General features: G+C 39.7%; 6 protein-coding genes and 1 pseudogene across 14 annotated transcripts in view; 5 read left to right on the forward strand and 2 right to left on the reverse strand.

Annotated features, from left to right (window-relative positions):
• Positions 1–46,895: 46,895 nt before the first annotated feature.
• Positions 46,896–206,183, reverse strand: RNF144B (ring finger protein 144B). 2 transcript variants are annotated; one of them, XM_058555183.1, is made up of 8 exons: positions 206,079–206,183; positions 112,194–112,394; positions 82,556–82,660; positions 72,877–72,937; positions 58,019–58,223; positions 55,806–55,950; positions 52,327–52,416; positions 46,896–51,163 (listed from the first exon to the last, which is right to left on the reverse strand). In XM_058555183.1, the coding sequence occupies exons 2-8, from the start codon at positions 112,356–112,358 to the stop codon at positions 51,023–51,025; spliced, it is 912 nt and encodes a 303-aa protein (XP_058411166.1). In that variant the 5' UTR covers positions 112,359–112,394; positions 206,079–206,183; the 3' UTR covers positions 46,896–51,022. The 2 variants fall into 2 exon arrangements, with proteins under 2 accessions (XP_058411166.1, XP_058411165.1); XM_058555182.1 differs by lacking the exon at positions 206,079–206,183 and adding an exon at positions 123,511–123,785.
• Positions 206,184–215,870: 9,687 nt separating this feature from the next.
• DEK (DEK proto-oncogene) lies at positions 215,871–247,477 on the forward strand. Of its 2 annotated transcripts, XM_058555186.1 has the most exons (11): positions 215,874–215,983; positions 216,353–216,506; positions 219,786–219,887; positions 220,106–220,215; positions 221,510–221,604; positions 222,480–222,600; positions 227,021–227,209; positions 240,689–240,824; positions 241,171–241,319; positions 245,379–245,447; positions 245,906–247,477. In XM_058555186.1, the coding sequence occupies exons 2-11, from the start codon at positions 216,362–216,364 to the stop codon at positions 245,915–245,917; spliced, it is 1,128 nt and encodes a 375-aa protein (XP_058411169.1). In that variant the 5' UTR covers positions 215,874–215,983; positions 216,353–216,361; the 3' UTR covers positions 245,918–247,477. The 2 variants fall into 2 exon arrangements, with proteins under 2 accessions (XP_058411170.1, XP_058411169.1); XM_058555187.1 differs by lacking the exons at positions 245,379–245,447; positions 245,906–247,477 and adding an exon at positions 244,726–244,849 and having other exon boundaries at positions 215,871–215,983.
• A 374-nt stretch (positions 247,478–247,851) lies between these two features.
• On the reverse strand, positions 247,852–295,701 carry KDM1B (lysine demethylase 1B). Its single transcript, XM_058555184.1, has 22 exons — positions 295,630–295,701; positions 295,271–295,314; positions 291,744–291,843; positions 290,672–290,799; positions 289,514–289,603; positions 288,836–288,947; positions 286,182–286,298; positions 277,450–277,488; positions 273,996–274,200; positions 272,163–272,347; positions 268,836–269,012; positions 268,391–268,465; positions 265,820–265,957; positions 264,766–264,937; positions 261,897–262,024; positions 260,765–260,896; positions 260,085–260,159; positions 256,522–256,638; positions 255,700–255,825; positions 254,659–254,781; positions 253,654–253,806; positions 247,852–249,837 (listed from the first exon to the last, which is right to left on the reverse strand). Exons 3-22 carry the CDS (start codon positions 291,828–291,830, stop codon positions 249,754–249,756), a joined length of 2,463 nt encoding a protein of 820 aa, XP_058411167.1. The 5' UTR covers positions 291,831–291,843; positions 295,271–295,314; positions 295,630–295,701; the 3' UTR covers positions 247,852–249,753.
• Positions 295,702–295,966: 265 nt separating this feature from the next.
• On the forward strand, positions 295,967–316,756 carry TPMT (thiopurine S-methyltransferase). 3 transcript variants are annotated; one of them, XM_058555188.1, is made up of 11 exons: positions 295,967–296,038; positions 296,511–296,583; positions 298,607–298,717; positions 300,725–300,819; positions 302,065–302,157; positions 305,682–305,814; positions 309,014–309,066; positions 309,708–309,782; positions 313,704–313,789; positions 315,457–315,501; positions 316,096–316,756. In XM_058555188.1, the coding sequence occupies exons 2-11, from the start codon at positions 296,551–296,553 to the stop codon at positions 316,206–316,208; spliced, it is 837 nt and encodes a 278-aa protein (XP_058411171.1). In that variant the 5' UTR covers positions 295,967–296,038; positions 296,511–296,550; the 3' UTR covers positions 316,209–316,756. The 3 variants fall into 3 exon arrangements, 2 of the variants coding, with proteins under 2 accessions (XP_058411171.1, XP_058411172.1); XR_009222123.1 differs by lacking the exon at positions 316,096–316,756 and having other exon boundaries at positions 313,704–314,556; XM_058555189.1 differs by lacking the exon at positions 296,511–296,583 and having other exon boundaries at positions 296,021–296,038; positions 298,546–298,717; positions 300,725–300,908; positions 316,096–316,755.
• A 7,765-nt stretch (positions 316,757–324,521) lies between these two features.
• On the forward strand, positions 324,522–325,847 carry NHLRC1 (NHL repeat containing E3 ubiquitin protein ligase 1). Its single transcript, XM_058554035.1, has one exon. It carries the CDS (start codon positions 324,522–324,524, stop codon positions 325,707–325,709), a length of 1,188 nt encoding a protein of 395 aa, XP_058410018.1. The 3' UTR covers positions 325,710–325,847.
• A 53,356-nt stretch (positions 325,848–379,203) lies between these two features.
• Positions 379,204–379,758, forward strand: LOC131413384 (glyceraldehyde-3-phosphate dehydrogenase-like; annotated as a pseudogene).
• Positions 379,759–437,869: 58,111 nt separating this feature from the next.
• KIF13A (kinesin family member 13A) overlaps positions 437,870–576,716 on the forward strand; it is a 201,406-nt gene continuing 62,559 nt past the window's right edge. For 2 of the 5 annotated variants that reach the window (XM_058555190.1, XM_058555192.1), the window contains exons 1-10: positions 437,870–438,077; positions 438,350–438,440; positions 523,289–523,301; positions 545,297–545,357; positions 560,148–560,240; positions 561,170–561,350; positions 564,318–564,405; positions 565,946–566,080; positions 566,771–566,883; positions 576,419–576,530. In XM_058555190.1, coding sequence (XP_058411173.1) covers positions 438,023–438,077; positions 438,350–438,440; positions 523,289–523,301; positions 545,297–545,357; positions 560,148–560,240; positions 561,170–561,350; positions 564,318–564,405; positions 565,946–566,080; positions 566,771–566,883; positions 576,419–576,530 — 942 coding nt within the window. In that variant the 5' untranslated portion in view covers positions 437,870–438,022. Of the gene's footprint in view, positions 438,078–438,349; positions 438,441–523,288; positions 523,302–545,296; positions 545,358–560,147; positions 560,241–561,169; positions 561,351–564,317; positions 564,406–565,945; positions 566,081–566,770; positions 566,884–576,418; positions 576,531–576,716 lie in introns of those variants that run through there. The other 3 variants (XM_058555191.1, XM_058555196.1, XM_058555193.1) reach the window with 2 other exon arrangements.

The following is a 576,716-nucleotide window of genomic DNA, read 5'->3' on the forward strand; positions in this document are numbered from 1 at the left end:
GTCGTAGCACAATGCATTATTCATGTGTTTGTGGCGATGCTGGTGTAAACAAACCTACTGCGCTACCAGTAGTATAAAGATATAGTACCTACAAATATGTACAGTACATAATACTTGATAATAAGAAACGACTATGTTACTGGTTTATGTTTTTACTATACTATACTTTTTATTGTTATTTTAGAGTGCACTCTACTTATTAAAAAAGTTTAGTGTAAAACAGTATGCCGTGTTATGCCAGCAACAGCCTCATATATCTCTGTTTACCATGTCTCTTGATTGCACCATCTTCTCTTGTGCTTGATTTAATCTTACATTGTTTTGTTCATTATGGCCCCTAAGTGTACAAAATCCACTGCTAATGTTGCCAGTGAGAGGCCACGTTGAGTGATGGACCTGGAAATGAAATTAAAAGTGATTAAGGACTATGAAGATGGAAAATCAGTGATGGTTATTGATCGCCAGTCAGGCATATTTCATTCCACCATAGCTATGATCTTGAAGAACAAGAACAAAATAATGGAAGCTGTTAAAAGTTTTGCTTTCTTGAAGGCAACAAGACTAAGAAAAATTCGAAAAGCACCTATATCAGACATGGAGAAACTTCCAATGACCTAGATTAAAGACCAGACACAGAAGCGTGTCCCTCTCAGCACCATGACGATCACAGCCAAAACAAAAAGTTTGTTTGCAATGTTGAAAGAAAAGGCTGGACTCAACATCAATACTGAATTTACTGCTAGCTCTGGGTGGTTTAAATGATTCAAGAATCATTATTCATTACATAACGTGAAAGTGAGTGGTGAGTCTGCGAGTGCTGATGTGAAAGCAGCTGAAGAATTTTTGGAAACTCCAGATAAGCTGATTGTGGAGGAAATTACTTGCTAGAGCAAATATTCAATATGGATGAAAACTCCCTATTCTGGAAACAGATCCCTGAAAGGAATTTCATCCATAAAGAAGTCAAGTCAATGCCAGGTTTCAAGGCTCTTAAGGACAGGATAACAGTCTTGCTTCAGGGCAATGTTGCAGGCTGCAAATTGAAGCCCTTTGCGATCTGGCACAGTGAGAACCCCAGGGCCTTCAAGCGTATCAGTAAGCACACATTGCCAGTGTACTACAGGAGCGATAAGAAGTCACGGATGACCCAGCTCCTCTTCCAAGATGCCCTCCTGAATTGCCATGACAGCGAAATGGAGAAGTACTATTTGGAGAATAACATACCTTTCAAGACTTTGCTTATTGTTGATAATGCTCCCAGATATCCTCCTTTTATTGGTGATCTTCATCACAATATCAAAGTGATGTTTCTCCCTCCAAACACTACCTCTTTGATCCAACCAATGGATCAAGGTGTTACAGCAGCTCTTAAGGCCTACTACCTGAGGAGGACTTTTGCCCAGGCTATTGCTGCAACTGAAGAAGACACTGAGAGGACACTGATGCAATTCTGGAAGGATTACAACATCTATGACTGCATCAAGAAACTTGCTTGGGCTTGGGGTGATGTCAACAGGAGTGTATGAATGGCATCTGGAAGAAGACACTCAAGAAGTTTGTCCATGACTTCAAAGGATTTGCACAGGATGAGGAGATTGTAAAAATCCATAAGGCTGTGGTTGAGATGGCAAACAACTTGAACCTGGGTGAGGATGACATTGAGGAGCTCCTAAAGGCAGTTCCTGAGGAATTGACTAACGAGGAGTTGTTAGAACTGGAACAGAAAAGCATAGCGGAAGAAGAGGCAAGAGAAAAGGAAACTACAGGAGAAGAAAAAGAAGAATCCTCAAGAAAATTCACAGTGAAGGGTTTAGCAGGAGCTTTTGCAGACCTCAACAAGCTTCTTAAACAGTTTCAAAACATGGACTTCAACACCAAAAGGTTTTCATTAAGAGAGAGGAATGTTCATGGTACATTATCTACTTAGAAGCAAATCCATGATGGAAAAAAGAAACAAACCAAGCAAACCGCCATGAACATATTTCTGAAAACAGTGACACCTCCTCGAGAAGAGCCTCAAGCAGGTCCTTCAGGAGGTATTCCAGAAGAAGACATTGTTATCACAGGAGATGACAGCTCCCTGCGTGTTATTGCCCCTGAAGACCTTCCAGTGGGACAAGATGTGGAGACAGAAGACAGTGATATTGATGACCCTGACCCTGTCTAGGCCTAGGCTAACGTGTATGTTTGTGTCCTAGTTTTTAACAAAAAAGTTTAAAAAGTAAAAAAAAAAATTAAAAATTTTAAAAATAAATAAAACATTTATAGAATAAGGATATAAAGAAGGAAAATATTTTTGTATAGCTGTACAATGTGTTTGTGTTTTAAGCTAAGGGTTATTAAAAAAGAGTCAAAAGTTTTAAAAAAATTTAATTTTATAAAGTAAAAAAGTTACAGTAAACTAAGGTTAATTTATTATTGAAGAAAGAAAAATGTTTTTTAATAAATTTAGTGTACCTAAGTGTACAGTGTTGATAAAGTCTACAGTAGTGTACAGTAATGTCCTAGGCCTTCACATCACTCATCACTCACTCACTGACTCATCCAGAGCAAATTCTAGTCCTGCAAGCTCCATTCATGGTAAGTACTCTATACAGGTGTACCATTTTTTATCTTTTAAACCATATTTTTATTGTACCTTTTCTATGTTTAGATACACAAATAGTTACCATTGGGTTACAGTTGCCTACAGTATTCAGTACAGTAATATGCTGTACAGGTGTGTAGCCTATGAGCTGTAGGCTACACCATATGGCCTAGGTGCGTAGTAGGCTATACTATCTACATTTGTGTAAGTACACTCTATAATGCTCACAATGATTAAATCACCTAATGATGCATTTCTCAGAACATATGCCCGTTGTTAAGTGACCCATGACTGTAAAGTTGGATTCTTGCTTTGGGGCATAATAAAGAATACACTTTCAGCAAGTGTTCATAGAGAACATCAAGTTGGGGAGATCCTAGGGGAGGGAGAATTCTCAACTCTCCTCAGTTTCTGATAGGAGATGGGCTCAGGCTGGTGACAATGGTATTCTACTTGTCCAAGGAGAGACCCTGACAGATTGCAGGAAGGCCTTCCACCGTGAAGTTCTGAAAAATTGCTTCATGTGGCTGTAAAAAGTAACATTAGTTATCCATATCAGCTAGCTCTACCATCCAGTTCTAAGTGCATTTATTTACAACCCCATTGGCACCACCTTGCTTTATTGTCCAGTGACATTACAATAATAGATGGGCAGTCACGTCAGCTGTGACATGACCAGTCCATGCACTTGCCCAAACAGGTATCTATGAGGTCTAATAAAAATTTAGCACAGTAGACCTAGCCCCTTTTATATTATCCCCACTGTAGAGATGAATAAATCAAGGCAGAAGGTGGGTACACAACCCCCAACATCTCAGCTAGTATGTTGTAGAGCCAAAAATTGAACCCAAGTGATAGAGCTCCAGAGTTCATATCAATGACTGCACTGTGCTGTATTGGAAAACTATGTATAAATGTGTCTAGGGAAAACTACCCTACTCAAACCAAAACAAAGAGGGGGCTTTGCTCTGGTTAGAAAAAGAAAACTAGCCTCCACTCAGATTGTCACCTAAAGCTACAGGCTTAGAATTAACAAAAGGCTGAGCCATCATCTTGCCCAATCTCCAGTCCAGAGCATAAATCCTTTCTATAAACTGCCGACAGCTCATACGTCTCCTAGTACTGCCACAGATACCACAACCAATGAGAGATAGTATTTATTGAGCATAGACTCTGTGCATGACTCTCCATGTAAGGGATCACCTTTAGTCCCTATCAGGTGAGAAGCACAGAATCCCCATCTTCAGATAACAAATTTAAGGCTGAAAAGGTAAGAAATTTGTAGGATTGCACACCTTGTAACTAGCAGAGTTAAGACTGCCTATTGGAAAGGGGTCTAGGAGTCAAGGTTGGGGCGCAAGCCCTTGCCAGGGAGGGGCAGGGGTGCACTGGGCAGGACACAGCTGTGGTCTGAGCCCCAGGGTGTGGCACATGTGTTCAGCAGTGTTGCTGCTGATGGCACAGATTGTTCTCTGTGCCATCAGTTGATTTCTTTCTGTGAGCGGCCTTGTTGTCCCCTCTCTTCAGTTAATCTGCTTATTTTATCTTGCATTTATTCAACAGATATTTAATCAGCACCCAGTATGAGCCAGAGACTGATGTAGGCACTGAGGATAAAGCAATGAGGAAAACAGAAATTCTTCCTCTCATAGAGCTTATATTCTGCAGAGGCAAGAGAGGAAATTTGTGAGAAAGACAGAGAGTAGGGTTGGGGAGAGAAACATATAGAGAGAGAAAGATCTATATCTAAATATCTCTATCCATATATCTATTATCTACATAGATGGATGGATGAATAGATAGACAATTGATAGATGAATAGATAGACAGACAGACAGACAGAGAGGGAGAGGGAAAGTTTTGGCGGTAAGTATTATGATAAGAAAATAAATCAGAGAAAGAGGGATTGAGAGTGTAAGAGTATAGAGAGGGGGCTGGAATTTTTATCAGAGGGTGAGGGAAGGCTTTGCTAATAGAGCGACCTGTAAGCAGAGATTTCAAGTAGATATTTTGTGTACTTTGGGGTCCTTATATCAGGGAGGAGATGGGGTCAATATGTCTCATCTTAACATCCCCAGAGAAATGCCTACACGTCTTCATTCTTTCATCTTGGAGTATCTTAGACAGTGGTTTTGTTATGCTAGACTCTGTGAAAGACACAAAGATGAAGAACAACAACCAGCTGTCCTGAGTTGGGTTCTCTGGGAAACAGACTCTGAGACTGAGATTTGTGTGCAGGAAGGAGTTTTATTGGAGAGTGCTCTGGGAACAACATTGTAAGAGAGTCAAGGAAGCAGCAGTGGGCAGAGGGATGTGTTGACTGGTCTTACAAGGAGCTCCAGAGCCAGGATGGCCCTACAGAGGCCAGAAGGACAGGTCTTTGGACTCCTGCATCATCCAGTCACTGGATACAGGCTGTCGCCAAGGTCAGAGGGAACCATGGCTAGACTGCTCCCTTCAGCTGAGGGCAACTGAAAGCTAGGGACTCCATAGGCAATAGCAGCCACACTCCCAGCCACTGCGGAAATCAGTGAATGAGTGCCTTGGTTCCAGAGGGAAGTCTGGGCGGCGCACCAGAGCATGCACCGCGCTAACATTGCCCAATGCTTTTCAGGAGGTGGTATCTTAGATGATTCAGAAGACCTCGGGTCGAAGTGCCTTGGTAAATTTTTTTTTAATTAAATCCTATGACTGTTGGCAAGTTACCTAATCTCTCTGTGCCTGGGTTCCCTTGTCTGTAAAATTAAGGTGTTCATGGTGTCTATTTTCTAGGGTGGTTCTGAAGATTAGATGAGTTAGTGTATGTAAAATGCTTAGAAAAGCACCCTGGTAAGCACTGAACAAACGCTAAGTAGGATATAAATTTTCTCTTTGACTCCCAAACACTGCCTGTACATAATACTATTTCCATTTTAACAAACGAGTTTAGATAACTCACTAGAGGGACCATATGCGTACTTGCCTGCTCAGCCTTTCTTTCTCTTCTCTGCCTTGCAAATCATGTGGTCTGGATGAAGCTGGCCCCACCCCTCAAGCCCCGATGGGCACGTGACTTGGGCCTGGCCAATCAGAGCAGCACATCCCCAGCCTCAGATCCTGGAATGAACGTCCAACCCAAATTGAGACAAGGAAACTCTCTGTAGGGGCTTCTGCTGGACCTTCGTAAAAGCATGCTCTTTTTCCTTGAACATTCTGGCTCCAAGGATCACATAAAAATTCTGAAGTGTCTAGGAATCATCTTTTTTAAATTTTGGAGAGAGCTGGCCTAAAAGTGAAGCCAACCACAAAGAAAAAAAGCCGACAGGTCAGAAACAGATTCCTAATGACTGTGATTAAGTTCCTGGATCCTGCCATGCCTGAAATCAGAATCCTGGGTTTTGTAAGAACAGAAATCAAGAAATTCTTTTTTCCAGTTGGATTTGAGTAGGATTTTTTTCACAGGCAATACTTGCCTAGGTCAGCACAGCTGAGAGCACAACCCCAAGAGAAAAATCGGTAGTACTTTCCCCATCCTCGTTCACTCTCCCTCAGGCTGTGTCTGGTTTATTTCCTAACCCTGAGGAAGATCATCCTTAATGTTCCTTTCAAACTTCTTTCAGTTGTATAACAACGTAGGTGTTTTGGAGGGAGTTGGCCTGAACTGGTTTCTCTCCTTAGCCTACTTCCTTAATTCTCCCGACCTCATCCACACATTACTCAGGAGTTCTTAAACTTGAGCATGCATCACAGTCACCTGGAGGGCTTATTAAAACACAGATTGCTGAGTTCCACACCCAGAGTTTCTGATTCAGTTGGTCTGGGGTGGGGCACGAGAACTGAATTTCTAACAAATTCCCAAGTGCATCACTTGGATGCTGCTGGTTCTGGACGACACTTTTCAGGACCCACTGCCTTACTTAACGGAGCTTCCTCATTCCACACTGAAGTGAAGAAATCAATAAACACTCAAATCCATTTTTCATCTATAAAGATTATCTGCCAAATGACCCCAATGTGTATATGATGACTCACAGCTGCCTGCCTGGTTGACACATATAAAGACAGAAAGCCAGCTGGATGCTTGTTGTGAAAAGCTTGGTTACCACGGGATTTTATGAGATATCACCCTGAGAAGCCCAAGCTAGGCTCTTTACTGGTATAGGAATCAAAACAGCAATTCTAAAGGGGGTTGAAGATGGGGGTTAGATTTTGATTTTAAAGAAAACTCATGAATTGAAATTCCTTTCCCAAACACTGTATCATGTTGCTGTGTGAAAAAAACAACTTGGCATATGATTTTCAAAAGTCATTAAACATACAAAATACTATTCTCCTTTTAACATACATAACTGTCAGCCAACATGGAAACCAGTGGACGCAGATTCCCTTTCTTCAGGAATTGGAGAAGTTGTGCAAACTCTCGTGAGTTGATTTTCTTAACTTCTCTACTTACAAGCCAGTTGCTAATTTCAAGATATCTCTTTTTCATACCCTTACATATTTTGTCCCAACTCTATTTCTCCATCTTTTTAGTCTAGATTTTACCCAGTAAGTCCAGAAAAATCACTCCTCTTCTTACTCCCTCTGTTTCAATCGTGAGAGAAGAAATGGCCAAATTTTATAAGTAAAAGCTAGTATAGATCTACTCAAACAGAAGAAATCTACACATTTTTAGCTTGACTGAGATAAAAAAAAATCAGTGCCACCAACATCCAAACTCTTGGAGTCCTTCGAGCTTTACAAAAGTCTTCTTCTTCACGTTTCTCTAACACTGCATTTACTCAAATATCTGAATAACCAAAAATATATTTCTATGGAATTTTTAAACTCCTTTATACTTTTGAATATTCAAGCAGTATTCTTTTCACTTGTGTCAATTACAAATTTTATTATTTAACTTACATCATGAGTTTAATAGATTTTGGAGAGTTGATGTGGAAACTTATCCTTGATTCACAATTTTATAAATAAAGGAGCATGTTTTTTGGCTCCATAAAGATCTACAAGGCAATCCATTTCTTGCTCAAGGACTAAATGAATTTCTGTGATCCCTTAAGCATGTAACATGTATTTAATAGAGGCCCTTGATGAACACATCTTGGCCAACTCACAGATTAGCAAGTTGAACTATGCAATTATTTACTTTACAAAAAGATTCTTTGCTTTTCAAAAGGACTAACATAGTTTCCTTTAAACTGTTGCAGATAAAAGCACATTTTGACTTACACACATTTTCATGCACACAGCTGTTGCTGAAAGCAAATGTAAAAATGAAATAGAAATGAAGGGTTAGTTTATCACTCCTATTTTAGGCCTGTAGACTCTGCCTGATTAAATTGACTCCCATTTCCTAACAGAAAGGTTCAAAGCATATGCCTTTCTATTTAGATATTAGACTGAATGTTAGCAGACTCTACTACATGTCCTCACCACAGCTCAATACGCGGCCAGGTGAAACCTACGGCTAGAGATGTTTGGCGATGCCTTACACATAGGGTTACCAACAGCAAGAATGAAAAGCCTAAAGAACAAACTATTCATTTCCAAGTATCTCTTCTCTAGCTCATCCTTAGAGGCCAAAGCTGTATCTCAGGAAGCTCTGCCTCACTGGAGAAATATTCTAAAATTAGAGCTCATTCCTGCCCCATCCCTCAACTAGGGTCCATGATTCTAACCCTAATTCTAGATATTAAGGATGGGGCCTATAAATGGAATTTAAACATTCTCTCTGTTTTATGCCTTACATGATCTTATCTTTTCATATGCCTTAACTATCATTTAAAATCAAAATCCAGTCGTGTTTCTAGAAAAGGATGGTATTTGTCATTTAAAGGTGTGTGCTCGCCCCCGTTCCCCATGCTCAGGCAACCTGCCTCCATGGAAATAAGTGAAGAATCCCATAACTCACTCACTATCTGAGAAGACTGCTAGGCAGCAGGATGTGCATCTTCCTCACCCAGATGCCACTGTGCCCGAAGTCGTGCCATCATTGATAGAGTGACTGTGTATTTATTGGTGCCTACTATGTGGCAGGTGTTTGCTAGGCTCCTGACACAAAGATAACCAACTTGATCCCTAGCCTCGAGGGCCTCAGAGTCTATTAGAGGGATCCTTTCTTTGGGGTTATTATAGTTCTTTCTCTGTAGCCCTTGCAATGTGCAACTACTCATGGTTATAATTAATAACACAGCATGCTATGAATTTGTTCATCAGATCTTTCCTCCCAATCCTAAAGTATCTGTGAGAGAAGACAACTTGCAAAGAAAACAATTCTCACAGACCTCTGGAAATAAATACAATGACTCATAGACCCCAGTTTGAGGAAAACTCAACTCTATCACCTTAAAGACTCACTGCGACATTGTCCTGTGACCAAGAGCTTTTCATCCACCGTTACTTCAACGAAGCACTAGATGGCACCAGAAAACTGCCGCATCAGAGTAACTGCGCCAGCATCCTTGGCTTACAATGTCTCCTTGCTCATCAAGGAGTCTTAGCATTTCACATATAGTGCCTCAAATTCACCCTCATAGGTATCATTTTCCTCAGAGAAGAGCTAAGGAAACAAACATAAACACTTCCTAACAAAAGAAGCAGCTACCATTGTCACTGTCAACAATCTGATCTAATCCAGGGGGCCAGTAATGTGGCTTCGAGGCAACTTCATGGTTTTCCAAGCAACTCTGAGTTGTCGTTTCCTCATATACTAATTAGAGTCAGAATTTCATCTAGCTCCCTGAGGGGAATGTGAGAACCAAATGCCATAGAGGTCTTGAAAGGCTTTTGTAAACTGTGACAGGTTATTTATTAATTGCCGTTAGCACACATTTCCCCCTGAGATCAGAGCTTGTCCTGGGTCCGCACGGACTGAAGAGGGAAAAGGAGTTTCTCTGCAGAAGGCGTGGGGTGCTCTGCCCGGGAATGCAGTGTTTCCATAGACCGTGGCCAACATACTCAATAGCACACAGTGAGGGAACAGAAGTCTTATTCAGTTTCTTTCTGGACACAGATTTGCTCTCCCTGCTCTCTGTTTAAAGTATCACCCCTAACTCAATTCCAGTCTCAGGCAGAAGCCCCGGCACACTCATTCCCTGTCCTCTCCGCAAACACCACGTGAAACCAAAGCCTAACTAAAATAGTGAAGTAAGTGAAAAGAGTCTCTGAAGTCCCCTTTTTCTTCCATACCCTGATTTTAACTTTTCCTCCCCAGATAATCCTGATCACTTTTACCCCGGGTGTTCCAGTCAGGCAGGGAAATGAACAAAAAAAGGAACAGATGGCTTAACATGTTACCTCTTCCAGAAACATCTATATTTTAAATGAGAATGGTAACAAAAGGACGATGTTTCATCCAAAGGAATAAACCTCTAGTGGTCAAACGGGAGGCATTGTGGAGAAAGACGTAAGTTACTATCTCTTCCCACCAGAAAAGCTCTCTCTCATAGCTTTTAAGGGAAGGCCCAGTCAGATTTTCCTCCTTATGCCCCTCAACTTTTTCCCTCTGGTCTATGCAGCTGACCACACTCTGAAATGTACTTACTGTGCTCTTTCCTTCCCTCTATGCCCATCAGCAACCACACTATTAAATTTAGAGGATCTTTCTTTCTGACCCTAAACTCAGTGTTGAGGTTCTCCTCCCTCCCTATACACACATACTCAACAGAAAGTAAGCTAGCCACCATGTAAGCAGCAGAACTTGGCAATAATACTTTAACTCTTTCTACTACTTTATAATTGACAAAGTGTTTCCATCCAACAGGTAGAAGGAGGAAAATGAGATGTGTAGTAAATTGTCTGAGGTCACTGGGATAACTGGCAGCAGGATTCAGACCTAAATGCAGACCCCTGACTCTTGGCAGCCCAAGGACTGTTCTGGAAGCTATGGAATGGAGCCTGAAGAACAGAATGATGCTGCCATGAAATGCCCTAAAGCCCCACACCTCCATCTCCACACCCATAGACTTCCCATGGGGACCAATGACAAATCATATCCACAGCCATTATTGGTGACCTCACTATTACTGGGAGTGGGGAGGAGAAGGAAGATAGAAGTACTGTCTCAGCCCCTTGTCACTGTGATGTCTTTCAGATACCCTTGAATACATACAACAAATTCCACCCTGAGCTGAATATGACCCAGAGCACCAATCACTTATCCAGATTCAACTTTGGGCCTTGGATACCTTGAAAAACCATGAGATAGGCAAGGAAAGATGCTCTCTAGAAAGCAAAGAAATCAGGGCAGTGAAACCATGTTCTTGATTCCAGATTTCTTAATCCTCCCTGAGGATGGCCCTTGTGGAAAGTGCATTCCAGGCTGTTGTGAAAGAAGGGAACCACCACATACTTTTTGCATTTTTACTGAAATTCCCTATCATAACTTAACTGTACACCCACCAACACCCTTTCTTCCCGTTAGACCGTTCCCATTAGGGCTTCCTCTTTGGCCCACAACAGAGCTGCCCTGCTCTGCACTCCTTCCCCACTGGGAAGAGTCTTCATTCCCTGCCCTAAAACAAGAATGAAGCCCCCAGACAGCTTTCAGTCCTGAATGTTTCTACATGGAGAAGGAGGCTAATGAGGATTAAGATGAATGGAAGAGAGCTATTGAGAAGGGCCCCCCATCTTCTGAGGGTGCAGTGCTGTCAGTGGCCTCTCTAAAAACTCTTTTCAACATCCATACGAAGTGGTTTCATCTGAGAGCTGGGAAAGTGGCCGTGGCTCTCCAGGACACCCCACTCCCCACACTGCCTCCATGTTATATCCCATACCTAGAGATGATTTCCACAGAAGTCCTCCAAGGGCAGGAACAGAAACAAGGCCTGAAGCTCCTTCAGTCATCCTAAGAACATTCAGGAAGACTCGTCAGCACAAATGCGAGGCTGTGGTCACTACTGCCCTGGGACTTATCAACAACTGAGGTTAGTGGTTTCTCTCTGCATGGCATAGCGCTGCCCTAGCACATCCTTGCTTCCAAAGGCCTGGTGGATACTGGATATACATATACATACCTGTGTATATGTGCATACATATATTTATATACATTTCTGTGTGTATATGCAGATATATATATATACATACAAACACAATCTTTCATGAATGTGACTAAATGGGACTACAAAGGAAAAAAATAACAATACCCTACACTTCTATAAAACTTTCCACCTTCATCAAACACTTGTGCATCTATTACTATACTGTTCATTTCTAACTCATGAGGTCAATTTGGCAGATGTTATTATTAGCCCTATTTGACAGCTGAGGAAATTAAAATTCCAATACACTGTACTGGTTTGAATCAAACTAGACTCCAGGTTTAATGATTTATCCATGTCACCCTGCACCTAACAGATATTGCTTAATAATTGTACAATATACATATTGTGCAGTTTGGTATATAAACTTTCAATGTTTTATAAATCCATCTTAAGAATTATTTTGCTGATAATCAACCCCCCACACACACAAATCACTTTTTATGTCCACAGTAATTAAATTTAAAGTAGAAATCAGCAAAAATCATTTTGACGCTACTTATCTTATTTGGTCTATTATTCTCAACCCTACCGCATATTAGGAATCAGTTGAGGATCTCTTTAAAAATATCAATGCCTGGCCTTCACCTCTGACCGAGTGAAGCAGACTGTCTTGGGGTGGACAGAGCAAAGTAATTTTTTGAAGCTCCATGTAGGATTTTAATGTGCAACCATGGACTTAGATGGTATGAGAGTACACAAGGTCATCCAACGTACCACCTAGTGCCAGATCATTTTGCACATTTTGTGTGTGCACACGTCCCATTTCTATAATCCAAATGTCTTCAAGTTCACCAGCTATTCAGGGGTCAACCTTTTCACTAATATTCAAATAAAATGACTTGAGCTACCAACTAACTTATGGTGAGAAATCCAATCACTTCCCTGATATTTTTGAGGAGTCCGGGGCACATGGTCTCCTGGTTCATCTCACTCCAGATTCCTGCTATTGCTGACTTCTCAGTCCTGCTTACCATCTTGCTTCCTGCAGATGCTGACCTGTTTCCTCATCTCATCCCCTCCCCTTTGGCCACCACCTTCCATCTCCTTTCAACACTCAAAGCAACTCTATCACCACTACTTCATGGAAAAAACTTTCACTAAAAACTTAGGTTTAACAGAAGGAGACTATAGCCCCTAAAGAAAAACTTCCCAAGAGATATTAGGCATCATTGTTCTTAAAGTTTCTCAGTTCTGCTACAGAGGATTCCCACTGGCTGGTTTTTTCCCTTAGTCATCAACAACTTTCTATGTTGCTGTATCCAACTAGACTTTTCTACCATCCTTCCTCCCCATAGTCCCAGGGGTCCTCACCACCATTCTCCCAAGCTACAACTCAAGAAAGCTCACATTCCCTCAATTTTATCACATAAAATGGTTTAGCACTTTCGTTTCATCTTCTCCTCTAGATCATTCCAAGAGGCATAACCTTTTTTTTTCCCAAAAGGATCCATCCAGTCTTTTCCTAAACAAAAGATTCATCACCTTTAGCATCTGGTGGAAGCTTTGAAGTTAGTGTTTTTCTTTTACTTGTCATAGACTAAGTTCATAGACTGTGATCCCTTTCCCTCACCACTTTATTATATATATTTATTCATGTATTTATATACGTATATGTGTTGAGGCAGGAAATCTTTGGCTCTCATGTGGAAGAGTGGTTAGAACCTAAGAGAATAGGGGACATGATGATAGGCAAGTTTTGGAGAGTCCAGAGAGAAGAAATAGCTCTAAAGCATAAGGAGGCAACCTAAAGGAATTAGGCAATCCCAAGCAGGAGCCAGAAAAGGCTAATTGGTGGGCCAAAGGTGAAGTGGTTGAGTGCTGAGCCATCAGAGAATGTCCCAAGGCCAGTTTCATTTAAGGCACCTAAGGTCTTGCCTCAAACAGTCACAGATATTTACCAAGGATCCTCTATGACCTCTACATGGTGACAGGCTCTGTGAGAGAGAGCGAGGCTACATTCCTAGGACAGCTATGCAGTGCCAGATACTGAGCTGGGTATTTTTATCACAACAAGGCTTTAAGACAAGGAATGAAGGAATTCTTTGGGCAAGATGCCTTCTGGACATCCCATATACCCCCAAATTGCAAAATCTTCCTAATCAGTTTTTGTTAGGAGAAGGAAGGCAGTCTCCTACTCATGACTTTCAGGATGTCAACCAGCAAACCTGGCAAATCTGAATGTTATGTATTAGCATTGGTTGCACTGTTGGGCAGAGTACACAACCAAATCAGAATGATTTCAGGAACAGGGTATCTTGCCATGAGGGATGATCTAGGATTTGGGAGCCACAAGAGAACTCAAGAAGTCGTCTAATTTACCTCTTCATGACGCTGATACAGAAATCTGGGTTCAAGGGGTTAGATATTACTTACTGGATGCTCTTGGCTTCTTAGTGGCACATCTGAGGCCATTTGGTCTCCTGGCTTCCTCTCGAGGGACCTTTTGTGAACTCAAAACCTGTCATAAGATAAACCCTTAATTAATCTTCACTTTTCTTACTAGTAGAAGAAGCCTTAAGATGTGAAGTGGACATATATCAATAACAAAACCATGATGGAGAAGAAATGTATTTCCTGGCACAAGTGCCGTTTCTTTTCTGGCTACACTGCCCACTTCTTTCCTTCTCCCTAGTACCACACCCACCCATCCAAGCTCACCCCAGCCCCATATATATGGCAATGCCCCAAGACAGAGTATCTCTTCATACAACTGCCCATGAAAACTGCCTAGATAAACAGTGTTTCAGTCTGACCCCAGAATGAATTAATAACAAAATTCAGAGCCCTGAACAAAATATGGCCTTAGTTTTGTTGACTTAAGAGATTTTATCCCAGCACATTTTCTAAACTTTATTTATCACCTCTAGATCTGCTTCTTGCCCTGCTAAAGAAGTGAAATCAATGCCAACCTTGTCTACTAAACTATGAGCTTATAAAATTCCCAGCATTGTGTTAAAATTCCAGGCAATCCTTAAAGGAAGTCTTTCTCAACCACAAAAAAATGCATAGACTTTCCATGCTGGTGCATAGTGAACAGGATAGCAAACTAAGCAGGAGTCAGAAGGCTAACATATAGTCTCAGCTCTTTTGCTGACTGACACAAGACACCACCCCAGTGGCCTTGCTTTCCCTTACCTGAAATCAAGAGCTTTCGACTAACCATCCCTTAAATTCCTCCATCCACAACTCTCTATGATTCCATATAATCATCTGGATATCCTCTGTGATATGACGAAGAGTGATGTGACTTACACTGGGTCATCCAGAAGGATACACATGCTTCCATGGACCACCTTGGCAAAGCATTTTAAGAAACTGAATGTTGGTAAGAAAAATTAATGTTAAAAAAAGTAGGGTCATCCTGCTAGGAATTTACTGGATCCTGCTTTACTTCAAAGAAAAGCCTCAGAAGCCCAGTGGCCATGGCCATTATTGAGGTTGTGGAATTCTTTCCTCACAGCCCAAGTGTTGTACAACAGAGTTGCCCTGTACAACAGAGCCTTTTCTGATAATGGCTCAGAGGGCACTCACCCTATCCAACCACCCACACTCTGTTTTGCTTGGAACTTTCTTTATAAACACTTAACTACAGTCCAGCCCAGCTTATCTTAGATGAATGTACCAGGCATGGCTCCTCCTGGTACAAAGCCAGGGAAATAAGGAGACAAACAACTCATGGCTACTTTATTTATGTCTTTCTCAGCAAGGAAGAAGAGGCAGAGGAGAAGGCTCAAATAGGAAGATGTCATTGGAAATACTGAATGGAAGAGCCAAAGGAGAAAAAAAGTACCAATAATTTGTGGCTATCATTAAATCAGGGATAAGTAGTCAGTTGGGAAGGAACTAAGCAGTGGCCTCTCTACTACTCGTATGTTAGATTACTTGTAGAAGCTGATGGGGAAGTTGTATGATTTGCCTAACAAAGTATACGTTTCTCAAGTGCTTGCATTCAAGAGTCCTTAATACTCAACACATAAGTTGATGCATTGCACTATGGCAGCCTTCCAATTTAACATTCAGAGCCTCAATTTCAACTATGACAAAAATGTTGAAATCAGTGTAGCCTTGAAGGCAGTGAACACATCAAATGATAGAAGATTTAGGATGCATTCTCTCTATAGCAAAGCTCAAAGGCAGCAGAAGAGGTGGAAGCTCTACTATGCTTTTCCCTTTCTCCCTTTCATCACATAACTTGAGCATACCAAGTGTTATGGACTGAACGTTTGTGTCCCCCCAAAATTTATATGTTGAAGCCTTAACCCCCCCCGCTCAGTGTGATACTATTTGGAGATGGGGCATTTGGGAGATAATTAGGTTTAGACAAAGGCATGAGGGTGGGGCTCCCATGATGGGATTAATTTCCTTATAATAAGAGGAAGAGAGATAGATCCGAGCTCTCTCAAAGAAGAGATCACGTGAGATGACAGTAGCCTACAAGACAAGAGAAGAGGCCTCAGAATGAAACTTACCTTGCCAGCACCTTGATTTTGGACTTCCCAGCCTCCAGAACTGTGAGAAATAAATTTCTATCATTTAAGCCACCTAGTCAGTCTATGGAATCTTGTTATGGCAGCTTGAGCTGACCAATACACCAAGACTCAAAAGTGCGGTCCTTCAATTTGGTTCTTTACCAAGGACTTAGGTGTGTGTGCCTGGGATGTCTTGAAGTCTGAGTTTAATCAACAAAGCAGGTCAAATAAATCCCCAGGCTTGTAGGTTACTAGAGTTTTCCAGATAAACAGACCTCCACTGCCTCTTCATTCCTCTCTAATTTCCAACATGGAGTTTTTGTCACAGACCACAAGGCATGCCTGAGCTCCTCTGACTAATCTGACCATGTGGCTTTTCCCTCATGATCTGCAGCACGTCATGGAGCACCGTGTTACATGTCATTGTGGACTTTTCACATTTTTGTTTTGTTTTATTTTGTTTTTTTAATTTCTCTTCTCCTTGAAGATCAATTATAAGCGCCTAAAGTGCAGAAATCACAGCTCACTTGTTTTCAGTCTCCGCAAAGCCTGGTACGATACTTAGCATATAATAGGGAATCTATATGTATTTGATTTATTGGTCGAATAAAGAGCAACAATTTTTGTGGTTGGGTAATCAGCAACAATTTATTACAGGCCCTGCTTGTGTCAAGGAGAGGCCTGCCATCTTTTACAGAGAGTTTTTGCTCTTTCTCAGCCTCACACCTAAAAGCAATAATTGCTCTTATTTGTCTAGCACTTCATAGCTCGCTAAGTGCCTTCAAAAAGATTATTCCTGCAGGTTTCCTCCCACACATTGGCAAGCATGATCCTGAGATGGGAGCCTCTCAGCGTGAATGGACTCATAAAGCCCACCTCGTCAAATACTACCTAGCTCTCTCCAATCCTACATGTTTGAGACCACCAAATCTAGCAAAATTTCAATGGTTGAAGTAAAAGAGCACTGGTTTAAAAGTTCTATTTACTCACAGGTAGGAGTCATAAGGAGAATCTCTATACCTGAGCTAGATGAAAAAAATAATTTTAAAAAGCAGACATGATCCAGCTTCCTCATATTCAAAACTCCTCCTTGACTGAGGGCTGGCTGGAGCCCTTTGTTCCCAGGAAGGTGCCAGATGCAGAATCCATCCCTGGATGTGACCCTACACACAGTTAAAGTGAAAGTCTCTTGGAGACTGATAAATAGTTTTACCTATTTCTTGCATGAACAATAAAACCACACAGTCTTTATGGGAAAAATAAGTTATAGAAGGGTAAAATTGTATCCTTAGCCAAAGGGGTTATGCAAAAGAGGAAAGAGGTTGTCAAAATTCCTTTGTCCAAAGCTACAAACAAATATTCAGTTACACCCAATGAGTCTTTTCACTATGCAAGCCACCCCCAAACTGGACGGTCAGGAATGGCACTTTTTTTTTTAATGGAATCAATAGAACAGATTATTTCAGTCGAAGAACAGAGCACTTCACATTTAGTAAATGAGAGAATTGCTTCATGAAACTTTCGAAATTTTATATATAAAACTGTACTGGGTCTTCCTGTCAAATATATTTCTAACTACAGTGGTGGCCAAAAAGTTTGACTATTTTGGTCTAGCACTAGGAAGATTATTGGTGGAGCAGTACTGTTTGCACTTTCTCCTTTCCTGGTATTAGCACAATGAAAGAACAGCACTGTTTGTTTTCTGATAGAGCAGTACTCGCCCCATGAGCAACTGAGCAGGGTGGTGTAAGCCTTGGATTCTGTCCTATGAATCATGGCTGCATCATTGCTGAGTGGATAGGCCTTGGGCAAGTTACTTCATCTCTCAGAGTCTCAGTTTCTTCATCATTATAGGAATACTACCTATTTCATTCAGGAGTCTTGAGGAATCAATATGATATTGCATACAAAGTACCTAGCACAGCGCCCGGTGGATAAAGATATTCAATAAATGTGGCTTCCTGCCCTGTCCACACTCCCCACCTCCCACCACCCCTTCTGTAGGGCTTGTGCAGTCGCCTCTGCATTTTCCCGCTTTTCTTAGGAGATGCGTTGTTGACCCTAAAAATGCTACCTCACAATCCAACCAAGTCATCTCCAGAAGCAGTCACTGAATCAAAATGGGGTGAGCATGTAATTTACTCAAGTTTTTGGAAACACGTATCTCAAAGAATATACGAAATAAGACCTGAAGAACGATTATTTGTCTTGGCTTACTCAGGGTAGTGGCCTAAGAGAAATGTTTTCTTGGGTGAATGGTTTCAGGACCTTCAGGGTCTCTGAAAAACATCAGTTTCATATTTTACCCAATAAAAATGACTTCTGTATCTCCTTCATCCGACTCCACATTCCTTGTGATCAGGGGGTTTCCACAGCACCCAGCAGGGACTCTCAATAAATATTAACTAAGAAAAGACAGACCAGAAAAATGACTCTTCTTTTCTGGCAGAGCCATTTAATTCTGAATGGTCAGAGGCCTTGGTGTTTCATCCGTGCCTGTGGAAACCCACCCGTTTCAGACTCTCAGCCAAGGTTCAACTTCTCTAACTGTGAAAGAGCACTGTCCCAAATTCCAACACCTTGAGAGCAGCCAGTTAATCATAGGCGGCCGCTTGATGTGTTGCTCATCCTGGCAGAGTCTGTGGAGCAACATTTCCTTTCAGAACATTCTAGTTCCTCGTCAGCAACAATACTGTCGATTCTTAATGTCACTGTCTTTCTCTTGCTCTCTTCATGTCAATTCTTTCCTAACACCTTTCCCATGTCTCTTGTCAGAATATTTCTACTTGTCTATGCATTACCTGCTATTTTGTTTATACCTTTCCCAGATCACTTACTATGTCCTGACACGTGTAACAATTACTGGAAAAAGATGTTGTCCTCCCCCATAGATGGTGAGCACCTTGAGAGCAGAGACTGTTTTTTCTCATTTGTTTTCACCCCTTCCCTGACCTTCATCCATAATGCAATGCCTGGCCCATCATGAGCATTCAACATAGGCTGTTAAATTGGCTTGATCAGAGTTCTCCTTGCCATTTCAGTTGTTGATTTGCGCCTAAAACCAAGTCCCAGGGACTTCTTTCTTTGCCATAATATCAGGAGAGAGCATTTTAATAGACAGGAATGAAATAGAAGAACCAGAGAAGAAAGGAAGCTAGAGAGAAGACAGAAAATCTTTCATCAATACCATGCATAGCTGTACCTCATTTCTCTCTGTGCTGCACCCCCGCCTGTTTGCCTGGAGCTGCACTGCCCCTTCAACTCTGAGTGGGGACTGGTTTCACCTGAAAAGCAGCTCACTCACACTGGAGCTTTCAAAGGTTTCCTGAATCTCTATTGAGAATGACACCGCGTTTCAATGCGTAATCCTTTTTACCATAATCTCAAAGCATTTTCTAGCTAAAGAACCAATCTTGATTAAATCACATCTTCAAGTTGCCATCCACCCACAATTCCTTCCATTCAGGCCTTTGGAGGCAGGCTGAGCTGAGACCCTGAAGAAGGTGAGGGTGTCTGCAAAGTCGTGACTACCCACACTGCTATCCCCATGCATCTCCTCTTTTGGTCACTCGCAGGCAGGCTGGGCAGCTGCTACTGTCACCATTTTAACGCCTAGTGTTGTCCGGGAAGCAATGCTGGGAGCCTAATTGCAGAGGCTGGAACAATGTTTCTGGTATGTTCCCACGGTCGGAACAATGACAGGGCTCCTTTCAGTTCTCTTTCTTCCTCACAGGTTTGGAGAATGCTCTTTGTGAGGCCTGGCTGAGTCACAGATGGACACAGTGCTCTGGACGGCTCCCCTCATGTCCCTCACCACCTAGATGCCCAAGGTATTTGCATATGGTGAATTCTCCTGTCAGGCTTTTTACAAAAGCAAAAGAAAGCCATTTTCTCCCTTCAGGGCTGCCAGTGCCTTTGACCATTAGACTCTGTTCCATTAGTAAGAGCAGCTGGAGGAGATTAGACTGAAAGACCAGTTTTCCTCAACAGTGATTCCCAGTGGTTATCTGAAGAGGCTGAGTAGCCCAGGGACTGTGGCTGCACCTGAATCCAATCTGGCCAGAGCTCTGCACTTCTCCTCAGACACACTAGGACCCAAGGCTATTAACTGGTTACAGACGCTTGCAGAGACCCCACCCTGACTTGAGCAACTAGGAAGCTGTCTAGGGACTGTCACCTCTACTAGGGTTCTCCTCATCCAATATGTCTGGAAAAATACACAATACAGCTGAGACTTTCACATACAAGTCCTCAAAAACAAAGGCACAGGGATGTTTATTCACCCATCACAGTTTATGGCCCCACCAGGCACCCAGCTGCTGAAATAGAAGCCCAGAAGTCATTCTGGTTGCTTCACTCTTCCCCAAATCCAGTAGGTTAATTCTATCTAAATGGCTCCCTTTCTCTTTCCCTCTTCTCCATCCTGTTGTCGTTGTCTTACACCCAGCTGATTGTATTGGGTTTATTGCTTTTCTCCCTGCTTCTCCCAGAACCTCCTTCCACAAAGCTGTTGGAGTAATTTTTTTGACATTCAAGTCCGGTTTCATCACTCTCTTGCTCAAAATTCTTCAGCAATGCCCCATTCTTCTTGGAGATAAAAACTAGATCCTTCAGGTGGCTTCAGGATTTGGTCCTTCCCTACCTGTTCATCCACCCTTGTATCACACCTTCTCCCAAGACTCCAGTGACTCCAAATGGCTTTGGGCTCAGCGTACCTTGCTATAGCCTCTTGCATATCTCCAAGGGTGTTCCTTTCCCTAGAATGCATCTATTCTCTGGTTTGTTCCCAGTTTTCAAGACCACCAAATATTCAATTGAGTTGCCTAATTTCCTTCTACTCCCCATGCCCCAACCAGGACATGTTAGTCTATTCGTATCTACGTTCTGTTTCTTTAATTGGCCAAGGTCAGCAAGAGTTTGAGGAGGAGTTCATTTTCCCCACTCCACCATCCCAAAGCAGGAAAACCATACGGGGTGCCCTAGGGGGTGGAATCTGAGAGTGAAGATGACCAAGTGGCAGGCAGAACAAAAGGGCAGAAGGAACTGGGTCCTCGGTAACTTTGAGTGAGTGAGTTAGAATTGGGTTTTCCATCTCTTGCAACCCAGCGAACCTTATCTGATATAGCAGAAATTAACAGTATTTTCTTTGAAAGAAGCAGCTTTCCTTAGAACAAATGATAAAATAATATAAAACCAAGAATGTTCAGTAAATGCATTCAATAGAGTTAAGAAGCTTGAATTCTAAATGAAAATTTGCATGCAACTTCTTGGGTCCCTAGTTTCTCATGCCTTATTCTTCTATCTATAAATTGAGTTTATTCCTAACGACTCCTTTCTTAATTTATAATGCAATTAATAGTAATAAAGTCTGGAAAGATGTCTTAGTGTGTTCGGGCTGCTATTACAAAATACCACAGACTGGGTGACTTATAAACAACACAAATTTATTTCTCACTATTCTGGAGCTAGAAGTCCAAGATCGGGGTGCCAGCATGATAGGGTTCTGGTGAAAGCTCTCTTCTAGGTTGCAGACTGCCAACTTCTCTCTGTGTCCTCCCATGGTGGAAGGGAGAAAACTAGCTCTCTGGGGTCACTTTTATAAGGGCACTAATTCCATTCATAAGGGCTCTGCCCTTATGACCTAACCACCTCCCAAAGGCCCCACCTCCTAATACCATTACCTTGGGTGTTAGGTTTCCAATCTGTGAATTTCAACATATGAATTCAGACCATAGCAAAAGAGTTCTGCTGTTCCTTCACATATACGTTAAGTCATTAAAAAAAGTTTATCGATCACGTACTATGTGTTTGGCAGTGGATGTCATATACATAGAAAAACCTGAGAATCTTCTAGGCTAGTGTTTGGCAACCTATAGTTCACAGGCCAAATCTGGCCCCCACCTTGTCTTTGTAAATAAAGTTTTATTGGAACACAGCTGCAGCCATTTGTTTACATACTGTCTATGGCTGCTTTCACACTACAACAGCAGGGTTGAGTAGTTGCCACAGAGACCATATGGCCTGCAAAGCCTAAAATATTTGCTATCTGGCACTTTACAGAGAAAGTTTGCCAACTTCTGCTCTAGGCTATTCACCACAGCTAAAAGTTCTGGTTACAATAAACCTCCCTTCTGTAAAGAGCTGTAGTGAAGTATACTTCACCAACTTTTGTGTAACACAGTCCCAAATACCAAATTACACTCCTTAAAATAAGCATGAGGAAGAAAGAAAAAAATGTTTTTAAACATACATTCAGTTGAATGCACTTTGAGTTTCCAGAATTACTGGTACCACAAATGGGATGCAAGCCCTGTGAACCATCATTAGGACCCTCCTTGAGAGATGGGCAAAAACCACCCCAGCTGGTGTCAGTGAAAAACCAAATGCAGACAATGTGACTCATTAACAAAGAAGAGAGGTTTGTTGTTTTTTCTCCCCCATCCTTTCCTCTGGCACAGTTTACTTCTCGGAACAATGATCTGATCTGAAGAAACTATAGCCTAGGACTAGAAGAGAAAAATAAACGCCTGCCAATTTCTAAGTATTAACGCAAAAGCTGAAATCTAGAAATTAGATCCCTGGTCTTATTTTTTCTATATTGATCTACAGTGACCCATAGGTAAGCTTCTAGCCTAAGTAACCCTAATTCCATTGTGCACTAGAGGCCTTCGCAAAGCTCTTTTCAGCTACCAGAGGAGTTAACCCATAATGACTCACATCATTGTATGGTGGAGTGGAAATGGCATAGGCTATTGAATCCAACAGATACCTGTCAGAATTTGTGTGCCACTTATCATGAATACAATATAGAAAAATGTGTTTTTCTTCTCTGAACCGTGGTTTCCTTGACAGTATGAAGAATGCTAATTCCTATTTTCTCAAGTTGTTAGAGAAGTGAATGCGCTCACACGCAAAAGCATCTAACACAGTTGCAGGTACAGAGCTGTTTTTTGATAATATGGCTTTCTTTCCTCTTCCCTTCATCCTTCTAGACCTAAGAAAATGAAAAGCATACCTAGTCTGAGCAAGAAAATTACAATCTCCTACTATTTTGAGTCTTTCCTGTATTAAAGGAAAAACAAAAGTTAAAAATTGAGAGATATAAAGAGATTTAACTGGGGGCCGGCCCAGTGGCGTAGTGGTTAAGTGCGCGCACTCTGCTTGGGTGGCCTGGGGTTTTGCAGGTTCGGATCCCAGGAGTGCACCAATGCACCGCTTATCAAGCCATGTTGTGGCGGCATCCCATGTAAAGTAAAGGAAGATGGGCACAGATGTTAGCCCAGGGCCAATCTTCCTCAGCAAAACAAGAAGGATTGGCATCGGATGTTAGCTCAGGGCTGATCTTCCTCACATGAAAAAAAAGAGAGAGATTTAACTGTGTTCTGGGACTTTCTCTTCCCCATTACCTCAACTCCCAACTCCAAGATTAAAGATGAGAATAGGTTTCTATTTCTAAATGAACAGGATGCTGCAGGCATCAATCAGTAGTAACCACTAATGGAAACTTGGCCACTAGTATCCTCTCTGAGGCTGTCTGACACATTTGGATCTAATTGGCAATCTGCTTTAGAGCAGCCAAAAAATATAGTGTCATACACACCATGAATCAAAGCAGAGGCAAACTTGCTAGCGGCCACCAGGCTTTGATTGCCAAAATTAGGCAGGCAGGCCTGTGGGTTTTGTTTGGGGACAGGTAAATGCTCACTACCTTGTTTAGAGAAAACCTCTAGAAGACCCTGATTTAGCTAGCTTGGACCCAGAACATGAAGGAACAAGAAAAAGCATTCAGGGTAGCTGGCAGCTTGGGTGGTCAGAAGGGGAGACCAACTTATTTTCATCCTGCCACCAAGTATGTTGGAAATTAATTAATATTCTCTTCTGGGCTTCGATATAATGAGTGACTTAGGCTTTCCAGTAAGAAATATACCTCAGCCCTAAACTCAGAAATGTCAACAATACCTAAAAACACTCAAATCCATTATTTGTAGGAGAAAACAAAATTTCTCCTTTTAATAAAAACCAACAAAAAGAATGCTTCTTTCTAGTTCCAACATTACACGGAAATATCTACCCACTAGAATTTAAATGATAAATGTTCCCATTGAACACTGTTACTCTTTTCAGTGTCAAAGACCCATGAAAATTATGGAAACCTTTTTCCAGAAAAACACATACACAACACAATTTTGTGTTCAGTTAGTATTGAGAGAATTCCTGAGTACCTCGCCGGGATGCCATTGGTCTCTATACTTCTTAGGCTAAAGATTTCTGTATTAAATCTATTAAATGGAATGACAAAACCATTTACTAAATGATAGTTTACCTCTATAGGTCTGTCATTGCTTCTGTCTAATTTATGCCCCTCATAGCCCAAGGCCCATCCCTACAAGGACCTCCAGCTCACCAGTCAAAGACTACTACTTTCATCTGGTATCCTCCCGCTCTCAGAACCCCTTGGAATATCTTCTATACAGAACTAGGAGTGCTATGGCCCAAACTCCTAAATAATCTTAACATGAAATGATAAAAAGAAGACAGCGGAAAACATTCAGATATGGGAACCATCCATTTACTCAGCAAATATTTATCGTGCATCTATTATGCAAAAGACACTATTTCAAGACACTAAAGTACCAAGTTTACAAAACAGCTATGATATCTGCCTTCACAGAACTCATACCTAGGTTCAAAATTTGGCCCTGCATTTACCATGTCAACTATTCTGAACTTTGTAAGACTCAGTTTTCTCATTAAAAATGATTATAATTTACACCTTGTAAACAGCAGTAAATATTGTTTTAAATCGTGGGGCCAAAGCACCTAGCACATAGCGGACATTCAAATGTTATCCATTATTATTACTATCATCACTACTATGGGAAAAATAAGATTACGTGGCAAGCATTAATTCCTCAGATTATGTATCACTGTTGAAAGGTCTTACGATATCCTTACTCTTACTTGATTCATACATATTACCAAAGAATTCCTTAAGCATTGGAAAGAATGCCAGAGAGGAAGTTTGGGCTCAATTCTACAGTTCTGAACCTTTTCTGCCAACATCGGTTGGGTTACTATTTCTAGAATGTGCTTTCACTATTAGTCACGATCGCTGTTGAATTACTCCTTGGTTACAATGGTTCTCTCAGCATGAATGCCACTTTATTTCTCTTTAAAGGCTGCCATCTTCCCTCTTCTAAGACATCAATGGCTTAGCCCCATATTTGCTAAAGAAAATCCCTTTTAATCAAGTTGCCAGTTGCAGATTCTCTGCTTCCATCTCTCCATCACTGAACTATCCTATGTCACAAGGTAGCTTTTATCACATAGGTGACTCCACACTACACCACATCACCTGCTAAACTTCCTTGAAACCAAGAAACAGAAAGTCTATAGTTCCCAAAGACCTGAAATCCAACTGCCAGGAAATATACAATATCTTGATTACAGGAAGTAAGTCTGTCTGATATTCAATGCCAGATATCACATTTGGAGTGTGTTCCATTTTAAAAAATACTTCTGGAGTATTCAAATAAATCCTGAGGAGGGGCCGGCCCCGTGGCGTAGTGGTTAAGTTTGCATGCTCTGCTTTGGCAGCTCAGGGTTTGTGGGTTTGGATCCAGGGCGTAGACTTACACACCACTCATGAAAACATGCTGTGGTGGCATACCATGTACAAAATAGAGGGAGACTGGCACAGATGTTAGCTCAGGGACAAGCTTCCTCAAGCAAAGGGCCCATATTCCAAATAAATAAATAAATAAATAAAAATAAATCCTGAGGAACTAATGAAACTAATTCCAATTCCCTCCCATAAGAAGTCCTGGGCTCCTTCGACTGTCGAAAAGACTAAGGTTACAACACACAATGAGAAGCGAGGGACTAGAGAAAGATAATCATGACTAGAGTTACCACAGAGGGATTCAGTGAGAGATTGAACTAGCTAACAAAGGAACCACAAATTTAGGATTCTAGAAATAGAAAACCATGAAATCCCATTGTTCTATAAGGGCAGAGAAACAGCACCTTGAAGTCAGAAATGTCTCTGAATTTTAGTCCTCAAGGGAAACGTTAAAATGGAAATGTCAAAAATTTTCTAAGCAAATATTGGAAGAAAGTAAACCAGTTGACCATCTGTAAAACATAAGGGATGAACATTGAAATGTGATCTGAATTTTCAAAGAGATGATCCATTTTAGAGAAGGAGTGACAAAAATCTATCCTGTGTTGTGTCATCAATTTATTTGCCTCTAAGCTCCAAATCCATCCTTCATTGCCTGTTCTGTAAAAATGAATATGGGCCCTTTAAATATTTCTTCTTGCCAGCTGGCACAATGTTAAGATTTGTCAGTGGAGGGAGATGGAGGGACGTTGGAGGAGAAAAGGTCTTTTTCTCTTCATGGTTCTGGTATGCTCCTCTTGCCAGGCTCCTACAGCTCCTGATTTCTCCAACACTGGGTACCTGCAACACATGGCTTCTACATTATCCAACTCTTACAATGAACAGTTCCTTCAATGGATGGCTTCCCCAGCACCTGGCTTCTGCAGCATAAGGCAGCCAACAGCACTCAATGGCCAGTAGCTCCCCCAGCACCTCCTCAGTTGGTTTTGCAGTGAACTGCAAGACATGGCACTTCTCTGTGGATGGCTTCCCCAGCACTTCAGAGGACATATCTCCAGCAAGTTCCACAAATGCAACATCACATGACTTCTCAGTATCCAGTGAGCCACACCTATGCCCACTACAATGAAGTCTGTATCTCAGTCCTGAGGGAGAAAGAATGTTCTTCCTCAGGTGCTAGATCTCAGTCCTAGATGTAATGACTGCTCCTTATATCTGTGATTCCTGAATTCTTCAGAGTTCTCTTTACTTCTTGCTACCCAGTCCCCCCATTACTCTAACTCCCTGTTATGGATAGAAATTCTTTATGTCAAATTTTCCTTATTCTAATTACTGCATGGCTGTGTTTTCTGTTTGGATCTTGACTTATACACCTGGGTACCATCTGTGAATTCACTCTGGTGCACAAAGGCTATTGTTTTAAGGAAGTAAGGTGCTATTTCTCCAGGTTTGGTACCACAGAACTAGCGTGTCAGAAATTATAAGAATCTTTGCAATCAAGATAGAAAATTAGAGCCACAATTTTGTTAAGCCATTTCTGTGCCAACTCAAGGAAAATTGATCACTCACTCATTTGTACCATCACTCCACCTACGATACACTCTATTATTGTGCTTAGGACACTGTATTAAATTATTTGATTACATGTTTATCTCCTCATTTAGATCATGTTCAGGGCATAACTCATATTTTGTCTTTGTATCCCATACATCCAGTAAAGTGCTTAGTACAAGGTAGGAGCATGAATAACTTGTCTAAGGTAAAACAGCTAGCTAATTTTAGAAACAATGTATTTTGTTTTTCTTTCCAAGGCCACATTAACATTTATCCTTTAAATTTTAAAGCAATTGGATACTCTATAATTATTAAAATAGCTCTGGGATTGATGACGTATTAAGCCTTCTCTATTATTAATACTGGACTCTTCCTCCAGATTGGTTGGGGTTTATCCTTCCCTATGAATACTATTACCAAAGTTCCCCTGGTTATCTGCTAGAAACCATATTCCTCCTTGATCAGACGTGGTATTTATCTTAGTGTGAAAACTCTAAATATTTAATAATACTATGTATGAGGGGAAAGGGGGTAGGAGAACTCTCTGTAATGTCTGCTCAATATAATAAATAAAAGAAACTCTAAAGATTTAAAAATAAAACGAAAGCTGCAATATTAATATCAAAGTTAAATTCAAGACAGAAAAGTATTAAAAGGGACAGAGAAAGAAATTTTGTTTATTATTATTATTATTTTTTTGTGTGTGTGAGGAAGATTGGCCCTGGGCTAACATCTGTGCCCATCTTCCTCTACTTTATATGTGGGACACCTACCACAGCATGGCTTGATAAACGGTGCATAGGTCCATGCCCAGGATCCAAACCTGCGGAACCCTGGGCCACCAAAGTGGAGCATGTGAACTTAACCACTATGCCACCGGGCTGGCCCCTGCAATTTTATTTTTGTATAAGGTAGGATGTAAATATAGGTGTAAGAGTCATGAACATTTTTGCACCAAAGGACATAGTATATGTGTGTGTTTAACTATATAAAACAGAACTCCATTTCAGAATGGTAGGTCTGGAGAAATATAAGTATCTCTTCTCTTTCTATGAGACTCCATTATAATTATAGTAGTAATTTTCTGAAGTATAAGCCTTCTAAAATAAAGAATAATGAGAGGGGGCCATCAGTAAATAAGAGAGTTCAATAAATTGCTAAACAACAGAATACGGATGGAAAAGCATTGATCGATGGATGAAGCAGAGCAAAGAAAGTAACCACTTAGTGTATAAACAAAGGAAGAAGGTGCTACTGCAATCAAGGGAATTAATTTGTTTGACAGAACCCAAAAGAGGATCTGGACTCAGGAGCAGCACATACAGTATAGATGGGGAGCGAGAATTAGATTTGAAAATAGGAGAACTTATTAAAGGTCTCTATAAGGAATAGCCAACTATAGCTTCCATCTGGCTCCCCTTCTTCTGCCAGTATTTACCCCTAGGCCAAAATAGATGATTGATAGAGATAGAGAGATGATAGATTATAGATAGATAGATGGATAGATAGATAGATAGATCGATAGATACATAGATAGATAGATAGATAGATAGATAGATAAATTCTTCTCTAAAGAAAGCCAATAAAATGTCTATCTGGGGAGAACCAGGTCAACTAGTGTGGATATTGACACTTTAGAGAAATCTCCCCTAATTGTAGCACTCAGAGCCTACAGTATAAAGATCAATTCCCTGACAACTCAACTCAGAGAAGCCTCTCAAGTCAACAGAAGTCAATGCCTATACACAGAGCTCCTGATCATTCAATTCCCTCATTCTAAATATGAACAGACAACCAAAAAACATCAAACATTTGAGAGAAGCCACAGCACAGAAGAAATAAACTATGGAGAACTTTTTTTAAAGTAAAATTCTAATTAGTATCCTTAGAGAGATTAGAATAGATATTGCATCCATAACAGGATACTATGGAAAAGGAGAATATGAAAATAAAAAGAAACTCTTGGAGATTAAAAATGTGATTGCTAAGATACACAGTCTTAGGACCTAGGACATAGGACAATTGAAAGGTAACAATAGGGCCGGCCCCGTGGCTTGGTGGTTAAGTGCGCGCGCTCTGCTGCTGGCGGCCCTTCGGATCCCAGGCGTGCACCGAAGCACTGCTTCTCCGGCCATGCTGAGGCCGCATCCCACATACAGCAGCTAGAAGGATGTGCAGCTATGACATACAATTATCTACTGGGGCTTTGGGGGAAAAAATAAATAAATAAAATTATTAAAAAAAAAAAAGGTAACAATAGAGGAAGTCTCCCATAAAGGAGAACAAAAAGACAAAGAGATGGAAAACATGAGAGGAAAGGTGAAACAGGTAGGATCAAAACAGAGGATTTAATATATAATAGGAGTTTTAGAAAGAGAAAATGGAGGCAAAGAAATAACAGAAGGAAATTTCCCAGGGCTTAAGAAGAAAACATGTCTTCACATTGAAAAGATTTACCAACTAACAAGAAGGATGAAGGCAAAGGACTCATAGAAATAAAGATTACTGTGAAAGTTAAAAACAGAAGAAAGCAAATCCCCTACAAACTAACTAGATATTGGAAGATATGGAATTAATGTCCTTCAAATTCTGAGGGAAAATCATCTGCAATCTAAAATTGACTACTCAGCCAAACTCCCTGTTAAATGTGAGGGAAGACTAAAAAATATTTCAGACAAACAAGGACTCAAAAATTTGCCTCCCACACATTTTAGTTGAGGATTTAATCCAGCAAAACAAGGGGATAAACCAAGAAAAAGAAGACATGGGATCCATGAAACAGTAGATCAGAATCAGAAGTAAGAAGAGACTCTCAGCATGACAGCTATGGAGCTGGCGGCCTGGAGGTACAAGTTGAGGCAGGAAGAAGGGGGGATCTGAGAGGGAAGTCACTGGGTGAAGGAGGAACACCACTGAATAGACAGAATTTGAGAAAGGAAGTACCTGAATATATGATAAAATTCACAAGTGCAATAAAAAAGATATAAAATACACTCAGCAAAAAGCAAAGGGTTGTACAACAAAGTCATGTACCAATATAAAGGAAATTAACCAACTCGAACAGCACCTCAATGGATTCCGAAACAAAGAATAGAATAAGTTTCAACCAAAATATAGACTGATTACAACTCTTAAAAATGATAATGATCTAATGATAGATAAATGTTTCTTTTATCAATTAGGGAAAGAAAAGGCAATTAGAAACTCCAAGATAAACAAAAACTATTCATCAAAGACATGTAAAAATGTAGCATTTTATACAATTTAGCAATTAGTAACATTTTTAACAATTAGTAAGAAAAAACAATCCACTTAGACATTCTCCTTTAAGTGATTCTCTTATTAAGGAAATATAATCATACCACACAGCTTGACTCTATAATGAAAATAAATATTCATAAAAATAAAAATATTTACTAGGTTTCAAAATTTAGAATCAATCTATTGGAAATGTAAGCATGAAGAATGATATTGAAAATAATTATCTATCTTGAAATGTATTAATAATAAAAAAACTAATATTTAGAGAGCATTTACTATGTATCAGATATTAAACTTAGAACCAGCTTCTATTTCTATTTTATAGATAGACAAATAAGGCAGAGTGAGGTTACTTAACTTACCCAAGGTCACACAGATAGTAATGGGTGGATCAAACCTAAAGATGGTCTGGCTTTAGAGGCAGAGTTCTTAGCCTCTTTTGTTTTTACTAAAAACATTAAAAGTACCACTGATAGATTTTACAAATTAAAATGGGGACAGCATGGGGTAAAGGTAGAGGAAAGGATAAGGATGTTAATAACTTTATTTTACAAAGTAAGGAGTCAAGAGATACTTTTTACAGTTGATGAAAAGAGAAATGGAGCTTTTAATTCTTAAGGTTGGAAAGGTAACCAAGAAAGAATTAAAAGTAATGAAGTAACAATATTGGGAAGATGTGGGGAGGGTAGGAAGGAGTTTGTACAAGTGAGTTAAATCCTCATAACTAGAGGAAAGGAATCAATTGATATTGTGGTTATATAAAAATGAAATTCCCAAACAAGAATCTGTGGTGTATACGTACTATTTAGACATACAGAGGCACCAACAGATGAACTCAAAACCAAACTGTTTAAAAGAGATTGCCTGGGGAGTGGAGTAAGATGGAGAGAAGAGGTCAGAGTCTCTGTTTTATTGTATACCATTATAAATTTTTAATTTTATGTTGACAATATGTGCTAACAATATGTTAAAATATGAATGTTATTTTGATTGAAATAAAATAATTTTTAAAACACACAAGCAAAAACCACTAGAAATACAAGGGAATTGATAAAACTGAGAGCATAGAGGGAACTAATACTTTCCTCTCATGTAGATAAAGTAGACTAATAGTAAACAAAGATAAAATGGAATTGTATAATAGAATTAATAAGTATGATTTGATATTTATATATCAAACTCGGTACCCTTCGGAAGAAGAAGGTGTTTCCTGTTCAAAATGGTGACACAGGAGGCTCCTGAATTCACCTCCTTCCACAGACACACCAAATGTACAGCTACACACACAGCAATTCCCTCTGGAAGAAATTCAGAAACTAACTGAGTGACTCCTATACACCAGGCAAACAACAAAATACCCGCATCAAAACGGATAGGAAAGGCTGAGACACACTCTCACCATAAACCTTACCCCTGGCACAGTGACATACAATTGGGAGGGAATGCACAACTCCCAGCTTCTCCCTGAGGAGTGAGAGTTTGGACCCAACATCTAGTGCCCAACTCTCAGGACTTCCACCTGAGGGATGGCTCCCAAAACACCTCGCTCTGAAAGCCAATGGGGCTTGCATCTACAAGACCCCCTTAAGGGGGTTGTTCTTAAGGGGCTTGTGAAAAATCCCAGGGCTTAGCACAGAGGGAGCAAATAGAAATATCCATCATCCAGTTTCCATTAAAGAGGCCTATTTGCATAGTTTAAAAGCTGCTGCCTGAGTGTCAGGCTTCTAATTTAGCACATATCTAGGAGATGAATGCAATCTTCCCTGGAGACCAGAGACTGGGGAAGCCATCAAACACCATCTCCACATTCTCCCTGTAGCCCACTCCAACTTGCCAATATCTCCCTAGAAGAACCTTATACCGACATCTGGCACACTAGTTTTTGTGGCTGCCACCCAGGGGATGCATCCCCAGATTGCCTGGCTCTGGTGGCCAGCAGGGCTTGTGTTTGCCAGTCCCACAGTACTATAGGAAACAAAAAACAGTTCTTAATTGGCTATCACCGCAGAGATCAGTACAGAAAGAGCAGACAGAAATGCCTATCTCCCAGGCTTTCCTTAGAAGAGATCTATTTGCATATTTTAAAAGCTGCTGGCTAAGGATCTGGCTTTCAATCAGCCTACACCTAGGTACTTGCTACAATCTTCTCCTTTGGGACACTAACAGATCTTGGCACAACCTCAACTACTGGGAGCCTTTGAGAAAAAAGAAGGCAACTTGGACAATCACAAAGGTTTGAGAGATAATCAAGAGCTCAGACTGGGCTGATTGATAAGGTTCATCTTCTACATGAGACCACTCCATCAAGACTGGGAGAAGTGGCTGTTTTATCTAATGCATAGAGACCAACACAGAGAGTCAAAGAAAATGAAGAAAGAGAGGAATATGTTCCAAACAGAAGAACAAGTTAAAACCACAGAAAAAGACCTTAATGAAATGGAGATTTATGAGAGATAAAGAGTTTAAAATAATGGACATAAAAATGCTCACCAAGGTCAGGAGAACAATGCATGAACAAAGTGAAAATTTCAGAAAAGAGATAGATAATATAAGAAAGTACCAAATAGAAATCACAAAGCTGAAGAATACAATAACTGAATTGAAAAACTCAACAGATGGGTTCAACATCAGACTACATCAAGAGCAAGAAAGGATCAGCAAACTCGAAGACAAGGCAGTGGAATTCAACCAATCAGACAAGCACAAAGCAAAAAGAATGAAAAGGAGTGAAGATAGCTTAAGGGACTTATGGGATACCATCAAGAGGATCAATATACACCTATAGAGGTCTCAGAAGGAGAAGAGAGAGAGAATAAGATAGAAAGCTTATTTAAAGAATTAATGGCTGAAAACTTCACTAACCTTGGGAAAGAAACAGATATTCAGATCCAGGAAGCCTAGAAATTCTAAAGAAGATAAATCCAAAATCTTACACACACTGAGACACGTTATGATTAAACTGTCAAAAATTAAGGACAAGAAGAAAATCTTAAAAGCAGCAAGAGAAAAATAACTTGTTACATACAAACCCCCCATGCCCTCCCCACCCCCACCCCCCCCACCCCCCCGCCAAGTAAGACCACCAGCAGATTTTTCAGCAGAAACTTTGCAGGACATAAGGGAGTGGCAGATATATTCAAAGTGCTGAAAGAAAAAAACTGGCAACAAAGAACAAATTTGTCCAGAATTGAAACAGAGTTAAAGAGTTTTCCAGAAAATCAAAAGCTGAAGGAAATCATCATTACTAGATGAGCCTTACAAGAAATGTTAAAGAGATTTCTTTAAACTGAAATGAAGGTTACCAATTAGTAAAAGGAAAAGATAGGAAAGTATAAATCTCACTGGTAAAGGTAAATATACAGGTAAATTCAGAATACTCTAATGTTGTAACAGTGGTGGATAAATCACTTATAACTCTAATATGAAGGTTAAAAGACAAAATTATTAAAAATAAATAAAACTGCAATCATTTGTTAATGGATACACAATGTAAAAAGATGTAAATTCTGATATCAAAAGCATAAAATGTATGTGGGGGGAGGTGTAAAAATGTCAAGCTCTACCATGTGTTTGAAGTTAAGTTGTTAGCAGCTTAAAATAGACTGTTATAAATATAAGATGTTTTATGCAAGCTTCCTGGTAACCACAAAACAAAAATCTATAGTAGATACACAAAGATAAAGAGAAGGAATTTAAGCATACCACTATAGAAAAATCATCAAATCACAAAGGAGGAGAGCAAGAAAAGAAGAAAGGAATAAAGGAATTAAAAAATAGCCAGAAAACAGTGAACAAAAGGGCAATAGTAAGTCCATACATATCAATATTTACTTTAAATGTAAATGGACTAATTTCTCCAATCAAAACATATGGAGTGGCTGAATGGTTAAAAACAAAAAACAAAAGACATCTATATGCTATGTAGAAGAGACTCATTTCAGCTTTAAGAACACACACACACCCAAAGTGAAGGGATGGGAAAAGATATTCTGTGCAAATGGAAACCAAAAGAAAACAGGAGTAACTATAGTTATATCAGACAAAATAGACTTTAATACAAAGACTGTAATAAGAGAAAGAAGATCATTATATATTGATAAAGAGGTCAATCCAAAAGAAAGGATATAACATTTGTAAATATTTATGCAGCCAACATAGGAGCACCTAAATACATAAAGCAAATATTAACAAACCTGAAGGCAGAAATTAGACAGCAATACAATAATAGTATGAGATTTCAATACCCCATTTTCAACAATGGACATATCATCCAGACAGAAAATCAATAAGAAAACATTGGACTTAAACTACATATTAGACCAAATAGACATAGTAGACACATACAGAATATTCTATCCAACAGCAGCAGAATACATATTCTTCTCAAGTGCACATGGAACATTCTCCAGAACAGATCATATGTTAGGCCACAAAACAATTCTTAATAAATTTAAGAAGAATGAAATCATATCAAGCATCTTTTCTCATAACAATGGTGTGAAACTGGATATCAATTACCAAGGAAAACTGGAAAATTCACAACTATGTGGAGATTAAACAACACGCTACTGAACAACAAATGGGTCAAAGAAAAAACAAAAGAGAAATCAAAAAATATCTTGAGATAAATGAAAATGAAAATACAACATACCAAAACTTATGAGATGCAACAAAAGCAGTTCTTAGAGAGAAGTTCATAGTGATAAACACCTATATTAAGAAAAAAAGAAACATCTCAAATAAATGACCTAACTTTACACCTCAACAAACTAGAAAAAGAAGAACAAACTATGCCCTAAGTTAGTGGAAGGAAGGACATAACAAAGATCAAGGCAGAAATAAATGAAATAGACAATAGAAAAGATCAATAAAATTAAGAGCTGGGTTTTTTAAAAGAAAAACAAAATAGATGAACATTTAGCTATACTTACCAAGAAACAAAGAGAAAGAACACTAACAAATAAAATTAGAAATGAAAGAGGAGAAATTATAACTGATACCACACAAATACAAAAGATCATAAGAGACAACTAATGAACAACTATACACTGACAAATTGGACAACCTAGAAGAAAAGGATAAATTTCAAGAAAAATAAAGCCACTAAAATTGAATCATGAAGAAATAGAAAATCTGAATAGACCAATAATGAGTAAGGAGATTAAATCAGTAGTCAAAAACCTCCCAACAAACAAATTTCCAGGACCAGATGGCTTCTCTGGTAAATTCTACCAAATATTTAAAGAAGCATTAACACCAAACCTCCTCAAACTCTTCCAAAAAACTGAAGAAGAGAGAACTCTTCCAAACTCACTTTATGAGGCCAGAATTGCCTTGCTACCAAAACTAGACAAGGACACTACAAGAAAAGAAAATTACAGGCCAATATCCCTGATGAACATAGATGCAAAAATCCTCACTGAAATATTAGCAAACTGAATTTAATACATTAAAAGGATCATACACCATGATCAACTGGGATTTATTTCAAGGATGCAAGAACGGTTCAATATCCACAAATCAATCGATGTGATACACCACAGTAACAAAATGAAAGATAAAAACTATATGATCACCTCAATAGATGTAGAAAAAGCATTTGACAAAATTCAACATGCATTCATGATAAAATCTCTCAACAAAGTGGGTAAGGAGGGAACATACTCAACATAATAAAGGTCATATATGACATAGCCACAGCTATCATTATATTCAATGGTGAAAAGCTGAAAACTTTTTCTCTAAGATCAAGAACAAGATAACATAGTACTAGAAGTCCTAGCCAGAGCAACTATGCAAGAAAAAGAAATAAAAGGGATTAAAATTAGAAAGGATGCTGTAAAACTGTCTCTATTTGCAAATGACATGATAGCATTTATAGAATACCCTAAAGACTCCACGAAAAAAAACTGTTAGAACTAGTCAACATATTCAATAAAGTTGTAGGATACAAAATCAACATACAGAAATCAGTTGCATTTCTACACACTAACAATGAAATATCTGAAAAAGAAATAAAGAAAACAATCCCATTCACGATAGCATCAAAAGAGATACAATACCTAGGTATTAATTTAATCAAGGACAGGAAAGATCTGTCCACTGAAAACTATAAGACATTGATAAAAGAAATTGAAGAAAACACAAATAAATGGAAAGATATTCCATGTTTATGGATTGTAAGAGTTAATATTTTTAAAAAGTCCATAATACCTAAAGCAATCTACAGATTCAATGCAATCTCTATTAAAATTCTAATGGCATTTTTCAGAGAAACAGAAAAAAACAATCCTAAAATTTGTATGGAATCACAAAAGACTCCAAATAGGCAAAACAATCTTGAGAAAGAAGAACAAAACTGGAGGCATCACACTTCCTGATTTCAAACTATATTATAGAGCTACAGTAAATCAAAACAGTATGGTGTTAGCATAAAAACAGACACACAGATCAATGGAACAGAATAGAGAGTCCAGAAATAAACCCATGCATATATGGTCAATTAATTTATGACAGAGGAGCCAAGAATATATGATGAAGAAAGGATAATCTCTTCAGTAAATGGTGCTGCTAGGAAAACTGGACAGCCACGTGCTGAAGAATGAAACTGGACCATTATCTTACACCATAATCAACTCAAAATGGATTTAAAAGTTGGATATAAGATTGAGACTATAAAACTCCTAGAAGAAACATAGGCAGTAAGCTCCTTTTGTGTGTGTGTGTGTGTGTGAGGAGGACTAGCCCTGAGCTAACATCTGATGCCAATCCTCCCCTTTTTTCTTGACGAAGATTGGCCCTGAGCTAACATCCGTGCCCATCTTCCTCCACTTTATATGGGACGCCACCACAGCATGGCTTAACAAGCAGTGCGTCGGTGCACGCCCAGGATCTGAACCGGCGAACCCCGGGGCCACCGCAGCGGAGTGCATGCACCCAACCACTTGCACTACCGGGCCAGCCCCTAGTAAGCTCCTTGACATTGGTCTTGGCTATGGTTTTTTTGAATTTGACACCAAAAGCAAAGGCAACAAAAACAAACAAGTGGGACTACATCAAACCAAAAATCTGCACAATAAAGGAAACTATCAACAAGATGAAAAGGCAGACTACAAAATGGGAGAAAATATTTGCAAATCATGTATCGGATAAGGAGTTAATACCCAAAATATATACAGAGCTCATACAACTGAGCCAAAAAACAAACAATCTGATTAAAAAATGGGCAGGGGAACTAAATAGACATTTTTCCAAAGAAGACATACAGAAGGCAAACAGGTACATTAAAAGATGCGCAACGTTGCTAATCATCAGGGAAATACAAACCAAAACCGCTATGGGATATCATCTCACACCTGTTAGAATGGCTATGATCAAAAAGACAAGAAATAAGTGTTGGCGAGGATGTGGAGTAAAGGAACCCTTGTGCACTTTGGTAGGAATGTAAATTGGTGCAGCCACTATGGAAAATGGTGCGGAGGTTCTTCAAAAATTTAAAATAGAACCATCATATTGACGTGGTCGAAACCTTGTTTGCAACTGTTTTACGACTTCTAATTCTTTCCATGAGACTTCATTCAGCCTCGCATTACTCAATCGCCTCTGGCTAGGAGCGAAGAAATTTACCTCAGGAGGTGATCGATGACTTTAATCTCCTGACTACGTGTCCCTTGAGGCATACTTTACCTTGGAATGCAAGGACACATCTCATTCATCTGCCCCCATGCCCTAATCTTTGAGGCTAACCAGACCACCTAATACTTTCTCTTTTGACATTTCTATAGAACAGTAAAATAGCTAAAAATAGTATATAATGGCCCTGCACAGACCCTTGCACTGCAGCTCTTTACTGCCCATGGGTCCTGTCCCCATGCTGAACACAAAATAAAGATGCACAAATGAACGAGCGGCTCATGTCTGAAAATTCTTTTTAGACTCGTTGACTCAGCAGCCCCACATCAATATGATCCAGCAATCCCATTTCTGGGTATATCCAAAGGAAATGAAAACAGGATCTTGAAGAGATATCTGCATTCTCACGTTTATTGCAGCATTATTTATAATAGCCAAGATATGGAAAGAACCTGTGTTCATCAACGGGTGAATGGATAAAGAAGATGTGGCATATATATATATAATGGTATATTATTCAGCCATGATAAATAAGGAAATCCAGTCATTTGCAACAACAGGGATGGACCTTAAAGGCACTGTACTAAGCAAAATAAGTCAGATGCAGAAAGACAAATACTGCATGGTATAACTTATACCATGTAATCTAAAAAACAAGTCAAACTCATAGAAGCAGGTAGTAGAAAAATGATTGCCAGAGGGCTGGGGGTGGAGGAAATAGGGAGAGGTTGGTAAAAAGGTACAAACTCTGCTATATGATGAATAAAGTCTGAGGATCTAATGTAAAATATGGTGACTATGGTTGATAACACTGTGTGATATCATTGAAATTTACTAAGAGAGTAGGACATAAATTTTCTTGCCCCCCAAAAAAGATAAATACATGAGGTGATAGATGTGTTAATTAACTAGATGAGGAAAATCCTTTCACAATGTCTACGTGAAGCAGGATACCTGAGGGGTACTCTAGATATTAAACCAATTTGTTGTTTTTCCTGGTTAACTTGAGGGGTGACTCAGGGGTCTCAAGGATTTGTGAGCTTGTTTTGCAGGAGAAAGAAAATGCCTTTGGGGACATTGCATCACCGGAATGGCCAGCCCTCAGCAGCAGTTGAAGTGCAGAAGTCAGATTGCCCGGGGGCTTATCCAGAGTGACCCCTTTGTTTCCCTGAAGCCCCTCCTGCCAAGCCCCTTAGCTCTATAACACCCTGCTGCTTTCTGCTCTTCGGGATGTGGCTTTGAGTGAACCCAGACTCCCACCTATTCATTTTGGCCAATTCGAATAAATCTTTCTCTATCTCCAAGCATGTCTCCGTGTTTGGCTTGCTGGGCATGGGGCACAAGAACTTGAGATAAAGATATTCGGTATCATATGTATATCAAATCCCCACAACATACACTTAAAAATCTTACAATTTTATTTGTCAATTATACCTCGATAAATCTGAAATAAAAATAAATAAATACACTTGTACCCTTAGAGAAAATACTTGTTTATGGAATATCTTCTAATTTTTTCCCACAAAGAAATTCTCAGTAAATTCCCCAAAGCAGAAATTGTACAGGTTGCATGACTCCAATGCAAAACAAAGCAAAACAAACAGAATCTGTCATAGTTTTAAAGAAAAAGAAAATACACTTGGAAACCAGAGCCTATCTAACCCAAACCATTACAAGTGGAAGTAGAAATCTATATGGTGATTATTTTGTAGAAAAGACCAACAATGACAACATTATTTATTAAAATTTTTTGGATGCTATCAAAGTTATATTGAAAGGAAAAGTCATAGTTTTAAATGCTTTTATAACTAAACAAGAAAGAATGAAAATAAAGAAGCATTCAACCCAAGAAGTAAAAAAGACAATTTAAAAAAATTTTAAAAACCAGGAGAAAAAAATTAATAAATATTAAAAACAAATTAATGAATTAGAAAGCAAATTAAAATAATAAATCCAACAGCTCATTGTTTGAAGAGACCAAGAAAACAGACAAATACCTGGCTATTAAGAAACAACTGAGAATAAACCAGATAAAAACATCATTCCAAGAATCAAAGATTGTTTTTAATTATAAAAGTCTTCTCTATACAACCCAATTCTTCACCCTCTCAATACAATAAGAGTATTAACAGAATTGATAGAGGAACATTGGCATATACCAATATCAATGGAAGGACTTAGGAATACTGTCCAAGCATTTCTCCCAAGTTTCACTTTTCCTCCCTGAGCATCAGTTGATCAGCACACAATCTATAGGGGGCTGAATTCTCCTTCCACTATTTGTTTTAGGGAAGGCCATATGATCTCTGATCATTATACGCAGTTATTCCTTTTTCCCCTCCTAAAATAATGAGTATTGATTCACAGAAGTCCAAATTGGCCAAAATTCAGTCTCTCATCCCTGGTGTTTGTGTTCAGCTGCATTAAGCAGGGCTCCAACGGCTACCATGTCAGATGTACAGAGAGCAAATGGTTTCTGTGAGCAAAGGGCAAAAGAATATTCTAATAAGAATGGGTTAGTTATCAATTATAAAATAGAATCCCTGAGTTAAGTGGTATCACTACAAGCTTTAGTTTTTCACATGCAAGATGGAAGGATATAGCATAAGATTACATCAGTTTATCTTATTAGCAGACAGAGTGGCAGCTAAGTAAGGGGATAGACACACCTTCTGCACTTTCAAAAGGAATTTCTTTCCAAGTAAATGAAAACAACATGGTCAATTTAACTTCCTCAAAGCACTTTCGGAACTCAGCTCCATTTCCGGTCTTTGTTAAGTTAGTTAAGTACTTCAGTGCTCCTGGCTTTCCCCCCCAAAAAACGTAGCTGGGTTGAAAGAACTAATTAAACATCAGTGAATTCATTAATATAAGAAACTCTCCTGTGCCCCCTATTTTTATAAGAATTAGCTAAACTTATAAAACCAAGTAGAACTACATCTCCTATACAGTTTTTCTGCATTTGATCTGGCTGATCTTGCATTATGCCCTATGAGTAATTTTATGTATTTTCTGCTTTGTTCCAGAAATGATTTAATGGTAAGTCCTATGAGTAAGCCTCATATTAACAAAACCCTTTCTAAGCTGGCTCTGGGTAAAGACTGATAGAAATTGTACGGAGGCTTTAAGATTTAATACAGTAATATGTTCAAGTAAGAAAATAATATAACGGAAAACTTTCAAAAAGCACTTATTCTGTAGATGATATAATCACTAAAGTGCTATTGACCTTTTGGTATATAACATCTTTCTCATTTGCTTTTTTTTTTTCTCTTTTTCTTTTCCCGCAGACACTTTTCTAGACTAGGCCTTCATTAGATAATATCTGGACAATTGCAGTAGTCCTCTAACGAGTCCTGCTGCTTCTAGCTTTCCCCCTTACAATTCAACCAATATACTGCTGTTAGATTAACCTGCTAAAATGTACCTTTGCAGATATCACCCCTCAAGCTCAGAACCGGTAAATGGCCCCCACTGTAACAAGAACCCACCAGCTCGTGAGCCTGGCAGTCAAGGGTCTCTCTTTCCTAGTTCTTTTCTGGCTCTCCTCTGCCCTACAAGTGGTTTGTTTCAGCTTAATTAGGCTATTTATTGCTCCCCAAGCCACCTTGCTCTCATCACGCCCCCTCTCTGTAATGCCCTTGTCCCCTCTTTGCAATCACAATCCTAATAGTCTTTCAAAGCCCTGATCCAGGACCAACTCTGCACACTCCTAACCAAAAAGTTTCAGCAATGTCTATCCTCCTCCCAAAGCTCATAATACAAATATCTGCCACTCACCTGGCATTTATCAGGCATGACCTGATACGGTTATTCATCTTTCTTTAGCCCAACGTGTTCTTTCTCCTAAACCAAACTAAGCCACTTTGGGCAACTAACTGCCACACATTTGTTGTACAAAGAAGACACTGAATACATGCTTCATAATTAGAATGGTAACCTAATAGACTTGTCTTCTTCACTGTATTCAGCTATAGGCCTATAGCTGCTCAAATAGACTTAGGTGCACCCCAGGGGTACACTGTGGGTACTGGAGGAAACAAGATAAAGATGAGGCATCTTTAAGTTAATTTCACTTAGGTAATTTAAAATATTATCTTGAAAATTAAAGTAATATGGAGATTATAATTTTTAAATGAATTTTAAAGACACAATTTGAAAATAAAACTAGAGATGTCAAATAAATTTTTAATCCTTAGCAGTTCGCTTTGGGCAGTGCTTCCAGGTCATCTTCTCTTCCTTCTAGGCATGAATTCATGTTCCTACACCACTTGAGGATATTTATGTGGAAGCATTCGAGAAATGCCCTGTAGATTATGAATCGGTAATAGGGAAAGAATACACTCATTTCCTTTTTTTTTTTTTCATTTCCATTTTCAGATGCAATCAGCACGCATTTTTGTTTTCATTAAAATGGGTAACAGAGATTAAGCCTGAAGATTTTTTTCAAGTCTTTGTTTTACTTCCTTGATTAGGATATATTTGTGACATCGGATATAAATACTAGAAGTGAGATTTAGTATGACCACTCTAAAAATCACTTAAATGTTAAAAGCCCTAAGTGGAAACATTTTATCACAAATGGGAGCAATCAGTTGCAAGAACAGCTTATTGTGGGTTTCAAGTAATTCATGGAAAAATAAACACATTTTAGTTCAAAAATCAAAATATTTTTTGAAGTATTCTTTGAATATTTAACTTTTACTTATTAATTTACTGTTTTTGAAATCCAGAAGTAGCTTTGTGTTCTACTTTTGAAAATAAAATTTATTCGTTAAGCCTAAATAAAAACTTCTTTGTACCTAAGTAGATGTGCCTATCCATCCACTTATCTATCCACTACTCATTCACACACACAATGTATATATAAACTATCCTATATATCATCCATTAACATATACATATGTACCTTAAATTGAATTCAATTCACAGAACATGCAATGTGAACTGGAAACATAGAGAAAAATTAATTAATAACAAGCAAATGAATGTTAAAAAGAATCCTCAGACTGACACACTTAGAATAAATAGTCTATTGTGTACTTCTAATGAGGATACTGAGGTTCTGATGTTTTTAATAGAATAGAGGAAATATGAACCTGGAAATTCCCCAAGTAACTTTTGTTGTAAGTCTTTTCAGCCATCAAGAGCTGCAAACAAACCATGAAGTTCAGCCATTGTTCTTTGAATTTGCTTATTTTAAATAAGCTGGTAATATATTTCATATGTTTCTGGAATTATCCATAATTTAGTGCCTGGAAGCTTCTTCTGGCAATTACCAGTTCCTTGTCTAATAAGAATTTCCCTTGTGCCAACTATTCTTGTGTATATGGGGTGCACAGCAGGTGCTGGAGACCTTTTTCATCTTACATAAAAGGTTAGATTTGAACTGGACCTAGAAAACAATCACTAACAATTTTCTAGATGAGGAAACTGAGGCCAAGATAAACTGTAACTTGTCCAAAGCCACAAGGGACTAGTTGAGCTCTTATAGCTCCCCCTAGTCTTCTATTTCTAGTCAGAAGAATGGCCATTTTAGTTTAAAGCATCTAAAACATCTGGTCAGAGTCTGTATTCCTGCACTGGGGCAGGAAAGAGGGCGAGGTGATGACCGTGATCTTTGGTGCAGGCTTCTCAACAATAGGCAGCAACTGGTTAACTCGAATTCATTGCTTTCTGTCTGACTTGAGTGGAAACACCATCCTGTTCTTTAAACCAGCTCTTGAAAGGAGTTATCCTTCCTGAATCCAACACAAGAGTCAATCCAATTCTGAGTCTTCTGAAGGTTTGTTGAGAAAGATAAGATCAGGTTTTCTTCTAAGTCCATTTGGGAAAGTCTGTCTCATGTAAAGACCACGTGGGCCTCGCAAGGACACCAGCCAGAGCAGGGTTGCTGCTAACACCTTGGCCATGCCAGGCTCAACTGAAACTTGAGATCAACAGTTCCCTTGTAGGAAGCTAGATGTTTCTCTTAATGCTTCCTGGAGTTCGTGATTTCTTCTAGCTGATAGTATCACAATATACTACCGATATATCTGCAAACGGTTTGGCTTCACAGGGCAGGGAAACAGAACCTCGAAAAGTTAAATTTCCTATTGAAAACGACAAACATAAACATGCTCCCACTGCCACTTTAAAATTTAAAATAATGGAAGTCAGACAGGTGCGGTAGAAGAGGAAGTCAAAGAGATCTGAAGAATGAGAAGGACTCGATGCGGCTTGAAGATGGAGGGGGCCACATCAAGGCATGAGAAGGAACTGGATTCTGACAACCACCAGTGAGCTTAGAAGAGAGCCCTGAGGCTCGAAGGGGAACACACCTGACCAACACCTTCATCTTTAGCCCGGTGAGACCCCGAGCAGAGAACCCGGCTACATCATACCAACCTTCTGATGTACAGAAACTGAGGCTATTAAATGTATTGTTTTAAGCCACTTTTTTAAAAAATGAAAATAATGCAAAGAGGTCCTGGGCTGTCTCATGCAAGATGTGGGTTCAAACCCTAGCTTTGCCACTCACTCACTGTATGACTTTGTGCCACATCCCCTAGCCCCTGAGTCTCATCTCTCATCTGTCAACTGGGGGAGGAGCATATTAACATCCACTTCCTAGAGCAGTGTGCAGAGCAAAAGGAAGTGTCTCTGAAACTCCTTTGCACACATCTCATAAATGTACGTTTTCACAATAAACCTCCCCCCAAAAATCATTGTGTTGATAAGAATTCTGCATTTCTCTCTCCACATATCCTCCATTTTAATTGAGCATGAAATGAGCTAAATGTTTTGTGAAATATTTGTGAAAAAGCGACATAAAGGAACTTTTAATAAATCTAAAAAGACAATATATTTACTGAGGAGGTCATTCCTTCCTCAACACACATTCACAAGCTTGAAATGTATTTTGGGACCCCCCCCCCCTTAGGCCCCTCTTCTCCTTTGGGAACAGTGTCTGGCTGAAAACTGGTCACCGCCGCTCACAGCTATAGCACACGGTACAGTGGCTCCCTCTCCTCTCATCTCCTAACAAACAACACTTAGAAGATCTTCAACATTCTTGATCTCATCCCATCCTCCTAAGCCTGAGCTAAGATGGATGAAATGACACTGTATGACAAATGGCTGGCCCAGGACCACATCACCAGTCAAGAGCAAAGAAGGCCTGGAACTGAAGCCATCTCATTGCAGAGCTAGGTGTCTCTCCCTCGACCCCACACCACCTGGAGAGGTCACTGAAAGCTTTTTCTGTGCCCAGGGTGACACAAGATTTGCCAACATTCTCCCCACACTCCGTTCACGTGCTCTTATGATGCCAAAGTCCCAGGGCCAGGCTGGAATTCGGGACACACCACGCAGGGCGGTGTGTGGATTTCTGGACTTGTTTTGCTTTTAAACAAACTGGCTTGGCTTCAAAAAATAAGTCATGTTGATCAATAATCAGAAGTCTCACAACTCACCTCGAGAAAACCTTCATATTCTTTTTATTTGAATGTATTCAATAGCATCAATGTTAACCACTTATCCACTCCTCCAAAAAGAAAATATACCCCTGGAATCATGCCAGATCATTAAAGAACCACAAGATAAAATGGCTAACATTAGACTTAATATCCTTCTCATCAAAAGCCTGAATTCTAGCTTTAACACACAAAAAAAGGAAAGCTGATAAAATTGCACTGATAAAATTGAAAAACATAAAGGCAGACAATGAATTCAAAGCACAACTTCTTTATACACATCAGAAATTCATTAAGTTCATTATTTAGAGCCCCATTTCTTGCTTTTGAAACTGCCAGTCGATTGATTTATTTAATCAAAGGCCACAAATACAAATTGGTGTACAAGTTAGTAATGCTAATAGGAAAGGGTTTGATCTGATTTCATCACTTTGAGTCTTGATTGTAAATATTAAAAGGAACCTGTGAGAACGTACTTTGTATTTGTGGGGAAGACGAACACTGGTTTCTGGAGTAAGTATATGGATCCAGGTATAATTCTTGTTGCAATATTAGCAAGTTGGATACACATCACCTAGTTATTTCTCTAATGAATCACTTTCCATCTCCTGCCCTTTTCCTCTAGCTGAACCCCAGGGAGTGACTGGGGTTGATCTCAGGGGGTGACCATCTGCCCTAGGCAAAAAGAATGCTGGCATTCTTTTTCTGGCTGCCACTCATCAGTAGTATGAACCCTAGCAAGGCAAGAACACAAAACCATTGCTTTCTCTATGAAAGGGATCTAATATCTGCTCCATTTATCTCATAGGATTATTCTAAAAAACTCTTTAAAAAGTATATGTAAAAATATACAAACAAAACATAGTATAATTGCTACTAAATTATTTGAAGAAATTCATTTCTTTCTCATAATATAGAGTTGGATACTATATTTAGAGTCTAAAGAAAAACTAGATTATCTAACAAATGAAAATAATTGAATTACAGAAAAACCTAATTATAATTCTCCAAATTCACTAGGCTCATAATTTACATTGCAATGAGTTTGCTGGTTAGGGCATTGATTAAAATCACTGCTGTATAAAATGGTTCATTCGATAATTCTTTGGGAATGCAAATTCAAGTTCAGCAAACAATAAGTACGCTTCAAAAATGAAATAATGTTGACATTCTAGGAGATGATTAAGCAAATTAAGAAACCACATAACCCTAAAATGTTTTTAAATGATCTTATTGATTTCCTCAAAACTGAATGATTAGAAAATGAAATTTGAATTATAAGTCAATTGTTAACCTTTATACTCAGGTATCACATTAAAAGCACGTAACATTCAGTAAAAAGGCATCAACACCAGTATAGGAATGTGAGCTTTCAGGTTCGCAGAAACAGAAGTTCTAGTTGTCAGCCAACTTCTGGCACCCAACTTTAGGAGAGTCTTGCCTTGAATGTTAATCAAATGGAAATGACCTTAAGTTAACACTCTAATGTAAATCCTTTCTTTAAATATCATAACCAGGAAACATATTCTTCTAACAGACTTTTGGAAGGTCAGAACTGACCTTAGAGAGCACAGAGTCCAACCCTTATTTTACAGAACTAGTGGCTTTGAAGCCTGGCAGCATTTTTTACTAGAATGAGCAAAGATCTAAATCATTGGTTCTTTCTCCAGATAACGATCAACGCCTGTGCACTGGCAGTGTGAAATATCACACACACAGCAAGAAACTCTGTAACAAGTGAAGGCATTACACTTGCTTCCATTTCTTTTAAGAAACAAGGCAACAAGAGTTACTTCCATAAATAGTATTGCAGATTTGGGTACTTTTTGTCAATTCTGAACCCCAGATTTAATAGCGACTTGGTTGGCTCCCGGATGAAAAAATTGAACGCATCTAGAAACGTGCAGCACAACAAAAGTTAACACACTTGATTTCCTGCTCCACATTTATTGGGGATAGAGAGACTACAACAGCTATTTTCCTCTCAAATAATTGGAAAAATATAATACAACAGCAATTTCTTAAATACATAACAAAACTTTCTGGATCATGATTTCAACATGAGATGTAATAGCCTATTAGATATCAATTGCGACAGCTTTATAAAATGTCATTCATCTAAGGCATTCTGAAATTGTCTTTAAAGCTACACATATGTACATGATTCTATACACACAAAGCCATCCATTCCTGAACAGAAAGTCTTTTAGAAGCACTGTGTAGGGAAGGCTAGAGTAATACATATTTAGATTCTGAAGAAAGTTTAAGAGACAGTTTGGGGTTCTAAGAAACAGTGATTTACATTCAAATGAACATGTAGATTTTCAAACCTGGATAGGTAAAATTTTTTGATGCAGGCTACAAGAAAATTCACACTGTGAATTACTCCCTTTCCAAAGGCCTCTTTCAAAATAGAGATTTCAAGTCCAAAGCAAACATCCATGGCATGAACAAATAAGATGCCTAAGATTCTAAAATTTGCTTCCATATGGCTCCTCATCTCCCTACCTATTAACAAGAGAAAAATTCCTAGAAGGGGCAATGGCTAGATGCTGTGCCATTACATCCAATAGTGTTTCTGGATGGCGGGTTATTACACCCAGATTACAATTTGGTGAAGGATTTCTTATTTCTATTTCTAGTGGACTATACTACTCCAAACGGAAAAAGATTTTTGCCACAACACCCAAACATTATCACGTAGACCTATATTTCTTCCTAGTATGGAAAGAGACTCACTAGGAAAGGATAGAGCTGACAAACAGAGGAAGGAGATAGATTAAACTCTTTCACTGCCCAATTATTCAAAACGAAAACATCAGTTTCTGTTATCAAATTGGTCAGCTCTCTCCTTTATAAACAAAATCTCTAGATCGGCTTGCGTCTCGCCCTTCGATGCACCAGAGATATATCTGGGTTTAACCTACCAACCTGTTCCTGTTAATTCTGACAATCTCACACAGGCCAATTCGTTTAGCTATTTAAGGCAGTCGTCACCATTTTTCAGGCACTTTGCAACATTTAAAAACTTAAATTATTTAAGTTATTTAAAATCTGTTTGACAAACAACCCTCACTCCCTATCCCCCACAAAAAAAGTAGCTAATTGTATTACCGTATGTCTGTGAGAAGACAAGTTCCTTCAGTTTTGCCAAGGAAATAGCAGAGATGTTTTCCTCCACCTTTACTCCAAATTCAGGAGCTCTGCCTCTGATAACACAGTATTTTAGGTTACTTGAAATCAGTCCCTGTTGGAAGATTCTTTGTGAAACCAAGCTTGGAGAGTTTACTAGTGGACGAGTACATTGCTATTACTGACATTCTTGAGACAAAAATTCAATTTCACTTGAGTTCCTGTGATCCCCTGAGCAGTTAAAAATGCCCTTGACTCTAAGGAGGCAGTGTAAGACAAAGCAAATTATTCAAATATATGTACATTTATATTCACCCTAATATGAAATACATTGATAGAAGGTATTGATTTTTTTTTTAAGAAGTGTTTAGAGTTTCGAAGGAAAATAAAGACACTCAACATCGAGAAATTCCTAATAAATGATTAAAAATGTTTTGGGTTGGTTGTCATTCAAAAGTTTTCCCAGAGTTCTCATCTATGTTCTGTACAAACTGTAAATAAAAATGTACATGACCACTAATGTACTATATATATATATCAGATATCAGTATGTACGTGTGAATTAAAGTTCCTTAAATATACACATCCCCACTTAGGATACATTCCATGACATAGGTAAAGCATCATTCTTTAATAGTAGGTCCAGGATAGCAGCAATTTAATAATCTAGTTACCCAGTTGCCTCAGAAAATATCATAGGTCCTGATAGTTCCTGATGTGTATCCCTGGCTTCAAGGAGGGCTCTCTATCAACATTTCTATGTTATCATGAAGCACCAAGGTACACCGCTAATGGCAATTATGTAATCCTGTCATTGGAGAAAAAGTTTGTCTTTTCAAAACTCGTTTATTCAAAATCTGACTAAAGGTATAACGGGAAAAGTAAGTCACAACAAGGTGATACAAATCCAAACTATTTAAGATATATAAAGCATTTACATTTTACTTCTTACATATTGTTTGTCCTTGTTTTATCAGTGCCTTGTTCATACAGCAAGTATTCAGATCGCCCTAACAGATGCTGAAAGAGCAAGACCAAACTTCACTGAGAGCTGCTCTGAATTGTGTTTTTACTAACCTGAGACAGCTATATCGTACTAAGTATTGTTTTAAAAGTGATGCTTATGAATCTATACTTTTGGGTAAGTTATGAACTTGCAACCAAAATTGACATATATAATATGCAAAAAATCTTTAGGTTGATTTATAATAAACCATATTAGTCACAGAAGGAAGGACAGAATGGCTTTTACGTAAACATTTTGTGTGTCCTGCTGGGTATATCCATGCATGCCCAATGGATAGAAATTCTAGATAGGCAGCAAGTTACATGGATTCTAGATATACATATGGACTTTCCTACTCACTCGGTGTGTACTTTCATGTCCAATTCTAAATCTGTTTGGTGTATGAACACAGAGCTCAAGAAAGGTCCCTGTTATCTATGATGAAGTTTTGAACCTCTGCCACTCTACCCATACTTCATATAAAACAATCTTGTAGACCACAGCTCCTGGCTGTAAGAGAAGAGTTTATTACCTTAAAAAAGTTACATTTGCCAAGGGAGAGATACTAAATCAGACCATATTGTTTTATATGCTGCAACCCTTTTACTGGAAGGGACAACTCCCTCTGCACAGCAGTTTCTCCTGCTTGAAGCTGAGATCACACAAGGAGAAAACCATTGTGTTTCTGCCAAGTCACTGTGGGAATGTTGGGAAAGCACACCCGGTAGCTGGCAGCAGCAGAACCACCATATTGACTCCTAAGATAAGCAGCCTGCTTTATAGCTCTTATGAGAATTTTCCCTTAGACAGTCTTATCTTTCACCTCCTACACGGGAGTTTTCCCCCATGTTTCTCATGGTGGTCAAATCAACACAGAACAGATTTGGCTTCTCAGTTATCATGTATGTTGCCAACCATGGCAACGCATGTATTATGTTGAATATTCACTCAGGCTCCTTGAATTTGGCTGGAAGTTGAACAGTCCAGTGAGATCCTTCAGACGACAAAATGATGAGGTGTTAGTTCCTCCCCAGCATCCCCAAAGCTTCCCAACATGCTCCCGAGACACAGCCTGGACTGTAGAACCCGGTTCTCTTTACACGGGAACACACACACTAGGGCTTGGCCTTTTCTGATGCCGAAGGCAGGCAGGTAAGTTCGAAGTCTGGACACAGAGGCACTTCCAAAGTTTGGCAAAGAGAAGGAGGCAAGTTCAGTCAGTGGGGCTTTATCACTGTGCTGTCTCATATAACCCAGACATGTGGCACATGGACACAAACAGAGATCTTTATGTTGTGGATGGGTCATGCTTTTTCTTCTTGCCCCGACAGGACTTGCAGACACAACAGATTATACAAGGGGAAGCCAGGAGCAGCAACGGTGAAGTCACCAAGGCAATGATGCCCAATCCCACAAGAATCCCGACCACCTGGAAATTCAGAGGAAAAGCCTATTTCAGCAGTTAAATCTTCCTATATGTATACTAAGCCATCAGCTATAGACTGAACGTTTGGTCCCTCCAAAATTCATGTGTTGAAACCCTAATCCCCAATATGATGATGTTTGGAAATGGGGGCTTTGGGAGGTAATTAGGACATGAGGGAGACCACATGATGGGATTAGTGCCCTTCTAAGAAGAGACACCAGAGAACTTGCTTCCTCTCTCTCTGCTTTCTGCCATGTGAGAATGCCATTTGTAAACCAAGAAGACAGTCCTCACTAGAACCCAACCATACTGGCACCCTGATCTTGGACTTCCAGTCTCCAGAACTGTGAGAAATAAATTTCTGTTTTTTAAGCCACCCAGTCTATGATAATTTATTATAGCAGCCTGAACTGACCAAGACACCATCTCAGGCACTTAAAACAGTTACAATTATGGGACCTTTTAGCCAGTGCCCAGCAATGGTCTGAAGTGGATATAAACCAGGGAGATACTAAGGACCAAATCAAAGAAGAGAAGAACAAACTGAATGCTAACTCAGGCTCTGGTGCAGCTCAGCATAACCATGAATTGTTGGTGTTGGCTCTCTCTCTACCTGAGTTTCCTCAACAGTCTCATAGGGATGTTAATAATGATTACTAGGCTATTAACACCGACTCCCTCAAAAGGAACATGGCCTTTAATAAATATGAAACACTATTAAAAATAAACCAGGAGTTCCTTTGAACCTGCCACATAAACATACAATGGCATGTACAGAGGGATCTAAGCCCCAGCAGAGGCTCAAAGGATTTTAGAGCCTTGCCTTTCACAGCAAATAAGCCTTAAAAGGCTTTAGGAAAGTCATTCTACCATTTTTCCAGGAGGAAAGAACATCTGCCTTCATTCTGCAGGTCACTGTTAATTACTTGGCTGCTCTGGTGCCTTGCCACCACCCCCAACCCCACACTTATCCCCAAGGGGATGGTGCTCATGAATTAACTTCAGGCAGTTGCTCCATTACTCTTCCCTAGCCCTGCCCCAGAACTCCCCAGAACCTCCCAGGCTGCGATGGGTAGGTAGGGAATAGAGTGGGGAGGATGAATAGGTGGGCTTTTTAAGCCATCATAAGTCTGGTTTATCTCATGCTCCTTCTAAGGTCAGGGTACCTGTGTTCGGTTCCACATCACTGAGGCTCTCGAGTGGCCGAGCTTATTCCTACACGGCCCTTTGTCATAATGTCTGAGGAAAATGTCATTCTGAAAAACAAAGAGAGAGGTTTTGGTAAACATGCAGTTTTGATTTGAGAGATAGATACTAACCACATCAGATCACCTTAGTGGAAGCAAAGGCTTTGTCTAGTGATATTACTGACGGCCCCTAGGAATTCCCAGCCGGTAATCTTTAGACTATATCTCAGTAGTTTTATAAATCAGAGTGAAAACAGATCATAATCAACGAGACTCTTGATTGAGTCTAAAAAAGATTAATGACCTGACCAATTATCTTCAAAAGGTAGCTCTAGAGGAGGTGCAATATAGAATGAGAGGACCATATGCGAGGCAGCTAAAAGGGTGTTGTAGTAAGCAGGTGAGATAAAATGCCAGTGGCTGAGATGGAGAAGAGGAAAATACAGTCGTGAGATATTAAGAAGGTAACTAACTAGACAGGGAAGCAGGGAGAAGAAATCACAGAGGAGGGGAAAGCCGCTGGGTAGAAGGCAGTGACTTGGCTGAGAGAAACAACAACACAGAGATAGAGTTTGTTAGGAAGATGATGACTACAGTTTAGACACGTTGAACTTGACAGAAACTTGAGATACTCAAGCAGTACTGTTCAAAAGGCAGCTGGATTTTGGAAAAGAGACTAGAGAATCAGTGTACTTGGGGTGGAAGAAACCACAGAGGTAGATGAGATTACCCAGGGAGAGAGTATAGACTGAGAAGCAAACAGGCTGTTGAACACAGACATTTATGAATGGGTCAAGGGAGAGCCTGGAAAGGAAACTGAGAAGGGGCCAGAAACATACAAGATAAACCAGAAGAGATGATATCACTGAAACAGAGGTGGTGAAGATGTCAAAGGCAGCAGAGAATCTAGGTAAGATGAGAACTGAAGGATCCATTGGATTTTACCCAAAAGAAATCACTCAAAGCCTTGGAAGAATATGGTTAGGGTCTGACTAGGTGGCAATCTGAGTACACCACAATGATTGGAGGTAAGTAAGTGTCAACAGCTAGAGGTTTTTTCCTCAAAAAAGCATAATCCTTGGCTTCTCAAGGAAGGAGAAAAATAGAATGGTAGAAAGGGGAAAATGTAGGCTTGAGAAAAGTGTTTCTCATTTTTAAATGGGACATAGTTGAATGCATGGATATGTCAGTGAGTAGAGAGTGAAGAGTGGGAGTTGAAGTCACAGGAGAGAGAAGAGATAACTGAAAGGGACACATCTCTGAGGTTCCCAAAGCAGAAGATTAAGAATACCTCATCCTCTGAAACAGGAGAGATGAGGATCAAGGCAGGAACAAACTCAATGCCACAGCAAAACTCAAAATCGCTCTGTTTGGTGTCTGTCTCAGGCTTGGCTTTTGGACAATCACCCTTCTCCAAGACCCATGCTCTAAAACTTTCCTATAAACAAAGATCAACACCACGATCTGGCACAGAACACTTGTCTACAGAAAAACATCATTACCAACAAGCCAATGCCCCTGGGTAAAACTGAGAGAATGAGATCTCAAAAAACAATGACCAAAAAAGATGCTGTGTATCCAGCCATTTAACATCTGTACCGTTTCATCTCGAGTACCAGAACAGTACAAGTGACAGAACAATGTGTTCTTTGCAACACCATACCCCAAACATATTTTGGCCAAAGGATATAGAGATCTGGTGCACATATTTACTCCCTTACATTGTGGCTTCCTAAAGAGAACCTCATGGGCTCAACTTCATCGTGGATATGAACACAATTAATATTTTGGTTAAACCTGATGGAAAACAGAAAAGATTTCTCTCATTTGTAAAGCATGAGGGGTGTACAATCAGTCAAATCCTCATCCAGAATATCACTCATGTGGAATCATGAGGGGTCTCAAATATCAAACATAGTTGTAATTAAAGGGCTTATGATAAATAAAATTTTTTAAAAAGAATGAAAACATTTCTTTCAACCTGAGCTGTTGAGCTTCCAGAGTCTAAAATGTCAATTTTCTTCTCCCCAATTTATACCTCTTCTTGAAACACTGATATCAAGTTGATTAAGATTCTTACTCATAGATATCACCCTAAACAACCTATCTCATTTTCAGGTAAAAATCAGGCATGCGGTGCCCAGCACACATCCCACGTTAACTGCATGCTCATTCTCTGAGCTAAATGACAATAAAGCATGACACAAATTGTTTATTGAATTGAAGCAAACTAAGCAACTAAAATGAAAAGCTCAGAAAAGAATGGCCACTCAACCATGACTGAGGGCTTACATTGATATGGACATATTTTACAGGTCCAAATTGCCAAAATAGGGGATATCTATAAACAACTTATGCTACCCCAAACTTCAAAACGTTAGAATTGAAAACCATAGAATTCTCACCAATCCTTCACACCACCTTTTAACTCTGAGGTTACCATCAGCCTTAGCACAGGACTGAAGGAAACTGCACCTGAACTTGAGCAGATATGCTTCCTGAATGGTGAAGGAAAAGAATAATTAGACCAGACCCCTTTATCTGGGACAGGGACCCTCACAATACAGTTGCAATACCGCTGTCATGCCAACGAACGAGATAATTATTTAAGAGATACCATTGAGTTGAATGGCTTTTTTCTTAAATCCAAAAAGAGGAAAACAACCTAATGGTGATAGGCAGAATAACTGCTCCCCTAAAGATGCCCATGGCCTATTCTCCAGCACTTGTGAATATGTTACCTTACATGGCAAAAGGGATTTTGCAAGTGTGATTAAATTAAGACTCTGAGATGGAGATTATCCTCTATTATCCAGATGGGCCTGATCTAATCACATGGGTCCTTAAAGGCAGAGAAGCTTTCCCGGCTGTGGTTAGAGGGAATGACTCCAGAAGCTATGACTATGGAATAAGGGTCAGAGAGATGTGACGTTGCTGCATTTGAAGATGGAGAAAGGGGCCACAAGCCAAGGAATGTAGGCAGCCTCCAGAAGCTGGAAAAGGCAAAGAAATGGATTCTCCCCTAGAGTCTCCAGAAAGAAAGCAGCCCTGAGGATACCTTGATCTTAACCCAGTGAGACCCATGTCAGACTTCTAATGTACAGAACCAAAGATAATAAATTTGTGTTGTTTTAAGCCACAAGTTTATGGTAAATTGTTATAATAGCAATATAAAACTAATACCCTAATAGTCTTTTACATGACAGAATGAGACAATGTCCGAAAAGCACAATATGTCCTAAAACAAAAGTTTGCGTTTACAGCTAAGGTGACACACCTAAGGTAATCAAATAGAGATTTTAGAGATATCTAAAGTAGCAGGCTCGGAAAGTCTCATTAAGAAAAATAAATTTCTTTTGCAGGACAAAAATAGGCTCAATGTTTTAAAAAGAAAGCCTGTAGGATACTGGCTGTTGCACAGATCCAGTATGGAGAAGACTCTTCCAAGTGGAACTTACGTCCAGGTTCTGGAGACAGTACCAGCAGAACGTGTGCTTACAGTTCTTGCACATCATCTGAGCACAGCCTTCGTTGCGTTCGATATAAACCCGGCAAACCGGGCATTGCTTAATGGGGGCTTCTGCATCTGTCCCAAAGAGGGCCCTACAAATAAAATGAATGAGAAATTACAGGGTGAGGATTAAGAATGCTGCCTGATTTTTTAAAAAGCTGGGACCACAAGGATGTACACTAACCAGAGCTATAGGAAGAGCGGGCTGAATATAATTAACCAAATAGTTAAATAAGACCCTTCTAGACTCAATTTTATGGTTAACTGAATTCCCAGGGCTCCTGATGGATAGGGGGTGAACTCTTTATTATCTTTGCTTAATTCACTTCTGAGGAAAAGGGTGAGAGTAAAAAACAGAAGCGACACAGATTATTAGTTGTTCAGATAATTCAAAATAAAAAAGAACCTTAATTTATTTATCTTTGGCTTTGAGTGAATAATCTAATTGCATTTTCCACAGCTGATTTAATTAATTGTTTTGCCAAATTATTATTTCATTCCCTGAGCACACACTGTCTGAATAAAAAATGCAAGAAGTCTGCTGTACAGCAAAAAAACTAGCTTAGGATCTAAGGGGCGTAGATAATCTAATGATCTGTTCAAATATAGTCATGCGCCAAATAATGACATTTCTGTCAATCACAGATCACCTGTACAACGGTGTTTCCACAAGATTAGTGCCAGGTAGCCTAGATGTGTAGTAGGCTATAACATCTAAGTTTGTGTAAGTACACTCTATGATGTTTGCACAACGACAAAATTGCCTAACAACATATTTCTCAGAACGTATTCCCTTCGTTAAGTGAAGCACGACTGTCAACAAATAGAGGAGGTTGGGGGAGTCAGTAATCAATACTTTAAAATAAATGCCCAATATCATCGAAAAGACCTGCTCCAAACAGATGAATAGCCCAGCACAGGCTCACAGCCTAAAGGAGCATATAGAAAATAAGTGGAACAAATTGGGGTGGGAGGGAGGGCTACGTGAGCCATAGCACTGGGTTGCACTTTGGCTACTGTTCATCAAAACCACCACCCAGCACACAGAGACTCATGCCTGCAGAGTGTTGTCAAATCTACGATCGGATTTGGTCACAATAACCTTATATAGCAGTGGGACAGTTACTATTTTAATCCCCCCTTTTTTTTCAAAAGGAGAAACAGACTCATAGAGGCTGAGTGACTTGCATGAAGTCACACAGATACCAAGTGGCAATGTCAGAACTCAATCCTCTCTCCTCTGGGATCTTTACATTGTCCTGTGATACCCGAGGACCTTACTGCCACGGCAGTGAAAATGTGGGAGGTACTAGCTAAGAGAGCACGTGCCTGCCATGTGTATTAGATCCTTTTTTTTCTCTTGATTCATTTGGTCTGAGATTCAAGTACAGTCTCATAGCCAGGTAGCATTACTGTTCCTGAAGAATGGTTCTACAGACTCTGAGGGCGCTGGTGATTAAGCCAGTTGGACTATAACACTGGTAGTTCTGTTCCTGCTGATGCAGAACAGCCATAGCCTCAAGCAAAGCAAGGGATCAAACACAAAGGTCTCTCACTCTGGCACTGCTGCTGCCATAAAAAACCTCCATACTGAAAGGTATAGAGTTAATTGCGTCTCATCATAACAAAATCTCAACCTTGGCACCATCTTTTCAGAGGATAAAAATATTGAGAGAGAAGCTCTTTTCCTCTAGTACCTATAAATTTATCACTGTACTACACTTAAGCGCTATTGTTCCTATTGCTGTGTTCTCTCTGACATGATTGGCACACCTCACAAGCTGGCAATTTAGTCAGGTAAGAAAATAATTTCTGCACCACTTTGCAAGCAGGAAGAACGAGGTACATCAATGGCAGGCAAATGATACCTAAGCAAATGGCTGTGGACAAGCCCTGACTTCCTACTGAGAACCAGTGGACTATGCACCTCTCTACCTAAAGAGAAATCAAAACTCATAGAAAGTCTAACTTCAGCAGTATCTGGAAGATTCTTTGGGGGTCAATAACTAAAATTCTTTTAGAAATGCTTTTTGATTATTCTTTGAAAGTTCTGCAGGGAAATAACTAATCTCTAAATTCCATCACAAGATAACTTCTTCTCCATGCAACATATTTGGGGTTTCTAAGAAAACTAGCGAATAATTCCAATTCCTTTCTTACCCATGCTCTGTTGGCAGGACGACAGATTGACTATCTCTACAGGAGACCTCTGCATGCCAAGCATCCTTGCAACACGAGCAGAACTTCAGGTGGCAAGAAGGGCACTCCACCAGCACAGGCTGTCCTGGGTCACTTGATGCAATGGGGCACACTGTCTGACAGTCTGCGACAGGACACCACGTTCGGTAGGGGTCCAGGTGAACTTCTAGAGCACAAAGAAAGAAAATGTGATGGTCTATCTTTCTTTCATTCAAGCTTGAGACTGTCTCCCCTTCATTTATTCTTTTATACGCTAACATTAATGGAAGCTTAGTACAACCAACGGTGGTGATTTCTACTGCTGGTCTTCATCAAGTATCCAAACTTACAACGTCACTCAGCCATGCCACGTTTCCCAAAGTAGGTACTAAGGGTAGGCTACCATGCCCTTCTGAACAGATAAGGAGTGTTCTCACCAACCAAAATTTGCAACTATTTTGGACTATTTCTCACCTGTCAGCACTCATAATAGTGCTGATAAAAATAGTACTGACAAAAAATAGACAAAAGTCTCAAGTACCTTCTACAATTATTTTGGGTACTGCCTTGAAGGAAAATTTGGCATGAAGAACCTACCACAGCAAAAGAAAAAACATTCACAAAAGATTTTGTCCTTTCAGGCAGTGAGAAATAGATAGTGAGGTTTCTTCTGTTGTTTAGAGGGAAATTAAAGATCAAGGAAGAGGGCCGGCCCCGTGGCTTAGCGGTTAAGTGCGCGTGCTCTGCTACTGACGGCCCGGGTTCGGATCCCGGGCGCGCACCGACGCACCGCTTCTCCGGCCATGCTGAGGCCGCGTCCCACATACAGCAACTAGAAAGATGTGCAACTATGACATACAACTATCTACTGTGGCATTGAGGGGGAAAAAAAAAGGAGGAGGATTGGCAATAGATGTTAGCTCAGAGACGGTCTTCCTCAGCAAAAAGAGGAGGATTAGCATGGATGTTAGCTCAGAGCTGATCTTCCTCACACACAAAAAAAATATATATCAAGGAAGAATCAAAATAGTTTAGGGACCAAACAGTATCTGGCATGGTTTGGCGAAGAAGTCAGATTAGCTGTCAATAAATATTCTAGTTAGGGACAATTTACAAAAGACCCACATGCTCTAAACACAAAAGGTAGGAACTTTCACGGACCATAAAATGATAGTCAGTCATACACCACATTGGCTAGATCCATGTGACATGCAGCAAAGAAGATAGGGTCGGGGAGTGGACAACTGTCTTTCTATTCAAGTGTTTACAAATCTTGTTCAGCTTTCCATTTTCTATTCAAGAACAGACTCTGTGTTCTTGTCACATAATATGACCTTTAAAGGAACATATCATGTGAAAAATGATGTTATCTGAGGGGTAGAGTAGCCCTTTTTTCTCTGAACCAATGTATTTTGCAAATTTTGAACTGATGAGATTCTAGCCTTAAATCTCCTAAGGCTTGTGATTCTTGGAAATTTCTACGCAGGAGGCAAATAAACCCAAAGGGTGATGCAAAAAGGAAATGAAGGTATTTAGTATGAGCTTAGTTTTAAAGGTAATAATTTTACAAATTCAATATCAGGAGAAAAAAGTCTGAAATGTTCCAGGAAATACGGTCTCCATTAGTCTCTCACTTAGAAAATGCAACCACTGGATCTATGCTTGTTATAGGTTTTCATTCATAAAGAGCATCCTTAAACATATCGTCTTATCTAATCATTTGGGGGGGGCAGGGGGTGGGTAATGATGGGCCAAATATAATCAGAAAAGGGAAGCATATGACTCATAGACCCTCAGACCCCAAGAGAGATGGACCCTCTAAGATCCCTAAAACGTTGGGAAGGCTGGTTAGAAAGTCAAGGGGACAGTGACACACACATGCCCCAAAGTCTTGACCTTTTATTTCCACCATTTATATTTCTTCTGAATTCTTATAACTGCTTCATAAATACTAAGCCCAAAGATAAGAAGGCTGGTATGCTACTTAGAGCCAAGGACTCCCACATCAAATATCTACTTACTATCCATTCTGCATCACAGGTGTTTTAAAAGTTTGATGATAAAGAAGGAAAAGGAAAGGAAAGACACATATTCTAGTTAAAATTTATGGCATCACTACTGATCACCTTAAAAAGATGCATGGATGCAACTTGTCCTCATAACTCTAATCGATTAAAATTATTTGGTAGATGTTCTGACTTGCTTGTTTCTACCAACCTACTATTTCAGGTATCTGGGATGGCACAATAGATGCAGAAACAATAAATATGGGAGCAACTATAGATTTTGATGAACTCCTATAAAGAAAGGACCTTAGTATGCAGTGCAGCTAGAACACACAGTCCAATACAAAAGCAAGCAAAGAGTCTGAGCCACAGAAAACAGTGACCTGAATTTTTCTCCACTATGACAGTACATAAATGACCACGCATAGGAGAGTGGAGGAAGGCACAGAAAGAAGACATTATAGCTTCCTATTTATTTTTTTCATTAGAAGGCTTATTCTTTAGGGATAGCTTATAGAACTTAACTAACACCAAAAGTGGAGTTACTACAAGATAGATTTTTGACTCTATCCAGAAATGAAATTGGCTACTCTAGCCAACTCTACAGTATCTACTCAATAACTATCCCAACCCATTTCAACCCTTCTTGCTGAGAACACTTGTCTATCTCTACAGAGGCAGAGTATTCCAGAGATTTGCTTTCTCAGCCTTCCTTGCAGCTAAGGCTTGGGCATGTCACATAATTCTGGCCAATGGGAGGTAAGAGAAGGTCCACCAAGGGGCTTCTGGGACAAGATCTCCTCCTTGATACAGGGAAGAGTCGCCCTTCAGTATGCCTGCCTCTGAACACAGCTGTGTGGAGTTATGATGCTTGGGCCATGACAACAATCCTGGAACTCTGAGTGAAAGCTAAGTGAGTTAGACAAGTTGAGCTGCTAAATCAACCAAACCTGGGACAGCCTACCCTTGGACTTCCTGTGTGAGAGGTAATTCAAGGCCCTTGCTGTGTAAGCCACTTTTAGTCAGGCACTCTGTTCCTTGCAGCTGAAAGCATCTTAACTGATAAGTAATAGTGAGCAAATACCTAGTTCAAACAAGGATAGTTCCTCCCATGTGGCAGATATTTTATAAAGGGGATTAAAGCTTCATGTCCAAGAGGACCTTGAAAGTTTCTTCCAACCCAATGATTTTATCATTCTATTCTAAACCCATGAGGTACATGGAAACATATGTATGTAAATAGAAATAAAATATATACTGTATACATTAGCCTGTAGAAAACCTTATCTACCATAATAAAAATTTATTTTTATTATTTATTAACTTTTTTAAAAAGTTAACACACTCTGCCAGATTGATAAGGTTTTTATGTAGGTTAGTAGACAAATAATGTACAATTCATATAGTTGAACACAAGAGAACTTTTTAAAAAATAAGGTAAATCAATGTGACAATATGGAAAGATCTCTAAGATATATTGCTAAGTCAAAAAAGTAGATTGAAGAAGAGTAAAAATGAACTATGTTTATAAAAGTATGTATATATAGAAATATGTTTTAACATCTCCAGAAGAATATCTAAGAAACATAACAACAGTTACCCTTAAGTAAAGGGCAAAGAGGTTGGGGGAAGAGGCAAAGATTTGCTTTATTACTAAACTTGAATTTAAAAAAAACAGGACCAATACAACTTTTATAATTTTTAAAAGTTAGTTTAAAAAGGCTACTTTCAATCTGGCATATGAACAACAGACTAATAAAATAATTCTGGAACTAAGCTGGAAAATTGTTTACTTTTTATAACATTGAAATATACTCAAAATTCCTCTGTTTCACCTTCTTCTCCATATATACAATTCTCATTCTATGCTTTTCCTTCCCTCTAAAAATCCCCTCTCATCTTTACCACGTCATAGCCTATTTATCCATTCTTAAAGGACCTACTTCTACGTGCTTGTCTTAATTTTGGTGTCACAGAATCCTCATCTTGTTCATTGCTGTTCTCTAGTCATTTCCAGAGAAAGATAGCCTTTCTCTCTTTAGATTGTAGGCATGGGCTATTTCTTATTCTATTTGTGTGCTCCAATATACCTGACACAGTGATGGGATGTTACCTATTAATTTAAACCAGTAATTCTTGGGTTTCTCAAAAGCATAGATATACTCCTCTGCAAACAATTAACTTATAATACTACCATCCTGAATGGCCTTGCACTGGAATTTATTTTCCATTCTCTTCTAGTACACTCATCAACAGAGGTGCATAGCACACTAAAATCGTCCAATATCAGTCCTGGTGTTGAAAGTATGTTACGATCTATATTAGACCATACATCTCCACCCATGTCAGTCAGGGGCTCTCTACATTTGGAAAGATGTTGACACGGCAAAACACGAAACTTTACATATAGCACTTCCAAAATTATAACTTCCCCTTTATCCACACAGAGGGTCAGGGGAGAAAACAAAGATCAGATATCTACTAATTTAAATCAATTACTTCTCTCAAACAGAGCACCCTTCTCCCATCAGCCCCCTTTTTACATAATTTAAATTTAAAAAAAGCACTGCTAGTTAGAATCTGACACAATTAAAGCCTGGAGAAATGTCCATCAATACGAGGCACTCAGAGGAGCAATACAATATCATTTGTTTATGTAAATGTTGGCTTCTGGGTTCAGATTTTTGTTGTTGCTGAGGAAGATTTGCCTGAGCTAACATCTGTGCCAGTCTTCCTCTTTTTTGTATGTGGATCGCCACCACAGCACGGCCGCTGACTAGTGGTGTAGGTCCATGCCTGGGAACCAAACCCAGGCCACCAGAGCGGAGCATGCTGAACTTTACCGCTAGGCCACAGGGCTGGCCCCACGGCACAGATGCTTTTTACACAGGTTCTTGAGATTGTCCTACGGCTTTTCAATACTGCTCTGGTTATGTAAGATACTTGCCAAAGAAGCTGTGCCATTGTCTTCCTGATAAACCATTGAAAGCAGAGTAAATAACTTTTCTGGGGAAAAGAGACAAACCTAGCCAAATTCCAGAAAGTCCTCCCAGCTTTATATTTCTACGTTAAAGTAAGGAGCAGAGTAAGTTAACAAGGAGTTAAGGGTGGAACATTCAAAAGTATAGTGACTCAATTTCTCTTACTGGAGATAGAGACAAGACTAAAGAGATTTACCCCTTGTCGTCAAATGACCACACACAGGTCTTCTATAGAAATTCATGAAGAACATTTTTGAATGAGAAGAAAAGATATATTGGTGCCTCTGGGCCTAAAGGCACAGAGAATACTTACATGTTTTTCTCTCTGCCTTCTCTACTTTTGATTCATGACAGAGACACTTCAGCTCAAGTGTCCACTTTCTACTCTTTCAACTGGGTTAGAACTGCTAGAGATAAGCCTTTGGGATTGTTACATTTGTGAGAACCAGATAACGTTGAGCAAACACTAGTTCTGCTTTTGATAGTTACTTACAGCTCTACATTTTTAGAAATCACATTTAAGTCTATAGGTTAGAACTATGTATAAGTAGCCAATCTACACATGATTTTGATCTGAAAGAGTCAAATTTACAAGGAACTAAGTGAGCAGAGGGAAGAGTCATAGGAGATAAAATGGTAACAATAGTCAAGGGCCTGATCACAGATTATGAGGATAAAGCCAAAGCATGTTGAGAAGCCATTGGAGGGGAGAGCCATTTTGATCAGGGGGGTGCCATGAGATGATTGCCATTTTTAGAAGATTACCCTGGCTATTGTAGGAAAAACAGATGGTATCGGAACAAAGTAGCAGCAGAGAGATGGATTAGGAGGCTATTGTAGTGGTCTAACCCAAGATATGCACTGGATTATAGGTTAGAAATAGAAGCACTAAAAATTTGGAGCATATTTTGAAGGTGAAACTATCAAGATTTCCTAGCAGAGATGCAGCTGGATGCAGTCATCCCAGTTGACAACCACTGACCTAGAAAGATGCCTGGAGCATGGTATTCGTTGAATAAATGAATGAAGCCACATAACAGAAGTGTAAGAAATAGTATCTGTAGATCAATTCCCTATGGTAATAAAAGATAATGATAGCATATATGGCAAGGTTCCATACTGTTCAGTCCTGCATTCAGATATTTCTGAAGAACAGAAACAACTGTCCAGAGAGATTTTTGCACAGGGCATATGGGGGTCTCTTGGAGAAGGGCTTCCTCCATTGGAACAGGGATCCAGACATACAAGTCTGGCCAGTTACACTGAAAAGGTATCTGAGCACAGCACGGCATCTGCCCTTCAGATTGCCCTTCAGCCCAGCTCCTAGAAGAGCAGCTACAAATAAAAGTTAATAGAAGCTAAAAGACTTATTTTTTAAAAATTATTATAATTCCAATATGCCATTCAGAGCACAATTTTGCTTTATATACCTCAAGTAACAGAGTGTACCACAAGTGGGGCCAAGAGGCCAGATCAGTAGAAAACGAAAAAACGCTGAAGGGGCATCAGACATTGGCAACCCTGGCAGCTAACAGGACTTTCCAGAACCCAAGCCAAAGAGGAACAGATTGATGGACACCAGGTGGTAGCCACATCGCGATCACATGAGCAAGAGCCGTCTTCTCCACTCTTTCCTCCACACCATCCATCTGAGAGGAGTTTGAGGGGAAAGGGGGTCCCACAGGGTTATTGGCAGACGTTTTAAAACATTTATTATTATTATTATTATTATTATTATTATTGTGAATTCAATTCTATCTCCTGGTTTTTGGCCCAGGAAACACAGCAATTATGGAGATAAACAAAAAGCACAATTATCCAAAATGTTTAAGGTTTATTTTCTTCTCCCTTCAAATTTCTTTTCCAAAGTTGGAAAAAAATAAACTAATGCATATTCAACTATTTCTTCTGCATAGGCAGTAACGAAAGTGTCATGCAGCTTTGAGATGAAAAGTTGAGAAAACCAGAAAAAGAGAAACCAGGGATCTGTGTAAATCAGCCCCCAACTAATAGTGTCCCCAACACTTTAATGTGAACATGATTTAGGAGTGACTGACTGTAACATACTTACATCAGAGACAGACAAATTCATACTTGAACTGGAATTTACTTATGAAAATGAGAATTGATTACTGAAGTCAAGCCCCATGACTATTTGACCTTAAGACTCTGCTTGTTCATATAAATTTTGCAAGGCAGGAAACGCCATTTAAAACTATTTTCTACTTCTGACAATTATTGGGAAATAGAAATATTGTAAGAGTATAAAACTGCCATGAGACCTAAAGACCATGTTTGATTCCAGTGATTGTTTTCAGTTTTCAAAAACTGAACTCAAGAACCTTGGTTTTCCCACCTGGAACTATCAGCATTAGATATGTAGAGTTTGCTTTTTATTCTCTTGTATATTCTCTCAACTGACACGAGTATTTTTCTGCCATTCTCTACCATTGTGAGGCTGTGCCAAAAAAGACATCACATGAATTTTTATTATTGAAGGAAACACCATGCACCCAACCTAATTTAATTATCAACTGAAATAAATCAAATTGTTTCAACTTTTATGACCCATTGCATTTTTAGTTATGCCAAAGTGAACTTGCTTTCTGATATCTCAAAGAACAAAGGTCTTCCGCACATAGTTAAAATGCAATTAAACTAATCTGATCAGAATTAACACCTGCTACAGTAAATGTACTCAAACAGAGGTGGCCATCGGCAGAGGGGTTGCTTTCAAGATAGTTGAAGAGAACCACAGAATTTCAAATTTGGAAACAACTTTCCAGGTTATCTAGTCTAACACTGTTATATTAAGACCTACAGAAGTTAGGAGTTTGCATAATTCATGGTTAATAAGTATATAAGGGGATCAGGCCTTTTTACTCCTAGAACACCATTCTCTATGTAGAAACATAGTCATATTATTAAATAGATTTTAAGTCCCTCTATCATCATGGGAACCTTTTCTCTTTAAAGCAGCAACTTTGAATGCTCCATTTCAGCAAGTCAGGATCTCTTTGGAGGTGGTCAGAGAAGGTGGATTCATGGTTAGAGTAAGAGTGTACTGTGAGGGAAACTGATATGATGGGTGGTGTAAGGAATTAGCATTGATTATCAAGTTTCTACACAACTCTCTAGAATCTAGGACAATAAGGATGGAAACATGCTGGAAAAAAATTGGATTAAGATGAAAAGAAAGCAAAAATGATATTATTGTAGTATATATTCAGTCCAAGGTATGATCTGGATCCTGGAAGATGCTTTCTTGGTATAGTTTAGAAAACAGGGGAGAAGATTTGGTGGTGGTAGTGACGAGTAACAACAACAACAACAATAATAATGGCAGTAATAATTTATTGAATGCACACTGTGACAGACACACTACAAACTCATTTATTCTCTACTAGAGCCTTAGGATAATCATTCCATTATTTACCCATTTTACAGATGAGGAAATGGAAGAGTACAGGGAAAGGGAAACACTTAACATTGTGCCTCTCATTCAGGTCTTCTTTAGAAATCTCACCCTACCTGCTAATAAATGTCTTTTCTTGCAGATACTTTAGTTTTTCAGAGGAAAGCTGAAACACCTAGGGGTTGTTGTTTTAGATTTAAAACTGATCAACAAGAAAGAACTGGATGGTAAAGTAGAGGAAGCGTGAAGCGGAGAAAGTGTTATCATGTGAAAGCACAGAATAGCTTAGGAAGGAAACCCTAGACTTAGTCACACATTTACCACAAAACACCAGAAAAGCAGGCTCAAAAAGAAAATACACACACAGAGAGATGATAAGAATGGGGCTTGTGAGCAGAAACTATGAAAAGGAAGATGACTAATGAGAGATGGAGGTGTTAAAAAATAAAACTGAACTGACAATAAGGTGATGAAGTATCACCCAGTCTTACAAAGAAAAAACACTAAAAGAAACCAAATAACTACACAAGGAGCTCTGGTGAGATAAAACCTGAATGATCAGACACAAAAGATGGGGTGGGAGCATTTTATCAAGGACAAATAAAAGGCAAGATAAAACTCGCAGAGCCATCTCATAAACGTTAAGACTCAAAATGAAAAAAAGGCTTGTGAAAAACGCTGAGAACAAAAGGGCTTTCAAAGAAAGATGGAACCATAGCTCGAAGCAGCATCTGGAACTGCCACCTGGGACATAACAGATACTCAGTACATAAATAAGTACATACTGAATACACGAGTGAATGCAGTAGGATTAACAGATAACAGGAGAACAAATTCCTTTTTTACTTCACTTTTTTATGAAGGAGAACACTATGGCTCTTAAACCATTTGTAAGTTTCTAATCACTATATGATAATACAAATATCCAAGAACAGCCACGTGAACCTACCAAGGAACTGAAGCAACTTGCAGTTACAATAAGTAAAACAGGGTCACACAAAATAGGAAAAGTGCTGAAAGACTAGAAATGGATAATCTTAACCCAATTTTTTAAAAAACTGTTTTGAAAAAGTAGATTCTAGAAATAAGAGGCAATCAAAAATCTAGCATTAATCATCAGGCATGTGCTTTGAGAACCAGTAGAAAGCAAAGCAGTAATCACGAACACATGCCCAACTTAGCATTTCCTTTTCTCTGTTAATACTGGAAGACAGACACAGAAAAGGAAAGCCACAAACACAGTAGTAGCCAATGGAAAAGTCACAGATGGATGGAAAGTAGATTCACAGAATAACCAATCAATGCCAAATGGTACTTCTCTGCTTTCTGTCAACAGAGTGATGATTTGGGCCCATTTCTATTCAAAAGGTTTTTTCCCTACAAAGACTTGGATGAAAACAAAGACATAAAAGGCAAGCTAACCATATACGTAACATAAAGCAGAGGACAATTAAAACACTGGATGACAAACTAAAAACTAAGAAGAGAACTTGGTAGGCAATAAGAATTGGACAAAACAAACGATAATTTTTATAACTAAGATAGAGGGCTGCCACTAATCTGATTCTACATTTTTTCAGAGGAACAACAATCTCTACAATTCTATCTCAGAGCCCAAGCCGACGAGTTTTACTTTCCACCAGTTAGTCATTTAATCCATTCACAATACTAGTATTTAATGCATCTCAAGATCCCCTTCTAAAGAGTTCCACATAAAATATTTTCTTGGCATAGACCTCAAAGTCACCTAGCTGGTAAACCTTGAAGTAAATATGTAGTCTATTATGTAAATATGAGGTATACAGTTTAGATAAATATTATTCCAATCAGTAAATTCCATTATGTAGCACTGTATTAACTTAAACTTACTCTTACTTGGAATGTCTATTTGCGAAAAATAATTATTTGTAATGGATGATAATAAAGAATTGCATAATTACAAATTCCAAAATCACCTAAGATTAAAATGTCTCTGGGCTTCAGTTTCTTTTTTATAAAATGAGGGAGTTGAACCAAATGGTCACAAGATTTAACATACTTCCCAATTTAACACACTTCCCTACATTACAATAATAAAAATATATAATTAAATGTAAATTTAAATTACAGAGATTTACATTTTCGCAGTTCCTCAAAAACTAAACAGAGAACTACCACATGACCAAGCAATTCGACTTCTGGTTATATATCCAAAAGAAGTGAAAGCAGGGACTCGAACAGACACTTGTACCCCAATGTTTGTTGCAGCATTATTCACAATAGCCAAAAGGTAGAAACAGCCCAAGCATCCATCATCAAAGGAATGGATAAACCAAATGTGGTATATATACATGCAATGGAACATTATTCAGCCAGAAAAAGCAATGAAGTTTTGATACATGCTACAACATGGATGAACCTTCAAAACATTATACTAACTGAAATAAGCCAGAAACAAAAGGAAAATATTGTACAATTCCACTTACATGAAATATCTAGACTATGCAAAGTCACAGAACAGAAAGTAGATTAGAAGTTGCCAGGGGCTGGGAGAAGAGGGGAATGGCAAGTTATTATTTAATGGTTACAGAGTTCCTTCTTGGAGTGATAAAAGTTTTGGAAATAGATGGTAGTGATGGTTGCACATTGTGACTGTTCTTAAATGCCACTGAATTGTACACCTAAAATGGGTGAAATGGTAAATTTTATGTTTATGTTTCTTTATATCTTTTACCCCAATAAAATATTATAGAATTTAAACATTTTTATAGATGAGGAAGCTTAGACATAGTCTATGTGATCCTAGGCAAGTCTCAACGTCTCCAATTTGCAGTTTCTTTATCTATAAAATAAGAACAATAAAATCAATTGTCAATTCACGGGATCTATAGTGGGGAATCTGCCTAGAACTTGGGGGAAAAAATAAATTCCACATATGAGTAAAATTATTTGATCAGTTTATAACGCATCAAAGCAGAGATATGCAAGACCACCTATAAAAAAGACTGGCTCCAAGGCCTGCCCAACTTGATTGTAACCAGAGTGAATATATTATCACATCTAATGAAGAAAAAAGTCAATCAGAAGTAAGGCTGAGCACTGCGAGAACCTGAAAAAGTCCCAGTCACAAAGCAGAGCATGGTGACATCTATCCAAGCGCTATCTGGGGAAGAGTGCGAGTCTGGGCCAATGATTTTCCATGTGTACCTCGCCTATGGCAAGGCTAGCCACACTGTAAAGATGCATGTGGCACTTAAATGCATATCACTAAGTGAAAGAAGCCAATCTGAGGCGGCTACATATTGTATGATTCTAACCATATGACATTAAGGAAAAGGCAAGACTATGGAGACAGTAAAAAGATCAGTGGTTGCCAGGGGTTAGGGAGGAGAAAGGGATGCGTAGGTGGAGCACAGAGGATTTTGGGGGCAGTGAAACTGCTCTGTATGATAGTATAACGGTAGATACACGTCATTATAAATATGTCCAAACTCATGGACTGTACAACACCAAAAAAAAAAAATATGGATGTAGCCAATTAACTTCAAGTGTTTTAATCCCATTGATAACAAGATGTTCATAATATCTATCTCAATATGAGGATATTTCCTAGAGAATGTTATGATTAATCTTGGAAAAAAATGAATAGGACAAGAAACTTAAATATACGCTAAGGTAAAAGGTGCTACTCTTAAGTTATTAGTATTTTTATTACTAACAACTATTAATATTTTGAACACTGAGACACAGGAAGTACTGAAGGAAGTGCTTTACATGTATTGATTCATTTAATCCTCATCCCAACCCCATGGGATAGGGTCTACTATTATCCTCATTTTACAGATGAGGACACTGAGGTACAGAAATTAAGTAACTTGCCCAAGGGCACACAGCTAGAAAGTGGTAGAGCCAGCATTCTCATCCAGGCTCTGAGCAACTATTTTTAAAATACACTAAAAATTTATACTCATCAGTGAGAACAAACTCACAGAAAGTTTTAATTCCAGATACTATTAGAATTTGTCTAATTAATTACAAAAAGACATTTTAGCTAATAAGTATGTCCGTAAAATGTAAACAATGAGAAATTCGGGGCTGATGGGGCAGCAGCGGGGCGGGTGGGGAGGAGGTTGGTGGTCTTGGGGGAGGAGAGGCGGAGAATACTACAAACGGGCTGAGTCCGGGTTACTGAGTAGGGCTGGTGAGACTGACAAGTGTAAGAGATTGAATGTTTAAGAAGAAGCCTGAGGGCCGGCCCGGTGGCCTAGTGGTTAAGCGTGCGCGCTCCGCTACTGGCGGCCCGGGTTCGGACCCCGGGCGCGCACCGACGCACCGCTTCTCCGGCCGTGCTGAGGCCGGGTCCCACATACAGCAACTAGAAGGATGTGCAACTATGACATACAACTATCTACTGGGGCTTTGGGGAAAAAAAAAAGGAGGAGGATTGGCAATAGATGTTAGCTCAGAGCCGGTCTTCCTCAGCAAAAAGAGGAGGATTAGCACGGATGTTAGCTCAGGGCTGATCTTCCTCACAAAAAAAAAAAAAAAAAAAAAAAGCAGCAGCCTGAAAATCCAACCTAACTGTTTGACTTTCTCCAGATAAAAGCCCTCAAATCATGGCCCTGATTACCAGCCACATCCATCCCTGGAGTGAATACTTGGAATGTTTATGTTCCAACAGTAACTTATTCTTATAAAGGAGGATATTGGGATAAAAAGGATATCAGGAGAATGGCAGGGTAGCTGTTTGATACCATTATCATCTCTGGCTCTCACATCCAATAAATCAGCATCTGGTATTATAATGCTCAATCTAATTAGCTCACGTGGACGGATTAGGGAGAGCCAATATAAACTTACTCCGTCATGAATTTCTCTAGTTAGCTCAGAATCCACACAGGACAGATGCACCAGGCTGTCTTCATCCATTAAACCTAAAGTCCATCTGACTCTGCTGGTTCTGATTCCCTGTTCACCACAACATTCTAACTATTTCCTAGCCTCCTACCTGCATCTTCCTATAGGACAAAAATGTAATTCAAGTAATCCAGTCCAGGAATTTTTTAGTAAATTCTACCTTAATATATCAGTCTTATAAATTTAGTTAAATGAGCAACCCATAAAAGAAGCATCTGCTTGTGGCTTGCTGAAAAAAAAACGAGCCTATGAGACTGGACCAAACCTTGGGCCTAGGTAGCGAATATCATCCTGCATCCCCTGCAAGTATTCCTACTCTTCCTCCCTTCATGCTCTGCGTGGTTTTCTTTCTTTTTTCATGTAAGAATTATCTGTCAGGGTAATTGCAAAAATTAAATGAGATAAAGGTGATTGTGTTTACCACACTAACTGGCACAGGATAGATAAATGTTCATTTTTCCCCCTACACTTACCTCTAGACTTTATTAACCCTGATTAAAAAGTTAGCAATCAGGGGCCGGGCTGGTGGTGCAAGCGGTTAAGTGCGCACACTCCACCCCAGCGGACCGGGGTTCGCAGGCTTGGATCCCAGGCGCGTACCAACACACCGCTTGTCAAGCCGTGCTGTGGCAGGGTCCCATATAAAGTGGAGGAAGATGGGCGTGCATATTAGTCCAGGGCCAGTCTTCCTCAGCAAAAAAAGAGGAGGATGGGCATCGGATGTTAGCTCAGGGCTGATCTTCCTCACACACACACAAAAAAGTTAGCAATCAGAAAACTGTATGCTCACCCTAGATTAGAGTTTATTTTATACAGTCGACGAGACCACTCCAGTCTGATGATTTCTAGGGCAAACAACTTTCTTCTACTTCTTAGACATGGAAAAATAGACCATTTAGTTCAAGAACATATTAGGGTGTGACAGGAGGGAAAGGGCTCCTAAGAAAGATCTATGAGAAACCAAAAGGAGTAAAAAAATAATTCCTACAGATAAAAAAGCAGTTTTAATAGAAAAGCTATATAACTTACCCGAAGGCCAAAGTCAGAAAGAAAATTAGTCTAACACATTGTAAACCACATTAGAATGATACACTGAGCCATTACTATGATTACAAATGTAGTATCAAAAGAACAAATGGTGAATATTATAAGGAGCAGTAAAAATGTTTGGGCTGATTGTCTTGAAGTGACCTTCAAGAGTGGGCAAATTGGTGGTAAAAACCATTTTGAAGGTCACTTTCTTTTGTCGTATTGTTATTGTGAAACTACCCAATTTTTGCAGAACTTCTCTCACTTGAGCCAAATTAAGAATACAAAACAACTAACATAAAGAAAGTTCTATTTCCTGTTAGTCTGCATTTTTTCTGGCTGTGGCTGAGAAAGCTGAAATTTTATGTTGCAATGACTGTTTTCCCCTTTCAGAGTACCCTGGTGGCTTTGCTGACAGCCCACAGCTGCCTTAATCTTTCCTGCAGGTGAGTATACAGATGACACATATAAACCACATTCACCATCAGGATAAAAAGAACAGTGTATACATACCTCGTTCAAATTTTAACCGCTGATAAAGCTGAAACTGATCCACAGGTACCAAACAGGCAATCTGAAACCAGAATTAGAAAGATGAGATTTCAGTCATCACAGAGCCTCAAATTACCAGCCTTTTATGACCTCTCCTTCTTGTTTGGCTTACTGAATCCTCTCCATACCAGTTGTTTGCAAATTTCTTTTTCTCTACACTGTTCATGCAGTAACACAAGCAGCAATTCCCAAACCATCCCCAATCCTCTGCCACGGCTGGGAGCCGCTGCTCATGGCACCCTTCATAGAACTCACTGATCACTTTCCATTCTTTTATTAGCGACTACTAAGGCCAGACAACCCAATTTTTGGACTTCCCAAATCATTTGTGTATATGTACAAAAGATGCTCCTTTTCTCTCTACGCTCATTTAAGAAACTGTAAAATGATTAGGTTCTAGCTTTAGAACCCTTAAAAGTAAAGTTAGGCAGATAGTGCCTCAGGAATTATGAAAATTTCATTAGTCACCTAGGGAATAATACCTTCTAAGTATTATTAAAATCATTTCTTCTGACCAAAAATAACTTCTTCGGGCCCTTGGTTATCACTCACTGCCATCCATGTCCTGGGAGAAAAGAAATACCTAAAATATTTCTTGTGGCTAGACTCCCATTTCCACTTCAGACAGTAATATGAACCAAAGGTTTACTAGTAAACAACAATGATTCATACCTAACCAAATGACATTTCAGATTAATCATTTTTAAATTACATTTCAAAGGCAGATGCAGGAGAAGCTAACTGCTCTTAAACTGGCATTCTAAAAATAGTAATTCCGTTGACGTCAACATATAAGTATATTGATGTTGCTTAAAAGATTTATAACTGAGAAAATCAAAGGATCTGATATTAGGCTTCCAGACATTCAACAAGTTGATACAGGACACAGTCTTAGCCTTGGCAATTACAACTCTAAAGCATTACATATTTTTTGGTATAAAATATATCTAGATGAAAGTTCTTGCAACTAATAGAAGGAAGTCTGCTTTGAGAAAACCGGAGTAAAAAAATGAGGCAGCTAAAACCGTACTTAACAAATACAATATACTTTAAAAGGTATTCAAAATCTAACCCTCCCTCTCACAAAAAAATACACGTTTATTTTGCAAATGAATTAAACTAAATTAGCTAAAATGTACGAAGAACCACAAAACAGGCAAGTTCAGCCTTCTCTTTTCCGAGAAAAATATGGTAAAACATAAATTTAATTTAATTATAACATTTTACTCCAGCTGGGGAGAAAATGATGCATTTTCATCTGGCACCTTAAATAAAAGCTCCTTAGCAATCATTGTAAAACATTATAGTTAATTTTATATGATATGTATTTTATGATAATTTTTTTAAAGTATGGTTAGACTTTTATTATACTGAAAGCAAGTTTTGTTTCATCTGTTATAATGATACCCGGACATCTTTCCTGAAAGACAATGGTGTCTCAAATAAAATGCAGAGTTGGAGAGAAAAGGTGCAGGCAAGTGAAGGGATGGGAGCATTAAGGAATCAGAGTTCGGTTCCTGACTTAGTCATTGATTCATTGTAGGTGGACAACAAAAGATCTAATACTACTCAACTTGTGGGCCATGGTGACTTGGGAGGTGATACCATCTGGACCCGAGAGATCTCAGTGATATTCTATAAGTCTATTTTTAACACTCCTCCCCGTAAAAAGCTATTTGAGGTCTTTGATTCTGTGAGACAGTCCTGTACCCTACTTGCCCCCATCTAAACTAGTTTCTGGGCTGAAGACCTTTTCCAACCCCTCAAGGTCAATCTCTAAAAATTCTGATTTTTTTCAATGACAAGTAATTTATATAACAGCTAAGTCAAATGCAGTTTACAGAAGACAAAGCAAACAGGAGATAAGATATTTTAGACACAGATGAAAAGCTAATGAGAAAAATGACAGAAATTAATGCAGTAAAAAGTCAACAACAGTAGAGATGGATGTTTAATTTTAAATTAGAAAGATAAATTTCATCGGAGGACATATCGCCAACAGGGAAGTCCAGAGGTCTCTAATTTTTTTTTTGTCTCTTACTCCACTTTGAATCTCCTATTTATTATTTTATAGGTCAAAGGTTTATACGGAATTAAGCCTTAATAAGGTAAATCAATTTTTCTATTGAAATTTGTGATCACAAAAGGTTCTGTCACTTCTGACTCTGTTTGATCCTTTTGGAGTAAAGATAACCCCCAGAACACATCATTCTCTTCCCCAGCCCCCACCACATAGACTTGCATCTTCTGTGTATACTTGACATCTACTATGAGTAAAGCACTGACTGGAAGCTTGGGGACACATGTGAGGACAGGAGACACAGAAGCTGCCTCCAAGGAACTTAAATTACTCAGAAGGCAAGAAATACATATAATTTTTTTTTAAATATCTATTCCTCCATCTTATCATTTGTTGGATTTCATAGATGAGACTAATTTTCTGAGATGTTTCTATTACACCTTTGGCTTTAGACGAGAAAAAGCTGGACCTGGTAAAAAAGATAATCCAAAGTGTTAAATTCCTGGTTCCACGGCCATTTGGAGCTAAGGCACTATCGCTTAAGATCTTCTACAATTATAAAATTGAAATAAATGTGTTAGGATGCTTATTGAAGGCTCAATGAGGCCACAGGTTAAAGGGCTACACCTTTCTAAAAAAAACAAAACAAAACACAAGGACTCTAAAATTGATTACAAAACTGAAAATCCTAGAGAATAATAGAAGAGATTATAAAGAGGTGTCTTGTGGTATACAATTATCCTCTTCCTGCCAACAAAAAAATTCAAAATTATACCAGAACATTCCTTTTTAACTTTATTTTGAAACAATTTTAGACTTACAAAAGTTACAAAAATCGCTCCTAAATCCCATTCTCCCATCTTCTCCTAATGTTAACACCTTATATAACCATAGTTAATTATAGAAATAATAAAATTTACATTGATACAAAATAATTAAACAATCTGCAAGCCTTATTCAAATTTCACAAATTGTTGTACTAATAACTGTTTTTTAGTCCAAGATCCAATTTGGGAGACCACCTAGCATTTAGTTATCATATCTCCTTAGCCTTCTCCAATCTGTGGCAGTTCCTTGGTGTCTTTGCCTTTCACGACCTTGACATGTTTGAAGAGTCCAGGCTGTTTATTTTGTACAATGTTCTCCAATTTGGGTTTGCCTGATGCTTTCTCATGATTAGGTCGAGGCTGTACATTTTTGCTAAGAATATCCCAGAAGTGATGTTGGGCCATGAGGAAGTACATGAGGACAACCTGTTCCATTACTGGTGATATTAACTTTTTAACTTGGTTAAGGTGGTATCTGTCAGATTTCTCCACCTTTTGTAATCAACAAGTATCTTGTAGGGAGATATTTTGGGATTCTGCAAATATCCTGTTTCCCATCATACCTTTGTCCACTAATTTTTGTATCTATCGATAATTCTTGCCTACAGTAATTATTACTGTGGTATTTGCTTAATGATGATTTTCTATTTCCATCATTCATTCTGTACTTGTTAATCAGAATTCTACTGCAAGGAAGAGCTGTCATTTCTCCCCCATTTATTTGTTTATTCATTTATTTATTTAGGTCAGTGTGGACTATTGATATTTATTTTATTCAGTGGGTTCTAATCCATTACTAACCAAATCTATATTCAAGCAGTAGAAACAAAAATTTCTAAATATCTTCTCAACTGTCAAGAGACAACTTCCCTCAGATCAACTACTAAAAAATCCTCAACTTGATTTAAAGTGCTTTTTTGCTATTTCTCATTTGAAATTTGTACTAATCTACCTTTTAAACAAAAATTTCTCTCTCCTTCTATCCAAGCATAAAAGACTACTTTTCTTCCTCATCGTCATTCTAGAAATTCTTTCCAAAAAGAAAAAAAGTTTAATTCAAAGAGAAAATAAATTCAGTTTCATTTTAATAGAACAAGAGCAATAATACTAGAACAACAAAAACAAAAAGCTAATAAGTGCTGAAAGTCTGCTTTTCCATCCCACTCCACCTATGGCAGAGCATAACCAGGAAATCCAGAATATTCGTATATGTGGGGATGCTGTACTGTTATATATAACAGTTAACTGGATATATCTAACATCCACAACTGAGAAGAAATAAAAAGTGAGGCACATCCTTGTCTACCACTATTAACTATGACCATATTTGAGTAGGCATCACCACCTACATTGACAATAGCCCTACAGAAACCAAACAAAAAAAGAGGGTAGAGAGTGGAGGCCTGCTTGCCAGAAAAGCATTCATGATGAAAGTGATGTGTGTTCCCACGATATTGATAAATACGATACACGCTGTCTTTTCGTTAGCAAAATTAAATGGCTAAAACATAGAAGCTAGGGATTGGCTTCATGTAAGTACGACCTATCAAGGTCTGGAAAGCCAGGGCAGGAGGAAAAATAATAATAAAAAAGCCTAGACTTTACTTAGGTTTGGCCCTTTAAACCATACTTCTGCTACAGTTGCTTTTAAAAATTAAAGAAACAGGCTGAACAAAGAATACAACAGATCACTATATTTGGAGAGGGAATTGACCACTGGTAGATCATCACAGCATGTCAAGATTTTGGCAATTTTTGAGGTACTATGACTTGCAAAAATCCTGGCAAAAGAAATAGTACTAGTCTTACTTAAGTGTCTTATCATACTAATACAGAAACTAAGAATGTTTCCTATCTCAACCCAGAAAATAAGAACTGCACTTTCTAACAGAAAAAGAAAAAAGCCACATTCACTCATTCACCTAAGAGTAACAAACCAAGCTCAAGTCTCCTTACCTCACACCAGACATCAAAAGCTGGCTGAAAAAACAAGAGGGCATCATGGTCTGAGAGCCAGAAGGCAGAGCCCACTGGTGAAGTGAAAGATGGCGGAGACCCGGAATCCCAGGGCCAGGAATCCTTTCCACAGTTCCCTGCAGACGGCTTTTCTTGTTCTTCTTTTTTCACCTGTTCTACAGAGGCCTCACTACATCTTCCCACATCATCCCCTGCCTTTCTCCCTCGGCTCGTCTATGGGTAAAAGGGATACGTCCATGTGCACATCCATATGACACATTCAACCCATCACTGCTTAGTCTTCTTATATTTGCCTTTAGTTAAAGAATCAGCTTAGAAACATTATTCTCCACATACACGCATTTTTCAAACAAAGTTTTAAATATGTTCTAAAACAATATTCAGCTGGGAACCTCAGAAATATCTACTAACTCTGTCATAGGAGATTCCTTTACCCTTCGCCACTGCAAAGTTTTACTCTTCTCCAGCCAACATACACTGCAGCCAAAGGTTATTACAGACACACTCAGTCCCTTCCCATTCAGATCCCTAAACCACAGCAACAGGAATATGGCCACTAGCCTGGGCATCCTCACCCTTCCTCTGCCCCAGCTTCACACTGTGCTAATGGGAAGAAAGAGTGTTAAAAGAAGAGATGGCAAGTGGAGGCAATGTAAAGGGTGATTTGGGGGGAACATTTGGATCTCCAGCAGCCTTTACCTTTCAAAGCCACCTTTTGCAATATGAGTAAAAACTGTGTTTATTTTGCAAATGTAGCTTCAAATTCCTTAGCACCCCCCCACCACCACTCTATCCTAGTCCTCCACAGTGACCCACCCTAAGTCCCTTCCTATAGAAATTCTGGAGCCCTACTTCTTGGCAAGAGCAGCTGCACCCATCCTTCCTCTGGTGCATGCTGTGGCACTGGCAGTAAAATGAGGCTGGTCATTTCAGTGCCCCAGGACTTGGACAGAGGATGACTGAGTGAAAAGCTGTTCCCTGCCCTCCACTGCCAGCTGGCCCTGGGAAGAAGTTCAATTTCTCAGGCCATGTAATGGTAGGTATGTGCCACTCAATTTCCACACGGCCCAGACAAATGGTTCAGGCTTTCCCAGCAAGTGATGGTATGCCACTTCCCTAACACTGTAAGGGAACTGCTTAAATTCATCATCACCTTTTTAACAGTGCTACTAACTTCACATAAAGGCCTTGGCTGAAGCAATGCTATCAGAACAAACAATCCATGTGCTGCCTTTCATAATTCCACGCTGGACAAGATTCCTGGATCAAGTACATTAGACAAGCCCTGCAGAGCAACAGCTGAAAGTACCAGATGACGCAAGAAAGGAAAGTTTTCCTTTTCCCTGGCTCCCAGTGGGTGCACCTCTAGCCACAGGTCCTCCAGAGTCACCACCTCCGTCAGCTTCCAGGACACCGAAGGGAAGCTGCCTTTTTTACTGTTTCCTACATTAAGCAAACAGTACTTGAATTGAGCATTAAATGCTTTGCTAATGAAGCTATCCCTAATAAATAAAAGTTAAGAGGCAGAGCCACAGCTGAGCCAACTTGGAAGCACTAAGAAGGCAGGCAAGACCTAAAGCCTGCAGGAGACAGACACATGGAGCACAGCCAACCGTGGGAGCTAGACCTACGCAGAAAAGCATTCAGAGGAAAGAGCTTAATTCCTGGTGTTCTTTGAAGATGAAGAAATATTATGCTTACATGCATTTTATAAGACAATGAACTATGAAGAACTATATATTGTAATATAAATAGCAGCAGCACAAAGGGAACTTGAGCCTTAACCAGAATTACTTTTAACATGCAAAGTATATTTATGTGTTACCTGTATAATTAAACTTTTTTTAAAAGGGGGAAGAAGTCGTCATAGAGAAGAATCCAGTCAAGCATAATGTGGAAAAGCCCCATTGTGACGTACTCAATAATATCTAGATTAAGAGCTATATATTAGAACAATAGCTAGATAGGAGGAAAGTTTGACATAAAGCAAGTCAGAGGGCAGATGGTCCAGTCAAGTTCATGTGTACGTGGGATTTGCTTTGAAAGGAGTCCCATATAAACTGATGATGCTACCAATATCTCCAATATAATCTTCTATTCATTTCTCAATTCAAAATGAGAAACAATCACCACCACCGTCACCACATTTTTTTACTCTGAAAAAAAAAAATAGTGGCAAGTTGGTTGAGAACACTTGATTACTGTCCATACACGGCCATCTTCAGTCAGGGTCTTCGCAAGACCAATGAGAACAGAAGTTCCCTTTAATGTCCTGGAGTGTCTTCTTACCGATCTAATGGGAAACAGACTTTGGAGAATTTAAGAAATACCGTAGTTTAGTTTGGAATACACTTTTGGTCTGTTGTTTCAAAGATCCTTTTGTAATTTTTAAGAGTCATTATGGGTTTGTTTTGGTATTAATACAGCCTAAAAGTAAAATTGTTTTTAGAGTCAAACTGCGTAAATGGAATCAGAACTAAGAAAGTGTGAATGAGAATGTGCACGATGGGAAGAGGGTAAGGATTCAAAAGGAGAGAAGAACTTCAGGGGAATATGAAAAGAAAATGTCTACACTAAGAAAATCAGAAAAGTTAAACTGTTCTAGAGAACTGTGAGACAACTATGGCCTGTCTTCACTCACTTGTCTGAACACATTAGCCCTAACGTTTGATATCAAAATGTCCATGGCTAATGGCTACCATTCATTTAAAAGTCTAGAAAAATACGATGCAATTGAACTTTCTGCAATGATGGAAATGTTTTGTTCTATGCTGTCCAGTCTGGGAGCCACTAGCCACATGTGGCTACTGAGCACTTGAAATGCGATTAGTGCAACCAAAGGAATGAATTTTTAATTTTAATTAATTTAAATGTAAATAGCCATATGTAGCTAGTGGCTTCCAGATTTGACAGTACAGGTCTGGAATATATAGGACTGTGATTAATTTCAAAGGCTTGTTTTGAAACTTCACCAAACTATTCATTTCATTTATGCTTAAAAGATTTTGGATACATGAATTAAATAAGATTTCATACCAGACACAGCTCTTGCTGTCTGCCCCATCTCACGCTCTTCGCTTTTATAATTACCTGACTTGTTAATCAGTTTAATGTCTCTCTGCTGGATCAGAAGCTCCATGCCGATAGCACTGGGCCTGTCTTACTCAACTCTGTATCCTGGTCTAGAATATGGCCCAGCGCATTGTGCATTTTTTTTTAATTGAGATATAATTGACATACAACATTGTATTAGTTTTAGGTGTACAACATAATGATTTCATATATATATGATGGTGCACTCCTAATAAACACTTTGTGACTGATCAGACATCAGAAAAGCGAGTCAAAAAGGAAGCATCTTTCCTGAAAGGATTATGCGTAGAAAGATGCTCCTGAATACCTGAATCTCATTTTAAAAACCATTTTCAAGTTATATACATCAACAGTGTTCTTGGTAGCTAACATACTCTTTCCCCACCTTAATTTCCTTCTACTCACTACTCACACAAAAGTAAACAATATTTCTAACCATAGGATTTACATATTCAACATTACTTTTTTATCAAAAATTCATTTTATGATTTTCTTAAAATGAATACTTCTAAATCATTATGTATTCCTTTTATTCTTCCCTAAAAAACACTTCAAGCTTGCTTGTACCACTAACTGATATTCCATAAGCTGAATATAGGACACCCAGACACAGATTTGTTAGAAATGGTCTGTAAAATTTTTCTGACTGCTTTCCTTTCAAAGCAAAGAATATATATGTAAAAGCATATATATTTGTAAACAAAGCATGTGTGTGTATATATACATACACACACACAAATACACACACATACATATCCACACATATATACATATATATCTACACACACACATACGCACGCTATTGAGCTTCTAACTATCAATCCTTTATCATGCATTCTATCTACCTAGCTCTACTCTTAAAGTCATGTAATTATGGTGGTCAGAAAGAACCGGATTAGAATTCTAGCTCTTCTGCTTTTTAGACATGCACTCTTGGGTAAATTACTTAAACCCTCTGGACCTCAATTTCATAAGTTTGTTGAAAGGATTAGATGCTATACTGGCTGTAAAAACAATCGGAAGAGTGCCTGGCACACAGCACGTGTGCCATGTTTGCTGATTGAATAACTTATTTCATGTCTTTCTTGGGACCTCTTCCAGAGGCTTACGAGCTCCGTAAGAATGGACAAGAGTTGGTTATCTTCTGATTTAAAGCAAGCAGGATCTGAAGATTAAAAGAAGATTTAAGGGCAAGCTACTGATTGGGGATTGAAGAAACAAATAAGAGAGATATATCATAGTCTTAAGAAAACAGGAGAAGAGCTCATTTAAAAAAGACATTTCTGATGCCTAATAAAGATCAAATGAAAGGCCTTTCTCTGCTCTTTGGAAATGGTTCATCTCAGGCTAGAATCACAACAGTTTATAATGGCTATAAGTGTGGCTAATCTGTCATCTGTTTATCTTTAAAGTATTAAAGATCATAAGACCACCCACTATTCAACCTCCAAACCTCACATCTGTTAAATTAAATTTCTAGCACCTTTGCCTATTCTAGAGCGTCTTCAACACTCAGATAGCATTTATAAATAGAACTGAGGTAAATAACAACTTTAACAGTTTGTATAAAGAAGCCAAAGGTATGTAGCAGTAAAGTACTCCTTTAAAAAATTACCCTCTGTATTTTGTTTCTAGACTCCCTGGGAGAGAAGTACATAAAGAGTCAAGCTCCTAGGAAACAATATCAACAGGAAAGAGGGGAAGATGATGGCACTCATCATACCTCAGCTTCCTGCAGGGTCCCGTGGTTTAGGCACACCATGTCAGGACAAGTGATAGGAGACCCACATCCTTCTCGGATTGCCAGCTGCATGTATTGTTTCAGGCACTAGAAAGTTAAGAAGAAAAAAGACAATTATCCTCTGTATTACAGTAGCACAAAAGTTACATAATCACCACTGCCTCTTCTTCCTTAATTGGCAGTCTTGGGGCTCTTGTACTCAGGAAATATAAGTGATCACAAGCGTGAATACTAAGAGCCATCACTTTGGAAAGAATGTAGAGACAGAGATTAATTATGTATGACTTCATCCTAAGAATATTGAGTTTATTCAAGGCAACAAGTCAAATTCCTGTATGCTCACACATTTTATCCACCATAGACTGGGAAAAGAAGAAACATTCTTTTGCACTAATGGCAAAGCCTTCTTTTTACTTTTTTTTTTTTTTTTTTTAACATATGTGACTTCCCAGTTCCATTTTTACTTAGTGGTCCTCTCCCTCAAATTTTGCCCAAAAGTAGAATTCTGTGATTTCTCATGCTGAACTAGCCAAATGGAATCCAAATAAGATTAAGGCACTGACTTATCTAGGAACACTCTTAACAGCAAATATACCTGAAAAAGATAATGTCAGAGACAATTTGGGAGAAGGAGACCTTCCCAAAATGAAAGGCCTTAGTGGATGAGGTGGTTGGGTAGAATGTGGGGAAAGAAGAAACTAGATAGGGAAAAAGAAACCCAGACAGGAGAGGAAGATAACAGAGGACAAACTTGGTCTACCCGTTGCCTGTTGCACCTGGATCTTAGGCAGTGGGTGGAGATGTGAGTGAGACTGAGAAGGTAGGAGAGAGACTGACAGCATTATGGAGACCTCCAACTCCTCCCTTCTCCCTTCCAACCCACCCCCTTCACAGGAAAGTAAAGGCCATAGTTCCAGAAGATAAAACTCTTAAGAAATCCAAAAGTTGGCTTCTTAATTTGTACTAATTTGCTCATAATTGGTGAGCTCTTTTCTGTATGCATGATGAAAAAGAGTCAAGCTCAAATGTTTGAGGAGGACACCCCAAAAATACATAAGCTAGTCAATGAATTAATGACTCTTATGAAGTGATGATTATTTATAATTGGGTTCAAATTTTTCAAATGTATACATTTGTATATCAACCTGCTACATTAAAAATATTGCTGTTGCACCAACCTTTTATAAAAGCTCAACAACTAAGTAAAATCTATGGTCAGAATACCAATGACATAATTGTGAAATCTATTCCTTTCATTAATCATCTTTATTCATTTTCCCCATCAGAAAAATACAACTAATATCACAATTGTATTATTTCAGAAAAACCATCATTTATCCAATGGAAATTACTGTTACAGTGGACTAATAACTCAACAACTAGGGCAAACCATTTAAGCCAGATTTGTATCTATTTGAGTACTTAATAATTCCCTTCTCCAAGGAGTCACTTTTTTTTCTATGATGTTCATCACAGGAAAAAAAAAAAACCAGAAAATTACCTAAATATCCAACATAGAGGAAGATGTAAATAAATTATGCTAAATTCACGCAATGGAATGCTGAAGAATCATGAAAAATATTTTCAAACGATGTTTAAAGACATGGGAAATGCTCATGATTTAGTATGCCTGAGGGAATAAAACATGATTTCATATGAATTGGAGAATGAAAGATATGTGGGAGCAGGGTCTTCTTAAGTCACTCTTCCACTTCAGTTAACTGCAATACAAATATATTTTAACTTGCACTTTCTAGTTCAAGAGAGGGTACTTGCTCTAGGAGTTACTGTGCCAAACGGTCTCCAGCACTGGGAAGAACAGTAAGTAGAAGAGAGCAGCAGCAAGGAAATGTGGAGAAGAATCTCAATGCGCAGGCAAAACTTGAGAGGAACAGCTCACAAAAAGGAGTGTCACACCAAGGGACAAATGAGTGAATGATGTGAAGAACTGTCTATCCTGCTCTGTTCCTGAGGACCTCTCAGCCTTCCATCTGCCACACACATCCTAGTGTTACTGCCTTGATCTCCCAGCTGCCACTTGAAATTTAAGGAGAAAGACTCTGAAATGTGTGGTCTCCAGGCTCAAGGGGAAGGTATTTGAGGAAAAGAAAGTAAACCGTGCAATGAAGGTCAAATCCTAATATCTGAGCTCTAGCCCCAGTGCTACTCTGTCAGGTGACAACGGGAAAATTAAACTATGACCCAGACTTGCTTCCCTTAACTTTTAAAATAGGGACAATAATTATGGGGACAATTTCTGCTATGGTTACCTCACAGTTTAAAACACTCACAGACACAAACACAAACCTGGAATTTTGTATAAGGAAGCTCTTTGAACATTAGCAAATTGCAGAATATTTGGTCATATTTCTACTCCTTGTCACCTGGCCTTAGATTTTTCTATCTAAACTTTGTGGGGAAATGTTAATCCTTTGACATTCTGGGATTATCCTTTTTCTCCACTACCTTCAGGGGACCAGTTAAACCACTTGTGGTAGAGAAGCTCCATAAACAGAGCAGATATTTGTAACTGAACATCACACACACCTCGATTCAAACCTCTCCTTAGAACTATTTGCATCTATAGAAAAAGTTTAGTTAAATAGGAACTAAAGAGACGATGTGAGTCTTTACAGTCAAAAAAATTCATTTCAACTTATATTGCAAATGCGTAAAGTTGAAATTTCTAAGCTTTCTCAAGGGTTTATAACGAATGTTCTATTTCTAATGTAATGTCCTTAGGTACACTGCTACCACAATACACAAACCCAATGAATTTTGAAGCTTTCCACAAGGACTCGCCTGGCCACGATATGATGTGACCCATGATTTTAGGAGAGAAGTTAGAGATGTATACACTGACTACGGGGTGTAAGTCTATAGACCCCATATGCCCTCCCCCTCTTTTTTTAATTCTAAGAAACAATGGTTCAAGATAGAGTAAGTACAAGCTGCTAAGGAATGGTACAGCACAGGCATTTGACACTCCATCACTATGGGCAGGTACTTCTATTCAAAGACAAAGAGGGAAGACAACCAACTCTAGTTATTGCTTCTTATTGAATTTCAAGTACCTTAGGTTCATTATATGTCTTCCATTAGCTTTCACTAAAGATTTAATCTCAAACCCTCCCTCTCTTCTTCAATACCTCTGGCTAAAGCACAAAAGAACTGAAAACATTCACATGAAACCTGGTACATGTTATACAAATCGAACATAAGTAAACGGTTAACAATTCTGCAAGAAACTGGCATCTAGCTTGTAAATAAAGACAGAGAAATACAGAGAGAAAAAAGAAAACAACCATCATTTAGTCACATTAAAAAAAATACATTCCATTAAACAATAGCATTAAACAGATGTCTAAATATGTAATTTTCATAATAGCTAACAAATTCTAAGGGAGATGTTTCAAATAGAACATTTCAAAAATCCTGATGACCCAAGAAAGAAAAAAATTACTTTTTCTTTTGAATAGTCAACATTTCATGCAATTAGTTTGGGAGAACACAGAAATATTTTTAGGCCATGGAGGGTCATGTATAATAAAAAGGATTGTTCCTCAAAATCACTCCACTGCCCTCAAGGATTCAGATGGGATCTAACCAAGGATTTAACCATCAAATACCTGGGAAACCAGATGACTTGTATTGTCTCTTCTAACCCTGAGAGCCTATGAATTATGTACAATGGAATATTCCCAGAAAAGGGTTTCTCCTAGACCCCTTTCAGGCATGTTATTTTCCAGTGTATCAAAGGGCTTTCTTCACAGGGTTCTCATCTATTAGGTGGACAAGGCAAAAGGGCTACAACATTCAGACAAAACTGCTACGTATCCACCTAAGAATGACATATGTATATATATATGTACATATATATATATATACGTATATATATATATATTTACTATACTGTTGCTCATTTCCCATCACTAGATTATACCTTTCTTAAGGGTTTTCTCTAAGGAAAAAAAAGCATTATAATGAATCATCGATGGGACTGGATTCTTATGATCAAGGTAGAAGTACAAGTTCTAAAGTCCCCTCTGCATCTTGGGCAAGTCATTAATCTCTCTCATTACAGCACTCTCAATGATAAAATGGGATAATACCACCTGCCTAGACTAACCTCAGAGAAATGAAGAGTCCTCCATGAGGGTAAATACGCAAAAATACTCTGAAAAGTGAAAAGAGGTATGCAAATGTAAAGTATAACTGGAGAATGTAGTAGATGTTTCTGAACTACAGGCAGGCATGCAGAAATGAAAGTTCTCAAAGCCATGTGACCCCTGGAGATCAGTCTCCTGAGGGTGGGGAGGTAAGAGGAGAACAGGTATTGTTAAGAGAAAGGAAGTAATGGATGCAATTAGTTGAAAGTTTAAATTGATCCCCAGGATCTTGGATGCTTCTGGGTGCAGGTGCTGGGGTTCCGAGGTCAAAGAAGACTGGCAGCCCACCTGGCTTGAAGCTGGGTTGGTGAACTCTTGACCTAGGGTCAAGAGTTAGCTCAGCCATGGGTGGGAAGAAAGGTGATGAGGGGGAGAGCACTTAAAGGTCAAAATCCAGACAGGCTTCGAGTGCCTGTTTTGCTTTTTATCATTCCTGGTACAGTGCTGTAGGGTATTTAACAAACAGACTTTTAATAAAATGTAGACTAACACCTCTCTGCCTCAGTATGCAATTACATCACAGTGTCTCAAGTGTGTTCTAAACAGCATCTCACATTGAGGCCAATATTCTAGTTACTCCAGTTTGGACTAGGATCTCTACACATGATCCAAGAATAAAGCTTTCTTTCTTGGATGCTGTTGAGTTAAATTATTAGTACAACTCAAGATGGAATCTCTCCCAATTCAAAAGCCTTTTAACACACCAAAAGCATCCTGGTTTGGAAATGTACAATGATTTGAAAAAATTCAAAGAAATCAACAATCTATAGGTAGGCAGTAAGTTGTTTCCTGGTGTAGTACGATCCTAAAACATTTTCTTACAAAACCCCTTTCAGAAACCTTGGCTTTTCACAAATACGGTACCACTAGTGATGGGATCATCTTCACATCCCTTTGTCAACCGCATAGGACATCAGAGGATTCACCGGAAAACCTGGCACCGGATGATTAAAAAGAAGCCCCAAGTCAAACAACAAGCCATAAGTATGATTCAAAAGAGACATTAGTTTTACAATTCTCTTCCTTAAGCTTCTCTTATTTGAGAAGGCCTTCCTTGCCTTGCCCCCAAGTCTGGTATGATGCCCAGGCCATCCATTCTCACAGCACCCTGACACCTGGCTAGCACACTACTTTTCAAACTGGGTACAAAGGTGTATTCTTGGGAGCCTCTGAGTTCTTCATAGCAAGGCTTTTTCCATTTTATGTTTATTTAATGATATTAATAAAAGCATGCTTTGGACCATCTCAGGGAACACCCCATTTCCATTCAATTTCAGCGCTCACACTTGAGTTCGTGGTGCAGTCCTGCTTTGCCAGGCAGGAATGCTGTCACTATCACAGACAGATGAAAAAATAACGGAAGTATCTGGGCCCAGTGAAAGCTGTACAAGTCAAGATTTTTTAGTGATTCCAATACAGAAAAGTGGCAAGATCATTGAATGACAACTTGTTCATTGGAACACGCCAAACTCAGTCTAACTGTAAAACGTGATTTAGTGGAAACTAAGCATCACCTATCACATTTTGTTGTCGTTAGTGCTGTGGTATCGATTCTGACCCCTGGAGACCCTGTGTACAGCAGAGAAAACCCTGCCTAGTCTTTTCGCGCCATCCTCTCACCTTCCGTCGCTATATGAGACAATGCTCCCCTGCTATTCACAGGGTTTTCATGGCCAATTTTTTCAGAAGTGGGTGGCCAGGTCCTTCTTCCTAGTCTGTCTTAATCTGGAAGCTCTGTTGAAACCTGTCCACTATGGGTGACCCTGCTGGTATTTGAAACACTGGTGGCATAGCTTTCAGCAGCACAGCAACACACGGCCACCACAGTATGACAACCAGGCCACAGCAGTGACAGTGCTGAATCTTAACCACTGGACCACAACTTAAATTTTATTAGTCTATAATTTTAGTTAATATTCAGCTTATACATTTATTCTGATGTTCTTGTTGTTTAAGTGATACAAGTCTAAATGTGTTTGTACCTTGTAATATGTTTGTATAAGTTTAAGTGAGACCATAATAAAAGTGATTTAAAAATAACTCAGTATTGGGGTTCCAATTATTTTCCCCTTCAAAAGGAATCCCTACAAATCCATCAAAAGGAAGAGAACACTGTGATTCTCAGTGGCAGTGGGGCTGGTGGTATGGCATTTTCCCTTGGGGATATATCAGAATATCAGATTATCTCAAAGAGAATTTTATAAACTATACAGCAGCCCCCTCTCCCCCATTTCTCCAGAAGACTTGGGTTTTCTTCCCTACTTGCCAATATTCCCCTCACCACCTTAGGTAACACCAGACATTAACAACTGAAGTATGTTGTACATGTCAACAACGCAGCGCTTAGCACTCTACATTGCAGGTGACTGTGAACTTGCTGGTCTCCCCAGTGTCCCTGGAGTTCCATCAAGGTCTGGATCATATCTAATTCCTCTTCATATCCCCTAAACATCTGTCATAGGATCTGGCACACAGTAGATACTCAGACTTTCGTGGGAGCTGGAAGCCTGAATCTATCACTTATCAGCTTTGTGGCAAAAATTCCTTCAGCTCCAATCACTGAAACATATAAACCCACCCCACCTGCATTTCTCCTCCCTTCTTCCCTCCGTCGACACGTAGGAGCCAACCCCACCTGGCAGGGCCAACTCCACTAATTTCTAGTTCCCACTCCTTCCTGCCTTTCAAGCAAGTTACCCAATTATCTATTTTCTTTCTTATGGCCTGAGTTTTTCGCTATCTATTGGGTCCTTCTTCAGCAGTTAAACCTGCCCAAAAATATCCTAATTAAAGAAAAATAATAATAAAACATCAAAGAAAAACAGCCCTCCCTTACTCCTCTTCCTGGCTGTATGCTGCCTTTTTCATTGCTCTCCTCTCTACAGCCAAATGTTTGAAAGAACTGGCTGCTCTCACTTCCTTCACTTCTTCACCAACTCCCTCACAGTTCCTCCCCTGCAACTTAACTGAAGTGGCTGTCTAAAGTCACCAGTGACCTCCACGTCACTGAATCCAATATACATCCTCACCCTTCCTGACCTCTCCGTGGTATAAGACACAGTTAACCACTCTCACTTTCCTGAAACTTTCTTTCCCTTGCCTTCAGAATTCTACCCTTCTCCGATTTTCATTCTTCCTCTCTGGCCATTCCTTCTCAGTCTCTTTGGTTTTCCTCTACTCAATATTTAAATGCTGGAATTTCAGGATGGGATCTAAACTCTCTTCTCTCTTTACACTTTCTTTTTGGTCACCTCATTAACTAGATATAACCAATTGTGTTTGTCCACTGTCTATTTGCTCTCAGGTCCATTCCCCACTTCCCTGCTCTGCTCTTAATGCAGAGAATATATTTCCCAGGTTCCTGGGAGACTTGGCCAATGGTAGGCATTATTGAAAAAACGGAGGGTGGGAGGAGGGAAGGAGCAATTCTCCTCCCCTACTCTTTGCTTCCTGTAATGATCTCTGACAATGGTTGTACTTCCTGCTCCTACTGGACAGAACCCTTCCCCATGGTCCCAGCCTCCACAATGGCTCTAACCTTCACCAGATAGCCCCAACTTCTGGGTTCTAATAATACCTTTTCTTCCTCTTTCCCACCCCCCCGGCACCCAGGGTGGTAGTGTCTTCCTATTGCTGCTAATATCCAGGTTTTCACTGCCCTACTTGGCTTCTCAGTCCTCTATCACCTTTATAACCAATCGCCTGTATTAAACTTCCTTTTTTGAAAGACCTGGAATGATTTCTGTTTTCCTAGCTGAATCTCAATCAGTAAGTCAAATAATTCCAAGTTTATTTTTTCAGGCCAGGCCTCTTCTTATCCACTTCAAACCTGTACATCAAACTGGGTACTTAACATACTCACCCTCGAATGGCTTATCGGGACCTCACACTCAACAAATACAAAACTGAATTCATGATCCTTTCCCCCAAATCCAGTCCTTGTCCTGTGTTTTCTATCTCTGTGAACGGCATTTCCATCCATCTAGTTGTACAACCCAGAAACCTAGGAGTCATCCATGACACTTCTTTCTCTCTTACCCCTATATCCAACATACACCTACTAGACATCTTCACCCGGCTGTCTAATCATGACCTCAGACTTAACTCGACTTAACAGAGCTTTTGAATCCACCTTCCCCAACATACCAACATATCTGCTTCTCCACATTCCCAGTCTTCCCCATCTCAGTAAATGGAACCAATTACCAAGTTGCTTAGCCAAAAAAAAAAGACCCAAATCGCTGTCATCCTTGATTCCTCTTTTCCTCAAACTCCACAACCAAAACATGTCCCAAATCTAACCACTTCTCACCACTCCCACCAATTCACGTCACCATCTCCTCTTTCAAGGATCCTTGCAATAGCTTCCTCGTTGGTCTCTTGGCTTCTACTCCACACGGCAGCCAGGGTGCCTTTCACACATCTTTTTAAAATATAAATCATATATTATTGCCCTGCCCAAAACCCTCCAATGAATGCGCATCTCATTTAGATTGCCTGTCAAAGTCCTTACCATGGCTCACAGGGTCCTACATGTTCTAACTCCTAGCTGCTGCTCTGAGTTCATTTCCACCACACTCCTTCCTTACTCTGGGAATACGAGCCTTCTCACTGCTTCTTTGACATGTCAAACTTGCTCCCGTCGTAAGGCCTTTCTTGGTTTGTCCCATCTCCTTTCCCTGGAAGACTCTTCACCCAGATGGCTCACTCTCACTTCATTCAGGGCTCTGCTCAATGTTACCTCTTCAGATAGGACTTCCCTGGCTAAAAAGGCCAACCTGCCCTCCCCTATCAGGCCTCTTTTACCCTGCTTTATTTTTTTTCATAGCACTTACCACTATCTAATATTATTTACTTGTGTATTGTCTTGTTGACCCACCAGAAGGTCAGCTAGAAGCACAGGGACTTTGTCGTGTCCTCTGATGGATCCCAGTAGAAGGTACTACAAAACTTATTATTGCATGACTTAATAAATCCCCAAGTTCTATCAATCCCATTTCCTAAATATTAATTAGGACCGTTCACCTCTCTCAATCTCTTCTGCCACGATGCTAGGCCACTTGTCGTTACTTCATACCCGGGCTTCTGCCTTAGTCCATTCACTGGTCTTCTTCTATCTGTTTTTGCCTCTTTTTAATTAATTCTCCGCACTGCAGGCAAAAGGAACTTTAAAAAAACCCAAGTCTGATCCTTTCTCTCACCTGCTTAAAACGCATCCATGATTGCAAGCACTCTATTTCTCCTTTGTAGTACTTACTATAATTAGGATTTAAAAATTAGGTGTATATAATTATGTACCCCTCATTCCCCAAGTCTCATTCTCTCCACTCATTCCACCTGTCAATATTACCAGAAATTTCAGCCTTTAGATTTCTTCGATTAAAATCTTGTCTCTAGAATGCTCCTGTCACCATTCACAAGTAATTATGGCAGAAGGATATTAATACTAGTTAGTCAGATAGGCCAGTTGTTCTGTAGTATAGGGCAGAGCCCTGAAGAAAAGGATATAAGACAGATATGTTTTTATGGACAAGAAACACTGGAAACTGTGGGACACTTCTGGGAAGGGCAGCTGTGATATAGTGATTTATAATAAGAAATACATATTTGGTTTTTGTTCTTGTAACTAGCATAGAGCTTCTAAAACCCTTGGACTTTCCTAAGTGGTGAGAGACAAAGGTGTCTTTTGTTATGTTAATGAGGTCACTTTTGGAATGCCCCTAGGTCTTCAAAGGATGGTCTGGTTGCCAGGGGAACCAACTCTGTGATTGGTGAGTTGGAATTTTCAGTCCCACTCCTCCACCTTTAGGGAGGAGAGAGGGGCTGGAGTTGAATCAGTCACCAATGGACAATGATTTAATCCATCATGCCTATGTACAAAAGCCTCTATAAAAACCCAAAAGGATGGGGTTCAGAGAGCTTCCTGGTTGGTGAACACATAGGGATTTGGGGAGAGTGGTGTGCTCTGGGAAGGCATGGAAGCTCTGTGCCCTTTCCCCATACCTTGCCCTACGTCTCTCTTCCATCTGGCTGTTCCTGAGTTATATCCTTTTATAATAACCAGTAATCTAGTAAGTAAAATCTTTCTCTGAGTTCTGTGAGCCGCTCTAGCAAATTAATTGAACTCACGGAGAAGGATGCAGGAACCTCTGATTTACAGCCAGTCTGTTAGCAGTACAGTTAACAACCTGGGCTTGAGACTGCTATCTGAAGTCTAAGGAGGGGTTGTGGGAACTTCCAATCTGTAACCAGTTGGTCAGAAGCACAGGTAACAACCTGGACTTGTGACTGGCGTCCAAAGGTGTGGGGCAGCCTTGTAGGACTGAACGCTTAACCTGCAGAATACGGTGCTATCTCTGGGTAGATAGTGTCAGAATTGAGTTGACCGGGCCAGCCTGGTGGCGTAAGCCGTTAAGCGCGCGTGCTCTGGGCGGTGGCCCAGGGTTCCCCGGTTCAGATCCTGGGCGGGCACCGATGCACCGCTTGTTAAGCCATGCTGTGGCAGCATCCCATATAAAGTGGAGGAAGATGGGCATGGATGTTAGCCCAGGGCCAGTCTTCCTCAGCAAAAAAGAGGAGGATTGACATCGGATGTTAGCTCAGGGCTAGTCTTCCTCACAAAAAAAAAAAAAAAAAGAATTGAGTTGAATTCTCAGACACCCTGCTGGTGTCCAAGAATTGCTTGGTAGTACGTGGGGAAGCTCTTCTCCACATACACACACATTGGAATAGGGTACAGGAACCCAAAAGAATAGCCTTAAGGGGAAGCCCTGGGCAGAAGGAAGAAGGGTGTTTTGATAGGACGGTAGTGAACTTCAAGATAACATTCACTTGCCTTACTATTCAACTATCTTATTGACAATCCTTCTCAAACTTTAATGTCCATTAGAATCACACAAGGATCCTGTTAAAAATGCAGATTCTGATTCAGCAGATACAGGCTGGGGCCTGAGATTCTGGCCTCCTTATGAGTTCCCAGGACTTCTAACGCTGGCACACAGAGCACACTTTTTTTTTTTTTTTTTTTGGCGAGGAAGATCAGCCCTGAGCTAACATCCATGCCAATCCTCCTCTTTTTGCTGAGGAAGACCGGCCCTGAGCTAACATCTATTGCCAATCCTCCTCCTTTTTTTCCCCTTTTCTCTCCAAATCCCCAGTAGATAGTTGTATGTCATAGTTGCACATCCTTCTAGTTGCTGTATGTGGGACGTGGCCTCAGCATGGCCGGAGAAGCGGTGCGTCGGTGCGTGCCCGGGATCCGAACCTGGGCCGCCAGTAGCAGGGCGCACGCACTTAACCGCTAAGCCAGGGGGCCGGCCCCCACAGAGCACACTTTTGAGTAGCAAGGTCTAGGACAAAGATTCACTACATCGGATATTTAATAGAATCATCTGAGGAGCTTTCCAAAAGTCCAATGTCCAGACGATACCACAGACCAATTAATTCAGAATGTCTAAGAGAAGGACCAAGCACCAGCATTTTATACACATGTATATGTATATGTACCAATGTGTGTATTTTATATATATATAAACAGTTTTATTGAGATATAATTTATATGCTATACAATTTGCCCGTTTAAAGGGTACAATTCAATGGTTTTTAGTATATTCAGAGTTGTGCAACTATCGCACATCGATTTTAGAACGTTTCATAATTTCAAAAGAAACCCCATGCCACTCTCCATTATCCCCCCAAATCTCCCTCATGCCCCCAGGTCTAGGCAACCACCAGTCTACTTTCTGTCTCTATGGATTTGCCTATTCTGGACATTTCATATAAATTGAATCATACAATAAATATGTGGTCCTTTGTGACTGGCTTCTTTCACTAAGTATAAAGTTTTCAAGGTTGATCCCTGTTCTACCATATATCAGTATTTCTTTTTATTGTTTAATAATATTCCATTGTATGGATATAACATATTTTATTTTTCCATTCATCTGTTGATGGACATTTGGCTTATTTCCATTTTTTGCTGTTATGAATAATGCTCCTATGAATATCTGTCTACAAGTTTTTGCATAGATATATATTTTCATTTCTCTTGGGTATATACTTAGGAGTGGATGTGGTATATGATAACTCTATGTTTGTCTTTTGAAGAACTGCTAGACTATTTTCCAAAGCAGCTGTATCATTTTACGCTCCCACCAGCAGTGTATGAGGGTTCCAGTTTCTTCAAATCCTCACCAGAACGTGTTAGTGTCTGTCTTTTTTATTTTAGCCATCCTAATGTGTGTGAAGTGGTATCTCCTTGTGGCTACAATTTGCATTTCCCTGATGGCTAATAATTTTGAACATCCTTTCATGTCCTTATTAGTAATTTATACATCTTTGGAGAAACGTCTATTCAGATCCTTTGCTCATTTTTAATTGGATTGTGTTTTCATTATTGAGTTGTGCGAGTTCTTTACATAGTCTACATATGTCCCTTATCAGATATGATTTGCAAATATTTTCTCCCATTCTGTGGGTTATCATTTCACTTTTTTGATGGTGTCCATTGAAATTTATAAAGATTTTTAATTTTGATAAAGTCTAATTTATTTTTTTTCTTTTGTTGTTCATGCTTTGCCTAACCCAAGGTCATGAAATTTTTTCTATTTCCTATATTTTCTTCTAAGAGTTTTATAGTTTTAGCTCTTACAGTTAGGTCTATAATCCATTTTGAGTTAATGTTTGTCCATAGTGTGTGGAAGCAGTCCAACTTCACTCTTTTGCAAATGGATACACGGTTGTCCCAGCGCCATTTATTGAAAAATTATTCTTTCCCCTTTGAATTGCCTTGCCACTCTTGATAAAAATCAATTGACAATAAACATGAGAATTTATTTCTGGACTCTCGATTCTATCCCATTGATCTATCTGTCTATTCTCATGACAGTAACATACAGCTTTGATTACTATAGCACTGTAGTCAGTTTGAAATCGGGAAGTGAGTTCTCCAACTTTGTTTTCCTTTTTCAAGATTGTTTTGGGGGCTGGCCCCATGGCTTAGCGGTTAAGTGCGTGCACTCCGCTGCTGGCGGCCCAGGTTCGGATCCCAGGCACGCACCGACGCACCGCTTCTCCAGCCACACTGAGGCTGCATCACACATACAGCAACTAGAAGGATGTGCAACTATGACATACAACTATCTACTGGGGCTTTGGGGGGGGGGGGGAAAGGAGGAGGATTGGCAATAGATGTTAGCTCAGAGCCAGTCCTCCTCAGCAAAAAGAGGAGGATTAGCACGAATGTTAGCTCAGGGCTGATCTTCCTCACACACACACACACAAAAAAAGATTGTTTTGGCTATTCTAGGTCCCTCAAATTTCCATATGAATTTTAGGATCAATTTCTGCAAAGAAGATGGTTGGGATTTTGATAGGAATTATGTTGAATCTGTAGATCCATTTGAGAAATACTGCCATTTTAACAACATTAAGCCTTCTAATCCGTGAATATGGGGTATTTTTCTCTTTAGTTTTTTTGAATCTCTTTTAACAATGTTTTGTAGTTTTCAGAGTATCAGCCTTGTAGTTCGTTTGTTAAATTTCTTCCTAAGTATTCTATTCCTTTTGATATTATTGTAAATGAAATTGTTGTCTTAATGCCATTATCACGTTGTTCTTTGCTAGTGTATAGAAATACAATTGATTTTTGTATATTTATCTTACATTCTGCACCCTTGTGGAACTGGCATCAGTATTTTTAAACTCTCAAAGTGATTCCAATGTGCAACCAAATCTAAAAACTACTAGTTCAACACCTTCCATGCCCTCAAGTCTAATCAAGGAAGATGTGTCCATCATCATTGCCTTTAAGTCATTTTGTAATATTCAGAGGCATGATCTTCATAAGAAGTAAGGACTCCTTTCTAACCAACATCTCCAGAGAGAATACAAGCATTTGGTTAGTTCCAGAAGAAATAGTAAAGGAAGCTTAAGGGGGAAATTATATATAAATACAAAATTTAAAGTTCTGATTGAGAACCTTTAAATACTTTAACTCAAAATAGTGCTGTTACTATTTCTAGAAAAGGGTACTAGGATCCACCTTGTAAGTTTGAGAACAGTCATTCAATATGGGAGATTAAATCTGGGCCCCAATCAAAAACACCTCTAGTTCCCACCAAGCAAGAGTGACCAAACACTTCTATCTTTATCTCAAGTGATCATGAAACAACTAAATTAAGAAACTCATAGACAGAAATAGCTCTGAAGAGAAATCCATTGGAAATGCTGCAGCCTGGTCCAGTCCTCACAATGAAGCCAATTGAATCTGCTAAACTGGACGAAGATTTCAATCAGAGCAGGGAGCAGCACTGGCATCAGAAAGATTTGCTTCCAACACAAGTAATTAAATAACTCTCTGACCTTTCAGAAGCTTTCCCTTTTATCCCACCTGTGCTGTATTTCTGAACAGAGGGAGGTCCCAATTCTTATATTAGTTCCAAAGAGATCCATCTGTGCCAGGTGCTATCTTATGACACAGTATGCCCAAAAAAGCAACTGATGGTTCCAGGAGAGAGAAAACAAGAAGGCTTGCCAAGTTTACATCCTTCCATTTCCTCTAAAGAAACATTAGACCTCAGAACTGCCAGCCCTCAGCTGGCCCCGGGGCCCCAGCCAACAGGCCCAGGACAGGCAGTGAGAATAAGTACACCCTGGATTAAACATCGGTAGATTCCAGTGAACTCATTTATCAGTGTCTTCCTCCTCCTCCTGTGCACCTAAATAACAAACGTGTACAATTTTTTTAACTAAAAACAAACAAACAAAAAAGATTACACCATTCACCAAATCTCAGACTTTAACATTCCTTAAAGCAGGAATCATCTGTATTATATTTTATATAAAACCCCAATTTCTATATTAGTATTTACACCCGAGTTTGAATAATAAATAACAGTGAAATAAAATCTTTTTAATTAAAACTAATGGTAGCAATATTAATGATTATCTAAATTTTTGAAATTTCAAAAGAATATTTTACACTGTATAAATGAGAAAACAAAGCTAATTCATCGCCTGCATTTCTTCCTACAAGATATAACCTATAAAGCCAGCATGCAAAATAGCTCACATCAATGACCCAGAAGTTTGACAATACTGATGTTGTTAGCTTCCCCAAGAGGATATTGTTTCTCTCCAGGGAGTGATGGTTAGGAACTAAGTATTATCAGTTTAGAATAGACCTAAGCCTTAAGCAAACTTCCTCCCTGGCTACATTTACAAAAGAGAAGTTATTAGATTTAAGAAACATGAACTCTGAAAAAGCAGAAAATGTTGGACAACGACTAAGAGTGACTAGCTTCAATATGAACAATCTTGTTTTATTCAAAATTAAGTTGAAATGATTTATTCAATTACTCCATAGCAAAATCAGGATATCTTTCTACTTATAATGCAGATGGTAACAAAATTACAACTATTCCTCACCTCATCATTTTCCCCCAAAGGTTGATTCTGCAAAAATGTGAAGGTTTGCAACATTTTCTAAAAAGCGAATTTCTAGAAATCAGGGGATTTTATATGTGGTGCTTACTTTTTCTCATTTTAATTGCTGTAATTTGAACCAGTCTTCCTTTTCTTTCTCTTAGTAAATCCATAGGCTTACAATCTGAGACTACTCTTAACTCTCTTGTTAAAATCTAACCTAGTTACTATCCTTGAACTGCCCCTTTCCAAATGTTTTGAGTTAGCACCATATTCTAGCAAATGAGACTATCAAGGCAAAGATCATAAGTTAAGCCATATGACCAGTTGTTTCAGAAATGTGTGTTAGTGGGCACAAAAGACAAAGAGGGACCACATGTATTTCAAAGCACACGACAGTGAGCAATTCATATGTGCTTCACCAGTGGAGTGCTCTGCAAATACCCTAGACCAGTGCTTCAGAATCCCCTGGATGATGAACTGAAACACAGATTGTTGGGCCCCATTCCCAGAGTTCCGATTCAGTAGGTCTAGGATGGGGCTCAAGAATGTATAATTCTAACAAGTTCACAGCTGCTGCTGGTTTGAAGACCACACTTTGAGAACCACTTGCCTAGAACTAAAATACTCATTATATGAGAGGCAGGGGAAAGGAGATGATGGGAATGAGAATACTTGTCAAGCTTCTATAATAGCTATGGTATGCATTTTTTTTTTTTTTTGAGGAAGATTAGCCCTGAGCTAACATCTATTGTCTATCCTACACTTTTTGCTGAGGAAGATTGGCCCTGGGCTAACATCCGTGCTCATCTTCCTCTACTTTATGTGGGATGCCGCCACAGCATGGCCTGACAAGCGGTGCATCAGTCTGTGCCCAGGATCCGAACCAGCAAACCCCGGGCCGCCGAAGCAGAGTGCGTGCACTTAACTGCTACACCACCAGGCTGGCCCCTATGGTATGCATATTAAAATTATATCATTTAATCTTCATAGCAACTCTGAGACTGGTATTATCTTCATTGCACACAAAACAGTTCAGTAACTTACCCTAAGTTCCCATGACTAGTAAATATAGGAGGTGAGATTCAAACAATGTCTAATTGAGACACAACCCTTGCTTACTTTCCCACTACCTCACAATGATTTCCATGTTATTAGAACTAATATATGAGAAAATATTGGAATCTTTATAACGTGAAAACACTACTTTTTTCCTTCTGACAGTTATTAACACCATAAACCATAAAGTTTTTCAAAGACTAGACACCATTCCATATTAAAACAATCTGTATTTAACACTACCTGGGAAAAGCAGATATTATGGCTATAAAATATTTTTTTCCAGTTACAGTAAAGATCTCTGTGCTTTAGAGTTACCCATTCATTAATTACCCTCAGTCCACAGAATCATTTAGACACAAGTGCCAGACTGAAGTCCTCTTGGGAACACCAGTAATTTCCACAAACATGATGCATGGGGGTGGGTAGAAGAAAACCAGTCTTTGAACCAGGAGGTCTGGGCTTAAACCTTGACTTAAGTTTCAACATCTGAATATACACCAAGTACACTGGGAGCCTCCAGGTGTGTAAACCAGACCTCTTAATCTCTCAGCCCTTGGTTTCCTAAAATAGCTCGCCTGAAGTCACACAGTGGAAAGTTCATAGCACATCATTCAATCCCTTCAATCTAGGGCTATGGCCACAAGTGTGTTCAGACTACATACTCTCTAGTTTCTAGAAAACTCCTTGGGTTTTTTAATCCGTTGCTCCTTACATCTTCTTTGTACTAACTAAACTTTTACGTATATAAAAACCAGTTTTGCACTATATAGGCCATTGTCAAGCTTTGCAAACCAGACAGGATTGTAAACACCTAATATGGGGCTCATCCATTGTCCATGCTAACAAATAAAATTTAGGAAGCACATGCTATGTGCTAGGCAGTCCATTATGCATTTTCACAGAGGTTGTTCTTATTTCATCCAAACCACCCTATGATCCAGGAATTAAGAGTATGGATTGCGGGCAAGTTACATAACTCTGCACTAGTTTCTTTATCTGTAAACTGGAAGGTAAGGGTAAGTGGAGATAAAAAGATAACACTCTTGCATAATACATACTACATGGTAGGTACTCAAACTACCAGGTTCTTGCTTGTCCTTCCTTGATTTTTCTTTTATAGATGAACAAACGGAGGGTCAAAGAGATTGAATGAAAACCCTACATTCACTTGGCTACTAACGCACAAACACTTTCCAGAAGGGTCCAACCAAAAGGACTTCCTTACTGGAGGTGGAAATGATTCAAAATCTTTGAGGCTTTCGGTTAACACAGAGCTATTTATTTCCGTGGAAATGAGGCACTGACTGCATCTAGCCTGATTCCAGAAGGTGCCGTGCATATCTGGAATCCACCACATAACCAATCCTTGATGAAATAAATGTTCAGAAAATAGGGTTTTAGAGTTAACTGAATTTTCTAATTACCTCACAACCGTTTTTGGCTTCCACTTGTCTAAATCTTTAGAAGTTCCTTTTCCTACTTAGTAACATCTTGTCACTGAACATAGACTTTTTCGTGATAATGCATCTCCCACCACATTACAACCACCATTATGAGAATTATTTTTCCATTCATTCATGTCTGTGTGTAATACATTTTTCTTGATATGGCTCATTTTTCTAACTTGATAGTATTGTGAATACCAAAGTGTAAAATCAGCTGAGACCATACTGGCACTGGGCAGACCATATATTTTTTAAAGTTAGATTCACGAGATGAGTTTGTTTTGCTACAATTTGCTTCCTCCTTAAAAGAAGCATTAAACAACGAGACATGTTCTTTTGGCATAGCAGATTAGAGAAGATGAAAAACTTGAAAATATTCAGAATGTCAAAGAAGGGGGTTTTCCTACACATTAGTGGGAGTGCTAAACGGGCCCAAAAGTTTGGGAAGGCAATTTGGCAACACATACTGATTTAAAAATGCTCATACCTTTTGATTAGGCAATTCCACTTCTGGAAATTTATCCTAGAGAGATTTATTTTCACATTTACATAAGTACAAAAATTTCCATTTATAATAGCAAAAACTAGCCCGTTATTAGGAGGGGCCTAGTTAAATAAATTCTGACACAGCCATACCATAGAACACTTAAAAAGGAAGGTAGGTCTGGATATTCTTACATACAAACATGTCCACAATACACTACACTAAATTTGTGAAACTCAAGTAAAAGAAAAGTACCTATAGATAAAGCTTTCATTTCTGTATTGTGATGTGTATGAATATGTATCCATCTATGTATTTATGTTTTTTTACACGCAGAGAAGGAGTCTAGATGGGGGTACACATGAACTGTTCCTATAACTAATGCTTTGGAGGTTTTCGGTTTGTTTTATTTTGTTTTAAAATCAGCTTGTATTACATTTATAATTAAAAACTAGTCTTTAAAGAGCAAGAAAAAATGAGATAGGAGGGAGGGAAACAAGTAAGTGACATTTCACTATACTTCTAATTAAATTCTCTATTCCCATCAGCATGAAATTGTTCACCAAAATCTTGGCAGTTGCTTGAAGTCTCACCCTAGGACTAGAAGCCATTCTGGGTTGGCAGCTAAAAGGAAGAGAGAATTCAGCCATGTAGACTTTCTTCTGATTGTTCTGTTGAGTGCCTTCATTTGTCTTTTGGCTTTCTATTTCTACAGATAAACAGAGGAACTAAAATCCTACACATCCTACCCTTAAATTACTACAAACTTTGTGGAAGTAGCTGAAGTTAACTGGAGTACCTATCTGGTTCTGCACAGTAGCCCCTGCCTGTCCCTAGTACTTTTGGAAACTGGCAATTAGGTAAACGATTTGTTTGGGATGGCTGAGTGGTCCTCAAAACGTGAACACACTCACCCAAAAAACTGTTACACTAGTAAACAAGTAACTACAGTATATCTACTTCATGATCTTTAAAATAGGGATTTTTTTAATGATCGATTTGGGTCACTATATGGATGAAATGAGTTAAAGCACTTAAAACAATGCTTCACACCAAATAAGTTCAATAAACGCTAGCTGTTATTATTATGATGACAACAATGACAATTCATGACGCCTAATTGCTTTCCTGTGTTTCTGCCCTCAGCGAACTTCAAGTCTAGGTAGGAAGATATAATGCATTTATGTCACAGAACTAGAAAATAAGGCAACAGAAAATAAGGCAATAAAGATATTTGTATAAAATCTTCTATTTAATTTGATTTTAAATGCTAAATGCTTTCAGAGAAGAGATGATCATTTTACACTAGAGCAGCCAATGCCACCAGCATAAGAACCATGTTTGAATTTTTCACCCATAAATCCCCCCCAATCTAGTATTCTGCTCATCAAAACAAATATTTATTGAATAATGAATGGAGGTATGCTTTGACCAGGCAACGAGACATCATTAGGAATTGAGTCAGCGGAGTTAAAAAGAAAGAAAAGAGGAGGATTCTAGGAAGAAGGAAAGACATGGAGGTATAAGATACTTCATTTAAGAGGTAGCAGAAGGTGGTCTGGATAGGCACTGTGTAACAGTTCATAGAGAAACTTGAATGTTAGCACTAAGGAATATGATTCAAATAGGAGCACATGACTCCTTAATAATGGGAGTGACATTTTAACTACCATTTTGACTAGCAATATTTTAAGAAATCTGACGTTAGTATCCAACTGGACAGGAACGAGGAGAAACTGGGGGCATGAAAATCATTTAGATACTCCAGACCTCAAAACTGCAATCTACCATAATAAATACAGCATATGTTGATGAGGGTGTTCTCCGAGCTCTCACCACCCCCCTTCCCTCATACTACTCCAGTTTTGCCCACTTTCAGCCCATTCTCCACCCTACACCAAAGCCATCCTCCTCCCTACCCCACTCCCAAAGCCTCCCAGTGGCTCCATAATGCTCTTTAACATGGCATACAAGACCTTTCATCTAGTCTTTGCTTGCCTCTCCAGCCTCATGTCCAAGCACACCCACACTTCCAACAATATGTTCCAGGGGTGTCTTTCAATTTCGTTCCTCAGCTGGCCACTCTTCCTCTGTTCTGTGCCTTCATGTGTGGCTCCCGTCCTCCCTGTAGCACTCTTCCTATCCAGAGTCCCACCAATACTGCCATCAAGCAATCACCTATTCATATTTCGGCCTCAGCCCCTCAGGAAAACTTCCCTGATTCCCTCAAAGTCTAGTTTAGGCAGGATCCCATATGTTCCCATAGCACACTGTACTTCCTCTATCAGAGGGTCTGCTTCCTGAAAGCCAGACAGGTGATGCCTTATGCACACAATTAGCATAGTGACTGGTACACAGCAGTACCAAATAGAAGAGTAGAATCAGGACTAAGATGGGAATGGACTCAAAGGAAACTGGAATAAAGGTGCAACTTCAAAAGATTAAACTTTGGTGACTCAGTAGATGTAAAGGAAAGTTCTCTCATTGTTCGCCCACTTTTGCCTGCTCTCTGGTCATGGTTTGCATGTTTGGTCAGCCTTTCACATTCTGATATGTGATTCGAAGAATTAAACTTTGGCAAAGTATGCTTTAAAAGGGGGAGGGGGGAGTTCCACAACATATAAGCACAGATTACCAATCTCCCATCTTTTTATAACTTTATTTATGAAAAAAGAAATTAAATTTTGTTCGATATTATAGTACCACCCCCTACCCCAAAACCATACGCTTTTCTCAGAGAATATAGAAAAGCCTGAAGTACTTGTTCAACCTATGATCAAAGTCAAGAATGTTGTGCAAATGAAGCTTGTTCCAAAAGAATTATGTCAACCGTAGGGGAAGAAGTGGGGAATAAAGCACTATATATTAATATTCCCACAATGGATGGAGCACGGTGGGAGAATTTTTTTTTTTTTTTAAGATTTTATTTATTCATTTTTTTCCCCCCAAAGCTACCCCAGTAGATAGTTGTATGTCATAGGTTCACATCCTTCCAGTTGCTGTACGTGGGACTCGGCCTCGGGTTGGTCGGAGAAGTGGTGCCCTGGGGCGCGCCCGGGATCCGAACCCGGGCCGCCAGCATCAGAGCGCGTGCACTTAACCGCTAAGCCACGGAGCCGGCCCGGTGGGAGAATTTTTAATGAATAATGTCCTTGCCCTCTAACAAAATGATAACCTTCATTCAAATAATACAGAGCTAGTGAGTAGAATAAAAATTAGATTTCAACCAATTTTGTTCTAGAGAGCAGAACTAGTACTAATAGGTAGAATTTATATAGAAACAGGTTTTAAATGAATGTAGAAGAAAGATAGTTTAGGACTAGAATTTTCAATAATTGAACAGCCAGTGTTATGGTATGTTCCAATCCTGGAGGTTCTCAAGCAAAATCTGGATGATGACACTAAAACCAGTAGAGCTACACATGCTAGCTGTATTCCAGGCACAGTAGGAAGTGCTATACCTAGATATCTACTGCAGTCTTCTCTATAACCTTATGAGATGATTTATTATTATCCCTATATTAGATAAAAGAAAATGGAAACAGACCACCCAAAGACATTAACGGCTACCACCTGTTGGTCCAAGCCACTATCATCTCTGGCCTGGATTACCGTATTTACCTTCTAACTAGTGTCCTTGCTTCCCTTGCCCCTGCGGTTCATTCTCTATGCAGCAGCCAGGGTGACTGTGATGGTTAATTTTATGTGTCAACTTCACAGGGTGCCCAGATATTTGGTAAAACATTATTTCTAGGTGTGTCTGTGAGGGTGCTTCTAGATGAGATTAGCATTTGTAAATTAGTAAAGCAGATTACTTCCTTGAATGTGGTGAGCCTCATTTGATCAGTTGAGGGCCTGAATAGAATAAAAAGGCAGAGGAATGACTGCATGAGCTGGAACATCGGTCTTCCGCCCTCAGGCTGGAACTGGAACTTACATTCTCGGGCCTTTGGACTCAGTTTGGAACTACATCATGGGTTCTCCTGAGTCTCCAGCTTGCAGACAGCAGATCATGAGATTTTGCCTCCATAACTGCATGAGCCAATTTCTTATAATAAATCTCTTCATATACATAGGTATATAAATATACATATATCCTATTGGTTCTTTTTCTCTGGAGAATGCTTACTAATACTAATCCATTTAAAACATCGTTAGATCATGTCAATCTTTGGGTCAAAACACTCCAAAGGCTTCTGTTCTCACATCAGCCTAAGGCCAAAATCTTTACCATGGATAGCCTGCAAGGTCCTACATACTAACACCACTACCTCTCTGACCTCATCTCCTACTGTTCCCCCTATACACACACACAAACACACACACATACACACACACACACACACCACACAGGCCTCCTTGCTGTATCTGAACATACCAAGCACACTCTCAGCTTAAGACCTCCACACTGCTTCCCTCTGCCTAAAACTCTCTTCTCCCAGATATCTATAGAGCTTGTTCCCTGTGTTCTTCACATCTCTGCTTAAATAGTATCTTATCAGTGTGACTTCCCTGACCATCTAACATAAAGCAGAAACCCCCTCTCCTATAGCACTCTCTATCCCCCTCACCCTGCTGTGTTTATCTTCATCTGACTTCTGTATTTACTTGTTAGTGTCTGTGCCTTGCACTAAAATCTAAGCTATCTGAAAACCAGGCCTTGATCCAATTGTTCACCACTATATCCTGACCATCAGAACTATACATAGCACCATAAATATTTGTTGAATTAATGAAGCCCAGGCAACCAGATTTGAGACTCATTCTCTTCAATGCCAAACCATACTGACATCCAAGAAAAGGACTTCCTTCATCAGGAGGGTAGAGAGACTAGAAGATCTAAGGTCCCTTCCAATTCTAGGACTATGACGCTATGACAAAGTCATTAGGCCTTAAGAGTATGGTTTTCTTTTGCTGCTCTCTCCTCTCACATTTTACCACTTTCCTTGAATAATAAGTGGTGAGCCTTAGGCATGGATGAGATCATAGGTCCAGGAAGCCAGCTCCTCCTTGAGTCATCTCTAATCCATTTCTCATGCTGTTACAAATTTCTCCGATGCTATCTGACCTGCAGCAGCTCAGTTGTTAGTGGAAAAATATAGTAGCAAAATTTGTGTTTTAAACCAGTGACTTGACTGATAAATACAAAAGCCATCATATTATTATCATTGAAACTCTTAACAAGTATAAGCAGCAAGCATATTGAACTCATTTACATATAAACAAAGACAAAAAATAAATTCATTGTTGATCACTCAAGATAAAGTTAAAGGAAAGCATAAAACTAACTTTCCAATCCAGTATATTTTAGTACCAGAAACCAAAAGAATAAGAGAGGGATTTGAACCGGCAGAATTTACTTCTGTCCATTTACCTCTGTATTAGAAGACATGGGAATCCAGAGAACGGGAGACTCTGAAAGCTTCAGAAAAGGTTGGCCAGTCACATGACCAGAAGAGGAGAAAGAAAATTGTTCTGTGACACTGCTGGAGTAAGATGCTTCATTATTTCTTGCAGTTCCAGAGTTCTCAATAAAAGATACTTAAAATGATACTAGACCAAACATATCAAGCCAATAAGTAATTATATTATTATATCCTTATTGAGGGTAAACAGCTCTGAAATAAATGGTAGTTGGAGACACTCTTCCATCTGAATCTTTTACATCCACCAGAAATGTGCTCACCTATTCACTTTCAAAGGTGTATTTCTTTTTTTTTCCTCTAAATCCTACTTCTAGATCTTCAGTTGAAATATCCAACCATAAGCCACATTTTGGGTAAATCCAACAGAGAAATTTCTCTCTCTCTATCCTAATTGCTAATCTGTGGGTGTCTCAGAATAGTAGTGAGGTTGAAATCACCTATATAACCCCCTTTTTATAAAAGGCTAATGAGGAAGCCAGTCCACTCTTTATAGGATTTCCTTTCTCTACAACATTTCTGAAAAACGGAACAGCTCAGATACTGATAGAACTCAGGAAAGAAAGGAATAACACAATGCCAGCTTACTAGAGGCTTGGCGCTGCACCAGTTGCTTTACTAGAATTCTCATTTGATGCCTCCTACAACACTCTGCTATGGGTATTGTCATCCCCTACCTCCCTCCATCCTACAGGTGAGGAAACCAAGGTTCAGAGAAGTCAAAGACCCTGCCTAAAATCATACACCATTAAATGGCAAAGCCTGAATTCAAGCCTGGTCTTCCTATCTCTGTATCTGCACTCTTCACCACCATGCGACAGTGGAAGGGAAGAATGGGGGTGGGAGTGAAAAAATGGCATTCCTTTCTCCTAATGTAGATATCAGTTAGAATCCAGAAAAGAACCATTGAAGGTTCTTTGCTTCATCTGAAAGTTACCAACCCGTGAGTGTGCACACGTACACCCAAGACACACAAGCATGTATACACACACACACACATACACACATGCTGCAAATCTTCCCAAACTGTAACTGTCCCCCAGGCCATATGTGGGCTTTTCTTAAAGGTCACCCAACAGGCTCCAAGGAAAAGAAGGGCTTGGTCTAAAAAGTTTTATATTTCCTTTCACTTTTTTAAACATTGGAAAATCCATTTGGCTCAGAGAAATGAATAGTAAAAGGAGTTCTAACTACTTAGAGCCAACAAAATGTAATGGAAAAAAGGCAAGAATATGGCTGAACTTTATTTTCTTTTTGCTCAGCACATCCTGTCTTTAATCTGAAAGGTAAATAGGCCATGCCAAACATACCAACTCTCTTCAGGTGAAATAATCTAGGTTATAAAAACAAGCAACAACTGTGTTTTCATTATTCCTTAATTCGTGGCTGACAGAAATAGCTTCCAAAATAAATCAAAGAGGCAAATATTGCTCACAAGGGAGCAAACCCACAAATTTTCCCTCCTTTGATAACTGACTTTTGTGAATTTTTTTTCTTTCACTTAAACTATAATTGCGTGGTATTAACTGAAAGAGTATGTTGCAAAAGCCAGAAAAAGAAAATCTGAATTTTCATATTTGGGTTATTTAAATCCACAGGCAAGAAAGAGAGTGAGAGAGACTTTTTGCATATGATTCATTAGTAGACTAACATCCTTGAGATATTTAACCTTCAACTACAAGAACAAGTAATTTTGCAACACCTCTCTCCGTAACCCCAAAATATCAACTTCTTTGGTTCCATAATACACCTATGATCTATGACTTTAGTCATGCTAGTGAAAGCTATGCCCTTTTTTGTCCTGTATATTCAGCTTCCCTTGCTTTATACTACACTTTCTTCTGCATATCAAAGCTGAGAAAATAATCTAACAGAAACCAACTTCACAAATCGAACATGTTAAGTTTCCTTCAACAAGAAACTAGATATATTGATGGATTATTTGAAGCAACATCCAACACATTCCTTTCTCTGGATCTCATTTAAATTAAGAATTACCTACATGGAAAAATTTAAAGCAGCATTCTTCAGAGCACTGGTTGTGGGGAAGTTAATAGGTATTCCACTGGAAAAGGTGGCCTGGTCAAATAGAAATGCCTCTTCAGGAGAAGTTAAACAGGGTCCCCTTATCTTCCTTTTAACCACAAGATTTCACAGAGCCTCTAAAATGTAAATACGCATTACATCCCTCCAAGAGAGGAAGAGAGAACAGACCAGTTTCCAAGCTAATTTGACTCTGGAACACTTTTTTCAAGGATCATCTCTGTTTCACAGAGCTGGAGGTCCATGGAACATATCTGGGCATGCGGGAGGGTGGGGAGCATGGCACCTATTTAAAGGCCAGGACTCCCTAAAGATAGGGAATGAGCTGGCTAACATCCAATGGTCAAGTCAGACACTCCACATCTGTCCATTCTGCACACCCGGAGCACACTGATCTTGGAAACAAAGCAGTTGAAGCTCACAGCAAAGTGGTCAAAGATACTTCTTAGGGAAGATAGGACAAGGATAGAATGTATGAAAAGCTGTAATAAATTGATGAAAATATACCAGTATACCACCACATCTAGCAGAGGACCACTACATTTGAACATTCCCCTGATGGGGGAGAGGACAGAACTATCTCAAAACCATTTTAAATATATGGTATGCACAAGAAGTCTTTCCCAGCCAATAATCGGGACACGTCATCCAATTATAATGAAAACTGGAAATCAGTAGTATATGACATATTAAAAAATGTCACAAATTCCTTTTCAGCCTTGAAAATACAAAACGCATTTGATATCTTTAATTTGAATGCAAATTAAAATCTGGGGGATTAGACATATTTTTAAATAGTCATTTAAAAAGAAGAACTAAGAGCTCTAAGAAAAAAAGTTAGAATAGTATTTCAGGTGAGTCTTACATCAATCGCAAACTTACAGACACTAATGTAATCAAAACACACAGCGTACTCTTTTGGCAGATCATAGGGAATGGGGTATCAGGAAGCCAGGGAAGGTTAATGTTTATAGACGTGAAAAGTTCCCAAGTTGGAGGGATTCCGAAAATAACAAGCCATTTGACTTTCTGCTTTTGAGCACTTCCCAACAATGAGGAAGTATGAACCTAGATGACAGAATAATCTAATTGTACTAACTCCTACCCCCAAATTGCTGAAGCAGAAAGGAGAACCAGTCGTGCTGCTTTGGAATGGAACTAAGATCTATTGAAACAATAATATGTCACTGTCAGCTCCTTGTGAACATGAAATAATAGGAAATACAACCTCCGTGTACTCTACCCAACACTGACACACAAATCTGAATTCCACACTATTAAATCTCATTGCAAAATCTGAATTCTATATCCTGCTTGTAAACATCAGTAACCCTCAGACAAAAATTTCCATCCTGGCTTTCACCAAATGTTGCTTCTGACTCATTTGTTTCAAGGATTAGCAAAGGTCCGAAACATATGTGAGAAAGTCAGAGAAATCACTGTTTTGAAGCACGGCATCAAGAAACAAAGTAAGACCAAAGGAAACTGAAGCTGCCCCTGGATGACAAGGCCATTTCCTCACTTCCTATAAAGCAACGCACGCTGACAAGATGACGAAGAACCAGCACAAATATCACCCAGTGAGGCCTCCTCCTGACCCCCCTACTCTAATGCAACATCCCCTGGCCCTGCACTCCTAACCTCTTGCTCTGTTTTTTTACTAAGCCCTTATTACCCAGTATAATATGACTTTCCTATTTATTATGTTTATTTCGCAACTTCCTTCGATAGAAGATAAGCTCCTAAGAACAAGGATCTCTGCTGGGTTTTATTTCTTTAACTGATAAATCCTGGTACCTGGAACAATTCCTGGGACACAGTTGCTGCTCACTAGATATTTGCTGAATGAATGGAGAAACACTATTCTTTGCGATATTTGGATCCTAGAGTTCAAAACATGAGGAAAAGATTTTAGTCACTTTCCTTTTTACCTAAAAGTCATTCCAAGTCTCTCTCCCAATCTTAATGAAAAAAAAATTTTTTAAGAAAATTGATATAAACTAGCTTGAAAATGTGTCATGTTGATTAAATTAACTAACAAAATGAGATGGAATAAAATTTATTTCACCTTAACTTGTTATCTGCTAAAAAAAGTAAGCTCTGTAAACATGGCTCTTTATAAACAATTCCACTTCCTAAGCGATTCCTTTCTCCTTACTCTCCGTAATTTAAACACTGATCACTGCAACTAAACTATTCAATTTCCTGTACAAGTCAAGACATTAAACCCACATTTGTCTGGTGATTATTGTACTTATTGTATAATAACTATTAACATTCTGCCCATACAAAGCCTACCAAAGCAAAGATAAATGGTAAATATTGTAATTTAGGCACCAGGCCCTCCCCTCTATCATGCCGAGATGCCCAGCACTCTTCCTGGCTGACTCTTAATCCATCCTTAGTTTAAAAGCATAGTTGATTAAATACATACAAGAGAGAGGCAGGTACCATAAATAGAGGAAGGATCATCTACTTCTGGGCCTATGAATACAGACCCAGAGTAGCTATATCTTACCACTTTTTCATTGTTTCATGAAAAATTTATAAAATTTGTCATTTGCAATTTCCCAGTTGGGGATTCAAACAAAAATGTGTTGAGGCCAGACTTAGCCCATAGGCATCAGTTTGCACTCTCTTTAAAGCCTCAGCTCAGAGATCACTGCCACCAGGAAGCCCCCTCCCTCCTCCACCTCCAGCGTGGTGAGCCACTCGGGGGTGTGCCACCTCTAGCCATCCCTGCCTCACCAAACTCTCGTACAGTTCTTTCAACATGTTCATCTTCCCCGTGGGAAGTATCTTATTCATCTTTATATTCCCAACACGCAGCAGAGTGCCAGGCACATAGTAGGAGCTCAAAAAATGATTGAATAAATGAAAATTTGAATAAGACCACCTGGGTTCACACTTCTAGTAGTTACTTTGAACTCATCAATCTGTTTCCTATCTTTACACCTTAACCAACGGACCTTCAGGGAAACGTGCAATAAAGGTCATGGGCATCGATACCAAGAGTCAGACTAAAAGAGACAAGCCCACCTCTGGAGATCTGTAGGGTTTTCTTTATCATGAGGAATAAGCAGCATTCAGCACATTGTGAAAACAGAAAACAAAAAAAAAAAAAGGAGACACAACAAAGTAAAACAGTTGTATGCCATGTGCTTTGCAGGAGATGAGCAAGTATATGAAGGAAAATTCAGTAAATTGCTACCTGATTTCTTCATCATTCAAAGTACTTGATGAGCTTCTTACAGATGGTAGTTAACTAAGGCATGTTAAAAATGTCTCTATTTTGTTCCTTACCTGGAACTTTAAGAAAAGAAAGACTCTGCTTATTCAACCAATAATTAAATTTCACACACAGATTACACTTTGCCGAAAAACAAGTAAATATCAGATTTACCATTCAAGATACTATTTGGAAACAGATCCAAGTGTGGAATTGTTCTCCAAAGCAGGATCATGCTGTAGCAAACCTTGGCTTCTCAGTAAGCCACAGAAATGTATCCTGTACTTTTATAATTCTTCCCTTTGTATGCTCTCATGATGAAAGCTTCAAGGAAAACTTACAGCTGTGCAAAAGATGCACCGGCATTCCTGTAGTGTGGTCATCTTGTCCAGAGACTGTTCACACAGACAGAGTTTGCAAGTGACGAGGGGGGCCAGCGCCAGGTCTTCCGGTGTCGGGTTTTCGGCGGTCATGGTGAGATAGTGGAGCCTACCAACTGAGCCCATCAGCCTGTCTTCAGCCTTCTTCAGTCTCCTCAATCCCTACAGAAAGGTCCAAAGCAGAAAATATTATATCCTTTGATACAGCCATTGTTTAACCAACACGTTTGGGTGCCAGCCGAGCAAATCCTCACCCTCAAAGATCTCTAAGCATACAGCAAATGCATTTCTGAGAAGCACTGGCTAGAGAGCTTGCCACCTTGGCAAGGTGTTCCTGGAGTCCTGATATTTAAGGTGACCTCACTGTTCTGATTCCTATCATGTAAACTATGGGAATTAAAAGACCACTATGAACAAACACGCTCTTTAGGAGGCACATCGTTATAATCAATTCAACAGATTCAAAAAATACTTAAAAATAGGATGTCACTCAAAAAGTTAAACAAAGAATTACCATAATTATACAGCAATTCCAATTCCAGGTGTATATCCCAAAGAATTGAAAACAGTGACTCAAACAGATATTTGCACACCAACGTTCATAGTAGCATTATTCACAATAGCCAAAAGGTAGAAACCATCCAAATGTGTGTCAATGGATGAATGGATAAGCAAAATGTGGTATGATGATTATTTTCTTCATTTTATTGATGAATTGAGGTCCTGAGAAGTTAAGCAATCTGCCAAAGTTCTCAGAGCTTGTGTATGGCAGAGCAAAACTCAAAACCTCCAACTTCAAGGCCAAGCCCAGTGCCTGGTCCATTACACCAGAGCTGCCTCACAAGGAGATATTACATGGAAGGATGGAGCAGGGAGAGAGAGAAAAAAAAAGAGAGAGAGAGAGATGAAGTTCATGACTACAGCAATCTTTCAAGTCATGGAAGTTGCACAGAAATAACATTTATCTCCACACATAGCCTGACTATAAGAAAGGATATTTCAATACTGAAAAATAAAAGTTGTAACTAAAACCCTTCCACTAGCTTGTTTTTATTCAGAATATTTATCTTTAAGAGGTAAAAGTAATTGTGAAAATAATCTTCCTGCATATCATATTCTATATCACATTAAGAAGTTTCACGTTCTGATTAAATAAAAGCAAAATCCTAACGTTCTTAGAATCTTAAAAGAGCGTGGCCAATTTTAATAAATTCTCCCATAGAAATAATTGTAAATATCCTCTACCCCTACAAGAACCAGACTATTTTCCTCCCAATTTTTAGGCAAAAGAAATTAGTTTACATGCTCAGCATTCGCTGCAGAGTCCCATAATGGCTTAAGTCTTGTGGTACCAAAGTACTAAACAAGTCAGGGAAAAACAAGTTGGATTAGACGGAATGAAAAAACAAATCTGAGATCTAACAGCACATTCCTAACGTCATACCAGAAAGAGTCAACAGTTACTAACTGTAGTAACCCAAAGTGTTGAAGGTTTTTCACCTACTCCTTGAGTACTAGAAGACTTGATTAAAAATAAATAGAAAGCTAACCAACGACTGGCTTCCAACATATTATTTCTTGAGAAAGGTCCAACAAGGTTTAAGACACAGTGTCCACCTTATTCAATTAAGTACTGATGAGCTATCACCTAAGAGCAAATTCAGTTCAAATCAACCTACATTAAATTTAGAATTTTGAAGTTTAAAAAAAAATCCCTCTTGGGGTCCGGCCTGGTGGCACAAGCAGTTAAGTGTGTGTGCTCCGCTGCGGCTGCCTGGGGTTCACCGGTTCGGATCCCGGGCATGCACTGACGCACTGCTTGTCAAGCCACGCTGTGGTGGCGTCCCACATAAAGCAGAGGAAGATGGGCACGGATGTTAGCTCAGGGCCAGTCTTCCTCAGAAAAAAGAGGAGGATTGGCATCAAATGTTAGCTCAGGGCTGATCTTCCTCACACACACAAAAAAATACCTCTTTAGGGTCAATTATGGGTAAAAATGAATGATTCTACCTCTCCCATCTTCCCAGTTTATGAAACAACTAACACCTATTTGTTTCTCCAAGACACCCCAGTTCATAGCACAGACAGTCTCATCAACCTCCTCCAACTACCGTCTACTCATCTCTATTTTCTCAACACTGCTCATACAACATATTCTAAATTATCTTCCTCCATGAAAAGAGAAATCCTAAGTCAAACAAGAAGAAGAAATGTAGCCAGTAAATGCTTCCTGAATAAGAAAAATGGGAAATGACACAGGCCAGAGCCATCCCACACCACAAATGTCAATTACACTTAAGAGCCCATTTGGAGGAAGCTGCTGTGAACAGATAAATCTCGTTGTTCGAACCTAGCAAGAGATCCAGGTACTTTTCAAGAAAGTTAATTAATTCTCACAGTCTCAACCTATATTATTTTTTAGAAGAAGACATTAAACGGGCCAAATTTTTAATGTACTCGAAAAATGAAGACATAATTGAATATCTCAGAACACATTTCTTAGAAATGGTCTTTTGAAGGCAGAACTAGAAACTGGGTTAATCAAGGCCATTTGGAACAAAATCTTGTCTCTTGCCATATACATACGTTTTTACTCCGTAGTTTGTGAGTTACATGCTTATAGGCCATGAAATCAAAGTTATAAAAATATAAATACATGCATCACCTCCAGAAGTTTCCTCCTGCCCTCTTTACTTATCATTATTTTGTGTGTGTGTCATAAGAACACTTAACATAAGATCTACTCTCTTAGCAAATTTTTAAGTATACGATACAGCATTCTTTTTTTTTTTTTTTTTTTTTTTTTTTTTTTTTTTTTTTTTTTGTGAGGAGATCAGCCCTGAGCTAACATCCGCCAATCCTCCTCTTTTTTTGCTGAGGAAGATGGCCCTGGGCTAACATCGGTGCCTATCTTCCTCCACTTTATATGGGACGCCGCCACAGCATGGCTTACCAAGCAGTACTTCGGTGCGCGCCCGGGATCCGAACCAGCGAACCCCGGGCCGCCGCAGCGGAGCGCGCGCACTTAACCGCTTGCGCCACCGGGCCGGCCCCCAGCATTCTTAACTATGAGCATTACGTTGTTCCTGCCCTCTTTATTTATCATTATTTTGTGTGTGTGTCAAAAGAACACTTAACATAAGATCTACTCTCTTAGCAAATTTTTAAGTATACAATACAGCATTCTTAACTATAAGCATTATGTTGTTCCACAGGTATATATTTGTCTCTCAACTCGAGTTGTATACATTAAATATGTACAGCTTTTTATCTGTCAATCATACCTCAATAAAGTGGTTTAATATATATAAACTTAAAATATATTTTATATAAAAAAATATTTTTATGACATAAATAACTTTTACAAAGCAGAGACCTATTTGGTTAAAAAAAAAAATTCCAAGGGGCCAGCCCAGTGGTGTAGCAGTTAAGTTCGTGCGTTCCACTTTGGCAGCCTGGGGTTCGCCGGTTTGGATCCTGGGCACAGACCTACACACCGCTCATCAAGCCATGCTGTGGTGGCATCCCATATAGAAGCGCTACGACTCTACAACTGTGATACACACAACTATGCACTAGGGCTTTGGGGAGAAAAAAGTAAAAGATAAGACTGGCAACAGATGTTAGCATAGGGCCAATCTTCCTCAAAAAAAAAAAAAATTCCAAGCATTCCAATCTCCGCAGTACTTGAGACTCAGTGAGATAGAGGAAAGAAGTTACATATTTCTTCTCTTTGAGATGTGAACAATCCAAAATGATCCTTCAAAAAGGAGTGATTTATTTTTCTGTGTACACTAATACCAATTCCCTAAAGTGACGGCTTTCAAACATTTTTAAAGCAATGGAATTTTATGAAAACAAAACCTTAAGTAAAACGCCACCATATAAAAGAGAGAAGGAAGAGAGAAGAGTGCTGGTTGAAACACTGAGAGACCCAGGCCAGGTCTGTTGACCTTTCCCTCAGCAGCCTCCCAGGCACCATCACATAAGCCGAAGGCTTCACCACGCACAGTTTGAAAACCAGCCCTTTGGTTTTTCACTCTGGGCAAAATTAATAATGAACGTTTTAAAAAATGAATGACACTTAGTGAGCATTTCATTAAAAAAGATTATCAAAGAAAAAATCTTTTAATCATTGATTCATTAGAAATCAAGCTCTTCAAGCAATAATTAGGAGAATCTTGAAGTTCTCCAGTGAATTGTCCCACACTTGAGATGTATGTGAAAGGCTCTGAGGTGTCCTAGTGTTTCTTCACTTATGTCTTATTAAGATTCACTGGTCTCCACAACAGAAAACGACTCATAGTAGATACTCACTCCCCATCCAAACTACTAGTAAATGGCACAGAGCTCAGAGCGGGTGCCCACAGGAAGACTGACCACACACTTGCAGCTCCTCTTGACCCTTTTATGGGGCCACATTTTCATAGCTACACTGACAACTCACATCCACTCCTCTCCAGGTTTCAAGAAAAATCTTCCTTCCAGAGAGCCGATAACTCATTCTTACTGGCTTGCTCAACTTGTTTTGCCTCATACCTCACATTTTACCTAAAATAAGAAAGTGATTTGAATGTTCCACCCTACCACTTGATTTAAAACAGTAACAATTATAATTACTTTTACAGTTATTACAAATTTGACTGAGACTCTGGTTGGGTGTCAAGAACCCAACGGGAGAATTTTGGCAGAGAACGCAAGGGGCACGTTGGAAAGGAGAAAGCTGACAGCTGCCTTCAGGTTTAAACTTTCTAAAGTTGGTGGCAGGCTTGGGGGGTGAGGGCAGACTTCACCCAAATTATAGAAGTATCACTTGCTTAAACATAGCTGACCACATAACAGGACAGATTGGCTGGGGCATGCAAGGAAGGAAAGCCACTCTAAAACATCTGATTTTGCACTCAATTACCAGGAAAGGGGAATCAGCAGCTTGACCTACCCTCTGGGTATCCCTTGCACTATAAAGTGTTCATTATACGAGAAGCAAGTACTATCTGATAGGAAAGAATGGAAAAGTCACTTTCCCTCATGTGTTTTCATTAGAATTGCCAAAGAAAGGAACACTTCAGAAGCTGGGCTGGAAGCACAGGATGTATAAGGAATTTTCATATTCTGCTGGCGGCCTGAAAAAGCAATTTGCTCCAAAAATGCAGAGAGTGGGAGAGCCAACATTCAAAGCATTTTTAACTAGTGTAGTTTATGCCTGTTTCACTACTCAAAATCACAGCACTTATTCCACTGCACAAAAAGATAATGTGATTGGAAAGGATAATGTTTTACTGGGATACTTATCCAGTTATTTAGAAATTTTTACACCATGCTGCAAAAAGTTTAAAATTCAGATAAATTGATAAAGCCCAATTAAGAGACTAAGAGAAATAGAAAGCTACCAAAATTAATCAACTGATGCAACAGAATATTAATGTATGTAAAATTCCAGTTGATCTGTGCTGAGGTCTTAATTCCAGGCTATGGTGTGAAAGTCTAAGAGTTACTCAAGAACAAGAGACAAAACAGAAGAGGAGACACATGAATACTCTAAAACGTTTACATGCCCGTGCAAGACCCTGAGTCATCCCTGTGAGGTAGCTACAATAAAAGATATGAATGCATGACTACGAGATGGAGCTAACAAAGGGAAGGGTTTTCAGGAAGGGTAGGTGGTGGGGAAGATAGAGCTGAAGTGTTGTCTTGAATCATGGAGAGACATTCTCAGGAAGCCAATACTCCAATAGAGCAGAAAGAAACAGCAATCCAAAGGTCCCATCTCTGCCTTGTTAGGAAAGCTCTGCCAATACCAACTAAGAAGGACATGTCAGGCAACCAGCTTCCACTCAACACAATTTGAAAATTAGTATTGTTTTGACCTTGGCACTTTTGCCCAATACAGTGATTTATTTAGCTGCTGGTTCATGTTCTTAATAGAAACTATTAGTGACTCAAATGGTACTGAGTCTAGCCAAGTGCTGACCATCATCAGCCATTAGCCATTTGCTGAAGTTCTACCCTCAATACAGTCTGGAATGGAAGGTAGACCAGCTGGCCAGTAGAGTAGCAAGGGCAATGGGTGCTGATGTTAGGTGAGCAAGACTATGGCAGACCTCCATACTGGTCAGTGTTGTGGCTCAACTCCCTGCTTACATCTTCGACCTACTCTCTGGTTATTCAGGAACTAGATGAACCAGTGCACATCTAGTAATATCAGAAAAACAGCTCTAATACACACCCTGAGAGGGCATGAACAAATGGGAACAGGCAGCCTGGCTACTACTCAGAGAAATGCAATTATTCAGGTATAATTTATATCTATTTAATTATTTTTTAAAAGAATAATGTTCAAGGCCAATGAGTAGATACATGGCATCACATATAGGATACTTTGTCATTATTTGAAAAAAATAAAATAGATTAGAAACTATTCTCTAGTATAAACAAACCCAAGGAACACTTAATTCTTAGATGCAATGGAAGTAAATATTCACCTACTCCAGCTTTGTGAGGTGGCAGCATTGTTGTGAAACACTGTTTATCATTGTGCCTCATGTGATAGGAAAGAGAAATTCTGTTGCCTTCCCCACTGTTTCACAGCTTCATTCAGAAGAAATCAAGAAATGAAAAAATACTTCAGTCTGTAATTCCCTAGGTTTAACATCTTCATCTCAACAGTTTCCAGGATGGCAATAAGACTATAATTTTGTAACTTGAAGACCATTATCTTCTAAAAATGAAGCTGATACGCAAATATATCCCTATTAACTTTTTTTGTGGGTGAAAAGGACACTATTAGGAGGAGCATCTTAAATATTAGCAAGAACTGTTTTCTAGACAGTCTCTTTGCTATTTGAAATTAGGTTATGAATAAAGTCTGTTACAACTATTATAACAAGATCTAATTTTTTCCAGCTTTATTGAGATATAACTGACACACAACATTATATAAGTTTAAGGTGTACAACATAATGATTTGATATATACGTATTTTTCAAAATGATTACCATAATAAAGTTAGTTAACATCCATCACCTCATACGGAAACAATTTTTTTTATGGTGAGAATAATAAGATCTAACTTTTAGATTTTTTCCTACAAAATATATAGGAGAAATATTTGAAAAGCACATGACATTGTGATAAGTCAACTCGAAACCCTATAGAGTCAGAGCATCTGGGATGTCAAGTTTTAACATTTATAAAATGCCGATCCTTTTCCTAAAAGCACATTTCTTTTTTCTTGCCTTCTTTCCATGTTCTAATACCACTACAAGGTAAGGCCCAAGAGGAGGAAATTCATTCCAGCTTTCCTAACAACAAAAACTTATCAAAGACAGCAGGAGTGAATATGAGAATAACAGCTCAATGATATTTTTGGCACTGTAATTTTACATGCATCATAGTGGCTCCCTCCTGAACACCACCACTGCGCCCTGCTCACCCCTTTTTTAATCAGTGGTTCCCTTGCCTCCCACAATTATTCACACAGCACTGCTGAATAATTTTCTTCCCCCTGCCTGGCATAACAACACAGCTCAGAAGCAGGAAGGAACGCCACTGAAAGGCAGATCAGACAATGATGTAATTAACAGATGAAGGAGAAGTGTTATTTCAGAAAGCCTCATAGAGCAAGAGATGGGCTGATTTCCTGGGTTATGACATTACCAGGAAACTACAGTCACTAAAGCAGGAATATCTAAATCAAAATTTTTTCTCCAAATGAATAAAAGCATGTGTAAATACTACTCTCTCCTGTGCAAGTTAAAAGTCTCGTATAGAAATTAAAACTAGTTTGGAAGAGGAATTTCCTCCATCCCACACTAAGTAAGGTGCAAGGTGTATATTTTTATACATTTTTGCCAAATCAGTTTCTTAAGGAATCAATAATACAGGAAACCAAGTCATCCCACAAAAAAACAAATTCCATACATATTAGGTGCTAGGGATGTAAAAGTGATTAAACTCAGTCCCCACTTATAAAGAGTAAACTAGCTGAGGAGGTTGCCAACAGAGAGTTTCATATAATCACACACAGGACAGTTTGCGGGTTTGTAGCTTCAGCCACAAGTCCGGCAAAGAGAGAAATGAGATGTCTTGTTCTATCTTCCCAAGAAAGACAAAGAACCAGTTGACTAAATGTCTGGGACTCAAACTCATGACTGCACAGGAATTAGAAACCAATGAGACACGGCTTTCAACGTATGTTCTTTAATAGATACTACAAGCCATGTGATCAGAAGTATCTCCAGCTATGAATAAGAGAAGCGTCTTTCACTTAGGTTGTTGGGTGTTCAATTCAAGGAAGGGATCCGATCATAGATAAGAAGTTTCTCCTTCTGTGTTGCAAAGGCACTGATCACTCTTACACTCTTTAGTATATAGTTTTCCATTTTTTAATCGATACTACAGTACAATGCAGTGGGTTTAGAAGTACTCATCGACCTAGTAAACAGCAAATGCCAAAGTTAATAAAAATAAAACTTTAGGATGAGACGTATCACATACACCTAAAAGTGAAAAAAACAAATTAAAATTAAAATAATTAAATAAATTAACTTAGGTGCTGTTATGCATCTTCAAGTTATTCAACGCTCAGATGACATCAGGGAAACATTACAAAAAAAAAAAAGATCAAAATGACAAACATCAAAGTATTTTTCATACTCAGGTAAAACAACACAAATTAAGAATTTACCACTCTAGTCCAAAGTCACTTCCAAGCTTATGTGAATTTCTTCAAGACAGAGGCCACATCTTATACATCTTGATATCCTCAGCATCCAGTATACACCTGGCAAACAGCAGTCACTCAACACTACAATGGATAACTTCTCTGAATGTACATGGAGGAAGAAAATATTAAAGGCCTGGTTCTCATCTCTATTCACTTCCAGCAATTCAAAAGCTGAAAATATTGATAAGCTAACAAACTTGTATAAATTAAGGCGGCCATCCCTGAAAATGAGGCTCAGTACTCAGGAGTAGTGGCTGCAGATACCTACTCCCCAAAGCTCAAAGTGGAAAGCGTGACTCGTATGGCAGCTTGGCCCCCTTCCCATATCCAAAACAATCAGTTGCACAAAGTAGGTTTAGTCCCCAAACTGTCTGGACTTTGTTCCTCCACCAACATCTGGGTTCAGCACGATTCCTGACCTCTACTTCAAACTGGCGATTTCAAACACTAAGAATCTCACTCAACAAGAAAGTAATGGCATGAGTCAAGGCCAGGGGAAACACAGAAGCCAGAAGTAGCAGAAACACTAGAGAGAAATGATTCTGATGTCCTCAGAAATGTTTCTAAACATCAAAATTATTCAAACTACTTTTCAAAAAGGAAAATTTAAATATACTTTCTCAGATTAAAAGTATTCATATTGTTGAAGAGAAGAATAGTTTCCAGGAAGCTAAATGGTCTTCCTATGTAGTAAGTTTCCTTCTGTCTAGATAGAGCATAACTTTTCTCTCTGCTATAGAGTTTGGCTCTGAAAACCTGGTTCATAATCTGGGAGATCCAAAAACTAATTATTATTTAAAAAAAGACATGTCTTGAACCGACCTAGTTTAAAAGTCTGGATGCCTTTAAATTGCCAATGAACTGAAACCATTCATGAGAATGGGGCTTTTGAATGCTGAGAATGTTCTCCGGAGCTCAGCACAAAGATATTTGGCATGGAAGACTGTAAATATTTGTAAAACTCTGGGTAAATGGACAGTGTTTGACCACACTCAAACCTCACTTCCAGCACAGTAGTGTAGGAGCAAGTTATCTAGGGTGATTGGTTTGGAGGGTTTTTTTGGTTGAGTCTTTTTCTGTTTGTTTTAAATAAAAAGCCAAGGAATCTGATCCCAGCACTTGACAGCTTTTTTACATTCTCTGTCTGTTTTTACCTTGTATTGTTTACTCATCAAGACAGTTTCAATTAGTCAGAGGCTACTTTAGAAAAAGAAGGTTTTTTCTTCTCTCCCATTTTTCTTAGTTTATGCCCACAACAAAGAATAAAATACCAATCACAGGTGTGCAAGAGTAAGGCAGGAGCAGTGTGAAAACACAGCCTTGGATTCCATAATACAATTCTCTCCATGTGGCTTTGTGGATTTGCTATAGATATCTTTCTTTCTCTCGCCCCTCTCCTCCTCAAGATAGTTTTGGAAATACTTAAGAGTCTGCAACCCATGAAAAGGACCAGGGCTGGGAAGGGAGGACAGAGTAAGGGGAAGAAGGGACCAGCAGAGGAAGCAGAGGTGAAAGGGACTGGGGACCAAGAGGTTCATCTCAGTGAAAGCTGCAGCAGGCAGATACTTGAATTAGCCAGCAACTCAGGGAAGACTGGCTGGGTTCCTTTTGCTTCTTACCCACACCCTAAAAACTGAGTCATCTCAAAGTTCATTTATTTTGCTTCTGGGCCTGGACTCCCCCAATCTGCTGCTTCAGAAATGTTAGATACATTGTTCTTAAATTCATACCTCACACTGTTCAAATAAATATCCAGAAATGCCAAATTAGAAGAACAACGATAGTCCTATTAGGAGCACTAGCTAATGTTTTGATAAGGTACCAGGGGCAGAAAGAAATAAGAAAGTGACAGGCTGTAGCGGAAGCATGAGGGCAGAGAACATTTTCCCAGAAAGGGGAACTCATTTCTGAGAAATCTGAATGTGAGAAGCATATGCATCAGGAGTAGACATACAGCAGAATCCCTGAAACTAATAAGACAAGCAAATGGTATCCTGGAAGGGGTAAGCCCAAGATACTTTCCCTCTGCTGAGACAGGAATCAGTTTCATTTTAACTTAAACGTGAATACCAGTATAGGATGAAAGTTTTACTCTATTTTATCAGCAATTACCTGACAAAATAATCAGTATAATGTATGGCCAAGATCCCATGGGTAATATAACATCTTATTTATATCTATCTATGTCAACTTATTGCAGTGCATTTCCAAATCACAGAAGGTCAACATCTGAGATTATGCCAACTTTTGGTCTCCCCTTAAGACATACCGAGGTTTGATCTAATTTTGAATTTTACAATACATTCCGTAGAGACTGTTTTATCAGAAATTAAGCTAGTTTCTTTTTACCTTTACAAAAATACCTATTTTTACAAGTTAACAGGTGTTTAAGGCATCCAAAATAGATTCAATTCTGTATAATTTAAGCACCGAAGGCAGAAAATAAAGCTAAAAACCATGGTATCATAGTCTTCTGACCTTTTTTCTTTTCTTAGTCCGACATCATTGCTGTCTTCCAGCGCCTGCAGCGTTTGAGAAGCTCGCTAAACCTACCTGGCAGGAGAGCTACGTTCTCCCGCCGCCGCCAGGCTCCTCAGCAGCCTCCCTCGCGCGCCCCGCCAGCCGGGGCTGCTCGCACGCCGGGGAGGAGGAGCTGCTTCCTTCTCTGCCTCTTCCTCCGCGCTCCGCGGCTGACAGCTTTCCACTCCGCAGGACTACCACAGGACTTGGGCTCCCAGACCTAGTGGGTCGGAGGAGGAGGAGTACCTATAACCGCCTCCTTGCCTTGGGAACAGCTGCGATGCCCGGGAACCCTGCGGCGCGTGGAGCGCCGCTCGCCAGCAGCAGCGCTGCGAGCCGCGCGTTTATTTATACAGGAAGCTCAGGCGCGGCACTTCCTACTTCCCATCTGGGTCGCGCTTCAACTGCAGGTGATGGTCTTAACCCTGTCCGGACCCGGCCGCCAGCCCTCCTGCCCTCGCTCCACTTGTCAGGACCTCTCTCGTGTCCTTCTGAGACAGCTGCAGCAGAAATCCCGAGCAGGGTGTCCGGCAGCAGCCGCTAGTGTCCTCCATGCTGCCCAGACGTGGACATTTCGCCTCCCGGCTTTCAGAGTTTGCTGCTTCTTTGCACGTGTCCTCCCCGGGCACCTTTCCTCTCCCTCCTTCCCAGCTCTTTAAATCTCTTTCTTCCACTTCTAACAGCTCAGACCTGCCTTCCCACTTTGCCAGAAAGCTGTTTTTATAGAAACACTCCCGATGCACCTCTCATCAAAAACACCTCGTACCTGATTTATCCTTTTGCATCTAACAATCAAATTAGAACACAAGCAAATCAGAGCAGGACAGTCTTAATTTACCCCATATAACATAGGCACACCTTTATGAAATAATGATTTTCCTTGAAGTGCTTTGTCAACAAATTATGTGGGGAAAAGCTTAGTAACCTAACAGGTTGTACTCAGTTAAAGAAAATCTAACACAGTAATCCAAAAGCTGTGGGGTACTGTGATGTAAGCCTTCCTCACTCCAAAACCCTGGACACTTCATTTGTGTGATGTTTATAACAGTTTATATACCTACTCACCCTCTCCACACACCCCACAGGTCACAATCACAGTCCCAAATCTGTTGAACATTGCAATTTAGAAATGTGGCTACTCTGATACAGGGATCTCGCTGTGATCACTCGGCAACCTCACTCTACTTTTGCCACTGCAGTCAGGAATGTGCTTCCTAAAAGGAAGGGACTCACAAGCCCTTTGTGGAAGGGATCGGAGCGTGCCAGTGAAGTAGCAGCAGTAGGCACCGTTCCAGATGACACAAGCAAACTGCTTCTCAGCTCTCCATGTTGAAGAAAAGCTTTAGGTCAAAGCCAAGTGCTGAAGAACACAGTGTATCTATGTGTGTGATGGTAAGACAAGCAGGATGATCGGTCCACTAGTGGGAGAGGAAGGGAAGGAAGGTGGACAAGGGAGATGAGACAGTAAGAGAACATACAGTGGGGACCTCAAGTAATAGAATCAGAGGATATTTGAGCTTAAAAAGTCCAAATGCCTGATTTTAAAGATAAGGAAACTGATGTCCAGGGAGATTTAAGTGGTTGGCTTGAAACAGATAGGAGCAGAGCTGGCATGAGACCTAAATCTGTTAGATGAAAAAGGTACATGTTAATGAAAACCACCCCATGGATGTCTAATTTCAAATTTATCAATAGCTTAGGTTCTGAGATAATCAACCTCAAGGTATTTTCTTGGTGTAGTGACCATTGTTGATGGACAAGAATCAGGAAAGATAAACAAAGCACCTTCCAAGAGTTTAGTTTATTCATTAGTGCTGATGCAAAACTTGGGCACTTTAAGCCAAAGTTCAACAAAGAATCTACTTTTTAAATTACCATGCAATTAAGTTATAATCTGCTGTCAACAGGATAAGGGAAGAAGCTGCTGCCAACATGAATGAAAACATGGATTAAGCAATAATCATGCTGCCTGTTGTTGCAAACGGCAGTGGGCAAGAAAAAATATATTGTATAATTACATAACATCGGCATTATTTTCAACCATGCAAGTTTATAAAAATTGCATTCAAATTTTAGTAGGACTGAATAAACATGTAGAACACTATAGTATTATATGAACAACTCTTTCATATCTGGAATAAGATACATAGACATAAATTTAACCAAGGCAGTGAAAGATCTGTACGCTGAAACTATAAGACACTGATGAAAGAAACTGAAGAAAACATAAATAAATGGAGAGATATTCTATGCTCATGGATTGGAAGAATTAATATTGCTAAAATGTCCATATTACCCAATGCTATCTACAGGTTCAGTGCAATCCCTATCAAAATCCCAATGGCATTATTCATAGAAATAGAACAAATAATCCTAAAATTAGTATGGAACCACAAAAGACCCCAAATAACCAAAGCAATCTTGAGAAAGAACAAAGCTGGAGGCATCACACTTCCTGATTTCAAACTATGTTACAAAACTATCATAATCAATACTCTCTCAGATCTGCCTAACGTGTCCACAGGGCGCATTCATTCATTCTCTCAAGCATTTATTGATCTTCTCCCAGAAAAGCTGCTACATGCTAGGAAGACAGAGATAAGTTGGCTGCAGGCCCTGTCCTCAAAGAGCTCTCAGTCCAGGGAGGGAGTCAGGCAAGGAAATCAATTATCAGGGTACTCTGATGAGTGATATGATAGACTTAAACATGATGTGCTATGGGAGCACAGAGAAAAATAATTTAACTAAAGGAAAGGGGTTGATGAAAAGAAGCAAGGAAGACTTCCCTGAGAAAGTAACTTAAAGCTGAGTCTTCAAGTAGTCGACTGGGGAGGGTGAAGAAAGGTGAACCAGTCAGAGCAACAGCCAGTGCAAAGGCCTAGAGACATGGGACTTGAGGTGATGCTTTTCATAATTCAGACAGAGTGGATGCATTCAGAACAAAAGAATAAGGGCCTGAACTAGCAGCAGTGACAACTGGCATGAAAAGAAGGGAACAATGGATAGAAATTTCATAAACAAAACTGATAGGACTTGATATCTGATTAGGTGTGAGGGATGAGGAGAGAGAAGAGCCCAGGCTGCTGATGCCATCAACTGAGAGTGGGAATAAAGGAGGAGCAGTCTTAAGGAAAATGCTAATGATCGCCCTTAAATCCTGCAGAATCTGAAGTGTCTCCGGGATGTGCTGGAAGACTTGTCCAGTAGGCCGTCAACAGAGCGAGATCTGGGGTGGAGAGTCTTCTAGGAATTACCATCATTTCGATGATGGCCATGGATGAGAGTACCAAGAGCTGAGATCACCCACAGAAGGTAGCATGCTGTAGAGGGAAGCAGAGGTTTTGGATCCACACAAACTCTATCACCCACTCATTATTATGTAACCTTAAACAAGTTTTAACATACCCAAAATTCAGTTTTCTCATCTATAAAATAGGAATGATGATATTTATCTCATAGGTTGTTGCGAGAGTCAATGAGAGGTTTGTAAATTAGCTAGCACAGTGTCTGCTGGCACTGTATAAGCCTTGGGGGTGGGGCAGTAAATGTCACCCCTGGAATTGTGCAGTCACAACCAGGGTTGTGTACAGTCAGCTGTACAGCATGGCCCTGTCCTGGTACACAGTAGGAACTCAGTCAGTGTTATCTATCTAAGAAGGAAAGGAAAAGGGAAGTGAAAAGAAAGGGATCAGAAAAGAGAACCCGAAGGAACACCAGTATTTAAAGGGTTGGTAAAAGAGGAGCCCTCAATAAGCCTAAGAAGGAATTGCTTCTTTTAGACTGCAAAAATAAATGTAATATTTGACATCTCAGACTGAGAAGTAAAATCCAGCCACCACGATCTACAAAAATATTTTTTATCTTTCTAAGAAATAATAGACTTAATATTACAAATTGTTCACTGGAGATTGCAGTCATGTTGACTTTCATCACAGAGGAGAATCATTTCCTAATCTGAATTATAGCCCTTCCTCAAGAAAAGCCAAACAAAATCTTGAAATTACTGGTAAATAATCCAAACTGTAGGAATTGTATTAACTTGTAACATACCTAAAGTTATCTAAAAGAAAAACCAAAATAAATCCAAAGCACACAAAGTTTTCCCTGCATATGAGGCCAAAAAATAAATATAGAAATATAATTACTAGATTAGTATATACTTATGTGTAAGATAATTATATAATAATATATACCATAGTATATAATATGTAATAAATCATAGATATGTACTATAAAATCATTGTAGTCCTACATAAGAAGAGAATCAACAAGTAGAATTTCTTCTTTGGAAAAATTATTCTCTTTAATTAATACAAAGAAAAACCAAGATTCGTTTTTGTGCTATTGAAATTACTCTTCTAATCTACCTTAGTATGTAAGTTAGTAACACATACCCTAGACTTGACATCTTAATTACACCCTGTGTTAAAACATAAAATTTTTTTAATGATTTGTTCAGTTTCAAGAAATCAGATGAAAGAAAACAAGTATTGGGAAACCAGCTTCTGCAATAGGTGCAATTCTCTCTCCACAAGAAAATATTTAAGGCAAAGGTCATAGTGTTCTGCCACTGACAATTTGGTCATTTCTCATTTCCAAACAGCTACAATTTCATTTGCATTTTTCTGTTGCATCTAATGCTGCTTATCTTATACATTCAATCCAACATATGTTCAGGGTAACGAGTATAGAATTAAGAGTAAGACACAATACAAAATAAGACTAAGAACATTACAAAATAATGTGATAAAACTATGCCAGAGGTACACTTTGGGTGGCATGGCAGTCAAACTATGTTGAAAGGCAAAATATGACCCAGAGAAGTGCAAATCAAAACCAAAATGAGATACCACCTCACACCCGTGAGAATGGCTATTATCAAAAAGACAAGAAATAAGTGTTGGCGAGGATGTGGAGAAAAGGGGAACGCTCATACACTGTTGGTCGGAATGTAAATTCATGCAGCCATGAATGAATTTCACACACACATACACACACACACACACACACACATATACAATGGAATACTACTCAGCCATAAAAAAGATGAAATCTTGCCATTTGTGACAACATGGACAGAACTTGAGGCTATTATGCTAAGTGAAATAAGTCAGACAGAGAAAGACAAATGCCATATGATTTCACTCATATGTGGAATATAAAAAACAAAACAAATGAACAAAACAAAACAAAAACAAACTCATAGAAGCAGACAACAGATTGGTGGTTACTATAGGGGAAAGGGGGTGAGGGGAGGGCGAAATAGGTAAAGGGGGTCAATTATATGGTGACAGATGGTAACTATACTTTTGGTGGTGAGCACGCTGTAGTATATGCACATGTCAAAATATAATGTTATATACCCGAAACCTACACAATGTTATAAACCAATGTTACCTCAATTAAAATATATATATACATGACCCAGAAATGATCATCCGGTTACCTCAGACTTGATAACAAAAGTTTTCAAAAAGCTGGAGAAATGTCATTTGGTTCTATTTCATACATATAAGAGCATCTCAACATCTCACAGAGCAAGTCAAAACCAGCTGGGCCCTAACAAGAAAAACCTGACAAGAATAATCACAAACTGTCATTCCCATTATGCCACATGAGGGCCCATCGTGACTCGAGGTGGAGAGCTGAATGAGAGAGCAAGACTCCAAAGGATTCAGTTGTTCACTCTTAACATCCCACATATAACACCACTAGCAAGCTGGGGTTAGGGGCCAATGAGAAAATGGAATTCAGCAACTCTTGTTCGTCACTTAACTCTAGAAAAAATGACTACATTAGCCTTGAATTAGGGTTCTCCACTAGAAAGTCAGATGAAATAGTCTTGAGAATCCTTATGTTTGCAAATTTTGCATTAATCCTTCTGCTAATATTATCATCTCCTCCAAATTTCCTGCATATCAGACAATCAATAAAAAAAAATCCCCAAATACTGTTCTCTAAGTTGTCATCCCAGCCAATGTTCTGATTGGTTTACAGGAAATGAAAGACTCAGTACTGTGCATCCATATCCTACATAGATACAAAGGACTCAGCTGAAATGTAAGTCAAACTATTTCTTAGCTTAAATCATTAGGAATTAAGATTTCTTGGAATTCTTGGAATTAAGATTCCACTCTACAGGGGCCAAATTGCTCATAGATGGGAATATTATAGATGTTAATTTTCCAGTGGGATTTTATTTTGAAAGCCACCTTCAAAACCTAAGTTTTCTCTATAACACAGATGGCTGATTCCTGTCTTTTTCCCACCTTCTCCCTCTTCCTGCAAAACAGTGAATCATAAAGTCCCCAGTAAAACCAGAAGCCAGACAGACCTAACAAATACTGTCATCTGCAATAGATCAAAGAAACCAAAATTAAGGGCATGGAACCCAGCGCTAGATGAATGCTGGAGAAATGCAGGTATCTTAGGAGGGAGAGATCATTCCATATCCTACAAAAGAAAAAAATCTCCTACACTGAGAAAATCTATTGCCCTTCCATATCTACCACTCTTCACCTAAAGTCCTCCAAATCCTCCTCCTCAAGTCTTACGAAGGGTGGCTATTCTTTCAATATAACCTCCCACAGCACATGCCACAGTATGGCCCTCACGAGGAGCACGTCAGGGACTTTGCTAGGTACTAACAGTTGTAACAAAAACCATAGACTGTGCAACATGCTTGCATGGCCAACAAAATGGAATCTCAGAGATCCATCTTATAAATCAGTGTTCCTTAAGTGGATCCTTCTCATTCCTCTTGGCCCTGGAGAAGAATTATATTCAGATTAAACATATGAAGATCAGTTTAAATAAGCAGTAATTGCAGTCATGTGACATGTCTTTGCAGAGTACCTTTGTCCAAGGGCCTCATAATAATCTTCAAACTCATATGATGCCTGGCCCACATAACTATACTTATCTCATGGAAGTCACTGTGTCACTAGTTGCAAGTAACTAATGATCTTGTAAGGCCAGTAATGAAGACAATAATTTACTGCCCAGAGTCCTCTCTATTCAGATACATAAGCCTTTCCATCCTCCTCTAATTCAGTTCTTTTTATTCTTAACTATGGCGCCTATGGAGCACTCTATTTATACATCTATTTCCCTTAGTAGTCTGTGAGAAGAGTGTCATATTTTTTTTTCACTTCTACTCACATCAGCCCCTCACTCACCCAGGTACCAAAGTTAACAGCCTATGGTGTCTTCTAAGCATTTTTCTCTGTGTTCATTTAATCATACTGATGTATGCTAACACACACACACATCATTTATTTTAGCTCTGTAACTTACCTATTCATATTCTTTGTCCATTTTGCTTTAAAATAGTTTATATTTTTCCTGCCTGTTTATAAGAGCTCTTTGTAAATTACAGACATTAACACTTTGCCTGCAATATATTTTACAAATACTATTTCCAGACATAGCTGATGTCTATTGATTTATTATGTCACTATTGCCATAAAATGGTTTTTGATTGCACATATTCTGATATGCCTTCCTTCTCTTATATAGCTTCTGTGGTTTCCAGTCTTAAGGTTCCCCAAGCTTCAGATTGTACATGTGTGCTTTCCTAGATATACTTGTGAGATGTTTATTGTTTTATTTTTTTATTTTGTCTTTAATCCATCAAGAAATTATCTTGATATATCATGAGTGCTGTTATATTTTAACCAGATACAGAACTACCTATACCAGAAGAATTTATTAAGTAATCCAAGATTTTTCCACTGAATTGGATGCAACATGTATTAAATATTAAGTTTTCTGTATTTTGAATTATCTGTTCTTAATGATCTATTTCTGAATCTACTCTGTTCCAATGATCTATTTGTTGATTGCTAGGCCAACACTATCTTGATTATAGTGACTTTACAGTATTCTTATTTTTCATACTTTTCTTAGCTATAATACAGTATCTCTTTATCAATATAAAACTTTATGATCATTTTATGCAATTTTTAAAAACCTGTGTTGCTATTCTATTTTTGAACTGCAGGAAATTTATGTATGTTTGTATGGTTTTATTATTTAAGGGAATAATTCCTTCATTCTTAATACTCATTGTTTAAATAGAGAAAAGTTTTCAACTTATACACTTATCTTGCATCCAGCCATCTCCCCAAATATTTTATTAATTCTACTAGAGTGGCTGTTTTGTTTTTTAATTTAGTCTCATATTTGGGGATGTATACACAGCCATATCTGCAACAAAAAAGGATTTTTTTATCTCTTCTATTCCAGTAAACATATCAGCAAAATAATTTGTTGTCATACTGCATTTTCTAGAACATTAAAGATAATGATAGGGGCCGGCCCCGTGGCGTAGTGGTTAAGTGCGTGCAATCCGCTGCTGGCGGCCCGGGTTTGGATCCTGGGCACGCATTGATGCACCGCTTGTCAAGCCATGCTGTGGCGGCGTCCCATATAAAGTGGAGGAAGATAGGCATGGATGTTAGCCCAGGGCCAGTCTTCCTCAGCAAAAAGAGGAGGATTGGCATGGATGTTAGCTCAGGGCTGATCTTCCTCACCAAAATAAAAAAAATAAATAAAATAAATAAAAATAAAAAAAGATAATGATAAATAAAAATGCTGGTCACAGGCATTCTAATCTAGATCCTTATTTAATTGGTTTAGTATTTTACCATTTATAATGAAATTTGTTGTTAGTTTTTCACAAATAGTCTTTATTATGTTTAAGTAGCTTCCTTCTATCCCTCCTTAAGAGTTTTATTAGGAATAGTACTCAAGTTTATCAAATGGCTTCTCAGCAACGACTGATATGATCATATGTTACTTATCTTTTAAAATTTTAATATAATGGATTAGGTGGCTGGACTTTCTAATATTGAACTAAATTTACATTCCTGGAATAATTTCATATTGTTTTGTATTATATTGGTATCAAAGGTATGCTGGCTTCACAAAGTGAACTAAATTTACATTCCTGGAATAATTTCATATTGTTTTGTATTATATTGGTATCAAAGGTATGCTGGCTTCACAAAGTGAATTGGGGAGGTACGTATCTTTTTCTATGATCTGGAAAAGTTTAAATAACATTGCAATTATCTGACTTTCAAAGACAGAATGACCATAAAATTTCTCATTTAAACCAGGACACTTTGAGAATTAAAAAAACACGCTAATAAATAATTAAAATTATACAATTTTTAAAATAGACATTAATTGACAAAATAATCGGTTTTATTATATTGGTAGATTGAGAAAATAGTTCAATTCAAAAATTGTTTTAAAAAATAAAACGTTTGTATTCATTAAAGCAATTTTTTAAAACTTCTTTATAATGATTTATCTTAATATTAAAAATATGACAAAGAGCGGCCAGCCCGGTGGCATAGTGGTTAAGTTCAGGCGCTCTGCTTCGGCAGCCCCAAGTTCGCAGGCTCGGATCCCAGCTGCGAACCTAGGCACCACTTATCAAGCCATGCTGTGGCAGGCATCCCACATATAAAATAGGGGAAGATGGGCATGGAGGTTAGCCCAGGGCAAATCTTCTCAGCTAAAAGAGGAGGATTGGCAACAGATGCTAGCTCAGGGATAATCTTCCTCACCAAAAAAAAAAATATATATATATAATGACAAGGAAAATTATTCTTGGCACATATCCAGGTACTTTAATCAGTTTGTCGCTGATACCAAGCCACTGCTATTTTTAAGAAGGATGTTATATTTTCAATATGATTTCTTTTATTTTTTTATAAAAATTCCTGCAATCTTCTTTAAAGGTACATTTCATAGTTAATAAATTTGAAATTTTTGACCCCTTCAATTGACTCTTTTCTGTAGATCACAGTATTTTTAATTGAGAAGAGACGTTCTCTTCAGTGCTCAAATACCTAGTAAGCTCAGAGAAAATTCTATTAAATGAAGTATATTCTCAATTCTCCTATTTTGATATTGAAATATATAAATATTTAAGCCAAAGTATTTTAAAAGACAATGTTTGCTTTCAATACCTTTGAGAAATATTTATACAAAAGCTTATCAAATAAATTGTATCTACTTATGGTTCTTTTTACTGTTTCACCCAAGTTAGATACTTCGAAATCACAGACCTTCTAAAATTCAATCTATTTTGAATTTTGGTAAAAAATACAAATTTATCCTATTAAAAATAGTATTTTCATCAAAAGATCCTTCCCATAAGTCCAGATATTCCCAGTACAACTATAAAATTTCAAAATTAAATCCTGTATCCTGTGTTAGTTATCACTTAATTTGTTCAGTTCCTACTTTGTATTTGTAAGATTAAACTCTCGTGCCTTTCTGTTTGCAAGCTTTGTTTTCCATAACTGCAATTTGTAAAACTTCAAAAGCTGAATATTTTGCTTGCTCCATTAACTGAATATTTTGATTACAAATTTCCAACTGATTTCAAACAAAATATAACCCAAATTTACAGGACTCCTTTGCAAAAAAAATAGTCAATACTATTGACAGGCACTGATTTACAAAGTAGTTCTTCAAAGACTCAAAACATTTCTAAAATCTGATTGATAATGGACTGCAAAGAGAGAAAACACATAACTGTATGCTGAGGGATTTTTTATATTCACCATCAGCTTCATCACAAAAAACACTGTAGTTCAACTACTTAATGTATGTAGAAAAATATTTGTCAAATTGGGTAGTTACTTCTATTTCTACTGCAGTTTGTTTGAAAGAAAGAAATCATTTTCAGTGGTTGCCTGGGGCGGCATGTGAAAGTGGGATTGACTGCAAAGGGCACTAGATAACTTCTGGGGGTAACAGAAGTGTTCTAAAACTGGATGGTAGTGACGGTTGTACAACTTTATACATTTACGAAAAGTCTTCCATACAAAGTGGAAGAAGATTCGTACAGATGATAGCTCAGAGTGAATCTTGCTCAAACAAAAAAAAAAAAAAAGAAAATGAAGATTGGCAGCAGATGTCAGCTCAGGGCGAATCTTCCTCAGCAAAAAACAAAAAAAAAAGTCTTCCGACTGTACACTTAAAATGGGTGAAATTTCTGGTATATAAATTTTACCTCAATAAAGCTGTTAAAAAAAATAAATAATTTTGGGCCAGTCCAGCAGCAGAGTGGTTAAGTTTGCATGCTTCGCTTTGGTGGCAGCATCCCACATACAAAACAGAGGAAGACTGGCAGAGATGTTAGCTCAGGGACAATCCTCCTCAAGCAAAAAGAGGAAGATTGGCAACAGATGTGAGCTCAGAGCCAATCTTCCTCACCAAAAAATAAATAAATAAATAATAATTTAATTTTTGATGATATATTTTTTTAAACAAATTTACAGCAGAATTCACAATAATGTTAAGTATTTAAATTTCAGTAGAATGATTGTTCTAAAAGCTTGACTTTGAGTCCATGAATTATACGAAAATGATTAAAATATTCAGGTAAAAAATTTCACTGAATTTCTATTTGAAGATTCTGGTAATATTTATATAAAGTTAGCATAATCTAACTGTATGCAAATTCCTCTTCTGCTAATAGAGCCAACAGATTAACGGCTACTACTTCACTTTTCATATATGCAGAAGAAACCTAACATTGAAAATGGGTGAAATAGATTTAGAAGAGTCATTTGATCTAAATGAAAGGTCATGCTTCACAGCATAAACGTAATGACATCTTCTGTGGCTGCCTGTGTTAATCATGGTCTTTGGGCAAAGTATTCTCAAAGTAATGACAAACTTTTGAAGTAGATAATTGATGCCGCTTTGGTAGATGTGTGAATTATACATTCATCACCTTCTTTCGTGAGAAACAGAAATTCAGTACTTAATTTTTCATTAAACTTGTACTTTCAACTACTCATTTTCTGCCAAAGGAGATTATTCCAAAATAAACTTTAAAGTTATGAAACAATAAAATAATAGCTAAATTAAATGGCATAAATCTTTACACCATACAGAAATGAAAAACCACTGTACCCAGCACATTCAGACTCTTCCCACACTTCCAACTGACCTCACCAACAGGCAGCCTGTGGCAGCTTCACGCTTTTGGCAGGCCACAGCGGGGGCCACGGCACAACCAACCGGTATACCAAGTAGCTGACAGGAGTAGCAGCACCAAGGACCTCTCCCACCACCATCAAGACTGGAATGAGTTAGTTATCCCTAGCCACCAAGGTAGGAACATGTTTCATTTTATCAACAAGTGCTTTGCATGCTGCTCTTTAAAGAAAGGTGTAAGTGAACTTGCATTTGGGGAGAAGTGGGAAAACACACAGCGTTATACTTATCTTTCACATTTAAGCACGTGTTAAAGTAAAATGCTCTTCACAACACATGCATCTCACACACTATTAGAGGAGACCGTAGTAAGGTCTGACATCATAAGGTGGAAGACTACTATCCCATCTTACTTTAGTGCATTTTAAAATCATAATACTTCCTTAACAATAAAAGTCCAGAATCAATGTCAAATGGGACATGACAACAGGCACAAACTGGGACTTCTATAGTAATTGATCGGTTTGAATTTTCTGCATGAGTCAATATTGGTCATTTATATTTTACTTATAAAATTATCCATTTCTTCCGTATTTCCAAATTTGTTTTTATCGAGTGTTACACACAGTCTCCATGTATAATTCTTATAATTCTTTTCAGCTGTCCTGCTTCTGTGGTCGTGTCTGTTTCCTCATTTCTAATCGTGTATATTTTTACTCTTTTTCCAGTTTTTTGTCTTATTTAACTTTTCTACTGTTTTTCTCATTGCATTAGTTGCAAGTTTTAACTTTATTGGTTGCTCTTTTTTTTTTTTTCCGGAAGGGAGCAGGTGTTTTGCTGGTCTTTTCGTCATGACTAAAAAAAATATTCACTGTTTTAAATTTTCTTCTAAATAAAGTTTTGGATATATATTATACCCTAAAGATTTGGGTATAAAGTATACTTTTTTTTTGCTTTCTAATGAACCTATCATTTCTCTTTGATTTGCTCTTTGATCAAAGGTTTATTTGGGAGAGTGTTTCTTAATTTCCAAGTTTGTTTTTTTGGTCATTTTTTTGTGCGTGAGGAAGATTAGCTCTGAGCTAACATCTGCTGCCAATCCTCCTCTTTTTGCTGAGGAAGATTGGCCCTGGGCTAACATCTGTGCTCATCTTCCTCTACTTTATATGTCGGACGCCTGCCACAGCATGGCTTGATGAGTGGTGCATAGGTCCGTGCCCAGGATCCGAACCTGCAAACCCTGGGCTGCTGAAGTGGGGCATGCGAACTTAACCACTATGCCACCAGGCCAGCCCCTGGTCATATTTTTAATATTGATTTCCAAATTAATTGGATTATGATTAGGGAGTGTGATCTAAAAAATCTCTACTTTTTATATTTGTTATAGTTTTGCTTTGTTTTTAGCCAAGTAGGTTAATAATTCTATTATTTCTAGTAATTGAGGTTTCAAAAATTGCACATCTCCAAAGAAATGCTCCCTGAAAGCTGTCTTGGTGATGTGACCAGGGAACCTGCCCTGCTCAGCTGAAGGCTAATTCACAGTAACAAGTGCTCATGTTTCAGTCTCCCACTGCAAAATGCTTTCTAACTGGCAAATCTGGAACCATTACATCTCTGAGTTGAAAACAAGGCAATTAATTATTTTTAATAGCCAGATGATTATATCACCTTAGAATTTAACCAAAACAAACAAACCATGCAATACTTCTGAATGGTGCCCAGCAAACACTCAGTTTAAGTTTTCGTTTTCCAACCCAGTGTCTCAATTCCTCCCCAGCATTAGTAAGCATCAGTAGGCAGCAGGCAAAGCTGCTGCCCACCTACAAATCCAAGAGAAAAGCACTTGTCTTGCATGTCAAGAGTGCCTCAGCATGATTCCCTGAAACCTTGAGTTGAAAGGGGCTAGAACTACTTTAAATGCAAGTAACTGCTAAAATATTTAGTCCCACCAAAGCTTTGAAGATTTTGTACTCAAATCAAATCAGTCTTGTGATCTAAGATGCAGACAATGAGCACACTTAAGAGAGGAAGTCTTGTTTAAAATCACCAAGGAACTTCCAAACTCTTATAAAAGAATTAGCAAAGATACACTTGGAGGCAGGGCATTGTTTTCTTAAAGTTTCTCCTGAAGGTTCATAAAGTAAAGTGGAAGATTTCTCAGGTCTGGTGAGTTTGAGATTATATTCTGGAGCACCCACTGTGTGCCAGGCACAGTACTTGGTACTAATCTTCACAAAAGTAGTCATTATAGAAAATAACCTAAGTTTATCTAATACAAACTCTTTGTAAGTATCATATTTTTAAAGTGGTTAGTAATTGATACACCAGGAAAGGGTCATTGAAGCACAGATTCATCTATAAAGTTGTCTCACAATAGAGACCATTTAGGGTTAAATTAAGACTCCAATATTTTTACTTCTAAGTCAGGAAGAATCCCCTAAAACATCTAAGATTTCAGTTTGTGATTTCAGCAAACTTTTGTTTTAAACACAGACCAATATACCCATCCATTTACTTTGAAGTAATTGTTACATAAAAATCAATTAAATAACTCATTTAATGAATGACCTCATGAGATCTAACCCTATGTGGTGTTATACAATTGATCAGTGCATCACAGAGATAATTCTGGCTAATAATCTAAACAATTTTTTTAATTGGCACAAAATTCCAAGCAACATATAACCTGCCTACAATTGTAGAGTCATCTTCTGCCCTTTACACTTTGCATCTAAATTCCAGCCATACTCAACTATTCTCAGGCACCCAAATTTCTCATTCACAAATTCCTCTGGTTCTCCATTTGCCCAGGCCATTCTTCCCCACCTTTTCCACCCGAAAAATAGCTTCTCATTCCCCAAAATGTCGCTCAAGCTATGTCTTTTCTGGGACCCCCCTCCCTTTCTTCCTCTCCCCTATGGTTAGATGGCCTCCTCTGGTCTTCCTCCCTTAGTTCAATGCTCTTACCTTATCATAGCACTCATTCCTTCATTCAGCAAACACTTACTAAGCTCCTATTATCCACCAGGTTCTTTATTAGGTGCTGGGAATACAAAGGTAAATAAAACATAAGACTTCAAGCAGTGTAGCAAAAGACAGAGGTGTGTAAACCAATCAGAACAGTGCTGTGCCACCCGGATCCAGGAAGACAGCTTGTGAGCCCCACCCTGCAGGACGGGAGAGTTTAAGGGTAGTCGTGTGAGAAGCCAACAGGGAGGAGGCTGGGCAAAAGGAATTTCACAAGCAAAGGTAGAGAGCTGAATAACAAGCAAGCTTATTGATGGCAGAAAACAAAATTTCTCCAACCAAAGCATTCTACTTAAGAAAAAAAAAAACTTTAAAACTACTCATTTATAAACATTTTCAAACTATAATAAAAGCAAAAGATAATCATAGAAAGTCCACTCTAACTTTATTCCTAATTGTAATTAATATCCAGTGCTTTCTTAAAACCAATGAGGCTCATTAGTGGTATGTTAAAACTTTCAAATTTTACCTAAAGACAGAAAGGGTATTTTATGACTGCTTCCATAAGCATCAGTGAATAAAGATAAATAGTTCAGTCATGTCAGACATTAACACAGCAAACTGAGAAAAGGGGTGAGGAGGAGGGATCCATTCACCTCCCCATGTAAAGGTGAGAACAAATAAAGACAAATGATAGAAACTTTGGTGCAAGGCTTCTAGACCATTCTACAGGGTTTAGGGGGTCCTTGTCAAGCATCTCTCTTCCTTTCCTATGACCTAATGTGCATATACATGCTGAAACTCTCCTCAGTGGTTATGTGAAAAATCACCAACCCAAAATTATATCCTCTTTGACCAACAGAGACAAAACTTTTCAGAGTAACCAATGTTATGACATATTGTTACTTAAACTCTGAAAAAAAAAAAAAATTCCAACCTGCAATTTTTAATCACACTCCCACAGGACCTTGGACAACACAGATGTTGCAGTACCTACCTATGGCTACCAAAATTGGAGACGAGGAAGCAGAAATCAGACACCATCATCCTCAAAAGAACACTGTAAACTTGGGTGACTGCCTGCCCAGTTCATTCTGAACATTTCAGTTTAACAGTTCAGATTGTTCAAGATGTTCCTTTGATATCACATCAGCTTATGCCTCTTATCAGAAAGCATGATAACAATAAACGCCCCAAACGAGCAGGATGGAGGCATTGTGATCCACACCATGCCCTGAATTACACTATGCTTTATGTTATGCTGCACTCAAAAAGTCACATGGAGGATGAAATGACAAAGCAGTGAACACTATTACCCATTTCCTGCAAGGATTGAATAAAGGCATTGAGCACAATACTCTGGGTTTAGAATAAATAAATCTTTAAGTGGATTACTCCCTGCTCCTTATAAATTATTTTGTTATAGAGGAAGGACAGTTCTAACCCCTGAAAACTAATCAAAACCTGTGTTACCACAGCAATGGAACCTCATCTGAGTGCTTTCACAAACATCAACTCATTGAATACTCACATCAACCTTTCAGTTGAACTTTTATCATTCCCCTTGTACAGATGAGGAAACTGAGCACTGAAAAATGAACTGCCTTTCCTGGGGTCAAAGAGGCAGTTACCGGAACTACATGGATTAGAACCTAATAACCAAATCAAGCGACTTTGTGTTAGAGCACCCTTGCTTCCCAAAATAAAGTTATAGGTGAAACCAAGCTCCCCTTGTTCTTATATCAGGACCTTTTACGGAAAGAGGACAAAAATAGAAAGTTGATGTAAAACTTTTAATTTTATTTTTAAATATCTACTTAGGGCAAAAGGCCAGGTGTTGTGCCAAAACAAAATAGACAATATTCCTATCTTAGCAAAAGCCGAATCTCGACCAAGAAGAAAAATAGAAAACATACATTGGGAAGAGAGTTCAACAACTCTGAGTACATTAATTCTCAGCACTAGCCTTCTGCAAGCAGGAAGGGGCAAGTTTCCTGGAAGAGTGAACAGTCAAAGAGTATGACTCAAAGACTATTTTAGTACAAGATCCTGTTTCAACCTTGTTGTCCAAGTGTTTGCTGAGAATGTAAAGTTGTCTGGGTCCAAGTTAGGAAAGAGGATGAAGTCATCTGCTAAAGCCACGTACACAGGAGCCCTGTGAAGGCACGCTGCGATGATATAGCACAGCCGTCCCATTAGAGGCCAGTGCACATATTCCCGTTACCTGTGCAGTCATGATGCCTCATCCCAGGGAGGTGAGTTTAGGGATTCAGCTAAACAAATGGGTGAATGCTGTAAAATTCATTATTAATTTACTGCCGGCTAATCGAGAGGAAAGAACAACTCAAAGAACTACATACAAGAAAAAATAGTTAATAAATAGTTTACACACAGGCATTGACTAACTAATGACAATATCTATCTATCAAATGCTGCAGCCAGTCATTCTTTACCCCCTACTCCTCCTCCCCAGACTCCCTTATCTTTCCTACGGGAGTCACTAAGGACATCAAGCTTACTACTCTCTACTCTACCCTACCCTTCCTTTTGTGCCAGCTAGTACTTCTCCTGTATCTTTCAATACCTGGAGCCCACATCCATCACCCACCTGCATACCTCCTTGGTTTCTCCCTACCTCCTTCAGAGTGAGAGAAAATGGAGGTTCAGGGAGCATGGAACTTGAGAGAAGTTCCAGAGAGTTAGTATTCAAGAAGGTAATGAATTCAGGGCTTTTGACACAGAAGAATCCAGACTCCAATTTGAAGGGCAAGGAAAATTTCAAGATCATAACTACCATTTCAGCTATGTTATAAAACACATGATCATTTATAGTTTGGCTAGAAACCTAAAACAGCAAGCATAATATTGTTTCCACAGTAAAATGAGTTCCAAGTTCTAAACAACTGACCTGCAGACAAACTTTTGGAACACTAAATATTCATAAGTTTGGGCCACTTACCAAAAAAAAATGTAACAATAAATTTGTCCTCTTGAGTTTCTTTCTCTTTACAGCTATAGAAGAAAATAGAAAGTCAACATGTATATAACTGGGTGCTGAGATTTGACCTCCTTCCTTAGAAGCTGTTTCAATTGAGAAAGGAGCTGGTGACCACCATTTGTTCCTAAGAGTCCTAAGTGAATTTATTCTTCCCACTACGCCCAATGAGAGTAAATGGACCCACTTCTGGATAACTAGTCACTATTGGGGAAAGGACTCTAAACATTATCATAAAGAGATAGTAAGGACAACAGGTTGGAGGAGGGTTTATTCACTTTATATCGGCAAAGAGTCAGTGGAACTTTGCTACTGTAGCCCAAGGCAAAAGTTGAACTCCAAGGAGGCAGGTGGTTTCTTCTGAGCAGATACTATAAGTGTACTTCTATACATGTGTATGTGTGTTTGTGTGTGTGTGTGTGTAAAGACAATTGAGCCGCAAGAAATGAGATTGGGGGGACAATGATGATGTACTTCAAAAGGGGAAAATCATTGACATGACAACATATTGGCCAAGCCTGCCCTAGTCTTGTTTTCTCTTCAAAGAACTATAATTATGGCTCAAACCTGGAAGGGAACTTTTTTTTTCTTTTTTTTTTTTTTATTGTGGTAACATTGGTTTATAAAATTATATAAATTCTGGGTGTATATCATTATATTTCGGTTTCCATGTAGATTACATCACCACTCAAAGACTAATTACAATCCACCACCATACACATGTGCTTAATCACCCCTTTCATCCTCCTCCCTCCCCACTTCCCCTCTGGTAACCACCAAACCAATCTCTGTCTCTGTGTATTTGTTTGTTGTTGTTTTTGTCTTCTATTTATGAATAAGGTCATACAGTATTTGACTTTCTCCCTCTGATTTATTTTGCTTAGCATAATACCTCAAGATCCATCCATGTTGTCACAAATGGCCATATTTCATCCTTTATTATGACTGAGCAGTATTCCATTGTGTATATATACCACATCTTCTTTATCCATTCATCCCTTGATGGGCACCTAGGTTGCTTCCAAGTCTTGGCTATTGTGAATAATGCTGCAATGAACATAGGGGTGCATATATCTTTACAAATTCATGTTTTCATGTTTTTTGGATAAATACCCAGCAGTGGAATAGCTGGATCATATGGTAGTTCTATTCTTAACTTTTTGAGGAATCTCCATACTGTTTTCCATAGTGGCTGCACCAGTTTGCACTCCCACCAGCAGTGTATGAGAGTTCTGTAAGGGAACTCTTAGACTTCTCCATGTCACAATCAGAGCACCTAGAATGGGCTGTAGTCAAACCAGACAAGAGTCAGACCTTCCTACCAGTAAAGGACGGTGCTTCCAAATCCCATGACAGCCATGCTTGGATGATGTAATTCTGCCTCCTTGGCTAAAGCTGATGGATGTCTGTCTGAAGCAGAGCCACTCAGATTTTCTCTACCAGGAATTTGGAATTTGGATTTAGGGACAGCTAATCTCTGTGCCTGGTTGAAGCTGTACAGCGGCCATATTCCATCATCCATATGAGGTGCAGAAAAAGCCAGAGAGAGAACGATAAAGCAGATGTGCAAGAAAGGAGGTAAGACAAGAGTCAGAGAAAGAGAACAATGGTTTTCCACTTCTCAGCTCCAGTTCCTTCCAGAAGCCACCTGAACTTTATCTTTGAGTTCCTCAAGACATGCCTTGTCCTTATAACACATTTTCCTTTTTTGTGAAAGCTAGTTCAAATTTATTTCAGTTATTTGAAATCAGAAACACTTTGATTAACCCACATTTCCATAAAGTAAATCAGCATCATGCTACGAAAAGAACATAGACTTTTGCACATGCCAATGCTGGGTTCAAATCCTGGCTCCACTGAATATAAGCTGTCTTGTCTAGAGAAAGTTTCCTAGCCTCTGTGAGCCTTGGTCTCCTCACCTATAAATGCAGATAATAACCGTCATGTATAATTGTTGTGAAAATCAGAAAAACATACATAGAGCCTCTGGTACATAGTAAGCACAAATTAAATGATAACTTCTAGTAGAATTCATTGGAGCTGTAGTCATGGGGGCAGTAGTGGTATCGCCATGGATATTTCAATAGTTTGTGTTATATACAAAAACCAGAACTTATGAATACAGAAAGATGTTTTCTTCAATTCTTTACTTTACAAAATAATTCAATCCAAGTTTCTTTCCTGAGATACTCTAGTATGTACAAAGCATGGCTTGCTTTTAAAATACTTTTTAATTTATCACCTACCACAGATTACTTCTGGATTTATGGGGAAAGTCCTAGGGAAATCCCAGTAGCAACTCTAACCATAGCATCACTTCCTTACCAATTCATCTTCCTCCTCCATCAGCTTATACACTAGAGCAACGGTTCTACTCCTTAGGGAAATCATAGACCCTTTTAAGAATATGATAAAACTATGACCTCTCCCTTCAGAAGATTCACATATATACATAAATACAAAATTTTGCACATTTTCCAGTGTGCATGGTCCTGCTGAATCTCATCCATGAATCCCCAAGGATTGAACAGTCTAATAAATTCCTTTACTTAGCGTTGCTTTAAACAAGTCTACATGTCAGAATGTACCCCTAGGTACAACCCACATACAAGAGAGAACCTGCATTAAGCTCCCCACACCCAAGCTAATACCCTTAATGAAATGCAATATAGCAGGTCTCCACTTATCTGGGAGGGGGACTTGGATATTCCCAAGGTAGTCTTTACAAACTCTACCACAGCACTTACTCTGCTAGATTTTAAGTACTGGTTTACTTGCATGTCTCTCGTACTAAACCGTGAATGAGAGCAGAAAATGTGGCTTTCATTTCTAGGATTATGCTTCACATAGTAAATATTCAATAAATGCTATATAGATAAGCATATATTTTATAAATACAAATTATGATTTATGCCCAACTTTCACTCAAGAAATAGAAAATTCAAGACATTGTGCAGGCAATAAAAGGATTTTGATCCACTTCAGAACATCCCCCAAATATAACTCAATCCACAACAACCCTATCAGCACTGAAGGAAATCTCTGCTTGGTCAACTCTAAAGGATTAAATTTTTTGGCAATGGAGTTCTATAAAATGCACAACTTCTGGTCTTATTTGATTCTCTTCTGCTCTAAGACATTTCTAAAATATACACCACCATAGACACAAACATGTGAGCACATGCATGTACACACCACAAATAAGTGTCAGATTTTCATGGAATTGTCTTATACGACAATCAGCCAAAATATATTCACTTGTTGCTTCTTATATACGTGGAGGGTAGTGGTAGAAATTAGGAGAATGAGAGTATAGAGGCACTTCAAGGCACATATACTGCCTTCAATAAGCTTTTGAATAGTTAACCGAAAGCAACCCTGAAATAAGCTATAGATAGATAGATAGGGCAAACCCTAGTCTTATCTCTATATTATTACTGCCTTAACTGATTCATAGATAATCTAGATACCACCTTTTTACTCAAACATAGCCTTTCATTCATTCATTTAAAAATTATTAAATAAATCCTTATTATGTGCCAGGCACTGTGCTAGACTCTAGTGATTCAAAGGTAAACAAGAAAGCCAGGTTGCCTGATCGTACAAAGAAAGACTTGTCTTTCCTTTCTAACAGCAAAGACAATTTTTTAAAAGCTTTAATAAAGTGTGATGAGTGCTGTGCTAAGAGATGCACAGGTGCTGTGCAAGCACTTAGCTGGAGCCCAAATTTAGCCTAATCTAGAAGAACGGCTTCCAAGTGTGGTTGCCATACCAGCAGCACCAGTGTTGCCTGGTGGGTTTAACAAGCTTTCCAGGTGATTCTGACTCACACCCCAACCCAGAGCAGTTAAATTGGATCACTGATATTTTAAAACATTCCCAGCTGATTCTACTGTGGAGCCAAGGGTCCCACTGGTCCACAGGATGAGGAAAGACCTCTCTATGGAAGTGACATTTAAGCTGAGACCTGGATGAATGGGAGCCAGGAAATAAATAGCAAAAAGGCATTTCAGGGCAGAGAAAACTACAAGTTTAAAGAGTAGAGGACAGAAAAAACATGGCATGTTCAAGGAATTTAAAGAATTCAATAGGGCTGGATTAGAGAGAGGCTGGGGAACAGTGCCTTGAGATTAGGGTGAAGAGGTAGAATAGATGATAGAGAAGGAATTTGTAAGCTTGAGAGTTGAACTAAAAGACCATGGGAAGCCTTTTTAAGCAACTTGACATTACCAGATCTTTATTTTTTATTTATTTTTTCCCCCCAAAGCCCCAATAGATAGTTGTACATCATAGCTGCATATCCTTCTAGTTGCTGTATGTGGGACGCGGCCTCAGCATGGCCGGAGAAGCGGTGCGTCGGTGCGCGCCCGGGATCGGAACCCTGGCGGCCAGCAGTGGAGCGCGCGCACTTAACCGCTAAGCCACAGGGCCGGCCAGAGCTTTGTTTTTTAAATATCACCCTGGCTGCAGTGTGTAAATAGGCTGAACAGAAGCAAAATTTAATGCAAGTGCTTCTAGGTAAGAATCTGTTTCAGTAGTCTAGGTGAGAAATGATGCTGGTGGTAGCAACGGGTCGGAGAAAAGTAAACAGCTTTACACATCACTTAAGAGATAGAATTGATAGGACTAGGGGATTAGTAGGATGTTGGAGATGTGGGAGGTCAAGAACTCAATGCTGACTTCCATGTTTCTGATAAGAGCAATTCAGTGGATAAACACAAGTTCAGATTTAAGCACATTGAATTCAAGGTGGGATATACAAGTGAAAATGTCTAGGAGGCTCTTTGACAAGAGGTCGGTGAAAATGCTGATTTAGGAGTAATCTGTTTATTTATGGTTATTGAAGCCATGAACGTGAATGATATAACCCACAGAGTAATTCAAGTTTGAGGCGAAGAAAGCTTAGAACCTAACCCTTTAGGAACACTAAGAAAGAGGAGAAAGAGATAACAGAGAAAGAGATAGGAAAGGATGAAAAAGAAATGGCCAGAGAGGTAAGAGACAACTCTGAGAAACAAAGGGAAGACTACAGAATCAAATGCTGGTAAAAGTTCAAGCAAGGTAAAGAACAAACGGGTCCATCGGATCAATGATATTAGAGGTCAATGTCTACCTCAACAAGAAGAGTTTCAGAAAGTGGAAGAGATGAATGACAGCTTGGAATGGGCTGAAAAATAAGCTGGAGGTAAGAAAATGGAGATAGCAAGTAGCATGGTCAATAAATTTGACTATAAATATGAAGAGAGAGATTGGTCCCTAGAGAGGGACATGGAATTAATTGAATACTTTTTTAATGCATGTTTAAGAGCAAATGTAAAAGACAGAAAGAGGGAAGATACTGGAGAGTGATGGGATAAATTTTAGTATAAGGCCATTGAAAAGATGGGAAGGGACTGGACCATGAGTCCAAGAGGAGGGACACGGAGGGACACCTCTTCCTTAGGTAAAGACTCACCCCCAGGTGAGGCAATGGGGCACACACATCTGCATACACTTTCATTTTGTGTTTTCATCAGGAGAGTGATTACAAACCCTGGAATATTTGCAAATACTATTGTTACACTTATGGGAGTTGCTGAGAATGGGCCTTATTTGGAGCATTTCAGTGCATCAATGAGCTCTAGTGTACATTCTCAGACAAGTCCCTGAGAACATAAGAGCTGCTGCCCTGGTCAGACCAACTGTATGGTGATCAACTTGTCCCAATTTGCCCAGGACTTTCTCTGTTTTAGCACTAAAATTCCTGTGTCTGTCCTGGGAAATGCCCTCAGTCCCAGTAAACTGGAACCATTGATCACACTAGATCTGGCTCAAACACAACCTCTTTGAATGTTGGCAAGATGCTACTTTTCCATAATAAGTCAAAATAAGCTTGCAAAATACATGATCAAACATAACATTTATATTGTTAACCCAAACTAAATCTTAGAGTTTGCTGCTTACAGGGTAAAGTAGTACTCCTTTTCACTCCTTTCATGGACCCTGTAAGAGATGATGCTAATGAAATAATTGGTTTGTTCTATTTCCAATATCATTCTATAAGAACCTGGAATGTCACGGGGTGCAAGCCCAGCTTATGGATCTGCTAAAATTTGTTGCCTTTTAAGAAACCTAAATGATTATTCAATGAAAAGTACAGAAAAAAATTGAATCTGCAACAGAATGAAAATATTTTATTCAGCCTTTAACAATTCAAAATTTTGTCTGTTTTGCTAACTAGATAGACTCTGGAGACATAAATTAACATTAGATGCACAAATACTCAAATATGAGAATGAGTCAGCATTTTCATTAGAGTATATAACATAATCTAGAAGGAAACTAAGGTTAAGCTACCAATAAACCTAATGATTGTTGGGGGATAGGGAGGAACTGGAGCATTTTAAATAAAAGAGCAGAATTAAGTTAGTAGAGTTCAATTTAAAAATAAATTAGGTAAAATAAGATGCTTTTACAAATATGAAGTGCTAAACGGCACTCAAAACAAATTTCACCACAAAATATCAATCTCAAAAGGAGAAAATATTATGTACAGAAGTTAGTGCTCTTCAGAAGTACTAATGTACTGATATTTCTGAAGTACAGTAGAAATATCTATTTCTTTTTTCCCAGCTTTATTGAGATATAATTGACATATAATATTGTGTAAGTTTAAGGTGTAAAACGTGTTGATTTGATACACTTATATATTGCAAAATAATTACCACATAGCTTTGGCTAACACCTCTATCACCTTATACTTTCTTAACAACTTTCAAGTATATAATACAGTATTGTTAACTATAATCACCATACTCTACATTAGATCCCCCAAATTTATTCCTCTTATAACCAAAAGTTTGTATGCTTTCACCAACATCTCCCCATTCCCCCCACCCTCCAGCCCCTGGTAACCACCACTCTTTGTTTCTATGAGTTCAGCTATTTTTGTGTGTGTGTGAGGAAGATTAGCCCTGAGCAAACATCCATTGCCAATCCTCCTCTTTTTGCTGAAGAAGATTGACCCTGGGCTAACATCTATGCCCATCTTCCTCTACTTCATATGGGATGTCACCATAGCATGGCTTGACAAGCGGTGCATCGGCCCACACCCGGGATCCCAACCTGCGAACGCCGGGCCCCCAAAGGGGAGCGCGCGAACTTAAATGCTATGCCACCAGGCCAACCCCCGAGTTCAGGTATTTTTGATTCCACATATAAGTGATACCATACAGCATTTGTCTTTCTCTGACTTATTTCACTTACCATAATGCCCTCAAGATCCATCCATGTTGTCACAAATAGCAGGATTTCCTTCTTCCTCATGAATGAATAATATTTCATTGTATTTATATACGACGTCATCTCTATTCGGTCATCCATTGATGGACACTTAGGTTGTTTCCATATCTTGGCTGTTGTGAATAACGATGCAATGAACATGGGAGTGCAAATATCTCTTTGATATCTTATTTTCAGTTCCTTTGTATATACATAGCCAGGAGTGGGATTGCTGGATCATATGGTAGTTTTATTTTCAATTTTTTGAAGAACTTTCATACTGTTTTCCATAGTGGCAGCACCAATTTACATTGCCACCACCAATCACAAGGGTTCCCTTTGCTCCACATTCCCAGCAATACTTGTTATCTCTTGCCTTTTTGATAAGAGCCATTCTAACAGGTGTGAGGTGATATCTCTTTGTGGTTTTGATTTGCAATTCCTCAATGATTAGTGATGTTGAGCACCTTTTCATGTACCTGTCAGCCATTTGGATGTCTTCTTTGGAAAAATGTCTCTTCAGTTCCTCTGCCCATTTTTTAATTGGATTGTTTGTTTTTGCTCAGTTATACAAGTTGTTTATATATTTTGGATCTTCACCTCTTATCAGATATATGATGTACAAATATTTTCTCCCATTCCATAGGTTGCCTTTTCATCTTTATTGTTTCTTTTGCTGTGCAGAAGCTTTCTAGTTTGATGTAATCCCACTTACTAATTTTTGCTTTTGTTGTTTGTGTTTTTGGCGTCATTTCCAAAAAATAATCGCCAAGACCAATGTCAAGGAGCTTTTCCTCGACATGTTTTCTTCTAGGAGTTTTATGATTTCAGATCTTGTGTTTAAGTCTTTAATCCATTTTGAGTCAATTTTTGTGAGAGGTGTAACATAGGGGTCCAATTTCATTCTTCTGCATGTGGTTATCCAGTTTTCCCAACTCCATTTATTGAAGAGACTATCCTTTCCCCATTGAGTATTCTTGGCTCCCTTGTCAAATATTAGTTGACCATATACGTGAGGGTTTATTTCTGGGCTTTCTATTCTGTCCCATTGGTCTGTGTGTCTATTTTTATGCCAGTACCATACTGTTTTGATTACTACAGCTTTGTAGCATAGTTATAAATCAGGAAGTGTAATGCCTCCAGCTGTGTGCTTCTTTCTCAGAATTGCTTTGGCTAGTCAAGGTATTCTGTGGTTCCATACAAATTTTAGGCTTGTTTTTTCTATTTCTGTGGAAAATGCCATTGGAATTTTGATCGAGATTTGCATTGAATCTATAGATAGCTTTGAATAGTATGGACATTTTAATATTAATTCGTCTGATCCATGAACACAGGATATCTTCCATTTATCTATGTCTTTTTTAATTTCTTTCATCAAAGTCATAGTTTTCAGTGTAAACATCTTTCACCTCCTTGGTTAAATTTATTCGTAAGTATTTTATTGTTTTTGACGCTATTGTGAATGGGATTGTTTTTCTTTATTTCTTTTCATAGATAGTCTGTTGTTAGTGTATAGAAGTGCAACTGATTTCTATATGTTGATTTTTGTATCCTGCAACTGTACTGAATTTGTTGATTAGTTCTAACAGTTTTTGATGGACTTTTTAGGATTTTCTAAATATAAGATCACATCATCTGCAAACAAAGACAATTTTATTTCTTCCTATCCAATTTGTATGCCTTTAATTTAATTATTTATTTGCCTGATTGATCTGGCCAAGACTTCCAGTACTATGTTGAATAGGAGTGGTAATAGTGGGCATCTTTGTCTTGCTCCTGAACTTGGAGGAAAAGCTTTCAGCTTTTCACTGCTGAGTATGATATTAGCTGTGGTGTTGTCATATATGGCCTTTACTATGTTGAAGTAATATATATTCTTCTATACCTAATTTGTTAAGAGTTTTTATCATGGAAGGATGTTGTATTTTGTCAAATGCTTTTTCTGTATCTACTGAGATGATTATGATTTTTTTCTTGCATTTTATTACTTGAGTATCATATTGATTGATTGGCATATATTGAACCATCCTTTCATCCCAGGGATAAATACCACTTGATCATGGTGTATGATTCTTTTAATGTGCTGTTAAACTCAGTTTGCTAATATTTTGTTGAGGATTTTTGCATTTATATTCATCAGGGATTTTGGCCTGTAGTTTTCTTTTCTTATAGTGTCCTTGTCTGGCTTTGATATCAGGGTAACACTGGACTCATAAAATGAACTTGGGAGTGTTCCTTCCTCTTCAATTTTTGGAAAAGTTTGAGAAGAACTGGTGTTAATTCTTCTTTAAATGTTTGGTAGAATTCACCAGTGAAATCATCTGGTCTTGGGCTTGTCTTTGTTGGCAGTTTTTTGATTACTGATTTAATCTCCTTACTCGTAATTGGTCTATTCATATTTTCTATTTCTTCATTATTCAGTCTTGGCACACTGTATGTTTCTAGGAATTTATCCATTTCTTCCAGGTTACTCAATTTTTGTGCATATAATTGTTCATCGCAATCTCTTATGATCCTTTGTGTTTCTGTATTGTCAGTTGTAATGCCTCCTCTTTCGTTTCTAAGTTTAAGTCTTTTTTTCTTAGCCTAGCTAAAGGTTTGTCAATTTTGTTTAGTTTTTCAAAAAACCAGCTCAGTTTCATTGATCTTTTTTATTGTTCTTCTGGTCTCTATTTACTTCTGCTCTGATCTTTATTTCCTTCCTTCTACTAAATTTGTGCTTAGTTTGTTCTTCTTTTTCTAGTTCCTTGAGGTGTAAAGTTGGGTTGTTTATTTGAGATCTTTCTTTTTTCTTAATGTAGGCATTGATCATTATAAAATTCCCTCCTAGAACTGCTTTTGCTGCATCCCATAGGTTTGGGTATGTTGTGTGTCCATTTTCATTTGTTTCAACATTTTTTTAATTTCCATTTTGATTTTTCTTTGACCCATTGGTGTTCAGGAGTGTGTTGTTTAATTTCCACGTATTTGTGAATTTTCCATCTTTCCTTCTGTTATTGATTTCTAGTTTCATACCAAAAAGACACTTGGAATGATTTTAATCTCCTTAAATTTGCTAAGACTTATTTTGTAACCTATCATATGATTGATCCTGGAGAATGTTCCATGCGCACTTGAGAAGAATGTGTATTCCATCTGTTGGATGCAACATTCTATATATGTTTGTTAGGTGCATTCAGTCTAAAGTATGGTTCAAGTCCAACATTTCCTTGTTGATTTTCTGTCTCACTGATCTATCCATCATTGAAAGTGGGCTATTGAAGTCCTCTACTATTATTGTATTGTTGTCTATTTCTCCCTTCTGATCTGTTGGTATTTGCTAAATATATTTAGGTGTTCTTATATTGGGTGCATATTTTATTTATGATTGTTATACCTTCTTGATGAATGACTTCTTTATCATTATATAATGTGTCCAAACTTGTATGTTTTTGCTCCAACTATGTCCTGGAACTCCTCCTCCAGAAATCTGGACTTCCACAGAGGCTCTCTCATCCATGGGTGATTAAGACAGTGTTTTCCAGGATCACCTGGACTATGGCTGAGAGGGGCTAGAGCTGGTTCATGGGCCACTGCAGTATCCACAGCCAGGACCAAGGTCTGTATGCCTATTACCCAATGCACAGGGTGGCAAGACTCCTTCCCGGTCCCTTGGTGTATGGTGCTGAATCCCACAGCTCCACAGAGGCACTTTTGTGTGTTAGTATATTTCTAACATACTTATTTCTAATGTAATAATACATCTGTATCAGTTAATGTTCATTATTTCTAAAATACTAAGATGCTTAGGTGGAAACTACTATCAAAAGAATGAAACACAATGTGTTAACTTTCTTCATTATTCACAATCAAATTGATTGCACACTCCTTGGTTATTTGCTTCTCTTCACTCTCGAATTCCTGCTGAAATTTTTGTTCTAAATAACCCAAAAGAAACTGGAGGAGGGGGAATTTTGACATCATATCCGTATCTGAAATTTTTCTTACCAGAAGACAAAAACTGATCTTGCTACTGACAAACACCAAGTCAGGAATATCAGACATTGATCTACAAATCACAATCTTTATCGTATGCACTCTAAAATAAAATTAGAGGTTAGCAGTCTAAAACTTTGAAAAAATGACTGGAACTAAAAGAACACTACAAAAAAGGGGGAAATCATTGTCAAATAGGTATAATTGATAGCCTGAGAAATTAGGTGCGATTTTATCCCCCATCAATTCTCCTCAGATACCCAAACATTAACTGTATTAACGGAAAATAGAGATCTAAAGCTGCCCTTGTTCTCCCTCAACCCAGCTCAGCAACAGCTCAGCTTTAAAGGCATATATTTACCTCCCAGCACTCTGTTGCTAAGCTCTTTGTAATCTCCAGAAGTATGGTTGAATTTGGTGGAAGGAAAGGAAGTGTGGAAGGTTCGAATTTCACTATTTCCTCAGAAATAAAGCCATATTGTGCAGCCTTCATGGATATTGTCATTATTTTGGTGCTTTTTCCATTCTCAGAACAGGTTAATTTCCATAACATTATCGTTCTAATCCCCAAAATTATTTTCAAGAGCTAAAATATGAATTGTTTCAAATTAGTTCTCTTTTGGATTATCCCTGGTTCTGTTCCATTCCTTAATAGAGCTACAGAAATAGAACAAGTGCCTCAGTGATATCAGAAACCACAATTCTTAAAACAGAGCAGTTACTTGGACCAGACAGAGCACAAGTTAAGACAGCGGTTCTCAACTCAGGTCACACATTAGAATCACCTAAGGGTGCTTTTTAAGAACAACACTTTCCTGGCTCTTTTGCCAAACAGATGAAATTAGAATCTCCAGGGGAGAGGCCCAGACAATAATATTTTTAAATAGATTCCCCAGATGATTTTAATGCACACTCAAGATTCACTACGTAAGAATTAGGTTTGGCTGCACATAACAGAAAAAAAATAGCAATGTCTTAAGACAGAAGGTTTTTTTTTCTCTTTCATATTAAAAATTATTTTTTTGAAAATCTGCGCATAATAACGCATGTATTGCAGCTCCTTCAGTCATCTAGGACCTGAGCTTATTCTGTCTTCCTGTTCTACAATACTGCGTTGGGCTTCTGTTTTCAAGATCACTTCCTGGTCCAAGACGACTGCTGGAACTCCAGCCATCATATTCAAGACTAAAAGAATGAGAAAAGAAGAAAGGAGCAAAAAAATGTGTGCCCTCCTTTTCAATAGCCCTTCTGGAATTTCCCAAACACTTATCTCTTATCAGCTGTAACTTATCATGTGGCCACACTTGGCTGCAATGGAAGCTGGAAAGTGTAGTTTTTAACTGGGCTAAGTGTAGTTTTTCTGTTGCTAAAGGAGAAGCTGAAAACGGAATTCAGGAAGGCAACTAGTAGTCTCTGCCACAGATGAATAAATCAGCAGCATAACTCAGGCTCTCTCCATTCCATCTGCTCTCCTTTGCTTGAATCACTTCATTGTTGTATAATGTCCCAAATTGTTACTGGCCTTAGAAAACAAGTAGGACAGGAAACATGAAGTCCTAAAACTCAACACCATTATCTTCTGCCATGGTTGAATAAACTGAAAACACCAAACCACATGCACTAGCAGGATCTGTTGTCTAAAGGGTCACAATGGACTCAGTTAACTTCAAAGACTGGGCTTAGGATCAAAGGATATGCATTCAGTGCACAATACCCATACCACTTCTGGGCAAGGTGCGCATCAAGCCAGGTCTTTTTTAACAAACCCTAGGCCAAGAATAGAGACTGAGATTCTTCTACATCACGCTGAGTAGCAGGAATACAAAGAGGTAGTCACTCTTCCAATATAAATCACCCAATTTTCTTATATATATTTGACCCTGAGGCCATTCTTATAGCCTTTGTGCGAGATCAAGCAACTAAAGCAAGATGCTTTTCAATAACAGGCAGAGCCATCTTGCACGGAAAGTAGGTTACCACAAACTTCCTGTTGTAGTGTCCCACTACCTACTTTATGCAGCTTGCCCTGAAAATCCTCTCACTCCCACCATACCCGTTTAGGCACCCAGTGGCCTCCTGCTGCCAACAGTTTAGGGTCCTAATCATAGCATTCTCATCACAAAGCAGCTGATTCCAAATCCCCCAGAAGTTGCCTATGTCTCAGATCATCCTAGGGAAGGTACACTATTGCCTCACGGCAATGATGGTAGTGTTAGTAAGATAAATTAAAGACCGTAACCAACGATGGTCCCTTCTAGTTAATGCCTGGTGAAAATGTGTATCTATCTAAGACTCTCTTGAGGAGTGTTATGGGCTGAATCATGTCCCCCCAAAATTTGTATGTTGACGTCCTAATCCCCAGTACCTCAAAATGCAAGTGTATTTGAAGATAGGGTCTTTAAAGAGGTAATTAAGTTAAAATAAGGTCGAGTGAGTCCTAATCCAATAATACTGGTGTCCTGATAAGAAAAGGAGATTAGGACACAGAGATGTGCCAAGGGAGACCATGTGAAGACACAGGAAGACGACGGCCAACTATAAGCCAAGGAGAGAGGCTTCAAAAGAAATCAACCCTGCTGACACTTTGATTTTGGACTTCTAGTTTTCAGAACTGAGAAAATAAATTTTTGTTGTTTAAGGCATCCAGTCTGTGGTACTTTTTCATGACAGCTCTAGCAAATGAATATAAGGAGTAACTATATTTCAGACAGCACTAATTTTAGGATTGGTGTTAAGCCCCACTGAAATCATACCAGTTCAAGTTATCTCCTTTGCTGCAGGTAATCCTAGACCCAATCAATGGCAAAATTCTTGTTTCTAATGGATATCAAAAATAATAATAATAAATCTATAATTTGAACAAAAGAAAGTAGTATTAGACTATCACACAAAGCATAAAATAGGCATTTGTGAGTCCATACTGACATAAATAAATGGCAGAGAATTGACCAATCTCCCATACAGAAGAATTTCAAATAAATGATGTAAATACTCCACCCTCAAGGAAGTGGAGCATAACTTCCTGATTCTTATGTTGGACGACACATAGTGACTTCCTTCTAAAGAGTACTGTAGGGAAGGGGGAGCACAGAGTCACCTTACAGTGACAAACACTACCTCAGCCAGGTGATCAAGGCCAACATCAACAGTGACAAGACATTTCAGTAGTATGTACCCTTGATATGATGTGATGAGAATGACCTTTACTTCTGTGATCCTCCTCCTGAAAACCCACAGTACCAGTCTAATCATGAGAAAAACATCAGATAAATTCCAAATCCCAATTGAGGGACAGTCTAAAAACATCTGACTGGTATTCTTCAAAACTGTCAAGATCATCAAAAACAAAGTAAGTCTGAGAAACTTAACCAAGAGGAGCCTAAGGAGAGATGATGACTAAATGTAATGTGGTATCTTGGATGGGATCCTGGAACAAAGAAAGGACATTAGGTAAAAACAAGGAAGTCTAAATAAAGTACGGACTTTAGTTAATTTAAAAAATGATGATAATAATCTATAGACAAATGTGCCCTATGGAATTTCTTTTCTTTTTTGTGTGAGGAAGATCAGCCCTGAGCTAACATCCATGCTAATCCTCCTCTTTTTGCTGAGGAAGACTGGCTCTGAGCTAACATCTATTGCCAATCCTCATCCTTTTTTGTTCCCCCCCAAAGCCCCAGTAGACAGTTGTACGTCATAGTCGCACGTCCTTCTAGATGTGGGACACGGCCTCAGCATGGCCGGAGAAGCAGTGCCTCGGTGCGCACCCGGGATCCGAACCCCGGGCTGCCAGTAGTAGAGCGCGCACACTTAACCGCTAAGCCACGGGGCCAGCCCTGCCCTATGGAATTTCAACAAGTCTCCTTTCTTCACCATTGCAAAGACTGTCAGAAATTGCTGAAGTCCTAGCTGGCTGCAAAACAGCTGGAGGAAGTACACTCATGCAGCTGGAAAGCAGAGTTCATTGTAGTGCACGTGCCAGAACGGAAATAAGCCCCATACAGTTATCTGAGGCAACTTGTAGTGGGTGTCAGTGCTGAAATTAAAAGGCAGCATACAACAAAAAGGGAGGTCATCTGAAGAAGGCCAACTGGCCACCCCTGCAGTAACAATATCTTGATGGATTCACCTCTGCCCAGGGTCAGCTCTCGGCCTTACAGGTTCAGCAACTATTTCATCAATATCTTGAAGTTAATCAAACTCATGGATGCTGACTCATACTAAGTAAACATCAGTGAGTGTGATACAGAAAACCAGAATGCCACATTGTCAGGCTAACCCAACACAATGGGCTTGGTGGAGTGGGGCCTGAAAATCTGTGTTGCTAACAAGCTCCCAGGTGATGCTAATCCACAGACCACACTTTGAACAGCAAGAGTCTAGACAAGCTACACGAGAAACCAAAGTATCAAGTTTATTGGTGAGTTGAACATGAATTAGATCACAGGAGAGGTTGACCACTTAACTGTTTAATGCCATCAGGCTTTGGTTGCCTGATGCATCCATCTCCATAATAGAGATAAACCCACTACTAGCACTCAGGGGTTGCATTATCCTTGGCAGTTCACCTTTTCCCCTGGAGGGGGCTCACATGAGTACTGCCAATATGCAGCTCCAGAGACGACTCTTATCTACCCTTCCACACAATCTCCTCCCACCTCCAGTGGGAGTAACAGGTTCTTTATATATGCAAAGAATACCTTCAATTAGTTTATGAGCTCATTTGCAGACTGAGGAGTCATTCCCTCCAAGGTGACCTGATAAAAGTCTGCACTGACCTAATGTGTACACATTTCCTCGATTAGCTCTCTAAAGAAATTATTTCCCTTAGTCTTAATGGAAAAGGAGAAATCTACCCTTACACTGTTGCCCCAGTAGAAAAGATTCTCCTTCCTAGACTATTTATGGACCCCTGGTTGAGTGCCAAGCACATGTTAGGTACTGGGGATGCAGCAGTGAACAAAAGCAGACGAGACTCTAGCCCTCATGCAAGGTGGTCATCTGAGAAAAGTCGCACACTTTCCGTCTTTAGAATAGCTACATAAAACATTTAATCTTATAAACTTCTACTCTCTCAGTCAGCTTCAACTTTTTCAGGGGCTTGGTTTAACAGCCTTGAGAACACAGGCACCCTAGGCTGCCCTACAACCTGCTCAACCAGTCAACTGTGTTCTACAGCACTTTTCCCTGGTTTCATCATCTGACCTGTTACATTCATGTGGCTGTGGAAAAACCCAAAAATAACTCCCATAAATTTCTGCCAGGTCAAATCAAAGCATATTAAAAATTAGACGACTATCTAGAAACCCCATAACAATCAAAGGAGAGCAAGTAATGAATTTACATACAATACATGAATAAGCATGTTTCTAGCAGATTGGTTTAGCAGGAAATAATGATTCCATTTCATTCATTCAGCCACTTTCACACGGGTGTGCTAAGGAAAAACATTGTTCGGTGGGTAGTTCTTAAAGTCCAGCATGCAGAAGAGTCATCTGGAAAGTCTGTTTGGAATGCAAATTCCAGGGCCTCACTCCCCCTACCCCTACCCTTACCCAGCCTTCTACTATCAGAGAGTAGGATTCAGCAGACTGAGACTGGGGCTTATAAATTTGCATTTTTAATACACACTCCAACTGATTTTGAGAAACACTGACTTAAGTCTGATTCTCTCTCTCTCTCTCTCTCTCTCTCTCTCTCTCTCTCTCTCTCTCTCTCTCTCTCTCTCTCGCAGTGGTTTCCAACCCTGATTCACATTAGTTTTCTGGAAGGAGCTTTGAAAAAAAAAAAAAAGTCATCACATCTGTACACAAAGACCCCAAAACAATCAAATCAGAACATCAGGCATTGGTGTTTTTTCAAGCTTCACAGGTGATTGAGTGTTTAGTGTTTCTGGGTGCTACTATTTGTCTGGGTTATCAGACATCAGATTCCAAGACCCTCCCTGAAGATTCTGATTCAGTAGGACTGTCTGGGGCAAGACTCTAGAGTCTATGTGTCAACAAGTGCCCCGGGTGATTCTGACCACGGGGTTTGAGAAATGTGTCTATCTTACTTAGCTGAGTCAGAAACTCCCACCCCCAGCAAGGCTGCTCCAGTGGACCTTTTGACCCAGTTTTGGAGCCCCCATTCCATGCATTCAGCTCCAATCTGACCTGGGTTTTCCCAAAGAGAGAGAGAGAGGGCACTCACCTTACTTAATGCTGCATAGCAATGAAAGCCCACTGCTTTACATGGCAGTGACGTCTGTAGCCTCACTTCTATTACTAATATACCACAATATTTCTCCCCCTTACTTAGCACTATGCACCAGGCACATGGTCTGATCAGTTCCTAATATATTAACTAATTTAATCTTAACAAGAATGTTATGAATAGGAGCTCTTGTAGATAAGGAAACCAAGGCACAGAGGTTAAGCAAATTGCCTAAGTTACCCAAAGTCATCTAGAGGATGAATTTGAACCCAAACATAAGGGACCAAGGTCCACCATTCTCTTATCCACTATAATGGTGCTCACCAAACAAAAGTTGAAGAGCCTGCCTACACATCGCTCACTGCCAGAAAAAGAACACAGAAAGGATCAAGGAAGCTGATGTTTATTGAATCCCTACCATGTGTTGCAAGTGCTGGGCTGGGGCTTTATATATATTATTTCACTAAATCCAAGAGTCAGATATAATCCCTATTGTCAAGGACACACTATACTGCCTCACTCAGTAACGGGGAGAATTAACAGTTGTAGAGCATTATGCAAAAAACAAATAAAGCAGCCAAAGTAACCTTCCAAGTGGATTTGGCAGGCTGGATGCTGAAGGAAGAGCCAGTTGTGGAGTTGCATGTTGGGGCGAGAGGAGGCTGAGTGGAGAGTGACGGGGGCTGGCCGTGGACGGAATCTTGAAGGAGATGGAGCTGTGGAGATCTTTGACTCACTGAATGGACAGGGCTTCCCGAGGTCTTGGGAAGGGACAGGAGTTTCATTCAGACATACTGCTTCTCAGGGCAAATCTCAACAAGTCAGGACAAATGGCCGAGGTCTACCCACTTTGAGGAATGACATGACATGACACCACCTTGAAAGAAAAGCTGATGTCGCCAACTTCTGCGGGGAAACACAACAGCAATTCCTCTTGTCCTGCCTTAGGTTTCTCCCTAAGGAATAGTAAGGAAGGACAAAGGGGTTGCAAACCCCACGCCTTTAACTCCAAGGACTTAAGTATTTGGCAAGTGGCCAAGAGAGAATGCCTATGTCTTTAAGGAAAAGAACAGTGGCTGCTAATTTTCATCTGTTTAGAGAAACCACACATTGCCAATCCCACTCAACCCATCTGTCTGAGAAGAGCCACCAGAAACTTTGCCTGGCCTCCAGGGTTCTCTAGATCCAATGCTGTTTGCCAGGTCACAGGGCACACACTGAAGTCCCAGCTGAGCTGGAACTCGACACTGAACAGCTGACCAGAAAGGGTCTAAAAGAAACCAGGGGCTAGATACACAGACAAGTTCCAGAGAGGTTGAAAAGGGGAGGTCTGGGGGGCTGGCAAAGAACCTGCCCTGGCAGCACAGCACCCAGCATTTACAGCTCTGATCCTAGCATATGAGCTATTTGGTCTTTTCATGTGGGCTACGGACAGCTCTGCACTCAAAGGCACTCACTGGAACTGAAACGTAGGCAAAATCCTGCAGGTGACTCCCACTCTTAACTGAAGCAGGGATGGAAATGCTAGAATTTATAGGAGAGATGTGTTCCCACACAAGACCAAGAACAGGCAAGTTAAGGATGTAAGGGTAACAGAATCACAGGAGTGAGGAGCGTAAAGAAGAAAGGAAAGTGTAATAAAGCCAAAAAGATGGTCTAATAAACAAGAAGAAACACATGCAATGACTTTCACTGAAGGCAATAAAAAACAAGCAAACATTTAAACCATTCTAAAAGTCGTTCCTTTTTTATTGCACTCCAACCATGATGGATCAGCAAATTTGCAAAACAAGCATTACCGAAAAGACAAAAGAAAAAAAGCCAGATTGAAGCCGATTGAAGAGTTTATTATTTTTCAAACCTTCCACTATGTATTTTATTTCCCCTGGGCATGCGAGACTGAGTTGACCATATACCTCAGGCAAACCAGAATTAATGGTCCAAGTTTTTTTACTTCCTCTATCCAAGAAATAATAGCTGACAGCATTTATACTTTTACATTGTTTCGAGGCAGGCTGCACTCACACCTCCCACCTTTCATAGGTTCCACTTAAAATCCTTACCTATCGTTTTCCCTTTGTACATTATAAAGGCATAATCTCCCTTACGTGCTACACTGATAATGACTTCTCTGTTGGCAAAGGATGCAATACCTGCTTGCAACCCACTGAACCTTCAAAGCAAGCACCACCACCCAATGTTTAGTACATTCTCAGGCATATCAAATGAAAAACAAGCCTATTGTTTCTGAGAATTATTTGATGTACGTCCATGAGCAATAAACCTGGTGAATTTAAAAAAAAAAAGTTTTGAAAACACCTGTTGGCTTAAGGAAATTAACCTTTTTTCCCAAATTGGACGAATCCCTATGAGAGCAAACAGCCCTTGGTATTTTACAGATCTCTTTGTCTACGTCTCTCAACTAACTATAACCCTCATTGGGCAGAGACTTTGTCTAGTTTTCTTCCCACTGTGCCCAATACGTTGCATGGAACACAACACTCAATAAACATTCATTAGAAGAATGGAAGTTGCCTAAGGTAAAAGCAAACATATGCATGTTGTCTTGGCCTAAAACCATAAAAAGATAAAAGATATGCATTTGATTAGGCTCTCAAGCAAACACCTACATGTCTTTCTACATTTACAGTCTTCTGGCAATTATGCACCTTATTTAGTCGAAAGGAAGTCACATAAGAGAGCTGCCTCACTTAATGACACTCATCTGGGAAGCCCTGAAGTGTGGTAGTCGAGTTCCAGTTGAGCATCACTGTGCCATCATGTTCTAGCCTTGATTTCCTAGGGAATTTCTTGACCTAAGACTCATTTTCCTCATCTGTATAATGGGATTACCTTAAAAGCTTCCTAATGAGAACGAAATATGCTGATAATGGCTAACATTTATTGGGTACTTATTTGCTAGAAACTGTACTAAATTCTTTATATGTATATTTTCTACATTTATATACTATATACATATATAATCTCATTTAATCCTCACACCACCCTATGATTATTCTCTCCATTCTACAGATGAGGACATTTATCTACTTGGCCCAGGTCACATAGGTAGTGAGTACCAAAACCAGGCCTGCTTAATACAGGCTGAAGTTTCTAATCATTTTATTTTTCCTTTTTGCTTCTTTTTCTCCACTTATAAAGATTTCAGTGACTGTGCCAGGAGTGTGTCCACGTCAGGGCCTTTGCGCTTGCTGCTTCCCCTGCCAGGAGCCTTCCTCTCCCATTATCCAGAGAGCCTCCTCCTTCACCTGCCTCCTTTAGGTTGACACTTAAATGTCATCATCTCAATCACACTTTTTAAAAAACCGCAATCCCTTTATTTTTCTCCCTAGCACATATCCCCTTCTGATGATGCACTATGTTTTTACTTATTCATTTGCTTTATTATCTGTCTCCCCTCCCGGGGCCCTGAGAATGTCAGCTCCATGAGGGCCAGAATTTTTGTCTCTTCAGTTCAGGGTTGTTTTCCCAGCCGGTAGAAGAGTGGACCCTCATTTACCTGTTGAATGAATGAATTGACTGTGGCCTATGGAATCCTCCTAAGTTGAACATTTTGAAAATCTTAATTTAAAAACGTATCATATTTATTTCACAGGGCCAGCTTTAGGAGTGACCTAAATAGTAGTTTAAGAGAGAGAGAAAATTCACTTGTTCAAAATGTCACAATAAGTAAAAATCTACTTTCACAAATTCATTCTTTGCGGATGCACTTCCGAAAACCTTTAAACTGCAAAAGGGTGTGTTACAGTGGGCTTGCTGAGGTGAACCGAGCTGGTGAGGTGGAAAGCCGGTGGAAGCTCAATTCAGGCTACAGGTTTCTGTGCCAACATGCCCAGCAAGTTATTTAACCTTCTTATACGTATATATCCTAATCTATAAAAAGTTGATAGTTCTAACAGTGCTTAACTGTATAAACATGTTGTGAGAGTGACATTGGTTACATGAGGATTAAATGAGGTTATGTATAAGTGAAGCATTTGGTAAACCGTTAAAATGCAATATATGCACTAACTAAAAGTAAACTCATGGATGGGGTAACATAATAGACTTTTCTCTCAATGCTACCACCAAAACATCTAGTAAAAATTAAGTGAAATTTAAAGAATAGGAGGGAGGGGGGAGGGAGGAGGGCGAAAGGGATAATTCGGCACATGTGTGTGATGATGGGTTGTAATTAGTATTTGGGTGGTGAACATGATGTAATCTATGCAGAAATAGAAGTATAATGATGTACACCTGAAATTTATACAATGTTATAAACCAATGTTACTGCAATAAATGAAAAATTAAAAAATAAATAAATAAATAAAAATAAAGAATAGGAGGGACAGTCAAATTTTATAGAAAGTATGAACTTAAAATGTCACTTAAAAAATGAATGCTAAGTTACTGAGCTTTGAATTTTTAAGCTTTATAAAGCAAATTTGTAATAAAACCTACAGAAAATAGTATGGTGTGGCTGCCAGCGGGCACAGTTTAAGAATTTCTAGAGAGGGGAAGAAAGTTTTTAACACAGCACATTCTATCCGAGCACAGCACAACGCTGAGAAGCCACCCAGAAAAACTCAACGGAAACGACCACTTATTTAACTTCAATGAAGAAGCATGACTTCCTTGTTGATAAGGAAAAAAATTAGTGAAAAATCAAAATTCTCTTGCCGCCTTTTTTATCCATTTATAAAAGTTTAAACGACTTCTTTCCTTGGGATGTTAAAAGTGTACGATCTTCTAGAGGCCAATCAACCTTATTTAAAGGGTATGGTGTGACTGACAGATGTTCCACAGTCCTTCAATCCTTACGATTTGCATTACAAGTCAGAGCATTTGAGGACAGAAGAGGTATGAGAGCCTGGTCCAACCCCCACATTTTATAGAGAAAGAAACTGACACATAGGCAGCTTAAATGCCTTTCCCAGCTCTCAGATTCATTCATTAAAAAACAGACACCAGAGTCTATTTCATTTAATGTGGAAATTATTTTTTTAAGGAAAAAATAATTTTCCTCCTTAGCCCAAAGGAATTAAATACACTGGATTAATGAGTTAAATAAATAGCCCAGGTCACCTTCTCAGGGTCTTTTTTCAGAGGCTTCCAAAGCTCCTTAATATTTCAGTCGGGGTTTTTCATACAAGGGAGAATAACAGCCTTTTTTTCCCTCTCAAGTTGAAAATCCTGAGGCTTATTATTTTAACATATATTCAAGTTATAATTGTGTGCCTCTCTTGGGGTAGTTGCCAGACTCTGTAAGAGATTCATCCAAAATAATATTTTCTTACCTTTCTTGTGACTATACGTAAAAACACCCTCATTTTTAAGAGGCAAACTTTGACCCTTTTTTGGAGAGAAGGTCCTGCCTCCAACTGAACACATCATCGCTTTAATCTTCAAGTTATTCAGTGATCAGCATCACATATATTGGAAGAGATGCCAATAAATTCAAAGGGAGATGATTTAAGAATAATACAACAACCTACATGAAGCAAATAATAAAACTAACATCCAGACTAATAATTCCCAAGTGTTTGGGTATCATTTTCAATTAAGAGTTTTCCTATTAACTCCAAGGAAAACCAGTGCTTTGTATCAGCTATCCAGGCAGAAACTCACACATAGGATGAGGCTTCAGAGAAGCCTAAAACAGCCCTAAATATCACAATTACACCTGCCAACTAATAGAGCCTACTATGTGCTAAGCATTCTACTATCTGTTATCCCAACTACCCCAAACAACAACCCAGCCAATTGGAATTATCATCCCCATTTTTGAGATGAGAAAACTAAGTCTCGAAGAGGTCAGTCATTTCCCCAAGATCACCTAGCTAAAAGGTGCCAGGATTTATACCCTAATCTTTCTATTGCTCAAGCCAGAATTCCTTCTACAGAAATACCATCTGACTTTTCCCCCACTAGCCTGAAATTCACACCATTGTTTGCTCCCCTTAAGCATCTTCAGAAAATGTCTCTATTTTATCTGAGACAGAGACACACTCTTCAGCTAATGCATTCACTCAGATGAGCATGTCTGATTAACAATCACTGTCATCCAACAGAAAGTAGACTCTGTGAGAAGAGGCCAGAGGATAGGGAGGTTTCTCTTGTGCCAAACAAAGCAGGGAAAATTAAGGATTGGGGGGTTGCCTGGCCTCTGACAGAATGACAGTGATATCCAGATGGCAAGGCACCCCACCAGAAGTATCGTTCTCATATTTTCAACTGTTAGAATGAATTACAGAAAATTTCAACCCAAACCATTCTATGAAAAGAGCTCTTCTGAAAATACATCTGGGAAAATCCACAAGTAAATACATCCAAGCCTTCATATCCAAGTGGATATGAAGGACTCAAAGAACTTGATGCTGCTACTCCTTAAGAATAGTTAAGGGACATTCAGAAATTCCTGGTTGATTTTTAACATTTAGGTCTGAGGAGCTCATTCATTTAACCAATATATTCAAGCACATATTATGTGCCTGTTCCCAGACATGATTTCCATCTACCAAGTCCCCAGGCTTCATCAGGGAAGCCGGAAATGTCTTCATCCTTAGCCTGAATGGTTCATGGACTGTCTTTGACAAGGAATTTTTGCTGTTTTGGTTCTAGCTGGGTGAGAAGTTGCTCTGTGACTTCAGAGTTAGGGGAAGCAGAGTCTTTAAGACCAGGGAGGGCCTATGAGGCTGAAACTAAGTTGTTTCAGGGCTGAAAGGAGCTCTCTCTCTCTTAATCAGAGCAAGGAGTAGGGTGGGCGGGAGAAGCATCTAACGCTCTTTGCTCAGATCATAAAATATCCCTTTATGGGTGCTTCCTGCTTCTCTTTTAAGAGTAAAAAGGGAGGGCCGGCCCAGCGGCTTAGCAGTTAAGTGCGCGCGCTCCGCCGCTGGCGGCCCGGGGTTCAGATCCTGGGCCCGCACTGACGCACCGCTTCTCCGGCCATGCTGAGGCCGCGTCGCACATACAGCAACTAGAAGGATGTGCAGCTATGACATACAACAATCTACTGGGGCTCTGGGGCGAAAATAAATAAAATCTTTAAAAAAAAAAAAGAGTAAAAAGGGAAAAAATATAAGTGGGGTGAAAGCATGCTGAAAAGAAAACAGATAACTTGTATGTTCAAAGAATATATTTTAAATATCTCTGTTTTCCAAAGATTCTGATTACATACAGGTTTTTCAGGAACATGTCATTATATGAAAGCAGGATATGCTTATTTGGCTAACTATGGAGTAAAAGGAAAGTTATTAGGGAGGGTAAAGTTTACATGGAAAATCATCCCCGAAGCAACGACATACCCAGCAAATTTAACCTCGAGTAAATCATCTAACACCACACTTCCCTACATGACAAAACTATTTTTAGTTATAACTTTAAAAGGAAACAAATAATAACAATGGCCAGAAAAGAACTGTAGGGAAGGATATGTTTATTTTACTTAACTCAATATATGTAATCATGCCAAAAAAATAAAAAGACTAAAAAAGAAAAGAAAGATTACCCTTCAGAAAAGGGAGAAAAGTAATGGACCAATACCCTTTAATTAACATATTTTTGGAATAAAGAGGGAAAAACATATCTATATATTGGCCCACCTTTATATATGAATAACGAATATTAATTTATCTATACAGAACGAATAATATTACAGTAACTGAATAAGCTAATGTCAATAAAAATGAAACGTCTGAAAAAGTTACAACTTAGGTTAACTACTAAATCATACTGATGTAATATTGTATTTCTTGTTCCTTTAGTTTTAAAACAAACACGAATTTTTTAAAAATTTTAATTATAAAGATGTTATTCCAATTCAATAAAATATTACATGTAAACTAAAATTTACACTTACAAATGAAAATTGTACCCCTTGCAATTTGCACTGTTTCACTGTTTCAAATTTTAAACACAAATAAAAACTCCAAATGGTCACAAAGAGTGACAGAATTGAAGTAAGTAGATTTCTTCATCTGTACAATCACTGTGCTATCATTGTTTATGTTGAATCTACGATTTAAACACAGAAATGCGTAGTTCCACAGGGATCAGAGATTCAAACACTGAAGGGAGCACAAACAATTCTGAACTTTTAGGAACTTACGTAATGGATGTGTGTGGATCATTCACATTGGGGGAAGCCAGATGCCATGATGAACAGCCCTGTGGAGAGGCCCACATGGCTATGAACTGAGGCTACCAACCAACAGCCATTGGGGAACTGAAGACTGAGCTGGGAAATGGATCTTACCCCCAGGCAAGCCTTCAAATGACTGCAGCCACAGCCCAACATCTTCACTGCAACCTCATGAGAGAAGCTGAGCCAGAACCATGAACCTACGTCGCTCCCAGATACTGATCCTGAGAAACTGTGTGAGATAAGAAACACTCATTATTTAAAAAGAAACGTGAATGCGTGTCATTCAGCGTTTTAGTAGGAATTCTCCAAATTAATTTCCACATAAAAACAATGTTTATTAAATAAGTAACACAAATGTGCTAATTTATAGCTTACATATATATTATTAAAACTCAACCGTAACCACAGCAATTATTTAGAACTTAGGCCACCAAAAGAGCTTCTTCAGGGAAGAGCATTTCACCACTGATGTTTGTTTAGAATTGTCTTCACAGGGCGCTATTAAAGAGCAGACCAACTTTTAGTCGGTTTTATAATTATACCCAGACAATGCACCCATCATCATGTTCTCCCAAGGCAGGCTACTCCTACTGTCCCACTCTTGGTGGGCCATGGCCAAGGAAAAAGGAGTTTTAAGTCAATTCTTGAATAAGATAAGAAATATAGACTCACTAAGTAGAGAGTAAAGAATTATAAGAGGTAGAAGAACATAAACGTAGTTGCTACATCTGCAGCTTAAGTGTTAAGATTGCAGTTTAAATGTAGATTCCTTTGCAGTATTTTGGTACTCTTGAGAGGGAGGTATAACTTAAATACTGTCATACATTTAAATACAGTCACTTAAATACGTTCTGAGAAACGCGTTGTTAGGTGATTTCATCATGTGAGAACATCATAGAGTGTGCTTGCACAAACCTAGATGGTATAGCCTACTACACACCTAGGCTATATGGTACTAATCTTAAGGGACCAGGGTCGTATATGCAGTCCGTCACTTTCTGAAACATTGTTATGCAGTGCACGGCTGTAGTTATATCTTTAAATATGCAAAAAATCTGTTTGAGCCATTTTTATGTACAAAATTTTTCTATATGTATCAACTGCCACCATAAGAGGAATAACTTATTCCCATTTTCTTGAAAAGGACACAAAAGTAAACTTGTGCCTCAATAGAGGCTGCAAATAGATACCCCTTACTCTATAGTGTCACACTGGCAATCTTTTCTTAATTCCAGTAGACAGAACCATGTGGCTGTTCACATCTCGAAGAATAGCCAATCCACTTGCAAAACCACAAGAAACCTGACGTCTGCTGGCAGCTGAATCACACCACATTGTTTGCAATGACAACTGCTGTCCAGAGTGACTTCAAATGTGATGTGCAATCTGGTGCTGAGCCAAGATTGGGGTACTGGCATCAAACACAAGGCTGGAAAATGAGACAACTCACAGACTTAACCAGCAGTCTTGTAAACCCCAAATATTTTGCATGGACCTGTTTTCTATACAGGTATTTGACTTAATTAAATTCAATCCATGTCAACCTGAGTAATAGTTACATCTGTGCCAGATCCTGTGCTAGACAGTTGTGGGGCTGGGGGGCTGAGAGTTGAGGGGGTAGGGTGAGTATGAATAAAACAATCCCTGTTTCAAAATGCTCACAGTCCAAAAGCGGAGACTGCAGGAACTCTGAGATACAGGTACCAATAGAACAGTGGTCCAGATACAAAGAAAACGCAGAGGAAAGAGCAATCGCCATCTGGAGGCTCAGGGAAGGTGATAAAGAGCCAAGTTTAAAGGACAAACAGGAGTTCACCAGGCAGGAGGCAAGGAAATTACCTCTGGTATATCAGTACTAGTGAATGTCACGTCAAATTACCTTACCCATGAGCACCTTTAATACTGAAGACAATATCCACCACTCATTTCAACCAAACAACCACAAAGAAATTTGTGATGTCTATTTCTCTTTGCACACATAACAAAATATGTATGAATACATTTATGAATAAATGACCCATTTACTGAGGACTTACCTAGTGCTAGACATCACAATGATACATTAGTCCCACAATATGCCCTAAACATTATATATTATCTTTCCAGATGAAAACCCCCTAGTTAGATCAAGGTCCCCTGGCTAGTCAATGGCTGAGAAAGATTTTGAACCAGGTTTATCTAATGCCAATGGTTCTAGTCTTAATCACCACTCCAAACGTTCTCTTTATAAATCATCTACACATCTAAACCAATCCCTTGTTTCTCTAGTGAAAAATCTCCACACTGACACAGCTGGGTTCTCTTTTTGTTATGCTATGGAGCTAGAGCTAACAGTTTCCTTCTCATAATTGCTTACGCCAGAGACTCTCATTTCAGCATTTCCCACATCATAAAGCAAATGTTGGAGCTATACGGGGAAGTGGAAAGATGTTTGGTTTGCAGGACTTTGAGCTACGTTGGAGCTTTTGTGGCTTGGGGATTCCCCACTTCCAAAGCGACCCCCCCCCCCAGTTTTCTGAGTAGCAAAAGGAAGAGAAACTCGACAGCTGAAGTGACTGAAGAAGGAACTTGAAGTCGTTGAATACTTCTGCGTGCTTCATTCTAGTTAAGGTTTTTCTGATGAATATAGTATGAAAAGATACAGAACTAAATGGACCCAAAGGACTGAACCCAAAGAAAATGTCTTTCCAAAGCTCAGAGGGCATCCAAATATTCCCAAATTAAAAAAAAAAAAAATGGTTGTATGGAGGAAAAAATGGGAAGAAAGTGGGGTAGGGGAAACAGTCTATATAAAACCAAGACCCACTGAAATGCTAAGGTCCAAGATGGAGAATCCCACCTCTTCCTCTGAGCTGATTAACACTAACCCCCAGCTTCTCAGCCCTCATCCTCAGTACTTATAAAAGAAAACAGTACATGGTGGTCCACTTAATTTCTCCCCATCATCAGAAACAAGCCCCTAAACAACTAAATCTAGGATCTTAGAATGTGGCACAATTTTCTTGCTTTTTAAGGAAATTATACCAAATTGTGGTTGGAGAAAAAAACTGGTTCAGCATTCTTTTAAAAGTTCAGAACAGTCTAAATTATGGGTTTGGACACACAAGAAGAAGAAAGTTTTGTTTTGTTTTAACCTGATTTTAAACTGAATTAGTTGAGGCCATTGCAAAGATGAACTATGTAATTAGAGCAATCTACTCAATTAATATAGCTACACTAAAGAAATACAGTCAGAGTTAAGGACAGAGACTTAACTTTTTTCCTTCTTTCTCCACTAACGTCATTTTTCTCTTTAATAACAGGAAAAGGAAATACAAATACTAGATTGTATATTTAATGTGCAAAAAATACCTGACATTAAATCATTTTAAAATTATATTTCTTACAAAATATAAATTTTACCACTTCTTGTAAAATAAATTTATCCTTTTTATGGGGGAGGGGGAATTGTTCCTGAAAGGGTTACTAAATGTATTTATTTAACATAGGTTTCACACACATAAATAAATCAATCGCATTCACAGTACATAACAGGCAGGGGTCTCTAGGTGCCATAAGAATCACTCCTTTTAGAATGTCCTAATTTTTAAAAATAATTTTTAAGCAACTATATCTTGCTTATTAAGCATTTTTAAAAGCCATACTTAATGGAATTACTATTCCCACTTAATTTTTAGGAAGGAAAAGAATCACAAAGTTTACTGAAAAGCAGGGAGGGAATACAAAAAGCAAATTTACACTAGACAAAAGAGTCTTTTTATTACGTCATAATAAAAATTGGATATAATTGAGCAAGTTTTAGAAACAAGAAAGCCATGATGTCCGTGAGTTTGAACTTAAACTTAGAACATCTCCCCAATGCCCAATCTAACATCAAGATAACGTGAGAATACAGTTTCAAAATACAAAGAGAACATATATTTTTTTAAAGTGAGTTGTTTTACTGTTTTTATTGAAATCAAAACACAAAAAGCAATGCCAGTAATCCCAGGACACGGTGAATATAACTTTAGGGAACAAATTACTAACTTGTTTAACAAGGAACCAGTTTTCAGAGTTCATGAAAGAAAGCCAGGTCTAGTGACGCATATTTAATCACTCAAGGAAGGTGATTAAAGTAAAAAGATTCCACTCGTACATTAAGTATTAAAATGCAACATGAAGAACACAGCTCCTTAAAGTCTTGACAATAAATATTAACTCATTCCTCATACAAATTATGTGTAAGACCAGGGTGTTTATAAGACCAGAAGCAATGCTGCTGTTCAAACAATAAGCAGGCAATATTGTTCCTACTGGATTAAAAGAATGAGAAAGCTTAAGAAGGGAATTTTCAAACGCATGTAAAATGTGGTAAGCTACTGGAAGTTGGGACATGGAAAATTTGAAAGTAGTGAAGGTAATTCACTTACCAGGAAATGATATAAAAATAATCAACTCATTCAATGAAAACATAATGCAGAATTAGGTCAGCAACACTGAAGACATAATACAGAACTAGGTCAACAACACAGACCTAGAAACCTCTTTCCTGTCTCCCCACTCCACATGTACTTCAGTCAATGCTGGCTACATCGTCACCAGCCAACCCACTGTTGAAAAGAACAACATTTAAGTGAAAGGATCTCCCCCACCCCCCGTGAGAGTATCAAAGTATGTAAACCGACGCAGAAGCCTTTTCAGAGTCAAGAGCCATCGGAACTTAGAGCTGGAAGTGGACGTGTCAGTACAGCTGAACAGGACGTTAACTGTTTCCACAAAGAACTTCTGTTTTACATTGCTTGACCCCAAGTCAGCCTTGGGAACTTCTTCCACGTCTCTATAACCAGAAAATCTGCAAAGGAGGGAGAGCGGGAGGCTGCAAAACCCAGCTCTCCCCATTCCCTCTCAAGATTCCAGGTGGGCTGAGTGGGTGAGGGAGGCGTCCTGTCTGGTCCTTCAGACTGGCAAGAGCAAAGCCGGCTCCTCTGCCCTTCTCCTCTCAATTTCAGGTTCCTCTTCTCTCCCTCCTTCTCCTGGGTGTCCAGGACTTAGATGGTGTCTGAATAAGGCTGCGATACGTATACTCCAAAACCTCTGCCTTACTCAACTCTCCACTCCAATTCCTATTTGCTTAGTTCAGCTGGAGGTGCTGGAGAATGATCTGATGACACTAACTCACATTAAATTGTGAATAATTGACAAGTTTTCTCCCCACCTCAACTCCCCACTCTCTCTCACTGTTAAACCTAGTCAGTCTCCTGGTCCCTGCATTTTAGGCAGTCTGGAGAAGGAACCTGGGGATAGGTTGGGGGTGGCGGATTGTTTGTTTTTCTGTTGCCCCATCAATCACACCACTCGCTGGCCTTGGGAAATGACAAGGAAGCAGCCAGGCGACAACTTGGAACTTCTTGAAGGGCAGGAGGAATTCACGCCTGCTCTCCTTTCTCCCCTGCCAGCCAAGGAGGGCAAGGCCAGACCACCTCATCCCATCTCCTCTCTAGTCTTCTAATTTTAACAAAGGACTGATGTTCCGACACATGCTATAACACGGAGGAACTCTGTGCACATTATGCTAGGTGAGAGAAGCCAGACGTGAGAGGACAAATACTGTAGGATTCCACTTATATGAGGTACCTAGAGTAAGCAAATTCATACTGAAAGTAGAATAGAGGTTACCAGGAGCTCGGGGGAGGAGGGAATGAAGAGTTTCTATTGGGGATGATGAAAAAGTTATGGAAATAGATAATAGTGATGATCGCACAACATTGTGAATATACATAATGCCACTGAATTGTACACTTAAAAATGGTCAATTTTGTTATATATATTTAACCACAATTTAAAAATTACAATAAAAAACAAACAAACAAAAATTAGCAAAGGGAGAGGAATCTCACGCCTACCTCCCCAACCCCCAACTCACCCATCCCTCATTGAAACCAGTTTTAGTCCTGGAACTTCAGTGTCTGTGTGTCTTCTCTGGTTCCACTAGAGTTGGACACATTTGTCAACCCAAGGCGGTCTGGCTCCCAGAGCAGCCCATGGAGGGACACAGAGAGGCTCGACTGTCTCCTGATACAGTGTTCCAGGACAGAGCTGCAGAGGGAACTCAAGTGATGGCTCCTTCTTTTATTTTTCCTCTTCTGCCCAGCAGCAGACCCCATTCTCATCCCCCATGCTCCTCTAGTCCATCCCTGAACCAAACTCCCCAGGCTTTGATCCTGCATTCACTATTTTCAGGTAAGGCTTGATGTGACCCAGGCAAATCCATTCCCAACCCTGAGTGGACTCCACTGGACCCTTGGGAGCCGGGGTGGGATTCATCGAATAATTGGGCTAGCTGCTGGGGAAAAAAATACAAAGTGGAGTTAGCCCTCCTCTCTTCTTCACATGTGCTTAGCATATTTGTAATGCAATGTTTATTCATTCATTAGATATCAGCCGCTAATTATTATACCACACAACTGTGTTGTATAGTATAATAGTTAAGAGCACATGTCTGAAGACAAACTTCCATGCACTAATGTGTGACCCCACACAGTCCCCTCAACTCCAAGTGCCTCAGTTTTCTCATCCATAGAGACAATAGTCATGTCTATCTCACAGGATTGTGAAAATTAAATGTGTTACCCATAAAAGGGTTAGGAAAAATACCCACCACATATCAGGCACTCAAAGTAAGTTGTTGTTCTTATTGTTATCTGAATTGGTTTATCACCACCAATTTTCATTGCTCATTGCCGATGTGTGATGTTTTTTATTCCCAATGTTGGACACTTTTGTCCCACAAAAGTAGAGAAATGTGGTGCAAGGTGACCATACTTTTTATTTTCTAATTTTCTCTACAGTTTCTTCATCACTTGCACTACAGTGGCTAAAATACCAGCCAGCCATTTGGCACATGCTAATCCAACCGAAGTTCTCCACTTCACTAGAATACTCCAGAAAGATACTTTTATTTTTTAAACCTGTAGGATCCAAAAATGTAAGCAGAATAGAGCTAAGGGGTATAGACAGAGAAATAGTTCTGTGGCAATGTCTGAAACTCTGGCTAGCTATTCCCGTCTCTCCCCTCTTAGACTTCCCAATTATGTGAGCCCACAAATTCCCTTTTTTGCATAAGCTAGTTTGAGTGTGGAGTGTCAGTCACTTGCAACCAAGAGAATTATGACTGATAACGTCAACAATGATCTCATTAAAAACAACAGTGAAAATATTTTTGATATCCATTTGAGCTCTTCCCCCAACATTATTTTTGCCATATTTTTAATGAAGAGTAATAAAATTAATTTTTGGATAAATGCCTGAGGAAATGGTTGCACTCCTTAAATAAATGAAGATTCTCTAAGGAACAGCAAAAATGGGTTTAGAAAGCAACATACTGAACTCAAGTCAGTGTGTTCATCAAAGACTTTATGAAGTGTTTAAAGTGAGAGCTCCATCTTACAGGCACTTCTGCCCTTCCCCAACATGAATCCTCCCCTCAACCACACTGCACAAAGGATAAGGGTTCATGCTGCCTCCATTCACACCTAGAAAAGACTGCTGCCCACCTGGGCAATTCTTGTTGTCTCTTGAAAGACATTAGGTCTTACCTCCTCAGTGAGGTCTTCTCCTGTCTATAGCCTGAACTCCTGGGCTCCCATGGCACTCCTCTTACCATTTATGATTTTATGATCATTTATTTCCACGTCTGTTTTACTCACTAGTCCTTAAAATGCTCGAGGGAATAAAATTCCCCATTAACTTCACCAATCACAAACCTGGCACTCAATACAGGGTTGACGAATGAATGGGTTGAATTTTCATGACACTGACTTCCTTAGGCTTCCACTTTTGGTTTCCTTGCAGACTAGACCAGTTGTTCACCCACCTGCCCATGTTCTCTGGAGTGAAACCCGTGAGGATCCTTGCCTTACCCTGCTGCTCTTTGACCCAGCCTCTGTGTCCTTTCTTCCCCTACTCTAACTTCTGCTCCAAAGGCTCAGTTCAGACATTACGAGTCATGAAGAAATTGTCTAGAGATGAAAGTTCCCTTTGGGATCTCCTTAATTTTGATTTCACCATCACAGATGGGGAACTATGAAATGTAGAGAAACTTGCAAGACCTAAAACGAGTTATCAGCAGCTACTAACTGTAGATGACTGTATACTTGAAGCATGAGCATACAAAGACACACCTGCAGACACAAGACATGCAAACACGTGCACAGTTGAACAGACACATACTCTCACAAACACAAAGACATGCAAAAGATTACTGAAAATTTTACAAATTTAGAAACATGCTAAGAATCACTTCTTTATGTCTATGTAAGACAGAAGTTGTATGATTCCACCAACCAAATTATTTTCCTTCCAACAGAGATGAATGTTGCTAACATTTCATTTTTCCATGTAAAGAGTATACCATTTAACGATATGTTTATTTTAGAACTCAGTCAAGAATGTCAGAGCATTCTTTAGGAATTAAAAAACCATATAGCAACAATATTCAATAAAACACCAGATCACTAAACAGTCTGACCTCAATTACATGAGGGCAAATGAGGCTTATAGCTACCTGACAAATATCTATCTCAGATGTTTTCATAACATCATAAATAAACAATTAGACTTAATTTAAAAACTCAAGTGATTTTTGGCCTCTCACTTTTTATCTAGTCTGAATCCTAACAGGAAAGTCAACGAAATACAAACATTTGACTCTCATTTTTGCTTCAAGGGAAGTTTGAGGTTAGGCAGCAGTGCTTGTATGAGCATTTTCTAGCAGCTAACAAAGAGCTATCTGTTTCTAATGTAAAATGAGCCATTATAAAGAACATGATCAGGGCCCCCAAACAGGGAACTACCTAACTCCCCCATCACTCCTGAATCAAGTTTTAACAGCGTCACAGACTTCATGATTTGAGTCTAAAGTAATCTCTAGACACCACAGCTGCATGCAAATGTAAATTTAAGACTAAATCAAAGTTAAGTGTAAAAGTCAGGATTAGAGAATTCAAACTTGAGAAAGATTTAGGAGTCATTTTAGTTCAACTCCATCACTTTACTAAGGAACAGGCCCAGAAAGACGATAGGATTTACCCAAAGTCACAGAGGTGGGGACAGAACTACAGGCTCCAGACCAGATTCAGGTCAAATGTTTTCTCTCACAGTTCATACTGCTTCCCTGAAGACTGAAGTACTTGCCTTAATTATCAACCCTTACTTATCAACACTTGTGACAAGAACAATGGGTGCCATATCTATCTAAAACAATAACATTAGGTTCATCTCTAAAGGAGGAAAAACGCAATAATTGTTTTAATTGGCTGTATAGCACTCCCTCCCTACCCCCACTAAGAGAAAACAAAACCTCAATTAGTGAGGGCAGATTGCAACCCAATCTTTATCTAACCTTAAGGCATTCCTAAAGATTAAGGAAAAAAAAAAAAAAAGTCTGAAGTAAAACAAAAGTAGATTATCATAATCTCCAGCATGGAGGAAGGGGAGGAAAAAACACACCAAAACATTTGTATTGAATTTGCTTATGTTCTTGGAATATCAAAACCATCTGATATGGATTTACCTAAGTTTTTCTAAACCATTCACTATTGAAATTAATAACATCAATCTGGTACAGGATGTGTTTCCTTGTGTAAATTAAAGCGGGATTCTTAATTACAGTCTAAGGCGCCCTCTAGTGTTCCTACATAAAAAATTCAAGATAAGGTGCCATCCTTCCTAATAATAATGGCTAGGGTCCCTTTTGGCCCTGCCATCCTGTTTAACATTTGCCTGGATATTTTCACTTTAATGAAAATATTAATAGTTGCATTAAAAGAAGCTGGGATTGGTATAATATCCCTCCACTTTGTATTTCCAAGTTTCTTCTACGATCTTGTCCAGTACTGTGTGAGGCACATGGGCAGTGCTATGGACTGAATGGTTGTGTGTCCCCAAAAGTCATATATCGAAGCCCTAATTCCCAATGTGATGATATTCGGAGGAGGGGTTTTGGGAAGGTAATTAGGTTTAGATGACGTCATGAGGGTAGATTGATCTCTCTCTCTCCTTACACACATCCAGGAAAGGCCATGTGAGGATATAGCAAGAATCTGGCCATCTGCAAATCCAGAAGAGGGTTCCCACTAGACACTGAATCTGCCAACACCTTGGTCTTGGACTTCCCAGCCTCCAGATCTGTGAGAAATAAATTTCTGTTGTTTAAGCCACCCAGTCTGTAGTATTTTGTTATAGCAGCCCAAGCTAAGACAAGCAGTGAACAGAGATGTCACTCTAACATGCAGTTAAATCTGAAAGATGACCAGCAATGACCCATCTCTATTTTCTCCAATCCTTTCCAAACACAATGGCACTAAAACTTCCTTTGCAGGACAGCAGGTCACTTGCTTACAAAGGGAAATACACTCAAACAGGAACTGTCAGGACAGCTAAGCCCTCCAGCCTCTCTGAGAGCTGCTGCCCTGTGCCCTGTGGATTTACCAGCTGGGTGTGCCATGCCATGCTCAGGCCTTACAAGATGCATGGAACGGCCAGAGCACAGCCGGTGGGGTCAGTGGGAAAGGTGGGGAATTATGGGTTAGGGGTATGTGAAATATTTGCAGGGAAAAGAAGCCAAGAACACTGCCTTAGAGCATATAGAGACCAATCTGGACACTCTTGCCATAACGATTTGGTCACTTTTTTTTTTTTCCTGAGGAAGAGTAGCCCTGAGCTAACATCCGTGGCCAATCTTCCTCTTTCTTTTTGCTTGAGGAAGATTAGCCCTGAGCTAACATCTGTGCCAGTCTTCCTCTATTTCATATGTGGGTCACCGCCACAGCATGGCTTGATGAGCAGTGTAGGTCTGTGCCCAGGATCTGAACCTGCAAACCTGGGCTGCCAAAGTAGAGCACATGGAACTCTAACCACTCAGCCACAGGGCCGGCTCTTGGTTATTTCTTGTATGACGTGTATCTACGACTGCTAATCATGTTAGTGTTTGGTGATGTTTTGTCTTGCAGTAAGCCCTTTCAACAGCAATAAGCTCAAAAATGGAAGTTTATATTTAGTAAAATATTAAGTGCTGAATTTCTGATTCTCAAGTAAGTTAATGATGAATGTGAAATTGCACAAAATGTCATCATTTGCAACCCCCACAGCCATCAGGGACAAGATGATATCAATAACTGAGGGAAAATGGAAAAACACATCTGCTGAAGAGGCATCATAATGGACATCAAAAATTAGTAGCTATTTTGAGCACCCTGTACTTGTAGTTTATGATTTATCATATGGAGCTGTAGAAGGTGCTTACATAACAGATCCAGTGATTGTTCTTCTAAATTGCCTTTGCCAATTTTTTATTTCAAGTGTTTATATCCATGTACAAACGTGAAGCAAAAGCTATAATGTGTTGGTAGTGAAAGCAGAAGAATTTTATAAACAGTTCAGTGTTGCTAATTTTATATCCATGTTACCAAGGCTTCACCTAGAAAGATCAATTAATTCCAATAATGGTTTGATTTTTTAATCTAATTCATAGAATCAAGGTAAAGCTTTTGGAAATTTAGTCTAAGATGAAACATCGAACATTGCTGTCAATCTCTCTGTAAATTTAATTTAAAGGTTCAACATTAAAAATAAAAGTACTTGTTTTTGAAGTGATAATATAAATAATTTTGGTGGAGCATGGTATCCATGGTAAAAACAATATTTTACTAATTTTAAAATTAAGATATGGAGCAGAAATATAATTGGAATTGGCTACAGTGTAAATGTAAGTCATAATTTCATCCAAAGAAGTTGCATTACTCTACCAACTGAAATAGAAACCGGATTTGTCAAAATTCACAAATTTTGAATATGCTGAGTAACTAAACTACAAAGTTTTTGTGACGAAGCTGATGTCGAATTAAAAAACAAAAACACGTCAGTATGGCAGTACTGACATCTCTCTCTGCTGCCCATCATCAGCTGGAACTACTTAATAAACCAATATGTGTCCTACCAATGGAACGGAATTTTTTTGTAAATGAGTCCTCTAGATTTGGGGTGCATTTTGTTCAATATCAGTTAGGAATTTTAATCAAAGAATTCAAGGAGCACCAAAAATCTTCAGCTTTTTAAGCTTTTGGAGAATTACAATTATTGAAAAGTAAAACTTGCAGAAAGGAAGACATTGAATCATCTCAACTAAAGAAAGAAGTGAATAAATTAAATGATAAGCACTCAAATCATGTCCATGATTTAATTTTGAAATTCCATAACTGCTCTTTGGAATTAAGTTTTTCAGGAACTGAGAGTCAACCCTTGTCTAGTTCAGGCCAGTTGAGATCACCAACTCATCAATTGGGCCTTTGAGGATGACCTCTTGACATCAGTGAGCTAAAAACTCCACCCTCAGATCATGGTAATGCTGCCATTTTGTGAATGTGCATCCTATGAAGAGCAAGCTTGACTATGCTGGTGCAGATCATCAATTACCTCACTTCTCCTTGCCTCCAAATCATCTATTCCCACACTTCAGGCCACCCACCCCTTTATCCCATAAATATCCCTAAGTCCTCATTTTCAGGGAAGCGGATTTGAGATTGGTTCTCCCACCTCCTCGCTTGGCTGCCTTCTGATTAAACCCTTTCTCTTTGCAAACTCGTCGTCTTAGTGATTGGCATAATCATGTGGCAGGCAAAACGAACCTGGTTGGGTAACAAAACTTATATAATGCCCACTGGAATGGAACAAAATTAAGAGGGCCTATGATTTTGTAGCATCTCAGTTTGGGGAAACATCAAAAGAATCATATCTGGAGATAAACTTGATGAACTTTGCCCTCTAGAAATATCTATCAAGGAAAGGTCCTCTGAACGGAGGCCAAAAAAACGAAATGGTATCAAGGGTTATATTTTAGCCGATTACTTATATATTTTAATACAAAAATGTCACAATTCAGAATATTCTCTATTTAGCAGAATTCAGTTTTCACCCAATAACTCAGTTCTTGTAGAGAGAGTATGTTTCTCAAGTAAAAATATGGTTTATGGAGAAGAATCATTTGAAGGTATCAGCAATTTCAATTTTATTAAAAAAGTACAACTTCAGAAAATGTTTCAAACATTATGAAAAATTAAAAACGTGTCTTAGAAAAAAAAGTGCACTCTTCAGAAAAATGCCAGTGATGTTTTGTTAGAGCCAGATATGACTAAAACACTAAGTATGTGAATATGTAACAAAAATCATTCTACTTATTTTTAATGTTCAAATAGATAGGTTTTATTTTTTATTTTGCTTTCATGTACACGGATATTTTTATTTTTTGGAAAGAATTTTATTTTCAAAAGTTTTAAATAGAATGATTTGGTAGGCCTATCTATATAATAAATCTAATTTTTCAGTCAATATATAAATAATTTTAAAATTATATAAAATATATATAAATTATATAATATGTATCATTATAGCACCTTTTTTCATTTTTGAAAGTATACTGGTTTGGACAATAAATTACCCTAATAATAGCTACCATTTACCAAGAGCTTATTACGTATCAAACACTGTATTCGAATAGTTTTATCAAGTTAATTTTTACAAACACCCCAAAGAGTAGGAACTATTATCTTCATTTTATCTGATGACAGTGAGTGGCAGAGTGAGGACTAGCACCCAGGCTGTCCCCCCTTTGGCCTGTACTCCCCAGTCACCACATTCTGCTGCCTCCCTCCCTACATTACAAGACATACTACTGGCCCACCACAGACAGAATGTACTTCTAGTTAATTATCATGAATTTGTTTCCATCATGACCTCCGACTCCATCACCCAGGCCAAGGCTGTGCATTTTCAGGATAGCTGGCACATTCAGGAGGCCAGGCTACAGCTGCAAACTCTAGCAATTAAGTGCCTCCATGGGACCTTCGAGATTCACATTTACCCCATGTCTTTCAAGTTGTGGGTGACTTTTGCATGTGTACTCTCCAGTTCTGCAAAATCTTTTATTTTCAATGGTATCCGAGACACTTAAGGGGCAGACTGTAATGCAGAGCTCTTACACTCATGTGAATTAAATGGTATTTGACTTCAGACCTTACCCTCACTAAAATTACAAATTCTTTATAAGTCCCTGGCTATCCTATAATATAGAAGATGCTTCAAAAGAAACAATAAAAGTATGATGATAAATTTAGTCACTAAACTTAGCACTCGGTACATATTCTGCTCTGTCTTTAAGTGTCACTATTGAGACTGGGAACTCTTAAAATATGATCATGTTTAACCTAAGTACTGGTTTTTCTGATGTTTTTATTACATTTGAATTGTCTCAATCATGTTTTAGATGTACAAAAGCTTTCCCTTTAAAAAGAACAATAACAAAGACATTATTTAGTAGATAATTAAAAATATGTGCTACTAGATAATGAAAATATATCAAGGATCTGTTAAGTGGATTAAACCAAGAATTTTTTTTATCTACTGAGGATAATAGATTAAAATGTTGCCTGAAGAGGTTTGTTTTAGGTTAGGATCCCCCAAAGTGGGGATTTGGTTTGATCTGAGACAAATATTTCTTTTTTATATTTACTTATTTTGTGAGGAAGATGAGCTCTGAGCTAACATCCATGCTAATCCTCCTCTTTTTGCTGAGGCAGACCGGCTCTGAGCTAACATCTATTGCCAATCCTCCTCCTTTTTTTTTCCCCAAAGCCCCAGTAGATAGTTGTACATCATAGTTGCACATCCTTCTAGTTGCTGTATGTGGGATGCGGCCTCAGCATGGCCGGAGAAGCGGTGCATTGGTGCGCGCCAGGGATCCGAACCCGGGCTGTCAGTAGCGGAGCACGAGCACTTAACCGCTAAGCCACGGGGCCAGCCCCTGAGACAAATATTTCATTGCAAATGGTTTATTAGGAAGGTGCAGGAATTACTAGTAGGGGAGCAGCCAGAGAGGGAAGATGGCTAAGAAAGGCTGGGTTGTTAAGCCATAACTAGAACTTAACTCCACCGTGAAACTCTGAGACAAACCAGCCTTACAATCATCCCACCCAACGGGTGAAGGAGCTGGAGTAATTACACCCTAACTCCCATCAGCCCTTGACTGAGTGCTTCTGGGGCTTGGTGTTAATTTCCAGATACTCGCAGTTGGAAGTCTGAAGCCAGTGAAACGATAAAGTTTTAAAGGAAGTGGGCAGGACACTGACAGTATCTGTGACACCCTTCCCAGCTTTCAATACATTCTTACGTCAAGTAATTATGCAAATACAAACATGCTAACTGCCTGCCCCCTCTCCATACCAAAACAAAGTCAAAATCTAGCAGTGGTAGTTTAAGTAATTAGAGCCAAGGAAAATAGTTCTAATTTTAAACATCCTTTCCCAAACAAAATATTCCTAGAACACCAAATAATTTAATGTTATTATATGAAAGGAACAAAAATAAAGATTTAATTTAAACTTCTATTAGGCTTTGGGTTGCAAAATATTTTGAGAAAATCCATGAAGTTGGCCCTACTAAAATATAACCAGAATTTCCCAGCCTAATCAGATCCCAAAACAGTGTCAATGAATCATTTATTGATTGAGCTGGAGGTGAATATGAACTAGGAATACAATACAGTTGCATATGTCAATACTTCAAAGAAGGGAAGGACTTGCCCATGGCCCCCTAATCCATCAATTTTTTTAAAGAGAAAAATTGACGTTTTTCATTTGGTTTGTTAGTTGGTTGGTGGGTAACTTATAGACTATGCAACATTATTGTTCTCCAGGAGAGAGTGGAATTTGTTTGATTGTTTTGGAAGCATACTGATGTTACTTAAGTCTCCCAAGCACTCACCCTCTGTGTCTCCCCCAGGATCAGGCAGATGAGCATTCTAAGAGCTGCTCAAAGGAATGCTGTTTTCTCTAAATATCAGATGGCAAGCCTACAGCCTGTTGAAGAATTTCTCACCTAGTTTTCACCTCTGATTATCACTCACCAATTTTACATCTAACCCCCCCTTCAAAAACATGACAAGCATTCCTATGGTCACATCCTGGCTGGATCTTAACGAGTATTGGAAATAGCACACGCAGCTGTTAGCTTCTCCAAATACACAATCCGAGGCATGTAAATGCATAGTCTGCAATGCTGGCAGTGAAAGACCAGAATAACACTTTTTTTTTTTTTTCTTAACCAAAGATAAATGCTGGATTATGCCTGAAAAAGGCAAGGTCAGTCTAACTCCTCAGCAGAGAAGAACAGAACCAATGTCATCGGGAGGAAAAGCTTTCTGGGAAGGGTGCTCAGACTTGACTACTCCGAAGACCTTGTAAGGGGAAAACAACTTGGTTTTGTTAAATTTTGGAAAGAAAAACATTGATCTCAACTGTTTTTTAAAATTAAGAACCAGATTTTAAGTAAATACAATAAAAGTCAGTTCTGCTTTTCTCTGGGCAATGGAATTCCAGTGATTTTCATTTTCTTCCTTATGTACTTTATTACTTAATTTTTTGACATGGATATGTACTATTTTTATAACCAAAAATATATATATATATATAAATTCTATTGACTTTGAAAAAGTGAAGGAAAGACAAAATAAGTAGAGAAAAGATATAAGAAGAAAGAAAAGGGAAAAAAGAATGTGAACTCCTCATTCATTCAATCATTTGACAAAGAATTCTTTAGTCAGACACCGTGCTAGGACACAATAATTATAGATTGTGGTTGTTAAAGAAACAAATAAAGGGCTTAGAGGAAGGGCAGAGAGTACTACATGTAGAGTGGTCAGAGAAAGCCTATTTGAAGTAATACTTAAGCTAACATCCCAAAGAATCAAAGCTAACCCTGTGAAGAATGGTGGGGAAGCAGCACATGCAAAGGCCCTGATGCAGGAAAACCTCGGTGACTTACAAGACGACAGAGTGGCTGGAATTCAGAAAGAAAGAGGCAGAGTGGAATGGAAGACGAGGGGAGAGGAGGATTAAAGAGATAAGCAGGAACCAATTCCTTCAGGCAACTGAAAGCCCGGATAAGGAATTAGTATTTTAACCTCAATACAATGAAAGCCATTAAAGGATTTTAAGCAAGGGAGAGAAGTCATCTGATTTACATTTTAGATTGATCCTTCTCACTGCCCAGTGGATTGGAGGGGGAGACAAATTAAGGAGCTGGTGGTTGTTGTGTTAGTAGCACTCCTGTCACTTTCACCCCTGCATTTGCCTACCACCAAAATCCCTGGAGCCTTAGAGCCTACCCACCTGGCAACACCACCTCCCAAAAGTCTAATAATCCTATTCATTCGGCTCCGAGACATCCCTGCAATTTTCACCCCTAATGCCCCCACTTTCTAGGGGTCCTGCCACACAGACCTCATCGACCGCCTGCTCTCTAGCTCCCATCTGCACTCCTCTGGGGGATTAACCCCGACTCCCCCATAATCATCATCTTCTTTCTACCTCTACTTACCTCCTACTTCAAACTCATGCCACCTTCTGTGTTCCCGGCACTAAGTGTCACAGTGTTTTCTTTGCAAATAATTTTATTTCACGGAGTTGTAAAACGCCTGGGGTTGAAAAGGACTTGAGAGAGATTCTGGTTAACCTGCAAGGTTTTATGACAAGGAAACAGTCCTGGTTAGAAGACTTATCCAAGGTCCCAAAGGATAGGATGTCTGACTTCCTAGAGTTCCTTGCATGATTTTACAGCAATTTTGTGAAAAAGAACACTTGCAAAGCGCTTCCTGCTTGACAAAACACTTCTACACACACCATCGTGTAGAATCACTGCAGCCCCCAAGTAATGGATATAAATGGAAGCCAAGAAAGATGGAGTGCTGAGAGTGACTAAGCCAGGCTTGGACCCAGGTCTGCTGGCTCCAAGTGCTGCATCAACTACAAAAACGTCCTATTGTTACACAATGTTAGTCCAGGGGCATCCAAGTTAGAGGTTTCCTCTCTCCGCTCATTATTATTGGTCAATGATATCTTTGTGTGTATTCATTTTACATTCCTTCTGAAGATCAGATTTTTTACTGTGGTTAAGGAGGGACCTTGTCCAATACTGGGAATGGACTGGAATGAGGCGGAGGGCTTCTGAGAGGGAGATAAATTTTAAAGAACAAAGAAAATGAAGAAAAGAGATGTAAACTTTGCCAAGTTTATGATTTGGCCTAGGGCTGGATGGAAATGCCCAATGCCATTAGGGCAAAAAACATTGTCAGAAGACGCTCTCTAAAACTGGTTTTCTTATTTTAAGCAAAAGTTAACACAGCACAATTCCAACATAGTAAAAAAATGTGGATGGTTTCATGGAGTTCATTATTAAAAGATTTGAATTATATAAAAATTGGATTATTTGTACTATATTTTTTCAGCACATTTCAGGTTTAGAGTTTCAAATCCAATGTCAAAAAAATTCTAAGTGACAAAAAAAAATACGTCCTTCATTGCTTTGCAGGAGGTGGAAGAGATTACTGCTTCAGAGTAAATATATTTTGGAATGCATTGCATCCTGATGCTACAATTAGTTCTATTCTTGTTCTGAAAGTGGAATGGGGTCAGGGGCCCCACATAACTGACACTTAGAGCAGCAGCTGATGCAAGCTGGGCACCAACACTCACCCAGGAGAAATGGCTCACTCTTGCCCTCAGGGCACAACAGAGACAGGTTAACAGGACATTTATGCAAGAATTATTGCTTCCTTGCTCTTTAATTTGCTTTTACTTTGATGAGCTCAAGCTTTTTTTTTTCCCCCCAAATATCAAACCTATTATTGTTAACATCCCCTTAGGGTATGTAGGTAGAGTTTAAGTGTGCTGTAAAACCTCTCAAGTGTGAATGAAAAAAATGTTCACTTACCTCAAATGCTAAGTACCCTAAGAATACAGCTCATTCCCTTTGTGAATAGTTGCTGAGCTAAGAGAAATCATATGGGTGTCTTAAACTGAAAGACCAGAGTAATGTAATTATTAGAATTTTCCTTTTTTTCCAGTTTTATTGAGAAATAATTGGCATACATCATTGTATAAGTTTAAGGTATACAGCATGATGGGTTGATCTACATATATTGTGAAATGATTACCACAATAGGTTTAGTTAACAACCATCAATTCTTTTCTTAATATATCCATTGGACTTGGAGAAATGGCTATGATAAACCAAGCAAATAACACTACTTGTTTTTAGAAGGCTAAGAAAGAACGTCTAAAATAGCAAGTGTTCGACTGAAAATAATCATGCAAAATGTACATATCTCTCATACCATCAAATCTGAACGTATTTCAGGACATCCTCTGTGTCACCACATCCCATCCAGCTTACACTCCTCACCAATTAAGCCACCTAAGTTGTGACATGGGGATTCTGGCTTAGCTCAGTTGAGCGCTGTGAGCCTGGTGGCATGGAGGAGTCAGTAAAATACCTCACCCTGCATACCTCTCATACCTATTGAAAGACCCCAAGACTGTTGTTCACAAATATACAGAAAGTTTACAGTGCGTTACCTTAGCCTTGGGGGCTTATGCATTCCTCAGAGTTAACTGAAATCTGGAGGCACTGAATCCCCTTTTCTAACACTGCACTCCACTGTAAGTAGCCAATGTTTAAGATCAGGTAAGACGACTAATTGAAGATAAGATTGCACGGCTAAGATCACCCTTGCCAGCTTTTTAAAGCACTGAATGGCGCTTTGTACATGCGACTTTGAGCTCAATAAGAATTCTTATGACTGAGTAATGTTTGTATTCACGTTAAGTTATTTTTATTTGAGTAAATGCACTGAAACTGTCTTTATATTTAAGATTCAGATGAAAGCAGAAAATGAAAATAATGTTTTGGGAATACAAAAGTAACACTAGTCAAAATGTCACTCTTCTGCTTTCTTAAAAATTGAGTTTTACATAAAGAGCATTTTATTTGCCATTGAATCAAAAAAAAAGGTGCCAGGAGCTCAGTGCAATTCCATAGGCTTATATTTTCAGGCAGTTTCGAGTTCTTAGAAGTACATTTTACAACCAACAAGAATGACAATCGTTATGAGTAACTTTCTCCATCATGAATACCTCCCTAAGAAAAAGAATATCATGACACAATACTAACTATATTAAACTTCAATACAAAAAAAAAAAAAATAAGTAAACATGAACAATCCAGAACATTGTCCACATAAAAGCAAACAACTGAACAGGCTTTCACAGATCACTTAGTCCCTTTACCAATCCATTAGGATAGCAATGAAATTAATATAACTTATAAGGGCACCTTCCGGCCAGGGACTATGGCTTTATGGCTCTGTGGCCAGCTTACTTTTGGCTCCAAGAAGAGAGAAGTCAAAAGCCAGACCAAGAAACCAGTGACACCACTTCCACCATTAAGACACATGCCAATTGACCCTAAAAGCCTTTGTCACTTGAGCCTTCCATCCAAATTGACTGCAAATGAAACCTTCTGAAGATCTGATAGCTGAAACTTTCAGTGCAGCCATTGTACTTCCATCAAAAGGAGAGGCTAACGCTGAGCCTGCCACTAATTTCCCAAGGTCTTAGAACTTAGGTAGAGTAAGGCAAATTTGGATAAAGCTGACAAATCTCATGAAAAAGTGTTAAACATCCACATCTCTACGAGAAATTTAAAAAGCTAAACAAAAGAGACACACAGTTCCAGTAGATCCTTGGGAAAATTTTCTGAATGCCAAAGAAGAAACAAGTTGTCAAATACAAGAAAAATACATTTAAACATCAGAAAAACAAGGAAAATGCATTTTTAAAAAATCATGGATGGGGGCCGGCCCTGTGGCTTAGTGCTTAGGTGCGCGCACTCCGCTACTGGTGGCCCGGGTTCGGATCCCGGGCGCACACTGACGCGTCGCTTCTCCGGCCATGCTGAGGCCGCATCCCACATACAGCAACTAGAAGGATGTGCAACTATGACATACAACTATCTACTGGGGCTTTGGGGAAAAAAAAAGGAGGAGGATTGGTAATAGATGTTAGCTCAGAGCCGGTCTTCCTCAGCAAAAAGAGGAGGATTAGCATGGATGTTAGCTCAGGGCTGATCTTCCTCACACACACACACAAAAAATCATGGATGGCACCTACAAAAGAAATAGGACTCTGAAAGTACAATATATCGTGTTCTGGGACAGTTCAAGTTTTGGATAATCTAAGCATCATTTATTCCTTCACTTGTTATATCCAGATATACTTAGATCTGGTTCTTATATTTTAAAATTGTGTTTCAGATCCCTAACCTGAAATAGCCAGCAGCATGTTACTCTGATTTCCTGGAATTACAGATCAACAGAGCTAGAAAGATACTCAAGATGATTTGTTTCAACACCTATTTATAGATGCGTGTCCTGAGATCCAGACAGATGGAGGTCATGCAGTGGCAATATGAAAACTAGGACCCAGAGTCCTTGATTCTTACTTTAATTTACTGAATCTTAGTTGTGATTTAAAATGACAACAGTTCAGGGCCGGCCCTGTGGCTTAGCGGTTAAGTGCGCATGCTCCGCTACTGGCGCCAGGTTCGGATCCTGGGCGCGCACCGACACACCGCTTCTCCGGCCATGCTGAGGCCACGTCCCACATATAGCAACTAGAAGGATGTGCAACTATGACATATAACTATCTACTGGGGCTTTGGGGAAAAAAAAAGGAGGAGGATTGGCAATAGATGTTAGCTCAGAGCCGGTCTTCCTCAGCAAAAAGAGGAGGATTAGCATGAATGTTAGCTCAGAGCTGATCTTCCTCACAAAAAATAAATAAATAAAAATAAATAAATAAAATGTCAACAGTTCAAAAAATTTTGAGATTGGTTGCCGCAGTCATTCCATGTATACTTTGCTATCATAGGTGATAAAAAATAACCAAAGGAGAGAATCAAGATAATGACACAGACATCCCCCCCCCCCAAAAAAAGACACCCTCAACAAGCAAAAAAAATTCCTATCACTCTTTTTGCCTTAAATTGTCAAATGTGTTGCCTCATTTCCTCATTTCTCTTTAATGCTATAGCCTAAGTTAGAAGCACTTTCTTCCTTAAAAGAAAGACCCTTTAGCAGGTTTATAACCTGAGGTTACAAATAAGCCCTAAATCTTAGTGGCCTAAAACAAAAAGAGTTTTGTCACTCATGCTAAATGTCCATTCTGGTTCAGCAGGGGGCGCTGCACATCATTATCATGCAGAGACAGGCCAACGAAGCAGCTACCATAGACAGATCCCCAGAGGGTCTCAGACCCTGGACTAAACACTCCCCCTTCAGAAGTGACACACAATTCTGCTCACAAATCATTGGTCTAACTGGTCACATGATCCCATCCAACCACATGGGGGTCAGGAAAAGCAATATTGAAGGCAAAAAACTAGAAATATTTGGAGAACAGCATGCCCTATATTTCTGAAACATGAAAAACTGGATAGTGACCTTCTCTGATTGAATACACAAGTTTATTAAGTATCTAATTTTTTTTTTATCATAAGCAGAAAGAAGCTAAAATGTCACTAAGAATCAAGAACCTTCAGCAATAGCCTTTGTTCAACCACCAGATAACCAATGACCCTGGCAAGACACATCAGTTTCCTCATTTGTAAAATAACAGGCAAGAAAGGATAACTTCCAAGGTCCCATCTAGCCTTTATAAGACCTACGATCCTAGCTTACTGAGTTTATGAGCATGTACAGGAGGACTTCTCACTGCTTGCATTAGTAATGCTAAAATCAAAGTATATTCTCTTGAAAATGCAATATTCAAATACAGAAGTATTAATTTTAAACAACCATACAAAAATGGTGATTACTTGGTTGTGTTTCTTTTTTCTCTTTGCTTTGTTTTCTTTCTTTTTTCCCCCCAAATAGTCACAGATATAGAAAATCTCACTTTGTTCAAGGAATTTGTCATGTAGCTTGCAGAGGGCTTGCTCCAAAGAATCCTATACCAACATCTAGGAATAGTTTCCCTAACTAAAGCAAGAGTTTTCTGTTCATTCTGGACCTGACCATGTTTTACTATGCTTAGATGCACAATCTTTTTGTTATTTATTTCTCTCTGCTTATATTTGTCCCTTTTTTTATTGGGTTGAAAGAATTCTTAATTCTACAAAGCAGTAATGTAGCATTATACTTTTTCCTTACAGGGATCAGCCCATGACATTTTATCTGAAGTAAGTTCATTCTGTTCAACCAGTTGAGGAGATATGAACAGTCATATTTACTTCTGATCATTAAGAATAATCTTAACAGAAAAAAAATTATGTTTTACATAATATAGAAAGAGAACAGTACAAGCTCCTTTTTGAGAAAGGAAAGTGTGAAATTAGAAGTACGACTCTCTTTAAAAAGTGAATCCATTTTAATAAAAGGTAGATTATAGAGCAAGTCACTTGAACCCAAAATATTTTACTTGAATCCTATGTTATTAAATATCTTGATCTGTGCTGTTAAGGAAGCTGAATTTACGGCCTAATGAATGAAAAGAGAGCCCAGGTAGGCTACTGGTTAACTAAGGTGGATGGTCTCTACTAAGGTTAAAATTATCTATGCTCTTTCCTCTTCCACAAATGATAGATTCCTCCATGGAGTTTTTTCCAACTATCCAATGTAAAGAAAAGACACTCTCGCTCTCCTGTTGTCTCCATAAGTCATTAAACATGACCAGAGTGGGGAAATGATGCCAAGTCATAAACTGTATATGCTGTTAACCACTTCAGATATATATGAATGTAAAATAAACTCAGCGGGTTTCAAAAAGTTATTCTGCCTAGAGCCAAGTTGTCGTCCCATCGACACCATATAAACTTCAGCGTGGCTTCCAGCATCAGACCCAGCAGCTCCGTCTGCTCCCTCCCTGCTGCAGCTGTTTGCAACTAACTTGAATTATTATCATTAAAGAGCTTCTCACAATTTCTGAACCCAAAACACAGTGCAGAGCATTGTTCATTCATCTACATTATAGGAAAACGGAGATTTGTTTTGAAAATAAAGCTCTACCTAAAGCCCCAAGTCATTAAATCAGAAACTAAATTGCAAGTCGATGGTGGTGAAATATGAGCTCAGAAAGAACTGGAGAAATAGAATCATTATGGCTTAAATTTTCTAACCACCTCTGTTAACCAAGGCATTCTTAAATTAGAAGCACTCTTCTTCCTTCCAAGAAAACTTTTCATCTACACAATTAAGGGATTAGACTAGACTAAATGATTCTTAACCAGAAAAGCACATCAGATTACCTAGGAAACTTTTCCAAACGCACATACCCACCCACACCTTAGATCTACTAAATCAGAAAGTGGCATGTATATTTTGAAAATGTTCCACAAAAGGATTCTGATATACACTTTTAGTTTGTAAACTATAAATCTCTGGAGTCCCTTCCAGCTCTAAGCTCTACAATAATAAATGAAGCCAATGAGAAAAGAGCTCTATGGAGTTGAATCAATAAGGCTCTGCAAGCAATAATGATTTATTGATTACATGGTGGCATTGTAGTGACAGAAGAACTACACCTGGTCTCCATCTTGTTGTACAGCTGTTGAGAAGGCTTTAATACTGGATTTGCATTTCACAGATGGCCTCATATACAGAAGGGGAACAGGCTTTGGCCCAAGTTCAAATTATTGCTTCTTCATTAGTAGCTGGGTCACTAATCTTTCACTAGCTACTAAACTTAAGCCTTTTGAGCCTGTTTGTCATATGTAAAATGGGAATAAGAATCCCCCTCTCACCTGCATGCAGTGCCTCAGGCAGAGCTGGACATATAATAGGTGCTGGGAAAAATGTGACTGCCAAACCTATCACACTTTTTCCTGCTTCTGTCTCCTCATTTCTCTAAAGAGAAGGCTTTTCCTGTGTTTTAAAGGGCTTTTCTCATTATAAAACCAAAAAACATTTTGATCTACAGAGAAAACTCTGAAGTCTCAATTATTCATGCCAATGATGGAAAGGTATCATATAGATAGATGAAATATTATACCCAATAATCCACAAAACTCAGTTTATTTATTACTATTTCCTAGACCACTTACCTCACTTTAGTCATTTCTATTTTCAGGTCAAATCCTCCCCTTTTCTAAATAGAAGGCCTTGGGCAGGTCACTTCATCTTGTGGGGCTTAGTTGTGTAATGTAGGAACGCCAGTATCTTCAGTATCTTGTTGTGAGATCCAAATGAGATCATATATATGCAAGTTATTTACTACATATTTAATATTATGCAAATATAAAAGGAGGTTATCATATAGCAAGTCTTAAGAGCCTTTTACCAGCCTTCTCAGATGTGACAAATTCGACTTGCTTTCACCCTAATTTTCTTTCTTCTTTCCAGTAAAGACAAAAACAAAACCAACTAGCTAAATGTGAAGAGGGTATATTTTTTACCTAATAAATAAGTTGATTTGTAACCATAATATCATATACGAGTTTCAACCTCACTAATGGATCTCCTATTTGTCTTTCATATATGTATTTACTTTAGTAAATCACGTACTGACACTTTATTTCCCACAACCTCCCTAACGTATTCTAAGAATAGTTCTGTGAAATAATAATTAAACATGCATACTTAAGACTTCATATGTTAAATGTTTTTCAATAATTTGAAAACAATAATAAAAATAAATAGCAAAGGTGTAATTTTCTCAAATGAGAAAATTTTAATACAGGGTGCTATCTAAGCACAGCAGAATAACTGAAGATAATGTAGAGAATATTGTAGCCCAGAAATCCCTAATATATTTTAAGATTTGTCACATTAGGCTTGGCTAATTTGGGGATGCCTCCTTAGATTCTTATACCTCTTGACATGTGGGGACATACATCTATTTTTTAATTAAAAGAAATAATAAATTTTCACAATAATTTTGCAAAATCCTTTAAAACTGAGGGTGCATGAAACCAAGGTAGACAGTTTTTACGCTGCCAACAGAGGGTGCGGTTCCAGAGTTTCTGCTGACGCCTCTACAAGGCCTCTTCAGGAACTTAACATTTCTGCTGTGTCTGAGTTGACTTTTACCATATCCTAGCAATGAAGATCACTCAGCTGACTTAATGTCTGTTGCCTAAAGCCAAGCTCCCTCGTCTAGCAACAGACCCAGGTTCCACAATTTCCTTCCTTCAACCAATGATTTTACAAGTCCTGATTTGCATCAATCCTGATATGCATCAAGTAGCAAAATCATACATATTAATTTAGTGTACTGCTGTCAGTAGTTTCTATTTTTACTCCTGTTTCAAAAAGTTTGGGGGCTGGCCCGGCGGCATAGTGGTTAAGCTCGAGTGCTCCGCTTCAGCAGCCCAGGGTCCATGAGTTCAGATGCTGGGCGCAGACCTACACACTGTTCATCAAGCTATGCTGTGGTGGCATCTCACAGACAAAATAGAGGAAGATTGGCACAGATGTTAGCTCAGCCACAATCTTCCCCAAGCAAAAAGAGCAAGATTGGCAACAGATGTTAGCACAGGGCCACTCTTCCTCATCAAAAAAAAAAAAAAAAAAAATAGGGGCCACCCTGGTGGCATAGTGGTTAAGTTTGCACGCTCCACTTTCGCGGCCCAGGGTTCACCAGTTCGGATCCCAGGGGCAAACCTACACACCACTCATCAAGCCATGCTGCTGTGGCGGCATCCCATATACAAAATGGAAGAAGACTGGCACAGATATTAGCTCAGTGCAAATCTTCCTCAGCAAAAAGAGGAAGATTGGTAACAGATGTCAGCTCATGGCCAATCTTCCTCACCAAAAAAAAATAAGTTTTACTTATGTGTATTTTGGTAATTTCATTAATGCATACTTTAAGTTTCTGAACTACAACACATTAAGACTAAACTCATAAATGAAAATGTTAAACAACTGAATTATTCCAGTAAGTTTGTCACTTTATATTCACTAAGCAACTGAGTTAAATAACAGTAATTAAACAGGTCAACCAAATTAAAACTAATAATTAGATAATTTGCTTATGGTTATTCAACAAGCTAGAAATAATACTAGGAATAAATTATAAAACCGAGAACTAAATTTAATGATAAGTATACAGTATCTATTTTTTAATTGCATAATTTCAGCAGGACATTAAAGAGAAGTCTCAAATAAATGATGAGATATACACCAGATTCATAGATGGAAGGACTCAATACTGTAAATATATAAATTCTCTCCAAACTAATTGACAGATTCAATGTGATTCCAATAAAAAGTAAAACGGAATTTTGGGGTGGGGGGAAGGTCACAAAATGAATTTAAGGACTTCCAGTCAATAAGGCCAATAGGGCATGAGGGGCTGACTTAAGAAGCCTACTCCACCCCCACCCACTGCCACCCCATTCCATATCCTTCTCTGCTAATATACATAAAACATAACAAAGTATTTTAAAATACATAGCTGGGCAGAAAGCAAGAAAGGGAAATCTCCCAGAAACAAAAAAGAAACAAAACCCACAACTGTGATTAGGAATTGAAGACCTCATAGGAATATGAGAATAGGATATTCGCCTTGGAGTGTGAAGTTTATCATCTGGAGCTGGAATTAAGCAACTTACGTAACGTCAGGAGGAGAAGGACTAGAAAAACTCCATCCTCTCAGAAGGCAAGCAGTACGAAAGCCCAGCCCAGGCCCCAGGCTAGAGATGGAAAAAAGAATCACCCTCAAGAAATTAGAGACTTAAGCCTGTTCAAGGCACAAGAAAGGAGGTCCCAGGATTGGAAACCAGATTCCAAACTGAGGGAACATGCAGCCTTCAACAAAAGAAATGTAAAACTGCCTCATAGGGACACCTTCACAACCCAGGACACATGGAACTCACATGCTGAACTTACAGTCAAAGATGATAAGGCACATGAACAAGCAAACCACCATGAGAAAGACAGAATTAGCAGATGAATCAAAAAGCAGAATTTACTCCAGCCAAAAGTACAGATAACAGAGCACTCTAAGAATTTTAATGTTTTAAAAATATTTGACAAGATCAAGGATGGAACAGAACATATACATCAAGACCAAGACATTATGAGATAAAAGAACAAGGAGATTTCAAAAAGAATCACACAGAGATCTAGAATTAAAAATATTGTTAATTAAAAAAAACACTAGATCATTTTTTTTTTTTTGAGGAAGACTGGCCCTGACTAACATCTATTGCCAATCCTCCTCCTTTTTTTTTCCCCAAAGCCCCAGTAGATAGTTGTATGTCATAGCTGCACATCCTTCTAGTTGCTGTATGTGGGACGCGGCCTCAGCATGGCTGGAGAAGCGGTGCGTCGGTGGGATCCAAACCCGGGCCGCCAGTAGCGGAGCGTGCACGCTTAACCGCTAAGCCACAGGGTTGGCTAGACCATTTTAAAAACTGTATTGTTGTTTAAAATTTTTCTTCTCATCTTCCCCTGGGGAACAGTCTAGTTCTCCATGTCATTGATGTTGGGCTTGGCCAATGACTTGCTTTGGTCAATGGCTTAAGTAACACGACACCAGTTGTAAGCAGAGGCTTTAGGAAGCATTGCAAGTCTCGGCCAGCCCTCTTGCACACCATGAGAACCTCACACCCCAGACGGGGTCTGCTGTCCTCCTTCAGCCTGGCTCTCAGAATGAGAAGGCACATGGGGTCAACTGAACTTGACCCACCACCTGGAGCAGAGATACTGCACCCAACCTGCATCGGCTGACATGAATTGTGAGCAAGAAAGAGATACTTGTTGTAAGCCACTGAGTTTTTAAAGTTGTTTGTTACACTGTATTATCAAACCAAAAGCTGATCAATGTAGCCAGCTGAAGAGAGAACTAGTGAAATTAAAGATAAATCCAAAGAAAGCCCAGGACATAATACAGAGAAACCAATTTAATGGAAAATATATAAAGTTAAGAGACATGAGGATAGAATAAGAATTTCCAGCACATGCTTGTAATAACTCTGACAGTACAGACTAGAGAAAATGGGGAATGTATTAATTTTCTATAGCAAGGAAACAACTTACCATAAACTTAGTGGCTGCTCTAGGGTCCTAGTCATATGGCCCTCTCACAACATGGCAGCTTGCTTCTTCAAAGCCAGCAGATGAACCTCTCTCCAGTCTTAAATAATGTAACATAATCATGGGAGTAACTATACTCCAGCCACTACTCAACGGAAAGAGATTTACATGGGTGTACACCAGGGGATGGAATCTTGGGAGACATCTTAGAATTTTGCCTACCACAGGGAAAAAACAACATTAGAAGATATAATATGCCCCAGATCACACCACTTCTAGCACTTCTGCTCTTAACCACTACACTAAAGGAACTGCACATATCATTTAGCAGAGCACTAGTGCAACATGACATTGCCCTCAGCATCCTAAAGGCACAGCAGGGCTTCCTCCGAGCCATAGAAGACTGACTCATGTCCCCATGCCAGGTCATCACCTTTCTTCCATCTTTTCAGGTCAATCTAATATCCTACCTCTGAATCCAAAATTCAGCTTCTATAGAATAAACTGCACTTGTTCTCTGTCAATGTAAATACTTTACGTGTGACTCACGTATTTTTCAAGTTGTCTTTTCATCTTTTAGGAACACATTAATAGAAATGCTACTTAGATTGTCCCCTTGTCACTCTTTTACCATTAAAAGACTTTGACTGAATAACATTGCAAATTTTGGGAAGATAATTTGGAAGCTAATAGTTTAAAGCCCTTTTAAAATTCCCAAAAGCTGAAAAGAGAAATCCATTAGCAGTCTTGTTTCTTCTAGAGTTTATTGGCTGATGGGCATCATCTTTATTGTTTTACAGGAACACATATGTTTTTTTAAATTGATCAATGGCAGAATACAAATGGTGAACAATTAATTTTAACTGTTTATTGCTTCAGTGATTCTCTGGAAACAGAAGGGGGAAAATGTCTTATGTTTTTATTACACAAAAGCAACATTTCAGATCATTTCCCCAGCTGTGGAACAGATTGCAAATCTCATCTTAAAATCACCTAATGTATATTTTAATTGATTAAAATTCTCCTAGCATCATTTTAGGAAATGAAAATAGTTATTGTGACATTCCTGTGAATAAGTTTAATTTCTATAATAACCATCTCTGTTCTTCCTTTCTATCGTCTTGTCAATTACGTATCATTGAAAAACTACAGATGGTTTTGTATGTGTGACTCTTATAATGAACAAGCAAGACTCATGGGGTATGATCAGAAAACGACTTTATCCATTTTCTCCATGGCCTCTTTAAGTTTAGTTTGTGGGGCTGGTTGTTCCCTTGTCCTCAGATGAAATTCAGGACACCTGTCATGACTTTTCTAGTCACTCTTAAATAATGAAGACACTTCAAGTCACTCTAAGTCCAAAAAATCAATCACAGTTCAGTAATTAACCTGTGCAATCAAATACAGCACTCAAACTCCTCCAACTTCACGTAAAGTTCAACTTCTCCCTCCTTCAGTTATGGCTTAATGAGCACTTTTACTGAACACTTTCCCACTTGTACTGGGAAAGGCAGACAGGGAAAGATTCTTCTCTCTTTAGCCAGATTGCTAATGTAGGTTAACCCACTTTCTGATACCAAAGTAGGGATGAGGTGGGGGAAGAAGAGGCAGCAGGAGAGTTCTTCCTTCACTAATACAGATGTGATATCTAATGCCGATAACCTGTGAGCTTGGTGGGCATTTAAACCTTACTTTTTCTCTTGAGCCAGGGATGAAACGGTACTGAGGGGAATAAGGGATGGAGAGGTGGAAAGCCTCCATTCTACCCCCACCACTGGGGATCTATCACCTACAGACCCCTTTTTGCAGATAGTTATTTATGACTCTTTCCTCAATTTACCCTGCTGGGGTCCAGGTGGCCCTCTTACACGTGACCTGAGATGATCCCTAGCTAGCTCACTCTCCAGCATGGTCTCCCTTTGGTCCTTGCGGAACAATCCTGCACTCTGTGCTCTATCAAACAATGCAGTTATGGTTCTTTTGACCCACCATCAGAGGAGCTAGCGAACCAGTCTCTTGTCCTTTAGATTTCTCAGGCATGAATCTCTGATCCAATATGCCTCCCAATCAGTAGAGGATACACATTGAACACTCCAAATGGTCTACATAAAACCCCTTTCTCTAGACTTGAGTTGAAGGGGCAAATACCTCACACCCCTCTCTCATGGTGGCCAGGAGAGGGATCTCAAACCTGCCACCAATTTTCTAAAAGTCATCTTCTGATCATTATTTTCTTGGCCTCTCCAACCTGTTTTCTCAGCTGGAGGCGGCCAACGAGCTAACTGCAAACAATGGTTCTCCTGTGCTTTCTTTGCCAAGTCCGCATTGTGGTCTTATACCTCAAGTTGGAATGTGGCCTCTATTGTCTTGAGCCACCACTAAAATCGAAAACTAAAAAGCTTCCATTTTAACATCCTGTTACATGTGTACTCGTAGTTCTATCAATTGGTTTTCATCTTTTTCCAGTAGAAAATACATACTTTGGCGGCTCACAAACTCCTGCAAGCAGGGTCCCAACAGTTAAATAATTGCAGAAACCGAGGTTTAGGCACCAACCATGAAGAATGAAATGGCAATGGCTGAGGTAGGGTGTTGGGGTGAGGTGGGCACCATGTAGCATGGTCACCCTGGGAGTTATCTTCGATTCCTCCCTCTCTCTCACCTGCCATATCCAATCAGTCACCAAGTCCTATTAAGGCTATTTATAAAACATCCCTCCTATCTAACCTCTCCTCTCATCCCCTCTGCCATTGTTTCCATTTAGGTCCTCATTAACTCTTACCTATGTTTTTTTTTTAAGATAGGGGAGTGGAGCATGCCTATATGCTAATGGAAAAGAGTCAACAGAGAAGAAGAGATGAAAATATTTGAGAGAGAAGACAATTGGTGAAACCAGATCCCTAAAGGAAAAGGAAAGATGGAAACTTGGACCCAGGCGAAAAGATAAATCTTGGACAGGAAAGAAAAACTTCACTACCTAAGATACTGACTCTCATAAATTTATTTAGCTTTTTAATGTTAATATTTTCTTTCTTTTCTGAAATAATATTAGATGGTAGTATTTTTGTTTTGTTTTGCTGAGGAAGATTCGCCCTGAGCTAACATCTGTGCCAATCTTCCTTTATTTTGTATGTGGGTCACCGCCACAGCATGGCCACCAACAAATGGCGTAAGTCCGCACCCAGGAACTGAACCCAGGCTGCCAAAGTGAAGCATGCTGAACTTAACCCACTAGGCCATGGGGCTGGCCCCTAGATGGTAGTATTTTTAATACTTCCTTAAAAAAAGTTTATAATTTTATTTATTTTTTCCCCCAAAGCCCCAGTAGATAGTTGTATGTCATAGCTGCACATCCTTCTAGTTGCTGTACGTGAGACGCGACTTCAGCATGGCCAGAGAAGCGGTGCGTGGGTGCGCGCCCGGGATCCGAACCCGGGCCGCCAGCAGCGGAGCGCGCGCACTTAACCGCTAAGCCACGGGGCCGGCCCCTGAAAAAAGTTTAAACTTGGCAAACTTTCAGTCTAAAATTTTTTTGAAATTTTGCTGTTCTTTCAAATCCAGATCCAATTCCCCAATCTTGAGTATCTGTCTAGCTACTCTTTTCCTATTTTCTTCCTTTCACCTAAAGGAGAAACTCTTTTTTACTGGCTATTTACATTTTCCTATCTTCTTTACACTCATTAATCATTCCACCAGTCTTCCTTCTGTCTGCATCTCTCTACTGAAACTGCCTGTGGCTGATGTCACGCTAACCTAATTGTCAAACCCCATGGTAACTTTTTTGACCTCATGACACCAATGAGAGTTCTTTTCATCTTAAATTTCCAAATTCCCTTTGATTCCCCGATCTTACTCTCTCCTGATCTTTGTTATCGGCTTTTCCTCTATGTCCTCAGGGTTTAACTGACGAAGGCCTCTTCCTGCTCCACACTTTCTGGAGGCCACCTCCTCCACGCCTTCTACCACCATCTGTGTTCTGACAACTCCTATAGAATTATCTTGTGTAATCTGTACCACCCTATGACGTAAATATTACCTTTTCCGGGTGAAGGAAACGAGGCTAAGAAAATTAAAATGTGCAAAGGTCGCATTATTAATGTTAAGGAGTGTATTCAACCACAATCTTCTGAATCCAAAGGCCAAAGGACATCAAAGCTACGAAGCTAGAGTAGGTAATCATAAAGCAGGAAGGATCAGAGATTAGGAAAGACAACCTGAATACCAAATATCATTGCCAAACAAAAAGTTGCAGTGGAGGTAGTGAGTAACAGATTGGAAATGACTGAAAATCTAATCAAAGTAGATGATATGCTTGAGAAATTCTGCCAATATTCAGAGAAAAGGCAAAAAGATTAAATTTATTAAATAAAAGATGAAATATGGGAGATGAACACATAAGGTATGCATAATTCCAGAAAGAAAAATATCAATAAAGAATAATCTGAAAAAAAAATAATTGAATACAGAGATGAAAAAAAGATTTTAAGTCTTCAAATCAAAACTACTCAAAGAGTACCTGGGAAAATTAATAAAACAGATTATCACCATGATATGGCCTGGTAAAAAAATTTTTTTAGTATTAGAGAAAGGAAAACAACGCTTTAAGCATTCAGATAGAAAAACAGATTACCTACAAAAGAATAGCAATCAGACAGACCTCAGACTTCTCCTCTGCAACTCAGATTGCTAAAATTCAAATGAGCATTATCTAGAGAGCACTGAGACAAGGACTGTGACACAAGTATCTTACATAAAGCAAGGAAAACAGAAGAGTATTCTCATCTATACAAAGCTTCCTGAAAACAATTTCCTAAAGATATCCTCAGCTACACATGGCCTCCTAAAAAATTACCTGAATATACACTTTAACTTGTTGTGATATGAATTTAAGCATGGAGGAATTGTAACGTTATTAAATTGGTGTAAGCAGCAGAATAACTTAAAGTCTTGGTCAACATGGGGATAAATCTTAAAGAAAATGTCAAAAGTAATTCTTTAAATAGAAAATAAATGATTTCAGCATTTAGTAATAATAATAAATTTGATTTTAATAATCCTGGATTATATAAACAAAAAACTAGGAAATAAAGGAGCTGGAGAAAGAGAGGTAGTAAATTTCTCATCTTACAGAAAGCAAGTTAATAAATACCATTTCTTCCTGGCATTGATTAGGGAAAACAAGCTTATACATACACTAAAAAAGCAAACAAAAACCTTAAAGGCAGTAATAGTTAGATTTTTAAAATATGATCTATAGCTTTCAATCTATCAGAGGAAAAGTGAGCAAAAAAAATATAGTCCAGATAGTTAAAATGTTAAATAGCATCAGCAATTCTTATGACATATTGTTAAATTTTTTAAAGTAGATCAAAAGAATGCATAGAAAAAAATCTTAATTCTGTAACAACATTCATACACATATACTCACATGCATAGTTTTTAAAAAATTGGAAAAGTTATGCCAAAATGTTACACGTGGTTATCTCTGGGTGGTAGGATTAGAGGTGATTCTGATATTCATCTTTATATTCCACTGTATTTTCCAAAACCAAAACACAAAATTAGTCAATTGTCTGACATGCTCCTTAATTTTCTTCATAAACTTAAATATATTTATAAACAAATTTAAATTCGATACTCCAAATACTCTTATCTCTTGCTGCTCACATGGTTTTCCAGAAAACATTTAAATAGTGATAAAGTACTGAAACATGCTAACGGAGAGCGTGATTTCAAAAAGAAAAAAAGTCGGAGTCAAGACTAATTAAATATTATGGGAAAGAAGTATTAAGTGACAAGAACTTTCTTGAAAATTGAAAGCAAAATTTCACGAGGCATTTATACACTCTCCAGGAGGGGGTGAGGGTGGGGCGGCGAGGGTGGCAAACACTCTGCCTGGATTGCTACCTGTTAGGGCTCTAAAGATATTTTCTTAATGTATGTACAGTATTTCAATAAATGGTAGTAAGTTGTAGCATTAGCAAGAATACAGTAGCCCCCCTTAACCACAGGGCATACGTTCCAAGACCCCCAGTGGATGCCTGACACCGTGGTAGTACCGAACCCTGTATATACTGTTTTTTCCTGTACATACATACCTATGATAAAGTTTAATTTAAAAATTATGCACAGTAAGAGATTAACAATAATAATAAAATAGAAAAATTATAACAATATACTGTAACAAAAGTTACCCATAGATACTACCAACCTCTGCATGTGTTTTTTTTTTTTTTCTTTTTTTATTAAGTTGAGAACTTTCACCTTTCACTTAAAGGAAGCACCTTCCTGCTTCTCTTTGGCATATCCAGATTGCCATCATCACTATTCTTGTGCTTTGGGGCCATTATTAAGTAAAATAAGGGTTACTTGAACACAAGCACTGCAATACTGTGACAGTCGATCTGATAACCCAGACAGCTACTAAATGACTAGCAGGCGGGGAATGTAAACAGCGCGGACAAACTGGACAAAGGGATGATTCACGTCCTGGGCAGGATGAAGCGGGACTGTGTGAGATTTCATCACGCTACTCAGAAGGGCAGACAATTTAAAACTTATGAATTGTCTACTTCTGGAATTCCCCATTTAATATTTTGGACCACAGTTAACCACGGGTAACTGGAACCTTGGAAGGTGAAACCGTGGATAAGGGGAACTACCATACTTCCGTACATTCTATGGTTTGTTAAGACTGGATCCAATCCTTTTAGTGTCTACATATCAAGACAAATTCTTTTACAACCAGTGACAAAAGAAAGATGTCTCAACACTAAGATCTTAGGAAGATAGATCTTTAAGATAGACGATCTTAAAAGACAGAAGCATCAAGAAGTGGGACTTCCAGAGCGGAGCGCAAAAGGGGTAAAAGGGGCCCATTTGTACTGTGACGGATGCTAACTAGACTCTTGGTCGGGAACACGATGTAGTCTATACAGAAGGCAAGATATAATGATGTACACCTGAAATTTATACAATGTTATAAATCAATATTACCTCAATAAAAAAATAAGTGGGACTTCCAAAAGGCAAGCCTTAATTAAGTAGGGTTTTGAGGGCCAGAACATCCAATGATTGTTTCCATTATTTCAGATTAAAATCTCTGAGCAGAGGTCTGAAGGGTGATCATTCCTGAATGATCTGCTGATTTAGTAAGTCACGCTCTTCACATGCCCCACGACCTTACTCCATTCTCTTTATACTCACCTTTCTTAGTGTATTCCTTTTCTTCTGTCAGCAGTAGAAGCAGTCCCCACCCAAGGTAATGAAAAACGTCGGATGCCAGTTTAGAATAATTCATGGGTTTTGTAAATGATCTACACTGCCTTTAATGTCACACTTTGAGTTTCACTGGAAATCTAGCTGAGATTTGCAACTTACTTTGCTGCCAATACTACATTATTGAACTCATATATAAATTAATTTCAAATGAGCAAAATTCTCATTACTACAAGAACTGGAAAGAATATAAAATTTAATGTCTACTCTCATAGTTTGGATTAAGGCTATGAGTGTTTCAGTATTCATCTGTAGAAAGAAATAATCAGAGTCTCAATGACTTCTAAAGTGCCTTCCAATTTTAATACTCTATGACTCTATTATTTCCACATAGTTGAATCACTGGGAAATTAACATAACACGAGGAAATAAGGCAATTTGTGATCCAGGCTTCACTAAGGCTACTCTCTTCATGGCTAAAGGGATTTCTTCGAATACTGAGCTAAAAATGTAACCGCATTCTGCAACCAATGCAAACATGTTCTAATTGATGGGAGGGAAAAAAATTCAATCCAGAGTGCCAGCAATTCCTCTGTGAGCTAGCATGGCAGGGAGAGTGTGGGGTCAGCGAAGCATCAAGTTACAAACCAAATTAAAGGTCTGGAAAAGAGTGGCAGGGTCTAATCATCCACTGACTGAGGCAGCCAGAATTGGATATACCACCCTTAGTGGGGGGACTACTTGACAAAGGCTAAGCACACAGACTAAGGGCTTCAAACATCTTTTATTAAAAAGGCCTTCATTCCAAGTAGATCTTTATAGATATATTTCCTTGAAGTTTTTAGTTCTGTCATATTAAAATTTCCATGAAAAAGTAATCAAAACCTAATGCTTACAGTGTTCTGCCACAAAGAAAAATATTGTGGGTTTTTGTTCCTATTAAAAACATGTGTTACATCTATATACATAATTATGTAAGTCCCAGACCCAGTGTACACATATAGACACAAAAACCTTAGGAAAATAATATAATTTGGCCTGAGCCAACAACATTCATAACATAATATTGTACTCTGTCCATAACTCTTCATTAAGGCAATGCTTTGAAAAGGTCAGCAAGAAATGAATATTTCTGCATATTTTGTGGCATAGGCTGCAAACACTAGATCTATAGGGATGAATTAAGGTCACTTTTAAAATTCAAACACAATATTTTCTGGACTTGGTTGGCTGAATCGTGTGCATCTGCACTATTTTTCCTAGGGGAAAGTTAATTTTAGAAAGGAGAAAAAGTTTGCCAGGAAAACAATCACATTGGCTCAATACCTAGACAGTGACTCTTTTCTTAAAAGTTCAAAATGCTTTACAGTCTCCTACTTGTCCTTAATATCCTTGAAAGCAGGTACCAAATATCATCCCTATTTCATAACAAGCATCTATCTCACTTCATAAAAAGTTGTATGAAATAATATTATATCTACTTTACAGTATTTTTAAAAATTAGTCCTTCATCTCAATTTTCCAAAAGACAGACAAATGAAAATCTTTATTTCCCCTGGTGGTTACACTCTGATAGTTTGTTAAGTACTTAGAATGGTTCAGGTACATAGACAGATATATATGAAAAGCAGCAGATGTACATCTAACACAAACTGTGAGATGGAGAAACATTTAGTATTTGTGTAAGTTCAAATACAATATAATTTACACACACTCTTAACCAATTCAGTGTAGAAGAGCTTGGTTCATATAATTAGGAATGTAAACAGGATCTAAGTTAATTTATATGATAATTCCTCCTTCTGGTTCCAAAGTCCATTAGGGTCTTTAGCCTTAAAGAAATCAACATTGTAAAAATGCCAGTGGTCACTAACACAAAGTCAGCCAATGCAAGCATAGGGAAGAAAGATTTTCTGATTCCCACGAGAATAGGCCTCAGTCCTTTCTAATCGCCAGAGTACTTGTGAAGTAAAAATGGACGTTTAAAAGCTAACTCTTTAACAAGGGCTCTTAGATGTACGATGTTTCTCTCCACCCTTTATCTGAGTTTCAAATGAGCGTTAACTCTCTCCCTTCCCAAAACTGCCATCTCAGAACCAATGATACCGCACCAAATTCATCAACTTGAAGGGAACCAGCTTTCACTCCGTTTTTATTCTCTATTGACACTACCATTTCCAGGTGATGCTTACCAACAGTTGGGTACCCTCTCTCCCTCCTATGCGGACCTTACAGATACTTTCAAGTGATTATGAGGGGAGAGTTCATCGCAATCACCTGGAGCGCTTTTCAAATACGCAGAAACACGCACACATCCCAGATTTCTGAATCAGGATCTCAACGCCTGAGTAGAAGCTATTGCTTTAGGCTACGATAAAAAGTTCTAGCACCGTAGTCACCCGAAAAACCTTGTAAACTTATCACAGTATTTAATTTTCAGGAAAAATAAACTCCAAAGAACCTCAAACCTATTGTTGGTGCAGATACAAAAAATAAGACGGTACACCCTACCTTGACCAAGGGTTAATATACAACGTCCCCCACCCACCGCTCCGAAAGTCAGGATAGTAACTGAAGGGAGGGGTATGTTTGAAAGAGTGGTATTTCAGCCTGGAAATCACTGCAGACTCTGGGGGGAAACGGTGCGTCGGTGTTTGCGCCACACACCTGGAGCGAGTGGAAGACCTCCTGCCTCTTCCCCACCCTCTCCCCCAGAGCCCGGGGCACGAGGAATAACGGAGGGGTGGGGGTGGAGGGGAGACCGGGGTCCCGCGGGCCGCAGAGGAGAAGCGAGGATGGCGGAGGTCGGAGTCCCTGCCGGCCGCCCGCCCGGGGCTCAGCCCGGCGCCGAGGGGAGCCGGCGAGGGGGCGAGGGAGGAAGAAGGAGCTGACAGCCTGGGGAGGCCGAACCGCCACCCGGGACGGCGGGCCTGGGCGGTGCTTAGGCAAGGGTGGCACCCCGCGCCCCTCCTTACCTTGCGCGCGGGGTCGCAGTAAGGAGCAGGGAGACCCGGCAGGGGCAGGGCACCGGCGAGGGCGTGCGCCCGCTCGGGGTCCGCCGTCAGCTTCGCCACGCAGCCGTTCAGGTATCAGAGGCATTCGGGTCTCCTAGCTACCAGCCCCTCCGCGCGTCTCGAGCCCCCTCCGGCCCTCGCCCCTGCTGCCTGCCTCCTCATCCCCCTCCGGCGGCCCTCCGCCGCGCTCCCCTTCTCCCCCTGCTGTTTATTCCGGAGAGCGGTGGCCCCTCTCCCAAGCCTTCCCTCCCCTAGCGCGTGCACGCACACACCTCCCCCAGGAACGCACTCTCTGGAGGAAGGAGGCAGCGATCGTGGTCCTTGAAATTCTGGGGCTGGGCGATTTCAGAAAAACCCTTTTAAAAGCTTTGATCTGCCCAATGAGCTTCAAGGTAGGCACTGCTCCCATTCATCCCCTGCCTCCGTCCTCATTTATCTTAACCATAACATCATTTAACACTTGATATTCATGTAGATTGTGTTCTGAGAATCGCCTGCCAGTCATTTTAATTTTTCCAAAACAACTCCTTCTATTTTATTGTTTTAAAAACCCAGACGTCCCCACTGTTTCAACTTAGCTTGCCAGGACGTTAGATCGGTCTCGGGAAGGATATGCTCACTGTACAAGACAGGGCAAGTCTCTTGCCAGCACTGTCGATACCTGCCACCTGTCAGGGCCCGGAGTCAGGGCAAGAGAAGTTAATTACACCTGGCTTTGGTTACTGAGCATGCCCGGAGCCTCCTTTCTCACTTCGGAGAGACGCAGCTCTGAAGCCAAAGTTCTGGGAAGGAGCAGGTGGATGTATTCAGAGAGACTTCTAATGGCGAACGAACTAGCAATGGGCAGACCATACTGAGTAATATAAAAGGTAAGAACGATGCGAAGGGATCCCTGAAAACATCACTGTATCACTAACATGCAGGAGCTGAGAGTCACCTAATCCCTACTGGGAATGTGGAAGATGACTTCTTAAATGGCACTCCATTTATTCATTCGTTTACCTATCAATATAATATACATTTATAGAGTAGGTTAGAAGCAGTGTAGCATTATTCATAATCAATCATGCTATAATTTATAGGATGCTAGGAATTAACTTGAGAAGCAACCAGTTTATTACAGAGCCCTGGTAAATGCAAATACCTGTTAAAGAGACTCCATATTAATCTATTATCTTTTCTAAATTTAGATAACTTTCTAATCTGAGGTCTGGGGAAAAAACGGATGCTTACTAGAATCGTCAGGTTTCCCTACTGGGCAGGAGGTGGGTATCGGAAGATAAACTCATCAAACAAGTTATTGCAACTGAAAGGACCAGCTTAGATGATATAGGAAGGCAGTAGGGGATGGTCAGTACAAAGACTCTGGCCTGCTTATTCATTCCACCGATAATTATTGAATGCTTGCTAGTTCGAGACTCTACTGGGTGCTAGGGATGGAAGAGTTAACAAGAAAGGCAACATCCCCACCCTCACCAAGCTGAAGAGGGGCATAGACAAGTAAACAGGCTGTTAAAAGTAGATGTTCTGATGGAGGATAGCACACACGGAGGGCAGTATATGTGAAGCCCAGAGGAAGTGACTTTTAAACTGAGACCTGAAGAGTGAGTGTAACTTGGCCAGGGAAAGGAGAGTAGGAGGAGAAAGAGTTTTCCTATAGTGGGGATAGCATGGAGAAAAGGCCAAAGGTAAGAAAGAACGTGGCAACTCAAAGAATTTAAAGAAACTCATTATGGCTGGGGGATTTTTTTCTTGGGGGTGGGAGTGGGAGTGGCTGGGAGGAAGAATGGAGAGACAACACTAGAGAGGTAAGCAGAGGCCAGATCATGTAGAGCCTTCTAGGCCATGTTTTCAAAATTGCACTTTATTCTGCAGAAAATGGGGACACTGAAATGTTATAGGCAAGGTAATGATGAGATCAGATTTTTGCTTGAGAAAGATTACTGGCTGCAGGCAGAGAACAAATGAGGCTGGGAGGTGGGGATGAGAGGGAATCAGGGAGAAGGGCTCTAGAAAGAGCACATGATCAGCGATACCAGCGTACAGATCCTCGTGCCTTCGTGGAATCTAAGTTCAGTCCTATGACAAGTCACCAGAGAGACAAAGTTTTCCTGAAGGGGGTATGGAGGGAGGAGAGTCAGTGGTGGTAAACAACTGAGAAACAATAGAGATAAATAGAAATTAGAGACAGAAAATGGTTTGTTTGGGGTTTTTCTTTATGAAATATTTTTTATACAGTAACTCTATCTCATATGGTTCAAGGATAAAAAGAATGTTAATTTGTAACTGAGTAGTGGAATAAATTAAAGGAAAATTTGATGCACAGGAGTCACTTTGATACATATTCCAAATTTTCTACTATGTAAGAGCAAACTAGTGTGCTCGTACCCCAGCTCCCCTCTCCTTTGGAGAGAGCTATTTTATTCCTATTATCTTTCATTCTGACCATCTAATTGTCTTATGACCTGCCTCAATTTGAACCCATCTGTCTGAAGTCAAAGTTCATGCCACTGCTACTAGGCCATGCTCTCTAGATTGAATACAATCACTAAGCTCTGTTCTTCCCTTATCCTAATTCACTTTCATCCCAATTCACATCTCCATTCTCTCAAGTCGAAATTCCCAGGGAGGGGACTACTGGCCTTACTTGGGTCAGATGCCCAGTCAAGGAGGACAGGGTGTCAGGGTCATGACCTAAAAACATGCCTACATAAGTTCTTCATGTAACTATATGGACAGTGGCTAGCATAGGATTGAGGATGAGGATGGAAGGGTACTTGAGGAGATTGGGAGGAGGCCAGCTCTTCAGAAAGAGGCAGACAACTTGATGTTTACTACAAAGGTAGACTGTAAATAAGTAATCAGAATATAATTTCATAAATACTATAATAAAGATATGAACAAAGTACTAAGGGAACACAGTGCAGGGGAGAGAGGAAGGAGTCGCAACTTCAGAGACCTGTGGAACGCTTCATGGAGAAGACAATGTTTTGAGTCTTAAAAGATTAATCTATGTTTGCCGAACACACTAGCTAGTCTGTAGGACCTGCAAGATTATTCCTGGTCTGGTGGACTAGTTTTTCCTTAAGGAAGGGAAAGGATAAGGCGTCAGGGAGAGACCAGTAAGGAGACTTCTATAACAGTTAAGGAGAGGGCTGATAAGGCCTGAAAGAAAAGGAGATGTGTATGAGACATTCAGAGGTTTTGAATCCAGAGGACTTGATGGGGGAGTTGCGAAGAAGGAGAGGCCAAAGATGAATTGAAACATTCAAGCTTGAGCAACAAGGTAGACAATAAAGCGATTAAATGAATCAGTAAAAAGAGAGATTTGCTAAAGAATGGGTTTAGCTTTTAAGATATTGAATTTCAGATATTGATGGGATATTAAGTGAAGAAATCTAATAGGCAATTGATAAGAGTATGACGCTCAAAGAGAAAGTTGCTAAATGTATTGATTTGGATTTTATTAATCTAGAGGTCATTGATACTATAGGTGTGGATGAGATCACTCAGGAAATCACGTGCAAAGAAAGAACCAAGGGCCTAGGCGGATCCCTGAAAAACACCAACATTTGAGAGGCCAACAGATGCAAGACAGCCAACAAAGGAGGAGAACCAAGAGAAAGCGATGTCATGCAAGTCAAAAGAAAAAGGTTTTGCAAGAAGGGGATGCTAAACAGTGTCAAACGCTGCATAGAAACTAAGTAATATTACAAGAGTATTCAAAAGAAGCCTTTCGATTGCCTATATGGAGATCATTGTTGGTCTTTATGAGAGCAGTTTTAGTGGATTGCTAGAAAAAGAAAGTACACTGCTTTAGATTAGAGTTTCTCAATCTCAGCACTTCTGATGTGTTCATCCAGATAATTCTTTGTTTGGGGGCTGTCCCGTGCATTATAGGATGTTTAAGCAGCATCCTAGGCTTCTATCCACTAGATGCCAGTAGCACCTCCCCCAAGTTGTGAAAACCAAAAATGTCTACAGACATTATCAAATGTCCCCTGTGAACATAATACCCCCTCCCCGACTTGAGAACCACTGCATTAAATTGAGATGTAAATGGGAGAGAGACAAAACAAATGTATTTTTCCAAAAAAAATTACTAGGAGACAGCATCACCTTTAAAAAATCTTTTTCTTATCCTAATTTGCAAACATCTGTTTACTCTAAATTTAACTTTTTAAATCCAAGCTGCCTATGGGACAGATACCCACCCAAACCTAGTTCCCTTAAATGAAGAATAAGCGCTAAAAAGAAATATTTTATTTATAAAAGTCTAGATTCAAAATAAGATTTATAGAAATATTTTAAGGTTAGACATATCTATTTTCTAAGATAACACTACAATCTTGTGACACTGTTGAGGATTTCCTGCCAACTTGCAGTGGAAAACACTTTTCTGCGTCTGATGTTATGATTCCACCAACAGCGATGGCATTAAATATAATCTAAGCACTGAATGTCAGTCCTATAAGAGGAAAAGCCCCCTTCAACAGAAATGATCTCCTTATTTTAACAGCGAATAAGAGAAATAATACCAAAGCTCTACGCTTCTCTATTTCTTTGATCTTATTCCATGGAACAGTTGAGAAGGATATATTAATGAAATGTGTTACAAATAGTACTTGCTAAAGTTGGAGCAAAATTAGATTCTAGGGCCAAAATTTGGTAACCACTTATCCTTTGTTATCCAACTTGTCTAAGTCTCACACCATTTCCCTCACCTTCTTCTACCACTTACTTTGAATAGTCTTCCCTGGCCATTGTCAGAGCTAGAATATCCAGTTTATCAACCAACTGGATATTGTTGTATTCACATATTTTCAAACCTAATCTCAAATTACTAAACTGTATACTTTGATTAACTCTTTCTACGAAAATAGAGTGTGATATCTCATATATAGAAGAACCAAATGTGTCACTATATTTATATTTTTGACCAGGTTTAAATAAGAATCTAGTCATCAGCTTATTCAAGCCATGTTAATTTACTGAGTTGATATTGCTGGAATGTCTTTAAATAGCACCCAGACAACATACTCTTGCCACTGTCCAAGAACCAAAAGGGGATGCATTTCAATTAAACAAATATTTTTAAAGTATTTACTATGTGTCAGGCACTGTGCCAAGTTCTGGGAGATAATAATAAACAGCATGGACATAGTCTCTGCCCATGAAGCTTACAGTCTGGGAAAGATAGAGATGTGTGTGTAAGAGCTAGATATGTGTATAAGAAAGAAAGATATATGTGTGCAGTGTATGTAAAAACTTCTCAAGGCAAAAATGAAAAAAAAAAATTAAGAATCAGCATTTTAGTATTTCCAAAATAAAACCAACAGATATTTTCAAACACATCCCTTGTTCATCCTAATTGTACTTTATCTGGTTGCAATTATCAGCCTCTTCTGGGCAGAGATAGCAATGCTCACCAACTATTCCATATGTGCCCTCACATTTTCTAGATCCTTTGCAGTTAGGAGGGGTCATATGACTGATCTGGCCACTGGCCAATGAGCAGAATCATAGAAGAGCAGGTATGAGTTCTCATCCAGCTCTCTTCCCCTACCACCGTGAACGCCAAGGACTTGTGTGGAGATGGGGGATCCAGAAGATCAAAGTAGCTGAGACAATGAGTAAACCACATGAACGGAGGCCCTGGGGAGTTGTCTGAGCTGACAGAGAGCTTTATAGAGCGAGAAATAAACTTGCTGTTAAACCAAACTGTTGAACTGCTGTTAAATAAACTTTTGCTGAAATAACCTGTCCTTTCCTAATACACCATCTCATCATATCAAACAAAAAAGGTTCTGAATCTTCATAACAAAAGTTTATTTTGGTTTCCATTCATTCGGCAAACACTTATTGACCACCTACTATGTGTTAGGCACTCCTTTAGGTGCTAAAAATACCATGATGAACAAGACCAAATCCTCCCAGCTACAAGGAGCTTACGTTTTAGTGGAGAAGACAGACAATATACAAATAAATTTTTCAGGTAGTGATAAATACAACAAAGAGAAATCAAGACCTTGCTTCTTGATCCTGCCCCATTTTCACTGCCTCACCCCTCTCATGTCCTTACCTTCCTTACTCAACTCAGATTCTATGCTCTACCATTATATTCATCGTCCTGCCCATATCCTCAACTCACCCTCCTCTCCTTCCTTCATCCTTGCCTGACAAAATCCCAACCTGGTTAAATCCAAATCTTTGCCATCTTCACACCTCTTCCCAGGTAGCTGAATATGGCTACAGAAAACCAATCATGCTGACTGGTCTCCTTTTGACCTCATGACTAATCTCACTGGGTCCTCCCTGCAGCTTCCTGGCAACCCTCCTACATTCCCCAATCCATTTCTCCCCCACTCTCCTACATGACTAGCTCACATTTCCTCTCTCCTGAAACCTCCAACAGTCCGCTCCCATACTCTCTGTCAATGATTTTGCTCCTAATTTCACTGAGAAACTTAAAGCAATAAGAACTTAAACTCCAACTACATTTGCCAACCTCCATCCAGCGTCTGTACCCATATCCCCTGTCTTCCCGCCTGTTACTGTGTAGAAACTGCCCACTGTCCTATCGAAGGACAATTCCTTCACTTGAAGACTAGACTCCATCTCCTCTTATGTCCTGTGGTAGACATGGAGATGTGCCACCCAGATGCCCAGCTGCAGAGCCCGCAGTCAGCAGACAGCCCCCATCTGTCAGCTCCCTCAGGATCTGCCACAGCTCTGGAGTCACTTCACCAGAGGTCATGCCCTTCCTGGCACAGCTTGCGGGCAGTGACTGAGCAAGGCGGGGCTAATAAAAGCCCAGCCAGGCAGGACACTCTGGAGAGCAGTACTCACTCCAGAGCTCCCCTCAGGGTGGGCTGAGGCTTTGTCACATCAGCTTCACAGTGTGACCTCTTCCTCTGGCCAATCTGGCTTCCTCTCCCTTCCTTTAAGAGGTATTGATCCCTAAGAAACATCTGGTACCCCATATTCTGCTTCAGGATGTGCTTACAGAGAACCAACTTGACATACCTACTTTAGGTCAGCTCCAGCTACTGTCCTTTCCCTCTCTTCCATCATCAATTTTCCCCACTCTACTGATTCATTCCATCATCATATAAACATACAGTAATAGCTCCCTTCTTAAAAGACAAACTCCCTTTACGCTACTAGTCCATTTCTCTGCTCCCCTGAACAGCACAATTCCTAGAAAGAGTGTCTGAATCCATTCCTTGCCTACCTGTCTCTCTACATCCCCACTCCTGGCACCTTCATACTCACCATTCCACAGAAACAGCTCTTGTCACTGTCGCTGATAACATCATTGTTATATCCAGTGGTCAATTCTCAGTTCTCATCTCACTTGACCTTTTAGCAGCTTCTGACCCAGTTGATCATCGTCTCCCTCTTAGACACTTCTGAATCATCTGGCTTCTGAGATACAACTTTCGCTTGATTCTCCTCCCACTTCACTGGCAACAGCTGCTCCTTCTCATCTCCTTTGCGAGTTCCACTTCCTCTCCTGAACCTCTAAACACTAGAGAGCTCCAGGGTACAATCTTGACCCTCTCCTCATCTCTACCGATATTCACTCTGTTAGTGATCTCATCCAGTCTCAGGGCTTTAAATACCATATACATGTTGACAACGGCTAAATTTATATCTTGAGCTAAAGCTTCTTCCCCTGAATGCCAGACTCTCACATCCAACTGCCTATTCTGAATCTCCATTTAGATGCTAACAGGAAGCTTAAACCTAACACATCCAAAACAAAACAACTGATCCCCTTCCCCAACATCCCTTCCCTGCTCCCACCCAAAAAAGCCCTGCCCCCCACTAACCCCAGAGAACTTCCTCATCTCAGTAAATAGCTACTCTGTTCTGATTACTGAACCAAAAACTCAGAGTCAACATTGACTTCTGTCTCTTACACCCTACATCCAATACTTTAGAGAACTCTTTAGAATATATCCAGTCTGTCTCCACTGCTCTTATTTACTTAAGATCTCTTATCAAATGTCATCTTATTAACAAGATCTCCCTTAATTATCACAAATATGTAAAATAAAATCCCATCCACTCTACTGGTATTTCCTGTCTCCTTTAACCTGCTTTACTTTATCACTATTTGTCATACAATATATTCACTTGTTTATTTGTTCATTGCCTCAACTAGAATGTAAGCATAAAGATGGCAGGGCTTAGTCCCGCTCTCTAGCTCCTAGTGCCAGGCAGAGTAGGTGCTCAATTAATATTTTTGAGTGAAAGAATGGAAAAGGAATAGTGATGGCCTTGGGGGAGAAGCACTTGAGCACAGAAGCAATGATGTGAAGGTGCAAGACATTTGACGAATTCTGTGGGAAGGGCAGAAAAAAGTTAAGTGGAAAGCCCAAAGGTAGGAATGAGCTTGGCTTTATGGGGGAACATCAAAGGCCTGCGTGGCTGAAACAGCCAATGGTGTCAGACAGATGAGATCAGAGATTGCCAGCAACTATATTACATAGCACCTTGTAAATCATAAGTATTTTGAATTTTATTCCAAGTATGATGTGAAGCCACCACAAAGTTTTAAGCAAGAGAGTATCCAATCTGATAATTTTTTTAAAAAAATCACCTTGGCTGCTGTGTGACTATTGGCGGGTATGGGCGGCAATGTGGAAACCAGCCAACCAGTGAGAGGCTGTGTTGAAATACAAGCAAAAAAAGAGAGTGAGCAGGACTTGAGCGCCATCAGCAGAGTGAGAAAGGGTACAAAATTTGAGGGTAGAAATAATAGGATTTGCTTGTTTTGGAAAGAGCACAAATGGAAAAAAACAAGATTCAAAGAAAATGTCTAATTTTTGCCCTGCAATCTGGAGTCTATTCAGGCAAACTTAACGGATCACATTTCCATTAAGTCCACTGAATAAAAGCATCCTTTGGGCCGCTAGTGGTTGAGGAGTTGGGAGAAAATGCAGGGAATCACACACAGAAAGGGGGAGCATTTGAAGGGGGAAAAGCATCGCGTTCAGTTTTTGAAATGTTGAGTTTAAAACACCGTGGAGCCGGCCTAGGACTCTGCGAGAGAGGTCTGGACTGGACAATACCGTTCTAATACACACACACACACACACACACACACACACTTTCCCCCTACAGGTCAGGAAATCTATCTCTGTCTCTGGTGACGTGAACCTTCAACGTGTTAGGGTCTTTTTCTTCACCGTGCACCTTACAAGCGCTGGGGTCCTCAGAAATGCAGCAGATTCGGAGTCACCACCAGCACGGTCTCTGGGACCTAAACGAGATCGCTCATTTAGTAATCCCCCCACCTCGGTGAAATACTGCAGACAGCGACTTCGAGCTTTGGAAACTTCTTCCCGCCGCCCGCCCGCCCCCTCCCCGGCCCGTGACTGCTCCTCTTTTCCGGGAACGAACCGTGGAGACAATACACACGCAGGCCCCCTAGCGTTCTTCCGTTCAGCGCCGCCAGGCCGGCCCTCCGCCCGGGACGCCGCCTGCTCGCTCTTCCCGGCCGAGCGCCGGCCGGACGCCGGACGCCCGACGCAGCCCGGAGCGGGCCCCGAGCGCGCGGCCCCGGCGACCCCTCGCGGCCCCGCCCGCCCGGGCATCCCGAGGAAGCGCCCGGCCCGCCCCGCCTCCCCCACCCCGCGCGCGCCAACTCCCAGCTCGCGGCCCTGATTGGCCGCCGCATTCCCGCTTTCCTTCCCGAACCGCCATTTTGAAAATCTTGTTGATTCTGGGGAGCAGAGAGCGCGGCGCGAGCGTCAGGCCAGAGAGCGGCCCGCGCGCCTTTTCCTCGGCGCCCGCCGCCGCCTCTCGGAGCCTCCTTGTGCCCTCGCGCGCCAGGCCCGCGGCGGCCGGGACCCGCGGTGAGGGCCGCGGCGGGGGAGGGGAGGCCGAGAGGGCCCCGCGGGGCCCGCCGGCACCGCCGCGGCCATTTGGACGGCGGCCTGGGGCGGGGGAGGGGACGCGGCTCGGCGGGGCGGTGGGAGGGGCGGCGCGGCGCCCGCGCTTTCCCGCGGCGGGAATGCCCGGACGGCGGGCGGAGCGGGAGGGAAGCCGGCCCTGGGGACGGAGCGCCGCTGTCCCGGCTGCGGGAGGCGGCAACTTCAAGGCCGGGGTTCCCGCGGCCCCCGGCTTCCTGGGGCCGGGAAGGCTCGGCTGAGTCGCGGTGGCCGCCCCGCCCCTCCCGCCGGAGGCGAGGGGACCGAGGCGTCTGGCTTCCTCCCCGCCCGCAGGTCGGCAGCATGTCGTCCGGCGCTGCTGCGGAGGGAGAGGGGACCGCCGCGCAGCCCGCGTCTGAGAAAGAACCCGAGATGCCCGGCCCGAGAGAGGAAAGTGAGGAGGACGACGAGGACGAGGAGGAAGAGGAGGAAGAGGAGGAAGAAAAAGGTGGGGAGGAAGCCGTGTCCCTAGTGATGCATTTGACGGAAGACAGTTTTCTTGCTCTCTTTGCGCTTAGAGACGCTAAATCGGAGTGGTTTTCAGCAAGAAAGTTTGCGAAATTTATAGGGTTTTGTGTTGAGCAATAGCAGAGAATTAACTTTGTGAATTCTAATTTTTAAATACTCGTTAGTGTTGTTACGTGTTTGGGAATGCAGTTGCCGTCTCGCCGGCAGCGTATGGTCAGAGCATCTTATTTGACAGAAAGTTCGTAAGTTTCAGATCTGCTTTTTAAGACTCTTAGGCTTTGAAGTTACTAAGGTAATGTTTTGCTAACTTAAGTACACCTCTTTTGCTTTTTGAAGTGTTGTAAGATCTGTAATGAAACCACACGTTGAAACTGAAAGGAGTTATTAATGGTAGTCCTGGAAATATTTTAATAGTTTTAAGATATTGGGTGGACCTCAGCAGAGGTTTTTTTCAGAGGCTTCGGGGAGTTACTTTCACGGGGAAACACCGGTGAAAGCTGTTGCTACTTGTGAAAGTAGGTAAATAGGAAAGCGATGAACTCTGAAAGAAAGTTAAATAGGAGCTCAGAGAAGTCTCGGTTTTGTAGTTGAGAGCAGTGTTAGCCATCGTTTGACTGGAGGCGTGAAACAAAACCTTACGGAATTAAGGGGGATTAAGGAGTGCTACTGCCTTGGTTTATTCAAGATGCACAGGGCAGTGCCTCTTTGAGATATACCAACTTCCTAAGATGTTTCCAACCTCATAGGACTCCATATCACAGATTTTAGCATTCTTTGATGGTATTAGTCTACTCTAGGTTTATTTTATGTATGGCTACAACTCAGCCAAACTTGGGAAGAGGCCTGAAGTTTTCTTCCCAAGCCCAGGTATAACTGTCAATTTATTTTAGACCTAAACCAGCCCCTGGTCAGCATTTTATAAATACAATCTGGGTTGAGAATATGTGGTATGCCTTTTGTTTGTTGAAAGTGGTAGGCGCTCTAAGAAGGGAGCCTGCCCACGTTTAAGTGCAAAAACACCTAGAAAAAAATATAAATTATTTTAAAATTGTTCATAACGCAGTAACTAAAAATTGACTGCAGTATCTCGCTACTAGTCCAGGACTTTTTCAGCACTTTTTTCTCCAATTTTTTGTTTGTTTTTTCGTCTTTTTTAAGACACGGTTTGGATACCACAGAGATGATGAATTTCTTCATGTTAGGAAAAAATTATAGGAGTCATGTAAAAATACTATAAATGGCCAATACAGTAATGGTTGGGGGACTGATGGTGGTTCAGATTGTGATTTTTTTTTAACGTGAAAAATTTTTAAAAATCCCCGAGCAGTTCTCTGATTGTTCTAATATATTATTATATTTCCTTCATTTGAGGTGTTTGTGGAACGACTAAAATCATGAATGTTTTTATCCTGCTTAGCCCTGAAATTTTAACTCTGCTACTGAGACGTCATAGAAACCAGGCAATGAAGTCCGTGCCAAATAAGGCATGGAATTGACTTAACTTGGCAGTGGTTTTGGCAGGGGTGTGGAGGGGAGATGCCTGGTAAAAGATGACTCCTAGGTTTCTGCCTTTGACAGCTGGGTGGATAACATTAGTATTTTCTGAAAAATAGAATTCATGCAGGTGAGGGAGTTTGGAGATGATTGTGACTTATGTTTTGGATGCATTGAGTTGGGTGCCTGTAGGACATGAAATGGAGCTGTCCAGTTGGCAGCCTTGTTAGTTGATCTGCCGCTCAGGAGAAGGCTCTGGACTGAAGATAGACCAGGAAAGTCCTTGGCTTATGGATGGTAATCAAAGGCAAGCAAATGGTTTAAATCCCTTAGGGAAAGGAAGCTGAGTGATAACAGGTGTTGCTTCCAAGTGCTTTGTCTCCATTCCATACACGATTGCCAGAATATGCCTTCTAGAATCCCTTTCTCCTTGCTAACTCTTTCTGTGCAAGTCCTTACATCTGCAAATCTTACCTATCTTTCAAAGCCAGCTCCAGTGTTTTGATCCTTTTTCTCTAATACAAAACTAATTACTCTGTCATCAACTCACAGAACTTGTGTGTCTTTCTTAAGGTGTTTTATCATCTACTTTGGATTATAATATTTGTGTCTCATCACTCCCAGTAGACATGATCTATTCCAAGATACATTCAGTGTCTTAATCATCTGTTCATCCCCCCTTAGTGTCTAGTGCAGCTTTGCACAAAACCTTCAGTCAAATGAACGGAAGGACCTCCAACAGTATAGTGTTCTCTTATTTATCTGACTTTATCTCAGTCAGTAGGTAAATGGTTTTAGATACATCAAGGTTAATGTTTTAAGTTTTAAAGTATATGTTGTATATTTTCCAGCTTTTTTTTTTTAAGCAGTCTAGACTAAACAGAATTTAACTTTTTTAGAATGATTTATTACCATTGTTATGAACATCAGTTATTAAACTACAGGGTAATGCCCTCCCAGTTGATTGCAGTAAATGTCAACTTGTAGAATTTTACCCTATCCATAGCAACTCCAGGCTGCTCTGCCTTGCTTAAGGTCCTTGTTTTTCTTTCTTTTGTCAGCTTACTAAATTATTGCTTTCCTCTGTGTATCTTTTGAAATTCTTATAATCTTAATTTAAACTTGCTGTTCTCTGATATATAGTAAACTGTGAATCCCAATTAATAGAATTATGTCTAAGCAGAGAGTAGGGTTAGTTGAGAGCCTTGGTGATTTTTCACAAAGTGACTGGACTTCCATAGCAATAATTGTAGTTGGATAAAAGTTGGCTTGCTTTCTGATTTTTTTTTTTTAACTGGATCCTTTGTGAGGTTGCTGGGTGAGTAAAATGTTACACTCTAAAAAAAAGCTTTGGTGATGCTATTAATTTATCAAGTATTTTCATCTCTGTTAGGTCATTTGCTTCTCAGAATCACACTCAGAAGAGTAAGGTTATTAGGTTTCCACAGGTTTTTTTTTTTTTTTTTTTGAATTAAATTTTATGAGGTGTTTATTAAAATAGAGTTCTATCTCTAGTTCAAAAACATAGAATGGGTTATTTTCCTTTGCAAAAATCTGACAAAAATATAACAATAGTTAACACTATCTAACTTTAATGTAACCTTAATGTTATCTTTTTTTTTAATTTTTTGTTTATTGAAGTAACATTGGTTTATAACTGTATAAATTTCAGGTGTTCCACAGTTTTTTTGTACATGTTTATCCAATAGAGTTAATACATTCTTTAAGCTTTTTGTTATTTAAGAAGTATTAAATTAACTTCTAGAAAAGAGTCTCATCGTGGAAGGCAAGAGGGAAAAGAAAAAAGTAGAGAGGTTGACAATGCAAGTCTCTTCCTTACAAAGAGAGCCATTTACAATTGCACAAGGTGAGTTTATTCTATGTTCCTTTCATTTTATGGTGAAAATGCTTAGTTTTTTGGTGTTTACTAAGTAGTAATATATTATTAGTATAATTTTATTTAATTTGCCCCGTTAGAGCAAAGTTGTATGTAAATTATGCTGTAAAAATAATTCTGATTAAATTAACTTTGTAAATGTATTAGTGCGTAATGGTTAACTTTAATTATGTGTTTTTTTCCCCTAGGAAAGGGGCAGAAACTTTGTGAAATTGAAAGGATACATTTTTTCCTGAGTAAGAAGAAAACAGATGAACTTAGAAATCTACATAAACTGCTTTACAACAGACCAGGCACAGTAAGACCATTTTTATAACTTTAACCTAGTAGCATATTTATGTATTAAAATACTTTACAATAGAAGCATAATTTTAGTCTAGAAAGGACTTTAGTGATCAACTAGTTTAGTTTCTGTACCATACAAGGGAGCAAACTGAGACACATACTTGTTAAATGGTTTATCACAGGACACATAACTGGATATTTGCAATTAGGATTATAATATCCAGGGCTCTTTCTACTACAGTTGTTTTTATGCCAAAGTGAAATTTCAAATTGTGAAATCCAAATTGTGATGATTTTAGTGATCTTTAAATGTATTAGAGGACATTTATTTTTTGGATATTTCTAGCCGTTCAGAATGAAGTATACAGTATACAGTCATGCATTGCTTAACGACAGGAATACATTCTGATAAATGCGTCATTAGGTGATTTCGTCGTCGTGAGAACATCATAGAGTGGACTTACACAAACCTAGATAGTGTAGCCTACTACACACTGAGGCTATAGTACTAATCTTAATGGAACCACTGTCGTATATGTGGTCTGTCATTAACTGAAACATCGTTATGCAATGTATGACTGAAATTATATCTCACTTTGAACAAATATCTGATAAATTAGGTGATAATTCTTTACCAATGGACTTGTTAGAATAAATCAGTGTTTTATTTACTGAATTATTGTACCATACATACAACTTCAGTATTTCATATAATTGAGGAAACTTTGCTTTGGGATGTGCATGGGCAAAGTAAAGTTTGACATTGTTAGCATTTCTGAAGCATGGTTATAATTTATTTTCATGTGTTACCTCATTCGATCCTCACAGTAATCTAATTTCCACAATCAATCAATCTAATTTCCACAAGTTTCATTATTGCTAAAGGGTATTAACTTTTGAAAGTGCTCTATTCTTTTCAGAGAATAAAATCTGTGACTTGCTGATCTTGAAAATAAGAAATATTACTATTAAGTTGTATTACTTAGGGAATGGGTGTCTTTTTAAGTAGTGACTTTCCACATCCCCTGGTGCTGTCAGATAACATTTAGTTGTGGTTTTACAATGACCAGTAAAAAGTGCCAGGTGGAAATTCATTCAAATTATTATTTTCAAAGAATTAAGTTTGTAAGCCTTTTATAATGTTAATATTTTATTACCAAATATAGTTTTCGGTTGTGAATAAGAAATATTGAATAAACCAATATTATAACTTGGAAACAGATATGAAAATAAAGATGTTGGCTTTGAATTTTTTCTTGTGTACATTACTGGGTAATAAAGAGCAATAATAAGAGAAACATTTTCAGGTGTCCTCATTAAAGAAGAATGTGGGTCAATTCAGTGGCTTTCCATTTGAAAAAGGAAGTATCCAATATAAGAAGAAGGAAGAAATGTTGAAAAAGTAAGTTATTTTTATAAATAACATGTATTGATCAATGTGCTTTAAATTTATTTTTAAGTATTTAAATTTGGCCACACATACATTTTCAGTAGACTGCTCATTCTTTGCATTACATGCTGAGACCTGACTTGTCTTCATAACTATTAACTTGGGATGTTTGTTACCTTCAATAAGTAGTGACTGTCAAGAGTATTGAAAACTCAAAACATTTCTGTTTCTTAGAAGTATGATACACACAGGTAAATGATTGACACAGTCCAAAATTCAGAAGATCTAAAGGTAATATAGTGAAATCTCTTTCGCTCTTCTGTCCCCTGTCAGCTGTTTTGTCCCCCCACTTTTAGGTACCATTTAAACTATTTTGAAGATAATCAATTTGATAGAAACCGTGTCCTTTACCATAATGCAAGCAAGATGATGTATACTTAGAGCTTTTGTTTATTAAAATCCCTTATAGTTAAAGAACTCTGAATAATAAAGATGATTACCTATTCCTTTGTTGAAACATTATCATAGTAGGAATGCTGAAGGGGAAAATGTTATATTTAATCACCAGCCTGAAGAATTATCAAGTCCATGAATTTTATATTATTGAAAACTTATGTTATTTTCTTGTGAATTAACTTAGTTTATTCTTTTACTGCCTTTAAAACTTAATTGGTAAATGGTGTTTTCAATTTATTCATAATCGTATCTGGTTATATTTTGTACACTAGTCAAGATTATTAGGAATACTTCTACGATTCAGAGAAACATTGGCTGCTTTTTTAATGTTTGTAGCTGAGCCAGTTTGGTTAGCTATTGCCTTTATATTGTGGATAATGTTTGTAAACTTTTCTACATAATCACCTTGGTTTCTTCCATTTTTGTTTCAGATTTAGAAATGCCATGTTAAAGAGCATCTGTGAGGTTCTTGATTTGGAGAGATCAGGTGTAAATAGTGAACTGGTGAAGAGGATCTTGAATTTCTTAATGCATCCAAAGCCTTCTGGCAAAGTGAGGACCAATTTTTACTATTTCAGTAACAAATCAATTCTTTATAGCCTCTCCTTACTCTCTTTAAGGAACAATTTAGTTACTTAGCAGCATTGTTGTCAACATTCAGTAATATCTTCTGCATTCAAAGAATTTGCCTTCTGTTAACATATCTGGAACAATTTCATGATAGAAATAACATAGAAAGCATATGATATGTTCTCCTTTATGAAATATCAAGGATATAAGACTAAGAAAAATAATTATTAACTAAATGAATGTCAATTGGAACAGAAATGCAAACTAAGTATCCAGGGTAGTATGTATCTAGAAGGCACTGAGAGAACAGAAGCAGGTTGAGTTGAGGAGGGGGTGTTGGGCTGGCAGAGGGAGGTGCAGAACCTGTAATCGGGTCAGGAAAGACGGGATGGGGGTATATTAGAACCAGATATTTTCTAGATACTGGAATAAAGTTATGAAAAAGTAACATAAAAAAAGCTAAGGCTTAAAAGCTTCTTGGATTGGGTTTCCAGGATCCTCTGCAGAGCCCAGGAGCTGGGCAGGGAAGTAAAATGGCCTTATGGTTTCCGCTACTCTTCCTGAAATCTAGATGAGGTTTGCCCTAATTGTTTAACACTAACAAATGACATCACCAACATAAAATGTCTGTTGAAGTGTTCCTTATGTGACCTTGCGTTGTCAGTTTAAGTCTGTCAGGAAATATTTTCATATGTTTCTTATTTTGGTAGGAAAGAAATTGTGAAGAGACCTAGAGGGCCTGGGAGTTCAGGGAAACACCATCAGTGAGGGGAGAGGGCATAAAGATTAGAAATCAGAAAACAGCTCTGGACTTGGTTTTTGCCTGCCCTTAGTCCTGCTTACTGTTAGCTGGACAAAGACAGATAAAGGATATTTTGTCATGCAGCTACAAACCCAAAGGGTATGGAGATTTTTTTTTTTTTTGGTGTTTCCAATTGGCTTTTTAAAGATGAGATTATCTTCATATTTTTCTAAACTTTTACTATGGCTATACCTCTACTTTTTTAGAATTTTCATATGACAAATTGAACACTTTTTCCCCAGAAGCAATTACTAAGTTGGTTAAGTTATGAGAGATATGTTTATATTCATCTTTTCCTCAGTGATTTTTATTTCTTTTTTTGTTTGTTTGTTTGTTTTTTTGTGAGGAAGATCAACCCTGATCGAACATCTGCCAATCCTCCTCTTTTTTTTGCTGAGGAAGACTGGCCCTGGGCTAACATCTGTGCCCATCTTCCTCCACTTTATATGGGACGCAGCCACAGCATGGCTTGCCAAGCAGTGCGTCAGTGCACACCCGGGATCCGAACCGGCAAACCCTGGGCCACCGTAGCAGAGTGTGCGCACTTAACCGCTTGCGCCACCGGTCTGGCCCCCTCAGTGATTTTTAAATGTGTTGGTTTCAGGACCCCATTACCCTCTTCTTTATTAATGAGAACCCCAAGAGCTTTTGTTTATATGGGTTATTTTTATATTTACTGTATTCTAAATTAAAACTAAAAAATTTTAAATAGTAAGCCGACTACATGTTAACAGAAGTAATATTTTGTATGAAAATTAACTGTACTTTAAAAAAAATTGGAAGAATGGCATTGTTTTATGTTTTTGTAAATTATTCATTTCTGGCTTAAGAGAAGATAGCTCTATTCTCATTTGCTTCTACATTTCAGTCTGTTGCAGTGTATTGTTTTGCTTAAAGTCTGTGAAGGCAGTCCAACCTCACACACATATGTAGTTAGATAAAGGGGGAATATTTTAAAAGCCTTTCAGATGATTGTGGATATTCTCCTTTGATAGAACACCAAAACTCCAGAGTGGTAGTGTCTTAAAGGTTAGTTGTAATGTGATTTCTGAAACCATGTTAATGAATTTGGACCTTTTACTTATTCATCTTTTTGTAATATACATTCACCATTTGGAAAGTATTGGCTCCCTGAATTATGCAGTTCTTCCAAATGTCACATTTCATTAAACACTGTCAAAAAGTCACATTCCTTAGTATAACCACCATCTCAGAAAAATCTCTAGGTCTTGGGAGGCTGTCAGGTTCATAGTAGTGGTAAATTTTCCAAAATTCTCATTTTCACTTGAAATTTTGAAATTTATCCTTGGTAATAAATACTATCAGTTGTTTTCCTTAAAGTGACAGGCCCATGTTCATTTTTGAGAACACATCTGTTAGATACCTAAGTCTAAATAGCCATAGTTTCTAAATTATTCTTCTAAAAATCGTATTCCATGAAAAAAGTAGTTTAGCTTACACCTCAATTGTGCAAGTGCTTGAGAAAACCAGTGAACTTCAGTATGTAGCTAAAGTACTCTATGTGTACCTCCCGTTTTGTTGCACAGATATTATAAAGACATGTACTCAGAGGTTGAGAGTTAATAGAATTAATATTTACTGCTTCATCAAGGATGTTCTTAAGTGAAACACCACCACCCCGCCTACCCCCGCCCCGCTAGTGTTTGGTTGTGAGAAATACAGTGACTACTACCACAGTTCGCTGCCTCTGCCTGGAGTAGTACTAAGGTACCAGCAGCTTTACCCACCTTTGCTTTTGCACAGTCAGTACAAACGTCAACACAGTGAAAAGAGCAAATAAATAATGTCTCGGTATTATTATGAAAATAGTTTTGACCTGCTGGGCTTCTGAACAGGTCTCAGAAACCCCAGGGTCCATGAACCACACTTCGAGAACCACTGTTTTGTCCTTTCTTATGGAATCTAACTCCTGCATCCATTTTTCATATCTGATTCTGTGGTGATTACTCCTTAATCTAATGGTATCAGTCTCAAGCTATTTTCTATGCTATTATATGCTTCCATAATTTAATAAAAACACTATAAATTCATTAGTACTAGTTTTTTCTCCTCTATAACCTTAAAATTATTTAATTAACATTGTTTTACTATCCTTCTTTTGTATTTCCACCTTCTAACTTTATTTGTTAATCACATTTTGTTTTTGAAGAGAGATGATGCTGTTGACACTGGATTCTGATTAATAGATTCAACTATTTTTAAAACCAATATAGGAAAGCTCCAAAGTATTTATATATTATTACTTTTTTTATTAAAAGATCCTCATTTATTTTTGGAAAATGCTTTTTCTTGATTGGTTACTTGAATAATTTAACATCCTTTCACTCTCCTGTATAGATTTATCCAGCACCTGTTCCGGTCTTCATATTACTAATTCCCTACACAGATTATATTCTCACTACCTGCATCTGGGTCCTGAACTGAGATAGGGAGGGAGTATCATATTTTTCTAATACGTTTGAGTCCTGGATTTCATGTAGTGAGTAGTGAAATTTTGAACAGTGAGAGTCACCTTTTCTCTGAACAGTGATTATCAAAGAATTTATCCAAATGGATTTGGTTCCTGGTAATAGTTGTAATGGTAATAGTTCACATAACAAGGATATCTGTATACATTCAAGGAAGTTTCTTGTAGAGAACCCCTCTGAGAAATATCTTTGGTCTACTAACTTAAAATTTCCAGAGTGACCTAGATTGGCTGTTTTCTAATCTGCCTTTAGAAGGATAGGTTGTTTAGGCAAGCTAGAGGATATCCTGTGGATGGTAGATAGCCTGACAACACTACATTACAGATAGCAGCCACTTTTTCTTAATTTTTGTGCAGGTGACAGTGACTCCTAAGATGGGAAGTTTCTGGGAGAGAAGGGACCTGCGGTTCTGCTAGTCTCATGAAAGATATTGCCTAAAGTTACCACCAACATTTATGCAATTGTATATCTTAAGGTTAAATTAAGGAATTTTCCTTAATGCTTCTGCTTATTGCATAAAATAAAATAATAGTCAAAAATAAAAATAAAAGATACCCATAATTCCAGAAATAATTTTAATTCCTTAGTGTATATCTCTTCAGGTCCTTTATGCAAGATTATTTTATAGTTTTCCATTTCAGAAGTTAGCAAATACTCCCCTAAGAAAGTATTTAAAAATTAAATTTGTTGGTTAGTGTAATCAAGTCATTTTGCTCACATGATCTACTCTGCTTTTTAAATATGCGTGATTTAATTGTATATCAAAGTAATAGCAATGCACTTATTTTGTGGTTCTTAATTAGTTTCATAATTAACGTACTCAACACTTACTGCATATTTAGAATCATCAGTGAAAATATAATCCTGATATTATTGAAAGTATAGCCCAGAGGTAATATGAATATAAATGATACAGTTCATAAATTCAGGATATGTAAAGTGAGGTTTTATTTCCTTTATGGATGGTTCTTCCAATCCATCCATTGGAAATACAATTTCTTGGGACAGGAACAAGAAAAACTGAGTTAAGAAGTAGCTATCAAAAACGGTTGATTGACTTGGAAATACAGTACCTCGTTGACGTTATCTTTATAAATTTTATTGTACACAGCCATTGCCAAAATCTAAAAAAACTTCTAGCAAAGGCAGCAAAAAGGAACGGAACAGTTCTGGAATGGCAAGGAAAGCTAAGAGAACTAAATGTCCTGAAATTCTGTCAGATGAGTCTAGCAGTGATGAAGATGAAAAGAAAAACAAGGAAGAGTCTTCAGATGATGAAGATAAAGAAAGTGAAGAGGAGGTAAAATGTTGGGTTTGTTTTTTTTTTCTCATTTACATTGGGAGAGTTAAATATTCATGCTATATAATAGTTATGGGCCATATTGGTTGTTTTTAATTCTAAAGACTCAGGAATAGCTAAGCATAAACCCTTTTTTTCCCTTAAGGAGCTTTTAGTTCTGTTGCCATGCCAGAGTGTAAGAGCTGGAGAAGAGTGAGGTTGGTGTGGCCTGGATTTGAACTGGGCCTTGAGCTGGACGGGACAGGGAGAGGGCTGCATATCCTGAACAGGAGCACAAAGGAGCAGGTTTTTTGAGAACTTTTTCATAGTGTATTAATATTTTATAATTGACTTAAACAGTTTTATTCTGTTTTATGCAAAACAGGGAGTTTAAGGACCATCATTTTTTCTCAACTCATGAAGTGTTTAGTGAGAATAATGGAATTGAAGTTTATCTGATTGGTGGGCAAGTTTTGCATCATGTAGGAATGCCTGCCATTTTTTTTACTTGGGAGTATTTGTGAAATGATGAGAATATTTAGTTTCCAAAGTGAAACTTACGAAGAGGAGAGCTGCTGAACCATTTAAAGGGTTAACTTTACCCTCTCCTTGATGTGTATCTTCAATCAAGTAGATGAGGGAGACTGGGTACAAGGAGATGATTTTTTTTGAAGAAGAAGAAGATCAGCCTTGAGCTAACATCCATGCTAATTCTCTTTTTGCTGAGGAAGACCGGCTCTGAGCTAACATCTATTGCCAATCCTCCTTTTTTCTCCCCCAAAGCCCCAGTAGATAGTTGTATGTCATAGTTGCACATCCTTGTAGTTGCTGTATGTGGGACGTGGCATCAGCATGGCCAGAGAAGTGGTGCATTGGTGCGCGCCCGGGATCCGAACCCGGGCCGCCAGTAGTGGAGCGTGCACACTTAACTGCTAAGCCACGGGGCTGGCCCAAGGAGATGATTTCCTATTATTGCTAGTGGTGTGTTGGGAGACTGTATTTTAACTTTGTTTTGGTTCCCTCTTCAGTGATCAGGACTTGCTCCGTAAGTTGGGGACTTGATTAATGTGGCTTGACATTTTGGGCCAAGATATGATTCTGTGTTGTGGAAGGCTGTCGTGTCAGTAGCACACCTCCCCAACATCCGGTAGTGAAAACCAAAAATGTGTGCAGACATTGCCAAATGTCCCCAGAGGGACAATTACCTCCAGTTGATTAGAGGGAATAAAGATGTGTGCACTCTGATTTTATATTTGTGTGTATTTTGTGTATATTTGTCTTTAGGTATTTAAACTCCATGCTTATTTTAATGTCAAATCTTATAAAAGACTTCTATAAAGCTAAGTATGTAATGCTTCATAATTTAAAAAAGAATGTTTAAAGCTGAGTATGTAATGCTTCATAATTTAAAAAAGAATGTTACAAATCTAGCTTGTGTTTCATAAATATCTTAATATATTTTTGGTGAGAAGGAAGATGAGTAATCTGAGCACTAAGGTTTTTGTGGAATAAATTTTAAGGACATCTGGGAGGAAAACATGTTTATATGTGAACATATAATAGTGGCAATTTTGCAGTAATAGTGTTCAGATTATTGGTTATCTGCTATGTGTATTCACTCTGTTTCCTAAAATCTTTTTAAAGGCAGAGTTAAAGCATAAAAAGTTGTCATAGAATTTAAACATCTAATTTTTTCATAGAGGCAATATGATTATAGGCATGGGCTTTGGAAACTATCTGGGTTCAAATACAAGCTGTACCCTCAAGTATCCCTGTGTTATGAACTCTATACCTCAGTTTCCCATCTGTAAAATGGGGATAATAACAGTACCAGCCTCAAAGGGTTGTATTAAATGACCTTATTTAAAGCACTTAGAGCAGTGCTTGGCGCAAGTACTATGTAAGTATTAGCTGATACTGTTACCGTTAGTATTAAGATGACCTTTTATCTTATGTAAGATTTCTATAATCCAATCTTCCCATCATTACTAAGGCGCAGGTTAAAAGATGAGGGTATTTTTTGCTCATTTTTTTATTTGCTTTCCAGGTTATTGTCCCTTGGTTCTAAGTAGAGTTAGCTGAAGTCTGTGAATATAGATGACCCTTGATTTATAACTATATTGGTTCCTGGATAATGATCACAAATGGAACTGTCCCACTATAAATCAAAGCCTTTCTTTCTACAGTTCCATAAATGAGAATCTTTTGCTAGAAACCCAGTCAAATGATGGAAAAAAAGAAAACACAAAAATGCTTTAACAGACATTAGGTATATAAAGTCACACAATATAAAAGCTATATCACAATGCTCTATTTTCTGCTTTGCTTTTTCTGCTTGGGCTGGTACTGACAGACTTCATAAAATTCAATGCCAGGAAAATCTGGGCTGAGAAATCTTTTTTTTTTCCCCCTGATAATTCTTCTCCCAGTAAGCATAGGTATTCTTTGCTCTGAAGACTTTCAAATTTAGGGCTATCCTGTAGAACTTTATTGCTGATTTGGTTTTTGTGAAAGGCTCTAAATGCCTTTGAAAGGTAAGTGCCAGCAGGAGAAACAGTATTTCTATGGTAACTTTTTCTTTATTCTTACACTTTTTGAAGACTTAGTTAAGTGGCAGCCTTGTTCAGGGACTTGGACTTCATAAATGGAGGTATTTTTGGTCATTACTGTGAAAGGACTTCTTTTCTAAGAGGCCTATTAAAGAAGAGTTGCAGGTTGATTGGGAAAGTTGTGGATTACCTTTAGATGGAATTTTTTTGCAAATTTTTTCATTGAAAATTGTTAATATTATTCCGTTTATTTCCTGAAATGAATTTTTCTTTCATAAATAAAAGACTTCTCCCCATTAATATCAGTTTCTTGTTCTGTTTTAGATTCTTGGAGTAAATAACTATGAACTTGGGTAGTTTAATTTTACCTTTTCTTGTTTCCTTTGTAAACTCAGGACTTTGGACTAAATAATCTATATTATATTGCTGAAGTTAGAAATCTTACTCAAGCAGAAATCCAGTTCAAGTTATAGTTATCCATTGGCAGTTATGTGAGGTTGAAGATTATTCATTCACCTGCTAATTTTCATATTTAGCTACGTAAAAGAATAGGAAATTTATAAGTAAATTTATTATATTTTGAATGTAGGGTTGAAATTACTGAAAACCACATAGTTAAAACAATTGGCAGGTTTTTTTGTCTTTTGTAAGAAAATATGTTGCATTTAGCATGTTCTCCAGTAATTGCTAAGACATTTTGTTTGAGGTTCTCTGTAGCTGTATACCTCTGTTTCTGTGATATGTGGTGAGTGGTTTACAACCCTATTTAATCCTCTTTTTCTTTAGAATTAACTCAAAGAAGATGTTCTTAGTGACTCGGGTAGTAATTCCTTCATAAAACAGATGTTTTAAACTTCTTTATCCTCTTGGCTCTTGGACATTTGCTTTTTAGGGCAGTAGAAAGAGAGCAATTTGGGACCAGGAAGAAATTGGTAGATGAAGTTTCTTTAAAATTAGAGAATAGGAGAATGACAGGATTAGTTATTTTCTCTAAACTTATTCTGAAAATCAACTGGTTCCCTTACTGGATTAGCCTCCTTAGGGGAAGATTGCTAAAATGAAAATGAACCAGTGAGATTAAACCATGCTCAGGCATGTCATTCACAGGTGTTACACCTTAGACACGGAGAAATTACTGAGTACAGAAAAAAGAAAGGAGAAGCAGTGCTTCCTACATTGGAGAAAACGATTCCAATAATTTTTTAGACCCTTAAAATTATCCTTAATTTCCATTTTTCATTTTATCCAAATACTTGTTCAGTTTTTGTCTCCTAGTGTTTTTATAACACACTCTTATCTCAAGAAAAGTATAAAACTGAATTTTTACTTTGTGAGTATTGAGAATTTATGTGACTTTTCCTGTTTGTATCGGGAGTGTCTTCAGCTGTAAATACTTAAAAACCTCACTAATAATGTCCAAAACAGGAGTTCATTTTTCTTTCGTGACAAAAAGTCCACAAACAGGCCATTCTGGGCCAGTACTGCAGCTCAAGAAAGGTGTCAAGAATTTGGGTACCATCTCTCTTCCTGAGCCACGATCTTTGTATGTAGCATTTCACCTCATGATCACAAGGGGTTTTACCTTTAAGCATTGTATCCCTGTTACAGATAGGAAAGAGCAAAAGTCTTGGTTCAAGATGTTTTTGCTTTTTTTAACCCAGAAGGAATGCCTTTTACCAGAGAACTCCATGTACATCTCATTGGCCAGGACTTTGTTACCTGGCCATCTCGAGCTGCAAGGGAAGCTGTGAGATCTGGGTGTTAGCTTTCTTGCCTCTGTAGGAGGAAAGGAAATAAAAACTGGGATGCTGAGTGAGCCATCATACAATGTTTGCCAAATCAGAGAAACTTTCAGTTATAATTTTTGGTAAACATATATTTGGACCATTCAAGGAATTATTTGGTAGTGGTGGGAGGGTAAATGTGAAAGTTGTTAGTCTTTAATTATGTTCTAAAAAATAAGAATTCCCCCCATCTCATAATGTAATCAGAGGAATTACAAAACTGTGTAAACTTGAAACCTTTTGTTGGAAGGCAAAGTTGAATAATTACCATAATAAAATCTATTTAGATTTAAACTTGCTTTCATAATCTTTTGTGAAATATGACGAGGCTTGCACATTCTTTACTCTTGGCACTCTTGAGTTTTCTCAGCCAAGTTGTTAAAAGAATAGTGTATTTTAAGCTAATTTTTATTTTGTTCATCTGTTCACCCAGTACAACCTTTCTGCTGTGAGGACAGGATTCTGGCTCTGTGACAGGCGTCTTTTTTGGAGACCCTCCTTCAAGAGCCCTGCTGCCTATAAAAGATAGGTAAGCCTTTTCTCCCAAGATTTTTTTTTTTTTGCCTTCCTTCAAAAAGTGCTTGTGTCATTCCTCTGATTCTATACCTTCACGGTTATCAGAGACATGGAAAACTTCAAATTTTTAAAAATTTATATTATTAATCTTTTAAATATTTAGATTACAGTACATTGTACTATCTGAAATTAATGGCAGCTGTCAATTTTTATCTGTTTCTCTTTAGCATATCAAAAATACCTACAATATTGGATGGTCCTGACTGAACCACTCACAGCATATTCAAAGATAGCAAGCTAGAATCTTAAATCCCATGACAATTAGAAAGTAGCTTTGTCTTGCTTCTTTTTTTTTTAACTCACCACCTAGTTTTTGCCCATAGATTTTGTTAAAAGGCTCCAGTCTTGGCTCCTATTTGATTGAATAACAGAAGCATTAACTATCATGAGTACCTCCAATGTTTTTCCTTTATAATGCTACTTAATGTGTTTAGTATAATTACTAAAATTTTCTGAATATTTTAAAAGAAACTTAAAATAGAGGGCCAGTACTCAGTTTCTAATGTAATCGCTTTTCCATTGCTCAATTCCATAAATTGGGAGTGTGCTAAGTGCTGTTGGGGTTACAGAAGATATTTTATACCCAAATATCATTTGAGTGATACTTGATATAGGATTTCAAAAGAAAGAGAATCTCCCTATCTATTGATGAAGGAAAGCTTTAGGGGGAAATGGAAGAAGTAACAATTGAAATTGACCTTGGAAATAGGAAGGAAAGATGGACATGTGAACAAAGATGGGGAGCAGAAAGTTCAGGGAACCTTTGACAAACGCTTGTTTGTGGTTAGGTAGTGTGCCCAGAAGTAAAGCAATGAGAGAGAAAGCTCGAGTAACGTATATTGAAGCCAGACTTTAGAGAACCCATGAGATGTTAGGCATTGTTTTGTGAATAATACAAGCCGTGGGGATAGATTCATCATTCTCGTTTAGTCATAAGGATTGTCTTATTCTACCTGAGCATTTTGCTAAGTGTGGAGAAAGGGAGAGAGACATGGCCTCTGTCTTCCAGGAACTGATAGTCTACTTGGGGAGAAGTACCACTCATTTAGAAAGCATTTATGGTACATTCAAGGAGGGAACTATTGAGGATCTGCTGAGAGCCTTGTACTTTCACGCCTTGTACTTTCACATCATGCATCTCATTTAGTCTTTACTCCCTGAGAGAGGATGATATATCCTTTTTTTTTTTTTTCCTTTTTTGGTGAGGAAGATTAGCCCTGAGCTAACGTCTGTTACCAATCCTCTTTTTGCTGAGGAAGATTGGCCCTGGACTAATGTCTGTGCCCATTTTCCTCTACTGTATATGTGGGATGCCTGCCACAGCATGGCTTGATAAGTGGTGCATAGGTTCGTGCCCAGGATCTGAACCTGCGAACCCCGGGCCACTGAAGTGGAACACGTGCACTTAACCACTACACCACCAGGCTGGCCCCTACATCCTTATTTTTTGTGCTTTGAATATATAATAAATATATAATGATTTTTTAAATCTATTCTCTATATTACTCTCCAGAGCCTCTAGTTCATATACTTCTGTCTTCAGAGTCCTCTATATGGAACTGCTGATTTAGATCCAAATTTGATTTTAAGCTATAGCTTTCAGAAAGTTAACATGAGGGCCAGCCCCGTGGCTTAGCAGTTAAGTGTACGCGCTCTGCTACTGGCGGCCCAGGTTCGGATCCCGGGCGTGCACTGACACACCACTTTTCCAGCCATGCTGAGGCCGCGTCCCACATACAGCAACTAGAAGGATGTGCAGCTGTGACATACAACTATCTACTGGGGCTTTGGGGGAAAAAAAAAAGGAGGAGGGCTGGCCTGTGGCTTAGCGGTTAAGTGCACGCGCTCCACTGCTGGTGGCCCGCGTTCGGATCCCGGGCGCGCACCGACGCACTGCTTCTCCAGCCACGCTGAGGCCACGTCCCACATACAGCAACTAGAAGGATGTGCAACTATGACATAGAACTATCTACTGGGGCTTTGGGAAAAAATAAATAAATAAAAAAAAATTATTTTTAAAAAACACCTTTCTATAAAAAAAAAAAAAAAGGATTGGCAATAGATGTTAGCTCAGAGCCTGTCTTCCTCAGGATTAGCACGGATGTTAGCTCAGGGCTGATCTTCCTCACAAAAAAAAAAGTTAATATCAGTATATATCCACTTCTGCTTATAAAAACTTAAAACTAAAAGCTATTGACATAAATTTATAACTTGAAGAATTGTCTTATTGATTGCTTTATCTGGTTCTTGCCTTTTCCCTATGTATCTCCAATAATTCATAATCTAGACAAGGAGTTGGTAAACTATGGCCTGTAAGCCAGACCCAGCCTATGGCCTGTTTTTGTATAGCCTGGAAACTGAGAATGGTTTTTCCATTTTTAAAATATTTGTAAAAAACAAAAAGCGAGGAATGTGTAACAACGACCATATGTAGCCAGCAAAGCTTAAAATATTTATTCCCTGGCACTTTATAGAAAAAGTTTGGTGCCAGATCTAGACCATAAATTTATCTCTCATCTTATGTGGCTTATAGCTAGGTGAGTCAGCTCTGGGGCTTTAAAAGAAATATGTAGATACTCAGCCCTCACCCTTGATGATTTGATCCAATAGTCTTTTTTTTTCCTTTTAAATATACAATTTATATAGGTAAGTTGTACCAGAAGACAGTGATATTAAAAAATCAAGAAGTTTGGCTAGCTGCTATTAATAGAAAACATGTTTGTCTTAGCAAGCCGAGTGATTCTAATGAAATAGAACCTTGGAGTTGGAATAGATCTTTAAAGATTATGTAGTCTCCAGGGATCTTGTCCCATCTCAATTTTCCAAATAATTACGTAGCAACTACTAAGTGCCAGTTCTAAGCTCTGCATTGGAGATCAAGAAGCATATAAGACAAGGTCTCTACCCTTAAGCAATTCAATTTAGTTGGTAGGAGGAGAGAAGTCAAAGATTAGAAGGAAAAAAAGTACAGTAGAATATAACCTAAAAGCTAAAAAAGAGGTATGGACAAGATAACGTGGAAGCTAAGAAGATATAAAATTTATAGATATTAAAGGTTGGCATAGCAAAAGAAAGGGACATGGAGAAAACTATATAAAATTGGATTACACCAAGGCCCATCTTAGCTTAAAAGAAAAAATTCTAGAGAAACAATCCTGGAGCCCATACAAAGTTTGGGGTTAAGGGCCAGAGACAGCCCTAATACAGAGTTTGGTTGTCCTTTGTCGCCATTCTGTATTTTCTGCCAACATTTTTTATTCTTTGTTATTAGTAATATTTGCATGTAATGGAAGAAGAGCTAAATTTAACAATATGATAAATAGGTTATGGTATCACTGGCTTATTAGCATAATTTAGTTCAGTAGTTTCAACTCTGGCTTAAACAGGTACATTAGTCATTTCCACAGTCATGTACCGCTTAATGATGGGGATACGTTCTGAGAAATGTGTTGTTAGGCGATTTCGTCATCGTGCAAACATAGAGTGTACTCACACAAACCTAGATGGTATAGCCTACTATACACCTAGGCTATATGGTACTAACCTCATGGGACCACTATCATGTATGCGGTCTGTCGTTGACTGAAACGGCGTGATGCAGCGCATGACTGTATAAGCAACTTATATGGTAGGAGACACACTGGACTTAATCAAAAGTCTTGCTTCTTCCAGCTGTGAGGCGTTGGCTCACTTAACTACTCAGATACATTTTCCTCATTTCTAATGAGATAAACCATTTGTTTTGTCTTGGGTTTTTTTTTGCTTTGTTTTGGTTTTTTTTAGCTCATATGAGATGATAGTGTATAGGAAAGCAGTGCTGTACAAATGCCTTTTTCTTTTTCCTTTTAATTGCATTTTTAACTACATTCTGGGTTCAGAGTACAGGTAAAACAGGTAAACCTTCTACAAGTGATATAGAGATGAACATGACAAGAAATATTTAAGTGGCTACTTTGTGCCAAACATTCTTGTAGTTACTGGGGACGGATAGAGCTAAATATGATAGTCATGTGTCTCTTCTAATGGAGATTCAGATATGCCCTTAAGAAACACGCAGTATAGTGGAAGAACAGGCGTGTAAATAACTACAGTTTAATAAACGTAGGTGTTTGTTTTCTCTGCTGCCTTATATCTGTTTACTCATTTGATCCTCACAACAGTTCTACAGATATGGCCATAGTTCATCAAATCTACAGTGCCTATGAGGAATCATTTTAATGTAAATTGTAAAATGTACCCTAGGGCCGGCCCCGTGGCTTAGCAGTTAAGTGCGCGTGCTCAGCTGCTGGTGGCCTGGGTTTGGATCCCGGGCGCGCACCGATGCACTGCTTCCTCTGCCATGCTGAGGCCGTGTCCCACATACAGCAACTAGAAGGATGTGCAGCTGTGGCATGCAACTGTCTACTAGGGCTTTGAGGGGAAAAAATAAATAAAAAATTATAAAAAAATAAAATGTACCCCAATATCAGAGAGATGAAAATGTGGGAGAAAAAGTTAAATTCAGCAAAGTCTGCTATTACCACCTCCATTTTACAGATGAGGAAACAGGCACAGGGATGGGTAAGTTTTTTGAGAGAATGCAAAATAAGTCAGCAGTGGAGTCAGGATTTGAACCAGGAAGTTTGGCTCTAAAACCTTTGCTCTTATTCACTGCTTCACAGTACCTTTCATAAGGTAGGGATAAATTAATTGTAGGCCTAGTACTATGGAACTATGGATTAATCAAATTGTTGATTTGATCAAATTAATTTCATAATTAGTTAAATTATGAAAGATTTAGAGGAGGTGGTTATTAAGTTGGGTTTAGAATCATGAGTGAGATTTTCCTAAGAGGAGGAAGATTTTCCCTAGAGGAGGAAGGTTTTCCCTAGAGGAGGGAGAATGGAGATTTGAAAGTTCATGTAAAATTTAACTTTCCTTTTTAGCTCTCCCAGGGCCCCTTTTCATTGCCTCCAAAATACCAGATCACTTGTATTTGCCTTAACTGCCACAAATTGTCCATTGTGTCCCAATACCAAGGTCTCTCCTTTGAGATGCCCCATTTTCCCAAGTTACCTCTTCCTCCTATGCTTAATGACTTATCTTCAAGGCAGCTGAAGTGATTCTTAACACCTGCAAGGCTACAGCACACAATGTGAGTTAATCAGTTATCTGATTGCCTCTCTGCTCAAAATGAAACCCATAGGAATGGGTTTCTACGGTTTATTTTACTATTCAGCTTTCACTATTTCCCCATGCCAACATTTATCTATCTAAATAAGATACTTTACTGAATTCCTGCGTTAAGTTTGTTACAGAATAATTTGTAACTGGTTACTAAAGATAAGTGAAATCCAGTATAAATAACATAATTTGTTATTACGGGGATTCAGATGCTTGTGGGTCCGGTCCTTTCTACCAGAATGTAATGAAAAAGCATGATGTATCATGGTTAGGTAAAACAGGTGTTATTTAGTCTGTCTTACTGCTTTTATTCTGTGTATCTGCCTTGCTTTTAAAGAAAACTTGTAAACTACTTCAAGTTATTGGAGGAAATTACATTTGTATAATGAAAGAATTTCTTTCTTTACAAAAGGGAGCCCTCATAGTAATAATAGCTAGTATTTATTAAGTATTGCCTATGTGCCCATCACCATTAAAAGCACTTCCATGTATTTATTTCCCATGAAACCATTAAGTACTGTTATTTCCCCTAGGACTCAAAGGTGTACTGGGGCTAGAAATTGAAACCAAGCAGCTTTTCTCCAGAGCCCACACTGTTACCTCGTAGCCTGTATATTCTATGGTGCTTGTGACAGTATGTTTCCAATCTTTTTGTTAATAGATGATAGGCTAGTTATCCATTTAAAAAACTATAGAACACTATCCTGGGGCCAGCCCCGTGGCTTAGCGGTTAAGTGTGTGCGCTCAGCTACTGGTGGCCCGGGTTCGGATCCCAGGCGCACACCGACACACCGTTTCTCCGGCCATGCTGAGGCCGCGTCCCACATACAGCAACTAGAAGGATGTGCAGCTATGACATAGAGCTATCTACTGGGGCTTTGGGTGTTGGGGGTTAAGGAAGAGGATTGGCAATAGATGTTAGCTCAGAGCCGGTCTTCCTCAGCAGAGAGAGGAGGATTAGCATGGATGTTAGCTCAGGGCTGATCTTCCTCACACACACACAAAAAAAGAACACTGTCCCTTCTAGAAAATGGTGTTAAATATAGTAAGAAGCATAGTTTTAATTCTTTGTGTTTGTGCAATAGTAACATTTTATGGAGATGGCTTGATTATCCTGTCTTTATCACTGCAAATTTTTATGCTTTGTCCAACTTACTACTCCCCATTTGCAGGTTTAAAAATGGTGCCATGTTGTGTCTGTGCCTTCTGAAATTTTAATGACAGCCTTATACCTTGGTCTTAAAAGGCTCTGGAAGTATTTTAATCATCTGATTTTAATTATCTAATTTGAAGAAGACCTAGTAATAATGCTTATAACATTGTTGCTATCTGTTGCTCACCCTCCCCAACCCTTTCCGTAATAACTTAGTTTCTTGTAAAATATTTGAATGACCTACAGGTCCAGATTTTATTAACCTTTGACTAAAGAGTGATGTATAATGGTGATTATTTTATTCTGTGTATTAAGTGCATCAACAGAACTTATGAATTTTTAGCATTCCCTTCCAGAGCCTAGTGTGGTTCTTATGAATTAGGTGGACATTGAATAAACTTAAAACCTAGTTCAAGTTAGTCATAGAAAACTGATGAACCATTGAGATGCCATTCCAGCAACCCCCACTATCTGGAACACTTCTGAGAATTAAGAAGTAAAAATGGCCTCTAAAGAGGGAAAATCCATAAGTAAAGCTCATTGACTTTACTTTTAGAAGCATGTTGGCCCCTTGACACCACATAAATGCATTTTTTAGTAGCAGTTAAAGTAGGTAGGTTAGCTAGTTCTCAGCAAACAGTATATTATTGAGGTAGTGCAGGGTATTATTAGGCTTGTATAAATATGCACAGTGATGGCAGGTGTAGCAAGAGGAAAGACAAACAGTAAAATCCAATGAACTCTACTTAGAAATAGCCTGAGCGCACTTAAGTTTTGGGACAGATTGGTCTATACACTTTAAATTTTCTTTAAGGGTAAGTTCAACACAGTGTCTCTCCTTTAAAAAAAAGATTGAAGTATGATGATAATCAGAAATTGAGTGTTAAAACATTTGGAGAAACATTCTATCAGAAGTGATTTGTGGGGCCGGCCCCGTGGTGTAGCTGTTAAGAGCGCGCGCTCCGCTGCTGGCAGCCCAGGTTCAGATCCTGGGCACGCACCGTCACGCCACTTGTCAGGATATGCTGTGGCAGCGTCCCACATAAAGTGGAGGAAGATGGGCACGGATGTTAGCTCAGGACCAGTCTTTCTCAGCAAAAAGAGGAGGATTGGCATGGATATTAGCTTAGGGCTGATCTTCCTCACAAAAAAAAAAAGTGATTTGCATTATCTTTCGTATATAAAGATGGAGAGATTTTAAGTTATCTTGGGATATTTGCTTAAAAGGGATGCTTTAACATTGGGGAATGTTAATTAAATGAAGAATTAATATTTCCTAATTTCCTAGACCTTGGTTGAGACAAGGTAGCTATAAACTATAATTTCGTCATTTTAATCCGTGTATATATAGGTATACTTTGCTTGTATTTTATCAGCTATGAGTTAGTTTTTTGGTTTTTTTTGTGTGTGAGGAAGATCAGCCCTGAGCTAACATCCATGCTAATCCTCCTCTTTTTGCTGAGGAAGACCGGCTCTGAGCTAACATCTATTGCCAATCCTCCTCCTTTTTTTCCCCAAAGCCCCAGTAGATAGTTGTATGTCATAGTTGCACATCCTTCTAGTTGCTGTATGTGGGACACGGCCTCAGCATGGCCAGAGAAGTGGTGCGTCGGTGCATGCCCGGGATCCGAACCCGGGCCACCAGTAGCGGAGTGGATGCACTTAACCGCTAAGCCACGGGGCTGGCCCTGAGTTAGTGTTTAATAAAACAGTTTCTGGAATCAGACAGGTCTATTTGAATCTCACTTCTTTATTTTGTTAGTTATGAGACTGTGGACAAAATAACCTCTCTGAGCCTTAGTTTCCTCATATATTCATAAATAGTTACTGAGCAACGCCTATGCACCGTGCACTATTTTAGGAGTTAGGGATACATGAGTGAACACAAGAGGGTCAAAAAACATCTCTGTCCTCATGGAACTGGCATTCTGGTTGGGAGAGACTGATAATAAATAACAGAATGATAATAGTACCTATATTTTAGAGTTTTTTTTCAAGATTAAGATAATGCATATAAAGTCTTCTGTCTATAGTGTGGAATGAATGGGCATCTATTATTTTTAGTGTTTGATTCTTGACTTCCCATAACTTAGTCTTCTGTTAGGATAGAATGAAGTTTGTTGAGTGTGTTAGTCATCTCAAAAATTGATCATTAGTAATAATTTTTTATTGGTGATATTGACTAATTTTCTCTAATATTGTTGAAGGGTGTAGAGGAGTAGAGGGATGGCAGTTAATCTCATCAGTGTATGTACTCTGCTTTCCTTTCCAACAGCCACCAAAAAAGACATCCAAAAGAGAAAAACCTAAACAGAAAGCCACTCCTAAAAGTAAAAAGTCTGCAAAAAGTGCTAATGTTAAGAAAGCAGATAGCAGCACCACCAAGAAGAATCAGAACAGTTCCAAAAAAGGTATGTTAGAAATGACACATGCTCAGCAACTTTAAAGATATAATTTATGTGGTGTAACAAACATAGTTTTTAAAGTATGTGTGGAAAATAGGTAAACTGCAAAGAACATTGGGGGAAAAAGTAGTAGTCAGTTTCTTATTGTTTATAATTTTTCAAAATTGACAGAAATTTCAATGCATACTTTATAGGTGATTTATAGAGTTGTGATTTATGATTTTTTTAATCTAATACCCTTTGAAAACCTGATGAGTGCTTAAAGAATTCTTCCCAATCTGTCTTGAATGTTAATTTACTTTGCTGTATAAGAAAAATATTTATTCACATGTAATAAATATCCTACTTTTAGAAAGTGAATCTGAGGATAGTTCAGATGATGAACCTTTAATTAAAAAATTGAAGAAACCTCCTACAGATGAAGAGTTAAAGGAAACAGTAAAGAAATTATTGGCCAATGCTAACTTGGAGGAAGTCACAATGAAGCAGATTTGCAAAGAGGTAATTGGACAAATGCTTAGATCATTTTGCTTTTATTTAAAAAATTCTTTTACCTAATCTCTCAGCTCAAAGCTAGATTCTTGTGTGCATTCATTCATTGAACAAATATTTATTGAACTCTCCTACCTGCCAGGCACTCTGACAGGTGCTGGGGTACTACGTTAACTAAAATAGTCCAAGTCTCTTTCCTGTGGGAGTTATTTCATAAATAGCATTAGAATGTATACAGTGAATAAAGTTAAAGTGATACATTCCAAACTGCATAAGAAACTTTCTTTTTTTGATCTGGAAACTGTTTTTATTGATGCATCCTTAGGTTTTGTTAGTTTAAAAAGGCAGAATCTCATGGACCACTTTATTTTCAGTGTTACTATGGTAAATGAGATATTATAGATTAGGTTCTTAGCTCAGACTTCTGTGAAGTTCTTCTAATACTTCTCAGGAAATAAAATGATCGTCTTGAATGTGATTCCATAGAGATTCCATACCGTAGATCAAAACTGGGAGATTTTAGAATCTAGTTTCTTATGATAAAATGAAATTAAAATTTGAAATGTACCAAAGGTGAAATATTCTATACTTTTTTAAAACATAGATTATTGTTTTGTTTATTCATTTAGCATTCATTGAGCCTCTACAATACATCAGACCCTGGGGTAGATGTTAGAGGTAGAGCTGGAGAAGCCAGTACTTGGCTTTTGGGGGCTTACAGTCTAGTGGGATAGAGAGAGACAACTGTGTTAGTAATTAGAGTACAACAGTATGTGAGCGCTCTGTAAGAAGAGTGCAGAAGGTGCTACACCACCACAGAACAGAAGGTACCTACTTGGGATCAAGAGAAGAGAGTTGGGGGAACCTGGAAAAGCATCTTGGAAGAGATTTTAGAGCATTAGCTGTTCCATACAATTGAGGGACATGGACACAGTTACATAAAATATGACAAATAATGACTGCAAGGAGTAGTAATTAGTTTAATTTGGCTGAAGACTTACAGTTGAAGTCTTCACAGAAGTTAGGAGAGAATACTACCGAGTTTTGCAGATCTCATATATGCAGGGTTTGGTTTTCTTGCAGAGTTTGGTATTCTTCCTGAAACTAATGGGGAATTGGGAGGCTGGGTAGATAATTGAGAGCTATTTGGCAGGGGCATAACACAATCAGATTTTTATTTTTTAAGAGTCATCCTACATACATCAAGAAGGACAGACTGGTGAAGAAACCAAAAGGCAAGAAACCCAGTTTATGTCATAATCAAAGTTAGAAGGTTGCCATAATCCAAGTCAGAAATCAAGAGAGCCTGATCAAAGGTTGCTTCAGTGCAGGTGTACGGGCTTGGGTGCATTAATCGTAATAGGGGATAGAACAAAAGGTATACTTTGTGAGGAAAAGATGACTTTTGTTCTAGACAATTTGAGATGGGCTGCTTGGAACATCCAAGTGGGAGAAATTGTGAACATTGTAATTCTCTAAGTTAGGAGAGAAACCTAGACGAGGATATTGCTAGGAGTTAACACCAGAAGTATAGATACGTTAGCCAAGGGAAGAAGATACAAGGTGGGAAAAGCAAAGGACAGTCCTGGAAACCATTAACATTAAAGAATTGAGAAGTAATTTCTATAAAATACAAAATTGTAGTCAGAGTAGTAGAAGCAAGGCCAGCCACAGTGGTGCTGTGAAAGCCGAGAAGAGGCAGTTTCAAGATGGGGGAGGGTAGCGCCAATTAAAAAAAGGTAATTAACTTACATGAGACAGTGGGCAGTGGCTATGGAAAGGCAGTTCACAGAAAAAAATATAAATGACGTGTAAACATATGAAAACAAACTCAACCTTCCCTACTAATCAGGAAGATGGAAATTAAAAGGAAATATATTTGCTCGTGAGCTTGACCAAAACTAAAGATTGACAGTTTTCATGGTTGGCAAGAATATAAGGAAACAGGTACTCTCATGCAAACAACTTCTTTGGAGAACAATTAGGTATTATCTTAAAATTTAAATTACAAATACCTTTTAACCCAGCAATTCCATTCTAGTTCTGTATCCTAAAGACATAGTCAGATCTGCACAAAATTACTACAGTAATGCTCAGCATGTGTCTGTTGAAAAATCAGAAACCTAAATGCCCATCAATAGGGAAATGGTTAAACTGGTACATCTGTATTTTTGGAATACTGTGTAGCAGTTCAGAAGAACATGGAAAAGTTTTCCAGGTATTGTGAAATTTTTAAAACATAAAAGAATATTACCCAATTTATGTAAATACAGGAAAACTATATTGCCATTGATATACTAATGCATTTGTATATAAATTCATTTTTAAAGGTCTGGAAGATGACACACCAAACTGATAACTGGTTTCCTGAGGGGAGAGGGACAAGGGCAGAGTGGAGGGGAAATTGAAGGGAGACCAGTTTTGTCCATTTGATGATTTTTGTGAACACATTTGTGTAATTTTTAAAAGGTATTATTAATAACATGAAGAGATCAGGTGAGAAAGACTTGAGGGGTTTTTTTGGACTCAGCAATTGGGAGGTAATTTTCATATAATAAGAGCAGTTCTGAGGGGCGGTAAATGCAAGGGTTATTTACCTTTGCATTGAGAATTAATGAAAGGTAACGAAAGTGAAGGAATTAAAGCTTCTGTTTTAAGCAGCTTACTTTAGAAGGGAAATAGTAGTTAAATGGGGGTACAAGTTGATAAAATATTTTTGAAGAAGGAAAGGGAGAGAAAGTATGTGTTAGGCTAAGGGACAGTGCTGTGAAAGGAAGAGAAGCCGAAGACACAGGAGAATTGAGGGATGGGTCCCTGCAGAAGTGAAGGAAACGGGGAGTATTGGTGAATCCAGATACAAATAACACTGGAGGGGAAGAGGTATGTCGGAAAGTTGAAGGAATTCATCATAATGGCTTCTTGGCTGAGAACAAGAGTGTGGGACACTTGAGTAGGGGATGAAATTGTCCTTGATGGGAGTGAAAGGAGGACCTGATCAGAGATACTTGGGATTGCCTGGGAGGCTTTGATGTTGAATACCGTGAACTTAAAAACAGGACCAGTCTTTTCAAAGTTGTTCTATTTTCCCACAGCAATCTTTCATCTGGGCTTAACCATGGAAAAGTTGGTAGTTAGACTAATTCAAGATGGGAGTTTTGCAGAGAGAGAACAATAGGCAAACAATTAGAGTAATTTAAATGATTGACTATATTGGCAGAGGTTGGCAAACTACAGCCTGTAGGCCAAATCCATCTTACCATCTGTTTTTGTAAATAAAGTTTGATTGTAACACAGCCACACCCATTCATTTAAGTATTGTCTGTGGCAGTTTTCTTGCTACAATGGCATAATGGAGTAGTTGTGACAGAAATGTCACTGGAAAAGCTAAAATCATTTACTGTCTGGTCCTTTACAGAAAAAGTTTGCTGACCTTGAACTGTACCATAGGAGTGAAGCCAGCAAGTAAGGTGCTTATAGATTGTGAGCGTATGGAGAGAGTCAGGACTGCAAGTCATTGGCAAGTCAAGCAGCAGGTATCAGGTTGACAAAAGAGAGGGAAATTGAGAACGTAAAATTTAGGAGTAGAGGACTCCTGAGACCACCTGGATCTCAGTGACTTAACTTTGGGGAGGGGATTGAGCAGTGGAGTGGAGGCTGACCTTCATCGCAGTTCAAGTTGAGGAATCATTAAGTAATGTTGGATGATGTAACAGAGAAGAGGATATCTCGAAAAATATCTTACAGATAACCTACCAATATCAAGAACTTAGTCCACTTGATTAAGATCTATCCAGATGATCCATGATCTGACCTCATCCATGTTTATTGTTCATTCAACTGATACTCTGTTTATAAAACACTGAGAATGTTTGCATGCTAGTTTTTTTTCTGTTCTATATACAGTAATTTTAAAACTATTCATTTGTAATAGAATTCTATATGGTGAACCAGAGTACTGTTAGAATGTACATGCAGCTGTTTGTACATAGCATACATTTTTTCTTTATCCAAAGATAGAGAATATTGGGTTTTTAAATCTTTTAATATTATTTTATCTTTTCACTATAGGTATATGAAAACTATCCTGCTTATGATTTAACTGAAAGAAAAGAGTTCATAAAAACCACTGTTAAAGAGGTAAATACATCCCCCTTTTCCAGCTTTGATCATTTTGGACGTATATGACGAAATTATGTATATCAAATACTGCATATTTTTCAAAATATTCATGTCACTATCACATTTGATCCTCACATTTACTCAAAGTAGATGGCGGAAGATATTTTCATTCCCATTTTACAGCTTAAAAATAGTCTGAATGTTAGTGACAACAGCTGGCCTCAGATGAAGAGGCAGGCTCACAGCGTGCATGGGTAGCGCCTCCGAGGAGCTCACACGACGACTTAGCACTGGATCCTGTCCACCAGTCACAGGCAGGACAAGATCAGCAGTAGCTATAGTTTTATATCGATCCCAACTGATTTCCCAAGGTCACAGCAGTAAAATAAAGGTTAAAAAATTAAAGGTTTTCTCATTTATGTGTCCTTAATATTGTATGTTGGGTCTGGGAAAATGATGTTTCTCTTTCGTTACAGCTAATTTCTTGAGATGGAGGACAGAGACAGATGACTTGTTCCCATGGATTTAAAGATCTGATTTATACCATTATACCAGCAAAGAGAATGTATTTCCTTTTCTAAATCCTTGCAAGCATTGTGTTGGTAGAACATACTGCTGACCTTTTTATCTTGAGTGTTAGGTAATTTGAGTTTGCCGTTTTAAATTGCATCTCTATGCAGTTTTTAGTTTAAAATTTTGCATGGCAGTAATTATTCCTTGCTTTTATAGTTGTATTTTGTACATTTTGGATTTCTTTATATAAGGTCATAGATTCTTGAACTGTTGTAGTTTTTAGTGCGCTTAACGTTAGCTTAAGACATACTTTTAATCAAGTAGAACAGAAGCTATTATAACTGGCATTTATACATGCAGGGAGTATTACAGTATTTAGTATATGAAATATTTTGAATACACATCTCTCAGTGTAAAAACTCAGTGGCAGTGTGTTCATCATATTAAAAATATGAGCGTCAGCTGTCTAGATGACTAAATCGGAACTTTTCTCCTGCATGTGTATATATGTCAAATTGTCAGCATGACAAAAGTGACAGATGTTATTTTTGTATTTTTAAAAACAAATTTGTTGTATATAGTTTTTTTATTTCTTTTGTGCAGATCAATTTTTAAACTCATAGAGGTAGGTATCTTTACAGTTAAAAACTATGAAATGTCAGTGTTCAGCCAGATGGTATGACGGAGCAGTGCGAGTCAGAATTCAGTGAAGAAAACACTGAAGGAACAGATAGTTCTCTGCTTTGCCTTGCAAGTGTCATCAACTTGTAGTTTTAGTATTAACTCTGCAACAGTGTCTATAGATACATTTTATATTAAGGCTAGACCAAAATCAACACATCAAAACTTTACAAATTTGAGAAAGAGTAGGGTTAAGTATAAGCACATTTGGCTTATAATGAACTGATTTTTATTAACTGCTTTTGCCCATATAAAATGCTGATATTTACAGGAAACCTGGCCATCTTTGTAATTATGGTAAAAGTACCTGGCATAATGCCAGAAGATGATAATGTGTAGGCAATAGTGGGTATCTCTGACAAAGTATTTCTCAAAAGTGATAATAGACCTATTTTTAACATTAAAGAAATGTAATGTATTTGTGGAATCAGGGCTGTAGGGTTTTAAATTTTGGCCAATCAAGATTCAAGGTGATCAACATATGGACCTCTCCTGAATGAGACTAATTTTGTCTTTTAAATTGACTGTCTTAATCAGTTTATTAAATAATCTCTGAATTTTAAAATAAAACATGCTGCTTATGAGAGAATTAGGCTTTCGATAAACCAGTTGAGTGTTGAAAATAAAAATATCTTTGCATCATAGAACAGAAATGTATAAAAATGATATATGTTGACTGTTGGGTATTTTCACAGGTTTGATTGTCTCTTGATAAAGTTATTAAGACATTAGAGAAATGGTATACTTAATACAAATGATGGAATAAAAAACTAAATGAGACCTAAGAATTGGCCTTTGATTTTAAATATTTAATTTGTTCTTATAAACCTTGTCAATAAAAATAATAAACCAGTGCTCGTCTCTTGCATTTGATTTCTTATAATAGGTTTCTATGGCATGTCCCCCTACGTGAGGATTTTAGAACAAGGATTTTTAAATGAATTTAGCCCCATAGCCTATATAATTTGAGTAACTTCAGTGATAACTGACCACTTTTACTTTGAATAAATACACTCAAAGAAATCGCTAGGACAACTTGAAGCAATCTCACAAAACTATTATGTTGATCAAAGCTAACAATTGTTTATTATGACTGTTTACTTGAAGGGATAAGCAGTAATGTCTACGACCTAAAAAGTCTAAAGAGGGTTTGGAGGTGAGGGGAGTTGAGTCAGGGTGTGTAAAAGTGAAGATGTCCCTATGGAATAAGGGTGTGTTCACTACAGTGCACAGTGTATTTGAAAAATCTAGTTTTTATTAAGCAGTTTTACACACAATCTGCAGTGAAAAACACTGTATTCACTGCTACTCAATTACAAACTCTTCAGAAAACAGTGAAAAACAAAGTAACTCAAGAATAAAAGTACCGTGGTTCCCTGAAGAACAAAATGTCAAATGAAGTATGTCACTTGAGACAAGAAATGAGGTGTTTTCTTTAAATACATGTTTACCGTACTATTTAAGTAGGTTTTTCTTTAGTTTGCTTGTGGCACAGTACGAGTTTAAGTGCCCAGATACTAAGGTAATAATTTACTGTGAACCGTTTCAAACTTTAAATATTTTGTATTTATCACTTAACACATGCTATTCTTTAAACATTTTAATACATAATACTTTAAAGCAGAATACTTCCCAGTCAGTACCAATGAGTCTCATCAGATAACCTAAATATCAACATTTCCCTGCATTAACTTGGAAACTAATCAACTGCTATTTGCTTTCTTTCACTTGTATCATACTTTGATGGGGAGGGAGGTGTATCTAAACTAAAGTTCACCATACATTCTTTGCATAAAATACTTACTATTTCTACTTATAAGCTGACAACGTTAAATTTTAAAAATACCTAATATTTTGAAAAGTGGCTTTAAAGTCATTTTGAGTCCCTTTTTTCAGCAGACCAATATAACTGAAAGAATTGTTCAAAGACTTTTTAAAACAAAAGCACTTAAGTTAGCCACTGTGTTTCTAATCTGTAAACTGAAGTTTCTTGGCAAGATAAGCATCCTGAAGACCCGGAAACCAATGTTTATCTTAAATGACATGTTTTTGTCATGAATGAAAAAAGGAAAAAGTAAGTATTTGCCATGTTCTCGGGCTTTTAAGATATGGCTTATAAAACGTGTAATAATTACCAGGATAGCTCACATTTTTCTGCAGTTTTCCAGTGGACCTGCCTACAGAATACTGAAAACATAATTCTGTAAATAATATTCCTACAGATTAAGTCAGTTATTTTAAAAAGAGGCAGTGCAGAGGCTTTTATGATGTCATCTGACAAGATCTTTTTGCCAGTGGTTGCCAAAATTAAGGCTATTTAAAGTGTGCTATCCGCCCAAACTTGGCTCTAAGAAAAATAGCCATATTTTCTTTGTCTCAAGTATGAAGACCACACTATCTCTACCCCATGCTCAAAGACACAACACCTATACTGTTTAAGGAATTGAAAGTTTTGCTGTTTTGCCAATGAGTGCACAAATCTAAAATGTTTTATCACAAAAGATACCTGAATTTAAATTTCTTTTGAACACCCAATGGGAAGAAATATGTACAATATAAAATAGTCTAGAAGCTTCATTTACCTTTGACTGAAGAGTTTGGGCTGTATCCCAAAAGGAAAAATTTATCTAAATTTTATGTAAAAGCTCCATATTAGAGCTATATAAAAATCTTAAGGCTCATTGACAAAGATACTGATAAATTGTCATAGAAGAAAAATACATGGCTTTATCTGGTTTTTTAGTGATTCCTGCTTGATTGACTTGCATTCTCAATGTGTGAAAATCGATCAGCCAAACAAAATGTCAAATTTAAAGGGAATCTCCAACCATGGAAGAATCATATCCAAGGTCTTAAATTAAGGTTATATTCTGCCTTATTCTGAAATCCAGAAGATTTAGCACTAGTCAGACCTGTGGAAAATGCAATTAAATATAAGTGCTTATAAAAGGATTCTTGGGTCTAGTGCTTTCAGAGTAGTGAAATGGGTTTATGTTATACCACCTTAGAAACATTTCTATTTTGCTATCCAGAGAGAGTTTTTTTGTTTGATTTTACGAAAGTGAGGTTTAACGTGTTTCAAACTTCCCATTTAGGGTACAGAAGGAAGCTGGGTCCAGACAAGTTCTATTTAAAATGCTGCAATCTTGCTTGCTTCTCGAACACCACTCAAATATGCGCCTGTAACAGTTTGTGGAAAATGCCTGTTTGTTGCCTGTAAAAAAAAATAATTGCATAATTTGAGACCACGTATAAGGAATTCGGATGATGGTCAAAAGGTAATACAAGCTTATACTTCCTCTGATCCTCCCACAATAGATTGGTGTCATTCCTGTGTGCTCATATTAATAACCAACTCACCCATCGTAGCACTTGAACTTTTCTGGTTAACTCACCGTGCTTCGCCAAATTCATTCATTCTACAATGTATTCAGCACTTCTGTGAAGTACTGTGGGGCATTCATTAAGGTATTATCTATATATGCCATGTACTGGAATGAAGAATAATGAATAAGACACAGTCCCTCCCATCAGACAAGTCATTTAGCTGTTACAATCAGTGATAAATGAAACAAGCACAAAAAGTGAATCACAATTCATCCATGGCTGGAGTTTTGCTAGATGGGTGGAACAAAAGGATAGAGAGTTGAACTACTCAAAGGATAGCCCAGTTCAACAGCAAGGGAAAAAACAAATGGGGAGGATGGTCAACGGGAGAACCTCACTCAAGGAGGTTGTAGTCGGAGCACAGTAAGCAAATCAGGACAGGAAAGGAGGCGGCTTGAGTTAGGAGGAGGAGGTAACAATGACGAGGTCTGGGACGTGGCTTTGGGAAAGAGTAGCTGAAGTGGAGTTGAGCAGTTCATAGAAAATGGAGAAGGGTAAGAAACAGAAGTTCCATGTGAACTAATTTAGGTTCCACGTCACCTAAATTGGTGGCTGGGATGGAAGGGAAAGCATCCACGCACCAAAGAGTCCATAAATGGGGGAATGATACTATATGATACTATATGATTCCACTTATATGATGAAGTCCCTAGCACACATCCACAGAGACAGGAAGTAGAGTGGTGGTTGCCAGGGACTGGTGGAGGGGGAAATGGGGAGTTGTTCAAGGGGCACAGAGTTTCAATTTTGCAGGATGACAAGTTCTGGAGATGGATGGTAGTGATGGTTGTACAACAATGTGAACGTATTTAATGCCACTGAACTCTACACTTAAAAATAGTTAAGAAGGTCCATCTTATGTGTAGTTTACCACAATTTAAAAAATAAATTTAAAAAGGAAGAAAGAAGAGAGGGATCTAGGAAATAAAAACTCCAACTCTGGAAAGTGGTAAGGAGGTGTCCCAGAGATCAACCAGTGCAGATGGATGCAGAGGGATGAGGACGCCAGGAAGGGGGTTTTCAAAAAATGGAACTAACAAGCCAGCTCACTGGGATTCAACTGTGATTTAAAGACAACTGAACGATGGGGAGACTGGAGGAGAAGTACAAAAAGAATTAAGCTAAGGAAAAAAGAAGCCATTATGACTGCCAAGAAAACAGAAAACTTGTATAAGAAAGGAATCAACGAACACTTTCTTGGCTCAACAGTAAGCAACATTTACACAGCCACCTCCCGTAAACACTGAATTACAAGTGTGAAATAACCATGTTGCGAAGAGACTAAATGGGCTAGATCTTCGGCCTGATAGGAAGTCAGTAGATATGTATAACTTGTTAAACCAGAAGACAACAATATAAATATTTTAAAACATGAAGTAAATTCCAGAAGAAACAGCAGAGAGAGTTAGAAATGGCTGCTCTGGAGCCAGCCCTGGTGGCCTAGTGGTTAAAAGTTCAACAGCCTCACCACTTTGGCGGCCCGGGTTTGGTTCCTGGGTACGGACCTACACCACCTGTTAGTGGCCATGTTGTGCTGGCAGCCCACATACAAAAAGAAAACAGAGGAAGATTGGCATGAATGTTAGCTCAGGACAAATCTTCAGCAAAAGAAAAGAAAAAGAAGAAAAAAAGAGAGCAACATTGGCAACAGATGTTAGCTCAGGGCCAATCTTTCCCAGCAAAAAAAAAAAAAAAAACCAAGAAAAAATCCTTACTCTCTATATATGTGTATAAAAACATTTTTTTAAAAAGAATGGCTGGAGTGACGTCAGCATCATGGCGGAGTGAGCTTTCCCGTGAATTCTTCCCCCACAAAATACAACAAAAGTAACAGCCACAGACCAACAACGGAATCCCAGACAGTCAAAAGCTGGAGCGGAGGGATCCACACTGCCGCACATCTGAGAGCGGAACGTGCTGGGCCCCCGGAGGAAGTGGGGAGAGGTAAGGAGAACTCCGCTCCCTCCCCATCAGATCAGCGATCCGGTCCGCGCGGCTCCCAGAGAGGGGGGAGGGGCGGCCTTCCGCGGGAAACTGTAGTTCTTCGGGCGCTCTCAGCCAGTGGGAAACTCCCGCACAGAGGGCTCAGAGGAGCCACAGGGCTACCATCAACATCTGAGCAACCCAGAGAGCGGATAAAGAGGGGCAAACGAGAAGCCTCCCACGTCAGGGACCCAGAGGGCAAAAGAGAGAGCTCCCCCCTCCCCGCAACCCGGAGTCTGCAGCTCGACCAGATCTAGCGGTCCGAGGCAGAACCTGAATAAACTGGACTGGACCCGTGGATCGCAGTGGGGAAAAGAAACAAAACAAAACAAAACAAAACTGCGGATCGCAGCAGAAAAACTGGGGCAGAGCGCAGGGGGCTTAGACTACACAGCCCTTTACCACCACACAGTGGCGGCAGGTGGAAATTGCAACCAGAGACTTCCAGGATGAGGAAAATCAAAACCAACACAGGAACCACAATGCAAAAATATATGAAATCACCAGACCAGAAACAAAATGACAAGCACCCAGAAATCAACCCCGAAGACACAGAAATCCATAAACTAAATGACAGAGATTTCAAAATAGCTATCATAAAAACACTCAACGAAATACGAGACAACACAGACAAACAATTAAATGAGATTAGGAGTTTCTTCACAAAAGAGATTGAAATCATAAAGAAAAACCTATCAGGGCTGATGGAGATGAAGAACACAATGGAGGAGATAAAGGAGAATCTGGAATCTTTAAAGAACAGAGCTGACAATATGGAGGAAAGAATTAGTACTTTAGAGGATAGGAATACAGATATACTCCAGATGGAAGAAGAGAGAGAACTAAGACTAAAAAGAAATGAAGAAAGACTCCGAGAAATATCGGACTCTATTAGAAAATGTAACATAAGAATTATAGGTATTCCTGAGGGAGAGGAGAGGGAAAGAGGAACAGAGAGCCTATTCAAGGAAATAATAGCTGAAAATTTCCCAAATCTGGGGAAGGAGCAGGAAATACCAGTAAGCGAAGCCAACAGGACTCCTATATATATTAACAGACAAAGGCCTTCACCACGACACCTAGTGGTAAGGCTAGCCAGGGTCAACGACAAAGAAACAATATTAAGGGCAGCTAGACAAAAACAAAAAATAACGTACAAAGGAACTCCCATCAGGCTCTCAGCGGATTTCTCAACAGAAACTTTTCAGGCTAGAAGAGACTGGAATGATATATTCAAAATACTAAAAGACAAAAAGAATGGCTGCTCTAGGAGTGTGAGGAGGATGCTGAGAGGGCATCTGCTGTTTGTTGTCATCAGGCTTGTGACAGTATTTGAGTTTGCTTTTAAACTCTGGACACGTATTACTTTAATTAAAAGAGAGTAATCAGGGCGCAAGCAGTTAAGTGCACGCGCTCTGCTGCGGCAGCCCGGGGTTCGCCGGTTCGGATCCCAGGTGCGCACCAACGCACCACTTGGCAAGCCATGCTGCGGCAGCATCCCATATAAAGTAGAGAAAGATAGGCACGGATGTTAGCCCAGGGCCAGTCTTCCTCAGCAAAAAAAAGAGGAGGGTTGGCAGATGTTAGCTCAGGGCCGATATTCCTCACCAAAAAAAGTAATCAAAATAAAAGTAATTGGGTTCAGGATCATGATACACACCTCGCCAGCAAAAAAGATCGTTCCTTGTATTTCTTCAGCAATGATATCGTAGGCTTCACCGCTCCCACCTGTCTTCACAAAACTGTAGGCCATCTGGATCCAGGGGTCTGAGCTCCACCGAGTGACAAAATACTTTGTGGGATCTGGGACTTCCTGTGTCAAGCAGAAGGGATCATACACAGGAGCAAGAAGGGACTTGGACATGATGCAAATCCAAGTATAAACATACCGTCCTCCCTGCCTCTAGAAACTGAGCTGATTCTTGGAGCATCCTGAAACGGCAATTCTCAGTACGTTCCTCCCACCTCCTGGCAGCTCCACCCAGGCCCCTGATTTGTGCATCATCCTCTATCTCCTGTCCAAACTCTGCAAGCTCCCACACACATCTCCTCACTTTATCCTTTATCTCCTAGACACATTCCCCCCACCTACCAGGGGCCATCACCAACAGCTAAGGGTTCAGGCATTCCCTTTCCCATGGCCTGGCATGTGCTGGAGAGATGGAGGAAAAGGGGTCCCTGGGCCAGAGGAGGAAAGGGAAGTCCTAAGACCTCAAGCTGGAATTCTCAACAGGCTTCTCCACAAAACAGCTATTACACACTGTTTCATACTCACTAAGTTTCAAATAATTTTGTAGGCTGGCTATAAGAAGAGATTAGGACACACACACGCAGTCAGAGGGGCGACCGTGTGAGGACACAGAGAGAAGGCGGCCATCTGAAAGCCAGGGAGAGAGGCCTCAGGAGAAACCAAACCTGCCGACATCTTGATCTTGGACTGCTAGCCTCAGAATCGTGAAAAAATTCATTTTCATTGCTTAAAGCACCCCACCTGTGGTACTTGGTTATGGCCGACGAATCAGGTAGAAAGTGAGATAACCGGAGAGGGAGTAATGTGGCCCACTGCCTTGGCTCCCTCCGTCCGCAGTACCCAGGGTGTGCTCTGGGGTGCACACTGAGTTAACAGCAAGCATGTCCTTCCCCTGTCAGAGAGGGCTCCTCTGACCTGCTCCTTGAACAGCTCGCGCAGGGTAGCCATGCACTGCTGCAGCACTTGCTTGTCGTCCAGGCTCCTCACGGACACCACCGCCTCCCCAGCGACCACTGACATCAACACGCTGTGCTTCTTCTGGAGACACGAAAGGGAAAAGCAGCTGACACTTTCTGCTTTGAGTACAAAAGTCTCCAAGCGCACGGTTCCAAACGCATCAGGGCTTCATTCTCACAAGTTAAAATTCATTATTTCCTACTGTCCCTTTCCCTCATTCTAATCACCAGTCCATTTTCCTCACAAACACTCGTTGTTCATCTATACATTTCACTGTTCCCTGCTGACAGAACTCAGCAAGTAGGGTAAATATCAAATTCCGGGTGCCCTTGGCTCTCCCTTATAAGAACTTGTTTTAGAAGAAGTAGAACGAGGTTGAGAAGGCAACTCTGCAGAGAAGATAATGGAAAAAACCTTCTCAAGTGGTAAAGAAATTTTGCCCTTGGCTCCCATGCAAAACCTTTTAAGATAAAGTTTCTTGGAAGGGAGAGAAAGAAGGAAACAACTGTGATTCTTTGGCACGACATCAACACTACCACAACTTTCAAGTTCCAGGTATGCCCTCCTCCCTTCTTCCTTCTCCCACCAATCACACGTACTGACACGGAGACCCGCCCTCACCAGAACCAATCACAGCCCACCCTCACCAGAGCTCACTGGATGACCCTTGGAGAGTACATTTCAAGTACCACTCATGACTGTGCTGTCACCGCCTCTCCCTAAGAGGAATTCCTCTATTGGCCTGAAATAACGGTTTCCACAAGCGACTAATTCATTTCCCAGGGAGCAACGTTAGTCGTTCAAGGAAATACGGCAGATACTGGGGCTCCTGTCCTCTAGGAAAATGTCCCAGCCCAAGTAACCTTCCGGAATATAAACATATACCCAGAGCGTCCACGATGTCCATTAGTTCCTGCGCTTGACACATGAGTAATTACCAAACCAACTTCTCAACTGTAACAAGGGGATATTCAAACCACACTTTACCCATGATTTTACCTGGGGATCCATGTCATAGAATACGGCAAAAAGCCCTCGCTTGCTGGCATTAGGAGGAACGTGACCAAAAAAGTCAGCCCCTTGAACTTTACTGTCCCAAAATCGATAAGGAAATTGCAAGGCAACCTGGAAAGTGAGCAAGAGAAAGATGTTAAGAGTTTCTTAAATCAGAAGCACAGCAATCTCTAACAAGCAACCTATAGCTCTTAACTAAAACTATGTTCAAAAATCAAACCAAAATACATCCTTTCCATTCTCCTACCTCCTCTGTTCTAAGCATCTGCCTTTTTATGCCATTCAGTCCTATCCTCTCACGGATAATGGTGGGACCCACTGACAACCTCTAGGCTAATCTGAAGATACAAAGCATTCCGGAGACTTGGTCTTAAAGCTTACGTCCATAAGATAAATTCTTACTATTCATAGGTCTGCTGGTGTCTACTACAGCACTGGCAGATTCTGCTAAAGAAGATTTTAAAGGCAGAGGAAGTAAAACATTTTCCTCATTGGGGCCAATTACTGGAGGGCAGACATGGAAAGCAGAAAAAATTAAGAATTGTTTATTTATATGCCAAATCCAAATTCTGAATAACAAGATTCCTTCTCCTAAAGTCAAAACCCACAGACCTCAGCCAACTCCCCTCCTTTGGTTTTGATAACATCCTTTTGTATTCTTCATGAACAATTATTCAAATGACAAGGAAATCTTTGAATTTTATTTGGATCAAAAAATTACCCACTACTTCCCAATATGAGAAGTTAAGGAACTCCTGTCACCTAACATCAATCTCTTTAGTTCCGAGGCTTAAGTAATTTAGTCACCTTTTCAATGATGCCTGCGCCTAAACTGTTGATAGCCTTCATCTTCTTGTCTGACAATGGTGGATTAAACTGGATGGCCCCTTTCTGCAGTAAGGCCAGTGGTACAGTGACTAATACCTGTGGGAAATAACAGTTAACACACAAACGGCAATTGAAACTCACACCACAACTACTCAGTGGGTTCATTTCTAGGAAAATCTCAACGCCTAAAATACACTCCTCTCTATTGCTAGTCACGAGACCGTCAACATCCCATGTTGTTATATTGGTAAGAACAAGGGCTGCCACGTACAATTGTGCACAGTGTCCACTGCATGAGAGTGCCTGGCTGCATGGAAGCGGCATCACGTGGAGAAATGTGCAGAAAGGTCTTCATGGTTAACAATAACCCTGGGTAAGAAGAGTCAACAGATCCCAATCCTCAAAAGCAGTGCTCTAGGAGGAAACGGCCCTAAATACAGAGTCAGGAGAAGTAGATCATTCCTGACACTTTCTAATGTGTGGCTAACTCCGACCACCCATCTCTGCCAAAATAAAACAAAGGTAACACCTGCCCCTCAAAGGACGGGGGTAACGCTTCAACTAAAACTCTTACAATATACATCAACATGCTTTGTTATTGGTAAAGCAAATCATAAACATCAGGGATTACTATAATCATGGAAAGCCACATGAAATTCTTTTTTAAAGGAGGAAAGAAGTTATTGCAGGGTCTCAAATGGCTTTCAGCACCATTTAGGAGGGCTGAAGACACAGGTGTTACACTGAGCCTTCAAGAATGACTCTCAAAGTCACATCACAAAACTGGGCCATCAAAGAGAGCTGCTGTCTCTGCACATAATCAAGAAATTTCTGGCTCCAGAACCACATTAGGGTTGCCACAATCAGGAGTCATTACCACTGCTACCAGCTCAGAACCATGCCACATATAGCACCACCTGCACCAGCAAATTAGGTGCCGGGTGCCCTGTCTCTTGACTCCCGTGTAGCTGTTGAGTGAGCCTGGGACCTCTACTCCCTGCTGCAGAAGAACCCAACACTCCGACCACTGTGCTTGTGTTTGTCAGAAGTGAGGCAAAAGCCACACCTACCTCCCAAATCTGCAAGTGCATCCGACCAGCTGGATCTAACTCATATTTAGAACCTCAGCTGCAAAGGAGTCTGGGAAGTGTGTGTGTGTGTTTCCTTTCCATCATCTGTAGTACAGGACAACACACTAGGACAAGAGCGGCATGGAGCTGAACACCACCACCATATCTACCCGCGCCTTCACCAAAGATTTAGTAGATTTGGCTTTAACCCCAATTCTAGGACCACAGGAAGTTCAGAGTTCTTCCTGTGATTTTGTCACTATTTTCTGTCCCATGAATATTTTAGCAAGTACAAAACACATTATCTTCAGTCTGGTTATAGATGACAGCTGCAACCTCCTCCCCCAAAAAAAAGGAGCAATTACTCTCTTGGATATATCAGAACTGCATGGAAATAAGATCTAGATTTTTTTTTTTGTGTGTGAGGAATTTCGGCCCTGAGCTAACATCTGCCAATCAGCCTCTTTTTGCTGAGGAAGACTGGCCCTGGGCTAACATCCATGGCCATCTTCCTCCACTTTATGTGGGACGCCGCCACAGCATGGCTTGCCAAGCGGTATGTTGGTACGCGCCCGGGATCCGAACCTGCGAACCCGGGGCCGCCGCAGGGGAGCGCGCACACTTAACCGCTTGCGCCACCGGGCCGGCCCCCAGATGTTTTCTTAATGACAAAAAAGCTTTCAAAAGCACATGAACTTAGGTGGACAAGTAGGCAGAAGATATAAACATACCCTGGTAGGGAACTAAAGTGGGAGCTCAGTGGAAGCAGCCTAGACTGAATTACTGTTTGTCAAATGTTTGTCAGTGTATCATGGTGGGTTGGAAATCTTTCACTTATAAGCTGGGGAAACTTTCAATTCAAACCGTGTGATGTGTGCTGACTAGCAGAAAAACAAGGCTATCTGCTTTAAACGTTTCACAGCAGGCTCTAAAACACAGCCTGAGGCTACGCCCTAATCTCTCTGGAGAGCCAGAATACAAAGCAAGAGAAGCAAACGGGCCTGCCAGAGTCGGGGCAGAGGGTGATCGGCAGGGTCAGTGTGACTAGTGACGTCCTGGACGCCAAGAGGCAGAGTCACAGAATAACACAGGTTGAGGCACCCCCTGACTTGCAATTTTATTTTATTTTATTTTTTTTTATAATTTTATTTATTTATTTTTTTCCCCCAAAGCCCTAGTAGATAGTTGTATGTCATAGCTGCACATCCTTCCAGGTGCTGTATGTGGGACGCGGCCTCAGCATGGCCGGAGAAGTCGGTGCGCGCCCGGGATCCCAACCCGGGCCGCCAGCAGCGGAGCGCGCGCACTTAACTGCCAAGCCACGGGGTCAGCCCTGACTTGCAATTTTAAAAAGGCATAGTTAAAAAAAATTTTACCACTAGGAAGAACTTTAGATATTAGCCTGATTCTCATCTCGGGACTCACGGATAAGGACACTGTGACCCAGTGGTTCTCAACTCTGGCCGCATGTTGCGACCACTTGGGAAGCTTTACAAACAGGACCAGACCAATTCAATGACAATCTCTGCAGGGTGGGGTTTGCAACCTTTCTTTTTAAGCCCCTCGCAGGTGATTCTAACATACAGCCAGGATTGAGAACCACTGCCAGTCCAAAGTCTATACTATCACTACTAACTACCCAGCTAGTTAACGGGAGGAACAATATGAGGCCCCATCCCCCTGGACTCATACATTATACACCATCTTTCCCATTTGACATGCAATCCTTTATTTCTGTATGAATATCAAGGACTGTGAAATATTTGAACTAGCGATAGTTCGTCAATTATACATTTTGGTAATCACTTCAGACGTAACTGAACTTAAACTTATGATGTTTATTAATCTCCCTCCACCCCAAGTAAGAACTTTTGTTCTCCAACAATATAGAAATCTCAGTGTGATTTCACATATTACATTACAGCATCTTTCACTGTTAAAACCTTAAAGCTGTCTACAAAAAATTCAAATGATATAAAAGTACTTCTGCCAGTTTCAAAATGAAAACACAGAGCTTTATTGATTTGAAAAATGGTTCCATGGTAAAACAAACAAACAAACAAACAACACCAACTTGGAAAGCACTGAATTAAATCAAGTAAATTAGGTTTTTTAAATGCAGGACTTCTCAGAGCCTTTAATATTCTCATATTTAACCCGAAAAGTAGACTGCAGTACACAATACTTTTCAAACTTATTTGGCCAAAGAATTTGCTTGTTCAGCTCTCAGGACTAATGTATCATAGCACCCACTTTGACAAACACTATTCAGAATTCCATCTGCCATGAATCTATATAGTGTTAGGTTATTTAAATCAGATTTGCACATCCACACACAATTAAGCAGAGAGACACAACTCTTCAGAAGTCAAGGGCTCCAGGCAGATTGCCAAAGGCAAACTGCTTGGTGGAGAAGACTGTTTCCCTTACCCCCAGGCACCTGGCTGCACCTAGTGAAATTCTAGCACTTACCTTCTGGGCTGCACACCCTGTCCCATCTGTTGTGGTAACCTGCACTTCATCTCCAGAATAATCAATACTCTGCACCTGTTCCAGAAAAACAATTATGAAAAACATAATGAGGGAGAGAATCATAGGATCCAGGGTCCTTTCCAATTCTCCTGTTACGTGAGTTTACATCTCCACGGCTATGGGGAATCATTTCCTGGCATTCAGAGATCTCAACAACAGTTACGGCTTACTTCAGGGAACTACCACGCAGCCATTAAAATTTATCAACACCATGTCAGAATATGGAAAATCTTTACAATACAGTGTAAAGTGAAATATGCATATAAATAATTGCCTCCATGATTATGACGAGGTACAATACAAATGCACAGGGACAAAGACTGGAAGGGAAAATTTAAAAGTGAAAATAATCGCATTGGGTCAGGGAGGTTGTGAGCATCTTGAACACTTTATTATTAATGAAAATGCATCTGAGCCACTCCTGTTTTCAAATGGCAGCAGCTACCTGATTGACACGGATAATGATGCTGACCATTGGCTATGACGTACCACAGAAGTACCTGTAGACACGGCTGAGCATCAAAGCAAGCACCTGTCTCCTGTGTAATCCACATGCCCCAAACCTCACATCCTCCAAACACAAAGCGAAGCCAGAGCCTCCCACCGCTGTCGATACTCACTGGAGATTTGAGCCGAATGTCTAGTCCTTCGGCCAGTTTTTCAATGATGACCGAGTATCCGGGAGTTAGGAGAGTGTGGTCACCAGCAAACTGGGCAAAGAATTCATTGTGGTCCCAGGAGCGAGCAGACACCTGGGAAGCAACAGGAGAGGTTGGGAAGAGAAGAGGTCATGTAAATCCTTGAGGCTGCGCCTGAGGGACAACACAGGAGCTCAAGGTGGGAAAAGCCACCAGAGGCAGGAGGGCAGGGCTGCCAAGCATAGGACAAAATATGAGCAAGATATGAAGGAAGGAGGGGAGAAACAGACCAACCCGGGTGGATCTGATCGTTGGGGGTAAGAAATCTCTCGATGATGCACAGGAAAGCTTAGAACAAAGGGGAGATAAGATTTGGACGTGGGGACCATTCCTTGATGACAACCTTGGAAAAGGAGAATTCTATGGGAGTAAAAACGCATTTGATCAACTCCATATATAAATATGCCAACTATTTGTCTTCAACATGGAAACTCTATAGAAGTTGAAATGCAGCATTATTTTGGAAAACAGTGTTATTCCAATTGCAGGGAGGAATCGAATGGAAACGGAGAAGTCCTGAAGAGGACAATTAAATCAGGAGTCATCTGTGGGGCCTCTCTTCAAAATAGAGAACATATGAGTAGCAAGGCCACAGTTGGTTAAATGAGTTGGGTTTAAATTTATTTTAGCAAGATAAATAGACCATAACTGCAAGGAAGCTCTACTTGGTTTCTTGAGAGCAGTGTTTTCAGGCCACGGTTCCACAGAAATGCCTCACGGGCCTCCGTGGAGGGCAGAGGAAGGCAGTGAACGCACAAGGCTCCGGGCCCCGCTCTGATTCAGCCCAACCAGCCCTCCTCGACTCGGTTTTATACGTTGAGCGTCTTCACGGGCAGTATTTGAAGAAGTTTCTCTTGGTTTTTTTAAAGAAAATATTTCAAAACCACTTTGGGGTAGTATGCTCTGAAGTCGTGGTTTTCAAACTTTTAAGCAGAAGAACCACTGCTTCCTGTTTATCCAAACCAGCCCGAGTTCAATATTTAGATATTCAAAATACACACACATACACAAAAACAAGCCTTTTCAAAGCACGTTTCACAAAACCCAGGCACACCTGATGGAGGTTGCTGCCACAGGCGTACTCCAGGTTACTGAGATGGAACTGAAGCACCTGTTCTTCCAGGTCACTGAACTGGATACCAGATTCCTTAATAAAAGCTTTGTAGATCTCCTCGATCTTTTCTGTAATGGGGAGGGAGCAAAGCAGAAAAAAACATTATTCTTTAACTCCTCGTCCTTTGCTTTCAACCTCCTTCACCCCACAAAATCCCAAAGTTCCGAAGTCCTTTCCCAAGTAAACCCAGGGGGGAAAAGGATATCTCTTCTTTTGGTTTCTTTTGGATAAGGTTGGTTTCTCTCAGGAAGTAAAAGCTTATCCTAATTAGAAGCAAAACTTTGTAGGTTCTAGATCTTCAACCATGTTTCATACCTGCTTAGCTGAGAAACTGCTTCTTCTTTTGCTCAAGATATAGAAAAAGTACCCCTGCAGATATAAAGACATACACACGGAGAGAGGGTTCCCATTCCCCTTCTGGTCCCACTGCCCTCATCTTAAAGTCACGTGCTTACAACATCTCACCTCAACTAAGAGACCTATAGTAGACTGACTATTGGCTATATCCTCTCCCAACAAGAATATTCCATTATGGACTTGCATCACGTCACCTTTAATTACTGGTTCTCCATTGCCTGTGCAATAAATTCCAAAACCCACAGCCAGACAACGCTAGCACATTTTTAGCCTTCCCAAAGATAGCAACTACTACCTGCCCACTTACAGGCTCTGCTGCACTGCTGCTGAATCTTTCCCTGGTAAATTCCAACACTGCAAGGTCTGCTGCTACCACTCCCCTCACCGGACTGCCCTCCCCCACCCAATCCCATCCATCCTTTACAGCCCAGCATCACCTGCAAGCCTGGGGAATCACTCCTTTGTTACCAATCCCAGCACTTATCTACCCCATTCGGCTGGAACTTTTGACTACATATACACAGCCCTGTGATACCATCCCAATTACTGTCTTAGATTCCTTTATTTGGGGTGTGGAGGGAAGGCTCGTGTCTGACAAATTATAAGCATCTTAGCACAGGTTACTTCTTCATAACCTTCCCAATGACGACAACCATCCAACACATACACTGCAGACTCAAAGCTTCTATCAAGTATTGTGCTCCTGCTTGAAGCAAAATAGAACTGAATATCAATTAACTTTTTTTTTGGTGACTCAAGGTTCTCATTAAAATTTTCAGCGCTTACACTAGATTGTAATATAGGGACACCCATGGAACCTCTGGATTTGTGCCAAGCTTTTGCCCCTACACTACTGGGCTTTTTTTTTTTTTTCTTTACCACTTTCAGTACGTTTTTCTAGCAGTCCCATTCCTGCCTCCTGCTATGTGGTTTCTATTTTCCTTTAGGTTTTGTAGAGGTTCGGAAAGAACCAAGATTGCTAGAACAATATATAAAATGAAGTATCAACAGATTAAGATAAGCCTTAATGTGATTTTTATGTAAATAATATTTAAAAGCTTTAGTACATATACTTTGTAAAATTAACTCTACCCTCTTTGTATTCATGTTTTGTCTTTTTAGGCTAAGTGCTAACTAATAAGGTGGATCTCAGACAGTAAGATACTCCTAGGCAGGATATAACTGTAACCTTATACACAGTTGTGTGCACTATCACTAAAGCTTTTAAAAAATATATTAATAAGATGAAACAACTACTTACACAGTAAGTGTTGCTGATCCTCCCTTAATAACTTTAAGGCCAAGACAAAGCAATATTATTAACTGTTTTATTGGTGACCCCAAAAGAAGTATAAAGAAAACCCCATCCAGTGACTACCACACATGTGCAAAATACTAACCAAATTCTGAGAACATCCTGCAAGTCAGCCTAATAACTGTCTTCAATTCCAGAAAACTCAACAACTCACCACTTGGTCTGGACACTACCACATTTGATTAAATAATCCCTACTGACCTCAGATCGCTGAGAATGTTCTGTTATGGTTTGTCTGTCAACACTTACTAAGAGCGATCAGAATGTGGGTCAGTCTCAGAGGTTGTGGGTAGAGGTAGTTGAGGGGGAGGGGAAGGATAAAAAGAAGAGACAGTCCCTGCTACTGAGAAGTGGACCCTCAACACAGATGGAGTGTATACCAGGCTGAAGAATTGAGAACACTTGCAAAGAAACACACAGTTGAAGCAAATTAGCATCTTGCAAATTGAGTTCACATATTCATACTTTAAGAAACCCCGACATGGCTCCAAGAACTTCAAGCGAATACATTCAGGTCATAAAATCGTAGGGTAAATAAACATCAACTTAATAGAGTAAAATCTATAGCACTAAAACTGGCACCCTCACAGAAATGAGTCGTTAGAGACAGTCAAGTTTTCTAAAGGGTTGTGGTTAATACTAGCCATTTAGTACCAAAGCCTAGGATTTGGAATTAAAATTCTTAAATTATAATACACATTCTTGCATTCTTAAACAAAATATACTGAAAAAATCTTAACCTAAAAGGAAAAGAGAAGAAATCCTGGCATACAGAAACCCTTATCTAAGAAAAGACATTATGGGGTGACTGTTCACATAGGGCTTACCACATGTTTCCTTAAAAGTAAGCTCCTCTGGGAAACTGAAAATTAACATTTCAATAATTTTTGTAAACACCAGCTACTGTGTAAAGCAAGATTTGCGTGTGTGCGTGCACACACTGGCATCTAAAGGTCCCTGAGGAAGTTCTGCTCTCCTCTGCAGAACAGTCTGGAGAACTCATCAGTCCAAAAGGAATGCTCATCAAGACCACTCATCGCACACATCCAACCTCGTGGATGAATGATGCTACTGCTCATCAAGCTTAGGTTAGAATGAGACTCAGAGGGAACAATCAGAACACCATTCTCCCCATACCTCCTAAAGGGACATCTTGGAGCTGAGTCTTATCCTTCCTCCACTCAGAGACAACATCCAAGAGAGCATTAAAATGAAAATCCATGCGCTTGTCAATAGTGGGGTCAGTTATTCTTCCACCTTCCTGAATTAAGTCACATCTTTCTCCAAATTTATGCATGCTGATGCCAAGCTTCAAAATAATAAGAATAAGAAGGTGAAAATTTTCCCTGGAAAAAATATGTACAGGTTCTAAGCTGAAATTAGACAGAGCTCTCATGGAGAAAATGGTCTAGTACCTCTCAAAAATAAAGCCAAATATGCTTCACAGGAAATGTCAGCAAATTAAGGCAGTGAAAAAACAGCATGAAATCTATGAGACCTTATGAGAATGCGAGGGTGACAGCAACAGCTTCTATGCCATGCACTCTATAGCTTTTCAGCCACTATTTATTAATGCTTCAGATGCTATAGCTGTGCACTGCTCTGACATTCTATCTCCAAAGGGCACAACCACACATACACTCACAGCAGAAGTTGGAATTGAATTTACTGTCAATAAATATTTCAGAAAAAACCTTGGGCTTACCAAGACTTCAAAGAAACTATGTATTGCCTAATAAAAGGATGCCCAGTTAAATCTGACTCTCAGATAAACAACAAATAATTTTTCTTAGTGTATGTCCCAAATTTTGCATGCAAAATACCCTGTGTAATATTTGAGACACTCTTATACTAAAAAATTACTTGTTGTTTATCTGAAAGTCAAATTTAACGGGGAATTCTGTATTTTTATTTGCTTAATCTGACAACCCTAAAACTATCAAGTGGCCTGCAAAGGACACACAAATTAAAGAGCTTAGAAAAAGAAAAAAACATTTTAAGTCCTCTAGTTCCACCTTCTCAGAAAAAAAGAACCGTAATTGTTTTTATTTACTTTTCAAAGAGGATGGATGAGTGGGCAAAAAATCATTTGGGGGTTGTTATATATTATCTAGAAGCATATGCTATACACAAGCAAATTGAGACCATTTTTCTTTTCTTTATCTTCAATACAAATCTTAAAGAAACCCACTTGTTCACACATTAGTGCTACTGGGTTGTTAATACAGCCATTGACAATCTGGGCTCCTCTTCCCACCGTGACACCTTTAAAAGATTTATCATCCCATACTCGGCCTCCAATTCTGTCTTTGGCTTCCAGGACAGTCACCTAAAATGACAATCAGGGAAGCAAAATAGGACAGAATAGTCAAATCAAATGCAGGACTATAAATGCAGAATGACACAATTAAATAAGTTCCATGTTTGGTTAACGTATTATATTACTAGAGAAATCATTTTAAAAAGAGGGTGAACAGAGACCAAAGTAGATGTTAAAACAAACAATCTAGATTCTAGCAAGAAGTGAGTGCTCTGCTGGAGAAATCCCTCAAACTGTTCCCTCTCAAATCCCATAAGATTTGATGAACTAGCACGTGAAACGCACTTTGAAAGCTTTTGTTAAACAGTATTTCATTATTAAATAGCACTATTAAAACTAGGTTGAAGAGGTGATTTTGTCCTATGAAATATATATATGTAGCAAAATCCCTTTAGCATTGCAAATAGGCCTTAAATTCCCTAAGATATGACTATTATTTAAAAAACCATATGCAACTCTATCTAAGTAGGACCTCATGGGCTTGGCCTAAGCAGGTTGGTCCCACACCCAGGCTATTTTATCTCCAAATTTCTAATGCTGGTGACACAAGGCGCTGCTCTCAGTGAACAGCCCTATGACTCAAAGAGTGACACCTCCCCGGGCTGCAGTAACTGAAGATGTGAGTCCTAGTCAGCACAATGCCAGTCATTTCATGTCTGGATCCGGAAAAATACCCCTTCAAATTGCTCAAGGAGTCAACCATCTCTCAGGTTACTCCGAGGAATCTATTTCCCAACCCTGAGACGGTTGGGTAGTCTTGGTGGGGCCTCCCTCATCACCTGGTGAGAGAAAGGGGACAGTGAAGAGAGTCTCCTAAATATTCTTCTTCCTCAGACCTAAATTCCTCATTTTCTCCAACTAGGAAAGCTGCAACTGGTGGTTCTCCTCTCCCCACTCTCTCTGACTTCAGATTAACACAGAACTCTCTGTTTCTAGGTTCCTTTTAGTGTAAGAAGAAAGCTAAACATTCAAGACAGCCCCCTAAATTTTGGATATTAATAATTTTTCCTGCAATATAATCTGTGGGTTTGCCAAGTAAAAAAAAAAACAAACAAGAAACCTTGGCCCTGGGGCTGGCCCGGTGGTGCAAGTGGTTAAGTGCGCACGCTCCGCTGTGGTGGCCCGGGGTTCGCTGGTTCGGATCCTGGGCGTGCACTGACACACTGTCAAGCCATGCTGTGGCAGCGTCCCATATAAAGTGAAGGAAGATGGACATGGATGTTAGCCCAGGGCCAGTCTTCCTCAGCAAAAAAGAGGAGGATTGGCAGATGTCAGCTCAGGGCCCATCTTCCTCAAAGGAAAAAAAAAAAAAAAAGAAACCTTGGCCCTAATATCTACACTGAAATAAATAAGTGATCAATTAAAACACCTCATAGTTAATACCACTAAGAAAATATTTCAAAATGGAAACACACTCCCTATAAATCTCACCCTGATTCTTCCATTTTGTCAGCAATATAGTGTAACCCAAGAGGTAGGTCTTCCATTCAAAGAGGAAAACCCCTCTTAGGCATTGCTACTGAAAACTCTTCTCATTTCTGAAGCTCTTCCAGCAGAGAGAAAATATTGTGAAAAAAGAAGTCATTTCTTTTAGCCAGATACAGAAGAGTGAAAAGACCAATTCAATTCCAGCAAATTAATTTTCACATTTGGTTTAACTGAAAATCAAAGTCTTTGCAAAATAAATTTTTAAATAAGAGAAATGTGTCAGACTTAGGAAGTCACAGAAATCTAGGAAATGGCTAATTTGAATGGATCTAATGGAAATTAGATACTGATTCACACAAATGGTTTTTTGTAACAGTCTCTATTTTGGCTAACTTTGAATAACTGGAATAAGGCAACATACTGGATAAAAAGAAAAAATATCCCACCCTGAGGAAGCAGGCTACCTAAATATGTACAGTACTTTAATAAAAGTCATGCCATTCTGTCTCAACCAATGGATTAACTAATTCAATCTTGCTTCCAAAAGCAAAGATTTTTGTTTCCCAGAGCAGGATTCAAAGGGTGCCTTTGATTTGCATAAGAAAACTTAACAGTGTATTTCAGAAACTTTTATACAAGAAACAGTGAATTTCCAAGCTACTGTCATCTCAAACTATTGCAGAAACAGAGATTTTTCTCAATGACCCCTCTATTATGTCAATAACAACCTGTCAAGAATTTCTGCTTTAATACGAGCTTAGAATCTCTTCTGACTTGCTAATTAGAGTCTAAAACCCTCTCCAAAGCTGTGGTAATTTCTATTTTCCTCTACTTTTCTTTTTTGAAACCAATTTCAAATTTTGCATCTCTTCTAGGATCGACTGTAAAGATATAAAGGTATAATGTATTTAGCATTCTTCGCTAAAATCAGGAACTGGTTTCTAAGTCTTAGAAAATTTTGACCAAAGGAGCAATTAACCATCTGTTTCCGCCTCCACGTGCCAAAAATCTTACCTTAATTCCAAAGTTATGCAGTTGCCTAGCAGCTGCTAATCCTGCCGGACCAGCCCCGATAATTATGACTGATTTCTTTAAAAAAAAAAAGGAAAAGACAAGGGAACAAAACTCTAATTAGAGCAATGAAAACAATGTGTTGTTTCAGTTGTTCTGGTACTAACTGCCAGGCAATGTTAGCTTATCCACATTTCTTTGATGTCCGTAAAAAGTTACATATTTTCACAAAGATTACGGTCCTACTTGTCTTGAGTAATCCCTTCCTCTTTTCTACAGTCTAGGGAATCAGTGCTTGCTATTCTCCTCCACGGAGGCACATATTCTAACAAAGTCTTGCTTTAGACTTTCATAGTGATAACATGACTTTAACTAGTATTATTAACAATGCACTAACTAGCATTTATCATGACAGATGGCGGTGTTATTGCTAGAGACAGTCACCTACATTGTGGTAATCTTTAGGAAGAAGATGCTGGTCGGCACTGACGCTGAGAACTCCTGTGTTGATGAGACCTTTTCTCGTCATAAAATAAAGTATCCTCTCCACTTCCTGAACACATCGAATGCGCACGAGGCCCCGGACAATGATGTGAGGAATACATTTCTGAGGAGTAAGAGCTTCCTGTGTTTGGAAATAAAACCAAACTGTTAAAGAAAACAAATAAAAAACAACTCTTGGTTCCTCAAAAAGTTCAACATAGAATTACCACACGACCCAGCAATTGCACTCCTAGGTATGTAACCAGAAGAACTGAAAACACGTTCAAACAAAATGTTCACAGCAGCACTACTTGAATAACCAAAAGGTGGGAACTATCCAAGTGTCCATCCATTGATGAATGGATAAACAAAATGTGGTCTATCCAGACATGGAATATTATTCAGTCATATAAAGGAATGAAGCACTGACACATGCTGCCACATGGATGAACCCTGAAAACATCGTGCTAAGTGAAGAAACTAGCTACAAAAGGCCCATATTTGTGAGATTCCATTTATATGAAATACTTGGAATAGCCAAATCGAGAGAGAAAGTAGATTAGTGGTTGCTTGAGGCTGGGGGAAGAGAGAAATGGGAAGTCACTGCTTAATGGGTATGGAGCTTCCGCCTGGGGTAATGAAAATGTTCTGGAACTAGATAGTGCTGATGGCTATACACCATTGTATATGTACTTAATGCCACTGAATTGTACATTAAAACAGTATGGAGATTCCTCAAAAAATTAAAAATAGAAATACCTTATGATCCAGCTATCCCACTACTGGGTATCTACCCAAAAAACCTGCAATCAACAATCCAAAGAGGCTTATGCACCCCTATGTTCATCGCAGCATTATTCACTATAGCCAAGACATGGAAGCAACCCAAGTGTCCCTCAACTGATGATTGGATAAAGAAGATATGATATATATATACAGTGGAATATTACTCAGTCAGAAGAAACAACAAAATCGTCCCATTTGCAACAACACGGATGGACCTGGAGGGTATTATGTTAAGCAAAATAAGCCAGAAAGACAAAGACAAACACTGCATGATTTCACTCATATGCGGAAGATAAACCAACACACGGACAGATAGAACTATTTGGTGGTTACCAGGGGCTAGGGGGGTGGGGGGTGGGCACAAGGGGTGGTGGGATGCATTTAAATGGTGACTGACAAACAATAATGTACAACAAAAATTTCACAATAAAAAAAGAAAAAACAGTAAAAATGGTAAATTTTATGTTGTGTATTTTACTACAATTAAAACCTCTCAGGGTAATTCAAATCCATCATTTATCACTAAGATATAAAAGATCACTAAGAAAACAAAAGATCAAAGGGAAGTTTGCCTGGTGAAGAAAAAAAAAGAAGGAAGGAACAAAAGGAAGACATAGCCATTTGTATTTTTTTTTTTTTTTGTGAGGAGATCAGCCCTGTGCTAACATCCGCCAATCCTCCTCTTTTTTTGCCGAGGAAGACGGCCCTGGGCTAACATCCGTGCCCATCCTCCTCCACTTTATATGGGACACCGCCACAGCATGGCTTGCCAAAGCAGTGCGTCGGTGCGCGCCCGGGATCCGAACCAGCGAACCCTGGGCCGCCACAGCAGAGCGCGTGCACCCAACCGCTTGCGCCACCGGGCCGGCCCCGCCATTTGTATTTTATCACCTAAGTTTCCCATCACCGAGAATAACCGCTCCAGGGAGTGTGGGGGCAGACTACATGCCAGTATATTCCTGACTCAATAAACCACACAACAAAGGCCACTGCAGAAACCCAGGCTGCTGCCTGTACTGGCAGCAGGAAAAAATTGGATTCTTATCACCAATAAGACGTGATGGAACCCATTTAGGAAGTTGTTAAAAAAAAAAAGAGAGAGACACTGCCTTTCTCGGCTCATCCCAGCTTTGGCAAGGCCTCGGTCCATTTCAAAGATTCAAGAGTAACCAGGCCATTGCCTCGGCCCAGTGTCCCACAGGCATGGGAGCGAGGGGTCCTCACCCCAGGCCTCTCCTCTACTTGCCCCCAACCCCCAGCTCCACCAGATCCTGATCAAACACAGGAAGATGACTAACTGGAAGTGTTCAAGAAATAACATGTACACATTGGCTCAGATCGCTGCAGAAGATAAAACATTTGTATTTATGAAGTTTAAAAAAAATCATGTCAAAGTTTTTGATTCTTTTAAAGCAAACACGTTTGTGTTTTTCCACGGGAGTATTAAATATATACAATACATACTATCTTCTTATTAAAAATTAAAATAGATCCAGACTGACAAGTTCAGGAATTTTTCTATAAGATTCCTCCCCTGTGTAAGCCAAATTTCAAAGTCAACTAAAAAACGTGAAGAAAAATGAATCCAAAGTTGTCGCTGAAAAGTGTCTCTTCACAACTTATTCACAGGAAATTCTGACCACAATTTTGTTCAGTTCAGCAAATGTTTATTGAGCATCTACCTCAAGCCTGCTGGGGAGGAAATGAGTAAGTCCACCTTCTCTACCTTCTCACCTGGGTATAATGCCTAGACATTGCCTTAATAGCCACAGCTTAATCAGGTCATCTCATCCTGGAGTCTAATCCAGTGAAATGCCAGGGTGGAATGCTTTAATCAAGATTACTTTGGCAGAATTGCAAAATGTCTGCATTCAGCAGTCACTCAAATAATTGCAGAAGGAATTAATAAATCAGAAAAATACTAGGGTCAGGAAAGCCTTTGTTTTATAAAAAAGCTTGTATCCCACTCCCCAACTTATTTTCACCCCTTTCAAGGAGGGTGCTCTGTGAGGCCCCTAATATTTATTCAGTCCCAATAGAGAGCAAAGCACTAGTCTCAGTTGTTCGAGGATAATGAGGTGAACAAGAATCTCTGCCCCATGGGTTTATAATCCAACCTTTAGCGTTTCATTTTTTCTCTCCTGGCATTGCCACCAGAACACTTTGAACCAAACTTTGCACCTTATACTCACTCACCAGAGAGCCAAGAATTCTGATCACATATGGTCTAAAGTGGTGGGTCTCAGCAAAGGGAGACTTTGCTCCCATCTGGCAATATCTGAAGTCATTTTGGTTGTCACAACTGGGAAGTGCTACTGGCATCTAGTGGATAGAGGCCAGGGATGCTGCTAAACATCCTACAATGCACAGGACAGCCCTCCCACACACTAAATTATCCATCCAAAACGTCAACACTGCTGAGATGGAGAAACGCTGGTAAAAGAGCTCCTCTCTTTCCACAAAAGTCTCTGTCCATGTGCTGTTAGCTACCACGCCTTCCACTTACTTTGCAGTTAGTATACCACAGTGCAAGAATGAGGTTCCGCAGAGCCAGGTACATGGTGGGGTCTCGGGAATACTCCGGGAACTCATAGAGCTCGTCCAGCTCCATCACGTCTGGCCTCACACACAGGGCTTTGCCGCACTCGTTGGGCTGGTAGAAAGGCTGGAAGTACCGGTTCATGCCTGGAACTGACAGGAGACACAACAGGCAAATCCTACAAGCTGTAACTTCCACATCCGGGCAAACTAAAGAGCAAAAACAAACCAAAAGGGAGAGCCTAGACAAACCCCATAGTCTGTCCTACACAAATATTTCTGCTTCCTCCATCCAGTCAGACAAAATATGCATGAATTAAATATTTTTCCCCTTCTGTCATCACAAATTCAATTTCTGTGGCATAGAAATGTTTTTTTCATTTTTAATTGTGGTAAAAATAAAACACATACCATAAAATTTACCATCTTAACCATGTTTAAGTGTACAGTTCAGTAGTGTTAAGTATATTCACATTGTTATGCAACAGATCTCCAGAACTTGTATATCCTGTAAGACTGAAACTCTATACCCACTGAACACCAACTCCTCAAGTAAATATATTTTAAAAGTAATTTTTATTAGAATTTTTCTGATTATAAAATGAATAGGTTCACAAAAATAAGTAACAACCACTAACTCCTGGTGACCCTTGAGTGGTGGGGTTACATTTAGGAGGAAAGTCTATCAGTTCTGTTTCTACAACTAGAGAATACTAATATAACAGATATTTTTTATAAAGCCCGAAAAAAATGCTGTTTTCTAATCTGCTTTTTAAAATTTATGACATCATGAACATTTTCCCATGTCATTAAATATGACTTCAATGGACATATATTTTATTTATTATTTAACCATCCCCCTCCTGCTGGGCATTTAAATTTCATCCAATTATTTCACTATTATAAACAATGCCACACAAACTTCTTTGCATATAAATCTCCAGACTTACGTTTGATAATCTACTTTGATAATTTAGGATAAATTCCTAGGGTCAAAGGGAATCTATTTTGAGGTTTTCGATTCATGCTGCCAAATTGTCCTTCATAAATGTACACGCCCACTAGCGGTATTTGAGTGCCTGTTTCATTCCACCGTCCTTAACACTGGGATTTATCACTTCAGCTTTGACTTCAACCACATCTACATTTTTAGAGGGCCCAATGTTATTAGCTAAAAATCTTAAGATAGGACCACAATGTCAAAATCTATTTGCACCATCAAAAATGAAGTCTGTTAGCGTGCAGGCAGAAGATCTAGAATTCTCACTTGTACACTAGGAATTCTGATGTAGAATTTTTAAGATTCCTTTAAAGTACATGGTCAACAGCATGCCTGCCTGACCTGAAGTTTTCAATTTTTTCAAGAGTGGATCATTTTTCTGAGATCACCAATGGCATAATGAGGAGTAGAAAGACTCAGAAAAAAGAAGAGCTGCTCATATAGTCACAACTTTCTTCTGATCTGTCAGAATCTGTGTGATCATCAAATTACGCAGTGATCCAACTTTCAAATAAATACTCATTAAACCCCATAGACATGATGCCTGGGCAAGTGTTACAGGCTTTCTGAACTATTGAGGGAAAAATGAACTTGCAAATTATTAATTAAATTAAATTAATGTATATCATTAATACAAAAATGATATGACTGATCCACAGTATAACCAAATCCACGAAATAACGAGGTGCTTTATATCGTATGTTGAACATATTAAAAAAGTCTTTTCCATTCTGCTCACCCACACATGCCCAGGGAAAGAGGGGGGAAGGGAAAGCAGGGTGTGCCAGGACCAGCTCTCACCCAGCACAGAGGGGACTGCCTTGGAGTGCTCCAGCTTCCCGGGGCTGGCGTCGCTGGCTGCGCGGTTTGTGCTGGTGCAAGAGGGGCTCATGCCAACGCAGTCGGGGTAGTAGGCAGAGAGCAGGGGTGCTGCCACGCTGTCTTTCAGCAAAGGAGGTAGGATGAGCATGGAGTACCACCAATGGTTGGAAACTTCCGACACTCTCTGAAATGGGGCAGAGCAAGACAAAGAGAGGCAAGGGCAGACAAGGAATGTACATGCAGATTCAGCCAAGGACAGATGATTCTCCTCATTGCATTCATCCTTAATCCTCTACTCTGCCTTTTCCCACTCAACAATCTTACACCCGAGTTCTGCACACTCAGATTTAGAAACAAAAAATGCTTGGCGATTCCCGGAAAGAATGTTTCCTAGGCAGAGTTCCTTCAGATAGACGGCAACAGCCTCCCCCTCTCCCCTGCCCCTCCTCAAAAAAACCCCCAACTTTAGGTAAGTCTTAAAGCTCATCCATTTCCCATATTGCAAGCCTAGGTTTAAGTTTGACAGGAGAAATTTCTTTCTTTTCAGGAATCATTTATCATCCATCCCCTCTTTTTACTTAGGATCAAAAGATAATTGAAATTGAGCAAGTTGGCATAGAAAATCATTCTCCTAAGTAGTAGTCAAGCATTCCTGCTTTTTGCCAGAGGTTACTAAAAAACTTTCAGAGGGGACAGGACACTATAACCATCAAAATAAGATGCTAAATGTAGAAATGAACAAAAAAAAGCTATTTTCGGTCTTAAAATATGTGATCACATTCAAGAGTTGCTTTACCATATGGAGTCACTGGATCAAAGCATCCCACAATGATTAACTACAGCAATAAAAATAAACTTACTTGGCTTCTGGAGCAACACTGCCACAAATCCTACGTTAGACAGCCTTTTCTAAACGTGATCTTGAATGTATACGCCAAGAATTCTAAGAATCTGATACAGAAACCTGAAGTTCAGGGACCCTCTGTTGTTAGTTCTCCAGGCTCCCAGCAAATGCCACCTGGCATCAAGCAGGGGTTTCTGAACTCAAGGTTTACAGGGTGAAGCTAGTTTGGAGATGCGTTTTGTTTGGCCTCCATATTTCACAGAGTCCAAATCTAGGGCAAGCATTTTTCAGTTTACTACAAGCCCAACACCCCGTATAAAATACTCCTAGCTGCTTAACACATTCATTTTATTTGCCTGACCCCTCAGGCCATTTCAGTCTGCAATCTTTGTTCTCAAGGTGTGTTTTAGGTTTGGCTACCCTTGACCAGCCTGTGCTGTACCGAAAAGAAGGCAAGCTTCAGTCCCTTCCCCAACACACGAGGGGAGCCTCTGTGGGCCTCCCTCCAAGCTCAGCCCCAAGGAGAGAATAAAATGAGTGTTCAGATCCTGACATTCCAAATGGACCATGTAGAGGGCAGAATGTAGGTGCCTTAAAAAACATGAACCCAGACTCTTCCCAGTCTCTTCCATTTTCTGGAAGTCTTGCAGCTGTGTTGGTAAATTGAGTCAGGACCAAGAGACACCCTGCCATCCTGTTACCTCCTCCTAGTCTCTCTTCCCTCCTTGAAGCCCACTTGAGGGTGCTCCAACCAGCCTCGGCATTGGAATATGAGAAACTCAAACAGTGACTAATAAACTAGCGCTTGATCTTGCCATTCCAAGTGTGTTCTCTCAACACACTCACCATTCCTGGACACCTGGATATAATTTTGTTGATATGCCATCGAAAATCCCACTCGCACCTTTAATACACATACCACTGAAGAAATCACACTTGATATAGTCAATCTATTAGCACACTATACTACGTTAAATAGCATTTCCCCAAAATTCACGTCCACCCAAAACCTAAGAATGTGACCTTATTTGGAAATAGGGTCTTTGCAGATTTAATTAGGTCACAATGGAGTCAAGTGAGCCCTAAATTCACTATGACTGGTGTCCTTATGAGAGGAGAAGAGACACAGAGACAGGGGAGACACATAGGAAGACGGTCATGTGATGATGCAGGCAGAGACTGGAGTGATGCTTCTATAAGCCAAGGATTGCTGGCAACACCAGAAGCTGGAAGAGGCAAAAAAGAATCCTCCCCTAGAGGCCTCAGGGGGAGCACGACCCTGCTAACACCTTGATTTCAGACTTAGAGCTTCTGGAACTATGAAACAATAAACTTCTGTTGCTTTAAGCCACCCAGTTTGCAGTAATTTGTTATGGCAGCCCTAGGAAACTAACACAGGGACTCAAAATTTAGAAACTGCTTTAAAAGTGACCCTAAAATCCGTAGGAATAGAAAAAGGGTAAGGTTGGTGATTATGGCTATAAACCTGCTCCTGACTCTTTCTTAACTGAACACAAAAATAAATAACTGGCAGATGAGCATCCAAGGACTCCTCTGAACTTTTTAAAGTTCTTACATCCCAAGAATATGGTCTCTGTCCTAAAGTTCAGATTCTTCTGCGTGCAAAATGGGCTGAATATCAGGGGATGGATTCATAGGGTATTGCAACTGTATTTAAAGTTACTTTTTACTTTCTTTCTATAATGTCAGCCTGTCTATCCTAAATCTAGAAATTATTTGGGCACTGCTTTACTATGGAAATACTTGTGGGTAAGACTATATTATTTAAAAAAATATACATGTGTATGTGCATCTCACACACCCCTTTGTATAAGAGAATGGATTTAAAAGAGATTTGCTAGGTGTCAATTCTCCCAGTGCCTAAAAATCAGTCATAGTCCCTGAGATTCAGACATCCAGAAAAACTGCAAATTAACAATCCCGAATCACTGAATGAAAAATAACTCAGAATCTCAGAATTTTAGAAACTCAGAACTTTTAAAAAATCATCTTCCAAAACAGCCACTGGATGTGGTTTTATGGCCCATGGACTTTGCCAGCTCAGGTAGCAACGTTTTATAAGACAAATGAAATGTGACGAGGCTTTGCCAGCTGGAGATGCTGCTTCCCCTTCCATATCTGGGCAGGGACAGGACAAAGCAGTCACGATAAGGTCAGAATACACAAGAACACTCTCACAGCTGAATCTGGGCCAAGACCATCAAATTACGGGCCTCTTGCCCTTTTCTTGGAAGGACTCAAGTGGAGGTAAGGTCATAAAGCCACCCATGAAAAACAAGTCTAACAAGCCTGATCCTTGTCATAAGGCAAGGTAGCAATTTCTTCCTTTTTATTTCCTTTTAATGTAGAGCAATATAACTTTTTTTTTTTTTAAGTTGGGGGAGAATCACCCGTAATACCACTATTGCTAGCATTTTCATCGTATAGTTATCATGTTAGATGAAAAAGCCCTTGACCAGCAACCAAAGAAAGAGAGAAACTCATAAAACTGCTATTGTCATTTGCTTATAGTACTTATATCACCAAAGATGCAATGAACTCTAGTCTAGAATATGCAGAAATACTCACTAGATCTTCTGGAAGAGAACAGTGATCTGAGGTCTCTGGCTGCAAAAGAAAATCAAGTGTTAATTAGGCTTACTTATGAAATACAGTCTTCTGTGTCAATTTACCTTCAATAAGATACTCCTTTTCACCTATTACACTGGCAAAGAAAAAAAGTGTGATAAAACACTGTATGAGCGAGGGTATGGGGAAGATAGCTACTCTCATAAGGATGTCCTAGGTGGAAATCTACAGGAATATAACAACTCCGGAGAGCAATTTGACAAAATATGAAATTTTACATGCTTGGTAATTTGGCATTGTCTTGTATAACTGAAGCTATACACACCATAGGCCCAGCAATTCTAACCTTGTTATAATTTCTAGAGAGATCCTCATACACGTACACCAACACAAGTACTAGAAATTTTTCAAAGGAGCATTGTTTGAGATAGAAAAAAGCTAAAAACAAGCCAGAAGTCCATCAAGAGTAAAATGGATAAATAAACTGTATTATATTCAAACAATGTCCTGCTACACAGCCATGAGAAGGAACAAACTACAACCACGTGCTACAACATGGATGCACTCACAAACAACATGAGAGAAAGACGCCAGACCCAAAAGAATACACACTGTATGATTCCATTTACGTCAAGTTCAAAAGCAAGCAGAACGTCTATAGTGTTGTAAGTCAGAACAGCGAGTGGGGGAGCAAGGGATGGAGGTTGTGAGTGAAAGGGGCTACAAGGGAGTTTCTGAGGGGCTCCTAGGTGTTCAATTTCTTTACTGGGAGCCGGCTAAATGGGTATTTTGTGAAAATTCATTGAGCTATGGCGTTTTGATTTGTGAATTTTCTGTTTATATATTTCAATTAAAAGGTTACCTAAATAAACTGAAGATTGGCATACCATATGGCCTGGTCAATATATTCCAGAGAAACTCTTGCACGTGTGCATTAGGAGAGGCGTGTAAGAATGCTCACAGAAGCACTGTACATGATAGCCAAAAACTGGACACAACCCTCAAGTCCACGAACAGGAGAACAGATACGATGTGGTAGACTCACACTATGCAATACTATACAGCAAGGATGCATGTGAAAAACTTCAGTGCTGAGCGAAAAGAGCAAGTTGCAGAGGAATACAAACAATGCAATTTATAACCAGTACAAAAATATGCAAAACTTGACGTGTTGTTTAGGGTTTCATAAATAGGTTTTAACTCTGTAACAAAAAGCAGAGGAATAATAAATGCAAAATTCAGAATATTGCTTGCCCTTGCAGGGGAGGGAGAGGAAGATAACTACCATGGGGCACCCAGGGAGTTACAGGGGGTAATGCTGTTTCTAAAACTTGGTGCTAGGTACATGACTGTTGCTTTAATTCTTTACTCCTTTTCCTTTTTTGTGAGGAAGATCAGCCCTGAGCTAACATCCATGCTAATCCTCCTCTTTTTACTAAGGAAGACCAGCTCTGAGCTAACATCCATTGCCAATCCTCCTCCTTTTTTTTTTTCCCCCAAAGTCCCAGTAGATAGTTGTGTGTCATAGTTGCACGTCCTTCTAGTTGCTGTATGTGGGACGTGGCCTCAGCATGGCCAGAGAAGTGGTGTGTCGGTGCGCGCCCGGGATCCGAACCCCGGCCGCCAGTAGCGGAGCGCCCGCACTTAACCGCTAAGCCACGGGGCCGGCCCTAATTCTTTATTCCTTACGTACAAATTATAAGTCCTCCTTTTGTCTACGAATTATTTCATACTAAAACAACTGTATATACCCTTTGACACAAATTTCATTTCTAGGTATTGATCCTACAAATATACCAAAAAATGGCATAGATATAAAGCTATTCACTGCAGCACTGTCACTAACAGTAAATATTTAAAAGTCACCTAAAGGCCCTTCCATCATGCTAAATTCATCATGATACATCCAGTCAGCGGACTGATTATTATACAGTCTTGAAAGAGAAAGAGATCTTTATGTACTGATACAGAAGCACCACTACGATATATTAAATGACAAAAGCAAGCTCCAGGGGCCAGGCTGGTGGTGCAAGCGGTTAAGTGCGCGCGCTTCACCGCGGCGGCCCGGGGTTTGCAGGTTCGGATCCCGGGCATGCACCGACGCACTGCTTGGCATGCCATGCTGTGGCGGCATCCCATATAAAGTAGAGGAAGATGGGCATGGATGTTAGCCCAGTGTCAGTCTTCCTCAGCAAAAAAAAAAAAAAAAAAAGAGGAGGATTGGCAGATGCTAGCTCAAGGCTGATCCTCCTCAAAAAAAAAAAAAAAAAAAAAAAAAAAAAAAAAAAGCGAGCTCCAAAACAGCGTGTGTAGTTTGCTACCATTCTTTTTCACGTTGTTTTACAAACCTTTCCAGACTTTGTCCTTGGCAGAATACCAAACTGAAAACCAAAGTGACTCCAGGTCAATAAACATCATTTAAATAAATATTTCAAAAATTCAGGCTCTGGATGGTAATCAATTCAGACTGGAGCAAGAGAATCTCAAAGGATGATTTCTTGAGGGGAGGAGAGGGGAAGAGACTTAAAAGATGTGATACCATCCTCAGAAGCTGGAATTTAAGAAGACCATAAAGCCTTCAAGTTGAGATGAGTGGGAGGAGAGAAAGGCAATTAAGTTTTCAAAAACTTAAGGAATCTGACACCTCTGAGCCCTTCTGGAAAAAAAGTACATGATGTTAAAATACATCCAACCACGTGATGAATCATCATAACTTGAGGCAGAAGGGACTGTGGTAAGAGAAATTATGGGGAGCAGTAAATCCACGTAAATACAGAAGCAAGAGTAAACAGTGGAAGGAATATGGTTAGAGAAGATAAATGATTATTTACTCCAACAGAGTAAACTAAACTAAAACCCAAAACAAACACCAACAAAAATGGGAAGAGACGAATGGGGAAGTGGGTTGAAGTATGATGTAATTTATTTTTCCTCTTTCACAGCAGGGTGTTGATTAATATAACCTAAAATTGAAACCCAATTTTTTAAAAAAGTTAGAGAGAGTCCAATTTCCTAACACTCTCATCATATATTTTCTTAACCTTTTAGGGAGTTTTTAGAAACTGCTATTTCTTGAGATGAAGAAATAATTATCCTATGTTCAGCAATTTCTTCTTTCACTTTGGCTTCTTTTTCTTATTTTAAGTTATATTGTATTAAAATCAATTATTTTATGTAAAACTATAAATAACTATTTATCAGCCAGGCTTTCTCCTTGTATACATGCAGGAATACTCTTGAAGGAATCTCATTTAATGATGGTTATTTCATGATGATGCCTACATGAATTTTTTTTTCCTATCATCTTTGTTCTTTTCTATATTGCTTAAATTTTTCAATGATAAACACATATCATTTGTCTAAAAACAAGCTCATTCTAAAGAAAACTTGAGACTTTTCAAAATCTACTTAAATTGAAGAAATTGAAAATGACAATTACCACCCAAGGAAAAATCAAGTAAACAAAAAAAGGAACACAGATAAGCTGAACAATTAGTAGAGATGAAGTCAAAGTTGTACATTCTATTATGAGCAGGTAAAAGAGAGGAGAGATTATAGATAAATCCAAACTACAGTTAAACCAAAGCTAGTCAAAGCACAGTACAAATCACTTGAATATAAACTTTTTATATGAAAATATAAATTAAAGTCACACCTAGTGTTTAGTAACATAATATTATTACACAAAACATTGAAAATATTCCTTTAGTTGTTTAGAACAATTGTTCGGAAACTTCAGAGAAATAGGGTGAGTGAAAATGGCCCAAAGGCTAGTCTCTATTAAAATAGTCTGCTATTTTTGACTGCTCCTTGGCTGAACTCCCCTTTATTATAATGAAATGCCACTGACTCTACTCCTCCCTTGAGAAGTAATCTGGGGCACAGGTGATGGTTAAGTTCAGTGCAACCATGATATTGTTTCGGCTGGCTGGACACGCTCCCCTTCCCCACACAAGCTCGTGCTTCTTTACTCAAAGCCCAGTTCCCATCAGTGGACCTACTGAGCCCAGAAAATGAATTACCCACCCCCTTCCCATTTTCTTCTCTTCTATCCCTCAGAGACATCTTTTACTCTGAAGGTTGAGCTCGAGAATCAATTTAGGGCTAAACTGAAAGATTTTCAGAATGAGTCTTGTTAATTCCAGGATCCCAGTCCCAGGCTTAGATCTGTGCTTTCCACCTCTCACTCTCAAATTATCAACATTAAAAATAAAAGAAGACTACTACTGTAGATCCTACCAACTTAAAAGGAGAATAGGGGGACAATGCAAAGAACTTTAAGTCGACAAATCTGACAACGTAGATGAAACAAATTTCTTGAAAAACACAACTTGCCAAAACTGATAGAATAAATCACCTGACTAGCCATTTATCCATTAACGAATTTGAATTTGTAATATCAAAACTTCTCACAAAGAAAACTGGCCCAAACGGCTTCACTAGTACCAAACACTAAAGAAGAAACAATATCAACCTTAGATAAACTCTTTAACAAAATAGAGGAGGAGGATATACTTCTCAGTTCATTCTATGGAACCAGCATAACTCTGACAGCAGAACCTGACAAGGATATCACAAAAAAAAGAAAATGACCGAGTATCCATCATGAAGATGGATGCAAAAACTTTTAACAAAATACTAGCAAACTGAATCCAACAACACCTTAAAAGGATAATATAGTAAGAACAAGTAGAATTTTTTTTCCAGGAATGCAAAGTTGTTTTAACATTCCAGAATCGGTGTAATTCACCACATTAACAGATTAAAGGATAAAAACTGTACGATCATCATAAAAGATACAAAAAAGGTATTTGACAAGATCTAACATCTACTCCTAATAAAACGTTCTCAGCAAACCAGGAACAGAAAAGAACTTTCTCAATCTGATAAAGGGCATCTGAGAAAAGTGACAGTCAATATTATACATAATGATAAAACACTGAACACATTCTTCCTAAAGTCAGGAACAAGGCAAGGATGTCTGCTCTCCCACTTGTATTCAACACCCTACTGGTGGTCCTGACCAACATAATAAGGCAAGAAAAAGACAGAGCAAAAAGACTGAGTTTTTTAAAAAAACAAAACAGTCTTTATTCACAGTTGATATGATTGTGGAAAACCCAAAGGAATCTACAAAACCATCTATGGAATTTAATAAGTGAAGTCAACAAAGTCTCTGGGCATAAAGTCAATATGCACAAATAAATTGTATTTCTATATAATTGCAACAAACAACTTGAAAATACAGTTAAAAGTAAATTCTACCTACAAACACATAAAAAATAAAACATCTACAAATAAATTTAACAAAAGACATCCTCAGTGAAAACTAGAAAACATTGTTGGGACAAATTAAAGACTCTGAAAAGATGAGAGATATACCACGCTCATGGGTCAGAACAGGGTCAAGAAACGTTTTCTGTAAAGGGCAAGACAGTATTTTAGGCTCTGTGGATCACAAGGTCTCTGTTGCAACTGCTCTGCCATTGTAGCATGAAAGCAGCCATAGACAATACCCATTGAATGAGCATGTCCGTGTTCCAATAAAACTTTATTTTCAAAAACAGGCGGGGGGCCAGATTTGGCCGCTGAGCCACAGACTGCTGACCTTTGGATGAGAAGACAGAAGAACGAAAGGATATCAATTCTCCCTCAAATGATCTACAGATTCAATGCAAAATCCCAGAGGTTTTTTTGTAGATACTGACAAGATGATAATAGAATTTACATGGTAACATAAAGGACCTTAGAATAGCCAAAATAATCTTGAAAAAGAAAAACCAAGTTGGAAGAACTTACACTACCTGATTTTAAGACTTACTATAAAGATACAATAATCAAGACAGCAGAGTATTGGGTAAGCATAAACAAAGAAATCAATGGAATAGAGTCCAGAAATAGACCTACATGCATAGCCAAACGATTTTTGATAATGGTGCCAAGATAATTCAATGGGAAAAAAGTCTTTTCAACAAGTGGTACTGAACAACTAAATACTTACATGAAAAAAAAACTGAATCTTGGCCTATTATCTCCCATCAAAACCAAAAGTTAACTTGACATAGATTAATGACCTAAAGGTAAAGGCTGAAACTATAAAGCTCCTCAAAGAAAACACAGGAGACTATCTGTGCAAGTTGAGAGGTAGTCAATGATTTCTCAGAAAAGATACAAAAAGTTCTAAGCATAAAAGAAAAATGGATAAACTCAGTTTCAAAATTAAAACTCCTGCTCATCAAAAGACCTATTAAGAAAATGAAAAGGAAAGAAAAGCACTAGGAAAAAATATTCAAGATACATATCTATATCCATATTACATAATTCCTACAAGACAAACTAAACTTTTAAAAAAGACTTGGACAGGGCCGGCCCTGTGGCTTGGCGGTTGAGTGAGCGCGCTCCGCTGCTGGCGGCCCGGGTTTGGATCCTGGGCGCGCAACGACGCACCGCTTCTCCGGCCATGCTGAGGCCATGTCCCACATACAGCAACTAGAAGGATGTGCAGCTATGACATACAACAATCTACTGGGGCTTTGGGAGGGGAAAAAATAAATAAATAAATAAAATCTTTAAAAAAAAAAAAAAAAAAAGACTTGGACAGATATTTCTCCAAAGAACTACTATGAATGACCAATAAGCATATGAAAAGATGCTCAACATCACTAGTTATCAGGGAAATGCAAATTAAAACCAAAATAATATACTAGTACATACTCACTAGAACGACTAAAATTTAAAAAGAAAAAAAGGAACACCACAAAATGTTGTAATATGGCACAACTGTGGGAAACCATTTGGTAGTTTCTTAAACAAATATAACTTTACCATATGACTCAGCAATTCCACACCCATGCATTTATTCTTAAGAAATGAAAACAGAGGTCCACAAAAACACTTGCACAGAATGTTCACTACAGTTTTATTCATAATAGCAAAAAACTTAAAACAACAAATGCCCTTCAAAAAGAAAATGGTTAAAAGAATTGTGGTATATCCATCCAATGAATTATCACTCAGCAATAAAAAGAAAGAAACTACTGATTCATGCAACAACACACATGAATCTCAACACAATTTTACTCAGTGGAAGAAACCAAGCACAAAAGAGTATATATTTGCTGATTCCACTTTCATTAAGTTCAAAAGCAGGCAAAACTCTGCTTAGAGAATAGAAATAAGAATAGTGGTTGCCTTTGTGGGGGAGAGAAGAACATAAAGGGAATTTTTTAGGGTGGTGAAAACATTGCATAAAGATCTGTGCATATAATTACAGGATGTAATTATACCTCAACAAAAACAAAAGGCAATTTTACATCTATTAAAAATACTACCACTCAGTGCAGGTAAGGTTTTGATAAAATGATCACTCTGAGCTATAGGTCTTCAGACCTTTAAAAAGTAGTTTAGATATTTGTATCAAGAGCCTTAAAAAACATGCCTGTGATAAATACGTAATCAAATGCATTAAAGAAAGTACTAGTAGGATAAATGAATTGTTAAGAGTGATTACCTATTAGGGTAGAAAGGAAAAGATGGTTAAGGAGGACTTCCACTTTTATTTGCATACTGTATGTGTGTGTATACATATTTATATATACATACATATATTCACTTTACTTTTTTAACCTCTGAGATTATATTTATGTAATACTTATGTAAAATTTAAAACAATAAAAAAAAACCTCCTAAACATTCATACACTTTTTCTCACCCTCTCACTTTGCAAAATCTTCCAAATATTTTTACAATAATTATGAGTTGCTTTAATAGTTATATCTTAAATCTCAGGCTTTTAAAAACTTGACCATAAACTTTATAAAGCTCTTCATTCATTCTTTAAAAGGGATAATATTTGAACTAAGGAAATATTTTGCTGGTGATGATTGCAAATCTTTGTGAATATACCCTAAACCACTGAACTGTATACTTAAAAAGGGTGAATTTTAAGGTATGTGCATTATATCAATTTTTAAAAAAGAAAGTATTTTACTTCTAAGATTACAATGATTCATAATATTCTTTAATGTACTGAAGGAACTAGGGACGGTTGTGTAGATTAATGCTTTAACAGATTAAAGCAGCTACAGTTTTTAAACACCAAGTAATTGCCAAGTGTCAAAAAAGGCACATTATACCAACTACAGCAGATTCCTTACTGCCCAAACATATCCATTCACTCCTTCTTCCTTACTAATAGGACCTTGATTTTGTTTGATATTGTAACATGCTCAGTTATAAAATACTCTCTTCCTCTGCCTCTACTGTTGTTCAGAGTTGCTGCATGATCCTGTTCTAGCCAATGAGATATAAACAGAAATCTACTGTTGGAACTTCCAGGAAAGCTCCTGTTTTCCCAATAAAAGAGGGAGAGACTCAGCTGGTACACCCCTCTCGCCCTTTGCCTTTCCCCTCTTTTCTGCTTAGAATTTGGACACAATGACTGATGATGTAGCAACTCTCTTGTGGCTGAACCATCTTGTGTTGAAACTGGAAACTAGAAGGAGACTTTCTTGGGCTACCATACCAACCCTGGACAGTCTATTTCCAAACTGCTTATAATGAGAAAAAAATAAAATCCTTAATTGGTTTTTAGAGTAGTTAGAGTTCTGTTATATGTGGACCAATTCAATCCTGACACAATGATCAATGTAATAAATGAAAAATATACACCATTACTGAAAACTAAATTAATTTATCAATTAATTCAAAAGGAAAACCAACAGAAATCATACCTTAACAGCAGTATTTGGTTTTATACCACACTGATAGGTCCTTGCTATCTGCGGAGTAAGCTGGATTTCCTTGGTAAGTTGTCTCCATTTTCTACACTCAGGTTTTGTACACTGAACCTAGACGAAAAGTAATAAACCAACGTCAATGAGCTGACTAATCTCAAGCTAGCATTTCTATCCTGCACTGCTCACTTTGCCATCTTCTTCACATGATTTGACCAACTTTTTAGCACTTCTAAGTACTTCTTCTTTCCCTTGCATCACCACCACCCATACAATCCATTTGTACACCATCAGGGTAATTTCTGATTCAATACTAGCTCAGGCACCAGGAAAGTGCAAACAGGGATCTGACTACTGTTGTCAGAAAGATTTTCCAGCTCTAACCTAAGGAAATAATCACAGTAAATTTAGTTACAGTCGGTCAGAAAGCACGAACACTAAATGTAATGTGGTATCCTGGACTGGATCCCGCAACAGTAAAAAGACACTAGTGGAAAAACTGATGAAATCCAAATCACGTCTGTAATGTAGTTATTAGTACTGTACCAATGTTAATTTCTGAATTTGACAAATAATCGTGGTGTGTTAGACGATAACACTAGGAGAAACTGGGTGAAGGATACATGGGAACTCTCTGTACTATGTTTGCAACTTTTCTGTAAGTTTAAAATTATGGCAAAATAAAAACTTTATGGAAAAAAAAGCGTGTGGATATCTATCTGTAAAAGAATGAAATTGAGGGGCTGGTCCGGTGATGTAGTGGTTAAAGTTTGCCATGCTCCGCTTCGGTGGCCCAGGGTTCACAGGTTTGGATCCCAGGTGCAGAACTGTACCACTCATCAAGCCATGCTGTGGTGGTGACCCACATACAAAATAGAGGAAGATTGGCAGAGATGGTAGCTCAGGGCCAATCTTCCTTATCAAAAAAAAAAAAAAAAAAAGAATGAAGTCGGACCCCTACATATATAAAAATTAACTCAAAGCGGATCAAACACCTTAATGTAAGAGCTAAAATGATAAATCTCTTAGAAGAAAACACAGGAGTCAATCTTCATGACCTCAGATTTGGCAGCGGATTCTTAGATATGACACCAAAAGCACAATCAACAAAAGAAAAAATGAATAGATTGAACTTCATCAAAATTAAGAACTTTTGTGCCTCAAAGGACACTATCAAGAAAGTGAAAAGACAACCTAGAGAATAGGAGAAAACAGGTGCAAATCATATATCTGATAAGGGTTTAGCATCTAGAATACATAAAGAACTCTTACAACTCAAAAACAAAAGACAAACAATCCAATTTAAAAATAGGCAAAAGACTTGAACAGATATTTCTCCAAAGAAGATATACAAATGGCTAACAAGCACATGAAAAGATGCATTAGTCATTAGGGAAGTGTAAATCAAAACCGCAATGAGATACCATGTCCCACCCACTAGGATAGCTAAAATTAAAAAAATGGAAACAACAGTTGGTGAGGGTGCGGAGAAACTTGAACCTTCATACGTCGCTGGTGAGAATGAGAGATGGTGCAGCAGTTAGCTGTGGAAGAGTTTGGTGGTCCTTCAAAAAGTTAAACATAGAATTATCGTATGACTCAACCATATTATTTCTCGGTATATACCAAAAAGAACTGAAAACAGGCATTCAAATAAATAATTGTACACAAATGTTCACAGCAGTATATTTGCAATAAAAGGTAGAAACAACCCAAATGTCCATCAACAGATGAATGGATAAATAAAATGTGGCAAATCCATATAGTGGAATATTATTCACCCATAAAAAGGAATGAAGTACTAATATATGCTACAATCTGGATGAATCTCAAAAACATTATGCTAAGTAAAAGAAGCCAGTCATGAAACGTCACGTATGGCATGATTCCTTTATATAAAACATCCCAAATCGGTAAATTCATAAAGACAGAAAGCAGAATAGTAGTTGCAAGGGGTTGGGGGGAGGGAGGAATGAGAGGTGACTGCTTAATGGGCACAGGTTTCCTCTGTGAATAATGAAAATGCTTTGGAATTAGATAAGACGTGGTGGTTGCACAACATTGTGAATGTACTAAATGCCACTGAATTGTACACTTTAAAATAGTTAATTTTATGTTATGTAATTCAAAACAAATTGTGCAAGAGAAGCTCAGAATTACCTATGATATTAAAAATACTGGCAAATCATTAAATGATGGTATATTTATCTAATACATGCAATCACTAAAATATATTTTCAAAGAATGGCTAAATGGAAAAATAATACAAAGTTAAATAAAAAACTAAAACTTAACGAAAAAATTATATGCAAAGTATGATTTTAAACCTAGTTAGGATTTGTATATAAAGCACGAAATTGTGTTTAAATATATACATAAAAATAGAAACAGAAAAAAAGGTCAGCGAGATATGTACCAAGCTTAGCAATGGCTATCACCAGCTGGTGGTGAGTCTTTAGTTTCTTCTTTATACTATGTTGAATTATCTATGTTTTCTACAAAAATAAAAAATGTGATTTGCTTTAATAGACATAAAAAGAACAATAAGTGTAACAAAGGAAAGATTTGCTAAAAATCAGTATGTTCATCCATTCCTCTTGCTTTCAGCTCCACAAATGCTTTAGAGAACAATAAAGCGTTATCGTTTTTACCCAGTAGGGTAGCTGCTGGTCTGCCATGAAAGCTTTGGGACTAGGTTCAGTTTTTCCATTGCTAGTCCATATTTTTTTCCACGTAGTATATTTGTCATATCCATCCTTATGGCTGAAAAAGAATAAAAAATAAACATATAAAGCTACAAATTAATCGGGTTTTCAAAACAGGTGGCAGGTTAGTAAATCTTACGTAAAGGACTTAACTCGCCATGTTATGAGGAGGTGGGAAAGTTATAACAGCACCCATAATACAGGCTGTTGGGAATGGTGCCTTCTCATCACTTTAGTATCTGAAACTATTAAGAAAGGGTGGCTACCTGTCTGTCCAGTGCCCTTTAGTCCTCAGCACCCTCCCTCAAATCTTTGCATCCCTCCCGCTACGCACCATCACAGAACAGCAAAGCACCTCCTAGATTTTTCAGAACTTGCAGATTATAGAGAATAATTGTCTCATAGCAGATATTTTTTGGGTCCTGAGTGTGCACACACATAAGGACACACACACACGCATACTACAGCATCAAAGTTCTGGCACAGCTGTAATCAGCACAGGCATGACTGAAATGGTGGAATAATTCAGTAAGCCTGGGGGCTCAATCCTAACCGTCTGAGCCCCCCGCTGTCCCAGCCACTGTCCCCTCCACCACGGAAACCTTAAACAACTAGCAAACAAACCTTCTGTAGTAATGGTCAAAGCATTCATTACAGAAATGCTCCCCACAGGAGAGGTGATACCATCGGGATGTGTAGCCATTTTTGGCACATCTGAAAATAGCAAAAACATGTAGCTTTGGTAATAAATAAACATTTCTTCTCTTTTTTCTTTAAAAAAAAACATGTATTAAGCACCTCCTATGCCCATTTTTCATTATCTCAACTTAGAATCCTAACAACCAGGAGCTAACAACAGGAAATGGAATGCATGATTGATATGTAACAATACACGGTGAGGACACAGGGATTAGACCAGTGGTACCTAACCCAGCTGGCTGCACAGAAGGGCTGGGACTGAAGAGTTTTATCAAGACTCCCTGGAGCAATGACAGAGCTTTATGACACAAAACAAGGGATGTCACTGTGCTTACTGCAAGCTGCATGTGTGTGAAGGAGAGAAGGGTAATCTCTAGCAACAACATCTGGCCCAATATTGAATAGTGAACGAATCTGGCCAACGGGAATCTGACCATTGAGTAAGCAATCTGGCAAATATAACCTGTCAAACAGCCAACAATTTAGTAAAAGAACGACATACAATGCCACTACGAACAGTAACACCACCGTCTCTTTGTGATTTAAAAAAACAGGATTTTTTCCAGGTTCTATTGAATCTTAAGCCTTAATTGAAGATTTTTCTCTGGAAGTAAAAGGTCATGCTTGGGTCATCCCAATAAACGGGCAAGAGTGCAGTTAGCTACAGAGTTTCAATGAGACCCATATATGTCTACTGGAAGAGGAGGTATGTTATACGAGGGAGAAAAGCAGCATAGTGAAAGTAAACACATGCTGGTCTCCACAGGGAGCTCAAGGGTTCTCTCTACTGTGTCCCCACCTCTCAGCCCATCCCACCCCCAACCCCCAGGAGAGATACAGCTATGGTCAGTGGGATTTGAGGACACTGATTGGCCACTATGCAGAGCTGACATGGCTAGGTCTAACACGAGGAGCATATAGGAGGGTGTGGTGTGTACAGAATATACAAGTCACGTCTCTATTATTAGATGACTTCAGTATGTATATCTATCTTTAGGAAAACTATCTTCGAGGATGACGGTTCCCACAAAGAATGCTCTCACGGGCAGGAATGTGAAGCCAAGACACGCCATCTAAACAGACCTTTCAGAAGCACTTGCAAAGCACACGGGACACGTTGCCGTGCAGCCCGCCTTTTCACACTTCCTGTACTTCTTCTCTGATGCACCGTCTTCGTCCTCGTCTGTCGTCTCTGTTGCTTTTTTCTTCGCCTGAGGAAGAACCAGCCGAGGTTAAGATTTTACTCGCATGGCCAAGGGTGAAGGTGGTGGAAGGTTTACTGAAAGCACTTCCACGTTAGGAGGAGTTCTAAACGTGAAGATCAACAACATCCTGGCAGTAGGTAAGGAGCTAACAATATAGCAATTTTCTTGAGACTGCACTGTGTAAATAATTCACTAACTTGCCAGAAATACAGAACCAGCACTTTAACGATAGGTCTTTGAGTAGAGAACTAAAATGCACAGGAGCCTTTCTTCAGAAAAAGCTGGATCAGTCAAAATAAAAGCCACTCTCAAATTAAGATTTATTTTTTTTACTTAGAGCAGTTATAGCCTCTCAGTACTACAGATAAAAAACTAGGTGACAGATAAAAACTGGACTGTTGGTGGTGAACACAGTGCAGTCTGTACAGAAACTGAAATATAGTGATGTACACCTGAAATTTACAGTGTTGTAAGCCAATACGACCCAAATAATTTTTTCAGAAAACTAGAAAAATTCTAGAAAAAGAATTACATCATTCAATATTAAAAAAAAAAAAAAGCCCTACAAAAGAGATGGCAGCAAGTAACCTGCCAACAGCACCCAACCAACTACAAGCTGAAGTCCAAATTCCTATGAATGACACAAGGCAAGCACGATCTGGCCCCAGCTCACACCCTGGGGGCAACCACACAGCTGCGATTCTCGGAACACCCTACGGTGATTCACACTCTGTGCCTTATCTTTGCTGTTCCCTCTGCCAGACATGTTTTTTCCTACATTGTATCACTTTATCACACTGGACTGTGATTGTCCTGCGGTGAATTTCTCCACTAGACTACGAACTCCTCGAGGACTGGAATTATATCTTTTCATCTCTAATTCTTCGGTCCCAAGCATAATAATGCTGTGTGCTCAAAACAGGTGCACTGAATGACCAAATGAATAATACCTGCCTCCCGGAGCTCCTCAAAGGAAGGTTATCTGGAGAATGATCAAAAGATGCTTTTTTCTTTGTCCTTCCCCGTGGGGTTGCCATTGTTTCAGAAAGTCTGCAAAAAAAAAAGAAAAGAAAAAAAATTAAACCATTAAATACTAGCATCTGCTAATACTTTCAACACTCTGGAGCAGGGTTCTTATGTAATTTAGTAGGTAAGAGTATATTCTCTGCAGTTAGACTACCTGAGTGTGACATCACTGCTTTCAAGTTACTTAAAGTCTCTGAGCCTCAGTGTTCTTATCAACTAAATGGACACAGCAAGACTGTACCACAGTATCGGTGTGAGGATTAAGTAAGATTTAAAATAAACCTATTTAAAGCACCATGCTGTCACATTACAAGTATTCAATAAATGTTATCCATTAGTAGTATGTACATTTAAAAATGAGAATTAAAATGAGAAACATACCACACGAATGACCAATAAACAAATTACACTACTGTCTGTAAAATTCAATAAGTAAAAACACCTAGTTTTTGTCTATGTTCCTCTCCATCTTACTGTGTCTTCCTAGTAGTTCCTGAATTTTGATCTCTTATACTTTAAAAGGAAAACTCACTCATTCCTTCTCAGTAAAACCCAACAAATAAATCTCAGGCACACTGTATAGTCACTACTGAATATGGGAATCTGGGTTAGATCGTCACTGGTATCTTCTACTGGAAAAATGTTATGAGTTCTCAAACTAGTCTAATAACAGCACAGTTAAACAAACATTAAGAACCAAGAGTCTATAAGAAAAATAATGCATAGTAATCATGAATGATTAAGAGTTATCAAATAAGTATTTTTCTAACTAAACTAGATAAGGAATGAAAAACGTGTAGCATAAGTACTCAATAATATATGGACTCCACAGTTCTCACATATCTCCTCACCCGATCCAGTGTATTTACTACGCACACACTTACACAAAATGATAGCATGAAAAGTAAATAGGACATACCTATGGATAAGGAATTTGAAAGTGGAAAAGTGTTATCATAAGATACAAATTCCACATATAGAATCTCAATCTTGGAGAAAAGCTTTGAGGGGCTTGTAATCCCATTGTTTCACATCTGTGGGTTGTTCTAATATTCATTAGGAGCATTTGTATGGATTATTAACATCATGTGTGAAAACTTTCAGTCTGCCATCTACATCGCCTTTGAGAAATCTTGACACTAACGTTATGGATAATTTTCCTTTGACTCTGTCTTCACTTTCTCAAAACCATTTTGTTAGTTGTGAACACGTAAACTCTATACATATTCTGAAACGCATTATAGTTCTTTAAGCATTAAATAAGTTGCTATTTAGTTCTGCAGCACTCATTATACCGCTGGATAAAGCACTAATAATGTTTAAAGTACTACCGTCTACCTGTAATTGTTGGACCCAAAGAAGGCTTTCCGGATCACATTTATATTTTCAAGAGTGCCCAATCTAACAAATCTCTTTATATAAAACATATATCCGGGGGCTGGCCTGGTGGCATAGTGGTTAATTTCTCATGCTCTGCTTCAGCGGCCCGGGGTTCGCAGGTCCGGATCCCAGTCGTGGACCTGCGCACCACTTATCAAGCCATGCTGTGGTGGTGTCCCACATACAAAATAGAGGAAGATGGGCACAGATGTTAGCTCGGGGCCAATTTTCCTCAGCAAAAAGAGGACAATTGGCAACAGACATTAGCTCAGGGCTAACCTTTCTCACCAAAAAAATAAAAATAAAACATATATCCATTATTCATAAAATGACCCACAAATAAAGCATACGTAAACATGTAAATGTATAGTATATGTAAGTATTGCAGCAAAAATATTTGAGTCTAATGTGGGGAACATAAATAAAATCAGCCTAGGTTCACATAACATTTGAGACTGTCATCTAGGAATTCTCAAAAGAAAGCAGAGTTTCTGGAAATTTCATCAAACATTTTTAATCCAACTGTATTCTAGAAAATATGTACTTAATTGCAATAAAGAATGATATAATTTGAGAAATGGTTAAGAGGAAATGAAAATATTAGCTACAAAAGCCATTATTAGTTCTGTGTTGTCTGGGAAAAATATAATGGAAGATTTTTAGGGTAGCACATTTTCACCTTTAATTATACAATTAATAGTTAGGTACCCCTATCCTTTTTTGACACTTACTATAATTCTGTATTTTCACTATTACTGAGTTCTTGTGGCTTAAAATGGAGGAAAAAAATTTTAAGTAAAGCTGGAAGAATTACAGTTATTGTGCTTTTAAATATAATCTTAGAAATACTGATCAAAAGCATCATTAAAACAAACTAGTATACTAAACATGGTTTCCCACCTGGTTCTTCAAATTAACAAATACATCTAACTTTATAATCAATTTGTTTCATGTTCAATATGATTTTATAACCATATTTCTTCCTAATTTTCAATTCATAGCTTTGGTGTTCTTTTAATCTGACAAAAGAGAGGAAAAAAGTGGGGTTTTTTGGGGTAAATATATAAGTGGATATATCAATGTCTAGATTTCTATTTTAATAATTCCCAGGATTTTTTTCTTAAGTAGCTTCTTCAGAAAGTTTTTTTAAAAAACACACAGAATTCATAAAAATATGAATCAAAAGGACTCCAGGTTGGAATAAAAATTTACAGTGACGTCAGCATAATTTCTAAAAATAGGACAAATTACTAGAAACTTCTCCAGAGACAACAGCAACAGGAATTTCCCTTTGGGCCACTTAAAACTAGGCAAGACTCGCACCTGACTGCACCCACACTAATCAAATTTTCCAAAATATGGATCCAGTTCAATTGCCTAAATGTTTTGTTGACTACTTTCTCTGCCTGGAAGACAATTAATTATTGACGGTCATTTTCTCATGTACCTCCTGAAGAAATCTCTCCACTCGCCTTTCTTCCACTTAAATAGATCTTTTCTTTAAAAAAAAACAACCAAACAAAACGCAAAAGCCTTGAGGTGTGTGTGTATATGTGGAGTGACGGATCTCCCCAGATGGACTCCTCCACGCTCACCCAGGGGAAGGCTAGGCCTCCATCTGGCTGGGTTCCATATCACGGAACCCCAACTTTCTACAGCTGGGCCTGCCTCTTCCTTCCTCTTTCACCTGCCGGCTGCTAGGCTGTTGACTAACAGCTACTGTAATCGGGCCGCCCCCTCCGGGTCCCCAGTCCCGGAGGAGTTACCCCAGCAACCTGGCAATGCTGATCGTGTCTCGACGCGTGCCGGCTGTGCTGGAGTCTGACTACAACACCTGCAAGGCTGGGGGCTCCTCGCCGCCACACCACCGGCTGCAAAGAACACGCGAGGGGGTTCCCACACCCGGACTGCGGGATTCCCCCCCGGAGCAAACGCTCCCCAGGTGACAGGGCTCTCACACCCCCAAGAGGGAGCCCCAACGTTCCCTGTGCCAGATGCAGCCGCCTCGCTTTCCGAAAAGCTTTCTCGTCTCTTCTCCGAACTCGGAGAAGCAACAGCCTCCGGGGCTCACCTTTGCGCTGAAGAGGTGCAGAGAGTCGCGGGGAGAAGGCACCGCTGGACAGAAAGGAAACATTGAGGGGGGTTAGGAGGGACCCGCAACACCGCGACGAATTGGGGAACCCGGTCTCACAACACCCCGGCCCGGGAATTCCCCCTTCCGCAGACAGGGATCCCCACCCCGCACCCCACTTCCAATCCGGGGAGCGAGGTCTCAGCCCCTCGGGCACGCGTCCACCTCCCACCCCGGCGAAGGGCGCTGCGCACGGGCAGAAGGGGAGCTTGCACCCCAGCCAAACTGCTTTGTGCAGAGCTGTCACCCGAAATCCGCCGCCGCCCCCACGCCCGCGCCCGGAGCCGCATGCCCCCCACCTCGGAGCGCGGGCGAGACGGTGCGCGCCGCCCCGGGCTGCGGGCGCCTCTCCGGAGCCGCGCGCCGCGGGCACAAGACAGCAGGTTCCGCGCCGCGAGCCGCAGCCTCCGCTCGGCCGCCGCCACCGCCGCCGCCGCTTCCGCCCCTGTCACGGCGTGACCCGGGGTGGGAGGAGCCGGCGGGCCCAGGGAGGAGTAGGGTCCCCGCCTGCCTCCTCGCCGCGGCGCTCGCCCCGCCCCGGCCATTTCCGCCGCTGCGCAAGCCGGGGCGCCTGGGGAGGGGCGGGGTCTGCGCGTCGGGGAGGGGCGGGCCCGGAGGCGGGGCCGCGAGGAGACGGGGCGCGCCGTCCCAGCCTGTGGGGCCCGCGGCGTCGCCAGAGCCAGCGGCAGGCGCCCGGCTGCGCGCGAGGTAGGCTCCCCAGGGCGCGGAGGGGTTGCGAGTGAGAAACGGGACGATTTGCTAGATGTGAGCCTGTGATAGGATTCCAGAATGGGGCATCCTAACCAGCGTAGACAGTCCAGCATCCGCGCCGTGAAATAGGTTCAGGGAGCACAGCGGGAACTGGGAATAACAAGGTCGGGCAGGGAATGACCTTTCTGAGTCCATGATTTAAAGTGACCCCAAAGCATTGTTTTCTATTAGTGATTTTTAAGAAAAGAGAAGTAGTTGGCATAATAGTGAGTGATGCCCTGGGCGACTGGGGGGGGGGAACTGGGGTGCCGTAAATATTGTCTTGCTCCGTGGTGGTTACACAGGTGTATGCATATGTAAAAACTCACTGAGCCATACTCTTAAAATTTGTGCACTTCAGGGAAGTTATTCTTTAATTTAGCAAAATTTAAAAATAAATCTAAAGCAGAAACATGGTTTTTTTGAAAAGGTGAGGGAGGAAACCAGACTTGGGAGTCCAAGAAGGACATATGCGAGCAGAGTGGCGCATCTGCTGTTTCTGTGTATGAGTAGGATCGATTGCGAAATTGGCCTTTCCTGATTCTTATAATTTGCACTTTTATCTTGTTATAGAAAGAAACTGTGTTTCTCCAGGAAAGGACGTGGACGAGTTAACGATGCGTTGAGAAACTATTAGAACAGCTAAGGACTAATTTATATTCATGATGTTAAGTTGTATTTCAAGTTTGTGTGAGAGGGATAGAATTGTACAATTCCCCGTTGCCCTGGCTATGATAAAATTATGGTTCTCTTTTGTCTTAAGTAGAGAACTGCTTTATGAAGTGTCGAGCTTAGGTTCCAAAGTTTCTGGCTTATAAAGGAGACAGGAAAACTGCAACTTTCTTTGCTTTTCTCTATGCAATATAATCAGATACTTCCCCTTGACCTCTCAGAAAACTCTGAGTCATCTCCTGACATCAGGGCCTTGAAAAAGCCATTTATTAACGAATGTTTGCTGAGAAGTGAATGTATGGCCCCCATTCCAAGGGAGGTGCCTTCTCCTTAAATCCTAGGCACACTGAAGCCAAATTTTTCAATAAAGGGAACTTTACCTGAAATACCTGCTTTTATGTGATGTTTTTCTGTTCTCATGGAAAAATCATTAAATTAGACCCACCAATGCTACTATAATCCAAACTAAATTAGTTTCACTAATGATTCCAAGGGAATGTTAGAATTATTGTGTTATATTGTCCTTAATTGGCGGTCTAGAGGTTAAGATTCAGAGCTCTCGCTGCCCAGGTTCATTTCCCGATCAGAGACCCACATCACCCATCTGTCACTTGTCACACTGTGGTGCCTGCACGTTACTGTGATGCTGAGAGCTATGCCATGGATATTTCAAATACCAGCAGGGTCACCCATGGTGGACAGGTTTCAGCAGAGCTTCCAGACTGAGGCAGACTGGGAAGAAGGACATGGCCACCCACTTCCAAAACAATTGGCCACCGAAACTCTGTGAATAGCAGTGGAACATTGTCTGATGTAGCGCCAGAAGGTGAGATGATGGCGTAAAAAGACCAGGCAGAGTTCCACTCTGCCGTACCCAGGACCACTAGGAGTCAGAATCTACTTGAGGTCACTAACAACAACAAATTGTCCTTAATATTGCAAAGTTGACATTGAAAGAACTGGTATTTTCCTCATACATTTAGATAGATTTGCAGTTATGTTTACATATCCTTTTTTTTTTTTTCAGTTCCCTTTGTGTGCATTTTCCCATGCAAAAAAGAAGCTATTAGAAAATTATTTGAAAATACAAACTTGTGGAGTGGAGATAGGGTTTGAACCCATGCATCTTCTTTTGCTCCCTCCGGAAACCCCAACAGAACAACAACAGGATTTTTTTAAGGCATAAACCACTAGGATAGGGAGGACAGGAGAGCAGATAAAAGCAATAAAATTTTGACCGCCCTGCCCACTGAGCACGTTGGGGCTGGGCCTTCTTTAATGGGCCTGACAGGACCCGTGAGTGGCTCCGAGCCTGTGGGTGTAACTGTGGGACTGCCAGTTTACCGGAGAGGTTGTGTGGCCACCACACCCAGAAAATAAATAAATAAATGAAATTTTGAAATCTGGAAAGTAGATGGACAAGTGGTAAAGGATTTTGCAGACTGAAGAAAGCTAAATTCTAAATGAGCAATGGGGAAAGTCAGTGAGCGACCCAATTTGCATTATAGAATCCCCAAATGCTCAGGAATTAGCAGCACCAGGTACCTCCCGAAGGTGGAAGGGTATGGTTGAAAGTAGGAGGATTGTTGAAAATTCTGATTCAGAAAACACTAAATCTCCAGATCCCTTTCCCACTCCCTGCAACCAAGTATCTGCCCCTCACCACACCAGCAGACTTTGAGGGGTTTATTCCCTGGAGAGGGCAAAGCAAAGAATCTCTGGCCTGGGAAGACACAATACACAGTTGGGGATGGGAGTACCATACTGAAAATAAGGGGACTAATTGAACACAGGTAAACTGAATGCTGGGACCCCCTCTGCCACTTCTGCCCTTATTTTCTCATGTGAGTATAGAACTATGGCCCCAAGGACTTGATCCTTGCAACAGAGATTGGGAGATCCATCTATGGAAAGTCTGACCAGCCCAAAGAAAGGAAGAAGACAAACCAACAGAAAAACCAACTCGTAAGTAACAGACTCTGCAGATAAATAAGAGAAAATATATCTATTCTGTCCGTGAAATAAGAACAAAATGATATAAAAAGAGAATATCAGAACCAAAAAGGAGCTCTTGAAAATTAAAGACTTGTTAGCAGAAAAGAAAAGGTAAATAGAAAGGTAGAAAGATAAAAATTAAGGTAGTCTCAGAAAATAGGGCAAAAAGATAAAGAGATAGAAAAAAATATGAGAAATTTACAATACTAGGTCAGAAGGGTCTACAGCCAAATAAAAGGGGTCCCGGAAAGAGAAAGAGAAAAAAAAAAAAACAGAGAGATATAAATCGTCATCTAAATAATTCAAGAATTTTTTTCCAGAATTGAAGGATATGAGCTTCCAGATTAAAAAGAACTTGAAAATAGACCCAAAATAAGGCATAGAATTATGAAATTACAAAAACTAGGGGCAGAGAAAAGCTTTGAGAAAAAGAAAAATACTGGCCACATGGAAAATATCAGGATCAGAATGGCTTTGAACTTAATAACTCTGAAAGCCAGAAGACAATGGAATGATTCCTTCAAAATTGTGAGAGAAAATGGTTTCGAACCCAGAATCCTATACCCAGCAAAACTATACATCAAGGATGAGGAATAGCATGAAAACGTCTTATACATGCAAAGTTGTAAAAAACTTTTCTCCCATGCACACTTTCTCAGAAAGCTGCTGGAGGTTATGCTTCACCAACATAAGGATGATAATCAGATAAAGGAAACTTGGAGATTCATCAAATGATAAGAAGGAAATCTCCAGGAGATGATCAAAAGAGATCCTAGAATGCCAGCTGTGCACCAGGAGTAGAGAGCATCCAGGTCAGAAGGCTCTAGGAGAGTCTTCTCCAAGATGATGATAGTGATAGACTATCTGATAACTGAAGAGGTTGAGGGTATATCTATAGGAGCTTGGGACAATTGGCAGAGCTGAGAGATGAATTAGTAACAAGTACTTAGAAATTTTATAAATGAAAAGCAAGACAGTTATTAACTACAGAATGAAAAAGTACAGAAAAGGAAAAGTAATCATATAATACTATGTGGCTTAGCCATGAATAGTATTTAGCTAGTCATATTAGTGTGTACTCCAAATATTTAATCAAAAATATGCTATGTCTATATCAAAAGGTTAGGAAAAATGGGAAGGTGGCGTATGTGTGTGTTGGGAAGTTGAAAGGGAGCTAAATGCTTATCTTCTCTAGATGCTACCTAGAGATGAAAAATCAAGATACAAAATAAGCATGCTACTTTGAGATATAATTTTTTTTATATAATTTTATTTTATTTATTTTTTCCCCAAAGCCCCAGTAGATAGTTGTATGTCATAGCTGCACATCCTTCTAGTTGCTGTATGTGGGACGCGGCCTCAGCATGGCCAGAGAGGTGGTGCATTGGTGCGCGCCCAGGATCCGAACCCGGGCCACCAGCAGCGGAGCGCGAGCACTTAACCGCTAAGCCACGGGGCCGGCCCTCTACTTTGAGATAGATTTTAAGACTCAGCAAAAAGAGTTAAAGATGGTTGCCTCTCTCATTGGGAATGGGGACTGCTATTTTCTTAACTCTGTTGAACGTTTTAAATTGTGTGCATTATAACATTGATAAAAAATAAGTAAACATTAAGAGAAATTTTTAAAATTAAAGAGTAAGTGAAATGCTAGAAAAAATTCTAAGCTTACAAAAGTAATAAAGTGTGGAATGCTTGTTTATTTTTTTGTCCTGTCCTTTTTTTTTGTTAACTTAAATCAAACCCTTTTACCCTAATGTTAAGATATAATTCATTTTATTTAAAGATCTTTCCTAATGTGTAATATGAGGCATGCCTCTACCATCAGACTCACTGAAAAGTAATTTTGTGTATGGCTTTTCCTTGGATGTTGAAATATGTTTGAAAAGCCATACTGCTGAGGATAATAGGTTTTTATTTCATTCATCAATGGAGTTGCAATGACCTTAAATGACAACATTGCAAATATTTTCCATTTAGGCATTGGAGACATCTGCTTGTGAGACAAAGGTGTCTATGAAACTATGGATGGTACAAGAACTTCACATGATATCAAACAGTACCCTGATACTGAGGTACAGAAAAACCGAGTACTAACTCTGGAAGAATGGCAGGAAAAGTGGGTGACTCGCAAAATTGCATTTCATCAAGAACAAGGACATCAGTAAGAAATGTTTGATCGTAACAGAGAAATGCTCTATCAGAAACTGACTTTGCAAATAGAAATAATAATATAGGTACACATTATTTGATTGATTTTAAGGTGCACATTTTTAGTTTTTCACATTTTAGCATCTCTGAAATCAGAATGTGCCTATGGCATGTCTTGGGTTAATTGGCAATGTTATCTCTTCCCATGGAGTATAAATAATGGTGTGACTGACAATTGAAGGCATCTTAGATTTATGAAACATGTCTTTTTTTTAAACGCCTGTAGCATCTATGCATTGATCATGCATATTTATACGTACAGCAGACGCTCAAGTGATTAATGCTTATAGCTCTTTATACTCAAAAATGTTGTTATTTTGACTTTGCTTTACAATAGCATGTGTTCAACTGTTAAAGTATTATCTATATGGTGGAAGAAGACAAGTTGAGAGAAATTAATAAGTGAGCTAGGATGTTGAGCAACAAATTCGTAGTAGTAGGCCTCGAAGCAGCAATAAATCGTGGGCCAATGCAGAGTAAAGTGGTCATGACAGACATTCCTTGTTCCACGAAGCCACCCCGACTTCCCAGAGGACATTATTATTACGTTTGCACAATGAGTGGTAGTTGGGGCATCATCTCAGAACCATTGTACATGTTATCTCTGTCATGTGGATGGCCTTAGAAGAGCCATGTCTCTACAGAGGGAATTAGCTACAAGAATTAAACTTTTCAGAGCTACTTCTGAGAACTAAGTACATGTTTAGAGACCTTAACATAAAATGAATGTTGAAAAACTCAGTGTGTCCAGAGGCTCTCCCACATCTCACACACACACACAAAAGTATACATTTGGGAAATTAATAAGGAATTTTCAAAATATATTAACCAAGGAAAAAAATAATTTTTTATTTTTAATTACTAATCAGAAAAGCCCCAGGTTTAAGTCAGGTCGACCACTTACTAGCTGTGTGACTGAGCAAGTTACTTAATGTTCCTGTTTCTTCATATGTAAACTGGGATTATAATAAATAATGTTATCTACTTCATAAAGGTGTTGGGACTATTAAGTGAGATAATGCATGAAAAGTACTTAGCATCATACAATTGTAGTCCTTTCCGCTGTGCACTGGGCTAATTAAAACAAAAAAATTTTTTTTTCTCCCCAGGCTATTAAAGAAGCATTTGGATACTTTTCTTAAAGGCGAGAGTGGACTGAGGGTATTTTTTCCTCTTTGTGGAAAAGCAGTTGAGATGAAATGGTACGAGCAGATAAGCATTAACACAATTTCTTATTTTGATGATAAATACTTTGGGTGAATATTTAACAGGGATATAAGTTAAAAAATTCCATTCTCAGGAAATGCACAGGGATTCCTTATTCTTAGTAGACTATTACTAACAGGTTCATAGAGATAATATTCTCAAAAAGTAAAACACAGCAGAAACAGAGGTGCGACCTAGTCTTTCTGTATTGAGTTTCTAAGAAAAAGAATTAGTTTGGAACCAATGGTGGTGTTGAGGGGGAAACCATCCTTCCCTCTTACATCTCCTACATCTTTGTGCACACTTGAGTTTTTGTAGGTGGTTTAGGAATTTAGCTAAGTTAATTTTAGATATTTTAAATAGAGATGGACAGAAAAATTCAAAATGAATTACACCTGTTTGGCAAGACAGCGTGTATAGTCCACAGTTCAGCTCAACTCTCTCCTCCCACTAAGAGCACCTTGGAGTTTTTGTTTTCATGAATCATTGTTATAAAACCAGTGTTGAAGAAAGTATTTCTTGTGAGTAATTCTCTGTGAAGAGAATTCGTTTTATTAACAAGCCACTATTACTATGGGTTACACTAAAGTCACAAGCCTGGCAATCATTTCTTTACAGAAGTCTGTGTGTAGTGATAATGTACAGACACTATCATACATGCCAAGACATCCATTAATTTATAAGCTTGCATGTTGAGAACTTTGATCATTAAGCAGGAAAAGAAAAATAAAAAGTATGTATGAAAAAATTACTAAATGAAAAATATAGTAACTTACAAATGCTGTGTTCCCTATATAAATATAGGTGGCCAAACCACAGAACATGTGTGCATTTGGAACAGAGACGGTGGCATTTTTGCAGCCAGCCCACACTCTCTCAGCTTGTAGCTGAGAGCACTTGTGAAATGGTTGCCGTGGCGTAAGATTCTAGTGTGGCCATGAAACTGAGAACATTTAAACTATGTTATTAATATATACCCTTACCAACTCACTGAACCAGAAGAAAGAGTTACTTGGGAAACTACTTGCAAGAAAAACATTAACTTTAGAAACAGATTGCCTTATTGTCATGTCAGTTCAGCTCTAGCGGAGGTTTTAAGACAAGATTAGGAAATGGTATGATAAAACAGCCAGTTAAATGTGATTGTTGAATATTTTGGGTCTGAGGTCATTCGTAATAAAAATATCGGAACTAAGCCACTGTAATTGCATGTAAATTATATTAGAGAGTTTTCCATTTATATAACTAATTTGTATATTGAGGTCTTTGCAGACATCAGATATGAATAGATAAACTATGAGCCGAGGCCCAAAAGCATTAAAATAAAATGTTAAGACATTTTCTTAGGGTTTTTTTTTAAGAGCAATATATTCCCATATAATCTAGCCTATGCTAGTATATAGTAGGCTATGCTTCATTTTTCCGTATGTTAAATGAAATAAAAATCCACGAAGCTGGTTTGGGTGACTTTTTTGTCTATATTTTGTCACTTCAAAAAATATACGGAGGGGCCAGTCTGGTGGCACAGCGGTTGGGTTCGCACATTCCACTTTTGCGGCCCAGGGTTCGCTGGTTTGGATCCTGGGCATGGACCTACTCACGGCTCATCGGGCCATGCTGAAGCGGCGTCCCACATAGAAGAAGTAGAAGGACCTACAATTAGGATATACAACTATGTACTGGGGGCTTTGGGGAGAAAAAAGAAAAAAAAAAAATATATATATATATGGAGAATAAAAAAAAATATGTTCCCTGTGTGTTAACTTACAAATTTCCTAGGAAATATGAAAGACAAGTTATGACTATGTTTATTTTAGAACTATAAATAGTTCATGCGCTGACCACATTGAAAGTGTGTAGTCTTGTGTGGGTAATAGGTACAGTCAGTTCTGCTATACTTCTTATTTTGAAAATGCAAATTTCATTTCTAACTCCGTTGATATATTAGGGAACAATTTGGGCATGACGTGAATTTCACATTTGCTTATGTGTGATTTTGTCTGCAAGAGACATGAGGTGAAACCAGAAAGCTATGCCAGGCTGAACTAACCCTTGTATGAATAGACAAAACACACCCGTGCAGATACCTCAGACATCTCCCAGATACCTCAGTTCACCCCATGTACTCAGCCACTCCCATCCATAGCTGGTATGAGAACATTTGGTTTTTAATAATCCTCCTTCCATCGCTTCACAGTAACTCGAAAGCTACAGCCCTTCCAACGCCCACTTCCACAAGTAAACTTCAGATCTTTCTCAAGATAAAGTGCCACATTGTAGCATTTATATATATTGTAACCATTTAATATGGGTAAAACTGTGCCACCATTTCTATTAGGTTTCTTTTTAAACTGGAACTGACAAAAGTTTTTTATTTTATTTTATTTTATTTTATTTTATTTATTTATTTATTTTGTGAGGAAGATCAGCCCTGAGCTAACATCCATGCCAATCCTCCTCTTTTTGCTGAGGAAGACTGGCCCTGGGCTGACATCTGTGCCCATCTTCCTCCACTTTATATGGGATGCCCCCACAGCATGGCCTGACAAGCGGTGCATCGGTACATGCCCGGGGTGTGCGAACCTGGGCCGCCAGCAGTGGAGCGCACGCACTTAACCGCTACGCCAGGGGGCCGGCCCCTGACCAAGTTTTTAATGTTGTGCACCATCCTCCATTTTCCCCATAAGCCTTGTGGTTTGTTATTGCGTTGTTTTGCCTAGTGTGGTGATTTTTAGGAAGGCACATGTTGCGTTAAAGCAGAAATGACTGTGTGTGTTTATTTCATTTGACATAAAATTAATACTAATACTCTGCCTAGGTGTATATGTCATTAGTACTGTTTTCTCTGGAGTCCAAGATCCGAAGACTGTGAATTCTGTAACTAAAAGCTTACCAGGAAAATACTGGTTATTTGCACATGGTAATTAAATAAATTTCTGCATAGTGTTTATTGTAAGTAAATGGAAATTATAAGATTAGTATAGAAATGGGTGCTAATGTTCTAGAGCTATGTGCTCCAATGTAGTAGCTACTAGCCACACATGGCTATTTAAATGTAAACTAAGTCACACTAGCCATGTCTCAAGTGTTCAACAGCCAGGGTGATTAGTGGCTGCTGTATTGTACAGCATAGATACAGACACTTCCGTATCACAGAAAGTTTTAATGGACAGACTGATTTAGAGAAATTGAAAAACATTTCTAATCCATAGGAAGCTTTTCAATTAGAAACTCTTCTAATCAAATCCATTTGTAGTAAATCAACATTTTAAGGTATAATTCTCCAATTTTTAAAAGTTTTTCCTAAGGTCATATAAATCAGTTTTTCAGAATTCCATGTCACATAGGTTTGAGACTATATAGACCCACTTTCTGTGGATCTACATCTATGAAACCCTGTGAACCCGAATTCATATAACTCCTTAAAATTAAGGAAAACATATGCTGATTGGGATATATCCTGTTACTTAGTACTGTATTTGAAATAAAAATGTAAGTGTAAATATATGATTTTCTGCAGGTTTGCAGACCGAGGACACAGTGTAGTTGGTGTAGAAATCAGTGAACTTGCAATACGGGAATTTTTTACAGAGCACAATCTTTCTTATTCAGAAGAACCAATCATGGAAATTCCCGGAGCCAAAGTATTCAAGGTTTGTTTTGTTTTTTGGTAAATAATTATTTCCATAGGCCCACAAAAAAGGTTTTTCTCAGCATGAGTAAGTAGGGATACTATGCAAGTGTCAGATAATCCCCTTTTATCCCATAGACTCACCTAGACATTATATAGTGTAAGGAACTAGGGGTTAAAAAGATAGATGGAAGATAGCTGATAGCTAGATATGGACAGATAAATATATAAGCGCTGCAAGGTCTCAAAGCCCACCTGTACTCATGTTTTTGGTTTGGATTTGGTTGATTATTTGTTTATAAACAGGCATTTCTGAGAACGTGTCTTGTGCCACACCCTGCATAAGACTTTGAAGAGATAAAAACACAATCGCTGCCCTAAAGAATCTCTTAGCTTAGGAGAGAAAGGAAACACAGAGAAAGCTGTTTGTCATACACGGAGCTAAGTGCAATGACATAGGATATTAAGGGAACAGAGAGGAGAGTTACTTAACTCAGCCTGGAGGTTCCTGAAGCATGGTGACAGATAGGCTGGGACAGGCAGGGAGTCAGGTCTGCGGTCTTAGATGCCCTGTGAAGCTGGTACTTCATCCTGCACAGTAGGGTTTTAAGTGGGAACATGACATGGCCAGATTTTCTTTGGAGACAAACCACCCTTGTGGCCTCAAGGGAAGTAAATTTGAAGAGAAGTAGCCAGCCTCCTGGTAGAGACTAGATAAGAGGCTGTGAGCAGTGTTCCGGGAAAGAGATCTTAAAGGCCTGCACTAGGACAGTGATAGGGGCATTTAGCGAAATGGGTAGATTAAAGCAATGTTTAGGATGTCAGACTGAAAGAATTAGTGATTAATTGAGTGGGGCTCAAGGGGGCGATGAGTTCACAATTCCAGCTCAGATGACTTGTTGGATGGTAGAGAATAAAGGAGAAGCCAGTTGAAGAGGAGAGAGTTTTGTTCTGGAGATGATGCGTTTAAGAGACCTGTGGCATGGCGAAGGTGTAGCTGGTAAATGGTTTTATATCTCTGAAGCACAGGGCAGCATTTGGGCTGGAAATGATAGATTTGGAAGTTGTCTTCGTTCTATGACCAGAATGATCCAGTGGAACTGCTCCACCAGCTTGGGGTAATAATGTGGAAATAATGACCACCCAAATGAGGACACGCAGAGGCTATTTATTCAGAGGGAGTCAGTCACTTGCGTTTGGCACAGGCTCAAAGGCAGGCCAGGGAGCGGGAAAGCTGAATTGATAGTGAAAAATGCTAAGGCTTCCGGTGTGCCCTGATTGGAGGCTGTTGGCATGGGGAAGCTGGCGGCAGGCTAACTAGAGGGGAGCATCCTATGTAATTGGTTTGGGAAGTGTATTTGGCTCTCTCTGGTTGGTCTTGAATTGGAAGAGGGGAAGGGTGGTAAAAATTAGGGAAGCTGGCAGTTATTGACCACAGCATCACTGCATAGGCTGTGGTTTGGCTTCCCAGGCTGGTTGCTGCAGAGGTTATGGGTCCAAGACATGGATGGTCTGGCCATTGTCTGTTTGTACCTTCAGTCTCTCACCAACTACTCTCTTTTCTAAATATTGAAATTAATTGCTCAGGTCAGTAGGAGGGTTAATAGCACTTTATTTTACAGCTTCCTCCCACCCTGTTAATCATCTAAGAATCCCAGGAGTTGACTGAGTCCAAAGAGCTCGTCCTGGGCCGGCCCCGTGGCTTAGCGGTTAAGTGCGCGAGCTCCGCAACTGGTAGCCCAGGTTCGGATCCCGGGCGCGCACCGACGCACCGCTTCTCCGGCCATGCTGAGGCCATGTCCCACATACAGCAACTAGAAGGATGTGCAGCTGTGACATACAACTATGTACTGGGGCTTTGGGGGGAAAAAAAAAAGGAGGAGGATTGGCCATAGATGTTAGCTCAGAGCCGGTCTTCCTCAGCAAAAAAGAGGAGGATTAGCACAGATGTTAGCTCAGGGCTGATCTTCCTCACAAAAAAAACAAAAACAAAAACAAAGAGCTCGTCCTGCTTCCAGACTCCTCTCGGAGCAATGGTTCTCAGCCCTGGTGGCAAATTTGAAATCATCTGTGTATCTTTTAAAATTCCCAATGCTAAGGTCTCACCCCAGGCTAATTAAATCAGAATCTCCAGGGATGGGGCCTGGTGTCAGTACTGGTTAACTCCCTAGTGATTCCAGTCTGCAGCCAAAGTTAGGATTCACTGGCTGTTCTCCCTGCCCCCAGGCCCACCCCTCTCTGGGCTGACTTCCACAGGGCTTCCAAACTGGTCTTCAAAGACCCTCCTTCTGCTATTTGTAAACCTCCGTTGGTGCCTCATTTCAGAATAAAATCCAACAGTTTCATGTCCTGATGGACCTTGGCTGCCTTGCGCTTCACCCCTATCCCCACCCCCTAGACTTCTCACATCCCCTGGACATGACAGAGTCTGTGTCACATTACTCCCCCTGGACTGTACCCCCAGCCCACCCCCCTGTAATGTTAGCAGATGCATCCAGACACCCTTTCAGAGGCTGCCTCTTGCTTGGCCTTTCTTGGTGCTCCCAGGCAGTTCCCTGCTTGGTCCTCTGTGTTCCCATAGTTCTCAGACACACAACCAGAACAGTACAGGCCATTCCGTATTGTAATGTTTCTCTGTACCCACGCTTCTCTGCTCCACCAGGCTGTCCTCACTGTGGTTAGAGACTGTGTCAAGTTCATATCCACTGTCTAGAACCCGGGATAGTCCTGTCTACGAGATGCTCCAGAAATAAATGCTCATTAGCCGATGAATGAAAGAGAGAAAAGGGAGGATCAGCACATGTACTTGTCATGAATAACTTTTAGAATATCAGACCTTTCTATTTCAACCTGCCTGGTGATTGACCTGTGTACTTATCTTTAGCAGAGTCAAAATCTCAGGACTTGAAACATTGCTAAAATTTAATAAGCTCTGAAATGAATAATAGGTGACTGATCTTCAGGGTTAATTTCTCCATGATTTTCCTCTTTGAGTTGATCGAGAAGAACCCCATACAGGTTTAAAAAAAACAATGCTGTTAAAAAATTATTTTCAGGAAAATTCTATTTTCCATTAAAAAATTATTTGCAGTTAAATTATGTTCTTTATGTTTAATTATGCATTCTCTCCACTCCCTTTGCTTTGCCCCTCTTTTCTTTCCTTGACCATTCAGGTATCTCCTAATTCCATAGAATTTTTTTTCTTGACTTTTTTGTTACAGAGCTCCTCGGGGAACATTTCATTGTACTGTTGCAACCTTTTTGATCTTCCCAGGTAAGACTGAATACTATCTCTGCACTTTTAAATACTTGAGTGCTTGCTAGGCAGTGCTGTGGTGGGGTGTAGGGTCTTTTCATCACTCCTGTCTACTTACAGTAGCATCCACAGAGCATTGAGTCTATTCTGCAATTATTTTTACTACAGCCTACATGTCTGCACACTTGATATCTTTGTCCTTGGATAGCTTCCAAACTATAGAAAACATTATTATGACCCTAGGCAGGTGGGGAAAAGGAAGGGAGAGCAAGAGAGTGTCTTGCACCTCACGCCTGGCTCTGTAACAGAAATTAATTTCAAGGTGCAGAGGGAGGCGAGATCTTCTCTCCAGAAAGTCCCCAATAGCTGTTCCAGAGGCTGGGAGCAGAGTTGTCACAAGCTGTCCTTTGTTCCCCCTTTGTGCTCCCAAGTCAGAGCAGAAGGAGGAGGCTGCTGCCACCAGCTCCTAAAACTAGGAGGAGATGGACAGCTCCTCACACCCTCATCAGCATATCCCCATGGACTCGGAGGAAGAATGGATATGAGGTCTCAGTTCCTGACAACTGGTGAAGTCCCAGCATGTGCCATGGGAACATTGTTCATCTTGCTAAGGATTTTATTTTTCTTATATAAAATGTTGTATTTTTTCTTTCTGGTAGAACAAATATTGGCAAATTTGACAGGATTTGGGATAGAGGAGCATTAGTTGCTGTTAATCCAGGTGATCACAAACGGTTAGTAATTTGGTTTCTTTAATTATGCTGGTTTTTCTTTTTTTTTTTAGCCTTCTTATTTAGTATGCTGTACTTTTTCTGGGTTCTAGAAAATTAGCTAGACTTTACTAATTTGAAAAAGCTTATTGTATTTGGAATTAGAAGACCTAAATCCAATACCGTCTTTGTCTAAAAATAATAGGATTTGGCTATAGAGGCCTGGGTACAAGGCTTGTGGCTCCATCACTTCTAAGCTGTGTTGCCTTGATCAGTGTACCTAACTTCTCTAAGTTTCAGTTTACTCTTCTGCAACATTGTAATATGTCTACTAATACCACCATCACCACCTGCACTAATGTTACCAGGTAACACTTGTTGGGCATTTGCCATGTGGCAGGCATTGTCTGAAATACTTTATGTAGACCAACACATTTAATCCACAAAACAACCCTATGGAGTATGTGCTGTCATTATTCCCATTTTACAGATGAGGAAACTAAGGTCAAAGAGATTAAGTTACTTATCCAAAGTTAAGCAGCCAGTACATGACAGAATTGGGATTCAAACCCAGGGAGTTTGGCCTCAAAGTCCACGCTCATGATCCCCACATTAGACTACCTCAAAGGGTTTTCACGGGAATTAAAAGAAATGACATGTGTGGAAAGTGCCTTGTCAACTCTAAACAACTGTTTAAATATTAGGTACTATTGCATTAAGTCTTTTGTTATTCATGTTTTTGGTGACTATGCTTATTGTACCTAGCCTTATGAGAAAAGAAAATTAAAATATGAGAAAGCATAGTGAGTAAGATGTGACCACACCTATGTACTTTCCAATTCAAATATCATTCACATACTTACTTGGATACAGCACGTAAATATTGAATTATTTAGTTGTACGGAGGCACACTCTCAACACGTGGCAAAAAAGGTTGGAATCTACATCAGTGAAATAAAATTTTTGTTTTTAAAAATTGTTTCATGAGTAACAAACTCATGAAACCTAATCTTTTTTAATTCAACCATGCCACATCTGCTTAATATATGTTTTCCTTTGGTGATAATTCACGCTCCTGTTTTCCCTTCTCTTTCTGTCACCACTCCTCCTTATCTCTTTTCTGGAGCCCTCACCTTCCTCACATGCCTGAAAGCCGTCATTCCCTAAGGGACCATCCTCAGCCTTTTGCTTTTCTCTCTTATACTAGTTCCTTTAATGATCGCTTCAGTTCTCCCGGTACTTTCATTCACATACTCAACAAATACGTGTTAAGTTCCTACTGTGTTCTAAATACTATGCCAGATATTGGGGAAATAACTGAATAAATCATACACGGCATTTGCCCTTATCATTTTTATATTTCCAGCTCTGTTCTTTCTCCCAAACATCCACATCACATTTCCAGCATCTGCTTTGCATTTCCACTGTGACATCAGTTTCCTTTATCAGCTCCAAGTGTCACCTGAGACCTCTTTGTCTCCATAAAACGCCACATGTGTCAACTTTCAACTCCATTCTGCTGAAGCTCTAACTTTGTAGGTGTTTCCCACTCCCTAAAGATGTTCATCCTCTTCTTTGAGGTTAGTCCCTCCGGGGCTTTGGTTTGCGTGGTCAGAATCCACAAGGCAGTGGGGAGCATAGTGGAAGTCACAGAGCTCACTGTGAGGGCAGCCCATGCACACCGTGTTCATTTATTTCCCTACCAGCTGGCATAGCACATATTTAGCATATAGTCGGAGCTTAATAAATATTTGTTGAATGAATGAATGAATGAATGAATGAAGCAAACTGGAATCAGAGCAAGGGAGATACACTGTTTCCTGCCGGCCACCACCACTTGCCCTGTCCTACATATAGAGGCCATCTTGGTAGCCTTGGAGCTGTTTAATTCATGGCTAGCAAAGAGTAGTGAGGCCCCTTCTGGAACTCTTATTTAGGGAATCCAGTTCTAGCTTGGCCCAAGACCCTATGTCCTCCCTAGTTTTCCCACTTTCTTTCCTCCCCTCCCAGCCATGTGGGGGGGGTCACAGCCCAACCATACCTGAGAACATGTTGGCCTTTGTGACCAAAATAACTACTTATTTAGGGCCAATAGACAACTAAATTACTTTATCTTAGCTCTGGTACTTAGTTCGTTAGTACTTTATCTCAGCCCTATCATTAGTACTGAGTGTCTTTCTGCTTGGATTGCACGTGGGCAAGCACTGATCTGTTTTCTGCTGTGACTCTCCAGTCTCTTGTCTAACATAAATCAGTGGGGCACACCTCTCTCATTTTTCTGAATTTTTTGAAACTGGTTGAGAGACAAAGTCCACATTCCAAGAGGAATGAAGTCTGTCAGTCCTAGGAAACTCTGCTAAAGTAGTCCAACTGATCACCTTCACCTAGACAGCAAGTTCCTTCTTCCTCCTTAAGAACAAGAATCAGAAAGTTAAGAAGTAAAGGTTTCTGCGCAGAAGTTTGCTTTGGTCTGGTTCCTTCGCTTGCAAGAAAGAGCGACTCACTCAGGCCAGCTCTGTTTGGGGAGTTTATGTCGAAGATACTGAAGGGAATAAGGATAGCTAACGCCGAGCACTTACTGTGTACCAGGCAATGTTCTGAGCACTTTATGTGCATTAACTCACTGAATTCTCACAACAACCTGAGAGTTGCTTATTAGTCTCATCCCTATTTTACAGATGATGTAAACTGAGGCACGAAGAGGTTAAGCATTTGTCAAGCTTACGTAGCCAGTAAGTGGAGGAGCTGGGGTTTGAGCTTAGGCATCTTGCACAGTCCGTACTCCGAATCCCCACACTGTACAGCCTCCGAATTTTTCATAGAGCTCTGGACAGGGATCACAGTGCCAAGAGCCAAGGCTCCTCCCTGAGAGCTGCACAGTCTGTCCATCTCTGTCTGCCGTCTCTCATGGCCTCTCTACCTCCCTGTATGCGTCTCCTCTATCCACCTGCCCTGACCATTCAGCTTCCTCTGCTTACTGCATGTCTGCTTCCACATATCTGACTTGCCCACTGCACTCAGCCTCCTCAGCTCCAGCCACCACACTGCACAACAGCTCCAGCTTTCGGCACGATGACCACAGCTAACTAGCAACTCCTCTGTGGGTCTCCTAATTCAGTATCCCAGTGGAGTCATCTGACTGCTCCAACTCATCTTTCTGTACTAGGCCCAACCCTGGCTCCTGGGGCCCTGTTAGGGCCAGGTCCCCACTCTGAACCAATCAGGCACAGCTGGGAAGTGGTGTCGCCTGCTGGTGAAGGCACCTACTACAAGGGACTGTTCCCAGAGCACTCACGGTTTATGCCATACTTGCAGAACTTTAATTTTCATACTACCTTGAATTTTTGCCTGTTTGTTAGTTTTGTCTCTCTCCAACTAAGTCGAGGAAGGGGATTGTGTTTTGTACCTCTTGCATATGCCCCCGGAGAGGACCCAGTCTCCGAGGCTGTTTGTTAAACCGTGGCATCCCAGCCCTACAGCAGACCTGCTGAATCAGCCTGGGGATGGAGCTCAAGCATCTTTTCTTTCATCGGCTGCTCTGGTCATTTTGATACCCAGCCTGATCTAGGAACCACTGCCCCGGAGCACGTGGAGGCATGGCAGTCTTTCGGGAAGGATGTGCTCCAAGTCAACAGGCCTCTGAGTATCACGTCAGCTGGAAGAGCCTCTGCTCATCTTTGTGTGATGTCTTCTGATCTAATGGGCTCTGGAAGGAGGCCTCATTTTGATTCCCATCTTTACTCTTTCCCAGCTTAGGCAGGTGACATAATTTGCTGAACCCATTTTTGGCTTTTAGAATGAGAATCAGCTTTATGGGGTTGTTAGGAGAATTAAACTCAGTAATATAGATGAAAGTAAATGCTGGTTTCCCTCCCTGCCTCTTGCCCCCTGCGGGCTTTGCCTTTGTAGAGAAATGTAACACATCCTTTTTTGTGCTCTTTTTAGCTATGCGGATGTAATGCTGTCCCTGACGAGAAAAGGGTTTCACTACCTCTTGGTTGTGGTTTCTTATGACCCAACTAAACATATAGGTAAAAGTCTTTTTGTTTTTCTTTTTCCAGTTGCTTCGTTTCCTGATTTAATTCTGTGACATGGATAGCATTATTTTCTCCTAATTTATCTCATAGGAAGCATACTGCTTATAAACGTGAAGATAAGTCTATTTTTGGATAATGGAAACTATCAACATTTTTTTCTCTTCCCACTCTGTACATGTTTGTCTCATATTCCATTCCCGTTTTGTTTACCATTCACAGCTCAAAGTACAAAAGAGAGGGAGAAATGGATGGTCCTAATATAAAAGAGAAATCTCATCAGCCCTGGCTTAGGAGGAAGAGAGATTTGGTTATCTTGATCTGGACATAGCCTATTTATGTCATCCATGGTGGTGGGGATATGTTGTGCAGATGCCTATGAATACACACACAAACATAGCCTCATAAGATGATAGGGTGAGAAGTGGACATGGCAGGTAGGAGGTGTGCAAGAAAATCTCTAAATTACATATTGCTGTTATTTAATTTATGAAATTTTATAATTTATTAATTGCATTCTTTTATAACTCTCTTTGTTTTGAATTTGTGAAAGTGATGTTTTCTCCTGGACTCATTTTGATATGTTTGAACATTAAAGTTTAATCTTTTTTTTTGAGGAAGATTGGCCCTGAGCTAACGTCTGTTGCCAATCTTCCTCTTTTTCTTTTTTCTCCCTAAAGCCCCAGTACATAGTTGTGTATCCTAGTTGTAGGTCCTTCTAGTTCTTCTATGTGGGACGCTGCCTCAGCATGGCTTGATGAGCGGTGAGTAGGTCCACGCCCAGGATCCGAACCGGTGAACCCCAGGCCGCCAAAGCAGAATGCATGAATTTAACCGCTATGCTACCAGGCCAGCCCCTAAAGTTTAACCTTTGTCATGGCTGGACTTATTTTTGGGAAGGAATGAAAACCAAATGCATAGACTTTTAATTTGTAAAAATCCCTTTTTGATTTTTAATCGAGCTTTTTAAAAAGTGCTGTCTTTTATAAATATTTACATATGTTAGTATTTTTTTCTGGTTGAATAAATCAGATCTTAAAAACTCATTAAAAGATGAGGCCTAGGGTCCATAATTAAGTCTGGGACAATTAGGTGGAAATAGAAATTAATGGAGACAGATGTCAGCTTTGATAATCTGATTTAAATTCCATTCCTGAACAGGAGGCTTAAGGAAGAGCCTGTGGGAAGAAAACACAGCAGGCCTTGTCTGGGAGTAGAGGCTCAGAACACTGCTCTAGAAAGGGGCAGAAGCTAAGGTTCCTTTAAAGTAAATGGCCTGCAGTAAAGTGGGAGAAGTATATAGAATGTGGGTAAGTGCAGGAGTCGTAGAAAATCAATACCCCAGAAGGTGAAGGAAACCCAAGGCAATTTGTTAATGAACTCCATTCTGATTTCAGTGTTCCCAAATCTGATGGCTGGCTCAACCATCTCATCTAAGCTAGAGATGGGCACCTCATATTGTCAATCCCCTCATAAGCTAGTCTTTGGTATGAGATGTGCAGAAGAACCTGTCATGTCCTCACCTATTTAGTTAATTAAGTTGTGTGTGGAATAAGTCTACCTAGGTCATTGGAAATAAGCCGAGAAGTGGGCACTGAGAATTTATTGCTCTTTCGAATTGGATCTATAGAAATTATTCTTCACTATGTTTCTCTTTTACCTAGGCCCACCATTTTTTGTTCCAGATGCTGAAATTAAAAGACTATTTGGTAAGTTACGGACATGTGCTGTAACTTTTTACATAAAGTCAACAGTTAACTGTTTTGAGTTATTAGCAAACTATTAGTATCTAGAAGTATATAAAATTTAAAAGTCAGAAACCATTTTATTGAAGACTGTTTTATCCTAGAAAAGGGACCAATCTCTGTAATATGCCTTTTTAGCTAAGTGTTATGCCTATTTTTTTAATTGTGGTAACATTGGTTTCTAACATTATATAAGTTTCAGGTGTACATCATTATATGTCGATTTCTGTGTAGATTACATCATGTCACCACCCAAAGACTAATTACAATCCATCAGCATACACATGTGCCTAATCACCCCTTAAAGACATCTGAATTCTTCTAGAGAGGTGGTATGTTTATTTTAGCTCTTAGGAGTAATAAGTGATAATAACAATTCAGAGTTCAGAAAATTTGCCCTCAGCATTTCCCTATATTCATTAAAAAGAAAAGAAAAATCTTCAGTACACACTGTTTTAAAAATTATTTGATGTATTTTTAGAAGAACCCTTGATTGCATTCTTCATAATGTTTTATGCATTCTTCATAACGTTTTAACTTATTACCCTTTCTTTTCAGGTTCCGTATGCAATATTCATTGTCTTGAGCAAGTTGATGCTTTTGAAGAACGACATAAAAGTTGGGGAATTGACTACATGGTTGAAAAGTTATATCTATTTACAGAAAAGTAAATGAGACCTAAATAAAAGCAAGTAATATCAACATATTTTTGAGCAACTGAAAATTATGCCAAGGCATGAAAATATGATGGATGAGTTTTGAAAAAAATTGTTGATAAATCATATCACAGATACTTTGCTCAAAAATATGTGTAACTTTTTAGGAAAAAACACATACTAAAATGTTAAAGATTATACCTATGTGTTTTACTTACAGATTGCAATAACTTTTTACAATCAGCACGTATTACTCATATAATTAAAAAATAAAACAGAAATGTAATGTATATAACTGAAAGAAATGTAACAGACATAGAAATATTGACATTCTTTATGAAATTTAGAATCATTTAAGGAATTTTCATTTTCTTTCAAGGTAAAAGTAGTCCAAGAAATTGCTATAAACCCTCATAGTATACTTAATCCTAGCACCCTTTTTAACATTTTTTCCTCCTACTATAATTTTATATGTAACAGAATCAAGAAAAATTTAAAAATTAATTAAATAAACTATCCTATATGGAACAAAATATTTTTCGCAAACTGTAAAAATAAATTAAAAAAAAATTTTTTTTCTGAATTGGGCAGTTTTTTTGTTTCTATTAATTTAATCTTGTTTAAATGGTAAAGTCTTATGAAGTGTAATGTACTTAGGGCTGGATTCATGACTTCATTATGAGAGTTTAGATTCAAAACTTCTCAGTTTTTCATTAACAATCACATTTTGTTAAATCAGACATTCCTCTCTAACTGCACTACCTAATACCTGAATGATTTAGATTATTTAGCTCATGTTAATGGGATGGTGTGTATTATAAAAAATAAGTTACTTAATTGTGTGCTGGATTACAGAGCGTTGATGGGGAAGTTGAATAGACCTCTTTAATATTGATAAAAGCTATTGATTCTCTCCCCAGAAATATGTCATAAGCAGAATACTGTGAAACTTCCTTAGAGTTTGGAGTTGTTGACCCCCCCACCTCTTCCACCCCCATTTAGGAGCAGCTGTCCTAGAAGCTCCCTGTCACTGGTCTTATTCTAATATACTTGTAAGGCTATTAATTTGGAGCCTCTTCCGGCTCATGATGGTTCTTGCATCTCTGAGACCTACCCCTGGTCCATAGTGTGGTCTTCCAGAAGCCATGACTACCTGACTCCACCTCTGTAGCCATTTGAATGGACCAAGAATAGACAACTGACCTGAGCTGGACCAATGCAGTTCTCTTCAGAGGGTTTTAGAATTGGGGCAGGGAAAGCAAGTTAGCCACTTAGAGTGGGTGAAACTGTAACGTGAGGAGCTGTAGGGCAGCCGCGCTCCACTGTACAGATCTGAGAAACAGAGGGTGCTGATCTGCAGAAAGAGAAGCAGAGAGAGAGCTGGAGAGAGCACCAGGTGTTCTGGGTTTCCGTTTTCATCCTTCCTGAAGCCCAGCTGCACTGGAGAGAACACCTGTGGTCTTATCTCTTTACTGGCTAGAGTTAGTTTCTGTAACTTGCATCTGAAGAATTAAATGAGATATCCTTATGTAGTCGATCTTTACATATTATGTGTCCTCATTGGGGGAGTACTGACCTTTTCAAAAGTCTCATGATGGAAGATATACTACATATACATTATTTTATTTTATTTTTTTGCTGAGGAAGATTAGCTCTGAGCTAACATCCACTGCCAATCTTCTTTTTTTTTTTTGGTGAGGAAGATTGGCCCTGAGCTATCATCTGTTGCCAATCCTCCTCGTTTTGCTGAGGAAGATTGGCCCTGAGCTAACATCTGTGCCCATCTTCCTCCATTTTATGTGGGACGCCTGCCACAGTATGGCTTAATAAGCCGTGCATACGTCTGCACCTGCGATCTGAACCTGCGAACCCCAGGCCACTGAAGCAGAGCGCATGAACTTAACCACTACACCACCGAGCCGCACCCCAATCTTCCTCTTTTTGTATGTGAGCTGCCACCACAGCATAGACACTGACAGACGAGTGGTATAGGTCTGCACCCAGGAACCTAACCCAGGCTGCTGAAGTGGAGTGCGCTCAACTTAACCACTAGACCACCAGGGTTGGCCCTACATATACATTATTTTAGAGCAATTGAATTATTTTCAGAATTTCCCAAAAATGCCTTTTATTTAATTTTGTAATTGAAATAAGAGATTACCTGAGCCTCTGTGCCCTGCACACAGTGATTTAGGAAATGCCTTGCCCTGCCTAAACAGCAGGCATGTCTGCACCAGCATATAGACTCTTAATGTTTTCAGTGGCAGGACGAAACGAGAAAAGTACGTCATAGTCTATTGGGGTGAATGTGGAAGGAAAAACACAAAGGAATACAACCAAAGCTTTAACGCCTACCTCTGAGGAGCTGGAGATTTGGTTCTCTAAAGGGTTAATGGTATGGGGACCACAGAAGGTGGCCTGAAAGATGTACCTTGTGAGAGATACTACCAGGTGAAAGGGGATTGAGAGATACTATCAGATGAAAGGGGATTCCTGGGCAGAAGAATGAAATGACAAATAGAATCCTCACCCACAGAAAAGTTAGTTCAAATAATTTTTCTCATTCACAACTGTAGTGCATACCTCTCATCGTTTTATTTTAATGAATGTGTGATACAGATGTGTGTATGCATATATATACACAAATATATATCACACACTCTTTAAAGATCTTTCCTTTAAAAAAAAGATTTCTACTGACCACTTTTAAAAAATCAAAATTGTCTTTAATCCTTACTGCTCTGACTTTCTGTCACTTCTTATCTGATATGCTTTATTTCTTATAAACATTACATTAGAAATTCACTGAAGAGGCTAAGTTGATGGGGCTAGGATAGAATTCCATATGAATACGTTAAGCACAGTCACTCTGCTGGTTGGTGGCAAATAATCATGGTCCAAGTTTATTTATTATGTGTAGCTTTAAGGTGTGAATATATGTCTAAAAATCTGTGATCCCTACCGGTAGGTATTAATAGAAATTTGTTTCTATATTGGTGTTAGCTCTCAATAGCAGATAGAAGGAGAATAATCAAGTGAAGTATTTAGAAATAAAATATACCATAAAATATTAACATTTATTTATATTTAAATAATAATAAAATAATACTTTATCATTGAAAATTTGGGAAGTATAGGAAATTCTAAGAAAGAAAAACAAAAGCAGCCAAATCCTATAACTAGAGATAATTACTGCTAAAAGGATGATGTGTTGTCATATCTTTTTTGTCTGTTCACACACATGTATGTTGTTGCAAAGTTGCGATCATATTATGGATAGATTATTGGATCTCTACTATCTTCTCTAGTATTTCATCAGCGCTTTCTCATGTCACTAAATATTTTTTTAAAAACAAGACTTTTTAATAGCTGCATAATGTTCTTTCATATGGCAGTACCATAATTATGTAATCTTTCCCTGTTATTAGAGTCATTCAGCAAATGTAAGTACTCTTGAATGTGCTAGGAGATGAGGACTGACTGATGATTGAAGAGAGTCCTGCTCTGAGGAATCTTAGGTTCTAAAGGCAGAGACCAAATGTTAAATATTACTATATAGTGTGGTAAGACTGCATTAGGGGTACACGAGGGTCAGCAAATAAGTGGCGACTTAAACCATGAGAAGTGAGGAGACATTGCTCAGGGAAAGCAGGTGGGAAGAGAAGAGAAAAAGACCAAAAATGGCTCCCTGAGGAACGCTCAAATTTGAGAAACATTAAAATCTCCAGATTCCCATTTCCAACCATACAGCTCCAGCTCATTTTTCTGTATGTGCTCAAAACATTCAAGGCTAAACCACTCTTCCCTTCCCCACCCAATCCCTCACCCTTGAGAAACCAAGCACATGGGGCTGAGTTACGAAATTAGATGGTAGTCAGAGGGGACGTTGGAAGACAGGATGCCCCTGGGGGAGAACAAACCTGGAGACGTCACCAGAGCCCAGTCAGAGTCTAAGGAACCACAACGGGCAATAAGGAAATTCGCCTGGTGAGGAGGTGCCCTGAGGCTGGCCTGAAACTCAAAACTGACCAACCCAGGAGGGATTCGGGTTGGAAAGGGAGCAAGTTTTTGCTCTTGTGGGCTCCTAAGCCCATACTAAAGCGCCAACTGTTTTTGATCCCTTTTAAAAGGTTGCGCCTCTCCTCCGTGATTGAGAAGACTCTATTCTATGTGGCTTGCTCCTCTGCCTTTCTCCGATGTCTTTTCAGGTATGGTCTGGGATGTAACTGTGTCGTTGGACGTGTTCTGGGATTGCACATATTGGCGTATCTCGCCACACTTGCAAAACCAGGAGCCCACCTGCCTAAGTACTACCTCCCTCCCCAGATTCCTCAGCCTGCCCCCCTGTGCTCCCTCTTCTCACTGTACCCATCCTGAGCTGGGTCTCCATTTTCCCTCCTCTGCCATGCGGTACTTTGCACATAGGTCAGGCACTGACCACAAGTTCTGTTCTGCAAGCCCTTTGCCCCCACAACCCTCAGGGCTCGTTCTAGGCGGAAGCAGGAAGACATGGGCCTGCTATTCTAGGACCCTGTAAGTGAGGAGTATTGGAGAAAGTACAGAGGAATTATAGAGACTCGGCCATGGGGGAGGAAAGATTCATCACAGAAAACTCAAAATGTTAGAGTTAGACTCAGGGCATTTCTTTTATTGATCAATGTGTGTATATAGGTAATGAAGATTATACTCTATAAGGTATTCGAGAAACCTATCAGCATTGACTCTAGAAATAAGCAAAATGCTTAGCATGATTCCTGGATAAATGCTACTTTCCTAACAATGCTTCCTATAAATACTAGAAAATCATCAAAGAAAAGGTATAACATTTAGGTTTGCTGCCTGAAAGGAGTATCCTTTTAAGCATTCATTCATTCATTCATTCATCCATTTAAGAAATATTTGTTGGGCTCCTACTGTGTATCAGGCATGTGCCAGGCCCTGGAGATATGGTATCAAACAAAACCAGACGTGGTTCCTGCTCTCCTGGAACTTAGTTTATCTCTTCAGAGACAGGAGCAAAAGAAAGAGGAATGCAGATAAAAACAATCTTATGATTGGATATTGGGGCTGGCCCAGTGGTGTAGTGGTTAAGTTCATGTGTTCCACTTCAGCGGCCCAGGAGTTCGCATGTTCAGATCCCAGGCATGGACCGCAGCACTGCTTATCAAGCCACGTTGTGGCAGGCATCCCACATAAAGTAGAGGAAGATGGGCACAGATGTTAGCCCAGGGCCAATCTTCCTTAGCAAAATAGAGGAGGATTGGCAACAGGTGTTAGCTCAGGCTAATCTTCCTCACAGACAAAAAAAGATTGGATGAAAAGGGAACTAGAACTTCGTATACTTGGTAAAGTAGAAGGACAAGAGCAAAGAAAGGGTTGGGTTGACAGGAACGCTGGAACAGAATGGAGGCAACAAACGTGAAGAAAATGACTGCTAAGGATGCGCAGCTAACATGTGGGGATCCTCACTTGTGAAAGCCTCAAACCCACATGCTTTTCGTTCTGTAGCTTTGTGTAATTGAAAAAACCACAACGCCCAATCAAATGCCACAGTTATATTTCCATACTTCACATTTACCAATTAGAGTCTTGACAGCAAATCATTTGGGTAGATTGTCTGTGTATGTGCCACAGCGCTTTCCAGAACCACTGTGCTGCCTAACTACCAAGCAGTAGAGCGAGGACTATGAAATTCTTAAATATGCCAGGTGTATTGCAGCTTTTTCTGGTTTGCCTCCCCACACACCTTCTGCCTTTTGGAGCAGTACTACTGGCTGCCCCACAGGGGCAGCAAAGGATCAAGAAGGAGAAGGGAGGATTAACGGAGCAGAGCAAGGTTGCTGAGGCCTCCAGCTCCTCTCTCCTGAGAGTCACACCCAGGCTGGCACAATGTCACTGAAGGGTCTAAGCTCCGCCACAGTCAGCAATGAGTTAGGGTCTTTGGATCTGTTTTAAAACATTGTTGGAGCAGAGAAAAGTTAGAAACAAGTCAAGGATCAATGAAATCAGTCTGGAAAGCATCTTGAGAAGGCAATATATCACAGCACAGACTTGTTCTTGATCTGTACTGTTCCATGCGGTAGCCACCAGCCCCATGTGGTTACTGAGCCCTTGAAATGGGGCTAGTATGAATTAGGATGCGCTGTGAGTGTAAAATACACACTGGCTTTTACTTAGTACTAAAAAAAAGAGTGTAAAATATCTCATTAAATAATCAAATCAAATCATTTTTATAGTGATTACATCAAAATGATAATATTTTGGGTTAAATAAAATATGCAATTAAATTAATTTCACTAGTTTCTTTTTACTTCGTAAAATGTGGCTACTAGAAAATTTAATATTATATATATAGCTTTCATTATATCCCTATTAGACAATACTAGTTCTAAAAATATTCCATTTTTGGTGTCCTGAATGTATTTCTTGATTTAAAGATTACTTCAGAAAGTAATTTCTATTTGATGTGACTTTAGTTGGCTATTGATTTGGAATGGAAATGAATTATAGTCTGGAATTATAATACTGAGTTGGTTACTGCATCCTAATACACAGATAATCTTTGAATTATGTAACACTTGATAAGAAAATGTTCTTTCTTGTATTACATTAAAGCTTCCTCGAGGGTTTTTTTTTTTCCTGTGAGGAAGATCAGCCCTGAGCTAACACCCATGCCAATCCTCCTCTTTTTGCTGAGGAAGACCAGCCCTAAGCTAACATCTATTGCCAATCCTCCTCCTTTTTTTCCCTTTTTCTCCCCAAAGCCCCAGTAGATAGTTGTATGTCATAGCTGCGTATCGTTCTAGTTGCTGTATGTGGGACGCGGCCTCAGCATGGCTGGACAAGCGGTGCGTCGGTGCGCGCCCGGGATCCCAACCCGGGCCGCCAGTAGCCGAGCACGTGCACTTAACTGCTAAGCCACGGGGCCGGCCCTTCGAGAAGTTTTAATAAGGAATAAAAATCCCCTGTTTTCTCAGAAGTCTAGCAAATAAGGGAGTGAACGATGATGATGATGATCTCTAAATGAAGAGAAGTGATCTGATATGTAGGTTTTATAAAGACAATTTTCATGTAAGACATTGGGTGGACTCCTAAAAATGAGATTGTAGTATCATCATGGATTCCTTAGAGAGATTATGTTATCTCCTGTTTGAAGATTTTCTAACATAGGGTAGATTCTCTTTGCTTTCAGTCTTAACTGAGGTGGGAAGAATTGAACCTGGCCCAATTTGAAGGGATTATCGTAGTGCAGTGGTTCTCAAACTTGGCTGCACATTGTAATCATCTGGGAAGCTTTTAAAAATTCCAGATGCCCAGACCATACCTTGGACCAATTAAACCTCGGGATGAGACCCAGGTATTTACTATGGGCCGAGTTTACCAAGTTTGAAAACCACTGGAGAGTTAAGAGTGTGGCTCTACAGTCAAACTGCCTGGCTGCAAATCCTGGCCCAGCCACTGCCTAGTCATGTGACCCCCAGCTTAACCTCTATGAACTCTATTGTGGAAAAGGGGTGATGAAAATATACCCTTATAAGATTGTCATGAGGTTTAAATAAGATAATCTATGCAAACCACTCAAAAAAGGGCAGGCATGGAGTAAGTTCTATAGCAATTATGAGTAGCTGCTTTCTTAGTTCATATTAATTCCTCTGGAAGACATTCCCAGCCATGGTTCCCGCATCTGACACTCATTCACCTGGTGGGTTTCTTGTATTGTCCTGTAACATTCCTTTGTTCATACATGAATTCATTTTACAAGTATTCGTTAAGAATCTACTAGACTACAATGTGAAAGAACATGCAAAAGAAGTACGCACACCTGCTTTACCCCCTTGACATTTAACTTCCCTCGTGTGTCTCTGTTTTCCCAGTTAGCTCATAAGCATCATGAGCTATGAGACCACGTTTTATGCCTGCCCAGCCCTAGCACCCAGCACCCAGCTCTGCGGATTGGAAACTGCAGGGCACCAGGGTTGGAAGACTAGGTTCTAGTTCTTGCTTTGCCACTTACGAGCTGGGTAATAGGGAGCAACCTCCTTGTCCTCAATAGGTGTGTTTCTTCCCGTGTAAAGTGGAGATAATCCATTCACGACTGTGGTGACGATTTCGGGTCTGACCTCGCGCTGTGGATACATCTTGCAAATGTCCACTCGCAGGCCCTCAGTGCCGCTGCGCCCACCAGGGGGCAGCAGGTCGCGGCCCAGCGGCCGGTAGAGATTGACGTCAAGCCCAGCGCCCCGCCCCGTGACCGTGACCGAGGGCAGCGCGGGGGCAGCGTCCGGCTGGGTTGGCGGGCGGCGCGAGGGCAGCGCCCGGGGCCGCGCGATGGGTGCCGAGGCCGCGGGGAGCGGGCCGGCGCTGCGGGAACTCGTGCGCGAGGCTGAGATCAGCCTGCTCGAGTGCAAGGTGTGCTTTGAGAGGTTCGGCCACCGCCAGCAGCGGCGCCCGCGCAACCTGGCCTGCGGCCACGTGGTCTGCCTGGCCTGCGTGGCCGCCTTGGCGCACCCGCGGACACTGGCCTTGGAGTGCCCCTTCTGCCGGCGAGCCTGCCGGGGCTGCGACACCAGCGACTGCCTGCCGGTGCTGCACCTCCTGGAGCTCCTGGGCTCCGCGCTTCGCACGGCCCCGGCCGCGCACTGCGCCGCCCCCTGCGGCCCCGGGACCCTCACCTGCCACCACGCCTTCGGCGGCTGGGGGACCCTAGTCAACCCCACCGGGCTGGCGCTGTGTCCCAAGACGGGGCGAGTCGTGGTGGTGCACGACGGCAGGAGGCGGGTCAAGATCTTTGACTCCGGGGGAGGATGTGCTCATCAGTTTGGAGAGAAGGGAGACGCTGCTCAGGACATTAGGTACCCACTTGATGTCACCGTCACCAACGACTGCCACGTGGTTGTCACCGATGCCGGCGACCGCTCCATCAAAGTGTTTGATTTTTTTGGCCAGATCAAGCTTGTCATTGGAGGCCAGTTCTCCTTACCTTGGGGTGTGGAGACCACCCCTCAGAATGGGATCTTGGTAACTGATGCGGAGGCAGGGTCCCTGCACCTCCTGGAAGTCGACTTTCCTGAAGGGGTCCTTCGGGGAACTGAAAGGTTGCAAGCTGATCTGTGCAGTCCCCGAGGGGTGGCTGTGTCTTGGCTCACCGGGGCCATTGCGGTCCTCGAGCGCCCCCTGGCTGTGGGGCCCGGCGCCTGCAGCACGACGGTGAAGGTGTTCAACGCGAGTGTGCAGCTCATCGGCCAGGTGGATACGTTTGGACTGAGCCTTTTTTTCCCCTCTGAAATAACTGCCTCCGCTGTGACCTTTGACCACCAGGGGAATGTGATTGTTGCGGATACTTCTAGTCAGGCTGTCCTATGCTTAGGAAAACCGGAAGAGTTTCCCATACTGAAGCCCATCATCACCCATGGTCTTTCCCATCCTGTAGCACTGACCTTCACCAAGGAGAATTCCCTTCTTGTGCTGGACAGTGCAGCCCATTCTATAAAAGTCTATAAGGTGGACTGGGGGTGACCGGGTGTGGTGGGGGTCCTGGGGCCTGCAATCAGGATCCCTGGAGCTACCACTAATGAATTGTTTAACCCCGGATAAATTACTTAATCTCATCTGTCCAGCAGGGATAATTATAACTGCCTGGCAAACTTACAAAGGTTGAGGCAATTATTAAAGAATAATAATTAAATCTACCATTTATTGAGTGTGGACTCCCTGTGCTATGCAAATCTGCATATTTGCAAATATGCAAATCTTAGCTCATTTAATCTTTACAACTATCCAACGTGGTAATTTCTATTATTAATCCCATTGTAGAGATGAGAAAACTGAGACCCAGGGAGCTTAAGTGACTTACCCAAGGTCAGATTTACTTATTCTGACAATCACAACTGGGACTTGATTCTGACTCCAAAACCCCTGGCTCTTAAATAAGATAACAGATGTGGAAAAAAATATGTGACTGTATATTGTTGCTATGTGTACTCTGTTTACAGGTAGCTATTTAGTTTAGTTGGATGCACAGAGAAAGGAGACTTTATTGAGGGTTCAAGAGAAAAAGGATTTCGTGGTGAGCATCAGTTGAGTTCAACTTACAACTCCTCTGATGGCACATTAGATGGAGTTACTGTGGATCCTGAGTTACTTGAATAAGAAAAACAATTGAACTGCTTATTCAGAAGGTCTTTTAGTACCTGTATCTCCCCCACTATAGGCACTCAGGAAATACTAGTTGGTTGGTTGAGACAGACCTCTGTCAGTGTAAATTCTAAACTACTGCAGAACACTCTGCATCCATACTAGTGTTCAAGGGCTGGATGATATTCCCATTACACATTTATATGAATTCGGAGATAAGTCACCACAACCGGTTCGTGGCAAAAATGATTTTGCCTGCCTTTTTTTTTTTTAAGATTTTATTTATTTATTTTTTCCCCAAAGCCCCACTAGACAGTTGTATGTCGTAGTTGCACATCCTTCTAGTTGCTGTATGTGGGACGCAGCCTCAGCATTGCTGGAGAATCTGTGCGTCAGTGCGCGCCCGGGATCCGAATCCGGGCCGCCAGCAGCGGAGCGCGCGCACTTAACCGCTAAGCCAGGGGGCCGGCCCATGCCTGCCTTTTTATAATCCCTGGTAACCTGAAGCACTTTTGCTATGGGGTTTTTCTCTGTGCAATTTAAGTTTGTCCCATGTGTTGCAGGCACCGTGTACTTAATGAACACTTCCCTTGATCCTAAGTCAGCATTTAGGCCACTGGCAAACACTTAGAAACTTCTTGAATTGAAGTACAGCCTTGACCAAGGTAACGTCTTCTTGATGTTGCAATTGATTTAAATGAATAGGTGGAAATTTCAGGTGAAGTGGCCGGTTCTTTATAAGTTGTGTGTGTTTTTAGCTTGTGTAAACACCTCAGAGTTTAGGGGTGTTGGAATAGTACCAAGTAACTGGCATCTGAGAAGCAGCAGCAAAAATTTTTTCTAAGGGAGAAAATATTGTCCTTGAAAGGTGAAAGTTTGCTTTAGGTCATAGCAGATGCTTTATCAACAACAGGATTCTATTATACAAAGAGTTTTAATAGATATAATGTACACACTAGAGATAGCCCCAAATTTATGAAGAAGATATGTTCCAAAAGTTTATAAGTTTGTCCTTTGGAGCTAAAAGAGAGACCTTGGCTACCATGCCAGTCCACAAAAGCCCATTTTGCATTCCATGTTCCCATCCTATGGCACTAATAGTAAGATTTCAGGCACCCTGGACTGCCATTTGTAAATACATTCCAAACAGGGATTCTGAGGGCGACCCCTTTCCCCCACACTCACCACCCCACCCCCACCTTGGAAGTCACGTTTAGGTTGGTGACTTCACAGCTATTCTGCATTGTGTAAAAGGAAAAGCTGTCTCAGGTGGAAATAGGGGTTCAGACATGGTCATTTGCAAGTAGGGCAACCGTGGGTTGGTCTTAAAAAAGCCTTCCTTAGGGATAATGACACTTGAATGGTCTCAGGTTCAGCTGAGCCAATTCAAGGGACTTTCTTCTTGGAATTATCAGCAGCAGCATCTTTGGCTGTTGAGCTGTGTGTGTGTCTGTTTCAGACAGCACTCGTAGGAAAGTTGTGGAGTATGCAGCACATGTGGAGGTATGCGACCAAGGTATTTCTTGTGACCATGTGGATTACCTAACTGGAAGAATGGGGTGTGAGTCCGTGAGATGACGTGGGAGCGAATCAGAGAGAGGATAACAAGTCATCTTGTTAGCTGCGACCTCTACTGATAGATTATGAGGCTTGGGTGTGGGTGGGGCAGGATAGTGACACAAAGAGAAAGCCGCTCTTCCCAGGAACGGCATAATATGGGGGCGGGGTCACCCTGGGGGTGGACACAAAGCTGTTCTTGATCTCCAAGCATGCGCATGCTGAGGGAACAGGTTCAGTGACCTGCAAGGCAGATGCCAAATTCGTCTTCTGGACTGTGTTGCTTAAAGCAAGCTGGTTAAGGGCTTGAGACATGTCACACTGAACTCCAGGTTGTTAAAGAGATTGAAGAGTCTGAGATAAGCAGGAGGAAATAATCACAGCAGAAAGTAAAAGGTTCCAAGGTGATGGAGGAGAGTTGGAATGACTCTCCAGAGACTGGAGACAAAAGAATGTGACCAGGAGTAAATGGAGAAGAAGAAACAGGCTCTTCCTGAACATCCCCCTCCATCACAAGCCTTCAGGGGAGCGCCGCCCACCATTCACCACCTGGTTCGTGCATGACAGCAAGCACAGGCACATGACTCCCGTCTCAGGGGTTCTCACATCACCCTCCATCTGTTCCAGCTTTGCCCAATTCATGATCCTTGGATTGTCTCCCATTTTAAACCTTGTTCTGCCCTCTGGACTTGTCACCTGGACTTGGTTTTCTCAGTCTTTTTCCTTGGCATTTTCTAAGGACCTTGTTTCAGATTCATAAATCTCCCCTCTAGCAAGCCTCACTGTGGATCTCAGGACCCAAACCATCACCGTTTTGCTAGGGCCTTATCTAGACCTTTCCTGACTCCCCAACTAAGTGGGGTGCAGATCCCACCAAAAGTGAGTTATGTACCTTTTAAGGAAGAAGCAGTATATCACGTGCACCTCAGAAAAATGAGGAAGAACTACTGATGATGGCAGATTTAATCATTTACACCTTCCACAGAAAGAAGACATGTCCCCTGGTGGTTAGTGCTCCACTAATAGCGATACACCATGATGGTGTATTGTGGTTAATAAGGAGACGAACTGTTTTCTTGAAGAATATGTGGTAAATGACAGGAAGGCTGCCAAGACTCGCCACAACTACCGTACTGAACCATCGTGGTGTCTACTGTGCCCACAGCCACTTCTAAGGAAAACTGTCTCTCCCACAGGCCCTGCTGATGAGCTAGCTCTCAGGCACCATACTTTGTACTACATGGCCCCCTCCAGCAGTAGCTGATTGGATAGGAGTGCACACCTAACTAAAGAACAGCCTATCCATCAGTGTCCCTCCAAATGTGTTTTGGGGCAGAGAAGAGGTACAACTGTGAGGAATCCAGGTAAGAAAGGGAGGAGAAAACCCACTTGGGAAGCTCACCTGTGCAAGTTTGTTTTTTGCAACAGACAGTACCTAACAAAAATTATACTGTGTTGTTGATTCGTTTGGAGAAAACTGAACTTAAAGCTACTGATTTTGATGCCATGAATAAGAAACTAATTCTGAAGGGAGAAACACTGTCCCATCAACACATCCCCCCTACTGCGGGGGCCTGAGACCAGAGCACAAGTGGAGGCCCACAGACTACATGTCTAAATATTTCAGTTATAAATCAAGCTGACAAACTGTTAAATAAAATACGTTCAATCCTTCTACCATGACAAAGGTAAATATAAATTTAAAAATACACTTTCATTATGATCTGGAAGGCCAGGTTCCATTTTAGAATACTTGGATGGAGTTTTTGCTCAATTTTGGGGTGCCACATTATAAGAAAGATCATGACAAACTGGACTATGTTTAAAAGATGAGAAGAACAATTTGAAAAGCATGTTTTTTGGCAGACTGTACCAAATAGAATGTAAACTCTGTGAAGGCAAAGATGTTTGTGTTGGTCACAGCTATGTCCCTAGTGCCTAGAACACTGCCTGACACATTGTAGGCATTCAGAAATATCTGTTGAATTAATATGTTTTTCCCAAGGAATTTTTCTAGACTATATATTCCTGTTGCTGATAAAAGGGAAGTGCTGTAGGTAGCTGGGTAGCTTGGGGAAGCTGGTCTAGAATTAAAACAATTTGTGGTGGGTTTGCTGAATGACTCACAGAGAGTTATAAAAGCATTATGGTGACTTTGTGGTAGCCTGGGTTGTGGATTGGGTGAAGAACTCCATGTTCTCAGTTACCACATTTCCAATTTCGCCAAGTGCATGGGACTTTGAGGTATGGGGTTGCCTGACTATGCATGTGTCACATCTTTTGTCAAACAATGAAGAGCAGAGACAACGCCAGTGTGCTGACTGTCCAGTATGGGGGAATGCTATCAACTCCTGGAGGGAAGAGAAGGAACTAAAAGTGCCCTCTACCCCTCACCTATTGGTGGGCTTGGAGCATTGTTGAAGTCATCTCAGGGTTAATTTTAGCTAATGATGGGTACAAAAGAGGATTCTAGCTTCCCAGGAACCACTCATACAGCATGGGCAGCCCAACCACAGAGGTTTGTTGGCTGACTGGCTGCAAATTATAGTATATGTTGTAGCCATTACAGTAGTTGAAGAGAAGCTCATATTTTCCTGCAGAAATAATGATATAATAGGGGGCTAATTTCCTGACAAAGAACTCTGGTTGAATCAATCATTGGTTTGACTAACAGTGTTGTAAAAGTAGTGACAATGAAAATCTAAAATCACTTATAGAGTGATCATATGAAATTGTGCTTCAAGCTATAGAGTTTTAGGACTGGAAGGAAACTTCGAAATTTTCTATTACCATGCATTCAAGTGACAACTGAGGCCTACTGAGTTGTGAAAGGACTGGTTTAGGTCACCCCAGTAGTTAAGGGTAGAACCAGGACTAGCAACTGGACCTTTCCATATTCCACATTGACCCCTCTAGTGGGAAAGGATCTAGTGGGAAAGGCAGGGAATACACACACGCATGTACGTGCACATACGTGTCACTGGCACAGGATCTTTTACTGGTAAAGTCCTTATATTCTTTATGAATAGACCTTTTTTACCCCAACTTTCCTTAAGTCAGCTTTTATTATTGTTTCACTGCATCTACTGGGATGTCTTACTGTTTCTTTCTCAAACAGCATCCAGGTTTGTATGCACATTGTCCCAAGAGAACACCATGGTATTTCCAAATTGACCAATTAGACCATAACCTTGAGGCCAGTCTTTAGTCATTGCATAAGCATGCCCTAATGCACCCAATGTCACGAGGCTCTGTCCCTGTAGAGGCCAGATCGCTTCATTCTGTTTCACGGTCATCAAATGTATTCCAGCAGTGCCTGTCCCTGTTATAAGAAGGAGCCTTCGGTTACAAGGGAACGTGATTAAAGAACTTAAACATAACTAACATTTTCCTATTGCTTGAAAATTGTTTCACAAAGCTGTTCATTTATTTGATCCTCACAACATCTCTTGTGGTAGACATGACAGGTTTTATTAAGGTAACCTTACAGATGAAGAAGCTGTGATGCCCAAGATTACATAGCCAAATCCTGTTGTGTTTGAGTTGGGGAGAGCAGGTAGTTTTTAAAATCTCCCCCAGGTGACTCTCTGTGCAGCCCGGCTTGGGTCCCATGGCTCTAGAGAAAAAGAAATGCCAGCCGTCCCTTTGTGGTGTTATCTCCACCATGTTATCTCCCATTCACATCAACACGTATCAGCACTAGGTCATGTTCTTTGGGAAGAAATGTTGCTACCTCCTCACTTTTCAGAGCTTCAACTCATCATGTAGACTGATCCTGTCAATTTCTGAGTGCCACACAATCCACACAATGGTGTCTTCTTTGAGGTGGAGAGAGGAGGCCTGTTTACACCTCAAGGGCAGGAGCTGTCTGTGACTGGGTCTTAGAAGGGCTCTGAGTGGTGGGAGTCAATTTCTGATATTTCCCTTCAACCAAATGCTTTTGTTAAAGGAAACCGAAATGTGCTTGTTATTTTCAGAACTCAGAGAATGTAATCCTTTAGCTGCATGGCCCATAGTGCTCTGTAGCTCTCTGACGCCAGTGTGTTGTTTAGAGCTTAACTCTTAAGATGTGGAGAGGCTTCAAGAGCTGGGTACCACGTGGCAGAAGCCCAGCCTGTGAGAGGCCACCCTCTCCAAACACTGAGGCCCCAACGCTCTCTTCCATTTCTTCCTCGTATTATCTGCCCTTTCCTTGGCGGATATTTCTTTGTAATCCCCCACCCCTGAATTGTAGAAGTAGCATATGCTCATTGTAGAGTTAGAAAACCTAGATAAGCATAAAGACATTTAATCACTTTTAATTATTGAAAACTACTGTTACCATTTTTAAATTGAGTTGACTCATTGATGTGGAATTAGTATTCCTGGAAATCCCTTCATAGACCCAAATTTTGTAACACAGTGAATGTATCACATAAATTGCAAGCTCTTCTGCAAAGTGAATTTTAGGCATTCAGCTGAGGTTCAGTTTTGGAGATCCCACACCATGGGAGGTAAAAGCCCCATGGCAGAGAGAGAGAGAGAGTCGTACCCACCAAATGTTCCATAAGCCATGCCCTTTTCTAGCCCCTGCTGTTCAGCACAGCCTAGTTGTTCACCATGGTTCTAGCTGTAAACAGAACCCAGGATGAAGCATTATAATTTCTGTGAGATGAAAAGGAAGACAGAAAAAGTGAAGATACAGGTAAATTTTGAGGTAAAACAGAGGACTCAAGTTTCACAATGAAAGTATCACAATTTACAGAGAGAAAATATTGTACTTAGATTTTATACAGTAAAATTTAAGTGGACTCTAATTTAGTGCCTAGTCTTTTCAATCATATCGAAATTTGCATTAAAACCAGGAATGTTCACTTCAGTGGGTATATTCAGGATATTTTTTTCACCAGTCATGAGGGCAATTTGCCCTTGCTGCTGTACAAAGGGAGAAGAGCTCCTATAAATATGTGAAATCAGACATGAGCAGCAGGGCTGTGAGCTGCGTGGGGACGTGTGGTAGAATCAGAGGAGCCTCCTTCTCCAATTTCTTCACCTCAGCCCTTTATACCCTCTGCCCAGTCTGCGTTCTGATGAGCAAGCTGTTCCAAAATAGACATCAGTGTAACGATCTTTCTTCCCAGTTACACAACTCCATGCAATCTTTTCCATTTTCAAAACAATAATTGATATATCTGGGCTGACTGTGAAACTGATGATACAGGAGGCCAAGTCCATTACATTCTGGAGTTAATTTCCACAATATTTACCAGTCCCCCATGGTGGACACTAAAATATAAATCTTGAAATTAGTAATTTTTCTCTTCGGATAAACCAGTAAGATACACTTGATATGAATTTGCTAAATTTGCTAAAAGCACTATCTGTACAAGTGAAGCATGTGAGGATATCCAAATGCATTTCAATCATGTATGAAGTTTATCAGTTTATTTATTTTTGGTAATGTCTTTGGCAAATTCTGGCATTGGGGTTGTGCTGGTCTCATAAAATGAATTGAGAAATATTCCTTCCACCTTTATTTTCTGAAAAAATTTGTGTAATATTGATGTTATTTCTTCTTAAATGTTTGATAGAACTCACCAGTGAGCTCTTGTGGCCGGGGAGATTTCTTAGTGTTTGTGTGGGTATGTGCCCAGAGCTTATAGTTGTTTTCTGTAGAAAGATTGGCCAGTTGGAGCTTAATCAACCATACTGGAACATAAAGTTTATCAGCTTAAAAAATAACTTTTAAATTTCCTTGATTTTGTTTTTGTTTTTGGCAAGAATTTACTCAATAAATATTTCCTATCTGCTGACTCTCTGTTAAGCAATGTGCTAGGCAGTGGGATATAAAGATGCCCTCAAGGCACTAGTGGTCTGGTGTGGAGAATGGTAAGTGCTACGTACAGGTGTGCCCAAGGCACTATGAAGAGGGAGAGAGAACCCCAAATGGCCACAACAGAAAAGGCATATTGGAAGAGATGATGTCACCCTAGAATTCCAGACTGATTTATGTCATAAATACTGGTTGCTTCGTCCAAAACAAACTAAAAGTAAATAGTTGTATTTAAGCCTGCGTTGATTCTTTGGGTTACGAATATCTGGATCCACTTTTCTGTATCTGTAGCCAGTCAGGATTCTGGGACCATATAAAGAAGACACAAAGACAGCTGTGTTTCAGAGCATCTGAGGAGGTTTCACCAATATTTTCACATTTAGCTAAGCACCGTAGCAGTAGATTTATTAATATCTGCCCAAATCAAAAGTGCCATTTTTGAACAAAGCTGACTTATGTTACAATAAAATACTTCCCACAGTGAAATATTTTATAATCCTCTCCCCGTCATCATATAGCCCTTTCCCATCACCATGGCAACCACAGATTTTATGGGAGGAAGAGTCAAATTGATGTAACAAATGTTTCCCTAATTCAGAGATGTCGTTGGAGGTGTCCTCCTGTCTCCTGTGTCCTCAGTATCTCTGGATGCTCAGGACCTGCCAGCAAGTGCTGAGGAATCAGGACTTTGCTGGACACCTTGGCACTGGGGGTGTTCCTTGAGTCCTCGCCATACCCGACTTCAGTAACTCACATGGCATAGCTCCTGCACAATAACCAAGGGACCAAGTAGAGGCAAAATATTCACGATAAAGCGATTGCAAGATTTCACCTGATAGCTCTGTTTAATGAATTGGGAACTGTATGTTAAAAGAGGTCATAAACATTGACCAATTTCGAAGAACAACGTAGGAGAAATCTGGAGGCTTAGAATCATTTTGACTCCAGGCACCCATCACTTGGTCAGGATATCCAGAATAGCTTCTCCAATTCCAGTGGAAACCATCCTCAATAATGTACAGATTTGATGGGCTATTTCACAACTGAGTTAAGAAGTACTTTTTGCCAGGGTATATGTTAAATAGCCTATAAGATACTATCTTTGTTGTGAAAATTGCCAAATAATTTATGAATAATATTTAGCACCATCTTTTCATGTAATCATCATCAATGAAAGGCTTCCCGTCAGGATATGACCTTCGCTTGGGTTCCATACTCTCTCTTCCAGCCAAGTTAACTCATTACCATCTCCCTCTTGGGGAGAATGGGCTCCTGCCTGCAACTCTCCTACTGGCACACTCTGAAGCTGGCTCCTGCCCCAGCAGGAGCAGTATAAGAGGCTTCCAGTTAAAGGTTTTCCTGTCTGCTACCTGGGGTCTGCCATCCGGGGCATAGGCCTCATTACTGGCTCCCATCTAGGCTAAATCGGCAGCCTTGACTTTGTTCTTACCTTCAGTTCCATCATCCCAACAAAGATACTACATCTTTTGCCCTAGCCCTGCTGCTTTCAGTTTCCTTCCCTCTATCCATAGCTGTGATCCATTGTGACATTTTCTATCTTATCTAATGCTGTTAGAGACCATGGGATGTAGGCAGTTGAATTTTTTTTGACCATTACAGGGAAATAGGCAGGGTGTTGGAGGAGGTCATTGAGGGGAGGTGACCGCAGGTTGACCCATGAGCTGGACCCGGGCAATCAGAGGCTCCTCACCTTGAAATGTATGTTCTGCTCACCATTCTCACAGTGTGAGCCATTTTCAAGGATGCAGCCTTGAGAGAGCAATGTGTTGTTGAGACCATTTGGACTAAATATGTGACTGAACCCAGTTAAGGCCTCTGAGAGCGAGTGCAGAGATCTACTTGTTTTGCAGCTACACAAGACATGCCTTGCATGTAAGTTGCCTTGCTTACTAAACTTGCCACCTACCAATCTGGAGTGGTCTGCCTCTTTCTTTAGTCTCTCCTTGCTCTCTGTGTACAGGGGCCAGTTTGCGAACCAACAAGAGACAAGAGAATAGCAAGTGGACACGGTACCAAGAATTATTGGCTTCTCATTGAATACAGTAACTCTCTATGTTGGGGACCATCCTTCAGTTCTTACATATCCTTATCTAATCCTTACTGCAGCCTAGGAAATAGTGTTGTTGGCATTTTTACAGATGAGAAAACTGAGGCACAAACACATAGAGACAGAGATTGGATTGGTGGTTACCAGAGGGGAAGGGGGGAGGGAGGAGGGTGAAAGGGATAATTCGGTACGTGTGTGTGGTGATGGGTTGCAATTAGTATTTTGGTGGTGAACATGATGTAATCTATGCAGAAATAGAAGTATAATGATGTACACCTGAAATTTATACAATGTTATAAACCAATGTTACTGCAATAAACAATAAATTAAAAAAAAAAAAAAAAGAAAACTGAGGCACAGAGAGGTTAAATAATTTGCCCAAGATCGCACAAAGTATTTAATCTCTCTGAGCCTTAGACTTCTTGTCTGTAGAATGGAAATTTAAAAGTACTCACTTTCTGGAGTTGTTGTGAGGTCTAAATGAGTTTGTATATGTGCATTAGAACAGTACCTGACATGTGGTAAGTGCTCAATAACTCTTAGAAATCATTATTTTGCTTGAACTATTTATGGTAAGGCAATACCTCCTTTTTTAAGCATAGAAATTAAGGACCATGAAGCTTAGACCTCCAGGAAGCCATCTTTCTTCCCATGTGGAGAGAGCCTGCCTGACAATGAAACCGGTAGGAAAGAAAGCAGAGCTGAGAGACTGAGGAAAATGACATCCATGTAACATTGTTCGGGTTGCCAAATTTTTCTATTCCCAAAGCTAGATGTAACCCTGGATGTCCTAGTCATCTGAGGCAATAAATTCCCTATTCTCCTTAAATAAATTTGAGTTAGGTGTCTGTGACTTTCATCTAAAAGAGACTTAGGAGAGTCCAAGGCAGACACTTCTAGAAATCATCACACATTACAAGGACTTTGCTTTACACTTTATGTCAAGGCAGCACAAAGCTGGTTTTCAATCTGTGCTCAGAGTTCCACAATAGAAGAAAATAATTTGGTTCCCTTGAGTTTTGAGTGGGACGTCAAACTACTAAGTTGTTGGACTATTTTGACAAGTGGGAGGAGAGTTGCCTGATACCAATTGAAAGGATTTTTTTTTTGGATTATCAAAGCTCTTTTGATACGTGAGGTTTTTAAAGTTTGGCAAGATCATAGTAAATCCAAGTCTGGAGAGGTTAAGTAACTTGGACAAGTGATTAATCTTCTTAGGAGAAAAACTAGAATTCTAAACCTTGCTGCCATTTGAATTCTTTCTGATTTTTGGATTTTCAGCAATATAATCTGCACAGAGCATTTTTTCCTACCTAGATCTGCAGAATTGGAGAGAGTCAGCAGCTGATGTCAGCTCTCCTGACTCCTAACCTACTTAGGTTTTCCCATTGTATCATGCTTCTCCCTCTAAGTAAACACTTTTCTTGTGGTCACTGTATTTACATACACTATAGCAGCAATAACAAATGTGTTGTGTAGAACTCCAGCCCTACAGGATGTTACTAGAATGGGGTAATATGGAAAAAGAGGTTCTATATTTAAATAAATTTATGAGTTTAATGGGTTTCTTTATTGCAGTATTTCTCAGAGCCATTAATAAGCTATTTTTCATTATAAATTGCAAAATATAGGGGGTGGTTAGATATAGGATACAGTGTTTTTCAAACTTATCTGACCCTGAGGCTAGTATTCTGGGAAATGCCATCTTAAAGGCCTGAATTTTCACACTTTTCCAAGGCTGAGCAGCCACCTTTCTCCATGATTCAACTGCCCTCTTCTTTGATGTTCTTCTTTCTGGGTCTCCTGTTTTTTTGTTTTTTTTGCTAAGGAAGATTCAGCCTGAGCTAACATCTGTGCCAATCTTCCTCTGTTTTTGTATGTGGGTTGCTGCCACAGCATGGCTGACGAGTGGTGTAGGTCCGTGCCTCTGATCCAAACCCATGAACCTGGGCTGCCGAAGCAGAGAGTGTTGAACTTAAACACCATGCCAGTGGGCTGACCCCAGGGTCTCTATTTTTTAATTCTTACCTTCAATTCTCATTCTTCCTCTTATCCTTCTATTTCTCCAAGTTTCCGTATTTGGTTGCTTTTCCTGTTATGGTGCTCTTTCTTGGCCTCTTTGTGTGTGGCCTTTATTTTGGGGGTAAAGAAATATGGTGAGATATTGTCTCTGGAAGATTTAAGGAAGAAAGACCAGCTTGGACTCAGTCAGAAGGACAATATCAGCCTTGACTTACTCATATCTCAATGTCCCACACCCCAAGATGGGCTTGTGCGAAAGAGCAGCACGTACAGATAACATCAAGGGCTTGCCCAGAAGTGCCACAAAAGCCACTATTCCACTCTTTGAGTCCTCTTCATCTTTCCAGTCACCAGCTCAGCAGCAGAACATCTCTGCAAATTACCCAATCACCAGAAGCCCTTCTCCTGACTTCAACTATCTCACAAGCAGTTCAGTTCGAGCTCAGCGTTTAGCCTTTTCTCTCCTGACAAGCTGACATTCTGTCCAGGATGGCCTTTATATTTTGATGGGAAGAATCAGCCTCGTTTATTAAGAATTGCAGCAAATATCACTGAGTACAGGGCTATCTTTTATCTTTCTAAAGTGTTCTGTGTTTTCTACTTTTGCCTTGTTGTGTCTCAAAATTCCAGCAGTAGTCTTGAATATATTTTGCACATGGGTAGGATTTATCTTCATTTACAGTTTTCATACTCAAAATCCCCTTATTTTCAAGGTTCTTTACAGACCTAATGGCAGAGTTAGGAGCATCACTGTGCTTCTTCTGTAGGTGACACAGTGTTTGAACCAACATGAATGCTGATCCAATTAAATGAACACCCCATGACTTTTCTCCTTTTCACACCTTTTCTCCCTACAATTTTCATATTCAGCTGCATTGTATGCAAATCTCTCTTTTGAGGAGTTTCAGGAATACTAATGCAGGCCTTTGGCTTCACTATAGAAACCACAAAGTCTAACAAGCAATTTCAAAGGCCAGGTGGGAATTATCGACAAGTGGAGATCTGGACAAACTTTATACTCATTAATGTTCGTTTCAAATTTTGATACTGTCTATAAGAATAAATCAGAAAATAGATTCTGAAAAATTGATGGTAAGTATACTTTTAGTATTTTCCACTTCAAAGGCTTTCCTAGAGACATACAAATGCTTTCACTATTTTATATTAAAACCTTCCTATGGCTGGTTCTTGTCACACAGTGCTGTTAGCTAGCAGCTGATCATTTTTCATTTTTAAAGTTTTGGTGTACCTTGGGATGTGTCAGTTCTGAATGTATACTCTAATTGGCACATAGGTAGAGAACTGTGACCATCCAGCAGAATATCCCATGTACCCCCTCACCAAGCCTCACTTTCAGGACTCACTAAATGGTGATATTCACTGCCTACTCATAAGCCACTCTCACAGGTGTAATTGAAGGAAACTGTAGCAGGAATGATGCCTGACCTGATAATACTTAGATCCAGGAAAGAAGAGTCTCAAGAGGGTTACTCCTACTATAAACCTGAGAATCATGTAACCTGATTAGTACTACCTGGCTGGCCATTAGTTTAAATGTTACTTGTTGGGGCTCAGGTATCACATCAAGGTGTTAAATTTAATCTCTAAAGACTTATGTGGTTTGGACTCAGAATGTTCCTATGTACACAACTTCTTTCCATTTTCATGTTGCATCCAAATTCTATAACCGATCCAGATTTAAGGACTTGGCCTGGACCAAAGGGCAAGTTGAGGTAGAGACAGGATTTAAGTTCAGAATGCCTCTAGTTCTGGTCTGGCTATTGATTGCACAGCCTGCCCAACTTTCCTGGTTTCCTGTCTCACCTGGGTTCTGATGAAGCCTAAAAATCTTGGACAGTAGAGTTTCAGACTTTCAACATGAGAATCCAGGGTTTAAGTCTGTTCAAGACAATGTCTCTGTTCCTTTCTTCTATCATAATAGGTACTCCATATGGATAGCCCCCTGCCTTCCTGAAATTCCCAGCACGTAGTAAGTGTAATGTTGGGATACTTTCAGCTGTAAGCAACAGAAAACCCAACTCAAAACAGCTTAAATCAGAAGGACATTTACTATCTTATAGCAGAATTCCAGAAGTAGGCTAGCTCCAAAGTGGGTCAAGCCAACAGCTCAATAACATCATCAGCTACCCATGTTCTGTTCCATCTTCCTGCTCTGACACAACTGCTCTCACAGCTGCAAGGGGACTGCCCTAGTTCTAAGAGTTATACTCAATGGAAGAAGAGAAACCGTTCCATCCCACCTCCCACCCTGTCCCATGTCTTATTTTAGGAAAAAATAACCCTTTCCTAGAAACCCTCATATCACATTGACTAGATCCAAAACATATGACCAATCCTGACCCAATCACTGGCAAGAGGAATGGGACCACCATGTTTGGTATAGAACCGTGGTTCATACTCCTGGCAGCTTATTTGGATATTTGGGGCTAAGTAGGAAACTTCTAAAAATACCAATGCCCGGGACCACCTCCAGACATTCTGATTTTTAATTGGTCTGGGGAGGGGGCCCAAGCATGGGTATTTTTTAAAGCTACCCTCAGTAATTTTAATGTGCAGCCATAATTGAGAACCACTGACTTAGACTAATCAGAACTTATCCCTGAACCACATCAGGGAGAAATGAAATCAGAGGTCAGCCAGGAGAATGAGAGGAAATGGTTATTGGATAGGCAACATGCAGACAATGAAAAAATGTTTGTTGAATTTCTCCAGAGGAGATATGCAAACTGCCAACAAGCACATGAAAAGATGCTCAACATCACTAATCATTAGAAAAATACAAATCAATACCACAGTGAGATACTACCTCACACCCATTAGGATGGCTACTATCAAAAAATCAGAAAACAACGAGAGTTGTCAGAATGGGGAGAAATTGAAACTCTTGTGCACTGCTGGTAGGAATGTCAAATGGTGCAGCCATTGTGGAAAAAACAGTATGGTAGTCCCTCAAAAAATTAAATATAGCATTACCATATGATCCAGCAATTTCATTTCTGGATAGATACCCTAAAGAATTGAAAGCAGGGTCTTGAAGAGATATTTGTCCACCCGTGTTCATAGCAGCATTATTCACAACAGCCAAAAAGTAGAAGCAACTCGTGTCCACTGACAGATGAATGGATAAACAAAATGTGGTACATACATACAATTAAATATGATTCAGCCTTAACAAGGAAGGAAACTCTGACACATGCTACAACATGGATGAAACTTGAGGATATTATGCTAGGTGAAATATGCCAGTCACAAAAAGACAAAAACTGAATGATTCCACTTGAGCATCAAGTACCTAGAGCAAACAAATCCATAGAGACAGAAAATAGAATGGGAGTTGCCAGGGGCTGGGGGGAGGGACTAATGGGTCGTTTAATGGGTAGAGAGTTTCTTTTTTGCAAGATGAAAAGAGTTCTGGAGATTGATGGCACAACAATGAATATGCTTAACACTTCTGAACTATACACTTAAACATGGTTAAGATGGTAAATTTGATATTGTGTGTATTTCACCACAATTTTTTTAAAAAAATGTTCGTTGATTAGATGCAGAGCTGAGAAAACCACTTGCCTTCTATACCAGTGACTAGGTGGTAACAGGACAAAGGGAAGGAAGCTACACAGGGCAGGAGAACTCTGAAAGCAACAAATCACATTTCTTGAAAGGGCAATGAATTCCAAATTCCAATGATGTTTAAAAAGAGGAGGAGAGTGGAAAATAAGAATTGGGAGAGACATTCCAGGAGTAGCCCACACCTAGTTAGTTATCAGCCTTTTGGGGAGCCCCTGCCAGATGTCCTTTGGCAAAATGCCCTGCTGAGTGCCTGAGAAGGTGAGGCAGCCCAAGGGCCCCTCTACCGCAGGCCTCAGTGGGGATTTGGCAAGAGACAGGTCGAGCAGATGTCTACTCAGCTCTCACTTTTCCATTCTAATGAAACTTCAGGGACTGGGCAAGTCCAAACCACTGGTGATAGCAAAGTCTCTTGTATTGGCTTAGGGATATGTATGAGTACTGATGCTTAAATTTGAATGGGTCTGATGTAGAAGGAATTTATAGCCCTTACAGTAGGATAATAAAGCTGTACTTCAAAGCACTGACTTGGTGTAAGCTGGAAGCTCTCCAGTCCCATCAGTTTCCTCTCCTGCATCCCCACTTCCAATATGAGCCATCTGCTCCATTTCTCCCTGTTCACCACTCCCCAAGGGTACGGACCGCATGCTCTGTAACTGACGAAAAATGCCAACTTTCCCCATCCTCCACCATCACCTCCACCACCTCCTCAGCCTACTGTCTGTTTTTCTCAACGCCTCCCGGGACAGGGTATGTAATTAAATATTTTGGCTTAAAAGAGTTTTTCTTCGGGTTGTTACTGAGGAAAGGAAAGTAGTCTTAGTGCTAAGAAAAAGAAAGACTTTGCAGTTTTCAAATCATGTTTCCAGAAGGGTGGACAACGGTCCACCTGACCTAGAATTACCTGGGACAACTGTTAAAAATGAAACTTGCTGGGCGGTAACACAGATCCACAGCACCACAGTCGCTGGGGGTGGGGCCAGGAAGCTGCCTTTTAACAAGGATCTCAGGTGATTCTTAAACCACCAAGGATTGAAAAAGCAGTCATCAAAGGAGGGTCGCCAGAGATAAGCTGCCAATTGTATGATCTTGAGCTGAACACGTATGGAGGCAAAGGAGGAAACATTTATTGGTGATTTCCTTTTAGGTATCTTGTTTATAAATTATGCCATTTAAACTTTACAACGATAGTACAAAATTAGGTATGTTATAATCTCTTCTTTAAAGTTGATCAATGGGAGACTGAGCAAGGTTAAGCGACTTGTCAAGAACTTCAAGAAACCGGAACTGAGTCCAGTACTAACTGAAAGCCCATTGCTGTGTCAGCTCCCAGAATCTGTCCACGTTTGCGTCTGTCAGTAAAGCCTAGAGGATGATGAACTGATGAAAGTCGAATGGCCGTCTCATATTTATTTTCAGGCCCTGTATTCGCTGCAGTCTGTTATACCAAGATGCCATTATATCTGTAATGAAAGCCCTTCACTCAATAAGAGGCTCCAAGTCCCTCAGGGCACCTACTTCTTTCCACATTTAAAATAGAAGCACATAACTCCTCCTTATGGAATATGACATATGACAAAAGGGAGTGACACATCCTCAAATAAGGAAGAACTAGCCAAGTCCAAGGGTGTGGTCTGATAGCAAATGTTCCCTTTCGGATCACACTTGGGCTTTGACCAGCTGTTATTTTCATTCACCAGGAAGAGTTCTGCTTTCTGAGCTCTTTGTGCAGTCAACGCCTCTTCCTTTGCATCCTCCACCTCAGAGAGGCTCAGGCGGACACAGTTCTTGGGAAGTAGATCCTGTGTCCTATCAGGCAGTGAGCCAGTCAGATAGTCATTCTACAAAGGTTTAATAAGCTGCAACAGCAAAGGTTAAAGATGAATAAAGCATCACACCTGCTCCCAAGGAGCTTACAATCCATGGGGGGAAGCAGATCACTAGACAGTCTGTTTTAATAGTCGTAAATATATGCACAATGAGTTTGGGGAGCACTGTGGAACAGTGATTAATCATAGTGACCCAACCCAGGACTGGGCAGTGGGAGAGGGCAGGGAAGGCTTCCTGGAGGACATGATGTCTACACAGAGGTTTAGAGAGGTGAGAAGGAGTGACTGGACAAAGGGGGCTTGTAGAGGCAAGAGCATGAGTAAAGGCAAGGAGGAAGAAATAACGCAGTGTTCAGACCAAAAGAATAAGGCTGCATCTACCACAGAGACCTCATCAACCATTTCCATATGGCTAAGTCAGCGTGTTGCTTTTCAGCGGATTTCTTCCAAAGACATTATTTCCCCAAAGATCTTTTGACTGTTGCTCTTTGTACTTTTCCTGATCAGTAGTAGAAAGTTAAAGCCCAATGGAAACTAGACTGGACTCCTAAGAAATCAAGCTGTGGGAAGATGATTGTGACAAGGTTTTTTTTTTATGTTTTTATTGATGTCATAATATTTTATAACATTATGAGATTTCGGTTGTACATTATTATTTCTCAGTCACCATATGAATGCACCCCTTCACCCCTTGTGCCCACTCCCCAACCCCCTTCTCCCTGGTAACCACCTAACTGTTTTCTCTGTCCGTGTGTTAGTTTATATTCCACGTATGAGTGCAGTCATATGGTGTTTGTCTTTCTCTGTCTGGCTTATTTCACTTAACATAATACCCTCCAGGTCCACCCATGTTGTTGCAAATGGGGCAATTTTGTAACAAGGCTTTTATTTATTTATTTATTTAATTTATTTATTTATTTTTTCCCCCAAAGCCCCAGTAGATAGTTGTATGTCATAGCTGCACATCCTTCTAGTTGCTGTATGTGGGACACGGCCTCAGCATGGCTGAAGAAGCGGTGCGTCGGTGCGCGCCCGGGATCCAAACCCGGGCCACCAGCAGCGGAGCGCGCGCACTTAACCACTAAGCCATGGGGCCGGCCCGTAACAAGGTTTTTAAATAACACTTCAGACACTAAAATGATCTCTTCTTCTACAAGCAAGTATTAGAACCTAGTGCGTAAGAGCATGGACAGTTGGATCTAGATACCCACTCAGTGTGTGCCTTCTGGTAAGTTATTTAAACTCTCTGAGCCTTACTTTCCTCATCTGTAGCATGGGAGTATTAGTATCTACTTTAATTTAATGAGAGAATGCTTGTGGCTGATGACTGGCATATATTAAACACTCAATAAATGGTCCTTGTTATTCATATACCTACCCATATTCATTGCCATTAAATGTATCATTATCCAACACGGTCAAGTGTGAATAAACTGGGATTCGTTTATCACAACAATTGATCTATTACCTAGAATAAAACCTGGAATTTTAGAGTTAGAAGGGAGCTAAGGGTCGTCTGGTCCACCTTTCCCTCCCATGCAGAAATCTCCTTGTTTTTTCTATTTCAAGTTTAGAGAGTTCAAATTCCACTTTCCACCTGCATTCAATAATTTCTTGATGTTTAGACATTCTTTTGGGAGGCTATTTTTAGTTGAAAAGGCTGAAACTATCTTATTTGATTATTATGGGATGAGAGAAAAGGGTAAAACTATATGCTGATGTTATATCTGGAAAGAAGAAAGATTTCTTGAATAGGTGTGTTGACACTAAGGAAGGAGATTCCCTGTTAATTCAAAACACAGCCCCCTTCAGGTATGAAATGCTTTGGCTTGGCCAATCAATAACAAATGAGAAGGATTCCCTCTTTTTGCCTAAGTCTGAATTTTAAGCTACATATTTTGTCTTTCAGAGCAGGCCCAGCTCCACAGAAACACTCTCCCACATTTCTTTTAATCACTTCCTCATGAGAACAGATTTTTATGGATTGTGAGTCTATATTAATACAAATATGATGATAAACAGAGGAATCTGAACCAACTGACTATTCCCACATGATATGCATCCACACGTTTAGGAATTGGATGAAAAGGCTGAGAAAAGCAATAAGAAATCGTGGAAATAAAAGTCTGTGGAATTACCATAATGAACACAGGCCTGGTGGAGCATTAACGATAACATATTACAAATATAATCAGCTTTCTTTTGAACTTTAATGAATAATCACAATCTAAGCTATGTGATAACCAATGAAAATCACATAGCACAAAATCAAGTATGATTCCTTGCAGAAGAGTAAAACCCAGTTGTTCTCTGAATTCGCAATCATGCATTTGTAATAGTATGATAAACTATAAGTCCAAAGGCCAGGAATAATACAATAGGTATCAAGTACCCCAATCCTAAATGGAAGTGCTAGACCACTGTCTTAGGTCGGGTTCAGGACTGACTACATAATTTGCAGTTGCAGATGGCAACAGCAGAGCATTAAACCAGATATAAGTCCCTTCACAAGTCACACTCCCATGAAGTTGGGTTCTTCCCGTGGCAGACCCCAGAACTATAGTGTATTTGGGAAGTAATTCCAAGAAGTGTCTATAGGAGGAGCGGAGAAGTGAGACAGAGAAGGGTAGGAAGCAAATTTAGGGTGCATTAATAAGTAGGTTACCACTGTCATCAGCTAAAGCTCAATCCCACTGGGTGGGATAGTGTAGAATATGCCTCAGAGTTGTCCCATCTGAGGAAGCCAGGTAGTATACTCTCCAACTCCCATTCATCATTGGTTGATGGCTGCTCCGGAGAGTGTTAACTTCAAGGCATCCTCTCTTTCCTTGTTCCCAGGCTGATCGTATTCCCCCAGGTAGAGTCATAGGCACTAACAGTAGGATATCATGAGTGGGCAGCCATGCGGGCCAAGGGGCAGAGTACCAAAAGCATCTGCCACAACCACCTCGGCAGGGTATGTGGAGAGATTAAAAAACTAGTATTAGTCACCCTCAGGTTATAAAAGAGCATGGTACAATAGGCTGGAGCAAAGTGGACACTAATTCGAAAAGATATATGCACCCCTATGTTCATTGCAGCATTATTCACAATAGCCAAGACTTGGAAACAACCTAAGTGCCCATCAGTGGATGAATGGATAAAGAAGATGTGGTATATATACACAATGGAATACTACTCAGCCATAAAAAAAGATGAAATCTTGCCACTTGCGACAACATGGATGGACCTTGAGGGCATTATGCTAAGAGACATAAGTCAGGTGGAGAAAGCCAAATACCATATGATTTCATTCATATGTGGAAGATTTAAAAAAATAACAAACAAACACATATACACAGAGAATAGATTGGTGGTTACCAGAGGGGAAGGGGAGTAAAGTGGGGGTAAAAGGGCTGTGTGTACCATAAAAGATGGCAATTAGACTTTGGGTGGTGAATGTGAGGCAGTCTTCACAAAAATCAAAATATAATGATGTACACCTGAAATTTATATAATGTTATAAACCAATGTTACCTCAATAAGAAATCAAAGGAAAAAAAGAAAGAACGTGGAATATTTTGGGGAAATTTCCAGTGTGCAGCAAATTTCCAATACCCCCTCCAAATGGGAAGACAAAGGGATTCTCTTCTTCACCTTAAACTAAGTGAGAAGGGAGTTATAGAGGAGCACTCAAAGAACTTGACAACTTTTCCTGGGGTTAAGATCACAGAGACTGGTTTCTAAAACACCTAAGAAGGCTAACGGCAAGAGTCTGGCTGATGCTGGCAGGACAAGGAGGAGGGCACTGCATTGGGAGTGAGTTGCACTTCTAACCACTACAGGGCAAAGATGTATATTTCCCAGGAACTATATGGGGACCTGCAGTCCTGTAGAAGGGAGCTAGCTTGCAATAATGAATCTCACCAAGAGGTCACTTAGAAGAGCAGAGAATCTCCAGTAAAGATGGGGGTGGGGGGACTCCAGAAGGCCAGGAGCTAAGCTGGGAGCCATAAGGGGCCAGCTGGAGGAGACGATTTGCCTGTGTGGTAGCCAGCATCCAAGAAAGCCCACAATGATCTCCACTTCCTGGTATTTGCAATCTCATGCAGGCCCCTCCCATATCATATCAGGGTTAGTTTGTGTGACTGCTATGAACTGATTCTGTCTCCCCAAAATTCAGATATTGAAGCCCTAACCCCCATTGTGATAGTATTTGGAGATGTGGCCTAAGTTAGGTAATTAGGTTTAGATGAAGTCATGAGGGTGAGACCCTCATGATGGGAGTAATGCCTTTATACGAAGAGATACCAGAGAGCTTGCTTTCTCTCTTTCTGTCATGAGAGGACACTCTCTCTCCTATGAAGGAGAAGGCAGCTGTCCGTAAGCCAGGAAGAGAGCTCTCAGCAGAAACTGACCATGCTGGCACCCTGGTCTTGGACTTCCCAGCCTCCAGAACTGTGAGAAATAAATTTCTGTTGTTCAAGATGTCCAGTCTACAGTATTTTGTTATGGCAGCTTGAGCTGACAAAGACAGAGACCAATTGAAGTGATAGTGTGTGACTTCTGAGACCAGGTCATAAAAGGCATTGTGGCCTCCTCCTTATTCTTTCTCTTGGATCACTCGGTCTGGGGGAAACAACCATATATAGGGGTCCATGTGGTGAGGAACTAAGGCCTTTTGCCAAAAACCAGAGCTAACTTGCCAGGTATGTGAGAGAGCCACCTTAGAGGTGGGTCCTACAGCCCCAGTCTAGCCTTCAGATGACTGCAGCCCCTGCCAATATTTGACTGCAATCTCATAAGAGACCCTGAGACAGAATCACCCAGTTAAGTAGCAACTGGATGAGATAACAAATGTTTGTAGTTTTAAGCCACTAAGTTTTGGAGTAATTTGTTATGCAGCAATAGATTAATATATAACGTTAGAGGGCACCAATAGGGAAATCTCAAAGGAACCTGGAAAAGTGCCCACAAGTGCAGCCTTAGACAAGCACCACTCTAAAAGGGCACCAATGCCAGGTGCAACTCAACCAGCCACTTAAGACCATGGCTTCTTCCATTAATCTCCTCTCCCCCTGGGGCTGGGCCTGATCTTTGTAGGGCAGGAGGGAAGGGAGATGGGCATGGAAGCAGATGGTTCAGAAACATCATCTCTTACTAAGAGAGAAAGTAAGTGAGGAGGATAGAGGAGTTAACCACACCTCTTTATTTCCCACTCTAGGCTGCCAAGCTAAGGAGGCCTCAGTGGAGAATGGGAGATTTAACACTGGATGATTTTAGATATTATACTGTACTAGACTGGAGTAGTGTGGTTGCTAGATTGGATTGGATTCTAGACCAGTGACCTGTGGACTTTTTATTATTCAAACAAGAGAAAAAGTTCTACCATTTGCTAGAAATTTCATTTAGGGATGAGGAAGGATGGTTCTACAGGCAACTTTTAATGAAGTGGAATAATAAAAAAAAAGAATAAAGTTGCTTTCTGCTTACATCCATCCAATAAAATGGTTACACATTCATTTGTTTACTGTATATCTACTATGTGTCAGCACAATGTAGCAGTGAATAAGACATAGTTCCTGCCTTCAAGGAGCTTATAGTCCAGAGAAAGATACAGACAAGAAAGCAGGCAATCATAATTCAGAGGGATATGAGACATGAGTAACCACAGAGTGGTTGGTAACACAAAGGAGGGGTACCTATTTTGGTTAGGGCGGGGTGAGGTGAGGCCTGAAGAATAGGTAGGAGGTATCCAAATAAAGCGGAGGAGGGAGGAGCATGTTCCAAAAATAGAAAATACACCAATTCCCTTAGGTGTGTGAGGGAGACTGAGAGAGAAAAAGGGACGGGAAGAAAGAGGAGGAGTGAGTGCTTGCAAAGAGTTGAAACAGATGAATGTGGCTAGAGCTTAGAGAACAGGGTTGGAAGGGGCAGAAAATGCGGCTTAGGAGGTAATCAGGGCCACACCACGCTGGCTAGCGTATGGAGTAAGAATAAGGGGAGACGTGGAAATGTTTAAGCAGGGATTAAACATAAAATCTTAGATTAGCCCCTAGAGATTGAATTTCCAGCAATATATCTTGCATAAACATATGATATTTGGGGAGATGAAATTTCTCCTTAATTCAAAGCTTTGCAAGCCCCGGCAGGATGACACAGTGAAACAGGGCTTGGATCAGAGGACAATCCATCAAGCTCAGGTAGGCACATAGTAAGGGACAAAATTGAGGGGACTCATGGAGCCAGAGGGAGGCTGGCAGGACAACGTCAGAGGGTGGATGAGAAAAGCAGATATTTCAAGGGGGCTGTCAAGAACCTCCTTGGTTGCCAAGAACCAAGGAGGGTGTCAAGGAAACTGTTGCCCTGATACCTCAGGACAATAATTTACACTCTACAGCAGCTGTGGGTCACCTGGTTAGTACCATTCTTGGGTACAGCTCTCTAAATCAGTGTTTTCTAAGGTATATTCCTGCGAAATAAGAAAAGTGTTCTTCAGTGAAAGAAGCTGCAGGAAATGCTGTACAATGTGGTCTCTTCTTAGAGAAACATAACCAGCATACCTTAGATTATTAAAAGCTCTGAGAAGTCCTGCAGGAAAGATAATGAAGATGTTTAGCTCTGTTTAACTTAGCATTTTTCGAACTTTTTGACTATGGAACCCTCCCTTCCTTGGTAATGCCCACTTATATCCTGCGGATGTCACATTTTGCGGAAACACTGTTGAAAACACGGATGTGGGCTTTAGACCTATAAGACTCTGGACTAGGTGGAGGGAGTCCTGGCCCTCCTGGAACCAGAATCCTTCCTCTTACTCAGGGAGATAAATTCCCTTAACAGCTGTTGAGTGGGGCCAGGGAATTGGTGTTCTCAGTGTTCTCTGTGGGGCCTGAATGTAGGCATCATTTCTACTCAAGAGGAAGATATCTAAGGCTTCACTGGGAAACTCTTATCTTTAACGATCCGTATATCCTCTGTAGCTAGAGGCAGGTTCCTGGCAATAGGACCCTCCCTTCCTTCTTTCCATAAACACTTGTAGTCATCTTGTTGAATAAGCTGGACTGGGCAGGGTATAAGCATAAAATAACTTTATTTTTTCTTCCTCTGTCCCTTCAAAACACATCATGGTCTCATTTTTCCTTGCCTGAGGATGGAATCATGGGCATGTTCCATAGCTTTCTCCTTCATTCTTGGAAAATAAATGAAAAGCTACTTGTTCTGGCATTACGAAATAAAGTCAGTTTAATAATCATATAATCCTCATCTAGTCTAGTATAAAAATCAGAATTCTAGGGGCAGGCCTGGTGGCATAGTGGTTAAGGTCACACACTCCACTTTGGCGGCCCGGGGTTCGCAGGTTCGGATGCTGGGCACGGACCTATGCACCACCCATCAAGCCATGCTGTGGCGGCATCCCACGTATAAAGTAGAGGAAGATGGGCAGAGATGTTAGCCCAAGGCCAGTCTTCCTCAGCAAAAAGAGGAGGATTGGCAACAGATGTTAGCTCAGGGCTGATCTTCCTCACACACAAAAAAAGTCAGAACTCTAGATTTTTATCCAATTAAGACTTCTGCCCTTCTCTAGTTTGGACCTGGTCCAACCCAGGAGGCAGGAGTTAGGGTATAGTCAGTTTCTTTTCTTTTTCTCCATTCCCTCTGCTTCCGCACTATTTATACCTCTCCTGCTATTTATACCTCTCCAAGGTTGGGTCCAGGGAGAGGGGATTCACAACAAGGACACAGCCTCGCTCAGTTGGACTGCTGTGATCCTGCTGCTGGTCCCTCAAGATGGCAGATGCTTTCTGTCATGGTGAGCTTTTACAGACTCCTCAGAGATCTGCCCTCCTGCTCCTTGATGCAGACAATGTGCCTCCCCCTGGTTGCTCATGACCCCTGGGCCTCCCATGTCCACCCCCTCTGCCTGAGTCACATTGCCCCTTTTGGAGGCCTCTTAGGAAGAGTTATGTTTAAGAAAATCCCTGGCTAGCTGCCTTCAAATCCAGTTCCTGGAAGAATGGAGTGGAAATGCAGCTGACCCTCAAGGCACCCTGTCTTCACTCCACTACGAGGCAGGAGCAGTTTCAGCCATGTTCTCTGACCTCTAGATGTCCCTCAGCAAGAACCGGACACTAGTCCCCGTGACCCCAAACCCCAAGCTCTGCAAGTGGTTCTCTTCAAACTCCTCTTCCTTGACTTGAAGCCCCTTCTTTTCTTGCTCGTGGGGTTGGAATACCCAGCACACTGAAAATTCTCCCAAAAACTCCTCCTTCTAGTATAGATTATTCAGATTTAGTCTCAGAAAAGAAAGTGTAAGTGATCAGCTAATGCTGGCAAAACTGGTTTCTGATTGTCTTAACATGCCCTGCATGGAAGGACCAGAGCCTTCCTTCATCATCTGGGGGACACTTGGCAGTATTGTATTGCCCTCAGCTTTGGGGAGCTCAGCTGAAACCAAGCCAATGAGAGTCTCCTTGTAACATCCTGTTATTTACAATGTTCTTCCTCTGAAAGTTTTAGTCTAAAGTTTGAAAGTTTGCAACACCACTGCAGTTTGGTATAGGCATAATGCCTTTATAATATGCCAGATGCTGTATAGATAACAGCACCCCTACCTTTGATGGAAGCTTGTAAGATTATAACCTCTAGAGATCTCATATTCCCTAATTTAAAATGTCTAATTTCTCCTCATTCCATGTTATTGTCCTGCACTACTTGATATTAAAGCCTTTGTTGTTATTAATGATGACTATTTATTTTTAAGCATATATCTTTTAATTTTGATGGGTAGAACATAAATAAGGCTTTGTATTAGTTTTCTATTGTTGTATAACATATTATCCCAAAACTTGGTGACTTAAAACAACAAATATTTATTACCACACAGTTTCCATAGGTCAGGAATTCAGGAGCAGCTTAGCTGAGTGACTCTGACTTAAGGACTCTCATGAGATTGCAGTCAAGCTGTTGGCTGGCCATGCAGTCTCATCTGAGGGTGTGAAGTGAACGGGGGTGTGAATTGAAGATAGCTGCTTCCAGGCTCACTCACATGTTTATTAGCAGACTTAAATCCCTCACCAGATAGACCTTTTCATAGAGCCACCTCATGACGTGAAAACTGGCTTCCCTCAGGGTGAGCAATCCAAGAAGGAGCTAAAGAAAGTGTGGCCAAGATGGAAGCCAGAGTTTTTTATAACCTAATCTCAACAATGATATCCCACCACTTCTGCTGTATTTTATTCTTTAGAAGTAAGTCACTAAGTCCAGCCCACATACAAGGAATTACACAAGGGTGTGAACCAGGAGGCAGAGATCATTGTGTGTGTGTGTGTGTTGGGGGGGGGGGTCATTCAAAGGCTTCCTATCACACTTCATACTGGTAAATTAATAAGATTGGAAGATACTAATATTATTATCTCAGCATCTTCCAATCTTAATAATATATACTCCTAATGTCAGAGAAAATTCCAACTAGCCCAAGGCTGTGTATAATCTTCCAAATTTTAAACTCACATAACACTATTTTATAAAAGAGTAAAATATGGCAGCCATATGCTGCATAAACCTGGGCAAGTTGAACAACCTGTAATTATAGTTATGAGCTCCTTCAAAAGCTGTAGTAAATTGGATACACCATTTGTCACTCTTCAATGAAAATATCTTTATGAATATGACCTATTGCCACCTGTCAAAAAAAATCACTAAAATATTTGCCAGCAAGATGAATTGACAATTTTGGTATTTTAAATATCGTATAAATCCATATTTTATTACAAACCAAAACTACAGATTATATCCTTTTGTTAAATAATTGTATACTATTCTTTCTTCAGCTGTGGGTAGGCAGAATTTGTTATTTTTTGTATTCCATCTATTTCCAAATGGAATTTGTGGCAGTAAGAATCATGCAAATTTAAGCTTTATAGTACTTCTTCATATTTTGTATCATTATATATATTCTTCACAAATGATTCTAAACCCATTTTCACCCTTGATTCTTATAATAAGTCTATGATATAGCTAAGACAAGTGTTATTATCTCCACTTTAGAAGTAAGAAAATGGGTTTAGAGAGTATCCCAAAATCATACAACTCATAAAGAGCAGAATCAAGGCATGAACCCAACTCTGGTGCATTTCCCACTACTCAGTCTGAACCCCATTCATGCCAGGTTCTTTAAGCACAATGATTACCCTGTGCATTAATTATGGAGCTTCCTCACCAACTAGCAACAGTCTTTGTCCCTGTTAAATCTCCTAGATCAAACTAAGTATACCACATAGAACTTTCACTCAGCAAAAACAATTCTCTAATAACCTGTTTAAACAGGTTTCTTTTCCTCTTTTTTTTCTTTTTTAATAAACAAGGAAAGGCAAACTTTCCCTAGTATTAAAAAACACCACTTGGATTTTGTCCTGAAGCCAGACAGCTTCTGAGTAAAAACTTCCCTTCTTCAATCCCAGCAGGTTCCCATATGAAAATGACTTCTACATTTCCTGAAAAAAATGCTCATACACTTCATGGTATGATTTGCTCCTCTAAAAAAGTATCATGTCTCTGAGAAAAAAGAAGAAAAATTAAAAGTTTTTAAGATGCCTATTATTCGTGGAACAAATATTGATTTTAAGAAAGAAAGGAATCCAAAAGTTTCACTGTGACTTGAGAAGAAATGAAGTTTAAAAATTAAAAATTAAGAGTGATGTCAACATCATGGCAGAGTGAGCTCTCCCCTTAAACTCTCCTCCCAAGATACAACAAAAAGGACATTCATATACTAACAGAGGACGTTCACAAAACACAAAAGACGCCTGAGAGACCCACGCAGCCCTATGTCTGAAAGTGGAGGTGCTGGACCCCCCGGAGGAAGTGGAAGGAGGTAAGGAGAACTCCTCTCCATCCCCAATGGCAGCAACTCTGGGTATGTGCGGCTCTCAGAGAGGGGAAGGAGGGGTGGCCCTCTGCAGGGAAACTGTCATTCTCCAAGTTCCCTCACAGCCTGTGGGAAACTCCCACATGGATGTGACTGAACTGTTGCAGGGGTGCCTTCACCAAACTAGCACCCTAGGAGAGTAGATAGTGAGGGAAGAGTGAGAAGCTCCTGGGATCAGGCAGGTGAAAGAAAGCACCCATCCCCCTACGCTGCACTCCAGCACAGCCAGTCTGCCAGAGCACCTGCAGATCGTGGGAGGCTCAGAATACACCTCTTGAACCCCACCCAGTGGTGGCAGGTGGAAGCTGTGACCAGATATTATCACTATGAGGAGAAATAAATCCATACCGTCAAATGGTATGCAAAAATATATTAAATCTCCAGACCAGAAGGAAAATGACAAGCACCCAGAAATCAATCCTGAAGGCACACAAATTTATAATCTAAATGACAGAGAATTCAAAATAGCTATCATAAAAAAGCTTAACACGTTAGAAGAAAATACAGATAGACAGTTCAATGAAATCAGGAACTTCTTCACAAAAGAGATTGAAACTATAAAGAAAAACCAATTAGAAATATTGGAGATGAAAAACACAATGGAAGAGATAAAGCAAAATCTGGAATCTTTAAAGAACAGAGCTGACAATATGGAGGAAAGAATTAGCAACCTAGAGGATAAGAATGTAGAAATGTTCCAGATGGAGGAGGAGAGAGAACTAAGACTAAAAAGAAATGAAGAAATTCTCTGAGAAATATCTGACTCAATTAGGAAATGCAACATAAGGCTTACAGGTATTTCAGAGGGAGAAGAGAAGGAAAAAGGAGCAGAGAGCTTGTTCAAAGAAATAATAGCTGAGAACTTCCCAAATCTGGGAAGGAGCTGGAATTACAAGTGAATGAAGTCAATAGATCTCCTAACTATATCAACATAAAAAGACCCTCTCCAAGGCATATAGTAGTAAAGCTGGCAAAACTCAATGACAAAGAAAAAATATTAAGGGCAGCAAGACAAAAAAAAGAAAAACAAAAAAAACAAACAAAAAAAACATACAAAGGAACTCCTATCAGGCTCTCAGCGGATTTCTCAGTAGAAACCTTACAGGCTAGGAGAAAGTGGAATGATATATTCAAAATTCTGAAAGACAAAAACTTTCAGCCAAGAATACTCTATCCAGTGAAAATATCCTTCAGATATGATGGAGAAATAATAACTATCCAAGATAAACAAAAGCTAAGGGAGTCCATTGCCACAAGACCCCCACTATAAGAAATGCTCAAGAAGGCCCTCATACCTGAAAAAAAAGAGAGAAAAGGGACGCAAAGCCTTGAGCAAGGAGAAAAATAGGTAGAAAAAAATCAGAAAAATTGCAGCTCTCTATCAGAACAGGTTGGCAAACACTTAATTATAACATCAAAGATAAAGGTAAGGAAAACACCAAAAATAAATATAACCTCATCACTTTAACCACAAACTCACAACACAAGATGGAATAAGTTGTGACAATAATAACTTTGAAGGGGAAGAGGAAAGGGATGAAATTGACTTAGTCTGAGTAAATAACAGGCTATCAGAAAATGGAGTATCTCATCTATGAGATATTTTATACAAACCTCATGGTAACCACTAAACAAATAATCAGAACAGAGATACATATGATAAATAAAGAGAAAACTAAGAAAACCATAATAGAAAACTACCAAGCTGAATTGGTAGTCTGAAACACACGGGAAGAGAAACAAAGGAAATGCAGAAGAACCAGAAAATGAGCAGTAAAATAGTAGCGTTAAGCCCTCATATATCAATAATCACTCTAAATGTAAATGGATTGAATTCCCCAATCAAAAGACACAGAGTGGCAGTATGGATTAAAAAACAAGACCCAACAATATGCTGCCTCCAGGAAACATATCTCAGCTCTAAAGAGAAACACAGGCTGAGAGTGGAGAGATGGAATATGATACTCCAAGCTAATGGCAAACAAAAGAAAGCAGGCGTTGCCATACTCACATCAGACAAAATAGACTTTGACATCAAACAGGTAATGAGAGACAAAGAGGAGCAATATATAACGATAAAAGCGACATTCCATCAAGAAGACATATAACTTATAAATACATATGCACCCAACACAGGAGCATCGAAGAACGTAAAGCAGCTATTAACAAAACTAAAATGAGATATTAACAACAACACAATAATAGTAGGGGACCTTAACACCCCACTTACATCAATGGATAGATCATCCAGACAGAAAGTCAATAAGGAAACAGTGGACTTAAATGAAAAACTAGACCAGATAGACTTAATAGATATATATAGAACACTCCATCCAAAATCAGCAGGATATACATTCTTCTCAAGTGCGCATGGAACATTCTCAAGGATAGATCATATGTTGGGAAACAAGGCAAGCCTCTATAAATTTAAGAAGATTGAAATCATAACAAGCATCTTTTCCGATCCTAATGCTATGAAACTAGAAATCAACTACAAGAGAAAAACTGGGAAAGTGACAAAGATGTGGAGACTAAACAACATGCTACTGAACAACGAATGCATCATTGAAAAAATTAAAGGAGAAATAAAAAAATATCTGGAGACAAATGAAAATACACCATACCAAATCATATGGGATGCAGCAAAAGCGATCCTGAGAGAGAAATTCATGTCAATACAGGCCCACCTTAGCAAAGAAGAAAAATCCCAAAGAAGCAATCTTAAACTATGCCTAATAGAAGTAGAAAAAGAAGAACAAACAAAGCCCAAAGTCAGTGGAAAGAGGGAAATAATAAAAATTAGAGCAGAAAAAAATGAAATTGAAACCAAAAAACAGTAGAAAGGGTCAATGAACCAAAGAGCTAGTTCTTTGAGAAGATAAACAAAATTGACAAACCCTTAGCGAGATTCACTAAGAAAAAAAGAGACAAGGCTCAGATAAATAAAATTAGAAATGAAAGAGGAGAAATTACAATGGATACTACAGAAATACAAAGGATTATAAGAGAATACTATGAAACACTACATGCCAACAAACTGGACAATCTAAAAGAAATGGATAAATTCTTAGACTCATACAACCTCCCAAAACTGAATCAAGAAGAAATAGAGAATCTTAATAGACTAATCGCAAGTCAAGAGATTGAAACAGTAATCAAAAATGTCCCAAAAAATAAAAGTCCAGGACCAGATGGCTTCTCTGGAGAATTTTACCAAACAAAGAAGATTTAATATGTATCCTTCTCAAACTATTCCAAAAAAATAGAGGAAGATGGAACACTTCCTAACACATTCTACAAGGCCAACATCATCCTGATACCAAAGCCAGACAAGGACAATACAAAGAAGGAAAATTAAGGCCAATATCACTGATGAACATAGATGTGACTATCCTCAACAAAATATTGGCAAATCGAATACAGCAATACATTAAAAAGATCATACACCATGATCAAGCAGGATTTATACCAGGGACACAGGGATGGTTCAACAGCCACGAATCAATCAATGTGATACACCACACTAACAAAATGAGGAATAAAAAACACATTATCATCTCAATAGATGCAGAGAAGGCATTTGACAAGATCCAACATCCATATATGATAAAAACTGTCAACAAAATGGGTATAGAAGGAAAGTACCTCACCATAATAAAGGCCATATATGACAAACCCACAGCTAACATCATACTCAACTGGGAAAAACTGAAAGCCATCTCTCTGAGAACAGGAACAAGACAAGGGTGCCCACTCTCACCACTCTTATTCAACATAGTACTGGAGGTTTTGGCCAGAGCAAGTAGGCAAGAAAAAGAAATAAAAGGAATCCAAATAGGCAATGAAGAAGTGAAACTCTTGCTGTTTGCAGATGATATTATTTTATATATAGAAAACCCTAAAGAATCCGTCAGAAAACTATTAGAAATAATCAACAACTACAGCAAAGTGGCAGGGTACAAAATCAACTGACAAAAATCAGTTGCACTTCTATACTCTAAGAACAAACTAACAGAAAGAGAACTCAAGAACACAATCCCATTTACAATTGCAACAAAAAGAAAAAAACATCGAGGAATAAATTTAACCAAGGAGGTGAAAAACCTATACAATGAAAACTGTAAGACATTATTGAAAGAAATTGATGATGACATAAAGAAATGGAAAGATATCCCATGCACATGGATTGGAAGAATAAACATAGTTAAAATGTCTGTACTACCTAAAGCAATCTACAGTTCAATGCAACCCCAATTAGAATCCAAATGACATTCTATGGAAATAGAACAAAGAATCCTAAAATTCATATGGGGCAACAAAAGATCCCGAATAGCCAAAGCAATCCTGAGAAAAAAGAACAAAGCTGGAGGCATCACAATCCCTGGCTTCAAAATATACTACAAAGCTATAACAATCAAAACAGCATGGTACTGGTACAAAAACAGACACACAGATCAATGGAACAGAATTGAAAGCCCAGAAGTAAAACCACACATCTTTGGACAGATAATCTTCAACAAAGGAGCTAAGAACATACAATGGAGAAAGGCAAGTCTCTTCAATAAATGGGGCTGGGAAAATTGGACAGCTACAGGGAAAAGAATGAAAGTAGACCATTATCTTTTGCCATACACAAAAATTAACTCAAAATGGATCAAAGACTTGAAGGTAAGACCTGAAATCATAAAAGTCCCAGAAGAAAATATAGGCAGTACCCTCTTTGACCTCAGTCTTAGAGGGAGCTTTTTGAATTCCGTGTCTACTTGGACAAGGGGAACAAAAGTAAAAACAAACAAGTGAGATTTCATCAGACTAAAGAGCTTCTGCAAGGAAAATGAAACCAGGATCAAAATGAAAAGACAACCCACCAGCTGGGAGAAAATATTTGCAAATCATATATCCGACAAGGGGTTAATCTCCATAATATATAAAAAACTCACACAACTGAGCAACAGGAAAACAAACAACCTGATCAAAAAATGGGCAGAGGGTATGAACAGACATTTTTCCAAGGAAGATGTACAGATGGCCAATAGGCACATGAAAAGATGTTCAACATCACTAATCATCGGGGAACTGCAAATCAAAACAACACTAAGATGTCACCTTACACCAGTTAGAATGTCTATAATCACCAAGACAAAAAATAACAAATGTTGGAGAGGTTGCAGAGAAAAGGGAACCCTCATTCACTGCTGGTGGGAATACAAACTGATGCAGACTTTGTGGAAAACAGTATAGAGAGTCCTCAAAAAATTAAAAATAGAAATACTTTATGATCCAGCTACCCCACTACTGGGTATTTATCCAAAGAACTTGAAATCAACAATTCAAAGAGGCTTATGCACCCCTATGTTCATTGCAGCATTATTCACTATAGCCAAGAAGTGGAAGCAACCCAGGGGTACATCGACTGATGATTGAATAAAGAAGATGTAGTATGTATATACAATGGAATACTACTCGGCCTTAAAAAAAGACAAAATTGTCCCATTTGCAACAACGTGGATAGACTTGGAGGGTATAATGTTAAGCAAAATAAGCTAGATATAGAAGGACAAACACTATGATTTCACTCATACGTGGAAGATAAACTAACATACGGACAGAGAGAACAGTTTGGTGGTTACCAGGGGGAGGGGGGTTGGGGAGTGGGCACAAGGGGTAAAAGGGTGCATTTATATGGTGACAAGCAATAATGTACAATTAAAATTTCAAAATGTTATAAACCATTATGACATCAATAAAAAATTTAAAGGGAAAATTATATCATTTCCCTTCTCTCTGAAGAACTTCTTTTAACAACATGATCCAAAAATATTCAGAGTACTTAATTCAATCAGCATTTTTTTGAGCTATATCATTTATGGGACACTGGGTTAAGAGCCAAAGGAAACAAAAGTTTGAAAAAGTCCATTTCAATCATCAAGTAATTGTTACAAAATGGGAAATTCTGAAAGGAAGATATTTTTATATGTCCCATTTTACAGGTGACAAAACTTAGGCTCAGAGAGGTCCAGTACTTGTTCAAGGTCACGTAGTTTGTGACCAGCATTTGAGCCTAGGCTGTCTAATTCTGAAGCCATTTGCTTACCCACTCATCTCTTCCTATATATACAAATAACTAAAAAACAAAGTAGAGTTTGGTAAGTACTAGGATCAAAGTATTACAAAAATATTGGGGAGGAAAAGATTGATCCTGACCTAAAGAAGTTTTGGAAAAAGAGAGATTTACTCAAACTCTGTGACCTTGAACAAGTTACTGAGCCTCTTTCAGCCTCAGAATTTGATAAATGTATAAAGAGGAGAAGGACATTCCAGGAATAGGGACCAGCTTGAGCAAAGAACAGAAATGGCAAAGACAAGTTCCAGCACAGTGTAAGTAAAATACATGGGCTGGAGGCAATGTAATAGGAGATGGTTTTGAAAGGTAATTTGGGGTCATATCTTGGAAGATTTTGATTACCAGTCTAAAGATTTGATATCTTATTCCATAGGAAATAGGAAGCCATTGAACACTTTTGGCAAGGAGGTGACATGCTATGATTGCAGTCCTCTGAAATTTATGATAGCTTCATTGTGTCTAGATTCTGTGGATAAGGGCCAGAGTTAAAATATTTGCCTCCACATGGCCCATCTTCTCTGTAATGATTCTGCTCTATTTTGGGATGAAGAATGGTGTGAAATGACAGAGGAGAAGGCATTCTGGACCATCCAAAAAACAGCGGATTGCTAAATTCAACATTTAATGAGAGTTGGAAGTAGAGAGTCTGGGAGATGATAGGAATGGGTTTGGAATCTCCAATAGACTATGGAGATGACTCAGAGGTGTAGATTTTCCCATAGGCAATGAAGAGTTCCAAGTAAGGCAATGACAACATAAGTAAAGTTGTGAGTGGAGAAATCAGATGCATTCACCTTAAATTAGTTTCTGTTTGTGCCTGCCCACAAGCCACTTTGTCATTTATCCATTTTGTCATTCAAATAGCAAAGATTGTCCCCACCCCTTGTGGGTAACTTTGTCATATAGATACTGATACACTTTTCATATCCACTTATTAGATTGTATTTTACCTTCACTTATTCCTTCTCCAAAGCTCTTCCTTTCTTTTTGTGGATCCAAGTTTATGATCTATATCATTTTCCTTCTCTCTCAAGAACTTCTTTTAACATTTCTTGCAGGGCAGGTTTGCTGGCAATGCATTCTCTGTTTTAATTTGTCTAGGAAAGTCTTTATTTCTCTTTCACTTTGGAAGGACAATTTCACAGGGTCCAGAATTCCAGGTTTGTTTTTTTCTCTTAACACTTTAAATATTTCAGTCCACTCTCTTCTTGCTTGCCTGGTTTCTGAGGAGAAATTCTTATCTTTGCTACTCCATAGGGAAGCTGTTTTTTCCTCTGGCTTCTTTCACTTGTCTTTATCTTTGATTTGCTGTAGTTTGAAAATAATATGCCTAGGTGTAATTTTTTTTGGTATTTATCCTGCTTGATGTTCTCTGAGCTTTCCAGATCTGTGGTTTGGTGTCTGGCATTAATCTGGGGGAAATTCTCAGTCACTACTATTTCAAATATTTCTTCTCTTCCTTTCTCTCTCTCTTCTCCTGGTATTTTTATTACACATGTCTTACACATTTTGTAGTTGTCCCATAGTTCTTGAATATTCTGTTTTGTTTTGTTTTTTTCCTCAGTCTTTTTCTGTTTGCGCTTCACTTTTGGATGTTTCTATTGATATATCCTCAAGCTCAGAGATTCTTTCCTCAGCCATGTCCAGTTTACTAATAAGCCTATCAATGGCAATCTTCATTTCTGTTGCACTATTTTTTTATCTCCAGCATTTATTTTTGGTTCCCTTTTAGAATTTCCATCTCTCTGCTTACATTACACATCTGTTCTTGCATGTTGTCTACTTTTTCCATTAGAACCCTTAGCATATTAATCATAGTTATGTTAAATTCCTGGTCTGATAATTCCAACATCTCTGCCATATCTGAGTCTGGTCTGATGCTTGCTCTGTCTCTTCAAACTGTGTTTTTGCCTTTTAGTCTGCCTTGTAATTTTTTGTTGAAAGCTGGACATGATATACTAGTAAAAGGAACTTCTGTAAATGGGCCGTCAGTAATGTGGTGATAAGTGGTATGGGTAGGGGAAGCATTTTATAGTCCTATGATTAGGTCTCAGTCTTTTAGTGAGCCTATGCCTCTGGACTGTGAACTTCACACATGCTTCTCAACTCCTCCCTACCCTTTAGGTGGGCAGGATGGCAAGAGTGGGCTGGAGTTGGGTATTTCCCTTCTCTCACATGGAAGGCTAGACCCAACTGGGGCTGGGTATTTCCCTTCCCCCAGATCAGTTAGGCTTTGATAAAACATGAGCAGGTTGGCTCTGGTTAAGTAGTTTCTCCTGAGAGCAGATCTTGTGAAGAAGAACTTAATGCTCTGGCGTATTTCCAAATGGTTTCTTTTCCCCTCCCCCTGCCAGAAGCATGAGAGGATTTTTCTCTGATATTCGCTGTGAGGACCTGGTAGAGATCCTGGAGGCAAAATTCACAAAAGTGTGGGAGGCCCCCAATGATTGGGTCCCTATAGAGTTTCAATCTTTTAGTCTTGTCCGCATGGAGCCTCTAGCAATTTGTCAATTACAGTTCAAGTTCCCTATGCCAGCACTGGGTCCCATGAAGGTTTCTCCTCCAGTAAGTTGTGATTCTCTGTATTTCCCTGTTGATCTCTCCAATTCTGCAGGCAGTGGTTCGCCCTATGCCCTCACTTTTCTTACAGACTTAAAAAGAGTTGATTTTCAAGTTTGTTCAGTTTTTTACTTGTTATTAGGATACAGTGGTGACTTCCAGCTTCTTATAAGCTGGATCAGAGACCAGGAGTCTTATTAGATTCTATATTAGTTTTTTATTGCTTCATAACAGATTATTACAAATTTAGCAACTTAAAATAATACCCATTTATTATTTCACAGTTCTGTAAGTCTGAAGTGCAGGCACAATATGGCCAAGTTCTCTGCTCAGGTTCTCACAGGGCTGAAATTATGGTGTCAGCTGGTCTGAGTTCTCATCTGAAGACTTGACTAATGAAGAATCTGCTTTGAAGCTCATTCAGGTTTTTGGCAGAAGTCAGTTCCTTGTGGTTGTAGGAGTGAGGTCTCTGTCTTCTTGGTGGCTGTTGACCTGAAGTCACTCTCAATTCCTAGAAGCCATTGCTAGGTCCTTTCCCCGTAGCACCCTCTATCTTCAAAACCAGCAGCAGAGAAACTTTCTAGCATCAAATCCTTCTCGTGCTTCCAATCTCTTCTTCAGGATGAGCCTAGTCTCTTTTAAGGAGTGACATGATTCGGTCAGGCTTATCCAGATAATCTCCCTTTCTGAAAGTCAGCTGTGCCATACAACATAACCTAATCATAGGAGTGATTATTACATCATATTCACAAGTCTCAGGGATTATGCAGGGTGTATACATCGGGGACAGGAATCTTAGGGGCCACCACAGAATTCTATCTACCACAGATTCTAAGTCCCTTGAGGGCAGGGATTGTATAGAGAGTATTTCAGAACCTAGGACAGTGCCTTGCCCATAGAGAGAACTCAACAAATATTGTTGACCTAGAAGAGTACATCACTGACAATTCCATTTAAAATAGTCCCTCACTTCTGCCACTCAATTCCCCTTACCTACTTTATCTTCTTAGCACTTGTCATCACTTGACATATATATGTATTTGTTTATTTATATATTATTTGTTCATTTTTTTCCCTCCCATCACTTGATGGGAAAGTGGATGGAAAGTCCCATCGAGGCATAGACTTTTTCTAGCTTATTCACTTACCACTGTGTCCCCAGTGCTTAAAACAAACAGTGCCTGGCACATTGTAGACACCCATTAATAAAAATTTGGTAAATAAATGAATGTCTAAATGTTCTCAACCTATCCACACATTAAAGAAGTTGCCATTTCAGGGCCATAGAGTTATGTGGGAAAATGTTCCAAATTTCAACTCAGTGATAACTTGCATGTGTTTGGAATACACCAAAACACACATATTCACGGAATGCATATTATGTGCCCAGAAGGGTGTTAAGTATTTTATCCCATGCAATCGACAGAGTAGACAGAGGAAAAAGAAGTCAAGACCTACATCAGATCTAGTCCCTTCTCTGCTCAAAGTCCTCCAATGGCTCCCATCTCACTCTGGGAAAAAGTGAAAGTTATCATAATGGCCTACAAGCCCCTACATGATCTTCTCTCTTCCTGATTGCCCTCTGCCTCATCTCCTCCTGCTCTCTCTCTTGCTCTCTCCTTCAGCCTCCCTTGCTGTTTGAGATCACTTATACCAGGCTCACTCCCAGATCAGGGCCTTTGCCCTGGCTGTTCCTTCTGCTTGGCCTGCTCATTCCCCCAGATGCTGGCATCATTTGCTCCCTCATGTCTTTCAGCTCTTTACTCACTTTCCACCTTCTAGGTTAAGCCTTCTATGACTACTCTATTTCAAATTGCAGCTATTGATCATCCTCTGTCGTCTAGCATTGACATGTCATTTGTTTGTTTTGTTTATTGTGTGTGTTCTCCCATTAGAATGAAAGAAGAGCAGAGATCTTTGTCCATTTTATTCACTGCTATATCCCCATCACCTAAAACAGTGCCTGGCGCATAGTGGGTCTTCAAAAACATTTGTCATATCCTTGAGAGCTGACAAGGATACAACAATAACTTAAATGAATTCTGATTCAATATTTTCCCCATTAATTTCAAACAAATCAAACTTCCAGGCTCTCTTTCCCTCATCTCAACCAAAAATACTACCCCATCTCCCACCCTATGAACAATTCATAAACTGCAGGATAAGAGGCTTCAGTGTATTCTAAGAAACCTGGTCTTCTTATTCTTTTGAACAGCAAAGTGCTCAGCAACTCCTGGTAACATCTGAGCCTTGCATTGCGTTTGTAGTTGGCAGAGAGAAGTAGGTTAAAGTAACTGAGCTTTTTGTCTGAGCTAATGAGCACTTCGAGTCATTGTTAGCCATGGATTGGCCCTCCCTAGGAGAATAGTTGAGCAAAAATAAAAATACAAATAAGATGTCTAGGGAATTCAAAGGGAAAGTCAACAAAGGCTACCAGGGGAAAGTGGAGTGTAGGAAGCTGTGTAGTTACTACGATGCCTGGGCTATCCTCCAGAAGGTTTAGGTTTGGACTGTGGGGCTGTATTTGAATCCAATATTGGCAGTTGGTGATCGGCTCCCATCCTTCACCCAGCCCCTATTCTCATTTCATGAACCTTGCAATAACGCAACTTCACATTTCACACAATTGAAGTTTTTGAACCTCGCTCACAGCATGACTTTATCCTAATGAGCTAACCATGTACAGCAGTTTCTAATGGATTCTGAATGGTGGATGAACAATGTCTCTAATTTGGGGTTTTCAATAAAGTAAAAGAACTCATAGCAGTCTTCAGTCCTACTGGTTCTCTCTCTGCAATAGATTTATCTAACAGAAACTCAGCACATACTCACAAGCTTCAGATGCCTGGAGGACCAGACCCATTTGTGGGTGTTCTCTCAAGAACTAGCCCAATCAGAGCCTGCTCTGGTTAGCCTGGCTCTTGACATCTTCCTCTGACATGAGGCTGAGCCAAGATTTTCTCACTGGATAACTAGTTGATGCGGTAAGAGGTGAGGTCATTTGGGCAGGCCAGGATTTATGCAAACTAATATATATGTTTTTGTGTCCTGGGTGAGAGAGAGAGAAAAAGGAAAAAGAGAAGGAGATTATGTGTTGTCTATAAATGCATTTTATATAAATGTAAGCACCCACTTACATGACAAGTCTAGGACAGGAAAAATTATACAGACAGAGAACAGATCAGAGGTTGCTTGGGATAGGGGGTGAGAGCAGGGCTTGACTGCAAATAGACACAAGGAACTTTTGGGGGGTGATGCTAGGGTTCTAATTGCACAATCTGGTGTGTGAGGGCTGAATAACAGCATAAGTTTACTAAAACTCATCACACTGTACACTCAAAAGGGACTAATTTTTTAAACTCCACTTACAATAGCATCAGAAAGAATAAAATGCTTAGGAATAAATTTAACCGAAGAAGTGTAAGACTTGTACTCTGAAAACTAGAAAACATTGCTCAAAGAAATAAAAGAACACCTTAAAAAATGGAAAGACATCCTGTGTTCATGGATTGGAGGACTTAATATTGTTAAGATGTCAATACTCCCCAAATATACAGAGTCCATGCAATCCCTATCAATATGCCAATGCCTCTTTTGCAGAAATTGAAAAGCCAATCCCCAAATTCATACGGAAGAGCAAGAGGTCTTAGCCAAAACAATATTGAAAAAGAACAAAGTTGGAGGAATCACACTTCCCGATTTCAAAATTCACTACACAAACGTTGGAGAGGATGTAGAGAAAAGGGAACCCTCATACACTGCTGGTGGGAATGCAAACTGGTACAGCCACTATGGAAAACAGTATGGAGATTCCTCAAACAATTAAAAATAGAACTACTATATAATCCAGCTATCCCACTCCTGGGTATTTATCCAAAGAACTTGAAATCAACAATTCAAAGAGATTTATATGTCCCTTGTTCATTGCAGCATTATTCACAATAGCCAAGACATGGAAGCAACACAAGTGCCCTTCCATGGATGAATGGATAAAGAAGATGTGGTATATATATACAACAGAATACTACTCAACCATAAAAAAGACAAAATCGTCCCATTTGCAACAACATGGATGGACCTTGAGGGTATGATGTTAAATGAAATAAGCCAGACAAAGAAAAACAAATACTGCATGATTTCACTCATATGTGGAAGATAAACAAACACATGGATGAAGATAACAGATGAGTGGTTACCACAGGGGAAGGGAGTTGGGGGTGGGCAAAAAGGGTAAAGGGGCACATATATATGGTGACAGATAAAAATTAGACTATGGGTGGTGAGCACAATGAAGTCTATACAGAAATTGATAAATAATAATGTACACTTGAAATTACACAGTGTAATAAACCATTATGATCTTAATAAAATAATTGAAAAAAAAAACTCACTACAAAGCTACAGTATTCAAAGCAGTGTGGTACTAGAGTAAAGATAGACACATAGACCAGTAGAATAAAATTGAGAGTCCAGAAATAAATCCATGTATTTACAGCCAATTGATTTTTGGCAAGGATGCCAAGACCATTCAATGGGGAAAGAACAATCTCTTTGACAAGTAGTACTAGCACAACTAGATATCCACATGCAAAAGAATAGAGTTAGACCACTACCTCATACAAAAAATTAACTCAAAATGGATGAATGACCTGAATGTAAAAGCTAAAACTATCAAACTCTTGGAATAAACCATACGGGTACATCTCCATTACTTGAGATTTAGCAATGGATTCTTAGATATGACACCAAAAGCACAAGCAACAAAAGAAAAAATAGATAAATTGGACTTTAGCAAAATTAAAAACTTTTATGCATGAAAGGACATTATCAAGAAAGTGAAAAGACAACATACAGAATGGAAGAAAATATTTGCAAATTATATATCTGGTAAATGTCTAGTATCCAGAACATATACTAAACTCTTACTACTTAACAACAAAATACCCAATTAAAAAATGGGCAAAGGACTTCAATAGACATTTCTCCAAAGATATATAAGTGGCTAATAAGTACATAAAAATATGTTCAACATCACTAGCCATTAGAAATGCAAATCAAAACCATAAAGACACAACACTTCATACCCACTAGGATGGCAATAATAATAATAAATAATAATAATAGAAAATAACAAGCATTGGCAAGTATAGGGAGAAATTGGGACCCTCATACATTGCTTGTGAGAATGTGAAATGACACAGCCTCTGTGGAAAACAGTTTAGTGGTTCCTCAAAAGGCTAGACACAGAATTACCATAAGATCCAGCAATTCTACTCCTACATATATACCCAAAAGAATTGAAAGCAGGGTCTCAAATAGATACTTGTATGCCAACATTCATTGCAGCATTATTCACAATAGCCAAAAGGTGGAAACAACCCCAATGTCCATCACCAGATAAATGGAAAAACAAAATTTGGTATATACATACAATGGAATATTATTCAACCATAAAAAGAAATGAAGTCCTGATACATGACACAACATGGATGAACCCTGAAAACATTATGCTAAGTGAAATAAGCTAGACACAAAGGAGAAATATTGCATGATTCCACTTATGTGAAACATCTAGACTAGGCAAATTCATAGAGACAGAAAGCAGAACAGTGGTTGCCAAGGACTTGGGGGAGGGAGAAATGGGAAGTTATTGTTTAACGGTTACAGAGTTTCTGCTTGGGGTTATGAAAAAGTTTTAGAATAGATGGTGATGATGGCTGAACAACGTTGTGAATGTAGTTAATGCTGCAGAACTGTACACTTAAAAAGGGTTAAAATGGCAAATTTTATGACATATATATTTTACCACAATAAAAAAAAATGATAAAAGCAACCAAGCCACCCTGGTGAAGTTAAGAAACTCTGATTTCAAAAATAATAATAGTAACACATACTGTGTACAAAGATTGTATCTGTTTTTTATCACTGTTGAGCAAATTCAGCCCCATTTCACATGGAAGTTGACATACATGAGCACTCATTAAATGTTGCCTAACCCTTAAAAAAAAATGGGGCTATAGAAAAAACAATTATGAAGGGAATAGCTCATAAACTATAAGGATCATATTAAGATTTACCAGGTAGTTTTAATGGAGAGCAATCTTCCAAGCAATAAAATACGTTTGCTGAGTGAGAAAAGAGATTTTTCTCTATTGAAACAGTTGCCGGTCTGGTATACCCCAAAACTCCCAGAAATTATGAACATGGAAGATGTTGGAATTTTCCATGGACATGAATGACAAAAATTGTAAATAAAGGGCACCAATTAAAGCATTTTTCCTACTTGTTAAAGTAAAATATGCCCTAAAACACTGCCAATAATTTTCAGATGTCAGCCAACAAATGACACAATCATCAAATCTCTGATAGAGTTTATATTTCACCCACATTCTTGCCAACCCAAGCTTTTTAAACTTTGCATCTGCCATCATGGCTGGAGAGGACTGTTCCCACGCTGGCGATGGAATTTGGTGTGAGGCTCAAAGGGACAGGTCTGTGGCTTTCCTCATGTCAGCCACACTTGAAGTGCTAGTGACCTGAGGGTCATCTGCTCTACTTAGAGTGGTTGCTGGTAGGAAGAATCTTTTTTGTTTCTTGTCACTTACTGCTTTCCATGTTACAATATCGCTTTTATAGGTTTCTGAGGGATTAGGGATTACCCAAGAAAATGGAGATTTATTTCATATTGGAAATATGTCTTTTTCATGTTTTTGTATATTATTCTTTTTTAATTGGACTTATGGAGTCAGGCTGGAGCAAGAGACTCACTGGTCAGTTTGAGTACCTCATCTGGTTATATCTCTTATTTGATTAAGCTGTCAACTGAGAAGCAGATGCCAAGAAGCAATTGAATAAGTGTTATGGGCTGAATCATGTTCCCCCAAAATTCATATGTTGAAGTCCTAACCCCCAGTGCCTCAGAATATGACTGTATTTGAGATAGGGTCTTTGAAGAGCTAATTAAGTTAAAATGGGGTCATTAGGGTGGACCCTAATCCAATACGACTGGAGTCCTCATAAGAAAGAGGAGGGTAGGACACAGACACATAGAGGGAAGACCATGTGAAGACACAGGGAGAATTAGACCATCTGCAAGCCAAGGAGAGAGGCCTCAGAAGAAACCAACCCTGCCAACACTTTGATCTTGGACTTCCAGCCTCCAGAATTGTGAGGAAATAAATTTCTGTTGTTTAAGCCACCCAGTCTGTAGTATTTGTTATGGCAGCCTTAAAAAAAAGCAAGAAATTTATTGAGGGAAGCACCTGTGAAGAAAAAAGAGGAGAGAAAACAGAAGAAGGTAGAGCCTCAGACTACAATGCAGACTTGACATCTGTGGGGTAAGAGAGAAAAGGAAGGAGCATTAGGTAGGAAGAGACTCGGATTGTGGCAACTGTATGGGGAGCTCCCCAGCAAATGCTGCCTGTTAGAGAAGTCCCGCATCCTCTGGCCCTGGCACCCCTCCATGCTGCTCATTGGCTGGATGCAGCCCAGGAGAGCATGCAGCGGCTGGGGGATGTCAGCCACTCCCACTCCCCACAACGTGTTCTCTTAAAGGGAGACCTGAACCCTGCACCTCCACAGCTGCCACACTGGGTGACAGACACAGGCCTGTCCTTGGCCCTTCCTTCCAAAAGACTCCTCTTCCTTGTCTTCCGTTAGCACTTCTGTAGGAGCTCATGAGAAATAGCAGAAAACCAGAGTTGACCGGAAGTTACAGGCTAACCCAGGGGAGGGATGCCAACCTACTGGAAAAGAGGAGGGAAAATTTCAATCTGCCCTAGTTTCAAGAGGCAAAACTACAATCTGAGGAACCCCTTCCTAGGCTAGTGATGTCCCAGTACCAAGGGATATTTCCAAAATACCCTCCTGATTGTGTCACTCCTCTGCTCAAAATATTTCTCCTGCTCCTCACTGCCCACGACAATGGACTCCAACTCCCCCAAAGAAAAATTTTTGAGCATGCCCCAAATATGTATACCCACATCTATATTTACATGCATGTTCTACTATACAAATTATATATATGTACATTTTAAAATATATAAAATTAGAAATGAAAAAGGATGGCATAAATAAATATAAATGGAATTTCTAACATTTCCTCCATACTCCACTTTGGACACCATTTTCTTATTGGATAAAGTCTAAAATACTTACTGTAGCATGAACACCCTTCAGGTTCTAAGCCCTTCCTTCCCTCTCCGCTTCATGTCCCACTCCTCCACACGCACATCTTATTCCCCTTTCTCCAAACACACCGTGATCACTCATGTCTTTGCACTACTGTCTCCTCTTTCTGAAATGCCCTTCCCTGTCGCATTTTCCTGGCTACCTCCTACTCATCCTTGGACAGCAATGATCTAGCTTAAGGGTCATCTATGGGGGATTATTGTTAGGGATATGGTTAGGTGTCTCTCTTGTCAGCTCTCATAGCCTCACACCTCCCTGGGCTGACCCGTTTAAAGCACTTCTTCCATCTATTGTAATTTTTTATTTACATAGCTGTATTTTCTACTTGGTTTTGAGGGCAGGAATTTTTGTCTGGTCCACAATTGCCATCCCAGCAACTATCACAGAAACAGTGTGCTTGGCACTCAATAGGCATTCAATCAATTTTTGATTAATGACTGCTCCATAGGATTCACTTTTACAAGGTCCCTAAACGTTTTCAATACGGAGGGTGTCCTGTAAACAAGGACAATGTACTGCTATTTTGCTAGCCTTCGTGTATACCTTGCTCAGAGAATATGTACATTGAGTTATTTTTCTAGCAGAGGTTATGTTTTTCTAAATCTGTGGTTTTGATTGATCAATAGAGTGAGCACATCACAATCACTTGAGACACCCAGTAAAAATATAGGCTCTCCTGCAGTGAGACTTGGGCTGAGAAAGGGGTATATGTGTGTGTGAGTGTAAATGTACAGCCATTTTTGGAATCAAACTACTCATAGTTTCTCACAATGCCCCACATTTGCAAGACTAATGCCTGAATTTAGGATTATAGTCTGTGCTATTGACTGAATGTTTGTGTCCTCCCAAAGTTCATATGTTGAAGCTCTAATCCCCAAGGTGATAATATTTGGTGTTGGGAGCTTGGGAAGGTAATTCCGGTTAGACTAGGTCATGAGGGTAGAGCCCTCATGATGAAATTAACGCCCACATTAAAAAGAGAAAGAGATATGAGAGTTCTCTCTCTACACCATGTGAGGATACAGCAAGAAGGCAGCTGTTTGCAATCCAGGAAGAGGGCTCTCACCAGACACCAAATCTGCCAGCACCTTGATCTTGGACATCTGAGCCTTCAGAACAGTGAGAAATAAATATTTTTTGTTTAAGCCACCTAGTTTATGGTATTTTGTTACAGCAGTTGGAACTAAGATAGTCCATCACTCTGAAAAAGAACAGAATTAACTGGCCTCATGAGCCCATTCCACTAATCAATTGAGCTAGCTGGCATGCTTTGAGGGAGTGCTGAGATAGGAGGCAAAGACACTCCCTCAAAGAGCAAGGAAATCAGGGGAATAAATATTATTCTTCTCAATCATATTGCCATTGTGGAGACTCAGTGCTCTAGAGATTTCTATCATCAGCAATAGAACTATCCAGTTGGAGTCTAGCTCACCTCTTTCGCTTCCCCATTTATCTCTTATACTTCTTTGTTCAAAGTATCATTCTAAGGGAATTTTTCTGTGGTTATTTTTCAGTTTTCATAACAGTATTTGAGAATTTTGCTCATTCCAGTTTGCATAAAGAAAAATCTGGGCATAGATGTTATTCCATGTCAGGCAGAGCATCACTAAAAAGAGCTTAGCTCTTCCGTTAATCTTTTTTGTTTTGTTTTTCTTTGTTATATTGTTTGGTTCTTTATTATAAGCTTTGGTTAATATATTCTTGAGAATAGTTTAAAAGTACAGATATACCACTCAAATCATAATATTTTCCCATTTCATTAGTTAAATTATTTTAATTAAAATATTTTTAGGTGGAATGGAAACAACCCCAATAGCCATCAACTGATGAGTGGGTAAACAAAATGTGGTGTATCCATACAATGGAATATTATTCAGCCATAAAAAGGAATGCAGTACTGACACATGTTACAACATGGGCAAACCTTGAAAACATTATTCTAAATGAAAGAAGACAGACGCAAAAAGCCAAATATTGTATGATTCCATTTATATGAAATGTCAAGAACAAGCAAACCCATAGTGAGAGAAGTGGATTCGTGGCTGCCTGGACTGGAGGTGGGAACAAGGAGTTACTGCAAATAGGCATTCTTTTTGGTGAGATGGAAATGTTCTAAAATTGGATCGTAGTGATGGTTGCACAACTCTGTAAATTTACTAAAAATCATTGAATTGCACACTTAAAGCAACTAAATATTATGCTACATAAATTATACTTAAATATAATTGTTTAAAAAATGTTTTTAAAATGCAAAGTAAATCAATCAAGGCCTGTAAGCTAGTCTTGAATAAACATTATTAGGAACGCACAGAAGAAACACTGAAAGCAACTACACAAACTTTCTTGATGGCTGCTTTTGAGTGGTGGAAAATATTTTTATTTTTTATTTTCTTCTTTATCCTTTCTGTTTTTCTTTAAATTATCTACAGTGAGAAAATATCTGAAAGGTATACTACCATTTAAATGTCTTCACATATCATATATCTGGGCAGAAAATAAAACCTAAACATATTTTTATTTAAATAACTAGTGATCAAAATAATCATTGGAGATTTCATTAACTGAAAGACTTTCAAACTGGAGTTAAACTAACTTAATTACTTGTAAGCACAGCAGACTTACAATTCTGGCTATGACAGAGGAGCTTGGATCCTAATAACCTTGCCAACAAGAATAAATATAAAAGCTGGATAAATTGCAAAACAATAATAACAACCAAAATGAATAAACAAGCAAACAAATAACAGCTTTTTTAATGCATCAGGAATCAACCAAAGCAGCCAGGCCTGCAGGGGCCAAGATCCTGGATAGGTGATACTAACATTCAACACTGCCTTTCCCACTTAAAGCATCTGTTGAGTTCTCCAGTGTGTATGAACAGGGCAAGTGGTTGAATCGTCGAGCAGAAGGCAGCTACTGAGAGGCTTTAAAGGTAAACAAAGGGTTGGCAGTCTTACTACAGTGCTGAGGAGACACAAACTGGAGTTCAAAGCCTGCCAAAGAGGAGGAGCCATGGTAAATACTCCAGTTTTCAGTTGAGAATCTTAAAGGACTATGCTGTAGGGCAGGGTTTCTTAACCTTGGCACTGTTGACTTTTTGGGCTAGAAAATTTGTGTGTGGGGGGAGCTGTCTTGTGCATTGTGCAGAAACTGATAGAACAAGCAGATAAATAAATGAAATTTATTATTCATTTATTTATAAATGAATTCATTCATTTATAAATGAAATTAGATGTAAACAACATAATTAAACAACATAATTTAACAATATGATTTAAACAACATAATTAGAAAACTTAAACTAATTGATATAAAAAGAACACTATGCCCAACACTTGCAAAATACCCAAACTTTTACAGTACACATGGAATATTTAAAAAAATGGATCATAAGCTGGGCCAAAAAGCAAGTCTCTACAATTCCAAAGGTTAAAATTATACAGATTTCTCTCATCCTAGTAGAATTAAGCTAGAGATCGTTAACAAAATAATAATTAGAGTGTCCTCAAATACTTGAAGATTAAGCAATGTAATTCTAAATAACCCATGGATCAAGAACAGGTTACAATAAAAAATAGAAAACATTTTGAACTAAATAATAGTTGTTATGGACTGAATGTTTGTGTCCCTTCAAAATTTATTATGTTGAAATCTAATCTCCAGTGTGATGGTACTTGGAGGTGGGGCCTTTGGGAGGTGGTTAGGTCATAAGGGTGAAGCCCTCATGATGGGCTTAGTGCCCTTATAACAGGCCAGGGAGATAGCTTGCTCTTTTTCCGCCATGTGAGGATAAAATGAGAAGTCAGCAGCCTGCAACCCAGAAGAGAGCTGACATCCTGATCTCATACTTCCAGTCTCCAGAACTGTGAAAAATAAATTTCTTTGTTTATAATCTACCCAGTCTATGGTACTTTGTTATAGCAGTCCGAGCTGACTATGAAAATACAAAATATCAAAACTTTTGACATGCAGCTAAGATCATGATTAGACGGAAATTTGTAGCCCTAAATGCATGAATTAGGAAAAAGAGAAACCCAAAAGCAAATGATCAAACAAGAACCCAGAGAAAAGAAGAACAAATTAAACCCAAAGAAAGTAGAAAGAAAGAAAGAATTTAGATGAGAGCAGAAATTAGGGAACTAGAAAACAAATTCACAATAGAAAAAATTTAAAGTTAAAACTTCATTCTCTGAAAAATTGATAACACCTAGCAAACTGATGAAGAATAAAGAGCACAAATTACCAACACCAGGAATAAAAAAGAGAATGTCATTACAGATCCTAAGCATATTAAGATAAGAAGAAGATATTTTGTACAAGTTTATGCCAATAACTGGAACATCTTGATAAAACTGGTACTTTTCTTGAATACTATAACTTACCAAAAAGGAAACAAGAAGAAATTAAAGGTCTGAATAATTAGAAACCTTGCCATAAAGTAAACTCTAGTGCCAGATGGCTTCACCAGGAATTTTTCAAATATCTAATAAAGAAATAATACCAATCTTCCATACATTTATCCAGATGACATGACCTTACAACTCATTTTTTGAGGCCAGAATAACTTTTTATAACAAAATTTGACAAGGACATTGCAAGAAAAGAAAGTTACAACTCAATTCCTTTCATGGCACAGATGCAAAAAATGTAAACACATACGAGATAATATCATGACCAAGTTATGTTATTCTGAGAACATAAGGTTGGTATAACAATTGAAAATTGTTGAGAACAAGACATGGATGTCCACTATCCACTATCACCATTCCTATTCAACAATTTATTGGCGGGTCCTAGCCAGTGCAAAAAGGCAAGATAAGCTATTAAAGGCATAAAGAGTGGAAAAGAAGAAAGGAAACTGTCATATTCACAGACAACATGATTGTATACACAAAATTTCAAAAGAATCTACAGATAAACTATTAGAATTAATAAGTGAATTTAGCGAGGTTGCTGGATACAGAGTCTGTATATAAAAAACAAAATTAGTGTATTTCTGTATACTAGAAACTAAAAACTAAAAAATATTTTAAACAATATAAAATAGCATCAAAATATTAGATATGTAAGAGAAATATAGTGAAAGATGTGTAACATCTCTACACAGAAAATCACAAAACATTACCAAGAGAAATTAAAGACCTCAATAAATGGGAGAATATATCATATTTATGGATTGGAAGACAATATTATAAAGATGTCAGTTTTGCCTAAAATGATCCATGAATTTAATCTAACCCCAATCAAAATTTCCCTAAGGTTTTTTTTTTTTGTAGAAAGGGACAAGCTGATTCTAAAATTTATATGAAAATACAAAAGCCAAGAATAACCAAGACAATCATTAAGAAGAACAAGGTGAAGGACTAACATGACGCGATGTGAAGATTGCTATAAAGCGACATGAATTAAAAGCGTGTCGGGGCCGGCCCGGTGGCGCAAGTGGTTAAAAGTGTGTCAATGAATCACGGACAGGCACATAGACTAGCAGAACAGATTTAAAGCTCAGGAACAGACTCGCACATACATTGCCCCCAAATTTATGGCAAATAGGCCATTGCAATGTAGTGGGGGAAAATGTTTTTTTCAATGAAGTGGTGCTGGATAAATGAATATCCACATGGAAAGAAATAAACCTTGATTCTACCTCACACCATGCACAAAAATTAATTCCAGAGGAATTTTAGACCTTTGATAGATAATACAACATTGAAAAGAAATACAATAAAGCTTTAGGAAGACAAAAAAGAATATCTTCACGACTGTGGAGTAGGTAAAGATATCTTATACCAGACACAAAAACACTACCCATAAGAAAAAAGATTGATAAATTGGACTTCATTAAAATTAAAAACCTCTGTTCATGAAAAGATTCCATTTATAAAGTGTAATGACAAGCCAAAGAATGAGAGAAGATATATGCAATATATATATCTGAAAAAAATTCATATCCAGAATATATAAAGAACTTCTGTAAATCAATGAGAAGACAAGAACACAATTAAAAAAAAAGATTTGAGTAGGCTCCTTACAAAAAAGGGTATCCAAACGAACTATCAGCATATGAAAATGTCATCAGTCACATTAGTCACGGAAATTAAAACAACGAGATATCATTACATTCTCACCAGAATGGCTAAATTTAAAAATTTACAATACCAAGTTTAGAAAGAGAATGTGGAGCAGCTGGAACGCTCAGACATTGCTGGTGGGAGTGTAAATTGGTATAGGCACTTTGGAAAACTGTTTGGAAGCATCTACTAAAACTGAATATATGCATAATTTAGTGTTGGCTTGTAATTCTGCTACTAGGCATATAGCCAATAGAAATGCACACATGTGTTCACTGCAGCTTTATTTATAATATCCAAAAAACCAGAAATAACCCAAATATCCATCAATGGCAGATGCTTAAATAAATGGTGGTATATTCATAAAACAAAATTTTGTATATCATTGGAATTCAATATAGCTATGACTTTTATCCAACTGCTGCTACACACAACACAAATGAATCTCACAGATATATAGCTAAGGAAAAGAAGCCAGACCACAGAAAACAGTGCATACTATGAGATACCTTTATAAGAAAGCTCAAAACCAGGCAAAATGGTATAGAAGTCAGTACACTGGTTACCTTTGCAGGAAGTGAAGGACTGAGGGAGTGCTGATACCTGGGAGACAGCACAAGGGAAGCTTTGGGATGCTGGGAATGTTCTATATTTTGATCTGGAGGTGGGGAGATGGTTACCTAGGTGTGTTCACTTGGAAAAATTCACCAAAATGTTCACTAATGATTTGTGTATTTTTCTAGATGTAAATTCTACTTCAATTAAAAAGTTTACCAAAAAAAGGCTAGCATAGATAGGTTAAAATCAAATAAATATCAGATCCCCTCTCTCCTTTACTTGCTTTCCTTATTGCGCTTCTAATTTCCCACTAACATTTTCATTTTCAGTAGTTCTATGTCTTGGCTTTGCAAATTCTTAGCCAATTCAAGACGGTAAAGTAGGACTTCAACGTTAATTTACAACAGGAAAGGTTCTTTGTGGGGGCACCTGATCATTTATCGACTTTCTCTACTCCATTGTTGAAGCAGCACAAAAGGCAATGTATATTCCAGAACCATTCACTGGGGCTAAGATGCTACAAAGACAGCAAGAATTGAATGCAAGTTTAATTTTTTTGTTTCTCTCTGGCACAATAATTTTAAAACCTATTCACCTAGACAATGGGCTCAATCAACGCCACTGTAACTTTGAAGCCACATTGCAATGAGAATGAAATCCACACTCCCTATGATTGAGGATGGTGCTGCACTGGCTCCTGCCCACTTCTCTGGCCTCCTTTCCTCCCACTGTCCTGTATTCACACCTTCTTCTGCCCCTCCATCTTTCCTCACCTTCTCAGAGAGGCCTTTCCCGGCCATGCATTATACAGTAACCCCCCTCCATCCCCATCAGTCTGTCTCAATAATCTGTTTTACATTCTTCTTAGCATTCATCACTCCCTGAAACTCTTTCTTTGTTTTTTTGTGTGTTTATTGTCAGTCTCTCCCAGTGGAATGGAGGTTCCACGAGAATGGGGGCTGTGTCTTGCCTCATCACTATATCCCCGGCACCTAGAACAGGGCCTACAATGCCCAGTACACAGGAGAGTCTCAATATCTATCTGTTGTGAGGTGTGTATTCTTGAGATGTGTAAAATCCCACTTTACAGATCAGAAATTGAGGCTAACAAAGGAAAAGGAACTTGTCTTCGGTCATGTAGTTTGCATTTGATAGAGATGGAATTCTACCCCCAGATCTGTTTAGCTCCAGAGCCTGAATTTCTTAACCACTTCACTAAAACTGCACCACATCAGTTTATGTTGACAAGGAAGATGGAGTATGTGTAATGGGGGAAGACTCCTGCATGCAGCTGTATCAGTAGAGTTGAGTCTCTTTCTTTGGTAAAACATCTGAGAAGACCTCTAACTTCACCGATGTGAGTAGATCTCCATGGAAACAGACTAAGTCATATTGGTTTGTTTAAAATAGTGCTCCTTAAACTTGAGAGAGCCTCAGAATCACCTAGAGGGTTTGCTAAAAAAACAGATTGTGATCCCTCCCCGACCCTTCAGCCCTCCATCCCAATTTTGGATTCAGCAGGTCTAGGGTAAGAGTCAATAATTTGCATTTCCAGCTCATAAATACCCTTTCAGGAAAAAAAGACCTAATTAGAGATGGATAAATGGAAAGTTATAAAAAGACTGGCCAAGGTCATTCATGACAACTTTGGCATCGTGGAGGGACTCATGACCACAGTCTATGCCATTAGTTCCACCCAGAAGACTGTGCATGGCCCCTCTGGGAAGCTGTGGCGTCATGGCCAAGGGGCTGCCAGAACATGATCCCTATTTCTGTTGGTGCTGCCAAGGCTGTGGGCAAGGTCATCCCTGAGCTGAATGAGAAGCTCACTGGCTGGCCTTCGGTGTCTCCACCCCCGATATGTTGGTCATAGATCTGACCCACCATCTGGTAAAAGCTGCCAAATATGATGACATCAAGAAGGTGGTGAAGCAGGCATCAGAGGGCCCCCTATAGGGCATCCTGGGCTACACTGAGGACCAGGTTGTCTCCTGCAACTTTAACAGTGACACCCACACTTCCACCTTCGATATTGAGGCTGGCATTGCCCTCAGCTACAATTTTTCAAGCTCATTTCCTGATATGACAATAACTTTGGCTACAGCAACAAGGCAGTGGATCTTATGGTCCACATGGCCTCCAAGGAGTAAGAACCCCTTGGACCACAAGTCCCAACAAGAGCGTGAGATGAAAAGAGATGCCCTCAGCTGCTGGAGAGTCCTTCCCCCAACTTGATCCCCCAACACACTGAGAATCTCCCATGCTCGACACAGTTCCCATCCCAGACCCTCTGAAGAAGCGTAGGGGTGTAGGGAGCTCTACCTTGTCATGCACCATCAATAAAGTACACTGTACCCAGCCAAAAAAAAAGACTTATTTAGGGATGGCTAGATGAATAGTTAAGGGTTAAAGCAAACATGCTACAATGTTAATAGCAGAATCTAGAGGACAGGTATACGGAGATTCACTGTAAATTCTTTCTATTTGTCTACACTTTTGAAATTTTTCACAATAAAATGTTGTGCGGGGCTTACTAAAAGACTGGGACTCATAATGGAATACAGGTAGCAAGTTAGCAGGGATCCTGTTACTACAGTGTTAAAGCAACCTGCAAGGTAGTCTGAGAATTAATTACACATATGGACCGATAAGTCTGTTTACACATCACCATCATCTAAAGACTTAATTGAGTGCTTATCCAACATGACCTTTGCTTTAATTCCCGACAGGAAATGATTAAAGAGTGTGTCAACAGAAAAACATCAATCACTTGCTACTTAGTACAGGTTAAATCCTGCGCAGTGGAGACAAAGAAGGGCTTGTATGGCACTTTTTTCCCCAAGCCAGAATGAGTGCTCACAGAAAACAAAGATTTGGATTACAAACAATTAGAAAGTATTCAATAATCTTAGACTGCAAGTGCTTTCCGTGGTCATTCAACCATTTAATTAATTGGATGACTGTCTATTGGAAGTCCACTATGTGCTGGTGCTGTATGAGGTCCTGAGGATTTAAAAAAAAAGCAGTGAATAAAAAAGTAAAATAATACCAGTCCTCATGGAGCTTACATTCCAGTGAAGAGGCAAAGACCAAACAAATAAAAAATATATATGTCACCTGACGGTAAGTGCGATGGAGAAAAATAAGGAAGGGAAAGGGGGTAGGGAGTGCTGGGTGGAGCTGGGACTGGGTTGTATTCTAAGTAGGATGGTTAGGAAAGGGCATTTCTGGAAGGGAGCTTTTGAGCAAAGAACTGAAGGAGGTAAAGGAGTGAGCCAGGTAGGCATCTGAGGGAGGAACATTCCAGGTGGAGAAATCAGCCAATCAGCCCTTGTAAAGGCCCAAAAGTGAGAACATACCCGATGGGTCCAGGAAACAGCAAGGAGGCTGAGAGTGAGTGTGGACAAGGTGGTAGGAGATGAGAGCAGAAAAGTGGGGATGAAGGGTGAAGGAAGCGCTCTCTGCCCTTTGAAGCCCTTGTATAAGTGACTGTGGCCACCAGAGGATTGTCAGCAGAAGAGTGACATGATTCACCTTACATTAAACATTTGTAGGCTCACGGTGCTGTGAAGATGCCGAATGACTAAAGCACCAACCCTGCCTGCGGGGAGCTGACCACCGCTAAGAGAAGAGGTTTTCACAAACACGTAGAACGCAGGGCAGGACGTGATGAATTACAAACCAGAAACCCAGTGTAGAGGAGCTCACTGCCTCCGAGGTGAGCAGGGCAGGCTCAGCAGGACATCTGAATGGATCTAGGGGGTGGATGAGACTTTGGCTGGCAAAGATGAAAGGAGGGCACTACAAAGAAGGGACATCGTGTGAGAAGGTGCATGGAGGTGAGAGTGCAGACCAGGGCAGTGACCGTGGAATGTGGGGCTTGTGAGAAGTGGCAGAGGGAAGATTGAGGAGATGGACATTGGGGGCCACCTCCAAGAAGCCCTTGAATGCTGTTCTACAGGGTTTGAACCTTGTAGGCGTGGGAAACCATCAGAATCTACAAGCCTAGAACTTAGTCATTAGCTATAAAGTTAATCTGGTCAGTGAGGTTTCATTTAGGCTTTTCTTTTCTTCATTTTTTTTCAATTTTTAAAATAATTAAAAAATTTTTAATTGTGGTAAAAAATACATAGTATAAAATTTACCATCTTTACCATTTTTAAGTGTACAGTTCAGTAATGTTAAGTACATTCATATTGTTGTACACTCAATCTCCAGAACACTTTTCATCTTGCAAAACTGAAACTCTGTACCCATTAAACAACAACTCCCTATTACTGCCTCCCCCAGCCCCTGGCAATCCCTATTCCAGTTCCGTCTCTATGAATGTGACGACTCCAGGTACCTCATATAAGTGGAATCACACAATATTTGTCTTTTTTGTAACTGGCTTATCTCACTCAGCATAATCTCCTCAAGGTTCATCTATGTTGTAGCATGTGACAGAATTCCTTCCTTTTTAAGGACAAATAATATTACATTGTATATATTTGTCACATATTTTGTTTATCCATTCATCCATCAATAGATACTTGGGTTGCTTCCATGTCTTGGCTATTGTGAATAACACTGCTATGAACACTGCTATGAACAGATATAAGCAAATATCTCTTTGAGATCCTGTTTTCAATTCTTTTGGATATATGCCCAGAAGTGGCATTGCTAGATCATACGGTAATTCTGTTTTTAATATTTGAGGAACTGCCATAGTCTTCCCATAGCAGCTACACCATTTTACCGTCTCACCAACAATGCACAAGGGTTCCAGTTTCTCCATATTCTTGCTATCACTTGTTATTTTGATAGTAGCTATCCTAATGGATTTGAGATTTTCTTCTTTGTTTTTAATAAAAATAGTTAGTACTCTCCAATTCCCCCCACCCCTTCTCATTTTAACCATCCCAATCTCTGATACCAAACAGACTTCCGCTAATCTCTCCTATTTCTGCTTTAAATTAGGAGTAGCTGAAGTCCTTCCTTCCCTCTACTTCACTGCATTCCCTTTTATTGCTGATTCAAATCAGAGGAACTGAGCATACACTTTGCTTCTTTGCTAGGTTCTGTGAACATAATGTAATTTTTAGCACTATATTTTAACCAGGTTTAACCACAAAACACTTCAGAAATCCAGGAAAGGAAGGCATTTTATCTGTAGTTCCCTTAAAAGTGAAAGTACAGTCTAGTGCCCTCTGGGCACGATGATAGCGGCCTGACCGGAATGTTTTCTGGCCTCTGTAATGATCCATAATTAAACTGCATCCCATTTTTATTGTTTGACTGTTAAGATGTGTGTCTCCAGTTGATTAGATAAGGAATTCTAAGCAAGGGTGGAGGAGGAAGATGACAACATGAGAGACTTTTCTCTTTCAATTCCTGCTCTCTGAAGCTCACCTTCATCCTCTGAATCTCCCTCAAGGAGATCCATTTAGTAACCATGTCCTTGGCAAGTGTTGACTCTTGTTTGTATAAAACATTTTTAATGTTTTTCTTCTGCCCCCTTTGTAAAAAGTTCCTGTTAAGTGCCCTTGGCCAAATTCTGCCCTTAGTTACTATTTCTATGGCATTTGTATTGTACACATAAGCAAACCCTGAGGTTGATTCCATTACAAACTTTTAATAATAACTTACGTCTGTATATATTGTAGAAAATGATTGCACATACATTTGCTCATTTGATCCACACATAACACAAAAACTGTGAATAGATAAGGCATAAATATTTAGTCCTATTTTACAAGCATAATAACTGCAACTCGGAGAGTTTAAGTGGCTGGTCCAAGGTCATATAGGCATGGATGGGACTCGAACCCAAATCTTCTGATTCTTAAATCTGTGCTAAGGGGGGCTTTGTTTTGTTTTATTTGACGGTTATGAAATTAAAAATACACATACAAAGATGTCTTAGTATATTATACACATATCATGTATGGTGCTTCCAAAAGATATGAAAAGTGAGGAAGAAAACGTAATTAAGCAAAAGTAACCAAATTTGTGAAATGCAGGACACAGGTAAGAACCTTGCAGGAAGAACCCAATAGGGAAGGAATATGATAGATTGCAAACTACTAGGGGGAATGACCGAGGTTAATTATTTTTTTATTTTGGATAATCCCCAAAGCAGCATCTTGCCCTTAGTGAGTAATGAATGAATGAAGAAATGAATGAATACAATTACCTACAGTCTTAAAGGAAGCTCAAGGGTTCAAGGTGGCTGGGAGAACTTAATGAAAGTTTAATGAAAAAAAGAGGTTAATAAAAAGTTCAATGAAACTTCAATTAAGTTCTCCCGGGGGAAAAAGACACAATTGGCCAACTGAGACCTCTGCTCCTGTGCAGCCAGAGAACAGGAAGAGAGGAGGAAAGAGATAAAGAGCAGGCCTTGATTTGCTGTGACTCTCATTCCATCCACCTGAGAATCAGATGGTTGCTAATAAATGCAAAATTGGATGAACAACTTGTGCTGAGAATTTATACTTTTTCTAATCTGTCATCATTGTTTTGATGGGCACAGTGATGTTAATGATCTGAGTGTCTGTGGTTATCTGGGGCAGTGCCTGGCCCACGGCAGATGCTCGGTAACTGGTATTGAAAGAAAGAATGAATGTCAGGAGTTGAGGAGCAGACAAGAGCAGCCTGGAAAGCAGGGAGGCCCTGTAGAAAGAGCTGTCCTAAGCACTCTCTTCCCTAATTGCCATTAGAAAGCAAGACCTTTAGTTTGGAGGAACAGCACTTCTTGTCACTCTCTCCTTCAGACTCAGGAAGCGAAGAAACCACAAAGTACAAGATAAGCCTCTTGGCAAGAGCTCCTCAGGGGGTTGTATTCTGGTCACACTTGCTGGTGATTCTGGAGTTCGCTTTTCCAAGTATTTGTAGAGGTTTAGATTTATTTCACAATTCGACTTCTGAAAAGCTAAACTGGAAACTTCTAAGTGGATTCATAATTTAAATGTCTAAAGGAAATCTGTAAAAATTATTAGGTAGAATAAAGAATAGGTATACTTCAGTAAATTTAAGAATTCTTTTGTAAATTGAATTATCACACCTAAACTTATTGGTTTCCTAAGTATGTATTTTCATATTTCCAATCTTGTTTAACGTGAGGCTAACCTATTATTTTGTAAATGTCAATTAGGTCCAGTTGATTGATGGTGCTGTTCAGTTCAACTATGTCCTTAATGATTTTCTGCCTGCTGGGTCTATTAATTACTGATGGAGGGGTATTGAACCCTCCAACTATAATAATGGATTCATCCATTTCTCCTTGCAGTTCTCTCAGTTTTCACCTCATGTATTTTGACTCTCTCTTGTACACATTAAGGATTGTTATGCCTTCTTAAAGAAGATTACATAATTATCAGTACGAAATGCCTCTCTTTATCTGTGATAATTTTCCTTAATCTGAAGTCTGAAATTAATATGCCACTCCAGCTTTCTTTTGCTGAATGTTGGCATGGTATATCTCTCTCCATCCCTTTACTTTTAACCTATCTCTGATTTTATACTTAAAGTGGGTTTCTTATAGACAACATATAGTTGGGTCTTGTTTTTTAATCTGCTCTGACAGTCTCTGTCTTTTAATTGGTATTATTTAAGCCATTTACATGTAAAGTGATTATTGATACAGTTGGATTAATATCTACCACTTTGGTAACAGTTCTCTGTTTGTTGCACTAGTTTCTTTCTTTCTTTTTTTTTTATCGTATCCTCTTTTTCTGCCTTCTCTGGTTTTAATGAGCATTTTATGTGATGCCATTTTCTCTCCCCTCTTAGCATATCAATTATACATCCTTTTCAAAAAAAATTTTTAGTGGAGGGCCTAGAATTTGCAATACATATTTGCAACTAACCTAAGTCCACTTCCAAATAATGCTATACAGCTTCATGGATAGTGCAGGTAGCTTTTCACAGAGTATTCCTGATTCCTTCCTCCCATCCCTTCTATCATTGCTGTCATTGGGTTCACTTATCTATATGCTATAATCATGCAATACATTGTTATTATTATTACTTTGAATTTGAATTCATTGAATATTGGATAAATTAAGAATAAGAAGGCCGGCCCCGTGGCTTAGTGGTTAAGTGCTTGCGCTCCGCTGCTGGCGGCCTGGGTTCGGATCCCGGGCGCGTACTGATGCACCGCTTCTCCGGCCATGCTGAGGCTGCGTCCCACATACAGCAACTAGAAGGATGTGCAGCTGTGACATACAACTATCTACTGGGGCTTTGGGGGGAAAAAATAAATAAATAAAATCTTTAAAAAAAAAAGAATAAGAAAAATAAAAGATCTTATTTTATCTTCATTTATTCCTAACATTATTCCTTTCTTTATGTAGATCTGAGTTTCTGAACTATATCCTTTCCGTTATCTCTGAGGAACTACTTTTAACATCTCTTACAGGCAGTCTATTGGTGATGAATTCCCTCCTTTTTTGTCTGTCTTTTTTTCTCCTTCACTTTTGAAGGATAATTTCATTGGATATGGAATTACAGGTTGGTGGGGGTTTTCCTTCAACACTTTAAATATTTCACTCCACTCTCCTCTTGCCTGCATGGTTTCTGATGAAAAGTCAGATATATTCCTATCTTTGTGCCTCAGTAAGTGAGGGGTTTTTTTCCACCTCAAGCTTCTTTTAAGATTTTCTGTTTGTCTTTGGTTTTCTGCAGTTTGAATATGGTATACTTAGGTATAGATTTTTGGTACTTACCATGCTTGATGTTCTCTGAGCTTCCTGGATCTGTAATTTAATGTATGTCATTAATTTTGGAAAATTCTCAGCCATTATTATTTAAAATATTTCTTCTGCCCCTTCCTCTCTTTCTTCTCCTTCTGGTATTCCAATCATGCATATATTACACCTTTTGCTATTTTCTCACAGTTCTCATATACTCTGTTCTTTTTAAAATTCTTTTTTCCCTTTACATTTCAATTTAGGAAGTTTTTATTGACATAACTTCAAGTTCACTGATTCTTTCCTTGGCCATGACCAGTCTACTGATGAGCCCATCAAAGGCATTCTTTATCTTTTAATGCTTTTGATTTCTAGCATTTTCTTTTGATTCTTTCTTAGGTTTTCCATTTCTCTGCTTCCATTACCCATCTATTCTTGCATGTCTATTTTTTCATTAACGCCATTAACATATTAAGCATAGTTGTTTCAAATTCCATATCTGATAATTCCAAAATCTGTATCATATCTGAGTCTTATTCTGACACTTAGTTTGTCTCTTCAGACTGTTTTTCTTTGCCTTGTAGTGTGGCTTGTCATTTTTTGCTGAAAGTGGAACATGATGTCTTGAATAACTGGAACTGCAGTAAACAAACCTTACTGTGAGATTTTATGTTAATCTGGCTAGGAACTGGGCTGTTTAATGTTTTCTGTAGATGTAGGTGCCAGAGGCTTCAGTTTTCTCCAGTGTCCTTATGTTCTTTTTCTCTCCTGTTTTTCTTTGGGTTTCTCTAGGAATTTAAAGAGTCTGTGTCTTGCACTTTCTTTAGTTGTAAGCTACTGTTATTATGCTGGAACCCTGTTGGTTTGATAGTAAAATATGGGAGAAGGCAGCGCTTTATAATCTTATAATTAAATCTCAGTCTTTTAGTGGGCCTTTGTCCCTGGGGTGTGATCTTCAGAAATGTTTCTTATCCTTTTTTAATTTTCTTTAGGGGAAACAGAGGGCTAGAGGGGGTTGGAGTTGGTTAATTGCCCTTTCCCCATGTAGACAAGTCTTACATAAAATTGTTATCCTTAGAGAGCAGGACTTTGTTATGGAGCACACTCTAGGTGAATTTCAAAATGGTTACTTTCCCCCTCTCCCTGCCAGAAATATGAGGGGACTTTTCTCAGATCTCATCTTGAGAATTTGATGGGAATCCTAGAGGTAAAACCCATGAAAGTGTGGGGATGCCCCTAACTGGGCTCCTTGAATTTTTCACTCTCAAACTAATCCATACTCAGCCTTTAGCAACACATCAAAATTACATTTTAAATATTCTTACCAGTTTATGGCTCTAGCTACTGCTGATCCAGGTAAGCTAATCCCAGTTATTCTCTGTATTCATCTGTCTGTCCAGATTTCAGGATGGTAGTTTGCCCTATGACCTCATTTCCCTGGTAGGTCTAAGAAAAGTCATTGATTTTCAATTTATTTAGCTTTTTTCTTGTTGTAAGGACAGGAGCGATGACTTCCAAGCATTTTACATGTGAGCACTGAAACCAGACCTCTTCTGTATTTTGAAAGACCTCCGCTGGTCTATTCTCCTTTTCTTTTGGAAGAGTGCTGAGAACACTAAGACAGAAAGTTACCGAGGAAGGTAGGCAACTGATGGAATTTAAGCTGCACCATTCTGAGTTCCTAACTCTTTGTGCTATAAACTGTGTGCTTGTCAGATACGTTCCTGCTTCCCCTTGACTGGGTTATGATAGAAGAAAATATTACTAGCAAAAGATATTTAAACAAGCTTTTTTACTCTGCCAAGGGTTTCATTTAAGTATGAACAAACCAGTTGCATAAATCAAAAGCTTCGAAGTCTACAGGAGGGAGGTGTATTTACCTTGTTAAAAGAGAGCCATTAATGGAATATATATGACTGGAGACAAGGAAGGAGGAGTCACCTGGCTAGATCCCAAGATCTCACTAAAACCACTTCAGATGACGAGGTTCCGCTGTTTTCAGAAAGACAAGTTGCACTCAGCAATTACCCTGGTGGCCAAGGCATCCTTAAGCCTAGGGGCACAGAGTTTGAAGGGGTAACAATGGAAGAAGGCGGCTTTTATCTCTGGTATCCTCACACTTTTCTGTTATTCAGGCTGCCTTCTCTATTCCTTATGGCACTACTCTTTCTTCTTTCTCCCCAAAACATTCAGTACCCAATTTTTGCAAGTCCAGCTCTCAGCTAGTGGTCAACCATAGTAATCTCGACCTTCTTGCTTCCATCGTCAACATATCTCAGAACATGCAAAGGTACAACCTTTCCAAGGAGTATTTAAATTTTGACATGGGGTACTTAGAATGAAGAAACTTCTAAGATAGTCACCTAGGATATAGAGAGTATATTTTTCAGGAAAAAGATCCTAGCTGTACCTCTCACACCAAATCCCCTAAATGGTTGCCAACCTTCCCTATTCATAAGAATGATCTACCGTTAACCTCTTTTATCAGGGGGCAGGGGGAATAATCAATATTAACCTCCTTAGAAACGAAAAGCAATTTTGGGAACACAGGTCAAGTGCCAAAGGAGTGTGCCCCTATAAGAGAAAATACTAGAATACAGTCCATGGGTACCATACTTCTCCTTGAAAGCACTGCCAAATGCAATTATTCAAAGCATAAAATTTTTCATTTTTAAACTGGTGGAGAAATTTCTGAGAAAAGGGAAACTCGTGAGAGAACCATTTAAAAGCCATCATGGAGTAACTTCTTGGTTTTCACCTTTTTATTTCTATTTCGTTTTTCAAAGCTAAACTCTTCTACATTTGGGGAAAAAAATATTAGAATCCAGCTTACTTTTCTCTATCATGACCTTATTCTCAAACACCTCAAACATGACTTTGAAGTGGAGCTTCTGAATGTCAATGCTAGACAAAAGCTAATACTGTAAAGGAAAAAGGAAATCTTTATTTTTAACCAGAGGAAAATTTCCAAGAATTTTTCATCGTTGAGAGGGAAAGAACATTGAGATATTTACCACCCACACACCTAGGAGCCTGTAATGGTATGTTTAATTCCAGGCATTTCTTTTCTAGAAAGATAACTAGAAAACATAGGGTAATTCAAAGAGGAGTGATAAATCTAACAAGATTTCAAAGATAAAGATAAAATATTTTTAAAATATTAAAAGAAATTTTGGAAACCAAAAACTTATTTTCAGTTATTTAGTTGTTAGTTGTTATAATGGCAGTGTGGTTAAATTTTAAAATATCCGTAAATTCTGAGATGCATACAGAATTTTATAGGGCTACAATGACCTGATATTTGGAATTTACTTTAAAAGACTTCAGAAGATAGAGGGAGAGAGAGAGAGGGAAGGAGGAAGGGAAGAAGGGAGGAAGAGAAGAAGGGAGGAAAAGAGGGAGGAAGGAAGGGTAGGAGGGAAGGAGAGAGGGAGAGAGGGAGGGAGGAGGGGAGGAAAGGAGGAAGGGAGGAAGGGAGGAGGGAAGGAAGGAAGGAAGGAAGGAAGGAAGGAAGGAAGGAAAGAAGGAAGGAAGGAAGGAAGGAAAAGAATAGATCAAGCAAATGTGACAAAATTGTGATTTTCATCTGTGTGATGGGTATATGGGGTGTCTTCATTTCCTGTGCCTACCATAACAAATTACTCCCTAGCTTAAAACAACAGAAACTTATTCTCTCACCGTTCTGGAGACCAGAAGTCTAAAATCAAGTTTTCAGCAGGGCCACATTCCCTCTGGAGGCTCTAGGGGAAAATCCGTCCTTGCCTCTTCCAGCTTCTGGTGGCTCCAGGCACTCCTTGGCTGGTGGCTGCCTGACTCCAACCTCTGCCTCCGTGCTCACACGGACTTCTTCCCTGTGTCTGTGTCTTCTCCTCTTCTGTCTCTTATGAGAACACTCGTCATTTGATTTCGGGCCCACTGGATAATCCAGGATGAGCTCAAGATCCTTAACTTAATCATGTCTGCAAAGACCCTTTTTCCAAATAGGGTCCCATTCATCGATTCCCTGGGTCAGAACATAGACATACCTTTTTGGGGCCACCACTCAATCCACACTGAGTGTATTATAGTATTATACTATTCTTTCTATTTTTGTCATTTAAAAATTTTTCATAGTAAAATGTTTTTTAACTTTTTGGCTAAGGGGAATTATAATTTGCTCAGCTTTGAACATGGCCGAGTTCAAAGCAGCAAATTTCATAGTCTAAGGCAGAAAGCACTAGGTGTGTTCAAGGAGCAGAGAAATATGAACTGATAAGAAATAGCAGGGAGAAGTGATTCCTTTCCTCTTTGTCAATCAAATAGATACAGATACTGTACGTAAAATGGTGCAAAGCAAGTACAGAATTCCTTTCCAGCCTCATCTGACTCTACTTCCAGTGGAAACCCCTCCAACCTTTGCAAACTTTCTCTTTTCTAAAAGAGGTGACAGAAAGTGCTGGAGAGGAGGGATAAGAGCCTCATGGGCCCCTTTGTCAAACATCATTTCAGCCCACACATGGGACTGTTTCTATCCTGGGCCACACTGATTCAGGCTGCTTGTCCTCGTGCTAATGGTAATGTGCAAGTTCCTACGCCAGGGCCGGCAGGGCCAAAATTATGAAGCAGGCCAGGTTTGTCTTCCCCACGTTGTCCGCTTTACTTGTTAGCACCTTCATCACCTCTAGAGAGAGAACTCCTCCAGAGATTAAAGTCAAGAGGCAATTGGGTCACACTTCCTTAATTAATTCACGTCCAGAGAGGAAAACCATGCTATGATCTGAATGTTTATGTCCCCCCAAGATTCGCTATGTTGAAAACCTAACCCCCAAAGGTGATGGCATTAGTAGGTGGGGCCTTTGAGAGGTGCTTAAGTCATAAGGGCGGAGCCCTCATGAATGGCATTAGTGCCTTATAAAAGAGGCTCCAGAGAGACCCCTTGCCCCTTCCACCATGTGAGGACGCAGAGAGAAGGCGCCAGCTGTGAACCAGGAAGAGGGCCCTCACCAGAAACAACCATGCTGGCACCTTGATCATGCCCTTGCAGCCAGGTTTTTTATAAGCTATTCAGTCTGTGGTATTTTCTCATAGCAGCCTGAATGGACTGAGTCAGAAAACCTTTTACTATGGGCCTAGGACACACCTACAGCACAGGGAGGATGACATGGGCCACCACGGGTGCATGTTATTTGGAGGAGGACCTTTTGATGGGAGCAACAAGGCAGAAGATTGGAATTCTTTGTCTTTGCCCTTGTTCTCTCTACCCTATGGCTGGAAAAATGTGAATGACCTGGGGGCAAAGGTGAGGCTACGATAAAGATGATGATGTGCAAAAGGTACTCCCTGGAGTTGTGTAATGTACAACCTACATAGCTACATATGGTGGCCATGCTGGCCCCCAGCTCATCACAGTTTGGATGGCAGCCAGGGATTTAGAGCCACAGCAGAATGAAAATACCAAAGAATGAACATTTACTTTGCATTCCTATGCTAGCTATCCCTGGGAAAATTCTGCTGAGATGCCTCAGTTTCCCCAGTCAAAGAGGCAAACATTAAAGGAAACAGAAGCTTTTTGGCCATCTTTAGTGTGAGATTTCCACGGGGTGACTCACTCTGACTTGGAATTTCTGGAGGGGAACACTGGTAAGGCAGCTAAAATATTTACTGCTACAGTCATCATTACCTCCAGGAACAGCAGTGCTGTGCCCAGCAGGTTCCATGGGGCCTGCCTACTATCATCCACTTGTCAAAGTGATGGGATCAGGCAGCCATGTTTTCTACGAGCCTCTTCTGAACATGGCTGATGGGACCAAGAAGGGGTTATTGACCCAAACAGGTGTGAGCCCTACATGGGCTGGCCATGACTTCTAGCCTGAACATGACCAGGCAGATTCTCTCTGCCAGCAATTCGAACTGAAAAGTAACAAGAAAAGCAATTAGTTAGCACCTGGAAGGGCAGAAGCCAGAAGGATGCAGAGTGATGCCCAGGGTATGTTTGTGGCCATGAGGGCCAAGCCAAAGAGAAGAAGGAGTGGAAACTATGAATAAGCAGAAGAAACTCCCAGAGGGGAGAAGAGAGGTGACAAGGAGAGAAGCAGAGGACTGAGCATCTCCTGAGAGACCACAGGGAGACTTAGGTCCCTGGAGGAGTGTTCATTCCTGGCTCCCTTCCAGGCACAGGGCCAGTCTGTAGGTATCATTACAATAAATCACATTTTTCTCAAGATAATTGTACTGTGTCTTTCTAACATCCAAAGTATCTGAGCCAGAATAATCTTCCCTCAACTCTGTAGTGTGCTGGACTGTGCTTTCTTGGTCCAGCCCAAATCCTGGCCTATTTTAGTAAAATATACAGTCTAGCCTTACTGGAAAGCACTTGAAATACATTAACTTATAAGAGAAATGAAGAGTGTCCGGAAGCTAACTCTTCTGGAAAATTACTAAGCTTATCAAACTATACAGAACACCTATCCTAAAATCCTAATACCTGGAGAGTAAGGTTGGCGGTGGAAGGCTGGCCAGTGCACCAGAGGCAGGAACATCTCACCCACCTGCAGCCCCCACTTCCCAATGCCCTTCACAGTCTTTTCCCTTGTTTCTAATCAGAACTTGCTGTCACTTACTACCCCTCCTTTTAGATCTTCTCTGATACACTTCTCCACACTAACCATGAAAGTGACAACTGAAGTTAGATGTTCTCTCTTCCACTATCTACATTGAAATTACTGATAATTCCTTAGTTCCTGATTTTCAAACTGGAAGGAGAAGGAGGAAGAGACAAGAAGTGAAGTGCTCTCTTTCTCGGGGGCTGGAGAGGCAGAGGTGGACTGCTGTTTGAAAAGGCGTATTAAATATTATAACAAACTTATATTGGAAATTTTTAAAGTAATTGAAAATACCAATAGTGAAGTTCAGTTAATCTTGCTGGTGGCAAAGCAGCGAGGATGACAAACCCCAGAGGTCTATATAGGAATCTCTGCTGGTAGAAAATGGAGACTGTGACAAGCTGGAGTTTTAGCTAAGAGCAGAGGCTTAAAAAGATTGAGAAACTCTGCCTTAACATGAAGAGAGATAACTTAGACACCACAATTTCAGGCTTCAGCACAGTGCCAGACATATGTCATTGGGCACAGGTCTTTCTGGTCTCTCCAATACCCTCTCGTGGTGGAAACTTACTTTGGTTGCTTCTGTGTGAAGCTTTCTCTACACTCTCTTCGTGTCTTCTCAATTCTTTAAAGCCTGACTCTCATTTTCCCTTATGGATGCCCTTTCTCCTAGGCTGCTATGTGGGGAACAGAGTTAGGGCTTCGGTGGGATCTTTTTCTTCTATTTTAATGACATTGGTTAGCCTAAGAATGAAATATTCATCCAAAATTGCATGTGAAAGTTAGTAACAGAAGCTGATTGTGCCAAGCCAAGGAAAACACTAAAAAACAGCATTTAGAGAGAACAAATACTTTCATCTGTCAAAGAACCAAAAACTGTGTTTCTAACCCACTGAACCGTGGATTTGTCCTCTAAATTCTAACATTCAGTGATTAGAAATGTCATAAATCAACAAATGGTAATTTGTTTGTTTTCTTTTCTCACATATGAATGCTAAAACAATTAATTTTTTTCCATGGTGCAAAGTTCCTCACCTTAGTAACAATCAGGCTACAAATTTATGCACATTCATCTTTTTTCTTTTTTTTTTCTTTTTTGAGGAAGATCGGCCCTGAGCTAACATCTGTTGCCAATCTTTCTCTTTTTCTTTTTTCAATCCAAAGCCCCAGTACATAGTTGTATATCCTAGTTGTAGGTCTTTCTAGTTCTTCTATGTGGGACGCCACCCCAGCATGACTTGGTGAATGGTGAGTATGTCTGCGCCTGGGATCCGAACCAGCAAACCCGGGCCACCAAAGCGGAATGCATGAACTTAACTGCTACACCACTGGCCCGGCCCCATCTTTTTTTCTTAAAAGCCAAAGATGTACATCAATTTACTTTGTAAAAAAATTTAGTTTTATCTTCTGAACATTTTACCTTCTTCAGGTATAGTAAGCAGAACACAGCAGCAGATGGCCCAGTGGAAACCGTATGAACTTCTGAATTAGAACAGGGTCCCAATCCTGATGCTTTCCTTTTCTAGCTGTTTCGTTTGGGAAATTTTAATTTAACAACTTTTGATCCTCAATTTCTTTATTTATCAAATATTTAGAGTATGACTTATTTATGGTGAGACATAAATGAATCTTCTCCAGTGGTAAGCAGCAATGCTATCCATTCAGTTGCCCAAGCTAGTAACTTCTGAATCATTCCTAATACCTCCTGCTCTCTCACTCCCCACATTTAATACAAAAACAGTTCTAATAGGTTCAACCTTCAAAAGATATGTCAAATTTTTCCACTTGTCTTGGTTGCTACAGCTATTACCCTCTTAGATATCATGGTTTCTTACTTTGACTGTGGCTCTGATCTCCTGTCTGGTGTCTGCACTTTTCGTCTTGCTTCCCCCACCCATCCCTAATCTACTCTCCACAAAGCAGGATGTTTTTTAAAAACATAAATTATGCCACTTTCCTGCTTAAATCTTTCTGATGGCTTCCCACTATGTTTTTTTAATGACATCTTTATTAAGATATAATTCATATACTATAAAATTCACTCTTTTAAAAGTATACAAATGAATGTTACAATGTGGTTTTTAGCATATTCACAATGTTGTTCAACCATCACCACTATCTAATTCCAGAATATTTTCATCACTCTGAAAAGAAAACCAATACCTATTAGCAGTTACTTTCTATTCCCTCCCTTCCCAGTCCCTGACAAACACGAATCTACTTTCTGTCTCTAGGGATTCGCCTATTCTGGACATTTCATATAACTGGAATCACATAATACATGACTTTTTATGTCTGGCTTCTTACACTTAACAAAATGTTTTTAAAGTTCACCCATGTTGTAGCATGTATCAGTACTTCCTTCCCTTTTATAGCCCAATAATATTCCATTGTGTATTCGAATATACCACATTTTGTTCATCTGTTCATCAGTTGATGGACATTTGGGTTGTTTCCACTTTTGGGCTATTATGAATAATGCTGCTATGAACATTCACATACAAATCTTTGTGTGTACATGTGTTTTCAATTCTGTTGGGTATATACCTAGGAATAAAATTGCTAGGTTATATGGTAACCGTATGTTTAACCTTTTAAGGAATTGCCAAACTATTTTCCAAAGTGGCCACACTATTTTACAATCCCACCAGCAATGAATGAGGGTTCCAATTTCTCCACATCCTCACCAACACTTGTTATTATCTGTCATTTGATTATAGCTGTGAATGAAGTGATATCTCATTGTGGTTTTGATTTACATTTCCCTGATGACTAACGATGTTGAGCATCTTTTCATGTGCTTATTAGCCATTTATATATTTCTCTGAAGAAAACTCTATGCAAATACTTTGCCCATTTTAAAAATTGGGTTATTTGTCTTTCTTTTTATTTTTCAGTAAGAGTTCTTATATACTCAGGATACTTGTCCTTTATCAGATAAAGGATAATCAAATAGTTTCTTCCATTCTGTGGGTTATCTTTTCATTTTCTTAATGGTATCCTTTGAGACACAAGTTTTTAATTTGATAAAGTCCAATTTATCTATTTTTTTTCTTTTCCCACTTTTGCTTTGGGTGTCATATCTAAGAAGCCATTGCCTAATCCAAGGTCAAGAAAATTTATTCTAAAAGTTTTGTAGTTTTAGCTCTTACATTTATGTCTACGATTCATTTTGAGTTAATTTTTTTATATGCTGTGAGGTAGAGGTCCAATTTCATTCTTTTGCATGTGGATATCCAGTCAGTTGTCCCAAAGCCATTTGCTGAAAAGACTATTCTTTCCTTCATTGAATTGTCTTGGAACATTTGTCAAAAATCCATTGATCATAAATATAAAGGTTTATTTCTGGACTCTCAGATCTATTCCATTAATCTATCTGTCTGTCCTCATGTGGGTATCACACTGTCAGGATCACTAGAGCTTTGCAGTAAGCTTTGAAATTGGGAAGCGTGAGTCCTCCAACTTTGTTCTTTTTCAAGATTGTTTTGACTATTCTAGGTCCCTTGCATGTCCATGTTAATTTCAGGATCCACTTGTCAATTTCTAAAAAAAAAAAAATTTTTTTTAAAGGCAGTTTGGATTTTGATAGAGATTGCACTGAATATGTAGACCACCTCAGGGCATATTGCCTTCTTAACAATATTGTCTTCCAAACTATGAACTTAGGATGTCTTTGCATTTATTTAAGTCTTCTTTATTTTCTTTCAACAGTGAGTTGTAGTTTTCAGTGTACAAATCTTGCACTTCTTTTCTTAAATTTCCTCATAAGTATTTTATTCTTTTTCATAATATTATAAATGGACTTATTTTCTTAATTTCATTTTTTGATTATTCAATTGCATAAAAATACAATTGATTTTTTGTGTGTGTGTGTGTGAGGAAGATCAGCCCTGAGCTAACATCCATGCCAATCCTCCTCTTTTTGCTGAGGAAGACTGGTCCTGGGCTAACATCTGTGCCCATCTTCCTCCACTTTATATGGGATGCCGCCACAGCATGGCCTGACAAGCGGTGCCTTGGTGCGCACCCAGGATCCAAACTCGGGCCACCAGCAGCAGAGCACGCACACTTAACCGCTATGCCATGGGGCCGGCCCCCTACAATTTATTTTGGTATGTATGTTGATCTTGTATCCTGCAACCTTGCTGAATGTGTTTATTAGTTCTAGTGGGTTTTTTGTGTGGATTCCTTAATATTTTCTATTTATAAGGACATGTCATGTGTGAGTAAAGACAGTTTTACTTCTTCCTTTCCAATCTATTTGTGCTTTAGTTCTTTTTCTTGCCTAATTTCCTTGACTAGAACCTCCAGCAGTGTTGAATAGAAATGGCGAGAGTGAATATCCATGTCTTATTCCTGACCTTAGGAGGAAAGCATCACCATTAAGAATAAAGTTAGCTATGTGTTTTTTCATAGAAGAGCTTTATAAGGTTGAGGAAATTCCCTTCTGTTCCTAGTTTGTTGAGAAGTTTTATCAATGAAAGGGTGTTGAATTTTGTCAAATGCTTTTTCTGCATCTATTAAGATTATCACGTTTTTTTCCCTTTTATCTTATTGATTGGTGTATTAAATTAGTTGATTTTCATATGTTAAACCAACCTTGAAACATTGACCAACCCACTTGGTTGCGGTGTGTAGTTATTTTTATACGTTGCTGTATTTGGTTTGCTAGTATTTTGTTGAGAATTTTCATGTCTACATTCAGAAGGGATCTTGGTCTGTAGATTTCCCTTTCTTTTCTTGTCATTATTGGTTTTGGTATCAGGGTAACACTACTCTCATGGAAACAGTTGAGAAGTGTTCCCTCCTCTACTGCTTTTTGAAAGAGCTTGTAAAGGATTAATGTTAATTCATCTTTAAATATTTGATAGCAGTCACTAGTGAAGCCATCTGGGCCTGAGCTTTTGTGTATGTGTTTGAGGAAGATCAGCCCTGAGCTAACATCTGATGCCAGTCCTCCTCTTTTTTGCTGAGGAAGTTTGGCCCTGGGCTAATATCCGTGCCCATCTTCCTCTACTTGGGACGCCGCCACAACATGGCTCGACAAGTGGTGCGTCAGTGTGCACCCGGGATCCGAACCTGCGAACCCCGGGCCACCGAAGCAGAGTGCATGCACTTAACTGCTGCGCCATCGGGCCGGCCCCAAGGGCCTGAGCTTTTTTTGTGGGAATTTTGTTTAGTTTGGGGTTTTGTCTTTGTTTTTTTTTACTAATTCAATCTCTTTACCTATTGTAGGTCTGTTCAGATTTTCTATGCCTTCTTGAGTCAATTTTGGTAGTTTATGTCTTTCTAGGAATTTGTCCATTTCATTTAGATTATCTAATTTGTTGCCATACTATTGCTTGTAGTATTCCCTTATAATCCTTTTTATTTCTGTAAAGTTAGTAGTGATGTCTCCTCTTTCATCCCTGGCTTTAGAATTTGAGTCTTCTGTGTTTTTTTTTCCTTGGTCAGTCTAGTGAAATGTTTGTCACTTTTGTTGATCTTTTTCCCACCGCATTTTGAATAAAATCCAAACTCATCTTGGCCTGTTAGGTCCCACATAAAGGACCCCTATCTATTGCTCCAAAATCAATTGGTCCCTCTCTTACCCCTCAGTCTGCTGTAACCACATTGGCCTTTTTTCTGTCCTTGAATGTGCCAGTCTCTTTGCCAGCTCAAGGTTTTTGCACACGCTGCTTCATCTGCCTGGAAAACCCTTTCCCCCATGTGTTGTTTGACTGGCTCTTCCTCGCCTGTCGGAGCTTAAGTGTAGTAAGCCACCTTCCAAGTTAGGAGTACATATATAGTCTTTCCATCCCACTCTATTAATTCCTTATATTCTCATCTTATATTTTCTTCACTACTCTATACTCAACACTTAACACAATGCTTGGCTCATAACAGTTGTTCAATAAATTTTTATTGTATGGAATTAAAAAAGAGACAAAATCAGAACTCAGAAATTTATAAAACCCTATAGAAAATAACACATTAGTAGTGTTATTATTAACTCCATAATACTACTTATGGATATGGTTGTTATTAGAAATCAGATAATGACACTGTTTCTAAAACCTTGGATATCTTTATCTAATTCAGACAAAAATGATGGTGGTAGATAGAAGCTCTTAGACAAAAGTGGGTCCTGTCTAATGCATAACATTTTCCTTTAGCTATTGTTTACTTTTTTTTTTTTTTTTGGTGAGGAAGTTTGGCCCTGAGCTAATATCTGTTGCCAATCTTCCTCTTTTTGCTTGAGGAAGACTGTGCCTGAGCTAACATCTGTGCCAATCTTCCTCCATTTTGTATGTGGGACGCTGCCACAGCATGGCTCAACAAACCCGGTGTGTAGATCTGTGCCTGGGATCTGAACCCGCAAACCCCGGGCCGCTGAAGTGGAGTGCATGAACTTAACCACTACGCCAACAGGCCAGCCCCTATTGTTTACTTTTTAAATATCTTGAGGTATTCTGGAGGACCTTCAACTATCAAAGGAATTATTTCTTAGAAGATACTTAGATTTGGTATAGTGCTTTGTACACAAGGTGTGCTCATGGAATATGTAAATGTTTACTTATGCGTTTGTATATTAATTAATATTTATTAACACACCAGACATTTAATCTACGATGTACCATACATTATATGACATTTCCAGTATGTATCAGATATTTGTTAAGCCCTTAGGCTTCAGAGACAAATACAAAAGCTCTTGACTTAGGGGTAGAGAGAACACACCAGGGTTCCCAATAAAGAGCAATGAGGACAGGGACAGAGGACAGGTGGTGCCAGGAAAGAAAAGCAGGACAGGTGAAAGACGACAATGGTCTGAACCAGAAGTTGTAAACTCAACGACTCAGGATCCAGGCGGCCATTGTGTAAGACTTTAAAGGTAGTAGAGTCTGTGGCTGGGGGAGACGGCATGGTCTATCTGAAGACATTTACAACCAAATTAAAAACAAAAATACTGCGGCAACCAAACAAAATACTTCTTCAGGCTTCTTCATTGGCCAACAGTCTGAGCCTAAGCAAAGCCAACAGCAGAGGGAAAACCAGTGCTGCTGAGCTGGACTCAGCTAGCACAAGCTCAGGAGAGCTGACTCATACAGAGCTGACTGATATCGCTTCCCGACTCTGTGTTCTGTTACTTGAAATCAGTCATGGTGGTGAGAGAATTTACACCACGGAAATCGGCAAGTGCTACAAATCAGGGCTTTCTCCTCAACCTCCTATAGAATAGGAGAGAAGGGGCAGGAGAGAGAGGAGTCAAAGCTCACTCCCGGGAGTCTGTATAATTTTGGTTTATCTCAGTTACTGTTGCTACTGTTAATATTCCTAACTCTTAGAAACATAAATGATAAGAAAGGATTAGCTGTAATTCTTTCACTTTTATTAGGCTATTGGAAGCCAACACTGAAAACAATTACTTAATTGTTAAAAACAAAAAAACTAGGATATACTTCGATTTGAAGAAATAAAATTTTCACTTAAGTTTCAGAAACTGCTTACTTCTTCCTTTAAAACTAATATATTATAGGCATCATGTTCTTTATTTGGTTTTACTTACATTCAGGATTAATGTATAGCAGAATGTGCCTTGTCTTACAAAAAATAAGTGAATAAATAAGTAAGCAAATAAATAATGAGTTCAAGAGAAGTCTTGTAAGTTTATTTTTTTACATATAGTTTTATATAATAAACTCATCTGAGAATATGGTTCAGAAAAGGATAGCAACTAAGGAACTAAATAACTTCTTTAATTATAGGAAACCAAGTGTCATTTTTATTGCTTAGTGTTGATTGTTATTTACACTCTGACTGTGAGAAATTCCTCTAGTTAAAATCAAATCCCCCAAATGCGGGAAGAAGCTCACGTTATTTCAAGTATAGTACTACTTATAGGTCCTTATTTAACAGTAGTTTTTCTAATTTCACTTCCCTCTCAAAGAATGTGATGATATAATTTATAATCATACGTTTAGAGCTGATAATGCAAGTATATTTCAACTCTTCCAAAATCCCTAGTTGATGGTGGGTACCTGGAGTCCTGTCCCAATTCAGCAGGAAAAGGGACTCCATTCAGTAAGCGACATCTGCCTTTGATATAGGAGGGGAAGGTGACATCCTGAGATAAGATTGGTCTTGTCCTGATCTAGTCCGATCCTTTTATTTTACAGATTAGAAATTGAAGCTCTGATAGATAAAGGACTTCCTGAAAGTCACACAATTAGTCAATGGCATAGCTAGGCTTGTAAATTCAGTAGGAAGTTGTTTTTGAATAAAATTTCTCCCCTTCACCCCTAGCACCCAGTTATTCTAAAGGCTTGTCCCCAAATACCCCTCAAATTAATTTCCTCCACCCCCATTCCACAAATCCTGCCTGTTTATCAAGAGTCCCTCAATTTATCTACCACTCTTAATCTCTGTCTCAATTTCTACTTCCAATTCATCCTCCTAGACCCAAAACATTGCCAGAGAAGAATTTTAAAACACAAATATGATGGTGTCACTTTAATGCTTAAACACTTCTGTGATGCCAGCACCCATTGAAATTGTGCTTCCACGCCTTTGCTCATTCCCTGTAGCTCCCTTCTTATCTGGCAAAACCCTACACACCCTTCAGACCAGGTAAAATGTCACCTCCTCTGTGAAGTTTTTCTGAATTCTTCCCTATTCCCTGAACACTCAGTCCATAAGAGCTGAGACTATGCCACCCTCATGTCCTACATCTCCCAGGCACAGAGGAGGATCTCCTGTATGTATCAATAACATTTATCGGTGAATGATAAGTCAGCCTGGAACTACATTCATCTCCGTGGCAGGATGCTAGGGCACTACACCACTGGGTAGAAATTCCAGACATAGGTTTTTGCTGCTACTTCTCCTCTTTTAAAAAATTACCGCTGATCCATGTCTGAGAATGTTACCTAAATAAATAACCTAAAATGCAGGAAATAAAACTTTAGGACACAGCTTTTTATCTAAGCATTATTGATAGCAGTGAAAAACAAAAACACAGATGATCCAACCATTAAACAGATGGTTAAATAGTTTACTGTATATGATGAAGTATGATACAGCCACTTAAAATTATGTTCATAAGAAGTTTTTTATGTCATGAGAAAGTGCTTAGGATGTGATGATAGGGAGAGAAAGCAAAGTAAAATATGTACAAGCAATGATATTTCATCGACATAAAACAAGTGTTGAAAAAAGACCGGGGGGAAGTGTTAGCAGAGACTGCCTCTGGAAGATTGGATTATGGGCAATTGTTTTCTGCTTTTTTATACTCTCGATTTTTATGTTAAGATCATGTATTCTTTTACTAGGACTTTGTGGTGTAACTTACATACAGTAAAATGCATAGGTTTTAAGATGACTTTTTCAATGAAAAAATCAATAAATATTTATATATCTACACTCCTGTGTAACTACCTTCCAGATCAAGATATAGCATATTTCCATCAACCCAGAAACTTCCCTCCTGTCTCCTGTTAAGACTCGTTCACCTGCATTCTGACTTTTATCACCATAGCTTAGTTTTTCCTGTTCTTGAACTTTATATAAATGGAATCATACAATATGTATTCTTCAGTGTGTCTGGCTTCTTTCACTCACTCTAATGTTTTTGAAAGTCGTCCATTTTGTTGCCTGTATCAGTGGCTTGTTATTTTTTTACTGCTGAGTAGTATTCCATTGTACTATTATACCACAATCTGTTTGACTAGTCTCCTACTGATGGACATTTTGGTTGTTTCCAATTTGGGACTATCATGAATAAGACTGCTATGAATCTTAGCATGCAAATTATTTTGTGCACATATAAACTCATTTACAGGTATATATCTAGAAGTGGAATTGCTGAGTTGTAAGGTAGATAAACTTTGTTAGAAACTTCCAAACAGCTTTCCATAGTGGTTGCACCATTTTATATTCCCACCAGTAATGTATGAGAGTTCCACCTTCTCCACATCTTTGTCACCACATGTTATTGTCAGTCTTTCTAATTGTATTCATTCATTCAGGCATCTCATTGTGGCTTTAATGTGAATTTCCCTGATGAGTAATGATTTTGAGGACTTCTTCGTATGTTTTATAGCCTTTCAGTTATCTTCTTTTGTGAAGCGCCAGTTCAAGTCTGTTACTCCTTTTATAATGAAATTGTTTGTCTTTTATTATTGGTGTATAGGAGTTTATATATATATATATAAAGTATATATATATTCTGGATATAAGTCCTTTGTCAAATATGTATACTACAAATATTTTCTTCAAACGTACTTTTTCTTTTTTTGCGTGTGAGGAAGACTGGCTCTGAGCTAACATCCATTGCCAGTCCTCCTCTTTTTGCTGAGGAAGATTAGCCCTGAGCTAACATCTATGGCCATCTTCCTCCATTTTGTATATGGGACGCTGCCACAGCATGGCTTGGTGAGTGGTGCATCGGTCCACGCCTGAGATCCGAACCTGCTAACCCCAGGCTGCCAAAGTGGACTGCGTGAACTTAACCACTACACCACTGGGCTGGCCCCAACGTACATCTTTTTATTTTCTTAATAATGGCTTTTGATGGGCAGAAGTTTTTAATTTTGTTGAAGTCTAATTTTCAATTTTGTCTTCTATCCTTTTCGTGTCTTGTCAAAGAAATCTTTGCCTACCCAAAAGTCATGAAAGTATTTTTCTATGGTTTCTCCTAGAAGCTTTAGAATATTAGCTTTCAAATTTAGATCTATGATTATTTTTTTTAACCATCAGAAGGAAAAGAACTTGAGCTTAATCAAAGGAGTATAAATGCAGACTGCTCTTGAGTTTATCCGTTATTCTGGTTGAGGAATATTGAAATTTTGGCAGTAACACAGTATGGCTTCACCTGCATAAAAGAACAAGAGCTGTGACTCTGTAAAACATTCTGATTCTAACTCTGGCACCACAGACAAGCTATACCTGAGATTTCTTATAGTTAAATGTTTGGGGGATGATTTAAAGAATTTGGGGGGGATTGAGAATAAACAGAATTATAGAGAACCCCTACACTTCAAAAGACCCCCTCTCCAGGGCTCAGACTCACACCAGCTTCTGGGATTCTTTTGCAGTCAATGTACACATTGGTGAAAGCTGAGCTGGGGCCCTGGCACCCTCTCACATGGACAGCTCCAGAGCCAGGAGGCATGGAGGAGGGGCAGGGTGGGGTAAGCAAAGGAGAATCATACCATTAGTTACGATGAGCTGACATTAAATAGATGTTAGTCACGTCTCTGATGTGGAAAGCTATTGAGAAAGATGACCAGAATTCAGGGCCCCAAATTCCTAAATTCTCTCCAGTTGCTAATGAAGCAGCTGTCATCCCATGAGAGTTTCCCAAGGGAGTTATATGCACAACAGACAAGACCAGTCGCAGGAACACTATGACAACAACAACTTTGGGTCATAAACCTCAGTATTGTCCTCTAGTGTCCTCTAGTGAGACTGGGCCTTGTTTGTTGCCTGGACTCACCTTGTTCCTCTGGCCTAAGGCTTACATTTTAAGTAGCAGAAAACCTCTTTGGCCTTCTTCCCTAGGCCAGAATGACAAATATCTCTCACATGCATGGCCACTCCCACTTCTGTGGTTATAGTAGATACTGTGCTATGCTACCCACATCCCCCTTTCCAGACTCATGCATGCATTCCTTGAGCTGCCAGGAGTGTTGGCCACTGATGGCTCATGATTGCATCTTCTCTGAGAATGGCTTTGGCAAAAGGGAGCTCTACCCTGCCCAAGGTGACAGCCCTCTGGGGTCAATGTTGGGGAGAATGGGGGGAAGAGATCTGTGCTAAGGCCTAGCACTTTGTCTCATTTGGGACGACCCAGCTCCAGAGATCCTTCATGAGATTGGTATGGCCTTTGTTGCAACTGCTGTTCTCGTATTACTTCCCTCATTTTCTTACCAGTGTTGCTCCCAAGTATACTGCCTAATAAACCTCCTGCAAACAATTCTCTGAGTCTCAGAGTCTGTTTCTGTGGAATCTACCTAACACTGTGGCCATGTCAGAATACATTACTAATTAATCATGGGACTTGTTTTTTCTTGCTGAGCCTGGATAAATCTTAACGGTCCTTCTCAAAACAGTCCTCTGAGTAACTATAAAAAACCAACTGGCATGATAAACAAGTTGAGACCCATTTATCATCCCTGCTCCAAGTCCTCATTTTAACATCAATCCTCTAGATCTTAGTGTTCTGGTGGCAAGAAGAGACAAGGAGAGACATGCCTAAGGAAAGTACACCAAGAAAAGAAGAGAGCTACTTGAATCTAAAGCCTTGAGCAAAACCAATCTAAAGTGTTTTTCCCCAATTATCCAGTGTCCCTCAGGTGGAAGATAGCCCTGGGCCAGTCAGCTATGTAGGGGAAACCAATTCAAAAGGGTCAATCCAAGGGCCGGCCTCGTGGCTTAGCGGTTAAGTGCGTGCGCTCCGCTGCTGGCGGCCCGGGGTTCGGATCCCGGGTGCGCACCGATGCACCGTTTCTCCAGCCACGCTGAGGCCGCGTCCCACATACAGCAACTAGAAGGATGTGCAACTATGACATATAACTGTCTACTGGGGCTTTGGGGAGAAAATAAATAAATAAATAAATAAAATTAAAAAAAAAAGAAAAAAGGGTCAATCCAAGAAGAAGACATGCCATTTACTCTTAACAGCTTTACTGTCTGTCACACCAAATTTTCATTCCCTCAACCCAAGTCACAAAAGTTGGCTTTGACCATTTATACTAGGATCCTCTAGTTCTCCCTTGAGGCCAACATGGACTGAAAATCTGGTGACCTGTGGTCTGTTCACACTTCCACAAATAGCTGCCTATCTTAGGATAAGACACTGAGTGCTAGCTCGCTCATTTATAAAATGGAGGAAATGTACTCATAAGATTTCTAAGACTCATTCTTGGTCTAGCATATGATTCTGTGCACAGGAGTCAGGCTGAGTGTAGATGAATTTGCTCTGGGCAGCAGCTGTATTGTTATAATGTCAGACTTGGCCCTTGTTTTGTCTCTGTGACCTAATCAGATGCTGAGAAAAACATAACAGAGAAGAAGATGAGAAGGGAAAATAGAGGTAAGATGGTGACACAATTGTGGCCAAGTGACAGCTGTAAGGATAGTGGCCAGGATAGGCAAGTCGTCTCACAGTTTTCATGTGCCAGACATTTCTGGCTCTTGTTTAGATAATAGGAACCTAAATATTTGCCTTGTTATAGGACCTTGGTCAAATCCTTCAGCATCTCTGGACATTGTCTCTGAAACCATCAAATGGAAAGTACTTGTCAGAATTCTTTGGTTGTGATGTCAGAAACACAACAGATAATAACTTATGCAGCCACCTCAGGCTTATATCTTTCTAGCTTAACAACTCCAGAGGGAAACAAGCTTCTGTCTCCAGGAGACACTGACGAGTGAAGCTTGGGTCACATACCCATCCTTGAGACAATCACCGTGGCTAGTTGGAGTCCATACACCGTTATAGTCAGGGAGGAGGGGATGCCACTATTGACATCCCCACTGGCGCTACATACACTGAAGTAGGGTGGTGTTCTTCTAGGAAAGATACTGGTAAATAAAAACATATTTACTATATAGGTATAATCTATTTCCTCTACCTCTGATACCCCACTGTATTAGCTGTCTATTGCTGTATAACAAATTGCCACAAACTTAATGGCTTGAACGAAGACAAATTTATCATCTCATGGTTTCTGTGTGTCAGGACTCTGGGTATAGGCTAACTGAGTCCTCTGCTCACTGTGTCACCACACTGAAATCAAGGTGTTAGTTGGACTTATTATCTGAGGCTTCCAAGATCATTCTGGTTGTTTGCAGAATTCACTTCCTTGCAGTTATAGGGCTGAGATCTCTGTCTTTTGTTGGCTGTTGGCTGGGACCACACTTAACTTCTAGAGCCACCCTCAGTTTCCATGTGGACCCTTTCATAGGCAGTTCCTAGCATGATGGGTAGCTTTCTTTCAGGCCAATAAGAGCGTCTCTCTGATGCTTCACCCTCTTTTACAAGGTTTGCCTGATTGGGTCGGGCCCACCCAGGATAATCTCCCTTTTGATTAACTCAAAGCCAAATAATTAGTAGCCTAATCATGGCAGTGATGTCCCATCATATTCACTAGCCCCCATCCATACTCAAGAGGGAGGGAATTATACAAAGTGTGTATACCAAGAGGTGGGAATCTTAAGTGTCATCTTAGAATTGTCTTCCACAACTACTCAGTGAAAGCTACTGAAAAAAGAGACAAATACTCAAACAGAAAGGCAATAGAATAAATAACTGTGGATGAGATATTTCAACAAATCTGTATGCCTGCAAAAAAATGAGCAGTAAGCTCATATGCTCTGTAGAACCTCAGAAAACATTAGGATTTAGAAGCAACATCAGCAAAATGGCCAAATAAAACATCCCTTACTCTTACCCCCTCCTCCAACAACAACAATAATTTGGCATCCATCCATGGACAGAAGCACCTTTGTAGGAGCTTTGGGATCCAGGTAGGAGATTATGAAACCACAGTGCAGTCCAAAACCAAGGAGAGCCATTTTGAGAAGGCAGGCTCATGCCCAGGCAACCATTTTCCTGGCTACAGACCTAGAAACAGCTCCATAGCCCTAGGAACTCAGCTATAGCCCCATTTGGCTTTGGTTCTGTCACCAACACCATACTCAAGGTACCTGGAAGGAGTCATGCCCACCATGCATGGGGTAATCAGCACATAGACCTTTGTCCTAGCTGTGGACCTTGAAGTGGCCCATGAACTGGCTCCAGCCGCCCTTGGCCATGGTCTGGGAGTCCCTGGAGAAAAGCCCGCCAAACTCATTCACACTATAGACTCTGCAAGGGTCCTGTAACTGGGCTCCAGCCTATCCCAGCAGCAGTCTGCAAACAGTTCTGTTGGTAAAGGGACCTGGCAGAAGACCCTCCTGTCTACTACCCTGGAGATTCTGAAAGGGGCCCATACTCAGCTTCAGCTCCTCCCAGCTGCAATCCATGAACAGTCTTACTACCACAGGGATCCAGTGGGAGACATTCCTGTCTGCACCACCAGAGATAATGAAAGGCTATGTAATAAGCCCTAGCCCTTCCATCTGTGATCAGGGAGCAGTCCAGCCTGCCCAGGGACCTGGTGGGAGGCACACCCATCCATGCCTCCAGAGCCAGGTCTGCAGTCCTCAGTCTTGGCTGTGGAGCCTGAAACAGTCCTCAGGTCTAGCCGCTCTCAGCCATGGTCCAGGGCCAGTCTGGCCCACCCAGGGATCCATCCAGTGACAAGGTAGGGGCTCTCCCAGAAATCTGGTAGGAGCCAGATTCTGTGCACCCATCTGCACAGGTGGTAATAGGTCTGCTGTATGAGGACCCAACTGTGGACCCTGAAGCAGACCCTTGTTCCAATGCCACCTTACTGAACAAGGTACCGGAGGCAGTCTCATCCACCCAGGGACCAGACAGGATCCACGCCCACCTAAGCCGTTGGTAACAAGCCTGACAACAATGGACCCCACTGCAGACCCAGCAACAGCCTCATGACTGGCTCTAACCCAGCATGACTATGACTCTGGAGGTAATCACCAGCTCGGAAACCAATAAGAGAAGGTCTTTACCTGCTGAAACCAATCTGTAAAGACTGGAAGAGGTGTTCACTCCTTAAAATGCACAGCCGCCAACATAAGGCTTCACAAATCACTGAGAATCAGGCAAATATGACATCACCAAAGGAAACTAATAATGCTCCAGTAACCAACTCTAAAGAAATGGAGATCCAACTTTATTACACGCAATCACACTACTCTTCAAATAAAGTGAGTAATCTAGGTCACTAACAGTAATATATATAATAGAAGGGGCCATGAAATTAATTTTGAATTATTAAGAAATTTCATATTTGAATAATAAAGAAATAAAACTTGAAATGGAAAAAAAGAGAGAAATAAATGGAGAGCCACACTTTGCCTGATAAAGAATTCAAAATAATTATCTTAGAGAAATTCAATGAAACACAAGAGAACACAGACAACTAAACAAAATCAGGAAAACAATGTATGAAGAAAATGAGAAGTTTAATAAAGAAATAGAAACATAAAAAAACCCCACACAAACAGAAATCCTGGAGATGAAGAATACAATGACAGAACTAAAAAACCTCAGTAGAGAGATTCAACAACAGACTTGATCATGTAGAAGAAAGAATCAGCGAACTTGAAGACAGATCATTTGAAATTAGCCAATTAGAGGGAAAAAAAAGAAAAAAGAATAAAAAAGAGTGAAGAAAGTCTACATGAATTATAGGATACCATGAAATAAATGAACATTCACATCATGGGAGTCCCAGTAGAAGAGAGAGAGAAAGAGACAGAAAGCTTATTTAAAGAAATGATAGCTGAAAACTTCTCAAATCTTGGGAAAGAGATGGACAGCCAGGAAGCTCAAAGGACTCCAAGCAAGATCAACCCAAAGAATTACTCCAAGACACATTATAATCAAAATGTTGAAAGTCAAAGACAAAGAGATAATTTTGAAAGCAGCAAGAGAAAAATTCATTACATACAACAGAACCCTCTTCAGGCTATCAGCGGTCCCAGAAAAAAGATTTCTGGAAACTGGCATTTCCAATGTTCAGTGTTCCAACGTTTCTCAATGTTCCAGTGAAAAAGCTGGCTTGGCACATGATCATCCTGTTCTGAGGCCCACAATTTGAAAAGTACCTCACACATACACACACACACAAATGCACCTCACACACACACACATACACACACACACACCAATTCCATTCAGCCCTTTACCGCTTTACCTACCATCAAATGGAAATGGTAAAGACAAGATTGGCCTCGAGCAGGTCATAAAGCGTGACTTTCATACCATCTACCTCTGCTGTGTTGCTCCCTTTCCTCACCCCATACCTATGGCCTCACCAGAGTTCCTAATAAGTAGCAGACTGAGGAAGAAAAATTCAAGAATGGTTTATAGATTCCTTCACACCACATGCTGGCACTAGCTGGATGGCTGCAGCATTATGGCATCACTCAGGAGTGGCCATGGAGGAGAGTGGGTAAGAGAAAGCCTCCTGGTGCACAGGCCATCAAGCAAGATCTCCAGTTGTTCACTTTGCCTGGAAAGGGAGATTTCTAGAAGGAGGGATGTACATCTATCCATGGGTAATGGCTAATGATTTGGCTATAAGAGAGTCGAAAACAAATAAAAAAATAAACAGACAAACAAAATAACCCAGAAGAAACAAAAACAATGCAAAGAACAGAAGCAAATTTTAAAAAACAAAACTAGAATTAATATCCTCAAGAGTATTAAAAAAAACAAGAACAGGATGCTAAAACATGAGAGAATAAGAGAAACAAAAACAGGATTCTAAGAAAAGAGAACAAAATTCAAGAAAGAGCTCTTGGAACTAAAAATAAATAGACTAATCATACAAAAAATTCAATAGAAATGTTGGATAGTAATGTCGGTAGAAATCTCCTAGAATGTAGAACAAAATGGAAAGGAGGAGTAAAAAACATAATAAAATTAGAGAATCATTCCAGGAGGTCCAAAATCCAGCCAACTGGTTTTACAGAAAGAGAGAATAGAGAAAATTGAAAGGAGAAAATTAACAATGATATAATAAAGAAATGTTTCAGCACTGCAAGATATAAAATTTCAGGTTTAAAGGAACTACAAAAGCCCAACATAATAATGATGATGATAATAATAGTGATAAAAATAAGGCCCACACTAAGGCACTTCATCATGAATTTTCTGAAAATTGCAGATAAAGGGAGAATTTAGGTGATTCTGGATAGTCGTCTTCAAAGATGTTCCTTGCTCAGGGTTGAGATGACTGTGTGTAAGTTTTCTGAAAATGTTCTCTTATCTAAAGCCATTAGAATTTTCCTTCCTTTTGCCCTTTGAATTCTGCTCACTATAAAATAATGAGCCAAATCCTCTTTTATTTTGGCAGCAAAAAAATGCCAAAGATTCAGGAGGTTCATTCATAAAGCAGAATTCTCAAAGGAAAAGTTTGGAGTCCTGCTGCATCTTAGGGTTGACTAAAGCAGGTAATGAATGTCAGCCCAGCGATGCTTTTAAATTCATAACTCAATTGGAGTATAAAGGTGTCTTTCTTTTGAAAGGCTATTTTTCAAACCCACTAATGAAAAAGCTAGGGAATATTGCTATCAATTCTTCCTTTCCTCCCCAAGCAAATAGCATTCCTCTGCCTTGAACAGATGGGGCTCTGTGTGATAAATAGCCCAGTGTTTCAGTCCAGCAGCGGACGGCACTGACATCTTGCCCCCAATGTTTATAAGCTGGGCTGTCCCTCTGCTTTCATTTCCTTAGACTAGACTGGAGCAATGTTTAAGACTCAGACAACAAAATGGCAGGGGTTAGTTCCAGCCGTCCTCACATTCTAGCCATTCTTTGTGATAATGTTGAGAAGGGTGAGCACCTTCTAGGAAGGACCCTGGAGAAGGTGGGAGGCGCGGAGGAAGAAAGAAGAGCAGAGCCTCTCACGCCTGGCGCTGGCTTAGTGCTCATTATATTAATAGCTCAGGCGCTGACTGTTGCCATTAATTACTATCCCAGAGGATTCCACTGGTTTTTCACTTACAGAGACAACTGTAACAGAGTGCACACACACATACACACTCCACACACACACTCCACACACACACACAAGCACACGTGCCACTATTCCTACTCCTCCAACTGTCTTCTGCTTGGCTTCCTTGGAAGCCCTCATGCTCCCCATCATTACTATAAAGAATGGTTATTACTGAATGCAAAAATTACCTACCTCTTAAGGAACATCAGACAGAGTGTTTTCTTTTCTAATGATTTCATCTGCACTGTGTGGAGCTTAGAACATGATTAACATCGCATCAAAGTCCCCTTTGTCACGCTCTTGCAGAAAAGGGCAGACTGCCATGGTTGCCTTCCAAAAGAGTAGGGATATACTGTATGACAGTAAATGATGGAAAGAGCAATTCGTTTTGGAGCAAAGGGACAAGTTTACATTCCTAAACCTGCAGTTTGTTCCTATGATGTTTAATATTCTCCATAGGTATTGTGGGTCGGTTCAAAACCAATATATTTCCATATTTCTGCATATAAACATGTATGAGTGCACTTTCCCTTTCTGCCTCTGACTACTCATTCATAAAAACTCCATGTAATGAGAACTTGTTGCCAAGTGCCTAACGTACATGATCTCTAAACAGTCAATCCTCAACAAATCTGTATTGAGTTCCTACCAATTCTCAGATAGGCTCTGAGTGCTGGGTGCAGACGATTCTTGCCCTCATGGAACGTCCAGTCTGGTCACTTAACATGCTCCATGAGTGTGGGATCCAAGTTGCATGGGGTCCGAATTTTATACAACTGGGACGGCTCTTTAAGAAAGAGAATACGGGGCCGGCCGGGTTGCGCAGTGTTTAAGTGCACGCGCTCTGCTGCGGTGGCTGGGGGTTCGCAGATTCAGATCCTGGGTGCGCACCGAGGCACCGCTTGTCAAGCCATGCTGTGGCAGTGTCCCATAGAAAGTAGAGGAAGATGGGCACGGATGTTAGCCCAGGGCCAGTCTTCCTCAAGAAAAAAGGGGAGGATTGGCATCGGATGTTAGCTCAGGGCTAGTCCTCCTCACAAAAAAAAAAAAAAAGAGAGAGAGAGAATACAAATTTATTATACCAAATGTTTATGTAGAATGACTATAGAAATTGCAAAAAAATTGTAAAAGAGGCCCATCTAAGTGAAAAACCTGAGGCTTAAGCTTCAAATGTTTCACAGTAAATCTTCTGATGGGGAGGACAGTAGTATCTTATCTCAGTTTTACAGATAAGAAAAACTGGTGTTCCATTAGTAAATGTCTGAGTTGGGGTCAGTAAGACTGAGCATTCTGCTGCTCATCAATCCAGGGAAGTGTAAACAACCACCAGAGGGTATCCAAGTGGAAATTGCTTGTCCTCAGCCAGGGCGCAGCTCAGATTATGCTAGTAGGAGAAACTAAGAGGCTGCCCAGACATCTCTGCTTCCATCCAAACCAGGGGACAATTTGCCCCTCAAAAGATTTATTACAATCTAAGACTTTGTTTTTCTTGGGGTTTAGGTCCTTGCAATTTGGATACTTCTAACTTTCACTACAGTTGGGTCTAGTTTAAAATTCTCTCTGGCATTCTATGACTCATCTGTAATATAAAGATGAACCAGGTTATCATTTCCCAAATTTTTCTGCAGAGCATTAGATCTACAGGATGTGCATAAATATTATGAAAAAAGAAATGTGTGGACATGTTAGCTAAGAAATGCCAGATGAATGAAAGTGAAAACTGATGTCTTTACTGTTGGTCTCTTCAGGGACTTTATTTTGCTAATGTGCACAGTTGCCCTCCAAGAGGGAAATATAGTATGCAGCTTTTCCCAAACGTATTCCATTTATTTAACAATTATTTATTGAGTGTCTACTATGTGCCAGGCACTGTTCTAGATACTCGGGACACAGCAGTGAATGAGCAACTTGACTATAGAACCCTTTTCTCCCCAAAGTATCATACAAGACTGGTATTTCATGGCTTTACTTTGAGAAAGACTATGCTGAATATTTTCTGAGTCCTTTGCATTTCTAACGTTCTGTGAACCAGGATAAGCAACAATTTTGGTCACCCTAATGTTGGACAGAGTATCTTCAGCTACAGTCTCAGCCCTGACCAGTTCTTGAGCCTCAATTCAGGAGGTGCCCATTTCCTGCAAAATAAAGCCCCTGTATCCCTTTAGTCTTGGGCCTCCACTCAAATCTCCAGTCTCATCTCCTACTGCTCCCCTGTGTGTTCCAGCTAGACTAACATACTTCATGTTTCCGAACAATCCATGCTCCCTTGTGCCTCTGGGCCTTGGCACGTGATGTGAGCTCTGTAGAATGGCTTCCTTCACCATGTCCACCTGGCAAATCTCTATTCATTTTTTTTCAATTGAAGTAAAATTCACATAACAAAATTAACCATTTAAAAGTGTACAGTTTTGTGGCATTTAGTACATTCACAATGTTGTACAACCATCACCTCTTTCTAGTTTCAAAATATTTTCAATACTCCAAAAGGAAACCCCATGCATATGAAGCAGTCACTCTCCTTTTTCCCCCTCCTCTCAGCCTCTGGCAACCACAAGTCTGCTTTCTGTCTCTATTCTGGATATTTCACATAAATGGAATCATACAATATGTGACCTTTTGTGACTAGCTTCTGTCACTTAGCATAATTTCAAGAGTCATTCCTGTCGTAGCATGTATCAATACTTTATTCCTTTTCCTGGTTGAATAATATTCCATTGTTTGGATATACCACATTTTGTTTAACCATTCATTAGTTTATAGACATCTGGATTGTTTCCACTTTTTGCTTATTATGAACAATGCTGCTATGAACATTTGTGTATAGATTTTTGTGTGGACATATATTTTCAATTCTCTTGGGTGTGTACCCAAGAGTGGAATACCTGGATCATATGGTAATTCTGTTTAACTTTTTGAGGAACTGCCAAGCTATTTTCCACAGTGGCCGCACCATTTTACGTTCCCACCAGCAGTGTACGAGGGTTCTAGTTTCTCTTTATTCATTTTTCAAGACTCAGCTCAAACTTCATCTCCATCGTAAAGCTCCATAGCATCCTTTCATTCCTTGCACTGATCACTCTGTATTTATATATCTCTCTCCCACACCAGAGATCTCCTTAAGTGTAAGACAATGACTTCTCATTTATATTCCCAGGACTAAGCATGGAGTCGGCTTTCAGTCAAAAGGTGTTGAAAAAACGAATGAATGAACAAGCAGATGATGTCTGAAATCAGTATTTCAATGTTGGACCAGTGTCTTGTATGGAGTGACGCTTGGCTATCCTCTTGCTTGGGAGCTGCTACCTCTCCCTAATCCCTGCCTTTGTTATCCAGTCTGTAAACTTAAGTTTTTTTGCCCTTGCCTCCTAATTAATTCTTCAGTTTCCTCTTGAGACTGAAGCTTGCCTGAATTCCAATGCCCTTATCTGATTCCTGACACCCTCCCAGATTTCTCAAGCCACTACTCTCCACTCTGGAGAGTGAGCCCTACCCCAATGCTCCTAGTCACTGTCTGGGATCCTGCACCAAACTGCCTGGGCCACCAGGCAAGCAGACCTGTCACTTCACATCAAAAACCCCTGTCACAGTGGTCACATAGCTCAAGCTCATTCTCTCCACATCAGATATAGATATAGCGCTGCATTGAACTCAAATGCCCACAACTTTTAGAATACCCCCTGCAAGGCTATTAGTGAAGGGCTAACACAAGGAGCAAAACTTAGAGCCTAATTAGTTGCCTTATCTTTCATCCCATCTCATATTATCATCCTTCTTTCCTTCTCTTCTGCTTCCTCTTCTATCTCCTCTTCCTCCACTACTTTTTTCCTCCTCTTCCTCCTTTTCTTCCTTCTCTTCTTCCTCTTTACCTCCTCATCTTCCATAGCACTTTGTATGCTTTATTATCTTGTCACCAAAGTTGTGGCAATCTCTAGATTATGCAATCTTCTGCCACTAATAAGGTCAAACTGTTCTTGATTATGATGATGTTGGTTATCATATATTTCCTCTTCACATGTACCATCTCTAATTCTTACAACAGCTCTCCATGAGGCTGAGAAAGGACATGTAACTTGCCCAAGGCCACACGGTTAAAAAAAAAATGGATCTAGGATTTCAACCCATGACTTTCTGGATTCAAAATCCATCCTTGTTACACTCCACTGCCCTGATTCCCCTGATATGCGTTCCTTTGCCACTAATACCATAACCTTTTCCCAATTCCAATTTAAACCCAATCTTTCTCAAAAAGAAACTGCCAACAAGACTGATTAATACCTCACACGTAACATTCTCACCCTCAGAGCCTCCTCAGTTAAGACAAAGCAGCCCGCTCTAAGCCTTTTGCCTATCCTGTGTGTTGCTCCTTCTTAAGTCTTCCTAATTTGAACTGCTCATTGGCACTTAATTTTATTCTTCTTTATATTTGATAGCAACACATAAGGAATTTTTTTTAAATACGTGTCATATATTATTTATACTAGTAGCCTTGTAAATCTGTATTGTATTTTTTAGAGGAATACTTGGCTACCTATCAAAAGTCATTAAGGGGTCAGCCCGGTGGTGTGGTGGTTAAGTTTGCGTGCTCCGCTTCAGTAGCCCGGGGTTCGCGAGTTTGGATCCAGGGCACAGATCTGCACACCCTTCATCAAGCCATGCTATCGAGGCATCCCACACATAAAATACAGGAAGACTGGCATGGACGTTAGCTCAGGGACAATCTTCCTCAAACAAAAAGAGGAAGATTGGCAACAGATGTTAGCTCAGGGCCAATCTTCTTCACACACACACACACACAAAAAGTCATTAAAATATTTATATTCTTTGATTCACCAGTACTCTTCTTAGGAACTGATCACAAGGAACATACATTTTGAAAAAGCTGTATACTATGATGTCTATGGTGGCATTAATAGGACATTTAAAAATCAAAGACCCAAAAAACCCTAGATGTTTAACAGTTGGGGGTGATTAAGTAAATTACATATGAATGATGGGATATTATGTAGCTATTAAAATAATAAATATGATGGTTATGTCATAATATTGAAATGAATGCAAGAAGTAGGATACAATTCTGTATACACTACAATCCAACTCTCTGAAAGCTACACATATATATCAATATAGATTGGAAGGGATTTCATAGTTATAAAATAGATACACAAAGTAGTGTGAGGATAAGTGGAGATTTTTCATTTTTTTATTAGAATTTCTTCTTTGCAACATTTTAAAATTGATGAAATGGATTGTCAAAGTTCTGGGGCAGTTTTAAGAGGGCTGGTCTTTCATTAATACTTGAGATCATCTATGGGGGCAATGACTCTTCACAACCCACTCCAGTGAGGAGTGCCAGCCCTGGGCATGACAGCACTGGCTTGCTCAACAAACCTCATATCCAGAGTAAACTAAGAGAGAATTTAGTTTGAGGTAAGTACATCTCATTGACATTGGAGTATGAAGGGCCAGGAAAAAAGGAAATGAGGTTGAGTTGCACATCATTTCAGTTGGAGTACCAAACTGGGATGGTCTGTAAACAGATAGGAACCTTTGAAGCAAGCCTATAAAAATTAGTGAGGTCGCCTGGTAAAAATTCAAGCCCTCCCTAAAAAATTGGAGATTGTATAATTTTCTCCTCCTTAAATTCTTTCTCAGCTCAAAACCACCCATATGTTGCTCATGTACATCCTCCTTTGCACAGTGAAAGAGGCAGGAATTTTTAATGATGAGAGATTAAATGTCCATAACTGACATACTAGGATCCTAATGCTAAATGTTAATCAGAGCTGTTAAGTAAACCATTTAAAAATTCTTTTCATACAAACACCTCATTAGCAATGAAATGGACATGACTGATCTAGCCCCAAAGACACTCAAAGGGAAGACTCACCTGCAGAAGTCATCTCAGAGACATTCCAACACGATTGTGCATCCTGCACGCCACGACGTGAAAGGATGTGGTCAGGCTAGAAGTCAATAGCTCTCTTGTGAGGCATTATATGCTTGAAAACTAATAACGTTATCCTGGAACTCTAAGAAAGGATTAATAATTGAACTTGAACCTTCAGATAACACTTGGTTTCTCCAATATCAGAATCCCTGAAGATAGAAAGAGGAAGAATGTTTGCAATTAAATCACAGCACTGGAAACAGCGAACTTTAGAAAAGGCAGGAAGGGTGGATGTTTAACTAAATTCAAGGGTGTGTCTATTCATCATTGGGTGGGTCAAGATGATGCATTAGTACTGCTTCACCTACAGGCAAAAGGGTGATCTCAGCCCCCAGGAGCAGCTCTATTCTTGGGGTACACCCCCTATGAAACTCAGGTTGAAATTACCTCTTTGTATTATTAGTCAGGCACTAATTGTTCTGAAGATGAATATTCCATTCATCTTTGCTGTGTGAGCTCTGAAGTCTGAAAGTCCTAACTTACTGACATACAGATTTAATGATCTCTGACTGCATCTCTGTGGTTAAGAGGCAGGATGCTGTGCTCAGCTGAGAAAACAAGCTATTCCTAACGCACATGCAGAGTGGGAAGCAGGTGGCCAAGGGCCAAGGATCCAACATACAAGTACAGTTATGCTGGGTACGTAGGGAAAGCACCAATAAATACCATTAATGGCTATAAGAACAGGAAGCTTGTGTTAGTGCAGGTCTTCCAAGAATCAGATGTCAAGTTGGGATTAAATGCGCAAGGATTTTAGTAGGGAAAATGCCTGTGTGAGAGAAAATGGAGAGAAAGCTGGTTAAGGCTGAGAGAACCATCAGATCACTACGCACATCTGACCCCAGGTGAAGGAGACAAGGAAGGAAGGTGGGAGACGTGCCCTCGACTGCTGTGCCATCAAAGGAAGGCTCAGCATAGTCTGGAAGCCAAAGTCAACTGTGAGAGGCATTCTCTGTCTTCCAGAAGAGACTGGCTTAGCATCTTTGCTTCCCTCAGTCACCGGCTGGGAGCAGCCCAGCTGGGAGGCATCACTCAGCACACACATTTCAATGGATTTCAGAGCGCAGAAGCTGGAGTTCTTGGTTGGTTACACTCCCCAAAGTTGGAGGTCTGTAAAGCACAGTCTCGGGGCTGTCTCAAAGCTGCCTACAAATCAAAACCCCACTAATACTGAGAAACTGGTGGTTTGTGGTAAGGATATAAATTAAGTGTATTAACTGTAAGTAGCTGATGAAACAAAACAAAACAAAAACCAGAACCAGGCTTTGGGAGAAAGTAAGAAGGTGAGCAGAAGAATGGTAGGATCAATTTCCTACCCTAACTATGAGTGTAGTCCACTAACGTGCTAACTTCACCCACAAAAACAAACAAAACCGACACTGGCCAGCTATTTTGCTATAGAAAAGTCAAGATTCATTGACTAATACTGACAATAGTCATGGTTTGGACTTCAGCCTCAACAGATGAAGAAGATTGGATTTTAGCAGATGTAGAGTTTTCAAATGTTTTCCCCAAAGAACGATTTATCTGTTGAATATATTGTTCTGGATGGAGTTTGAATAAATTTATGCCAGAGTCTTGGATATCTGCCTGTTTATTTTTTATAATACTAGTCTAATAAAATACAGGCTGAAGCATCTCTCTAAGATAGATTAGTAGAATCAAATGAAACATACAGAAAAAGACCCAAGTGCAAATGGAAATTTACTACATGATGTAGGTGGCATTTCTAATTAATAGGAAAAAGATTATTTGATAAATTGAGTTGGAATAACTAGGAGCCATCTGGGAAACAATAAATTTGGATTCTTATCTTATATGTTATACCATAATGAATTCAAGAAGGATTAAAGATTTAAACATTAAAAATAAAATAAAAGTACAGATGGGAGATGGGTGCATTTTTAAATCCTCTCTGAGTGGTAAAGAACTTTCAAAAAGTGAAACAAAACCCAGATACCACGAAAGAACAGAAAAATAAATTTGACCACAAATAAGTAGTTTTTACATGGATAAAAAAAATACCTTAAACAAAAGCAGAAGACAAAAACTATAAAAAATATTTTTGCAATTCATATTACCAAGGTCCAAGTTCCATAAAATATAGAGAGGTCCTATAAGTCAGTAAGAAAGACCATTAATCCTATAGAAAATTGGCTAAAGGAGATGAAGAGATAGCTCGTGAAAAAACATAATTCTTAAAAATGTAAACATTCCCAGCTTTACTCATAATAAGAAAAATGTAAGTTAAAATTATACTAAAAAGTGAAAAAACAGAATTTTCTGAGCTGCTAGTTTCTTTTTGTTGTTTTCTTTGTTTTGCTGAGGAAGAGTCACCCTGAACTAACATCTGTGCCAATCTTCCTCTGTTTTGTATGTGAGCCACCACAGCATGTCTGCCAAGGAATAATATAGGTCCATGCCTTGGAACCAAACCCAGGCCACCGAAGCAGAGCACCAGAACTTAACCACTAGGCCACGGGGCCAGCCCCTGAGATGCTAGTTTTTTGCCTATCATACTGGGAGAGATGGAACAACATGCTGCCTTAGCTCAGGTCTTCTGAGAAGCAGGCACCAAGATGGAATTAGATATGTGAGACATGAATTTGGGGAAATTCCTGAGAAGGAAAAACGGGAGGGAAGCTGGAGGAGGAGCAAAGAGCCTTAGGACTATGATGCTGATGTAACCCACTTGAAGGAGAGAGGGAGGAAAAGAGGGAGGGTTGCATAGGGTGAGTCTCAGGCTGCAGCCCAGTCCTAAGAGAGTTTGGCCAGGCTGGTAGAGAGGAATCCCACATCTAGCAGGAATGGGCCTGCCTTAGCATCCTAGCTGTACTCAGCCACTGGCTGGGAGCACCCTGAGGGAAGCTTGGCGTCAGTGCATTCATAGTAGTGGATTCAGAACACAGCAGTAATTACATTTTCTGCAGCAAGAAGTCTGAGTGGTGCATTTTTAAGGCCATCACACATTCTTTGTTAACAAAAGTAGAGAGAAACAGGCATTCTCCTACATTGCTGATGGAAGCGTAACTTGGTATAACCTCTGTGGAAGGCAATTGGTAGCACCTCTCAAAATTTTCAATGTACAAGCCATTTGAGCCAGTAAACTCACTTCTATGAATTTTTCCTAGAGACATATGTACGCTCAAGAGTATTCACATTGGCACTGCTTGTAATAGCAAAACATTGGTCACAACCTAAATATACATTCCATAAGGAGCTCATTACATGAATTATAAAATATTATGCAGTTATAAACAAAGGAGGAAGCTCTTCTTGTGTTGATATGAAACAATCTTTAGACTACATTATTAAGCGACGAAGGCAAGGTGGAGAAGAGTACAAATGATATGCCAAAATTTAGGTTAAAAAATTTAAAGGAGGGGTATAGATGTGCAAATTTGTTTTTATATGCAGAGAATGAATCTGGAAGAAGGAGCAAGAAAAAGGCGACATTTCTTGTCCTGAGGGGAGCAACTGGGCTATAGAGGGACAAAAATGGGAGGGACATTTTTCACTGAATATCCTTTTTTCCTTTTGAGTTTTGAATCATGTGAATTCAAAAAATAAGTACAAGCTTTAAAAGAATTTAAAAATCTTTCTGAGTTGATGCATGCTATTGCTATTCTAAATAAGTAAAAAGTGGATCCTGTTCAGGTAGAGGATAGTCACTCAACATAAATTACCTTAGGTCAGCCTCTCAGCTACTGACACACTGATACCCTCCCCTCGCAAATCTAAATATTTAAAATTTATAAATCAATGTAAAAAACTTAAATAAAACATGTTTTATCCATTGACCTTGACAAAAATGCCTTCATAATGGTCTGCAATGTTCAAATTTAGGATTGTTTCTTCAGGATTTCACTCAGGAATGTAATAATGCGGGAGTGCTGGCCTCTGGCCTTCCCTTTTCTCTTGCCTCCTCCCACTCTGTCCTGAATCATGAGTGGCCTCCCCCACACACATGTGGACCAGCTTGCATGTTCAAAGTCCATTTATACCTCCAAAGATAGCCATCCGTTGGTCACCCTTCAAAGCAGTGTGGGTGGCCTAAAGAGAGATGGAACCAGGAAAGAGGTCCATGCAGATTATGGAGGTAGCATTGAGGCCATCTGGGAGTTTTAGGGTGTGAGATGCCTGGAGAGTAGTCAAGAACAGGGGTGGCGGATTTTTAATGTACCAAGTTAAAGTCACAGGCATGGTTGCTAATCTGTTGATTCACCTCATGTCCATGAGGCAGCAGCCTGCTCCACCTCCCCGAGTCTTCCTTCAGCCTCTCTAACTCCTAGGCCACGTGTGTGTGTTTAGCTCCATGGCACGGGTCCCTGGCTTCTGTATGGACTAACATCCATAGGGTCAGAGTCAACGAGAACTGACCCAGGTTTCAGTCTGTCCTCGTGGGCTCCAGCTCATGCTGCGGGTTCCGGCTGGCTCTTGATCTCCCCACTTTCAGTCCATCTTCCCTTCCCAATTGTCTGTCCTGTGGACTTCAAGCTCCAACATCAGACACCATGACAACAGCCTTACAGAGGCTGCTTAGTCACTCCCATAACTGTGTAAGGTCAAATCCCTGTGATAAACCTCTCTCTCCCCACTGCGCCCCTCTCTCTGTGTGAATAGATGTGTGTGTGTATGTATATATGTGTATGTGTGTAGATACACACATCCCTTAGTGATTCTGCTTCTCAGATTGAACCCTAATTCAAAGGCATGGGCTCTTGGTGGGCACATCCCCTGGGCCTTGAGGACTTCTTGTCCTATGAGAAGTGAATGGCTGGAACAGGGCTGTCCTTGAAACCATAGCACCCCGGTCAGGGGTCTCAGGTGTCCAGAAAAAAAGGGAGCACTCAACCCATGGCAAGAAGATGGAGGGTACCTGGAGAAAGGTAGCTATTTTAGATACGGTGGTCAGGGAAGGCCTTTCCAAGGTAGCCTTCAAGCTGTGACATGAATGATACAAAGAATCTTCCAGACAGAGATTTGGATATAAGCCCTGACTCAAGAGAGCCTTACGTGTCCTGGAGAGCAAGAAGGCCAGCGTGGCTGAGCTGAGGGTGCCAGGGGAGGAGGCTCAGAGTTGAGGCTGGAGAGCAGGTAGCGGAGAGGCCATGAAGGCCCCATGGGCTCCAGTAAGGAGTTTAAATTAATTCCAGGTGTGAAGGGAAGCTGTGGGGAGGTGGGCGTTGAACGTAGGAATGACACAATCTAAGAAAGATTTCAAAAACATGACTCCTGCTGCTCTGTGGATATTGGACAGAGGAGAAAAGAGTATGTGCCAGATCTCTTTCATGTGCCTCCACACCCACCCTCCACGCTCCCCTTCCTGCTGTCTCAGCCAGGCTCTCTTCCCCTCTGACGCCAGATGAGTCAACCCTTGAAGAGGATAAATCCCGTTGGGGAGGAGTATTTATTCTTCTGTCTCCTTCCCTGCGGGGTCACCTTGGGCTCTGTGTGTCCCTGCATTAAAGGTCACTGATCTTCTCAAGGTGGCCTTCTCTTCACAACTCCCCCCCTCTGCTGACAGTAATTGCTCCTTCCCTTCAAGCTTCCATGTGTCAAGATCTCCGCTGGTTCTAACCCAGGTTACTGCACTGTCCCTGAGGCCCCCCTCACCCTATAAATGGTATCCAAACTCTCCTTGAGTTATCCTAATTTAAGGAAGCCCTCTGTTTCATCTTTGGGATGCCCTGAGTGATACAGAATTAGAGCACAACCCACTCTATTCTATTCAGAACTCTCTTCGTCTTTCAATGACTAAGGCTTTGCGTCTTGTCTCTTCTCCTCTCGTTAGAATGTGTTCGGTCCTAGGAGGCTCTTCAGCTCCACCTTCAAATCCACGTCCTTCAGGCTGGTCCTGATAGACTTTCAGAAAACAATCTGTCTGTGCCTGCACCCCAGCAGTGGCCAGAATAAGCTGAAATCCCCCTGCAGTTAAGTCTATGTGAAGTCAGTCATGAGGAAGCATTCTTCCACTGGCTGCATCCTCAGAGACAACGTGACCTGAGACACATCCGAATCTACGCCATAACACATAGCTCTATATGAGATCCTCCTGTTTCTCTGTCAGACACAAATGAAACAACCTCACTCCCGACTGAGTTTATGCAGTTTGGTTTTACTTTTCCACTAATGTAAAGAATCTGTAAATTTAACTGATACATCTTTTTAAAATCAACCAACACTAAAGATATTAGCATTACAGTTCATTTGCATGGATAAGAACAATTTTTATTACAAATTATCAAAGAAATGCTAAAAAAAAAAACTGATTTTTTTTGTAATCTAAAAGTGCATTTTGGGATTAATGTAAGTGAAACATATTTTATATTATTTTAACCTTCTGATTTCCTTATCATGGTCGTGTTCCTGTGTTCAATATCATCATTGTGTCTGATCATGAATTATTGACAAGGTTCATTGAAAAACTTAATTTGCTTTGCAGTAGGTTTGCAAATGACCTATTTCAGTTTCATTATCATTTCCATTTGCAAACTGTATCTACTTCTTTTGTGAAGAATTACCTATTTGTAGTATTAGAGCCTTTCTTTTAAAATTTTTGTGTTTATTTTTATTTTTAAAACACTTTATTATGAAATATTTTTAAACATCATAAATTGAGAGAATATTATAATAAACCCCAACATAACAATCACCTGTATTAATAGTTGACATTTAGCCACTTTTATATAATGCTATACCTATTTGATAAGGTATTTAAAGCAAATCTCATACATATTTGCCTTTACTTCAGTATGCATCTTCTAAAAAAATGACATTCAATTACATAACCGAAATGCTATTATTGCTCCACAAAAGTCACAATAATTCCTTGAAATTATCATCTAATACCCAATCCATATTGAAGTTTTTCTGATTGGCCCCCAAATATCTGCTTGTGGTCAGTTTGAATCACAATCCAACACTCCACATACTGCATTTGGTTAAGTTTTGTATTAAAAGCTCTTACAGAAAAATCTATCATCACTCCTCTCTCTCTTCGTCAAATACACGAAGATATTTGACCTTCTATAATAATGATTTCATAGACTATGGAGACAATAAATGTACGTGTAGCTAAAGCCTTTTTAAGGTCAATAGATGCTTGAACTTAGTTTAGCTCTGCTGGAGAGAGCATTCATATAACCAGCAAGGTTCTCTACAGACTTACAAGTGTTGCCTTGCAATCTATTTTTGGAAACACATCTGTCTGCTGCCACTACAGTGCATTACTCCCTTCACAAAAATGTGGGATTTTCTTGTTCAAAAGGGAACAGTCATTTTTAGAGCCATATTTCTTCCACTTGTCTCAGAATCTTGGCAAAGTCTTTAGGAAATGCTTTCTAAAATTACAAAGCTATACCTGCAGTGCTACCTGGAAGGCAGAGCCAGTGAGCAGGGAGATAAACCGTCCCTTAGCAAGGACTTCATGTAGAAACCTGAACTCCCCCTAGTTCCCAGAAGGCACTTCCCTGGAGAAAGATTTTGCAGTTGATTGTTTTCCTTCCATCTTAAAGGCCTTCTGGGAGAAAACTACAATCAGTGCAGGCAAAAATCTGTAGGAGGGTTTAAGGATGCCCTAGGAGGTTAGGAATCATAGCTCAAAGAAGAAGACATGTATCCTGAATCTTCTAGTAAAGCAAAAAGGGTCTTTTCATTTCCACGAAGAGGGAAATATTACTTAATTTATAGCTGTTTTTAACTGACTCCAAACAAGATTAGCTTGCTACTTTCCCACGGAATTTTCGCTAGTTGTCAATCTTGATGTTAACTTGACTAAAAGAAAACTTTTTTTTAAAGAAATATTTCAGTGCTTGTTTACTGACAAGAGCATGTTCTAACTGAACATCCCAATGAGGCCAGCGGTGGGGGACTTGTATCTTTGGTGAGGTGAAGCAAAGACACTTGAGTCTGGTGGATTGAGAATTACAAGGACAGCCAACTGGAGCCTTTCTTCACCAGGTTATGCAAGATAAGTAAGCCATAATGCCCCAAGGCATCCATTGTGAGTATGAGTAGGGCTAGTTATGTACCAATCTTGGAAGAAATGAGAAAAGAGTCATACGGATCATTTTCCGTGTTCTATGGTTCAGAGGAGAAACATAGGTTGATGAAAGTCTCCAAAGCATCAAGTTAGAAGGGGTGGACAGAGTACTAGGCAGAGGCCCTGAAACAATGTCTGGAATTGAGGTCAGTTAAGATGCTTAGGATCTCGAGGCCTGCAACCTCACAGGAAGGGAGTTTTTAAGGAAAAACCTGCGACCTGGCCAAGGGTTAACAGCCCCAGAGCTGTTAGGGAGGGGGTGGAGCTGGTTTGGACACTCCCCTTCAAAGTCAGCTCACACATTCCAGTGGTGACATCTCAGCACTTTGGGGACACTTGTCTTGGAATTGCCTTCACACTCATGAGAGCAAGGCAGTTTAGTTTATTTTCACTCATACCTCTGTTTGGAACCAACCAATATTTCCCAGCTGATTCATCTATTTTGCCTGCAGACTTAATCACAAATGGCTTTAAGGTGTTTATGAAAATCAAGCCCATCTTCCTGGCTTTGTTATTGACTGGCAGTGTGACCTTAGTCACACCACCTAATGTCTCAGGTGCCAATTTATCTGCTAAGGCAAAGTCATTGGATTAAATGATCTCTAAGATCCCTTCCAGCTTGAAAATCCTAGGTGATGAATGAAGACCTGCCAACTTGAAGAATACACACAAGAATGTGTCACAGACTCTGAAAGGGAAAAAACATTAGAAACCTCAAAACAATCAGTGCATTTACTTCTATGCTGACTATTTCGAAAAGAACAGAGACGTAACTATTCAATTCATTCATTCAAAGGATGTCACACTGAGAAGGTACTAGATGCCAAGGTCTGTGCCATGGGCTGGTGATATTCAGATGAGCAAGGCAAGTTTTCTACCATCTTCAACAACAGTAATAATAAAAATAACTACCTTTTACTGGGTTCCTTCAATGTGCCCATCACTTTATAGACTCTAATTCCTTAAGGAGCTCACTATCCAGCAGGGAGACAGACAATCAAACTAATGGATTATGATGCATTGTGGTAATGATAGCTAATATTTACTGAATTCTTTACTATGTGAAAGCATAATGCCAGTCATTTTACATGAATTATCTCATTTAATTCTGACAATAACCCTATGAAGTAGTTCTTTTACTAGTTACATTTTGTAGCATTGTACATTTTGCCCCTGGGGAAAGTAAAGATGAGCACAGCACCAAAGACAGGCATTCGAGCCCCAGACGTTTCCTCCGGCCATTCATCCTCTCCTTCTATCTCATTGAGTGACTGTGCTGGGACCTTCTACTTCTGAGACAGGACATTTTGTTTATGACCCATAGGTGACAAGACGGTTCAAGAGGATCTCCATCCACCACCCCCATGTTTTCCAGATCATTTCTCTATGTCACTGACTATGCTTCCTCCACACTCCCACACACCCTCTCCCCAGCATCCCTTTTCCCCAGCAACCAACACTTGCAGAGTGTGTAGGAGGTACAAAACAGCCCGGACTTGATCCCCTCCACACCTGTCCCAGGACCATCTCCCTACTTAGGCTGCTTCCTGTGGTTGATTAGATGTGGTTCTCATCTAGAAGGGAAGCAGCAGGCAGGATCATAGGGACAGGAATCTGACTGAATGACTCAGCCTTTCCTTCAATCTGTCAACACTTTTGGTTCCTCTGTCTCCCATCTTTATCACTTACCTCTCTCCCCTTCAAAACACACACACACACACACACACACACACACACACACACACACACACACAGTGACTTTAACTGCATCTGAATTTACTTAGAAGACAAGCTATTACTCGCAGCTCTATGTGATTAGCTGTTATTGGGAAGTGGAACAAGAAAGCCATACATGAAGGTGTCGAAGGTAGCCATTTCCCATTAGCTGTACAAAGCTTGTCTAGAGAGAGAGAAGAATCAGTTAAACATGCAGAGAGAGATAAAAGACCACAGGGCTAAAGGAAACAATACAGTAACATGAATTCTCAACTTTCCAGACCCTGGGCTACAGCCGTTCATGAGACCTGTGGTACTTACCTCCCCAAAGAGGTGTGTTCTTCCAACATACTTCTCTTTTTGCTTCAGCCAGTTTGAGTCTGTCTCTGTTTCTTGCAACCCAATCATTCCAGGTTAGGACATTTTCCTTCCCTGCTTGGGAAACTACCCCCAAGCCATTAGGATCCAGCTCAAATATCCTCTCCAGTGTGAAGTCTCCCTCAGGATGGAAATCGCTGCTTCCCACCCAACTGGTTCACACAACCATGTGAGTGTGGACCACTTTAGATGGCATCTAGCTATTACTTCCTTGCCTGGAGACCCCTTGAGGGCAGAGATAATGTCTGTTTCTGAATCCCCAGCAAGTCCCACAGTACCTCATGTGCCAGCTAGTTAGTAAACATTTGATAAATGAATGGATTTATGAGTAGACGGGAGGTGGGGGGGACTTGTCCACTTTCTATAGTGATCTCTGTAGAATTAGGACTAAGGTGCACAGGTTCCCCTACACCCCTTGGAAACAGGTAACTGAGTTCTTACCCACACAACTTCCAACCTGAAGTCTTCACAGCTGGGTACATTCCTCAGGAAAGGCCTATGTTTTGTTTTGGGCTTCTTCTCACCTTATTTTGTTTTGTTTTTGGCTGGTTCCAAATCACTCCATGTTCACGAACTAAGGTTATATAACAGCCAGGGAGGGACACTCTCTATCTCCGGACATTGTGGGCTGCAGCCAGTGTGACTGGGTGGCCTCGCCAAGCTAGTTGTAAACGCCAGTCCAGGTGTGGGCTATTCCAGAGTCAGCCCAGCCCAGGCCCCCTGAATCTCCATCTGAGAGAAGACTCAGGAATCTCTGTTTTAGCAGGCTCCAAAGAATGGTCAGCCAGGTTTGGGACCCCCCTATACAGTGTTTATGAGGGTGGATTATCAGTCTGTGCATCGAGAAAGACCTTGGACTCTGTTCTGATCAGCCATTGATTCTACTCAGAAGAGGGCAGGGCAAGAGGGCTCTACTGACATGTGGTATAGACAGAGACTTCCATCCAGGGATGTCTCCTGACCCTTCTCTTCCTCAGCATTGTCCCTGCTCATCTCCCACTCAGGTCCTCCTCACTTCCAGCTTGGATAGTCCTCTCAAAATCAACTTTAGTGGAGTCATTTTAAAATGGAGTCAGAGCTGCCTTTCCAGAGAAACTGCTTTGCTGCCTTGAGCCTCGGACTGGGCCAAATCTTTGGACTGGGCCAAAATGGCAATTGTTTTACAAGCAATTGTTTGAGAAGTCAGCAGGAGAACGGACATCCTGATCACAAATACTGAGGGTTGTGGGCTTTCTGAAGATAGAATCAATAGTCAGTCAACGTTTGGACAAGACTAGCTCTCTGCCTCCAAGTCCAATTAAAAGTCTCTGTAACACAACCTCCCTTCTTTGACTTTAAAACCCTTGACTTTTATTCCCTAGCTGGACGATATTTGGGTTTCTACCTGAATCTGTGCTCCCTGAATTGCAATTCTTTGATCTCAAATACACGTTTTGCCTCTTAAACTGGTTTCTGTTTTTGTAGGTTGACAGTCCATTCCCAAATCATTTTCAGTGTCTGATTTCTCCATGGGACCAATCCTTCTAGTACACAATGCCCAATTAGCTTCCTAAAGCACAGCATTTCAATGTTTTCCTGCCTCCATGCTCCTCCTCCCACTAGTCCCCCCACATAGACTGCTCTTCAACAAATATTCATCTCAAAATTCTATCCTTTCCTCAACAGCAACAGTAGTAGTAGTAACAATAACAACTACCCTTTGCTGAACATCTCTTATGTATGTGCCAGTCACCAAGCCAGACATTCTACATACATTATCTCATTTACTCCTCACAATAACCCCATGAAATAGGTATTAGTGTACCCACTGTACAGACAAGGGACTCCAGCCTTGAATGTCCCAGGTAAACACAGCAAGTAAGTTACAGAGGAAGAAAAAAAACCACAGTTGGTCTGACACCAAAGTCTGTTTCTCCTACTATGCCACTCCAAGCCCAATATTCTCTGCAAATGCTAGAGTACATCCTAGATCACTGACATCAAAAGAATTATTTTCTCTTCTATCTCCCCTAGTGTTTTGTGACTCTTTTGTGGAAGCTACATATTGTATTAAATTATAAAGAGTTATACTAATGGACTATTATTTATATTTCTTATCTTATTTTTTGTGCCAGAAAAATATAGATGAGTCAGGGCAAATTCATTATCATCCTTAGGAAAACCACTCACATGCATGTTTCAAGTTGTATGTGCATTCAAATCCCAAGACCACCACTTCTCAGGTATGTAACTTTGAACAAGTTACCTAAATTTTCTCTTTATTTTTTACTGACCAGTATAATGAAGGATAATAACAATAGTGTGTGCTTTATAAGGGTATCGTGAGGATTAAATAATAGAACTGTGCTTGGTGAGTAGTCAATGTTTAATAAATGTTTGCTACTGTTAACTATTGCGAAATATAAATGTTATTGTGGTAGATGGTTTGGAGCCCTTCCATAAAGGAAAAAGTGTGTTTTCTGTCTACTTACTACTCACTGAATACTTCTGTACTCCAAGTGTTTGGGGTTTTTTTCCCCTCACCAAGCAATTCTCCAATTCTTGAGAAACACCAGCTGGGTGTCCTATGATTTAACTCAATTCTGACACTATCCACCTGGGGTTAGCATCAGATCCCACACATTAAGAGCTCACTCCCACAAGACTGCCATGCCCCCCCCCATTTCAGACACCTGTTGAAAGTCCAGATCCATATATTCCCAATATATTCCCTCCTTGGGTTCAATAATTTGCTAGAGCGGCTCACAGAACTCAGGAAAACAGTTTATTTACTATACTACTGATTAATTATAAAAGAATACAACTCAGGAATAGCCAGACAGAAGATATACATAGGGCAAGGTATGTGGGAAAGGGTGTTGAGCTTCCACGCCCTCTCTAGACAAGCCTCCCTCCCAGCATCTCCATGTGCTCATCAACCTGGAAGTTCCCAGAACCCCATCCTTTATGTTTTTTTATGGAGGTTTCATTACATAGGCTTTATTAAATCATTGGCCATTGTTGATTGATTCAACCTCCAGCCCATCACCCCTCCCCTGAGGTAGGAGTGGTGGTGGTAGGGGGGCTGAAAGTTCCCACCCTCTAACCCCATAGTTAGTTCCCCTGGCAACCAGCCCCATCCTGTGGTTATCTAGGACCTTTCCAAAAATCACCTAATTTCACCTTTAATGCTCAGGAGCTATTTCAGAATGAAGGATAAAAACCAAATATTGTAATGAAAGATGCTCCTATGCTCTAATAACTTAGATAATTACAAGAGTTTTAGGAGCTGTGAACCAGGAACCATGGATGGACACCAAAATACACATTTCCTGTTATATGACAACATCACACTCTCTTTGGGGGATAATTACCCTTCCTTGCCCCATTGATGCTAGGCTTGACTATGTGATTTTCTTTGTCCAATAAAAATTGAGAAGCAAGATGCAGCATTTCTCACCAAAAGCTTGAAGAGACATTGTGTGGTCTGCCACCTTCTCCTTTCCTTCTGCCGTAAAACTGGCATTGTCCGGCTAGGGACTGTTTCATCAGCCTGGTACCCAGAATGAAAATGACAGGAGCAGAGCCACAACCAGGCTGTGATGGACAACTCTCACTGGACTTGGTGGATGGACTCACTCCTGTGAGTGAGGCATAAAGCCTTGTTTGTATAAGCCACTGAGGTTTGAAGGTCGTTGGTCATCATGGCATATCTTAGCCTAGGCTGATGGATACAGTTGTTGAACCAGATTTATAGAAAGCCTCTTATTTAAGTATTTGCCTGCCTCCTCATTACTCTTTGGTCCTCTGTAGACTTAAGCCATTGGCAATTTTTACCTCAGCTTGGCAGCCCACTTCCAACTGAAATAGCTTTGGAACTTCGTCTTATAGAAATCAGATGATTCCAGAGTCCCTGGGATGTTTGTTACCAAGTATCTGCCATTTTTTCAGAACCCATGGTGTTTCCAGTTTCTAAAGTAAAGCCCTATTGACGAGCGCTTCCTAAAAAAAAGCATAGGCATAAAGTGCATAGACTGGGGCGTGTCTAGTGACTCGTGCGCACAGCAGCCACATTAGTTGGTTAAGCTGGTCTTTGGGGATTGTAGAGATGGTTGAAGAGAACATCTGGGCCAGGCTGTGCTATCAGGGAAGCCCCACCAGCCCTTCCACAGCCCGGACCACTCCAGGGCTCTTCTCAGGCTAGGCCAGATCTCTGATGAGCCTTTACTTCTACCCAGCAGGCCCATGACCTCAACAAGCTGCCTTCATGCTCCCTGAGCTTCTTTTTCCTCAGACTGACTCCAGAGTGGGACACTGCCCATCTAGCTCCCAGAATTTTCCTTGCTGCTGCTTGAGAAAGGCACTTTCTTCCTTTTATGAGCTTTTTTTTGCTGCTCACTTCAATTAAATAGGCAGGAATAAGGAAAAAAAAACAAGCTCAGGTAAATAAAAATTTACCAGATTCTTCTTAAGTCTATCCAGTGAAAATCTCTGGTCGGGCCAGCCCCAGTGGCCTAGTGCTTAAGTTCGGCACGCTCCACTTTGGTGGCCCCAGTTGGTTCCTGGGTGTGGACCTACACCACTCCTCAGTGGCCATGCTGTGGTGGCGGCTCACATGCAAAATAGAGGAAGATGTTAGCTCAGGGCAAATCTTCCTCAGCAAAAAAGAGGAAGACTGGCAACAGATGTTAGCTCAGGGTGAATCTTCCTCAGGAAAAAAAACAAAAACAAACTGTGGTCTACACTCTATGACTTCTTAGATGGATAACTGCTTGGATTTCTGTTTGCCATATGTCTGAGGTTGTTCCCACAGGCTCTCTTCCTGCCCTTTGTGACCTCTTTTCTAGGCAAAAGCTCTGGGAAGACCCCCACCCCACCCCTTCCTAGCAAACTGGCCTGAGGAGCTAATTGTGGCAGGACAACAGGTACCCTTTGTGGCCTTGAGTGCACTTCTTAGGGGTTCCCAGGCGGGCTGATCAGCATGGGGCTTACCCTCTTGGGGAACGTTTCAAGGACCACTCTTTATTTCATACCCGGAAATACCTCAGACACTTAAGGGACATGGTAGGGGCACAGCTATTGAATAATGTATAACCTAGGCTCGCTGAAGGGAGTCCTGGATCAATAAATAAAGCAACAGTGATGATGATGATAATAATAACAATGATGACAACAAGAACACCTGATGTTTATTTAACCCTTACTGTGTGCCAGATCTCGCTCTAAGTGTGCCTGGCACAGCAAGATAAGTACCAGCATCATTTTAGAGATCAGGAGATGCAAGTAGAGCTAGGATAAGTGACTTGAGCAAGGTCTCACAGCTGGAATTTGAACCTGGGTTGCACGACTCCAAAGTCCCTGCTTTCATTCCTTGCACCATGCTGCTTTTCATTTTTCATAACGTTTTCATCTATGTTCCAACTCTAAATGTTCCCCTTCTGAGGAGGACTTATGGATCGATGGCGATGTCAGCAACATTTTGTGTAGTTTATTGACATTCTCCATGCTGACAAAATATAACAATAGCTACTGTTCATTGAGCATCTTCCTGTCTTCTCAGTCACATTGGCATTTTCCCAGGTTAATTCTATCCTCATTATGGGATCTAGGAGCAAGAATGCAGCTCAGCCTTGATAGAGCCTAGAAGAGGAACCTGGAAGGTTTTCAAAATCCAAACACTTCTCTCTTCTTACACAATGGCTTCATGATCTTCTTCTTCTTCAGAGCAGCACTCTGAGCTGTGATCATGAAAAATAAAGCAGCCACCCCACAGCCCTCAGGTTGGCTTCAGGGAGGCGCCAGCCCTCAGTCACAATGCCGTGACGAGAATTGCACAGGTATTAACTCATTTTATCCTCATAACAACCCTACGAATTAGGTACTTTTACATCATCAATCACCATCATCGTATTTTACAAATAAGAAAATTGATGCCCAGAAGAGTTAATACAGATTTGCTTGTTCAGAAAGGGAAGGTTCAGGATTCAAACCAGACAGTCGGATTCCAAAGGTCACACCCTCAGTCACAACTCTCTGAATCCCAAGCCCAGGTTTCCAGGGGGAATAATCTGATAGACTCAGCTTGTGGCAGGAATAGCCCTTAGGGTCCAGCGAACTGTACCAGGCAGGCGGGGTTCTATAATTCAAACATGGCAGCTGAAGCCTAGGAGCTAAGGGCTGGGGTGTGGGAGGAAACAGAATAACAGTTCTCAGAAAAAGTGGAATATTGCATGTTAGGCATTTACTCAAAAAGGTGTCTACTACATCCTATGTGGTAGGAGTTCAGATTCCCCATTTACTCATGAACCAATTGAAGATGAGTGGAGTTAAACAACTTGTTCTAGGCTACACATGAGACAAGATTCAAACACAAGCCATCTAATTCCTAAGCCTTATTTTATTATAAAATACTTTCAAGAGGACGATGGCAAGGACAATTGAGGGAATGTATTATGTAGCAGATTGTATTTTCCAAAAAGTGCTGTAACAAGTATCTCCCACTTCACGTGATCCTAAAATATTAACTTTGACATTTCCCCTATTGAGATAAGAGGACTAGAGACCTCCTCTTGGATTTGGGAGGGCCTGTGTGACTATGGCAGAAGTGACATTACAGGAATTCTAAGTAAAGGTCATAAAACCTGATACAGCTTGCGCTGGTGCTCTTGAAATGCTCTCTTGGAACCTAGCCACAATGCTCTGAGGAAGTTCAAGCCTACATGTGCAGAGAGACCATATGGAGAAACCATGAAACTACCTAGAGAAAGAGAAATGGCTGGCCTGCTCCAGCTATTACAGCCCCCCATGGTTCACCTCCAGTTACCATCTCACTGTAATCTCATGATAGAACCAGAGCTAGAACTGCCCAGATGAGCCTTTCTCAAATTGTTTTAAGCTGCTAAGTTTTGGGAGAATGTGTTATACAACAACAGTAACCAGAACAGCATATTCTGAGGAACAGAGGTCTCCAGAAGGACATGAGAGCCATCTTCGAGTGTCTGAAGGGCTGTCATGTACAGGAGGAGTTTGACTTGGAGTGTGAAGATCTAGGAGGCAGCACTAACACCAACAATTGGAATTTCCAGAAAGGAAAATTTGATTCTTTATGGATGTCTTCTCTAATTGTAGAAATTTAGAACAGTTGCCCAACAGTGAACATTCTGCCACCAGACACATTCAAACAGAGGGATGATCACTTTTGGGGATGTTGTAGAAAGGTCCAGAAGACCCCAAAGGTACTTTCCAACTCTAAAAAGATATAATTCCAAATGAGTTAAGGCTAAAAGTGTTTTGAAGAAGAAACATTTCATAAAACCTTCTTAGAAGAGGTGAGGACTAATTTGAGCCTTTAAAAGTGGAGAGGATTGGGAAAGGTGAAAAGCAGAAGGACGGACCACTCAGCAAAGAACCAATGAAAACTGTTTACTTAACCAGCAACACCAATTAATCATGCCCCTCTCATCTTAAGACCTATTCTTCTCATCCACTCATGGTGTGTTATGAACCATCATCCTTCCAGACTCTTTCTCAGTCACTTCCAACATTTCTGCCTCCCTCAGTCCTCACATCCGACTGATTGCTAAGTTGTTCCACTCTTATATCCACCATAAGTCCTGTATCTGTTCCTTGTGTTCCATTTGCAATGTCATTGGCTTTGCTCATGCAATTGTCACCTCTTATCTGGATGACTACAACAGTCCTCTGGATAGTTTTTTATGAGTCATTCCTCAGAATGCTCTGAATGTGTCAGTCTCTGGCTCTAAAACCAAAACCTTCACTCAGTTGCCAATGCCTTTAGAATAAAGTGGAAATTTCGTAGCAGGCATTCAAGGTTTTGATGATCTGGCAGAGAATGAAGGAAAAGTGGGAAGGAGAAAAGTGAAGAGAGAAAGGAGCAGGGAGACAGAGAGATTAAATCCTGCATTAGTTTAAGACTGCTGTAACAAATTACCACAAACTGTATGGCTTAATACTACAGAAATTTATTCTCTCACAGTTCTGGAAGCTAGATGTCCAAAATCAAGGTGTTGGAAGGGCTATGCTCCCTCTGAATGCTCTAGGGAAGAATCCTTCCTTGCCTCTTTCTAGCTTCTCAGGGCTCCTGGAAATTCTTGGCATTCCTTGGCTTGTAGCGGCATCATTCTAATCTCTGCCTCTATCTTCACATGGCCCTCTTCCCTGTGTGTGTGTGAGGGTCCAAACCCCCCTCTTCTTTTTCTTGTAAAGATACCAGTCATTGTACTGAAGCCCCATCCTAATCCAGTATGATCTCATTTAAACTTGATTACTTCTGCAAAGACCCTATTTCCAAATAATGTCACATTCACAGGTACTGGGGGTTAGGACTTGAAGGTATTTTTTGGAGACAAATTCAACCCTCTATAATTCACGTTGGCGGAAACTAAAGAACAATAGCTTACCATAGGGATGGAATCTTGCTTGTGAAAGGGTCTGGATAAAGTAAAGAATTTTAGGAACAAAGGAGGTAATATTAAATAGGGTAGGTCAGTTTACCAGGAGGGTTTTTTGTGTGCTGTTTTGGTGAGGAACATTCACCCTGAGCTAAATCTGTTGGTAGTTTTCCTCTTTTTTTGCTTGAGGAAGATTAGCCCTGAGCTAACATCTGTGCCCTTCTTCCTCTACTTTGTATGTGGATGCCTCCACACACGGCTGACGAGAAGAGCAAGTCCACGCCCCAGATCCCAACCTGTGCCAACCCTGGCCACTGAAGCAGTGCACGCAGAACTTGAACCACTCTGTGACGGGGCCAGCCCCAGGAGGGTTTTCTGAACAATGGAATAGCATGCATGACCAAAGGATAAAATTTTAATTATGAAAAATCAGGATGGAAGCTGGATATAGAAGAGATTATAGGAGGAAAAGCTAAGAAGTTCAGGTGAGAGGATGTCTCAGTAGCCCAAAGGTGAGGAGGTAGGCCCAGAATTAGATGGTTAGACCTAGGGTGCTGTTAATTTTGCCTCTTTTGTTTAGCAATATATCGCAAGAACCTAGAACAGTGTCTGTCACGTAGTAGGTGCTCAGTACACATTTTTTTCAATAGATGGATGGGTGGATGAAACAGGCTTTGGTAGTGGGAATAGAGAGGAAGGAAAGATGCCATAGGCCTTTCAGAGGCGGACTGAAACAGCTGACCCTGAAACAAGATATGGGTGAAGAAGTATGAGTTGAGCATCACTTAAAGCCAAACCCACAACTTGTCACCTGTTGGAGACAGAACTGAACCTCTCCCATACCACCTGCCACACAGTCTAGCATTCTATCTGACTCCGTGCTATTTTTCCCACCAGAGAGAGTGCATCTTGGAGCACAGGATGCATAGCTTTATTCAGGTTTGTGTGTGTCCTCCACAGCATCCTACACAGAGTAGGCCCCCAACACAACTTTCAATGAGCTTAAGAATAATTGCATTTCCACACTTAAGCAAAATCGCAAGATTTCCCCAGATCTAAACTCTGGATTTGGGACTTTTGTACGCTTCAGAATGCCTGGCACTCAGTAAGCGCCCCATAAGCACTTGTTGAACCAAACAGAATAAATCAGATTCACCCAGTTCCGCCCCGGCAGCGAGGTCTGCATTTGGCAGGACGACAGAATCCATCGCTATTAAATTCTTATGTAAGAGTTAATGACCCTCCCAGCCCACTTGACATCTCTCCCACGACAAGGGAAGTGGAAGGGAAAGGAAGCGAGAGCACTATTTACAGACACACACTCTTTCGGTGGTAGATGCACAGATTCATTTCTAACCTCGGGTCACCGCAGCGTTCTTAAAATACCGCTGCGGGCGCGGTGGGGGCGGGCGGAGGGGCGGCGTGCCGGCGTTGCGGCCGAGGCGTGTTTCATTCCGTGGGTAAGGCCTGCCCACCCGGCACGCCCCAGGGCTCTGGGTCTGCGGGTGACAGCGGCCCCCGAAGGTGACTCGAGTTCAAGGCGGTCCCCGTGGGGTCCCCGCAGGCGCCGGTGCAGGCTTGGCCCGGGAGCCCCCGCCCGGGAAACAAGGCGTCGCGCCCCGGATTCCAGCGGCCCCTGAGCCGTTCCCACCCGGGGCCCCGCCGCGCTCCGGTGGGCGCCGCGCGCGGCCGGATCGGGCCTCCCCGGAGGCGCGGGCACCGCGAGGCGCGGAAGATGGCGGCGCGGCCGGCCCGGGGCGGCCGCGAGGGGCCGCGGCGCTGCGCGCTCGGCTGAGCCGGCGCGGCTAGAGCGGCGCCTGGGCCCCGGCGGCGCGGCCTCCTCCCCGCCCGCCGCCGCCGCCGCCGCCGCGCCGCGCCCCGCCCCGCGCCCGCCCCTCCCCGGGCCGCGGCCGTGCCCCGCGTCGCGCTCCCCCGGGATGGCCCGCGCGCCTCGGCGCTGCCTCTCGGAGCACACGGCGGAGCGGCGGCGGCCGCGCTCGGGGGGCGCGCGGCTGCGGCGGCGGCGGCGCCGCGCGTGAGGGGCCGCCTCGGGCCGAGCGGGCGCCGCCAACATGTCGGATACCAAGGTAAAAGTTGCCGTCCGGGTCCGGCCCATGAACCGACGAGGTGAGCAGCTTTCCGCTCGGTTTTATTCGCGGTCGGGCTGCGGGCGGGGGCAACTTTGGAAAGTGCGGGGCCGCGGGGCCGGGGCGGCGAGAGCGGAGCCGGGGCCGGGGCGCCGGGGCGGCGGCGGCGCCCACACTGGCCGCGGAGACCCGGGCGCCCGGTGCGTCGGCTCCCGGCTCCCGGCTCCCTGGGGAGCCCCGCGCGGCGCGCCGAGGCGGGCTGGAGGCGCGGATGCTCGACTTGGCAGCGTTCGTTTTTCCTTTTGCTTTCAGAACTGGAACTGAACACCAAGTGCGTGGTGGAGATGGAAGGGAATCAAACGGTCCTGCACCCTCCTCCTTCCAACACCAAACAGGGAGAAAGGTAAAGCGGGCGCAGAGCAGGCGGCTAGGAGGGTCCCACCCCGCGGTCTCCTGCAAGTTTGAGCCAGGAAAATGGGAGTGCTCTTTCCTATTGTTAGGAGGACGGCTTCAAGTTTGTCGCACACTCCTGTCTGAAGCGGTTGCAAGTCCAAGTTCCTCTCCTCCCTCAGCCCCCCTCCCCCTGCCCCTCCCGTCTGGAGCGGCCTCAGGCAGGGCACCCTGGCCAGAGCCGGCATCAGTCGGCCGTGTCCCGGCCGGCTTTCAGGCACCCAGAGAGCAAGGGGGCCGGATGGGGCCCTAGAGAGGATCAGTCCAACGGCCACATTTTACAGATACGAAAACTGAGGCCTGAGGCGGCCAAGTGACCACCCCAAGGCCTTGTTGGTTGTGGACCCCACTGCACTGTTTGCTTCATTTGGCAGAATTGTTTAGGAACTCGGTGTAAAATGGGGAGAAAACCCCCGCACTAAATCACAGCAGTCTGGATGCAGGCTCAGGCCTGGACCATTTAAAATCTGTTTTTTTGTTGGTACTGGGTTGAGATAATGCCTGAACGTAATGCGCGAATTTTGATTTTCGGGGAAACAAAAGTAGTGCCCTGAGCTGTGTAGACACTGGGGGGATGTTTAAAAGGGGGCTGCGTTTACTAGATGGCAGCATATTTGCATTTGAAAAGTGGTAACTGCTGGATCCTTATTTATTCTGCTCTATTCCATGCAGCAGTATGGGAAAATGCCCTAAAATAATTTGAATATTTGGCATTTTTCTGGTAAGCCCCCGAGAAGAAAACTATTGCTATATTGGAATTCATTCAATATAGCAATGCAGTAGCTTGTAAAAATAGAAAAGAAAGACGGGAGATTTGACAAAATTAATTCATTTCGGACATGAGTATGAGTTTGTGTTTAAAAGTCACCTGTTGATTGATGGGCTAGGGGTTAGTTATTTTTGCTCTTGAGAGGTTTTCACTGAAGAGAGACTAAAGTAGGGTTTGTTACTTTATTGCTAAAGGAAGCGACTGCCTCCCTTCTATATTCCTGTGGTGTTCAGGCACGGTTTTGCTAAATTGGGGGGAAGAAATTATCAGGAGGGGTATGATTGGGGATTCTTTGCTTTTGTGCTAGGGCTAGCAATTTTTACCCAGTTTGCCAACATTCTGCTACCTAAAGCAGATTGTTTTCGTGATAGTAAATAGCTAAATTATATTTAAAATGTTTTGTTAAATGCTTTTCAGTAATGGATGTGTCCTTGGGTAACATTTTCAGATACATTTTAAATATTTATAGTATTTTAGATACATTTATAGCAGTGTGGTTATATATTTCATGGTGATAGAAAGTAAATTCATTGAGTGAATGAAAATATATACAGATTAAATTAGAATGTCCACATCACCAACATTTTTTTCCAAAACTGGGTATTTTTATATTGTTTCAGAAAAAAATTCTACTGGGTCAGATTCTTCAAAGCAGTCTGGGAAACAGGTAGAATATTCTCACTCCTGTTATGTAGCTGCTGTTTCTGTTTTCCTTGCTGGTTTGGCACCTGCTCCTTGTCACTCTTAACCATAAGGAGTGCTACTGTTAGCTACCATTTAATGAAATGAAGGTTTGTCATTTGTGGAGAGAAACATTTAATTTTGTGGAATTTGTATAGAAATTATAAATGTAGATAGTTGGTTAGAAATGCTAAATAATCAGTTGATCATTTTTAGGACTGCCACTGCCAGTTACTAATCAGGATCTTTTAAATAAGATTTGTAGGGTGATTTTGGGATTTATCCATCTGCTTGCTTGTTAGAATAGCCCTTTATCTGGAGCTGTAAGAATAGAATTGAAATATGGGTGTTGTCTTGTTCTGTCCTGACAGATCTGATTCTTTGAGTGGTGTATGGGCTCTTTCTGTGGGATTCTGCCTGGGTACCGGTAATTCAGTTTACAGACAGACTGAGAGGAGTCAACACGACAGTGCTGCTTGTAGGTTAGGATTACTGCCTTTGCAAGGATGGAGACACCAAATGCATTTTGATTTTCATTATGCAGCTTGGTTTAATATTTCTCCATCAGGTTTTCTCTTAAAGCAACAATGCATTTAAAAATGGAAACAATTTCTTCCTTGGGGTCTGGGTTGATTCATTACAACCATGTTTCATGTTATGTTTTCAATTCATTTCTATCATTTGTTTTGGGATAGAGCTTAGAGCAAGTTGAGAATATTATTCTTCTTACCCAGAAGTCCAAGGTTTGAAGTATAAGAAGTATTAAATTAATACTGATAAACTTGTGTCAAATTGAGAATTACTATTGTTCTGAAAATTGCAAGAAATTACTAATGTATCAACCATGAATAGAAATTTTCGGTTACCAGCTGGAAGTTTTCAGTCCTACCAGTAAAAACAAGCAAGAGTGCATTGATTTCCAGGAAAAGAAGCTGATAGTCTTAGCTTTCATAATTTTCCCCCTTTATGGAATCAAAGCCAAGCCTACATAGTGAGAACTAAAAGATCTCAGGGCAACGGAGGTTAAAGATGTTTGTTTTGATCCTGAAATTCTAAGATTATAATACACTGCAGAGGTCCAGGTTAATAGTTGACATGTATACCGATCACCGTTCTGAAACATGAAGACATATATGAATTTGTTTCTTAAAATACCATTGCATTACTATGCAGGAGACATTTATGAAGTTCAGATCATGTGGGTACCGTGCTCAGCACAGGGGATCTAGTAAACTGGGCCCATGCCAGAGGCTCTCACCTTTGAGAGATGTGGGGAGAGAGAGGAAAAATAGTGAAAATACAATGTGGTAGATTATGTAGATCATACTTTTGCCATTACATGTACTGTATTATTTGGAAATTACCTGTTTCCTCTTCTGGCTCTTTCTCGAGGCTGTGAGCTCCCTGAAGGCAGGTGCCTTGTCCTACTTACCTTTGTGTCCCATGCCCCCGAACAGCACCTGGCTCAAAGCAGGCACTCAGCAAATGTCCATACTGCTTAGGTTCCCAGCATGATGGAACATGGACGAGGGGCTCTGGAAGTGACCCAGGGTCCTGGCAACCTGCAAAGACAGGTGGTATTTGTGCTGGTCCTATGGGTGCTAATCGTATAGGTTCACTTTTGCAAGATTGGAAGAAAGTCTTTTGTCAAAGAAAGTGAAAGCACACCTGCCACAAATTACTTTTGATTGTGCATGTCTGTGCACGCAGGGTATGGAGTAGGATGTGGAAGCCACTACTTCAGGAGAGGGGAGGAGAATGAGAACTCTTAATTTGCCAAAATGCGTAATAGTTTAAAAATCAAAGTATAAACAGATATATAGTGAAAAGTCTTCCTCTCTCCCCTGGTGTCACCCCTACTCTTCCCATCCCCTCACCTCTCCAAAGAAACAGTAGCCACAGTCATTCATTTCTCCTACATATTTTCAGATACACACACATATAAGTATATATTGTTTATACATATTTCAACAAATATCTTTTTTATCTTTAGCTACCAGTGTATTAGGACTCATTCATTCTTTTTTACATCCAGTATGGATGGTAGTGGTAGTTTTAAAAAATAGAAATGAGTGGCTTATGAATGTGATCTTTATAACTTGGGAAGTGAAGCTTTATCATGAAGAGAGTTTAATGGAACTTGCTTTCTATAGAATTTTTTATTCTTGATTATTTTATGTAAGTGAATTGTAGGGTAAGCATCCAAAGCAATGTGCATATATAACCTAGTTAAGTTGAAAGAAAAATTGGGCTAAATTTGGGCTGTTAGTAAAAGAGCACCCAAGTTTTAAGTTCTTGCCCATTTTTTCCATACTGCAAGGTGTGCAGCATACCTTGTAAAGTGTATGAGGGAGGGTCAGGGGAAGAAAGCTACGTCTTGGTCAACTGCATGTATATTTTCTAGTTTATGCATTGTATGTTGCAAGTTTTTATTTCCCAACTGGCTTCCTCTGCCATTCCAAAATGCTTCTAGGATGGGTCCTTCTGCTCAAGTGTCTCTGTAGACCAGAAATTTAAATATTAGTAGAAGTCATGCAAAATTAAAAAGATAGATCACCTAAGAAGCAGTAATATTCCACATCATAGAATTATTTGGATGACTTTGAATTCTTTTCTGTTTCCTATGTTGTTACTCTTCTCTCTGGCTCACATATTACAGAGTTGATTGTAAGAAAGCAAAGAGGATTTAGGTTTCGCTAACATAGGAGTGAACAGTCTTCATGCATGATATTAGTGGGATTTTAAAGAGCATTAAAATGAAATATTTTTATTAGCTGTCAACATTTTCCATTTCTTTGTTTAAAATAAAGGTAAATTGAAATCTCTTATTTTTTAAAAAAAGACTTACTGAATTAATTTCATAACCCACTAACAGGTCACAAATTTATAATTTGCAAAATACAAATTTAGTGAGTAAGAGGTTGGATTCTGGATCTATGTATATTTTTAAATCAGTGTGCATAGCTTAAAGTGTAAAATACTTCCATAATTTATAAAGGCTATGATAAAAAAAAATCCTCTTCATTTCTTTCTCCAGAGGCAACCACATATAGCAATTTTAGCTCATTGTTTTGGAATGTCCCTCCATATTTCTGAATAACATGCTGGTAGTGCTAGTTTTTGATTTGCTTTCTTTGTTCGCTTTCTGTGTCCTATCCCCACCCCACCCCCAAATTCTTCCCATCCCCCATTTTCCCAATATAGTTATATAGTAATTATGGTTGTATCAACATTTAGTGTTTACATTATTTATATGACTGTGTAGAATACTGTTTACACTTGAGCCATGTACTCTTTTATGATCTCTTTTCCAGTCACACACAATTTTTTGTTTTCCCTGGAGTTAACTCTCGTTTCTATTTTTTTCTTTTTTCTGTAATTTGCTTCTTTTTCTATGTAGTTATTAATTCAACATTTAAATGATCTGCCCCTTGCTTAAGTCTCCTTTCAAGACATTCAAACATATCAAGTACTCTCTTGATTTCATCTTCTTAGAGACCTTTCTCCTTTTTTTTGTGAGAAGGATCAGCCCTGAGCTAACATCCAGTGCCAATCCTCCTCTTTTTTGCTGAGGAAGATTGGCCCAGGGCTAACATCCAAGCCCATCTTCCTCTACTTTATATGGGATGCCACCAGAGCATGGCTTGACAAGCGGTGCGCACCTGGGATCTGAACCTGCGAATCTCAGGCCGCCAAAGCAGAGCGTGCACACTTAACAGCTGTGCCACCGGGCCGGCCCCGAGACCTTTCTCCTTGACCCTTCTAACATGCTCCTTTATGAACTGCTAGGCCTTTCTGCCTGCTGTAGCTGTCATCCTGGGGTTTCCTGTCACATCATTCTGAGGATTCCCTTTACCTTTCTTCTGTGTTTTCCTGTTTCCCTTTTCTTTCTTGGTTTATTGTCTCAATTTTGTAGAGCACATCTTTTAGTAGCTTCCTGAGAAAGGGTGTTTGGGAGGTTAAGGTTTTTGAAACCATGGAAATATCTTCATTCTATCCACTCATCTCGTCGATCATTTGGATGGGTATTAAACTCTATTTTAAAGACACTGGTTTGTTCTAATGTCTTTTGTCTTCCAGTATTTCTGTTGAAAAGTCCAAAGCTATTTGGATTTCTAATCCTTTGGATGTGACCTAGATTTTCCTTCTCTGGAGTCATGTAGACTATTCTTTTCTTCCCCTTTTTGATCAATAGTGGGTCTTTTGACTTGGAAATTCCTGTCCTTCAGTTCTTAAAAATATTGTTGAATTAATTCATTAACAAATTCTCCTCTTTATTTACTCTGTTCTTTTCTGGAACACGTATTTGGATGTGGGGTTTCCTGAACTGGTCATCTAATTATTTTATTTTTCCTTTCTACTTTTCATCTCTTATCTTGTTCTTCTACCTTGCGGGAGATTTCTTCTACTTTATCTTCCAACCCTTGTGTTTAATTTTTCTCTTCTGCTATCATATATTTTTTTTTTTTAATTTTAGGTCTTTTTGTGTGTGTGTGTGTGTGTGTGAGGAAGATCAGCCCTGAGCTAACACCCATGCTAATCCTCTTCTTTTTGCTGAGGAAGACCGGCTTCTGAGCTAACATCTATTGCCAATCCTCCTCCTTTTTTCCCCCAAAGCCCGAGTAGATAGTTGTATGTCATAGTTGCACATCCTTCTAGTTGCTGTATGTGGGATGCCGCCTCAGCATGGCCAGAGAAGCGGTGCGTCAGTGTGCGCCCAGGATCTGAACCCCGGGCCGCCAATAGCGGAGCGCGTGCACTTAACCGCTAAGCCATGGGGCTGGCCCCTCTGCTATCATATTTTTAATTTCCAAGAGCTCTTTTTTTGGTCCCTGATTTTTTTTTTTTTTTAATAGCATCCTAGTCTTGTTTCTTGGTTGTGGTATTTTCTTCCTCTTTCTGAGGACATTAATGATAGTTTCCTCTATGTAGTCTGCTTTTCTTTTTCTCTAAAGTGCATCATTTTGTGTGTTTGTATTGGTCTCTGTCTTTTAGGTTAAGGACCTTTCTCAGATGTAGCTGTATCCAGTTAGACTCTGGAGTTTCCCAGGGCAAGCATTATATATGATTCATCTTTGCTTCCTCAGTGCCTAGATTCAAGAATGTCCAGCACACAGAAAGCATTTTTTAAATTCTCTTTGCTGTTTCTTAAAAAAATTACTATTATTAAAAGCTTCAGTCAAATTCCTTTTGTATTTAACTTCCAACAATAGAAATAAAAATAATGATTTCCTTTTTTTTTTTTAAATTATTTTATTGAGATCATATTGGTTTATAACATTGTATAATTTCAGGTGTACATTATTATATATCAGCTTCGGTATAGACTGCATCTTGCTCACCCCCAATAGTCTAGTTTTTATCCATCTCCATACATATGTGCCCCTTTACCCCTTTCACCCTGCCCCCACCCCCTTCTCCTCTGGTAACCACTAATGATTTCCTTTTTCTTAAGAGCATACATGAATGCTAGAATTGAAGGTAGTAGCTGGCCTAGACAACTCTTAGTTACCCACATTCATGAAGATAATTAGTTGCAGTCAGTACAAAAAGTTGGAAAAATTTGAAAATCCTATTTTTGCATCACTATTGCAAAAACTTTAGTTCAGAATTTTTTTTTTTTTTTTTTTGGTCACCTTTAATTTTAAAATGTATATGCCCGTTGGGCTGGGAAAAATTTTCAAAATGATACCAAACTGGCCAGTTGATCATCCTGCCACTTAACTTGGCTTCTTCTGGCAAAATCTAGTTAGAGATAAGTGCATAACTTGGATTGTTTCCAATTTTCAATAAAATTGCACGTGGCATGCACTCATATTTTTAAGAAATTTACAGAAACAAGTTTCTCCCAAATAGCAGGCTTCCTGCAGACATCAAGGTTTCTCAGAGTTACTCAACCACAAGTTACCTTTTCTCAAATCTTCCCTGGAGCTAGAGCAGAGAAGGTGTTTATGCATTTAGAATTTAAAGGTGTGTGGAGAACGTTACCTGCAAAGGAAACGGAATAGCAGAGAAACCAACAAGACACAGAGAAACACTTAGAAAGATTACTTTGTACGTTGACAATGTAAGAAATTAAATTTACTAACAACAGAGCTGTCAATAAAGGAAGTAATGCTGAAATTTATATGAAAACATGTATTAGAACAATCAAGAATTGATTTTTGTGGGATTCAGGAGCTATCTTTTCAAAGATCAGTCTACAGAATGTTTCTGGAAATGTAGACTTGCAAATCTAAGAAGAAAATGTGAGAAGTTCCGCCTTGGAAATTAGTTTGTTTGGCATTTTACCACCCAACAAACTATGTGGAAACTAAATAAACAGAAAATAATGTCAAGTTTTCAGATCTCTAAAATTTTATTTATAAAAATGCATAATGCTTATATTTGATTGTAGGATCTAAAGTTGAGAGGAGAAATCCTTGTGGATTCTCATGATGAGAAGGACGCCCACTCCAAGTCTCATCCTTTGCTTGAATCCAGTCTTGATTTCATGTTGCTATGAGATGCACAATTAAGTGAATCATTGATAAAGCAGTAGAACTTTTTTTTTTTTTTGGTGAGGAAGATTGTCCCTGAGCTAACATTTGTGCCAGTCCTCTTCTATCTTGTATGTGGGTCACTGCCTCAGCATGACCACTGACGAGTGGTGTAGGTCTGCACCCGGGACCTGAACCCGGGCTGCTGAAGCGGAACACACGAGCTTAACCACTGCACCACCAGGCCGGCCCCAGCAGTAGAACAATTCTACCAAATTGTTTTTTGCAGTGGACTTTTCACGTCAAAACCTAATTGTATCTTTTTAAAAAATTGCTTTCTTAGATACTCGGAAATATTTTTGCATAGATAACTTTATAAGAAGCATGGCAGAAATAAAAGGAGTGGGGAGTCATTGTCCGGCCAAGCCTAACAAACCAATTATTCTTGTTTTTCCTCTCCCTTCATTGTGTCCTTCATATATTACAAATATTTGCAATACAATTCTGTTTTGATTTTCTCCTATTTACAGTTTATTGTGCAACATAGTTTTCACAGTTATAATTTTAATAATTGAATAGTCTGTTGACTTTCATAATTTTTAACCGTTTCCATATTTTTAGACCTTAAGGTTGTTTCTCTTAACAATTATAAATAACTGAGAGCATCTTCGTGAAACTTTCTTAGAATCCTTTGCAAATTGAAAGGCATTTGTTTTCAAGTGAGCTTGCTAACACAAAAATACATCTTTGAAATTGTATGACAATATGAACTATTCTCTTACATTATATTGGAGTTAGAGCTGATAATTTTCAGATTTAAGTGTGAGATAGGTTATGGAAGAAATGATTTTGTTATGGGCAATAATAGGACACTTGAGTGTGCATCAGAATCATCTGGAGAGCCCCACCCCAAAAGGTTCTGTTCCAGTAGGTCTGGGGTATGGCTTGAGAATTTGCATTTCCAACAAGTTCTCAGGTGATGCTGTTAGCTCAGGACCAAGCTTTGAGAAGACTGGTCTGGACCAGCACTGTCCAGTAGAATTTTCTGTGATGATGGAAACGTTCTCCGTATCTGCTGTTCAGTATGATAACCGCTAGCCGTATATGATTATTGAGCACTTGAAATGTCGCTAGTGCCACTGAGGAACTGAATTTTAAATTTTATTTAATTTTCATTAATTTAAACAGCTACACGTGGCAGGTGGCTACCGTATTGCACAGCACAGGTCTAGACATGGTTCTAAACCTTCGTTGCACATTAGAATCACCTAGGGTGCTTTAAAAATAGATGCCTAGGTCCCACCCCCAGACATTCTGGCTTAATTGAGCTGTAGTACGCCTTGGGTATTGGGGTTTTTGAATGCTTCCCGGGTGTCCCCATTACTTTTGTTGCTTAACAGACCACACCAAAACTTAGTGGTTTAAAACAACCATTCTCTTATGCCCATGGATTATGTGGCTCAGGAATTCAGACAGAGCAAAGTAGATATGACTTGTCTCTGCTCCACATGTCTGGGGCCTCGTCTGTGAAGATGGGAGTCTGGGGGTGTAGTCATCTGAAGGTTTGGCTGGGTTGAATGTCCAAGGTGGTTAACTCCCACCGTGGGTGGTTGATTCTCATGTGTGGCCAAGATTGAAAACCACTGGTCTAGTTTAATAAACTAGGTTTTAAAGCCCAGTTTCACACCTTGTTGTTTGGTTTATTTTACCATTTTGATTGTGGTCATGTATGCAAATCCTCGTAACCATTAACTTTCTCAAAATTAATGTCTGAAAGCCTCATAAAGTCGACCTAAATGTTTACCTCATTGAGGCAATTTATGGAACTTTAATAGGGTCTTCCTGTGCCAAGGGTATGTATTATTATGAAAGTAAAGCCTCACAAAGTTAAATAAATTTGCTTCTATTAAAAAAAGCTTCCTACTCCTAGCCAGGTGTATTTAATCAAAATGCCTCTCCTTATTTGTTTTTGCTTGAATTGGGACCGAGGGGGAAGGAATTGCCTAAATTATCTAGAAGCAGGGTACTTGTCTGTCGCTTCACTGATACCAACTTCTTGGGAAGCACAGGTTCTTCAGCTTTCCAGTGGCCTGTGGACTCCTTCTATGTGGAGGATCAGCATGGTGCCATGAACTGGGTGGGAAGTCTGGGTGCTGCCTGGTTCTGCCACTAACTTGGTCTGTATCCTTGAGCTAGCCGTTCATCCTTTTCCATTTGAGTTTCTGTGTCTGTAAAATCGAGGACTAGATAATCTGTGATTTCAAGCTCTAAAATTCAGATTTACCCCAATTGTACTTAAATGTAGAGTTGAGTCAAATAGAGTAAGTAAGCAGGTAACATTTATGGGGGCTGAAATGAGTTGCATTCTAATTTACTTCTTGTCAGAGTGTTAGGAAAACTGAGGAGGACAGGGTCACAGTTCTCAGGAGGCTGTTTGCCTGCAGTAGCTGATGTGAGAATTGAAGGTGTCAGGTGAAATAAGACAGCCACTAGCTCCAGATATCTGAAATCATTATCAGCTAGCTGAGGAGCCCGGGTTTCTTATAGACGGTCTACATGCCTCCCACCTCGGCTGGGACAACAGCTTTTGCGTGTGCCTACGGGGCATTGTAAATCATCTGATTTGGACCTTTTAATTAGTTTTCATCTGTACAGTTGTGTTCTTTTGGGGAACTAGTGAATTTTAAGCTGTTCTTGCAGGCACACCAGCTGTTTTATGCAATAAGTGTTGCATGTATGGGTGTGGAGAAATGACGTTTCCAGAGCTGTTAGCTTAAAGCTTTCTTGGGCAGCTTGTTTTGTTTCTGAGGGTTCTGTTACAACCCTTCCAAACCACGGTTGATCCCCAGTATTTCCTATCTTCGATTGTGGGGCCAGCTCCGGTGTGACTGTGAGTGTGTGTGTGTGTGTGTGTGTGTGTGTATGTATTTCCCTTCTGGTTTGTGCTCTCTCACCCTTTCTTTTGAAAGCTTAGTGGAGCTACTGATTTCATGCTCCCTTCAGAGTCTGGTCTGTAGGTGTGATGAGCTTTGCTGCTGTTAGAAGAGGCCCGAGGAAAGGAGCATCTGTTTGCAGTTCCCTTGAGGGAAGAAGTTCGGAGCCTTGTTCTTTTAAAAGACAGGGAACAGGAAGGAAGCCTTTGAGGAAAGGGAAGCTTTACCCTTTGCTGTTGGTTCTTTGTGTTGCCTCAAGGAGACATTCCCTAGATTGTGCACCCACCCTGAATGACCACAAAAATTCATGGGTCTCAAGCTGGGAGCCTCAGAGGACAGTCAGAAAGGGCAAACGATGATGGACTGCACAAGTGTTCTGTTGTGAGTACTGAGTAGATTTATCCCAAATTCTGGAAGGGCCACCTACAATAAACCCACATTTATTAACAAGCCTTTTAATAGACTTACATTCTGTGGTTTAATAAAACAAGTCCGCAGAATTGATGCTTCATGTGCCCACCTATCTACTGTCCCAGCTAAACAGAGAATGTGTAAAGATTTATAGCTAAACTTGCAGTTGTAACTGCCTTTTTAAAATTGGATAACGAACTGTTAGGGTGTTTTGTTTTGCCTTTTTGTTCTCTATCCTTAACTACTTCTATTTATGTAGTTAATGTTTAGTATTCACTATACACATTGTAACAGGGAATGGTTACATTATTACTTTCAGAAAGATCCTTAAAATTACTTGTTTCAAGGCTCATGTTTTGAGTAAGTAGGGAGGAGTGTGGTAGGAAAAGCTTATCAAGATAATGGTGTTAAATTTGAGCAGCCTTATCCAGTTTTAAACATCTGCTTTTTTGGTCTAGAGTTACAGTACAAATAGGTAACATTAGCATGGTAATGTCACTTAAGTTTTTTTGAAGCGTTGAAGTATTGAGAGGAGTATGTATGCCTCTCTCTAGGATGACAGCTTAGTCTGCATTTTTATGATGAATTATGCAGGGGAAATAATTTTCCAAAATTGCTGGTCTACTGTACTCTTAAGGGTCTTGTTTTTTTGTAAGTTTTCTAGCCAGGTTATTATTTAACTAGTTTTTTTCCAAGGATGACTTCTAGCTGTCCTTGCTCATTGGTTCCCAGACTTGAGAACCAAGTTTTAAAAACCAGTGAAAGTAAAAATTGGGTAAACAGAGAGTTTCCAACTTCTTTTAAATGTGCGAAGTAAGCTAAAACAAAAACACACTATATCTTGATACTGCATTTGATAAAATAAAGGACATCTTAACAGAATAGAAAGAAGGACATCATTAGAATTCAAACATTGAATAAATTTAGTTTTGTAAAAAACTCACCACATTGTTAATTTTCTCGTTTCCTGGGAATTGATGGAAGTGTCACCACAGGTGACCCCTGGACTGTGCTGTGCAGTTGGATGTCCTGGTGTCCGTGATGTCGAATAGTACATCAACTATTAGAGTTTTGAGCTTCTTGGACTCCTTTGGTCCTTCAGGCCAAAGCATATACTATAAATAGTCAAAGGATTTTTTTTTTTCTTTTAAAAATTGAACAGAGTCCTCCATATTTGTGTGTATAATTGAATTTTTTGAATGGCAGGGTACATCTTTGCTTTTGTAGTTTGATAGATTGAAATAACCACCAATCTATTAAAAAGTTAGCCTCAACAAAGTTTAAATTTTCGTAAGTGTTGTAAATTACCTGGCGTTTGAGCCAGAGCTTTTACTCGCAATGAAAGGAAATCTTTCATTTGCCTTTTGCAGTGTTTCTGTGGCCATCGATGGGGTGTAAATAACTAGTTTTGTAAGACACTGTCAAGTATTGTGACAGAATGGTGTAGAGGGTCAGCTGCTTGTGTTTGAATCCGACTCTGCCACTTCCTACCTGCGAAAATGTTGGGCAAGTCACTTAACCCTCTGTGCCTTGGTTTCTTCATCTGTAAACTGGGAATAGTGAAAGTACAGACCTCGTGGTTGTTGTGAGGATTAGCACGGTGCCTGGCACGTAGCACACGCTAAGTGTTGACAATTTTATTATTTTTATTAACGCTTGTTGACCTGGGCTTTGTTTTTTGTTTTTTTTTTTTAACACCTAAAAAGAGCAGTTACAGAAGAAAGTTGCAAAACTCTTGCTTTTTCAGGTGTTATGAATTTTCTGATTACTTTTGATTTAAGTGTGGACACTTGATGCAGTATGCGTTTTCAAGACCTCCTTTGCGACGTCGAATCAGGCACTTGAAACATCTCAGCTGACTTTGCTGCTTTGCTGAGATGGACACACTGAATTTTGTTGAGAGGGAAATTCCTTATTTAACAGGTGTTCCCCAGTCTCCGGTCATTTGATAACTATTCATTTGGGTCAAGAATTTGTGTCCAGAAATGGTATGTGAATACCTGTAAGAAGTAAATGTTATTGACAAAACTTGAACATGTTTTTAAAAGCGTGTGTGTGAAGAATGGGGGCTGGTGATGGAAGGGTGCACCACAGCTGTGGAATAAGATCTGAGGGGGAAGACCTCAGTGCAAATAGCCTGCCCTGGCATTTTGCCCACTGTCCAACTCTGAATTACACGAGGGCCTGTTTATAGATGGGTTGTAGCCGTGGGACTCCAATTGTGGAGCTTCAGCCCAGTATTCTAGTTATTGGGTGCTGATCCTTTGTTACCATAGACATAGTATGTTCTCAATAGATGTTTGTTGTACTTAATCCTATTTCTCTTAATTGGATATATGGTTACTAGGCTTTAGTTAGTATAGGCGATTCATAGATGGTCAGTACTACCTAGCCATAAACTGACTTCTGAGCAAGTGACCATCTGAAGCTACTGAAATATTGTGTTCAGTAATATTGGGTTTCTATACTTCTTTTTTTTTTCTTCCTGAGGCACCTGACTTTATTATCCCAGTCTCCAGGCTGGTGACTCTTGTTCCATTGTTTACCATACTGGAGACATGGACTCAGGGCTTTTCTACTGAAAATTCAAGATAGAGAAATCGTTTTATTTGTATATCTGGTTCTCTGGCACCCCTTAAGTGAATATATTTTACCCCTGAACTCTTATTTATTCTTTTTTACTTATTTATTTATTGGTAATCTTTTGGTTTTTGCCATTCTTTTATTGACACACTAAAATTTAGAAAATATATGTAGGGTATTTCGTAGAAACATTCTAGTTTCCTTTGAATTTACTAGTCATTGTCTTAAAAATTTTTTTTCCAAACAAGTATACCATGCAAGCCTAAATGGATGCATATTCCTAGTATTCTTTTAAATAAGGGAGAGATGCATGCTCTCAGAAATTTTGATCAGGTTATCCAATTTCTTGTGTGCAGAAATACATAAAAACTAAAGTATAAATACACAAAAACTAAAGAAGAAGATAACGAGAAGCTTTGCGCTAATACTTTGTACATTTGCATGAATGAACATGAAGTGTGTGCTTTGCTTTTCTCTCTTTTCCCTCTGCCAACATTCAAGGCCCACAGCTCTGTAAGTGGGGAAAGTACTGGCATGTTTCTCCCACTTGCCTCTCCCTGCTCACAGCTATGCTCTCTGACGTCTTCTGTGCTCTCAGGGTTCACTGCTGCCACTCATTACACCCCTGGAAGCAAAGAACCTGATGGGCAGTGGGCAGGAAGAGGAATTAAGGGAAGAGAATAGGCCTGGGCCTTGGCCACAGGGTCTTGATGGCCTTGACTTTCCAGCACCTCCCAAAGCCATCTTGGTGACGTGGAGACACAGGCCAGATTGGCGAGACAAGTCCAGACTGCATGTGTCTCATTCTGTAGCTGGTATGTTTTAAGGTACAGTCATGCATTGCTTAATGACAGGGACACATTCTGAGAAATGCGTCGTTAGGCGATTTGGTCGTTGTGCGAACATCGCAGAGTGTCCTTACACAAACTAGATGGTATAGCCTACTACACACCTAGGCTATATTGTACTAATCTTATGGCACCACTGTCGTACATGCGGTCCGTTGTTGACCAAAATGTTGTTATGCAGTGCATGACTGTATGTGGGGTATGTATTAGATATCTTCAATTTTAAATTGGAAAGATAAAGCCTTTTACTTCATTAGTCAGCCTTCGTGATTAAACAGCTATTAATCAACATGTACCAGATCCTATCAGAAAGTATCATTCCAGGTATGACACTGAGTGCAGAGGAATACTTTTATTTTAGGATCCTGAGAGAGGAGATCTAATGACAGTGTGAAAGTAAATAGATTTCAGATCAGTTACGTGTTTACAGCAGTTTGCCTGCTTCAGTTACCAGGTGTTTTTTTTTTTAATTAATTTTAATGCAGTCTTTGATTTAATGTCTGGATCCTGGATAGCACTAGATATGGGTGTCAGTGATGGGGAGCTCCTCAGTAAGCCTCTTATTTAGTAAATTCTTTCAAGGGATGTCGCTGATAGGCCCTGGTAGGAGTGCTGAGGAGAAACAGTTTATAGCAATTTAAAAGCCATGAATAATCATAGCGGGGGCAGAATGATCATGGATGGTGCTCCTCCTCCATCCATGTGGCCAAAATTGTTGCCCTAAATAAAGACAAAAATAAGTGTTGCCGAAGGCCAGCTTGTTCACAGATGTTTGCCTAAGATGGGCTGCTGTGAAAACCCAAGTAGGTTGGTTCTTGATCTGCTTTAGAGTTGAGTAGGTTGGAGTAATGTGGTATTTGGCAGGAGACTGAAATCTCTTGTTAGGATTTGAACATATAGAAACTTAGCCAAACCAAAGTTACCTCTTTCTGGCATCTCCTCCTTTATTTCACCAAGCCCCTGGGTAGAAGGTGGTGATTTTAGAGTACTTTTGCTTCTTGTAGTGTTTGCAGTGCAAGATGCTTGCCGGCCAGAGCCCTGCAGTCCTGTGCTTGAAACCTCCCTCCTCACAGGTGCTCTGTGTCATCAGAATGTCCCAGGCTGCACTTTTCTGAGTGATGTAGAGTTGAGAGAAGCTGTAGTTTAGGAACTGATGTGCGTTTTGTGAGCTATAAATTGGGGGAAAATAATAATGCTCATGTTTCTAGTTTTCTGAAAAGCTGTTTTTCGTAAAAGCTCTTTAGTTGCTTGTGACTTCTCGCTTGAAGAGTGTGGCCCTTTATTAAAGACTTCTGATTTTACAGCAGGGTATTACATCAGTGCACACAGCCACATGGCACTAGAGTCATAACTGTGAGTGTCCCTGCGTGCACATTGTTAGCGGGGGCAGAAACCCTGGCCAGTGTCTGGTGCTGCCTGCTCTGGGGTCTGTTGCGTGGAGGCCAGTCCTCAAGTGGCAACGGCCTAACATCTCGTACGCTCTGACTGGGGTGGCAGACAGATGCTAACAGGGCTCCGTCCTGCTTCACACCAGCTTAGCGAATGATCCTTGGGGTATGTCAGCTTCTGAACGTAGAGCACTTGTTTCTCCTTTTGGCTAGGCTGCAGCCTTGACGTTGGTCTGGACTTTTGGGGAGGAGCTCGGCATTTTATATTTTAATAAACTCTCCAATCTTCTGTTTTTTCCTCCATTGGCAGTTGAGGAGCTCTGTGGATGGTGGAGAAGAGATAGAGCGCCTATAGGAATCTTATGGGTACCTTTGTCCACGTACACCTCCCACTCGCCACCGCCACCCCAGCAGTCAGCTGATCCCCTTGGGAGGGCGGGTACCACTCGGCAGGTGTACTTTGAAGAGGCTGTCCGGGGGCATTCTGGTCACTGGGCTTGGGAATCATGGGTCTGTGAAGAGCTGTTCTGGGCTTCTGGTCCTTCTCCACTAGTTTCTAGAGTGTTTTACAGGTTTGAGGCACAGCTTACTGTGAACATTTTGTTAGTGCATGTATCCTTGTGTGCTTGATTGCTTCTTTCTTTATTTATCTATCTTTACAAGCAGAATGATACTCGTAAAGTGCCTTGCGTTCATTTACGGACAGTTCATTGTAGCTCTGTGAGTGCAGTCATGGAGTGCTGAGTAAATGTTTCCAAATACTTGAGTGGAAGATAATAACCAGCTCCATGTCCCTGGAGAATTTGTGCAAATCACTTATCACCCTTTCTGGAGTGTAAACTTGAGGGCAGAGCCCCTTGTCTTATTTGTCTTCTGTGTCTTCCCTGTTCCTTTTCCCCAGTAGCTAGCACTTGCCTTGCACCTAGTGGGTGCCCTCTAGGTGTTTGTCATTGGATACCGTGGATATGGATATGCATTTTACAAGAAGAGCTGTGCCTAGGTGCGTGCGTGAGTCTGTCAGTGGAGGGTTTTTGTTTGATTCTCAGGCTGTGTTTGTTACATCACTTGTGGTTCTGCCACTTTTAGTCTGGGTCTTATGAGACCTTTAATTTCAACATCAGATTATTGCATAATAATAGGCTCTGCACTGTTGTGTGGCTTTTTTGCATAATGGCAGTACAAATGTGGCTCTAGATCCTTACAGTGTTGACTACCACTGCTTTGGGCTGGCAAGCAGAGGCCATCGCTGTTAGCACTACTTAAGTAAAGGTTGAGCTGGGCAGGTCACCCAGACTTTGACAGGGTTCAAATTTTTAGTGTTTGCTGCACAACCTACATAGCAGCCCCAGAGTTCCGTACAGATAACTAGTGGAAGAGAATCCTGTCCTAGGCAGAGTCATGAGAATAGGTATGTTTCACTTCCTGTAGTGCCAAAGCTGTTGTCTGCCCTAGAGGTGGTGTGTGGTCCCAGACTTGGGTGGACCCTACACCAACCTGACCTGGTTGGCATTGATGTGAGTCAGATTGTGAGAAGTGTTTCCTCTGGTTGTCATGGGGAGAGAGGGGTGGAGGGACACAGTTGAGAGAAAGGGAAGATATTGAGAGAGTTGCCCGTGAACCTTCCTCCAGCTTCACCTGGAGTCTGGTGCTTATTAATCTGGGCCAGCTCCATGAGTGGCAGGGGCTGCCGGCCTGCCCACTCTTTCTTTCTCTTGGTGGGTCAGGGCACGTCTTATTCTCTGGTTCCTAAATGGCAGTTGGGTTGATGCTGCATCTTCTGCTTGCCCTTGTGGCAGTTGTCAATGGTTTTTGTTTGTTTTGTTTTAAACTCTGAAGCACACATGTCAAAGTATGTCACTCTCCCAGGGGTTCTGAGGGTGGTGGGCAGTTTGTAGTATGTTGTCCAAGAATGCACATTGGAGTGGAAGTCAATGTGAGAATGGCATTCTAAAGGATAGTTTTGAATCTGCTTTTATTTATATTTTTAAGTGAGCCATTACAGACTTTATTAAGTCTACACAGACTTTATTAAATAAGCCATTACAGACTTTATTTAATAAGCACCTTATTAACAAGTTACTTCTGCTACATCTCCCAACGATTACCAAACATTAACGAGTCATAGTCCCAGGATATAGTCCCAGGAAGGCAGAAGACTCATGGCGAGCCGACTGAGAGCAGGAGAAAACGCATGCCGCAGCTCGTACCTGTGGGGGTGAATGATGGGGGGCAACATATAGTAAGTTGTTGCTAACCGCAGTCCTTCTGGTGGGGTTTTCCACGACTGGAGATAACAGGCATCTCGGCTCCTGGAAACTGTAGTCTTCCAGAAAGGCTTCGGATAGTTTTCTCTGCCTTAGACAAGTTTAGTTTTCCAATCTTAGAGACGCTGAGTGTGAAATGGGCTCCTGCTGTCTTCTTCACAGCACTTTTTTAAATGACAAAATAGCAAACAGTGCAGTTCTACTTCTATTAATTATTTTTTTTAATGCAAGTATCTGTGTGGCTGACTTTTTAGGAACTCGCAGCTAACTCTTGTGTGGCTGAGGGTTTCTTCATGGAGGGGGAGTGAGAGGCGTGGATCCTTCCTTCTCTTTTGGAAATCTCAACGTTTTACTAAATTTTTTTTCTACTTATAAAAGTGATGCCCTGGGCTGGCCCAGTGGCTTAGCGGTTAAGTGCGCGCGCTCCGCTACCGGTGGCCCGGGTTCCGATCCCGGGTGCCCACCGACGCACTGCTTCTCCAGCCATGCTGAGGCCACGTCCCACATACAGCAACCAGAAGGATGTGCAACTATGACATACAACTATCTACTGGGGCTTTGGGGAAAAAAAGGGAGGAGGATTGGCAATAGATGTTAGCTCAGAGCCGGTCTCCCTCAGCAAAAAGAGGAGGATTAGCACGGATGTTAGCTCAGGGCTAATCTTCCTTACCAAAAAAAAAAAAAAAAAAGTACTGCCCGTTCACTCTTAAACAACTTAGAAAATATAGGATATTAAAGATAAAATAAAATTTTACTCATCATTTTATTAACATGTGGATGCATTTCCCTTTTTCTGTGCATGATATTTTATACCCTTGAGATGAAGAACTTATTTCTTACGATTATGAAAACACAGCAATCGCACACTGCCTCTAGGCTGTAGCACTGTCTAAAAATTTAGAACACTAAGTTCAGCTAAGCATTAGTCCAAGTCATTTTTATGAGTTGACATTGATAATTTTCATTTTAACCATACCTTTATCCTATCACCTACCTATTGAAAATTTTTAACCCCAATATTGTTCTACCTCATTGCCATTTTTTTTGGTTTTGCTTTATCTTTAATATCTCCCTTCACCAAAGTTTTGCCCTCCTCAGACTACTTTTCCCCTGAGGAAGTGTACTCAGTACCAAAACAGAATAGAGTGTCTACTAATCCAAGTTAGATCTCACTGGAATATTTGGAATTTTCCTTCCCTAACTGATGAAGCAGCATTAGGAGCACTAGTTCTGGAGTCCAGGCTCCCTGGGTGTGAATCTTGGCACCTGCGCTTAACCAGATGGGTGATCTTGAGCAAGATGCTTAACCTCACTGTGCCTTAATTTCCAACTTTGGGTAAAATAGATAAAGCACTGAGAATAATTTCTAGCACATAGTGAATATTAGCTATTTTTCTTAGTGCATTATTATTATTATTAATACAGTAGTACGAACCATAAGACAGAGAGATGATGCTGAAGTAGTATGATGCATAATGATCATAAGAACAACAGTACTGATCATTTCTCAAAATTATCTGATGGGGAGGATGCAGTCAAGCGAATCTGTGCCTCATCTATGTTGAACAATCAAGCATTGTGCCATATTTGGATTAGGTCTAGCAGACACTTTTCATTCACACCCTCCTTTTTTTGTAGATGCTCAAATTGTCACATCTTGACCAGTGAGAATCTTCTTCATTATGTTTTTTCAGCTCCCCTTTGGAACTTTTGAAAGTGTACTTGCTCATTGGCAAAAATATGTTCCAGATATATTACTGGGTATATTACTATTTCAAGTAATATAAATCTGTTTAGCGGAAAAGAACATTAGAGACAAATTCTAGTGGTGTACCAGGTCATTTCTCACGAGTACTAAAGTTGCTGTGTTCTAAAGGCCACTTGAGAGATATAATTAAAAATACACACGCGCACACACAGAATTTTATGAGTTAACGTTCATAATTTTCATTTTAACCTTACCTTTAACCTCTCACCTACATATTGAAAGTTTTTAACCCCGATATTGTATTTCTTTTTAATTTCATGAGCATGTGGTTATTCCTTACTCTAAAATTATGACTAAAGCTAATGTGTTGTCTGTCACCACAATGATAAATTTAAAATAAAACAAGGTCAATATCAACCTTGATAATAAAGCTATTGGATAAGTAACAAGATTTAACATCACAGATGTCTGCAGTGGCTGTGCTCTGAAAACATCTCACTAATGAAGCACAGTTAAATTGCTTTGTTTTGAGTCACTCGTAATAATTTTTTTTCCTTCCTGCTTCTAAAAAGAGAATGGAACTTTTGACTCAGTAAAAGCTATGTGAAATTTTGTAAGGACCAGAGAACCAGTTTCTATGTCTGAACGGAGTTCCTCTCAATAACTGTTGAAATATTGGCCAGTAAAATGGGCTTTAGGAGATTTGAATCAAACAGAGCAAGCCTTATTCTTCCCCACCTATGATTTTTAATATTTGAATACCATGCCCAGATAGTCAAGTTTTGGATGGTTGGTGTGGCTAGACTTGGTGGAAACATTTCTTTATCCCCTAATTAAATTTGTGGACAGACCATATCTAGAGATTAAACGTGACTGAAACTAAGAACTATTAGACAAAATTAATCCAGTCTTTTCAGTTGGGACACATGAGTTTCCTTTGATTTTTATATACCTTTCAGAATTCTAAAAACATTTATCTGGGATAAAATCAAACCAACTTGGAAGCTCTACAGATGGCTATCACCTAAGCCCATGAAAAATTTGCCAGGCTAGTATCATTTTTGTTCAATACATGTTATTGCAAAAAAAAACCCCAAAACGAACAACCTTAAACTTCTGGGTTTCTCTTCAGGAAAGCACCATCAGTATATGCTCAACTTGACAGCATTCCATTTATATTTTCCTCCTCCCTATAACACTGAAATTTTCTACTGTTTTTATGAATTTGATTTACCTGTACTTTTTCCAGTGATTGGGTTCAGTACTTATTTATTACTTTTGCTTTTTCTACATTTGAGAGCAATAGAGGATAAGGTAAAGTTTCCTAATGTCAACTTCTGAGAACCACGGACAAGATTTATTCAAATATCCTTTTAGGCCAGTGATGGTCATAGCTTCTAAAAAGTAGAAGAATGGACTTATGTGAATATCATTTGCATTTTGTCTACAATTTTTCAAATGTGTTTTATGAGGATTAGTGAGGTGGCTATAATATGAGCTGCTAAAAGAGAAGGAAGAGAGTTAATGGAGCTGATTTACTCTAAACTGAGTAGTTAGTTCCTGGAGAATATTCATTACAATCAACCTTATTGAGACATAATTTATCTACAATGAAATGAACCCATTTTAAATGTACACTTTCTTGAGTTTTTATAATTGCATACACCTGTGTAACCATCACCCAGATAGAGAACATTTCCATCACGCACATAGTTCTCTTGGGCCCTTTTGCAGTCGTAGGTCATGTATTTTTTGTCTTGTAAAACCTTTTCTCCCCATGCTACTCCACATGCCACACTTATATCCCTCTCTACCTGATTTCTATTAGTCACAACGTTGAAAGGGAAGCAAAACCCTTTGATGTCTAGACCCACCGGTTATGTGATTGTAGTATATGGGATGAATGATTGCCCTTGTGAACTTTAAGTTTACACTGCAGTCAGAGAGGGGACAGCAGACCTGCAATCTAAATCGTTGAATCAAATGCGTCTGTGTAAGAAACTTTGGGGCTGACTAGTAACGTAAGCTTGATTCTGTTCAATGCATTGTCTTTAATAAGTCAGAACTAATTGGAGAAATCAAATTTGAGTCAAGCATGAGGAAGATTCCAATTGAATGGAAAGTGTTGATTGGCTGTCTTATTCCTCCAACATATGGAGGCTCCGAGGAAAGTGAGAGAGAGGACCACAGGGAATTGGTCAGGCTTGACCTCCAGACTCAGGCAAACAGGCTTGCCGCTCCCACACCAGCATCAGCTGTTCCCTCAGAGCGGGGCCGAGGTACCGCTCTGCCTCCTGCAAGCGGCGGCTTTCTGGCTCCTGCCTCTTCTGGCTGTGCTCAGCTCTGTAGTCAGTGTCCTCTGTTGCCTTCATTGTCAGGTGCCTTCACACATCTTCCCTGTGCGCTTCTCCTTCATAGCCTCTCTTGCGGCTCACTGCTGGCTTTTCTCCTGTTTCAGCCTTTGCAGGAAAAGCATGACCTTTTTTGGTTGTTTCCAGTCTGTTCTTCAATTTGTTATGGGATTTTCACTGAATCTAAAATGCTGTCAATTATAAAACGTTTTGGTATTTAGGTGCCACACAAAGAAAGAAAAACTTTTGCAATTGAGCCATTAAACCTTGATTGTAAGATGCATCCCAATTCCAAAATGTTAAAATGTGGATAAAAGATTATCCAGCCAAACACTGAGCACTCCAGAGCACAGACTTGAGCAAAGGGCTTGGAGGAGATATCCACAACTAAGGAAGAATAAGAGAAATGAGTTGAAACTAGTTGCTGGAGGTGGACCTCATATTTGGCTGGAAGATCCTAGAAGCCCATGCAAAGAGGAAAACACTAACAGTCATACAATCGTCTCTAAGAAGAAAACAAACCAGTTGCTCAAAAAGAACGTAGCTATTCTTGTTACTAAGCCCTGGATGAAACATCTCCTTATCCTCTTACAGTGTCATTTAGTGAACAATATCCTCAACAACATCTTTACCATAAATACAGTCACTTTTTTCCCCCAGCTTTGTTGAGATATAATTGACTAAAACATTGTGTAAGTTTAAGGTGTACAACGTGTTGATTTGGTACCCTTACATATTGCAAAATGATTACGACCCTAGCCTTAGATAACACCTCCGTCACATCACATAATTATCATTTCTTTTTTGTGGTGAGAACATTTAAGATCTCCTCTCTTAGCAACTTTCGAGTATATGATACAGTGTTGTTAACTGTAATCATCATCCTGTGCATTAGATGCCCAGAACTTTAAATGCAGTTGCTTTGATTGGACTGTTGTTTTGTCTGTTTAATTTGTGGTAGTCAAGTGGTAAAATATTATAAGTGCAGTTTGCCTTTCATGGTCTGCCCTAATTCATAGATAATATAAGGGGCTTAAAATAATGCTTGGTGCTTGTTGGGCCGGTTGTGTGCTGGTTTCAGGTCCTTGACTTTCTTGCTGGGACTCAGTTTATCACATATCTTAATAACTTGCTTTATAATCTCCACATCAATTGCTCCCTCCCACCGTGGTAATCCCAGCTTCTTATCAGGTCCCCCCAGTCCCTTTGCCATGCCCAAATCTCATTAAGTGGCACATCCAACTTCTCACTTCCTTATTTTCTCCAGTCTGAAATGCTCTTTTAGCCTCACCTCCACAAATTCATTCGTCGAACTAACATTCATTAGTTCCTTTTAGATGATTCAAAATGCATCTTCCTCTGAGAATCTTTCTCTGACCTTTGTCTTAACTTCAACTCCCCTTAACATTTATGCAGATAGTTTTAGCCATATTATCATGAACTTGTTTATCTGCTTTTTAATAACTTTTAGAACTGAATTATTTGGTAAGCTTCTTGAAAGGAGGCTTAGTTTCTTTTCTTGAAGCATCAGAGGTGTCTAGTGCAGGGATGGGGCACTCACAGGCGTAATGAAGAATTGCTGTAGTGCTTTGCATTCACTCCTTAGTGGTGAAGCCAGTAGGGGCTTCTTCCCAGCTCGTTTTGCTCTTGCTTTCCTGTTTCTGATGTGCTACTATATGATGGACAGCACAATTCCATCACAATTCTTTACTTACCCTGTTTCTCCTGGGAGTTTTTTATTTACCCTTCTTCTTCTGGAAATAACATTTCCCTCCTGAGCAATGACATAAAAAGTGTTTCTCAAACGCTTAAAATCATGGCCCCTTTGGATCAACTTAAAAATCTTACATCCTTCTGGGAGATAATATTCTCATATATCCCCTGGGGAATGGAAGGGGGGAGCCCTGTAACCTCCCTTCAATTCATATAAGACTCCTCTCATATAATAGGGTTGAAGGTTATTACTCTAAAACAGTCACTAATTTGACCAGCCTGACCACATTCATAAATGCATATTTAGGATATAGAAGGAAAAAAGTTATTTGTGGAGAGAGTTCTGCTTAATGAAGACATCTTGGTTTTGAAGTCTAGCACTGTTATTTTTAGTTATTATTCATTTGTTAAGTTCAGTCAACAAACATTGGTGCCTAGAGGCTGATCCATTAATGTTCCCAGTCAAAGCAAAATCCAAAATTATTTTTCACACTTCCCCACTCTCAAAGAATTTTTTATTTTTGTTTTTTGGTGAGGAACATTTGTTGCCAGTCTTCCTCTTTTTGCTTGAGGAAGAGTGTCCCTCAGCTAACATCTGTTGCCAATCTTCCTCTTTTTGCTTGAGGAAGATTGTCCCTGAGCTAACATCTGTGCCCATCTTTCTCTATTTTGTATAGGGGATGCCGGCACAGCCTGGCTTGACGAGTGGTGTGTAGGTCTGCACCCAGGATCCAAACCAGCGAACCCTGGGCTGCCAAAGTGGAGAGCACAAACTTAACCAGTACATCACTGGGCTGGCCTTGAAAGAATTTTTTATTTTTAATTTCCCATTGAATCATGCTCTTTTCTTCTGATTCTACCATGTTGGCAACTTTTAACTCCTAAAGTTTCTCTACTGATTGGGGAATCACAAATGCCATTCAAAATGAATGCATAAAGCAACTTTCACTAGACTGGAACATCTTGGGGAGGGCATGTTGGTTGGTGGGAATGGAGAGCTTTTAATTGCATGAGGAAACCTATTATTAGATATCCCTGACTTTCATGTTCATTTTTGAGCTAATGTGGAGGTTAAATAAATATAATTGAAAATGATCTATTCCTGCTTGAAGAGGAGTCCTCTCTACTTCAGACAGGATAGCTCTCTACTTGTTGGGGAGAAAGCTACTAATACAGAAGGTATGGAGATCATCTTATTTTAGGGTTGTTTACAGTGACCGTCTGTTGCTAGCCAGTTGATTTTTCTAAGAATACATTCTTTCCTCTCCTGCTTTCCAATTCTTGACTCGTATGTGTTCATACAGAGAAACATCTGGTATTCCGAGAATTTTATTTTTGGTGGCTACTTAACATTTTATAAAACCTTCTTTGCATTGCAGCTCCCAAACATAATGTAGCACAATCAATAAAAAGCAATTTGCAAATATGTATAAAATACATGGTTTTGTATGGGTGTGGCTGAATTTTCCATGCAGGCTCTACAAACATAAATAAGAATGTCTCTAGACCCTCTGGAAGCTCTCATGAAGTTTCAGGCATCATGTCAATTTGCTTATCATTGTATACCTAGCATGAAGGTTTACAGTAAACAATGAATGATAAGCTCCTTAAACAGTGACTTGTATATAGCTGACCAGTATAGTAATTTATTTAGAAATAAATGACACAAAAATGTTAGCATTGTCCAAATAATCTTATAATTGGATGTTTATACATTCAAGAAAATAAATAGTGGATGAAAATCAACTTAGTGTTCAGATGAATAAAACCATGACAATGGATTAGATGGAGTAAATGAAATTAAAGTACAAGAATAAATCATACACTAGGAATTAATTGAAAATATCACATTATACATTCAAGGTGAAGAGGAAGGAATTGAACAAAATTTTCCTATTTGAAATATAAGTATAGTTGATGGGGAAGAGTAAATTTCTGTTAGGATACCCAATTGTTGGAGTCCTTGCCTCTCAAAATTCAAATAACAGCTGTACTACATTTATAGAGAATAGTCTTTACTATTTGTAGCTTGAGAACTAATGTTATAAGCAACAAACTATGTATCAGAATATTTATAGACATTTTACTTAACAATTTCAGTTACTCAGAAGTCTGATGTATCTCGTTTTCACCAGATATAGAGTTGGATGTGTGCTGTACAGAACACTCTATGTCTATAGGTATTCTTAAAGAGCAATTGCAAGAAACATTTCTGCTAAGAGAGTTGGAGGACCAGAGATAAAATTTTTCCAGAAAGAGTTTTTGCAAGCCACTTCAGTATCTTTTGAGGAATTTAGGTTGATCTGATGATTATTTGGAGATAAAGACAAATTACAATTGATATTTAGAATGGTGACTATTCTTGGGTTAAATTCCTCATTGTGCACAAGGTATGATTGTAACTGGATGAAAGCTTAACAGCTTGTAGAAGCAGGTGTCTATTATATGAAGAGCTTTCCATTTTTGTGTCAGGTTATGGGACAGAAGGCTGATTCAATAGCAGGGTTTGGTGACAGCTTTTAGAGACATTTCACTATTGAAAATGTTCTCTGTGAACGTTTCCTGGAGGAAGACTGGCCCAAGACCTCAGAGTGTTCTTTTAAAGCTTTTTGAAAAAGTATGTGAAGCCATTGTGATGGTAAGTTTCATGACAATGAGAACAGGAAGACAAAAACACTCCATACACATCATGTCTTCAAATGTTGTGGTACCCTAACACTACCTTCACTAATTATTTCATTTAGGCATAACTTGCCTCCCTAGTTATTTTATAAATTTCTTGCATATTGAGATCCTATCTTGGATTTCCTCTTTCTGTCTTGGCTGTTCTTATAGTGCTAGGCAAGGAGTAGATGATGGATAAGAATTTGCTAATTAATTTGGAAGAGGAGGATCACAAACAGGTGGCACTCATAGCTGCATGGATGAGTCTTGAAAGAGTGTACACACACTAGATTTTTCTGGACCTTCTCCATAGTGGACCCATAGAGCAGTGGTTAAAGGCACAGACTACGGAGCCAGATTGAGTTCAAATCCTAGCTTTTTCACATACTGCTGTGTGACCCTGGACAAGTTACCTGTCCTCTCCATGCCTCAGTTTCCTCATTTGTAAATAGGGCTGATAGTAAGGATTACATGCGTTAATATTTGAATAGCGCTTAGAACAGTACCTGGCACTGAACATAAGGCAGCTTGCTTGGCTTGCTGTCCACTCTCAAGTTGCTAGACCATAAGATTTAAAGTAATGTTTATTTTTTTAAATTGTGTTTGTGATATGGAAAATGTGGAAATCTTTTCAGGCAAACCTGTACACAAGGACAGCAATCACTATCAATAGCATCGTTTTTAAATATAGAAGACAGTGGTTGGTATGAGAATAAGTTTGCATGTATTTAAGCAATAATTTAGATGTGCGAACACCAAGTTGGCATAAATTAACTGTACAGGTTAATGCATGAAAACAAACTTTTGATTTGATATAACCTCATCCTGGGACTTTGCAAGGAGTCACAATGAAGAAGGAATTGCCACCTTATACACCTAGCACACAGCTTAAATGATTTAATAAACCGTGACTTTGTTTTCAGCTGTTATCGCATCCAAATGGCCAAATCCTTAAGATTAGTTCCCTTGGTGTACTGAAGTAAGACACATTTCGATCTAGAAATAGCTACTTCTTGTATTAAAACGGTGTGACGAATGCATATTGTTGTGTGCGCTCAAGAAAAGCACTTGATCAAGTATATTTGTGAAAATTATAGGGAAGATTTTACTTATAGTATATGTCATTTGTTTAGCCAAATATCCAGATTGGTGGGAAGGGGGGAAAAATCTGCATGAAACTTTGCCCTATCGTTTACTCAACTGAGTGCTTCAGAAATGAAAGAAAGCAGAGTGGCTGTTAAACGAATTGGTAGAATAAGTTTGTTGTTGTTGTTATATTTAAACAAAAATACATGGAAGCCCGGTTCTGGGTTCTCCATTCTCAGTTCTAGTTCTGGCTTGGCTGCTAATTGAAGGACCCTGGGCAAGTAACTTAACATCTGTGGACACCAGCCCCAGTTGGTAAATTGAGGAGGTTGGACCAGATCCTATCTAAGGCTTCTTCTCTCATGTTCAGTGATTCTGAATTTAAAAAATTGCGTGAAAGTCCTTGTAAAAAGGCATGGAAGAGCCAATTGAGTTTTGGTCATAGGACCAGTATAATTCTACCTGTTGTGAAAATGTCTTAAATATGATGTAAAGGAAGATATAATATTGAAAAGAATGCAAAATCAGGTAATTAGTATGAAAGCAAAGAAAAGGTTTTCTGAAGAAGCCTAATACTATGTTTTAAATTATGCTGTATATTATGCTTAAAATGTAATACAGGTAACATATTTAGTAAGCTGCATTTACTCCGCAGCTATTCCAAGTCTAAGGGATGTGGGGATTTGTGAAGACCTCAGCACCGCCGCCCCCCAAAAAAGAGGGAGAAGATGAAGTAGTCCTTGAACTACAGGAGTTTATTACCTCTTCAGAAATGCTGATCTGATTATCTAGTTTCCAAGGAATTTTTGCAATTTCAGTTAAGCGATACCTGTCACACAGGGGCTTTAAAGTTGTTTGTTTTTGTTTTTTTTTTGGATTTTCCCCCTGGTTATTAAGAGAATAAGTGATAAACAAGAAATCTCCTTCCTTCCCTTTTATTCCCTAAGGGTGATCATTTTTAAAAAAGTTTGGAGTGTATCCTTTGAGAAAGAGAGACTATGAGTGTGTATTCAGGCACCTGTGTATGTATGTATGTGCATATAATTTTACATAAATAGGATCATCTATATGAACTATTCTCTAACCTGCTTTATTTTTTTTTTTAATTAACCTGCTTTTTAACTTAACAGAATAATGCTTTCCTTTCCACGTGAATACTATGTGGCTACCTTGTTCTTTTTAACTGCATTTTTTTTTTTTTTGCTAAGGAAGATTCGCCCTGAGTGAATCTGTGTCAGTCTTCCTCTATTTTGTATGGGTCACTGCCACAGCATGATTGACAAGTGGTGTAGGTCCAGCCTGGGATCTGAACCCAAGAACCTGGGCCACTGAAGCGGAGCCTGAGAACTTAACTACTAGGCCACGAGGCCAGCCCCTGCAGTTCTTTTTAAATGTATTTCATTATATGGATGAATGATAATTTATTTACTCAGTCCCCTGTTGATGGATATATTGATGGCTATTGATGGATAATTTTTCACTGTGAACAGAGTTCCAGTGAGCATTATTATATATTTATCTTTGCCTTCTTAACTAATTATTTTCTTAATATAGATTATTTGAAGTGGAAACCTAGGTAAAAGAATATGAACCTAGGTAAAAGGATATGAAACCTCCAAATTGCTTCTAGAAAAGTTGTACATAAAAATATTTTTGGAAGACTAAAAATATTTTTTTAAGAAAAAAAGCTTTGATGAAAATGAGGCCCCAAAAGTCCATCAACTAGATAAATAAATGCGGTATATCCACATTTATCTAGTTGTCCATCAGCTAGAGAAATAATGGGATATTATTCGACAATAAAAAGGAATGAGGTACAGATCCATGCTACAACATGGATGAACCTTTAAAACTTTATGCTAAGTGAAAGAAGCCAGTCATAAAGGATAAATATTGTATGATTCCATTTATATGAAATGTCCAGAACAGGCATATCCATAGAGACAGAAAATAGATTGATGGTTGCATAGGCCCCCTGGGGTTTTGGGGAGAAATGGGCAGTGACTGCAAATGGGTGTAGGGTTTCTTTTTTGGGGTGTTGAGAATGTTGTTCAATTAATTATGATGATGACTGCACAACTTTGTGAATATACTAAGAACCGTTGAATTGTGTACTTTAAATGGGTGAGGGTGAATTATATGGTATATGGATTATATCTCAATAAAGCTGTTATAAAAAAAAAGAAGGACAGGGTGAATTGCCTCAGAGCAGACATATAAAATGGATGGTTGGCAAAGTGCACATGTAGACATTCACAGCTAATAGTTTTCTTTTAAGAAATTCTTTTAAGAAATTTAAAATTAAGAAACTTTTAAAAGTCTTTCAGTAGTTAGAGATTTTTCTAGGTGGGTGGTTAAGGGAAATTTCTAATGTTTAAGTATTTTTTTAATGTTTCATTTGGATTTGTTTAGATATGATTAAAAGTGTATTTGAGGATTATTAGACAAAGATAAATTCCTAAGATTGAGAGATAGTTATTGCTTTGTAATTTTGTCAGATACTCAACTGTTGAATAAATAATGCTTTTGTTAAAATTCCTTGGGACGTACTCATCCAGAAAATAGGGTATGAGAAAAGAATGTATGTTTGTGTACATATGTTCTTCTATCTGTTGGTCCTAAAAAGTGTAAGAAGGTAAATTTGACCAGTGAAATTCATAGTTACAGTACTTTATTTGGTAATCCATTAATAAATCGTTTTATAACAGCACATGTATTTGAGTAATTATATTTTTAATGTTTAGTTTCTCTAATCAAATATAAAGTTTGCATTTAGATTTGTTCAAATCTCCTCTGGTTTGTTAAAATTGAATTAGATTGCTCTCAGCTCTTCTTTTCCTTACATGTTAGGAAGCAGAGATTTGTAATTTTGTATTTATGGAGATCAACAGAAAAATCAGATACCCCACATTCTGAGACTCTGCCAGATGTAATTTACATTTAAACAAGGATTTACAAAAGAACAAAGATTAAGTTAAACAATTAGAGCAGTATGCTACAGACTGTATCCTGGGAAAGCTATTTGGGTCAATAGTTTTTGTTTTCAACAGACTCTTGCATTGTGAGTGCCCAGTAAATTGGTTGTAATTAATAATTGTCTTAGTGCAAGCCTTTGTTTAGGAAGAAGGGAGCTAGCTCGAATAAGTTTGTGACTGCATTTTGTGGGAATGTATCATGTTAGTGAATCAGTGAATTTTATTAATATAAAAACCTTTATAATTATTAGAGTCCCCCAGTAGTATAGTGTCTCTTAACTGTGTTTAGTTTTGGCCTCTTAGTTTGTCATTCTTGAGGCATAAAAGCTTCAGATGGCACTCTTTTTTTTTTTTTTTTTAGCTTATATGCAGTGTTATGACAATCTGTCTAGTGCAGGGCATTTTAAACTGGAATCAGTGAACCTTCTGAAATTAAATGTAAAATGATGTTTTTATGGATGCATGTGCAATTTCCAAGGGTGAGAGTTTATATCTTTGGACAAAATTTCAGAGGTTTCCACAGCTCTAGAAAATTAAGAAGAGTGGCATCAGGTTTTTTTGTTTTTGTTTTTTTTTTTTTTTTTGGTGAGGAAGATCAGCCCTATGCTAACATCTGCCAGTCTTCCTCTTTTTTTTTTTTTTTTTGCTGAGGAAGACTGGGCCTGGGCTAACATCCATGCCCATCTTCCTCCACTTTATATGGGACGCCGCTAAAACATGGCTTGCGAAGCAGTCTGTCGGTGCGCCCCTGGGATCCGAACTGGTGAACCCTGGGCCGCCGCAGCAGAGCGCGCACACTTAACTGCTTGCGTCACCGGGCCGGCCCCTCGGGTATTTTTTATAGTTGTGGTTAGGAGCGTGGTTTTCTTTTCCTATCCTAACTGCCTTCCCCCTCTTCCCCTCCTTAGGAGGCCTGCACTAACAACAAAATACATTACAGACCCGGTATATAGCCAAGGTCTCCAGACCGTCACAGTTGTTTATGCTAAAGTGCTGAAATATATCAGCAGCTGCCTATTTTTTCTCTAATCACTCAGTAGCCAGAATTAAAATGTTGTGGGTGGCTTTAATTCATAGCTGGAAGGCCTTTGTGGTTACTATAATAAATATCTAGCAGAGCCTTCCCCAAAGCCATTGGTCACATGCTTTGTCTCACTAGTAATTAACTTATCAATGAGCTATGGTGCACTCTGCTGACTTTTTCCTGAAAGATTTATACTTATGGCATACCAGGGCACGATAAATTTTTCTATGCAAAGTGCCTTTTTGACCCAGAGGAGGTTAATGTAAATTTCTAATGAGCTGTGATGTATGGTGGTAGGTGAGTTTCAGCATCTCCTTTGAGATGGCATACACTCCCATCTCATCTGGTCTTATTTTTCCTTAGGTCATGTTGTATATTTGACTTGAGTATTTATATTGAATATAATATTGTAAAGCAAGAGGCTGTTTATCATTAGTAGAAAAATATCAGATCATGGATTTTGCTTTCAAAGAGCTTATGTTCTCCCGCTATTGCATAGCTCTTCTGTACTGTAAAAGATGACATGTGATCGAATATGTGTCAAGTTTGGGAACAAAGACATTTTCCTTTAGTGTTCATACAGCCTAAGTTATTTTGCTTTGGAAAATCTACAAGGTTGAGAGAGCGAATTGGTGTCTGTCGTTGTTTTCAGAAGTTGGGAGACATTTGGCTCTTTGTCTTTCTTATTCCCCAAAGAAAATGACATACTTTTTAAACAGAAATTTATCAATCTACAGTGTCCTCTCTCAAAGCGCCACGATTTTTGGGGCCAGGTGAAATCACTTCCCTACTTGATGGCAACTAATTTTAGTCAAGGACACTCTAACAGTGAAGTCAAGCCTGCTCTGATGCTTCTGTCTGGACGTTCCAGCACCTCTTGGTCTGAGACCAGTGGGAGGGAGCAGGCAACTCAGGTATGTGAATCATGACAATAAAAAATGATTCGAGTTGAGGGGCTGGCCTGGTGGCCTAGTGATTAAGTTCGGCACGCTCTGTTTCAGCGGCCTGAGTTCGCCGGTTTGGTTCCTGGGTGCAGACCTACACCACTCCTCAGTGGCCATGCTGTGGTGGTGACCCACATACAAAGTAGAGGCAGGTTGGCACAGATGTTATCTCAGGGCAAATCTTCCTCAAGCCAAAAAAAAAAAGTGATTAGAATAGGATAAAGGCAAAAAAAGTAAGTTCTCAGTATCAAATGGTATTTCCTATGCTGCGTTTTTAGTCTCTCCTTGAGCAACAGTTTTAATTTCTTTTTAATTTTGAAAAAATGTCAAGTTGCAAGAGTAGCAAACGTCCACATTTTAAACTTTTGCTGCATTTGCTTCATCTCTTTATGAATGTATATATATTTTATTTTTTGAACCATTTGAGAGTAGGTTGCATACATCATTATCCTATAGTTCTTAATACTTAAAGGTATATTTTCTAAGAATATAACCAAATTTAGAAAATTTAACAAAGTTTTGAAATTTTGAAGTTAGAGGAACCTGAAAGCAAAGCAAAGTAGCTAGCCTTAATTATTGTTATCAAATTTTGCTAAAATAAATTTGCTAAAATAAATAAAGTTCATCTCTCTAAAATAGAATGATTTAAATTTCCTTTATTTAAAATAATTTTGAAATATTGTGTATATAATAAAGGAGTATATCATTTATATGTTTGGTTTTAGCAGTTAAGAAAAAATGCAAGTACCTTATATCACTACCCAGTTTGTACTTTTGAAGCCCCTTGTATGACTTTCCCAATTCCATTTCTTCCCAGTTCCCCTGAAAGGAAATTACTCTTCTGAATTTTGTATATTACTTTCCTTTAATTTTCTTTATAATGTAACTAGAGTTCATTTTATACTTGCCTGGTTTTGACATTTTTGTAAATGGAATGATACTCTTTGCACTTTTTTTCCCCCATGTTATTTGCTGAACTTTGGGGATGATAGCTTTATTGAGGTATTTATCCATTTAAGTGTGCAATTTGATGAACTTTGGTAAATGTATACAGTTGTGCAACCACTTCCACAGTCAACTTTGTTTTTGAGATTTATTCGTTCATGTTGATGCATGTTGATCTACTTTTGCTGTTGTGTGGTATTCCATTGTATGAATATACGACAGGTTATCCTTTCAATGTTGATGGACATTTGAGCAGTTTCCATGTTTGGGCTTTTATGAACAATGCTGCTGTGCACATTGGGATTGCTGGACTGTAGGATATCTGCCTGTTAAACTTTACTATATGTGTGTAAAATTGTTTTCCAAAGTGGTTACATCATCAGTAGAACATGATAAGGTTGCTACTTATGATAATGATAATACTTAATATTGTCAGACCTTAAAATTTTCATCGATTTAGAGCTGTGAAATGCTACCTCAGCTGTGGTTTTAATTTGCATTTCCTTCATCACTAGTAAGGTTTAACAACTTTTTGTATATTTATTGTCTAGTAATTTGCTTTCTTTTGTAAAGTGCCTGCTCATTTTTTGCTAGTTTTGCTTATTTTTTTGCCTTTTTCTATTGATTCCTAGAAGGTATTTACATACTATGCATATTATTCTTTTGTCATATGCAAGTATCTCTTTCCAGCTTGTGGTTTCTCTTTTCACTTGATTTTCATTTCTTTTATCAGAAATTCTAGTTTTAAAAATACTCAAACCTACCCTTTACCTTTATTTAAGGTTAATGTCTTTGTGTCTTGTGTTAAAAGATCCTTTACTACTTGAAGGTCATGAAAATGCTCTTGTATTTTCTTCTACAGATTTTAAAGTTTTGCATTTCACATTTAAATCCTTGAAATTCATTTTTAAAAATATGGTACGAGGTAGGGATTCATTTTCCCTCCATATAGATAACGTGTTGCCCCAGCACTGTTTATTGGATAGTCCAGCCTTTCCCACTGATCTGTGATCTGTCATGTCAGGTTTCCAGATAGCTAAGGATCATTTTCTGAGCTCTCGATTCTGTTTCAGTGTTCTGTTTGTGTGTCCCGGAGGCAGCACCACATCCTCTGCATTACTGATAACTGTAGGAACAGCTTCCCTACTTTGTTCTGCTTCAGGGATGGCTTGGTCCTTCTTGTAGATTTCCATTAAGAAACTATTTTATGATTGCACTGGATGTATAGCTCAATGTGGAAAGAACTGACATCTTTGCCTGAATTTTCTAACCCAAGAAATGGTATCTCTCTCAATTTCTTCTTTAACAATAGAAATTTTAAATTTAAAAAGTCTTCGTAAAGTTCTTACACAAGAGCTTTTGTTAATTTGTACCTATGTACTTAAAATTTTTTTTGCTATTTTAAGTGGTATCTTTTAAAAAACTTTTTTATTGAAGTATATAACATGATACGTGCATTTTTCTGTATGTATAAATGTACAGCTTGCTGAATTTTAAAACTTAACTCCAGCACCCAGATCAAAAACCAGAACATTGGCATTTCCCTAGGAATCCTCCTCATGTCCTTCCGCTTCACTGCCTTCCCCCCAGGGCCGCCACTGTCCTGACTTCCAGGCCTGGCTCAGTTTGACCTGTTTTTGTACTTTATGTAGGTGAATCATAGAGTATGTGTTCTTCTGTTTCTGGCTTCTTTCTCTCAGTGTTATTTTTATGATCATCCGGTTGTAGTTGTAGATTGTTCATTCTCATTGCTGTATAGTTTTCAAATGTGTCAGTATAGCACAAGTGGTGATTTTAAGTTGCATTTTGTCTTTTTTCTTTTGGCTTAGTAATGCTCTTGACTTGAGTATCTACTGATTTTTATAGGCAATAACTTTGCTGAATTCTCATTAATTCTAATATCTCTTTGCAGATTGTTTTGGGTTTTCTTTATAGTTGATCATATTGTTTGCTAGTAATGATATTCTGTTATATCTTTCATTTGTTTTGGTTTAGATAAGAAACAAGCATAAAACAAATCAGATGCAAAAATCATGGGATATATATATTATGAATAAGTTAGTCAGGTTTTCTTCAGATTTTAGAAGTGAAATTGAGCTGAAATTTTAGTGTATTTTTTATGAGAAATACTGGGGTTCTGCTGCCTTCCATTACCTGTGTGGTTTGGACTGGGTTATGTTTGGGAGGAGTGAGACCAGGGACAGTGGCCTCTTTGTCCTCGACCTCTGGTTTGTGTGTGTGCAACTGGAGATGAATCTCTTTCGTGGGATCTTGACAAGCCGTCACAATTGGTTAATCTCTTCTTGGTTTATCAGCGTAGCTGGATATACAAAAGATGTAGAGAGGTGGTAATTTGTGTTCTAGCTTATGTTTGTTGTTTAATTGAATGAAAATAGAAAGGCACAGGTAAGTTCTCCTCTCCTGGATCTGGGTCTGAAGGACTCTAGTGTATATGGATCAATTGCACTCCTCCTAGAAAACAGGGTGAGGTTTTAAAAGAAAGTTTAAGTCACAAAAAGTCTTAAATCACAAATCACCATGTGATTTCTCAGGAGATGACAGTGATAAAGGCATTAAAGCTCACTTGTGAAGTCTCAACAGGGAATTTTTATCCCTACAAGTTAGAGCCGATTGATCACCCAGTATAGTAATATACTTATAGGCTGAGATGGTGAGTAGTGAGAAAAGTCTTTAATAAGTATGTGATGGTTAGAAAAGCTTGTATTTCTAGCTCATGATTCTTTTCTCCTATGTGTTGAGGGTGGATGCAGGAAAGTGATAAGCATCGACTTAATGTAGTTGAAGTTTTCTTAACTGATCTCCGTTTAACCAGTTCACTGCATTAACTGGTGCTCCTTACCTTTCTGTAACACAAGTCAGCTGATGTCCATGGTGAGTCAAATGTCCGTGGACATCCAGGTTGGATGCCCAAGCAGTTCCACCCCCTCCCAGTGAAGTTGTAAACTACCAAGCATCAGTAGTAGTTGTCTTTATGTTATGGAATTTAATTAAATATTGTGTAAGTTGATGAAATATGAATGCGGAAAGATGCACTTTCCATGAAAGGTAGAATCAGTGAAGGTGAGTTCTCAAAGTGTGGTTCCCAGATAGCAATGTCAGCATCCTCTGGGAACTTGTTAAAAATGCAGATTCTTGGGCCCCACCCCAGACCTTCTGAATCAGAAACTCTGGGCGTAAGGCCCAGAAATCTGTGTTTTACCAAACCCTCCAGGTGATTCTGAAGCATGCTAACATTTGAGAACCGCTGTGCTAAAAAATATTGCAGTTGACTTAAGTACAGGAAAGTGGGAGGATTATAAAAATATAGGAAGCTTCTGCATTCAGATTGTTTTTCAAAGGTCTTTTAGTTCTTGATCCTCTTTAAAGAAACAGAAACCAAAAATTAATACTGCATCGTGGTGTACTTTACACAGAAAAAACACCCAGAACTTCATTTAGCAGACCATTCTCAAAGAAATGGCCTTTCCCTCACATCTGAAGATGGTGAATGAACTTTTATATGATTTAAATTCACATGAAAATGTTTAAAAGTACAAGTATCAATTTTCATGATTCTCTGCTTTAACCTACTTTTTCAACTTACTGTCCAGCTGCCAAAGCCAGTCCATAACAGAGGAGGGCTTTGATTATGTTTGATAAATCTAATAACCAGGGCTCATAGGCATCCATCGTGTGCTGGAAGAGCTGGTCCGCCAGTGTCTAGTCTGAGATACATTATCTCATTTAATCCTTACCACAACTTTATGAGGTAGGTACCCATTTTAGAGATGGGATGAGGCTCACATTTGGAGATTGCAGAGCTAATTAAATGACAGCACCAAAATTTAAATCTAGGTGGACTGCAGATTGTCCTGCTGGTGGCATAGTCTAATTGTCAGTGAACAGAAATATGTATATTGATGTGGAATACCTTGCATCATTCAAAGAGAACAAGTAATATGGTATCTACGGTGAGGCTTTTAATTCTCACCATGGGCTTCCCCATGCCCCAACATTTCCAATAATAATGTTCATAATGAATTATGTACAACTCATCTCTTTCTGAATCGTACATATAGTGAGTTTCTGCTGTATTTCACTCTGAATTGATAATTGAAGCAAACAGCAAATGTATTTTAGTTTGCTAGGGCTGCCATAATAAAGTACCGTAGACTGGGTGGCTTAAGTAACAGAACTTCATTTTCTTACAGTCCTGGAGGCTAGAAGTCTGAAATTAAGATGTGGATAGGGTCGGTGTCTTCTGAGGCCTCTCTCTGTGACTTGTAGATGGCTGTCTTCTCCCTGTGTCATCCCTCTGTGCATTCTTTGTGCTACTCGTTTCTTATAAGGACACCAGTCATATTGGATTAGGGTCCATCCTAATGACTTAATTTTAACTTAATTACCCCTTTAAAGACACCATCTCCAAATCTAGTCATGTTCTGAGGTACTGGGGGTTAGTACTTCAACATATGGGTTTTGGGGAGTGGGGGGACACAATTAAGCCATTAACAACAACAGAGATGCTTTTAGGTAATTAGAGTTTCCCCAGAAGGTCAAGATCTTTGATTTGAGATTTGAATATCCTTGACTTTTCTTTCTTTAATAGAATTAGACCAGAGTTCATGGAACCAGGCTGTTTGAAATCCAGGTGAGAGCAAACCAGCTTCTTAGTGGGTTTTAGGAGAGTAATATATTGGGTAGCAGAATGGATTCCATCCTTCCAAGACCGATTAAAGCTTCTTTGATGATTTAGAATCACGTTTGTTAATCCTAACCAATTAAAAAGTTTGTCATAAAAAACTGCCAACTACAGAATTCTTGTTATAGGGAAAAAAAACTTGTATGACTTGAAATGCAAATAATCCTATTTTACATCAAGTTAATTATGCAGTCATTACTCCAAGTCCTGCCTTCAGCTGTATTTTACATATGCTTCTCCTGTGAGATCTGCTCCTGAAAACCCATCAGCTGTTTCTGGTGAGGGATATGGGACTTCTTGCTTAATTCTGTTGGTGCATCTTGAAAGAAGAGAAACAATGATTGGAAGGACAAAGTATGCCCTGTATGTGATTGATTTTTGACCCCTAGTTAGGTTGAATCTGTAGGTTCACTAACAGTATTTTCCTCCCATATGTAAAATCGGTTCAACACTAATGCTTTCTCCATAACAAATAACTTCTATGCACAAATCCCTCGTTACTCAGTGTGGTTTGTAGACCACCAGTGTCAGCATACCCTTGAGAGCTTGTTAAAAATGCAGAATCTCAGTCCCCACCCCAGATTTAGTGAATCAAAATCTATATTTTAAAAAGATTCCCAGGTAATGTGTATACATATTCAAGTTCGAGAAGCATTCTTCCAGATGGTGACAGTAGCAAGACTTTTAATGGAACTTTTCACAAAAAATATCCTACAATGCATTTCGTTTCTGTTTTCTGTTCCAGTGTTATGTCCAGTTGGTCTAGGCAGAATACTGGAGAACTCTCTCTGGCTCATCACTTACCAACTGCATAACCTTCTCTTCCCTTTCATTTCCTCCTTTATAAATGAGGATAAGACTTTAGTGTTGCAGGATTGAAGGAGTAAATGTGTGTAAAGTTCTTAGAATAGTGCTGGGCACAGTAAGTTCAGTCATGTTGACTTTTGTTATTATATTATCTTTATTATTACCACCGCTGTCACTGCTACTGCTGCCACAACCAAAGCAAACAGCAATTACTTGGTCTAGGAAAATGCCTACTACAGAAGGGAATAATAAATGTCACAATTATTTTATGATGAGCAATTTTCACCATGAGTACAGATGTCGTTCCAACCTACCAGCTAATTCACCCAATCTTTTAAACCTCTCTTTGAAATAAACACAAAACTGTAGCAAAATATTTAAAAGCGTAGTGGAGAAAAATGTCCATGAACCATCCATTTTTTCCCTTGCCTGTCTACCATGAAGAAACTCAAGGCTCCATGTTTTAGTCAGGACTTCTTTGTTTAACGGAAATCATTATATCCTCCCCAGGAAAGCTTTGTCTGCAATAGTCATTGTGTATGTGTGCTTGTTACAGCTGGCAATCCAGAAACCTGGGCTCTGGTCCTGCCTGCCAGAGCTGCCATGCTGACCTGGGCAAGTTGCATATATGTGAAATGAGGTTGGGCTCGATAATTGCTGGTATTCTCTGATCCTGTGAATGTATAAAGCATTCCAGTACAACCTCTGTGAGACTTCGTTTCCATTTCAAATGGTTAGACTCGCAGACTCGAAAGAAGATTCTGTTCAGTGGCAGCAAGAGAATTGAATGATAAGCTTGAGCTAGAATGGCCTTGAGGAGCTATTGTAAATAAAAACAAATGGAGTATAACTTATATTTCTTTGTTGTATTACAATGAAGTATATCATCACTGTTTTGCTGGAGATTGGATTTCAGATGTACTAAACCATCTGTTACTAAGATATACACCAGAATGTCTTATGTCTTCCTTGCAGGAAATGTTGTTTATAGATGTCTTCTGTTGTTTTAGTGTTGTTAATATGTAGCAGATGCACGGGAAGTGGGGCAGAGGAGAGGATGGGGAAAGAATCCTAGAGCACCTTAGAGTTTTTCCAAGATTTAAATTTCTCTTGGAATTTTTATTCTATTGGAACAAATAATGGAGGTCTTAAAGAAGGAATTTGTGCCAACTTGCTTGCATAGCAATTGCACACGTATTAGAGTTAAATGACTCTTGTCTTTATCATCACGAGGTTTTTGACATACAAGGCTATAATATTTCATGAGATTGGTTGACTAAATTGAACTGGTTTTATAGAATGAGTAAATAAAAATTAACTGAGTACATCCCACTAAAAACACTACCTTTTCTTTGCTGGGTAAAGATGTAGCCTCCAAAGGAGTTAAATTCTGAAGACTTTCAGTTCCAGGATAATGATTCAAGGAAAACCTACATATGGCAAGAGGCTAGAGGAAAGAGATTTTTTTTTTTTGAAGTGTACCATATTGAATCCATTATAGCTCAGAAAACTGAGATACTAGTTTCTGACATTTCAGTGAGATTTAGTTGCCAAATTTCTAGAGGGAAAGGATGTTTAAAAGTTAATGCTTCTTTATTCTTTGCATAAAGTTTGTTTTAGATCAAGTCATAAGCATATGTTTCAAGGCTGCCATAATATAATAAGCCCTATTCCTCATTAGGTGAAAGGGTAGACTCACAAATTCCATCATCTTTCAGGACTAGTGTATATATTCCATCTTCCTGAAGACTTTCATGATTTCTTCTGCTGGGTGCAATGTCTCATCCTCCTAACTCTTGGAGTACTTCATACCATTCTTGTTGCATTGATCACATTTTATGTTATTTTACCATTTTTGTATTCTTGTTTTATTACTATTCCTTCCTTCCCTCCTTCATTCAACAGGTCTTTGTTGAGCCCCTACTATGTGACAGGCACTGTGCTTCCTAATTGGATTGTAATCTGTTAAAAGCAGGATGGGGGGCCGGCCCCGTGGCGTAGTGGCCACTTCAGTGGCCCGGGTTCACGGGTTTGGGTCCTGGGCGCGGACCTACACCAGTTGTCAGCCATGCTGCGGCAGCAACTCACGTATAAAATAGAGGAAGATTGGCACAGATGTTAGGTCTGTGATGTCAGGGCTAGTCTTCCTCAGCAAGAAAAAAAAAGGATAGGTTCTTTTCTATTCTTACATTGCACAACTAATATGAATTAGTTGCACAGATGCACAAATGAATATCAGTGCTTGAGATGCTGGTGTCCATCTCTAGAATTCTGTAATTTTACTTATCAAAAGCCTGAGTAAATCACCTCAGTTCTCCATTTAAAAGGCACTTTTGGGCCGGCCCTGTGGCTTAGCAGTTAAGTGCACGCGCTCCACTGCTGGCGGCCCGGGTTTGGATCCTGGGCGTGCACGGATGCACCGCTTCTCCGGCCATGCTGAGGCTGCGTCCCACATACAGCAACTAGAAGGATGTGCAACTATGACATACAACTATCTACTGGAGCTTTGGGGGAAAAATAAATAAATAAAATTATAAAAAAAAAAAAAAGGCACTTTTGTGGGGTCAGCCCCGTGGCTTAGCAGTTAAGTGCGCACGCTCCACTACTGGTGGCCTGGGTTCGGATCCCGGACGTGCACCGACGCACCACTTCTCCAGCCATGCTGAGGCTGTGTCCCACATACAGCAACTAGAAGGATGTGCAACTGTGACATACAACTACCTACTAGAGCTTTGGGGAAAAAAAGGAGGAGGATTGGTAATAGATGTTAGCTCAGAGCCGGTCTTCCTCAGCAAAAAGAGGAGGATTAGCATGGATGTTAGCTCAGGGCTGATCTTCCTCACACACACACATGAAAAAAGGCACTTTTGCTTCCCATAACTGTTTGAAGAGAACTTTTGTCGCTTTTTTAAATCGTTACAATTAGACATACTGTGTCTTCAGGACTGTGGACTGAGCTCTTACAAGCTATACTCAGACGTTATGAGAAGGAACATCTACAGGGGATGAAGGACTAAAACAATCGGAGGTCACTGCCAAGATCACTGCTGCCTCAGTGTGATCCACATTAAGAGCGTGCTTTCCCTTGGATTTAGGACCAGCCAGCAAGAGCAACTCTTGGAATTACCGGAGGTTTCCAGTTGCCGTTCTCCACTTTGGATTGTTAGTGGCCGGTCCTGAATCCAGATGCCCTTTTCCTTTTCTCCTAACTTTCTAGTTGTTGCTACTCATTTTTTTTTTTTTTGAGGGAATGCAAATACATTTAAATGTAACACATAAATCTGCTTCCTAGAAATCCCATGATGCTTGTCAAAATGAATGATACAGTTTTAAAAATAATGTATTAGTATTATTAATTTTACTTGTGAATATGGACAGTTGAGATTGTTGCATTGTTGACTTTCACGATGTTTGTTAACTTCCCTGAGCCTCGTCTATGAACTAGGGTAAGAGTAACCGCATCACAGGGTTACTGTGATTCAGTGAAACAATATGTGCAAATTACTTGACGCTAGGCCTGGCACATAGTACCTGCAATTCCCTCTACTTCCTTTTTCTTCTTACGACATTGCTTTGGAGTGTGAAGCACAGAATGGTGCATAGATTAAAATTTCTCAAAGATATGAAGCTTGTGTGTGTGTGTGTGTGTGAGAGAGAGACGTGTACCTTACTGCATTGCTGAAAGTTAAAGGCAATGTGAAATAACATGAAATATATATGTTGGTCTTTGCCCTCTGTTCCTGACACAGAGCTCCTAAACCCTTGTAAATAGGGGTGCTAGGAGACTCTTTGGTTCTAATCTGGTCTTTGACCCAGTTCCTGATAAATGGTTCCTAAAACCTTTGTAATTTCCTGAGAGATGGGAGTGGCTGGCACAGAGCTCCTAAATCCCTTGGAATTTCCTGGGTGACAGGAACATCTTTTGTTCTAATACGGGGACTCTTGGTGGGCTCTTTGATGGGGGCTAGTCACCACAAAGACCAAGCCATGATTAGAAACTTGGAACTTTCAGCCCCCCCCCCCCACCATTCTCCAGAACCGGGAGAGGGATTGGAAATGGAGTTAATAATTGATCATACCTACATGATGAAACCTCCATTAAAAAAACCCCAAAAGTATGGGGTTCAGAGAGCTTCTGGTTGGTGAAGAAACACATCCATGTGCCAGGAGGTGGCACACCCCAACTCCACAGGGACAGAAGCTCCTGCGCTTGGGACCCTTCTGGACCTCGCCCTGTGTATGGACCTCTTCATCTGGCTGTTCATCTGTATCCTTTGTCATATCCTTTATTATATAATAAACTGGTAAGTGTAAGTGAGGGTTTCCCTGAATTCTGTGAGCTGTTCTAGCAAATAATCAAACCCAAGGAGGAGGTTTGGGGACCTCTGATTTATAGCTGGTTGTTCAGAAGCACAGATGATAACCTGGACTTTCAACTGGTGTCTGAGGTGGTGGGAGGCAGTCTTATGGGACTGAGCCCTTAATCTGTGGGGTCTGATGCTAACTCCAGGCAGTTAGTGTCAGAATTGCGTGGTGGGGAAAACCCACAACACTGGTGTCAGGTGTGTTGTGAGTGTGAGAACAAACAAGAAACAGTGAGTTTTTTCTTTTTTTTTTTTGTGAGGAAGGTCAGCCCTGTGCTAACATCTGCCAATCCTCCTCTTTTTTTGCTGAGAAAGACTGGCCCTGGGTAACATCCGTGCCCATCTTCCTCCACTTTATATGGGACGCCACCACAGCATGGCTTGCCAAGTAGTACATCAGTGCGTGCCCGGGATCCGAACCTGCGAACCCTGGGCCGCTGCAGCGGAGTGCGCGCACTTAACCACTTGAGCCACTGGGCCGGCCTCCAGTGAGTTTTTTCTAGACAGGCAATGAAGAGGAGGCTCAGCCCTCTCCCCGGACGGCTGATGAACTGTTCTAATAGTGTCAGTTTAACATTGACTTTTATGGCTGTGGTATGAAGTCACTATTAGTCATTCATATTTGTTTGAGTTGGTTGTGTGGGGTCTTCTGTGTTATTCTCACTGGGGGAAATTTCTTTGTTTTCATTAAAAAACAGCCTCGCTGCAGTCAGAACATGAGATGAAAGGAGATGAGGTTTAAAGAGCAGGAAATATTGTGGTTTTAAAATCTCTTTTAAGCCAAGTAAACCATCAGATTTTATCGTAACTCAAGAATCAGGTTGGAAATGAGTAATTTATCTTTTCGAAAGCCTCATTTATACTAATCAGTGTAGCATAAATCAGTTTTTGAAGTTTGAAATTAACTGGCTCTTTGTTATGTACCTGTATGACTCTAAGAAGATAAAAATTCTTGTTTACAAGGTACAGTCTTATACAACTGTCCAGGGTAGTCTTTCCCCTCCCCCCTTCTTTACAGGTTTAAGGGAGAGCCCTGAATTTTGAGAGAATTGAAATTCCCTCTCCTTTTAGGGGCTGGTACTTAGAAGTTCCTGGAGCTTCCAGAGTAGTAATTCTCAACATTGGCTACATGCTAAAAATTACTTCGGTGCTTTTGACAAAATACTCTGCACAGGCCCAACCCCAAATCACTTGGTGAGGACGGAAGAATACAGATGCATTGCTTTTCTCGAGGGAGGACCAGCTGCCTGCAGGATTGTGTGCCCAAGTTTCTTACACCCGCATGCCCCCCAGCAGAGTTGGAGCTGAGCCCGGGGCCAGTGGCACTGAATTTCCCTCACTGAATTCCGGGGCGGGGTGGGGGGGGGGGGGTCGCGCCGCGTCGTGGCTTTTCTGCTTCCTACTGCCTTAGGCCTCAAACTGGCTCTCCTTAGCAGGGATTATCTGCCAAGGACAGGAGGAGGTTAAGCAAGAACCATTTTTTCTGAAGAGAATGAATGTTTCTTCAGAATCTAATTGTGACATTTATTCAAGAGAGTGACTAATTTAGAAGAAAAGATTACTAAGGCATTAAAATGTTCATTGTAGAAAATTTGAGAACTGTAGAAAAGCACAGACAAGAAAAGAAAAAATATCTACAAGCCCACCTCCAAGAGAGAAACACCATTAACATTTTGACCTTTTAATGCCCCTCCATCTCCCCCAGGTAAATGAAGAAAATAACAAAAATAGCCAAAAATAATCTTTCATTTATTGAATATTTACTTGGGAGCAACAAGTGAAGTTGCTGTTGCCCTTACACGTGATAAGAAGCCTGAAGTTCAAGGTGTAAAGGAACTTGCTTCAGGTGTTGCAGCTAATAAGCCGATATAGGATCTACCTGATTGCAAGGTGAGGGATTCTAATCCTTGTAAGACTTATCTATTTATATTTGTGGATTGCTTAAAAAGGAATTAGATCACAGTCTACATTGGACAGCAGCCATATTTATGACATGCGGTTAGCACAAGAGTGTTATTTTTAGATGTTGTCTTTTTATTATGACATTACTGGGGAGTCTGTGTTTATAATATTAGAATACCATTTGCCAGAGTATTTCATTTGACTTTTTAGCTGCAGAAGCGTGTAGCACAGGGCGAGTTCAAAGTTCCTAAATTAAGAATGGGGTGGTGTTCAGCCTCTCTTGTCTCTGGTAAGAAGCTGGCTTAGGTTTCTCCCATGACCACCTGCCCGTGAGTGAGTGTTGCAAGCCTGGGCCCTCCGCTCTGACCCCACCAGGGTCACTTAGGATATGAAGAAGGCCAGCGCCCTCTGACCGTTAGGTAGTGGTGTCCGAAATCTGGCCTCCTTGGTAATCACAAAGAAAATCTGCCCTGGATTTTATAAAAATATTTTTCCTCTTTTTATTCTTTTGTACTTAAATGGTCGTTTCTCTCATTCTTTAAAAAAATAAAATTGACCCTAAATGACACACTTTACATGAAATTGTTACAAAAGGCAGCTCTCTTTTTGTTTATAAGAAAAATATAACTCTAAATCTTGTGTTTCCATAGTTACATTGCATTGTGATAAGATAAAAGTCAGAGTAAAGGATAGATCTGAAAGGCACTCCAGGACTTGACTGAGATAAGTGTGGCTATAAAGCTGTTCTGCCAGGTTTTTAGTGAGGAGCCAGGCAAGCAGGTTGAACTAGTCGAAATTTCCCGTTGGAAGAAAGGCATTTCTAATGCTTTATGTTTAGGGTAAAAATGGGTCAAGGGAACTTGCACTGTTGCCTCTGTGTTGGGAGTTTATATTTCATCGATACCTGGAATCATCATTCTCTTTGGAAACGTACACAGTATTTTTTCTTTCCCCCATGCAGAAAATCAATAAATTTTAAGATCTAAATTGGTGGTTTGATCATTCTGGTTTCTGCTCCTTTTTAGCTTTCATTCATTTGATTATTTTCTTTATTACTGGAAACTTTAGGCTGAGTGTGCATTTTGCTTGGTCTGAACTTTTTGTTTCTTTTATTCTGCTTAAATAAACTGCATTAATTTTTAAAAAATGAATGTCAGTTATTTAATGTGCTTTTGTAATTGGATTACTTGATGAGAACTGGAGTGGGAGAGGAGCGAGGAAATGGTACATGGTCAAAAAATCCAGCAATAATGTTTTCTGTTTGAAGTTTATTGTTTTTAACTGTAAAACCAGTGTGAAGCCATCCAAATTGTTTCATTTTTGTTTTGTTTTCTCAATGTGAACTGAAAAAGGATAGAATTAAGATTTGGTATAAAAATTTCAAAGAATGATTAATAGTCTCCACTGTAGAGTTGATGCACGTAGGACATCAGCCTGGTGTGTATTACCGTTAACTCACTCCTCCTTGGACCTGTGTAAATGTACCGCTCTTAGGGTTGGTAATTGATGCTTGTTTGCATGGCTCTCAATAAAGTTTATAGATTAGCTTATGCTGCTTACTGGGGACTGACCTCAAGTTTCATAGAATCTCTCCCTGTTTGATTGTATCACAGTTCAGCCTGCTGTGTTCAATATATGAGAACATAAAACACTGAAGACATTTTTGAAACTTGCAGCAGAACTTCAGGCAGGCTGTTCATGAGGTTTTACCACGGTGAAGTTATTGATCTCACTGATTGTCATTTCCTTAAAAATCTGCTTTATAGGGGAATAGTTATTCTAATTCACAAGAAAACTGGAGGCATTTTCTCCTTTTTTTTTTTTTTTTTTTTTTAAAAACACCATTCCCCACCCCACCCTCCCGCCCCCCAACCAGGGGAAGGATACATTTATTATCTGTGTCATTAAGCTAAAAGGGCATAATAATAAAATAAAATGTCTAAGGGTAAAAAACGAGGTTGGAAAACCTGATTGAAGTACTCTTCTTAAGAAGAGCGTACAATTTCTTCTATTCCTTTTTTTCTGTGATTAATACCAAGAAGTATCTGCTCTGAGTCAAAACCAGAACTCTTCATCTTTTTCACATAAAATGTATAATAAACATGGTTTTATTTTCAGAGCAAGGGCCTAATTATTATAGTTCATTCCGCCTTTTAACTTTCTGTCTCCCTGTGGCCAGTCCTCATTGGTTTTCCACCCTCATATTGCACTTGTGTTACCGGCAATTGCTACTGGAGATTGTTGTCAGGAGCCCTCCTCACTTGACTTGTGTGTGACCTTAGTCTATTGCAGGAAAAATAGCCATATAAAAATAAGATTTTATTGCAGAATGAGACAAAATGGCTTTGCGTGAATGAAACTCTTAAGTATGTCACATCATCTCATAGTAAGAAGAGCAACCAAATTATGGATGGAGAAAATCTTCATGAGAAAAGGTATATTCTGTATTACATTTCTTAGTTACTTGTTATGGGAAGTGGTGGCTTTAATAATTTTGGTCCCAGCATACGGATTCTGATATTATTAAATTGCTATTATTATTAATACAGGTAAAATGTTACTTTCTAAAGAAACAGTCTGCAATTAAAGCAAAAGAGAAAAAAGAACACTTTAAGGCAGAAGAAACAAAAATATTTTTGTAACCCAAAGACAAAAAATATTTCACTGCACAGTTTGTGTTTTCAAGGAGGGTAGCCTCTGAGCAGAGCTGTGAGTTCTGTGGTTTGGCCTGGGCCTCGTCAGTCCCTCTCTTCATCCTTGGGATCATCTTTCCCTAACAGGGAAGACTTTCACCCTCCTGGTGGCTACTGATCTGCACACATTCTCTCCTTCCTGCATCAAAATAGAAAAAGGTTGGATGATCGACTATTTGTCTTTCTTCAGCAGTCATTGCACTTCAACTGGAGTTTTTATTTGAGCTGTTACCTCCCTTTCAAGACTTAACCCTTATAACTAGCATTTTTTGATCACTTGTTATATGGCTATTCCTGTGCTAGGTTGTAGGGTAGGTGAAAGTATATCACTTTCTGAGATGAGGGCCATACATCTCAGAGAGCTCAAGTAATTTGTTGAAAGCCACGTAGCTCAGAAGTGGAGGTGCTGGGATTTGAATCCAGATCCTATTCTGACCCACAGCCTTCTGTCTTTCCTCTGAGCTACTTTGCCTTTGATCTCTAGTTGTGGGTTGAAAAGTTGCCCCTTGAAAGATACTGCTGTAATAAGCAGTGTGGTAGGTAGTCTCTGCTAGTATTTAGGACTTTTGTGCTCACTTAACTGGTTCAATCCATTGTCTGCCTTTTTGGTTGCCCCAGGCCACCAAGGTACACATTTTATGTTTTCTGGCACATGGTTATATTTCAATGATGTTTCCAGACCATAACCACCTCTTACCCTCTACTTCTTGAGTACATCTAATATTACTAATAATATCATTGATAATAATGATAGCTAACACATATGGATGAAAAATTGTTCTATGTGCTTTACATAATCATCTATTTTACAAAACCCGTTAATCCCATTTTCTAAATGAGGAAACTGAGGCTCAGTGGGATTAAGTGATTTGCCCAAGTCACTCAGCTGGTAAGTGGTGAAACCAGCTTCCAGGCTGGGCATTCTGGCTCCAGTCTGCATGTTAACTGTTTCTCCATGGTGCTTTTCATCCTGTGCCTGCTATACCATGTCTAGCTCTACTTGTGAAGTTTCTAACAAAGAAGAATGCCATTGGAATGGACTCTCTTTATTGTCGCAAGGAGAGATTGCTATCCAATAAATCTTTTACAGATGCTATGGAATCTTCTTATTCTTGCCGTTTCTTGGGTTTCCTTTGTTGCCATCACTTGTCAGCTCCTAAGTTCATCTTCTCTAATTATGTCACTCTTATAGAAGAGGAAAATGAGGGCCAGAGAAGCTCAATGTGCCCAAGGTCACAAAGCGCATCTGTTTTATAAAGTAACAACAGATATTCTTTATCTTTCCACGAATTGATTTTTTTTTCCAGTTAAGCTTCTTAGATAACCTTGAGCACATAAAAAGCTTGACTTTTTCCTCTGCTTTACTGTATTGTGGTTTCCCTGGGGCTGACAAAGATTTTCAGAAGATATATATTCCAGAACTCAAGAAATAATTTGGAAAAATCAAGCGAAGTCTCCGTGAGGTGTTGGTGCTACTGGCTCCCGTTTTCTTCTCTTTCCGTTCTCACAGACTTCCTCCTTGCTTCAACCGTCATACCGGTATCTGAGTCAAGACCCCTGGCCTTATACAGAGCTTCCAGAACTTGCAGATTCTGGAATTTGTGCATTAGTGGTCTGCTGTAGTGGGACGGAGGTGACAAACAAGAGTGCTTGCGGGTGACGGTTCCAGTGTGTGCTGATTGGTGGGTCAGGGAACTATTTGCTGGTGCCAGAATGCAAAAGCAAGTTTCTAAGTAACCCCAAAATAGATTCATGGACGGAATAGAGAAGCTGATGCAGATGGTCCTTATTTTTTTTAAATGGATTTCGTTAGGTCCCCACATTGCTAAATGACTTGTTTATTCGGCCATCGATGTTTTTAGTCTGGCTGACTTGGGTGTTTAATTGCATATGTTATGTGACCATTTTGTGATATTCTTCACCCATGAAGAAGGCATTCCAGCATACAATAGAGGATTTATGCAATATTTAGATAATTTTCAAAATATAAGCTTAGTGCCAAATCTGAATTTAAAATTTTAAACAATGTGTATACCATGACCTCATTTTTGAGGGAGGAAGGTGTGTGTGTGTGTGTGTGTGTGTGTGTGTGTGTGTGTAGCGTATATCAGTGATTCTCACACTTAGGCACACATCAGAATTATCTGGAAGGCTTGTTAAAATACAGATGGTTGGGTCCCACCCATAGAGTTTCTTATTCAGTGGGTCTGGATTGGGGTCTGAGAATTTGATTTTCTAACAAGCTTTCTAGATACTGATCCCATTAGTCTGGGGACCATATTTTGAGAAACATTATGGGAAAGAGAAGCATAGAAAAAAGTCTGCAAGGATAATTCACCATAATATTCACAGTAGTTATCTCATTTCTGGGTAATGGGATTACAGGGGCTCTATATTTTTTCTTTTATACTTTTCTGTATTTTATTTTTTTTCCCAGTGACTAAGTAATACCATTATCATCAGAAGAAACAGCATTTAAAAAATTTTTTGAGGTTCTAGTACTTCTGTTCTCAGGAGCACTTATAGTTTCTCTGGTCCAATCTTATACTATTGACATTATAAAAACAAAGCTTCAAGAATTCAGTGTTTTGTGTCCCTTGTTTTCTATTTTGTCTTCCTAAGATGTGAGCTGTGAGAAGGGCCTATTTGTCACCTGGAGTTCTTATTTCAGTCATGGTGCTAAACACATGGTAAGTGTTCAATAGGTTCTCAGTAGCTCAGTTAGTTAGAACATCAGATTCTTTTTATGCTGCATCACTTCTCTTAAAACCCCAAGGGATCCTACTTCATGAATACAAATTATATTTGATATCCCTTTAGAAGGGGAAGCTCTCCTCAGAATCTGAAAGAGGAGTAAAAAATTTGTCTAAGGCAACAAAATAAGTCAAGACCAAAATGATAATCCAACTCTCTTGACCTCAAAAGAAGCCAATCAACCAACCACTAACCAAAAAAACCTTGGCACTGGGCTGTCACTTTATCAAGTAAAAGGCTCTCCATCATTTGACCCTTAGAGGTTTAGGAAAAATATGTGCGAAACACCAAACATGAAAAACAAAGCTTCAAGGATGCAGTGTTTCCCATAAAAGATCAGCAAAAGTATTATGCATATATGCGTTTCATTGATATTTTAGGAAGGCCTTCTCTTAATTGAAAATAAATTTAGATGTTGGCTAGTTGAAAAAACACAGGACTTAGAATACAGAGAACTAGTTTCTGGGTCTGATTCTGTCAAATTTTAGATAAGTTACTTAGCCCCTTGGATTAAGCCCTAGTGGGGAAATGGGAATTTCGGCCCTGTGAACGCCTTGGATTGTCCCAGTGATCAAGTGAGCCAGCTCTCCAGAAAGCTGGTCAGAAGCGTATCAAAACCCTAAGGCAGTGGTGTGATCTGAACAGTGAGATCACCACGGCCCCTTTCTTTTTCCCGGCCTTTGGTCTATTGTGGAAACTTACATAACTCCCCTTGCTTTTGCTTTAGAGAAGGTTATGGCAAAGTTTGGCAGGTCCAGGTTCTTCTTGTCTACCTTCCATCCCTGCCAATTTGGCCGTAACGCTTATTAGCCTTTGTATGAACTCTGAAGTCAGACAACTTTAGGAAAAGCAGGATCGTTTCTGAACAGTGTTTCTCCTGATAACACCATAAGTTCCTTTCCAACGACACTGTCTCCAGGAAGTTAAAGTAGTTACTGTCTCTACGGAAATTCATGGATCTGTTATATTAAAAAATGATCTCCCACCTGAGGAATTTGTTTGTCACTTCATTGTTCATGGCCCCTAGTAGGAAGCTCAGGAATTAGACCTTTGTGAGCTTTCTCTTAAGTTCTTATGGTACTTCACAGTTCTCCATGAGCAGACACTTAATTCATCTACTTCCTGATAAGTAAATACTCCATAATGGTTTGATATATACTGACAAAAGTTTCCAAATAAATTGTGACTTTTTCCAGGAAAGGGGACTTTTTTTTCTGCTTTCTAGTTCCCATAGCACCTGGCCACATTTTGGGCACCTGTTAATTTCATCTTCAAAGAGCGAAAGGATAATACACTTCACAAATGGTATCATCTTTTTACGTCTTGCAGGCAGGCTGTAACCCCATTTTTAGTTCCTTTTCTTTGACTGAAGGTGTAGTGAGTCTCCTGTAGCAGGCTCCCTACTCGTCAGCTGTCCTTCGGCTGTGGGTGTTTGTGGACTGTCGTCTGTGGTTGTGGGATCAGCACTGTCCTGAAGGTTGGCTGAGGCACACGCATGTAGTGCTTCATTTCTGTTGGAGAAGGAGCCCAAAAAGGTGACCTGGTGAAAACTGGGTGACTAGAGTACGGTTTTCAGCCTACAATGTACTTTATTCTGATTTTTACAAAGCAGTTAATGATTTTAAAAATTGCAAGAGTCTTGTACCTTTTTCTTGAAGAGCTGCTTTGTTAGTTGGAGAAATTCTTTTCTGTTGAGTTATTGTTTGTGACATGAGCTTGTTCTGGAATGCTCACACGATCAAATTGTTTGTAATCTAGTGTTTAGCTTTTATGTTATTTCTAGTGTCTGTGATCTTACATTAAATTCTTCCTCGACATTTCCATTGTATTCGGTCTTTCTAAGTTCACCTTTAAAATAATTGTGTGACCCAGATTATTCTGGCATTGAAGTTTAGGGCTTGATGTGACCTCTATTAGGTGTTTTGCCAACATCTTTTTAAACATTATAACTTTTTGGATGATTATCTTATGATGACATTTAACACTGTAAGGGAGGAAAAATAATTTCCCCTTTATCCTTTAGTTCTTGGCTGAGACCCCTGTAATAAAAGATAGGCTAACAAGAGAAAAACTAACAAGTTTATTAACTTGTATACCTCATGTGTGCATGGGAGATACCCAGGGAAAAATGAGTAACTTCCGGAGGTGGCCTAAGCCACTACCTTAATGGCATCTTCAGCTAAAGACAAAAGAAAGGGGGTGTGTGTGTGTGGTGAGGCAGTTATGGGAGGTTACCAGGAAAAGCTGTTATAAACAAGGGTAAGGTTTGTTATGCAGATTTAAGTCCCTAGCATTTCCTTTAAGGGTTTCATGGGATTTAGAGTCACCCTTCTCTTCCTGGTATGTTGAGGGGGATACCCTTACAAATGGATAGTATTTCCTTTATAAATGTATATGTCCCTTAAAAAAGGATAACTTCTCTGTTTTCTGAGCCTCTCCTGCATCTCCTGTTTCTCAAAATAATCCTTATGCCAAAAAAGCATATTTTGGGTGGCATAATCTGCTAATACACACACAATACATATACATACACATACAGTTTCTTACTCTGTACTGGTCTAATATTAAGATGTCTTGGACAGCATGATACAGAGCAGCGAAGAGAAGGTATTTATAGTCCGGCTTTTTACTACTTTGTAGTCTGCTTGTAGCATAATGTATACAGCAGAATAAAATGAACTGAATTTTCTTTTCTTTTGCTCCCTCGGTACCACTTTGGTCAGTGAAGTAGAACTAATTGTAGCTTCTGTCTCCCAAGGTGCCCTTTGGTGGTGGCCTTTGATGTAGTGTGCAAACTGGTATTGCCAGGTTCTAGTTGATTCATTTCACCGAATCTCCAGGTTTTTAGCTGCCTGGATCTACTGTCACCACCACCCCAGGCCTCCTAGGAGTATCTTGATTCTCTCCTGTTATCTATTCTGATTGGTGTGAAAGATTTCTTTGAACTTCATCTGAGACTGGTTTGTAGTACCTCAAACATTTTGGAGAATAAGAAACTCCAAGAATATGTTCACACAAAATACCCACGCTATGGAGAAGCATGTACATATGTGTGTGTTCGTTTTGGTTCATCAAACCATATTATGCCAAGTCTGATGAGATGAGCTGGCCCAGCTTATTATCTCACTGACCTTGGTTTATTTTCCCACACTTAAACCAGCCTGGGAAGTAGAAACCTGAACTTCTACAGGAGATCCACAGCTCTCATATGCTGCGTTTTCTCACAGCCTGCACTTTTACGCGTTATATCTGATAGGATGATTCTAAACTGCCTTTCTCTTGAAAGTCTGTCTTTCACATATCACCTGGCTGATGATTGTGAGCAGTCACAGTGTCGCTGCCCGCCGGCATCTGCCTGTGGGGTGTTCAGGGGTTGGGCTCTGGTGCTGCAGGGGCTCCCACTGCTTGTTTATACTGTCAACATTGACGACAGTGGCGCCATTTTAAACTGGAGTCGAAGCTGCCTTTCCAGAGCAACTGCCTTGCTGTCTTGAACCTTGGACTGGGCCAAACCTTTGGACTGGGCCAAAGCGGCAGTTGTTTTACAAGCAATTGTCTGAGAAGTCAGCAGAAGAACGGACATCCTGATCACAAATACTGAGGGTTGTGGACTTTCTGAAGATAGAATCAATAGTCTATTGATTCTGAAGATAGAATCAATAGTCAATCAATGTTTAGCCAAGACTAGCTCTCTGCCTCCAACTCCAATTAAAATTCTTTGTAATACAACCTCCCTTCTTTGCCTTGAAAAGCCCCTGACTTTTACTCCCTAGCGAGACACTATTTGGGTTTCTACCTGAAGCTGTGCTCCCTAAATTGCATTTCTTTGATCCTGAAATAAATGTGTCTCTGCCTCTCATTTTGGCTCTTTATTTTTAGGTTAACGATACCAAAAGTGTTCTTGCGTGGGCCAGCCTCCCCTGTATCCTCACCATCCTGTTCCCTCTGGGAGAAATCTTGCTCCCTTACTCTGTCTCAGTACCTAGTGATTTTGGAAGTAGGGAATTATCTGTATTCTGATTAGATTGTTTATTGTGGTATGATATGCATAACATAAAATTTAGTATTTTAACTATTTTTAAGTGTACAATTCAGTGGTATTAAATGCATTCACATTGTTGTGCAGCCATCACCATTTTCAATTTTCAGAACTTTTTCATCATCCCACGCAGAAGCTCTGTACCCATTAAACAAAAACTCCTCATTACTCCATCTCCTAGGCCCTAGTAACCTCTATTCTACTTTCTGTCTGTATGAATTTGAGTCTTATAAGTACTTCATATAAGTTGAATCATACAATATTTGTCTTTTTGTGTCTGGTTTATTTCACTTAGCATAATGTCTTCAAGATTCATCCATGTCCTGACATATATCAGAATTTCCTCTTTAAGGCTGAATAATATTCCCTTGTGTATATACATCCCTTTTGTTTATCCATCATCCATTGATGGACACTTGAGTTGCTTCCATGTTTTGGCTGTTGTCAATAATGCTGCTGTGCATACAGATAGACAAATATCGGTTTGAATCCCTGCTTTCAGTTCTTTTGAGAGTATATACCCAGAAGTGGAATGGCTGGATTCTTATTACATTTTAAGGCACCACTTTCAGATCTGACTATAAGGTGTGCTTCATCTGAATATATCTTAGTTTACTTAAGCATTCTCCAGTGATTACACACTTAAATTATAAGTAATTTTTACATCAAACAATGTTTCAGTCTCTTTATTAGTCCTCTGCTTTCTCAGTGAGTGTGTAGTTGGGGGATGCCTTCTAGCCAAGAAGCAGCTAGCAAGACTTTGTTTCAAATACCAGAAAAACTGTCTAAATGTGGTCTAAGAAATATACTAGGAGATAAATTTAGGAACTTGTGGAATTTTATAAGAACTGAATTTCTTGGCAGCTTTACATTTTAACAAAGAGTAAACAATGTATTTCTTTTCAGAATTAATAGGAACTTGGACATAATAACCAGTTCAATTACGTGTTTGATTCTGACATCTTCTTTATAAGATGCGCAGTTGACACAAGCACGTCATAAATACGGCTGCTGCTTCTGGTGCTCTGGGCACAGCAGATTCTCCTAAGAGTTGGGTTAGGAGCAGGGTAGCGATAACTGACATCTTTAGTAAACGTTGCTATTTGTACTACTAAATAGATTTTCCTTCTGATTTACCTCTCTCCTAGCCAAGTATCCTCTTCATTAGTAATTTCCAGAGAAAACTGGCATCTAAGTGTCTTTTACTCATGTATAAACACTTCAAAGAGATAACAGTGTTTGCCTTTGTCATTATTCTGGGGGCCATCCTATTCTCAATGAATGACTGCAGTAAATCAAAGATATTGCTTTCTTTTGTGAAACTCCCACTAGACTCTCTTTAAAAGTGATGGAGAAACCATGGGTATTTACTTCACACTGTCTAGTAGATAGGTCTGTTCTACACAAGACATAATGTGATCTCATCCAGGTACGTAGCTTTAAACATCATCTTTATTCTTCCCTCTCGTGTATCTAGACTGCCTGCTTGGCTTCTCCACTTAGATGTCTAATTGACATCTCCAAGTTAGCGTGTTTAAAACCGAACTCCTGATTTCCCCCACCAAACTAGCTCTTCTCGTTTTAGTAGCCACACCATTCTTCCTCTTGCTCAGGTGTAAACGTTGGTTTTCTCATTGATTCCTCTCTCACCTGTGCGTCTCACACCAATTCATCAGCAGACCCCTGGGCTCTGATTTCAAACTATGTCCTGAGTAAGATGACTTCGTAATATCTCCATCCCCAAGCATGCACTTGCCTCAGTGTTTTTGCACTTGTCAGTCCCTCTACCTTGAATATTCTCCTCACAGATATCTGATGGGTGGATTTGAAGCATTTATTGATTATTTTTTTTCTTTTGGAAAGCGTGTTTGTTGGAAGAGGTGAATTTAATTTAATTCTAATATAGAGTTCATGTGTAAAGATAATAAATTTTGTTGGAGTGTATCCATCTATCTCCTATCTTCTTAGATATTGTACATCATAAGGTATAGGAATTTGTTGCTATCACTTCTGAACCAGCTTGGTATTCATTTTATGCACAGCTACAACCAACAGTAAGAGAGAAAAATTCTGCATGAAATATAATAAAAATTATGCCAAGTATACTTCTGTCTACATATAGGAGACTTTGCCTCTTAGCAGCCTTCTTCTAAGTTTCTTTTTTATCTGTCTTGCCCTTTCTGATCCACTCTTCTCAGATCGTAGTGCTTTTCTTCCTGTAACTCTTTGCCCTTGTTCTGTTGTGTTGTAAGGGAGAGTTGGGCAAAGAAAGAATATTTAGTCCAACATAAATGCAAGCCTTATTTAAGAGGGGCTGCCCTTGGTAGAAATTTTATTTATTGCTTATAAACTTTTCATTTTACCTGCCAAATCCTATTACTTGAGTGACTGAAAAATCTGCAGAGTTTATTTATAAAAGTACTTTTATTGATTAATCCAAGGAGAAACTTAAACTTTTAAATCAGACAAAAGGAGAACGAAGCACACTAACACATTGAACTTTAAATTAGTAGCATGGGGGGCATCATATGGGCCTATAGCATAACTTATGTCAGGTCCAAGGCTAGAAGTTGTGTGGAAGATCCCAAAATGTCTATTGTAAGCAGCTCTAACAAGTATTGTAATTAGTGGCAGGAAAATGTTCCAAATCAAGTACAGATCCTGCTGGAACCTGTACATGTGACCTTTCTAAGCATGTTAATAAATGGTTTCTCAAATATTATGTTATTAGAAATATAATCTCTGCTTACAGTGGTTTCTTTTAGTTTTAACAAACATTTATTCAATTATTCTGAGGGTTTTTTCCCCAAAAGTTGAAAAAAAATTGTTTTAAAATTCTAGAATCATATTTTAAAGGAAAAGATATTTGGGCACCTCCATGTATTAGATATTGAGATAGGTACAGAGGATGCTACAGGACTGAGACAGGACTGACCTTAAAGAGCTTCCCATATAAAGACTGGTTGTTGTCTTCCCGGGGCTCGTAAGCTCCATGAGTCTTAGGGGAGGATTTTTTGAGAATTGTGCCCTCACTGATATCTGAGACCAGAAATGGAGACTGCTAGCATATTCCCAGCTGAGACATTGATAAAAGGTGACTGGAGAATTGGAGGAAGTTGGGAAAGAGTTGAAGAGCTTTTATGTGAACCTTCAAGTACAGCTTGTGGAGGGTTATGGTCTGCTGCCTTTCTGCGGTCCCTTGTCATTTGTCTAAGTGGTTCATTTGAAAATTTGTGTTCCTTAATTCAGTAACTGTGAGGAGGACCACCCCTAAGCACCATATATTGTCTTTCCAAAAACAGGAAAAAATCTGGACTGCCAACCACCAGAAAAACTGGGGACTCATGTCTGGCAGCCTCCAGGTCTCTGGAACAGGGAAGATGTACTGGAATTTCCTGTTTTAATTGCAAGACTCATTGAATTCCAGGGGCATTCTTGACCTTACCCTGGTTGATGAGTCTCTCCTAGTGGAAGTCCCCTGACTTATCTACTCTGTTATTTAAATTTGTTTTATTAAAGACTTGAGGAGATGGGCGGCCCGGTGGCGTAGCAGTTAAGTATGCACGCTCTGCTTTGGCGGCCCGGGGTTCGCAGGTTTGGACCCCTGGCGCACACCAATGCACCACTTGTCAAGCCATGCTGTGGTGGCGTCCCGTATAAAGTAGAGGAACATGGGCACAGATGTTAGCCCAGGGCCAGTCTTCCTCAGCAAAAAAAAAAAAAAAAAGGATTGGCATCGGATGTTAGCTTAGGGCTGGTCTTCCTCACACACACAAAAAAAGACTTGAGGAGAATCACTGGCTATTTTTTTTTTAATTGTGAAATATATCATATATACAAAAATGTATGAAACATGTATGTGCAATTAAAAAGACTAATAATAATAAAAATGAATACCCACATGCCCTCCATCCAGCTAAGGAAACAGATTACCTGTACTTTAGAAGAGTACACTGGAAGAAGTATTGCTCTTTTAATAACCTCGTTTTTCTGATTTTTGTGTGTATTATTCCTTAGCTTTTTTTTTTTTTTACAGTTTTATATTTAGCTATATATTCCTAAACAATATATTGTTTAGTTTTGTTCTTATTGGGAAACTGCATGTAAATGGGATCATAGGAATATATTATTCGGGGACTTGCTTCTTTCTTTCAACATTACGTTTTTGAGATTCATCCACTTTGATGTGTATAACTGTAGTTCATGTTCTTGCACTGCTGTAAAGTATTGCCTTGTATGGATCGCCATAGTTGATTTTTCCATTCTCCAGGTTTCTTTTTTCATTGGCATTTGGAAAACAGTATGGACCCCAGTTTCAGCAAGTCAACTTGCCATTTAAAGCTTCAAGGGTTGACCCCTTTCTGGCCACATCCCCTGAGTCAGGGTTGGGAATTCCAAGTGGTTTGCTTCATTAGTGGTGTTACTGGATGTCCTCATTTCTGGAGACCTTCTGGAGAATGGACTTGTTTTGACTTCTCCAGGGGTTGTTAACTCTTGACCTGATTCTCCCAGGTCTGAAATCAAAGCCCTGTTTCTGCAGGATCTTGTGGATGAACTCTTCTCTGTGATCACTACGCTCCTTCTACGGCTAACCTTTTTTTTTTTTAAGCACCAGGTAGATTGGAGGCCAGCTAGAAACCTAAATGCTGTAACTGGAACCAGGTTAGTCTTCAGAGCACAGGAAGACAGTAAGAGTTTTTCTTCTTCCTGCGCTTGGCTTTCCAAGGGCATTCTCCTCCCTTCCTCTGCCCTCCCTACCTTGTTTCTCATCAGTTGTTGGCAGACGTTCTGTTCCTTTGTGCCTCCTACTGAGGGAGTCAGTTCAGTTGTTTGGTTTTAAAACACCCCTGTGGAAATGACCAGAGCTCTAATAAAAAGCTCAGCTGGTTGCATTTATTTTCAAATTTAGAAAAATTTTCTGGAAAGATTACACTAAGGGGTTACTGCTCGTGTTGTTATGGTCCTGGGACACTTTTGAAAGTAGGTATCTGAGTATGTTTTTTCCTGCTTCATGAAGTAGAGAGTGTGGGTGAGTTTTTCTATATTAGCTGGTTATTGTTACTTGAGATTTGTTCAGCTTTCCTTGCAGTGTGTTCTTTTAAACTGATATTAATGGTTGCCACATAGGGAGAAATGATTCTGCAGTAAAATAAGGTCAAGTCAGTTTCTTTGCTGCAGGACTTCTCAGAGCATTTGATACACCGTCGTACTTTGTGAATATTTAAATGGAGAGCTAGTAGAGGCAGGAGTTCAAAAACATGTTTGATTATAGAATCTCTTCCCCCTACTTAGTGCATCTAGCAGTAATAGTGCCCCTCTGAATATTTTTTGGGAAAGGCATCATTAATATATTTTGCATTGTTTACTTTGGTTCCATCTACCTAGGTCTCAAGATTGCAGTGGAACTTTCTAGTAACTTAAGATATGTCCATGTATCTTGAGGGAGGATGTGAACCTTTTAAGGGCAAACTTATTTTCAGTTCACTTTCAATTTAGAATATTTAGGCCAAACAATTGTGTGTGTGTTAATGAGACGAGGGTAAAGACGTCGTTTTGTAAATTGATGAGAAGAATAAGGTCTCAGCTTTTAAAGGATATTCATTGCCCTTGGAATTATATTCTACAAAAGTAGGAAAGTAACAAAAAAGGCCCAGACCAAAATTATCTTTTTGTGAATGTCTCCAGGCAGAGAAAGGCTTTGCATGAAAACACTAATGGAAGTGATCGTTCTTCCCCATGCTTGTAGAACAAAAAAGTATTGTTTCTTCCTTCTTCTATCCCTCTCTCTTATTTCCCCTTCTCTCCCTCCCTTCCTGTTTGGTAAGTGGGGAGAACTGAAGATGAAGGTGTCAAGGATACTGACTTATCTTTTTCTTTTTTTAAAGACATGTTTTATGACAGGTACGTGGCGTGCTGATTTGGGCATATTAGAGAGATTTCATTTTGTGCCTTTTTGGGAGTGTGTTTTCTTCTCTTGGTTACTGTTCTATGTTCTCTTGGCCTTGAACATATAATCCAGACTGAGATGAAGTGAAAACTACACGTAATTACACCTTTCAACCAAAATACCAAAACGAAAACCAGAGAAGCTCAATTCTGAACAATTGAAGATGGCTAGAATCTTTATCTAAAATAATTACTCTTCCAAGAAAATTTTTTTTGCCTCTACCTGCTGCTCATGTTTTCCCACCCATAAGTATTTTAGTGTAAGTTCATTTTTGAGATAACTGGAGCTTATTCCTCCAAACACCAGTCCTTAACCACTTGCCCTATTTTCCCCTCTGTCGAGGCCAGAGACTGCTGGAAGTGATCATGAGCATCCGTTATTTTCCGTGTGGTGAAAGGAGCTTGGGTTGCTCTCAGCTTCCTGTCTCTCGTCACAGTGTTGGGCTGTCAGGAGACACTGTCCTGCTGTCGCCTCCCTTCACAGCCTTGCATGTTGGCTGTCCTATCTGCTTTGTGCTGGAAAATTAGATAATGGAGCAGGTCAAGTCGGAGTGAGTAAAGCAGCCACAGAATGAATGCATTAGGAGTGGAGACATGGCTGGCCTCTTGGGGCTGTTGAGCATCTATTTCTGGTGCTCACAGGCTTTCTTCTGGATATAGGAGAGTCGAGGGCCCTGGGAAAAGGAGTACTTACTATTCTCAGTACCATGTAAAACCTAGATAAGCCCTTTGGAAATTTATAATCTACGAGTTTGTTTCCCAAAACTGAATATGATTCCACCTTAGCTCAGACATTAATATTAACTTTTGAAATTCTCTAATAACGTTATCTCAAGAGCATTAAGTAAACTTTACCTGCACAAGACGGGCCATGTATTGATAATTGTTGAAGATGGGTTTGTTGTGTTGTTATGTGATGTGACATAGTGTGATGTTATGTGATATTGTATTATGCTGTTCCCTCTCCATTTGTATGTGTTTGAAATTTTCCCTAATAAAGCATTTTTTAAAACACAATGCTGCATATATATTTGATTGGTCTTCAGATGAACTCCAAGAGTGGAGCTATTCAGAGAAACATCACCGTTGTCTCAAACATTACTAGTAACCTGGTGACATGAGCCAAGGACCCCATATATTTGTTTATTCATTTAACAGACATTTTTAAATTTGTTTTGTGCCTGATAGTGTTCTAGGCACTGAGAATATAACGGGGAACAAGACAAACAAAGCCCCTCTTTCTATGGATCTTGTAACTGTTAGATCCAGGGGAGAAGATCTGTAGATCAGCAAGCAAATAAATCAATGAGATGAGTTAAAATGGTGAAAGGTACTGTGAAGAACATAGAGCAGAGTCGTATGAGACAGTGACATGGCAGGTGGAGGGGGTGCCAGCGGCAGCAACTCTGATGTGGAGAGTTGAGGAAGGCTCTCCTGAGGGGGGCAAGCCCTGGGAGGGTGTTCCAGGCAGTGGGAGCCTCTTGTGCAGATGCCCTGGGATGCGAATGCTTCCGAGCCATGCCTCTCACCTTTAGGAAGGCAGCCCCAGAGAACGTGCAGTCCAGCCGGTTCATCTGACACACGTGCCCACTGAGGCCCAGAAGTGGGAATTGGCTTCCCTACTCAGTACCTGCTCTTTTAAAAGCTATTGAGTAATCCAATAAATAAGCCAGTAAACACATCCTTATTAAGAGGACTTTCAAATTAGTGGTTAACCAAAATAAAACAATCACTTTTCTGCAGTAGTAAAATGAATGTACCCAGTTATTTATATAAAAATAGGCGACCCTTCAAGTATGACGGTCATAAATGGCCTTGTGGGACATCTACATTCTTTTGGTACGTAGTTCTGAGATTATTTTTTATGCATGTGTTTGTTTCTTCAGTAAACGTTTATTCTCTCCTGCGTGGGAAGCACTGTGCAGACCAAACTGGAAAGAACCGAGATGAGTGTGACCAGCCTCTGCCGGGGGGCAATCAGCATGGGAAGAGACAGGTGTCTCTGGCCAGGCCAGATGCTTACCATGTGCCAGGCATGGGGTCTACAGTAGTGAGCAAAGCAGACCCGGGTGCAGCCCTGGTGTGGCTTACTTTCAAGTGGACAAGACAGACAATAAACCATGGCACTGACACAATGTGATAGGAGCCGTGAGGAAAACTGATAAATAAGAGGGGAGTTGGAGATGGGGTGGTCAGGGGAGGCCTCTCTGGGGAGGTGACATTCATGCCAAGTCTGAGAAAGAACCAGCAGGGGGAGGACATTCCTGGCAGAGAGAGCAGCATGTGTGATGGCTCTGAGGCAGGAAAGAGTTATATGAGTTCACAGTGGGTGGAAAGGAGGAGATGGAAGGTGGGAAGGGTGAACAGAGGCCTTATCCTGTAGACGACATTAAGGAATTTGGTATTTATTCCAAGTGCAATAGGGGGTCATTGCAGGATGTCAAACCAGGAGAATGACAGGAAGTTTATTTTCAAAAGATCATCTGGTTGCGAGGTTAGATGTGGGTTAAAGGAATATACCAAAAAGAGCTGAACTAGGTCTTAATCTTAGCTTTGCCATTTACTTAGTCTTGTGGGCAGTTTACTCATCTGAGAAATAGGACTAATAAATTCCATCTCACGTTGTGGTGAGGATTGAGTGAGTACGGTAAGGTGTCAAGAACCATGAGTAATGACAGAATATGTTCAATCACATTGGTTCCTTCCTTCCCATAGAGTAGAACACATGAGTAAAGTGTTCTGAATCATTCTCTGGTGGCCCAGTGGCCGCTCCATGAGGTGATGGGTACAGTGTCCAGCTGTGGAACATTTTGTTTTTCTATTTGAGATTGACCTGGTCCGTTCAAGTATTGGGTTAGTGATGGTGGCTTTATTAATAAGTTGTTCCAGTTGAGATTATGAGTTTAGTAGATTTTTCCCTTTTTCTTCATGCCTTTATGAAGGAAAGAACTAAGTTGCTAATGCAGTACTACTGTTGCTCTTTTACTGATAATTCTCAGTTATATTAGGAGGAGAATCTGCTAATCTGAATGCCTCTTGTGCATACTTCAGACTCTCATTTAGACTAAAGACATTTTCTTCATCTGTCAATTTACTTGAACTTGCCTGTTGTTTTGAGTCTCTAAATATCTTCCACAAATAATGAGTTTCCTGTACAATTTTGAGGAGAGCATTTAATTCTCAAGAATTCCATCATAATGGTGTTCATTGGGTCCATGTTGTGAGTTTGCCTAATGGGTAAAAGATTTGTTTGTTTTTTTTAACCATGTAAATAACATATGCAAAGAAAAAGCTGTTAAGTGGTATGGGGATAATAATGATCCAGACACGGCAGCTGTCCTCAAGGAGTTTGTAGCATGATTGCAGCCTTGTTTTAGCAATCCTAAACCTTCATGAGTCAATCTCAGTCTTGGTTGTAGTTAATTCTGCTCTGGGATGGTGACAGGTGTAGTAGGGAGCTTACACGTGCAGTGTGGTTAGATGTGGTTTTTTTTGCTTAGCTAAGAAAATGTTTTTTAAAACTGTTTTTTAGAGCCATTTTAGGTTCACAGCAAAACTGAGAGGAAGGTAGAGATTTCCCATATATCCCCTTGCCCCCACACATGCAGAGCTTCCCCCATTATCAACATCCTGCACTAGAGTAGTAAATTTGTTACAATTGATCAACCTACATTGCCACATCATAAACACCCAAGAAGTCCATAGTTTACATGAGGTAGGGTTCACTCTTGGTGTTATATATTCTATGGCTTTGGATAAATGTGTAATGACATATATCCATTGTTATCTCATACAAATATTTTCTGCCCTAAAAATCCGCTGTGTTCTGTCTATTCATCCCCCTACACACCATCCCCACCACCACCACCCAGCAACCACTGATTTTTTTGCTGTAGTACTCTGTCATATAGTTGAAATCACAGTGTGTAGCCTTTTCAGACTGGCTTCTTGCACTTAGTAATATACAGTTAAGGTTCCTCCACGTCATTTTGTGGCTTGATAGTTCATTTCTTTTTAGTGCTCTGGTTGGATGTAATTTAAAATTGGTCTATGGATCCTGTCTTAAATGCTTTTAGATATATCTGGGCTCTAGAATCAAACTGTTCCTAGTTTGCTGTCCACAATGAAGGTTTTTCATCTCATACTTCCTAATATAGAGAATAACGTTGTCATGAATACTCACCACTGGTGTTGCTTTTGTCGCAAATACATTACTGACAGGGCCTCATATGCAGCTCTCTTGTCTGTATTGGGGATGGGGATGACAAGTGCCATCTTGCCTACTCAGCATGCCTCCTAAAATCTCTTTTGTATCAGAAATGGGATTTATTGGAATTGTAATTTTCCTGCCTTTGTGATTCAACTCAATGTGACTTTGAAACTAGAGGGTTCTGCACAGATGTCTTACAGAGTGTGTGGGCTGCTGAGTCAGAGATGTCTTGGTCCCCCGGCCCTCAAGGTGGTGGGTCTGGCAGGCTCTCAAAGTCCACAAGCGTCTGGCATCAGCAATGGCAGCTGTTTCCATGGCAGACGGAGAGAAGGAGATTGTAGGTAAAATAAATGGCTGAAAGTGGGAGAGTTTTGAATCACCTGTGTTACCCTGATACTTTTAAAGGCTGTACATGTATTCATTTAACCCTCACAATAACTGTTTGACAGGTGAGGAAACTCAGGCACTGAGAGCTTAACCACCATATCCAAGGTCACATTGCTGCAAAGTGGTGGCGGCAGAAATGGAACCCTGGCAGTCTGGCTTCTGCATTCCTGCTTTTAACCACCACGCTGGACTGGCCTCCTAAAAGCCCATTGTCTGTCTCTACCGGGATCATTCAGCTAGTGCCCCTGCTTGTATGCAATATGAAGCTGTTGCATATAGCATGTTTGGTTCTGACTCCCTAATGTAGCAAATTTAAATAATGTTTATGCAATAGTAAGCCTGTTACCATAAGTATATGCTATCAGGTACAAACTCTCACATAAATGGAAAATTAATCCTAGAAATAAGAGTAAAACCAGATAGTTAAATGTATGGTTCTTCCAAAGAGGATATTAATTGGGATCAAGTCTAGTAGTAGCAGAGAGACTGAGAATTAGCCTGAGAATGGCCTCACAGAGGTGCTTAATTCTTTTTTTTTTTCAACTTTTAAATATTTATTGATTCATGAAAACTAACAATAATAAACTTATTACATATTGGCATAAATAACACATTTTTATGAAAAATAACTATATTTCCCCCCCCAAATCGTGAATAGATTGGCATTGTTTTACATTTTGCAAATCTCCTTAATGTCTGGCTTACTAGAAGGCAGACAGCTGGATTCTTATATCTTCTTTGCAGTTAATATGTTACAACATATTGTCTTTTTTTTTTTTAATTTTTTGTTTATTGCAGTAACATTGGTTTATAACATTTTAAAAATTTCAGGTGTACATCATTGTACTTCTATTTCTGCATGGACTACATCATGTTCACCACCAAAATACTAATTACAACCCATCACCACACACATGTACCGAATTATCCCTTTCACCCTCCTCCCTCCCCCCTTCCCCTTTGGTAACCACCAATCCAATCTCTGTCCCTATGTGTTTGTTTATTGTTGTTATTATCTACTACTTAATGAAGGAAATCATACGGTATTTGACCTTCTCCCTCTGACTTATTTCACTTTGCATTATATCCTCAATGTCCATCCATGTTGTCACAGATGACTGGATTTCATCGTTTCTTATGGCTGAGTAGTATTCCATTGTGTATAGATACCACATCTTCTTTATCCATTCGTCCCTTGATGGGCACTTAGGTTGCTTCCAAGTCTTGGCTATTGTGAATAACGCTGCAATGAACACAGGGGTGCATGTACCTTTGCAAATTGGTGTTTTCAAGTTCTTTGGATAAATACCCAACAGTGGAATAGCTGGATCATATGGTAGTTCTATCATTGATTTTTTGAGGAATCTCCATACTGTTTTCCATAGTGGCTGCACCAGTTTGCACTCCCACCAGCAGTGTATGAGAGTTCCCTTTTCTCCACATCCTCTCCAACACATATTGTTTCCTGTCTTGTTAATTATAGCCATTCTGACGGGCGTGAGGTGATATCTCATTGTAGTTTTGATTTGCATTTCCCTGATAGTGATTTTGAACATCTTTTCATGTGTCTGTTGGCCATCTGTATATCTTCTTTGGAGAAATGTCTGTTCAGGTCTTTTGCCCATTTTTTAATTGGGTTGCTAGTTTTTTTGTTGTTGAGATGCATGAGTTCTTTATATATTTTGGAGATTAAGCCCTTATCAGATGTATGGTTTGCAAATATCTTCTCCCAATTGTTAGGTTGTCTTTTCGTTTTGTTGATGGTTTCCTTTGCTGTGCAGAAGCTTTTTAGTTTGATGTAGTCCCATTTGTTTATTTTTTCTATTGTTTCTCTTGCCCGGTCAGACATGGTGTTTGAAAAGATGTTGCTAAGACCGATGTGGAAGAGCGAACTGCCTATGTTTTCTTCTAGAATTTTCATAGTTTCAGGTCTTACATTCAAGTCTTTAATCCATTTGGAGTTAATTTTTGTGTATGGTGTAAGGTAAGGGTCCACTTTCATTCTTTTGCATGTGGCTGTCCAATTTTCCCAACACCATTTGTTGAAGAGACTTTCTTTTCCCCATTGTATGTTCTTGGCTCCTTTGTCAAAGATTAGCTGTCCATAGATGGGTGGGTTTATTTCTGGGCTTTCGATTCTATTCCATTGATCTGTGTGTCTGTTTTTGTGCCAGTACCATGCTGTTTTCGTTACTATAGCTTTGTAGTCTATTTTGAAATCAGGGAGTGTGATACCTCCAGCTTTGTTCTTTTTTCTCAGGATTCCTTTAGCTATTCGGGGTCTTTTGTTGTTCCATATAAATTTTAGGATTCTTTGTTCTATTTCTGTGAAAAAATGTTGTTGGAACTTTGATAGGGATTGCATTGAATCTATAGATGGCTTTAGGAAGTATGGACATCTTAACTGTGTTAATTCTTCCAATCCACGAACACGGGATATCTTTCCATTTCTTTGTGTCTTCTTCAATTTCTTTCAGAAATGTTTTATAGTTTTCGGTGTACAGATCTTTCACCTCTTTGGTTAAGTTTATTCCTAGGTATTTATTCTTTTTGTGGCAATTGTAAATGGGATGGTATTCTTAATTTCTCTTTCTGCTACTTCGTTGTTAGTGTACAGAAATGCAACTGATTTTTGTATGTTGATTTTGTATCCTGCAACTTTACCATATTCGTTTATTACTTCTAAAAGTTTTCTGGTGGATTCTTTAGGGTTTTCTATATATAAAATCATGTCATCTGCAAATAGTGCCAGTTTCACTTCTTCCTTTCCAATTTGGATCCCTTTTATTTCTTTCTCTTGCCTGATTGCTCTGGCTAGGACTTCCAGTACTATGCTAAATAGGAGTGGTGACAGTGGGCATCCTTGTCTGGTTCCTGTTCTTAGAGGGATAGCTTTCAGTTTTTCACCATTGAGGATGATATTAGCTGTGGGTTTCTCATATATGGTCTTTATTATGTTGAGGTACTTTCCTTCTATACCCATTTTATTCAGAGTTTTTATCATAAATGGATGCTGTATCTTGTCAAATGCTTTCTCTGCATCTATTGAGATGATCATGTGATTTTTATCCTTCATTTTATTAATGTGGTGTATTATGCTGATTGATTTGCGAATGTTAAACCATCCCTGCATCCCTGGAATAAATCCCACTTGATCATGGTGTATAATCTTTTTAACGTATCGTTGTATGCGATTTGCTAGTATTTTGTTGAGGATTTTCACATCGATGTTCATCAGTGATATTGGCCTGTAATTTTCTTTTTTTTGTGTTCTCCTTGTCTGGTTTTGGCATCAGGGTAATGTCAGCTTCGTAGAATGAGTTAGGGAGCTTCCCCCCCTCCTCAATTTTTTGGAAGAGTTTGAGAAGGATAGGTATTAAGTCTTCTTGGAATGTTTGGTAGAATTCACCAGGGAAGCCGTCTGGTCCTGGACTTTTATTTTTGGGGAGGTTTTTGATTACTGTTTCGATCTCCTTACTGGTGATTGGTCTATTCAAATTCTCTACTTCTTCTTGATCCAGTTTTGGAAGGTTGTATGATTCTAAGAATTTATCCATTTCTTCCAGATTGTCGAATTGGTTGGCATATAGCTTTTCATAGTATTCTCTTATAATCTTTTGTATTTCTGAGGTGTCTGTTGTAACCTCTCCTCTTTCATTTCTGATTTTACTTATTTGTGCCTTCTCTCTTTTTTTCTTGGTGAGTCTAGCTAAAGGTTTGTCAATTTTGTTGATATTTTCAAAGAAGCAGCTCTTGGTTTTATTAATTTTTTCTATTTTTTTTGGTCTCTATTTCATTTATTTCTGCTCTGATTTTTATTATTTCCCTTCTTCTACTGATTTTGGGCTTTGTTTGTTCTTCTTTTTCCAGTTTCTTTAGGTGCATTGTTAGATTGTTTATTTGAGATTTTTCTTGTTTGTTGAGATAGGCCTGTATCGCTATAAACTTCCCTCTCAGAACCGCTTTTGCTGTATCCCATAAATTCTGGCATGTCGTATTTTCATTTTCATTTGTCTCCAGGTATTTTTTGATTTCTTCTTTGATTTCTTCGTTAACCCAGTCGTTGTTCAGTAGCATTTTGTTTAATCTCCATGTATTTGTGGCTTTTCTGATTTTCTTCCTATAGTTGATTTCTAGTTTCATACCATTGTGGTCAGAAAAGATGCTTGGTATTATTTCAGTCTTCTTAAATTTATGGAGACTTGTTTTGTTTCCTAATATGTGATCAATCCTGGAGAATGTTCCATGTGCCTTTGAAAAGAATGTGTATTCTTCGGTTTTTGGATGGAATGCTCTGTATATATCTACTAGCTCCATCTGTTCTAGTGTGTTGTTTAAGGCCAATGTTTCCTTATTGATCTTCTGTTTGGATGATCTATCCGTTGGTGTAAGTGGAGTGTTCAAGTCCCCTACTATTATTGTTTTACTGTCTATTTCTGTTTTTATGTCTGTTAATAATTGCTTTATATATTTAGGTGCACCTACATTGGGTGCGTAGATATTTACAAGTGTTATATCCTCTTGTTGGATTGTTCCCTTGATCGTTATGTAATGCCCTTCTTTGTCTCTTTTTACAGTTTTTGTTTTAAAGTCTATTTTGTCTGATATGAGTACTGCTACCCCAGCTTTCTTTTCATTGCCATTTGCGTGGAGTATCTTTTTCCATCCCTTCACTTTCAGTTTGTGAGTGTCTTTAGGTCTGAAGGGTGTCTCTTGTATGCAGCATATATATGGGTCTTGTTTTTTTATCCAGTCAGCCACCCTATGCCTTTTAATTGGAGCATTTAGTCCATTGACGTTTAAAGTAGCTATTGATAAGTATGTACTTACTGCCATTTTTTGACTTTTTTTTTTCCTCAGTGTTTTAGTAGTCCTTCTCTGTTCCTTACTTCTTCTATACAGAATTGATGGTCTCTTTAGTTTGACCTCTGTCTGAAAGCTGTACTCTTTAACTCCCCTCCTCCCTCCTTTTATGTTTTTGATATCATATCTAACCTCTTTTTTGTGCATTTGTATCCATTACGTTCTAATCATGGAAACAGATAATTTTTCCTCTTTGTGGTCTTCTCTTTTCCCCTTAAATCAGTCCCTTTAACATTTCTTGTAGCACTGGTTTCTTGGTGACAAACTCCTTTAATTTTTGCTTATCTGGGAAAATTTTGATCTCTCCTTCCTTTTTGAATGATAACCTTGCTGGGTAGAGTATTCTTGGCTGTAAGTTTTTTCCTTTTAGCACTTTAAATATATCATGCCATTCTCTTCTAGCCTGTAAGGTTTCTGCTGAGAAGTCAGCTGATAGCCTTATGGGGTTTCCTTTGTATGTAACTTGACATTCTCTTGCGGCTTTTAGGATTCCCTCTTTATCTTTAATTCTGGACATTTTGATTATGATGTGTCTTGGTGTGGGCCTCTTTGGGTTTATCTTGTTTGGGGCTCTCTGTGCTTCCTGTACCTGGATGTCTGTTTCCTTCCTTAGGTTAGGGAAGTTTTCATCTATTATTTCTTGAAATAGATTCTCTGACCCCTTGTCTCGCTCTTCTCCTTCCGGGACACCTATAACACAGATGTTAGTGCGCTTGATGTTGTCCCAGAGGTCCCTTAGACTGTCCTCACTCTTTTTAATTCTTTTCTCTTTTACCTGTTCAGCTTGGGTAATTTCTTCTAGTCTTTCTTCCAGCTCACAGATCCGTTCTTCTGTATCCTCTACTCTGCTTTTGAGTCCCTCTAATGAATTTTTCATTTCCAGTATTGTATTCATCATTTCTGATTGGTTCTTTTTTATATCTTCCATTTCTTTGTTGACATTCTCACTGAGTTCATCTATTCTTCTCCCCAGATCAGTGAGCATCCTTAACACTCTTAGTTTGAACTCTCTGTCAGGTAGGTTGCTCATTTCTGTTTCACTTAGTTCCTTTTCTGGGGTTTGTCCTGTTCCCTTACTTGGAATGTGTTCTTTTGCCTCCTCATTTTGCCTCTTTCCCTGTGCTTGTGTCTACGTATTAAGTAGGTCAGCTACGTCTCCTGCTCTTGGATAGGTGACCTTATGTAAGTGATGCCTTAGGAGGCTTCCAGTGTGCTTCCTTCAGTTCTCAATGTTCCAGGGGTGGCCCCTATGTGGGCTACGTGTGTCCTTCTATTGTGGCCTGTTAGCTCTCCCTATAGGCACCCAGGGAGGCTGAGTTATGCTCCTGGCCAGCTGTTGTTATGCTCAGCTGCTTGTAGTTGTTGTGGGCCCTTCAGTCTCTTTATCAGGTGTGGGGAGCCCCAGCACAGTTGGCTGTAAGTTCTAATACCACATTTGTGTTGCAGTATTTCTTTTAAGTGAGTAGGCCCCCAGCGTGGCAGGTTGTTAGGCTCAGGGCCTTACAATTGCTGTAAGCCTCTAGCCTATTAGGTCTCTTGTCAGCTCTCTGAGGATTGCAGCTGGGTGGGGCTGGCCTCAGGCACAGGAGCACCCAATTGTTTCAGGCTTTGGAAGGTGGGGCAAACCTCCTATGTGGGTCTTTGAGAAGCACAAGTCTTCTGCAGCTGACAAGCCCTGTTGCCCACAGGTCCACACACACAGTCAACACAGTCCTGCCCCGTGCGAGCGCCCCGACCTCCCCAAGCGGACCCAGTCTCACCACGGCGGGAGCCCCACACACTCCGCCACCGCCCCACACTCTCCACCCGCTCCTTGTGCACACCCTGCCCGCTCAAGTCGGCTCACTTGCCAGGCTGCAGAGAATCCAGTCACCAATCTATGCAGGCCCACACGTTGCCTGAGGGCTTGTTGTTGGGTGGGGCCAGTCTCTAGGGTGGGCTGCCTGCCCTGGCTGAGCTGGATTAAATCGGTGCTCTTGTGGGTGGAGCAGACCCTGGGCTAGCAGGCCCCAGGGAGAACTCCAATGGCGTCTGTGTCAGCACGCCCACACCAGGCCACAACAATGGCCGCCGCCAATGTCCCAGTCCCTGGAGAGGTCTCACCCCTCACCGAGATGCACTCAGGGCCTATTAGGTGAGTCTCTTGTCACCAAAGCACTGTGGACCTTTCTTTCTGGTGATTTTAGGATGCTTTCTGGAACGGGTGAGTTTGTGTGCGGGCCCTTTAAGAGCCAGTTTTAGTTTCTTTGTGAACCGGGTTTTCTGGGGGTGCTCCCCAATGCTTTAGTAGCAGGCACAGTCAGATATTATGCCGCTGGTGTCGATTGTGCTGGGTCCACAAAATGCCCACAGCGGGGGCGCTCCCCGGCTCAGGACCCCGGGCCTCCAGGGAGGGTGCGTACCTGTGAGCTGCTCCCGGCGGCCGTGAAGCTGGCGGCTTGTGAAGGCGGCGTTTTTCCTCTCCGGAAGGGGGTCTCTGCCTCTTCCACCCCAGTTAGGATTGTCCGTTGTTGCAGGAGTTTCTCTCATCCAGTTTTCAGTTCTGTCTCAGGGGTAATTTTTCCACGAGTAGTTGTAAATTGGCTGTGTCCACGGGAGGAGGTGAGTTCAGAGTGCCGCCATCTTGACTCCGCCTCCGAGGTGCTTAATTCTTGATTTTAAATCGAGAAGTGGTGGGGGCCGGCCCGTAGCTAGCGGTTAAGTGCGTGTGCTCAACTGCTGGCGCCCGGGTTTGGATCCCGGGTGCGCACCGATGCACCACTTGTCAGGCCATGCTGTGGCGGCATCCCATATAAAGTGGAGGAAGATAGGCACAGATGTTAGCCCAGGGCCAGTCTTCCTCAGCAAAAAGAGGAGGATTGGCACGGATGTCAGCTCAGCGCTGATCTTCCTCACAAAAAAAAAAAAGGAAGAAGAAGTGGTGCTTTGTGCTGCATTTTTCTGAAAACCTCACTGCATGATACTTTTGAAGACACAGCAAGAAAATTGCACGAGAGTCATGTTTTCTCTGCTGAGTGTGGTTTTGGTTAACCTAGCGTGAGTTCTTGCCAGGCTCGCCCGACTGGGAATTGCAGCCATGGCGATTAGGCGAGGGAGCTCTGAGAAGTGGCCTGGAGAACACTCCATGGAGAGTCTGGACCCTACCTGTGGGCTTCACTGAGGCCGGTGGCGCACAGTGGTAGTCAGCTGTGTTGGGCTAGTTGGGAAGAACAATTCAGGAGTTATTTTTCTTGATAATATTAGGAAAAAGGCAGGGAAGCTGTTATTAACAGATAGTGATTACATAAAACAATGTCTTATAACTTGTAAAACTTTCCATTTGCTTTGCGAACCCATTTTAATTTTGGAAATATATAGACCATATGAACATCATTATGTTGGATTAGTAGTTACTGTGGATATACTTGTGTATTCACCTCAAGTTTTGCATTTTACTGTAACCTTTCTTTATGAACCAGTTGATTACGTAGAAATGAAAATTTCCTTTGAAACTTCTACTTGGCTTCTGGGTAGCAAATTAAAAAAAACTTTCAGGGGCCAGCCCCAAGGTACAGTGGTTAAATTTGGCGTGCTCCCCTCGGGCAGCCCGGGTTCACAGGTTCAGATCCCAAGTGCAGACCTATACAACTTGTCAGCCATGATGTGGCGATGTCCCACATATAGGGTGAAGGAGGAATTGGCACAGATGTTAGCTCCGGGCTAATCTTCCTCAGCAAAAAAAAAAAAAAAAAAAAAAACTTTCAGAAGGACCATTTCTTTTTCTTTTTTAATTTCAATCCCTCAGGGACAGATACTTTTGTAAATGTTGGGGGGCGGTGGGCATTGTGGCATTTTCCCTCTAAGGGAAGGTGAAAGTGGCCAATACCTTGGAAAAGATTCTTGTTTCCTCTAGGACCAGTAACAGTTCATGGACTGCCAACCCTCAGACTACACTATGAGGAGCATGGGGTTAGGTAGTATTTCCAGATTTTGTCCAGTAGTGACCACTATAAAGGAACAAACTCTGTGTGTCTCTACTCTACCCTCAATACTTCTGGCCACCAAATGTGCAGGGTTTTTTCCACACCAGCCAATTCTCCAATTCTCTGCGGGTGCCAACTGGCTGTCGTACAGTTCAACTCAATTCTGACACTATCAACTTGGAGTTAGCGTCAAATCCCCCAGGTTAAGGCCTCAGTCCCACAAGACTGCGCCCACTTCAGATGCAGTCGCAAGTCTCAGGGCGTCACCTGAGCTTCTGACTGACTGTCTATAAATCAGAGGTTCCTACGACCCCCTCCTCGGGTTTGATAATTTGCTCCAGCGGCTTTCAGAACCCAGCAAAACAGTTTACTAACTAGATTGTTGGTTTATTATAAAAGGATACAACTCAGGAACAGCCAGATGAAAGAGATGTGTAGGGCAAGGTATGTGGGAAGAGACGCAGAGCTTCCGTGCCCTCCCTGGGTGTTCTACCTCCCGGCCCCTCCACGTGTTCAGCAACCTGGAAGCTCTCTGAACCCCAGCTATTAGGATTTTTATGTAGGCTTCTTTATGTAGGCATGATTGGTTAAATCATTGGCCGTTGATGATTGGTTTAACCTCCAGCCCCCACCCCTCCTGCAAGTTTGGGGTATTTAGATTTTAGGCTCAACTTGAGTGACATTAAATTTTTTTTTATTAAAAAATATTTTTAACCAACAAAATTTTTATTAGAAGCATATTTACTGTTACTAGAGTCATAGTGGAGATGAGCCTGATATTAGGAGAGGCGGGTAACTCACTGGTTCACTGGGTTCTTTAACCAGAGTTCATTGAATACAGATTATTTGCAAGCCATTTGACGCACACCATGAGGGCTTCGGTCAGTTCCGTGTAGGGGGTCACCACTGCATATCTTCCTGCTTAGTCAGCGGAGATGGCCTGGCCTGTATCGTTAAAACTTGAGTCTTGCTGGGTGGCGGACAGATTGTACACAACTGCAGGGACACAACTGCAGGGAAAGAAAATGATGATTAAAAAGAATTAGAATGTTATTGTATTTACACACGCATACAACTGTGAAACATGTTTTGGGATCATCAGAGTTTTTAAAATAACAAAATTAACTTATAAAACTTGAATCGTTTAGGAAACCTCCAGTGGAAATTGTAACACTTGGCTGTTATTCACTTTATTTCAGAAGTATATTGCTTCTGTTATAAAGCTGATACATCTTTACTACAGACAATGTCTTTGACAAAGACTAATAAAATGGTGCTTTTTTTTTTTTTTTTTAATCACCTTGTCTCCCTATTCATTTCAGTGGATTTCAATAGTGAAACTGTCAAACTGGCTGATAGGGCGCATCTTACATTGGCAGTGTGGTTCTGCTCTTTGGTACTAAGTTGAAAATTCGAGTATCATTTTGGGAGAGGGAACCAAAGACTGTTTGCGCCCCCGGGTTCTGTTTCTACTGCTGACCCCTCACCTTTTATTGCCAGGTTTTCGAGTCCTTGAACAGTACTTCTAGGTGCTTCAGCTAGTGATAGGGTGAATAACGACTACTTAATAGACTGAAAAAAGAAGTGACACATTTTTAAATATTAGATCATTTTTAAATAAAGACTATCTTTAAAATTTAAATCATTATTCCTGTGGCCACTTGGTCAGCTGTTGTGGGAGTTTGACTGTACCCTGTAGTTAGGGGTAGCCGTACGTGGGAGCAGATTTCAAGTGCGGTCAGCCCGATTAAGTATACTGACAGGTTTGCAGCTATGCACCTGCTCTTGGCTCTTTGCTAAAAAAATTAATATCATAGTTTAGTTCTTATAAAGTTGTCCAACTTTATACACGTTTACCTACTTATTCCCAAGGTTTTTGTTTTTTTCCTCTCTATTCTTTCCCTTCCTTCATCATACATGTTTTCTTAAAAACCTTTTTCTTTCCTTACGGGAAAAAAAGCCCTGTTATAGAAGTGCTCTCCTAGCCAGAAATCACCATGTCATTGACGACATAGTGAGCACTTTCCCCCTCAGAATTGTAATGTCGTACATCCCTTTAAGGTACACCATCACTGAAGTAAATAGAGTGACAAGGCACCTTTCAGGGCCTGGGGTCTTCTCCCAGCCCCTTGCTGGCAGCTCTGTTGCTGCCAGGTGGTCCTCGAGCTGCTGACTCTCCCAGTCGTTCTTATCTTCTCAGCAAAGACACTGGAGACTCAGGACATTTTGTATTCACTTTTGTGCTGGAATATTCTTTTTTCTCTAAAACAAATTTCCAAATGTTGAACACATTTTGAACATCTTGAACTGTTTTTTTTAAAGAGTGTGATGACCATCCGTGCATCCGTTAGTGCACGCCAACAGTTATCAACATTCTGCTGTCCTTGTTTAAAGAGCGTATTTTTAACGTCGTGTTTCCCTCTGTTTCTATGAAAATAAAATTTCTCTATTGCTAAAAAAAAAAATGTGCTCTCATTCTTCAGCTCCCAGTAATTTTTTTTCCTAAATGAAATTTAGTTTGAGCTGTGATGACATTTTGCATGTATTATTTAGGAGGGCTGTTTGTTGTAACAACAACAATAGCATCTAACATTTATCGAGCAATAACCGTGCACCAGTGGTCACCCTCGCCATGCCGGTGGTCCCTCAGCAGCCTTGAAGGAGTGCTCTTCCAGACCCATTTTATAGATGCAGACACTGAGGCTCGGAGAGGGTAATAAACTTGCCCAAGGTCAACAGAGCTATGTGGTGACAGAGCTAGAGTTGTTTGGCTCCCAATCCTCAACTCTTCGCCACTGTCCCCTATTACTTATTGTAGAAATTCCACCCGAATGTAATTATGCCAGAAGGATGTAGTCCAAATATACCAAAAAATCAAACCACTAGTCTTTCCCCTCCAGTACAAAATTAGTTCAGTTTTTGATTTTTATTGAAAATGAGAGCAGGTTAAGTGGAATGGTAATTTTTTTTAAAAGAAGCAGTTTTCTTTAAAGGAATATTGGGATTATCGCTGTTTTGTTTTTAACTTCAAATGCATTTGGAATTAAAATTTTAAACTCAACAATATATTATATATTGAGATAACTGAAGCCGTTTTTCCCTTCATTCATCTCATCAGTCTGCTTTAAGGCCTGTGACGGAAGTACCCTATGAAGTCCTTCCACGCCACGAAGCGGTGGTTCCATCCTTGCAGATGTAGGGGGGAGGCCGGGGGTGGCACATCAGTCAACAAGTCTTACAGATTCTTCTTTCAAATTGTCTTTTTGTTCTCTCCTTTCTATCCTGCTTTTTCTCTTGCCTTTTCAGTGGTGCCAACTTACACACCACGAGGGCTGTGGTTGGTGCCAAGAGGAGGGTTACCAGTACGTATCTCACTGCCGACTCTGTAGATGGTGTGGCCTCTATCACACCCTCCTAAAACAGATCTGCTTGTGCTGTTCTCATTGCTTAAACCATCCATGGCACTTGCTTCTGGAAAAAGTCAAAGTCAGTGTGGCCCTCCATGCTCTCTACACTTTGGTCACTATTATTTCTGCTTTATTACTCTCAATTACCTCTATCTACTTGCTGTTCCCTGAACACATCCTATACTCTTCGACTTTGGTTCAGCTGTTCCCTGCCTAAGATTTGCTCCCAACCCATCTACGTGCATGTTTTTGTGGCTTTATTCATAGCCCTCTCCAGTGGTGCTCAATTTCCTTCTTCCCTGGTGGAAGTGTGAGTTTGCAGCCTTCTTCTAACTCCGCACTACCCTGTCATTCCTTTCTTTCATGTAAAAGGCATTCCTCCTTTGAGATTCTCCTACACATTCATGAAGGACCTTGACACACAGAGGGCTAATTGATGCCATTAACCACAGGGATGACCCGTGTGGACATGGATGATCTGCAGTGTTGAGCATCCACATGGATTGCTATTCAGTACACTAGTCTAGGCTCAAAGAGCTTTCACTAAATTCTTCTAGACTCAAGAGAGACGATATACTATAGCTATTAAGAGTGGGAGTGCTACATGGGCCGGCCCCGTGGCTTAGCGGTTGGGTGCCCTCTGCTGCTGGCGGCCCGGGTTCGGATCCCGGGTGCGCACCGACGCACCGCTTCTCCGGCCGTGCTGGGGCCGCGTCCCACATGCAGCAACTAGAAGGATTTGCGGCTATGACATACAACTATTTGCTGGGGCTTTGGGGGAAAATTAAATAAATAAATAAAATTATAAAAAATAAATAAATAAAATTATTAAAAAAAAAAAGAGTGGGAGTGCTACAGCCAGAGCCTGCCTGGGTTTGAATCATGGCACTGCTGCCAATTAACTATGTGACATTGAGCAAGTCATACAAACTCTGTATCTCAGTATTTTTCATTTGAAAGGTAATAATAAAGGGAGCCTTATAAGGTTATCAAATATATTAAATGCATTGTCAGGTAGAACTAACAGAAACATATCTGAAACATAGTTAGAACTCCATAAGTCTTAGTTATTAATTAAAGTAATAATCATCCATTCCATTTCACAGACATGCAGCTATGACCAGGTTAGAGTTTACCACTCTGAAACAGCCTTCCTCTGAAATATTACATCTCATTCATAGACTGTAACCAGCATCTTTGCTCTTTAACTTTATCCAGACCACGAGTTTCTTACCTTGCTGTTTTCTCCCAGTCTGTCATCCTCTTCCTGACTTTATTTCCTCTCTACCCAACCCGTGCCTTCTCGGGTCTTCCCATTGATCCCTAGCAGCCCCTCAGCAACCACAGGGATTGTGTTCTTGAAAAGCACCACAGTTAGCAAAATCTAGGGGTGGCAAGATCACAGTCTTATAGGAAATAGGAGGTTCAGATAAAAACAGTTTTAAAATGACACTAAGCACATATCTTAAACCTAGTAGATTCTAGAAGACAATACTGTTCCAAAGCAAACCAGGTATATTGGTGTTAAAAGTCTGCACTGATAGGTAACACTTCCCTTGAATGAATTGGCTTCTTCACGTGTTCAGAGAATTTTGCTCTAGCTTCCTGTAAGCTTTGTAATCTGCTGACTCGAACTCTTTTTTAAAGTTTTCAAACCAGCCTTTGTCAAGGAATTTAATGTTTTTGTATTTGCATTCTTCTGATAGGTTTCAAAGGCTCTTCAAAATGCATATGTAATCTCTTCTACTTTTTATAATTCAAAGAAGTGCTTGTTATATGTTTTAAATATACGAGTGTGTTAACTTGTTGGTACACAAGTATATAAACTCATCTTCAAACTACAGTTAATAAATCCTGGTTGAACATGGCCTTTTACACCCACCTATCCGACAAAACCCCAACCCTGTATCATCCTACATCCCATCTTCTCTGTTTCTGTGGCCAAATAGCTGAGCTCGGTGACAGAAAGGTCCTACAACTCTCTGGTCTTCAAGTGGGCCATGTACTCTGATGCTTTTGGCACAGGTGCTTCCTGCTATTGGATGCCATCTCTTTGCCTTGTCAGCTTGATGACTTTGTCCCGCCTTCTAGATTCTGCTCAGGGGTTTTCTCCTCTGAGAAACTTGCCCTCTTTCCCAGTTGACCTCACCCTCCTTTGGGGCTGCTGCTGTGTACATCACATTTTATTGTACTAGATGTGTACAAGTTCAGTTTATTGTTGTCTGAAAGACAACATGTCTAATTTATTTTTGCATCTCAACAGAGTGGGTGATAAATATTTGTTGACAGAATATAGCTCTTCGTTCATATCTGTGCTGTGACACTTATCACAGTCCATTTAATACTTATGCATGTATGTATCTGTTTCTCTCACAAGGTGTTAAGCTTCTTGAGGTTGGAGACTATGCTTCATTCCTCTAAATATCCCTCAAAGCACCTATAATGTGCAGTGTGGGAATTGGTGCTCGGTAAATACTTGCTAGTTAACAGAGTTCTTGGATGATATTGATGACCCAGGGTTTAGTTCTCCAAGCTGGAAGTGATAATCGGGGGCTTCGTAAAGAACATGTCCTTAGACTAATCTCTAGGAACCAAGTATCGTTTAGCTGGACATTTTTCAGATATAGGTTGTGACAATTTCCAACAATCAGTCAGTAAAATAATTAATACATGGAAGCCAAATTTCTGTTTCAGAAGAAGATACTGATCATTCACGTCTCTTGAAGTACTGGCTGATGTTAGTACTGGCTGTTGTGCACATCGGGGTCTTTGGCCATTTAACTTCTAAGTAGCTAGCTATGTTCAATAGGCTGTAAATAATGGACAAAAGACCGAAAGACTCCAGAAATCTGTTGGTGTGAAGTATGGGGAAAGAACTCTAGCTATACAGGGTTGTTGTAACATATGTAACATATTGTAACATATTATACTGCTTTCTTTATTTCATTGTCTTATTAAACTTTCCAGCTCTGTACTACCTACTAAATTAAATACCAATTCCTCATTTTGAGACCTGGCCCAATATAGATCCAACTTATCTTTATAGTCCTATTTCCTAGTGCTTATATATATCTTCTAGTCTCATCAAACTGAACCTGCATTTCTGAACTTTGTTGATCTCGGAAGCTTTTGAAGGCTTGACCCTTGTTAATAGCCTGTTGGACTTCTCTGTGTGAAATGCTGGTCTAGAGAAATAATTATTTTTAAATAAGTCATTGGAAATAGTCTACAATTTCTAACAGTCTCTGAAGTCTTCCCTGCTATTAAATGTAAGCAGTCTTGCCCCAAAATTGTGGGATCATGGGATTGTTGTGGTGATTGAAGTAAATCCTCACATCTGGATTATGTTTAACTCACTAAAAGTAAAAAATTACTTCTGAGTTCTTGTAATGCTTTCAGTCCTCCATGAGTATGTGAGACTGGGGACAGAGATCATGAAAGTAGCATGTGGCATGGCCTCTGCTTTCAAGAGGTTTGAATCCTAAGGATACACAAGTTCAAACACAGACAAAATTACTGAAGGCTACAGGAGTTGTGTGCCAGTAAGCGCTAAGCTGTTTTGGTGACCATAGGAATCCTGGAGTATCAGAGGTGGTGAAGGCCAAGGTGGTCTCAAAGAATTGGTGAGGAGTTGAGAGAATTGAGCCTTGAGCTGGGTCTTAGAGAGTAGGAAAATTTGATCAGGCGGAGTGGAGAGACAGAAGTGGGATAAAAGCATGGAAATTATGTGAGTTGTGTGGTGAATACACATGGTGTGGGTGACTTGAAGAGATGCATTGACTCTCTTGTCCCAGGAGAGAAGGGAAGCTTCAGTGTTTTGCAAAAGAGAGCAACTATCAGTGTAGAACTGCACCTCCTTATTTTCTCTCCAAATCCTGGTACCTAGACACATTACTACCTTGCTGGCTTCTAAAAATGTCGGATTGTGTTCAGTTTATTTGTTTGGAATACACACACAGAAATCTCCTGATAACTTACAGAGGTTCACATAATTAAAAACAGGGAGTTTTTTGAGGATGAATGAGAGGGTGAGCAGTGGAGAGTGGTCAGGAGTACACATGCCTTTAGTCAAGAGTCAGTGGAATGCTCTGTTTTCTAATGAGTCAGCCACCAAGCCTGTGTCTGCGGGTCATGAGGTCTGTTTGAGGGAATGTTCTTTGTAGTTCACTGGATGTTGGCTTAGCCACGGATATTGCCTTAGCCTGGATATTGCCTTAGCCTGGATATTGCCAGGGAATTGAGCCATACAGGTGTCTCAGCAATGGGCTGGACCTGACAGACGGAACTCTTTGTTGATAAGACTTTATTGAGGGCCGGCCCCGTGGCTTAGCGGTTAAGTGCGCGCGCTCTGCTGCCGGCGGCCCGGGTTTGGATCCCGGGCACGCACCGACGCACTACTTCTCCGGCCATGCTGAGGCCGCGTCCCACATACAGCAACTAGAAGGATGTGCAGCTATGACATACAACTATCTACTGGGACTTTGGGGGAAAAATAAATAAATAAAAAGACTTTATTGATATAATCAACGAAAGGCCATAATTTTTAGAAAATATATTTAAAACTATGCTTTTGATAGATGTTTGTATTATTCATCTTTTTTATATATATGTATGAAAATTTTTATCTTTATAATATCACATTTTCTGTATTTGATTATAGTATCACTGTTACTCATATTGGGACAATTTTTCTTCAGAACTACCAAAGAACGATATATAGCCTCTGGGGATTGCAGCAGTAAACTATGGTTCAGAATTAGGATGACTTAGTTGCTTGTCACCTAATTGACACCTCACGGAAGGTTTACCAATTAATGAAGTACAGTTGTGATGCACTGAATGACAGAATTTTCCTTCTGTAGTAAGGATCCTTGTTCTAAAGTAAATGATAAGTAAAGTTAGGTAGCATCAGATGAACTTAGTAGCTTCCCTTTTCCCTCTGCTGCCCAGTCTCCATTTATTCTTAATAAAAAGTCTGTAGTCAGAAACACAAAAGAAGGTAGCAGAATTATATTGGCATTCTCATACTATGTGCTGTCTTTCTAAGTGAATGGGATATACTTTTAAAGTACTTAAAATGCTGAAATAGGATTGGTTTCCTAAGAAGAATAAAGAAAACCATATTGGAATGTCAAGGAAGAAAGGATAGATAGCTTTATTATTAGACAGCTAAGGAGGTAAATATACTACTGGTTACAAACCAGCACTTGTTCTTTGTGCTGGTGATGATTATTTGATAGTTGTGACATAAAGGAAGCACATGAGAACTCTGGAGAGATCCCTGGATTCCTTTTAGTGTGTTCCACCCCCGTTAGGTTACTTGGTTTATTGTAGCCTCAATGTGAAACATATATTTTATTAACTTGGTCCATGCTGTAACATATGATTGCCTTATTGTAACCCAAGTGACTTTGCTTTGCTTTGTTAAATGAAGTAGTGATTTAAATGGCTTTGAAAAATAAGGCAAGCAACATAAGAGAAGGCTTAGTCAAAAGTGTTGTGCATGAAGTTTTCATTATTATTCTACCTGCTCAGAACAGATGCTTTCCAGAGCAGTGTTCCACTTAAGGAAATTTTCTTGGCAGAAACCTCAGGCTCTATATACAGAGCAAGTATCCATGGCTTTCCTAGAATTAAAAACACTCATGCGTTTTTATTACAACATCTATAAATGTTTATCTTGTTTTGAAGGGCAGACACACAGAATGTTGGGACTTGCTTGACAGCAGCCAGGACACCAGTTACTCTAGACAGAGTTCCCCCAGAAAGCCTGAAGACAAAGTCACGTTCCCATGGTGCCTGACTGTCAGCGGTGATGACATGAGGGCTCGTTTCCTTTCAGCTACTTCATAGAATTTCAGGAAGATGATGTTTCAGCTTCCTCCTTATAGGAAGGTCATGATTTTCTTTCCCTGGATTTAAAAGTTTAGATTTGTCTGCCTGGTTGTGGAATCCATGGACTGTCTGTCCTTGCTGCTGAGCTCTGGGTTTTGTTTGGGGCTCTCAGAGCTCTCTGAGGAGTGTTGGACTCAATGATGGAGAAAAGGCACTATGCTATTTTTGCCTGCACCTTTTGATTTCCATGCCCTCTGCCCTGGAAAATCCGTTTTCTTATCCTCATGATTCTGTTCCCTATGAAGAAGGGTTAAAGCCGTGGAACAAATTCCCCTGTTCCTATTTAATAGTAATTTTATAGTTTATGAATTGATGATATTGGAGGCTAATTCAGAATAACCACATCAGGAAGGCCAAGAAGTGTCATAGGATCACGTACTATAAAAATCATAGTATAGCCCTTAATTTTGTACACGAGGAAAACATTTACAAAGCAAGTCTGCCTAATGGTTTGTTACTTTGAAAACTATTTGCTTTTCAGAGTTTTCTCCGGGTGCAATTTCAGTCATTTTTGAGTTATTAAAGTACAAAAATGAATGTTAAAAAAGTGCATGTGTGGTTGGTGATGAGAGAAGGATATAACTTGCTAATAAACTTCTATTCAAGGTTGAAATATGTGAAAAATTGTCATCTAGAACTATGGTTTTTAAATGGGAAAAAGTCCCATATAGAATATTTATCAAAGGAAATGTACATATATTTTAATACCAACTTAAGAAAAATTTAAGTATGAAAATTGTTTTAAAAGTATTTGACCACATGCAGTATAATTGCAGCATCTTTCTTTATCTTGATGCTCTTCTGTTGGCTTTTTTTAGAATCATTAAAAATACTTCTGAGTGACTGTATCCATTCTATTAAACCAGGAAAGAAATTCATTATGCCTGTGCTGTGTTTTTTTAGCAAATATAAGAGTTTATCACTTCAGGCAGTGAAGTGAATTTGGCTTCTGATCTTTGTGAAGTAGCGTGTCTTTCAGATCATGTTATCAAGATGCTGAGTTTCCCTTATGTTTTTTCTCTTTCATTGCTTCCCTCTGATGTGGCTGCTGTGTTGACAACCCTCTCTACTTCTGCTGCTGAAATTTTTTGTTTCCATCATAAGGAAACCTCCCAAGGTAAGCACTTATGTGGAATTTGGCATGCGTGCTGGCTAACTGTGCAAAAATCTAGGATTTTATCCATCACAATAACCCATACGGAACATCTTACCCCTTGAGAAGAAAAATCAGCATTCTAATGTAAAACTTAAACCACAAACAAATAATTAATTTTGGTAGTGATATAAATTAGAATGCTCCTCTCCATTTATAAAGCACTTTCATACATTATTTCATTCTTGGAATTAATGCTCTGGTCCTCAGAGCAAACCTGTCAGGTTACTGTTCTATTTTATTGATGATGAAATGAAGCTCAGAGAGATGAAATAGCATGTCCTAATTCACAGATTGAGTAAGTGGATGAGCTGGGACTGTACAATATCACCACCTGGAAAGTGGAAAGCCAGCCCTAGTGGTCTAGTGGTTAAGATTCGGCACTCTCACCACTGCCACCCAGGTTCGTTTCCTGATCAGGGAACCACACCACCCGTTTGTTGGTTGTCATACTGTGGTGGCTGCATGTTGCTGTGATGCTGAAAGCTCTGCCACCAGTATTTCAAATACCAGCAGAGTAACCCATGGTGGACAGGTTTCAGCAGAGCTTCCAGACTAAGACAGACTAGGAAGAAGGACATGGCCACCCACTTCTGAAAAAATTGGCCGTGAAAACCCTATGAATAGCAGTGGAGCATTGCCTGATACAGTGCCGGAAGGTGACAGGATGGCACAAAAAGACTGGGCAGGGTTCTGCTCTGCTGTACCCAGGGTCGCTAGGAGTCAGAATCGACTTGATGTCACTAACAACAAAGAAAGTGAGAGGACAAAAATGATAATATCATAGAATGATAGTGTGGTAACTATGATTATTAAGTGGGCAAACTATCTTTTCTGTGTCCTACTAAGAATAGTTGATATCATCATTAGATAGAGTTTCAACCATCCACCAATTCTATGTGCTACATTGGAGTTTCTCGCCAATCACCAAGTCCACTAATTGGAATTGTCCACCTTGCTCTGGCCAACCTTTGATGCCATGTTTACCAGTGAGAAGCCCAAAAGTTAGAGAGTAGGTGGGGGAAAAGTATATGAGAAGCCGGGGATCTGAATGACCAAATCCTGAATAATTGAAGGCTGGTTTTGTTACCGGTGACTATTTTATTGGATGTCAAAGGGACACTTAGTGCCAAAAGGAAGGAGAAATTTGACCAGCCCCTGACCAATGATACTGATTATAGATTTGGTTTCTGAAATGGGATCAAGACAGGCTACACCCACACACATTACATGGTCAGAATCTAAGACAGTAAGGATCCAGAATAGATTAGGCTGACTTACCTCTGGCGTTATGAAGGAAAATCCAATTTGGCTTTTGGAGTATGGAAACCCACTAAAATGCTAAATGTTATCTTCTATGTTTATTGAAGGCAATATAGGATTTTCCTTTGACACTATGTAAGAGTTTCAGCTTCAGCAGGGAAGGCACACAGCGAACAAATACTACGAGATTTTTTAAGAAAGAGGAAATATATAATATTGTAGAAGTATGAGCGCTGTCATCCTGGCCAAATCTGGGGGATTAGGAGGTTCTCTCTGAGCAATTATTGATATGGATATAGTCCCTGAAATTTCGACCAAAACAGTGTCTCTGCTACTCAGAAAGGTGTGAGTTCCCCTTAAGTACCTCTTCTTTCCCTTGCTATTGGTGCCTAGAGGTTTCAGAACAGACAGTCCACCTTGTGATATATTTAATTCTTCCCCCACAAAGAAGGGCAATGAAATCCTGAACAATTCCACATATGACTGCTTAGTGAAGGAGAAGCAATGAAATGAAAGAGACACAAAACATGTTTTTTTTAAAAATCACTAATTGCTTTATACGCAGAAATGTTCTGGTTTCTTTCTATCCAGGATATATAGCTTAATGGTTTCACTAGGTATCATTATTGATAGTTCCTAAGAAGTGTCATGACATTTTCAAAATATAACGAATGTTAAATCACCACGTTTAAATATATCTATGCATGCCATATGTGCCATAGGGCACATGTAGAAAGTACAAAGATCGTCTTGAAATCAAATAAGTAACACAATAGAGTCAAATTTTTTAAAATGACACTAAAATAGTTAAGGCCTTGTCCTGCAGAAACTGTAAACATTGAAAGCAAATGGGAAAGGGAAAGGTGTTTTTAATGATGATTATATAAGCATGAAATTTTTTTGATTTAAAACAATGAGATTTTGACATGAATAATTAGCAAAAGCATCAGAGAAGACTGGCTGGTTCAATTTAACACATAATTATTCCAGGCAGGGGACAAGTGCTGCATGAATCAGACCCAATCCTAGCATTCTAGTGAGGGTGGGATAGGGAACATATGCACAGTATAATATAAAATCAGTTTGTTAAAGGGGCAGAATATTTATGGAAGTCGTAGGATGACGGGTCCTGTTCTGACTTCTGCAGAACTGAGGACAGCTAGGACTGGACAAAATATTTTTTAATACTTTTATGCTTTAAGGCACTGGAGAAATACCAACTTAGTTGGGGAATTGCCAGACCAAGATCCAAGAGAAGGTGGAAATATAGAGAGGTGAACCTGTCGTTTGGGTGTATGCCTTTCAGTTAAAAGCACCTTAAAGACAGAGCAGTGTTTCTGACAGCCTTGCAGGGCCTAGGAGGTTCAGGGGGACAAAAGTTTTGAAGTTTAGGATCTGCCAGAGGTGGAGTCCTTGGTAAACTCCTTATACTTTGGGTTGGCAAAGTGGATTGAGACCCAGCCTTGGGTGGGGTATAAAGGTGAAACAGCAGTAAACCAGTCCTCACATGGATTGCTGTGTGGCTGTTGCAAGATCCTTGTCTGATCCAGAAAAATCTCAAGCACTAAAATTGGATCAAAGTGATCCTGGAGTGCAGGTCCCCATAGGCACCTGGAAGAAGCAAATGTAATCTTAAATCTCTAAAGATTCCAAAAACCTTTTTAAAAATACAATGTCCAATACACAATCAAAGATAAACAGGTGCATTACAAGATAAGGCAACATGAACAAGAACTAGCAGAAATAATAAAAAGTAGAAATAGACCCACAGATGCTTCAGAGGTTCGAATTGTTAGGCATGAACTTTAAAATATCTATACTTATTATATTCAAACAGATAAAAGATAAAACTTTTAAAATGTTGGAGAGGACTGAAAATTATAAAAGGTGACAAAACAGATTTGGCAAATAACCCAATAGAAATTCTCACCCTGACAAACCCTAAACCAAAATTAAGAACTTAGTGTTAGGGTTTAACAGCAGAACAGATCCAACTGAAGAGCGAATTAAATAACTAGAAGATAGGTTAGCAGAAAATATCAAAATGAAGCGTAGAAGAGACAATTGGTGCTGGAACTACTGAACATGCACATGCACAGAAATGAATTTAGGTACAGACCTTATACCCTTCGCTAAAATTAACTCAAAATGAATCATAGATCTAAATGTAAAATGCAAAACTATAAAACTTCTGGGAGAAATTATTTGAAAAACACACCTGATAAAGGTTTGTTATCCAAAATGTACAAATAATTCTTAAAACTAAACAGTAAGAAAATGAACTACCCCGTTACAAAAAGGGCAAAATAACTGAACAGACACCTCACCAAAGAAGATATACAAATGGCAAATATACACATGAAAAAAAATGCTCATTATCATATGTCATTAGGGAATTGCACATTAAAACAACAGTGAGATACCACTACACACCTATTAGAGTGACTAAAATCCAAAAATCTAACAATACCAAAGCTCCTGAGGATGTGAAACAACAGGAACTCTCATTCATTGTTAGTGAGAATGAAAAGTGGGATAGCCACTTTGGAAGACAGCTTGGAAGTTTCTTATAACACTGAACATATTCTTATGATATGGCTGAGCAATGATACTTCCAGATATTCACCCAAATGAGTTGAAAACGTCTGTCCACACAAAAACCTACACATGAGTGTTTACAGCAGCTTCATTCATAGTTGCCAAAAACTGGAAGCAACCAAGATGTCCTTCAATAAGGGGATGGATACACAAACTGTGGTAACATCTGTACAATGGAATACTGTATGAGCTATTAAGCCATGAAAAGACATGAAGAAACCTTAAATGCATTTTGCTAAGTGAAAGAAGCCAGTCTGAAAAGACTGCATACTGTGTGATTCCAACTATATGACTTTCTGGAAAAGGCAAAACTATACAGACATTTAAAAAAATCAATGGTTTACCTGGGACAGTGCCCGTAGCACATGGCAGCTACACAATGACTGTTGAATGAATGAAGAAAGGAGAGAGAAATAAAGAACAGCTGGAGCAGAAGGGCACTCACCGGTTTAACAGAAAGAAAGTTCAAGTCTAGCTAAATTATTAGTCCCCTTCACTGACAGACAGAGCCACCCTGCCAGAGACTGAGCCAGAGAACACTCTCAGCCCTGACTCCATTCTCAAGAAAGACCCAAATGCCTGGCTGGTCCGTGATCCTAATGCTCCTCTCTGGCCTGATGCAAAAGGGATAGTGCCTGCTGGACCTTACAAATCGCACCATCAACTTGGATTCTCTTGTCGTTAATTTGTGTTTCCTATGGAATATTTTTTCATGTAGTCTGTGTTTGGGCCATTGTTGAAATTATGTCTAATTATGTGATGATGGTAAATAATAATTACCTCCCTGCCATATGCACTGTTTCTATTATGTTTAAGGATTTTGTGCCTTTTACTAACAAGTGTTCTAAGGTAGGAGTGCTGATTAGGAGAAAGCAGGGAATGTCATTTTGAACGTTTGATTGAATTATCACTATTTCTACCCAACTGCTATGCAGGAAAGGTCTCACATTCTTTATGTCAATCCATGGAACTATACTCTTAGAATGTTATTTCCATTGTTACTATTAATAATAGCTATATTTAATTTAGCACTTACAGTATGCCAGATCCACTTTGTTTTTATTTTTTTTTTCAAACAATTTATTTATTTATTTATTTTTTACCCCAAAGCCCCAGTAGATAGTTGTATGTCATAGCTGCACATCCTTCTAGTTACTGTATGTGGGACACGGCCTCAGCATGGCCGGAGAAGTGGTGCATCAGTGTGCGCCTGGGATCTGAACTCGGGCCGCCAGCAGCGGAGCACGTGCACTTAACTGCTAAGCCATGGGGCCAGCCCCCCAGATCCACTTTAAATCCAAATTAAAATTCAGTGCAAACTTGGGTGCCTTCAGAGAAGGAAAAAAAAATCAGTGGTTGCCAGGGTGAGTGGGTGGTGAGGAGGGATGAATAGGTGAAGTACAGGGTTTTTAGGACAGTGAAACTGTTCTGTGTGGTACTGTAATGGTGGATATATGACATTATGCATTTATCAAAACTAATGGAACTGGACAGCTCAAAAGAGTGAATGGTAATATAAACTCTGGAATTTAGTTATTAATATTGGTCAATTGTAACAAATGTGACACACTAATGCTAGTTATTAATAGTAGGGGAAACTGGCAGCAGGTGCTTGTGAAGAGGGAGTGTATGAGAACTCTGCACTGTCTGCTCAATTTTTCTGTAATCCGAAAACTTTAAAAAATAAAGTATTAATTATGAAAAAAATAATGTAATTCATCATATTAACAGAATAAAAAAAAGAACCATGTGGGGTCGGCCCCGTGGCGTAGCGGTTGGGTGCACGCGCTCCACTGCTGGCAGCCCAGGTTTGGATCCCGGGCGCACACTGGTGCACTGCTTGTCAGGCCATGCTGTGGCGGCAACCCATGTCAAGTGGAGGACGATGGGCACAGATATTAGCCCAGGGCCAGTCTTCCTCAGGAAGAAATGAGGAGGATTGGCGTGGATGTTAGCTCAGGGCTGATCTTCCTCACACACACACAAAAAAAGAACCATGTGGTTATCTCAGTAGATGCAGAAAAAAAGCATTTGACAAAATATAACACTTATTTATGAGACAAACTTGCAGCAAGCTAGTAGTAGACAGAAAGCTCCTCAACAAAGTAAAGGGCATCCATTAAAAATCTACAGCTGTTGTCATACTTAATGGTAAAAGATGGAACACTTTCCACCTAGGGTGGGGAATAAGGCATGGCTATTGATGTAGCCACTTCTATTCAGTATTGACTGGAGGTCCTAGCCAGTGCAGTAAGGCAAGAAAAAGAAATAAATTCAGATTGAAAAGGAGGAAGCAAGAGCATCTTTATTTATAGACAATAGGTCATATACTTGGAAAACATTAAGAAATCTCCAAACAAGCTCCTAGAGCTTACAAGTGGCAAGGTGGCAGGAAAAAGGTCAAAATATTAATTGTATTTTTTTGTACTAGCAATGAATAATTAGAAAATAAAATTTAACAAAAGCCCAATAATTTACAGTAGCTTCAAAAACGTTAAATACTTAGAGATGTACTTAGTGAAAGCTAGGCCTGGTGGTCTAGTGGTTAAGATTTCATGCTCTTGCCACTGTGGCTCGAGTTCTTGGTCAGAGACCTCCACCGCTCATCTGTTGGTTGTCATACTGTGGTGGCTATGTGTTGCTGTGATGCTGAAAGCTATGCCACGGGTATTTCAAATACCAGCAGGGTCACCCATGGTGGACAGGTTTCAGTGGAGCTTCCAGACTAGGACAGACAGGAAGAAGGACCTGACCACCCACTTGTGAAAAAAATGACCATGAAAACCCTATGAATAGCAGCAGAGTACTGCCTGATACAGAGCCAGAAAGTGAGAGGAAGAATAGAATGAATAGGATGAATTTGGTTTGGTCATTGGGGAGGCTGGAGGTGATTTCAATAAAATGTGCCAGAGAGCCAGGAGCCAGGCCCGTGGCTTAGCGGTTAAGTGCGCGCGCTCCGCTACTGGTGGCCCGGGTTCGGATCCCCGGCGCGCACTGATGCACCGCTTCTCCGGCCATGCTGAGGCCGCGTCCCACATACAGCAACTACAAGGATGTGCAGCTATGACATACAACTATCTACTGGGGCTTTGGGGAGAAAAAGGGAAAAAAACAGAGGAGGATTGGCAATAGATGTTAGCTCAGAGCCGGTCTTCCTCAGCAAAAAGAGGAGGATTAGCACGGATGTTAGCTCAGGGCTGATCTTCCTCACCAAAAAAAAAAAATGTGTCAGAAAAGAGGTAATAAGGGCCTGCACTAGTGTGCTGCCATGAGACTGGAGAAGAGGAAGGGAAGAATTATCAGAACATTGCTGAAATAAAGCATCCAGGGCTTGGATGCTGACAACATATGGGAGAAGACAATATAGCAGAAGGAGTCAGAGATGACTCGAGTTTGAAACAGAGAATGACTGAAAATTCAGCAGAATTAAAGAAAAAAAGAGCTGGTTTGGCTCAGGGAGAAGTTGATGGGTTCAGTTTTAAAGTGGGTTGAATTGGAAATGATGGCAAAGCATCTGATAGAGATGCCTAGCAGGTTGTACAAGGTTTGCAGTCTCTGCCCTAGAGAGGTCAGGTAAATTCTTGTAGGGAGGAGATAGGAGGTGAAGGCAGGGGTATCTATTGTGTTGTCAAGGAAGAAAGGATTAAGTGCAATAGAAGACAGGAGAGAATAGAGACTAGCACCTTGGGACTCATCCTGCTCTGGGGAATGGGAAGAGGAGGAGGAGCCAAGGAAAACTAAGAAGAGACTCTAGGCACTCATGTGTGCTGCATGTGGGGGTGGCATTAGGATATTTACACTTGTTCTCTCTGAATATTTACACTTGTTCTTAAAAGTTATTTTTTCTAGTGTTGTATTAGGACAAGAGAAAAATAAAGATATTCTTCTTGTTGACTTTTAAAAGTTAGATTGAAAATTGTTGATGTAGTATGTGTGTGTAGCATGTTAGAATGGAAAGGGACATTTATACAAATTTGTATTTTTATGGATTGTCTTGTACTGTGTATTTGGATTTTTCTCTTTGGGAAGTGTTAGATTTTGTAAATTGTACTCCTAGGCAGAGAAACGTTTATTTCAGTGTAGACCGACTGCAGACCTTTTAATCCTTTCACCAGTAGCATATCATGCAATGTTTATGGGAGTGTGTTCTATTTCCCTTAAAAAGAAAAGTGAGGGGGGGCCGACCCGTGGCGTAGTGGTTAAGTGCGTGCTCCACTGCTGGAGGCCTGGGTTCGGATCCCGGGCGCGCACCAATGCACCGCTTGTCAGGCCATGCTGTGGCGGCGTCCCATATACAGTGGAGGAAGATGGGCATGGATATTAGCCCAGGGCCAGTCTCCCTCAGCAAAAAAAAGAGGAGGATTGGCATGGATGTTAGCTCAGGGCCGATCTTCCTCACAAAAAAAAAGACAAAAAAAAAAAAGAAACGTGAGCTTTTAGACAAACGTGGAGACACCTGCTTTATGCCTCCTCATTAGTTTGAACAGTAAAGAGCCTTTGTCTCATAATTTTTGGAGTTGAGGTAGGTGTGTTTTTCCATATCAGTGTGACTGTAGTTTTGAGTTCAAGGTTTTTGTCTTAGAGGTATTGCAAATAGAGGCAAAAGCGGGGAACTGCTTGTTCGTTTAGTCACCTTCTCATAAACTTTGGATTTTGGCAGGAGGGTAGTACAGAGGGAGAAAACATATGTGTGTAGAGAATCACTGTCTAGTTATGCCATTATGCACGCTCCATTGATAGAGAACGGGAAAACGTCCTCGGTCACAGTAGCTTTGCCTTCAGAGGCCTAGTTCCAGGTCTTCCAGACGGTCCCTGAAATGTCTGACATGTTCTAGGACCTTTCGCTTTTCATGCTTTTGTCACATCTGGCACAAGTATCTTACATTCCTGAGGAGCCACACACTGAAACACATGCAGAGAAAAACAAAGGAATTCTTCCTTCCTTTTTCTGTTTTCTTCTTCCCTCCCTCAGTATATATTGAGCACCACCCATGTGCCAAGTGAGCACTATAGAGCTGGAAGAAATTTCTGAATCCCGACCATTCAAACCCTCTTATTTAAGACCAAGGAGATTGATGCTTAAGGAATGAGTTGGTCAAGACCATCCAGTGAGAGAGCTTGGCTCCAATCCTAGGCCTCTGAGTACCAGTCTGGTACAGTCTAGTATACTTTTTATTACACCACATGGTTGTAAAGTTGTTTTTCTATTGGTTGGGTTTTGTGGGGCAAAGCAAGAAGGAAGAGTTTGAGGACAGTGTAAATATCTGCAAGATCACTCTGTTTAGGATCATAGCCTTTTTTACTCATTTTTTTACTCATGATCATTGTGTTTAATATCTCATAAGTTAGTGTATGATTTATTTGAACAATTTGATCTTGTTAATTAAACTCACTTTATATGGTTTTTATGTTATTTACAAGTGTGGTTAGGAACTACTAAACTTTAAAGTGTTGAATCCCTCTTCTGTTTCCCTAAGTTTGTTGGCAACATTGTGAGCAGAAGGAAACATTACAGCAAAATAAAATTGTTACTTTTTGAAGGCAGTTTCCTTTAAAGAGTCACAGCGATATACCAAAAACTTGACGAAATTGCTGAGGAAAAAGGAGGGGAAAATCTTAATATGTACAGCTTATGCCATCTGAAGTGCAGTTTCCTTCAGACTTGTTTTACTATCTGTAAAACAAGATACTATCTTGTTTTACTATCTGTCACTGGGCCATCATTTTCTGTTGCCTTTACTGCTTCACTTTGTGAATTTCTGAAAACTAAGTGTTGGCCTCAAATGAAATGAGTTGTAGACCTGCGCTGTTCAATGTAGCTGCCATTTAGCCACATGCGGCTTTTGAGCATGTGGCTAATTGAGGTGTGTTGTAAGTGTAACATACACACCAGATGTCAAAGACTTGTAGGAGAAAAAACACGTAAGATAAGTATTTTGGGTATATTAGGTCAAATAAGAAACATTATTAAAATTTTTGTCTCTTTATTTTTTAATGTGTCTATGAAAACATCTTAAATTCCGTGTGTGGCTCACATTATATTTCTGTTGGACAGCACTGTTTCAGGCCAAACACATGGCTGAGTATGGAACATCTTTTCAGCATCCATCCTAAGGCTTTTGCTTGTTTCTTTACCCAGTTCACTGCAGCAGCTCTTCTGTCCTTTACATTTCTGCCTTTATATCCACGTCTGTGAATGTTGCAGCTACACGCACTCCATGGCAGCATAGCTTTCCTGCGATGCATTTTTCCTAGGAACCGTTTTTACTTATCCGTTCAAAAGTCACTTATGAGACAAATATTAATTGAGAACATTTGTGAAAAGTATTGTATGAGGAGTGTGTGGGGCTCAAGAGGTGATTAAAGTAGTGGTTTCTGTTGTCTAGAATCATAATGTGGTGAGGAAGACTACACATAGACAGCCCTGTAAGTAATGGAAAACAGATGATGATAAACATCATCATTCATTGTTTCAGTACTTTATGACTTCAGAGGAAGAAAGGCTTCATAGCACAAGTATGGGTAGAGTTTCAAAAGGCAGAAATAATGGGATAGGAATCAAGATGTATGGGAGGAGCAGAAACAAAGTAATTGATGTTAAAGGAAAACTGTTTCTCTACTCACAACACTTCTGACACCAAATATGTGAGTCTTCCACACCAAGCAATTCTCCGATTCTGTTTGGACACCAACTGGATGTCCTACAAGTCAATTCAATTCTGACAGTAACTACCCAGAGTTAGCGCATACACCACAGGTTAAGGGCTCAGTCCCACAGGACTCCCCTCACTCCAGACACTGTTTGCAAGTCGCGGGCCCCCAGGTTACTCACACGTCCATTCAACTTTGCTGCAAATCACGGCTTCCCAAGACTCCCCTCCTCAGGTTCAATAATTCAAAACTCAGGGAAGCATTTACTTAGGTTTACTGCTTTATTATAAAGGGTACAGATGAATAGCCAGATGAGGAGGTATATTGGGCAAGGTCTGGAAGGGTCTCAAGCACAGGAGCTTCTGTCTTTGTGCAGTTGGCGTGCACCACCCTCTTGGCATGTGGATGTGTTCACCAACCCAGAAGCTTTCTCATTTAGGGATTTTTATGGAGGTTTCATCATGTAGGCATGATCGATTATTAACTCAATCTCCAGCCTCTCTCCCTCTCCCGGAGAATGAGGGGTGTGGAGCTGAAAGTTCTAGGCTTCTAATCAAGGCTTGGTTTTTCTGCAGCTAGCCCCCATCCTGAAGCTATCTGGGATCCCACCACCCAGTTTCCTTGTTTAGAACAAAAGAGGCTTCTACCACCTGGGAAATTCTAAAGGATTTAGGAGCTCTGTGTCAGGAACCAGGGATGAAGACCAAAAATATATTTCTCACTCACAGTATCACAGATGTCTTGGGAAGTGAAAACTCTGGTTAGAGTCTAGAATGCATGAAAAGAAGTTGCGTGTTGAAAAACTAGGAAAGTGGGTAGGTTATAGAGGGTTTGGGAGTCTGACGTTAATCTGGTAGGCTATGAAGAATCATGTAGAATTTTTGTATGAAGAGTTGCATGATCGGAACTGTACATGCAAGAAATTAGTCTGGCTGCAGGATATAGGATAAATTGTGAGTGAGAATATAGGGTGGATAACAATCTAGGTTCGCTTTATAATAACCACTTGGTGTGTCGGTTGGGTGATGTGAGGTGATGCAGCAGTAACAACTTTCAAAGTTCAGTGGCTTGAGGCAACCAAGGTTTATTTCTCTGATGTTCCAGGTCAGATGGCTCTGCACCATGTGACTTCAATCTGGGCTCCCCTATCTAGGACTTGCTGTTATTGTGGCAGAGGGGAAAAGAAAGAGAACCACGCAGGGCTGGCCCCGTGGTGTAGTGGTTAAGTGCACAGGCTCCGCTGCTGGCGGCCCGAGTTCGGATCCTAGGCACGCACCAACGCACTGTTTGTCAGGCCATGCTGTGGCGGCGTCCCACATAAAGTGGAGGAAGATGGGCCAGATATTAGCTCAGGGCCAGTCTTCCTCAGCAAAAAGAGAAGGATCGGCATGGATGTTAGCTCAGGGCTGATCTCCTCACAAAAACAAAAAAAGAAAGAAAGAGAACCATGCAGTGGCCTCTTAAAGCTGTTGCTCTGAGCTGGCATATGTCTCTGTCCACATTTAATTGGCCTAAGCAAGTCACAGGGCCAAGCCTGATCTCAGTAGGGTCAGGAATTACGTTCCTCCTGCTAGAGGCACTGCAGTCACATGGCAACAGGCAGAGAGGTATAATCCACTACAGGGAGGGCAGCCACTAATTTGGAATAGTAATACGACCCACTACACATTGTCATTCTAGGTCATATTGGTAAAAAATTCCCAAGAAACAAAAAAATCCTCAGAAACATAGTGCTGTGTGTTTCTGTCTTGAAATTTCTACAGGCCCTACCTCTCTCCCCTTTCCTTCTCCCTGGCTTTGTTCAGAGCCAGATGTTCTCACTATAAATGTGGGCCTCTGAGTGCCTAAAGATGCAGCTGACAGAGCCAGGTTTCATGGATTATAGGCCCCAGGAAAAAAGATCCATCTCCCTTGTCTCTTGGCATTGATCCATCTCCAAATCCAGAACAGTGAAAGCCTACTAGACCAAGCAGAGTGTCGTGAATCCCCCTTACCCCCTGACCTCCGGCTGGGTTATCCCCAGCAGAGTGAACTCTGTCAACCTTTCCAGTTTGATCTGACTGCACAGTAAATGTTTGCAACCCCTGGACCTCCTCAGGTCTTTCTGTCTCTGGTGACCTGGGGCCTTGGAGTCAGCCCAGCCTCCTCTCTGTGCCAGAAGCCTGGTCCAGCAGGAGGTGATAGGCAGATGAGGTGAGGTATTGGTCTGGAAGTTCTGAACCAGGCCCAGAGATTGCTCATGGTAGGTGATGTTAGAGTGACTTAAATTCAGTCTGGGTTTTATTTTTTTCCTTTTTAGTGAGGAACAATAATCATTTAATAGAGACAGCAGATAGGACCATACAAGTACATGTTTAGACATTTACATCTTATCTTTTGGGCTATTTTTGTTGAAGAAGAAATATTCTATGTTTGAAAAACATCCAAATTACCTTTTGGATGTGCTATTGGAGAAGTTGTGTGAGTGGCTAGTTTTTTTGAGGAGAAGTAATCAGAGCATGAAAGAATCAGAAACGCCACAGATTGTGCATTTGTGACACCCCCACCCCCACGCCTCAGCAACCAGTGAAGCAGATTTTAAAACTGAGTCATAAAGGATTAAACATGAAAGGAATGGAGTGTTTGAAAGAGTTGGAATTGAGTTAGTGCTAAATGGAAGCTCCATGCTCTGTCATAATATTGCTCTAGGGTTTGGGAGAATTAGTTCCTATTTTCAAATTTTTGAAACTCTCTGGATGGTATTGAGGGCCCTTTTCCTTTTGGTGCCTTTTTCTACACAACTGTTAATATTCATAACTTTCTTGCAGTCCTATATTCAAAGCACGATCAAGCCTAGTTATTTCTTCCTTTAACATCTCTCATATTTATTTCTTTCTTCCTGTTAGTTTTGGGAGTCTTTCAGCTAAAAGTGACAGGAACTCAAACTAGATGTACCACAAGATAAATGTATAGAAGGACTCTAGAATGTCGCAGAGAACTCAGGGACAGGAAGTGGCTGGGGATCAAATACAATCGCTTCTTCCCATCTCCCCATCTCCTGTCTCTGTCCCCATGTGTGTCCCCTTCATTTCTCTCTCTCACTGCAGACCTGCTATGTCTGCTTCTCTGTTCCACGTGGTTAGAAACATGGCCTCAACGTGTCCCACATTTTACCACATCAGTCGTTAAAGATTGGTTTGACTTCCTGAGTCGCAAATCCAAAAATCCCGTCCGACAACCACTTGGGACCAGTAAATTGTGGTCAAGGGATCATGGAACCATGAGTGGTCCAACTTGAGCCCCTGTGTGTGTCTTCCTTGCCTTCTCCTCTGAGTGATCGTATATGTAATATATGATTTTATATGCTTTATAAAAACATGACAGCAACCCATAGGAACTAAATGACTGGAGTGGAGGTTACTATAGTACTCCAAAGAAAAGGCGCTATTTCTAGAATAAATGGGGTATGGGGTTCTCGGCAAAAAAAAAGAGTGACTGTTCACTAAAGCTCCTCTCTATCCCCACTGAGACCGGGTATTAGAAACTTTTACCTTCATCCTAATGGTTTGCTAATTGGCCTCTTTTTCTCTTGTCTTAAACCCCTTCGGTTGCTACACTAGTGATCATTCCAAAGTAAGAATCTGATGCTGTCATTTGCTAACAAGCTAAATTCCAGGCTTCCTAGTAAGGCGCATAAAGTCTTACATGATCTGGCCTCAGCTGCTTCCCCAGGTTTTCCTCTCTTTCTTCCCCTGCCCATTGCTCTTGGCACACTGCTCCAATCATGCACAACTCCTCCTCATGTCTGTTGCTTGCCAGTTCACACTTTACCTGAGATGCCTTTCCTACTTGTCTTCTCAACAGTTATCTTTCAGAATTCAGCCCAAGCTTTGCCTCCTCTAGAAACCTTTCCTGAGCCTTGTCCCCCCACTCCCACCTTGCAATGTAATTATTCCGTCTTTGTATTCCTGCTGATCCCTATACTGACTTCTATGTATTGCGTTCTTTCTTTTTCTTGGTTACTTTCCTCTAGTAGAGTGTGAGATCCTTATAACTGGGGAACTCTTATTTCTGTTCATAAAAACTACTCAGTAAATGCCTGTTAAATGAATGCAAAGATGAATTAGTTCTTTGAAGAGACACTTCTCCATGTGCCCTTAGAAATCCGAACTGCGAAGCAGAGTAGGACTTTCTGCAGCATAGTTTCCTACAACAGACTGTGAATTCCCTGAGATCAGGAACAATGCCTTATTGCTTGTAGATGTGCAACAGATGCTGTTGGCTTGCTTTGAGTCTTTAAGATGCTTTGACATCTTCACAGTCAAGCAATATTGACTGTGTAATTCAAGACATTGTTTGGTATGCATTTATAGGCATGTATAAAGGAAATGATTAATTGCATTGCAAAAAGACGGCAGTTACTTGACAGTTTTTTAAATGGGAAAGTGGTATCTGTCAGTAGAACTTAACCAGTAGTAAGAGTGATCATTCTGGCATTCCTTCTTTGGTGCCCAGGAGCAGATACGCTCAAATACAGGCCAGAGTTAGCGCTGACAGAGCTGCTTTTGCAAATAGCGGTAGTGAAGGCAGTTCCAGTGATCAGACAGGCTTTCAGTGTTGGATTTTCCTTTCAACTTCACTCCAAGATGAATGAAGTTTACCTCTTCTTTTTTTATGACTCTTCACATCTGTAATATTAGGAGAAAGAGATGAGAGAGAGAAAAGTGATGAAACTTGGCGTTAAAAGGAAAATTTCAACGTGACGTGAAATATAGTACTTTAATTCTTTTTTGGTCCAGCTCAGGTCTCATAAACAGTGTGGTGAAATGTGAACAAATTTGGCACGTGTCTTTCATATTAATTGTACTCTTTCAAATTGGCAAAGTTGAAAAGTAACGACAAAATAGGACATTGGCAAGCCAGTATTTATAAAACTGGAGAAATGGGGGTTTGTGGAGAGATCTCGGGCTCGGTTTACAAAGTAGGTAGTGGCCAGAACAGGCTGTTAATGGCAGCTGGGTCTGCAGATGTGAACAGTGGATTAATTGTACAAAGAAAGGAGGATGACAGTATAGAATGACAGGAGAGAAACACACTCCTTCATGCAAAGCAAAGCAAGTCCACATAAAGTGGTCTTTTTTTCCCCAAGGGAAGCGCTTTTGATTCTGGATTTGGGAGCTAGGAATTAGTGTGCTTTGCATTGATGCTGTTGACACAGAACTCAACAGACTAGAACTATAGCAACTCTTCTACTCATGGCCATATGGACCTTTTTTACCTTTTCTTTACTCTCTTTGATTCAGCAGATACTGAGCACCTATCTACTGTGTAGGGAATAAAGAAATGAATTAGCACAGTCCCTGGCCCAGGAAACCTCTCAGCTCGATGAGAAAATAAAATGCTTAGGATGGTGCCTGGTCTGTCATAAACACTCCATAAGTGACAGCTGTACTGTTCACTGTGGAGAGGAGCCCATCAGTAGATACTGTTAATACTAACAGTAGCTGCCAGATAGTTAGTTACTACTGTGTGCCAAGCATGGTATTAGTAAACATTTTGCTTAAATTTCCACAATCCTGATTTAATGTACAATGTGCAATTATTCAGGTACAGTGTATATTAGAGAGGGGGAGCTATTGATTAAGACAGCACAGAGGAGGGAATAAGTACTTTGCAGAGAGGAAGTTGAGGAAGCGTTGGAGGTGTCGTTTGGGCAGGTCTTGAGGAATGAGTTATAGCTCACTGGACAGGGAGGTGAGGAGAGGTAGAAGATTGCAGGAAGGAGGGATTCCCTTATACTTCTACGTTTTCTTCTTTTTTCCTCTGACTTCCCACTGTGCTTACTACACCAGAGGATTTCTTGGTCGTTGGTGCAAGCTCTTAGAGCTGAAGAAGTGGCTGACTTTTGACATAAATATATAGGTGAATAGGGGAGCTTGCTCCTGTTTTTTGGGGACAGAGGTAGGAATCCAATCAACACACAAATAATGTCCGTAGGGTGACACCAGTCTTGTCACGTCCACAGTTGAAGTGAAAACAGGCGTTGACAAAGTGCTATCTTTGTGTTGTCTACTATACTACAGTGCTGCTGGATTCACACTCCCTGGTGTGCACTATTTTAAGCAGCATCTTATGTGAAAACAGATTTATAAGATCATGTAAGTAAAAGATAATTCACCAAGAAGTTGCTTTAAAAAGTAAGTTCTCAGAGTATTTTTGTTTGGTGGAATTATGGACGATAAAGACATTAGGAGAACCAAAGTCTTGTCCTCTAAGGCTTAATAGTGCAGCAGAGGAAAGGCAATCTCTCACACACACGCTTGCACACAATCTGGTTAGACGGGTATGAAATTCAGAGTCATAGAAGTAGTATTCTTAAGAAAGCTTTCATAAAGGAGTGACATTTGAGATGATGTTGAAAGATTTTAATAAGGAGAAATTGAAAGGGTGGGGGCTTTGACTCGCTTTCGCAAGAATCTGATGTGAGTGTTCAGAAATACTTCTCTGCATGAAATTAAAGTATTTTGAGACAAGTATTGGGTTATTCACATTCTGCCTGGAGAGAAGCTGTGAAAGGTATTAAAATGATTTTGAAAAAAATGTGCTTTTTTTTATTTTCAAAAATAATTGTTTCATATTTTGTCTTTTTAACTAGACCATAAGTGACTAGAGGATAAAAAAACGTGCCTAATACATACTTAAGTTCCCTATAGTACCAAAACTTGAGAGGGGTGGCAAATAGGTATTTGTTGATTGCTTTTGGATTAAATGTTTTACGATTGGAGAACATATTAGTGAAAGCATACAAGTAGAAAGGGTGAATGAAAGGATACAGAGGTAATGCAATTGAAAGTACCTTTACATTTGGTTTTTATGGATGAGAAAAATGATGACTGATATTTGTAGAACACTGATGCCTTCTGATTCTTCAAGGAACATAGAGGATACTTTCTTTTTTTTAAATTGTAAATTGAATTTGGCTGAAATGCCATCAGAGAATAGGACTTACAGATAAGAGTGTGTTTGACTATGCTGCATCCTGCTTCTAAGTCCTGGAACTCCTTTGCTTCAGAATATATATCACTCAACACATTTGCCTTATTAAAAACAGCTTGTAGTAACTTTACTAGATGTTCAGTGGTTCACAAAGATGCAAAGCTAACATTTTTAAGAGAGTGATGCACGTGGAGCAGATGTGTATAGCAAGCTGCAGGGAATTAAATGCTGGTATGAGTTTTACAAGTTGCAAACCAAGAGGAAGGAGTGGGATTCTAAGAAGGTGGAGTCACATTTTGTTGAAAACGACGAAGACAATGGCTTTCAGATTTTAAAAACAACTGGAGAGCATCTGTACTTTTGGCTCTTTTTCTAGTTGAAGACTCGTGGAAGGTATGGATGCCTTTATAAAAAATGTTCTCACCGTGTTGATTGAACATTGGCATTGATGAAAGATGAAATTATACTTGGTTTCCAAGTTAGGTTTGTTTTTTTACTCAGTTGTATGTATTAAGAAGTCCCCCATCTCCCACACTCTGGGTAAGATACTAGTGACTTCATAATGAATACATGAAATAAGCATTTAGGAATTCTAATGAAATGAGTTAGAAGCCTTAAATAACATATTTCTCTAATATAATGTACTGGCTTTGAAAAAACTGATTTTATTTGAAGTGGTCAGTTTCCAAGGAATAACTCAAGAAAATGGGTTTGTTATCTCTTTTGAAATATCAATGGATTTTGTATTGAAAATCAAAACTTCTGGGGCCGGCCCGGTGGCGCAAGCGGTTAAGTGCGTGTGCTACGCTACAGCGGCCTGGGGTTGGCCGGTTCAGATCCCGGGCGCGCACCGATGCACTGCTTGGCAAGCCATGCTGTGACGGCGTCCCATATAAAGTGGAGGAAGATGGGCACGGATGTTAGCCCAGGGCCAGTCTTCCTCAGCAAAAGAAGAGAAGGATTGGCAGATGTTAGCACAGGGCTGATCTCCTCACAAAAAAAAAAAAAAAAATCAAAACTTCTCTAAGACCTAAGAAAATCATGTCCCCTTTTGTTACAAACGTTTTGTGATTAAACTGTAATTAAATTTTTTGGCCTTGAAAAGAAAGATAATAGATTGTGAATAGTTTATTTATAGTACTAACAAGATTGCAAGGGAAATGATCAGACTACCTAAGACAAATTATTTTAAACATTTTTAAAACTGTTTTAGTAACAAATATTCTAGCAATAGTAGAACAATTGTTTGTTTGAATTTCTGTGCAAACTACAAATTATACATGATGTGGCCATACTTATTTATCTGCGTGAACCGTGGGATGATGGTGCCAAAGAGGACCCCAGTGCCTATCCAGTGACCAAATCTGTATTTGACCATTGAAGGAACCAGGTTTCCCCAAAACATGCTTCTGAAACTAATGAAACATCTAAAAATATATCTTGCAGTTGAACTTATTTGTAACAATTCTCACATCCATTCCATGTTCTTGTCTACATTCCAACTCCTTCTCCTGGTATTATGTTTATTTATTGGAAAAAAAAAAATTACGTACAGTGGCTGCTCTGTATGAGGTGCTGACTCAGGCACTATGAGGTGCATGAGAACAAAGTCCCCGCCCCCAAGGGATTCACCTTTAGAGTGGAGATGAAACCCACACAAGGGGAACTGAGGCATAAAATAGGACCACATGTGAACAGGAGCTACGGAGTGCTATAGAATTTCATAGAAGGGGGGATCACTTGTCACTTGCATTAACAAAAACATTATAACAAAAGTTCTTCTATTCACTTTGAGTTTTTAGGGAAATCCCTCAGATTTCTGGGCTTTAGCTTTCTTACTGGCAAATGGTTAGGAAAATAATAACCTATACTCCATGACTGGTTTGAGGGCTGACCATTCTAAAATGCCTGTGATGAAAGGTTTTGAAATTTGAGACCTAGTTCAGTTCAGGGAAAGGTGAGTATTTGGCTAGCAAAGAATAGTGATATCTACCAGTACTGTCAGGGCCCTTTTCTCCTCTGCAGGGTTTTAACATTTGTCTGCATTTTAGGGGACAAATGCTTAAAATGAAAATTTTTTATCTTCCTTTTCATGAGCGAAAGCAACTTTAAGCTATTAACTATTTGTTAGAAATGGAAGTTGGCACAGAACTTGGAATGATTATTACTGAGAGATAGAGCCTCAAAATTTGGGGTGGATTTCATTTTATTTCAAGTAGCATTACTGTGAATGTAAATCTCTAGCTTTCTAACCTGTATGCAAAATAGCAAACTGTTAAAAATGAGTTTTAGGTAGGTATGAAAAATTAACATCTAGGAAATAAATGATTATTTCACTGTATATAGCCACTACTAAGAAGCATTCATTGAAACTCTAGAGGAAAACAATAAAGATACTTAAAAATTGGAAAATAGCCTCTATTGGCCATTTAAAGTAAGGAGAGTTGACTTAGGTCAAAGGCAAGGAAAATGTCCTGGGAATGAAAGTTAAGCGTTACAAGATGCCATTAAAGGGAGGTTGTGGAATCTCCTTTTCTGGAAATGTTTAAAAACAAGACAGATCTTCATCTCTCAGGAGAAGTATTGAAGTTCAGTCCTGCCCAGAGGCAGGAAGATTAACTGGATTACGCCTGTGTGGTCTCTCGATTCATTGGAAGAGCCCTCCAATGCAGTAAAAATTCCGGACTCTGTTGGCTGAAGCTATTGTTACATAGCTGTTTGTTTTAACCTTGGTTATTGTAAGACCAGAGTGAATGTTTGTATAAGTCACAACATTGAATTTGGATTTGAGATTGATGATGTAAGTTGTGTGCATACCTGAATCAGTTTTAAAAGCATTGAAGTATATGTAGTGCTGAAACTGAATATTCAGAGCATAACTTAGTCTTTTGATGATGTAGAATTTACCTGCTTTCTTACAAGGTCTCAATGCCATTAATCATTTAATATATAAATATAAAGCAACCACTATGAACACTGCAGGGATACACATATGAATTAGGAATGGTTCCTGGTTTCAAGGAACTAAGTCTACCAGGGGAGATAAAACATATGCGCAGATCATATACATGGTAAGTGAAAAATAGAGTAGTTGGGATAGGAGTCACCAAAAAAAGGATTAAACTGTGTTGCGAGAGTTCAGAGCAGGGAAAGCTGATTCCTTTGGATTTAACCAAGGAATGTTTCCTGGAAGAAAAATATATTGAACTGAGAGTATGAAATAAAGGGAACAATGACAGAGGTGGAATTGTACCTAGTAACTCCAAGGTGTGGACAAGTCAGCTGAAGCATGAGGAAGTTGGCTGGAAAGTCTTCATTATGGACGTTCTCAGTTGCCAGGTCAGGGTGCTGTTTGCTTAGTACTTAAGATCCCTTGGAAATGATTTAGCATTAAAGGGTCCCTGTCCATGAGAGGTTCATAATTTGCTTTTTGGGCTGCAAGAAACAAAAGGCTATAAAAAGGAGCCCAGGAAAGTGTCTGCTGAGTCATCTGGGCCAGTTTGCTAAGGGCTGTACTGAGAAACACTAGTTTCAAGGCACGTTAATAGATGTTACTCAAGAAAGGGTCTCCTCACCGAAATTAATTGGAGAAATAAAAAAGTTAAACAATTAAATGGGTTTATTTGTTGGAGGACTTTTCAGAGCCTTTAATATTGAGAATTGCATTGAGAATCTTAAACAGGGTAAAATGCACACAATTTCCAACATGATTTAATCTTTTTTTCATGGTCTATCTCATGAAACTGCTATTCCTTGGAGCAAATTTTGGGAACCGTTGCCCTATTACTTTGATAGTGATGGCTGGAACAGGAGTGGTGGTCATACGCGTGGAAAACAACGATTAGACGCGAGTCCTTATGGCAGCAGTAGCCATTCCTGGTACAAAGTGGGCATTCAGTCCATGCCCACTTGCAACAGAAAAATGATGCATGTAAGAGTGAGTTATTGATGTATTAACAGTGGTCCAAGATTGCATGCTGAAACAGGAGAGACAATGGAGTCCAAGATGGGAATGTGGGGAGTTTTGAGTTTCGGCTATGCTAGAAATGGCAGCATTATGGCAAGTTAGAGAAACTGGTTTAAATGAAAGTTGATCATTTGAGTGTTTCTTGAGAAGGTGTGGGAGATCCAGCTGGAGAGTTTCAGCAGATGCTGAAACTGTGGACTTTTGAGAGAAGTCATTGTTTTTCTCACTAAATGCATCACTAAAACAAATTTGGTTAAGATGTCTGCTTGTTTGAATTCTGGATAAATAGCAATTTTCATATACAACTTACTCTAATACAAGAGGATAACCTTCAATTTAGTCTAAAAGAAACTTCAGGATTAACAAGGCATCAAACCTATGATGATTTTTTAACATCAGACGGTAGCAGGCATCCTCATCTTCGTCAGTGAATTTTTTTTTGCAGTCTGATTTACTCATAGAAGTTAATTAATTTTTAAGTTTAATTTTTTGTTCTTTTATTCAGGTATTTGCCTTTGATTATTGCTTTTGGTCCATGGATGAATCTAACACTACAAAATATGCTGGTAAGTTGGCTCTCTCTCTGCACTTGATGGTTGGGCCTCTGGCCTCTTCTATTATGTCGATTTTCTTTAATTATTCTGGAGTTCTGTTTTTCCCATAAATTCACACTCCGAAGCACGTGGGCCAATAAGTTTTGATTTCAGGATCTAGCTCAGCCACTTACTTGATGAGAAGCCGCGGACAGGTTTTTTTCCCAACCTCATTAAGCTTCGGGTTCCTCGCCTGTAAAGGGGGTATTAGTATGTTCAGAAGTGTTCCAGGGATTCGAGATAATGGGGAACCACCTCAAGCTATAAATGGTAGCTGCTGTGATTATCACGTGAAGAAGAGATTTAATGTGCCATGCCTTTCCTTGTCACTAACTTTCAAGGAATGCACTGCTCCATTTATATAAGCAGAGCACAGGAGCTGTTGGTTTCCAGGACCTGCTCACGTCCTGAGTGTTTTAAAGCAGTCAGTGGTGATAGGACCTAAAACTACACATTCCTCAGGGAAACATTGCCTCATAGCCCCACATTTTGCTGGTAGTCCTTCCTTGAGGCATTTTATCCCTATTCCCTTGAACACAAATGACTGCTCATTTTATTATTTGTGATCATAGGTGAATCTTAGCCTTCCCTAGGAGTTAACCACAATTGCTTTAGCTCAAGAGGGAAGCATTTGCTTCAGTGGAGGAAGTCTTTGATTCCCTCCCATCTGAATGTGTCCCCCTTTTCTTGATATATAGTGTTAATGAGTGTTTCTCCTTATCTCTACTTATAAGAATATCAGCCGAATGACTTTCTCATTTACTTTCAAAAGAAAGAAACCCAGTGAGGGGAGGATAGAGAGGATGTAGGTCTTAAAGGATTAGAAAGCAAAAGGAAGTTACTTGCTTGTAGGGAATTTTGTTTATTGATAGCCTTTTCCTTGCCACGTGAAGCAAACTTGTTGAGAAATTATTTGATATATAATCTTTTCAAAAGTTAACAATCTTGAACTAGGAAAATTCCTTCGGTTTCTAACGTTGGGTAAATTAGCCTTTCTTTCCGAACATCATTCCTGCAACTTCAGCAATGTATTTTATTAAAGTGAATGAACAGTTCTTAATGTTGGTTGTAATTAATTTGTCTTTTTATCAGTCCTTTGGGCCTTTAGATAATAAATTCTACAGAGTCTGGAATAGTCTGCCTCTGCCTTGACTGTTAGCACTCTGTGTATTTTTGTGCTGGGTGTGTGCTTTTGGATTTAAATAAACACCAAAAGTAAAACATTTCCTACTGTGACAGAAACAAATGAGGACAAATGCTATGGCTATACAAAGCCCAATCTCTGACCCTGTTCAATTGATGTTGTTCAGGATACAGCCAGATATATCTTCCTGAATTGGAACTCTTCTCATGCAGTTCTCAGATACCTTCAAGCGCTCCTCATCACTTATACATAAAATCTATACTCCTTGGACAACATTTAAGGTCCTTTATTATATAGCCGCAGTCTACCTTCTCCACCATGAAACTCAGTGACTCCCCACCACCCGTTCTGTGCCCCAGCCCAATGCTGTTGTTTTGTTCCTCTTATATAACCCAGGGAGCCAGAATGTCTCAGAATAGTTCCTTAAGTATTTATGAAACCCCTGCTGTGTGCACAGCCTAGGAAGCCCTTGCGAAATTAAAAACTAAGTTGGAAAGCAAAAAGAATGCATAACCAACAACAGTAAACATTTTGAGGTAATATTTAGTTAAACTCTAGATTTCACAGGTTTAAGTACAATAGAAAACCGAAGGAGAGGCAAAATCTGGAAAGACTGAAGTTGCCCGAGAAGGCATCATAGAGGAGGTGGGACTGAAACTGGGCATAAAGGTTGAGCATAGGTTTAGCCAAAGGTCAGTAGAGAGGGCACATCCAGATAAGAGGAAGCAACATGGTATCAAGGAAAGCTCATGGACTCTGAAGTCAAACCTGGGTTTAAATCTCAGGACTCCTACTTTGGTTCTCTTTTTTTTTTTTTAAAGATTTTATTTTATTTATTTTTCCCCCCAAAGCCCCAGTAGATAGTTGTATGTCACAGCTGCACATCCTTCTAGTTGCTGTATGTGGGACGTGGCCTCAGCATGGCCAGAGAAGCGGTGCGGTGGTGCGCACTCAACCACTAAGCCACGGGGCTGGCCCGTGGTTCTCTTAAACCATTTAATCTCTCTGAGCTACAGTCTATTTTCTGCAAAATGGGAAACATGGAGATGATAATACCTATCTCATATGTTGTTATAAGCGTTAAATAGGTAACAATGTGCTATTAATGGAAGGTGCCATAAATGGTACTTCATTTGGCTTTTCGATAAGTGAAGATGCAGAAGTGGGAGTGAGCGTGGTGGATAGCACTGGTCTGAGCAGAAGGTGCGTCATGGGGGGAGCAGTGGGAGACCTATTTGTACATGTTGAGTGAGGCCAGATAATAGGAAATTTAAAGAGCTAGACTAAGAAGTTTAGATTGACATGGTGAAAAATAGGGGCTGTTGGAGTGATGTGGTTAAGATAATGCTTAAGGAAGATTCTAGAATCATGTCCACCATTATTGCCTATGGAGACCATTCTAGCCTTCTACAATATGTCACATCCTTGGATATAGGACACACTTTTTTTTTTTTTTTTTTACCAGAAATAACTTGATTAAGTACAGAAGATAAAATTCAAATGTGAAACTCAAGATTTCTGTAGCTCTTCATTACAAATAGTATGTTCAGAAATAGTTGAAAAGATAAAAGTGATTTTTAAACTACTGGTAGCCTAAAATTTACTAAATTTTAGTTTGCATGATCGTATCAAATACCATATTCCAGTTAACCCTGAAATAGGATTCTCTCAGCTGATAGAGCAATGTCTATTTACAAAATTTGGGGAGAAAATTTCTTATTCTTTAGATATCCTCATTAGTGTACAAATACTGTAACCACCTTAGCAAAAAGTAAAATTCTTGCTTGCTCTTCTCTCAGGGTTGTTTGCATTCATTGTAAATAATCTGCCTAGTAAATACATTACTGGTAGATTAGTTAATTGGTTTCTATACTAATTTGATTTCCTTTCTCTTCATTAAAAAAAAAATAGCAATCCTTCTTAATTGTGAATAGAAACATTAGACAGAAGCATTCATTCTCTGATGGGAAATAGAGGAGACGGAGAAGGGGAAGCACATATTTCCTGAAACCGACCTATTTGTCAGGCTCAGTGAATAAAGGCATCATTGATACTGAATCAGAGCTCTTGAGGCAGCTCTCAAAACTTGGGAGGACAGAGAGGAGGGGAGGAGAGAGAAAGATAAGTGCATGAATTGAAAGAGCAAAGAGAAGCAAGAGCTCTAAATCTCATGTGGTGCGTAAAAGTTAAATTCTGAATTATGTTTTATGTTATGCTATTTATTAAAAGCTATAGCAAGAGCTTCCACTCTCAGGCTTTCCGATTTAGAAATACATAATTCTGTAGTATGTATAGTGGCATTGCAGTGAGTTGGTTGGAGTGGTGGAAGCATGTGGGCTGCCTGGGTTCAAATCTTGGCTACACCACCTCTATCTGTGTGAGGTCAGGTGAGTGAGTTACTGAATCTTGCTACACTTCTGTTTCCTCATATGTTAAATAAGGATGATAATAGTTCTGATCTCACAGAGTTGATTTGAGAACTAAATGACCTATTTATGTCAAGTACTTAAGTCAGTACTGGCGTATAGGAAAAGCTCACTTAATTTTTATCATCATCTTTGTCATTGTCACGTTGGAGCCGTAGTAAGGCTAGTAGCATCATTCCTTTGGAAAGAGAACACGTGTGCTGGAATTTACGAGACCTGGTTTTGCCACAAACTGCTAAACTTTGGGGATGTCTGTTTCCTCATCTGTGAAAGGAGGAGATATGGCCTGGAATGATCTCAGCTCTCCTCCAGCGCTCTGATGAAACATGAATCGGACATTTTATGCTGGCCACACAGCTGTTGCAGTGGACTTTTCAGAGGCAAATCAAAGGCTTGTTTGTTAAGCCATCTGAATTGCATCAAATCATGCTTTGAGACATTTTGCATTTTATATTCTCTCTCATTATTATTACCCTTTGCTTAGGTAGTCATAATAATGCTTGTGTGGCACATAATTTTGAGTCTTTAAAGCAAAAACTCTTGTGCCAGGGCTAAGAAGAAAACAGAAATAACCTGTAGAATTAGGCACCCAAAGCATGGCATTCCTACATAAACCCCCACAACCTCATATATACATGCACATAGACGTAAATCCACATTTAGGATTATAAAGTTATTATATTATAGTGAGTACTGATAAACTTGAGAGCATCATAACAGATAATAGATCTTTGTAGATGTTTAAATCACTACTGATTGCAATTAAGGCTTTCTCAACAATAAATCAATACAGTTTTGCCACTGCCTGAAATGTGTCATGTTGGTAAATAACAGTGACTTCCAATAACCTTGGTTTCAAATTTCTTCCTAGTAGGTGAATATTTTTCATAAGCCTATTTTTCTATAAATCTTCGTACCAAAAATAAAAATCAGTCTGGTGGTGACATATCTGGGGATCCCTGTGGACATGAACATTTCCTGGCCTGAGAGATTCTAAACTATTGACTTAGAAATTATATAACAGTTCTCACCATATGGCATGTTGCTCAAATTTGCTGAAGCTGTGTGTTTTCAGGCATTGTTAATACCCTGCAATTCAGGAGAAAGGCTGTACATCAGATTCTCGTTCTGCTAGCATTGCTTTATACCGTGAGGGGACAGCTGAGTGCCTCTGAGCCGTGGGCTGTTGCTGTGGGGAGAGCAGCCATGTTTGATTCTGTTCCCAACATGGGAGATTTTATCTGCTCAGAGGTAGAAATGATTTCTGTTTCACATTGTTTAGCTGCGCGTCACAATTTACATTCTAAAAGCTGACAGTAACCAAAATAGAACCAGTTTTTTAGCAGAGTTCCAATATTTCTTTTAGCGTGTTGTATTGATTCATTATTTTACTATTCAAGTGTATATGGAGCACTCAGCAAGTGCCTTACACAGAGTAAATACTCAGTAACTGTTAGCTGTTAGGTTTATCAAAACCGTCGTTTTCCCGATAGTTATGAGAAGCAGCAGTAGTTGACTGTTTGAAAAGTTTGTTAGAGATGCACTATATATGGTGCATGCCATGTTAAAAGACATTTATGAAACAGTCCCACTGCAGAATCCTAGACTTTTATTTTTCTCTTACAGTCTTATACAAGTTGTTTCACCCATACCTAATTTGACAATCCTTTTAGTGACTCACCTTTATCAAGTTGTTCCTAAGCATCCAATTTAGTTTTCTCAGAATCAGCAACTCTGTTTTTGCATTTGTTATTTATGTAATTACAGAGAAGTACACCAACATAAACCAGTTTAGGAGCAAACACACTGACCTTTTGTAAGAACGTAGCTCAGCTGGTGGGAGTCCAGAGAGTAGCCTCCCAGCTGGGGTGCTTTAGCGTGCAGTGAGCATGCGTCAGTGTATTTTACAGTTGGAAGAGAGAACATTGGTGAATTCAGAGAAATGGATTCGTGTAGATCAGTTAAGAAAAATTTCTTTGGGGACCGACCTCGTGGCTTAGCGGTTAAGTGTGCGCGCTCTGCTACTGGCGGCCCATGTTCGGATCCCGGGCGCACCCCGACACACCGCTTGTCCGGCCATGCTGAGGCCACCTCCCACATACAGCAACTAGAAGGATGTGCAACTATGACATACAACTATCTACTGGGGCCTTGGGGAGAAAAAGGGAAAAAAAGAAGGAGGATTGGCAATGGATGGTAGCTCAGGGTCGGTCTTCCTCAGCAAAAAGAGGAGGATTGGCATGGATGTTAGCTCAGGGCTGATCTTCCTCACAAAAAAAAAAAAGAAAGAAAGAAAGAAAAAAATTTCTCTGAAATAAATGAGCTAAGCTATTATTAAATTAACAAAAAAAAGAGTATATGCGTATCCTTCTCTTTTCGTTCTCACCTCTACTCCCCTATTTGTTAATCCCACCCAACCCCACCATCTTCCACACTTTCTTCATCCATATCTATTCCTTAGAGTATTGGCACCCAGAGACATCATCTAACTTAATTAGGGGTATTTAGAGGTGTGGATAGTAATTACAACAAAAGACAATATCATCCTGAGCGCTAGGTTCCCAGCAGTGTGCTCATCTCTTTACGCGCAGCAGGTCATTTAATTGTCAAAACACCCAATCAGATAGAAACTATTATTGTCCCCATTTTACATATGGGGAAACTGAGGTTCAGGGAGGCCCTACTACCTGTGAGAGAGCTGGAAGCAGTGGTAAATGTGGATTTTGGTCAATGACAATTATGTGTAAAGATTTTATAGGATTCTGCTGCAATTCCAGGCTCGCCTCTTTTCTGTCTCGTCCCCAAAAGAGGCTGTGTTAAGGAAATCATAATGGCGTGCTCTGGCTTGGAACCTAGCCAGAAATAACGCTAACAGCATTCTGCCTCCTGCCAGAAGTTCTCTAGAGTCCTGAATGCCTGTGTTAGGTTTGGGCTTTGTTTCAGTGTCCCTTCAAGTGCTGTAAACTCTGTGCACCCCACAATGCAGAAAAGACCTTGAGTCAAGCATGCTTCAGTATCAGAGAGAGACAGCATAAAACGCTATCGAGCAGATAGAAGTGAAGAACATTTACTTTTTCAGCAGTTGTTTTATGTGAAAACACCCTTCTGGATAACTCCAAAGTGCATTCTCTCCTAGACAATCCTCCCAGGTAAGGTGGCTTATTTTCTCCTTTCATCCTGGGCACCAGTGCCTGACTCCTTCCTCAGTGAGTCAGCCGCTTTATCTGACAACAAAAAAGGAGCCAATGTTCACTGCCAACTCATGACTAGTTCCACTGCTGTCGCTGGGGTGGAAACATTCATCTGGGTGAGTCACCCATGCCATGCTGCAAGTAAGACTCCCAGGGACTGCAAAGCTGATAGCTCTTGGATGCCACTGTGGAAAATGGCCTTCTGGTCTACCTTTACTCTCCTGACCCAGTTTCTCAGGATCCTTTTACCAGGCCCTTTAATGGCAAGCTTCTATAGTTGATTAAAACTTAAATCTAGTGTCACCAAGTCAAGCCTTAAGGCCTTAGTTCCTTTATCTGAACTCTGTAGTTTTGGGTCATTTAGCTTAAACCAGGTTTAAAGTCTCTACATGTGGGCCAGCCCCGTGGCCTAGCAGTTAAGTGCACGCACTCCACTGCTGGCAGCCCGGGGTTCATAGGTTCGGATCCCAGGTGTGCACTGACGCACTGCTTGTCAGGCCATGCTGTGGCGGCGTCCCATATAAAGTGGAGGAAGATGGGCATGGATGTTAGCCCAGGGCCAGTCTTCCTCAGCAAAAAAAGAGGAGGATTAGCATGGATGTTAGCTCAGGGCTGATCTTCCTCACCAAAAAAAAAAAAAAAAAGTCACTACATGTGACAATTTCTGCGAGTTGCACTATTTGGAGAGGGATTTACTGAAGCCTCGTCCAGGTTAGGCCTTCCTCACCCCTTCAGGTATGTGTGAAGAACCTGTCTGGTCCTGTGCTGTCCAGCTGCTCTCATTTGGAGCTGGGCCATCTGCCAAGTCCAGACTCATCAAAATCACCATGGCTGTCAGCCCTGTTTAGAAGTGGAAAAACACCCTCACAAATGAGCAGGCCCAAGAATTCCAAGCCATAAATATTGAGCTTAACCATTTTTTTTCACTCTAACTCCAATGAGAAAAGAGATGGGGGAAAGAAGGAAAACTGGAAACTCTGTTTAAAATGATAAAATTATTGTGTTAGAATCTTGAATGTTCTTCTGTGTAGCTACTGTAGAAAAATGAGAAATTTCTGTGCATATGTTCTGTCCAGCCTTATGTTGCATACTTAGTGTTTTATTCGGTCGTGATTTATGTGCGACTGCCTGGTTTAATGCAGATGGTAAATAAGATAGGGGGATGCCCTCCCATTTTGTTCTCCCGTTTCTTAGAACATAGCCCGCTGTGACTGTCTCACCCTGTGCCTCCTCAGTAGTCAGATGTTAAGCATATGAATGATAGGTGCCTCTTCTCTTCCAGCCCTAGTTTGTCTTTGACGTTTCACTATCAGGGCCCTGCTATAGAGAGAGAATTACCTTGGTTACTCAGCTCCCAATGCACACATGTAGTAGCTTGGAGTCCACTGCTGTTATTCCCGGTAGGGACAGATTATGCACCAGTGTGGAGACTCAGGGTGTTAGCTTTTCAAGGGCTGTATCGTGTGTGACTCAGGGTTGGGTGTGTCGGATCTATGACTGCAGAGATTCCATACAAGAGCCCTCTCTACTGTTCTGACATTGTGTTATGGGTTGCTTGGGGCATGCTTGTATTTTAAGACTTGTCCACATGGTTACAGGAGGTGTAATCATACACCCCACAGAGGAAATTGGTGCCTTGGTCATGGTTCTTAACAAGCGAGGTCAGGTTTGCCCTATGGATTCCCTGCACCAGGCATGTGGAGCCGACATCTGCAGGGTGGCTGCCTCCTCTCTGGCATCCTTCCGCTGAAAAGCCACAAGGCTTTTGGTTTTGCCAGTGTTGCGGTTTGCTCAGTTTGTCTGGGGTAGAAACAAATACTCACAGATCCTCCTGCTTCCCAAAGGACTTGTGAACTTTCCCTTATGGGCTGGTGTGCGGTTCCCCTAGAAAACAGCCCTTCATTCTATTTGAGTGTGAACTGTAGTCGAGGAACATTTAGGGTGGGGATACTGCATCTTCTCTGGATTCCTGATTCCCACCATCCAACATAAACAGCTCCTTTTTTTTGTGAACTGAACTTCGAAAAGCAGTTGGCAAGTTGTTTTTTCCTATGCTGAAAAAGGGGACTGCTGTGTTTAAAAAATAGAAACAAAGTAAAAAAAACCCTTCAATCTTTTGGACAAACCACACTCTCCTTAATAGACCATATAAGGGTCTTTGATATTTAATATTTTCTGTCTATTACAGAGTGAAGTGTAGCCACTGTTTGTGTTTCCCAGAGAGCTGGTTCTGTTAAGGAGGACAGGAGGCTGTTTAAAGAGTCTACAGTGCGTTTTCAGGCTTTGATGGACAGTCTGGCCTTTTTTATGGTTGTTTCTTATTGTACTATTGGTGCCCTGAAAGTCACCAAACCAAGGAACTGATTAAGTATAACCCCAGCCAGGGATTCATAAGCTAAAAGCACCAGAATAGAAAAATAAGGGGAGCTCTATAGAGTGCATTTCTATTCACAATTTTATTAATATGATTTATTATGTTGGGTTCTTTTCCCCCTGTACCTTTCTGAGATATCTTAATGTTATAAAAGAATGGTAAATATTTTTCTTGCATTGGACTACCTGGGTTGGCATATCCTGGCCCAAGTAATGATATTGTTCCTTTTCCTCTCCCCATCATGACACACCCACACACACCCCCCCACACACACACCACATACACACTCATTCACACACACACACACCCCTCATGTGTGAGAGTACACTACCATTATATTTGGTCAGTGGAGTTTTAAAAGTGGGACCTCTAGGGGAGCTAGAGAAATAGCAATAAATGATTCCTTTAAAAAATTTTTTCTAAGAACAGGTATCCTTTCTTTTATCTTTGAAATTGGATTGCCTCACAGAATTGTTACAAAGATGGAGAAACTATTGTAAGGAAAAATAATTAGATGATTACTTCCTTCTCTATACCCAAATTAATTATAATTGATTAAAGATTTGAGGGATGATATTAATAAGGGATATTAACTAAAATATAATCTAGACTTATAATGGCCAGGCACCATGGTCAGTGCTCTACCTGTATTGCCTTATTAAATCATACCAGCGACCCAGAAAGGTAACAGCTATTATACCTGTTTTACTAATGAAGAAACCGAGAACTTGCCCAAGGCTACACAGCTGGTAAGGAGTAGAGTTCAGATTTGAAAATAAAAGTGTAAAAAACAAAAACAACAAAACTAGAAGAAAATATGGGTGAATACCTATATAATTTGGAGTAATAATAATCCAAAAGGAGTTTGGAAGCGTTAACACATACCGTAGGCCAAAATCATAAAGGAAAAGATGAAAAAAGATTTGAATATGAAAGACCAAAAGCTTTTGTATGACAAAGAACAACATAAGACTGAAAGGTAAATGACACACTGGGAAAAAATATTGTCAGCATGATGAACCCAAGGTTAGTGTCCTTAACATATGGTGGACATTTTTAATAAGTAAAAGATCAGTGACGAAACCAATTGATTTGTAGCAATAAACATAGGACCCAAATAACCAATTTACTAAAGAATAAATACAAAATGAGCAATAAACAAAGAAAAGGAAAATTTTAGTTTAACAAAACAAGAGGTTTTTTTTTTTATTAGTCAAAACCAAGAAGAATAATAGCCAGTGTTGTCGAGGGTATAGAAAAAAGGACTCATGCGTTGCTAGAAGGCTTAGTAATTTGGTTTTCTGGAGTTCTGCCTAGTAAAGTCAATAGAAAAGTACGCAAAGATAAATACTTAAGGATAAATATTGCAGAAAAAAGCAAAAGGAAATAAACGAAATATCCATAATAGAGAACTGATTGTATCAGTTAAGCATACAGTGGGAGGCTCAGCAGCTATAAAAAAAGCTTTATGTTGATAAATCTTTGTAGAGGTGGGAAAACGTTCGTTATTTCTTAACAGAGAGTAAATTTCCCTTGAAACGTGAAGCCATAGTGATAAAATGTATTCCAGCTTCTCTAGAATCCAGTCTTGCTTAGATTTTTAAAAATATGTGGACTTTACCATCTTTATATTTATCCTTTTATAAATTGTGCTTCAGGATAGCTGTTTAAGGATGGAAAGGAGAAAAATTCTTTCCAGAAACACAATATAATTGTTTTCTGTTTTTTCATCTTTCATTTTGTGTTTCCCAGAATTTTTTCCTTTCCTAGTTATCACTAAAACTTTATTAAATATGATAAATCCAAATTATATTCTGTTTGTCAAGCATAACTGTAAATATCTAACTAAAAGAACTTGACTTTTTGAAAAGCATATGTATATATTTAGTGGAAATCAGAGAGACTAGTTTATTTTTTTCAGTCACATATATTTTAATGTCCAGGAGGTTTCTGTGGGTGTAAGTACAAGTGTAATCTGTAATTTTTATCAAAATTATCCAGTTAGTAGATACATATTATGTTGACATGTCTATCTGCACCCCAGTGCCTTATTTAACAAAGGCTACTGTAGTCTTTAGGGGCTCATTAGAATTTCAAAAAGTCATACTTTGACCAAAGTGTAACCTCTAATACAATTAAATATTTCTTTTTAAGTTCAACAAACAATATTTTCATGCTTTAATCATCACTAAAGAGGAAAGGGGCCCCCAATTAAATACACTCCAGTCTGAAGACAGCAATGTCAACATAGGGATAATTCAGTAAATAAGAGTGCCTACTGTGTGCCAGGCACTCTGCTAAGATGTAACAACTCCTGATTTCAAAGGAGCTCACAATGTGATGGTGGAGACAAATATGGAACAAAAATAGTGTGGTGTGATAAGTTCTGGGAGTTTGTCAAAAAAAAAAAAAGAAAAGTACCATGGAGACCAGAGGTGGGAGTAGCTGATTCTCGGTGTTATGCTCAGCATGAGTCACCAATTGTGGATGGGCATCAGCCTTAACATTCAGGAGTCAATACAGACAGACCCATGCACTACCACTCGCTGGTGGTGTGATCTTGGGCAAATGACTTACCCTGTCAGAGCCCCAGTCTCTTTATCGATCACAGTCCATACCTACTGTACTGGGGTATTGCAAGGATTCAATGATATTAAATATGTCAAGTGTATTGCAAACAGGACAGTTGATAAAAATTCTCTTCTTCTTAGTAGCATAAATAATAGAAGTATACAAGTTAAATAGATTAATTCATATCCTATTTGATGTTTGCAATAATTTGGACATAGGCTAAACTGAAATTTATTCTTGTATTTTCATATCCTGGAGAATTCTTTGATCATTTGGTTTATTTTTCATGCAATATTAGTTACACATTCTGGGTTGGGTTTTATTTTCATTTTACATATCATGAACCTGTTTCATGTAGCTTTATAGCATTCATTCTTGTTTTTTTCAACAAATAATCTTTAGTTTAAAAGGCCGTGCCTACCAAGGAAAAAGATACGTTGTGATTTGCCTTTGAAAGAACATCAAGCAAATAATTCCTCATAATTCCAGCCTACTCAGCATTGCGAGCAGAAACCAGAAATATTGTATTTCACTACCTGCTATAGGGACAGATATGAATTCTGGCTTGGTTAATAACTTCAGGCTCTGTGTAGTCATGGTAAAAGCTGTTGACCACAGTGCTTCTCTGCAGTTGCGTCTTTTCATCAACTCAAGCTCTTGGTTTTTTTCAAGTTACTAAATACGAATTGAAATCATGAATTTCGGTCAGGATGTTTGACCTCGCCAAGTCTTAAAGCATCTTGTCCCCACCCTCCCACTCCCTTCCTGGGGGCTGGTTAACCAGTGTGGAAGATCAAACAGGATTGCTCCATTCATCTGCTTGTGCCAAGAAAGCAGTGCTTTTAGAATGCCTTCCAATGGCACTTGAGTCTGGCTGAAGACCATGGATCAGTTCTCACAAGCCTGAGCAGAGGCTGTGTTTAATTCCCGATCTTCTACACTACAGGGCTCAGCTCCAGATTTCAGGCCTGCCTTTTGGCATGGACCTTGGGAACACATGTGAAGTAGGGAATATCCTTTGAGAAAACTTATGAAAAACAATATTGCTGTGTATGAAAGGATCAGCAGCAGGATGGGTCGGATACTTTCTTACTGAGTACAAGACTCTATCATACTTAACTGTAACATAAAAGCAATCTTGAAAGTGTGTGTTTAGTGGATAATAACTTTGACAATACTTTATTCGCAGAGTGTGTGTGTGTGCACGCATACACACACGTCTTTAGGTACTCTTCACAACCAACCTGTGTGTTTAGGAAAGCCTCTTATGGTTACACTCTTTTAAAAAATCCACATATTCCGCCAATATGTTTTGAATACCTCTTAGGTACCAGGCTCTGTGCTAGATGTTAGAAGTCAGAAATAGAGAAATAAGGTTATATAAATTTGGTATATTTTCTTCCAATCCATTTATTTTACTATAACACCCATGAATATCACACACACACACTGACATGTTTTTCCATTATATGTACAGTCTGAACGTGACTTTTTTTTTACTCAACGATGTTTTTGAGTTCTAGCATAGTTTATACACATAGATTTGTTTTTTTTAACATGGTTTGTAATATTCCATCATATAAAATAGTCACATTTTACTTATCTACTCTTTTACTAATGGGCATTTTACTGATTCCAACTTACAGGATTGTAAATAATGCTGCCATCAACATCCTTTTACAAGGCTCCTGTGTGGGAGTGTGCCTCTCGGGTAGATGCCTCACAGTGGGGCAGAGAGTGTGGGCATATTCCCTTCTACAGGTGCCATGAGATTTTCCTTCAGAAAAATTTTCCTTCCTTCCTTCCGTTTGTTCTCCCACCAGCAGCTTATGAGAATACCTATTTCCTCAATCCAGCTATATTTGATGTTGTCAGAATTTTATTTTTGCCAATCTACTGGTTGACAATATTATTTCTTGCTTTGTGTTTACACATTTTGAGAGTCCCATTCTGCAGCCATACTATGCCAGAGTATAACAAGGGACTGCCAAGACCAGATCCATCTTGGCATGAAAGAAAAACATACACCCAGAAGTGTATGTTATGTTGCATTATTTCCAAATGTAAAAGGAATTGTCATGTAGGATAAAAAGGTTAAACGGACTTATTCTGTCAACCAACAGAATTATTAAGGATTTTGTACTAGGCGCTAGGATTACAAAGATAAACAGATTATAGTCTCTGACATCAATCGGGGTTCTCATTTCTGTGGAGGAAAGAGGTACTTAAACCAGTAGTTTTTGCAAATGCTGTCATAGTGAATGTTGTAAGGACTATAAGAGCACAGAGGAAGAATATCATTTTACTTCTCTTAATAATGGAGAATGAATGTTAGAAAGTCACCTATTTCAAAGGGTAGTAAATGCCACCTTAAGTGTTTAAAAAAATTTTCACACCTTCACTCTTCAGCAGACACTTCCGTAGGATATATAGTATATGACAGAACACCCCTAAGAGCTCAGTAAGCTGTAGACAGGCTCACAGAAGAGAACTTGTCCCCAGACGTCCCATGGGGACACAAGTGAGAGGTGCCCGTGCTTAGCACATCACTTCCACCAGCAATGAACAGTTTCTTAGCACTTGGCATGTGCTCAGCAGCATGCTAGGTACAGAAGTGCAGACACATACCAAGATGTGTACAACATGGTCCCTGCTCATCAGACGCTCAAAATCCAGATGGGGAGATAAGACAATTTATGTTTAATGACATTTTAATACTAATTTATGAGAAGAAACTAAACCAAATTTAAATGATGCTTCTGTATGGCCCACTGACAACAGAAAGGAAACTTGAATGCCTAGAGAAATATCTTAGAGGGAAATAGTGGGTAGAATCACAAATTGATCCAGGTACTGAGCTATGGTTTAGAAGAGTAAATAAAATTGCATATGTTAAGCTCTTAATGCATAGCTCTACGTACAGTATGCATGCAATACAATTTTAATATCTTTTTAGATTGAAAGAATGCTGTTAATAACTAAGACTCAGTTATTAATACAAATATGTCAAGAAAAATCATTCTTTTTTAGTTTTTTATTATTTGTTTTGTGTTTTAGGTCAAGAGGTGGTTTTCAAGTGCCTTGGGGAAGGAATTCTTGAAAAAGCCTTTCAGGGGTATAATGCGTGTATTTTTGCATATGGACAGACAGGTACGTAGCTGCTTTTATTTACAGTCAATGATATTAAATATGCATTTCTTAAAACATAGAAATAGAAAACACTTTGTGAAGCAACAGAAAATGCTTCTGACTCTGGGTTTAACTGAGTTAGGTGATCAAAAGTAACCCTCTTGTTGAAGGTTCAACAGTTTTGGTAATTGAGTAATTTCAGTGTTAATAAGCAAAGCTAGTTTCAAACTATTAGGTGTCATTTTCCTAAATTATAGTTTTAACCTGTATTTGAACTAGAAAAATAATTACTAGTCTCTCAATATAAGTGTTATGGTAAGAAACTGTAGAAAATCTCATAGTATCATCCTGTACAGAGGACTTTTCACAAAGGTACAAAAGTGATGATAGATTATTAAACCTAGGCTCGTGGCACAGTTGGTTGAAACAAGCAAAACAAAAATGTATTGATGGCTCAGCCATTAACACCCTGAGCCACCATTATTTCAACTATAAAGTGGGAGTAAATTAATAAATGATAATAGTAAATCATAGTACTGCCTGTTGTCAATTACAAGACAATTAGGAGACTCAGGCAAGAGAATATATATCAAAGCACTATCACAAATATAAAATATTTGGGGGATAAAATACTGTTAACGTTACTTGATAATGTATAGTTGATATTTACTATACATACTTTTAAAGATTATGTATTTTTAGTGGTCACATTTGTACGCATCCATCTGTAAATGAGGTGCCCTCTGGATCTCGCCCTGAGAGTCAAACTGAAGGCTGTGAGTGTAATGGAAAGGAGAGTAGCCACGTTGTCCGAGCGCCCGGGTTTGAGGGCGAAGTTTGCCACTTCTGCGGTGTGGCCGCGGCTGATACATGTAGAAAACTCATGTGGTTGAAGTGTTACATTTTGCTTCCTCTTCTATCCTCCTTTCGTTCTGCTTGCTCTTCTCCAGGCTCAGGAAAATCCTTCTCCATGATGGGCAATGCTGAGCAGCTGGGCCTTATTCCAAGGCTCTGTTGTGCTTTATTTAAAAGGATCTCTGTGGAGCAAAATGAGTCACAGACTTTTAAAGTCGAAGTATCCTATATGGAAATTTATAATGAGAAAGTTCGGGATCTTTTAGACCCCAAAGGGTAAGTTAGTGATTGAAATTGAGCTTGGAATAGGGGTAATAATTTTAAATGATCTTAAAGTTAAAATTGCAAGTGAATGTATTTATTTGAGCCCTTGATCACTACTCTGGTTTCAGTTCGTTTACTAAGAAATCCTCAGCTCCTCAAAGCCTGTTGGTGTGCCCAGTATTCACAGTTTATCTTATATTCCTATATAAGGTTGCTTGCATATGCCATTTAAAAAGATGTTTTTACTATCAGTATTGTTTTTGCCACCATAGTTTATTCATAGAAATTGAGTTAAGAATGATGTATTGATCCTTCCTTTTATGTTGGAAAGCAGCACCTCTAAATTGGAGGTAAAGTGGTTGAAGGACTGAAAGGACCCAGCGGAGGCAAGTGGTTCTATTCCTGGGCTGTGCGTTGGAATCACTGGCGGGCTTTTTAAGGATACACTGGCCTGAGCCCCACCCACCACAGAGACTATGAATCAGTAAACCCAGGGGGAAACCCAGACATCTGTATTTTTTAAATAAATATTTTTTAAATAAAACTAGGTGATAAAAAGCAGGTGAGTTTGATTTATAGAGATAGGAAAGGGACATTTACTTTCTTGTTTTAATTAAAAATATTTTTACTGATTTAAAAATAATATATATTTATAGAAAATTTAGAAAATAGGTAAAATGCAAGAAGAAATAAAAATGACCCTTCATCCCACCACTCAAAAATAAATTATTAATACTTTGGTACATTTTGATCCTGTGTGTCAAGTGTATGGTGTGTGTGTGTGTGTGTTGAGGTCATTCTCTAAATACAGTTCAATGTCTTGCATTTTTTATTTTATTTTTTTTTGCAAGGAAGATCAGCCCTGAGCTAACATCCATGCCAATCCTCCTCTTTTTGCTGAGGAAGACTGGCCCTGAGCTAACATCTATTGCCAATCCTCCTCCTTTTTTTCCCTTTTTCTCTCCAAAGCCCCAGTAGACAATTGTATGTCATAGTTGCACATCCTTCTAGTTGCTGTATGTGGGATGTCGCCTCAGCATGGCTGGACAAGCGGTGCATCGGTGCACGCCCAGGACCCAAACCTGGGCCGCCAGTAGCGTAGAGCACGCACCTAACCACTAAGCCACAGGGCCGGCCCAGTGTCTTGAATTGTTTATGCAACATAATGAATACTTTCTCATGTCATTAAAAAATATTTTTAAATGCTTTTAGCAGCTATATAATCAAAGGTATAATCAAAGATATAAGATCAAAATTATGGGTGGCAAGGAAGGGACCCAATCACAGGAAATGTTTATATTTACTTTAAAGTTGTTAACTATTTAATGCATATGAGAGACCATTTATAATACATGTAAGATATAAAGAATAGTAAAATCAATGACTGCCCTACTCACCGTTTGGCTTAATAAATGGAACAGCCCATTCCATTCCCTACCCCTCCCCAAGGTAACTACTATTATGAATTTTATATTTCTCATTATCCTCCTTTTTAGAGTTTATACATAATTTTGCACAATTTCCAACTTTGTGTAATGGCATCATAGTGTATGTGTCCTTTGATGACTTGCTGTTTTTCCCGTCAATGATTCATTCGTTCTGATATATGAAGTAATAATGCATTAATTTTTATGGCTCTTTAGTATTCCATTCTATGATTATTCCATAATTTATTTATCCCACCTCCTGTCATTTGTGTGGTTTCTACTTTTTACCACTACAGTGCTGCTCTAAGCACCCTTGTACAGTTCTCCTGGTATGCAAGTGCAGGAGTTTCTAGGGAATACACCTAGGGGTGGAATTGTGGGTCCCAGTATACTGAATCTTCAACTTTATTAAGCACTGCCAAACTGTTTTCCAAAGTGGTTGTACCACTTTACACTCCCACCAGCAGTGTACAAGAATTCCAGATGTTAGACATCATCACAAGCACTTGATATTGTGCTAGATTTACTGTTTTTGCTCATGAATAGCGTTAAAGAATCTCTGGTTATGCAAGTGAAGTGAGCTGAGTTCTGGATCTTGTGCATTAGAGTAGCTCTCTTGAGGACCTGCATTTAGTCTGCCCCTGTTTAGTGCAGCAGAATTGCTCCTTGTCACACTGAATTCCTCATTCTTAAAGTTAGTATAACCTACTTTTGTTAGGGTTATTGTAAGATTAAGTCGGTGCTAAGACTTTTGGAAGCACTCAGTGATTCTTAGTTCCTTTTTTCCATGCTAAGCATTGACTCTCGATTTGAAAGGTGTTTAATACCTGATGCCATGAAAAAGGTGACCTACACCATATGGTCATAATATATGTAGCTTTGCTTTTAATCTCAATTATTTATTGAGAAGCTATTCAAATGGGTCCCAAACCAGGTTTGCCATTTAAAAATTCCAAAGAGCCCTAAAGTCATCACAGCAGAGCCAATTCTAAATATGGGATACATATAAGTAACTACAAACAATTGCTGTATTGTAATATCACCTTCTGTATAAAATTGTCAACACAGAAGCAGCATAAATCAATGCAGACTTGCAAACGTAAAAGTGAAACACTTTAATTTTGTTCACTACTTGGTCAAAACTTTAAGACATTATTTACTGAGAATGTACATATTTATAAAATAGCCTTAAGGTTAAATTCAGTTCTGGCATGTTCTTTGCTTCTGTTTCCTTTTTTTTTTCTCCTATGTGAAACTGAAGTTCATCTACTAAAGCAGCTTAGCCTAACCTAGTATTCTGTGTGCGTGCTGTTTTGTTTGGGAGTAGAAATAGAATTTTTTAAATAGTAAGTTACTTTAAATAGAATTCAGAGTATAAAAGCATTTCTCATAAGGAATGCTGTTTTCCTAATCCAAATAAAGTAGCTTTTAGTATATTTTTTGATAATTAAAAAATTTCTTTTGGAATTGCAATATTAGTTTCTGAGTACTTAGAAAGATAAAAAAGCTTCCAAGTTTGGTTTGATTCATTCCTTTTTCCTTCCTCCCAAAGGAGTAGACAGTCTCTGAAAGTTCGAGAGCATAAAGTTTTGGGACCATATGTAGATGGTTTGTCCCAACTGGCTGTCACTAGCTTTGAGGTAAGTGTCATTTTTTGAAAATGTCATTAAAAAAGTGGCAGTAAATCAAAGTGTGTAAGTAATGTTGAATATATTTTTACGTGCATGCCCTAGAGCATGTTAATACCATTCATGATCTCAGAAACCCAGTATCAACACCTCCAAACACCTCCAAACCCAGTATCAAACACCTCCAAACAAAGGGCTTATAATCACACTCTGCAGCCTACTTTGTTGTGAAGGTTTTACACTGTGGCCCAACGTTGTGCAGTTGCTGTATATTTTCACTGATACCACTCTGTTGAAACTGCTCTCCCTAATGTTGCCAGTCATGTCCTTCTAGACAAATCTGGACAAATGTAAACAGTATTTGGTAGTTAATTCAACCTTTTCTCTTTGACAGGATCTCCTGCCTTAGTTCTCATTACTTTTCACTCTTCTGGCTCTTTTATTTTTCTGAATCCCTCCTCTCTCCATTGGCTGGCCTGTTTCCTTTTCCTACTCCTTGATTTTTATGCCTTCTTATGTCCTGACTGGATATTTTGCCCTTATTTTTATTGTCATCTCTTTGGAAATCTGATAAAACAAACTGCTCTCTGTTGCTGAAGAATGCCAGTGAATGAATGATAGACAGCCCTACACTTAGTTGTGCCTCTCTGTGTTGTGGCTGTGCCACCATCACCTCAGACTCAGGATAACTAAAATTAACATGTGAGGTAACTCTCTAGCCATTTAAATGAAGACATTTTTAGTGGGGGTCAAATCAGAAATATAGAGTGCAGTCATCACTTTAGAAACACTGAAATTCTGAAATGAATGGAGACTCGCTCTGGCATAAAGGTGCTAAGTCAGCACTTTTGCTAAGGGGCCTGGTTCATAGCCCTCTGTGGTTGGGGTCAGTGTCCATCTCATCCTGTCACTTATTAGTAAGAGCTAGGGAGCTTGTGATTTGCATCCCAGCTCCACCTCTTACTAGATGTGGGAAAAGTTATTTGACCTCCATGAACTTCAGTGTCCTTGTGTGTAACATCAGGAAAATACTTCTTTATAAGGTTCATTCATCAAACATTGTATAAGAGTCCATAGGTTCCAGGTCTTCTAAGGCAGGTGTACAAAGATGAATAAGGAACATTCCCTGTCCTTGGAGAGTCACAGTGTTGGAGGAGGGAGGCAAATAAGCAGGCAGTAGTAGCTATACAGAGTACAAGTTAAACACGGGAGAGTTAGAATAAAATAAGGTAACTGCCATTATTGAGTATCTGCAGTGCTCAATAAATATTAGCTCTTCTCTCCCCTAGGAACTGCAAAGGAAAAAATAGCTACTTAGCAGACAAAGAAGACAATTGTGAGATGGAAAGAATGGGAGAAGTGTCTCGTACACTAGAAAGCAGTGAGGGAGGTGGAAGCTCAAACCAAGCTCAACGGAGGAGAGGCAGGGAGGTTTTTATGGAAGGGTGGTAACGAATGCATCAGAGGGATCATAATGAATACATACATCTGGTGGGCAGGACTGTGTTGTTGTGTTTCTGCTTATAATGTTTTCCTTCTGCTTTGCCTCTAGGATATTGAGTCATTGATGTCTGAGGGAAATAAGTCTCGGACAGTAGCTGCAACCAACATGAATGAAGAAAGTAGCCGCTCCCATGCTGTGTTCAACATCATAATCACACAGACGCTTTACGACCTGCAGTCTGGGGTGAGGGGTTGGGTAGAACCTTTGTACGAGAACTCAAGATATCTACAGTGGCGAAGTGTTTCGTGGCTGGATTCAGTTGCTGAGAATTTTATGCCACCTCTTCTGCTTACTAGATGAGCTATTTTTCTTAAATTATTTAATTTGTTAGATCTTCCTTTATGTATAACTTTTTTTAAAAAATTGGATTTCTTGTGTAAACTGCCTAAAGAGTGTGATGATGTCACCATACAGCTTTTAATATGTATCTTTTCATACTGAAATTCTCCTAAAAACAACTAAGTCTACCTCATCGTCATTAAGGGATATTAAAGAGGAAACCACAACATTTAGCCTAAAGAACACTTTTTTAAAAGAAGAGAAATTTGATCTGAATATGCAGGAATCTTCATGTCCTACTGTTTCCTCATAGACACATAAAATCTCCAGCCTTCTGACTATATTCTGGAAAGCCAAGTGTACTTGCATCCCAGCTGCAAATAAAATGCTACGTTACCATAACAGTTTCAATTTTGACTACAAAATTGCTAGTCCAAATAACTTCTCTTGTCCTTTAAAATCTTCCTGAGAAGTTTGCCTTGTTGTAGCAGGATGGCTACTCAGTTACTCTCAGTTATAGTGCTGACGTATATGTAGGTATCTGTGTGTTTTTTGCTTCATGTGTGTTGTTTCTCTTTTGTTTCCTACAACCAGAACTCGGGAGAGAAAGTCAGTAAGGTCAGCTTGGTAGACCTGGCGGGTAGCGAAAGAGTGTCTAAAACGGGAGCCGCCGGAGAGCGACTGAAAGAAGGCAGCAACATCAACAAGTAAGGTGGCCATGCGATTCCAGAGTTGAACCGGAGTTTCCATCTGGCTTCTTGTGTGTCTGGGGGAACTTGTTGTGTTATAAGGGGTCAAATGGTTCAGAGTCTATGTAGCTTTAGTCAACTGGGTTGAAGAAAGACAACCGCCTGCCTCTATTGAGATGCATGAAATTTATTTAGGTAAAGCTACATGGTGCAGCCCTGCCCAAACATTGTACAAACACTTCATGTATCATTGTATATAATGTAGTCTTGGGTAAATGCAAATCACAATTTTGTGAATGAAATCATATGTTAAATTGACTTGAGGAGCTTACTCTGGAAAGAAAATGTGGTTTGAATTCTTTTGTAAGGCTAATACTGTTTCAACATCAATACCTCAAAAAAAATTGAATGATTATTAAATAACTGCCTTATGAAATCTCACTATTGGCCTTGAGTGCCTATGGTGTGCCCAGTGATGCAGCGAAGGCTGAAAGAGAGCAGAGTGGCGCAGGATGTGTAGGAGTTTGCCAAGTAGACAAAGGAGATAGAAGCATTTCATGTGGAAAGTGCAGCAGAGGCACAGACAAATGAAGGACCTGTTCTTTGCAGTAGTGCCGTATCCCACGATTGCTCCTGATATGCAAGAGGAAGTCTCTGCTTTCCAACATGAGAGGGAGCAGGGATTGCATTTAAGGGTGCGCACTCAAGCAAGGCTGCTTGGACTTAATCCTGCCTCCACCACTTACTAGATATACCTGTGTGTCAGGGGCAAGTGATTTCACCTCCCTGTGCTTAATTTTTCTCATCTGTAAAAGGAGGATAATATTACCTACTTCATAGAATTGTTGGGGATTAAAGGCTCATAATGTGTTTAGAACAATGCCTGGCACGTAATATGCACTGAACAAATATTAATTGTTGTAGCTATTTTTATAATCTGTATAAACAGCATAATCATTATCATTATTCCAAATTCAGCAGAAAGTAGTTTAGTTTGTAGTTGTAATATTTTTCTGTTGGGACATAATAACTTGGGATTCTGTTTAGGACAGAAAGTGACAAGAGGTAATATATTCAGGAACATGTTTGTGCTTCTTGCATTTTAAAATGATATTAGCACATTATAATTTTAATATACAAAAGTTTAAAATTATAAGTAAAATATCCCCTCTATCAGATGGACACAGCTGCACTCACTGCAAAGGCTGCTGCTCTAGGGAGTTAATCTTCCAGTCATCCTGTCTCCTGCTCTCACAACAAAGGATTTTGCTATAATTCATGACAAAGCATTGTAGGAGCCCAGGCTGGTACTACAGCTCTGCATTCCAAAATGAGCTCAAGAACCAGGATGGGAAACAGAAATGAGAGTTTAAGGGAGCAGGTACCAAAGAAAAGATTGTCACTCCTCCTGGAGATTTGTTTATTGGTGCTGAACCATGCCAGTCCTTGGCCTACTGGCTGGGCTTGTGGGAAAACACTGGAAATTCTGTGCTGTGAATTTGTGGGAATTTAGAGTGTGGCTGGCCTTGATATGTAATGATCACTAACTTTTATTGACCTCTTATTATGTGCCAGGCACTATTCTGAATATTCTATATGTAATAACTCATCTGATCCTCACATCAGCATTGTGAGATGGACCTGTTATCCCATTTTACAGATGAGGAAACCAAGGCAGAGAGTGGTTAAGGTCCCAAAGGTCACAAAGCTCTAAGATGGTGCCAGAGGTCTGCACAGCTATCTTAGAGATCTTCGTAGCAGTGAGAGGCTGACAATCCCTTACTTACAATTCCAAAATCCAGAATGCTGTGAAAGCCAAGTGCTTTTCTTTTTTCTTCACAGCTCACTTGTTGGTATATTCTCACCTGAATTCTCGTGAGGCTATCTCTAGTCTTTATCTACATTTATAGTCTTGATTTTCTCATTTAGCATGGCCCTTCGGAAGTTGAGCTGTAGAAATGTTAATATACCTTGCTATGGGGTGCTGTCCCAGATCCCACTGGTGATCCTGTATAGTGTATGCACCAAACTTCCTAAAGTCCAAAATATTCTGAATTTCGAGATACATGTGGCGCCGAGGATTTCAGATAAGAGATATGGACTTGCTCTTTTTTGATCCACTTATCAAATATATGTTGAACGCTGGGTGTAAGACCACAGGGATGGGTCACATGGGACCCTGGCCTCGGGAAGTTCAAGGTCCAGTGGGGAAGGAAGACCTTTGGAGAGGTGGCATTAATACATTAAGTGACATAGAAACTTATACACAGGATGCAGTGGGAACAGGAGTGACAACACAGCTGAAGGTTCAGGGAGGGCTTCCCAGAGGAGATACTGGAGTTTCTTTACAGAAACTAGCTGTCTGACCTTTCTGTGCCTTAGTTTCCTCAGCTGTAAAATGTGGATGAGGCAACAACCCTATGAGTAGGGCTGTTACGAGGATTAAATTAGTTACTATTTGTAAAGTGCTTAGGACAGTGCCTAGCACTTAGGAAGCTCTATATAAGTGTGAACTAATAAAATAAATCGTAAATTGACACTGCTGCCTGATAGTTCCACAAATGGCTTTTTGAGCCTTAAAATCATTGCCCAGTTGAGTGCTAAAATTAAAGAAATCTCTGACATCTTTCCTAAGCTTTCTCTCGGCCTCCTGTTTGGGCTTCCGTTGATGGGACATTAATAATCCTCTTAAGCAGACCTGTCAGGGACTTCACACAGACGTTAGTGTCTGCTTAATGGGCTGTGGATTTAGGAGCTTCATCTCTCCTTAAGCTCTTAAGAGCTTTAAAGCACACATTATTCCTTCATTTGGAGAGCTGAGGCAGTATGTGGCTGCACAGCCATGGCCTGTTCAGGGCTGGGGAGGTATAGGTCGTCTGTAGACCATCTTCACAGGGGAAAACATCTGCAAAATCAGTCTGCTGCTCCGCCTGTCTACTGAGGGTAGAATGAGGAAGCCTTTCCCTGCTGCCGGAGGCTGGCTGGTTCAGCTTCTATGAGAACTCATTTAGATCATGGAACACTCTCTCTCTCTCTTACCCCCTGGGAGTATCATTGAAAGTAGTTCCATTTTATTCTCAGCAGTGGCAAGTCCTTAAATGTATCAACAGTGTTCATCCAATGGGTATCATTCTCAGTCTCATTTCCATTTCAGTTACCGTGGTTAATAATAAAGTATATACTAAACATTTCTAAAAGTGGGTTCTACTGAACACTTGTTCTGGGGATTTAATATATGTTACTCCTAGGATTCTGTCATGTAATTTATGTCGTAATAACTTATAAGCATAATGTTTCTATTGTTTCATGTGACTCGATCCTCCTTTTTTTCTTCTTCGGTGCTTTCCATGACTCTTGTTCATTTCCCCTCAGAAACCTCACTTAAATATGAGTACTGCCTAAATGACCAAACATGAACTTGTACCTAGGCAGAATAAAAATGACCTGCTCTGTCCATTATTCAAGGGCGGGCAGGGGTCCTTGTTAATTTACCACTTGTACATTGCAGGGTCCACATATGTGAAAAAAAGATCTGAATAAATGTCTTTGCATCTAACATGAGAGACCCACAAAGGAAGGGCAAAAATCTGCTCCTTGGGTTGCTGCAGCCACATCTTTTAGGGCATGTGACATTGTTACCTCAGTGTTTCCCAAAGCATTTTTGTGAAATACTGGTTCCTCAAGTGGCTCTGGGAAGAAAAGGATCCCTGGACAAATAATTTTGAGAAAGCCTACTTATAAAACCTTACTTTGGAGATTTACAGTGCTAAACACTCTGAGAAGTCCTGCAGTAGTGAATCCCATATAACTTGATCACTCCCTGAACTTGTATGTTGACAGAATTCTAGGTATAACGTATTATTAAAATCTCCAGAACAAATGTTCAAAAGAACCTGTTTTTAGAAATCTTAGTATATACTTTTTTATTATACCACAGGAATTGAAATGGAAATGAGACTGGGGATGATACTTGTTAGGTGAACATTATTTGAGTTTAATGATTTGGATCAGCCACTGGAAAATGGTGATGAATGGAAATGAGGCCCGTACTAGGGATAATGGTTTTCTTTCCTCTCCTGTCATGTGATGGTACTGTTCTTTCCCCGTATTTTGCCACACATATTCTCTGCATTTCTCCTTTACTGTTAGGAGTAAGGACTTACTGGGGAAGCATACTAAATTAAAATCCACTAACTTCATCGTCTTTGAACTAATTCTTTTTTTATAGATTTTTTTTTAAATTTTTTTTATTTTCCCCCCAAAGCCCCAGTAGATAGTTGTATGTCATAGCTGCACATCCTTCTAGTTGCTGTATGTGGGACGCGGCCTTAGCATGGCCGGAGAAGCGTCAGTGTGCGCCCGGGATCCGAACCCGGGCTGCCGGCAGCGGAGCGTGGGCACCCAACCGCTAAGCCACGGGGCCGGCCCTGAACTAATTCTTTAAAAGCCAAGGGTTGCATTCTGCTGTAAGCAATGGAAACCAGCTACAGAGACAACCAAATGATGTGTTTATTTTCCTCACTCAAGAAGTCCAGAAGCTGGTACGGCACCTCAGAAATGCTGTCAGGCACACAGCCCTACTAACCTTAGTGTGTGTTCATGTCGTTCTCATGACCTCAAGATGGCTCCTCCATTCCAGACATTCTGTCCATATCTGTGTTCCAGACAAGAATGGGAAAGGAGGAAGGCGAAGGACCACTGGCTTCTGTCAGCTAAATATGTACCTTTTCTATCAGGAGGACAATAGCTTTCTTGGAAGCCCCTCCCAGTACTGTCTCCCTGCATCTCATTGGCCAGAACGGCGTTTCATGGCTTCCCGGAGCTGCAGAGGACTCTGAAAAGTGGAATTTTTAGCCGGGCAATGTGCTTCACAATAAAATCAGGGTTTTTGTTAGCCAGTAAGAAGGGAACAATGGATATTGGACCAGCGTTCGCAGAGTGTACTAAAACCATTATTGAATTAGTCCTTTTTAGAAAGAAGTCCGTGTTCTGTTCTTCAGTGTATTCTAGACTCAGTTTCACTCAGCAGATGCTTAGTGAGTGCTTTCTACAAGCCAGGCACAATAATTGCACAGTGGAATATGTATAGCCTAGAATGGTCACTGCCTTCAAGTTGATCACAATATAAGTAGAAAGAGATAGACAAATACATATACAGCTTAATAAAGGTTAATAAGTACTAATGATCTTAGAAAAAGATCATTGGAAAAATAGATAATATATTTGAAATCCATTCTAGAGAGGGCAGATAACTCACATCACATCATATCCACTCCTAAGGGAAGGCATCTGGTGGTTAGGGTTTTAAGAGAAGCTATGTAGGTTGGAGGAAGGTATAGAAAAGCAAAAAAAAAAAAAAAAAAGTTTGAATTATGACTATTGTCTTTTCATTGATTGTATTTATTGGAGCAACTTTTATTTTGTTTTTGATCCTCCCAAGTTTTATTTCTTTTTGATCTGAATTCTCCATTGTTATAAATAGGTAGATTTTTGAAAATTCCAATCTTAAAATATGGGTATCTGTTTATAAATGTTTTCCCCTAGCCTAACTTCCTTCCTATCCACTCAGCCCCTCCCCATTCTTCTTCCCACCCAACCTAAGAACTTGTGATAAGAGATTTAAAGATTAGGAGCTTCTCCTAAGCTTACCATCTCCACCTCCAGTAGGTTCAGGGAAGGAGCAGTGCTTTGGTAGAATTAGAAAGATCCCTGGAATAACTTTTTCAGCCCTTAAAATTGGCAAAAAAAAAACCTCCTACCCTCTTCTGGACACCTGTAAGCTGCCCGTTTGCCTCCAGCATGAGAAGACAGTGCCAGCAAGATCCATAATTAGTGATTTTGTTGTATTTTTAAGTCCCCCGGGCATAAAATTCTCATTAACATTTGTAAGCCTATTGTTCAACTTGCACACATTGAACTTTCGAACAGTTTTTGGGATTTTAGAAGCCCCTGGATCATTGCGTCTGAGTGGAAGCTAGAAGGGAGGGATGGCATGGAGTCCTCGTCACTGGGTGAGCTGGTTATGTCTCACTCATTGTGGAGTGCCACTCACCCTGCAATTCATTTCTTTTTGTTCCAAGGAAACTGTAATAGGTTTAGATAAAGTTCTTGTTTTGAATATGGGCACACTAATAAGTAAACAGGTGTGGCTTCTACTGATGGTAAGCTTCTCTAACTGAATAAGCTATAGAGCAAAGTACACACTGAGACTGGAGTCGTATAATCATTTCTGTCCAGCTCCACCCCTCAGCTGAGTCTGACACTTATGTGCTGTACTGGGCTCGCAGAGTGCACATCATACAGTGGACACTGATCACACTCTGTCACCTGTTCCCTTTTTCTCTCAAAGCACTAATTTGATTTTATGTATCATTGTTTAAGAGTACTAGAAACTTTCCCTTTTTACTCCCTACACTGTCAAATTAGAAAATATAAGCAGTTGCCACAAGACGGCCTAAAATCTTGTCTCGATGATGAAAAATCCATGACAACCCCAAAATGTGTTTTGATGTGAAGGATCACTGTTAACCTTAAAGTTGCTAATACTAACTTTTGAGTCACTGGGCTTTTTATAGTTTGTATGAGTTAAAAGTATTCTGCTACATTTGGGTAATAAAAATCTGGGATAGTTCAAAGAATTGTTTCCAACTGAAAATTTTATTTCAATAGTTGCAAAATGTGAAAAATGCCCTATATTTTATATTAAAGCAGAAATGTGTTTTTGCCTTATATTGAACTCCTACTTTCCTCTGTTTCTTACATATCACACACAATTTTCTTTCTGAAAATTATTACCTTTGGGAGCGGTGATTGGAACTTGCTGAATTTTTTTTAAATAGCTGTATTGAGAAATAATTCCATACCATATAGTTTATCATTTTAAAGTATATAATTCAGTAGCTTTATTATATTCAAAGTTGTGCAACCATCACCACATTCTAATTTTAAAACGTTTTCATCACCCCCAAAAGAAACCTTATGTCCAAGTCATTCCCCATTTACCCCACACCCTGCCCTAGGCAACCACTACCTCTGTCTCTATAGATTTGCCTGTTCTGGATATTTCCTATAAATGGAATCAAATAATCTGGGGCTGTATTATTTTCCTAGTGTTTTCATAGAAGATTACCACAAACTGGGTCACTTGAAAGAACAAAAATTTATTTTCTTACAGTTTTGGAGGTCAGAAGTCCAAAATCAAGGAATCAGTGGGATTTGTTCCTTCTTGGGGCCTCAGAGGGAAAATGTATTCCATGCACCTCTCCTGGCTACTGGTGGTTGCTGGCATTCCTTGGCTTGTAGATGCATCACTCCAATCTCTGTCTCTATCTTCACATGGTGTTTTCCTTGTGTGTCTTCACGTGGCCTTCTTGTAAGGATGCCAGTCACTGGATTAGAGCTCTCCCTGAGCCAATATGATCTCATTGGCTCTTAAGAGATCTCATTGGATCTCTTAACTAATTACAACTGCAAGGACACTATTTCCAAATAAGGTCACATTCCAAGGTTCTAGTGGGCATGAATTTTAGGGGGACACTATTCAACCCAGGACAGTAGCTTTTCATGTTTGCTTTCTTTCAATTAGCATAATTTTTCAAGGTTCATCCATGTTGTAGCATGTATCAGAACTTCATTCCTCTTTTATGGCCAAATAATATTCCGTTGTGGGGACATACCACATTTTATTCATCCCTTCATCGTTTGATGGACATTTGGGTTGTTTCCACATTGTGAATATGCTGCTATGAAAATTCGTGTACAAGTTTTTGTGTGGACATATGTTTTCATTTCTCTTGGATTGGATTTAACTTTTAAATCTGTCAATTACAGTGTACATGTTTATTTCACTTTGCAGTAATGGCTGTTAGTTAATGAAAATTCTCATTCATTTTCTGCCTCTTGAATTTGCTTTGTATTTCAGTGACTTTTCAGTGACTCACGTTTCGGGAATTACGTTTTGTGGGAAATATGCTTTCTTTCCTTTCAACTCATTTAATGGAAATCTACTGTTAATATTAGAAAAAAAGCTGTCTAGTCTTTAACTTGCTAACCTCTGGTTCCTTGCTGATTTGTGCCCTTGTTTTGGATAAATTAAGTAGTAACATTTGATTTTTTTAACCTATTTAGAAAGGATTTTCTCTTTGTGATGTCATGTAGCCTTCCTTGCAGTCCTGTGAGATCGCTTGAGGCTCCTGTTTTCTGGCTGCTAAACTTGGGATCTAGTTGATTTCCTTTTAGAAGAGCAATTGGGACTTAACTGTGACACAGGAGGATGTCCTTCATGCCTCAGTACCACACATCTGTTGTTTCTGTCGCACTCTTTTTGCCAGGCGCAGAGAGCGTGTATTAAGCACCAGGGAAGGCTCGTTAGCCTAGGCCAGTGCTTCTCAAACTCTGGCCTGCCTCTGAATCACCTGGAGGGCTTGTTAAAGCGCAGATTGCTGTGTCCCACTCTAATAAGTGTCTGATTCAGTAGGTCTGAGGTGGGGCCTGAGAATGTGCATTTCTGACAAGGTCCAAGGGATGCTGATGCTCCTGGTCCCAGCACTACATTTTGAGAATCATTGGTGCAGACAACTAAATGTATTTAACATTTTGGGTATTGTTCGACCAGGCTTCTCAAAATTTAATGTGCGTATGAATGACCTGGAGATACCTTTAACTGGCTCTGATTCAGGAGGCCTGGGGAGGCTTCTGAGGTTGTAGGTTTCTAACTAGCTCTCAGGTGATGCCGGTGCTGCTGTGTAGCAGGAGTTGAAAGAGTAGCTGTACAGTTTTTCTACAACTGTAATAAGTCTACATTGAAATAAACTTGCCAGCTTTAAGCAGATGAACAGGATATATCTTGTAATGTGTAGTGGAAGGGGGCTTAGCAAGTTACAGGGTTATTCTGGGAAACAGAGTCAGAGGCCAGAATGGTCCACATTAGACCCAAAGAGTAAATAAATGGTTCAGACTTTTAACATAATATTTGGAGTAAGTTAAAATTCTCCAGTATGATTTCTTGAATGTAGGTTTCTAGGTTCTGAAATGTATGTTTCACAGGTGCTGTGACTGAACAGAATAGATTCTTACAGGGATTCTAAATGCATTCTTTTAAATTAATGGAGTTTTGGGGGCCGGCCCCATGGCGTAGCGGGTCAGTGCGTGCGCTCCGCTCCTGGCGTCCCGGGTTTGGATTCCGGGCGCGCACCAACGCACCGCTTGTCAGGCCATGCTGTGCGGCATCCCATATAAAGTAGAAGAAGATGGGCACGGATGTGAGCCCAGGGCCAGTCTTCCTCAGCAAAAGGAGGAAGATTGGCATGAATGTTAGCTCAGGGCTGATCTTCCTCACAAAAAAATAAATAAATAATATTTCTAAAAAAAAATAAATTAATGGAGTTTTTGTTTTTATTTTTCTCTGCTTCTTGACAAATTAATGTAGACTTGATTATATCAACTTTAGGGCCTTATTCTGCATATTTTATACTTATTACCTATAAGGATTATTGTTTTATGAAAACAAAATAGACATTCCATAAAACTGATTTTTAATTTTTTCTCTTGGCAGATCGCTTACAACCTTAGGATTGGTTATATCATCGCTGGCTGACCAGGCAGCTGGCAAGGGTAAAAACAAATTTGTGCCTTATCGAGATTCAGTCCTCACTTGGCTTCTTAAGGTAATTCATTGTTCTAGTGTTTCCAACAACAGATTGGCTCTTTCAGAGGTGACAGCTGAAGAGTGTGTGCAAAGCTAACCGAAAATACAGCAAACTCTTGACCATACTATTATCCTAATTCTTAGGAATGCAGAATGAAAACTTGTTTCTATTGCCTTTTTTTCCATTATAATGCTGTTTGAAGGT

Source organism: Diceros bicornis, chromosome 14, assembly GCF_020826845.1.
Source record: "Diceros bicornis minor isolate mBicDic1 chromosome 14, mDicBic1.mat.cur, whole genome shotgun sequence".
In the NCBI taxonomy this organism is placed as follows: Eukaryota; Metazoa; Chordata; class Mammalia; order Perissodactyla; family Rhinocerotidae; genus Diceros; species Diceros bicornis.

What these genes read in the sequence shown, in the direction of transcription:
- RNF144B (XM_058555183.1), bottom strand. Translation starts at nt 112,358, where the DNA reads ATGGGCTCAGTTGGTAGGCTCCACTATCTCACCATGACCGCCGAAAAC. An exon ending in ACTGTCTCCAGAACCTGGAC is followed by an intron (nt 52,417 to 55,805) that starts GTAAGTTCCACT and finishes TTTGTTTTTCAG; the next exon opens with AATGACATTTTCCTCAGACA. An exon ending in TGATGTGGAACCGAACACAG is followed by an intron (nt 51,164 to 52,326) that starts GTACCCTGACCT and finishes CTGAATTTCCAG; the next exon opens with GTGGTCGGGATTCTTGTGGG.
- DEK (XM_058555186.1), top strand. Translation starts at nt 216,362, where the DNA reads ATGTCGTCCGGCGCTGCTGCGGAGGGAGAGGGGACCGCCGCGCAGCCC. An exon ending in GCCATTTACAATTGCACAAG is followed by an intron (nt 219,888 to 220,105) that starts GTGAGTTTATTC and finishes TTTTTCCCCTAG; the next exon opens with GAAAGGGGCAGAAACTTTGT. An exon ending in ATAAAGAAAGTGAAGAGGAG is followed by an intron (nt 227,210 to 240,688) that starts GTAAAATGTTGG and finishes CCTTTCCAACAG; the next exon opens with CCACCAAAAAAGACATCCAA.
- KDM1B (XM_058555184.1), bottom strand. Translation starts at nt 291,830, where the DNA reads ATGGCAACCCCACGGGGAAGGACAAAGAAAAAAGCATCTTTTGATCAT. An exon ending in TTTGACCATTACTACAGAAG is followed by an intron (nt 288,948 to 289,513) that starts GTTTGTTTGCTA and finishes ATTCTTTTTCAG; the next exon opens with CCATAAGGATGGATATGACA. An exon ending in TCTATGACATGGATCCCCAG is followed by an intron (nt 254,782 to 255,699) that starts GTAAAATCATGG and finishes TCGTGTCTCCAG; the next exon opens with AAGAAGCACAGCGTGTTGAT.
- TPMT (XM_058555188.1), top strand. Translation starts at nt 296,551, where the DNA reads ATGCGAGCAGAGTGGCGCATCTGCTGTTTCTGT. An exon ending in AACCTTTTTGATCTTCCCAG is followed by an intron (nt 309,067 to 309,707) that starts GTAAGACTGAAT and finishes TCTTTCTGGTAG; the next exon opens with AACAAATATTGGCAAATTTG. An exon ending in AATCCAGGTGATCACAAACG is followed by an intron (nt 309,783 to 313,703) that starts GTTAGTAATTTG and finishes TGCTCTTTTTAG; the next exon opens with CTATGCGGATGTAATGCTGT.
- NHLRC1 (XM_058554035.1), top strand. Translation starts at nt 324,522, where the DNA reads ATGGGTGCCGAGGCCGCGGGGAGCGGGCCGGCGCTGCGGGAACTCGTG.